Source organism: Homo sapiens, chromosome 6, assembly GCF_000001405.40.
Source record: "Homo sapiens chromosome 6, GRCh38.p14 Primary Assembly".
Classification (NCBI taxonomy): Eukaryota; Metazoa; Chordata; class Mammalia; order Primates; family Hominidae; genus Homo; species Homo sapiens.
Window position 1 is genome coordinate 132,412,458 of NC_000006.12, and position 557,035 is coordinate 132,969,492.

At 38.4% G+C, this 557,035-nt stretch overlaps 11 protein-coding genes, 2 long non-coding RNA genes, 3 other non-coding genes and 9 pseudogenes across 48 annotated transcripts, besides 26 other annotated features; 12 read left to right on the top strand and 13 right to left on the bottom strand.

Moving 5' to 3' along the window:
* On the bottom strand, positions 33,410 to 101,015 carry STX7 (syntaxin 7). 5 transcript variants are annotated; one of them, NM_001326579.2, is made up of 10 exons: positions 100,960 to 101,015; positions 90,989 to 91,131; positions 63,136 to 63,205; positions 59,825 to 59,918; positions 59,006 to 59,143; positions 58,117 to 58,169; positions 57,494 to 57,590; positions 55,946 to 56,018; positions 51,536 to 51,618; positions 33,410 to 48,393 (listed from the first exon to the last, which is right to left on the bottom strand). In NM_001326579.2, exons 2-10 carry the CDS (start codon positions 91,071 to 91,073, stop codon positions 48,301 to 48,303), a joined length of 786 nt encoding a protein of 261 aa, NP_001313508.1. In that variant the 5' UTR covers positions 91,074 to 91,131; positions 100,960 to 101,015; the 3' UTR covers positions 33,410 to 48,300. The 5 variants fall into 5 exon arrangements, 4 of the variants coding, with proteins under 4 accessions (NP_001313508.1, NP_003560.2, NP_001313507.1 ...); NM_003569.3 differs by lacking the exon at positions 100,960 to 101,015 and adding an exon at positions 100,550 to 100,659; NM_001326578.2 differs by lacking the exon at positions 100,960 to 101,015 and adding an exon at positions 100,070 to 100,326.
* Positions 53,073 to 53,367: a silencer, noted in NCBI's record as "tiled region #15532; HepG2 Repressive non-DNase unmatched - State 15:Elon". NCBI's record gives its function as "represses a minimal TATA promoter and a strong SV40 promoter by Sharpr-MPRA in HepG2 cells {active_cell/tissue: HepG2}" and the evidence as "EXISTENCE:reporter gene assay evidence [ECO:0000049][PMID:27701403]".
* Positions 78,280 to 78,519: an enhancer, noted in NCBI's record as "active region_25070". NCBI's record gives its function as "activates an Ori minimal core promoter by ATAC-STARR-seq in GM12878 lymphoblastoid cells {active_cell/tissue: GM12878}" and the evidence as "EXISTENCE:reporter gene assay evidence [ECO:0000049][PMID:35858748]".
* Positions 86,633 to 86,842: an enhancer, noted in NCBI's record as "active region_25071". NCBI's record gives its function as "activates an Ori minimal core promoter by ATAC-STARR-seq in GM12878 lymphoblastoid cells {active_cell/tissue: GM12878}" and the evidence as "EXISTENCE:reporter gene assay evidence [ECO:0000049][PMID:35858748]".
* Positions 99,907 to 100,408: an enhancer, noted in NCBI's record as "H3K27ac hESC enhancer chr6:132833503-132834004 (GRCh37/hg19 assembly coordinates)". NCBI's record gives its function as "activates a minimal SCP1, AML or CMV promoter by ChIP-STARR-seq in primed H9 embryonic stem cells {active_cell/tissue: H9 hESC(primed)}" and the evidence as "EXISTENCE:reporter gene assay evidence [ECO:0000049][PMID:30033119]".
* Positions 99,907 to 100,615: a biological region, named in NCBI's record as "H3K27ac hESC enhancer GRCh37_chr6:132833503-132834004".
* Positions 100,126 to 100,615: a silencer, noted in NCBI's record as "silent region_17550". NCBI's record gives its function as "represses an Ori minimal core promoter by ATAC-STARR-seq in GM12878 lymphoblastoid cells {active_cell/tissue: GM12878}" and the evidence as "EXISTENCE:reporter gene assay evidence [ECO:0000049][PMID:35858748]".
* Positions 100,766 to 100,965: an enhancer, noted in NCBI's record as "active region_25072". NCBI's record gives its function as "activates an Ori minimal core promoter by ATAC-STARR-seq in GM12878 lymphoblastoid cells {active_cell/tissue: GM12878}" and the evidence as "EXISTENCE:reporter gene assay evidence [ECO:0000049][PMID:35858748]".
* RPL21P66 (ribosomal protein L21 pseudogene 66) lies at positions 106,353 to 106,874 on the bottom strand (annotated as a pseudogene).
* Positions 114,626 to 115,825: an enhancer, noted in NCBI's record as "P300/CBP strongly-dependent group 1 enhancer chr6:132848222-132849421 (GRCh37/hg19 assembly coordinates)". NCBI's record gives its function as "activates an origin of replication core promoter dependent on BRD2, BRD4, P300/CBP, MED14 and CDK7 cofactors, with strong dependence on P300/CBP, by STARR-seq in HCT116 cells {active_cell/tissue: HCT116}" and the evidence as "EXISTENCE:reporter gene assay evidence [ECO:0000049][PMID:35650434]".
* TAAR9 (trace amine associated receptor 9) lies at positions 125,820 to 126,879 on the top strand. The gene has a single exon (NM_175057.4). It carries the CDS (start codon positions 125,833 to 125,835, stop codon positions 126,877 to 126,879), a length of 1,047 nt encoding a protein of 348 aa, NP_778227.3. The 5' UTR covers positions 125,820 to 125,832.
* Positions 126,880 to 140,214: 13,335 nt separating this feature from the next.
* TAAR8 (trace amine associated receptor 8) lies at positions 140,215 to 141,299 on the top strand. The gene has a single exon (NM_053278.3). It carries the CDS (start codon positions 140,236 to 140,238, stop codon positions 141,262 to 141,264), a length of 1,029 nt encoding a protein of 342 aa, NP_444508.1. The 5' UTR covers positions 140,215 to 140,235; the 3' UTR covers positions 141,265 to 141,299.
* TAAR7P (trace amine associated receptor 7, pseudogene) lies at positions 146,567 to 146,776 on the top strand (annotated as a pseudogene).
* Positions 157,865 to 158,902, top strand: TAAR6 (trace amine associated receptor 6). Its single transcript, NM_175067.1, has one exon. The coding sequence runs from the start codon at positions 157,865 to 157,867 to the stop codon at positions 158,900 to 158,902; it is 1,038 nt and encodes a 345-aa protein (NP_778237.1).
* Positions 176,135 to 204,290, bottom strand: TAAR5 (trace amine associated receptor 5). Of its 2 annotated transcripts, NM_001389527.1 has the most exons (4): positions 204,243 to 204,290; positions 196,727 to 196,904; positions 196,047 to 196,143; positions 176,135 to 177,276 (listed from the first exon to the last, which is right to left on the bottom strand). In NM_001389527.1, the coding sequence occupies exon 4, from the start codon at positions 177,227 to 177,229 to the stop codon at positions 176,216 to 176,218; it is 1,014 nt and encodes a 337-aa protein (NP_001376456.1). In that variant the 5' UTR covers positions 177,230 to 177,276; positions 196,047 to 196,143; positions 196,727 to 196,904; positions 204,243 to 204,290; the 3' UTR covers positions 176,135 to 176,215. The 2 variants fall into 2 exon arrangements, with proteins under 2 accessions (NP_001376456.1, NP_003958.2); NM_003967.3 differs by lacking the exons at positions 196,047 to 196,143; positions 196,727 to 196,904; positions 204,243 to 204,290 and having other exon boundaries at positions 176,135 to 177,284.
* Positions 181,932 to 182,982, bottom strand: TAAR4P (trace amine associated receptor 4, pseudogene; annotated as a pseudogene).
* TAAR3P (trace amine associated receptor 3, pseudogene) lies at positions 195,768 to 196,845 on the bottom strand (annotated as a pseudogene). The gene has a single exon (NR_028511.1). The product of NR_028511.1 is annotated as a trace amine associated receptor 3, pseudogene (transcript).
* Positions 204,291 to 204,692: 402 nt separating the features above from the next.
* Positions 204,693 to 211,818, bottom strand: TAAR2 (trace amine associated receptor 2). Of its 2 annotated transcripts, NM_001033080.1 has the most exons (2): positions 211,759 to 211,818; positions 204,693 to 205,688 (listed from the first exon to the last, which is right to left on the bottom strand). In NM_001033080.1, exons 1-2 carry the CDS (start codon positions 211,816 to 211,818, stop codon positions 204,693 to 204,695), a joined length of 1,056 nt encoding a protein of 351 aa, NP_001028252.1. The 2 variants fall into 2 exon arrangements, with proteins under 2 accessions (NP_001028252.1, NP_055441.2); NM_014626.3 differs by lacking the exon at positions 211,759 to 211,818 and having other exon boundaries at positions 204,693 to 205,636.
* A 19,036-nt stretch (positions 211,819 to 230,854) lies between these two features.
* Positions 230,855 to 246,725, bottom strand: TAAR1 (trace amine associated receptor 1). Its single transcript, NM_138327.4, has 2 exons — positions 246,673 to 246,725; positions 230,855 to 233,672 (listed from the first exon to the last, which is right to left on the bottom strand). The coding sequence occupies exon 2, from the start codon at positions 233,544 to 233,546 to the stop codon at positions 232,527 to 232,529; it is 1,020 nt and encodes a 339-aa protein (NP_612200.1). The 5' UTR covers positions 233,547 to 233,672; positions 246,673 to 246,725; the 3' UTR covers positions 230,855 to 232,526.
* Positions 238,722 to 238,771: a silencer, noted in NCBI's record as "silent region_17551". NCBI's record gives its function as "represses an Ori minimal core promoter by ATAC-STARR-seq in GM12878 lymphoblastoid cells {active_cell/tissue: GM12878}" and the evidence as "EXISTENCE:reporter gene assay evidence [ECO:0000049][PMID:35858748]".
* Positions 238,782 to 238,851: a silencer, noted in NCBI's record as "silent region_17552". NCBI's record gives its function as "represses an Ori minimal core promoter by ATAC-STARR-seq in GM12878 lymphoblastoid cells {active_cell/tissue: GM12878}" and the evidence as "EXISTENCE:reporter gene assay evidence [ECO:0000049][PMID:35858748]".
* On the top strand, positions 262,428 to 262,926 carry HLFP1 (HLF pseudogene 1; annotated as a pseudogene).
* Positions 268,392 to 301,598, bottom strand: VNN1 (vanin 1). The gene is made up of 7 exons (NM_004666.3): positions 301,369 to 301,598; positions 299,252 to 299,382; positions 281,533 to 281,725; positions 280,567 to 280,858; positions 279,766 to 280,127; positions 271,878 to 272,048; positions 268,392 to 270,865 (listed from the first exon to the last, which is right to left on the bottom strand). The coding sequence occupies exons 1-7, from the start codon at positions 301,576 to 301,578 to the stop codon at positions 270,683 to 270,685; spliced, it is 1,542 nt and encodes a 513-aa protein (NP_004657.2). The 5' UTR covers positions 301,579 to 301,598; the 3' UTR covers positions 268,392 to 270,682.
* Positions 270,846 to 272,045: an enhancer, noted in NCBI's record as "MED14-independent group 3 enhancer chr6:133004442-133005641 (GRCh37/hg19 assembly coordinates)". NCBI's record gives its function as "activates an origin of replication core promoter dependent on BRD2, BRD4, P300/CBP and CDK7 cofactors, and independent of MED14, by STARR-seq in HCT116 cells {active_cell/tissue: HCT116}" and the evidence as "EXISTENCE:reporter gene assay evidence [ECO:0000049][PMID:35650434]".
* Positions 272,378 to 272,547: an enhancer, noted in NCBI's record as "experimental_89871 CRE fragment used in MPRA reporter constructs". NCBI's record gives its function as "activates a minimal promoter by MPRAs in K562 erythroleukemia cells, with activity observed for both the introgressed and non-introgressed 6:133006059 variant alleles {active_cell/tissue: K562}" and the evidence as "EXISTENCE:reporter gene assay evidence [ECO:0000049][PMID:34662402]".
* On the top strand, positions 286,138 to 287,216 carry CCNG1P1 (cyclin G1 pseudogene 1; annotated as a pseudogene).
* Positions 287,390 to 287,559: an enhancer, noted in NCBI's record as "experimental_89876 CRE fragment used in MPRA reporter constructs". NCBI's record gives its function as "activates a minimal promoter by MPRAs in K562 erythroleukemia cells, with activity observed for both the introgressed and non-introgressed 6:133021071 variant alleles {active_cell/tissue: K562}" and the evidence as "EXISTENCE:reporter gene assay evidence [ECO:0000049][PMID:34662402]".
* On the bottom strand, positions 310,330 to 322,308 carry VNN3P (vanin 3, pseudogene; annotated as a pseudogene). 6 transcript variants are annotated; one of them, NR_173395.1, is made up of 7 exons: positions 322,023 to 322,308; positions 321,796 to 321,926; positions 316,284 to 316,522; positions 314,265 to 314,381; positions 312,149 to 312,522; positions 311,277 to 311,450; positions 310,330 to 310,597 (listed from the first exon to the last, which is right to left on the bottom strand). The product of NR_173395.1 is annotated as a vanin 3, pseudogene, transcript variant 5 (transcript). The 6 variants fall into 6 exon arrangements; NR_173391.1 differs by having other exon boundaries at positions 314,265 to 314,555; NR_173393.1 differs by lacking the exon at positions 316,284 to 316,522 and having other exon boundaries at positions 314,265 to 314,555.
* On the bottom strand, positions 331,413 to 350,998 carry VNN2 (vanin 2). 17 transcript variants are annotated; one of them, XM_006715593.4, is made up of 9 exons: positions 350,926 to 350,998; positions 348,175 to 348,346; positions 345,214 to 345,302; positions 344,959 to 345,089; positions 343,386 to 343,578; positions 340,004 to 340,292; positions 338,688 to 339,061; positions 337,238 to 337,408; positions 331,413 to 332,034 (listed from the first exon to the last, which is right to left on the bottom strand). In XM_006715593.4, the coding sequence occupies exons 3-9, from the start codon at positions 345,265 to 345,267 to the stop codon at positions 331,843 to 331,845; spliced, it is 1,404 nt and encodes a 467-aa protein (XP_006715656.1). In that variant the 5' UTR covers positions 345,268 to 345,302; positions 348,175 to 348,346; positions 350,926 to 350,998; the 3' UTR covers positions 331,413 to 331,842. The 17 variants fall into 17 exon arrangements, 10 of the variants coding, with proteins under 10 accessions (XP_006715656.1, XP_047275434.1, XP_047275437.1 ...); XM_047419478.1 differs by having other exon boundaries at positions 345,214 to 345,445; XM_047419481.1 differs by having other exon boundaries at positions 349,658 to 350,998.
* Positions 336,318 to 337,517: an enhancer, noted in NCBI's record as "MED14-independent group 3 enhancer chr6:133069914-133071113 (GRCh37/hg19 assembly coordinates)". NCBI's record gives its function as "activates an origin of replication core promoter dependent on BRD2, BRD4, P300/CBP and CDK7 cofactors, and independent of MED14, by STARR-seq in HCT116 cells {active_cell/tissue: HCT116}" and the evidence as "EXISTENCE:reporter gene assay evidence [ECO:0000049][PMID:35650434]".
* Positions 347,794 to 347,983: an enhancer, noted in NCBI's record as "active region_25073". NCBI's record gives its function as "activates an Ori minimal core promoter by ATAC-STARR-seq in GM12878 lymphoblastoid cells {active_cell/tissue: GM12878}" and the evidence as "EXISTENCE:reporter gene assay evidence [ECO:0000049][PMID:35858748]".
* Positions 350,913 to 351,012: an enhancer, noted in NCBI's record as "active region_25074". NCBI's record gives its function as "activates an Ori minimal core promoter by ATAC-STARR-seq in GM12878 lymphoblastoid cells {active_cell/tissue: GM12878}" and the evidence as "EXISTENCE:reporter gene assay evidence [ECO:0000049][PMID:35858748]".
* On the top strand, positions 352,203 to 353,000 carry RBM11P1 (RNA binding motif protein 11 pseudogene 1; annotated as a pseudogene).
* Positions 355,749 to 355,908: an enhancer, noted in NCBI's record as "active region_25075". NCBI's record gives its function as "activates an Ori minimal core promoter by ATAC-STARR-seq in GM12878 lymphoblastoid cells {active_cell/tissue: GM12878}" and the evidence as "EXISTENCE:reporter gene assay evidence [ECO:0000049][PMID:35858748]".
* SLC18B1 (solute carrier family 18 member B1) lies at positions 356,913 to 386,180 on the bottom strand. 3 transcript variants are annotated; one of them, NM_052831.3, is made up of 14 exons: positions 385,957 to 386,180; positions 384,525 to 384,664; positions 377,720 to 377,815; positions 377,307 to 377,380; positions 374,977 to 375,124; positions 371,476 to 371,632; positions 366,811 to 366,947; positions 363,871 to 363,972; positions 361,765 to 361,856; positions 360,536 to 360,631; positions 359,675 to 359,749; positions 358,579 to 358,672; positions 358,433 to 358,482; positions 356,913 to 357,879 (listed from the first exon to the last, which is right to left on the bottom strand). In NM_052831.3, the coding sequence occupies exons 1-14, from the start codon at positions 385,997 to 385,999 to the stop codon at positions 357,813 to 357,815; spliced, it is 1,371 nt and encodes a 456-aa protein (NP_439896.1). In that variant the 5' UTR covers positions 386,000 to 386,180; the 3' UTR covers positions 356,913 to 357,812. The 3 variants fall into 3 exon arrangements, with proteins under 3 accessions (NP_439896.1, XP_047274121.1, XP_047274122.1); XM_047418165.1 differs by lacking the exon at positions 385,957 to 386,180 and adding an exon at positions 378,328 to 378,408 and having other exon boundaries at positions 384,525 to 384,611; XM_047418166.1 differs by lacking the exons at positions 356,913 to 357,879; positions 358,433 to 358,482; positions 358,579 to 358,672 and having other exon boundaries at positions 359,716 to 359,792.
* Positions 384,466 to 384,966: an enhancer, noted in NCBI's record as "H3K4me1 hESC enhancer chr6:133118062-133118562 (GRCh37/hg19 assembly coordinates)". NCBI's record gives its function as "activates a minimal SCP1, AML or CMV promoter by ChIP-STARR-seq in naive H9 embryonic stem cells {active_cell/tissue: H9 hESC(naive)}" and the evidence as "EXISTENCE:reporter gene assay evidence [ECO:0000049][PMID:30033119]".
* Positions 386,198 to 386,247: a silencer, noted in NCBI's record as "silent region_17553". NCBI's record gives its function as "represses an Ori minimal core promoter by ATAC-STARR-seq in GM12878 lymphoblastoid cells {active_cell/tissue: GM12878}" and the evidence as "EXISTENCE:reporter gene assay evidence [ECO:0000049][PMID:35858748]".
* On the bottom strand, positions 391,901 to 401,831 carry LOC107986644 (uncharacterized). The gene is made up of 3 exons (XR_001744345.3): positions 400,836 to 401,831; positions 392,241 to 392,494; positions 391,901 to 392,131 (listed from the first exon to the last, which is right to left on the bottom strand). It is a non-coding gene; the product is annotated as an uncharacterized LOC107986644 (long non-coding RNA).
* Positions 400,578 to 400,647: an enhancer, noted in NCBI's record as "active region_25076". NCBI's record gives its function as "activates an Ori minimal core promoter by ATAC-STARR-seq in GM12878 lymphoblastoid cells {active_cell/tissue: GM12878}" and the evidence as "EXISTENCE:reporter gene assay evidence [ECO:0000049][PMID:35858748]".
* Positions 401,077 to 401,823: an enhancer, noted in NCBI's record as "H3K27ac hESC enhancer chr6:133134673-133135419 (GRCh37/hg19 assembly coordinates)". NCBI's record gives its function as "activates a minimal SCP1, AML or CMV promoter by ChIP-STARR-seq in naive and primed H9 embryonic stem cells {active_cell/tissue: H9 hESC(naive and primed)}" and the evidence as "EXISTENCE:reporter gene assay evidence [ECO:0000049][PMID:30033119]".
* Positions 401,077 to 402,017: a biological region, named in NCBI's record as "H3K27ac hESC enhancer GRCh37_chr6:133134673-133135419".
* Positions 401,738 to 402,017: an enhancer, noted in NCBI's record as "active region_25077". NCBI's record gives its function as "activates an Ori minimal core promoter by ATAC-STARR-seq in GM12878 lymphoblastoid cells {active_cell/tissue: GM12878}" and the evidence as "EXISTENCE:reporter gene assay evidence [ECO:0000049][PMID:35858748]".
* Positions 402,112 to 405,107, top strand: RPS12 (ribosomal protein S12). Its single transcript, NM_001016.4, has 6 exons — positions 402,112 to 402,156; positions 402,275 to 402,325; positions 402,515 to 402,631; positions 404,004 to 404,106; positions 404,503 to 404,604; positions 405,023 to 405,107. Exons 2-6 carry the CDS (start codon positions 402,312 to 402,314, stop codon positions 405,083 to 405,085), a joined length of 399 nt encoding a protein of 132 aa, NP_001007.2. The 5' UTR covers positions 402,112 to 402,156; positions 402,275 to 402,311; the 3' UTR covers positions 405,086 to 405,107.
* Positions 402,448 to 402,577: an enhancer, noted in NCBI's record as "active region_25078". NCBI's record gives its function as "activates an Ori minimal core promoter by ATAC-STARR-seq in GM12878 lymphoblastoid cells {active_cell/tissue: GM12878}" and the evidence as "EXISTENCE:reporter gene assay evidence [ECO:0000049][PMID:35858748]".
* On the top strand, positions 402,850 to 402,922 carry SNORD101 (small nucleolar RNA, C/D box 101). The gene has a single exon (NR_002434.1). It is a non-coding gene; the product is annotated as a small nucleolar RNA, C/D box 101 (small nucleolar RNA).
* SNORD100 (small nucleolar RNA, C/D box 100) lies at positions 404,345 to 404,420 on the top strand. The gene is given in 1 exon segment (NR_002435.1): positions 404,345 to 404,420. It is a non-coding gene; the product is annotated as a small nucleolar RNA, C/D box 100 (small nucleolar RNA).
* On the top strand, positions 404,762 to 404,894 carry SNORA33 (small nucleolar RNA, H/ACA box 33). Its single transcript, NR_002436.1, has one exon. It is a non-coding gene; the product is annotated as a small nucleolar RNA, H/ACA box 33 (small nucleolar RNA).
* Positions 407,042 to 407,091: an enhancer, noted in NCBI's record as "active region_25079". NCBI's record gives its function as "activates an Ori minimal core promoter by ATAC-STARR-seq in GM12878 lymphoblastoid cells {active_cell/tissue: GM12878}" and the evidence as "EXISTENCE:reporter gene assay evidence [ECO:0000049][PMID:35858748]".
* Positions 408,361 to 408,430: an enhancer, noted in NCBI's record as "active region_25080". NCBI's record gives its function as "activates an Ori minimal core promoter by ATAC-STARR-seq in GM12878 lymphoblastoid cells {active_cell/tissue: GM12878}" and the evidence as "EXISTENCE:reporter gene assay evidence [ECO:0000049][PMID:35858748]".
* HMGB1P13 (high mobility group box 1 pseudogene 13) lies at positions 455,773 to 456,402 on the bottom strand (annotated as a pseudogene).
* Positions 464,143 to 545,728, top strand: LOC105378008 (uncharacterized). Of its 2 annotated transcripts, none has more exons than XR_001744346.1 (8): positions 464,143 to 464,236; positions 471,481 to 471,641; positions 507,198 to 507,517; positions 508,484 to 508,701; positions 524,104 to 524,193; positions 524,362 to 524,468; positions 525,366 to 525,433; positions 545,660 to 545,728. It is a non-coding gene; the product is annotated as an uncharacterized LOC105378008 (long non-coding RNA). The 2 variants fall into 2 exon arrangements; XR_943001.2 differs by lacking the exon at positions 545,660 to 545,728 and adding an exon at positions 528,481 to 528,644.
* The last annotated feature ends 11,307 nt before the right edge of the window (positions 545,729 to 557,035 follow it).

Sequence of the window (557,035 nt, forward strand, 5' to 3'; positions counted from 1 at the left end):
ATTTAAGTAACTCAGGAAATATTAGAGGTAGAATCAAAATAGAGGTAGTCACAAACCTGACAGATTTTTTCCCTTCTTGAGTTGGACATGAAACATTTTTCTTTAATATAAAACCATTTTTGAAATAGTATCACTTTGTTATTTTGAGCTCCTTCAAAAGAAAGAACAAAATAAGGGCCTCCATTCCCCTAAATAAATAAAGTATGGTGTGTTTTCTCCATGTGGCAAGAATTATTGGAACAAAGTAACCAAAACAAAGCAAAAATCTGGGGAAAGAGTATTTATATAAAAGAGAACAGTATCAAGATACTCTTATGGAGCCAAGACACAAAATTTAAACCACCATAAAGAAATAATGCATCCACGCACTAAGGAAATGAATAGAGATGTGTCATTCTGAGCAACGCTTGAGTATGATGTTCACGAAGGTCTGAAATGCCAGTGCATTTCATTATGTGATATCCCAAATACCTAAAGCATAGATGTTTAAACCTATCAACTTAATTTATTGGGAAGCAAATTCAGCCAACAAAATCAATGTTTGGGTATGTATGGGACATTTTTTTTGGTTTTGCGCCCCTGTGGGATCCAAGTATGGAACATTTTGAATCATTGGCTTTGTTGCATAAATATTCTCAGCCTCCTCCCTTCTTGCATTCGCTCAATGTAATCTACACATTACAGTCATTCTTTGAGTCTCACTATTTCAGCTTCATTTCCCAGCTTTATTTCCTCTGTAGCATGACATCACTGTCCAGGACCCAGGCTCCACCACACACACAAGCACAGAGTTAAAATACATCTCCAATTCTGTAGTATATTTCATAACCACATGTTATGGAAAAGCTGTATTTTCTTAGAAAACATACATTCTCACAGAGCATCTCTCTAATATCTATTTAACCCATTTTTTGCAAAAGTTAAGACTCATTTACTGAGTCAGCATATTGAAACAGAATATAATTTTTAGGAACACAGTAGAAACTGAAATCTTTCTTCTATATAGATTTTTTTCCTTAGATATTGAGAAGCTTTTGAATATCCTGAAAAATATGATGAAATAACTTCTTTATAACCCCACACTCCTAGTCTACCAAGCAAATTAAAATGCCTGATTTAAAGCAGATGCAGATTTTAATGAATCATTTCTCTGTTTTCAAGTGCAGGCACACTTTATTTTGCAGCATATATAAGATTACATTGCAAGCATTTTTTTCAACGGGCACATACTTTATTTTGAATTAAATAAACCCAGCTTGTGATGATAGTGGTGAAAGTGACTGATCATTGAAATTTATGATTGTCTTTCTCCTCCCTCTCTCTCTCTTTCCTCTCTCCCTCTCTTCCTCCAACCCTTCCTCTCCCTCTGTGTCCTTCCCTCTTTTTCTCCTTCCCTATCTCCTGCTTTTCTTTCTCCCCTTTGGAGTTTCTATAGGCAGAGTATAAAAAAAAATAAATAACATTTCATTTGGGGGGAAAAGAAAGAACATGGACTTTGGCACAGGGGATTGCCTGGAATTGAATCTTGGCCCTGCCACTTACCAGCTATTCCACCTTAGGAAAGGTAGTTAACTTTTCTGTGCCTCATTTTCATCATTTCTTAAATGTGGATAAATTAGTAACTATCTCATAGGATTAATAGACTTAAAGGAGCTTGTATTTGTAAAGTCCTTAGAGCCTGGCACAAAGAAGTGCTGTATGAGTGTGCAGTAATAAAATAAATACATAAGCCTAAAGACAAAACTCTTCCTCATTTCAAGAAATAATTTCTCCAGAACAAAGCAATAGAAAGTGAGTTAAGCACCTAATTTTTGTTTACCTCCCACATTGCACCTGTTCTTGCATAACAAACACATTCTATTTCAAGAAGTTGAAATCCCTTCCTTTTTGTCCATCTAAGTTGTCTATTATTTCTGTGCCACGGGTCATTAATGAAAGGCAGGATTCTCTCTGAAATTAAACAGTGGGGAAGTCAACTGGAAAGAGAGAAAAGTGCAGCAGAAGTGACTAAAAGTGAAATAAAAGAAGCAGAAGAAAACATTAAAAAACCCCGTAATTAAAAGCATGCACAGAGTCCTGTTAACCTCGGCTGACTCCAATAACATGGTTACAAGAGACATGGTCTACTCCAGCATGTCGTTAGCCATAAATACAGAGGTAAAGTGGTCCAGGGCAAATAACATCAAAGGCAAAGGGAAAGTGGGATGGGCGAAGGCACCCCACCCAACCTCCCTGGATGAGCTTAGCGTAACATAGTTTTCCATCAGACTAACCAAACCAGCAGCGTTGACCTTAAATATGAATTTTTCACCATCGCTGGCAGATGAGCCTTTAAGTGGCGTCAGAGGCGGTTACTCTGGGGACCAAGGGGCCCACTGAAATTAAAGACAGACTTTTTATTCCCCTGTCTCTTGAGTGTTGACTGCTTGGGATCCTTGAATTTGACTTGGATGAATAAAGGCCCTCTCAGACTTGCAGATTCCCCCTAAGGGTTTTGACATCACTTCCAAAGCACTCGCCCTTATCAGCTGCATCATGCTGACCTCTGACCAAATGGAAAGACCTAGTTCCTGAGAGAATTCTGAGATGGCTATTCATTTGTAAGAAAGTTCAAACACAAGTCTGTGGCCTTAGGAAATCATTTTGAACTACTTATTAATTCTGAGAATTTAAAATGTGAATACGTCTTGTTATTTTGTATTGCTCCATAATTACTACATTTACTAAATTGCTATTTAATATCTACTCTCCTTAAAAAACAAACAAATGAATAAAATCAAAGGAGTGGTAAAATGTGAACATGTGTAGCAAAAGGCCAAGAAGTATTTTTATTTATATTTTTATTTTAAAAGGATAGTAATTTTGCTTGAGATCAAGACAAATGTGATTTCTCTGTGTGATTGAGACAGGTGGTTCCATATGGCTGTGCTAACTATGCAGTGTCGTTCTTCCCTTTACCAACAGCCAACCACTGACCTTGCCCTGGTTGTCTCTATTATTTAGCATAAAATTTTCTAACCAATTTAAATTATGAAAACTTTCTGCCACATAAAAAGATATAAGGAATACTATAACCTACTTCTGAATAAAGGTGTTCAGCTGAACACCTGATTTGCATGGACTCCCTCCTGAAACCCACCAATGTAAGTTTTTGGAGCTCTAAACCCATAAAGGAAAAGAGAATACAAGGAGGAAAAGAGCAGCAAACTTTTTGGGAGCTATAAAGCCTATGGATCAATGGCAACCTGCTTGGCAACTTGAGAAAACTAAATATTAACTTGGTAGTAGAAACATTTCAGGAGAAAGGTGATTTAAGTCACAAGATCTTCAGATGATGAAACACTGGGGACTCAAGAGGGCCCTGCAAGTGAAGGTGAGGGAGTGGGGAAGTGTTTGAAAACTTTAGGAGTCAGGGAATCCAACTCCCCACTCTGACATAGCCTTATCAAACATTATAACAGTGAGAAAATTATGACAGAAAAAGGAATCTGACCTAATCAACTCTGTCTTGTCTTTACCCTCCAAACTGCCCTTGTTTATTCCTGGGCATAGACCAGCTACCTTTGGGAGGAATTTAGTTTATAATTTAACTTTGAAACAAAGACAATAGCCCTTCTCCAAAACAAACCCCCTCCTTGCTTAGGGACCAGACTGCCTTTGTAAAACCAACAAATTAGCCATAAGATTAGAAATTATGGCTTAGGAGTCATGCAGCCAGAGACCACAGGATTCCTAACTTCCCCAGGTGCTCCAAAACATAATATTACTATTGTAAAATCTAAGATTGGTGTTTGAGTTATTTTTCAGACCCTGCATTCTGATGGATCAGCTGGTGCTACCCAGACAGGTAAACTGGCTCATCTAGTCTTGTGGTCCCCACCTAGGAACTGATTCAGTGCAAGAGGATGGCTTCAACTTCCTGTGATTCCCTCCCTGACCCAACCAATCAGCGTTCACCATTCCTTAGCCCCCTCCACACCAAACTATCTTTTAAAAACAAACAAACAAACAAACAAACAAACAAAACCCTTAGCTCCATGGAGACTTACCAGAAAAAAACTAAAAGTATCGATATAAAATAAAATAGAAACTCTGACCTCAGAATTTTCAGGGAGGCTGATTTAGGTAATAATAAAACTCTGGTCTCTCATTTAGCTGACTCTATGTATATTAAATACTTTCTCTATTGCAATTCCCCTGTCTCAATTAACTGGTTCTATCTGGGCAGTGGCCAAGAAGAACCCATTGGGTGGTTACACCTCTATTCTACTCAGCTGCTCCAATGATTCTCTTCAATTCCAGGCCAAAATGAAGGTTTATTCTGCAGAAAGGATAACAGAGAAATTTTAATTGGGAGAGAAAGGGACCATGCAACACTGAAGACAGGAGTCCTATAAAGGAAAGAGGGAGCATAAATGAAGTGATGACTGTCAAATGACTGCCCCTTCTTCTCCACTAGCTCCTAGAATGCTGAGAGCTGACTTAAACCCTCCAAACAGGAGATAGATTACTCACTGGAGGATCTACTCAGCCTAAAGATATTAATGTTGGAGACTCCTCAATAAAAGTGCCAAGTCCAATCCCAGGATGAAGCCCACAGTGTACAAGTCCTACCAGGCCCTAGAATTTCCTATTTTGCTGTCCAGCTTTCAGTATGAATGAACTTCAAAGGTTCTTTAGGTATTAGAGGAAACTTTCTACTGTTTTAAAATGAAAGTCAGCGACCAAAACAGCAATGAAAAACTAATAAAGGAAAGTAGATCATCCAAAAAAAAAAAAAAAAAGCCAGCTGAGAAGGAAAGTGGGAGGGAGGAACAAAGAGAAGTTTGTTAACAGGTACAAATATATACTTAGATAAAAGGAATAAATTCTAGTATTAGATAGTACAGTAGGAAAATTATAATTAACAATAATTTGTTGTGTATTTCAAAATATCTAGAAGAGAAGAATTGTAATGTTCCCAACACTAAGAAAAGATAAATGTTTGAGATGTGGATATCCCAGTTATCCTGACTTGATCATTATGTGTTACATACATGTATCAAAATATCACATATGCCCCAAAAATATGTACAACTATGATATATCAATTTAAAAAACACAAAAATTTCAACTCAAAAAAGTGGATACTATCCTGAGAAAACAAAACATAACAAAACTCTTTCACTGATATACTCAGAGAGCTAAGAAAAAATATAGCATCAGTTAAATAATAGCAGGATACTAGAAGAAAGAACAATTTTATAATGAAAGGAGTCTGAGAAATTAACAATAAAATATCAGCAATGAAAAACTCAAAAGAAGATTAGGAGCATAATGTTGAAAAAAGAAATGCTCAAGAAAGTTAAGCAAAAATCAGACAGGAGAATAAGATTTTAACTACTTGACCAAATTAGTCAGTAGTTCCTATCCAAATAACAGAAGTTCCAGAAGACAAAGCAGAAAGATTTGGGAAAAGCAGGAGAGGGATCAAATAATTTACAAAAATCTCACTGGGCCAAGAATGAAAATGAAATTACAGAAGATCATCATGAAATCACTGCATGTGGATGATTGCCAGACGAGGAAAAATTTTCATTAACAAAGAATCAGATTGGCTGGAACATCTCAAAAGCTAATTGGAAGCCCAAATTCATTAGAATAAAGCCATCACAATTCTTAAGGAAAGTGACTTCCAACCTAAAAATAAATACCCAGCTGAGTTACTGTATTAGTCCATTTTCACACTACTAATAAACACATACTCAAGGCTGGGTAATTTACACAGCAAAAGGGTTTAATGGACTCAGTTCTGCGTGGCGGGGGAGGCCTCACAATCATGGTGGAAGGCAAAGAGGAGCAAGTCACATCTTACATGAATGGCAGCAGGCAAAGAGAGAGCTTGTGCAGGGAAACTCCCCCTTAGAAAACCATCAGTTCTCGTGAGACTTATCCACTATCGCCAGAACAGCTCAAGAAAGACTCATCCGCATGATTCAATTACCTCCCACTGGGTCCCACCCACAACACATGGGAACTGTGGGAGCTACAATTCAAGATGAGATCTGGGTGGGGACACATCCAAACCATATCAGTTACCTATTGAGCATGAGAGTAAAATAAAGAATTTTTGAATTTGCAAAATCTTAAAACTTATCTTCTATGCATCCATTCTAAGGTATGCAAGAGCAAGAAAGAGGATTATTATGGAGCCATGAATCAGAGTCCCAGACACAAAAGAAACAGAGAGCTTCCCAAAAATTTGGTGAAGAGAGATTCAAAGATGTTGACTCAGTCATAGAAATAAACTGAACCACATTTGCAGAGAACAGAAGACTCCATGAGAACTTTCAGAACCCTGAAATTAACAGAGTACAGAGTGTGTTTGAGATATTTCATACATCTGGGAGAGTTTAAGGATAGATAAATGCCAAACACAAAGAAAACTAAGCAAACAACACACACACGGCAAAAGATAGGACATTTAGCTCTTACATTTAGATCTGTGATCTATTTTAATTATTTTTTGTGTATGGTATGAGGTAAGGGTTTAAATCCCTCTTTTTGCAAGTAAATATTCATTTGTACCAGATTATTTTTTGCAAGGACTATTTTTTTCTCCCAAGGAATTGCCTTGGCATCTTTGTTGGAAATAAATTGACCATAAACTTAAGAGTTTGTTTTAGAACTTAAATTCTGTTTCATTGATCTGCAGGCCTGTTCTTATGCCAATACAACATCATCTTGCTTACTGTAGTTTTATACTATCTTTTGAAATCAGGAATTATAAGTTCTGCAAATTTTTCTTTTTTTCTCAAATTGTTTTAATATTCTGGGTTTTTTTGCATTTCCATATATATATTTTAGGATGAGTTTGGCAATTATTGCCATTCTTCTGCTAGGGAGAATTTGAAGAGAATTTGCCATCTTGATATTGAGTCTTCCAATCCATGAACATGAAATATTCCTCCATATATATAGATCTTCTATATACTCTCTCAGCAATGTTTAATATTATAGTTTTCAGTGTATCTATCTTTCACTTTTTTTGTTAAATTTGCTCCTAAGTATTTAATTATTTTAATGCTATTGTGAATTGTTTTCTCTTCTTTTCCTTTTTATTTTATTTTAAGTTCTGGGTTACATGTGTAGGATGTGCAGGTTTGTTACATAGCTAAATGTGTGCCGTGGTGGTTTGCGGCACCTATCAACCCATCACCTGAGTATTAGGCTCAGCATGCATTAGCTAGTTTTCCTGACGCTTTCCCTCCCACTGCCCAACCTCTGACAGGTCCCAGTGTGTGTTGTTCCCCTCCCTGTATCCATGTGTTCTCATTTTTCAACTCCCACTTATAAGTGAGAACATGCAGTGTTTGGTTTTCTGTTCCTGCATTAGTTTGCCGAGGATAATGGCTTCCAGCTCCATCCATGTCCCTGCAAAGGGCATGATCTAATTCCTTTCTATGGCTGCGTAGTATTCCATAGTGTATATGTACTACCTTTTCTTTATCCAGTCTATCATTGATGGGCATTTGGGTTGATTCCATGCCTTTGCTATTGTGACTAGTGTTGCAATAAACATACATGTGCATGTATCTTTATAACAGAAAGATTTATATTCCTTTGGGTATATACCCAGTAATGAGATTGCTGAGTCAAATGGTATTTCTAACTCTAGGTCTTTGAGGAATCACCACACTGTCTTCCACAGTGGCTGAACTAATTTACATTCCCATTGTGTGAAAGCATTTCTATACCTCCATAGCCTCACCAGCATCTGTTGTTTCTTGACATTTTAATAATCACCATTCTGACTGGTATGGGATGCTATCTTATTGTGGTTTTGTTTTGTATTTCTCTGATCATCAGTGATGTTGAGCTTTTTTTCATATGCTTGTTGACTGCATAAATGTCCTCTTTTGATAAGCGTCTGTTCATGTCCTTTACCCACTTTATAATGAGGTTGGGTTTTTTTTTCTCGTAAATTTGTTTAAGTTCCTTATAGACTCTAGATATTAGGCCTTTGTCAGATGGGTAGATTGCAAAAATTTTCTCCCATTCTGTAGGTTGTCTGTTTGCTGTGATGATAGTTTCTTTTACTGTGCAAAGCTCTTTAGTTTAATTAGATCCCATTCGTCAATTTTGGCTTTTGTTGCAATTGCTTTTGGTGATTTCACAATGAAATCTTTGACCATGTCTGTGTCCTGAATGGTATTGCCTAAATATTCTTCTAGCATTTTTATAGTTGTGGGGTTTACATTTAAGTCTCTTATCTATCTTGAGTTAGTTTTTGTACAAGGTATAAGGAAGGGGTCCAGTTTCAGTTTTCTGCATATGACTAGCCACTTCTCCTGGCATCATTTATTATATAGGGAATCATTCCCCCATTGCTTGTTTTTGTCAGGTTTGTCAAGGATCAAATGGTTGTACATGTGCAGTCTTATCTCTGAGATCTCTATTCTGTTCTGTTGGTCTATGTGTCTGTTTTGGTACCAGCACCATGCTGTTTTGGTTACTGTAGCCTTGTAGTATAGTTTGAAGTCAGGTAGCATGATTCCTCCAGCTTTGTTCTTTTTGCTTAGGATTGTCTTGGCTATATGGGCTCTTTTTTGGTTCCATATGAATTTTTAAATAGTTTTTTCTAACTCTGTGAAGAATGTCAATGGTAGTTTCATGGGATAGCATTGAATGTATAAATTGCTTTGGGCAGTATGGCCATTTTCATGATATTGATTTTTCCTATCCATGAGCATGGACTTTTTTTTTTATTTGTTTGTGTCCTCTCTGATGTCCTGAGCAGTAGCTCTTCTTGAAGAGGTCCTTCACTTCCCTTGTTAGCTGTATTTTTAGGTATTTTATTCTCGTTGTAGCAATTGTGAATGGGAGTTCACTCATGATTTGGCTCTCTGCTTGTCTGTTGTTGGTGTGTAGGAATTTTTGTGATTTTTGCACATTGATTTTGTATCCTGAGACTTTACTGAAGTTGTTTATCAGCTTAAGAAGCTTTCGGGGTTAAATGATGGGGTTTTCTAGATATAGGATCGTGTCATCTACAAAGACTATTTGACTTCCTTTCTTTCTATTTGAATACACTTTATTTATTTCTCTTGCCTGATTGCCCTAGCCAGACTTTCCGATACTATGTTGAATAGGAATGGTGAGAGAGACCATCCTTGCCCTGTACTGGTTTTCAAATAAAATGCATCCAGCTTTTGCCCATTCAGTATTCAGTATGATATTGGCTGTGGGTTTGTCATATATGGCTCTTATTATTTTGAGGTATGTTCCTTCAATACCTAGTTTATTGCGAGTTTTTAACATGAAGTAATGTTAAATTTTATCAAAGGCCTTTTCTGCATCTATTGAGATAATCATGTGGTTTTTGTCTTTAGTTCTGTTTATGTGATGAATTACATTTATTGATTTGCATATGTTAAACCATCCTTGCATCCCAGGGATGAAGCCAACTTGATCGTGGTGGATAAGCTTTTTGATGTGCTGCTGGATTCGGTTTGCCAGTATTTTATCGAGGATTTTTGCATCAATGTTCGTCGGGCCTGTTGGCCTGAAGTTTTCTTTTTTTGTTATGCCTCTTCCAGGTTTTGGTATCAGGATAATGCTGGAATCACAAAGTGGGTTGGGGGGAGTACCTTCTTTTCAATTGTTTGGAATAGTTTTGGAAGAAATGGTACCAGCTCTTCATTGTGCCTCTGATAGAATTCAGTTGTAAATCTGTCTGGTCCTGGGCTTTTTTTGTTTGTTTGTTTGGTAGGCTATTTATTACTGCATCAATTTCAGAACTCATTATTGGTTTATTCAGGGATTTGACTTCTTCCTGGTTCAGTCTTGGGAGGTTATATGTGTCCAGGAATTTATCAATTTCTTCTAGATTTTCTAGTTTATTTGCATAGAGGTGTTTATAGTATTCTCTGATGGTTGTTTGTATTTCTGTGGGATCAGCGGTGATATCCCCTCTATCATTTTTTATTGTGTCTATTTCATTCTTCTCTCTTTTCTTCTTTATTAGTCTATCTAGCAGTCTATCTATTTTATTAATTTTTTCAAAAGATTCATTGATTTTTTGAAGGATTTTTCATGTCTCTATCTCCTTCAGTTCCACTCTGATTTTGGTTTTATTTCTTGTCTTCTGCTAGCTTTGGGATATGTTTGCTCTTGGTTTTCAAGTTCTTTCAGTTGTGATGTTAGGATGTTGATTTGAGATCTTTTTAGCTTTTTGATGTGGGCACTTAGTGCTATAAATTTCCCTCTTAACACTGTTTTAGCTGCATCCCAGAGATTCTGGTATGTTGTATCTTAGTTCTCATTGATTTCAAAGAATGTCCTGATTTCTGCCTTAGTTTCATTATCTACCCAGGAATCACTCAGGATCAAGTTGTTCAATTTTCATGTAGCTGTGTGGTTTTGAGTGAGTTTCTTAATCTTGAGTTCTAATTTGATTGAGCTGTGATGTGAGAGACTGTTATGATTTCAGTTCTTTTGTGTTTGCCAAGGAGTGTTTCACTTCCAATTATGTAATCAATTTTGGAGTAAGTGCCATGTGGCACTGAGATAATTGTATAATCTGTTGTTTTGGGGTGGAAAGTTCCATTGATATGTACCAAGTCCACTTGATCTAGAGCTGAATTCAAGTCCTGAATATCTTTGTTAATTTTTTATCTCAATTATCTAATATTGGCAGTAGAGTGTTAAAATATCCCACTATTATTGTGTGGGAGTCTAAGAGACCTCTTTGTAGGTCTCTAAGAGTTTGTTTGATGAATCTGGGTGCTCCTGTATTGGGTGTGTGTATATTTAGGACAGTTAGCTCTTCTTGTTGAATTGAACCCTTTACCATTATGTAATGCTCTACTTTGTCTTTTTTGATCTTTGATGGTTTAAAGTACTTTTTGTCAGAAACTAGGATTGCAATCTCTGCCTTTTTTTCTGCTTTCCATTTGCTTGGTAAATTTTCCTCCATCCCTTTATTTTGAGCCTATGTGTGCCTTTGCAGGTGAGATGGGTCTCTTGGACTACAGCACACCGATGGGTCTTAACTTTTTATCCAGCTTGACATTCTGTGTCTTTTAATTGGGGCATTTAGCCCATTTACATTTAAGGTTAATATTGTTATGTGTGAATTTGATTCCATCATCATGATGCTTGCTTGTTATTTTGCAGACCTTTTAATGTAATTGCTTCATAGCAACTGGTCTGTGTACTTCAGTGTGTTTTTGTAGTGGCTGGTAATGGCTTTTCCTTCAGGAGTTCTTGCCAGGCAGGCCTGGTGGTGATGAATTCCCTCAGTATTTGCTTGTCTGAAAAAGATGTTATTTTTGCTTTGCTTATGAAGCTTAGTTTGGCTGGATATGAAATTCTGGGTTAGAAATTATTTTCTTTAAGAATGTTGAATATTGGCCCTCAATCTTTGCTGGCTTGTAGGGTTTCTGCTGAAAGTTCCGCTGTTAGTCTGATGGGCTTCTCTTTGTACGTGACCTGGCCTTTCTTTCTGTCTGCCCTTAATATTTTTTTCTTTATTTCAACCTTGGAGAATGTGATGATTATGTATCGTGTGGTTGATCTTCTTGTGGAGCATCTTATTGGGGTTCTCTGGATTTCCAGAATTTGAATGTTGGCCTGTCTTGCTAGGTTGGGGAAGATCTCCTGTATGATATCCTGAAGTGTATTTTCCAGTTTGGTTCCATTCTCCCTGTCTCTTTCAGGTACCCCAATTAGTCAATTAGTCATAGGTTCAGTCTTTTTACATAATCTCATAGTTCTTGGAGGTTTTGTTTGTTCCTTTTTATTCTTTTTTCTCTAACCTTGTCTGCCTGTCTTATTTCAGCAAGATAGTCTTCAGGCTCTGAGATTCTGTCCTCCACTTGGTCTATTTGGCTATTGATGCTTCTAGTTGCATTGTGAAGTTCTTGTGTTGTGTTTTTCAGCTCCATCAGGTCATTTATATTCCTCTCTAAACTTGTTATTCGGGTAACAACTCCTGTAATATTTTATCATGGTTCTTAGCTTCTTTGCATTGGGTTAGAACATACTTCTTTAGCTCAGCAAAGTTGGTTATTACTATTACCCACCTTCTGAAGCCTACTTGAGTCAATTCATCCACCTCAGCCTCAGCCCAGTTCTGTGCCCTTGCTGGGGAGGTGTTGCAATCATTTGGAAGAGAAGAGGCACTCCTACTTTTTGAATTTTCAGTGTTTTTGCATTGATTCTTTCTCATCTTCATGAGTTCTCTGAGGCTGCTGACCTTTGGATAGCATTTTTATGGGGTCTTTTTGTTGATGTTGTCATTGCTTTCTGTTTTTCTTTTAATAGTCAGGCCCCTCCTCCGCTGGGCTGCTGTGGTTTGCAGGGGGTCCACTCCAGAGTCTATTCGCCTGGGTGTCTCCTGCACCTGGAAGTGTCACAATGGGGGCTGCAGAACAGCAAAGATGGCTGCCGGCCATCCTTTGGGAGTTGCATCCTTGAGGGGCACCTAGCTGATTCTGGCAGGAACACTCTGTATGAGGTGTCTGATGACCCCTGTTGGGAGATCTTATCCAGTCAGGAGCCACGGGATCAGGGACCTGCTTAAAGAAGCAGTCCAGCTGTCCCTTGGTGGAGCAGGTTCACTGTGCTGGGGAGAATCCCTCATCTGTACTGCCAACAGGCAGGAAAGACTATGTCCCCTGAACTGTGGAGACTACAGCCTCCCCTCCTGCCAGGGGCTTCTTCCCAGGGAAATCAGAGTTCTGTCTGTAAACCCCTGGCTAGAGTTGCTGAAATTCCTGCAGGGAGGTCCTGCCCAGTGACGAGGGATGGGTCCGGGTCCCACCTAAAGCAGTAGGCTGACCACGATCTGCCACAGCTGCTGTGCTGCACCATGGGAAATTCCTCCTGGTCCAGACCACCCAGTCTCCTTGCACTGGCAGGGGAAAGCAGCCAACTGGAGCTGCAGTGATGGTGGCCACCCCTCCCATGGGAATTTGGTCGCTTAGGCAGTCTCCAGCCTGCTACTGCTGGCTGAAACCTGAGCAGGTTGAAACCCAAGGCCCTGTGCTTGAAACCCAAGGCCCTGGTGATGTGGGCTCACAAGGTGATCTCCTGATCCATGAGATGCACAGTTCCGTGGAAAAAGCATGGTTTCATAGGCAGGGTAGCACAATCACTCACTGCCTCCTTTGGCTGGAGCGGGGGGAGTTCCCCTTATTCCATGAGGCTCCCAGGTAAGCCATCACTTCACCCTATTTTTCCTTGCTCTATGTGGGTCCCCCAACTGCCTAGTCAGACCTGGTGAGATAACCTGGATACCTCAGTTGATGGAGCAGGATTCACTAGTCATGTTTGTACTTCTCGGTGGGAACCACAGACTGGAGCTGCCTCTATCGGCCATCTTTTCCCCTCCCCTCTTCTTCTTTTCTTTTTTTTCTTTTCTTTCCTTTTCCTTTTCTTTTCTTTTCTTTTCTTTTCTCTTCTCTTCTCTTCTTCCTTCCTTCCTCCTTCCTTCGTTATTTTTTTTTTTTTGTCAGAATCTCCTCTGTTGCCCCAGCTGGAGTACAGTGGCACAATCATAGCTCACAGCAGCCTTGAACTCCTGGGTTCAAGTGATCCTCCCACCTCAGCGTCCTGAGTAGCTGGGACTACAGGTATGCATCACACCCAACTAATTTTTTTATTATTACTTTTTGTAAAGACAGGGTCTCACTATGTTGCCCAGGCTGGTCTTGAACTCCTTGGCTCAAGCGATCCTCCTGCATCAGCCTCCCAAAATTTTGGGATTACAGATGTAAGCCATTGTGCCTGGCCTGAAATTGTTTTCTTAAATTTTCAGATTGTTGCGAATATAATAAAAATAAAAATAAATATTTATCTTATAGCTATCCTTGCTGAACTTATTTATTAGTTCTAAATTTTTTATTTTTGGAATATTTGAGGTTTTCTAAATATAGGATCATGTCATCTGGGAATAAATACAACTTTACTTTCCTTTTCCAATCTCAATGCCTTTTATTTTTTTGCCAGAACCTCCCATACAATGTTGAAAAAAAGTAACCAGAATGAAAATTCTTGCCTTGTTTCTGAAATTAGGGAAGAAACATTTAGCCTTTCACAATTGAGTATGATATTAGCTGCCCTTTAGGAAGATGAGGAAGTTTCCCTCTATTTCTTATTTGTTGAGATTTTTGTTATCATAAGTGGGTATTAGTTTTGTCATATCCTATTCTGCATTTACTGAAATGTTCATATGATATTTTGTCCAGATTTATGGGGAGGAGATTTATTTAATTCCTTGCTCTGACATGCTACAAGTAGGACATTTCCATGAAATTATAACCTTGGTGATTATATTACTTATTCTTAGTTTGTGGTTGGTATTGTTATTTCTTTTTGAATCTGCCTGATCATTTTTATGTGTTTATTTCAGTTTTAATTCTTTCACTATTTTATCAAAAGTTATGCTGCATTCTTATTTTAACAATTCTTTAATTCAAATTTCTGCATGTTCAATTCTGTGACTTCTTGTTCCCTTTTACTCTCATGTATAATGCTTTCTTTTCTTGTGTGCTTTATAGTTTAGTAGTGTATTCTCATGTTTGCTAAGCATATACTACATAGGAATCATGGAGGGCATGGCTTGAAGAGAGGATTTATAATTGTTTTTGCCAGGCACCTCAAGGCTACCCAAGTCAGGACCATGTTCTGTGAATTTTTTAGTATGGGGTTCTTGGATTTTGCAGGAAGTGTAAATCCAAATTTGAAGCCATGTGAAGATCTGGCTGTGGCTACAAATTCTTAGGGAACATTTTCCTTCCCAAAACCCAGGCCAATATAAATGACACTTCTTATTGTTTTCTTTTCTTGGTGGGCGAACTTTTCTAGTTCTTCTTTTGCAATGGATGTAGCACTTTCAGACTTCATATTATATTGTTAGTTCTTTATTCCAAATCTTTGTCTCTCTGGGTCTAAGCCTTAGTTATTAGTAACTGCTGTGGTTAGAAGACTATGCCTTACTCGCAGGAAGATGGACACTGCCAAGTCTTTTGGGGGTAACTATTAATTGAGTGCTGCTTAGTACTAAGATTTTTAGCTTCTTCTACCTGTTTTTCTTCATTTCTTGAGTGTATAACTGTGTTTATGTGGCAGTGTTGCATCTGGTTTCCAAGATGAGCTATAATGACCTTTATTTCCTGGTACTCACATACTCGTGTAGTCTCCTGGAATCATGGTGGACTCCTGTGAGCATTAGAATGATGTGGAAATGACAGTGTGTTTTCTAAAGTTAGGTCAGAAAAGCATGGCAGTTTCCATCTTGGCTTCTCTCATGGATAACTTGCTGTAAGGGAAACGAGTCTTATGTGTTAGGGATACCCAAGCAGCCTGTGGTGAGGCCAACATGGTGAGGCCCATATGGGGATGAATTGAGGCTTCTGTCAATAACCAACATCAGTTATACAACTATGTGAGCAAGTCTCCTTGGCAGTAGATCCCAGCTATGCTACTCCTGACTTCCTGACCCACAAAAACGGTGAGAGATAATGAATGGTCATTGTTATTTAAAGCTATTATTAAATAAGGAATTTTATTATACAACAACAGAAATATAATACAGGTGGCATTTATTATATGGTACCAGCATTTAATGATGTTTCCAAAGAGATGCTTCACAATTTTTTAGTCTACCATATTCTTAGAAACAGAAATATTGGCCAAGAAATAAGCACATCAGGTATTCTACTGCCTCAAGTCTTTTTCACTAGCTAGTACCTTCTCTGGCCACCCTATCTAAAATTTCAAGTCTTTTTTTTTCGTACTTTCTATTCTCCTTCCCTTCTTTTTTTCCTCTGCCTTAAAACTTATCACTATTTGAACATACTAATCACTTCATTTATGTTAATTGTCTGTATTCCAACTACAACATATACTCTATAAGGGCAAGGATTTTGGTCTGAGTACTTCACTGCCTCATCCCATGACACAAGAACAATACCTGGCAAATAGTTAAGTGTCCAGTAAATATCTGTGGAATTAGCAAAGGAGTAGATAAAATTTTAGCCTGAGCCTCAATCAGATTATCCTGATAACACCTTCCCCTATTATACTCTGCTATGCCCCCAAAGCTTTCATGACTCCCAAACGCATTAAGTGTGAGGCCCCAATCCTCCAGATTCAGGGTGCAGTGTGCCATGCCCTCCCTCCCATTTATTTCTAGTTCTCTTAATGTCTAGACAACTGAGTTGGCTTTTAATCACTAAAAATTTTTGACTAGTCAAATTCCCCAAGTTTCCCATTTTTCTAGACAGAACTTGCTTTAACTCAAGTTTAATATCTCTTCTTTGCTTCTTCAATCTTATTTAGATAGAGTACCAGTCCATAATGAAATTAACCCTTTCCAGATCTCTACATGGAAAAAAAATCAGGGTAAATTTCACAACTGCATTTATTTACCTGGGTTCAACATTTCCTCCATCACCTCATCTAATTTTTTAACTTAAACAATGTGGATGCTGGTGCTCTCATAATATTCTATTTTAAAAATTAGACGTATATGCAATGTAACATTGGAAAACTTCAGAAGGAAAAATTAATACAAGCTTTTTAAGAATTGTATTCTTCTTTAGCCAAAAATAGTCTTTTTATGTTAGTTTAATTCCACAAAACAGTATGTTCATTGGTTATTCTTCACTAGAGAGGTGTGCTTGCTATTATAAATATGAAAGTGGAGAATAATGCTAGTTTCCAAATAACAAGAATGTGATCTTATTAGAACTATTCCTTCCTCTTCTCTTACAGATTTTTGTTGTGCCAACACAATACTAATCAAAGCATGGCCATTTCTTTTATCAAAGGAATACAAAGGAATAGTTAATTTAAACAATATTGCCCTTAGAAATACTACTAGGAGGGTCGGGCACAGTGGCTCACGCCTGTAATCCCAGCACTTTGGGAGGCCGAGGCAGGCAGATCACAAGGTCAGGAGATCGAGACCATCCTGGCTAACACGGTGAAACCCTGTCTCTACTAAAAACACAAAAAATTAGCCAGGCGTGGTGGCAGGGGCCTGTAGTCCCAGCTACTCGGGAGGCTGAGGCAGGAGAATGGCGTGAACCCGGGAGGTGGAGCTTGCAGTGAGCCGAGATCGCGCCACTGCACTCCAGCTTGGGCGACAGAGTAAGACTCCATCTCAAAAAAAAAAAAAAAAAAAAAATACTGCTAGGAGATACTTACTTGGACACCAGTATGGAGGAGGAGGTTATTTCTGGTTCCAAGAACATATGGATGTTTTAAATATGCCATGAGACTATCATTTGGCCGACCAGTCAGATCTCCACACGGCAACTGAACCCTGCCAGTTACACAGAAAATGCTTGGTGCTTTGGGATGAATTCAGCTGTCAGGGTGGCAGAGCAATGAAACATTCAAAAATCACTTGAAATCCATGGTCTACGTACCAAATTGAATACATTTGTAGTTTTCCAGGATGTTTTTCATAATATAGAAAATTTAAGAAGAAAACATGTACCAATTTTTATAGTGTATTCTAATGATGAGGCCACTACTATTGTTATTTTCAAGTTAAATAGAACAGTTAATAGTTTTTACAATTCACAGTTACATGTGAAAATACTAAATTCTCCTTTCTTCGAGATAGACATATGTTATTTTATTGAGACCAACTCTGAAATGAGTTTAGAGTCTGCAATTCACTAGGGAGAAAGTTTTTCAGGGTGTGTACAGGGGCAAACAGCAGCATGTATGTGAACCTGCTTGGAGGCAGGGAAGGAGCAGAGATGAGCCTGCCTTTCATCCGTCCTTCTAACCTGCAGCCCTGAGACGGAGCTGGCAAGCTTGTATCTTCTCAGCACATGGAACCCATTTTGCTGAGTTTGTAAAAACCTAAGTACATGTAATTTTCTTGGAGACAAGTTTCCCAGGACACCTGTGCCTGCATATGCTATTCCAGTAGGTATTCAGGCTATTGTCTTCTAGGAAATCTGAATTACATTAATTTAATAGTAATTAATGCAAGAATGTATATACAGATAATAGAGTAATAAGCAGTTGTTTTGAGGTCACAGGGACAACAGCCACTGAGAAGACAAAGAGACTCAGGTCTCAGTGGAAGGTGAGGAGGAGAAGACTGTGCTAACCTTTAGAGAATCCCTAAACTTGAGTGATGAACATGAATTTGGGCTGATTCTCTTTATTCATATACCACTGGAGATAGTAAAGTTGTGGAAGGGGTAGAGTATTGCAAGTGAAAAGGGAAGTCTACAAGACAATACTAGAGACAAGTAGGACCCTATGCCCTTACATGCAAATAACTGAGTATTTATCCCTCTGGGCCCCTGCTTCCTCCACACAGAAGCCTGAGAGGAACTCATTATGTTAATTTCTTAGGATATCTTTTGAAATATAGGATAAAAGAGTTAATTTCCTACTCCAAGGGATGGTAGCTCCATATACCTACTCATATGGCATCCAACATATCTTCACTCCTAGCTCTATCTCCTAAACTGTGGGTCCTGGAATATGAGTGCCTGAGACACTATATGCATCATACACACTCCGCTGCCATCTCCAAATGGAAAAAATAAATATGTATTGCCTGCCTACATATTACTCACTCAATAAATACTTTTTGAATGTAAAGTGTGAAGGGCAAAAATATAAACAAGGAACTCAGTCCCTAACTGAACAACATCATTCTGCTATGAATTTTTTAAATTTATTTTTATTGACACATAGTAATTGCACATATTTATGGGGTACAATGTGAGGTTTCAATACATGCATACATTGTGTAATGATCAAACCGTGGTAATTAGCATATCCATCACCAATTTATTGTTTCTTTATTGCAAGAACACTAAAAAAATCCTCTCTTCTAGCTATTTGAGATATAAAATACATTATTGTTAGCTGTGGTACCCCTACTGTGCAATATGGTATCAGAACTTATTCCTCCTATCTAACTGTAACATTGCACTCATTGACCAACCTCTCTTCATCTCCCCTCTCCCCCTTCTCCCAGTCTCTGGTAACCACTATTCTACTCAACTTCTATGAAATCAAATTTTTTTAGGTTCTACATACAAGTGAGATGATACAATATTTGTCTATCTGTGCCTGGCTTATCTAACTTAACAATGTCCTCCAGGCTCATCCATGTTGTCACAAATGACAGGATTCCATCCTTTTTATGGCTGAATGGTATTCCATTGTGTATATATACCACATTTCCTTTATCCATTCATTTGGTGATGGGCATTAAGGTTGATTCCGTATCTTTGCTTGTTTTGAATTTTTTTAAATTCTGAGGTCACATATCTATATCCATAATGTATCTTGTTGTACACAAGATTTAATACCCTATTTTACATTAGAAATTCAATAGATTACCTGGGTAAAATATTTTTATGTGTTTCCTTTCTTTGTGTATTCTGGGTATAAATTCACAAATTTGTTACTCTATTGATAACTTATTTCCCAATTATGAACCTATCAAGTGTTCACCTTTTTGTTTTAAAATCATTTTAAGTGGGGAAATGCTTTGAACTTAAGTATAATGCAAATGAGAGTTAAGATTGTTGTCTGCTTTGGACATATGGCTTCATTTAGCATGTTTACACTTATTGAACTTTTGGGAAAATATAATTGAAGAGAAGTAATATGAACATAGAATACAGTTTACTTAAGTCTTTATAGACCTCTTTAAACTCATTAAAAACAATCTATAGTGAATTTTCTTAAATGTAAACAATGTTGATTTTCAAATGTCAAAACTTGCTCACTCAATCATGTTCTTTCTTCAGATGGAGCCAAATGGTGTAGTCATCACCATTGTACAATATAATTTTAAACAAAATCTGAGGCTGCAAACAGAAAATGTCTCTTTATTTCTATTCTTCTTTAAAAGTTAAGTGTCAAGAGGTTTAGAAAGCAAATTTGGTGTTTCCTAATATTTTCTTCCTTGTAGTCCTTATTCTAGATATTCAATGTCTCTTAATTCTGTCATTTACTGGTTTAAAATATGCTTTTCAATATTTAGATATGTTATTTGCTGGACTAGTTGACTGTATTTTTTTCTGTGAAATTATATATATATATATATATACACACACACACACACACACACATATATATATATACACATACATATCTCCATTTTTTCCTGTATTCAATTGAGTCAAATTAGATATCAAGTAATGTGAGTGAGATACAAAAAAACTTAAGACATTTAAGTATTTTGCTTAGGAATAAACAAATAAGCATGCCATTCAATGTTTCAAGTTCTGCTTTAGAGAAAAATCATGGCATTATAGTTGAAATTAAAATGCATATTAATTATGTGTTAGGTTTACTCCATTCATCCTGCATGGGGTTGACTCTTTGAACATAAATATGAACACAAGTATGTTTAAAAATGATAATACCACAAATACCCTCAAAAGTATAAACCAGTTAAAACAAGTTTTCTGATACACCAATGCTAAGATTATAAATGAATCTCGGTAAGCATGGCTAGACATACCCAGAGTCATGTACCTCCACAGGAGCCAGAAAGCATACCTCAAAGGGGTTAATACAAAGGTGGGCCTGCCTGACACACAACAGGCTGGCGAACTACATCACCAGTCGGGTGTCTGGATTGAAAGAAGAGTCAATTTACTCACTGAAGCTTTCGATTGAACCAATAACCTGTTAAATTCCTGAGAGACTCCCTATTGAAGCTGAGAAGAGAAAGCATCTTTATCTCTGCTAAACACACTGCAATCTTCTCTCAAGTGGGACAGCATATTCCACAGAAGAAATTTCAGTTTTGAAGTAAAGGGAGCCAAGGGCTACTTCCAGGTCAATGTGTTTGATTCACTTTTTAAAGTTGTTGTCTTCTTATTACCATTATTATTTGAGAGATGATAAACTCATTTAACCCATAATGCCAGTTGATATGGTTTGGCTGTGTCCCCACCCAAATCTCGGCTTGAATCATAGCTCCCATAATTGCCACGTATGTAGGAGGGACCCAGGGGATGTAACTGAATCATGGTGGAAGTTTCCCCTGTACTGTTCTCATGGTGGTGAATGAGTCTCATGAAATCTGATGGTTTTACAAGGGGTTTCCCTTTCACTGGGCTCATTCTCTCTTGCCTGCCACCATGTAAGACATGGCTTTGCTCCTCCTTTACCTTCCACCATGATTGTGAGGCCTCCCCAGCTATGTGGAACTGAGTCCATTAAACTTCTTTTTCTTTATAAATTACCCAGTCTTGGGTATGTCTTTATTAGCAGCATGAGAACAGACTAATACACCAACCAAGAACCAAGACATAAGGAGGATGTCATAAGAGAGCACATGTTCACACAGGAATGTTCACAAGATGTGTAGATGGGAGAGCACAAGTCATGGGACCCAGATGAGTCCCCTTTGTCCCTGGGGCAGGGGAGTATTGGAGCTGCTTACCCTCAGTCACAGAGACTAGGATGCCCAAAGATATTTTGGGGGCAGGAGACAAATCACAATTCATCTAATCTTCTGTTATCAAGTAAAGTGCTTTTCTAAATATATTAATAGATGGAGACGAGAAAATCAAATCTCTAATCATTTAGTTTCTGGAGTCCTGGGCCAACTTTTGGTGAAAGTGAAAACAAATTGTGCCCATATTGTGCACCAGTCTGCATTTGAATTCGAAAGGTGTATATTAGAGCACCCCTACTATATAAATATGTACTTCCATGCCCAGATATATGGTGTTAATCTTGATTTTTCATGCTGATTTTTATCTTCCCAGAACATGGTGGAGACATGCAGAAAATCAATGCCAAATTTTTTTCTTATTTTTTGTTTGTTTTAATGGAAAAGTTAACTGATGATGATTTTTCATAGACTTTAAAAGGCAGGCCAATTTGGAATTTGTAAAATATAATTGACAGTCTTTTTCAAATAAATACTATTGTTGGATGAATGATTCAATCAAGAAATAAGAAACATGCCCTTTTCTGGAGGTTATGCAAATCTTTTTAGTATTTTGGTAAATTAAAATAAAAAGATAACTTTAACATATAATTTATTTGCTTGTTTTTGTTTTTCTATATTGAATTGGGGCAGGGTGCCACAAACACAGGTCAAGAGGAAGAGACCATAACCATATGTCATGAGAGGACTGTGACACAGAGAATGGTGATATTTTGGCAGGGAAGTCATTAGTGAATGTTACTGATCCTCCCTAATTCCTCATGCCTCTTCCAAAGGTAAATGAGCAGAGGACAAATGTGGGGAATGTTTGAGAAACATAGGGTATGGGGTCTAGTTGCTGAACTGCAGAGCTGCAGATCTGCAGAGCTACAGCAGAATGCTTCTTAATAGTATTTTTTTTTAAGTCAAGCAGTGCTGAAAAGCACATGGAAAAGCAGAAGTATACAATTCTGAAGTCCTAGGTTCCTAATGATCATGGGCCTTAGATGGCAAACCTGAGGTGCAACACCAGGAAGGGATGCACAGCCAGGGAGGCAAGAGCCAGCCGAAGCACTAGTAATGCAGGAGGAAGGGAGGGAGGTGAAGCCTTGCAAGGAGAGAATATGATAGGGTAGTACAGTTCTGCCTGTGAAATTTTCTGGGAAGGTTGGCAAAATAAGATTCCTGGACCATAAACACAGGGATTTCTGATGCTGTAGGTTTCCTACAATCTCAGGAGCATGCTTTTTTTTTTTTTCTGCAACTCTGCCTCCCGGGTTCAAGGGATTCTCCTGCCTCAGCCTTCTGATTAGTAGCTGGGACTACAGGTGTGCAGCACCACGCCCAGCTAATTTTTGTATTTTTAGTAGAGAAGGGGTTTCACCATGTGGCCCAGGCTGGTCTTGAATTCCTGACCTCAGGTGGATCACCTCAGGTGATCCACCCGCCTCGACCTCCCAAAGTGCTGGGACTACAGGTGTGAACCACCACACCTGGCCAGAAACCTGCATTTTAACAAGCACAAGAGGTTATTTCAATTGAGGGTCTACTAACTATACTCAAGAAACCCTAGCTTAAGGGATCAGAGGCAATATGGCCTTGGTCTTCTGGCAACAAGGTGTACACTTAAATATTTGTTCAAGGAGTGGGAAAAGTTTCTGTCCTAGTCCTTATGCATGATCAATTTCTATCTTTTGAGAGGTGTGTGGGTCCAGACTCTGGGAGTTATGAAGCTGACACCATTTGCACTTAGTTGTAGCTCTGATCATTTTTCACCGTCTGAGGTAATAACCCAGGGAGGAGAAACTCCAGGCAGCATGGCAAGCCAGGAAGAAGACCAGGAGTCAGAGAGCAGTCTTCTCAGGAAGCTCTACTCCTTCTTCCAGAACATACAGCTACATAATTTACATTGTAAGCAAAAGGAGTACACCATTTCGCATATATTTTATTTATACCATATCTTTAACATTATTTCATACTTTTATGAAATCTTTATATTTGCATAAAATGCACTTAAGTACATTCAATAATTTGAACAACTATACCACAATGTTGAGCATAACTTCTAATTTTTTTTTCTATGACATATGTTTGCAATTAAGATACTTAATGATATAGCATTTTTTCTTGTTTCCTGGAGTAAATACCCACAAGTCCCAGGACATAGGTTGGGACACTGGTCAAATGTCATATAAGTTTTTAGTTGCATTGCTAAATTGTGATAGTTGTTTCAGAAAAATGCAGCATAACCTTTTTTTCAAGATGATTCCATTTATAGTCAAAAAGGAGTGTCACAAAATCATCTTTAGAAGACAGTGGTTCCTAAGTCTAGGAATCCGTTTTCAAAGCTTCTGTGACATTACACCAGATTTCTCAAGATATTTTTCAAGCATCTGGGATAGGGTGGAGGAAACTATCATTCCATCTGGACCTGCACATTTTATTAATTCACTTGGTTGTTAGAAATGTTTTTTTTATGGCTGGATGCAGTGGCTCATGCCTGTACTCCCAGCACTTTGAGAGGCTGAGGTGGGCAAATCCCTTGAGCCCGGGAGTTTGAGATCAGACTTGGCAACATGGCAAAACCCCATCTCTACAAAAAACACAAAAATTTGCTGAGTGTGGTGGTGCACACCTGTAGTCCTAGCTACTCAGGAGGATGAGATGGGAGGATCAGATGGGAGGATCACTTGAGCCCTGGAGGTTGAGGCTGCAGTAAGCCATGATTCCATCACTGTAGTCCAGCTTGGGTGACAGAAGGAGACCCTGTCTCAAAAAAAATTACGTTTTTTATGTCTTATGGAAGGGATAGAAATAGATAAGATTGGTCAGATCAGCTACGGGTGTCCTTCACACTTTATTTCAATTATTTATTTATTTATTTTTGAGATGAGGTTTTGCTCTGTTGCCCAGGCTAGAGTACAGTGGTGCAATCACAGTTTACTGCAGCCTCAACCTCCTGGACTTAGGTGATCCTCCCATCTTGGCCTCCCAAGTTGCTGGGACTACAGGTGTGCACCACCACACTTGGATTATTTTTTTGCATTTTTTGTAGAGACAGGGTTTCATCATGTTTTCCAGGCTGGTCTCAAACTCCTGGGCTCAAGCAATCTGCCCGCCTTAGCCTCCCAAAGTGTTAGGATTACAGGTGTGGGCCACCACACCCGGCCCATCACACTAGGTAACTGCATGTTTGCTAAAACTTTTTGTGTGTTTTGTGAAGACAAGTGCTTTTGTGACACAGCTCTACAGCATCTGCATTCATATTCAGGGACTACACTCAGCTAGCTCCTTGCTAATGCACAGTTTGACCAAAGTTGCCTAGCATATCATATATAAAATCTCCCATTTGACACTTCTGTGGCCTCTGGGATTTTCCCATGTTTTGTGGAGACTGATTTCTAGAGTTCTCCAACAAGATGCCCTTATAGGAGAAGAAATGTTTTTGGCCTAGGGAAACATGTTTAAAAAGGTAACAGAAAAGTAATAGAGCTACAGTTTAATATAGACATTGATTTATCTTAATGCCAAGGTGAGTCTTAAAGGGAAATTAAGGTAGTCAGGCTCATTCAAGACTATTAAGGCTAGAATGGCCACTGAGGGGGAAAAAAAGAAAATTGATTTGGAAGGAGATTTTAAGAATAAAACTAAAGAAATGTTTTGAAAGATGAATGTCTCAGTCCATTTATGCTGCTATAAAAAAATACCTAAGACTGGGTAATTTATGAAGAACAGAAACTTATTTCTCACCATCTGGAGGCTAGAAATTCCATGATTAAGGTGCCAGCAGGTTTGGTGTCTGGAAAGGGTCTGGTCTTTGCTTCCAACATGGCGCCTTGTTTCTGGATCCTCCAGAAGGGAAGAGCACTGTGTCCTTACATGGTGGAAGGGTTGCAAAGTCAAGAGAGCCTCTCTTCAATCTAAGTCCTTTTATAAAGGTGCTAATCCCATGTATGAATGACCAAGCTCCCAAAGGCCACCTCCTAAAGACCACACCTTTTAATATTTGTGCACTGGGGATTACATTTCAACATGAATTTTGGAGGGGAGATCATCATTCAAACCATAGCAATGGAGATGTAGACCACAGTAAAGGCTGTAGCTGCCACATAGGATGTGATCCAAGCGGGACTAATTTTTGTGAAACACATTAATGATCACTAGAATGGGCAGCATTTATGATCCTTATGAAGGCATGAGGGCAGAACAGCATAGTGATTGAAGACATGAACCTTCATAGCCAGACTGCCTGAGTTTAAAACTTGGCCATACTTTAGTTAGCTGTGTGACCATGGATCAATTAATCTTTCTTAGCTTTGGTTTGCAATTTGTAAAATAATGATTATAATAATAACTACTTCCCAGGGTTGTTATGAAAATTAAATAAGGCAAGGCATAAAAAGTCCTTAGCATGAAGACTGGCCCCTAGCAAGCATGGTGTGAATGTTAGTCATTAAAGATGATATGTATCATAATGGTAATTGGTAGTAATTGCCATAAATAGCACAGGACCAATAACTATAATCAAGAAAAGTTAAATGTAAAGAAAAATATGAACAAGAGTTAATTTCCATACCTTTTCCCTAAACCCCAAACCCTCAGTAAAATTTAATTTCACACAATAGTAGCTGGGCACTGAAAAATAATGAGAAGAGGCTGTGTTCAGGTTTTGAAGAAAAGTAAACCAGAGAGAACCTGGGGCAGTCAGCAGGGGTAAGGAAAAGGCAACAAAACCAGTAAGGAATTAAGCGTGGAACAAGAATCCAGAGTAAGAAATAATAACCACTCTACCAGCGTCCTCCTGGGGAATTGTTGGGGCAATTGGAGGAAATGCTAGATTCTCAAAACTACCTAGGATAGGGACTCAAGCTATTTTATTCAGATGCTATAGTAAAAGATGGTTCCAATGTCCTGGGAACTTAGGAAGATTTGAGTTACGCATATATAGATATGGATGTGTATGTCTATATGGAAAAAAATTATTGAACGATGTAAACCAAACTGTTAAATAATATTTATTGGAGAGCAGGATAAATGAAAGTTTTCAGTTTTCTACTTTCTATGTTTAAAATAAGCATGAACTATCTTTATAAACATGAAAACATGAAACATAAAAATCAATGAAGACATTTTTATGATCATGATGTTTATGAATGTAAAAATCATAACCCAGTGATAGCTGATGGTGTTGTTTATAAGGTATAAACTTTGTCATTCTCACTTCCTCTGCTAGCTGGTCAATAGGAGCATGGAAGCATCCATCATCCCTGCCACATGTTCTAGAAGACTCCTGTGAGAAACAGAGTAATAGCACCTCCTCATTAGCCACTAGTTTGGCAATTGCAGAATGAGGAACATAGAGCTGGGCATTTCTTGGTTTGGAGGGAACGAGGTGATTCTCAGTAGAAGTGTCTCTTCCCTGGAGAATTCTTACTGTGAAGGCAATTCAGAATATGCCATCCAGTGATCTTCAAAGTTCCACCAACAGCAGTTTCTAGTGTATGGTTACTTTTACCTTAAATTTGATAGATTAATAGCCCCAGTTTGTCAAGTCACAGAATGTCAGGCCCTTGCTTCTTATATCTGTCTGGAATTCCCAGAAAACAGAATGTGTGTTGCCTTCAATGAGCCAGCTCATTGGTCCCTTTGCAACAGCAGATGCCCTACCCTCAGAAAAGCCATCTACACCTGCATCTCTAGCACCTTAAGCACATGCCCATAGGCCCAATAGGGAACCCACAGGGTCTTAGTGACTTCAGTGTCATCTCCTGGGTGTCTACTTTCTTGCCACAGCTGCCTTCAGGTGCCTGAACTTTAGAAAGTGCTGTGTAACTAAACTAAGATACGCCCATGACCATGCTGTTGGGGCCTGGCCTGTGCTGCCCTAGGGCACCTTTCATGCACTCACTGCAGCTCTTTTCTGAGATCCCTTCTGCAATACGCCTCCTGATTCCTAGTGTTGACTGTTCTCTCTGACAGTTGGAAAAGTTATCTCCTCCCTGTGTCTAGTCCTTTCAAAGAGAAGTTACCACAGCAGAGAAGCAGACTCAGTGGCAATTCTTTCTGGTCTTCTCTTTCCATCCCACGGCAGCCTCACGTCGTAAAACAAACCACCAAACCACTGTTCTCTCCTTATGCTCAAGCACTGTTGATGAGTCTAATATCCACTTAAATTATGACTAGGGAGTTTTCTCAAAGGGCCCTGTTGTCCCTCCCTGCTATCTGTCTTCCTTCACTTCTACACTCTCCATCCCTCTCACCCTACTCAATCTGGCCATTGGCATATCTCCTTTTAACTAAATCCAAACTCTGAACTGACTGCAAGGTTTTTTGTAGGGATGGCATGCTAATGAGTGCATGTGGCTAACTGCCTTCTAACATTCTGTGACAGGAAAGCTTTGAGGCTCTGCTTGGCAATGTATACAAGACACCCTCCAGAGGGATGGCAGCTGTAGTAACGTACAGGAAAGGGGTCCTGATCCAGACCCCATGAAAGTGTTCTTGGATCTCACGCAAGAAAGAATTTAGAGCAAATCCACAGTGCAAAGCAAAAGTAAGTTTATTAAGTAAAGTGGTGAAAGAACAGCTACTCCATAGACAGAGTAGTACTTCCCGAAAGTAAAAGGAGGAACACGTCCACCCTAGGTATAATGCTTTTGTGTGTGTGTGTGTGTGTGTATGTGTATATATATGATAAAACAATATCATGGTGAGATGTGCTCTGCTACAAGGGTTTGTGATAAAGGATTAATTTTCTTAATTACATTTCACAAGAATAAATATTATTATCTTTAAAGCAAAATTAGGAATGCTTTTGTTCTCAAGATACCAGGATATTAGGACACTCCCAAGTCTGGGTCTGTTGAATAAACATTATCAATCTGTTCCCTTAACTGCAAACATCTAGAGGCTAGAAATACCTTTCTTTCTGGGATGCAGCCCAGCAAGTCCCAGCCTCATTTTCCCTGCCCTCACTCAAGATGGAGTCGCTCTAGTTTGAACTCCTCTGACATTAAGAGGTGGATTTATAGATTTACTAGGATGTTAATGAAGCTTAATCTCCAGGACTTGTCACTTGCACTAGCCCATTCTAAGACTTGTTGTGTTCTTGGGGTAACCACGGAAGAAGCACTGACCCTAGCCATGCACAGGCAGCATGAAGTACAAAGTATTGCCCAGGCTGGGAGTCACCCTCTATAATCTGGCCAGTGGTACAGGGACTGCAGTAGGACTAGTAGGCTGTCAACAATACCTCCATATCAGCTGAGCTCCAACACACAACCTGAGCCTCAGGACTCAATCTTTGACCTTAAGAGAAAGGAACAAGGACATGCCTCCCTGCCTGTAGGCCGCTATGACCAAGGATTAAAGATAATTTTTTCTTCCTCTCACTCCTCTTCTAAGGTACTGCCCAGTAGGAACAGGAGGCAGCAAAGACCTAACAAAAGTGGACCATATACATAGTAGCAGCCATCGGTGTCCATAAGCCGTGATATCAAAGAGCTGGAGTTTTCCCACTTCTTTTCCGAGCACTGCCTGAACCAGAAACTCAGATGTGACATTACCAGTAATGAGTGGTGAAGCTTCAAGAAAGCTTTCTGAACTTTCCTTTTCCATCCATTGTGCTAGAGAGAAAACTGAATTATATTTTCAATCTCTCTAGAGAAAATGTTACAAAATTTTTCATATGAGGAGATAATCAAAGTGTACAACCCAAAAATGTAGAAAACAATTGTTACAGAGGTGAAAGGCAGTTAATTAATAACTTATTTTTCTGGATTTTGTGATGTTTGTGCTATTCATGTGCTTTTTAAAAAACGTTGTATTTTGCGATTTCCTCATTTTCATAGCTAATTTTGCATTCATAATTTCATGTTCTTTTTCTTAAACAAGGCCTACCCATCTAGCTCTGGTCTGTCCAACACAAGCTGATCTCTGGCTCCCATTTGGGCTGTTACGTATTGAAGGCTAACCTTTCTGGGACAGACGCAGAAGGCACATCTCATCTTTATGAGGTCCAAGTTAATTAAATCAATTGATCATAAATGTAAAGGTTTATATCTGAACTCTCAAGTCTCTTTCATTGATCTGTGCCAATTCCTGTGCCAATATCACACTTTCTCAATTCCTGTGGCTTTATAGTAAATTTTGAAATCAAATGTGTAAGTCCATCAGTGTCAGTCTTTTTATTCAGAATTATTTTGGCTACTCTATGTCTTCTGCATTTCCCCATAAATTCTAGAATCAGCAAGTCAATTTCTATAAAAATTCCTATTGGGATTTTGATAGAGATTGAATGGAATTTGTAGATCCATTTGGAGATATCTGCCATCTTGACCATATTTAGCTTTCAATCAATAAATACAAAATACATCTCCAGGTATTTAGATATCTTTTGATATCTCTCAGCAATATTTTATAGTTTTCAGTGTACAGGCCTTACCCTTCTTTTGTAAAATTTATTTCTAAAAGCATTATACTTTTTTGATGCTGTGAATCAATAATTTTTTTCTTAATTTTATTTGTAGAATATTCATAAGAATAAAATTTTCTTAATTTTATTTGTAGAATGTTCATTGCTGGTATACAGAAATATAACTGTTTTTGCATACCGATCTTGTATCCTACAACTTTGTAAAACTCAGTTAATCTATTTGCTTTTTTGTAGACTTCTGATTCTCTACATAAATAGTCATGTCATCTGCAAGTAATGAGTTTTACTTCATTTCCCATCCAGATACCTTTCGTTTTCTTACCTTATTGCAATGGCTATAATCTCAATGACAATGTTAAATAAAAATAGTAAGAATGAATATCCTTTTCCTATTCTCAACCTCAGAAGCAAAGCACTCTGTTTTTCACCATTATAGATGATGTTAGCTTTGAGTTTTTTGAAGATACCCTTTATCAATCAAGCTAAAGAAATTTCTTTTCTTTCTAGTTTGTTGAGAGTTTTTATCATGAATGAGGATTGGATTTTGTCAAAAACATTTCTAAATCATGTGGGTTTTTGTTTTATTGTATTAACATATTACATTAATCACTTTCAGATATTAAATCAACCTTGCATTCTAACATGTGTTTTTTTCTTTTTCCTTTTTTTGGAGGCAGAGTCTCACTTTGTCACCCATCCTGGAGTACAGTGGTGCAATTTCAGCTCACTGCAATCTCCGCCTCCTGGGTTCAAGCAATTCTCCCGCCTCAGCCTCCTGAGTAGCTGGGATTACAGGCGTGCTCCACCATGCTTGGCTAATTTTTGTATTTTTAGTAGAGATGAGGTTTCACCATTTTGGCCTGGCTGGTCTTGAATTCCTGACCTCAAGTGATCCACCCACCTCAGCCTCCCAAAGTGCTAGGATTACAGGCATAAGCCACCACATCCAGCTCCTAACATGTGTTTTTAATGGCTATACCTAGTCTTTCCTCATTTTTATCCTACTATAACTAATTTTTATGAGCAAATACAGAGCTACATCAACTGGGGATCCTCCAAAATTGACAGTAAGAAACATGCTGTTGCATTTGCAGGCATGCCCAGGGTCCAGATAAGTATGCATAAATATTGTGTTGCCATAGTGATTAAGGGCATTCTTCCCAAGATGATTTGACAACAGCAAATCTTTTATAAGTACCTTCTCTAGAAGTATTTGGCAATGATCCTACCACTTCTCTGAATATTCAGTAGAAGTACAGATGAAGTAGGATGGTCTAGTAATTAAAAGTATGATCTCTGCAGACAGGCAGGCTCCCCAGTTCAAATTCTGGCTCTAGCATCTACTTGCTGTGTGACTGTGGGTAAGTTAAACTCTTTGAGCCTTAGATTTCTCATCTGTAAAATCCCTCTTTGGTAAAATGGGATAATAAAAGCTACCCCAAAGGGTTAATGGGAAGATTGCCAGTAAATGTTAAGTAGAACATACAGTTCAGTACCTGGCATGCAGAGCTCAACAAACAGTAGAAATTACGACTAAGACAGCTTCAACAATCCCCTCAGCTTGACTAAACTTCAGACAGGTTTCTTTGTGAGCATAGGCCCCTTTTCTTAGATCATTTACTTTAGAAAACTTGCAATTATAATTTCTTTCTCTATCCCTTTGTGAAGTAAATCTTCTACAACCCAGGAGCATCTTTCTCCAAAGCCTAAGAACCATGCCTTAGAAATGTAATCACCAAGAAAAATTGCACCTTTATTTCTTTGTATCTGTGGGAAAGGAGAAGCCTAACTTCAGTAGGTGCCAATTAGCAAACACAGATAGCCTGATCCCATTTACCGATCTCACCTCTAGTGTCTTTCAGTACTTACTAACTCACCTCAATGCTTAAAATTCTCCTGTCTGTTTCAGTGTGATTGAGTTCAATTTCTCCTCCATTGTGATAGTCTTGATCTCTTTTGCAATTGTCTTGAATAAAGTCTTCCTTGCCTAACTTGTCCAGTGTAACTTTTCTTACATTATAATGGTTATTATACGGAGAAAGAAGCATGGGTTCTCCTGGTTGTTTCAGCTGTATAACTTTAGTCAATATCCACTGGAGAGAATTTCAATAAAAGAAAACTATTTCTTTATGGGTTAAAAGGGATGGGCATGGGGGGCAAAATAAGAAGCACTGTGGTTCAATTACAGCGTTCTCATTTCTTCTGAAATCCTCTAGTTGAGTATTGTAATTTAAATGGAACAACTTATCTCCCTAAAAGACTGATTTTGAAAGACTATTTCCCTTTCCCTGTTAACTGCTCCCAACCCAACAGCCATCATCATTTTTAAAGGAATTCTAAGGGCAAAGAAACTAAGAATCTAAGAGAATGTAATACAATTGATGACCCAAAGAAAAGCAGCACATATTAAATTGTGACTTAAATGCTATTCAAAACATAAAATCGTGCCATTGTAGTATGTGTTTGCCTGTGTGTCTGTGCCTTTATTTCTCAATGATGAATTATATTTCAATGAAAAAGAATAATGCCTTCCAAGTAATAGTATCGTTATATAAGAGACAATTATGCCACTAAATTTAGATAATTTAGAAATAGTCTTAAGGAGAGAAACAAAAATTAAAAAGTATTGAAATACAAAGTAAGGAACTGAGATTATTGTTTTTCTCAATGAAGATAATATTTACTTTTGCTTTAAGATCTAGATATGACAAATGTTTTCTGGTTAACAATTTATCCAAAAAGAAAAAAGAATGTCAACCTTTTTTTTTTCTCTATTCCAGAGAGCTCCAGAAGGTTTTTAGATTTAAAAAAGAAAACAAAAAACAATAATAATACTCAAATGTCATATTGGAAGCCTTAGGCAAGAGCTGTTGGTCTTTTAATTTGCTCTTAATACTATGATCAAATAAAAAGAAGGAAAATTTTACAAATCATTAACAGCTTCGAGGATGAGGGAAGAACAGATTTTCAAGCATTCTTCTTTATTTAGTCAGAAATGACTGGCTCAACCTCAGCCTACTTCTCTGAGGCACATTCCTACCAACTCTTGCATATTAAATTTTGCCAGAGCAATGGGCCTGACATGGCCTTTTGAATCACAGTGAATCACAGTGACCCTTATCCAACTGAATGTCTCCTCCAATCATGTTTAATGTACATCAAGCATTCTACAGTGCCAAGATGAAGACCTGCATTGTTTTTTTAAAACCCACATTACCTTGTCATTGTGTAAGAGAAAGATATATTTAGGATTGAAGGGTGCTTCTTATTAGACCCATTCAGGAAGAAAGTAAGTCTAGAGGAGCCAAGCTCAAAACATACTCTTCACCATACACAATCAAATTCCTCTCAGAAATAATGTTCTTCTTCTCCATCTATATTTTGGAAAATTACATGAAAATCAGTAGATACTTGTAATGCAATCAGTGCTGAATTATTACTCAACAAGCTGAGTCTTCGAGGGCACCAGCAAAACAGCAGGAATGACTAAGAAAAGTTTAACTTTGATGAATTTATGTAGCGTCTTGAAATAAAATGTAAAAATGAAGCCATTTTCATTTCAGTATTCAGAGTTTTATAACATTTTGAAAAAGTAAATTTTCTTTTGAAGATTTTATAAATTACACATGGGGTTGTTATTACAATCTCTTCAGTGTTCAAGGTTTCTAAAATTCTCAATTCAGCCCTGGATACAAAAACTCTAAACACAGAGGGTTAAGGTATTAAAGATGAAAGCTAGTACCCTTACAACTATTTATATTGCAAAAGCTTTGCCCTCCTGCAAGAACATGCAGTTTCCCAAACAGTAACCTCTCTTTACAAGGTTATGCTTATTAGCTGGGATTCGAAGCTCAATAGCAACACTGTTCATCCATGGTTCAATTCAGATTGTAATTTCTTTTTAAACTACCTGACCCTTATAATCATATGGTGAGTTGGTCTGATCATTCATCTTCTCGAGGCCAAGTACTTGGTCTGAACACAGAGTCACTTGTGTTTCTGAAGCCTCTCTGCATCAAGATGATTGGGGTGAAAAACTGTCAATTGAAAAAAGTTTGAAAGAAACCTTTTATACAATGTTTTCATTGTCTTGTTCTTTTTCTGGAACCACAATTTCTGATTGGGAAAACAAAAGTCTTCCTAGATACAAGAATGAGGTTTTAAGAGATAATCTTTGTTTCTAATTAAGTGTGGAAGCTATCAACTATCGCATTGTCCCCAATGTCAGAATGTGCTGAATAAGATTTTGCTTTTTCTCAGGGCCCAGCATTTATTAAGCACTCAGCAAATGCTTACTAAATGAATGAATGACTCTACCCAAGCTTGTGTCTTTGTCTCGAAGCTGTATCTTCCATCACAGTATTAAAATGTTTTTTATGAACATGAGCATCTGGCTGCACATACAGAGCAGCACATTCCACACACTGCCCTAATTGGATCACCAATTGGAGGAAAGTAAGTCACAAGCTGATTGCCTAGAGTGGGTTTTTCCCCATCTCTGAACCAATCTCTGAGGCAAAAAGAATGCTATTAGGCTGACTGATTTATGTAAAGCAGTGCCTATCATTTCTGCAGTTAGGATGGAGTCAATTCCATCCAAAGCCAATAGAAGAGAGACAGTACTCTAAAAGAAGGCCTAGGAGCCATGAATAACTGCCGAGGGTACCATAGACACTGGGTTGGACAAGCAAGAAATAGTGACGATGTGACTTCTATTTTTATGATGGCTCAGCGGAAAATTAGTAAATACAACCAGTGTGTTAGAAATAATTCCGTATCTCCTAAGATACATTGGTTAAAAAGATACTAATAAGTTTTTGTGCGTGTAACATTTGACACCAGGCTTTTAAGTAAAACACCCTAAGATGGAACTTACTGTGTAGTGGAAAGAGTTAGACTCACTAGACATTGATTAGCTGACTGACATAGAGCGTTTCTTATCAGTCAACAAAACTATTTCCAGAGAGGCTTGAAATAAAACAGTTGACTTTATGTAGATTATGGTTAATATCTTTTGCAGATTTTCTAAGAAATCTTTCCCTATCAGAGGTCCCCAAAACATTCCTTTATCATTTTCCTTCTAAATCTTTTATACATGCTTAAGAAATATGCACATGCTCTAAATTGGGGGAACATGATCCTTTATGTATTAATTGAATCAACTTTGGTTACCATGTTGTTCTATTTACTTTTTTGCTGCTCGAGCTAAAAATTGAGTGACTTCAAATACAACATAATAGTTTTTTTTTCCGTTTTGCCCTCTACATTTTTACTTTAATAACTTTGTTTAGAACTGTTATACCTACTTCAGTTGAAATTTTTATTATTTTTGAGAGTCTCCTTATCCTTATTAATGCTTTTCACTTTAATATTTGTAAGGCTAATACTGATACAGCTATCCTAACCAGGTATATTTGCTTGTTTTATTTTCCCTAATTCTACTTTTTGTCTTTCTCTGTCCTTGTACTGTCTTTTGTAAACTGTATATATTGAACAAGGTAGACTTTTTTTTTTATTAATCTGGTGAGATAGGCAATTTATATTTATTGTAACCATTTATTATATACTATGCCATTTCTTTGCTTTTTCTATGCTTTTTCTTCCTTCTTGCATTTTTGTGGTCTATCAAAGTTGGGATTTCTAAAGTGTTTTTCCCTTATTTCAGAATGTTTCCTCTCTACTGGTTTGAAAGTTATATTGTATTGCTATTCTTTAAAGGTTATCTGAAAATTTTCTGTTAAGTACTTAGATTAACAACATCTAAAGTCATTCATTATCTTAACTTCCATCCTAAAGAGTATCAGGATCTTGGAGCACTCACACTAACTTCTAAGTGCTCCCGGACACTTTCCCCACATATACATTTCCTGAGTTATGTAAAATGTTGCTAGTATTTTAATTACGCTCTTTTTTACTCCACAGAGTAAATACTTCTTAATATAGACAGTATTTATTTACATTTCCCATGATTACTGATTTTTTAGCTCACCATACCTTCTTGCATCTCAGACTTTCCTCCTAGTCATTTTGCTGTACTCTAAAATTCATCTTTATTCTTAAGTGAAAGTCCCTTGTTTGTAAATTCTCATTTTGAGAAAAAAGTGTTTTTAATATACCCTTGATTTTGAAAGATAATTTCACTGGGCACTCATTCTATTGAGTTATTCTCTCAGTACCTTAATGATGTTATTCCACTGTCTTTTGCCTTCCAGTTTTGGCACTGAAAAGTCTACTGTTGGCCAGGTGCAGTGGCTCATGCCTCTAATCCCAGCATTTTGGGAGGCCAAGGCAGGTAGATCACCTGAAGTCAGGAGTTCGAGAACAGCCTGGCCAACATGGCAAAATCACGTCTTTACTAAAAATACAAAAAAATTAGCCAGGTTGTGGTGGCGCACACCTGTACTCCCAGCTACTCGGGAGGCTGAGGCAGGAGAATCAATTGAACCCGGGAAATGGAGGTTGCAGTGAGCAGAAATCACACCACTGCACTCCATCATGGGTGACAGAGCAAGACTCTGTCTCAAAAAAAAAAAAAAAAAAAAAAGGTCTGTCAATTCGTTATTCCTTTAAAAGTGGATAAGTTATTCTGGCTGCTTTTAAGATATCTTTGCCTTTATTGTTCTGAAGTTTGAGTATAATGAATATACATTGGCTTCCTTTTCCTGGTTGATATACATTTTGCTTCTTGTATATGTGGATCCACTTTTTTTTTTTTTAGACAGGGTACAGTGGCACCATCATAGCTCACTGCAGCCTTGAACTCCTGGGCTCGTGTGATCCTCCCTCCTCAGCCTCTTGAGTAGCTGGGACCACAGGTGTGTGCCACCATGCCTGGCTAATTTTTGTATTTTTTGTACAGATGGAGTTTCACCATGTTGCTCAGGCTGGTCTTAAACTCTTGGGCTCAAGTGATCCTCCCACTTGAGCCTCCCAAGTAGCTGGGACTACTGGTTCATGTCACCACATCTGGCTAATTCTTAATTTTTTTTGTAGAGATGGAGTGGGGGCTCTTGCTTCATTTCCCAGGTTGATCTCAAACTCCTGGCTTCAAGTGATCCTTCTGCTTTGGCCTCCCAAAATGCTGTGATTACAGGCATAAGCCACCATACCAGGTCCCAGGCTTTTCTTAGCTCTGGAAATTTGTCAGCAATTACCTCAATTTTTTTCTATTTTTTACTTCTTAGACTCCAATCAGCACATATTAAACCTTCCCATTCTATCCTTCAGGTCTCATAATCTCTAATTCTTATTTTCTATCCCTTTACCTGTTTTTGCTGCAATATGTTGTTTCCTCAGTTAAAACTTGATAGTCAACAATTCCTTTAGTTGTGGTGAATCTGCTCTTAAACCATTCATTATGTTATATATTTCAATAATTAAATTTCATACCTAAGTTGTCTTTGGTTCTTTTTAATATCTGCCTTTTAACACATCTCTCATTTCATGTTCGTTTTAATTCATACATTATTTAAACATATAACTGTTATTCTACTTCTGCTAATTGCAATACCTGAATTCCTTGAATATCTAAATCTACTGTTTCTCAATGCAAATGGTGTGTTTCCTTGCATGTTTGATTAATCTAGAAGCATTAATTAGGGAGGCTTTCCTTCGGAGGGGATTTTCATCCACTTCTTAGAGTAACCACCAGAGTCCACTGACTTAGGACTACTTTAATGCTTTAAAGCATTCCTGGTTTTATGAAGGAATCTTAGGTTCACTTTCTTTACTTTGCCTGGAGTCCATGGCTTAAGTCTCAGAGGCACAGTTTTCCTGTTTCTCAACTACTTTAATTTTAGCCCACTCTCATTGGTAATAGCCTTTAGTGATTATCTTTCTTTCTAATGAGCCAGGAAATGAACTAATATTATGTGTGTTGTATTTTATCCAAGAACTAACTGTATTTTAGCAGGAGGATCCTTGAGTATACCTAGTCAACCATATGGCAGGAAGCAGAAATCATCTACTTCGTAGTTGATTTTGGTAATTTGCATTTTTCATATAAATTATTCATTTTCTGTTTTGTGATATATTGGCATAAAGTTGTTTATAGTGTCTTATTATTTTAAAATCTATGTTTGGTTATTTATCTGTACTTTCATTCCTAAATTTTTTATGTCTTCTGTTTTTTTCCAAATCGGTTTCACCAAGTTATGTGTACTTTATTTATTTAAAGAGACCAACTTTTGTTTAAATTGATCCTCTCAAAAAAAAAAAAATTGATACTCTCTTCTATAGTATAGGTTTATACTCCAGGGGTCAACCAACATTTTCGGTAAAGGGCCAGAAATTTTAAAATTGAAAAATGCAGGAATCAATATGAAACACTTAATTGATAGGCTCAATAGCAGAATGGAAGCTACTGCAGAAAGAATGAATAAATCTGAAGATAAAATGATAGAAATTACACAGTCTGAACAACAGAAGAAAACAGGCAGAACAAAGATGAACAGAACCTCAGGGACTTACGGAACTACAATAAATCTAACATTTGTGTCATCAGAGTCTCAAAAGAAAGAAGAAAGAAGGAAGACTGAAAAAGTTCTTGAAAAAAATGACAGCTGAAAACTCCCCAAAATTGGCAAAAGACATAAACATATAGATGGTGAGAAGACCTCAAATATAATAAACCCCCCAAATCTACAAGATACATCATGGTTAAACAACTAAAAACTAAACACAAAGGAAAAAAAGAAAAAGAAAAAAGACAAATGACACCTATCTATAGGGACCAAAACAATTTAAAAAACTGGATTTCTCATGGGGAACCATGAAATTTTCTTTCCTTTTTTTTTTTTTTGACAAGGAGTCTCGTTCTGTTGCTCAGACTGGAGTACAGTGGTGCGATCTCAGCTCACTGTAATCTCCGCCTACGGGTTCAAGTGATTCTCCTGCCTCAGCTTCCCAAATGGCTGGGATTACAGATGTGCACCACCATGCCGGCTAATTTTTGTATTTTTAGTAGAGGCGGGGTTTCGCCATGTTAGCCAGGCTGGTCTCAAACTCCTGACCTCAAGTGATCTGCCCGCCTTGGCTTCCCAAAGTGCTGGGCTTACAGGCGTGAGCCACCCCTCTTGGCTGGAAGTGGCAGAACAATTTTCAAGTGCTGAAAGAAAAGAACTATAAACCTACAAGTCTATGTCTAATGTAAATATTCTTCAGATATCAAGGGAAAATCAAGACATTTTCAGATGAAAGAAAACTGAGAGAATTTGTTGCCAATGGAACTACAATAATAATAATAAGGCTAAAGGAGTGCTCTAAACAGAAAGGAAATGATAAATGAAGGAGTTTTGGAATATCAGACATCAAAAGTCTAACAAAAAATACAACCAAAAACTCTACATATAAATCTGAGAGCTTAGATGAAATGGACTAATTCATCTAAAAATACAAACTGTCACAACTCAATATGAAATAGATAAATTAAACAGCCATATAACTATTGTAAAAGTGGAAATTACAATAAAAAGAACTCCCTCCCCCAAAATCTCCAGGCCCAGATGATTTCATTGGAAAGTTCTATCAAATGTTTTAAAAAGCGCTGACACCAATTCTATACAATCCGCTTTAGAAAACAGAAGAGAAAGGAATACTTTCCAGTTCATTTTGAAGCTAGTATTACCCTGATACCACCAACCAGTATGTCGCATTAAAACAGATGCAAAAATCCTTAACAAAATATTAGCCAAAAGAATTAAGCTATATATACAAAGATACACCACGACCAAGTGGAGTTTATCTCAGGGATGTAACAATGGCTCAACATTCAAAAATCAATCAATGTATCTACCACATGAATGGGCTAAAGAAGAAAAATGGCATTATGTAAATTAAGGCAGAAAAAGCATTTGACAAAATTCAACATAAAATTCATAATAAAAACTTGCAGAAAAAAAGGAATAAAAGATAACTTCCTTAACTTTAGCAAGAGCATCTACTTTAAAAACCTACAGCTAACATTATACTTCATGGTGAAACACTGAATCCTTTCTGCCTAAGACCAGAAACAAGCCAAGGATCTCTACTCTCACTGCTTTTATTTCTGCTGGAATTTCTACCCACTGCATTAAGGGACTGAAAGGAAAAAAAAAAGGAATATAGGTCAGAAATGAAGAGATAAAACTATTCATTATTTGCAGATGACATGACTATCTATATAAAAAAAAAATCCCAAGGAATCAATCAAAATCCCCTAAAATGAGTAAGTGGGCTCAATAAGGTCTCAGTATACAAAATAGAAAAATTCACTTTATTTCTATGTACTTAGAATAGACATGTGAACAGGAAATTCAAAATACAATGCCATTTACAATCTCTCTCAAAAATTAAATTGCTTAGGTATAAATCTAACAAAACATGTACAGACCTTGTATGCTGAAAACCACACAATACTGATGAAGGAAAACAAAATTTAACTGAAATGAAGTGAAGTGATCCTGTGATCATGATCGGGAAGGCTTAACATGGTAAAGATGTCAAATCTCCCCAAATTGATGTATAGGTATAACATAGTTCCTGTCAAAATCCCAGTAAGATATTTGAATAGATACAGACAAGATTATTCCAAAGTTTATACGGGAAGACAAAGGAACTAAGTGGCTAAAACAATTTTGAAAAAGAAAGTGGAATAAACCAGCCTATTTGATTTCAAGACTTACTACAGTAATCAAGATTTTGGTGTTGGTGGAGGTATAGACACATAGTCTAATGGAAAAGAATAGAAAACCCAGATATAGACCCACACGAATGTGCCCAACTGATTTCTCATTAACTCATTTTTGCTCAACTGATTTTTGACAGAGGTGCAAAAACAATTCAATGGACAAAAAAGAGCCTTTTCGACAAATATCATGTTGGAGTAATTGAATATCCATAGGCAACAACAAAAAAAATGAACCCAGACCTAAGTCTCACATTTTATACAAAATTAACTGAAAATGGAATATAGACTTAAAAGTAAAACGTAAACTATAATACTTTTAGAAAACAACATAAAAGAGAAAATTTGGGGGATCTAAGGAGAGAGGCAAAGTTCTTGATACCAGAAGCATGATCCATAAAAAGAAAAATGGATAGAGTGGACTTCATCAAAATTAAACACTTCTGCTCTGTGAAAGGCCCAGAAAAGAGAAATGAAAAGACATGCTACTGACTGGGAGGAAATATTTGCAAATCACACATCCAACAAAGGACTAGTATCTAGAAAAAAATACACACACACACACACAGAGGCACACACACACATTATTTAAAAGCCCTCAAAACTCAACAGAAAAAAAATCCAATTAGAAAAGACATGAAGAAACATGTCACTAAAGAAGAGATACAGGTGGCAAATAAGCATATGAAACAAAGATGCTCAACATCATTGCCATTAGCGAAGGGAAAATGGTAAATCAAAACTGCAATGAGCTGTCACTATACACTTATCAGAATGACTAAAATAAAAAAGAGACACCACCAAATGCTGAAAAGGACATGAAGCAACTAGATCACTCATACACCACTGGTGGGTATATAAAATAGTACAGCTACTTGGTATAAGTTTGGCAATTTCTTAAAAACTAAACATTCAACTACTATATGACCCAACTACTATATAACTGCTGGGCATTTGACCCAGAAAACTAGATTATGTTCACACAAAAACTTGTACACAAATGTTTATAGCAACTTTATTTATAGTAGCCAAAAACTGGCCCAATGTCTCTCAGCAGGTGAACAGTTAAACAAACTGTGGTACATCTATACTATGGGATTCTATTCACACTAAAAAGTACCTGTCAATAGACTTGATACACATAATAAGCTGGATTAACCTCCAGAAAATCATGCTAAATGAAAAAAAGCCAATCCCAAAAGGTTACATATTATTATGATTCCAGTTATACAGCTTTATTGAAATGAAAAAAAAAAAAACTATAAAAATGGAGAACAGATTATGGTTGCCAAGGGTTAAGAAGGGAGTAGGGATGGGAGTGAAGTGGGTATGGTCATCAAAAGCAAGATGAGGGATCCCTGTGCTAGAAAAAGTTCTGTGTGGAAACGTTCTCTATCTTAGCTATACCAGTGTCAGTATCCTGGGTATGATATTGTATGACAGTTTTGAAAGATGTTCACTGTGTGGGAAACAAAGTGAAAGGTACACGAAAGAGGTCTCTGTATTATTTCTTACAACAGCATGTGAATCTAGTTTCTCAAAAGTTTAGTTAAAAATACTAGCATTAAACATATTTTATACTTTATAAAGAATGGGCTCTATTTCAAATGTCCATACCATTCCAAAGGAAAGTATTGGTCACATACTCCATTCTAGATTTAAAGAAAATTTAAAACAACATAGAAAATTTCTAAATGACTAAGAAAAATGTTTGACCACAGATCAGGAAAAGACATAAGGACAATAGGGTAGCCCTAATTTTGAACAAAAAATGTTTGTTTATTGCCTCCAAGATAGAACATGAATTTCTTGAACAAGAAATGTTTATTGCCTCCAAGATAGAACTAACGTGAATGATATATAACTAAGGTTATCTTACTATTAGCAAATTTTGGTATATACCCACTGCAAAATAGTACTTAAATGTTAAAACTATGATAACCTTTATGAGGCTGAACATTAAATCTGGCCCTGGGAAGAGGTTGGATGTGGCCTGAGGCACATTGAAAATGCCTCGAAATGAACTCAAAACGACCACAGTACCTAGGTTTGAGATAAGAATGAAATAAAATATATTCCCCATTAAAATCTTGCTTATTTTTAGAATCATTACTGACAGAAGGATCAGCTTTGATCTGAGAGCTTTTCACCGTCAAGTTTTTAGCTATACAAGTTATTAAAAAAGCAAAAGCTTGCATCTTACTTGGATTAAAAACCTAATTTCTAGAAAACAGGTTCTCTTCTTTCTGGTCTGAGTTTAACATTTCAGATCTCCCATTAAACAACTGATCAAAAAACTTTCAGAGGGCATTAAAAAGTGAAACTAGGTATCAGAAAAATCTTAGTCGAGGCTAAATAACTGCATTTATAAGCTTTCTACCAATGCTATTAGGTGTTGGAGTTAGTAACTACTGCCTAACGATACTTACAGTAAACACTTAAAAATTTGTACTTTGGGTTGGCCAAAGTGGGAATTAATGCCCTTTCAAGTTTATTTAAAGATTCAATTCAGTTCTAGAAAACTCCCTCGTCAACAAGTAGAGGTGTTGTGCGTGTAACGACTGGACAGGAAATCTGGTTTTGCCTTCCACCACTTACATTTTAAGCATAAATGCCATCACTACACAAAACCTACGGGAATCCCACTCTAAGCAATTAAGTGACCAACCTCTTAAAAACTTGCCAGAAGCTACAGTGTCTACAAAAACCTATTTAGTGTGTTATTTAGCTCTATTTCTGCATTTAAAATTAGGATTATTTGGAGAAAAATATTACATAATATTCATGTTAACCAAATGATTACAAAAACAAAGAATTAAAATTGGTGTATTGATATGGTATTTGAATAATGAGAAAATGGGCCAATAGGAAGATTTTCTTCTTTATTCCTATTTGATTTAAAAGAAAAAGATTTGCCAAGGGATGGGTAGGGTTAAATTAAAAACATTTTAAGAAACATTTCTTTATATGGAGCATACTTACTGTTTTTGCTTTGAGTGCATTCTGATGAAATATAGATTCCAAATTCCCCTTGGATCTCACCCTTCTGTCTAGTGCTTTGCCCTCTATTTGGGGCAGTAATTCTATACATATCCTGTAAATGTCTGTCCTGATGATCAGGATGCCCAAGCTCTGAATCCAACTGCTGCCACCAAGAGAACGGCTCCTTTTTGGAGCCATTACACACAGATCATCACTCAAATCAGTAGTTTCTCTTTAGAAAACTAGCAATTTTCTGGTAGTCTGTCAATTAAGAAAAGAAAATGAAATTCAGTTACTTAGTAAGGAAAACTGGATAAACAGGAGGCTGGTCCAAACGGAGATTTATATTTAGACATTCCCTTTCTTCCTTGCCTCATTCCTTTCACACAGCTATTTCCCTTCTTTTAACACACCAAGTTCTTTTTATATGCCAAATAACAAAACATAAACTCCCTGAGGGCAGGAAGCTTATTCTTTTGGTTCACTCTTAGAACACTATGCCCAGGCATGTAGTAGCCTGGCAAAAAGCCGGCCCCAAATAAGTGCCAAATTAAGTATTTATTAAGCAACTACTACGGGAGGGAAGGAAGAAGGGAAGGAAGGAAGGAAACTGTGTTAAGTCCTGGGGCCCCAGAAGCTTAGTATATGTATTTTTTATTTTGGTTGGAAAAAAATGACTTGCTTACCATCTAGAGCCAATGCTTCTAAATTTTTCCATCAAAGAATCTTTAATGAAAGTGAGGAAAATTCTGAGGCTTCCACTTCACGTGGTTTGAACTGTACATCTCAGTGTTTGTTTCACAATTATGCTAGACTGTCAACTCACTTCTCTTTCTAGAATGTCCTCTGCAGTGCAGGTAGACCAGAAACCACACTTCCCACAAACTCCTTCTGTCTCTGGTTCTAAGTTGAGAGTTGACCATGAGAAAAGGAGAGACCATCTTTCCTCAGAGGCCACTGCAGACAGAAGTGTAGGCGGGCAGAGGACATGAGTTTCACAGCAGTTTCAAAATCTCTTGCAAGGCACTGGCTTTGGAGCTATTAACAGCTGACAGCTGGGGACAGCTCCCTGAGACACACTGTCAGTGCTGCACGCCAACAGCACAGCCTTCTGGATGTTCTCAAGAGTCACAGCAGTGCCTGGGCCAGCTCCTGAGATCCACCCACTTTGGGGCCGCAGACACCTTCCTCACCCACCCTTTTGATGTCTAATTCCCTATGTTAAAACACTTTACACTTATAATCCATCAAGTGGTTTCTGTTTTTCTAACTGAATTGTTAAAATATGCAAAATTCACATTAAAGAAGTTTCCTACCTATCTTGTGACCTCAGTGAATGAGATGCTGCTTTATCCAATCTACTGACTTTGGAAAATCCAGCTGAAATGAGGAAAGATAATCGTGCATGTCTGGCAACCAGGTAATTTCTTTCCTATCTTTCATGTCACAGTATTTTGAGGACACAAATTCCTAAATACTCAGAAAAAAATGGTTTTATCTTAATTGATTTATAAATTATGTTAGGGTAGTTGTTAAACAGAATTTTGTCAAAGAAGCAGTACACTGTAACACTTTCAGGCTCCCATTGGTTTAAAATTTGATAAGTGTATTTCTTTGCTGACAAGTCAAACTGTTCAAATGTTATGGAGGACTAAAAAGGCCTGGGATTCACAGGCTCATTTTTTGTTTTAACTGAATCATGAAAATACACAACTTTTTTTTTTCCAGGAAAGACAGATGTTATTTACCACCAATGAATTTTTATCATATTTAAATGAACTTGAAAATGTCATTCAACTCAAATCCCTCAATCAACTTACTTCAGCCCATTCTGAAACTTCATATTGCAGCAAACCAGCCATGTGAAAGAAATAAATTCAATTTTGACTTTCAAAAAAAATAAATGCTGCATAAGTTACCCTTGTGGACCTTAGCTATTAAGGTGGACAATGACTTTATTTTCTTTACGTAAGTTTTATATTTTATTATGACATTCATTTTTTCTACATGAAGACACAAATAAAAATTATACCAACTACATAAACTATTTTGTACTTTCCTTGCTAAACCACAGATGTATTTCATGGAAAGAGGGGCCTTTAAAGGCACTTATTTATCATTGTAGGTGTGTCTAAACAATTGATATTCAAAAACACAACTTTTTGTGTACAAAATTTTACAATTTTTAACAAAAGCAGTGAAGACACTAAATAACCCAGTGGCGACCTCTTCAAAGTGCAGTGTCCTTGGTCACCAATGCAGATGCTACTGGGGCAGCCAGCGGGCTCAGAGGGTCCAACTCCAGACACTGCATCCATGGCTGTCCTAGACTGAGTTGCACTTGTAAAAGAGATGGTCCCACACCTACTAAAAAAACAAGCTACTCTAGTATCAATATGACATCACTCTTTTACCATCAATCATATTGCAAAACCATAGTATTTAACGACCAATAAACAGCCAAATACCTAATGCCACATTGTCGTTCAATTTACCTGGCTGGTTAATATCAGTCTGTGTTTGAGTATTTCTTTTGAGCACACAAAAACAAATGTATAGTCACTTGATGAGGAAATTCTTCACTTTGACTCAAATGGATTCACCATGCTGTCAGTTATGAAAACAACTCTAATTTTAATCTCCACAGGGCAACCTTCACTTTTCACAGCAGTTCTAAAACTGACCTACAGAAAAGTTCAAGATTTTTTAAAAAATTTGGCTACCATACTATGTTTCTTATTTAATTTTCTCTAATCAATACTACTCTTACGTTCCAAATATTTCATGGGAAATTTTTCCCTCAAACTTAATATGTTTCTTAAACAAATTGAAGCCACTAAAGTTCCTGTTTAAACCACTGATAACTGCCCCAGTTAAAATAATAATAATTTAAAATGATTACACTTCAAATAAAGGTACTAAAATCACGCCCCCCAAATTTGTAAGCGCTTTTGTTGTTATTGGGTACTCACTGTGAATAGAAGTAAATGTACTTGACCTGTATGAGAATAAACATTTTATCAAGTACAGCAAAAAAAACGGAACTGATTGTGAAAGCCATGGGGATGGGACTTTAAAACAGCGGTAAGACGCTGGTTTATCACCAGAAACCTCATGTGCCTCTGTGCACTTGAAGTAAAGACCACATTTGAGCAGGCCTGGTGGGCTGGCACAGGCCTCAGAACAGGTGCTGTTTGTGTGAATTCTCCTCCCTGCATTGTCCATTCTGTTCTAGGGCAGTCTGATTCTGGCAACAGGAGTCTCTAAGTTCCAATCACTCACTCACAAAAGAGTTTTCTGTAATCCCTTTTGTGGAAAAAAATGGAGTTTTTCTGATATGCAAAGCAACTTCTACCAGTCTGACAAAGTAGGTAAAATCGATGACACCCTAAAATAAAAACCTGGAGTGAACTGGTGCTCCAGAAAGATGCTGAATGGCCACAGTGCATGTGGTGATGTCTCCATGCTGAGGTTTCAGGCAGCACAGCACTAAGTATCAGGTGACCTGTGGTCCCACCAGAGCATAGTCCTCATGAAATAGGCCTAACCAGATACCTTTTAACTCATCTTTATTTTGGTTGCAAAGATGTGGTTTACTTAGCTACTTACTATTTGTTCCCATTTGAAGTCTCAGAGCTTGCCAAGTTAAACACCGCCTTCAGTACCGAGCTGCTATACAAGAACATTATAAAATACAAAGTATAAACTAAGATAATCCTCTTTACAGAATTCAGATTAGTGCATTAAAACAACATTGATTTAAAAAGGGAAGTGAGATAACTGGCAAACCTCCAATTGCTTTTTTAATGAAGGATGACACAAAATGGCACGCAAGGTAAACACTAAATTTTGTCAGGTGCTCAAAAACAGTTAATTGTGGGAAAGTTACTTTCCAAAAGTAATTTTGACCTAAAAATATTAACCATTATTCTATAAGACATAAGGGAAGGTAAATAATGGCCCACAAAACCAGATGATATGGTTAAGATAACTAGTTTAGTGGAATAACAAACTGGGGTCTTAAGAATCCAAACGCAATAGGTATTGGTATTGGTTGTTCATACTCTTCTTCCAAATTATGTTAAACATTTTTAGTAACTACACTTTCCCCCGTAAACATCAGACTTAAATAGACCATATGTAAAAACAACCTATCCTTAGTAATTTTACTAGGCAATCTACAGCAAAAGCTTAATATATACACAGAAAGAGTATCAAATAAACTAGAAAAGTATTCACCGACTTCAGGGTAAAAAAGATCTTAAAAGAAAACCAACAAAAAAATGAAAGACACTTTGTGCTGTTGTGAACCAGAAAAATACAACCCATGTATAGACCTTAATTATTTTACATTATTGAGAATATTTTCCCTGCTGAAGCAAATCAAAATTAAATTTGAGAATTTTAATTGAAGTAACACACATCTAGGTGTGTCACAGTGACAGGGAGATGCAAACAGAATACACACACCTTTAAATTTACGAATTCCCAAAACTAAGTCAAGCAGGGTAAATAAATTATAAATGAAAGGCATATGCAATGTGGGCAAAAACTTAACAACTATTAAATTGAAGACCAAGGGAGTTATGTCAGCAGTGACATTTAGAAAATCTTTCAGTATTAGAAAATATCAGATTTAATCCAAAGGAACCACCCCAACCCCCCCAATAAAAATAACAAAGTATGGGAACCATCCTTTATACAATAGCTTTAAAATAATAATTAAAAAAACATGATTACAGGAATCTTCCTACATAATTTAGACAATGTAGTGCGACAGTGTGCTCCTTTATAACTTCAGTGGTTCAATCCCCATATGATGAGACTGATAATCGCAACTCCAATGACAAGGATAAGAATGATGATGCACAGGGTTTTTCTGGATTTGCGCTGCAGACGCAAAAAACAAAACAAAACAAAAAAACATGTTTACAGATTTAGTGGAGTACCTCTACAGCAACTAAAAATAATTTGGTTCATTTCTAGAGTAAAATCAGTAGTAGTATATTGCCCTCAAATTTTTGACTGTGTTTTTTTGTTCCTCAAAAATCTCTTTAATACATATGGCACTATTCTTTCAAAAAAATTCTTGAACTAATGCTACAATTAAGGGAGCAATTTTTCAACTTTCATTGGTAATTTTTCTAAGGGTGTGGCTGACCTTAAGAAAGAAGACACCACTAAATAAGTTACTGACTTAAACAAGAGACTGAGGTTACCTATGAATAAAAATAAAGAACAGCTTACGAGCTTAAACATTCTTTACCTTTTATTAAAGTTTTTCTTAAAAATGAGTTCTCTGAAGATATCAGTAAGTACAAATTGGCAACTTTTCTTCACATATATTTCTTTTCTTTTTTTTTTGAGATGGAGTCTTGCTCTGTCACCCAGGCTGGAGTGCAGTGGCACAATCTTGGCTCACTGCAATCTCTACCTACCAGGTTCAAGAGATTCTCCTGCCTCAGCCTCCCAAGTAGCTGGGATTACAGGCGCGTGCCACCACACCCAGCTAATTTTTTTTTTGTATTTTTAGTAGAGACGGAGTTTCACCATGTTGGCCAGGATGGTCCCATTCTCCTCACCTCATGATCTGCCCACTTCGGCCTCCCACAGTGCTGGGATTACAGGCGTGAGCCACCACGCCCAGCCCCTCACACATATTTCTTGTTTCCAAAATACAATGATTTTGGAATGAGTTTCCAAAATCATTCTCATTCTTTAATATTAATGGGAAACTACATTCAAAATCTCAACAAACAAAACCACAGAGCAAACAAAATCATAATGCTGTCATTGAAAACCGAATGGTTAAGAATTTTGTTCCGTTCTTCATTCCTGGTTCAGTTGTAGATTTCTTTAATGGCGTTTGTACCTCACATCAACATGCAGGAATCCTTTTTCTTACAAAGTAGAAAAATTTGTAAATTTACTTTGTGTCAAGTAGAAGTACCAAAATATTTATAAAAAGATACATTTCTGAGTCTGAAATTACACTGAAAACCATAAATAGTTTGAATATTCCACATATTCATCTAATTTTTCCAGTGAATACTCCTTACGTATCAAACACAATTTCTCTAAAATTTCAATACCATGCATAAATATTTTTCCCAGACTCCAGTTGGTTACCACAAACACACATGTAATGTACCTGTGAGTCATCACGGGTATCCCACAATGGTGTGTTTGTTGCCTGGGGTACTCCCCCTAGCGTGGGGTAATGAGACCCTGGGGCAATGTGGTGATAAGTGAACTTGAATTTCTCACCTTCCTTATTCTTAGGGTTCACCCAAACATATCAAGGCTTCCAAACAGAACTATTGGAAAGCTGCCTCTTTTCTCAGCACTTGTGCTGCATGGCCATCTCGTCCCGCTTCGGGAGCTGGGGGAATTAAGCCTAGGGGCAGCTTCCAGTCCTGGGGTGTAGCTTGGGACATGTGCTTTTTCCTGTAGGCTTGGCCTTCCACAAGGAAGAGGAAGAGTAAAACTTGGCAGAATATCCACATTTCCCCCAAATCCAAAAGCAAAATAAAATACCATGTGAACCTAGTCACTGATGGATCCTGTTAAGTTTCAGCAGTTATATGCTAACAGCTCCAGAAGACTTCTGGCATTTGCAGGGGTGTGTGTGTGTGTGTGTGTGTGTGTGTGTGTGTGTGTGTTTTCAATTATTCGTGAGGGATACCTAAAGTCCATGACACAGTGATATAGTGATATTAATTTCACTGAGCTGCATATCTGAATGACATGGACAAAGATAATAAACAGGAGTGACTGTCAGTGAATACAACTGGTTATAACTCAGCAATCTCCATAGCTTCATTATTATTTACTTATCACTGAATATGCAGTAATTTGTCCAGTAAAAGATGGACTGTGAAATAAAGGCAACTTCTAAGGTTAGTGAGAAAAACAAAAAGCAATTGAAAATGTCTGAGAAGGTGACAATATCTTAGATATTTTATAAGAAGTTAACAGCGGCTGGGCATGGTGGCTCCCATCTGTAATCTCAGCACTTTGGGAGACTGAGATGGGTGGATCGCTTGAGCCCAGGAGTTCCAGACCAGCCTGGGCAACACAGCAAAACTCTATCTCTACAAAAAATACAAAAATTAGCCAGGCGTGGGGGTACACACTATTCGGGAGGCTGAGGCAAGAGAATGTCTTCAGCCAGGAGGCAGAGGTTGCAGTGAGGCAAGATGACACCACTGCACTCCAGCCTGGGCATCGGAGCCAGACTCTGTGTCAAAAAAAAAGTTAATAAGGTCAAGAAAATGATAATTATGAATGATAGCAACAAAGGAATGGAGTTTTAAAAAGGAAATCAAATGCTACATGGTATTTAGGGGTTTCCAAAGAGCCTGGCCTTATCCAATTTGAACATCAAAGGTCTGCATATTGTATGATGTATTAATAGTTGATAGTTCTAATATTTGTATAGTACTTGACATATAATTTATATTTGACACATGCATGTGGACTCCCTATATTAACCCGACTCAAGAAATAAATTCATTCCTGGTGAAGGGTCTGCTGAATGTGGACAGAATATATAATGAACAGTGACACTCCAAGCTAATATGATTTCCACAAGACCTGAAGCAATCTCTCTAGGACAAGGAAATTTGCCTCTTTAGTCCAGTGTGTCACTGACAAAAAGAAAGAAAAAGTAAAAGGGAGCAGCAAGAAATGGGAAGGAGGGGCCTATCACAAAAAGGTTTCTGGGTAGAAATGTCACAATGACATCAGAGATCCCCGGCCATCAGAAAGCCTAGAATTGTCTCTGCCGCCCAAACACTAAACTTTCTCTCCCTGTGGGCCAACAATTCTGGTTCAACCCTGAGAAGAACACAGGCTAAAAACAGTTCTAAACTGACTGGTATTATTTAAACAGACTTCTCTTCCATGGGATTTTAAATTTTAACATCTTCAGCCATTTTAAACCTAATCTCTCCCTGCTTCCTCAACACAAACACACACACACACATACGAAAAGGATAAGTTATAAGAAAATTGATCACAGTTAAATTACCTGATAATCTGCTGCCCTTGACAGCTGCTGATTTGCTTGCTGAACGTGCACCTCTGCATTTTCCACATTGGCTTCTATGCTATCTGTAAAATAAAACACACACACACAAATGTGTTAAACATGGATTGATGCTCCAGTAACAAATCACTAAATTTCATTCAAGGTAAGATTAAATATGGTCATTATTCAAAGGTTAATAGTAGTATATCATAAAGTTGAATTTTTTTAAGCTGGCTTTAAGAATTATAGTATACACCTATACTATTTTTCAGGTGATCCAAACAATATAAGAGCATTTGTATAACAGAACCTTAATCATCTTCATTACAGAGCAACTCCAGCTCTACCTGGCAACCCCTGAAAAGTACTGTCACCCTGACATTATCAAATCAGTGTCAGCACAAGAGATGTCTCAGTGTCAAACTCCACAGCTTGGTCTATGTCAAGACCAATGCACAAGAGATCAACTCTCTTCTTTCTACTGCTGAAGATTTTGTTCATCATGATAAAAACTGGTACCTTGACTTTTCAAAGAATATTATGTCCTCAGAGGGAAACAAACAAACAGAAAAACCCAAATGCTAAAACTTGATCCCTTAATCATTATGTTAGTCATTAATGTTTCTCAATTTCTTTTCCCTCTATGTCTTTGTAAATGGAATGTAATTTAAGTTACTGGAGCATAATACCTATGCTCTACTTAGTTTGTGTTCTGTAATGGCCGACTCAGTAGCAAGCATGTGACAATGTTTATTTAAGGTAAATACAGAGTGCTGAAGGCCATTTACTCTGTGGTCATCAACATACTTCTGTGCTAAAATCTAGCCCTCACCGAGGGCCCATGAAGCCTTCTCAATTGGTGGCAGTTTTTCTTCCCACCCTCCAGGGGCCTGGAGGTGGAACGGGTGTCATTTTGAAGCATGAGACCCTTTGCCCTTGTCTCTTCCTCCCTACCAGCTCTCAGCTTTAAGGCTCATGCTATCAAACTCAGCCAACTCTCTTTGTTGCAGACATCTATCAATCGCATGGCCTTTTCTTCTCATTCCTTGAATATTTTAGCCTCTGACTCACTGATGCTCTCTCCAACACTTCTCTTATACATACTGGTGACTTCAAGATCCAACTGCTGACCCTTCTAACACCCTGGCCTCACAGTTCACTGACCATACTTTTTCCAAAGACGAACACCTTTCCTCACCCACCCATTTCCATGGTCACATCCCAAACCCTGACATTCCAATAATTGCAGTTGTTCCATAATCTCAATTTCAAGGGTCTCACTCTTTGATCACCACCTTCTATCTCTAGAGCTCACTCCTTCTAATTCCCTGGCTCCAACAATTTTCAACTTTCATTGATCCTACCACTTCTTCACTGTCCCTCACATATGGCATGTCCTCACTTCCCTCCTTACCCTAGCCTTAGAGTCCTTGGACAATCACTTAGCCTCAGCTTACTCTCATCCTTAGCCCCCTTGCCCCTCCACTTTAGTCATATGACAAAACCCCAACCAGTACCCATGCAGCTGATTATGGATGTAAAAAGGATTAACTGTGTTTCACTTTAAAGTCATGACTGCCAAGCAGGTCTACTTCATTTCTCTGACTTCTGAAAGACTACGTCATACTTTCTCTTCTCTCCTCAAGCTTCTCAGGCCTCCTCTGGCATTATCATTCTCAGCCCATGACCTTGATTTCCAGCTCTTTGAAGCAACAGGAACCATCAGAAGACATTTCCACACGTTTTCATGACCCTATCTACATGCAATATTTGTGTGTTCTGACAACTTTCTTGTTGCCAGGAAGAACTATATACCCCGAGCAAGAGCCAAATTTTCCATTTGTGCACTTTATCACATTTCCTATCATTTAACTCAAAAACCTCAGTCCAGCAAACTTCCTCTCTCTCTTACTTATCATCAGTATTTCTTTCCCTGGTAGATCACCTTCATCAATCCCATAGCTGCCATCTTAAAAACAAGCAAACCAAAAACCTCTCATTTATTCCACATCCATTTTTGCAGCTATGACTGCATTCTCTGTTTCACTTCCCCTCTTTACTCCTTGAAAGAGTTATCTATACTTGGTATCCACCACTGTTCTCCTCCCATTCTCTCTTGAGCCTACTTTTATCATGCTTTCACCTACACTATTTCACCAACACAGCTCGTATTGAGGTCACCTATGCCCTACACACTGTTAAATCCAGTAGTCAAATCTTAATCCTCATTTTTCTTGGCCTAACAGCAGCACTTGAAACAGCTGACCATCTATTGTTCTGGAAGCACTTTTTTTCACTTCCCTTCTAGGACGATGCATTCATTTGGATTTCCTCCATATCACTGGCTATTCCTTAGTCTTTTTATTTGTTCTTCTTCAACTGTCTGGGCTCTAAATCAGAGGTTAAGAAGCTTTTTCTGCAAAGAGCCAGAAAATGAATAAGCTTTGTGGGTTGTATGATCTCTGTTACAAGTATTCAGCTACCCCTTCACTGTGCAAAAGCAACCATAAACCATACATAAATGAATACATGTAGTTTGAAGACACTGTTCTAAACATTTAGAGGATCCAGGGCTAAGTCCTCAGACCCCTTCTATTCTCTACCCAGACTTAATCCCTGGATTATCTCACCCAATCTTGTGGTGTTAAATACTATGTGTACACAGATCACTCCTAAATTTAGATCCCCTGCCCAGACTTCTCCCCTGAACTCCATGTTCACTTTAATAATGTCAAGAAAACCTTCACTTGGTGTAAAGGGGCACCTCAAACTTAACATATTCAAAAATGATTGATTTATACCCATCTAAGCCTGCTCCACTTACAGATTTCCCCATCTCAGAAAACAGTAACTTCACCATCATAGTGGGCCAAGCTAAAACCTTAGCATCACCCTTAAATTAACTCTTTCTTTCACACTCATACCCAGCCAGTCAGTAAATCTTTTCGGCTGTCCACTTAAAAAATATCTGAAATCCATGAACTTCTCACCATCCCTCTAGTTCCATCCTAATCCAAGCCAACAAGATTGAGCATCTGGATGACTGCAATAGCCTTTTAGGTGACCTCCTTGCTTTTGGTCTTTTTCCAGCAGCCAAGTGAGTCTTTCGAAACTGAAGCAGGGTTATAGCACTCTTCTGCTCAACTCCTCCTTGGCTTCTCATTCGTTTGTAAAAACTGAAATCTTCCTACCTGACATCATCCCCTGCACTTGGACATGATCTCCATCTCCTTCTTGCTCATTAAAAATGTCAGGTATGCTTCTGCCTCAAGGCCTTTGTACTCGCTGTTCTCTCTGCCTGGAACACTTTCTCTTACTTGCTCCCTTAAATCTACCAAGGGTTCACTAAAATGTTACCTATCAGTAAGTACCTATCATACCTAACTACCCTGTGTCAAGCAGCAACAATTTCCACCCCTAGCAGTCCCATCCCTCTACCCTGGCCTTATTTTCTCCATAGCACTTATCACCATTTACTTGCTTTTCTCGCCTTTTTAAAAAATTGTCTTTCCTCCCATTATAAGATCAATTGAGATAGGGTATTTTATCTGTTATTTAATTTCAGCTGAATCTCCAATGCCTAGATTTGTGTCTGGACATAGTAGCCACTCAACATATTTCGGATGATGAATAAATTGGTTTTTGAAATTTTACCCTGTGATCTACTGGGGATACAGAGGAGGGTAAGAATGGATAAAAAATAGTTACACTGAAGTAAAGGTGCAAATATTTCAGTTGGACCAAATTCAGAAAATATACTAAAAGCATCTTTAGACATACCAATACATAGCTCCAGACTTCAAGATGGTCAGGATCCTGATGAATGTTAACAACTACACCCTAATTGAAATGCTATTACATTCAATACTTAAGGGATTCTTAGCAACTTTAGAAAAGAAAATCACTTCTAAAAAGAATTCCTAACTTCTATGTAATACTACTAAATTCATCTACCAAAAAGCTATTAAAATGAATGATTAGGCAAATGTCTACCTATTCCCTAATACCTAAAAGACAAGATGTCATGCACAGTTACATATACCACAAGTTTCCCCAAAAGTGCTTAGCATGATGACAAATAAATTGGAGTAAGACTAAAACCAGAGGCCCTGGAAATAAGCTGGAATAATGTTTCATGGTGCCTTCCATGGTCTTGGCAGCAATAGGCCCTGATTAAATTTGGGCTTCTGAAATAAATGAAGCTGGTTATTTCAACCAGCACGAGTTAAAAATGAGATCTGTTTTAGATAATGCCAAGGGTGATGCTTACTGTGTTTTATAGACCATGCTTTTGGTTCCAGGGAAACCAAAAAAGGGACAGAAAGTGGTTACTCTTCTGTGAGAAAGTTACAGCAGGTAAAGTGCATGTAGCTTGCTCTCACCTCCAAAATCTAAGTCAGCAGGTCTTACCTATTACATCTCCTTGTTCATGAATCATCATTCCCAAATCTTTAAATATTTCATTAATATCCATAATATCAGCCTAAGAGAAAACGCATATATTATTATAATCAGAAATTCAGTCCCCATTCCATAAAAGAGGAAAAATTTTAAAAACCCAAACCACTACTCACACATGGGTGAGCATGCATCTATAATACACAAATATAATACATAAACTTTGGAAATATCAGGAAAATATTTGACAATAATTAAGAAGAATTTGAACAATAGCCACCAGTTCTCTAAAATCAGTTTGTGGCATTAAAAATACCAAGTGAGCGAGGCAGGATGGAAATGAATGGAAATGAAGGATCTATAATAGAGAAGAGCCATGGATTGCTGAGTTCATTTTATACAACCTGATAGTTTTGTTATCACAAGCAGTATCTACTTACAAGGGTATAAAATATTCTTAGCATGTATTTCTAGTAAAATTTACACATCAATTTGACAATTTAAAGTAATAAAACATTAGGTGTAAATTTAAAGTCTCACATTAATAATTTGAACATGCAGTGGATTAGTGAAATGTCACTACTGAATAAAGAAGTTATAAACTTGGTGATTAAATATAAATTTACTTTTCTTCAATGACACAATTAACTGCTTCATAAAGTTTTTATAAGGACTAAATGAGATAATTAACATAAAGAATTCATCCCACAAGTGCCTGGCACATGGAAGGTCTTCAATAAATTGTAGCCATTGTTAGCTATTATTAGCCTTCTTTCTAGGAACTAAGTAGGTTCCATAAGAACTATGACTTAATAAATCCTTTAGATCTCTTTGATGTCATAAACATAGTAAAGAGAAATAAAATTCTTTGAAGGCCTTATAAAAGGTCTTACTCATGCAGGTATGATGTGTATCATGTGCTCTGGGAAGACATCCAGACTCTTGGACAGACATTTATCTCTACACTGGTATTTTCTCAATACTAAGGTGGTCCATAGATGGCTTGATATAACAATAATAATTTTTAAAAAGCTGCAGTAGGAGGGAGTATGATCCCTCGTCCTAGCACAAACAGTAAGGACAATATTATTTTTTTAAAAAAGGAATTATTCCAACTCATACATTACAAATGCTACCAAACTGATACATTAATTTTCTTTCTCTGGGCCAGACATGGTGGCTCACATCTATAATCCTAGTACTTTAGGAGGCCAAGGCAGGCAGATCACTTGAGACCAGGAGTTTGAGAACAGCCTGGCCAACATGGTGAAACCCTTTCTCTGCTAAAAGTACAAAAAATTAGCCAGGTGGGGTGACACGTGCCTGTAATCCCAGCTACTCAGCAAGCTGAGGCACAAGAATCGCTTGAAGCTGGGAGGCGGAGGTTGCAGTGAGCCGAGATTCCACCACCGCACTCCAGCCTGGGTGACAGAGGGAGACTGTCTCAAAAAGAAAACAAAATTTTTCTGTCTCATGCATTCTCCCAGCATTACCTAAGCATCTTGAGAACAAACTCACTAAGACCAGAGCAGCAGCCCAAGTCTACAATGTAAGCCTTACTTCAAGTTGCCTGATAGAAGATTCTCTCTCATGAATAAGACGGAGGTCATCCTCTGTAATTTCTTCATCCTGCACCTGCACTTGAGGTTGAGTTTGGCTAACAGAAAAAAATGAATGTGGAAAAAAACAAAGATTGGTATTCAAAACAATGGGACTCATTTCCTATTTAAGATATATTCATTAAATAGGATATTTTATTCTCCAAAGTCACAGAACTACTCAAAAAAATTCTAAGAATATAACAGATATATTAATAAAATTTATTCATTTTTCATTTCACTTATATCATTTTAGCTAATGTGAGTTTAGAGTTATTACTTAATTATTGGAAGCTGTATCTGTCAACTGGGTATTTCTTCTCAGCTGATTTAAACCTCATATAAGGGAATGTCTATATTAATAATTAAGTCCATAAACATTTATTTGGAAAACTTTATATATTTTGTAATAAATACTTTATAATTACTTAAAATTTTTTTCAAATTTACTCTGTTTTCAACATATAAACAACTTAGGATATTTATGATATAATATATTGAAAGCTTTAATTCTGTTCCAGGGACCTTAATGTATAAACTTTGAAAAATTACCTTTTGATCTGTAAAATGTTTTGTATTTCTTACCTTTCCCAGGATACAAGATTCCTTTCTTTTGAGCTGTCCTCAGGAAAACTGCCCTGAATAATTTAGTAACAGGATGGAATGAGAAGGGGCAAAAAAAGCAAAAATGAGAAAAAATAAACACTCATATTTTCCCTTATAATAAACTAAACTGATTTATGTACGTGTCTGTGTGTATGTGTGTGTGTGTGTAGAGACAGAGAGAAAGAAGTTCTTGTTCTAATTTTTCAGGTCAACTGCTTCAAGTAATAATATAATTATAAGTAATTTTATATTCTAAGTAGACAAGAAAGGAATTCACTAAATATTCTCAAGGATCAAATAAGTATTATTTAGTTAAAGCTTAATGTAGTCTTGGAATCCATATGTTAATGAATAAGAAAATAACTCATGATAGTTTCTAAGGGAATTTAAAATTAGATTAATTCAAAATTCTATTGTAAAGCTTCCTTTCATTTATTTTCTCCAGGCTCATGTTCATTTTCAATATTGATACAACATACTTGCGCCATTCATCTCCGTCATCTTGGTGTAATCCAGGAGGAAAGTGCTTTCTACACTAGCGTGTACACAAGCAGAAAGCCTCAGTACCAAGACGATGTGAGAATACTACTCAGGATTTGATCCCTAATCTTTTTTGACAAAATATGTCTCTATATTTTTATATACTCTGTAATCTTCTGTACTATGACACAAAAAATCACCACCGTAATACAAAATTATCATCCTTTTCTAAAAATGGAGCAGGAAAGCATAAAAATAAATATTCAAGAGCTGATTTCCAAGATATTCACAGATCTTTATGACTTAAAAAATTATGCTACTATAGACTTTTATGGGACCCTTAGCAAGTAACCATGTTCATTTCTAGAATGTCTTTTAAAATACTTACAGACACTCTGGAACTGGCTCTTACTCGAGCAACAAACTCTTTCTCTCGCTCAGCAGCCTGCCTCTGGACCTTCTGGAAGTTTGTCAGTGATGTTGTGAACTCTGCCACTAAGCGATCCTTCTGTATTTTCCTTTGACGCTAGAGGAAAGAGAAGAAAAAGCCAACTAGAATCTAGCTGTGAAGTTCAACTGAATTTGCGGTAGTTGGCTCTTTATTTAACCCTGAAGTTTTCACTTACTCCCCAATTACAGGGCCTTACAGATTAACTCTCAGTAACATTCTGATAGTATGTCAAATACTGTGCATATTTAACTTGAGGCAAAAGACCCATTATGCTGGATTTCTCACCTCAGGTTTTCACGCTGCTAAAAACTAGCTTATTATTTTGAGGCTATTTTAAAGTAATTCTTTTTCAGGCAAATAAAGCCTTATACTTTTAGCTAAGTAATAACTTCCATTAAATAAGCAGGGAAATAAATATGTGCCCCCAGGACACCTCACATCTTGAATGAGCCTGCATGTTCCACGCAGTCAGCCCCGGAAGGCCAGGAAATAATTACTCAGGAAGCATTTTCTGAGAACTAACTTAATTATGGGTCAGGGCAAATGCATGGAAATAATTTTTGCTTTATTGAACCACAGGATACTACCTGAGCAATTAAATATAGTTTTGTGTTCTGTGAACTAATCTCAAACAGAATTATTTTTGATTTCCTTTCTAGCATAATTTCCTTTCTAGCGTAACAGTTCAAAGATCCTACAGTGCACTGGGTTTTTTTCACATTCAATACATCAACAATGTGTCTTAAAGCTTGATACCTGTTCACTGGGGGTGGTGGGCAGAGATCCAAACTCTTTAATGTACTTATCTGTTTCTTTGGCAAGCTGGTTAGTATACTGCTGCTTCTGTTGCCTAAAGTGAGAAAACACGCATTACAGCCAAAGGACTAATATACTTCTTTAAGCTTCAACTCTGCCTTTTGAATCAACACTGATAAACAGTTGTACAAAAATTGCCTTTTCATAAACTGGCTCTCAACTTTCTCTATCAAAAAAAATTTCATATCCTATTCTTTGATAAATAATGAGCAAATATTATATGTCAGGTTCTTCACTCACACAGGGTAGGCAAGCTTAGAGAAATCAATTCAACGGCCATTTAGAAACACAGATGACTTGAATCAGAGGGAACCTGAAGGAGAGACTGTTAGATGTCTGATCCTTTATGTTTGAGATACTGGGGATGTGGAAGCCCTTTATCTGCATCTCACACCTGGAAGGTCAGGTAAGCAAGAAAAGATTTGTTACCTTAGACTTTGCCCAGTTCCCAGATCTAGTTATATCTGGCCTCTCTTATTTCTCTATGTGAACATGTATATGCTATAGATACTTAAAAAAAAGGCGGGGGGGAGGGGCCAGGCATGCTGGCTCACACCTGTCATCCCAACACTTTGAGAGGCCGAGGCAGGCGGATCACTTGAGGCCAGGAATTTGAGACGTGCCTGGCCAACATGGCGAAACCCCATCTCTACCAAAAATAACAAAAATTAGGTAGGTGTGGTGGAGCATGCCTGTGATCCCAGCTACTTGGGTGGCTGAGGCAGAAGAATCACTTGAACATGGGAGGTGGAGGATGCAATGAGCTGAGATTGCACCACTGCACTCCAGCCTGAGCAACAGAGGAAAACTCTTGTCTCAAAAAATAAAAATAAAAAGGAAAGAGGCAATATTGGTACAAATTTACTATTATTTAAGTTTACGCTGGAAAAAATAATGGCATTTCCTTGTAAAGGGAAAGAACACAATAAATAAAAGAAGTAAATTATAGTCATCCCTCAGTATCTGCAGATTGGTTCCAGGACCCCTGTGGATACCAAAATCCGCTGATGCTCAAGTCCCTGATATAAAAAGGTATAGCATTTGCATATAACCTATGCATATCCTCCCATATCTTTAAATCATCTCTAGATTATTTATAATACCCAATACAATAATGTAAATGCTATGTAAATAGTTGCTATATTTTATAGTTCAGTTTTTTTTTTTATTATTGTGTTGTTTTTTTTTTTTTCTTGAATATTTTTGACCTGCAGTTGGTTGAATCTGGGGATATATAATCTATGGATACAGAGTGCTGACTACATATCCATATTTTATCTAGCTATCTTATAAATTGAAAAGATTTCCAACTTAAAAACATGACACTAAAAAAAAGCTCATATTAATTGTGATGTTTTACAAATCACAACATCAGTACCTCTTATATATTTCATCTCATTTTAAATATGGTCTGGTCACACTTGGGGTCCTTTAAAATAATGAGATATTGTATAAGAATATGCTTAAGAATAGGGATCTGTATTTGACTGACAAAGGGTAATTAAAATCTATTTCTATCTCTATTTACCAAATACCCTATCTTTAATGCATTTTTGTAAATCTCTGGAAATCATAATATAGTCAAAGTTTTAAAAAGAAGACCTTAGGCTGGACATGGTGGCTCATGCCTGTAATCACAGCACTCTGGGAGGGTGAGGTGGGTGGACTGTCTGAGCCCAGAATTGAAGACCAGTGCCGGCAACATGGCAAAACACCATCTCTACAAAAAATACAAAAATTAGCCAGGCATGGTGGATGTGCCTGTATTCCCAGCTACACAGTAGGCTGAGGTGGGAGAATCGATTGAGCCTAGGAGGTCCAGGCTGCAGTGAACCGTGATAATGTCACTGCACTCCAGCCTGGGTGACAGCATGAGATCCTGTCTCAAAAAAAAAAAAAAAAAAAAAAAATCCTTAGTGACTACGGATATATATTCAGAATCTTCATTATTAACTCTATCAAAATATTAGAACTTTTATGAATTATGTACTTCTATTCCATTTTACTTTAGTTTAATGAATTGTGGTTTATTATTTAGATTTGGAGCATTTTTACCATTCTGACACTTACCCACTGTGGAAAAATAAAATATAAATTAGAGATAATTGTAAGTCCTTCAAATTGTACTTCCTAAAAATATGAATTCCTATTACCTATCTTTTAATATCGTCCTCTTTGCAGTTTTCCCTCTATAGTTAATGTTGTTTAGAAGTATTGCTTACTAGATATATGTGACTTGAAATTTACAGCTGTAACAGTACTGAAATAAAATTTAAGAGTTAAGTTCTAAATGACATTGGGTAACTCGTTAAACCCGTAAGAGACATGAACAAAATGGAAACAGTTCTTTTGGTCTATTTCTCTTACTCTAATTCTGTAAGGTTTAAATGATAAAATATGTAAAAATACTCTGTAAAATCCACAACATACCACAGACAAAATATTATCACTATGACTGCTGGTCTTCTAACAGCATATTAATTTACTGGAATATGTACTATATAATTCATTATAACTTTTTTTTAAACGGAAGCTAATGCTCTCTGAAATTCAAGGATGTAGGTATAAACTTGTGGGGAGACAGCTCACGTAGCTGGTTATGTATTGGATCTAAACCAAATAAAACTCTGGTGACTGCGGGGATTTTTAGCTATGGAAAGTAAATCACATAAATTGAGATACTAGAGTATAATTTTTCAACAGCTGTCAAAAACAACCTACCTAAAAACTGTAAGAAATGCAACTAAAGAAATTCTGCTTTGATAGGGTAAGCCTATCAAGGAATTTTTTTTTTTTTTTTAAGACAGAGTCTTGCTCAGTCGCCCAGGCTGAAGTGCAGTGGTGTGATCTCGGCTCACTGCAACCTCCGCCACCCGGGTTCAAGAGATTCACCTGCCTCAGGCTCCTGAGTAGCTAGGACTACAGAAGCTCGCCACCACGCCTGGCTAATTTTTTTATTTTCAGTAGAGACGGGGTTTCACCATATTGGCCAGGTTGGTCTCGAACTCCTGAACTTGTGATCTGCCCACCTCAGTCTTCCAGATCTTTAATATAAAAACACCTGCCTACTCCAGACAGGGAAAAATCTACACAAAAGCTTGGTACAAATGTATGGATAAGGTAGCAGAAAAACTCCATTGTTTTTCCATTTTTTCTTCCAGTAAACATAATATACTACATACTGTAAAAGCAACAGAATAATAGCAATAGAGTTTTTTCTTTCTCTTTTATTTATTTAACTAGATACTTACAACTGTTGCCTCAATTCAGGTGAATCTTGAGGTGTTCCAAGTTGATTCAGAGTTCTTTGTATTTCCACAGCTATTATAATAGAAAATTCATGTATTAATTGTCACAAAAGTTAAGGTAACAGAAAGAGTTAAAAATTAATATGTACAAGCAATTGGGCAGTTGAAAAGAGACAGAAAAACAAAGATGAAAATAGAAAATATTAACTGGAAAAAAGAATAACTAAATGGTTTACTTAAATCTAATTAGTAACAAAAATTTTCAAGAGGAAATTGTGTGAGAATGTTAACTTGTGAAAATGCACTTATGACCCAAAAATACTATCTTCTTCCTTATCCCATCAGGATATTATTAAGTAAATACAAGGGCACACAGACTTTAACACTACTAGCATAAAAATTGTGAGGAAATAAGTAACAATTACATATTTCATTAGAATATAATATAAATAAGTTATTGTTAATAAATGAGAGGAATAGAATTACAAAAAATCATTTTTCAATTATCCATGTAATAACTGATTTCAGCAAGGTCATCAAAAAATGCTAAAATCACAGGACATTCATACAACTTAAATTACCACCACACAGATGACATTAATTACAAAAGATATAACTTTATCATATATAAATCTGTTGTCTGAAAACAAATGACCAAATTTAGCAGTGAGAATGGAAAAAACTGACATTATGAACCTTGTGGCATGCTGCAGCGAGAAAGCCACAATATGATCTGAGGATTTTTCTTGCCAAAATATTTAACATGAATCTAATCACAAAAAGAAATTAGACCAGTCTAGACTGTGGGACAATCTACGAGATAACTTGCCTGGGCATTTAAAGACGTCAATGTCACAAAAGGGAAAAAAAAAGTTGACAAAGACAGAGGTGCTTTCTAAATTAAGGAATTAAAATACCCAAAAGACACTGTATGATTTTTGACTGGATTCTGAATCAGGAAAAAAGCAAGCACTATAAAGAAAATCATAGGGACAACTGGAGAAATTTGAATACAGAAAGTAAAAAACACATTAAACAAAAGTTGAAAAATGCCCACAACTGGCAAATCCAGGTGAAAGGTTCATTGTACTATATACTTATATATATATTTTGTGAGGTTTAGAAAAGATTTTAAAATAAAAAGTCCAGGGCTTAAAAGTCATGTTAAACTCACAATCCGGAAGTCTATGACTATTGCAATTTTTTTAAAAAAGGCTCTACACAAAAGGGGAGGACCTACAGTTTTATGTATGTGGGGACATAAATAAAATGTCATGGTACATAAATAAAACGTCAAGTAGAAATAAGCTGAAAATCCAAAGAACTCTTAACAATCTAACCCCCTCATTCTTTTTATTTAAATGAGTGGTTTACTTATATAGCTTAAATGCTTTAAAACTATTCATTATTTACATGCTCAAGGGAATGATAAAGTATTACAAAATGCAGGATAATTTTGGTCACCGCGAATGATGTAATAAATACTGCTTTTAAGTGAAAGCTGAAAAACAGAAACACTAGAGAAGAATCAAAGCATATAGCAACTCTTAGCATTTGGCTAATTTAATAGGAATTTATTTTTGCTTTTTGGGGGTTGATTTTTCCTTTCATAAGACAAACAAATTTTGTTTGCCGTGTTTAACTTATGGCTGCTTATAATTAGCTATATATTCCCTCTCAACCTCAACAGATTTTCTTGAACTGCCTTATAGGGGCTTTATTTTCTTAAGCGTATTGATAATACAAACTGTAGTATGGGCATCGATAGACTATTGGCAGGTATTTATCTCAACTCTAAAGTGTTATTGTTCTTTAGGAAAAAATCATAGCAAGTGAGAAAAAATAAATTATTTAATAAATGACACCAGGAAAACTGACTAACCATTTGGGCAGGGGAGAAAGAACCCTACCTCCCAGCATATAGCAAAATACATTTTTAATAAACCATTAATTTAAATAGTAAAATTGAAAATATTAAACTGCTCTAAGAAATATAAATGTTTTTATTATATGATCTTATACATGATCTTGGAGTAAGAGATATAAAATATTAGCTAAGCATGACACAAAACTAAAATCCACAGAGGAAAATATTGACAAATTTGACTACATAAAATAACTTGGTTAAATGTTATACAAAAAATGTGTACATATATCACAAGTATATATGTAAGTGTGTGTTCATATACACACAGGAGACAGTAACTGCAGGTTATGATGAGGAAAGAGGTTAAACTACAATGGTAATTATTTTTGGTAACAGAACAACAGCCCAGTAAAAAATGGACAAAGGTTATAATCTTGCAATTTACAAAAGGCAAATGTGTACATAACAAAACTTCAACTTCACTGATAATTAAACTTTTATGTTTCTGATTGGTAAAAATTATGAAAAGCAGTTGAGAATATAATTACAATCAAAGGCCTTAAAAACAAAAGGTAAAGACTACATAATATATAAGAAAGAGGGAGCAATAGTCAATAACTATAAATAATTTAGAAAATGTCAGACAATCCAGTAGAAAAATGGGCCAAGACACGTGTATATCTATATAACAAACATGCACGTTCTGTACATGTATCCCAGAACTTAAAGTATAATAAAAAAAAAGAAAAATGGGCCAAGAATAGGAACTTTAATATTCATGAATAAACTGAATAGCAAAAAAAGGACCGAAATGCATATCAATTTTGCAAAGTACAAACAAGTACACCACATGAATGCTATATAAAATTACTCAGCCAATTAAAGAATTGAGTAGAAATGGATTCTGACAGGCCCAATGGGAGCCTAGTTCCACCATGTGGTAATTTCCGGTTTCTGAACAGATATACTGAGCAACCCCCAGTTCTCACTCATACTCCCTGAGTAAGGGCTCTTATGGAAGGAAGAAATCATTGGAAGCCCCTGGGGACCCACTCTAATAAAAAAATAAAACCAAGGGCATTATCTATTCCCTGGGAATTACTCAGAAATGCCACCATCAAGGACAGAAAGAGCAGGGAGTGGACATGCCTCTCATTCCCATTTAACCGGCCTATCTGGAGAATGCAGAAGGCTAATGCTCATGATAACTAGCAAAAGCTTATTCAGGTGGTGACTCCAACTGCACTGTTCCTCAAAATGTGATGGATTTACTACAACAGAGCATCACAATCTCTAGCAACCTGTATATACCTGCTTATATGGCAAATACTTTTTGCTCTACCCTAAAGGACAGAGAACATGAGAAAGGATTTGCTATCAATGGGATGGGACATCAGCGAGCCTTCACAGGCTTATCTCACGGTTATGCACACTGTCTATCTTTGTACTACAATTTCGTTGTCAAGGATACGGATCATCTCCTCCTACAGGACACTACATTAGTCCAATACACTGGTTACGTCTGCTTTTAGGACCAGAAAAGCAGGAGGCAACATGTACTCTTAGATGCCTGCAAAGCATAAGTAAGCCAGCAGGTAGAAAATAAATCCATGAAAATACAGGGCAGTGTTTCCTCAGTGAAAAATCTTGGTGAATTAATCTGTAGATAACTGGCATACTTCTGCAAAGTGCTTTTCTTTGTAGCCTCAAGTACAAATGAGAAACAGACTTTTTATGCTGCTTCCACCCTTTACTGAATGACCCAAAGGTTACCAGCTTTAGCTTCAACTCCCAAAAAGAAAAGACCATCCAGCGAGTTCAAGTGGTGGTATAAGCAGATCTACAACTTGGCTTTAATGACCCAGCTGATGCAATGGTACATCAAGCCTGTGCAATTTCAGGGCACCGAAGAAAACTAGTAGCAAATCCCAATAGGAAAAACACAGGGGTCCCTTAGAATGTTGGAGCAAAACCTTCCTTTTGAGACTTGTTCTGGCCTTGCTACTGAGCCCTGGATAGAATAAACAATGGTACAAGGTAACCAAGTGACTCTAGCTGTTCACCATGAATTGTATCTTGTTGGTACAGCCTTTCTACATTTTGCTCTACGTATGTCAGTCAGCCTATCCCTCACCCCAACTCCTGAAGCACTTGTTCAGTGAAATAATAAACTAGCAATGGCTGTCAGAACAAAAGCCACATATAGACTCAACAATATGGATTTCCTCTTACTCAGACTGACATGACCATGGGTATTGCCGTACACCAATTTGCAGCAATAGCAATCTCATGTTATACTCTATTAAATCATTTTTGTTTGATTTTTTGTATTAATTTTTTCATTCATCCTTTGGACTTCCCAGATGCACATCCATACGCTCTACAGAGATGATTTTACCCATTTTATTTTCTATGGCTAATTATCTTTACAAACACTTTCAATAACGTGCTAATTTAAAAATAAAAAGTAAACTAGTGATGTGCCGTTGTTGAGGGTTGACCCAACTAGCTGCTCCTTCCATCTTGGAGGAGGCAGAATTTTATATTCACTTCAATGGTATTACTCTGGGTTCTGTTATGCATCCTCTAAGCACCCACTGTGCCCCCTGTGGCCCGTCCCCACTCCCCCGACCCCATGCTTCTACCAGACTCCTAATCCACCTATTAGTCACAATCAAGGTGTTCCACACACCGATGCTTCTGCTCAAGAAATTACAGAGAAAAAAAATTAACGGTGTTCCAAGGACAATGGGATTCACTGCTCTGCCATGTATTCTGTTATCTAGAAGCTGCTGGACTTCTAGAATGTTTACGGCCTACTGAGACTCAATCCTGGCACCACCTGGGAGACAAGCATCTTGGGAAACTGAAGGATCCTTATGGTCTCAAAGAACCACCACTCCATGGTGCTGTTTCACCTACAGCCAGAAAGAAACTTGGATTTGGGAAGTAACAGGTCGAAGTAAAGTCCAATATTTCACGATTACACCTAATTATCCATTTGTACAATTTTTTCCATCTCTCAAGGTGACTTAGAGACAACATCCAAGGGAGGAAAACAATCACGTTTTCAAGACTACAACTGGTCATTTAGGGCCAAGGTAGTATGTTGATTGAGGTAATTATTAAGCGGAATTTGGGGTACGCTCATACACAAGTAAAAGGGAGATGAACTGGAGGGGGCCTGATAATACTGCCATCTTCACTCATAAAAGTGAGTACCACATAGCCTGTGAGCAGGAGCAACAAGGACCCAGGGCTGAAAATCTGGGTTATCCCAAACAGCAGAGGTGCTGAAAGAAGGCAAGAGGAAAGTGGAATGGTTATTATAACAGGAAAATAGTAATACAAACTGCAGCCTGTGATCAGTTGTAGAGTGGTAACTTAGCACCTGCCAGTATTCTTTTTCTTGCTCTGCAATGTATATATTTAGATATATTAACTGTTCGTCTCCTTCCCTATTTCCTCCACTGTTATATATAGAATGTACCATTTGTGGTTACTCTGAGACACTGTTCCACAGGCTAAGGAATACTGCTGTTCAGTTTTGCTGAAAGAGGAGGAGCACACAGGAAATCACCCCCTAAATTTGGCATTGGCTACAGGAACTGAATAGACCTCAGTTTTATCCCTTCTGTGGAAATGGGAAAGGAGTTCTCGTTGCATGAGGGATAGCAGCAGTGTGTCACGCAGGAGCTTTTGTTTTTAAGCTTAGGTATGAAAAAAGGAGGCGTGTTCACTGTAGAAAACAAAAGGGATAAATTATAGTGAAATTTATTTTGGGCCACCTAATACCCAAAACTACTATTAGATTGGGATCTTTTTGGTTATAATATGACCACTGAGAAGTAGCACCACAGAGCCAATCTTTGGAGGGGGAAAAAAACTGGTTGCTAAAGCAACAAAACTGTTTTAAGATTCTTTGAACATTGCTTACCTTCATTATCATACAGGTGATTAATAATGAAAGTATTAGTCACTATCACTAACAATCTAGTTATAATCAAAAGCTACATTTACTCTGTGCTTTTGGTTTTGTAGATTTAGGTTTTATAGATACTGAAATTTCTTAAAAATCAAAGGCTCTGGCTAACAACCTCCTTGTCACTCTGAAACAATTTTTTAAGATAATACAATGTCTCATAAAATGAAGCCTCTCAGAAAACAACCATTATGTTATTGCCTAATAGAATGCATTTAACTAATGAGAGCTTCTCATGAACAGAAATGGAAGACAAGGCCCCCTACACTTATGCAGCATACAAACTAGAAAAGGACAAAAAAACCCCAAAAGTACAAACACCATATAAACTCAAAGAGGGTGCAGCAGCAACAAATGCTATAACAATGTTTCAAACAATGACCTATAATATGTGTGTTCTATTGGAGGACAATCCAAAAAGCTGTAATGAAGGTGGCATTTGTAATGGTTTGAAGGGTAAGAAATAGGACATTTCAGTTTGGAGATTCAAACCTCTAATATCATACTCAGACCTACACTGAAATGATCAGAATACCTATTAGTCACCCTAACTAGAAGGCAAATTTCTTGAAGGCAAGGCCTAAGTTTTATTCATTTTGGTTTTTCCAGAATTTATCATATTGTTGACCCTCAATGAATAGTTTTATGAGTGAACCATAAAAAGAATACTGGGAAGATCAAAACGTACGTAAGAAATAATATATATTTCTAAAACATACAGCATAAATAAATGGAGAGTTAAGAAAGGTAGTTATGCCCATTTATTATTCATTCATTGATTCACTCGACAAACATTTACTGGGCATCTGCTACGTACCAGGCACAGCGAGAGGGCTTCTGAACGTGAACATTAATTTGGTTGCATTCCTTTAAATTGAGCAGGTCTACACTTGAGGATCAATTAAAGGCATCATCTGATCAGGTGATAAAGGGCTTATAGGAACATAAATCTGAAACTACTAAATCAAATTTGGAAAAAATATTATACGGTATTAGTTCAATCCTATTTTATAAACAAAGAAGTTGAGAACCAGACAGAATAACTTGTTCCAAAAACTATAGCTATTTAGTACAAGAGCTAGGGTTAGAATGTAGATTTCTTGGTTTTCAAAAAACTTTTTTCAATGTGCTAAAAGGACTGAAAGTAAAAGATGTTAAAACACATTATTTCATAATCCAGGTGTGTGACAGTTGACAAAGCAAACAAAGAAAAAATAAGTGTGTCTAGATTGAAGAAGTAATTTGAAGGAGTTGAATTGAGATGTTAGATGTTTCCAGCAGTGCTCAAAGTAAGTTTAGGTCTGGCAGTGGATCACAAGGATCCTTCTTCCCAGCTGAAAGTGATCAAGGAAGAAACGCCTGCTCTTTCTCTGGGTTTTATGAACTGCCAAGATTCCACAGACTTGATTTTATATACTACTAGCATTAGCCTCCTACACCAGGGTCAACAAATTATGGCCCGTAGAGCCTGAAACCTGGTTTTGTACAGACTTCCAAGCTAAGAACTGTTGCTACAGTTTTAAAGGGTTAACAAAAAAGAAAAAAAAAAAGAAAATGAAAGAAAGTCTAAAAGAATCTGCCCTTTACAGGGAAAGTTGGCCAGTCTTTGTCCTCAGTTATTAAAAATTACTAAAACCTTGTATTTAAAAACTCAACTTGGCATGTTATTTGAATGTACTGTCATCCTTCACTATCCCTAGAGGATTGGTTCCATGCCTCCCTCCATCCACCTCCCAAAGACAACAAAATCTGCAGATGCTCAAGTTTCTAATATAAAATGGCATAGTATTTGCATATAACCTATGCACATCCTCCTGGAAATCACCTCTACACAACTTACAATACCTAATATATAATAAATGCTATGTAAATTGTTATAGTGTACTGTGTTTTATTTTTAAAATTTTTCTGAATATTTTTGTTCCATGGTTAGTTGAATCCATGCAGAATCCATGGAAAAGGAGGGCCTACTGCAGTCACTGCATTAAGTCTATCTAGTAAAATATTTAACAATGTCACAAAATTTCCATTGAACATGCATGTACACTGAGTTGAAGTTCTTTGATTCTCAGAATATGCTATTCACCCATCATAGGTGCTGGCTTGAGTACCTCATTTTCATCTGCTGCTCTTATACTAATTTAGAAACAAAACACTTTTTCATTGTTTTGGATGAGCATTTTTATAGCATATTTGCTGCAAAAATATTGTTAGCACTCTATCATGTTATTACTCTCTGGTTTTTGGCCATCTCCTAAGTTCTTCCCCTTCTAGAAGGTATGGATAGTAGGATATGTGGTTCACAGGATCTTCTGCGACACCCCAATTGACCATGTTCAAAAATGCTTGAGAAAAATAAGCTTAGAGAAAGGGAGATAAGAGGTTTCTAGTCAGATGACAAGCAGTATGGTGATCTGGAAAAATAAATAATCCTCCTACTTTCTCCCAAGTCCAGTCTGTAGGATTTCACTTCATTATCTAGCCTTAGGTGCTATGAATTTATAGGACAGTCATCTTCTATTTTGATTGGCATAGGTCCAATTAAAGAAAAAAACTCATGAAACAAGCCGCAGTCTTTCCAACCATAAAAAGAATTAAGAATAAACAGTTTCTTGAAGAAAAGTTCATCTAATGCATACAGGTAGGATTAAATCAACATGTGTCTCTACGAGAATACAAAGAAAAAATTATTTTTGCATTATCTACAATTTTGAACTATCTGTACCACTACTCACTTCCACAGACGTGACTTCAAAGAGTATGTTACATTTTTCATAACAGAAAAATAATACCATTTCCTACACATCCGAAAAAGATGCACTACTGGGTCATCAAAAACAAAACAGTGTCCCGTTTCTGGCTCTTCTACAGCAATGAAGATCCATTCTGTTCCACGTGGGTCTGCTGCCATCTAGTGGATTATTTAAGAAAAAAGCTTTACAGTAAAGAATAGTTTGTCATAAAATTGTAGGCTGAATTTGGTATCAGGGGCTATTAATACATAATGTTACCACCCGTCAGACTTCACCAGCAAATGGATGCTGTCTGACAAATGAGACTGGCCAGGCTGTGGCGGCATGGCAGATCAACCTAACACACACACAGAGTACCTTTAAAGAACTGTCTCCAAATAACTAAGAATAGCTATCTTCTCTTTTAGCAGAAAACATCTGTTTTCAACGTAAAATAACCAACTTGTAACAGCCAAACATAGAAAAAAAAATAATGGTTAGTAAAATCCCTGGACAGGTGATTTTGAGATTCCAACACAGACTCAGCCACATCACACTGAGGAAGAAGTACAATTGAAGGCTGACCAGCAAGTAGAGTTGGAGCCAGACAGCCTGATATCTCACTTCTTCCTGGCTGCTGACCCTGGGCAATTTACCTAATGTCTCCAAGCTATAATTGCTTCAACAGTGAGAAAGCACCTATTTCTCAGCTGTCATAAACTTTAACCGAGAACAATATAGGTAGGCACCGTGTACTGGATATAGTAAGCGCTCAACAGAGTCTGTTGTTCTCTTGAAGGTCAGAAATGAATAATAGGAATATTCTTATTAACGTTTTTTATTTAAATGCCACTTTATTGAGGTACAACTGACAAAGCGCATAAACTATAGTTTTACAAGTTTGGACATATGTGTACATCTGTAAAACCATCATCACACTTAAGACAGTTATTAGATTCTTCACCCTCAAAAGTTTCCTTGTTGTAGTTTGCAATTTCCTCCCTCCTGCATATCTGTTCCTTCCCCCCTCCATCACCAAGCAATCACTAATATGCTTTCTGTTGCTTTCTGTATTTTGCATTTTCTAAAGTTTTATATAAATGTAATCACAGAGTATTTATTCGTTTTTGAAAAAGGATGGTGTCTGGCTTAAGTTAGCCTAATTATTTTATGATTCATCCATGCTGTGTATATCAATAGTGCATTCCTTTTATTGCTGAGTATTCCACTGTATGATACAACACTATTGATGGACATTTGTGTTGTTTCCCGTTTTTGTCCATTACAAATAAAGCTCCTATAAGTATATGCCCTACAAGTCTTTGTATGGGCATATATTTAATTTTTGTGTGTGGATAAATAGAAGTAGAACGGCTGGATAGTATGACAGGTGTTACATTTAGCTTTCTTAAATCAGTCAAACTATTTTACAAAGTGATGCCACTTTACACTTCCACCTGCAGTGTATGAAAACTTCTGTTCCTCTACATCCTCTCCAGCACTTGGTATGCTCCGTCTTTTAAATTTTGCCAAATAGGTTAATAGTGGTATCCGTGCTTTTAATTTGTATTTTCCTAATAACTAATGATGTTGAACATCTTTTTATGTCCTATTTGTCATCTGTATATCTTCTTTGTTGAAGTGTCTGTTCAAATAACAATATTGTCTTCTGATCCATGATCAAGGTATATCTTCCCAATTATATAAGCTTTCTTTAATTTCAGCAATATTTTGTACTGTTCAGTGTTCAAGTGTTTCACTTATATTGCCTTCTAAGTATTTCATAATGTTTGATGTTATTGTAAATGCCAGCTTTTTAAATTTCAAATTTTTATTTTGATTGCTCATTGCCAGTATAGAGAAATACAATTTATTTTTGTACATTGATCAGATACTTACTAAATTGACTTTTTTATTCTAGCAGGCTTTTTTAAATTGTAGATTCCATCAGATTTTCTACATAGACATTTATGTCTGTGAATACAAATGGTTTTAATTCTTTTTTTCCTAATGTGAAGTCCTTTTATTTGTTTATATTATCCATCTGCACTAGATGGATCCTCTAGTACAATTCTGAATAGAAGTGGTGAGGGCAAGACATCCCTGTCTTGTTCCTGATCTTATAAAGGAAAGCATTCTGTCTTTCACCATTAAGTGTGACACTCTGTAAGTTTTCATAGATGATCTTTTGTCAGGTTAAAGAGCTCACTTCTACTCCTAGTTTACTGAGAATTTTTGTTAGGAATGGAAGTAGAATTTGTCAAATGCTTTTTCTGCATCTATTGAGATGATTATATAGGTTTTCTTTTTAAGTTTGTTAACATAATGAACAATATTTATTGCTCTTTCAGTATTAAACCAACCCTGAATTCCTGGGATATACTCCACTTGTTACATCCTTTTAAAATATTGGTGATTTGATTAGTTAAATTTTGTTTAAATTTTCTGCATTTATGTCATGAGATGAAATGGATGTGTAGTGTTTTTTTCTGGGTTTTTTTTTTTTTTTTTTGAGACAGAGTCTTGCTCTGTCATGCCCAGCCTGGAGTGCAGTGGCGTGACCTCAGCTTACTGGAACCTCCTGCTGCCAGTTCAAGCGATTCTCCTGCCTCAGTCTCCCAAGTAGCTGGGATTACAGGTGCCCGCCACCATGCCCAGCTAATTTTTTGTACTTTTAGTAGAGACAGAGTTTCACCATATTGGCCAGGCTTGTCTTGAACTCCCGACATCAGGTGATTCGCCAGCCTCAGCCTCCCAAAGTGCTGGGATTACAGGCATGAACCACTGCACCCAGCCTAGTAGTGTTCTCTTCTTTTACTGTCTTTATCTGGTTTCAATATAAGGATTATGCTGACCTGCTAAAACGAATTCTTCAATTTTTTGGAACAGTTTGTGTACAATTAGTTAAATATTTGATAGATTACATTAGTGAAGATATTTGAGTCTGGTTCTTTGTGAGAAGGTTTTAAGTTGTAATTTCAATTTCTTGATATAGAGCTAGGCAGGTTACTGACTTCTTTTTGAGTGAACTTTGATAATTTGTGTCTATCAAGGAATTTATCCATTTCATCTAAGATGTCAACTTTATTGTCATAAAGTTGTTTATAATACTCTCTTAATTGCAGCCATAAAAAAAATGAGTTCATGTCCTTTGCAGGGATATGGATGAAGCTGGAAACCATCACTTTCAGCAAACTAACACAGGAACAGAAAAGCAAATACTGCATGTTCTCACTCATAAGTGGGAGTTGAACAATGAGAACACATGGACACAGGGAGGGGAACATCACACACCAGGGCCTGTCAGGGGATGAGGGGCAGGGGAGGGAGAGCATTAGGACAAATACCTAATGCATGTGGGACTTAAAACCTAGATGATGGGTTAGTAGGTGCAGCAAACCACCATGGCACATGTATACCTATGTAACAACCCTGCACGTTCTGCACATGTATCCCAGAGCTTAAAGTGAAATAAATAAAATAAAAACCATTTCAAAGGAAAAAACCTTTAAATATATGATAGATTCTGTAATGTACAGAATATATGTAAATATGTATAGATTTTTACATATAAAATATGTAGAATTTATAATATATCATCTCTCTCATTCCTGATATTAGTAATTTGTTTCTTCTATTTTTTTCATGTTCAGTCTGGTTAGATGTTTATCAGTTCTATTGATCTCAAAGAAATAGCTTTTGGTTTCATTGATTTTTTTTCTCCCTTCGATTTCCACTATGATTTGTATTTCCTTTGTTCTGCTGACTTTGCAATTTCGGTTGTTTTTTCTAAATTTCTTAGGGTGAAAACTGACGTCATGATTTGAGACCTGTCTTCTTTTCTAATACAGGTGTTTAGTGCTCCCTTAAGTACTGAGTTAATACCATCCAACAAATTCTGATATGTGATGCTTTCATTTACGTTCAGTTCAGAATATTTTCCAATTCCTCTTTTTGGCTTTCTCTTTGATCCATAGCTTATTTGAAATGTGTTTGGTTTTCAAACATTAGGGGATTTTCCAGGGATCTTTCTGTTACTGAGTTCTAATTTAATTTCACTGTAGTCAAGGAATATTATCTTGTATGACTTGAATCTTTTAAAGTTTGTTGAAACTCTTGATTAATGACAGGAATAGAGTCTATCTTAATAAATGTTCTGGGTGCACTTGAGAAAAACGTGTGTTCTGCTGTTGTTGAATAGACTGTTCTATAAGTGGCTGTCACCATCAAGGTGATTAGTACTTTGAATCTTCTGTATCCTGATTTTGTATCTACTTGTTTTATCAATTATTCAGAGAAGGGTACCGAAAGCCATAATTGTGGCTTTGTCTATTTTCCTTGCAGTTTTGTCAGTGTTTGCTCCATGTATTTTAAAACTGTCTTATGAGGGAGTTCTCAGTTTTTTTTAAGTGTTCAGCTTCTTATTTACATTTCTTGACTATCTAATGTGAACCATACTTGAGTGCTAATACTTAATAATCTATGATATAATTATAAGAATTGTAGAGATGATAAATATCAATTGACAAAAGATAGTTATAGCCCGTAATTGGGAGGGAGGAGTCAGCTACTATGTGCCAGTGACATGTATCTAGCAGTTGCATATAAGTGACATATTTAAAACAGGACTAGAAAAAAAATCTAAATATTGAAAGAAACAAACTCTGTTTTAGACTCCAATCTTTCCTCGTCTATCAAACCCTCTAGCTTTGTTAGAGGGTGGTTTGGAGTGTTAAACAAAGTGATATAGGCCAGGCGCAGTGGCTCGTGCCTGTAATCCCAGCACTTTGGGAGGCCAAGGTAAGCAGATCACTTGAGGCCAGGAGTTCGAGACCAACCTGGCCAACATGGCGAAAACCCATCTCTTCTAAAGATACAAAAATTAGCCAAGTATGGTGGCACACCCCTGTAGTCCAAGCTACTCGAGAGGCTGAAGCACAAGAATAGCTTGAACCCAGAGGAAGAGGTTGCAGTGAGCCAAGATTGTGCCACTGCACTCCAGCCTGGGCAACAGAGTGGGACTCTGTCTTAAAAAAAAAAAAAAAAAAAAAAAAAGGATGATATATATGTAAACATTTTAGAAATGGCATAGATCTTTGTAAGAATAAAAGTACAAGATGTTATTACTAATAAGTCTTGTACAATTAGAGTTAGGATCCAGGTTCGTTATAGGGTACAATGTGTAGAGAAAAATGTATCATTAGAAATACCCATGTCTATCTATTTTTCAAGAAAAACCAAGAAAAGTGTATTAAAATTCTAAAAAGTGTATCACAAGTAGAAAAACTTCCTGGAGAATGTGAAGGATGGCTACTAAAATAATTCTGGCTTTTCCCCTCTAGCACTAGTATATCTCATGCTCTGTCTTATGACCTGAAGAGAACACTTGTCTTCTTTGTGAGCAAAAGCACTGATCCAAACTGCAGAGACGAGAAAGTGTGGGAAGGGAGATGGAGAAGGATCTTCTAAAGGATGAGTCTCGAGGCTGGAAGCTCAATGGAGAGCATCCACCCGCAAGGCCCAACTACACTGGCTTCCTGTGCTCCCCTTCCCAGCACAGAATATCTGAAGGCATAGCCCGCTTCCACAAAGCAATCTCAAATTTACAACACACTTAATTTTCACTTTGTCATTGGTTCTCTTCCCGGATACTTTAAAGGTAGAAAGGCATAAAGGTCAAATCAGTGGAAATTTGGGGGCATTTTAAAGCTATTGTAGATTAATAAAGGGTTAAATCTGAGGGCACAGTTCTTAAAAATAAAGTACAAAAACAAGTCATCTAAAATTGTATGTAAACAATAATTTGGACTTCTAGATGGCTGGAACATTACAAGCTGGGTCTTTTAGCAAATTTATTCATCCTAACATTTTTCACATGGATCTGCTCAGTTTACCTGCTCTGAGGTAGTCTGGAATCAGAAGCAACAACGGTTCCATAACAATGTGATTTGTGTAAGAAGCAAACAGGAAAGGACTGGGCAGTGGTGAGGCCTTGCGCCTTGCAATTCCCCAACCCCGCTGACACATCTTTTGCCCATCATGATGAGCTTCCTTCCTGTCATCCACTCGAGGGCCCAATAATTCTCCTACTGCTCCAAAAGCAGCTGAATTGTTGTCACGAGTTCCCCTCTAGTTTACAGGCAGTGATTCCCAAACCTTTTACTTCAGTCATTTCTGATCAGTTCTAACTGCCAACACATGCTGGCAGCTGTTTCTAAAACACTGAAAATCGATTTCTGCTTCTTATAGAAACACGGTAGAAGCATGTTTCTGAATATTCCTCCTTCTTCCCTCCTCAAGGCATATTATAGAATGGGGGAGCAGGTAGAAAACCCATAAAAATTACATTTTCAGAGAAATTAACACAAAATGTGTAAATATGACCAAATTCTCAAAAACGTGTACATACGGCCAAAAGCAACAGAAAATAGCAGGTCCTGAGCAGGAAGCCGTATGGGTGGGGCGGAGAATAACCGGGGTTGCAGAGCTCCACACTGTCACCAGCAAATCATCAGAAGAGCTGATCCCACCCAGAGTGAGAATGGGCAGAAGCAGGGCTGAGAAGCACCGGGGACTCTGCTGGAGAAGGTGGGAAAAGGAGACACGGAACAGATTCAGGAGGCCATGGGCTGCCGACCCTACTCAAAAACCAGGTGGGGAACACCTTGGAAAGAGGTGTCTGTGCATCTTGGGGCCGATGAAGTGATTGGGATGACATCAGGGATGGAGCGGGAAGCCCTCCTACACCAGGCTAGGGGCTGAGAGGCAGAGGAGGAAAGAAACAGTCCCTCAGTGCAGCACAGCACAGCACAGCACAGCACAGCACAGCACAGCACAGCACAGCACAGCACAGCAGAGAGAATAGAGCCCTTGAGCAGAGAAATGGGCACTTCCCTCTCCCTCCACAGGAATCTCCTGCCAGGAAAATCAAACTCATTCCATTGAAAAACAAAAAAAAATGGGGAGAGTAACCACACAAAAGACTATTTTAAAATGTGGAAAAGAACAGTAAAACTCCCTAAAAGAACTCACAGCAGGAGAACATGTTGCCACAAAGTGAATATGGTAAAAATTATACCCCAAAATACCCACAGGATTAAAAGAAAAAAAAAAAACTCAATGAAGTAATCACAGTTTAAAGGAAGATCACAAAAGAACTCTTAAGAGATGGCCAGATAACATGCATGCACTGACTAACTAGAGACTGAAGGAACTCAGAAAAGAAGGACAAATTCAAAAATAAAGACCCCATGACAAGAAGCACAATAACAGACAGACGCAGAACACATCAGGCCTCATGATCACCACCCACTGCAGGTTTAGTCATTTTAGGTTCCTTGGGCCGCCCCTCACTCTTCATTGGTTGTAGTTTCTGGCTCGCTGCCATTCTGTCCAACATGACTCCTATCTTAATTTTTTTGTGATTTCAATACACAGGCTGACGATCCTTCCACCATCCTGCTGGCCTCCATTCTTTGCACACGTCTCCTACTGAAATGATTCTGTCCTCCACCCTCCCTCAGCCACACACTCCAAGATCCCATCAAACACCTTCTCATTACCAGGAACTGTCACTCTTCCATAATCTTGGTTTCAGGCAATCTACTTAGAAATCACCTCCTGCATGTCCAGCTCACTCCCCTGGCCCCAACTCCAACCTGCCATCCATTGATCCTGCCACTCTGCCACATTTCCTCACCTCCAATGTCGTCACCCACTCCCTAACCAACTTAAACTCTGGAGTCAGTCCATATCCAGACTCTTGCATATATCTTAAGCCCCTCTCTCCCTTCTTAACCACTTGACAAAATCTAAAATTCTGGTTGAGTCCAACATTGCACTGCCTCTGCACCAGCACTGCACTCCTCTCCTCATAACCCTTGCTCCACCCAGAGTAAAAGTCCTTACACCAGCCTGCAAGGCCCTACCTGACCTGGTACCAACTCTCTCTCTTCCCTCCTCTCCATTCCTCTAATGGCCAGGGGTGCTTAACTCTGAGGGCCCATGGACATGCTATTTCCCCATCTAAAATACTCTTTCCCTAGATACTGTGGGACACATTCCCTTCCTTCCTTCAAATATGTGCTCAACGAGGAACTCCTCAGTATGGTCCATCCCAACTCCCCGTGCACCCTATTTATCAAATGCAAACCCCTCTCCAGCACATGCCGGTATGTTTTTGTCATTGTTTCTTTTTGTAACACTTAACATCTCCTTCTAACATATGACATAATTTACTTATTTATTTTATGTCTGTCTTCTCTCATTAAAGGTTCACTCCATAAAGGCAGGTATTTTTATTTTATTCGCTGACATAGCTTCAGCATCCAGACAGTCCCTAGCACATCACAGGTGTTTAATAAATACTCACACAGGGAATGAACATAAATGCACAAGTAACACCCTGGTACAATATACAGCATGATCCAAATACACCATGTTATATGAACCAGACTCTCCTGGGCTCAAATACCAGCTTTGCCACTTAACAGTTGTACAAACTTGAGCAAGTGACAACCACTCCAAACCTAAATTTTCTCACCTGACCAGGGTGACTGGAAGATCAAAAACAATGCACAAAAAAAGGAATAAAAGATACCTAATACAAGGCACAAAGTAAACAGTTAATTAAAAATAGTTTTAAAATACTAGCTTACATATCTTCCAGAAAGAGATTATTGAACAAAGCAGGGTATATAGGAAATACCATACAACTAAAATCACTGGGTGTACTTGGGCCACCCTGCCCCACTCTCCTCCCATGCCCAGCAGCAAGGCAGTGTACTGGGTATTCACAAATAAGCAGGCCTTGGCTGGATATCTGTTGAAGGTTTCCATGCTCCCAAGCAGGAGAACAGTCCACAGACTAGGACAGTATCTTGGTGATGTCTGTGGGCATTTTCTTTGACTTTATATGGAATAAAAGGCAAACTATCTTAAAGAAGTAGGTGGCCATACTCAATATCATTAATACGTAACTTCAAATAATGATAATGATAATGATACTATAATGAGAAAGAAGAGTAGGAAAATAAATGTACCAAGACTTGCAGAATAATATCTTGTATGACTTCTAGTTTTTTCCTAAGCAACTAATAGGCACACCAATTAACAATTGCTTTAAGAAAAAAAGTTTGGATTAAGTATAAAGGGCAATCACTGTTTGATATGGTTTGGCTGTGTCCCCACCCAAACCACATCTTGAATTGTAGCTCCCACAACTCCCACATGTTGTGAGAGGGACCCAGTGGGAGATAATTGGATCATGAGGGTGGTCATTCCTGTGCTGTTCTCATGATAGTGAATAAGTCTCATGAGATCTGATGGATTTATAAAGGGGAGCTCCCCTGCACAAGTCCTCTCTTGCCCATGGCCATGTAAGAAGTCCCCATGCTTTTCCTTCGTCTTCCGCCATGATTGTGAGGCCTCCCCAGCCATGTGGAAATGTGATCCATTACACCTCTTTTTCTTTATAAGCTACCCAGTCTCAGGTATGTCTTTATTAGCAATGTGAGAATGGACTAATACACTGTTTAATAAAAACATTGTTCAGTAATTGGTGAAAACAACAAAAAGGGATCAAAGAGATGAGGACCATAATTGCCAAAATCACTACAGGAAACCAAAACTAAATGCCAAGCTTAACTTATACTGTTCGATTCCTACTTCAGCACCAAATCAACCAAAATGTACAGAGGGACAGCCTCACAGGGCAGTTGAGTAGCCACTACACAACTAACCATGAATATGTGTAATCAAAGAGAAACTACCCTGTCATACAATTACTGAGCATAGATCATGTTGGAAAATAACTAGTCATTATTATAGAAATTCTTAAATAAATGTAGTATCAAAACATACACATGAGGATTTTTATCACATGGTCACCATGACACTTTATCTACAGAGAACTCAGAGGATTCATTTGTGGAGGCACCACAAATGGTTAGGTTCTCAGGTTTTTAAACATATACACTTAGGATAAAATGTCTGTTAATGAAGGATTAATTAAAATCATTTAATGGCATAACCACATAAAAAAGTAAGCAACCAATAACAAGAGAAAAAAAAAGTAAGCACCAAAAAACCTGTATAGTGTGATCTCAATTTCATTAAAAAATGAACGAATAAAATTATGTGTAAATACTTCTGTAGCCAAGACATGAGCCCTTTATCTCTGGGGGCCAAGGTTTTAGTAGGAAAGTAAAAAAATAAGTAAACAATAATAGTACTTTAATTTACTGATAAAAGGCAATATAAAAACAAAACAGGTTAATGAGAAAAAGAATGACTGGAGGAAGCAAAATGATAAGGCAGGGAAGACATTGCTAAACAAGTGAGCTTTGGGCCCTAAGACCTGAATGCCAGAAAGAAACCAGTTACATGTAGATCTGGGAAGATGTCTGAAGCAGAAGAGGAGCAAGTGCAAAGGCCCTGAGGTGAGGATGAGCTGACTGTTCACTAAGCAGAAAGAAGATCTACCTGGTGGAATGTGGAGCAGCAGAGCAGCACCATGGGAGAGAGTGGTAGTTGACAAGTGGGGGCAGGGATCAGATCTTGAGGATATTGTGGGGCATGGTGGGGATTTATATCTGATTATAAAAGCCACAGAATTTAACTGTTGCCTTTCAAGCTATAGGATGACATGATCTGATTTACAGTTTTACAGGTTTACCTTGGCAACTATTTGGAGAAGACGGAAAGAGGCAGGAATGGAAGTGAGGAGAACAATTTGGAGACTGCAGTCATCCAAAGAAATAGCAGCAGCTTGAGCATATGTGGTAATGGCAGAGATGGAGAGACACAGACAGATCTGACCGGTAGAACCACTAAGATTTACACTTAGATTAAACAGAGGGAGTGAAGACACCCATTACTATGGTTTGGGGTTGGAACCAAGGGTAAGAAAGTTCATGTTCAGGGCAGAAGCATATGTATGGTTCACAGATAGGAGAGTGAGGGATAAAGCTCCTTGAAGCATCTTGGAGCCACATCTTAAAGATTTAGTTCATAAAACAAAGAATTCACTCATATCCGGCCATAAACACCATGTTCAGTCATAAAGGAAAAGTCACTGAAGAGAAGAAAAGTTGTCACACTCTGTTAAAATTTCCTTGGACAAGATAGCAACTTTCACATCTATCTCTGTTTTATGTTAGCACCTTAGGCATGAAGAAAATCACAATGAAATAAAAACTACTGAAGTTTTTCTCCTCTAAGTGGGGGAAAAAACCATCCAACCACATTTTCAGATGTGCAATCTTAGACATAAATATTTCAAACAGCATTTTAGGAGGAGGGAAGCAACAATTTTTCAACTCTTTTTCCTTTAATAAACTGCCTTCCCATCCCACCAACAGATTACCCCAGAAAAAAAGGAAACATTCTTAATTCCTGAGTAAATATATGGTTCCAGTAAATTCATTAATTTCTCAGGACTGGAGCTCCTTTTTTAAAAAAATATTTGCCCTGGCACCAAAAAAAAAAGTGATAATATTAGCTTCCCTTTTGTGCAGTCATGTGTTAAAATGCAAAAACAAGTGTCCCCTTCACCAGACCCTAACTAATTAAAAGAACTGTGATCATTCTAAAAGTAACAAAAGGGCTCACACTTTTACATAGACTTTTAATTTCATCTCAAAGAACCTTATGGGGACAGGAGCCATGCACCAATTCTTAATAAACAATTTTGAAAAGTATACTTGCAGCATAGGAAGCTAATTATAACACAGAGAAACCAAAAACATCTGTTTCGATTTTAAACTAAAGTCTATGCTGAACTAATACCTTTAATCTGTAGGAGAGATGATTAAAAATGAAACAAGTGAAGATTCAACAAAAATATTTTTCAGTCACCTTCTCTTAGCACTTAAAAGCTTACGTTCATACTTTATGTGCCCCTAGAAGGTTCTGTCTTTCCAAATTTTCTGGAAAAAACACACATCCACAAGCCCATGTGATACATGATGCATATTTTAGCAGAAACTTCTATACTCATAAATTCTGATGAGTAGATTTTATGTTTCCAATATATCTGTTTTATTCACTTTCCAACTTTAGCCACACTACATCTTCCTCTTTCAGGTTATTATTTTAAAAAAAAATACTCAAATGCGAGAATTCACATTAGCACTAGTGGAAAGGCTTACTATGTTATTTAGGAGTTAGGGAAATTTTTATCTCAAGGACTGTGTTTCATAGCTATTCTCATTTCTATTCACCAATTTCCTTCAATACAAAATTTTGTTAATTCTGACAGGATACAAACCTCTGTGCCCCAGCTTTCCCATCTCCTAACACTTAAAAATAATACATAAGCCTTGGTGGAACTCTAGCTAGTCTTGAGTGTGATGGCTTCTTCAATTATGGGATTTTATGAGCATGCATTATGGATTCAGATATGGCAATCAGCCTCTTAACAAAACATAGAATAATCTTGTACCTGTTAGAAGAGTTTCGGGACTCTTAAAAAACTTTGGTTAGAATTATTGCCTGTTAAAGTTTGAAGAGACCATAACCTAGCCCACAGAAAATACACATGAGAAAACCATGTCTTGGAAGGTTCGAGAGCTTACTCAAGGTCACACCGCTATTTGGATCTGATTTCAGGAAATGTACATGCAATCACATACAGCTTGCTTGATTAGAAATGTTTCCGATTATCTCATTGATTTCTTTAGCTCAGCTACACTCTAAAAACTCTGATTCTAATCAGAGAATTGCAAAGTAAATCATGAGAAACCTATGACTAAAATGAATAAAAAGCTGTAAACATCAAATGTTGACAAGGACTTTGAGCAGCACAAACTCTGATACACTGGCTGTACTCATATCTGGTACAACCACTTTAGGACACTGTTTAGCTGTTATCCACAAAAGCTGAACATAAACATATCCTATGAGCCAGTAACCCAATTCCTTCACATACATGCACCAAAAGAACATATAAGAATGTTCTGGGAAGCATTGTTCATCCTAGCAAAAAATAAAAACAAAATCAAAAACTGGAAACACTACAACCAGTAGAAAGAATAAATAAATTGTAGTATGTTTAAATATGGAATACTATACAGTAACGAAAACAAATGACCTGCAGCTGCATGGATGAATCCCACAAACATAATGAAAGAAGCCCAACATAAAATAATTCTATTTGATTATTGATTCTATTAGATTAAAAAAAGGAAAATTAATCAATGATGTTAACAAAGTCAGGACACTGGTTATCTCCGAAGGGCATGAAGGGGTGTAAGCACAAGAAGGTTTTAGGGGACTAAGGAATGTTCTATTTCTTGACATTTGTGGTAATACAATAGAAAATTCATTCAGCTATACACAAATAATTTGTCTAGTACTCAATGTATACATTATACTTCCATTTTTAAAAAGTCTGAAAAAGCAAGCCTGTGTTTACTTATGTGATGTATTTTGATATATTGATTCTGCTGCTTTTAAAAACATGAGTTTCTCTGTGTGTTCTCAAGACATTTTTCTATGTTGTTTGTGTTTGGGCAAGGATGAATGGCCCTTGTGAAAATGCCTACTCTGGTTTACCTATATGATAGGTACCTTATACTTATAAACCCACAAAGGCTTGCTTATCCTTATACTATACATCACAGCTAGGAGTATGTCTGACAGAAAATATGGAGAAATGATAGAAGGTAAACAGGCATAGATGTTGCTAATAAAAATGTCACTTTTGAACATCTCAATCCAAAGTTTGAAAACTAAATCTAAGCCTTTCTAAGAGGCATGGTGATCTTCTAGACCTGTGATAACAAACGATTTTGTTTGCCTGCCAACTCCAGTCTACTGGGAATGGTTGCCTGGAGCCTTGGGTTGAAAAAGACTGGATGGCATGCTAGGCCAGCAACAGAGAATACTGTCTATGCCATGGGTAAAAGATGGAGCATGGGTGGCACAAGGGCCTTGTTGACTGTTACGGAGTCAACGCTTTCTCTCATAGGATACAAATATTTTCTTAATCATTTTAAACTGTCTACAGAGCCTGTAATAAAGTCATAGTTTGTTATAACTATTTACCAGTTTTATTATTTTAATATAATTAAATTTCTAATTTATTTTACATGTAAGCATTTACAATATTTAAATATTTTATGCTTAATATAAATTATATCATTATAATATGGTTTAAATGCTTTACTGGTGAAACAAATTCAAAAGACTGCAGATGGTCTTAAACCAAAAAAATGGTTTAAAAATATTTTTGACTGCCATTTTCCTTTTTTGGGGGTATAAACTAAACCATAAAACTTAATATTTTATAAGTGTTTATTTCATCAAAACTAATGTGAAAATAAACTTTCCCACTGCAACACTCAAGAAGACTTTAGCTTTAGTTTAACAGATGCTCATATTCTAATTACAGGTTACCTTACTTACAGCATCTTCTCTTTAGGTTTCTTTTGTAAAATCAGATAATTGTACTGACACAATTTCAAAAGTTGCAAATGTAGTGTGAAGAGAACCTAAATGTGGTGCAAAGTATCATTTTATTCAATCGCACCCAGTATTATTAGCATTACCAAATGGGGAAAAAAGTGAACTGAAATTTCACACTTCTGCCTTTCACTTCCACGTGATTTCTGCATAGCCCTTATCAGTACACATACTTGACAGTAGTTAGATTTTTAACAATACTTTATCTAATCTAAACTCCCCTTCATTTAGACATTGAATCTCAGAATTAGAAAAAGTACAGTGATGACTGGTTTCACTAAATTCATGGCCCCAAATCTTAAATGTATACTCAACACATTTGCTAAACCCCCTTCTTTCCCGCCCATTCTCTATCTGATGACCTTGCTTCCCATTTCATTTAAGAACAGACCCACTCAAACAGGAAATCTCCCATGTTTGCCCACCATGTTTCCATCTGTACCACACGTAGCCTCACCTCTATACGGTGGATGAAATGTGAACTTGCTAGTGGTCCATTCCCATGCCCTCACTTTCAAAACATTTCCTTTGCAATTATACGCTTACCAGAATTTCTCTGTTGCAGTGTAAAATGGAACCCTTTCTTTGATCCTCTTTCTACTTTCATAGCAGAGTCTGCTAGTTGCCTACTAAATATTGATTCTCTCATCCTTCTTTCTCAAATAGAATAATCCCCAATTTTAGTGAGCACACTGAAATCCTGCTAAGATGTTTTCAGCCTCTCTGGCAGCTAGGTGTAGCCACCTGATCAATGACATAAGCAGAGATGAGGAGAAAATCTGGAAAGTCTCTTTAAAATGGAAAGAGTGGGTGCTTCTCCTTCCCTTCCTCCATCTACACTTGCAATATGGCTATGAGAATGTTCTTTTCAAAGTCACCAGTTTACCAAATCCAATTATCTGCTTTTATCTTAGTCTCTCAGCAGCATTAGGGAGAGATAATGCCTCACTCATTCTTGAAACATTCTTTAATTTCTAGAAATCTACCACATCTTGATTTTTATCTTACCTCACAGGTCACTCCTTAGATTCTTCATGCTACCTTCCTGATTTCCACATTTTTTAATGTTCCAGGCCTCTTCTCTTTCCTCACTCTTACGTGATTACTTTACACCTATGGTTTTAAATACCATTTATACTCTGAGGACACTCTGACTTCCAAATTCCTGTATCTAAAGTAGATGTTTGATATCTCCACTTAGATATCTAAATGATATCTCAAAATATACTTAGTCAAAACAAAACTCTCCCCTACTTGTCCTGAACTGTAGTCCCTCCCGTTTCAGTACACACTTGCCACCACCTAGTCGGTTGCTCAATGCAAAAACTATGGAGTCATCTTTAACTCCTTCCTTCCTCTACCATCCCTACCCACATGCATCAGCAAGTCCCGCTGGCTCTACCTCCAAAACACACTCATTGCTTCTCTCCATCCCCACTGCCATCACCCTGGTGCAAGCCAGCATCCGAGCTCTCCCCAGACCTCTGTGATGACCAGCATACCTCCCTGCTATTCCCTCAATGTCTATTTTCTAAGCAGCAGCCAAAGTAATTTTTTCACAGTGTAGATCTGATTATGTCTCTCCTCTGCTTAAATGCCTCCAGTGATTTCCACTGCCTCTTAAAATGAAATCTAAACTTCCTGAACCACCTGCAAGGCCCCAGCTGACCCGCCAGACCCCTCTGGTTTCATCTCCTGGCACTCTTGCCCCAGATGCTGTGCTTCAGCCACACTAGCTTTTTCCCTTTTCCCTATTTTCTGAGTATTTCAAGCCCAGGTCTGCTTTTGAATTTTTAATGCTAGTTATTCCTTCTGTCTGAAATGCCCTTTCTCTGAATCTTCTCACTACCAGTCCCTCCTCATCCTCATTCAAAGACCATCTAAAGTAAAGGTAGCTTCCCCAGTCACTTGCTCTCACCTCACTTTCACTATATTTTCTTTACAGAAAGTTAAGTTGCTCATTATTTCTCCTTACTACACTGTAAACTACAATGAGAGCAGGACCTTATAGATTGTTTACTGCTACATTCCTACAGTTTGGAACAGTATCTAGCAAGTACTATGTATCCCAAAAATTATTTGTTGAATGAATCACAATAGAATATCAAAATTAAAACCCTCTTAGTCTGAACCATTATTCCTATGTTTAAAATTCTTATTAATAAGTCTGAGAAATATCTGACCATCCTTTTTCTGGTCACTGATAAGGAATCTCATTCCTCCTGAGGGAGGCAATTCTACCTTAACAACTTGGATTATTCAAAAGCCCTTCCTCCTTCTCAAGGTGAAATCTGACTACCTGTAGCTTCCGTACATTTGTGGAGGCCCCTATGTTCATGCAGGACATATGGCTTCTGTTTCACATATGACAGTGATTCAAACATCTGCAGATGGTGACTGTACCTTCACCTGCATGAACAGTCCCTGTCTTTTTTTTTTTTTTGAAATGGAGTTTTGCTCTTGTTGCCCAGGCTGGAGTTCAATGGCGTGATCACTGCAACCTCCGCCTCCCAGGTTCAAGCGATTCCCCTGCCTCTGCCTCCCAAGTAGCTGGGATTACAGGCATATGCCACAACAGGCCCAGCTAATTTTGTATTTTTAGTAGAGACAGGGTTTCTCCATGTTGGTCAGGCTGGTCTCGAACTCCTGACCTCCCGTGATCTGCCTGCCTCGGCCTCCCAAAGTGCTGGGATTACAGGTGTGAGCCACCATGCCCTGCCAACAGTCCCAGTCTTCTTAACAGCTCTTCACATAGACTGTGGAGTATCATAGCCAGACCTTCACATGATCCAATACTGCCCCGGATGTACTCGCACACTTAGCTACCAACCTGCCATAAATATTCAACTCTGGCCCAATCTGTCACTTCTCATCCTCTGGATCAACTGATCTCTTTCTTAGGGAACATGGCCTGATTTAAGTCAACTCTTTTCTCCTTCCAGTTCATGTTCACACACAATCTTCAATCCATGTATCTTTCATACTACCTACTGCTTGCTACTTCTACAATCTCAGTACAGGACAGTCATTCCTCATCCTCAATTCCTAACACTGTTTAGCTTTCCCAACACAGGATGCTTATCCTCTTCTTTGGAGAAAGGCCTCTTGGCCTCCTTTCTTGCATAAAGGTCCTAATTTTCCACATATGTAATTAGAATTATAAACTTCCTTAATTTTTGCACAGGTAGCCAGATACACTTGGGGCAGACCAGTGCTATTTCTAACCAGCAGCAAGGGAGCCATTAAAAAAAAAAAAGAAAAGGAAAGAGGCTCTTCTGTGGCCACCATCAGAACAGATCTGATGCCAGAGGAGCAAAGCAGAGCCAACGCCGGTGGCCTGTGACAAACTGCAGCAGTTCTCAATGTACCATTCCTACAGTCCCTGCTGTGGACAACGTGGTGCCTGGCACTGTGCACTTCCTTGTTCTTCCAGAAATAGGTAAAAAACCCAGAAATCACCCCAAATCAGAATAAGGGTTATTTTATACCACTGTGCACAGCAGCACCTTTTTAGAGTCTAGTTTTATTCTCTTTGCTCCTAAAACACACTAGCATCTCATTTAAATAATTCAGGTAGAGGAACAGCTGTTGAGGAGTTAATGATTAGATAAAGAAACAGAGTATGGTCATTTGAAAACACTATTTCTGCAATGTGTTAACATTCTGTTAAAAAGAATAGCCTTGTAAGGAACTAGGCTGAAGAATAAAACTATATTAACATACTCCGAAGGATGAAAGAGTTCAGGTAATGCCCCGAGGGCCAAACCCTGAGAGCAAGACTAGAATCACCCAAGGTATCTGATTAACCATAATTTACAAACAAAAAAAAGTAAAAAAAAATAAAAAAATAAAAACCTATCCACTCAAATCTGCTATAATGATTTTTTTAATACATATCCTGACGATGAATACTTCCGAATGAAGTGCCACACTGCATCAGTCTACTGGTAATCTATCTCTGACAAGTATAGCAAAGAATAATTTGGCCGGGCGCGGTGGCTCACGCCTGTAATCCCAGCACTTTAGGAGGCTGAGGCGGGAGGATCACGAAGTCAGGAGATCGAGACCATCCTGGCTAACACGGTGAAACCCCGTCTCTACTAAAAATACAAAAAATTAGCCGGGCGTGGTGGCGGGCGCCTGTAGTCCCAGCTACTGGGGAGGCTGAGGCAGGAGAATGGTGTGAACCTGGGAGGCGGAGCTTGCAGTGAGCCAAGATCGTACCACTGCACTCCAGCCTGGGCGACAGAGTGAGGCTGTCTCTAAAAAAAAAAAAGAATATGTGGGGAATGCAGGTCTGATTTTCTAAAATACCTTCCTCAATAGATTAAAACGTCCTCTCCTTAGTTCCTCTTGCTCCTTAATAAGGTACCACATACTTGCCCATCATAAGATTAACCTAATCCATATCCAGTCAGATTTTATTTTTAATAAACTTTATGTTCCTTAAGCCCTTGGTAGTGCTACCTGGTTCCAAACCTATGAGACTGAGTCATCAGGTCTCATCATCTCATCTAGAACCAGATAGCTTTAAAGCAGATATAAGAATCCATTATCCTTTTAAATCTTTATTTTATTTAATGAAATAATGTATTATGTGCCTGGCCCTGACTTCCTATAGAAAAATGCAGTAAGTGTTATCTCAAATATAATTCTCTTGCATTCATTCTAAAGAGTTCGAGCCCTTTAAAACCTGTTGTTAGAGGAATGCTCCTCCCTCTCTCAATCAGCAGAGTTGTCCTTTTATGAACCTCCACCAAGTTCAGTTAAGAGTGGATACAAATAGTGAAGTCCATTTAAAACTCAACTCACAACACTGTGTGATCTTCTGGATGTTAGAAGAGATCCTCTGGGCCAACTGGGCGGGGTCACCACCAACTCCTGGAGTGTAAGACATGGTTGATGTTCTTATTCGCTAATTTCATCAGATGCTGTGCAGTTTTCTAAGCAGTCACCTAAATAATATAAAAGTCACACAGATATATTTTTTAAGTTACTGGCTTACATTTTCCAAATTAACAATCTGTGAAGTTACAAGGACAAACTTGATTAATCTAATAGAGTTGAAATCTGGCAAAGTGACACATCAAATAGCAAAACTCTCATGTCTACTAAAAAAAAAAAAACTGGACTTCAAAGGACAGAGTCATGTTAAACACATCAAACAATTAAAATAAGGTTCAAATTGCATATTTCCTTTGAAAACGTCTTTGATCTCTTCAAGAAAAATTATTAAATCCCTTACCTGTATATAATTTTAGTTGTTTACATATTTTTTCCTTAACTAAACTCCAAACAATTATAAGGCAGGGCCCACATGCTTATTTATCTTTCTCCAATATTTAAAACAACTCTTAGCACAAACAGGCATTTAAATATTTATTAAATGGAACACAGACTTCAGGCTATCCCCAGAAATTTCACTGTATTAGGTTGTGCAAAAGTAATTGCAGTTTTTACCATTACTTTTAATTGTGGTTTTTGCCATTAAAAGTAATGGTAAAAATGGCAATTACTTTTGTACCAACCTTAATATCTAATTTAACACACACACAGGACCTGCTCAGGAATGTATGATTAATAGGGCTCTAATTTTAATGGAAAAGGTTAAATCTGAAATAGCAGAGCCAACTACTGCGAAGCAAATGTCATATAAAATGTTTATCAAACCTTCCTGACAGAGGAAGGAGAACGAATGACTCTCCCCTTTCAGCAGCCAGCATCTCAGAATAGAAGAGACACTGAGATACTGCCACAGGAGGCAGGTGAGATGACATTCTCTACCTCTTCAATCCACACCACTCCAATCAGGGTTTGGAAAGAAGGTTGAAAAGGAATGTCCCTGCATACAGAACTGCGCACAGCAAAGAATTTCAACTACCGCCACCCCATCTTTTCCATGAATATGCACTGGAATACTGCAAAATTGTTGGTGGTCAATTTGTAAGCTAGCTCTCTACTAAGAGCCTGGTACATGCCCAGCATTAAACTAAGCACCTGGGAGATGCAAACAAAACAAAACACACTGACACAGTATCTGCTCAAATCAAGTTTGTCATTTAGGAGGAAGGATAAAGTTAATAATGCAAACCAACAAAAAACCCCACAAATCCATAAAAGATCACGTGCTAGGCTAAAATGAGAAGGGCTACAAAAAGAAAAAATGACCATCATCCTTGTCTGGAAAGAATTTATGAAATAGAAACATAGGATTTGGATGCTTGGTTATGACCAGTATGCAGAACAACAAAGGCAAGGACGTGAAGGCTGGGGTGGAGAGACCCAGAGCACGTGGAAAGGCCACATGCAGTATGGTATTTACAAAAGGAAGGGAAGGTTCCTGGCCAACCCTGGATCAGATGATTCACAGCTGGGACAAGGGGAAAACAACATAAAGGGAAAGAGAGGAATGGCCTAACATTTCTCGCACATCTGCGACACAAAAAGTATTTCACAGACTAATTTTTTCACAACCTCCTTCAATTAAGTGGCATTATTCTTGTTTTAATGATGAGCAAACAGCGGGCTTATTATGATTAAGTAATGGTAACCCAACCCACCCACAGGTGGAGGTGAGATTCAGTCCCAGGGTTCTGATGCCAAGGCTATCCATGCTTGCTACCACATAGAACTAATGCCACAGAAGATTTCTGGTAGAGAAGAAGCCACAGTGAAGTATGTGTCTTTGCTCTAAGGGACAGTGTTGGCAGGAAGTACAACAGCTGAACTGTTGAGACCATTAGAACAGTACTGGTTCTATGCCTGGAACTCTGGTGCACTTTGAATGTGCCTGGCCACGCTGAAAGTCCTGGTGGCTTTTAGATATTCTCCAACTTCCCTCTCAGGTACAGCTGATCTATTCTGGGCTCTCTGGGTCTCACCAAATCCTAGAGATGGATCCAAAAGCAATTTCATTAAAGGGTAAATTCAAACCTAAAGTCAGACAGCTGGACCACTACAGTGGGGAGACAGGAATAAACTTCCTTCCAGGTAGCCTTGGACTTGGGCCCAGACAGAACAAGAGTAGACATGGGGATTCAATGACACCAACACCATCCGGAACATCCTTGAAACCATGCAATTTTAAATGCATCTCCAAGTCACTTAAAAAAAAAAAAAAAAAAAAAAAAACACAGGTTTTGAATAGCCAAAGCAATTTTAAGAAAAAGAACAAAGCTGGAGGCATCTCATTGCCTGACCTCAAATTATACTAAAAGGGTATAGTAACTAAAACAGCATGATATTCATATAAAAACAGACACATAGAACAATGGAATGGAATAGAGAAGTCAGAAGTAAAGTCACATATCTACAGTCAATTGATCTTTTTGACAAAGTTGACAAAAACATACACTGAGGAAAGGACGCCCTTTTCAATACATGGTGCTGGGAAAATTGGATCGCCCCATGCGGAAGAGTGAAACTGGACCCTTATCTGTCAACATATAAAAAAAAAAATCGACTCAAGATGGATTAAAGACTTAAAAGTAATACCTAAAACGATTAAAATACTAAAAGAAAATATAGGGAAAACTCTTCTGGACATTGGTTTAGGAAAAGAATTTATGACTAAGACCTCAAAAGCACAGGCAACAAGACAAAAAACAGACAAAATGAGATTTAATTAAACTAAAAAGCTTTTGCACAGCAAAAGAAATAATAAACAGAATGAACAGACAACCTGCAGAATGGGAGAAAAATATCTGCAAACTACACATCCAACGAGATTAATATCCAGAATTTACAAGAAACTCAAACAACTCAACAAAAAACCCCACAAATAACCCCATTAAAAAGGGGGCAAAGCACATGAATAGACATTTTTCAAAAGAAGACATACAAATGGCCAAGAAGCACATGAAAAATGTTTAACATCAGTAAGCACCAGATAAATGCAAATTAATACCACAATGAGACATCATCTCACAACAGTCAGAATGGCTATTAAAAATTCATCCACAAACACATCTTGAACGGAAAAAAAAGAAAAAAAGTCAAACAAGTACAGATGTTGGCAAGAATGCAGAGAAACAGGAACACACACACTGTTGGTGAGACTGTAAAGTAGTACAACCTCTACAGAAAACAGCATGGCAAGTCATCAAAGAACTAAAAATAGAATTAATATTTGATCCAGTAACCTCGTTACTGGGTATCTACCCAAAAGAAAAAAAAAACCATTATACCAAAAAGATAATCTGCACTCATATGTCTATTGTAGCAATATTCACAAGAACAAAGATTTGGAATTAACCTAAGTGCCCATCAAGTGTCTATTAACATTCCTGAATGGATAAAGAAAATGTAGTGTATATAAATGCAATGGAATACTATTCAACCTTAAAAAAGACTGAAGTTATGTCTTTCACAGCAACACAGATGAACTGGAGGCCATTATCTTAAGTGAAATGACTCAGAAAAAAGTCAAATGCTGCATGTTCTCACTTGTAAGTGGAACCTAAATAATGTGTACACATGGACAGAGAGTGGAATAAGAAGACATTGGAGACTCAAAAGGATGGGAGGGTGAGGGATGAGAAATTACTTAATGCGTACAATGTACATTATTCAGGTGATGATTACACTAAAAGCCCAGACTTCACGCTATGCAATATAACCATGTAACAAAACTGCATGTGCACCCCTTAAATTTATATAAATAAAATGGCTTTATTGAGATATAATTTATTGAGATATGGCAATACAATACACCTACTTGAAGTACACAAGCCAATGGTTTTTAATATATTTACAACATTGTACAATCATCACTTTTAGAACATTTCTATTACGCTAAAAGGAAAGTTTGTAATCATTAGCAATCGCTCTCCATTTCTCCCCAACCTCACTGGCCAAAGGTGACTACTAATCTACTTTGTATCTTTATAGCTTTGCTATTCTGGACATTTCATAGGAATGGAATCATACAATGTGTTCTTCGAGACTAGCTTCTTTCTCTTAGTATGCTTCCAAAGTCCATCTGTGCTGTATCATATATCAGTCCTTCATTCCTTCATTATTGCCAAATAATATTCCTTCATTATTGCCAAATAATATTCCAAGGTATGGAGAAAGACAATTTTCTCTTGGTTCAATGACATCTTCCTTTCTCCTTTCCCTCTATCAAGTAGATCTCTGGAAAAACTGGCTTACAAGCCAAAACAAACACATTGAATGAAAAAATGTTCAGTTTGTTATTCATGTAATCTCTGGGGATGCTCCTCCATATACATGGTTCCATTTTAATCTATACCTGAATGAGTCGCACATCCATGTCTCCAGCTCGTACCCTTGGCTTTCTCTCGTGTCTACATGTCTGTGAAGCTACAAGAACTCAGCCATTGCCTGTGCGGCACACCATGGAAGTAGCAACTGGAAATTTCTACTTTGGGCAAGACACTTAGCATTTGGGCCCACTGCCAGAATCAAAATGAGATAATGCACATCCAGAGAACAAATGCTTTTCCACCCTACACAGAGGAAAGTTATGATCTGTTCTTGCAGCTGCAGGACCAGCATCAGCACAAGACCAAGAGAAACTCATCACCTGTCTCAAAACCATGCAAGCACACCTGAGGCCTACTCTCTCTCCCATAAAGAGTTCCATCAAGTCAAGGACAGTATTCTACAGCATTTTCCTTACCCTTAAAACTCACACCAGTGTAGCCCAAGTCTTCTCACTGTTTTCTTTCAAGGCCACCTTTTTTCCTCTCTGGAAAATCAATCACTTAGTCACAAACACAATCAATTTTCTTCATCCCTTTCCTCAAGCTACTAAATGTGAGAAAGTTCCTGCTGGTGAGACAATTGGCAAGTGGCTTCATTCACCCAAAGAGGTGCTACTTAGATTGACTGGAATTATGAGTTTTGTTTTACTTTTTCTTTGTTTGGCGTTGTTGTTGTTTGAGACAGGAGCACCCAGGCTGGAGTGCAGTGGTGTGATTACGACTCACTGCAGCCCTGACTTCCAGGCTCAGGCAATCCTCCCATCTCAGCATCCCGAGTAGCTGGGTCCACAGGCACCTGCCACCACATCCCACTAATTTTTTGATTTTTTTATAGAGATGGGGGTCTCACTTTGTTGCCCAGACTGGTCTTGAACTCCTGGGCTCATGCGATCCTCCAGTCTCAGCCTCCCAAAGTGCTGGGATTACAGGTTTGAGCCACTGTATCTAGCCAGGAATCATGTGTGAAGAATGAAAAGCAATTTGCAAAAGATAGAGAAGAAAGATGTGTAAAATAAAACAAAGTTAACAATGGCCAACACTCATCCAGGACTTACATTTCCTAAGCATTGTGCTTATGACTTTTAAATTTATTTTCTCAGTTAATTCTTATAAGCCTATCATGTGGGTATAATTGCTAATGTGATTTTTTTACATGAAGAAACTGAGGCATATCATTATGCCTCATTATCATTATAAGCAAAGGAGCAAATATTTGAAAATAACCACAGAGCCGACATTTTTTAAACACTAAGCCATACTGCTTCCTTGTATAACAAAATTGAGGGCAGGTGAACTCAGTTAGAAAAACCAAATTTGGGCTGGGCGCGGTGGCTCACGCCTGTAATCCCGGAACTTTGGAAGGCCAAGACAGGCAGATGACAAGGTCAAGAGATTGAGACCATCCTGGCCAACATGGTGAAATCTCATCTCTACTAAAAAAATTAACTGGGTGTGGTGGCATGCGCCTGTAGTGCCAGCTACTCAGGAGGCTGAGGCAGGACAATCGCTTGAACCCAGGAGGCGGAGGTTGCAGTGAGCCAAGATCACGCCACTGCACTCCAGCCCGGCGACAGAGCGAGACTCGTCTCAAAATAACATAACATAACATAACATAACATAACATAACATAACATAACATAACATAACATAACATAAAATAAAAAAAGACAAAAGAAAAACCAAATTTACCACTTTTCTGCATGCCCCATATGAAGTTTTGCTATTCCCACTCCTAAGATGAAGGAATATGTTTGGGATAACTACATGAGTTGATCAAGGTAACACAGAGGAATAGCTTACTCCTTTTCTCTATTATTCTGCTAATAAGTGGTATCTAAAAGGCAACAACAGTTGGCTCTTTTGATAATGAGACACACAAAGGAAAGGAACCAAATGGTTGTCTTTAAAAAATATATATACAAGCATAGACAGACAGGATAGGTAACTACAAATTGATTAAAAGCTTATGATCTCTGCATATAGGCTAAATGGATGCTGAGTTATTCAGATGTCTGCTTTCCACATCAGTCTCCATTACCTAGCCCAGAGCTGCTACGCACTAAAGTACTCTTGTTGAATACTTTTGAAAGCCCACTCAGAATTCCTATTTAATTGCTCAGAATAATAATTATATAATTCATTACCTAGACCTGTACTAACAGACTAGCCACTAACTAAATGGGCTGTTAAAATTATAGTGGTTACTAGAAGCAGAGAAGGATGGCGGGAAGGGGATAGCCAAAGGTTGGTTAACTAACACCAAAATACAGCTAGGTAGGAGGAATGAAGTCTAGTGTTCTATACCCCTAAAAGGTGACTACAATTAATTACAATTTATTGCATATTTTCAAATACTTAGAAGAAAGAATGAATTGTGAATGCTCTTAACACAAAGAAATGTTAAATGTTTGAGGTAATGGATATGCTAATTACCCTGATTTGATCATTACACATTGTACACATCTACTGATGTATCACATGTATCCACAAATATGTAAATCATTATCTGTCGATTAAAATAATAAAAGCAAAAAAATCTTATTACAGGTTATTTTAAGCTGCTAACAAGATAACTGATTGCAGTAAGAAACTACACTTTTACTCTACATTTCATTTTTTCATGTGACAATTTACACCATTTTATATTGTGTATCACTTAAATTACATTGTAGCTCTCGTTTTTAAAAAATTAAAATTAATTAAAATTAAGTTAAATGAAAAAAATCAGTTCCTCAGTCACACTAGACACCTTTCAAATGTTCAAAAATTCTGTGTGGCTAGTGGCCAGCAGCTTGGACAGCTCATTCATAGACCACTTCCATTATCACAGAAAGATCTATTGCACAGTGCTAATCTCCACATTGCAATAATCATCTTTCTATGAAGATATACAAACACTATAAAGAGAAAAACAGGAAGGGAGAATCAAAGTGCAACACTCAGATGAGAGTCTTCTCAAGACGGCTTCTAAAGAACACAAAGGAATGAACAAAAGGAATGTTAAAATTTAATCTTGAAGTGTCAAACACTACTCCCAGTTAAAATCCGATATACTGTAGAATCCTTAAGATTTCCATTTAGCATATATCTCATGCTCTATAAATCTACCCTGGGCAAAGAAGTAGTCAATTTCACTTTCTTAATCATTAGCATCAGCATAAACAACTGGACTTCTCTATACCCTCTACCCCAAGTAAGTTCTGAGGGGTGGGGGGTGAGCATTTTTTTGTCTGTTTTGTGGACTGCACTATTCTCACTGCCTGGCTACATCACAAGTGCTTAACAAACATTTGTAGAATGAATGAATGTACCCACCTCCTAAGAACACACACCCAGCGTGAGGGTAAATATTACCATTTCCAAAACATAAAATTCCAGTGCCTTCTTTCAGATACCGAAGGTCCCAGGCTTCTTGCTGCCTTGGGCCTTTGCTGGGTGCCATTTCCTATTTCTAGAAGGCTCTTCCCATGATCTCCACGTGACTGGCTCCTTCTCCCCAGCAAGGCCTCATCACATGCTAGAGAAACCTTTGTGACCACTCTGATATGAAAGTGAGAACTCACCACTGGTCACTCTTTGTCAATCTAACTTACTGCTTCACAATACTCAAAAGTCGAATTAATCACTGTTTATTATTTATCCCTACACCTCTGGAATACAAACAGGAGCTACTTCTGGAATATAAACAGGAGAGAGATGACCTTGTCATCCTGTGTAATCTACAGTGCCTGGTGCATAGTAAATGCTCAAGGAATGTGAGGGTGCTCTGTCTACATAAGTATCCTCTGCAAAAACTACATTAACTGTATTCTTTGGCCTTAGCTCTTTCATCACTGACCTTTTGTACTACTTGGTTTTAGTTCACAATACCGAGGATTGTTTTTTTCATACTTTCACACATGAAACTTGCAAATTAAATGGAATCACAGCAAACTTCACTCAGACTTACTGTGAATATTTTCTATAATTTACTTTTCAATCATCAGCACTTAAAGTTTGGGGTCATAACCAAAATAAGGATTGATTTTGTTATCAAGAGCAACATAAGTAACATATCTGAGGAAAAATTATGATGTTAATCAGTTAATATGGTATCATATTAACCTCTACAGAAACTGTGAAGTTAAGAGCATAATTCTTAACTAGTCACGAGTCTGAGGCCAACTTCTCAAAGTAGCCTATAAGGCCTGTCCACAACACAAAACACAGTTTAACACCGTTATCAGCCTCTGCCCAGGTGTGCTCAGAGAACCTGCAGAAGAAATGTCCACTTCCAACATTATTAAATAGCACAGCATTTCATAATTACTTTCTTTTCTTCCAGATTCTGGGCAAGTTTTATATATTATATATAATTATAGTCAGAATACAACGATCTGAGGTAAACAAAAATTAACGTATACAGATAAGAGCCAAACAAATGTAAGAAATTTGTGGGAAAAAACACACAGCATTTGATCAGAAATGCAACTTTTTTTCTTTGTCTGAATTTAAAGAAAGTAACTAGAAAACAAGGTGGAGGAAATACTAGAAATATTTTATGTACGTTTAAAGGTTTTTATGTAAATTAATTAAAGGTGTATACTCAAAGAATGTCAAAGTATGTTAAAGTCATCAAGCCAAATTAAAAAAACAATACTACGATCCTCTGAATAAATAAACATACACGGTTCGCCTGCTACAGCCATACATTTTTCAGTTCCTCTATATTCGGGAAGTTTAGTGTGTTTTTCAATCCGTGAGTTGAAAAGAGGAAGAGGTCATTTGGTCGTGTCTGGATTCCTGAGCTGGGCCCCAGCCGGCTCTGGCGCCCTCCCCGGGGTGCGCTCCGCCAGCCGTGCGCCTCCGGAGCTCTGCCCAGGGGACCGCGGCGGGTGCGTGGCTGGGTAGGCCCACCTGACCACAGCCGCGCGCACCCGGAATGCGGAACGCGCCGCGCCCTTGCACCCGGCCGGGGGGCGTGGGGAGCCGCAGGCGCTCCGGGAGCTGGGGCAGTCCCGCCCTTCCTAGCCTCCCGAGTGCCTGCTGCAGAGCGCAGGGCGGCGGCCACCTGACCACGCGCACAAACAAGAAGGCGCAGCAGCCGCAGGGGCACCGCGCCTCCCTGTCGCCCGGCCAGGGAGCCCCCTCCCCAGGGTCCTCTTACCTGGACCTCCACGGCTCCCTCCTACACCTCCGACCGCCGTCACCCACCTACCCCGGAGCCCTCAGCTGCAATTCTCAGCTGATGGGCGGTGGCGTGGGGACGCCCAGTGCGCATGCCCGCAGCACAACTCAGGAAGAAGGCGGGGTTCACCCCTTTTCTATTGGCCCGCGGGGCTGAGTGACAGCGGCCCTCACCGCCCCTCCGGTTCCAAGCTAAGGAATGGGGGTATCAGCAAAATTGCAAGGGAGCTGTTCTTTGAAGCCTGACGTAGAGATGGTGAACGCCTCTTAGCCTGCGTGCAAAAAAGGACAGAATGGAGGACAGTTGTCTTCTTTATCTGGTGAAGCCAGCCTTCTTGCACGCGGGTCTTCACCCCGCCCCATTAGCTCTTGCCTGTCTTGTTTGCTAACCTTTAACTGCAGTAGATCGCGTTGACAGCTCTATCGAAAAATGCAAAGGCGAGTACACAATCCTAGCAGGAACAATGAAGGAATAAGTGAAGAGTCATCTCTGGGTGCTCACTTGTAAACAAGTTTTCCTAGTACATACAAGTCATTCTAAGCATTCCTGAAAAGCAGGGCGTAGTTTTCACAGGGTTTAAAACAAGCAGAGACAGTTCCAATGATAAATATGCAAATATATTGTAATTGTTAGATGAAAAGCATCAATTGCTACAAATGAAAGAAAGCCCTCTCCAAATTAATTAGAAGATAGATTGGCTTAGCCTTTGCCTATATTAAGGCAACACTATTTTCTAAAATGATTACCCGGATAGGTGATATCAAAAGTCCAGACGCACTTAGGTGGAAAAAAACAAAACCCAGGATAGAATTCTGATTGGAACTCACCAACACTAAGTGTGGAATGTTGTCTGCTTAAGAGAGATGGACAGAGAAAGAATAACCCTGAAAACGAGTAACCCACAAGATAGGAAATAAACCAGGAAAAGGTAAACTAGAGAATGAAGGAAAAAAGGAGGGAATTGTCCATGATGTCACCTGTTACACAAAGTTCAAGTAAATAAAGAACTGAAAGTAGTGCATTGTACTTGAGAATTAGGAAGTGGCTGGTGAACGTAGGAAGAAACATTTCAATCATTGAAGGAACACATGAAAGGATCTTACATCCATGTGAGGTTTAGTGCACTTTCCAAATACCCATTCATATTACCTTTGATAGAACTCTGGGCTCCGGGGAGGGAAGGTACAATGCACTACAGAAGAACCTGAGATTAAGTGGCCTCTTCAAGTTACCCTGATAGTTACTGACTATGCTGGGCCCAAAACTTAGCTGTCTGAGCCCTCATCTTGGGCTCATTCCAATTCCTTGTTTTAAAATATGTTATGAGTGGATTCCTTCCAGGTCTTTTGAAAACTTAGAATAAGATTTCATCCTTTGGTATTCAAATGGGAAAAAAAAGAATTATAGTCTAGACAAACTTGCAAAATTTAGAAGTATTAAGATAAATGAATTACTAAGAGTTCCTGACACAGTATTCCATCTGTGAATCTGGCTGCTACCAAGTTAAATTCAGCCAGGTGTCTTGAAAGTGGTAGGGCTTTAAAAGTCTCCTAATTTGATGAGTGATAATGTCACATCTCCCAAAATAAATCATTTCCATGTGCAGAAGTTACCTATGACTGAAAGCTTGTAATTTGGATTTTCAGAAATAGTAATTTGCGAGATTTGGGCCTTCTTGGAGAGATTTTGAAGGAAACCAGAAGTTGTTGAGTGGGGAATGTTATCTGCACACTTGTGGTGTCCTTATTAATATAAATACCATAAATACCTCCTATGTAACATCTCTCATGTAGGATGGAGAACTGTCCACTGCTGTATCTCCAGTGTCTGGGATAGCAATTCCAGGGAATAGAAGGAGATAATTGCTGGTTCATTTAATAGTTACTGAACTAAAAATATTTTTTACATGACCACTATGTGATCTTCTGGGAAAGCCAAAGAAGTAAAAGACGCATAAAGGTAAATAGAGCAAACAGGGACTTATTGGTAAGTGAGAAGGACAAGTTGACTTATGAAGGTTTGTTTTTATTTATAATACAGTGGGAAAACCACAACTGGTTTAAAAAATCTATGCTAGATTAAAAGGAAGCTTAAATTAATACTTAATAAACAAGAGTTAGTTCAGTTGTGCCTTATTGTTAAGCACCTTCCATGTCTCTCTACAGTCTACTTGTTTTCTGTTTAAGATCACACAAGTGCCTAGTCATATATCAAGCACAGAATTGATTTTGCCCTAGCTTTTGAACATGGAGGTAATAAACAGATATCCCGTGGAAATCTTACATGGGCCATTATAGCATGATGACCGGTATATTTGTTTCTAATTTTACCTCCTGATGACTGGTATTTTCGTTTCTAATTTTACCTCCTAAGTGTTGTTCATATGTGCCCTCTTCTCTCTGTCCCTCACGGTTGACATCCTGATCCACTGCAATAGCCTCCTTGTTGGATCTTCTATCTCCAGGTCTTCTCAACTTTATTATTGTCAAAGCCACCACTGAATATTTGAAGCTCTAATCTGAGAACTTTGCTCCAGGCTTCATGCCATTTCCATGATTGCAGCATTCCCTGAACTGTATTTCTTAAGAAAAAAAACCAAAATAATTAGATTGGGGAGAGCTGGGGAATTGTGTGGGTTGAAATAAGGAATCAGGGAATTGGTCTACAAAGAAATGTTTGGGAAACATATTATATTGCATTCTTGAAGATTCACAGAGCATATTTGTAAATTAAAGACGCTGAGAAGTGGTTCAGGAAAGAAACAAGTAAAAATTTCTTTTACCCAGTATTTTATGAGTGTATTTGATGGTGGAACTTGCCTGTAAAACTTTTAAATATGCATAATGGAAAACACTGCTCTCAAAATCAAGTCCAAGCCCCCTGCATATACACAGGGTGACCATATATTTAGTTTGCTAGGACAGCCCTAGTTTATGCTTGTTGTCCTGGCCGCCTGTCTTCTGAGCATGCCCTTTCATTCTCAAACGTGCTTCAGTTCAGATGATGCATCATATGGTCCCTATACATATAAGGACCACATGGTCTGATCCTGCCTTTCCAAGCATCAAAATTTATGCTTGGAATATGTTGGCTTAAATAACTCCTCTTTCTCTGTCTGCTCTCCCCTCCATCCCAGCAGCTAGCTCCCCAGTCACAAACCAGGGGTTTTCTTATTTCTGTGCTTCGCTCACGTAGTTCCCATTAGCTAGAAAACATTTTTTCTTCTCCCCCATGTTTTAAACGATTCTTTATTTTGGAATAATTTTAGATTTATAGAAGAGCTGCAAAGATAGTACAGCACTCCTGTATATACCTCACCCAGGTTCCCCTAATGTTTCCTTAATGTTAACATCTTACATAACCATGGTCCACTTGTCAAAACTAAGAAATCAGCATTGGTATAGCAGTACCAACTAAATTAGCTTGTATTCTCCCTGCTCCAGCTCTAGAATCAGTCATTTTACTATTAAGCACTTCTTCTTTTTATTGGAAAAAGCTATTTAGAAATCAAAGGCCAGGACCACCAGGCACAGTAGCATGGCTCACACCTGTAAACCCAGCACTTTGGAAGGCGAAGGCAGGCAGATCATTTGAGCCCAGAAGTTCGAGGCCAGCCTAGGCAATGGGGCAAAACCCTGTTGTGATGGTTAATACTGAGTGTCAACTTGATTGGATTGAAGGATGCAAAGTATTGATCTTGGGTGTGTCTGTGAAGATGTCGCCAACAGAGATTAACATTTGAGTCAGTGGGCTGGAGAACACAGGCCCACCCTTAATCTGGTGGGCACCATCTAATCAGCTGCCAGCAAATATAAAGCAGGCAGAAAAATGTGAAAAGGCTAGACTAGCCTAGCCTCCCACCCTATATCTTTCTCCCGTGCTGAACGCTTCCTGCCCCTGAGCATCCAAGTTCTTCAGTTTTGGAACTCGGACTGGCTCTCCTTGCTCCTTAGCCTGCAGACAGCCTATGGGACCTTGTGATCATGTGAGTTCATACTTAATAAACTCATATATATATATATATATATATATATATATATATATATATATATATATATGTATTCCATTAATTCTGTTCCACTAGAGAACCTTGGCTATTACACCCATCTCTACAAAAATTAGCTGGGTGTGGTGATGTGCACAGTAGCTATAGTCCCAGCTACTCAGGAGGCTGAGGTGGGAGGATTGCCTGAGCCCAAGAGGTCAAGGCTGCAGTGAGCCAAGATCATGCCACTGCACTGCAGTGTGGACAACAGAGTGAGACCCTGTCCCCCACCCTACCAAAAAGAAGAAAAGAAAAGAAATCAAGATCAAGGCACTAACCTTCTCATTGTTACTAGGGTGTCAGTGCTTCTACGCTCCCCTCAATGGACAGAGCTAGGAAATAAATTTATATATACTAATTCATGTATGTAGGATATTTACTCCAGGCTTCATGCCATCCCCATGTTGGCTGCATGCCCCAAAATATATTTGGTAAAAATAAAAGTGCTTGGACTGGGCAGAGGTGGGGTTTGTGTGAGTTGGGGTAAGGAATCAGGGAATTGATCCATAGAGAAATGTATACAGTATACATTATATGCAGTATAAGCCTTGTATAAAGTATGTCTATAAATTTAATTTTACAAGAAACTGCCAAGTTGTTTTCCAGTTGTTTTACATATCCATAGCTATATCAGATTTTATCTATATATATAAACACGAGTTCATCTAGGCATTCCCAATTCTAATCCAACATTATAGGGGTCATTCTAGCCTTCCCTTGTCCTAATTTTTAGCTTCTTTCGCTAGAAGTGAGAAACCTAGCTTCCATTATCTACCATTTATGTTCTTATTTCTATAATGTAAAAAATTAGGTTGGTGCAAAGGTAATTGTGGTTTTTGCCATTAAACCGCAATTACCTTTGCACCAACCTAATAGCTTCAGAATTGCTAACTCCTACTCTGTGTGAGAAAAAAATCTTTAGTGCAGTGTTTATGTACAATTCTTTTTGTCTTTAGCCTTATAATATTGAGTCAAAACAATGTTTTCTAAAAATCACCAAGGTCGGCTCTTTACCCATCCCCTTCAGTGAAATTAGGTTATGTTGACTTTGCAGTTAAATTCAGTTGTCATAGATCTGCATTTTATCCTATGATCCACAAATATACTGATTGATTTTTTAAATTTGTATAAAGCTCATTGTTTGTGGTATATAGTTCTGTGGATTTTTGACAGATATATAGAGTAATGTATCCATAACTCCAATACCATAGAGAACAGTTCTACCATACTGAAAATTCCCTTTCACAACAACCCTTATTCAACCCATCCCCCTCCTCCCACCCTTGGCAACCACTTATGTTTTCTATCACCAGAGTTTTGCCTTTTCCAGAATGTCCTATAAATTCAATCATACAATATATAACCTTTTGGGTCTGATTTCTTTCACTTAGCAGAATGCATTTAAGATACATCCACATTGTTGTATAAATCTATAGTTTGTTTTTTTTTGTGGCTGAATAATATTCCATTGTTTGGATATAACACAGCTTATTTATCCATTCACCTGTTGGTTGTTTCCAATTTTTGGCAATTATGAATAAAACTTCTATAAATACTTAAATACAGATTTTGGTAAAAATAGAAGTTTTCAATCATTTGAGTGAATATCTAGAAGTAGGTCTGTTGGACTGTATAAGTGTATATTTATTCATTTATTTTTGCTTTAAATATTGCTCCGGGGGAGGGGCCACCACACGTCTACTCAATGAAGAGAAATGTTTTTACAATTTACAGGTATTTTTTTTACACCTATTATGGCATGAATTCATAGGAAATAAGTTCTAGCAGCCTCCTTCTTATTGGTTCTCACACAGTGTGCTTCTCTGGATGGAGCAGGCTGCTGCTTTAATTGAACTCAGGTGACTTTCTCCTTGAGATCCTTTTCTGATCGTTTTCCTTCACGTGTTTGAGGAAGCTGTCTCGGCACTTAGAGTACTTAATATGCTCAATATGCACATCAATTATCTTGGCAAGAATCATGCCGTTAACTTGTTTGTTTACAACAGTGCCAACAGTATGCTGGGTTACATTGTAGACTCTTCCAGTTTTTCCATGGTGATAGTTGTGGGGCATTCATTTTTGAACAGCACCCAACCTCTTGATGACTACGGTATAACCTTTCTTGTAGATTCGCATGTATGTGACCAAAGGAACAACTCCATGTTTTCTAAAAGGCCTAGAGAACATGTATCAGGTGCCTCTCCTCTTTCCCTTTGTGTTAATCATTTTGGCAAATTACTGGAAGATGGCAATTCTGGCTCTACATTTAATTTTACAAAATACTTCCAAATTGTTTTCCAAGGTGGCTGTATCATTTTGCATTCCCATCAGCAATGATTGAGGATTTCTGTTACTCTACTTCTTTGTCACTTTTTGATATTGTTGAATTGAAAAACATTTTTTTTTCATTCTCATGGGTGTGTAGTGGCATGTCATTGTGATTTTATGTATGCTTATTTGAAATCCATCTGTCTTCTTTAGTGAAATGTTAATTCAAATCTTTTGCCTGCTTTTTATTGGGTTGTCTTCCCACTGTTGAGTTTTAAGAATTATTTTTGTATTCTGGTACTTTATCAAATATATCATTTACATGTATTTTCTCCTAGTCTGTAGCTCTGTAGCTTATCTTCTCATTCTCTTCTTTTAAAATTTTTTAAATTTTCTTTCAGAAAAGATCTGGGATCTGGCTATGTTGCCCAGACTAGAATGCAGGGGCTATACATAGGCCTGATTGTTGGACATACAACTTTTTAAACTTCTGGGCTCAAGCAATCCTTTCTTCTCAGCCTCCCAAGTAGCTAGAACTATATGCACATGCCACCACACCCAGCTCATTCTCTTAATGGTGTCTTTCATGGAGAAATAAGTCTTTAATTTTGATAAATTTTAGGTTGCCATATTTTTGTTTTATAAATTATGCCTTTAGTGATTAATTTAAAAGCTCATCACCAAACCCAAAGTTATACAAATTTTTCCTATATTTTATTCTCAAAGGTTTATGGTTTTACATTTCACATACAGGTTTACAATTCATTTTGAGTTAATTTTTGTAGAATGTATCAGGTATCTGTTAAGGTTCATTTCATTTGTTTTTTTGCATATGAATGTCCAATTATTTCAGTACCTTTGTTGAAAAGTCTATCTTTTCTCCATTGAATTGCCTTTGCATTTTTGCCAAAACTCAGTTGACTATGTTTCTGTGAACCTCTCTCTATTTTTCATATTCTCTTCTATTAATCTATGCATATATTTTCTCCGACATCATGCTGTCTTGATTACTGAAGCTCTAGAGTAAGTTTTGAAATTGGATAATATGAGTCCTCTGACTTTTTTGTTTTCCGGAATTGTTTGATTATTTCAGTTTCTTGGCTTTTCTGTAGAAATTTTAGAAGCAGCTAGTCAATATCTACAAAATCATGCTGGAATTTGATTGGGATTGTTTTGACTTTACAGAACACATTGGGAAGAACTGACATCTTAATATTGAGATTTTCAATTCATAAACATAGTATATCTCCACATCTATTTGGATTTTCTTATATTGTTTTTCATCAGTGTTTTGTAACTTACAATATACAGATTCTGCACATATTTTGTGAGTCATACATAATTTATTCATTTGTTTGGGTACTATTATAATGTATTTTTAAATTTTAATTTTTACTTCTTCATTGCTGAAATATGGAAATATTATTGGTTTTTGTGTATCATCCATGTATTCTGTGACCTTACTAAAGGAATGTATTAGTTTTATGAGCTTGTGTATTATTTGGAACTTTCTACATAGACGGTTGTTCTGTGAAAGGGTATATATAAAAAGTGACCCCCAAATGCCAAAGAAGCCAAGAAACCAAAGAAGGAGGCAGACAAATCTAGTTCATTGGTATTGGGTGACTTATTAGAGGGAACTTACAGACAGCAGCATGGTCTTGGGTGGCCACAAGACACATAGTTCTCTGCACTGCAAACCCTGAGACCCAGGGCATGTATCTTGAGGGAAAAGTATATGTACTCTGGAAGGAATGTGCAGGTGGCTATGAGCATCAGGGCCTAAGATTTCTGTAACAGCATCAAGGGAGGTTTTGGAGGAAAACTTACAATAAATAGGTATTTCTAAATAAAAAGTAATACATCAGCAAGACATTTTGGCGGCATTCCTGGACTTGGGGTTAGTCAGAAGTTACGTGGCAGATTGGCATTTAAAATAAAATCACTATTTTCCCCACAAAAAATATAATCTGTGAATATAGTTTTATTTTTTTCTTATTCTGTATGCATTTTATTTGTTTTTCTTGCTCTGTCAAACTAATTAGAACTTCCATTATGACACTGAATGGTACTAACGAGAGAGGACATTTGTGCTGGGTTTCTGCTTAGGAGGAAAGCATTCAGTTTCTCACCACTAAGCAGGATGAACAGCATGAAGTTTGCTGTAGGTTTTTTAAGATTTCCTTTCCTAGGTTAAGGATGTTTTCTCCTACTTCTAGTTTGCTGAGAATTTTAATCATTAATTAATGTTAAGTTTTGTCAAATGCTTTTTCTCCACCTATTGATGACATACTTTTACTTTTTAGTCTGTTAATGTGGTGAATAGATAGTTATTGATTTTCAAATATTGAGCCAGCCTTGCGTTGCTAGGATTAATCCCACTTGGTGGTGATATATTATTCTTATTATATATTGCTGGATTTTATTTGCTAATATATTGTTGATAATGCTTGTATTTGTATTTTTGAGGGCTATTGTCTGGAGTTTTTGCTTGTCTTTTTCTTATAATGTTTTTGCCTGGTTTCAGCATCATGACAATGCTGATCTCATATAAATGGAATGTGTCCCCTCCTTTTCTATTTTCTGAAAAAGATTTTGTAGGATTGGCTTTATTTTGTCCTTAAATATCAGGAGGATTCACCAGTGAAACCATATGGGCCTTACTTTATATGTTTTTAAAGACTTTTAACTATACAGCACATTCATTACATATAGGACCATTCAGTTGATCTATCTCTTCTTGAGTGAGTTTTGGTAGTTTGTTTCTTTTAAGAGGTTTGTCCATTTCATCTAAGTTGTTGAATTTATATGTACAGGGTTGTTTGTAGCATTCCCCATTCTCTCTTTGATGTGTCAGGATCAGTAGTAATATTCTTTCTTCTATTTCTGATACTGTAATTTGCATCTTCTCTCTTTTTATCTCTTAGCCTGGAAACAGGTTTATTAATACTATCGATTTTTTTAAACTTTTGGTTCCATTGATTTTTTTTCTATTATTTTTTGGTTTTCAATTTTACTTAGTTTTGTCCTAATATTTATTTCCTTCCTTCTACTTGCTTTAAGTTTAATTTGCTCCTTTTTTCTCTTGTTTCTTAAGCTGGAAGCTTAAGTTACTGACTTGAGATCTTTCTTCTTTTCTTATGTAAGCATTTACTGCTATATATTTTCATTTAAGTACTGATTTAGCTGCGTCACACACATTTTGATATGTTGGAATTTTTACTTTCATTTCATTCAAACTATTTTTTAAATAACCCTTAAGACACCCTCTTGACCCATGGTGATTTTTAGAAATGTATTGTTTAATTTTCCAAATATTTGAGGTGTTTAAGATAATTTTATTTTATTAATATTTGGTATATTTTTATGGTCAGAAAACATACTTTGTATGATTTATATTCTTTTAAATTTGTTAAGTTTTGTTTGCTGGCCCAGAATATGATCAATGAGTATTTCATGTACACTACAAAAGAAAGAGTAATATTGCTGTTGGGTGGAATATTTTATAAGTGTAAATTAGTTCAAGTTAGTTGGTAGTGTTTGGGGGATTTTGCTGATATTCTCCCTACTTATTTCATCAATTACTAAGAGAGGAGGGTTGAAGTCTCCAACTAGAACTGTAAATTTCTCTACTTTTTCTTTCATATCTTTCAGGATTTTCCCTATGTGTTTTGAAGTTCTGTTGTTATATGTAAACACTTTTAGGATTGTTATGTCTTCCTGATGAATTGACCCCTTTATTATTATATAGTACCCCTCTTTATCTCTAATAATAATCCTTATCTTGACATCTATTTTGTTTGAAGTTATTGTAGCTACTTCAGATTTCATTTGATTCAGTTTGATATGATCTATCTTCATCTTTTTATGTTTGTCCTATCCATGCCTTTACATTACAAGTGAGTATTTTGTAGACAGCAGAGTTGTGTCTTGTTTTTTTATTCTGTTTTAAATTCTTTGTCTTTCAACTAGTATGTATAGATCATTTAAATTTAAGGTTATTGACAATTTGAATTAAAATCTACCATCTCTCTAGCTGTTGTCTGTTCTATTTTTATTTTTCCTCTTTTTCTTTCTTTCCTGGGTTTTATCAGGAATTTTTAAATGATTCTATTTTATCTTCTCTATTGACTTATTATGTGTATTCCTCCTAAAAATTATTTTTACCTCTTTAAAAAATTAACCTAAATCTACTTTCAAATGAGGTATTTGCAAGGACATTATAACAGTATATTCCCAAATCCTTCTTCTCATTTCTTCTGCTATTGTTATACAGAAAACAATATTGTATGGTTTTGTATGTATGTAGAGTATTGTTATACTCTCAAAGTCATTCATCTTTTAGAGTAACTTAAAATAAGAGAAAAAAATTTTATTTTACCTTTACATATTCCATTTCTAAATCTCTTCAGTTCTTTGTGTAGAGCCAGGTCTATGACCTGTATCATATTCCTTCTATCCAAATAATTGTTTTTCTACTTTGAGTGAAAAGGGCAAGAAAAGCAAGAACCTTAAAGAAGATGATTTGTATTTATGGCACAAACATTTACAATGTCTTATTAAAATCATAAACAAAGTGAAAGAGAATGACAAATGAAGAGAAAATGCCTGCAAGCTCTAATACAAATGTTTTACATCCTGTTATAAAGTATAAGATAGACAAACCTCCTGTGGTAGATGTTATTGACACCTCAGCCAGGTTCTCTTTGACTGCCTCAGTAACCAATCCATAGTTGCTGTGAGTAATCAGCTAAGCACCAATCACAGCTACCTTCTACTCTAGAAAATTGCCCTTGGCCCAAGGGAGCTGCCCCACCCAGAGTCAATATGCGCTGACTCCCCCCAACCTCAACCAATGACAAATTGACATCAGTCCCTGGACTTACGTTGGAATTAATTCTGTGGTGCAACTTGTGCTCCAGAGCTTCCCTGTGGGATCCAACCAAAAGTCTCCAGCCAAGACCACAGTCTTTCTCAGAACATGCTGTGGAACCAACTTCTCTTACTGCCCTTCTCCTGTGAGAATTCTTTCCAAATTCTCCATTCTGAGCCCAAGTTTCTGCTTCTAGAGAAACCAAACCAAGACACCACACTAGAAAACTTAGTAAAAGCTCATAATAGACAATTCACAGAAGTCTTAGTCCAAGTGTCTTGAAAAATAGAGCCTAAGGCAAAACTTTACTTACTAAGGTTTTACAGTAATCCTACAGTAGCAAGAGCAAAGTGTTACAACAAGTTTAGCCTAAAGCTGCCTCCTTATGTATTTTAAGTTCAGCCTAAAGGTTTCTCCGTACATCGTGAACTACAAACAAGTGGAGGTACAGATCATAGCCTACACTTGTACCAATCACTGAGTTTTGGCCAAATGTAGCCAACTGTTTGAACCGTGTTCAGTTAAGGCAAATGCGGGGCTGTCACCAATCCAGCTGTTTTTGTGCTTACTCCTATCTTCTGTATGTCACTTTCCTTTTTTCTGTCCATAAATCTTCTTCCTCTATGTGGCTGCACTGGAGTCTCAGAATTTACTCTAGTTTGGGAGGCTGCCCAGTTCATGAATCTTCTTGGCTCAATCAAATTCCTTTAAATTTAATTTGGCTGAAGTTTTTCTTTTATCAGATGGCATCAGAAATTGGATCTAAAGTAGAGCTTCTAACGACCCCCATGAGCACTGCGTGACCAAGGGAGGTACCCGCTGGACCCATTGTGTCTGTTGCTCTCTCAGAGCAGCTAGAGAATATGGTTAAGTTCTCGCTCGGATTCTGAGGCTCCACAGATTTGTGTTTTGAACACTCTGAGTTTCTTTGAGCAAATTTCTGATCCAAGCTGGATTTGGAAGTCGCGACAGACACTGGACTGGGTCCAAGATCAGAATGGATCCCGTAATTAACTGGCTTGGATCCAGTTAGAGGTCTCTCACATCTGACTCAGTCAGAAAGAAACTGGTAGTAAATGGCATAATTGCAGGGGGTGTAAAATTTGGCTTTTGGAAATTTGCAGGGATTTTTGTGTTCTACCCCTTTGTTTCATTTTTCTTGTGCGCTTAAATAGGAAAAGAAATGAGTGGCTAAGTTGGTCAAGGGAACCTGAGAAAGCCCAATATTTCAGGTAAAAATGGGATCTTTAATTTCTGAAGAACTGAATTCCTTCCAGCTTACACATTAGGCCCCGGAAGAAGCAGAGTCTTACAGAAATGGCAAAATCTTACTAAAGATAACTTACAGTAGAACGTTCCAAATAACACTGCACTGAAGTGCATTTGAAAATGTGGGCTCCCAAATTAGTCTCATCTATAGATGCCTGTTGATATGCAGAAGCTTCTAATAAAAGCTCAATTTTTTATTTAAAGACTTTACAAAAGCCAAATAAAAAGGTTAAGCAACTGATTTTTTAAAAACTCAAATCTACTAACCTTTTGGCTTAGTTACTATGTCAATCCAAAGGATATAGACTGCAGCACCAATTGGCTGACTTCGGGTAAGTAGTGGGGTACATTTTGCCTGGAAACCTGTATGGGTTTGGGTTCAAGGCCCAACTTAGGAAAGTCAGAGTCCCTGGTAAGATGTAGGGGGTTAGAGGCTCTCCCCTCAGTAAAATCCCTCTTTGTTAAAAGTGGATTTGGCACTATAGGGTGTTAATGACTATTCTCTCTGGATTAATCTGCCTTGCCCTTTTTGTTAATGACAATGGGTGACCGGATTAGGCAAGGACAGGACCATGGGATATGGGAACTTTTCCCTCCCCAGAGGGGAAACTTGAGAGCTCATGGGACTGGAAGAAAAGATCCCTTTGTGACTGATGAGTGGCTGCCTGAACTTTTGATTCAGCGACGCTGCAATGGGTGGGTATTTCTCTGGCTTCCCCTCAGCTCCTTGCCTTCCCCACCCTGCCGCAGGCAGTGTTTTTCTCCCTTTCTCTCCTTTCTCTTTTCTATCTTTTTTGTTACTTAGGGCAACTGTCTGCTCTTTCATCATTTCCAGAGACCACATGTTGAAACTCCAGGTCAGAAAATCATTCCACCTGACTCTGAGTGGATCAAAGATGACAGACAGGGCCCAACAGGGGGCAAGTTTGAACCTTGCCAGTGTGATATTCAGTGCTAGGCAGAGTGGCTAACGTCTATGTTTTGCCACATGTATTTTACCCTGGCCAGAATGGAAAATATTAATTCGATTCCCCCATGCAATACCTCAGGTGGCATCTTACAAAATTGAGAGGCTTCTGCCTGTGGGTCCATGAAACCAAAAAAGATGATTTTCCTTTGTGTTGCAGCTTGGCCCCCAGGGCTATGGTGCAGCCAGCAGGGTCACTAGGATGACTCAAGGAAAGGGAACCCAGAAACGTGGCATGCCAGCAAAAATGGTAAGGATTTCTTACCAGCCAGACTTCTGGCCTCTCTGTCTCTTTGCAAACCAGTTGTAGGAATGGTAAAAATCACTGTCTCCTCTGCAAAATTTTAATTAATAAGAAAAAAGATTCATGAGAGTAATCTTAAGCTGTAGTGAATCTGGTTTGCTTTGTGCTAAGAATTTGTCTTTCTGTGTTGTTCTGTCATAAAAAGAGGTCCTTAGGATAGAATGTGGGCCTAGGACCCCCATAAACTCACTGTTCAAGCCAGCCCGGCAAACTGGTCAGGTACATGCTTTGCTGCAGGTGCCTGAAACAAAAAAAGCTAGTTGAGATTTCCCTCCTATCTTGTTTTATGTCCTTGGGAGCTTCACCCTATAACCACATGGTGGTAGTTTCTCTTGGTCTCTGCCATCCAGGAAAACAGGAATTTTGGGGTTCATATCATAGTTAGCTCTAAAAATTATCTTAATCAGTTAAAAGCTATTGCAAGCTCAAAAGTGACTGCTTTCAGCTCCTTCTGGGAAGAGCGATGGAAACTGCCCAATGCTTAGCTTGGTGGCTAAGGCTTTATCTTTTCACAGTGGTGGCCAGGGCTCAATTCCTGGCTTAGGGGATGAGCCCTTTCTCGTTCGATATCTCTGTGACTTTTGCCATTTATTGATTCTCTTCCCCTTTATGAACAACTTCTGACTTCCCATCTTGAATTTTCCTTTCTCTGAGGACTTGGGAGGTACCTTTGGTAAGTTCAAAAGCCAGAAATAATTTTTGTTTGTTCTGGCTAGAGTCTAGCAATAAGATATTTGGTTAAAAGTCAGCTTAATTAAAATAGATATTCAAGCTATAGGTGTATTTGAAAGGCCTTCATGGCTTTTTCTATTCTTGGATCTCGTTTTTTTCAGGAAAACATTTTTTTTTCTTTTCAGCCATTTGAATTGTTTTTCTTCATTTGTCTCCTTGCCACTCTTGATGCACACATGAGAGGAACTTCGGAAAGCCTGGGACTCCTTGGGAAAAACAGGAGGTGCCACAGACCCTGTTTTGGGAAAAACCTTTGTTTTCCCCATGAAACCTCAAGAATTAAGGCTAAATATACTTTTGGGGATAGCTAATGTCAGTTATGGGGGAATACATGGCTCTTTGCACATTTGGATCAGAGAAGCGTGCTCTTGGCCACCTAGAAGGTATGGAAATGTCCCCATCCCCCTGCCCCCACTGAGAGATGACTCCCATGGGAGATCGGCTGATTTCCTCTTTTTATGACTCCCATGGGAGATCGGTTGAGTCACTCTTTTTATGACTCCCATGAAAGATCGGTTGAGTCACTCTTTTTATGACTCCCATGGGAGATCGATTGATTCCCTCTTTTTATGACTCCCATGGGAGATCAGTTGATTCCCTCTTTTTTGGGTAGGGGGACGGATCCAGGATCTGGTATAAAAATAAGACCCTTAATTTTGGGAATCTCTTTTGCCCTCAGGATGTGCCTGCTAATTAGGCCCTAGAAACTGATGTCTTCCTAGCCCTGTTTTTCCAAGGATTCCACTCTGAAGCCAGTAATACAATTAAGAAACTTGAAAACTGGCAAATGAAAAGTCTTATCAATACTGGATCCTCCTGTTTTTCTGGGTGTTTATATGTGTTGTGTGTGTGACATTTATAAATAAAAGAGCTCTGATTAATTGGCTTAATAATAATAAGCACTTAAATCAATTTTTTTTTCAGAAAAATAAAAACGGTAATGCCTTTCACTTTACGTGACTGTAGTAAGCTTTGGGAAATAAAGAGTTTTAAATACTATTGGTAAAATAAAGATAGTTGGTCTAAATTAGGCAGGTCAGACATTAGGTTTGCTAAATTCTTTAAGGTAATAAACTGCTTCTTTAACTTTTGAAAATTGTTCAACGTAACTGCTTTGGAGCCATTAGATTCCAGGTAAGGTCTGGAGACGTGGAGTTACTCAAGCCCCTGGCTATGCTAAAAAAAAAGTCAGACTTTATCTGTCTGGGCCCTAGGCTTCACACCTAGTACATAATTAAAATCCACTTAGTAGGTTTTTCACCAAAAATAAAAATCACTAAGAGTTAACATTGTAACATGTAAATAAGACTACTGAAAAAACAGTTTTACATGCAAGCTGTGTGAGTAAGGTGAAATGTGCTTTTGATAAAAGATCATAAGAAAACATGGGAATGTGTGTGTTTTCTTTTTGTTGTTCGTTTTTTGTTTGCCTAGATTAAAGGGCTAATGGACTGTTTTAATTTAGAAAGGATAAAGCTGAAGGTTTGAGCAAGTTGTGGAAGGTTTGTGAAAAATTAATCTTGTAAAAGAAATTCTGTGTGTGAACATATTGGCTAAATTTAAAGGGGTATTATACAGGTTTTCCATAAACTGAACATTGGAATAAAAGCACAACAAGGTTCTCTTAGAGCACTGATCTCTTCAACAAAAATTTGTAAAGGGTTATTAAAGGTTTATGAAAATCTCACCTTATGGTCAAACTGATTAAAATAGGATAGATTTGTCTATAAGATGTTATTAAAAATTGGGGTTGACATTAATAGTACACTAATGCATGGGTGAAATTTGGCTTTCTCTCTTGAGTAAGACTTTCATAGAATATTAAAGACAAATGAAAGATTTTTGTTTGCCTTTTGAATAAACCACAGGAAAAAGAAGGAAAAGAAAAGAGACAGATTGTTTGGAAAGCTAAGTCTTCCCTCTATCAATGAGTAAAGGTTTTTGCCTTTTTTTTTTTTTTTTTGAGACGGCGTCTCGCTCTGTCGCCCAGGCTGGAGTGCAGTGGGGCGAACTCTGCTCACTGCAAACTCTGCCTCCTGGGTTCACGCCATTCTCCTGCCTCAGCCTCCCGAGTAGCTGGGACTACAGGCGCCTGCCATCATGCCCGGCTAATTTTTTTGTATTTTTTTTAGTAGAGACAGGGTTTCACCTTGTTAGCCAGGATGGTCTCGATCTCCTGACCTCGTGATCCGCCCGTCTTGGCCTTCCAAAGCGCTGGGATTACAGACGCGAGCGACGGCGCCCGGCCAGGTTTTTGCCTTTTTAAAGATTCCAGGTAATAATAGTGACCTGTGGTGACCTGGAATTCTATTTTGTAATAGCAAGTGTTTTAAACTTTTAACGTATCTGACAGGCTTCCTACAATCAAATTTCGGCTTCAAAATGGTCTTTTCTGACCTCTAACTTTGGGATGCAACAGAGAGCCCCTGAAGCATCCCAAAAGAGAGGTAAACAGGATTATTTGACATGTTGAGTTACATGGGAAGCATTGTCAAAATAAAAAAATATGTTTAACCCTCTTTAGGTTATATTTTAGTGAATGTTATTAATATATGTTCCAAGTTGAATGGAATGTCTAAAATTCTAAGATGTCCAAGTATATGCTGTCAATCATAATTATGGTTAAGTTATTGCAGACCACAGAAATAACCAAATTTCTTTGTCAATTTTGTCTTTATCACTAGTCATTTCCGCAGTTAATTGCTTAATGCTGATGCAGTTTCTGGAAACTTCGCAAGCATGGAAAAAAATCCGAGAATACGGTGTCTTTTAGGAGGTTCATGAAATGATGGAAAGGACCCTCAAAAGCACCTTTGAAAACAGGTTTGTTTTCTTTCTTTCTTTTTTTTTTTTTCGAGACTGAGACTCGCTCTGTTGCCCAGGCTCGAGCGCAGTGGCATGATCTCAGCTCACTGCAACCTCCACCTCCTGGGTTCTGCAGGGAAGGGAAAGAGTAGCGTAGAGAGTAGCCATACGTTAAAGTATTTGGCATGGGGATAATTTTAAAACAGATGTTTCCGTTTGGGGCATTTACCTGTTTAACTTTGGCGTCCCCTCATTTGATCAACCTAGTATTGTTCAGATTGACCGCTAGGGGGCAGCAGAGTATGGGAAAATAAGAGGGCCATAAACTAGACTGAAGCTGTTATCTTAAAAATAGTTCAGCAATAAAGAAATGCCCAGAAATAATGAGTAATATATCACAATCCCCTTTATATTTTTACCTACAACTTTAAAGATCTTATTTTCAATCATCATAATTTATAATATTATTAAGTAAATTATTTCTAAATTATGAATAAACTTTCCTCAAAAATTAGTATTTGAAGACACTTTTAAAAAAAGGTTAAGAAAACTATCATGACTTAATATTTCTTCTGATACTGATCAAGAAGTGGAAATTTTTTTTAAATTGTTGAAAAAAACCATTATATCATTTGAAGTCTGTAAGAATATTAATTAGATTTTGGTCTAGAAAGAATCTAATAATAGAAATTTCAGAACCATTACTATATGATATGGTTTGGCTGTATCCCCACCCAAATCTCGTCTTGAATTGTAGCTCCCATAATCCCCGTGTGTCATGGGAGGTACCTGGTGGGATATAATCGAATCATGGGGGGCAGGACTTTCCTGTGCTGTTCTCATGACAGTCAATAAGTCTCACGAGATCTGATGGTTTTATAAAGAGAAGTTCCCCTGCACACGGTCTCTCTTGCCTGCTGCCATGTAACACATCCCTTTGCTCTTTCTTCATCTTCCACTATGATTGTGAGGCCTCCCCAGCCATGTGGAACTGTGAGTCCGTTAAACTTTTTTCTTTTATAAATTAACCAGTCTTGGGTATGTCTTTATTAGCAGCATGAGAACAGAGTAATGCATTATACCTAACTTCTTCCATAAGTCATAAAGTAAAATACAGCATCTTGAACAATTTTGTTCAGGCCATAGTGCAGGATTGTAATTATTTGACTTGCATGTGACATGAGAAAAGCAATTTCATTACTTTACAATGATGTTTGGTAGATAACTGACACACAGAAGATTCATAATAAATAACCATTTCCTTAACTCTTAGTTCCCTGGGTGATTAATTGTGACATATAAGATTATGGCCCCCAAATAAATCTCTCTAGTCTTTTCAGCTCTACACAGATCTATCCATTTATTGGACAGTCCTCAATCTGATTGTTCAAAGGCATCTCAACATCAAAACGTGCCAACTGGAAATCTCCTCCTCTTCCATCCACTACCCAAGCTTTTTCCTCTACCAGCTTATATAGGCCAGAATGTAAGAAATGATCCTGGAATTTTCGTTTTTTCTCATCCACAACATCAAATCCATTTCCAGATTGTTTTAGGCAGAAACTTAATTTATTATAAAGGTTTCAGGAAGACCCCATAATTTACAGGAAGACATAAGAACCCAAGACCATGGGAACCCACCTGTTGTATCAGCATGACCTAGATGTGAGACATGGAGTCAAAAGATAAAATTTTGAAGCTTTAAGGTTTGATTGCCCCACTGGATTTTGGACTTGCATGGGGCTTATAGCCCCTTTGTTTTTACCAATTGCTCCCATTTGAAATGGGTGTATTTATCCAATGTCTGTACCCTCATTGTCTGTACCCTCATTGTAACTAGGAAGTAACTACCTTGCTTTCAATTTTACAGGCGCATAGGCAGAAGGGACTTGCCTTGTCTCAGATGAGGCTTTGGACTGTGGACTATTGAGTTAATGCTGAATAAGTTAAGACTTTAGGGGACTGTTGGGAAGGCATGATTGTTTTTGAAATGTGAGGACATAAGATTTGGGAGGGGCCAAGGTGAAATGATATGGTTTGGCTGTGTCCCCACCCAAATTTCACCTTGAATTGTAATTTCCACAATTCCCATGTGTCGTGGAAGGGAACTGGTAGGAGATTATTGAATTATGGGGACAGTTTCCACCATACTGTTCTTGTGGTAGTGAGTAAGTCTCACGAGATCTAATGGTTTTATAAGGAGTTTTCCCTTTCACTTGGCTCTCGTTCTCTCTTGCCTGCCACCATGTAAGACATGCCTTTCACCTTCTGCCATGATTGTGAGGCCTCCCCAGCCATGTGGAACTGTGAGCCCATTAAATCTCTTTTTCTTTATAAATTACCCAGTCTTGGATATGTTTTTATCAGCAGCATGAAAATGACTAATACACTTGCACATGTACCCTCTGAATCTAAAATAAAAGTTAAAATTATATATATAGAAAAAGAGTGACATGTTGCTGAGAATTTCTAGCACTGAGGAAAGTAAAAATGGGTTTAAAGGAGCTGTTAATCATTATTTCTTGTCAATGAAGACTGGTGGTATTTCTGTGTCTGTGCCCTTCCTAGTTAATCAATTATATCTGTAGAAAACATTTCTGTTGCATTGATGAGAATTTATTTCAAGATTTTTTTCTTAGGCAATTAGGCACAAATGTAACAGACTGTAGCAAGTCCTATAACTGTATTTTTTCACCAGACCAGTGTGCTTGGATTCTGTCACATCCTATTTTTCTTTGTGTTAAAGGATTCGTGAAGATGATGATTATAGGAAAGAAGTATTTTTCGTAATTATTCTTGCTTGTTAAACAGTCTCAGAGAGAGGGCTGGGTTGGGGTGGGGACAGTGATAAAGATAGGCAGAAATAAGTATGTATGTGTATGTTTAATGGATAGCCCTGCTTAAAGAACTGTATTTTTAAAAATTTTGATGACTAGAAGTATTTGGCAACAGGTAGAAAACACTTGTTTAAAATTTACAGTTAATTTCCCATCTTAGAAAACAGAGCATCAATACAGCTTTGGAGCACAGACTCATCTTCATTTTTGCAGGGAAATCAATAGAATAGCAAAATGACCATTCAAATATATTGCAATTTTACATTCTTTGTTATTCTCAAAGAAATCATGAAGTTACCAGAAATACAAATATCTACATTAAGTCTTACACTTTGGCAGTGAAATTGTAGCATTATATTGAAATGAGACTGCGTCTGAAAGCTTTTCACGTTGGGAGTAATGGTGTTGGGGAAAGCAGAGGTTAATTGAGGCAGAGAACCTGAACCACAGTTTGTAGAGTTTTATTTGGGTGTGGTGGTGGGGGTTTGCGAGTGGCTTGCACAAGATGATGAATGGACAGGATATACTAAATACTCAGTTTTTGAATATTGCTTTTTGTAAAAGGAAGTTTTTATCTGGAAATAATTTTAAAGCTACAGAAATTTGTGCAAGATTGTGCAAAGCACATTTATATTCCCTTTACCTAGATTCACCTATTTGAACTTTGCTCCATTTGCTCTAACATTTGTTCTCTCTCTCCATCTTTATCCCTGTGTATGTACTGTGGCAGGAAGTCAGGGACCCTGAATGGAGAGACTGGCTGGAGCTGTGGCAGAGGAACATAAATTGTGAAGATTTCATTTTAATATGGACATATATCAGTTCCCAAAATTAATACTTTTATAATTTCTTATGCCTGTCTTTACTTCAATCTCTGAACATAAATTGTGAAGATTTCATTTTAATATGGACATTTATCAGTTCCCAAAATTAATACTTTTATAATTTTTTATGCCTGTCTTATTTTAATCTCTTAATCCTGTTATCTTCATAAGCTGAGGATGTACGTTACCTCAGGACCACTGGGATGTATCTAACTGTACAAATTGATTGTAAAACATGTGAGTTTGAACAATATGAAATCAGTGCTCCTTGAAAAAGAACAGAATAACAGTGATTTTTAGGGAACAAGGGAAGACAACCATAAGGTCTGACTGCCTGTGGGGTCGGGCAAAAAGAGCCATATTTTTCTTCTTGCAGAAAGCCTATAAACAGATGTGCAAGTAGAAGAGATATCACTAAATTCTTTTCCTGGCAAGGAATATTAATATTAAGACTCTAGGAAAAGAATTGCATTCCTGTGGGGAGGTCTATAAATGGCTGCTCTGGGAGGGTCTGTCTTATGCGGTTGAGATAAGGACTGAAATATGCCCTGGTCTCCTGCAGTACCCTCAGGCTTACTAGGGTGGGGAAAAATCCCATCCTGGTGAATTTGAGGTCAGACTGGTTCTCTGCTCTTGAACCCTGTTTTCTGTTAAGATGTTTATCAAGACGATATGTGCACCACTGAACATAGACCCTTATCAGGAGTTTCTGATTTTGCCCTGGTCCTGTTTCCTCAAAAGCATGTGATCTTTGTTCTCCTTTTTGTCCTTTGAAGCATGTGATCTTTGTGACCTCTCCCTGTTTGTACACCCCCTCCCCTTTTGAAGTTGTTAATAAAAACCTGCTGGTTTTGTGGCTCAGAGGGGCATCATGGTCCTACCAATATGTGATGTCACCCCCAGAGGCCCAGCTGTAAAATTCCTCTCTTTGTACTCTTTCTCTTTATTTCTCAGCTGGCCAACACTTATGAAAAATAGAAAGAACCTACGTTGAAATATTGGGGGCAGATTCCCCCGATAATATACAGTTTTTTTGGAGTCATCTGAGAGTAAGTTGAGGCCTAAATATTTCAGCAATTTAACATTTTTTTGTTTATACAAGGACATAAAAATCAAGCAATCAGCAATTTAACATTGATAAAATATCTTTACCAAGTACCACCCATATTCTAATTTTGTCAGTTGACCTAGTAAGGCACTCCATTCTAGGATCACATACTTCTTTTTTTTTGAAACAGAGTCTTGCTCTGTCACCCAGGCTGGAGTACAGTGGCACAATCTTGGCTCACCGCAACCTCTGCCTCCCAGGTTCAAGCAATTCTCCTGCCTCAGCCTCCTGAGTAGCTGGGACTACAGGCACCTGCCATCACACCCGACTAATTTTGGTGGGTTTTTTTTTTTTTGTATTTTTAGTAGAGACGGGGTTTCACCGTGTTAGCCAGGATGGTCTTGATCTCCTGACCTCATGATCTGCCCGTCTTGGCCCCCCAATTCTCTTGCTCTTTAGTCTCCTTTATTCTGGAGAAGTTCTTTAGGCTTTTACAACATTAACATTTTTGAAGAATATAACTTCAACCCCCACTGCCCTCCACCCTTCTAAAAATAGGATGTTTCTCAACTTGGGTTTGTCTGAAATTTCTTCATGATTAAATCCAGGTTATGCATTCCTGACTGGAATACCATGTACAGTATATTTTGTGCATCTCATAGTATCTTATCCAGAGGCATACCTGGCCATCTGCCCTTCATTGGGGATATTAATTTTGATCACCTTGTCAGGGTCTTGTTTGATGTCTCCACTATATAGCTACTATTTTTTCTTTTGCAGCTAATAAGCAATTTCTGGGAAACACTTTAAACCATATAAGTACTACCTGATTCTCATAAAACTCCACCCCTCCTCAATTTAGCATCTAGTGATGATTGTTGCCTAAATCAATATTAACGTGACGGTTCCAAAACAATAATGTTTCAAATTTATACTCTCTTCATATGTATCAGTTAGCACTTTGCATTCTATTGTAAGAAAGAGTTTTCATTTGTCATCTATCTATCTATCTATCTATCTATCTATCTATTTATCAATCATTTTATCTATATCTGATTAGTGTGGCATCATTGATTCTTTTTCAGTGTTTTATACTTTTTATTCCCCCTAATCATATAAGGACCCAAATTGTCCCACATTCAGTCAGTAGGAGCTCATTTATGCTAGCAACATCGTTCTTATGAAATACCCCAACATTTAAAAAAACTTTCTTAATTTTTGGCATCCAAATGTGTTCCAGTTTCCTCCTGTAGTTCCTTCCCTGTCCCATGCAGGAATGAATCATTTCTTTGAATAATAAAGAAGCCCTAGTTGCTCTTACTGGATAAAGGTATTAAACACCAAGATGTGGGGCTTAGGGATGCACCTTGCTACTCAAGTGTCTTGGCTTCCAGGAATGGGCCAGTTTTAAGACACTCTACGAGACTAAAGGCTGCTATTTTAGGGCTCAAGTATAAAAAACTGAGGAAAGTGGTCACTATCTTTTTGCACAACAGCATCCTCAATTGGGTGTTAGGGAAGTGGGGATTTTTAAAGTTTAGGAAAATAGCATTCTTTAAATAGACATTCAGAATCTCAGGCAGGGCACCACGTATGTGGCAGTGGTGGAATTTTTTTAGCCATTTTGAGAGTAAAACAAGAGATGCAGTGGACCTTAGGAGACCTGGGGAAGAAGAGGAGAACATGGGGGTATGGAATGTGATTTTATTGGGTAGACTGACTTGTGTGCACACAGATGCACTTTTCTGAGGAATCCTAGGAGTAACAAGGAGACATTTTGCAAGGAGGAGATTAAGTCTTGTGCCATCAAACTAGTGAGGGCTCTGGTAAGAAAGAACTGGGAAATAAAAGTAAAAATAAATTGATTTAAAACTCATAGATCAGTGAAGCCAGAAAATACTAGAGAAACCTGAAAATACCTGTACACACACCTGTATACACACAAACACACACACACAAAATTTAAAATTCACAGACTAGTGAAGCCTATTACCTAAAAACTGTAGCCTTATAAAGAAAAGCTCAGTCCTCCTCAGAGAGTTACAAGGAAAGAGTAGCCATTTATTTAGGAATATATTTGACTTATGTGTATGCATGTAACCTTTTCTAGGAATCTGTACTTTCAACAGAGCCCAGACCCATGGCATAGGGTTAATGCCAATAAAAGTAGTTCAGTCTCTAGCTCAAAGATTAAGATTCCAATGCAAGGTTGCACTTATTCATGGTTAAATGAAGTAAAACCATTCACTGTTGTTAGGTGAACTCTTTAAACCTTCTTAAGACCCTAAGCTTCAGTATACGAACAGACTCATACACCTAGAGAAATCAAGTTGGTCTCTATTTGCACCTTGGATGACTCAGCATGAATCTATTCTTCAAGGATATGGCTTATTTAAAAACATCCCTCCGGTCCACCCCAGTTTTTGTCTATTCTTCTGTGATAGGTTTAAAACTACACCGTTTTTCTAAGGATGGGAAGGTAAGATGTTAGGTGAGTTATTGCTTATTTTAATTATTAATTTTAGACACCTAACACTGCCTATTAGCCTGGAAAATACTTTTACACTGACTAATATCAGTTCAATAAGATTTTTTCTCTAAATCATCTCAAGCTGTCTGAATCGTGAAAGAATATGAAAAGAAAAAAAATACAAATTCTGAAAACATAAGTAGTAGAAGAAATGTGTTCCTAAAGTAAGTTTAAAGCTATTATGAGGAAACTTTTCCTTAATCTTCACACTCCATACCATAGGGATTTTGAAGGTATAGTTTGAAGGAGATGTAATTTACCTCTTCCTTCATGAATAAATGAAGCATAGTTTGTCATTACTGCTAAAGTGCTGCTCAGGGGAGATAATGTAAGAAATAAAGCTCAGCCTTTGATAGCCTAATTACTTCTCAACTGTGGTGGTTATAGATGAGATTTTTCAGAAGATAAACTAACACACAAGAAAATAATTTTTTAATGATTAGTAAATTTTATATATATATCTCATTGGACTAAGTGTATTGCCAGCCATTTAATTAGGAATATATTTGACTATATTTTTAATGGCTTTCTGCAACATATTTCCACTCTAAATATATTAAAATGTGAATGTGGGAACACTTTTTAGAAAGATCAAGACGTTATAGTTAATATGGAAAAGCACTGGTAGAAAAATCACAAACTTTTATCATTTTAACTGGAGATATTTTCCCCTCCTAGAAGACTTTGAAATTGCTTCCTTTTAAAAAAATTTTTGAAAGCAGGAATTTGAGAACTTTAAAATAGTTCAAACAAGAAAGCAATGGTGAACAATTTCTCCCAAGCTGAGGCTGTGGAGCTGTGTTACAAGAACGTGAACGAATCCTGCATTAAAACTCCTTACTCGCCAGGTCCTCGATCTATCCTCTACGCCGTCCTTGGTTTTGGGGCTGTGCTGGCAGCGTTTGGAAACTTACTGGTCATGATTGCTATCCTTCACTTCAAACAACTGCACACACCTACAAACTTTCTGATTGCGTCGCTGGCCTGTGCTGACTTCTTGGTGGGAGTCACTGTGATGCCCTTCAGCACAGTGAGGTCTGTGGAGAGCTGTTGGTACTTTGGGGACAGTTACTGTAAATTCCATACATGTTTTGACACATCCTTCTGTTTTGCTTCTTTATTTCATTTATGCTGTATCTCTGTTGATAGATACATTGCTGTTACTGATCCTCTGACCTATCCAACCAAGTTTACTGTGTCAGTTTCAGGGATATGCATTGTTCTTTCCTGGTTCTTTTCTGTCACATACAGCTTTTCGATCTTTTACACGGGAGCCAACGAAGAAGGAATTGAGGAATTAGTAGTTGCTCTAACCTGTGTAGGAGGCTGCCAGGCTCCACTGAATCAAAACTGGGTCCTACTTTGTTTTCTTCTATTCTTTATACCCAATGTCGCCATGGTGTTTATATACAGTAAGATATTTTTGGTGGCCAAGCATCAGGCTAGGAAGATAGAAAGTACAGCCAGCCAAGCTCAGTCCTCCTCAGAGAGTTACAAGGAAAGAGTAGCAAAAAGAGAGAGAAAGGCTGCCAAAACCTTGGGAATTGCTATGGCAGCATTTCTTGTCTCTTGGCTACCATACCTCGTTGATGCAGTGATTGATGCTTATATGAATTTTATAACTCCTCCTTATGTTTATGAGATTTTAGTTTGGTGTGTTTATTATAATTCAGCTATGAACCCCTTGATTTATGCTTTCTTTTACCAATGGTTTGGGAAGGCAATAAAACTTATTGTAAGCGGCAAGGTCTTAAGGACTGATTCGTCAACAACTAATTTATTTTCTGAAGAAGTAGAGACAGATTAAAAACATTACTGTAGAGACCTCAAAACTAACTTGAAATTAAGGTCAACTGCAAAAATAAACACTTGGACATAGAGAGGCAAGCATGATCATATGCCAAGTTGTAGGACAATACATTCAACAGTTGTTCTAAAGCATTTGTTGTCTTCATGTATTTTGACATATTTTAGATTTAGTGATAAGTGAATAAGATTTGCTGATTCTTTTCCATTTAGCATTCTTTTATGGTTTTCTGGTTCCTTACTTTCTTCTCTGAGATTCCTACTCGTATCTTCAAATATTTTCAAGTTTTGTAGTTTCTCCCACACTCATGATCAGTGTTCAGCTGTCCAAAATACACAAAGGGGAAAGTAAAGCTCCTGCTTTACTTATAAGTTAGATTCTCTGAGGACAAAAATCTTTGACGTATATCTTGCTTGAGAAGTAGACACAGTATTATAAATTCTTGAAACTTTATTTTAATGTAAAAAGACTTTATAGAGAGCTGGAATGCAGAACTTTCTAGTGCTCAGAGATCATCTGAAAAATGCTTGAGCACTTTTATTTTCTGAACCCTGGCAGTTCTTCCTGCTCATTTTACAAAGACTGTGTTAGCAAAGAAAATGTTTAATGATTATGTGAATACACACTACATCTTACTTTTGGAGAATATAATTTATTATTGTGGAATAAGCATGTGAACAAAACGATGGTTTCTGTAGTTCTTTTTTTAGTAATTTTAAATAAAATAAGAATTTTTAAAAGCCAATTCAAATGAGCAGTTTTTCACTTTTGAGGTCTTACTTTGAACCAGATATTGTATTTGGCATTGAAATTGTATAAAGCTGAGTAATCCAAATATAACAAAGGATTGTTTCAAAATAGCAAATATCCAAATTGGTATTATACACTCTAGGAACAGCTTCAGTTTTCCCATCTGATTATACATTTCTCAATCAATATAAATTTTAATTCTTTTTAATTACAAGTATACATTAAGTGTTTCCAGCTACAGTCAAAATTTGAAAAGACAAATAATAAAATGGTTTCCCTTCTCAAATCCCTGAATCACTGCCTGAAATCTTTGTTTAGGTAGCTGATTTTCCCAGACAATTCTGTAATAGGTTTGTTTTATAAAATGAAAAGAAAAAGTAACTGAGTAAATGGAGCTACACACACATTACATATCATACATTTTATAGATGAACCAGTTTGGAAATACTTTACACAAGATTAAGCTGTTTCCTATTTGTGTGTTAATACCTTTCAAAAAGATCAGAGACTATTTAGGAGGAAAATAATTAAAGGTAAAAGAGGACAAAAGGAAGATGCAAGTCTTCATAGCAGGGTACCTATTTGTGGTTCAGATAATACTGCCAAGGAACAGCTTTATTGATCAACTTTCAAATGCTCACAGTTAAGGTCCCGTATTCTCCTTCTTTAAAAAGGAGCTCAAGAACTTGGGAGTCAGGTAATGTCTTTATAGAAATGTGAGTTCCTTCCTTCAATTCCAAGTGTGAACTTACATTAACACATAAAAAAAAGGAAAACAATTTGGGCGGACTTTAAAAATATATACCATTCCATTTACTTGTACTATGTAGAGTGTAATCTTTAGATGAACTGATTGCAGAAATAAATACTGTACAGTGATATTTCCAAGATCTATCCACATCATAATGGAGAATACACTTCCAATCTACTCTTTCTTGTTTATTTTCTTTTCCTCTTCTCATAGCGCTTAAAAAGGAAGTCTTTTGATCAAAAATTTGTTTTCCCCAAAATTAACTAGATTGTTAATGCAACACCACTCCTCTCTTCTCTACACATCATTTATTTATACAAATAAGCTATAAACTTCTTCACCAGCTGCATACCAAGTTGCTGCAGGGCCGTGGATATATTTGGAATAAGACACACTGAGGGTGGTAGTAGGCTTCACTCCGCAAGACTATCTGCAAGTAAAATCTGACTTTGGAACATACTGCTGAGCTTGGTCTCAATCCTGGAGCACTGTGGTTCCAAATTGTCTGCTTCAGCCAGTGCGAGGTTGCAGAACTATTGCAAAAAGGTAATTAATCCACTTATGTCCCAAGTGGAGGCTGTATAAATACTATGTCTTTTATGTGTATATACTGTTATAAATAATACATGTTTATTTAACAGCATTGCTCAATTTATAGTAACTTTTGTTCACATGTATTTTTCTCAATTATCTGATACTAAAAGGACAACTACTACGTTATGTGAAGCTCTTCGTGCTTCTTAAAAATATTAAAACAGAGAGTTCAGACATAGAAAGTTATAGAATAATTGCTGTAGTTTGCTCCTGTTAGAGAAACTTTATCAATTATTTAGTGGCAGGGCTGTGAATAGTCCATCAATAATTCATTATAATAGACCATCACGATCACCTAGCTCTTCTCAGAGATCTGTCAGTATAACTGGCTATTAGTGCAAGAGTTTCTTCATTTATTACTGATGTAATTGATGATTAGCTGGATTTCCTGAACTTCTCATGTGTTTGCAACCTTTTAAGATGTTATATTTATTTTTCTTCAGCTATCATGCCCTCGACTTATGTTTTCACTATTCATTTTTGATACATTGCAACCTATTTAAAGGTCAGTCTTAAAGAATGACATTTCAGAATTGCATTTGAAGAAAGCAGAAATACACTAGTGATATTAATTTGAAAATCAAATTATTTTGAAGTGAGCATTAAAAGCAACAGATATGCCCTTTGACACACAAAATGTATTCTGTTTACTATACCTAAATACTAAGTCTGTTACAGTACATCAGCAATAGTTTTTAGATTATTTTCTGCCTGTAGACAGACATATTCCTATACTTTATGAATCAAGTAATTTGATGTTTACTGACTATATTAATTTGTTATGTACTTTTCATTTGCTGCTAAGTCTTTGTTTACATTATTTCAATACCTAGCACAGTGCCTTACACTTATTAAGTTCCTAGAGATATTTTTTAAGCAAGAACAATCAATTCTTTTATATTTCTACCCATCAAATAATGATCGATTAATCTTTTATATTTAAAAACTTGGCCATTCTCTCCTTTATTTGGTTTGCTAAAATAGAAAATGCTTAATAATCAATGTTTAGGAAAAGTCCAACTTTAGTCTATTGAAAAGGTTTGTTTACCCCAATCACTAAAAGGTAATTTTTTATTTAATGAGAAAAAGTGCTAAAGCCTGTAAACTTGCAATATTGAGTTTCCTTACTTTACCTAACCTAAAGTGGAGATTCATGAAGTATATGATATCTCAGAGATTTACTGTGAGGATTGTAAATGTTAAGCTTTTTGAAAACATACACCTTCTTTTTCCTGCAAAGACTGCATACCATGCAGTATAAAGGTTCAGAGTGAGGTTGTAAAGCCACATTACTTGGGTTTAAATCTCATCTCCATCATCTGCAATCTTGGATAAGTCACTTACGCTTTGTAGATCATAGCTGCTTACCTATAAAATGGATATGATTATGGAACTTTCTTATTGAGGTTTTATGTATTAATGACCATTATGTAAAACACATCTGCAGATTTTGGAGACCAAAGAGCCAATAAGGAAACCACTATCACATAAAAATTGTTTGTGTTATGTTTTGTAAATGTTTTAACAGAAAGAAATTTATAAGGATTTTTTGAAATAGTTTCAAAACTTATATTTTTAAGATTTATTTTCTGAAATCATACAATCAAGACTGTTAACCAAAAAAGCAATGTTGGAAAAGTATTTTTTTTATTAGAAATTAGAGCTCAGGAAGAGCTCCAGAGTTCTGTTGAAAGAGCCACTTAACCGATTTGAACTCACAACATGAGCTCAAAAGTAAATTTTTCATAGAGAAGAAATTACTGTAAACTTTCCTAAGAGTTAGAGATAGTGAAAATCCAAATAAACAGTTTAAAGATTACATACACCTACACAAATAAAATGATATTTTTATAAACAGCTTGCATTGCCTTTGTATTTTGTGTGTTTTTAGAATTAGCATTTTGATTTTCTTTTCTTATTATTAATATTAATTATAGGAACTATTAATGAAGAAAAAAGCTCCAGAGAGATTATATGTTGTAAATGCTGGAGCTGGGATATTTAGATCCATGTCTGTCTATCATCAAAGCCAATGCTTTGCAAATACTATCATTGTGAATCAGTTGGAAAAAGCAACGACATTTCTTGGAAATGAAAAATTATAGACTATCTTCCCAGGTGTAACATAAGAGCTGACATTTATATTTTATTCTTATTTTATTCTGTTCAAACACACACACACACACACACACACACACACACACGTCTAATGCCAAAGGGCAAGTTTCATTATTTCCTAAGGGCAATACTAAGCTAAGCATCACAGATCACTTCAAAGATAAGAATATATAAGGTCCCTGTACTAATTCATCCTTGTTAAATTTATAAAACAGGCAAAATTCCCTGGGGAGTCCCCCAGCTACCCTGTCTCTACTTTCTCCCCTCACCTAGGAACACTCTGACATTTCAGGCTGTGTTCAAGCTGTTTGTGCTGCGTCCTTTCCCATCAGTAATATGAGCTGTTAAACAATAACTACTTGCCAAATGAATTAAATTCTTCATATGGGAGCATTAACAATAAAACATACCATTCTCAGAGGGGTTCCCTTTTAGGTTGGTAGTGGATAAAGGTACAAGAGAAATTTTAAGAGATGTTCAAAGAGTAACAGTTTGTAAAAAGAAGAAAGTAACAAGGGTGAAGTTTTAGGAAGGGAGGAGTTATTTAAATGGGACAACTTTCTGGTGTTGCTCAATTAAGACCAATTAGGCAAAACCAAAGCTTCATCTATTAGGGAGTTTGTTTTCCTCTCTTCTGTCATCTAAGGCTAAGGGAGTTTATAATGCATCTGCTGTCCGTTTTTGGCTTCCACCCACATACTGAGACAGCCCATCTGTAAACCAAGCTTGTGTTTTTCTCCTCTTTAGTTTCCTGAAGTGTGAAATGGAGGGGGTACTGCTGCAAAGGCGGTAGGTAATGGGCTCTGGGCTCATGTTGCTCACATGTTCCCACTGGCCTTGCTTGTGTTTGGTCCTACATGCATCATTTCCATTGGAGGATCCAACAAGACCTAACTCATAATAGGCAGTTACAGACACATGATAGCTTGATGTCACATGGTCAAGCGTTCCATCACTTCCTGGGCTCAGTAGCTCACCAAGAGCTATCTTTCAAAAGGTATTTATCTTCCTTACTCTAGACTCCCAGAGGACTGCACTGTGTTTCTCTCAGTGGAGCCTCCCATAAAAAATACACTGCCTCTTTTTCCACTACTAATACCTTCATCACTGCAAGGTCGTCAAATTGTGACAGTTATTCTATAGCTTAGACCCACTGTAGAGCCATCTTCTGCTCCAGGCCCCACCGAGAGCTGGAAGAATTTAGTATTATCCAGTGTATGCACCAGAGTGGTATTCCTAAGCATGGAATATATTTTCTCAAGATCCTAAAGCGGTAAACCAAGCATTGTGCTTCCTTTTTTAGCTGTAGAGAGTACTGGATGTAATCATTTGTCTTTAACTTTGGATGGGACATCTCTGACCACTATAATGAAGTAGAGAGCCCCTCAATCTGCATAGAGGCTATCTCCAAACTTCTAAGAAGCATGTATCTTTCCAAGGCCTCTAGTGTGCTATTTACAAATTGCTTATCCTGCATGATCAGCATAATGTTATCAATGTAATAAATCAATGGTATCTAAAATAGGATGCCCAAGTGGTCCAGACTCCTTTGTTGAAGAGGGATCTAAACAGTGTCACTCTCTGGGTCTGCCATAAAGACACACTACATTATGAGAACATCATTTGAGATATCATATCAAGATATCATATCAAGATAGACAACAGGTTTTGGTTAATAACACATAAAACTTACTGAAAATGTTGGTAAATATCTGATGGACATCACGCTATTACCTAAATCAGGGTTTCTGAACCAATGCCATAATGATGTGTTGCAAATGGATTACACGAAGTCCTGGAGAAACTAATCCACTCAGTACTCAGGACAATCAGACTGGGCCCAGGATGGTCAGTGCTCTTGGGCTAGTACACTCTGGCTACTGAGTCTCTTCTGATGGTTGCCCACATTGAGCAAGGTCTGACAGTGTGATGCTTTTTCCGTAGGTGCCAGGTGGAATGAGCAACCTCCATCATTTGCTGTTTTTCCACATCATGCTAAGAAAGGGATATTTCTTAACACTTTTTGTAGTTGAGTTAATTTTTGAATTATTCATTTCTCCCTGTATTCACACCCTTTGTTATATAATTTTGCAGTTCTGCCCATGTGAGGCAGAGTGAGAGCAGAAGAGACAGTGTGCAAATTCTGAGCCTAGGCCTTATGATATCCTATTTCCGTTTGCTCTCTTGAACCTCTGCCATTGCTATGAGAACATGCTCAGGTAGCCAGCAGATCCAAGGAGGATGAGAGATACGTAAGCCTTGCTACAGCATTAACCAGAGCCAAGTCCTCCCTGTCCCCAGTTGCCATAGCCTGAAGTAGAGTCAACTCAGCTCAAACGCAGATATGTGAGAAATAAATGTTTAATGTCATATATGAGTGAGAATTTGTGGTTGTTTGTTACATGCAATAGTCAACCGATAAACGCTATACTATATTTTTACTATTTCAAAGCAAAAAATTGCACCAGACAAAGTTAAAGACAAGGAAGACTTTACTGCAGACAATTGCTACAGGGGAGAAAGGCCAGAACTCAACTCATCTGAGCTCAACTTCACTGAAACAAAGGGCTGAAAAGTTTTTGAAAGTTAAGGGAGAGGAGGTTGTAGACCACTTGTGTTTGCTAATGGGCCCCACCAAAAGGGAAAGTGAACTTTCTTATATCTTCATGACAGGAGGTAGTTTTCCAGCTTGGAGCAAGGCATCCCTTGAAGTTAAGACTTCTACCTTCCTACAGGAACTGGGAAATAAGGATGTTATCATCTTTCTTGATAATTACATTTCAAAGGGATGGCTCCCAGGACCTTGAGAAAGACATTCCTGGGTTATAAAACTAGCAAGAAGCTTTTAAAAAGACTTACCTCTCAAAAGCACAGAGAAAGAATTCGTAAATACTAATTTTCTAAAGTAAATGCTCTAAGAAAGGGTGGTCAGGAGCCTCAAGTCAGGAAGAAGCCTGTCTTAAGTTTAGTCAAGCTGAGGGGAACATTAAGGTTGACTGTCTTAGTCAGTTACATTAACTATGTTATATAAAGCAAATGTATGACTTTCATAAGATGTCTTATGTTGATACCCCAAATTCCCTCTGGTTTACCCTATTGTAAGGTACATATAATAAAGTGAAAAAGATTGGGGAGCATAGACTCAAACCTACCTGTGAATAAATTATTTTCCAGAAGGAGGCAGGCTCTGGGTATGGAGACGTCCACACATTCCATGGTGACTTGAAGGTTTACCTGTCCATCATCAGCAAGGCTGGGAGTAAAGTTTATGTTGCTCCCGCAATCAATAGCTGCCATTTTCTCACTGAGCTTCTCATTAGAGCAAACCTCTTCTTCCTTTACGTGTTGACTCTTTTCTGACCATCATTTATATCAGGAAATAGAGGAAAAAATGAGAAGTGGTGCTAGAAGGTATACTTCCATAGAAGGAAGATAGTATGCCATATTGAAAAGGCAAATAAAGTGAAAGATCATGTACTAGATTCTCACTCAATAAATGTTTATTTATGGACTACTATGGATTTTGCATTGAATTGAATGTTCTAATAGCAAATACAAAAGAAATAAAATAATACTTCCCATAATCTCATCTGTGGTTGGTGAATCACCTGCAGGTGCTTCTTAAAAACGTAGCTCTCAGGCTTCCATGGAAGGCCTCCTAAACACTATCTCCTAAGGAATCTACATTTGAGCCAAATATTAGAATAGAATTATCACCAAATAAGTTGTACTTGTCTTTGTCAAACTACTCTATAAAATACATTTCTTCTGGAATGTTTCATGTTTTGGTTGTTGATTTTATTTCTTTCTTATTTTCATTCAAATGAGCGGGTTTGTTTAGTTTTAGTTTTTATTTTTCATCTATTCTCCCCTCACCCAAAGCACACATTTAGTGCCTGGTAGTTTAGTTTAGTTTAGTTTAGTTTTGAGACAGAGTCTTGCTCTGTTGCCCAGGCTGGAGTGCAGTGGTGCATTCTCAACTCACTGCAACCTCTGCCTCCTGGGTTGAAACAATTATCCTGCCTCAGCCTCCCAAGTAGCTGGGAGTATAGGCATCTGCCACCACGCCTGCTAATTTTTTTAGTTTTTAGTAGAGACAGGGTTTCACCATGTTTACCAGGCTGGTCTCGAACTCCTGACCTCAGGTGATCCACCTGCCTCGGCCTCCCAAAGTGCTGGGATTACAGGTGTGAGCCACCGCGCCCGGTGCTGGTAGTTTTGAAGTTGTCTTGATCTAGCCCTGAAGTTTCCCCAAATACGACCCTGCTCTACAATGGTGTTTTCAGTTCCTGTTCTGCTGTCATACAGGATAAGTCCCTGATCCAGGGAGTCAGCCAGTGGGTAGCTCAGCCCAGTGCCTGGTTATGAATCTGTGTCTGTGTCCTTATATCTCCCTAGACTAAGATCTTTCTAAAAGCCGAAGTCCTGGGTGGAATTGGGGCAAAATCACCTGGCTTCAGCATCCTTTCACGTGTGCTGCAAGGTTATAAGCCTCGCTCCAGCCCCTGACTTTAAGCAATGAGCATGTACTATTTCCTGTCTGCACAGAGCACTTTTATTAGACCTCTTTAAAGGAGCCAAGATCCTGGGTTCCTTTGCTGGTTCCGAAACTGCAAAACTCATACGTCCTCATTTTCAGCTCTGCTCACATGTTGTGTTTGTATCTTTTCTTGCACACAGAGAAGATGGTCTGATTTATGAACTTTGCTGTACTTTCTTCTTTTTTATATGCCTGCTCTTTCCATATTTTCATCTGGAGCACAGGGGTAGATGAATGAACTAACTGAACCATCTTGACTGAAAGTCCTAAAGAAATCTTCATCTTGTCTGGGAAGAAAATGTGGAAAAGGAAAAACCTGTTTTATCTGAGCGTGTATATTTTCTAATCTTAACTTTTTTACTTCAACCAGTTCTTTGGTCTCAAAAGGTAAGAACTTGATAGTTTTGTTTTCTAGCTTCTCTCCTGACAAATAATGCTCATCCTTCTTACTTTTCTGACTTCTGACTTCTATGCCTGAGGGGATCAAAAAACCTGGAGACAGGCATCTCACAGAGGTGACAGGAGCAGCGGGACACCGTCATCCATGGACCACATTTCTTGCCAGCAGCAGAAGCAAGTGATGCCTGTGGTAGGTAGAAAAATGCACACTCCATCCCATCCCCACCGTGATGTTCATTTTCGAATCCCTAGAACCTGTGAATGTGTTATCTTACATGGCAAAAGAGACTTTGAAGATGTGATTAAATTAAGGATCTTGGATGAGGAGATTATCCAGGATTAGCCAAGTGGGCCTAATGTAATCGCAAGTCATTAGAAGTGTAACAGGGAGGAAGGGGAGTCAGTGTCAGGGTCAGAGAAAAACTTCAAGATGCTATGCTGCTGGTTTTATGAATGGAGGAAGGGACAACAATCTAAGGAATGCTAAGAAGCTTAAAAAGGCAGGAAGGAGATTCTCCCCTAGATCCTCTGAAAGGAATGCCCACCTCTGGCAACTTGATTTTAGTTCACTGAGACCCATTTCAAATTTCTAAAATCCAGAACTCCAGTCATGTAAGACAACATGACAAAAAATTTGTGCTGTGATTAACCACTAAATTTGGGTTAATTTATTACAGCAGCAATGGGAAACGAATACAATGCCATAATCCCAAGGCGGATGCCCCATGTATGGCTACAGATACCTCCAGTGGTTCTGGTGCTTACCTAACCAATGAGCCTAGGTATCAGCAGCCAATCAGAAACATTCAGAGACTTCACTTTTCTAATACAGGACAGAGGCAGTTCATGGCCCTCTGGCTTTAAGTAACTGCGCTATTTCTACTCCCCTGAATCCAATCTCCCAGAGCTTAGATCTGTGCTTGGTTCCCTGCTTGGCAGTAAAACTTTCCCAGTTGGAACTCAGTCTCTGGTCTCATATTTTCCACTAGTTTTTCTTTAACACCCCAGAATAAAATAACAAATAATAAAACCAAATCCAAACACTAATAACAACATGAATGTTCTCTGAACCCATGTCTCTTGCTATCTATTATATAGGTCTCTTCCTTTTCACAGCTGAGCAGTATCAGTCATTGTTTATTATTTCACTTGCCTTCCTTCTCCATTCTCATTCATTCTCAATCCACTGCCATCTAGATTCTGTCTAACATTCCATCAGAAGTCCAGTCATGCTCATCATTAACCTGGTTGTTAATGACAACAAACAATTCTCAGTCTTCATTTAACTTGACACACCTACAGCATTGGACACTCCTGGCTATGCCTCCCTTACCTGAACCTCTTTCTTTCCACGACATCTATGGGACCACTTTTTCCTGTTTTTCTATCTGTATTTCTGGCTACTCTTTCTTTTTGCAGGCATAACTTTGAACTTGGTGCTCCTCTGTTCCTTCTATTTTCACTGTGCACACTCTAATCCAGTCAACAAATACTGAGTAGCATCCTACAACTCTATAAAACACATTTCTTCTGGAATGTTTCATGTTTTGGTTGTTGATTTTATTTATTTATTATTTTCATTCAAATGAGTGGGTGTGTTTAGTTTTAGTTTTTATTTTTCTTCTATTCTCCCCTCACCCAAAACACACATTTAGTGCCTGGTAGGTTTTTTATTTTTATTTATTTTTATTTTTTTCATTTAACTGGACACATTTACAGCATTGGACATCCTGGCTATGGGCACCAGGCAATCAAATTTCTTTCTATGGTTTCAAAACAGCAGAATGTGAGCAACCCCAAATGACTGTTTCTGGCACAGTTTCTTTCCTGAGCTGAAAACTCATAGGCTAAATTCCCTACTGAAGGACTCCAGTGTTATGTCCCTCTGACCAGTCCAAACCTAACCCATCATCTTTCTTTTCTAGACTCACTCTTTCTCCTGCTTACTGTATCCTGCCTATTGGCAAGTTGAAAACCTGGGAATCATCCTTGACTCTTACCTGCATCATGCAGCTCTGAACCCTGAATGCTTTTGGTCTTTAAATTGCATGTATCACATTTCAGAATATAGAGAAGCAAGGTTACTCAGTAAGAGTAGGGTGAGATCAAGTTAGGTTTGAGAATTAAAGGAAAGGTAAAATAGCATTGCCAAAAAGAATTTGGTAGATGATCAACTGAATGATTGTTTTTATGTCACACCTTTAATACATGTATTAATTTATTTCTATATATTTTTAGTACCTTTATCCTAACTGGCATATCATATCTGTATTTTCAAGTCCTATATATACTGCTGTGGAGGAAAAAGGTCTTTATCATTTCCTACTTAGTAGGTGCCATATAGGATCAAAATTAGCTATTTTTTTCCCCCAGGCCTGAAATTCTTTTTATGGAGCTTCATTCCTTAATCTCGCTTCTTAATCCCCTAAATTACTGTTAGTATTATGGGGACAAGCCTGTATGTCAAGAAAGGCTGTTATTTTCAGAACTGCCTGGACCTCAGCTTCTACACCCTCTTGTCTGGAAATTTCGCAGTTACCTCCACATGGGGTATTCTTTGCCTCATCATTGAGCTGCTATTACAAAGAGATAATTTAATATCTGAAATGAAACAGGCAGTTATTCCATGGGCATATGACTGGGGCAGCAGTGCAGAGACCTACTATTAGGGTTTCATGCTCATAGTTGCTGTCTTGAATTTCTGTCTTTGAAATTCAAATGTGTGTGTTGTTAAGTGAAGAGACAATGGAGCATGTGCTGGGTGCTTGGAACTTCAGACCACTAGTAGTCTTGCATTACACCTTGTTCCTTCTTCCCTGGGAGGGGTATTCAGCCTCATGTTCCCCTGCCCCCTGGCACCTTGGGCTCCATCCAGTCTCCTCCTACCCGCTCTGACCAGGGACCACTGCCATCCTCTTTTCATCCCTGCAGAGGACTGGATGCATCACAGGGAGAGTTGCAGCCAGGCACATCCTCCACAGTCTCAGGGCTAGGCATAGACTGTTGCCTCCATCTCCCGCTGGCAGCGTCACAGCACGTTTGATGAGCTCCTCAGCAGGGCCAAGCCCCTCATGAACCCCAATCCAGGTATCAAGTGCTTTCTGCTGTGCAGGTTGTAATCCCTTGGGGGTCATTGGTCTGCCTTTTGTTGAGGTAGCAGGCCTGTGAGAAGGGCAAATCCCTGGCTCAGCTTCTCACCCCCATCCTGACTATGGCATATTACTTCAGCAGCTGGTAGGAGGGGGAATCTGGCAGTGGGTGGACCATGTGCAAGCTGAGTTGCAAGGCAGGGAATGCAGACACCTGTGAGAGTCCTCACTTGCCCTGCAAATACCTCTTTGTCCAAGGGCATTCCATAGCAAATATCGAACACTATGACAGGCCAAGAAAGACCATAAAAGAAAGGTAAAAGCTTTCTATTTCAGTACCTTTAATGACACTTTTTGTCCATACTTTTGAACAAGGGTCTCTGCATTTTATTTTGTGCTGGATGCTGCAAATTATATAGATAGTCTTGTAAATAAGGAATAGGTAATACTATTGTCAAATCTTGGGTTAGGCTATTTCAGGACAGTTGAACTTAAAGAAATCTCATGGTTATGAAAATCATAAGTGTTTCTACCAAGTTGCAGAGCACAGAGAAACAGTTCTCCTATTGTAGGTGAACTTATTAATTATAATTATCAAAAGTGGGATTCATTTCATGATTCACACCTTACACTATGGGGATTCCTTGTGAAGAATTTATAATGGGTACAATGGATTGGCTGGCTTCCTAAAATGTCCTAGGAGATGGAAGCTTATTAAAAGGTGACTTCTCAAATATGTAATTATATTATACATGATCGTCCTTTGAAAAGAAGGATTCACATGTATATAAAACCAGGTATTTAAATTACATTTCTTCAATTACTTGGTTAATGTGATTACTCAGCTGATGAAAATTCATAGTAGATTTGCTTGGGGTTAATGACGAGGTTTAGACATAGCGACAGAAATAATTATGAGATTAAAGACAGAATTATCTTTTATGTTTTTGAATTTAATTTCTCTTTATAATTAAAATTGAAAAAGAATATAATATGAAACAAAATTTGTAAGTACTCACATATGCAGTTTGTTTTTGTTTTAATTTTCAGAATTCAAAATTATAATTCCCTATCACAAGGAAGGACAGAAATAGCAAACAACAAACAGCAGAACCATGACCAGCAATTTTTCCCAACCTGTTGTGCAGCTTTGCTATGAGGATGTGAATGGATCTTGTATTGAAACTCCCTATTCTCCTGGGTCCCGGGTAATTCTGTACACGGCGTTTAGCTTTGGGTCTTTGCTGGCTGTATTTGGAAATCTCTTAGTAATGACTTCTGTTCTTCATTTTAAGCAGCTGCACTCTCCAACCAATTTTCTCATTGCCTCTCTGGCCTGTGCTGACTTCTTGGTAGGTGTGACTGTGATGCTTTTCAGCATGGTCAGGACGGTGGAGAGCTGCTGGTATTTTGGAGCCAAATTTTGTACTCTTCACAGTTGCTGTGATGTGGCATTTTGTTACTCTTCTGTCCTCCACTTGTGCTTCATCTGCATCGACAGGTACATTGTGGTTACTGATCCCCTGGTCTATGCTACCAAGTTCACCGTGTCTGTGTCGGGAATTTGCATCAGCGTGTCCTGGATTCTGCCTCTCACGTACAGCGGTGCTGTGTTCTACACAGGTGTCAATGATGATGGGCTGGAGGAATTAGTAAGTGCTCTCAACTGCGTAGGTGGCTGTCAAATTATTGTAAGTCAAGGCTGGGTGTTGATAGATTTTCTGTTATTCTTCATACCTACCCTTGTTATGATAATTCTTTACAGTAAGATTTTTCTTATAGCTAAACAACAAGCTATAAAAATTGAAACTACTAGTAGCAAAGTAGAATCATCCTCAGAGAGTTATAAAATCAGAGTGGCCAAGAGAGAGAGGAAAGCAGCTAAAACCCTGGGGGTCACGGTACTAGCATTTGTTATTTCATGGTTACCGTATACAGTTGATATATTAATTGATGCCTTTATGGGCTTCCTGACCCCTGCCTATATCTATGAAATTTGCTGTTGGAGTGCTTATTATAACTCAGCCATGAATCCTTTGATTTATGCTCTATTTTATCCTTGGTTTAGGAAAGCCATAAAACTTATTTTAAGTGGAGATGTTTTAAAGGCTAGTTCATCAACCATTAGTTTATTTTTAGAATAAGTTTAAGCACTAAGTTGAGAAAATTAAGAATATTTTTAAAATTATGAATTTATAAGGAAATTAAATATAAGAAACAAATAAAACTTTTCAAAATTGGAGAAATATATCACTTTTCAAATTAACCAGGAAAAAGGTCACAGGAAGATTAAACTATTAAACTATTGTAAAGATATTGACTACATTAAATAATAAATGATAAAGTGGTTCACACATGTCACTTGTCTCTATGTTTTGTACACATCCTTGCCACATGCACTTGTTTTTTCCGATTTACTGAATTCTGAATTGCATTTTTGGATGTGAAATTTTGAATCATCTTTTTTTTTTAATGCTCAACTTTCATTTATTTTCAAGTGGACTTTTTTTCTTTTCTTCTCTTTTCTTTTTTTTTTTTTTTTTGAGATGGAGTTTTGCTCTTGTTGCCCAGGCTGGAGTGCAGTGGCGTGATCTCGGCTCACTGCAACCTCCGCCTCCCAGGTTCAAGCGATTCTCCTGCCTCAGCCTCCTGAGTAGCTGGGATTACAGGCACATGCCACCATGTCTGACTACTTTTTGTATTTTTTAGTACAGATGGAGTTTCACCATGTTGGCCAGGCTGGTCTCGAACTCCTGACCTCAGGTGATCTGCCCACCTCAGCCTCCCAAAGTGTTGGAATTACAAGTGGCCATTCTTTAAGTGTCTTTTGCAACACTGTATTAGTTGGCTAGAGCTGCATTCTTTAAGTGGTTTTTGTATTATTTGGCTAGGGGTGCAATAAGGAAGTATCACAGACTGGATGGCTTAAACAACAAAAGTGTATTTTCCCATGATTCTACTGTCTGGAAGTCCAAGGTCTAGGTGTCAGCAGGGTGAATTTCTTTTGAGGGCCTCTTTCCTTGACTTGCAGATGGCTGTCTTCTTTTAGTGTCCTCACCTGGTCTTTCTCTGTGTGCGTGTGTCCTAAACTCCTCTTCGCATAAAGATAAGCAGTCATATTGGATTATGGTCCACCCTAATCACTTCATTTTGACTTAATTATCTAGACTTGAGTACTAGGGGTTAGAGCTTCAACATATGAATTTGGGGTAACAATTCAGTTCATAACAGACACAGTCCACGTGGGATGATACTACCAAAGGGTCTGTTTATTTGCTGCTCTTCTGTGACTATTCCTCCCGGTTTCTTTAATGATTGTGCCTTCCAGGAGTTTGGGAGGCAGCAGGTAAGCCTCTCCTGCTTAATGGCTGGGCAGAATCTTAGCATGCTCACCCATAATATGGTGGAACCCATAATTCAGCCTTGGGATCAGGAAGTAACTATAGACATTGCCCAGAAATGTTTCATGTGAAAAAATCTACCACAAAAAGGTTGGCACAAAGATTATTAGCAAATGGAAATTGTGCAAGAATAACCAATGATCACCAGTAGTTGTTATTTCTATGTCAACTTTTATCTCCTGAAAATAATGTATAACTTGCTTCCACAACTTTTCTTAATAGTTTTTCTCACACTAAAAATAATGTGCATTTCACTACCTGAGTGTTGCAGAGTCAAAATTCTATGCTAATACTGTAAAAAAAAAGTGTATTAAAATAGTATAAACAATGTGTGCTATAACTTTACATTTTACTCTCTGGAAAAGTTTATACTTGGTTCAATAGAAGTCATTTTGGAATTCATATCTAGAGTATTCTGTATAATGCTTTTGTTGGTACCATGTGATAACCTTTTTGGGCATAGATGGCTGAATTAGAGTTGGACAGGTGATTTTAGGAAAACTCTTCAATAGGCTTGGTTAAGTCCATCACATCATCACTCAAAAGAGTAAGAACTGAAACACCAAATCCGTTAATACTGAACTTTAGAATGAAGGCTGCTGTATCTTGCCTAAGTTTTATTTCTCTGAGTTTTAAGTGGTCATTGTTTCTTTTATTACTGTGACAAAAACCATACTTATCACCAAAACATATTTAGCACATACTTAGAGATGAAACATTTGAAGTGTATCTTTTAGGCTCCAGCTAAAGACAAGATGGTCCAATATTTTCACATTGCTAGTTAACACACCTAGATGAGAGAAAAATCAATATAGAAATTCAAAAATAGGAATTTAAACTATTATTTGCAGGTAATATGACTGAAAATAAATTTGTCTGTCTGCCTTATTACCGTTGAGAACTAGTCCCAGACATCAACAACTCTTACCCTGATGTAGAAATAGATTACAAGAAATACATTTTTCTGTAATTATTTAGTTTACTTAAGATGCAAAATGTACTCAGTGACCTTGAATTATAAAATATATATCACCAAAGAAAATTTTCTTACTACATTTATTTAAAAAAATTCCTATGTGGGACATCTTCTTCCGGTAATGGTAGAATAGGTTACTTATTCCATTCTCCTAGTGAGAAGATTCAGGAAATCTGGAAAAAGTGTTTTAAAAATCTTTAAAATATCAGAAAGATATAAAGGCAGTCAATAATTATTTAAGATCCAGGGAAAAAGGAAATTCAGAGAGGTGAATCTAAACTTTAGGGCCAATACCAAAAGGGGCATCTGAGAAGATGAAGAGTGAAGCAGAGCTTTTAAAAATTATTATTATTTCAATAGTTCTGTGGGTACTGGTGGTTTTGTTTACATGGATAAGTTCTTTAGTGGTGATTTCTGAGATTTTAATGCACTCATCACCTGAGCAGTGTACATTGTACCCAGTATGTATTCACCCCCCCCAACCTTCTCCCCTGAGTCCCCAAAGTCCATTATATCACTCTTAAGCCTTTGCATTCTCATAGCTTAGCTCCCATTTAAGTGAGAACATACAATATTTGGTGTTCCATTCCTGAGTCACTTCAGTTAGAATAATGGCCTCCAGCTCCATCCAAGTTGCTGGAAAAGACATTATTTTGTTCCTTTTTATGGCTGAGTGGTATTTCATGGTGTATATGTACTACATTTTCTTTAACCACTTGTTAGTCAGTGGGCACTTAGATTGGTTCCATATCTTTGCAATTGCAAATTGTGATGCTATAAACATGAGTGTGCATGTGTCTTTTTCATAAACTGACTTCTTTTCCTTTGGGTAGATACCCAGTAACGGGATTGCTGGATCGAATGGTAGTTCTATGTTTAGCTCTTTAAGAAATCTTCGTATTGTTTTCCATAGTGATTGTACTAATTTACATTCCCACCAGCAGTGTAAAAGTGTTCCCTTTCACCACATCCATGCCAACATCTATTGTTTTTGACTTTTTAGTTGTGGCCATTCTTGCAGAAGTAAGGTGGTATCTCATTGTGGTTTTAATTTCCCCGATGATTAGTGATGTTAAACAATTTTTCATATGTTTGTTGGCTGTTTGTACATCTTCTTTTGATAAATGTCTATGCATGTCCTTGAAGCAGAGCTTTTGACAACCTGATAGGGTTAGTGGGAAATGATTAGATTTTAGAGTCTAACAAGAAAAATGAGCCCAGGCAGCACCGACCACTAATGGTTTTTGTTACAGTCTGGAAGACTACTATTCTCTAAACATCAGGGTAAGACTTCACTTCAGATAGTCTCAATGTCTATAATGGAGAAAAGGATTATCCCAGATTGTTGTTTTTTTCTAGCCACACACCACAAGTAAAGGCACATTTTCTCTGGAGAAGCATAATATCTCAGTTCTCAAGTTATTACATCAACTTTTCATATAGAATGTCTCAACTCAATTTAAACAGGAAAAAGGAGAAAAGATAATATCATGAAAATCAACAGAAATGGTGGAAAAAAGTTTAAAAACCAATGGGAAATTCATATTATGCTTTACAGTAACTAACTTGATTACCTTTAACAGTTTTTAATATAACAAAGCTGACCACATTCAAGGAAATAATCATGTTTGGAAACTGTAAACCATTTTTAAAAATCAAAGTTCTAGATCTGAAAATTACTGCTCTCTGCTTCTCAAGCCACAAAGAATCCAGACATTGGTTATGTAGAGGTCTACAAATGGGTTATACAAAAATAGTATCTATGTGCTGTCTGTCTCCTACCTCCTATCTCTCACAGGTCAAAATTCATGCCACAGAAAGTTTGTCCCCTGAAACTGTAGGGTATCTTCATTTGGCCACTTCAATAACCTTTGCAAAAGTGAATTCCCACACCACTTGAGTCTTGAAGTGATGGGAGAAACTAGTCTCTGGGCATTGGCCACAAACCATGGACCCTCATGCCACTAATGGGTTTGGTGTCCTCAGGGGTGTCTTAGAGTAAGCAGTAAAGTGTTAATCAGAGAATACGAAGATGCACAAATACGATGGTCTGATACAAATGCCCATGGGACAAGGAAGAAATCAAACTGAAAATTAGAAAATATTATTAATTGGATGATAAAATAAGACAAATAAAATAAAATAGCAAATAACAAAAATTGTAGAATGCAAGGGAGAAATTTCTGATTTGGACTGTGATGACACCGCTTGATCAAACCATCTCCCCCACTTAGGACAATTATAAAAGCTCAACTGAACACATAGAACAACTGTTTAAAGTATTGGATAGCAACTATGACAGCCTAGAATTGTTGGACAAAATTCTAGAGAGAAAGGAAGCACATTGAAGTGAGCTGGGCCTTCTGCAAAAATTCTTATATTCACAACAGCATCTATTCTTGCTGTGACACGTACAGGCTAAGCAGAAAATGGTGTCCTAAACCAGTCAATAGTCTCCAATTGCTGTATGGAAAAAATTTGTAGTTTAGGGACCAAAGAAGCCAGTGTTTAAGAAACCAACACTCAGGAGAAGGGAGAATAGCAGAGAAGTGAGGGCAGCATCCCGTGTTGCTTTTGCCCTTGGACATTTTTCCGAATTCTGAAATTCTCTGTGGCTAAGAACCCAAGAAACAAAGAAAAATGCAATTGCTAAGAAGCTAAGCACGACTTTGGCAGTCTCTTGTAACTGGAGAGGCAAAAATTGGAGTTCAGGGGCTGCTGCAGAGAAAAGACAAAGGCAAACACCCCAGGATTCCAATTGAGACCTCTTGCGGGAAGGTATCAAAGTGGTAGCACTTTTTTTTTTTTTTTTAAACGGAGTCTCGCTCTGTCGCTCAGGCTAGAGTGCAGTGGCATGACCTTGGCTTACTGCAACCTCCGCCTCCTGGGTTCAAGTGATTCTCCTGCCTCAGGAGTGCGCCACCACACCTGGATAATTTTTGTATTTTTAGTAGAGATGGGTTTCACCATGTTGGTCAGGCTGGTCTCGAACTCCTGACCTCATGATCCACCTGCCTTGGCCTCCCAAGTGCTGGGATTACAGGCGTGAACCACTGTGCCCAGCTTAAAGTGGTAGCATTTTAAACCTCATGGTTACTATATATGATGATTGATTCATTCGTTGGTTCTCTTTGGGGTTTTATCATACCTTCCTATGTTTATGAGATATTTTCCTAGTTTGGTTACTCTAACTGTGTTCCAAATACTTTGATTTACGCTTTATTTTACCCTTGGCTTAGGGGTGCAATAAAACTTATTATAACTGGACAATATGAAAAGACAGTTTATCAACCATAAACTTATTCTCTAAATCAGCCTAAATTTGAAATTAAGGAATTTGTGATATAATGAGAATTTTCCAGCAATAATGATATGAAAAACAGTGTGTGAATATAATACATTATTTGGAAAGATGAATGGTACTTCAATTTTAATTGCATAAGCTTTATACTTTTATTGTTTTGTTGAAGTGGACATTTTTAAGCATTTGATAGAAACATATTTACTAAATGATCGTTAATACAAGGTTCGTATTTCCAGTTTCTGCAAATCTGCCACTTCCCTACTTTGTCAGTTGTTAGTTATTTTCCTCCTCCAGACCTTCATTTCATACTTAACTTCTGTCACTTTCAAAGGTTTCCTGGTTCCCTAGTCCCTGTGTAAGTCTTGCCCTCTATGTCTTTCTCTAGATTGGATTTGCCTTGCTTTCATTTTCAGAAGCTTATTTCTTGGGGTCCAGTTTTTCTGCAGCTTCTAACAGGCCTCTGAGCTTTATACATCAGCCATTACAGGCCCAGGACAGAACTCATATTTTATATTTTGGAGATGTTTCACAAATGTGGAAATAGCCTTGGTTCAATTTCTGCAATGGTGATTTTTATGGGATAGTTTTTCGCATCGCATACGGGTTGTTATTTTATGTTTCAGTCATAATATAAGGCATTTTGCTGTCTTTTTTTTCTGTAAACACTATCCAAAGTTTGCACATTGTTGATGATGAAAATAATAATGTATTTTAAATTATAGGAAAAGAATAGTTTATTCAGGAAATGATGATTGGACATATGGTTTTTTGGAAAAATATTGCTAAGCATCTTGTCTCATATCATTTACAAAATCAAAGCTGATTTCTTCTAGAGGTTACAAAATTAGAAGAAAATATTGCTTTCATAATTTTCTATTGTCAGAATCATAACAGAAAACCCTAATTGTCATGTGCTCAATTTAAATATCTTAAACTTCGAGACAAAAATTAGGGAAGAAAAGAGAACTTTTGAAAAGCTATGGATAGCATGCTTAATGGAACAAGAATACACCATGGAATACTATGCAGCCATAAAAAAGAACAAGATCATGTCCTCTGCAGGAACATGGATGGAGCTGGAAGCCATTATCCTTAGCAAACTAATGTGGGAACAGAAAACCGAATACAGCATGTTCTCACTTATAAGTGGGAGCTAAATGATGAGAACACACAGACACAAAGAGGAGAACAACAGACAATGGGGCCTATTCGAGGGAGGAGGGTGGAAGGAGGGGGAGGATCAGGAAAAATATCTATCCAGTACTATGCTTAGTACCTGGGTGACAAAATAGTCTGCATATTAAACCCCCGTGACACAAGTTTACCTGTATCACAAACCTGCACATGTGCCCCTGAACCTAAAATAAAAGTTAAAAAAAATAAAAAGAAAGAAAAGCCCGGTGTGATAGCTGACGCCTGTAATCCCAGCTCTTTGGGAGGCTGAGGCAGATGAACCACACTTGAGCCCAGGAGTTCAAGACCAGCCTGGGCAACTTGGTGAAACCCTGTCTCTGTAAAAAAAATTTAAAAAATAGGCCGGGCACGGTGGCTCATGCCTGTAATCCTAGCGCTTTGGGAGGCCGAGGCAGGCAGATTGCCTGAGCTCAGGAGTTCGAGACCAGCCTTGGCAACACAGTGAAACCCCGTCTCTACTAAAATATAAAAAATTAGCCCGGTGTGGCAGCATGCACCTGTAGTTGCAGTTACTTGGGAGGCTGAGGCAGGAGAATTGCTTGAACCTGGGAGGCAGAGGTTGCAGTGGGCCGAGATTGTGCCACTGCACTCTAGCCTGGGCGACAGAGCGAGACTTCATCTCCAAAAAAAAAAACAAAAACAAAAACAAAAGCAAATAAAAACAAAAAACAAAACTTGAAACACACAATTTGCTTGATTCTGCAGTTCTATTTCTAGCAATTAATCCTAGGAAAAGAGCCTGGCAATTAAGCACACATTACAAGCATATTTGTTGCATAACTCTTAACTATTAATTGGGAAAAACCTACATCAATATGGAATAAATTAAATAAATTGTACTTTATGTATGTAACGGAATGTTATGAAGTCCTTAAAAAGTGCTAAGAGTTCCTGTACAAACTTACATGTGAAGACAATCACAATATTTTTTTTTACTAAAGACAAAACAAAAAACTCTAATATAGCTTACAAAACAGTATATATAATACAGCCCCTATATATGTAATGTATGTTCTTATATGCATTCTTACAAAGTCTCATCTTATGTATTACAGGCAGTGTGTATGTGGGTGGAGGAGGGAATAATTACTTTGTAAATTATCTCGTTTGTGATAAAATAATATGTTAAAATTGATAAAGCCATTTCACATATCTCAGTTCTGATCTGAGCATTGAAATAAGGGTTATCTGTTTGTCTGTTTTCATTCAAGGAGAATATCTTTTGAGTATGTATCTGTGGCATATAGCTTTTTAACATATGAAATGAAATAATAGCTGCATTGGTATATTTCAGAAACTACATTTTAAAGGCATTAATGTATCTTAGGAATTACATCTTAATTTATTAATGTATTATAAGTGTTATTTTGCAGCAGGTCTATCAGATCTTCCAACTCTTTCTTCTAAAAGTTAATTATGTGCTATATTCAGGAGTGACAGAAGCTACCAGGAGTCATTCCCAAATCCATTTCCTCCATGAACATGTGGCTAGTTACACAGTAAGAATTAATTCAAGAATTTTGTTAATATGGTAAAATAAAGGCCAAATAGCTCTAGGAACAGAATAGTGAATAGGTAAGGTTTTCTGTAGAAGGTAGGATATCTTATAGTGTCCCAATTCCCATTAGCACAGCGACTTGAGTTGTATCCTGAGAGTCATCCTGACTAGATGTGGGAGCCCATTTGGAGTTTTCTCAGATGTCTCATACTGTGAATGTCTGATTGAAAACCCAGGGCATAGAGTTAGGACTGTGACCCTGTAACAATACTGATTGAAGTGTTAAAATGGCACCTCAGTAGTCATACCTGATTTCAGAAATATCAGAGTACTACGAAAGAGTGTATTTGGAAGAGTTTTACACAAGGTTTGTAATTACATGGATAGATACAGGGTGATTGGCATAGGAAATGAAAACCAAACAAACAAAAGCAAAGTTGGGCTTTTAAAGTCACTGACTGTCAGGAAAGGACTTAGAGCAAAAGCATGGAAGGCAATATTTTTTAACAGCCCCCATCTTAGACCTGACATTTCTTTAAAAACTTAATGACTTCCTAGCAATAGAAAGAAGGCTAAGCCAGCCCATCAGCACTAGCCACAGGATTCAGAGACCTGTGGCTGAGACATATGCATTGGAAGAGGAAGACTTCACAACAAGGCTGGAAGGAAAACTTGCCTTCTTGGAGGTAAAATGCTGCTAAGTGTGCTCCTTAAAGTTAGGGAAATGCATTCCTCAAGACAGACCACAAAGAGTACCCACAGATAATAATGTGGAGGTCAAGTCCACTGGAACTTGGATGCCATCCTGGGGAAAAGGAGTAAACCCTAAATGTACTGAGATTTATTTATTGTACCCAAAGGAATGCAAGCATATAAGCAAATTTAAGTGAATTGCAGAAAAGTAAATTACATTCATAGCATACCTGAGTGTGTGATACCAAAGATTTGTACCTATCATCAAGTATATTTTTGTCCTCTCTCCTCCCACACACTGACCTTTGCATAAATCCAAACTGCTTGGAGAATGAACGCAGGTGTGGTCAGTTTTAATCTTGTGCACGTTTCTCATTTATTCCATGCTGCTGCCTAAACAATGCCTGTGTTACAACAACACAAGCCTTCTTGCCAATCCTGACAATGCATGACACCTCCTCTTCTCCAAGACTTGACACACACACTCTTCTCTCTTTCTTGGTTAAGTTTTCCGTGTTTTTACCTTCAATTTGTCTCCTCAGCCAACTAGACCCAACTTTAAGTTCACCTCATTGTTATATTTTCTCCATACATTCTTGGAGAAAGTGTGTATTGCTCCATTATTTTGTTATTCCACTGTAGAACACGTCTAGGATGCTGGACTCCCCTCATAAGTTTATTTCATACAGTTGTGGTGAAGGTCATATTTCCTGGTCCCTCCTGCACTGGATGAGCATATCTTAGATGATAAATTCTCTCAAGCATTCAAGTTTCCCTAAGTATTTGGATGCCTTTCTTGACAACAAAGAAAAGAAGTTCTGACCTTTCATCTTCTGTTGGTATTACATTTGGATCCATATTTCAATCATCTGACCAAGCAATCTGTTGGAGCTCTTCCTAGCTCCTTGAACTAAAATATTTAATATAGACTGTCTGCGTAGTGGGTTCATATCAATATATTCAGCTCAATCCAACTTTACATTCTTTCCATATTGGTATTATATGGTTTAGATTCAGTCCCATAGATAGTTTTCAGGTTTCTGCTAGTATATATTGTCAAAATCATCCAACTTTTTTGATTTGCGTTGTACCTCCTGATGGGTCACACTATGTACCTCTCCTATTTGGACCGGAGACTGACTGTAAGTCAGTCTAAAAGCAAGAAAAGGTATTAAGAGTAGGTTCTGAGGAAGATCAGCAGTACGTTGTAAGGCAACTACCTCAGAAGAGGACATTATAGATTCTTTACCTGAGAGGAGACTGACCTCCTCAGACAGGGCTGAAAAGGCTGCCTCGACTGGCAGAAGAGGCTCGACCCAATTTAGGAGTTCGAGGTTCCCAGTTTTATAAACATCTGTCTATATGTCACCATAGTAATTTTCAGAACCCCTTTCCTTCTAAATCAGTTCCAGGATTTTAATAAAAGAGACCCTGGGAATCTGGAAACTGAGTTCACTTTGTAATTCAACCACCTACAAAATTAGACTTTGGGTTTAATATTCAGAAACATATCCCTGTGGCAATAAGAGATAGGAGATTCTTTCAGTGCATTCATAGAAGCTTTCATGTCCTCCTAGCCTATAAAACTTACCCTTTTCTTTCCCCAAGTTCTCCAGAGCAGTTAAAAGTAACTAACCAACCCATTATACTCCTCACTTTTGTTAAAATGTTGTATGGCAGCAAACCCATGGTCCCCCAGAGCCTTTTCTGTAAGCATTTGACTATAAGTGTCTACAGATGATACTTTGAGTAAATGTTTTGCCGCTGTATGCCACAGAATACCAGTTCCCTATCTATCACTGGAAACAGAGTCAGTAATACCTTTAAATATGCTTATACCAGATAATCGATTCCAGAAAACCAGAACCTATTCAGAGATTTCCTCTTAACATTCAGTTCCTGTGGAACATTGTTCTTTTATCATTATATAATGTCCCTCTTTATTTATTAAAGTACTATTTGTGTAAATTTTACATTGTCTGCTATTTATATAACCATACCTGCTTTTTAAATGCTTATTATTATAGTATATCTCTCTCAATTCTTTTTTTTAAACTGTCTGTATTTAAAATGTATCTCCTGTAGGCAGTATATAGTTAGGTATTGCTTTTTTAATGCACTCTGAAAATCTCAGCTTATTAATATATATACTTATTTATATATTTATACACTTAGTATATTTATATATAAATATATATTAATAAGTATATATTTATACTTATTAAAATAATATATATTTATATATACATATTATATAAATATACTTATTAATCTATATTATATTTTATATATAAAGTACTGCTATTAAATATATATAACATGTATTTCTGATGTAAGTAATCTCATATATTTGGGTTGAATTCTATTTTCTTGCTATCTGTTTTTCATTTGTGCCTTTCGTATTTTAATTCTGTTTCTCCTTTCTTGTCTAATTTGGGCTACTTTTAGTTTCCGTTGCTTTTCTTCTATTGGCTTCTTAACTATGGAGAGATGCAACGTGGTTATAGGTTAGTTGACTCAATACTTAAGATGCCCAGTTCTTCAGTGTTATCAGGAAAATGTAGCAATCCTGAATATGCATGCACCTAATTGCAGAGCATCTAACTTTATAAATCATAAATGACAGAACTAAAAGGATAAATGAACAAATTTACCTTAATCAGATATTTTAGCACCTCTCACTCCATAATTCATTTATAGACTCAATTTTATACCAACAAAAATTCCACAGGTTTTTTTGAGCAGAAATCGGCATGGTGATTTTAAAATTTATATGAAATCTCAAAAGAAATGGAATGGACTAAAGAATTTTGATAAAGGATAGCAAAGTGGAAGCCTTATATTAATACAACCTGACTTACTAGAGGCCAGGAGCAGTGGCTGACGCCTGTAATCCCAGCACTTTGGGAGGCTGAGGCGGGTGGATCATGAGGTCAGGAGATCGAGACCAGCCTGGCAAACATGGTGAAACCCCGTCTCTACTAACAATAAAAAATTAGCTGGGTGTGGTGGCACATGCCTATAGTCTCAGTTACTCAGAAAGAATAGCCTTTTAAAGAAATGCTGCTGGAATTGCTGAATATTCGTATACTACTACTATGGCTACTACTAAACCCCAAACCCTTCCTCACAACACATTCAAAATTAATATGAAATTAGATCTAAACATTAGAACTAAAATTGTAAAAATTCTAGAGGGAGCATAGAAGAAAAAGTTGGGATAATCGGGACAGGCAAAGATTTCTTAGAAAATAAACAAAGTCAATAACCATACAAATTAGTTAAATTTTTTGAAAATTAAAACCTTCTACTTTTCAAAAACACTGTCAAGGGACTGAAAAGTAGACATTTACAGCATGTATTTGGAAATAAGATATATCCAGTCAACTCAATAATAAAAAATAAAATTCAGTGAAAAATGAGCAAACGTTTTTACAGATGGTTCACTAAAATGAATACATTAGCAGCTAATAATAACATGAAAAGATGCTCAACATCATTATTCACCAACTTAAAAATGTGAGATACTGCTACACCCTGTAGAATGGATACAACAAAAAGAAATGGCAGTACCAAGTGTTGAAGAGGGCTTAGAGCGATTGGAACATTCAGGTTGCTGGTGGGAGCATAAAATGGTGCAATTATTTTAGAAGATAGTTCTTAGCTTCTTACACAGTTAAGCATAAGTTTCCCATAAAATCCATCAATTCTGCATCTAGATATTTACCCAAAAATATAAAAGCATGTGTTTATGCAAATAATTGTATATGAATATTTACAGCACTGCTATAGCAGCCCCGACAGGAACACTGTCCAAACGTCTATCAACGGGGTATATTAATAAATCAGGTGTGGTATATTCATGCCATGCAATCCTACTTAGTAATAATAAGAAATGAACAACGAATATACCCAATAACATGAATGAATCTCCCAGATACTGAACTGAGTGAAAGAGCTGGTCACAGAGGAGTACATGCTGTGTGGTTCTCTTCACATGTGATTTTGAGAATGGGCAAAAATAATCTATAGCGATAGAAAGGAGATCAGTGCTTGCCCATGGCAGGAGAAAGGAAGTGGGGGTAAGATTGGCTGCAAAGGGCAATTAATGTGTCTAATCGCATCATCTTACACAGATAAAATTTGACATTGTAGTTTCTACAAAATCCTAATTAGTCTGCTTACCATAATTATAACATAATTGACATAGTTGTCAATTTGAGTTTAATAAATGAATAAAACTGATTCTTATACTTTGATCCACAGCACTCGACAATTACTTTTGTATACAAAGTTTCAGAGACTGTATTGTGTAATTTGTAAATCAGGAAATATTTAACTAAAGAAATATGCATAAAATTTATTTTAATATTTCAAAATACAAAGTAATATGGTTTTTAGGATTGTAGTTAGTGATAATTCGTATTCGTAAGAAAAATAAGTTTTGTTGGAATTATAATGGATAAGATATTCACAAATTTAAAATTATATAGATAAAATGTCCTAGAGATTTATGGTTGTTTTAGTATAATATTACATCAATGTATCACAATAAACTGGGTTTTGAAAATAAATAAATTAATTCAAAAACAAAAACAATAGAATCCAAGGATTCCAGTGCATGATTCATTTTCCAGTGGATCTAAGTGTCAGTGTGTTTTACAAATTTGTTTTGACAAAACACTTACCTAGAATTCTTTACTTTAATTACACTTGTATAAATTGATATAGCAAATAAACGAAAAAATGAAGAAAAATGACTGGACAAGTATGAGTTCTACCTCAGATATAAAACTAAGGTATTAAAAAAGGAAGATTTGCTAGAGCTCATTTGGAGGCTGTGATTGAAGAAAAAGTACTTTCATACTGTTTCTCACCCTACTCAAAGTATTCCACAAGCTGTTAATCTATATTTCTAAGAAATACTTGTCAAACACAAATGGATTATGGAATGAATCAACCTGAGCACTGACTCAGCTATGCACTAACTTGAAGAATTACTTAGACCATAACTTAGATAAATTGATTGCATATAATCAATGCCCACTTCTTTTCCTTTACAGTTGAACACTTCGACCCTGCTTTGTGTTTGGTTGCTTTTAGCCTCTAATCCAAAGAGACAAGAGTACAAAACATTTGTCTCCCCTTTCTCTTATTAACAAACTTCTGAGTTTGGGTACTGCAACAACAGGGCCTCATTATCACATCTTTCTCCCACCTTAGTCATAATGAAGAATGTTTCACACTCTGGATCACTGGGGAGATGGTTTACTTAGTGGACTTTTATTTTAGAAATGTCTTTAAGGAGTTCACAACCTGCAAACTAAAGAGCAAGTGTAGAAGTGAGACTGAAAACTTTAGCTGATGCAAGACACTCAAAAGTTTGCCTCCAAATTCTTCCCCGGGTGTTAGAATCATAAAACTCTGGGAAAGAGGATTTCTGCTTACTCTCGATCTTATCTGATCCAAATCCATTTATGATGATGGTTTTAGGAGCAAGATTGAAAGAGTTGTATATGTGCAATAATTTTAGAGGCCTTGAAAACACCCTCCAATTGACATCCCATGTCAGCACTGGACTAGGGCTCTTTATTCACTAATCCAGAACATTAAAGTATAAGTTAAAACAGAATCCTCTAGTACGTTTAAGTGGTACAATAAAAAAATAGAATATCTAAAATTCTATAAATATTAAAGTAGAATTTTTGTTTTCTCATGTTTTTAGGGACCCCTTTGTCTCATCTGCCTGTCATTGTGCTTACTGTAGACGCTATTGTCTTTCGTCTGTGTAGTACTTATCACAATTTGAAATTGTAAATCTGTCTTTCTATTTCCTTAAGTTTTGTTTTCCTCTTAAGATTATAAGCTTCGTGAGTATAGTGGTCATAACAGTTTTGTTCATTACTTGAATACACAGCTACTGGAATTCAATAAATATGTGTTGAATAGATGAATTAATAAATGAATATCAGAATGATGAAGGGATATAAAGTTATTTTTCTATTTGAAATCGAGGCATCACTTGACACTTTTTTATTGCCTAAGACAATTGTCTTAATGGAGGAAGGGGGTTGATTTTGTCCCTTGAGGAATTTGGCAATGTCTGGAGACGTTTTTGGTATCTCAACTAGAAGGATTTTACTGACATCTCGTAGCAGGGGTGCTGCTAAAAGCCACGTGATTAACAGAATAATTTATCATATCAAAGAGTTATCTGAATTCAAAAGTCCATTGTGCTCAAGTTGAGAAAGCCCCGCACGGGGTTTTGTCTATATAAGAAATTGACACCATTTCACAAAATCAGACATACAGAAAATATTAAGAAGCATCTGAAAACTACTTGGTTAAGAGTGTTAATTTTATTGAGTAGGAATCAGATAGCGAGATTGATTAATAATAATACTTATCACTCTTTATAACTTGAAAAGCAAGTTCACAAATGTCTCTAAAGTCACAGCCCTGTACTGGAAAGAGAGTTGAACCCTTCTTCAGGAAGACAATAATATAATAATAACAATATTTTCTTCACTCTGCAGTGTCTTTACATTCCAGGGTTGGGAACATTACTGAGGATTCTCTTCCCATTTTCCAGTTTCCTGTTCATTATTCTTATTTTTTTGACTGCTTTTAGCATCGGGAGCACAAAGGCCAGTCACCAGGAATTGCAAACAAATGCGTAGTCAGAGAGAGAGGGCTCACTGCCCATTTGTCATGTGGATGCAGACACATTGCAGATGTGTTCCCAGTAACAATGTCTTGAGAAGAGGACTGGTCTTTCCACCAGCATCTCAGAAATGCCGGTGTGTCTAAACAGCATGTCGTTCTTTAATGCTTTCATGCAATATATTTTATCAATCTCAAGTTCCCCTCACTATGTATTATAATAATTTCTGCTTGTTGGTAACCAATGCAGATGGAAAATTGATTCTTAACAGAAGAGAAAGAGCCAAGTATTGATGCTTACTATTTACACCCTATTGTATCTTTGTAACAAAAACCCGGGTGGCTAAGTTATGATTGGGAACAAGGGAATGGTTCAAGTCTATGCACTAAGGAAAAACAAATCTTTGGCCTAAAACAATAATGATAATAGAATTTAATATAGAGTAGAGACCTGTTTTGTAGAATAACTTTCCTAGTAATCACTGTTGAAAATAATCATACTAGTTCACACCGCGCACTACAGGGATTCCATCGAGGGATTTTCCCATTGAAGGCATTTATTTAGCTAAAAGGACTTCATCTTTAAGGCGGTAATGCAGGACAGATAACAGAGATAAAGATAACAGGAGGTGATCTTTCAGCTCCATAATTACATTCCATATCAGCGACTGTTGCACAGAGAAACTCAAAAGGTAAAAATAAAATATGAAAGGATATTTAAAATCAAAAGGAATTTTATCAAATTAAGAGCATGAGACATTTATCAGTTGAAACAATCTCCAATAATCTTGTGCAATATAATTTTTGTCAAATTTTATTTTGTCATAAACATTTGGGATTTATAATAAAAATGGAAACTTGAAAAATTATATTAGAGATAATATCTGATCATTTCCTCTGGCATCCTGGTGAATATGTGTTTTTTTCCGCAGGAGCACTGAAAATCAGGAACAATCCTGTATTTTTTGTGATAATCAACAAGGACAAAACTTCTCCATATGTAAATAACAGCGTTATGAGCAGCAATTCATCCCTGCTGGTGGCTGTGCAGCTGTGCTACGCGAACGTGAATGGGTCCTGTGTGAAAATCCCCTTCTCGCCGGGATCCCGGGTGATTCTGTACATAGTGTTTGGCTTTGGGGCTGTGCTGGCTGTGTTTGGAAACCTCCTGGTGATGATTTCAATCCTCCATTTCAAGCAGCTGCACTCTCCGACCAATTTTCTCGTTGCCTCTCTGGCCTGCGCTGATTTCTTGGTGGGTGTGACTGTGATGCCCTTCAGCATGGTCAGGACGGTGGAGAGCTGCTGGTATTTTGGGAGGAGTTTTTGTACTTTCCACACCTGCTGTGATGTGGCATTTTGTTACTCTTCTCTCTTTCACTTGTGCTTCATCTCCATCGACAGGTACATTGCGGTTACTGACCCCCTGGTCTATCCTACCAAGTTCACCGTATCTGTGTCAGGAATTTGCATCAGCGTGTCCTGGATCCTGCCCCTCATGTACAGCGGTGCTGTGTTCTACACAGGTGTCTATGACGATGGGCTGGAGGAATTATCTGATGCCCTAAACTGTATAGGAGGTTGTCAGACCGTTGTAAATCAAAACTGGGTGTTGACAGATTTTCTATCCTTCTTTATACCTACCTTTATTATGATAATTCTGTATGGTAACATATTTCTTGTGGCTAGACGACAGGCGAAAAAGATAGAAAATACTGGTAGCAAGACAGAATCATCCTCAGAGAGTTACAAAGCCAGAGTGGCCAGGAGAGAGAGAAAAGCAGCTAAAACCCTGGGGGTCACAGTGGTAGCATTTATGATTTCATGGTTACCATATAGCATTGATTCATTAATTGATGCCTTTATGGGCTTTATAACCCCTGCCTGTATTTATGAGATTTGCTGTTGGTGTGCTTATTATAACTCAGCCATGAATCCTTTGATTTATGCTTTATTTTACCCATGGTTTAGGAAAGCAATAAAAGTTATTGTAACTGGTCAGGTTTTAAAGAACAGTTCAGCAACCATGAATTTGTTTTCTGAACATATATAAGCAGTTGTATAGACGAAGTTCAGGATACCTTTAAAATTACCAAGCGAAATGAGTTTTTAAAAATCAAGTAAGACTATGAATGAATAGCAAATAAATTGCTCTTCAAATGAAAAACAAATCAATGTTTTTCAGTCTTGTTAAGATGTGCACTTTCCTGTCCCTTCTGCAAAAGTATTTACTTGGCTAACAAATGTTAAATTCCTATTTGTTAACTGCTTTAGAGCTCAGCATATCCCACTCCCTGCAGACACTTTTTGTCTTTTAATCCATTGACTCTTCCCTCTGCTCTGGTATTTTTCCTAAAAATATTTGTTTTTTTTTTTTTATTTATTCCCTTTCCTCTTTTCTTTACAAAGCTTTCTACTCTTTCCCAGCCTGCCAAAAATTTCATTTGTGAATAGCCTTTATCAAATTATTGGTTTCTTTTGCTTTGGTTATTTTACCACAGGAGTCCTTTTAGGTATTAATTTAATTTATTCAATCTTGGGAGAGATCTCAGGGTGTATGGGGCAATTTGCAAATGAAGACATCATCTTGACCAGGCTGTTGTAATTGTCAAACCAGTTACTGTCATTCTTGTAATTATTTCCTCCCCCAAAGTGGGAAGCAGAAGCCACTGTACTTCCCAGAATGATGTTAGGATGATTATTTGGCTGCTGTTCTTGCTATTGCACAAAACTGTTTAAAGAGTTGGTATGAATAGAGCCCTGTGTTACATTATTCAGTTCATACACATTGAATATTACTTGTTCCTTTAGGGAGGATATCTTTCAAGTGCAGTCTCTAGCTTTCTTTTCTTTTTTTTTCTATATTAAAACTTAATTACAGCAAGGAATTTGCAAGATTAGAAGCCATGTGGAATATACATCAATGAGAAGCATTCAGGTATTCATCCATGTTTTTTCCATTTACCAAACATGAAACCTGTGCCTATATTGTATGGAAATCAGTGCTAGATGCCTTAGACACAGGCATAACATCCCATTTTTGTCTTTAATAAGCTGTGACTCTGGCAAGAAGCAATGTTGGTCACTGAAAATTTTAAAAAGGGCGAACACTAGCTCAACCAGGTAATTAAGGTTCAATATCAGTAGTAGTAAGGCATGTGGCTATTGTGTGTTCTTGACATTATGTAATGAGAATGGCTTTTACCTCTATGTCCTTTCTTCCCCAAATCCATAACCCCCATGTAGTCATGAGAAAAATGTCAGACGAAACTTTATCGGGAATATTCTGCATAATATTTGATCAGTATTTCTCAAAACTGTCAGTCATCAAAAATAAAGTATGAGAAACTGTCATGATCTACAGGAAACTAAGAAGACATGACAACTAAACGTAGTATGGCATCCTAAATGGAAAGCTAGAAAGAAAAGGGACATTAGGGGAAGTGAGGAAATCCGAATAATGAATGGAAATTTTATTGCTATATTGATAACAATATTGGATCATTAGTTATCACAAATGTACTATATGAGTTTAAGATGTTAATGAGAAACTTCTTGCAAGGTATATAGGAATTCTCATTACTATCTTTGCAATTTTTCAGTAATTCTACAACTATTCTGAAATTAAAAGTTTATTCAAAAAATATAGAGTACACAATTCCTGCTTGATAAAGTTTCTAGCCTGTCTATGTGAAGACAGCAAAGCACTTATCCTTACAGTCATTCATTTATTCATTCTGAATATATCTTTGAAGACTGAGTGTGTACTAGACTCTTGGTTCAGTGTGATCAGGAATAGAAAACCAGGAACTTAGAATATTTTGTGGCAAAACCCAAAATACCAGTAATTAAGACTTGGAATGCATGGGAATTTAAGCTATAAAAGGCTGTGTTTAAGGAACACAGGAGAAAGGAGAATTCAGACCTGGATGGAAAATGAAGGAGATGTATTAAAGAAGTGGCATTCAAGTAGGGCCTTAAATTTTAAGAAGGATTTTTGTAGGAGGGAAAGGATGGGAAGCGATTTTCAGGCATGAGCAAAGAAACTGAGAAAGTGCAAAGTGTTTAGGGAATATGAAAATAAAACAACTAGGCTGGGCGTGGTGGGTCACGCCTGTAATCCCAGCACTTTGGGAGGCCAAGGCGGGTGGATCACAAGGTCAAAAGATCGAGAACAGCCTGGCTAACAGGGTGAAACCCCGTCTCTACTAAAAATACAAAAATTATCTGGATGTGGTGGCACGTGCCTGTAGTCCCAGCTTCTCGGGAGGCTGAGGCAGGAGAATCTCTTGAACCTGGGAGGTGGAGGTTGCAGTGAGCCGAGATCATGCCACTGTACTCCAGCCTGGGTGACAGAGTGAAACTCTATCAAAAAAAAAAAGAAAAAAAAGAAAAAAAAGAAAGAAAGAAAATAAAACAACTAAACAACCACCAAGAAGCAAGAAGTAGTCACGCTTTTAAACCCTCCCAAGGTTGGCATCCAAACCCTGCACCTCTACTTCTCCTGGGCATCCTCCATTGTGGTTTGGAGACATTCTCCCCTCTCTGCTCAAGTTTCAGCTCCCATAATTGTTTTCTAAGAAACATTTCTCAAATGAGGCTTTACAAAACAGTCATCACATAAAATGCTCCAAGGAAAAAGATTTCTGATTCAACAATGTTTTGGAACTGTTGCATACTCTTTTCTGTTCTTGGAGAACACTGTATATTGGCATATTAAAGACTCTGAGAAGTCCTGTTTTAGCAAAAACCTGTCCAATTTTGTTTAAATGTGCATTCTAAACATTTATTAAACCATGGGTACTCTTTTGATATGAGGAGCTCAATAACAGAGCTATTGTCCAAGGAAAATATTTAAGGAACACCATCTCTATCGTTGATTTGGTTCTTACCTAATGTATTATTAATCTTGTATTGGTCTTTTGGTCTTTCACATACAATACACTTCATTCAATTTGTATTTCTAAAAGGTAGAGGTGGTTTTCCAACCCATGGTATAATAATGAGTAAGCACTCATAACATGTTTTTTTTTGTCAATTATGATGTATAAGATAAATTGTACAGTATGTAAAATGGGATAAATTATGTGACTTTGAAGGAGGGACTGGATGCTGCAGACTGAAAAATCTCAGAAGGTTCCATGGAGAACTTAGAATATAATACCAGCTAAGCAGTGGAGGATTGGTTTAAATAGAAAAAACAATAGTAGAAAAGGAATTTCTAGGCAGAATAAAAATCTCATGAAAGGTATAAATTTAGTGGTGCATCAAATGCAATTAAGCATACAAAAAAGGATAGCCAATAAGATCAGTCGGCCTAAAGCACACCATTTGGGTAAGAGAGTCACAATCAATCTATCCATCAATCAACATACTATTTTAAGCCCTATATCTGCACTGTCCAGTATGGTAGCCATGAGCAACATGTGGTTATTGAGGACTTGAAATGTGGCTAGTCTGAGCTGAGATATTCTATAGGTAGAATTTATATACCAGATTTCAAAGACAAACAAAAGAATGTAAGATGTCTCTTTTTAAAATATTGATTACATGTTGAAATTATCAATTTTGGGATGTATTGGGTTAAATAAAAATATGTTATTTAGATTAATTTCTCTTTTCTCTTTTTACTTTTTAAAATGTGGCTACTAGAAAAATGTAAAATTATGTATGTAGCTTAAATTATATTTCTATTGGACAGCACTACTCTAGAGAAAACAAAAATGAGCCATAGGACAATTCTAGCCCTCCAGGACTTAAAAATCAAGATGGGGAGAGAATGCATGAACATAAACAATGAAGTAAATATATATGAACTATGGTAAAAGTTAAATAATATTTATTTAGCAATTGATGTTTAAAAACAGAGGTACAAAACTCATATTAATCTTATAGTCTGGTCATTTTATAAATGAGAAAATTGGGACTCAGAGAGAAATAAATTAACTTGCATGAAATTATACAGCTAGTAGGCTAGGTGCGGTTGCTCACGCCTGTAATCTCAGCACTTTGGGAAGCTGAAGTGGGAGGATCACTTGAGTTCAGGAGTTTGATACCAGCCTGGGCAACATAGTGAGACCTTGTCTGTACTAAAAATGAAAAAGTTAGCCAGGCGTGGTGGTGAATGCCTGTAGTCCCAGCTACTCAGGAGGCTCAGGTGGGAGGATCACTTGTACACAGGAGTTTGAGGCTGCAGTGAGCAGTGATCGCATCTAGAAACAAAGTGAGATTCTGTCTCAAAAAATAAAAAGTTATACAGTTAGCAAAAAATCTTTGCCATACTTTGAACCCAAATTATTTGAATTCTAAGCTCAATTTTTTTTCTCGACATGGAAATGAGAGTTTAGGACAAACAATAAGGGATATTACAAAGAAGTACAGTTAAATAAATGCTATCCACAAGAAGATATTTAGCATTTAGAGTTTCTCTCATAAGTCAGTGGTTCTTGATAATTTTTAGATCATAGTCACATTGAAATATGCTGAAATCTATGTATTCTTTCTCTAGAAAAATGCACACAATCACATATACACAATATTTAGTGTACTATTCTGGGGGTTCCATAACCTTTGGGGCCAATTACAGGTCATGGATACACTGTTCCTAAGTTGGGCATAGACTAGACTTGGCTGAAGTGAAAACGACCTCAACTAACTCTGTGGCTTAACACAACAAAGGTTTATTTCCTGCTCATGTGAAGTCCACTATGAGTCTGAGGAGATATCAGGGCAATTGTCCTCAACATAGTGCAGGTTGCTTTGATTTCATGGCTCCATCTTTTCAACAAGAGACTTCTATACTTCAGCCTGAAAGAACACATGAACACTTAAATCTATTAGCCAGAACCAAGCAGACAGTCCACCTAATGGCTTGAAAAACACAGGACGATAAGCACAATGTTTGCTGCACACAAAGGCCTCTTCCAAACACTGTTTTACTGGATGGGACATCACATTGTGTGAATGATGTATCTCTCAGGGTTTCAATTTGGCAGAAAATGTTTTAAACTCATTAGTGTTTATTTTAATCAATATTAAGTCTAAGTGAGATAGTTGCTGGCTTCGGCTGGCTGACTCAAGTATGTTAGAGTCAAGGATGCTGTACAGATTTTCCTGATGCTTGTCTAATGGTTCCAAAGTGACTACAGGAGTTCCAGCCAAATCACACATGTTCCTGGAAATAGGGAGGAGGAAGACCTAGGAAGAGGGGCTCTCTGAAGCCCTACTTGACAACTTCAGTTTCCCCAAGGGAGAGAAGATTCTGATGCTATGGAGGAAATTAACCCATTGGTTGTTAGGTGAGAAATAAGCATTTCTGCCACATGAAGTAATCTGGAAAATGAAATCCAACAAGTGAAAATAAAACTTCTTACCAAATTCTCTCACAGGTATTTGCTGTATAAATCCATAAGGAAGTGAACTGAGAAAAAGAGAATGGAAAAAATAACAGGTTTTCTCAAAGATCTCTATACCATCTTTTTCTTAAACTTCTCCTTTTGTATTATTTAGTATTAATTTTTCAGCCAATGAACATGTACTATATATGTGTTACATAGTAAATGCCCTGTTGACAATGCAGAAGTGATGAGAATGAATGAGACTCAATCGTTTTAGTAGAGTTTTCAATATTTCCCAAAAGGTAGTGGTTACAAGCAGAGCCAGACAGCCAGTCCTTTTATGGGACAAAGATATCTTGCTAGAGATCACACAGTGGGTCAGCATCAGGGACAGAGTCCCCAGAATTTGCAATAGCCTGGTTGTTATTGTCTTGGAGCAATCAGTAGAAACATGTAAAGGCATATTTTTTAATTTTACATTTCAAGGTACATGTGCAGGATGTGCAGGTTTGTTACATAGGTAAACATGTGCCATGGTGGTTTGCTGCACCTATCAACCCATCACCTAGGTATTAAGCCCAGCATGCATTAGCTATTTTCCCTAATGCTCTCTGCCCCCACCCTACCCTCTTTCAACAGGCCCCAGTGTGTGATGCTCCCTTCCTTGTGTCCTTGTATTCTCATTGTTCAGCTCCTACTGAAGAATCAATATCATGAAAATGGCCATATTGCCCAAAGCAATTTATAGATTCAATGCTATTCCCATTAAACTACCATTGACATTCTTCACAGAATTAGAAAAAAAAGATTTCAAAATTCATATGGAACTTAAAAAAAGCTCGTATAGCCAGGCCAATCCTAAGCAAAAAGAACAAAACAAAAGAGGCACCAAGCGACCCAACTTCAAACTATACTACAAGGCTACAGTAACCAAAACAGCATGGTACTGGTACAAAACCGGCACATAGACCAATGGAACAGAATAGAGAACTCAGAAATGAAAACATACATCTAGAATCATCTGGTCTTCAACAAACTTGACAAAAAAACAAGATATTGGGAAAGTATTCCCCATTTAATAAATGGTGCTGGAAGAACTGGCTAGCCATATGCAAAAAAATTGAAACTGGGCCCCTTCCTTACATCCTATACAAGAATTAACTCAAGACAGATTAAAGACTTAAATGCAAGAACAATTAATATTTCACTAGTAGGGCTGCCCTCTACCAGATGGCTAATGGAGTCACGATGCAGAGCTATGAGATGGAGGGCAGGGGATGCTATGGCTAATTTTAACCACAGCAGCAAACACAGAAAAACCCACTAGGTCGTATAGACTCCTGACCAGCCCCAGCATCAGATCTTGGTCACTGTGGGCTATGGTGAATTCATAATTCAAAACCCAAAGCCTAATTTCTGTTGTGTTTGGAATAAAATTCTAACTCTGTGATTCTGATCTATGAGGCTTTGCATAGTCTTAGCCCCGCACAACTCTCTACCCACTACCTATTCTGCTCTCCCTTTACTTGTTATGCTCCAAATATATTTGTCCAATCCCAGCCCCTCGGCTACCCCCCACAGGATGCCTCAGGAGCTGTGCACTGGCTATCCCATCTGTTGTACTAGGTCGCTCAGGAGACTCGCACAGGGTTTTTCATCTGTTGGATCACTCAGTCCTCAGATCTTCACGGAGCTGGTTCCTTACACAGGTCTCAGCTTTAACATCGCTCCCTCAGAAAAATCAAGATCTCGGCTAATGTTGTTATCCATGTTTTATTCTTTTACTCACCTTGTTTTTATATCATTTCCTTCATGGTACATATCAGAATGTGTTACAATCTTATTCATCTGTTTATTTTCTTGTGTTTTAACTGTCTGTCTCTTAATGACATGTAAGCTGCAGGAGGTCAGATACTTGCTGAAGTATCACTATGAGTAAATCAGACAGTTTGTACTGGTGTTTTATTTCTTTGCTCCTATGTTGTTGTTTTACTTTGGTCAGTTGAGTAAATAAATGAGTGAATAAATAAAATAGAAATAGATTCCCCAGCATTGGGAGGATACATTAAATGTATTCTTTTTTTTTTTTTTAAAGTTCTGGGGTACATGTGCTGGATGTGCAGTTTTCTTACATAGGTAAATGTGTGCCATGGTGGTTTGCTGCACCTATCAACTCATTACCTAGTTATTAAGCCTGGAAAAATGCATTCTTTTTATAAGCTTTTTTGGGGAGGGGCAGGGTCTTGCTGTGACCTAGGCTGGGGTACAGTGGCATGATCATAGCTCAATGCAGTCTCAAACTCCTGGGCTCAGGTGACACTCCCATGTAGCTGGGGCTACAGGCGTGTGCGACCATGCCTGGCTAATTTTTAAAAAAAATTTATTTTTGTAGAAAAGGGATCTCATTTTGTTGCCCAGGTTGGTCTCAAACACGACTTCAAGCAATACTCCCATTTTGGCCTCCTGAAGTGCTGGGACTACAGATTTGAGCCACTGTGCCCAGCCTTAGATGCATTTTTAAAAGAATAAAATAGCTAGGTTGGCCTTATCTGAAGACTTGTTGAATGTGCCACTAAATCTCTTAACATCTAGTGTTCAGCAAGCCTTTTCATTCTTAGAACTCAATCAATAAAACTCAATCATAGAAAACTATTTCAAAGGACTCACTCTATGAAATAAAAAAAATCTTCCTAAAGAGTTTATGGGGGCTGGGCATGGTGGCTCACACCTGTAAAATCCCAGCATTTTGGGAGGCTAAGGCAGGTGGATCACTTGAGGCCAAGAGTTAGAGACCAGCCTGGCCAATAATAGTTAAACCCCATCTCTACTAAAAATGCAAAAAAATTAGCCTGGCATGGTGGTGCACACCTGTAATCCTAGCTACTTGGGAAGCTGAGGCACAAGAGTCGTTTAAACCCTGAAGGCTGAGGTTGCAGTGAGCTGCAATCACGCCACTGCACTCCAGCCTGGGTGACAAAGCAAGACTGTCTCAAAAAAAAAAAAAAAAAGTTTATTGGAAAATATTTGATACCTGAGATCTGAACCATTCATGAGTTTCATGTTACTATTAAACATATCTTTGCTTGCTAATCATTTTCAGAGAAACCTCTAAGCTATTTTCCAGCTTGCACTCTTTCTGAAGCCTACACATTTCAAGCAGCATGGCCCCGAGCAGTGTTGGTAAGAGGCAGACTGGGATTTGGAGCCAGCTCTGTTAACTATAAAGGTCCTACTTTCACCTACTGTGTAATCCTCCTTCAAAGCAAGATTGAGGTGACGGAAATTGTGCTGGCCAAACATTAGGTTTCTGGGTTCTAGGTCCTGTCTCTGCCAATCATAGTTTGTGGGACTTCAGACAAGTCAGTTTATCTTATTGGACCTTAATGTGAAATAATGTAACTCCAATCCATGGCCACTAAAGTTCCTTCCAGTCCTAGAATTTCTAATACAAGCACATGTGAGTAACATAGCAGGGCTTTCTCTGTGTACCCACAGTGGAGTTTGGTGTGCTAAGGCTAGCTCTCAGAAGCCGATTTTGATGATAACCCAAGTTACTTGAGAGATGGTCAAGCCAACACTGGGACTGGAATTCACAGATTTGATCATGGGGTTAGATGGAAACCATCAAAAACAACAAAAAGAGAAAAAATTACCCCAAGCACTGTGAGGGGCAGCAGTATTGGAAAATGAGCTCCAAGCAGGCAAGGAATTCACCTGAAAGCATGAATGAAAGACAGGTCTGGAATGCACCAAATGACTAGGATCAGGAGTGTCTGTAAGTGTCAGAATGTAGCAGAGAGTGGCATTGTACAGAGTTCTACCCCGAGACTTTCATACACAAACTTTCAAATGCCATGCTACATTTACCATCAAAAGACCATCAGTTAGGAAGCAGATGATCTAAGTTTGCCTGACTGAGTTGCCACATATTGCAGGAGAGTCACCTGGAGTACAAAGTGGAGCAGTTTGAAAACTTGGGGAGAGAAAGAGAGTAGTGAGGACTGTGGTGGAACTCAGTGTCAGAGGCCAGGGTAACCAGCACCATGGTAGCAGCAGAACATGAACTACCTGGGACTCACAGAAAAGAGTAGTGCTGAGACCTGGGGAGTTTTCTTTCTCCTAATGTCTTTTTCCTGAAATAAAAGAACACACAGAAATAGGGCTTGGATTGAGTTGCGGAAGCAACAGGTCAATGAAATAAATTCTCCTTTCCCAACGCTTAACTACATGAGGACTTGAGTCAAACCCATCTAAGCTACTGATTGTTCCTCAGGATGGTTGATGTTATCTAGAAAGCTGCCCTTAACACACCCAAGCACTGAAATGTCTCCCTGCTTGAAGTTGTGCTTTCTTTAGTGTCATTTAGTAGCTGTGCTGTGCTTTCAGGCTAAAGCCACATTTTTTCAAGCTAGTATTGAATTAGCATGTGTAACTGGAAGTCAAGAGAATTCAGTCAATTTTTAAGTCAGGAGCATGTGGGAATGTGTGGCTTTGATAGTATGGCACTCAAAGTAATTGATAGTGAAGATATAAGGTCTTGGATTAAATAGAAGGGAAGAACACCCTAGGGGCCTGTGGTAGGCAGCACCATCCCCTCTCCCCCAAACATGCCCATATCCTAATTCCCAGAACCTGTTACTATATTACCTTGCTTGGTCAAAGGACCTTTGTTGGTGTAATTTAATTAAAGATTTTGAGATGTGAAGATTACCCTGGATTATCAATATGGACTCTATGTAATATAAGAGTTCTTACAAGGGAAAGAGGGAGGCAAGAGGGCCAGGGTCAGATGAGATGCAGTAATGGAAACAGAGGTCAGAGTGATGCAGCCACAAGCCAAGGAACGCAGGCAGCCCCTAGAAGCCAGAAAAGATGTGGAACAGAGTCTCCTCTAGAGCCTCTGGAAGGAACACAGCCCTGCTGACATCTTAATTTTAGCCCTATAAAACCCAGTTCAGATTTCTGACCTCCAGAACTATATAATAATTTTTTGTTGTTGTTTTAAACCACTATATTTGTGGTGATTTGTTACTGCAGCAATGGGAAACTAGCACAGCACCTTTGCTACAATTCATCTTTTAGCAAGGATGGTGTTCAGGTCTGTCCCATTTCCATCCCTGCCATGATGACATACATGGAATCCTTAATTCGGTCTATCACTATGACCCTCTCCTGGAAATCAGAAAATGAATATCAGCCTCACAAATTATCACAAACCCGCAGAAAAATAAATATAGAGAAATACAATCAACAAACTGTATTTCAAAGCAGCATGCTTTGAGCGGAAGGACTAGAACATATAAAGCGTTGACAGCAGTTTTCTCTAGAAAGTGGGAGTTAGGAAAAAATTCTTTTCTTCTCTGTGCTTTTGGGCATTTCCTAAATTATGTACATATGCAATGAGTTATAATGTTTATAAACCAAAGAACTTATTTTAAAAAGAAAATAAAAAAACCATATCATCTGTATTGTCTTAAATATATTAAATTATTCAACTCTGTCAACCTTAACCATGTCCAGCAAGACTCAACCCAGCTAAGTCCTTTAAATTTTGCTCCTGGAAAAGAGGAAGAGTGGTGTTCCAGAAATCACATAGACACTTCAAGAGAGCACAGATGGTTTAAGTCTCAGCTCTTTTCCTTGCTGACTGTATGAATTTCGAACAACCATGTTAACCTACCTGAACTTAGCCCCTTTGCAGATTTTTTGAATAAGCACTCAAGTTTAGTAAAGGCGGTTTTAAGTAGCTATTAGTTTGTATACCGCTCTTTTGGTTTAACTTCAAAGTATATTTTTCTACCTTTTATACCCATTGGGAAGCGACCTATCTTTAAAACCCAGTCCAAATTCCACTTCTTTTTAAATTAAGTCTTTGTGATTGTGACAATTTATGGAACACTTACTGTGTGCCAAGTACTTCAACAATTGGTTTATTCACATGATTATCTCACCTCATTTTCACAACACAATGAAGTAGGTGTTACTGTCTTCATTTTTCAGATGAGAAACCTGAGGCTAAGGAGAGGCAACTCACCCAAGACACAGGAAATGGAAAGGGTTAAATCTGAAATTGTCCAGGCCTGTCTGACTCCTTAGCTCTTGCTCTTGAATACTGGCCCCTCTAGAAATAAGCCACAACTCCCTCCTGTGATCACTGTAGCTCTTTGTTCTACCTTTGTTGAGAACTGATTTTACACTGCTTTGTTTGTTCTTACTTATAGTTATTTCTATTCCTTTGGACTGAAAGCTTTTTGGGTGCAGTGTTGACATTTCTGGAATTTTGGATTCAATAGATTATAGCATCACATTCTGCACATAGCAGGTTTTCAATAAACATAGAGAGGCTGACAAAAATCACATTTGAAGTATTTGAAGTAATATTGCGCTTCTTCAAACCTAAGGCCTGGGAGAAGTAATTCAAGGCCATGCACTCTGGACCTCCAAACACATATGCAAGGCTTTCAGAGCCCCTGGGCTTTCTGTTCAGGACCCAGGTCCACAGTGGATGTCCAAGCCCTCTCGAGCAGGGAAGAATTGAATAGGCATGCAGGAAAATTGCCTGCCCTGTGAATTCAAACTATTCCAGGATCACTGGTATTGCCCCTCACAATACACTTAGGTGAGGTCAAGGTGTGGAAATTGAGAAAGGTCACTCTTCACACTGGCAGGTACTTTCAATGTTAGCAGGACAGAAACAGAATAGGCAGAGGCAGCATGGGACAGACACAGGGATTTTGCCTATAATTAGTCAACTTTCCAGCCCAACAAACAGACTTTCAGTGGTTTATGACAATAAACATTTATTTTTGCTTACATTCCATCAGGGCTGCAGGATGGCTACAGCTCTGCTCCAGCTGCGGGTTAATTGTGGGTCTGCTCTTCTCATCTTCTTACTCTAGGACCCAGGCTAAAGGAGCAGCTCTGACTGAGACAATCTGTTCTCAGGGCAGAATGAAGAAGTGCAAATGCTGGACTGAACCATGCAATTACATTTAAAGCTTCTGTTTGAATATAACAAGTGCCACATCAGTCTGTGTTGATTGATTGAGGCAAGTCACATAACCAAGCCCAAAATCAGTGGGTCTGAGACATTTGCTCCTTCCAAGAAAGTAAACAGTGAGGGAAACTACAGTGGGAAAAGAGCATAGAATAGAGGTGGAAAGTGTAGAAAACAAACCTCTTAGTGGCAACATACGATAGGTGCCCAGGGCCAGCTCTGAGGATGGTGAATCCCTTCTCTTTGGTGGTCAGAGGTTTCCTCTACATTTCCAACTTCACAGCCATCAGAGTTCCAGAGACAAGATATGCAACCTGTAAAGCTCTGCATAGGAGAAGGGGCCTCATTCTCTCTCTCACTTTGTAGGCTGCTGTTAATGTGACCTCTTGATTCTCGATGCTCTCTACCGAACTAACTTTATAAAACAGAGTGAATCAGAAGCGATACAGAGGGGAACTTGCTAGGGAAATTGCCTTCCTCAGAACCTTTGTCCATCTATATGGCATATAGGTCATATATTTCTATGCATACACACAACATATACTCATACACATACACAGCTATTTCTACTCATACACACATACACTCAAGTGTATTACATACTTACACACGCTGCCAGCTGGGATGAGTTATAATGTGGTTTGACTAAGTTGTAGGAAAACAATATAATTAAGTTGAGAGGTCTTTGTAGAAAAATATAATGATCAGGTTTATATAAAACAAGAAAGACCTATCATGAAATTTACAACCATGCTGATACATTTAATGAAGCAGGAATTTTTTTTTAAATACCAAAAAATTCTAAGCAAGCACAAAAGCACCAAGAAATGATTGTGCTTGTCAAGTAATCTTCCAGTGGAATGCTCTTGATAAAGATGATTTTTTATGAGGCTTCAGCCTTTCAGCAGTTAATGGTGAAGTGTGACTGTCACTGCCTTCTGTTCACATAGGATCACAAAGCTTTCATGCTCAGAAGAATGCCCCAGTGTTCACATTTAAAGGAAATTCTTAAATCGGGAGGTCCCTAAACTTACATAGGAAAAAATTTTATCTTTATATTTACTAACCTCCATCTGAAATTTTATCACTTCCTTCCATTTTAAATATAGGTAAAACCACAGTGGTATTAGCACTACCTCTCATGTTTGTCACCAATAGAAATTAATAGTTTCATATCTCAATATAGTTGTTGCAGATATTATAAAATTTCATTTATGCTCATCACGACTCTGAAATTACAGTAGTTTTATTGTACCTGTCAGCAGATCTTGTTATCTGATGCTTTCAAAAAGAAGCACATGTATGATTATATTACAAATTTGACTATTTCTAAGATAGTTATATAATTATATTTTAACAATTGTTTTTCTTTATAATTCCATGTTTTTTTAAAAAAACTTTATTCCCTCAAAAGTTTTCATCATGAGTAGGGGTCTGTGGTCTTTACTAGAGTGTCAAAAACGTCCATGGCACAAAAAATCGATAACACTTGCCTTACATGTGGTTAACTCTCACTCAACTAGGGAGAGCGAGTAAGGGTTATTATCACCACAGACATTCTACTAAGATCTCAAGAGAATGTCATTGAGTATATGCTTTCATTTGTCCAAGGGCCTAACCCAATTTTCTGGGGGCAACAGATTTGCTTCTTACATTCTGTTCTCCTAACGAAGAGGATGAAAGAGCTGGGCTTCAAATCCTGGGGTCGGGTGCCTCCCCTCTCCAACCATCAGCTCATGCTTCCGTTTGTGGTGTCCACTGAAGGTGCGATTCTTTTTCTCATTCTCCCCTGGTTCTTTGGTGATGCAAACATTGTATCATGACACACATGTCCTTGTGTTTCTGTGATTCACTGGAAACTGGAGTCTCCTATCTGGTTTTCAGTGTTAGTCCTATTCACAGATTTATTAGCTGTCCAGATTTCCCTAATATTTCAGAGAAATAGTAGATAGGTTAACAGCTTTCAAGTAAGAAGATAGATTAAGAATTTTCAAGTAAGGATGCCAAGGTAAATTACCAGATCTTTGCGTGCCTCATCTGTGTGCCCTGTAAGGGTAATAATATCCACCTCACAGGTTTATAGGCATTAAGTGAGATGCAGAACATCATAGGTTCTCAGTAACTGTTAGCTCCTTCCCTTCTCTTCATTGAGGGCCTATCTGGCTAAGGCAGCCTTCTCCACCTAACAGGAAACAATAATATGTGCAAGAAGCAGAATCATTTCTTGCTTCTGTTGAAGTGACTAGTTCAGAGCTCCACCTTGTGAAGCAGCCGGATCTTTTACTTCCAAGATGGAGACTGCTATGCTCAGTTGATTGGGAATGGGGTGGCTTATTTCTAGAAAGGCAAGAGAAAAATATGCTTTTTAAAGTAATGACTCACTTATAGGTTGCAAATTATATTTATTGTTATACAAAAGGCATAGTATTTCTAGCTTCTTAATAACTCAAAACTATATATACTAGGATAAGTTTTAGTTTATAATTCATCTGTAATTTAATTATTTAATAATGCCTAAGAGTTAACAAAAAATAAACTATAATTAATTCCAAAGAAAAATGAAGCACTAAAGAATACGTGGAAAAATATTTTTACAACAATTATTTTTAAATAAGGAGGAAAGTTTGGGGTTAATAGCACTTCTCTCTCTCTCCATATATCTATATATAAATAAACAGAATAAACCCATTTTAGCTAACTTCATTGACAAAATAAGATATTTACTCCTTCAATTATTATTATTATTATTACCATTATTATTATTATTATCACTTTGAGACAGAGTTTCACTCTTTTTGCCCAGGCTGGAGTGCAATGGCACAATCTTGGCTCACCACAACCTCTGCCTCCCGGGTTCAAGCGGTTCTCCTGCCTCAGCCTCCCGAGTAGCTGGGATTACAAGCATGTGCCACCACGCCCAGCAAATTTTGTATTTTTAGTAGAGACAGGGTTTCTCCATGTTGATCAGGCTGGTCTTGAACTCCTGACCTCAGGTGATCCGTCCGCCTTGGCCTCCCAAAGTGCTGGGATTAAAGGCGTGAGCCACCGCGCCCGGCCACTCCTTTAGTGATTATTATTGACATGTGAATGATTGTTTTAAGTATTTGTTTAACGTCTACTTATCTGACTATTGGCATATGAATTGCTCTTGAAACACATTCCCTCCTTCATTGTCTAAGTTTACCTATTGAGATTGATACACCTGTATCTGCATCTATAGCTACAGCTATCTGTGCACCTGTAGTGGAGAGGCTTTGAGGCTTTGAACTAATTTATAAAGAAGTTTTTCAAGTAAGCAATTATTAATTTGAAAAAATCTCAGTAATAAATATAAAGGAATGGTGATTAGAGGCTTTAGGAAAATATTCAGGAGAAGACAGGCAGGCTGTACATAAAGGTGCTAGTGCCCTTACTAGTAATTGCTGCTGAGAAACATTTGGTTCAATTCCGAGCAAGCACGTGGCATGGGGACTTGTTTTTATAAAAAGCAAAAACAAAAACAAAAACATGTACTGGTGTTCCTGGAAAGATAGCCGGTCTAACTTGTGTGAGAAAAATTTAAAGAAAGAAATAATAAAACGGAAAGATGTGGATAATTATCACTTAACAAAATATTCCAACTATGTTCAGGTTTAAATTATTCAAAAAGATAAGAAAAAACATTCCTTCAAGAATATGATGCTTTTACTCAGTGATTATCACAATGGACAAACCTGGATGACAAATCTGCTTAGTGCTTGGGTTTTTAGGAGACGAGGTTTCTAAAATGAACATTTTGAGGAAGAGACATTCTAAACAATTGATTATGATTATGAAATATGAAGCGAAATTATGATTCAAACTAGGTTTCCTGAAGTTAGATTATGCCATATTTCACTTAAGAACACAGTAGAAAGGAAATATTACAAACACCTTATTTTAGATGAGGAAACTCCCATCTGTGGTGGGAGGAGGGAGGATTCAAAGATTGCTGAAATCTCTCTTGGCTGCTCTGTGTGGCAGAACCAGTGTGAGAACTCAGAAAGCCAGACCTCAGGGCTCTGTTCCTTCCGTTGTTGCATCCTAGTTGTTTCAAGGAAGCAATGAATGAGGAACCAAATATGTGCACAGTGTTCTGGCTTATCCAGTGGATATTAAGATGATTTCTTGCTCTCCTTTTCCTCCAATGTACTATAAAAAATAACACTTTTACACTGTTGGTGGGACTGTAAACTAGTTCAACCATTGTGGAAGTCAGTGTGGCGATTCCTCAGGGATCTAGAACTAGAAATACCATTTGACTCAGCCATCCCATTACTGGGTATATACCCAAAGGAATATAAATCATGCTGCTACAAAGACACATGCACACGTATGTTTATTGCAGCACTATTCACAAGAGCAAAGACTTGGAACCAACCCAAATGTCCAACAATGACAGACTGGATTAAGAAAATGTGGCACATATACACCATGGAATACTATGCAGCCATAAAAAAGGATGAGATCATGTCCTTTGTAGGGACATGGATGAAGCTGGAAACCATCATTCTCAGCAAACTATCGCAAGGACAAAAAACGAAACACCGCATGTTCTTACTCATAGGTGGGAATTGAACAATGAGAACACTTGGACACAGGAAGGGGAACATCACACACCGCGGCCTGTTGTGGGGTGGGGGGAGGGGGGAGGGATAGCATTAGGAGATATACCTAATGTAAATGACGTTAATGGGTGCAGTGCACCAACATGGCACATGCATACGTATGTAACAAACCTGCACGTTGTGCACATGTACCCTAGAACTTAAAGTATAATAAATATATATATACGTATATATATATATACGTGTATATACATACATATATATAAAACATTGAATGTGGGGAGTGCTTTATCCCTTTCCAAGTTAAGGAGCTTGTCTTTCTCTTCTACTTAACCCATGCTGTCCTGGAAGCATGCCCACAAACTCAACACCACACAGCCCACGGTCACAGTGCCACTTATCTTTCCTGTGAGGTCCTACTCCTTGCCTGCATTTAGTAGAAGGAATCATTCTTGGTACAAATCAACAGTGCGTGTCTGCGGTGAGAAGACCTTCTGGCTCAGTGTGAGTTTCAGTGCCTTCCGAAACCACTGGTAGGAAAAGACATAGATGATGGGGTTGCAGGCTGAGTTGAAGTAAGCAAACCAGATAAAGATGTCAAAGACCAGTGGGGGTGTGATAAAGTGAAGGAGGCTGTCGACCATCGTGTCTATGGTGAAGGGCAGCCAGCACAAGAGGTATATGCCCACAGCAATGCCCAGGGTCTTGGCAGCTTTTCTCTCATGCTTGGCAGCCCCAGCCAGGCTTTTGCTCAATGTGGTAATCTGCTGAGCCTGTCTGGTAGCAACCACAAAGATCTTCACATACAAGCTGATCATAATGAGGCAGGGGACAAAGAACAAAGGGAAGTTTAACCAGCCCCAAAATTTATTGAGCAGCAGCTGGCAACTGCCCACACAAGGCATCTCTTCCAGCCACTGGCTGAGCCTTGTCTCTACCACATCTGTGTAGAGGAATAACGAAGTGTATGCTGCGGGCACCCCCCATCCTGCCAGGATGTACCTGAGAGCCACCCTCACTGTGAACTTGGAGGGATAGAGCAGGGGGTCACAGATGGCACAGTGGCGGTCAATGGAAATGAAACAGAGATGGAAGATGGAGGTGAGGCAGAAGAGGGTGTCCAGGTAGGTGTGCAGGCGGCAGAGGAAGTCCCCGAAGAACCAGCAGCTCTCCACTGAGCGAATGGTGCTGAGGGGCAGCACCAGCAGACCCAGAAACATGTCAGCCAGGGCCAGGGAGAGCAGCAGGAAGTTGGTGGGCGTGTGAAGCGCTTTGAAGTAGGACACAGCAAATGCCACAAATACATTCCCTAGCACGATAATCAGCATGCCTGCTGCACAGGCCAGGTAGATGACCAACTGGATGCCCAGAGTATGTACTGTCCTGGGGCAAGACCCATTCACCTGGTAGCAGAATGCCGCAGGGTGCTCTTCAGCACCTTGGATGAAGACAGCTCTCATTTATGATTTCTACTCTTCCTCTGTCTGAGAACTGGCCACCTTCTCCACTGGAGGGCAAAAAAAAAAAAAAAAAAAAAAAAAAAAAAAAAATATGTCTGCTAAATAATCACAGAGTGAAACGAAGAGGAAGAAACTAAAGTACAGTTTGGAACATAGTACAGTGCCCCTGGGTACTGAATCAAATGTGCCCTGAAAATCAAATGCAGCATAGTATTCAAGGTTTCATGAGAGTTACTTCTGCTAGCTCTAGTTTATATGACTAGGCACTTTAAAACTAGTGTAGGTAGTATTCTTAAAGAAAGAAAAGAAGGATGTAAGCTGAATGTTTCCTCAAAGAAAGCTTGATTATATCCATAGGTAGTATTAAATAATAGAGAATGTCTCTTACGTTTTGATAAGGTATTTTTTGTCAAATGTAAAGTGAAATTTAAAGCAAAGATCTGAACCAAGTGACCAATTAATTCTTGTTAATAAATTATTCCTTGGAAAAAGTGTAACTTCTAGCTTCTCTCTTTAAGAATTACATACATTGACAATAAAGTTAGCAGATTAAGATTTTTAGCTACATGCCAACTCTTCCCAAGAGAAGAATTCAGCATGCAAATATTAATAATTAAAAGAGTAGAAAATTGCTCTATTTTAGCTTTAAATGCTGCACATTTTATGATGATAACACAAAGTGTTTACACATCTTGGTATAACTATTTGATAGGCAAAATGATTTTATCTATTTAACATCTTAATGTAAGTCTGTGAATTATTAACCAAGTCCTAATATATTGAATTCAGAGTTTCTAAGTTACTTACACAGGTAGGAATCAGAATCCCTTCCTGGGAAAAAATGTTTCTTGGAGCAGGTGGACACAGGGAATGTCAGAGTACTCTTCTGTTGGCCACAATGACAGGTGTGCAATTAGTTAACGATTTTATACTCTCAATAGAAACTACTCCTCCATGTGCTATGATACAAATAAGCTGTGAAGAGGCACCATGGGACCTAGTTTGCACTATTTGCAAGTCTCAGTTGTTTAAGGTTCCTCCTCAATACAGAATCACTTACCCTGACAATTAATTAGAGATAAAATTTAAAGACGGTGGATGTATATATTCTTTTTTAATTTTTCAGTTCTGGGATGTTTTGAAGGTATTCTTGCCTGCTAATGGCTGCTATATATTTTCTAATTTCATTTTTAGTGAGTTTCTTATTTTTCTTCTGCTTTAGTATTATTTGTGTATATTTCTCTCAACATGAGAAATAGTTGAGAATAATTGATCATGGGTTTTTTGGTTCATGAAGGGGTGGTTTGTGACTTCCACACAGGATTCATCATTATGTGTTTTTTGAGCACTATATTTTGTGATGGTGAAAGAAAGCATGGTAGATGAAGCAGTTCACCTGGAGGAAGAATAGTTAAATTCCTGTTTCATCCTTTCTTATGCCATACCTAACCTCTCTCTCTGCTTCCCCATTGGTAAGAGTAGGTACAATTATACCTGTGTAACTTGATTTCACAGGGATATTATCAAGGTAAATAACATGTTGAATCGTATTCTGCTCTCTGCCTCTTGATATCTTAGAAGCTGGTATGCCTCTTTATGGTTACAGAGAAACCATTTCACAGTATCAGTCAAACTAAAGTTGTAAAAATGACAGAATTCTAGAGGTGACACCAAATTACATCTGCCAGAGGGGCCTGGAAGAGGAGGTGGGGCAGGTCAAAAAGAAGGAAGGAGGTTGGTATGCACCTCTCCTTTCTCTACAAATCCATGGCTAAACCCAGTGTTTCCCAAGGCAAAGCTCCCTATAGCCTGGCTACCGCTGGAATCTTGCCTTATGCCAGCTTCATATGTGTGGAAATACATATCTGGCTCCAGAACTTAATCAGACACAAGGAAGGATATTGCATTACTAGGTACCTTGAAACCCCTTTAGCTTAAAAGTCATAATCCACATATAATTGGCCAAGGAGTCCTATGGCTTTATATTTAATTTGACCAAGAACTTGTGAAAAATACAAACAAATGTCCTGTAGCTGGAATAAGGCTGAAGAAGAAACAGGGAAAGGTTTTCTGTTCTGGGATAGATTACATCAGACCTACTAAAATGTAATATGTAACACAATTGTATGATCTCTATGTCTCAGATTACTTAACACCACTGTGTCCAGTTTTCTCATCTATTAATTGAATATAATACATGATCTGTGTCACAATCTTGTGAATATTAATGAGTTAAAATTCATAAAGTGCAGTCTCTGGCATGTAGAAAGTTGAGTTGGGCAGACAAGAGTTCGAGTGGATATCTAGTGCAGATAACTGTTAACCTTCCCAAGTTAGGGCTCTTATCCCTTCTTCCACTGACTTTTAGAAATACATTCCATTACATAACAATCACAGGCAAAAGTAATTGGATTCTGGATCTACTAAGGTTTCCTGCTTACCTTAGGGATTCATTAATGTTGCAGCAAGCTGCTAAAGGTCTTGAATAAAAGAACATTTTTATTTCTTTTAAATCTCCCCGCTGCATCATGTGTAGCCTCCTCTGCACTTTACTTACTAGAAACCAAATTTGTTTTCAAATTACCGCCAACTTTAACAAAATCGATTATAATGAGGCTGTGCTAATTATGATAACCTGAAATTATGAAGCCAGATGGAAGTGTTCTTAGTACAAGCTCAAACTGGCAGACTTCACTCAGGTTCAGAGATTCTCTTTCTATAGCCTGTTGTCTATGGACGGTCTTTGCCTGCCTTTGAGAGCACATAGGACAGAATAATTCTTGATTCCTCAAAATCTGTCTGATATGATTTGGGTCTGTGTCCCCGTGTAAATCTCATGTCAAATTGTAATCCTCAGTGTTGGAGGTGGGGCCTGGTGGGAGGTGCTTGGATCATGGGGGTAGATTTCCCCTTTGGTGCTGTTCTTTTGATAGTGAATGAGTTATCATGAGATCTAGTTGTTTACAAGTGTGTAGCACCTCCCTTCTGCCTCTTCCTCCTGCTTCAGCCATGTAAGATGTGCCTGCTTTCCCTTTGCCTTCTGCCATAATTGTAAATTCCCTGAGGCCTCCCCAGCCATTCTTCCTGTACAGCCTGCAGAACCATAAGCCAGTTAACTTCTTATTTATAAGTTCTTATTTATAAGTTACACTTGGCCTAGCTCTACTCTGCACCCGGCTCTTCTTCCTCTCTGCTGACATTGCTAAGCAACAGTGGTCCCAGATCTACCACTGAATTCCTGGGTAAGGACCACAGAACAGTAGCTACCCAGGGGCAACAGCTTACCACAGACTTTGCCATATGCCCTGTCTTTGCAATTTCACTTCAGTGGGTGAAAGTACTTGCTCAAACTTGCTTCCTCATGCCGATCTTCAGGAAGTTGGCTTAGTGACCCCTTCTCTGATGCTCTAACTCCACTTCCCCAGCTTTCCCTTGACTCTAATAGAGGCTCTGGTTCCCTTACAAAACCTGATGCTACAGTCTTTGGTCAAAAATGCAGGCAGTCTCTCCACAACCCCATGTCAGGCTAAATTTTCCTCTGCCATGCTCTCATGGCCTCTTGTGCCTGGCTCTGTCACAACACATATTACCCTGTAGTGTAACTGAGTGGCTATGGTCCCTCCTATGAAGTCAAAATTCCCTTGAGGCCAGGGTTTGAGTTTTATTTATCTCTGAACCACAATCAGAGCAACACTTGGCACATAGTAGGTGCTCAATAAATGTTCGTTGAACCGAGTGACTTTTAATACAGACAGCAAGTATCATGGAAATTACCATTCCCCCTGAGATAATGGTTACTCTGCTCAGCTTAGATGAGTCCTGGGAAGAGGAGATTTGGTTTAGGAATGAAAATGGCTGCTTCACTCTCCTTGGCCTAGCCTAGGAAGAGCATTTGGAGCTGTTTTGAAAAACTATTGAGCTAATGTTTGTGGACACCCTTGTAAAGTTCAGTCTGGGAGGATAATGAATATATGTACACACATGAAAGACATGGACGCATCCCCACTATGTGTACACACAGGCTGCATACATACATGGATCTAAAGTGTATATTGGGAGAAAGAAAGCATATTTTCCCAAACTCTTTATTCATTTTTCTCATTTAGTAAGACAGTCCAATTTTATCAAATATTGCAAATCTCACATCAGTTCTTTCTGAAAAGGGGTTTCAGCCAAAATCATTACAATTGGAAGTAACTACAACTGTCTGTGTCTTTCTCCCTTTCCGCATCACTAGCATGCTCCATAACTCAGACTTCCTGTATGCCCAGGCTCTCTCCCACTTCCCTAACAAGCAACAACAATCTCAAGAAAGATTTAGATAAACTCAGATATACATGGCTGTCAATGATTGTGGAAACCAACTTTGCTTTTGCATCTGATGTTTTCAAGTTAAAGTAAGAAAATCTCTATATGATTTAAGCCAAAAGACTAAAATTCTAGATCCCTAATTTGGAATCTCAGGAGTCAGTAAGACTTGGGAGAGATTCTTTTTATTGGAGTTGTCTTTCCCCAAAGCCCAGAAATGGACCGCTTTGGTAGCTTTAGTATACCTGGAAGGCTCATCTATAACTCCTACCTAGATGTTCACTACGCCAACTGGAAGGATCTCCTTATCTGGTCAATTCATGCCCCTACTTGTGTGGAGAAAGGGCATCCAAGATTCCCCACCAGAAAAGAGTCCTATTGAATGATGAACACAGCCTAAGCATGGGCAGAAAACAGGCTTAGGGTGGAAGAGTCAGGGTGGAAGATCATGCCTGTGACAATCATCCTCAATGCCTTGCGAAACCAAGGATAAAGCATGCCATATAAAATGGGATTGAAAGCAGAGTTGAAATAGCCTAGCCAGAGGAAGACATTGTACAGATCTTCAAGGGTTGTAAAATTAATGAAAGGATCTGTGATCGTCAAGACAAAGAAGGGCAGCCAGCACAACACAAACACTCCCATGACTATGCCTAAGGTCCTGGTGGCCTTGCTTTCTGTTTTAGAGGATGCCTTTTTTTTTGCTTTCTGACCCAGCCTGTTTAGTCCTAGAACCTGTGCCAATTTGCATGGCATGCTTCCTGGCTACTGTAAAAATATGTATGTAAATTCCCACCGTGGTTGTCCCTGGGAGAAAGAAAGCTATAAAGGAGGCCAGTACCCCCCCAGAGCTTATTAAATATTAACACACACAAACCTGTGCAATCAATGGCTGCAACAAACTCTTCTGCACCAATTATGTTTAGTTTTGAGAATACCAGGCCAAAGGCAAAAAGGATGGGAATGGACCAACTGATGAGTAGAAAGAGTTCTATGACAGGGATGGTAATTCTGGTGACATATTGCAATGGGTCTCAAACAGCATCGTAACGGTCAACTGAGATGAAGCAGAGGTGAAAAATGGAGGTGGTGCAGAGTATGATGTCACAGCAGCTGTGGACTTTGCAAAAGAGGTCTCCAAAATACCAGCAGGACTCGATGGATGTGATCACACTGAAGGGCATGACCACACAGCTCAGCAAAAAGTCAGTGATGGCCATGGAGAGGATCAAGAAGTTGGTCGGGGAGTGGAGCTGCTTGAAGTGAGCGATGGAAATCATTACGATCATGTTGCCCAGCATTGTCATCACTATAGACCCGATCATGACCAGGTACATGGCCCAGACACTCAGCACCGGCCTCACATTTCTAGGGCATGAATTGTTAACTGAACTAAAGCAAAATTGTACTGTTGGGGGGTTCTGAGGGTCAGGCAAATTCATCATCTTTGTCTCATGGGTACTATGAATCTTGTTCAAAAGTGCTGTGTTCCTCTCAGTTCTGTGTGAGAAAGACACAGTACAACAATACAAATCACCAGCAGCACAGCTTTTTTCAGAGGCCAAACTAAGCCTGCATGTACAATCCAAATATGAATTCCCTACTGACCAGGAGCACTGCTTCCTAAAGCTTTGCATGCATACAAGTCACCTAGGGATCTTTTTAAAACACAGATTCTGATTCTAGGGGAGGGCTGAGAGTCTGCATGCAGGTGAACGCATGTTCCAGTTGCCCTAATATTAACCTTACACAGGATTCCGAATCCGTAGGCAGATTGAGTTTTTCCTGTCTCGCTTATATTGGACAGTTTTTAAACAATAAAATCTCCTCAAGGATTATGAAGAACTGTGGAACTATTATTTAATGTTTAGCTTAAACAATAATTATGATCTGAATATTATGCTGATGCTTCCTTTTTAACTTTATGTGTGAGCATTTGCCAATGCTTTCCATCCTGCCACTTATGACATACTATTCGATTAAGGAAACATTTATCTCTCCAGTATGGAGAACAACATAGTTTTTAGAGTTTTGAGCTATATTATGGCAAATTAAAAATATACTGAGGATCACAAAGTTATAGGTGAATAATCAAAAATATAAAGGAAAAACCCACAAATAACAGATTCTATAAATCTGTGGCTTATCTCCTTTCATTTAGCAGCTGTATTCATGAATTCAAGCTCAAGTTGAGGTCCTTTCCCCCTGTTTTCGTCTTATATTCGTAACAAATGTGATACGTGTGAGTGCTCATTGTTTAATCTATCATTTTGTATAATTAATGCCATTGCCCTTGTAATGTGAAAATAATGGGACTGACTTATCCAGAGTATGACATGTTTTGATTTGTTTTTTCCAGTGCCGGAGCTGGATGTGTAATTCTGGTGACGAATGCGATCTAAGGCCAATTGAAATGGACTTTGGCCTGAGAATAGGCTAAAACTGAATGGTCCTTTGGGAAAATGAACCCACAAGCACATCCTCACCAGATTTAATTGAAAAAGACATTAATAAAAATACAAGCACCTTTAAAAATACTATTTTCACTATTTGCTACAATAGCTTAGCAATGATCTCCAATACTGTATATTATTTTAAATGTTAACATTATGACATGTTTTATTTGCTCTGGATATAGTAACTTGATTTCTTAAAATTTTTTAGGGTTTTTTTTAAATACCAATCAAATATTAAACAATTAAGTTGTACTTGAAACACCAAGCCATAGGGAAATAAAATGTAAGAAGAACAAAGATGTGTTCAGCTCCTTTATAAAGTGCAGACTAGCAATCAGAATACACAGAATAAATTGTTTACTAGTCAGTTTGGTTCCAAAGTTCTAAAAGGCTGCAAATAATCAAATCTTAATATCTAATATTTTATTTAATAAGTTAAATTTAGCCTGCTCTTTATCTCCCCTGCATTTGTAATTTAAAAACCTTTCCTCAATTCTTTTTAAATTCTTTTAAAAATCAATCTTTAAGAAAGCTAACAATTACAAAGTCATTTCAGCATTTGCCACTATATATTCATAAATAAAGCATTCCCCATACAAAATTTTACATTTCATTATACAGTTTTAGAGTTTTAACTTCCAAGTTTGAAAATCTAATCACTGAAAGAATATAATTTAACCTCCTCAGTTTGTAAAGTGAATTTATTTATTTATTTATTTATTTGAAAAACATGGCATGAAACAACTTATAGAAATTAACAGTATTCTCTCATATATTACAGTTACATATAATAAGGAAATGGTTAAACATTTAAGTGTTAGTTTAAGACAAGAAGATAGAGTAAGACACCCACATATATGTTTAAAATTATTACATGGGTGAATTGTTAAGGTAATGTCAAAGATAAGAATAATTTCAAACTCCTATCTTAAGCTCTTGGTGAAAAGTTATGAAAACAAGTAACCACATGAAAATATGACTGCTGGCTTGCTTGTTTGCTAAAGGGAACTGAGTATAAAATTAAATCAAGTTGGAGTTTTGTTTATTATTTAAAACTTAACAGAATAAAGATTCCTTTTATTTGGAGATTCGCCTTCAGAAAAGATAGATACAGCATTTTTTTAAAAACAAAATAAAATAAAGTTAAGCCCTTTATGGCATCTCACTTTTTTCATGGGATATTATTGTGCCTTTTTCTCTTTTTTACCAATAACATTTCCCCCAAGCATCAGCAACAAAGGGCTAAATTAATTACAGCATTGCAAACAACCACCCATGGAAATTATTAGTTATTTCTTCTAGGAGGCAGAAAGAAACATCCGTTGACAATTCTGGAGATAAGAGCAAGAACTGCATAGCTTTTTCGTTCAAATGTAGTTCTTTAAGGGAGAAGACGATAGACTAATGAAACATAAACAAGAACTCTGAAATAATAATTTTGAAAATGTAAACAATTATTGGAATTTCAAGGAAAAGGGGATTTATGCAATACTTTTTTTCTCCAGTACTAGAACCCTGAAATATGTTAGTGTACACATATTTCCATCAAATAAGAAGAGGGAAATATAGCTCAACTAGTTCAGCAATGCATTGTAAATAAATGGAAAAAATTAGGGGAGGACGTATCATACCTGCTTTATCAGGCATGATTTTTCTCTTACTGGTTACATAGCCCAAACAATCTACTTCTGCCCCCATTTTCACAGAAATAATAATTTTATCTTACTTTGATATATCTCATCCTTACAATAGTGGCATAGGTAAGGGAAATTATTGGTAAATTAGATTTAAGAAAGATTTGCTGTGGGTCTTCCCATCATTGTTTCTTTCAAATCTCAGTGATTTAAGAAAATGACCCAGATTTATTTTTATGGGTCAGTATTTTAAGAGGGGTATCTTTCAACACACAAAAAATAGCAAACAAAGAAAATAAACCTATCTAATTTTTTTCTGTCCTAATATATTCTCCTTTGGCTTGCCAAAATTTGGCTAATTAGGCTGGTGAAATTAATATAATTGAAAGGTGAGTTATCTGTTACACTACGGTTTCTTACCAAGCAAATTTGCACTGTGTTCTCTTGTTGTCTGCCCTGCTCACACTCACATCCTAGGAACTTGGGGCCACACTATTGTAGGTAGGCTCCTAGCAGGCTGTGCTGCTGCCAGTATTTATGCCTAAAATATGCCTCTAGGGGCAGTGTCCTATGTCCTGCTTTTGACCCGTGTGTCTTTTCACAACCTTCGGTGTGCTGCCAGCAAGAGATTATAGTTAAGTCACCAGAGAAATGGCTCTGGGAGGGAGCTTCAGTTCTGTGCAAACATTGCTATGACCTCAGAGGGACAACAAGGACTAGCCTCACACAAGGCCAAAGGTAGGAAGAATGAAAAAGAGGGAAGGAAGGGAGGAAGAGAGGAAGAGAAGAAGGATGGGAGAGAGGAAGGAGAAAATGTAGCTGAAATACAACCCATGCTCCGTCCACTTATTACCAAATGCTTGATAATGCATTGATTCCATGAATTCTTTAATCTCTAGTGAAAGTTTGACTCATTTATATCTTTTTCCTGCCATGCAAAAGTCAGTGATATTCCTTCATACTGCAGTTCTTTTAAGTTCATAATTTTTCAAATAAAGGTCTTAGCCCAAGCTAAACGCAAAAAGAACAAGGCTTCAACACAATTGGATGAAAAGGGGACTCTTCATCACCACCACGGTATTTTCACGATCACTGGGGAAGACATTTCCATTAGTGTGCCATAATTCCAGACACTAAGCTTCAAGGAGTTTCCATTGATAATTTTATTATTCATCAACACCACACAGTTGTTTTACTTAAATACACAACACTTTGGAGAACAGCAAAGCTTTTCTTTTCTTTTTTTTTTTTTTTTTTTTTTTTTTGACGGAGTCCCGCTCTGTCACCCAGGCTGGAATGCAGTGGTGGATCTTGGCTTGCTGCAACCTTCACCTCCTGGGTTCAAGTGATTCTCTTGCCTCAGCCTCCCGAGTAGCTGGGATTACAGGCACCTGACACCATGCCTGGCTAATTTTTGTATTTTTAGTAGAGATGGGGTGTCACCATGTTGGCCAGGCTGGTCTCGAACTCCTAACCTCAGGTGATCCACCTGCATCCGCCTCCCAAAGGGCTGGGATTACAGGCATGAGCCACCGCTCCCAGCCCAAAGCTTGCTCTTGTAGAAATAGAAACAAATTATTCATATTTAAATCAACTGGTAAGGACTAACTTTATTATGTCCTCTGTGGATATTCTTCATGAAATTAAATGCCTTCGTGAATGGGGATGGCTGGAAATGTTGGATTTCCTCTATATGCTCATCTGGGTTTATAAAACTTCTCTTTCCAAATTTCTGTCTTATACTTAATAGTATATTTTTATAAATTTTGATTGCTTCAGTCAGGGTCCAGTCAGGAGAATAGAATGGAAAATTTTTATTTCAACAGAAAGAAGTTAATTTAGAAAATTAGTTTAAAATACATTTGAAAACTTAAAGAGCAAAAAGCATTTGTAAACAAACAAAAAATAAACCAAAAAAACCCTGATGAGGTTACTACTAATAGTAACTGTAGGAGGCATCTACCTCCCTAGATTGGGGAAAGAAGTAGTGGTTGAATTATCAGAACCTAGAAGCACAGAACAGGGGCCCCTCAGAATGTGTTCTCAGACTCCTGAGGGAAGGATGCTACCCAGCTACAGCTGGTTCCTCGAGAGTTTGGAAAAAGTCCCTTTATAGAGGCAAATTATTATTAGTAGTAGTATTGTTTAACTTCTTTTACCTAAAGAGCTGGTTCATTATTGTTTACAGTTTGACAATAATGTAAAACATTTACATGCCTTCTTTGAGGGAGAAGATCTGTTAATGGCTTTAGGTATTTGGCCAGGTCCAGGTCCAGGAAAGAACTCAAATGTTTCAATGGTATTTGGCTAAATAAGATGATTTGGCATGAAGATGACTCCTCAATGCTCTCCCAACCTGACAGCTTAATGCACAGGCTCTGAACTCCCCAATCGGCCATGAGGAGGAACTGCTCTGACAGCAATGCTGGAGCTCCATGGAGAATAAAATGACTCCTGGAATTGCAGGATTTAATGATTTCTAAAAGTAGGAACAACAAAGGTTAATTTGTAAAAGGAAAAACAATTACATGCTTTGGACATTAAAAAGACATGATCTTTCCTTGAGATTACCGTACCAGTAAACCACTCTTAACTGCTCATCCCCAAAGAAGAAAAAAACTAATATACAATAAAGATAAAAGGACAAAGTAAACAAAAAGAAAAAGAAAGAAAAAGGAAAGAAGGAAGGAAGGAGGGAAGGAGGGAAGGAGGGGAGGAAGGAAGGAAGGAAGGAGGGAGGGAAGGAAGGAAGGAGGGAAGGAAGGAAGGAGGGAAGGAAGGAAGGAGAGAGGGAAGGAGGGAAGAAGGGAAGGAGGGAAGGAGGGAAAGAAGGAAGGAAGGAGGGAAGGAGGGAAGGAGGGAAAGAAAGAAGGAGGGAAGGAGGGAAGGAGGGAAAGAAGGAAGGAAGGAGGGAAGGAGGGAAGGAAGGAAGGGGGGAAGGAGGGAAGGAGGGAAAGAAGGAAGGAGGGAAGGAGGGAAAGAAGGAAGGAAGGAGGGAAGGAAGGAGGGAGGGAAGGAGGGAAGAAGGGAAGGAGGGAAGGAGGGAAAGAAGGAAGGAAGGAGGGAAGGAGGGAAGGAAAGAAGGAAGAGACAAAGAAAGAAAAAACACACCAGACCAACAGGTACTCATAAACTGAAATCTTGAATTTTTAATAGAATTTTTTCTCATACACTAACTAACAAATAAATCTGAATTAAATACAAAATTCAAATGATTCAAATCAGATTTCTTTTACTTTATTGGACAAAAGCCTTGCAAAGTATATATTCATCTGTCCACATGTTTTATTTTCTCCCACCAGAATGCAGATAGCTAGAGGACAGGGTTTAATTCTAGCTTACCATTGTGTTCTGTGCTATATGCCCCTTGGTGGGCAGCAAGAAATATGTACTTTACTCAACCACAGACAAAGCAGTGATATAATACAATCACTGACATGCAGTAAAATACATTTCAAAAAATCAAACAACCACGGTATTTACTGATGCATTCTCATAAAGAAACATGTTTGTGGATATTTATTGTAACATTATTTGTTGTAGCAAAAGACCAGAAACAGTAGGGATCTAGTTAAATAAATTAGGATATTTCCAAATAATAGAATATTCTGTAGACTTTTCAAAAAATTTGGCAGGTCTATGTTTACTGACATAAAATGAAACTCTAATATGTGACAGTATGTAAAACAACCAAGATTAAAATTAGCATGTGTAATATTTTGCCATTTTTTAAAAGTGTGTGGGAGCAATATGTACATACAAGATTGTTTACAGATAGGCCTGTGTTTCTTACATATCTTAAAGAAGTGTCTACCTCTGAGGAGGATGTCTGAAAGACCAGAGAACAGAGATTAAGGAGAGACTTATTTTTTAGTGTGTAGACTTTGACTCTTTTTGAATTTTTTGAATTCAAAATATTTTTTGAATGAATGTGCTGAATTTTTTAAATTATGATTTTTAAAATAAGATTTTCTTTATTTTTATTTTTATCAAATTCTATTTAATTTAACTTAATTTAATTAAAACTTTATTTTAGCTGTAGTCTAAAGCAGCCATCCCCAACCTTTTTGGCACCAGGGACTGGTTTCTTGGAAGACAATATTTCCACAAATGAGGTGGGGGAAGATGGTTTTGGGATGACTCAAGCACATTATATTTATTGTGCACTTTATTTCTATTATTACATTGTAAATATATAATGAAATAATTATACAACTCACCATAATATAGAATCAGTGGGGGCCCTGAGCTTGTTTTTCTACAATTAGATGGCTCCATCCAGGGGTGATGGGAGACAGTGACAGATCCTCAGGCATTAGGTTATCATAAGGAGGGTGCAAGCTACATCCGTTGCATGCGCAGCTCACAATAGGGTTCATGCTCCTGTGAGAATCTAATGCTGCCACTGATCTGACAGGCAGTGAGCTCAGGCCGTAATGCGAGCAATGGGGAGCTGCTGTAAATGCAGTACAGATGAAGTTTTGCTTGCTTGCCTGCCCCTCATCTCCTGCTGTGTAGCTCAGTTCCTAACAGTCCAAGGACTATTACCCATCTGTGGTCTGGAGGTTGAGGACCCCTGGTCTAAAGGACCCTTATCTTTAAGTTTGTGAAGGCTTGGAATTAGGTATAGAAAATGACAATGTACAAGTAAAAACACTTTAAGAACATTCTGGAGCTCTAAGACCTTTAGAAGTCAAAAAAAAAAAAAAAAAGACAATACCAAAAAAATAAATACTGATCAGAAAGGATTAGGGCTATGGATTAAAAAAAAAATGTTTTGTTTTATTTTCATAAGAGTTTGCAGCAGGTTGTGCATGAACTAAAGAGCTCATAAAACTGCAAGCAGTTAACCTCAACCTCATTGAGATGTTTCAGATAACATTGCAATAAGAAACATGGCCTTGCTGCAGTTCAGTGACAAAGGGAGTTAAGAAAATTGTCGGCCAGGCACAGTGGCTCAAGCCTGTAATCACTTTGGGAGGCCGAAGTGGGTAAATTGCTTGAGCCCAGGAGTTCGAGACCAGCCTGAGTAAGATGGTGAGACTCCATCTTGACTAAAAGTAAAAAATTGGCCTGGTGTGGCAGTATGTGTCTGTGGTTTCAGCTACTTAGGAGGCTGAGGTGGTAGGATAGCTTGAACCCAGGGAGGTCAAGGCTGTAGTGAGCCGTGATTGTGCCACTGCATTCTAGCCTGTGTGACAGAGTAAGACCCTATCTCAAAAAAAAAAAAAAAAAAAAGAAAGAAAATTGTCAGCCATTATTTGGGACAAATCTAATGATGCAAAATTAGTATTCTTATTTAGTACAAACAATATATGGTCATTCAAAACCAGTTTTTCCCATTGTAAATCTTGGGATATGTGCATTTGCAGGAATGTATTATATGCATATGATTAGCACATTTTCTCTCAAAAAAAAAAAAAAGAAATGACAAGGGAAATCAATATCGCTTGTATTCATTTTGGAAATGATCTTTATATATTTGTCATTTATAATATTGGTAATGTTTAAGAGAATTTAGCATGTTAAAAGACTTAAAATAACTTTGTGATTACCACTTAGAATATATTATTAAATAGTTGATCTAGACATAATTTTTAAGTGGAAAGGCACAAGAGAAGTTTAAAATGTTTATAAAAGGTACTATAATTTCAGGAATCTTCAAATTCACTGTATTTGTAAGTAAGTCATTAAGTTTACAATTTAAGTATTATGGAAGTTTTTATGTGTCTGATAATTAAATCATCAGTAAGAGAACTTGAGCATTTTAATGTAATAAATTCAAATAAAATATTAAGGGAATTCAATTCACTGGTCTGTAATTGTCACTTGAAAGGTGTTAAAAGTTGCTAAATGTATATACAGAATAACTTCTGCTTATAAGTTATAATCATAAGTTAAAGTTTATAAATTATAAGTTAAATAAAAGTTACATGTTAAGTGAAATTTTAAGGAAGAGCTAGGTTTTTCAATATTATTTTATAAACGAAATATTGGTTATAAAAGCCAAAATAAAAACCAAAATTATTTTAACATATTTTTTCTTTTCTTTTTTTCTTTTCTTTTTTTTTTTTTTTTGAGACAGAGTCTCTCTCAGTCGCCAGGCTAGAGTACAGTGGCATGATCTAGGCTCACTGCAACCTCTGCCTCCTGGGTTCAAGCAATTCTCCTGCCTCAGCCTCCTGCGTAGCTGGACTACATGAGCGTGCCACCATGCACAGATAATTTCTGTATTTTTAGTAGAGACGGGGTTTCACCATTTTGGCCAAGACGGTCTTGATCTCTTGACCTCAGGTGATCCGTCTGTCTCAGCCTCCCAAAATGCTGCGATTACAGGCATGCGTCACTGTGCCAGGCTGACGTATCTTTTCTAAAAGCAAAAAGAACACAGAAAACTCAAACTGACAAACTGATCTTAAAAATTAAAAAAAAAATTAGCCAAATGGAAGAGGATGGTGAATAGTCCCCCACATAGGGCAAACGGGGTGAATGACTAACTGAGGAGGCAATGATTCCTTCAGAGGAGTGTGCAGCTGAGAGGAGAGATTCGACGTGCAAGGACAAAGAAGACCAAATTGAGTACGTACAAAACTTGATGTCTTCGGGAAGAATTTCAAAACTTTATCTCAGAGCAATGAAAAGCTATCTTTATCAGGTCCAACAGGAAACAGATGGCACAGCCAACCTGGGTGACTGAGGAGAGTTTAATAAAGGACCATTTACTAGGGTGTGGTGTGGGCAGTGTTTAAGGAAACCAGGAAAAAGCAGTCTCATAGCCAGGGGCAGCAATAGCAGGGAACCGCCACCTCAACTAGACCGAACGTGTCAGGGGAAGGAAGCAGTTATGGGAATTTTGAGAGGATGACTGCATGGAGAGGGACTCCAGATGGCCTTTCCTAGAGGAACACAACCAGCCCCAGGGCAATGTGGAAGAAAGGTTGCCTGGGATAAGTACCCGATTTCACCCTCCTTCCACCAGCTGATCTCCTGCAGGTGCTTCCCAATGGTAAACTGTCATCTGAAACCCTGAGAGGGAGAACTCCTTAATCCGGTTTGTACAGACCAGCCCCATGCCCAGACTGGGCGGAGAGGGCTTGGGGCCTGTAAAAGGACCTAGCATAGAAACTGTTTAAAATACTTAAGAGAAAAGTGTCAACGCCAGATAACTGCAGAATCGATTGGAAAGCTGTGAAACGGGAGAGAAGACAGGGGTGGAAGGGAAGGCATGTTACAGATGAGTTTCCAAATGAATATTTATAGTCTTTAATGAGTACTCAATGTCTACCTTAATGAATATACACAGATTCCGTATAACCTTACAGCTATCGGTTTCATTCAGCTAGTTAGCTAAGTCTATCCAAATAGATTACTGCACGCCTATCTAGGTAGATGTATATCTACAGACAGTTCTCATTCTAACAGCCATGTGCCAATGTCCCAACTGAAGCCAGCTGTCCCTGTACTGCTCCCTCCCCTCTTTAAATCCTCTAATCCTGCTTCCAGAGTAATGCATGGGCACACACACATGCACACACACATACACACACAAACATACACACTGTGAAGTTTTTAGAGTAAAGAAGTAGACACTACCTGGGTAATGGGATTATTTATATCCCAAACCTCAGCATCACACAATATACCTATGTAACAAACCTGCACATGTACCCCCTGAATCTTAGATAAACATCGAAGTTATTTTTGAAAGAGACTCATGCATCTGTATGTTCATCTCAGCACTATTCACAATAGCAAAGACATGGAATCAACCCAGGTGCCCAAAAACAGTTGATTGGATAAAGAAAATGTGGTATATATACACCATGGAAGACTATACAGCCATCAAAAGAATGGAATAGCATCCTTTGCAGCAACATGTATTAGCTGGAAACAATTATCCTAAGCGAACTAATGCAGTAACAGAAAACCAAATACCGCCTATTCTCACTTATAAGTGGGAGCTAAACATTGGGTACACATGGTCATAAAAATGGTAAAAGTAGACACTGGGGAATACAAGAGAGGACAAGGAGGGAAGTAAGCATTGAATAAAACTACCTGGAGTTCACTATACTCACTACCTTGATGACGGATTCATCCATACTCCAAACATCAGCATCGTGTGATATACCTAGGTAACAAACCTGATCATGCATTTCCTGATTCTAAAATTAAAGTTTAAATAAATATCCCTCCAAATTAAATAAATAAATAAGTAGAGAAACAAATAAGAATTTTTAAAACAGGAACTGAAAAGAAGCCACAAGTAGAAGGACCAGCGGGTATAAATGATCTATCACTACAGAAGTGGAGAAAGTCAATTTTAATGTCCTCACCTGTGAAGGGAGAGGCATGAGTGGGTGATGTCTACTGTCCTATGAGACTATCAGGAAGAAGACACTTGGCAGTTCTTCTCACCTTAATGTCCCTTCCTAGATAGAGCCAAAATTGTTCAAATGGAGATCAGCCTTTAGACTGGATTATCCTTTGGTAATTATGCAAAGGTAAATATCCTTTGGTAAAAATGAGAATATTTTACTGCTATCAATTACGCATTTATTAGGCACATTTACTTTTTGCCTAACAAGTAGAGGGAATAAAAACTGTAACGATGGTGACAGGGAGGTAGCCCTTACTGAATTATAATGCCCTTCGAGACGGAAGTTGAGCCTGGATAATTTTCCATGATTGGATCTAGGACAAAGAGTATCTGGGTATTGGGAGAGAAGAACTTAGAAAAGAGACAGGAAAAAGACAAAATTAAAATTTCCGATTTCAAAGTTTCACCTAAGGCTGACCTTGGTCAGGAGAAGGGGAACATTTGGCTGGGTGCACTGGGGGTGGATCATGCCTGTAATCCCAGCACTTTGGGAGGCTGAGGAGGGCAGATTGCTTGAGCCTATGAGTTCAAGACCAGCCTGGACAACATGACGAAACCCTGTCTCTACTAAACTACAAAAGGTTGCCGGGTGTGATGGCACACACTTGTAATCTCAGCTACTTGGGAGACTGAGGTGGGAGGATTGCTTGATCCCAGGAGGCAGAGGTTGCAGTGAGCCGAGATTGTGCCACTGGACTCCAGCCCGGGTGACAGAGTGAGACCCTGTCTCAAAAACAAACATACAAAAAACTTTAAAATTAAAAGAAAAGGAAGAAAAGGGAACATTCTACTCTCCTTCTCCTTCTCCTTCTCTTCTTCTCCCTCCTACAACATAATCCCAGGTATGAGGGGTTGTGGACATGACTGACATGTGTGCTCATGTATTTCCCAATTCATGAAGGTTCTATTGACCTCTTAATACTTCACAGAAAAATCACTGAAAAAATGTTCACCAAAGTTAATGATCTGATTTAGATCATAGGTATTATGGTGTCATGAAATTTGTTTGGGGGGTACCCTAAGGAAGACTTTTGGAGAAAGTGGTTGAAACAAGCACAAGGAGAGGCCTTGTGATTGCTGGCCAATCATGGAGACATACCAAGCAGATTAAGATTCTAGAGAAGCAGGAACCAGAAAGTCACTTCAAATGTAAACCACAAAGTTAATAATCGCAAAGGCAAAAGCTCAAATTGCATATGGTGATTCATAATCAACCTGCTTCACCTATGGCAGTAGTGAGCCTAAAGGTATCAGAAAATAACTGAATAGTTTGTAAAAATGATGGTTAATGATTCTCCCAAAACATATGATAAGGCAGGCCGCTAGTTGTTAATAGAGGTCAACCTTAAGGTACACTTCCTTCATGGACCCACAGGTCGCATGATCTTCCTTTTCCTGAATTCCTAGAATGGTATCAGATAGGAACCAAAGCCAACACTTTTTAAAAAATTCTTATATTGCTTTTTAATTATCTCATGTATGTAAATCTAGGCCAACCTAGTCTGAACTATGTTTTATATTTCTTTCGTACATTTTCCCTACCAGTCAGAGGTGAGTGTGGATTGGAAGTGGGTTAACAATTAACAAATAATTGAGTAATTGATTTACTAGTCAAAGATAGTGAATGTACCTCTTGTGTAGGTGATAGAACACTTAACGTTGATTACTGAAATTTAATAGTATCATGTTTGCAGTGATCTGGGGATGTAAGGTATGTGCTGCAAGTCAAAATAATAACAATCTCATTTGCAATATTCTATTCACTTTTGCAACAGCTTTTTATTAATGTGCTTCAGGAAACAAATTTGCAGTTTCTGAATGGGAGCTAAATATTTTTCCTGACACTATGTACTTGAATGCTTTCTGAAACCATGGATTAAAAAAGCCATGAATAAGAGGGTTGCAAGTAGAGTTGAAGTACCGGAGCCACACTAAAAGATCCAATATTAGTATGGGAGTGGAGTAGTCTAGGTATGGGTCAATCAGAACAGCAAGAAAACAAGGCAACCAGCAAGCCAGAAACACCCCCATTACTATACCCAGTGTCTTCGCTGCTTTCCTGTCCTTTTTCTTGGATAGGTGTTTTTTCACTGCCCCCTTTGTGTTTTCAGGCACATGGCTGATGACTCGAGCATGCTGTTTGGAAACGATAAAGATTTTGCCATAAATACCAACCATGATGGAGCCAGGGGTAAAGAAACATGTAGTGAACAATATTGTCCCCCAGAATTTGTTGAAAGTAAGGGCACAGAAATTGAAGCAAGCAACAAGTATCTTATAGCTCTGCATACCGGAAACATCGGCCTCAGATAGAACTAAACCAAAAGAAAAAAGAGCAGGAACTGACCAGCAAAATGCCAGCAGTTGCTTTATGGTGGAGTTCGTCATTTTGGTTGTGTAATGTAAAGGGTAACACACGGCATAAAATCGGTCAATAGCAATGGAACAGAGGTGGAAAATGGAGGTCAGTCTGAGCATCATGTCAAAGCTTGTGTGGAATTTACAAAAGCCATCCCCAAAGTACCAGCAACTCTCCACTGATCGCATTATGCTGTATGGCATAATGACAAAACCCAGCAGAAAGTCCGTGGTTGCCATGGAGAGGATCAGAAAGTTTGTGGGAGAGTGAAGCTGTTTGAAATGCGATATGGAAACCATTATAACCAAGTTTCCGAATAGTGATAATCATGGCTCCAGTCATAACCGAATACATTATCACCTGGACATGAAAAGAGCGGTTGGTGGGAGGACAGGATTTATTTACAAATTTTGGACAACTGGATAGGTCTTCGGGAATATAAGTTAGATCCATGGTGCTTTATCCCTTGAAATTTCTTTCCAGGAGGATGAGTCACTGTTTCTTCTCTTCTTAAAATGATTCCAGTAAATTTCAGCTCCTAATAGTACAAGATTGTTCAAAGTTATCTATTATTAATTCACTTCAATTGTAATTTATTTAAATATTTTAAATTATATCAACTGTGTTTGCTTTCTGAGTTACTTGGTACGTTAGAAAAATGACAATTTTCAGCTGTGTATTCTTTTCTGTGTTATTCTATTTAACTCCATTTCATCCATCTATCCATCCATCTATCCAACATAGGTTTATCTATTGACTGCTTTATTCCTGGTAAGGAAATGGGAGATTTTCAAGAATGTTTGGGCAACTTTCACTTTGAACAGATACATTCCTATAAACTGTTTTGAATGTGGCTGCTAATATCTCTTGCATCATAAAAATTACTCAATACACAAAAACCAAGTGAAATACCAAAGTTTTTCTTTAGGCATTCTTTTGACAATTTGAAATCTTCATTTGTAAACAGTGTGCAAATGTTTTAAGAGTTATAAATGGCATATTGCTGCCGAAACATGCAGTACCATGAAACATGGCTGTTGAAAGCCATGTACCTATGGGTTAAAACATGCACCTGGGTCAATGCTTCTTAGCTTCTCTGTTTGCTACTCTCTTCCTGTCCTTCCCTCTGCCTCTCCTGTCCTCTACTCTTCATGCTCCTTCCCTTATTTCTTAAGTCTTATAGCTTCTCTGAGATTCTAACTAGTGAAGCCATGTCATATGTTCCATCCCTGAGAGACCAATAAAAATTACAAATTCCACACTCACAGACCCAGTTACTCAAATCTCACATGACTCCTTTTGGTCACAGTGGGCTGAATAAAGGAGGGTGGACAAATGGCATAAATAAAAACTTCCAATAAATGGTCACGCTTGCTTTGCTATTTGCTTCGGAATACACATCAATCTGAAAAGCCACTCCCTAGCAGCCTCAAGAGAAGCTTGACATTGTGCCTATAACAAAGCACAGAGTCTGCTTAGTGGGCCACAGAAAAGCAGGCCCAATCTTGAGTGAATCAGACAGAGGAGACACCCTAGGCCTATGTTGAATTCTCCCAAGCTATATAAAGACTCAACTGCAGGGTACATTTAACAAGTTCATCTATTTAGGCAGATTCAGTTTAGTTTGTGCTTTAGAATCCTAAGAAAGAGCACAGAAATAACCCCCAAGAAAGAGCAAAAACTGGCCCCTTCCTCATCTCAAGGTGCTAGAAGTTCCCTTCCTTTTTCTTGATTCTGTCATTCTTCCTGACCGACGGGGAAGAAAAGTCACCTCGTTGTGATAAAAGAACCTGAATTTTGCTGGTTAGAGACACTTCTTATTACCAAGTCACAGGAAGGTGTCTCCTTGCAAAGTCTTAGGAGGACCTTTTATAGAGCTGACTGTTCCATGTGACTCCCTTGTTTCTCTAGGTTAAAAGTTTACATCACTGACTTCCAAAGAGGAGGTAGCAAAAGAGCCTTGCGTTGAGAGTTCTCCTAGTCCAGCTTCTGCCATCAGCCAGCTGTGAGCCCTTGGTGATGGGAGGTGTGCAGGGCTAGATGAGCCTTGCAGGCTTTCCAGCTCTGAAAGTCTGTGAATCATTCGTAACAGAAAGTTGGTTCATATTAGATCATCTTCTTGTAAACAAATAGGAAACAGAAGAGCAGAGAAACAAGATGAAAGAAAAATAGGAAATAAAGTTTGGGACTCAATGCGGAGATTCTATGAATGGTACTTGCAGTCCTGGGACATGCCTGATCAATATTAGTTATCATTTAGCCATAAAAAAGAATGAAATCTTGTCATCTGCAACAGCATGAGTGGAACTGGAGGACAATATGTTAGTTGTAATAGCCAGGCATAGAAAGACAAATATCTCATGTTCTCACTTATTTAGGGAGCTAAAAAAAAGAAAAAAAAAAAAGCATTGAACTCATGGAGATAGGGAGCAGCATGATGGTTATCAGAGGCTGGAAAGGATAGTGGGGAGAGGGGGATAAGGAGGGAATGGTTAATAGGTACAAAAATACAGTTAGATAGAATGAATATGATCTAGTATTAAGTAGCACATTAGGGTGATTATAGTTGATAATAACTTATTGTATATTTTAAAATGACTAAAAGAGTAGAATTGGAATATTCCTAATGCAAAAAAATAATAAATGCTTGAGATGATGGATACTCCAGTTACTCTGGTTTGACCATTACACATTGTATGCCTGTATCAAAACATCACATGTACCCTATTAATATGTACAACTATTATGTATCCATAGTAATTTTAAAAATTTTTAAAGGAAAAGTTGATCGGGCTCAGGATAGGGTACCCCAAAATATGGCACCTTGGCATTTGAGGAAATAGCGGAAGCAAGTTTACTCTGGCCTTCTCCCACTTTTTCCCTGAAGCAGACCCTAAAAGAATGATCTGGTCTTCTCCTAAAATAGGTCATAAGACTCTCTTGTGTCCTATACTCAGGGGAAAAGAATGTCACACAGAAACATCAAGAAGAATTTGAACAAACAGGCCTTGTTAAGTTAGCCCCCAGTTTATTACTACTGTATCATATCCTTTTGTCATACTTTTGCATGACTGTTCAGAAAAATACACAGTTTTTAGAGTTTTGAGGCAGTATTCATTTTCGAAGTCTCCTGTGTCATGTAAAATTTATATTAAATAAATGTGTGTGCTTTTCTCTTGTTAAAAATTATATTGAGGATATGTTTCTCTCCATTATAGGTAGTCCTCCACTCATTGCCTCTCTTTATTCTTTGGTTTTCACCAAGGAAATGTTGTGAACATCTAGCCTGGGCCCCATTTGAGCACATTAGTGATAGCCTTAAGAAATAATTGTTGAATTTATATCTGTGTTAAAAAATATATTAACTCACCACCATGAGACAAGTAACTTGTCTATCCATCACCACTGGATTCTCAGTATCTAAGTTAAGGCTTCTAGTATACGCTAGAGATATATGTTTGAATGAATAAACATACACATAAATTGTAAATTATTACTGCTTTAAAAATATCTGTGTTGTTTCAATGAAAGCAACTAATTCAATGTGCTTAAAATGTCCCTATAAATGAATGGACTCGTTTCAGGAGCACACTTCATGAAAATTTCTTCTGGTATTGAATTGCTGATGGTATTCTTATAAAATAACCCCTCCCAAAGTAGCATTTAGACAGGAGGAGCTGAGAGATTTTGTGTAGATATAATTTACTGATCCTATAGCATGAGAAAACCAGAGATTCTGAGTCTGGGCAGAGATAGTGTTAGTAGAAGAAAACAAAAGTGGAAGTATTTCAGCTAAATGCAGTTGGGAGGTGCTGCTGCTAGTGGCATGACACCCCTCCGTGTCCCATTAAGGTGTGAAGATGGGGTTGTCTTGGCTCTTTTCAGTCCCATATGTAATGTTTGCACCTTATCTACCACTTAGAGGAGTTGGGGATTTTCTTCCAGTTAAAACTCACATACTCTCAAAGATAAAAGGAAATTTTCTGTTGCAGAATACAGACTTGCAGTTAAACTCATACAGTATTTAAGTCCATGAATACATACGCAGTTAATGATTACACAGGGGACTCTGCCACACCCTAGTTGCCCCTATGACCTTATTGATCACAGTCACGACATTTAAGCAACCTCACATGGGTCTTACATATAAGTAACTGTTCCATGTTTTAAGTATTGGGATGATTCTATAAGATGTTTCAACATGCGATCAAATCTTTCACTATGTGCAACTTCCTATACACATAAGGGAAAATTCATATACTTTCAGAACTGGAGAAGTCCATAAACGAAATATTTACAAAGATATATTATGTGATGCAGTTTCTAGCCTCATCGTTATCTTAACATTCCACAGTGGGGCATCTGTCTAGTAAGAACACAATGAGGCTCACAATAACCAGCTCTAACAAACTAACAATGTTCTTTTGGAAAACTGTATTCTAATTTCCAGATAACTGATTTGCAAATAAACTTTTACTGTTTCATAACCTGTTTATACGTTCAAAGTTGACATGCAGATCTTTGCGGCCATTAACATTGTTCCTGCCTTCCTCCCTGCTTTTCCTCATAAAAATTATGCTAGCTCCTTTAATTTTTTTATGGAGGCCAACAAAATTTTTATGTTATCTATTATGTTGAATCACATAGCCTCTATGGAATTCTCATTTTTTAAAGTTACAAATGTTCAAATATTAATAATTACAAATAATTTCCCACTGGGACCTTTTCCTTTTCCTCCTCAAGTTTTAGTTTTAAGCACTGACTAAGGTTGGCATATCTCCAGCCACATACATTTGGAAAAAGTCAGATTTGCAATGCAATATATCATGGAGTTAATACTTGTTGAAGAGAATCTTTGATTGTCTGGACACATTCATTTTAGTAGGAGGCAGAGATGACTTAATAGCAACACCAAGTTAGGAATCTAATTTTCACAGCCTTCCAGGATGAATACCATATAACTTGTAGTAGACTACAATCTGGTTCTGAGCATAGAGGCAAGCATTTGTACATGTGCTCTACATGGCACCAAATAAAAGTGACACTACTGCCATAAAATATGTTCTCCTCTTCTAGGATCCACCTATTTGGGCAAAGAACTTAACAATTGCCATTGCCACCTATGTATGTATGTACAAGCATATAAATAAATGTAAATTATAATTTCCTTTCAGTTTTCTTTGTTGGAAAAACAGATAAGAAAGATCAGCAAAGGAAGATATGAGCTATTAGTGTTCCACTTCTTCAATATATTAACTCAAATTACATGTACAAAGAAGCAGATTTTTAAAGGTTTCTCATTTGAACACAAATTTGGATAATGTCATAAATAATTCTCCTTTAAATTCTAACAGCCCTAGGGCTCTTGGAATTTAAGACTGAAATCTAAAATTATTGATACATAATGCCAAAGAGGAAAGTGCATTTTAGCATTGTTGAAATACCTAACTACATTTACTGAATCATGTCTCGCATAGTTCTTGTACTTTGCAAAAGTATTTTATATGCCACTATATAAAAATTTACCAACCTTGTCAAATGAATTTTGATGGAAAATTTAAGACCTTTTACCAGAAAATTATAATGATTGTTTTTTAGTTAAAAACTATCTTCTCAATTGCAACCCATTTCAACAATTTCTGATTCTTTATAAAATACAACTATCACTATTCAATTATTTTGAAGAAGAGAATAAATCAGCAATAATTTAAAAAGATTAGAACATTTCCAATTCTTTTTATTGACCCAGTACCTTCCCTTTCCTGAAAAGTTAGTTGTGAATCAATGACCGTCCTCTTGTGGCTTTGCAGGTGCGACATCAGGAAATTCCAGAAAGTTTAGTGTAGAGGATTAAGGTATATGATTCATATATAAGTTTGCTTCTGCTCTCAGGAGAATTGGAGTAGAGAACTCAGATCCAGGAGCTTCCAGATAGGCACTAACTGTGGAGCCCCAGTGGGACTGCTCTTTTAACTTTCTCAAGGGATATTGAAATACCCTGGGTTTTTTGTTCGTTTGTTTGTTTTGGTTTGGTTTTGGTTTTGGTTTTGGTTTTCTTTGAGACAGAGTCTCACTCTGTCGCCAGGCTGGAATACAGTAGTGCGATCTCAGCTCACTGCAACCTCCGCGTCCTGGGTTCAAGTGATTCTCCTGCCTCAGCCTCCCAAGTAGCTGGGACTACAGGCACACACCACCACGCCCAGTTAATTTTTGTATTTTTAGTAGAGACAGGGTTTCACTGTGTTGGCCAGGACGGTCTCCATCTCTTGACCTCATGATCCGCCTACCTGGGCCTCCCAAAGTGCTGGGATTACAGGCATCTCTGTGTGTTTTTAATGACCCAGTTTGTTTTATTTTTTTCCAAATGAAAGGCAATTTTATATCTGATTTCATGGTCATTCTGGAAAGATTAAGTACAGAAGTTTCCGTATATTGAAAATACACAGGTTTGTGGGCTCAATTAAATGCTGGCTAATATCCAAGGGAGGAATAATTGTCTGAATCATAAAATGTTTCTGTTTACACTTTGATTCCTGAATGTAACAAGAAAGTATTGGGATGTGAGAGAATTTTTATTTTTACTTCAGTGATTTGTACAAATTTGAATTTTGAAAATCTTTATTTAAAAAAAAAGCCAGTTAAAATGTCACAAATATGAAAAAAATTAAAAAGTTCAGTAAACAAAGAACACAGAATCCAGGGTAAACCACTAAATCCCCCAGGCTCAGTTTTCACATCTGTAACTTACTACAAAATTCTCGGTGTTGAGGAACATGATTTTACTAATCCTGGGAAATGAAGACAGAGTGAATGGTAGAAGGAAGCCAGTATACAGGACACTGGATCACTCTGTCATCCTCACTAGAACACAGCAGGGTGATTATGTTTTGAAACATAAAAGGACATTGAAAAGGTACTGACAGATTTACTTTCATAACCACACCTGGATATAACTACTCTCTTCTTGAAAACTCACAATTTTCATTGCTATAATGGAAATGAAGAAATTAAACAAGGAATATTTCAGTGAAACACAGTTCACTACCATGTATAAACACACACACACACACACACACACACACACACACACGAGATATAACTGAAAATAAAACTTCATGAGGCTATACTTAGCCTCGGTGCAAGTGATATATTTTGATACTATCTATTTTCTTCTATTCTAATTTGCTTTTCATTAAAAATATTGTTCACAGCCAGTGGTATGCTGGAACCACCCATGATTATTTTCAAGAGAAGTTTTTTAACATTTCAGGACATTACATTTATAGGTTAAAATCACTCATAAGGAAAGATTTTTTAAATGTATATACCATGGAAATCATCAAACTCTACAAATTAGGACTGTTCTTTTTAGAGCCCAGTGTTGAGCTTAAACCAACACATCACTGGTCACAGCCCATCAGTTATTAATGAGTCTCAACCTAAAGTTAATAATTTTCTTCTTTATTTCTTCCTCTCATTCCTCTGTTATTAAAAAATACATGTATAAATATCAAGCAAAAAGGAATGATGGATTGAAAACAAAACTTTAGTAGATATTCCACATTTATTAAAACACCAGAACACCAAATAGCAATACAAAATGTGGATGAGCCTACGGAGGAAAGGAAGACACTGGACAGAGTTCTACTGTATGTAACATGGGAACTAACCAGCTGCTGTGATTAGGATGGCTCCTGAATGAAAACCTGCCTGGAGTCTGTCGCCCCAGTTACTCAGTTTGCCATTTCTTCTTTTAGTTAAGAAACGTTTGTTCTCACAACAGCAGAATCTAGTAAAGGCTTAACTCTCAGCTAACACATAACTGACTCCTGGAAGAATATGAGTTTTTGAAATTGTTATTTCCATATTTACTTACCTATCATTTTTAGTTGCTGATGCTTCAAAGTACATCTGGTAAGATACTGAGGAACAAAAATGAAATGGGAATATCACACAAAGTGTCTGTGGTGGGGAGGGAGACAAGCAGTTCCCAAGCTCAGCCTATGTTTTGACCCCTTTTGAACAGTATAAAAGCTTTTGTGTGTCCTCTTTGTTCCATCTCTGGCTTTCCCCCATGTTCTCTTTACTTTTCTAATTTTCTTTCTTTTCTCTCTACCAGGAAGTAGTGGGTGTGTAAAGAATTCTGAAAACTATTGGAGGGATTCTTGGCTCAAAGAGAAGCTTCCTTTTTTTATTCTCGTCTTAGAAACCAACAGCTTTCTATGGTAGCTAAAATAATACACACATGCACAAAAACACACATCTTAAACAACTTCATTCTTCTAAATTCTAGTTTTTTGCTTCAATTTATTCATGCAGAAAAAGCCTACTCACTTTCTTTTTGCATACACAAAATAGTATTATGGAAACATGAGCTGAAAATTTTACCTAGCAAAATGTACTTCAGTGCTCTGCGAAACCAGGGATAGAAGAAACCATATATTAACGGATTACATGTGGAGTTAAAATAGCCAAACCATGTCAAGGCATCAAACAAAACTACAGGAGTAGAGAAGTTCAAAAAGGGATCCAATAAAATTGTGAAGAAACAAGGAAACCAACATAATAAGAAAACTCCTATCACTATTCCTAAAGTTTTGGCAGCTTTTTTGTCTTTCTTCACTTGATTATTTTGATTTTCTCGCAAGTTATTGATGGCATGAGCATGTTTTCTGGATACTGCAAAAATTTTGCCATAAATCCCCACCATCATAGACCCAGGAGTGAAGAAACCTGCCATAAACAAGGTGGTCCCCCATAGCTTGTTGAACATCACTGGGCAGGAACTGGAACAAGCAACCAAGATGTCATAGCCCTCTATTCCATCTGCATAGGCCTCTGAGAAGACCACCCCGAAGGCAAATGCTCCAGGGACCGACCAACATAGAAGTAGCAATCTTTTAATGACTGGAATAGTTATTTTGGTGGAATAAAGTAATGGGTAACATATAGCATAAAATCTATCAATGGCCACTGAGCAAAGATGAAAAATGGATGTTATGCTAAGCATCAGGTCAAAACTATAATAAATCTTGCAAAATGTAAGCCCAAAATACCAGCAGTTCTCCACCGATCTGATCATACTATATGGCATGATGGTGAATCCCAGGAGGAAATCAGTGATGGCCATGGAGAGGATGAGGAAGTTGGTTGGTGTGTGAAGCTGCTTGAAGTAGGAAATGGAAATTATCATGGCAAGATTGCCAAATATTGTGATGAATATGGATCCTGCCATAAATGAATACATAGCCACTCGGACACCCAGAGATCTTTCATTTTCTGGGCAAGATCTATTTCCATATTCAGAGCAATTGAATTTTTCCTTCAAAAAACAAGAACAGATAGAATTTTGTCAGAATATAAATATTCTATGTTTTATATATGCTTTCATAGAAAAACTCAAGAAAGGCAGAGAAGAATCAAGGAAGATAATTTATGCTGTAATATTACTCATGATCTTTCCCATTTACTTATTTTAATCTTTATTTGTAATTTTGTAGAATTGTAACCTAATTGGCTTAAAAGATCATTATTGGCCAGGTGCGGTGGCTCACGCCTGTAATCCCAGCACTTTAGGAGGTCGAGGCAGGGGGAGCACTGAAGGTCAGGAGTTTGAGACTAGCCTGGCCAACATGGTGAAACCCCATCTCTACTAAAAATACAAAAAGTAGCCAGGCATGGTGGCATGTGCCTGTAATCCCAGCTACTCGGGAGGCTGAGGCAGCAGAATCGCTGGAACCCAGGAGGTGGAGGTTGCAGTGAGCCGAGATTGTGCCACTGAACTCCAACTTGGGAGACAGAGAGAGACTCCATCTCGAGAAAAAAAAAAAATCATTATTTACTCCATACTTTCCTCTATACTACCAACATTTAGGAAGCTCTTACTTTATGCCAGGCTTTGAAATTTAAAAGAAGAAAAAACAAATTATTGAGCTGTATCTTACGTGTGTAGGAAGAATAGATATCTATTAGACAATACATGTACTTCTTCCTCCAAGGAGTCAGAAATATATAATCAGATTTGATTTGATTGTGATCTATTACCTGTGGGATCAGGAGGTTATTATTTGAAAACAATTTCATTCTTGTGTTCTATTATTTTCACTGTGCTGTGTTTTGTTTTATTCATACGAATGTTGTTTTAAGGGGGAAGAATCATCTAATGACCTCTAATTATCTGGTAGAGTCAATCTATAAGGCAAATCATGAATTCTTAACAAGCATGGCATCAGCCAAAGCAGCTAAGTCAGAGGTGGGCACAGACCAAAGCTGGACCACCCTCAGTTACTTGTGAAGAGCAAGTGTAACTCAGAGCCCTATGCAATGACAGCTTGACAAGTTGCCATGCGTAGGCCACACACAAGGCTATGAGCAGAGGGCTAGAGAACTTTTAGAAAGCAAGCCATCTCTACTACAAGAAAATTAAGCCCATGCCCTCCTTGTGTTGGGCCAGAATGCTCATTTTACATATTAAAATCTGCATGTTATTCTTTCCATATATATTTGAAATGTAACACGTTCATGAGTTAGAATGATTTTCTTTTTAAAAAGTACATTAGGTAAAAAAGAGCTGCCTATATGCAAAGCATAACTCTTAATATTGAAGAAATGCCTTTGGCCTTCAGTGACCTCACACATATCAGACCTTACCAGTTACCAAGAGATAAACAAATAAATTACCAGCCTCTGTGATATAAGAGTGTATCACAAAGAGAGTAAGACATTTTTCTTGAATGTCCACAATATGAAAGATACAAGGAAAGGAAGAAGAAAGCATGAAGGTCAACCCTGCAGCAGAGATTCTACAATGCAGCTGAAGAGACAAAGCACATCAACACTTAAAACCTACATGATTCTGCACCTCAGATGAAAGCAACAGCGGCGATCACCTGACCAAAAAGAGATCCAGGCAAAATGTACAATCCAAGATCAAAAATGGACAAGATCTTTTCAGGCTGGACTGCACAGGAATGTTCCAGCAAGGATATGACTTTTGATCTGGGTCTCAATGGGTGAGTAGGATTTGAACAGAAGAGAAAAAGCCTGTTCTACACAGAAGGTATGATGAAGAAAAGACACAAGGCTGTATGTGTTCCGAGACCTTCTAAAAGGAATTCTCAGGGACCCCTAAAACACCGCAGAGAGAATACAAGGTGGAGGGGAGTATAGAGGGAGAGAAGAAAGTGCTTCTAGTTTCATTGTTGTTCCTCAAGCCAGTGTTCTTAGCCAGCATTAGTCAAAAGAGATTTCCCATTTTGTTCTTAAATTTGGGTAATGATTTTTTTAAATTAAAGTAATTAAGTTAGTTACAAGAGAGTGAGTACAGATTTGAAATTAAAAGCTTCCTCCAACTGATGCCAAGTGGCGACTCCAAGGCAGTTTTCTCCTCGTTATTCTTCCTCCTCAGGGGCCTCGTCCCCACTTGCAGAGAACTAATGGCCTGGTGTATGATGGGACGTATTTGAGCAATAGAACTAAACATCTTTATATCTGCCACCTGGGTGATTGCATACCACAAAATAGAAACACTACCAAACTGCATTTGAGGTCTCTGCCGACGCCCTAAATGCTGTTTACAGAAACAGCTGACTTATTCATGAAAGAGTTTCATCAGAACAGTTTTATCCAGATCTGTCTAAAATGTGTACAACCAGTTCTTAAACTATATTCATTTTTAACAGCTGAAATGGGGGTTTCTAACCAAATACTGCATGCTCTCACTTATAAGTGGAAGCTAAACGATGAGAACTTATGAACACAAAGAAGGAAACGACAGACACTGGGGTCTACTTGGGGCCAGAGCGGGGAGGAGGACGGGAGGAGGGAGAAGAGCAGAAAAGATAACTATTGGGTACTGGGCTCAATACAGGGGTGATGAAATAATCTGTACAACAAACCCCATGACACGAGTTTGCGTATGTAACAAACCTTCACATGTACCCCCTGAACCTAAAATAAAAGTTAAAAAAACATAAAAATAAAAGTTAAAAAACACACATTAAAAAGTAGGGGTTTCTAATATGTGCATATAGCATTTTGCTATTCCTAACATTGTCACACACAAAAAAAAAGACAGAAAGAAAAAAGAAGAGAAGCGAGAGATTTTCCTCCCTCTTGGTACTAAGGTTTTTAGCTACTTGTCATTTCTTGTTAGCCACCTACTGACCAGTTAGGCATCACCAGAGAAGAAAATACTGAGAGAAAATGCAGTATTATCAAAAAGAAAAAAGGATTTCTGACCATCTTCAGTATGCTCATTAAAAAGCGTAGGAAATCCAAAGCAAATTTTGTTGGTTTATTTTTAAATCACTTTACTTCTTAGAAAGTAAAGCTAAAAAAAAAAAAACAACAACAAATAACGAACATCCTTTTAAAACACATACAACATTCTTGTGCTTAAGGCAATTTAACAACAACAGTACTTTTTTTTCTTTTTCTTTTACTTTAAGTTCTGGGATACATGTACAGAACGTGCAGGTTTATTACATAGGTATACATGTGCCATGGTGGTTTGCTGCAGCTGTCAACCCACCTTCTAGGTTTTAAGACCCGCATGCGTTAGGTATTTCTTCCTAATGCTCTCCCTCTCCTTGCCCCCCACCCCCTGACAAGCCCTGGTGTGTGATGTTCCCCTCCCTGTGTCCACGTGTACTCTTGTTAAGCTCCCACTTATGAGTGAGAACATGTGGTGTTTGGTTTTCTGTTCCAACAACAGTATATTTTAAGATTTAATTGCCTGCAAACTTCTTTGTGTTCCTGGCTTAATCACTTTGATATTATTAATCATCTTGCACCCACTCTTGTTAAAATCATGCAGAATCTTTCTAATTCTAAAATCATAGGCTACAGGGCTTGACTAATTTTCCCTTTAACTGTCAGAAACTTTAATTAGATAATTAGTTCTAAGTACTAACGTTCTTGAAACACATAATATGATGTCTACATTCACACTTGAATTCCTCATACACATGCCACAAAGTATGGAGGGGTATATCAGATGATTATTTGATGAATTCATCAAATAATAATTTTAATCCCATTTAAATATCACATCCCCCATAATTTATTTGACATAGTTCTTTCATGTGACATCTATCATCAGTTTGAACCTTTCAAAAACCGTATCTTTCATATCTTTCATATTTGTTGTCTAAGGAAAGCTAAATGTAAAAGCAGTATTTTAAAGGCTATAGCTTTCAAGGGTCATTTTTTCTATTTTTAAACTTGTTAACATAAGCATCTATAGATACATGGATTGCCATAGAGTTAAATGGAATGTCAGATCTTTTCGCCATTACTGTTACGTTTCTAAAAGAAGCTCAGACACAAAAAAATAAAGATTTGTAACATAATGAATTGTTTGCCCATTCTGCTTGTGAATAAATAAATTTTATTCTACTAAATTGTTAAAATAAAAGTGTTTTCTATATTCCCTGAGAAAGTGATCAAACTACAGAACCATGACCACAATGACAAAGAATTTTCTATTTTTTCTAATTATTTATTATTATTATTTTTTCTTTTTTTAAGGGGTAGGGAGGAGGAAGCAGAATGTTCTGATTTTTCTTTGTGATGTCTTTTCTTTTTGCCTAGTCTTTATATTTGATGATTAATGCTTCATTGGTAAATAAATATTCCTCTGCTTTAGTAACCACTTTTTTTTTTTTTTTTTTTTTTTTTGAGGCGGAGTCTCCCTCTGTAGCCCAGGCTAGAGTGCAATGGTGCAATCTCGGCTCACTGCAACCTCCATTTCCCAGGTTCAAGTGATTCTCCTGCCTCAGCTTCCTGAGTAGCTGGGACTACAGGCACGTGCCACCACACCTGGCTAATTTTTGTATTTTTAGTAGAGACACGGTTTCACTGTGTTAGCCAGGATGGTCTCCATTTCCTGACCTCATCATTCGCCCACCTTGGCCTCCCAAAGTTCTGGAATTACAGGCGTGAGCCACCACACCCTGCCTAGTAACCACTTTTAAGACTTAATGGATTTCACTATGTCTTTCTGCCAGCTAATCATTGTTTCTCATTTCCTTGAATTATTTTGCCCTTACCCAAGCTGTTGATTTCTTTTGATTGTTCAATTTCTATCAAATATTTAAAGTTAATGAATCTTAACATATTAAATGGATGGTATAATATATAATATGAATAGGCTTAGCGTAATGCCTGATATATAGCACACTATCAAAAGAAAGCTACTTTCTTTCCCTCCCTCCTTCCTTCCTTTTTTCCTTCCTTCTTTGTTGTAAATAATTAGCAGGTTCAAGTACACATTTGACCAGAAAAGATTTCTCCTAAGAAAAAGAGGAAATGGGATTGTAAGGAAAAAGGCCAGGTAACTGTCAATACTTAAGACAGTTATAAATACTTAATAGTTAAGACAGTGATAGATCATTTGCTCAGCCACTTATAAGGAGGTAAGCTTTTCCAGGATTCTAAATATTCTTCCCAGGAAACTTGTTACACTGCCAGAAGGCAGCATGTTATTTCGTTCACATGTTAAAATGACTGCCTTTTATTACAAATTCATATTAAGTCCTGCACCTTCCACAATCTTCCACATGCCTACACATTCTCTCTGCACAGGACCAAAATTCAAAAAGGAAGACCTAATGCAACAGCAATCGACGGCATTATCAGGATGGCAATTTACTTCTTAAGAAAACCTCAAGGAAGAGAAAACACAGATCTTTGTTTCATAATCCCTCATCTTCCACATACCGGCAGAAGATTCCATTGTTAACTCCTTACCGAAGGAACTTTTTTCTTTGTTTCTTCTCTAACTACTGTTAATGTGTATATGGAACCAGAAGACCTAAACTATGTGAGTTGTGCTGATTTATAACTTAACAATTCGTCTTAAGGGGATTAAATCTGAAAGTGAAAAAAAAAAAAAAGAAAGCAAAATCCTTGTCATTCAAAAGTTTAACAGCTCAATGAGCTTAAACCACTCCTCCATCCTCCCAGGAGTCTCTGCTTACCTAAGATTTTATCACCTACAGCATTTAAGGCTCTAAGTCTGCTATTACATAAAGGCTGTGAAAACAAATCTGAGCCCTTGAGTTATGGGGGGACCTAAGGAGCCTGATCTCAACCACACATGGATGGGACCTCTGGTTCAAGCAGAAGAATGCGCATGTGTCCTCCATCATTTCAGAAAGATCTGACAGTCACAGTCCATATTTTGTCTCACATGCTAGTCACTGAGGCTTTACCCATTGTCTTCCTCATTTTTTCTTTGATAAATGTGATTAAAAGAACACATTTCATCAACCCTTTTAGATCTGGAGGAATTGAGCATAATTATTATCTTTGTAAATAATTCACATGTTTATGCCAAAATCTTCTCAGATGCTACTGGTTTAAACTTAGTCATATGTTTAAGGGCCTACCTTTTTTGTCTGTGTTCTTTTGAAATGTGAAAGTTCATGTTGCTCTGATGAGACAGCCATGGGAGGCAAGATACCCCAGATGTAGATGAAATATAACCCTGGTCATTAGAAGAAACTGGGGTCCTGCATGAATAAAAATTACAGTGCTCTGTGTGATCTCCGTTGGCTCTGCCTACGGCCACTGCTTGGGCGTGCAGATTGTGCCGTCATAATGGAAGCTGAGCTTTGAAGAAGTCACGCTTAATGCTTTGATGCGATCTCTTGAAATTCTTAATAACTTTCTAACAAGGGGCTCTACATTTTCATTTTGTACTGGACCTTGTGAAAATACATAGCTAGTCCTGGCTGAACCTCCCTTAGTAGTTCTTTCTTTTCTTTTTTAGAGACGAAGTCTTGTTCTTAAACCCAAGCTGCAATGCACAGGCATGATCACAGCTCACTACAGCCTTGAACTTCTGAGCTCAAGCGATCCTCCAGCCTCAGCCTCCCAAGTAGCTGGGACTATAGGTGCATGCCCCACCACGCCTGGCTAGTAGTTCTTGAAGAAGTGAAACAGGAGCAGCAACAAAAAAATCTCTTTTCATCTCAAAGCATATTCATAGTTATACTATGAATGAGATGAGATAAAATAATGATTTATATTATGAATGAGATAAGATAAGATCATGTATATGAAAGTATTTTAAAAGAAATCTTTATACCTATTAGCCAAAAGGGTAGAAATAGCAAAACACATTGCTACTCAAAAATTGCCAGCAACTTCTATTTCTTCTGGGAGAGACCAAAAATCATTTTGGACAAACTTTCTGGTTTCTGTAAAGAATTACTTAAGTGTTCTCTTTTAATTATGTAGGTGGGAGACGAGTAGCAGGGGAAGGTTAGAACTTAATGTGTATTTTTAACACGCAAAGGAACTTATGTGGAGCAAAGGGAATGAGACTTGTCAAACCCAGGAGTTCAAAACCAGCCTGGGCAACATAGTGAGACCTCATCTCTACAAAAAATTTTAAAAAATTAGCTCAGGACAGACCATGACAGATGGCAGGAGGAGAACCAGGGGTGAAAAGTTAAAATCAAAGCCTGGAGACAAACAATATACAGCTGAGCCTAAGAAAAGTCTTCAGAACCAGTGTCTCCAATCCTGAACACAAGATTTAAGAATAACAGCTCTGCAGTGATGCAAATGTAATGAGTACCAGCTCATTCCTCTTGGTTTTTTCTAAGCCCTTAGAAACCACAGCTTCCCCCCCATAACCTGGTGTCTCCATGTCATGGCAGTCGGAATGGCATCAACAGAAAGGGGGACCACCTATTTTCAACAGTGACACCTGCTAGCAGCCTGGGAAAACAGTCTTTGGATTCAGTCCTCAGAGAATATAACCAAAAGACAAGACCCTAAGGGAAATGGGAAAAATGCAGATTAATTTGAATATTACAAAGAGATATGATCTTATTTTGTACCTTAAGCTGAAGAAAAGGGGTATGTCACGAACATAAGTTCACATTTTTTAATGAAACTCAGGTACAAAGAATTTGAATTAATTACAATAATTATGCCAAGTATGTCTTGCTTGCCTTATTTGTTTGTTTCTAACAAAATGAACATACATGACTGAGAACTAGATTAACAATAGCTTACATACATCTCTATGGTATTTTCTGCCTATCACCTCAGGTAGCTACTCTCTTAAATTTTGTGCTTATCGTTTTTCTATTTATTTAATAGTTGTGCCATGTGTATTTATATAAGTAAATCAAAACATTGTTTGGCTTGTTTTTAGAACTCTTTATAAAATGGATAGCATGTTGTCTTTTGGAAAATGTTTTACTGTCTTTTGGAATTTGTTTTGCTCTTATTTTTTCATTTAACTGTATATGCATAGATCTAAAACTTTAAGCATAGATCTAAAACATAAGAATAAAGAAAATTTGGAAGTAAAAAGATTAAAAAAGCATATATCAGAAAAAGCATAAACCAAAGAAAGCATCCATACTCATACTAATATCAGAAAAGAAATATGTTGAGGCCAAAAACATGGCAAGTTAAAAGGATACATAGTAAAAAAGAGTTTCATTTACCAAGAAGATATATTTCTAGATTTAATAATAAAGTTTCCAAGTATTAGGGAAAAGTGACATCTACAAGAGAAAACAGACAAAACCTACAATCCTTGTGGGAGATGTTTTAATATACATCTAGCAAAATTAATAGAATAAATAGATTAGATATTAGTAAGTTTTTTTATTATTATACTTTAAGTTCTGGGATACATGTGCAGAATGTGCAGGTTTGTTACATAAGTATATACCTGCCATGGTGGTTTGCTGCACCCATCAACCCATCATCTACGTTAGGTATTTCTCCTAATGCTATCCCTCCCCTTGGCCACACCCCCCCACAGGCTCTGGTGTGTGACATTCCCCTCCGTGTATCCATGTGTTCTCATTGTTCAACTCCCACTTCTGAGTGAAAATGTTCAGTGTTTGTTTTTCTGTTTCTGTATTAGTTTGCTGAGAATGATGGTTTCCAGTTTCATCCATGCCCCTGCAAAGGACATGAACTCATTCTTTTTTATGGCTGCATAGTATTCCACGGTGTATATATGCCACATTTTCTTTATCCAGTCTATCATTGATGGGCATTTGGGTTGGTTCCAGGTCTTTGCTATTGTGAATAGTGCTGCAATAAACATATGTGTGTGTGTGTCTTTAGAGTAGAATGATTTATAATCTCTTGTGTATATATCCAGCAATGGAATTGCTGGGTCAAATGGTATTTCTAGTTCTAGATCCTTGAGGAATCGCCACAGTGTCTTCCACAATGGTTGAACTAATTTACACTCCCACCAACAGTGTAAAAGCATTCATATTTCTCCACATCCTCTCCAGCATCTGATGTTTCCTGACTTTTTAATGATTGTCATTCTAGCTGGCCTGAGATGGTATCTCATTTTGGTTTTGATTTGCACTTCTCTAATGACCAGTGATGATGAACTTTATTTCATATGTTTGTTGGCCGTATAAATGTCTGCTTTTGAGAAGTGTTTGTTCATAGTCCTTGCACACTTTTTGATGGGGTTGTTTTTTTCTTGTAAATTTGTTTAAGTTCCTCGTAGACTCTGGATATTAGCCCTTTGTCAGATGGATAGATTGCAAAATTTTTCTCCCATTCTGTAGGTTTCCTGTTCACTCTGATGATAGTTTCTTTTGCTGTGCAGAAGCTCCTTAGTTTAATTAGATCCCATTTGTCAATATTGGCTTTTGTTGCCATTGCTTTTGGTGTTTTAGTCATGAAGTCCTTGCTCATGCCTATGTCCTGAATGGTATTGCCCAGGTTTTCTTCTAGGGTTTTATGGTTTTACATTTTATTTTTAAGTATTTAATCCATTTTGAGTTACTTTATGTATAAGATGTAAGGAAGGGGTCCAGTTCCAGTTTTCTGCATATGGCTAGCCAGTTATCCCAACACCGCTTACTAAATAGGGAATCCTTTCCCCATTGCTTGTTTTTATTAGGTTTGTCAAAGATCAGATTATTGTAGATGTGTGGTGTTATTTCTGAGGACTCTGTTCTGTTCTATTAGTCTATGTATCTGTTTTGGTACCAGTACCATGCTGTTTTAGTTACTGTAGCCTTGGAGTATAGTTTGAAGTCAGGTAGCATGATGCCTCCAGCTTTGTTCCTTTTGCTTAAGATTGTCATGACTATACGGGCTCTTTTTTGGTTCCATATGAAATTTAAAATAGTTTTTTTCTAATTCTGTAAAGAAAGTCAATGTTAGCTTGATGGGAATAGCATTGAATCTATAAATTACTTTGGGAATACGGCCAATTTGACAATATTGATTCTTCCTATCCATGAGCATGGAATGTTTTTCCATTTGATTGTGTCTTCTTTTATTTCCTTGAGGAGTGGTTTGTAGTTCTCCTTGAAGAGGTCTTTCACATCCCTTGTAAGTTGTTTTCCTAGGTACTTTATTCTCTTTGTAGCAATTGTGAATGGGAGTTCACTCATGATTTGGCTGTTTGTCTGTTATTGGTGTATAGGAATGCTTGTGATTTTTGCACATTGATTTTGTATCCTGAGACTTTGCTGAAGTTGCTTATCAGCTTAAGGAGTTTTTGGACTGAGACTATGGGGTTTTCTAAATGTACAATCATGTCATCTGCAAACAGAGACAATTTGACTTCCTTTCTTCCTATTTGAATACCTTTATTTCTTTCTCTTGCCTGATTGCCCTGGCCCAAACTTCCAATACTATGTTGACTAGGAGTGGTGAGAGAGGGCATCCTTGTCTTGTGCTGGTTTTCAAAGGAAATGCTTCCAGTTTTTGCACATTCAGTATGATACCAGCTGTGGGTTTGTCATAAATAGCTCTTATTATTTTGAGATATGTTCCATCAGTACCTAGTTTCTTGAGTGTTCTTAGCATGAAGTGGTGCTGAATTTTATCAAAGTCCTTTTCTGCATCTATTGAGATAATCATGTGATTTTTGTCATAGGTTCTGTTTATGTGATGGATTAAGTTTATTGATTTGCATATGTTGAACCATCCTTGCATCCCAGGGATGAAGCCGACCTGATTGTAGTGGATAAGCTTTTTGATGGGCTGCTGGATTCGGTTTGCCAGTATTTTATTAAGGATTTTCACATCAATGTTCATCAGAGATATGGGCCTGAAATTTTCTTTTTTTGTTGTTTCTCTGCCGTGTTTCAATATCAGGATGATGCTGGCCTCATAAAATGAGTTAGGGAGGAGTCCTTCTTTTTTTATTGACTCATAAGGAATCGTACCAGCTCCTCTTTCTAACTCTGTTAGAATTCAGCTGTGAATCTGTCTGGACCTGGGCTTTTTTGGCTGGTAGGCTATTAATTACTGCCTCAATTTCAGAACTTGTTATTGGTCTACTCAGAGATTCAACTTCTTCCTGGTTTAGTTTTGGGAGGGTGTATGTGTCCAGGAATCTATTCATTTCTTCTAGATTTTCTAGTTTATTTGCATAGAGGTGTTTATAGTATTCTCTGATGGTAGTTTGTATTTTTGTGGGATCACTGGTGATATCCCCTTTATCATTTTTTATTGTTTCTATTTGATTCCTCTCTCTTTTCTTCTTTATTAGTCTGGCTAGCAGTCTATCTATTTTATTAATCTTTTCAAAAAACCACCTCCTGGATTCATTGATTTTTTGAAGGGCTCTTCATGTTTCTATCTCCTTCAGTTCTACTCTGATCTTAGTTATTTCTTGCTTTCTGCTAGCTTTTGAATTTGTTTTCTCTTGCTTCTCAAGTTCTTTTAATCGTGATGTTAGGGTGTTGATTTTAGATCTTAGAATGAACTAGAGGGGTGAAGACTTGAGGAATAAAAACCACTTTGGGAATTAATCCAGAGTCCCTAGAAGGGAAAGTTAAGACTTGCATGAAGATGCCTTGCCCATCCTTGACTGGTGGATGAGGAGTAAGGAGAAGGAGGAGTCAAGGATTACCCCCAGGTTTTCAGCTTGAGCAATTGCAAGGAGAGCGATTCAATAGAGAATGTGGGAAGAGAAGGGTGAGTAGTGAGATGATTTGGTTTAGTTCAGCACATGTAGAACGTTGGGCACGTACTGCAAAGGAGAAGACCAATTGATGGGAAATCACCAGTATATTTTATATGAGTTGGACAGACAAAGAAGGAAACTAGATGTCAATCAGAATATGATCACAACAGTAAGCTTCTGAGTTTCCTACAATATATCATATAATGATATAGGATGATGTATCCTGTGATCTGGGCTCAGAATTGGCAGTTAGGGATATAGGTTTTAATTCTATTTCTGTGCCTATGAACCAGGTACAATGGCGAAGTGAATTGTAAATAATAATTATAAATCAAATTTATTAATCATGTGCTATGAACTATATGCTGTACATTATTCAAATACATGACAAGTATCTCATTTCATTTAGCAAAGGTTATCATATGTGACTGAAAAAATAAGTGATAAAAATAATTTCCGTTTTTGGGAAAGAAAACTTCATTTAATTCCCATGGAAATTCCAGAGGGTTGGAGAACATAGTGGTCTTGTTCACATCTGAATCCTTAGCATCTAGCTAACACACCTATAGGCATATAATACATGCACAATAAATACTTGTTATAGGAATAAGTAAATAATTTAATTAATGAATACCTCTTCACAAGAACCCTGAAAGTTATGTATTATTTGAACCTTGAAAGTTATGTATTAAATATGAATGTAAATATTATTCATATTTCTATAGAAGTGAGAAAACTGATATTTAAAGAGGTTTAGTAAAATACTTTCTGTTGTGAAACATTGCTAGGCAGCCGGTCATCACAAGTGTTTGAAAACAAACTCAGGCCAATGTATTTCCAGGTATATCATAAGTAATGATTCTGGCTTCCTTTGTTTGTTGGTGGTAATAGGAGTGATGAAGAAAACAATTCAAGTGATTTAATTACCCAGGTAATGATTGCCATTTTGCGTTTTTTTTTTTTTTTTTAACGTAGAGCTAATCTGTGATCTGGCTGCTCATGTTCTAATGTAGCATTCTGGTAACTCCACCTCTAGTCTAATACGGTTGTAAAACACATTGTACTGTGGTGTTTCATTGTGTTTTGTTGTGTGTTTTATTTTATTGTTCCTAGTAATACAAACCATAGAAGGAAGACCAGGTGATGATCTGTGTGTTTTTACTTAATCTCAAAACTTTCTGTAACGTCCCACATTTAGGAGAAGACACAGACAAGATGAAAACTTTAAGCCATTTGGGCTTAGAGTTATCAACACATTTCAAGCATATAAGATTGAGATCACTGTTTACAAACTCTCTGGTTGTTAAAAGGAGTCTTGAGAGGATTGCTTATAGAAGTAATTAAATGTGTTGATTGGCTATCTACCAATGCCTACCTCAATTCATTTACAGTTTGACACTTTGAAGCTGTGATTTGGTAAACTTGAGTCCCCAGTCCAAAGAGACTCCTATAAACAGCATCTCTCTCACATTACTCTTATTTGCCAAACTTCAGAGTAAATAGAGACCAGAGGGCATCATTAACACATCTGCTCTTTGGCTTTGATGATGATGGGAAATAACTTCACACTAGAAGTCACTGGGGAAGTAGGTGTACTTAGTGGAGAGAGGAAAACATTTATCACCAAACTTTATATGAGGAAACAAATACCTGGGGAATTCTCAGACTATTAAGCAAAGGCCAAATGTAAACCTGAGAAAGAAAACTTTAGCTGATGCACGATAAGCAAGACAGTGACCTGTGCCTTAGTCTATATACTTATTTGATGTAAATGTTTATAGATTTGGCACATGAGCAAAGAGCAAGGAGTTTCTTATCTGGAAGATAACAGAAGTTTCAGGAAAACCATTCAACTAACATCACTCCTCAGCCCTGGTTGGCTGATACAGGAAACCCTTAATTAAATACTCATTTGGTTTGTCCCTTAATAAGTAATTTCAAAAATTAAAATTATAGATATACTGCATATATTGAATAAGGTAAGCTCCTCTGCCAGAAGAGGGAATAATACAGAATAAGGCCAACTTTTTTCTTAGTAGCAAGAATTTGCCTGTGTTTGGCTGTTGCCTTTATCACCAGTCTCTAGTGGATTGTGACTGTGGGTTGTTAGGAGTCCCTGTGCTTTTACTTTCCTTGATGGTTGGCACTGACCATAGTCTCCCTGGTCCTTCTCAAGCCCACTATAAGATCTTGTTGCCCCAAACACCTTTCTTGCCACTAGGGCAATTGAAAAGCTGAAATAGTGCATTCTGATATTTCATTAATAAACATTTTTAAAAAAAATTTGGGGGGACAAATGTAGGTTTATTCAATACTTTCTATTATCACTATATTTTCTAAATGAAAGGAGCATATTAATCTTGGAAATTCAGGAAGGACATAATCTTAGACAACAAACAGTCTATTAAATTGAATAAGTTTTCCGATATGAAAAGCTCACCACATTGTTTTGATTTTCTCACTTTACAATTACCTATAAAAAGTTTGTCACAACTAACACCAATCTTCATACTGAGAGGATTTGGGAATCCCTGACTTAGACGATCAAGGTACCATTAGTTTGAGAAAATATTAAAACACTGAAATCTCAAGAACTAACTTCAGAAATAAAGTTTTTCCTTGCTGGTTTAAAATTGTTGCATTCTAGTCAATATGTCTTTTTTCTCTCCCTTCCTTGACAAATGTTCATCAAGCAGCAACCCTGTACCAGGCTCTGTGGCAGGGACGGGGTATGAATGAGGCTGCCTACAGGAGCTCACAGCCGAGGCTTCTGAGTGAAGTGTTAAACATTGTAGTCTTCATAATTCCTCTAAAATTTTAACCTACTATATATACTGAAAAGCTTAGAATTCCTTTTTATTAAAGATCTAAATCAATGGTTCTTAGAACTGCATTCATTTCAAAGAAACCAAGTCATGTATTAAAATTGCAGATTTCTGAGTCTCAATCCCATCCTCCCAAATAATTTCAATGCAGTTAGGGATCCAACACAGGCCCAGGTAAAAGGCCATAAGTCAAATCTAGTTAATGGTTTCAGAATATACGTTTTAATAACTTTGCTTTTAAAATTGTATTATATTAATAAAGAATACACTTTTTTTGCCAAAATTAAACCCACATAGGCACATTCTCTTAAATTTAATTGGGGATAAAATTATGAATCCCTACAGTATTCTCACAGTTGACCCTACTTCCTGAGACAGGAAAGTGGGTAGAGTTTGTAGCCCGATATGGTTAGGTTTGTGTCCCCACGCAAATCTCATTTTAAATTGTTATTCCCCATAATTCCCATGTGTCAAGGGAAAGAATGGGTAGGAGGTCATTGGATCATGGTGGCTGTGTTCCCCATGCTGTTCTCGTGATGGTGAGTGTGTTCTCTTAAGATCTGATGGTTTTATAAGTGTCTGATAGTTCCTTCTACATACGCTCTTTCTCTTCTGCCACCTTGTGAAGAAGAATGTGTTTGCTTCCCCTTCCGCCATGATTATAACTTTCCCAAGCCTCCCCAACCATGTGGAATTGTGAGTCAATTATACCTCTTTTCTTTATGAATTACCCAGTCTTGGGTAGTTCTTTTTAGCCATGTGAAAATGGACTAACACATAGCCTGACAGACTTGGGCTCAAATCTTACCTCTAACATTTATTAATTGTGTCCCCTTGGACACCTTATTATTTATTATTTATCCAGCTAAAAAACATACAGTGAGTGACTTTCTCTGTGCCAAACATGATGCTAAGTACAGCAGTACTTAATAAATCACTGTCCCTAGCTTCTGCAATTCACTGTCCAGTGAGGGCAGAGGGCACCACAATCAATACATGCACTGACAGGGATGGGCGTGGGATATTTTGAGAGTTCAGAGAGACACTTACCTGGCCTGAGGGGATAACAGAATGCTTCCTGGAGAGTAATCCTCAAGATGAGCCTTTTCAGTTGAGTAGATGTCAGCCAGTTACAGCGAGGGACCTGGGGGAGGCATTTCAGGCATATAGGGCTGCAGGAGCAAAAACAGAAAGGACAGAAAGCATGGGAGCAACAAAGAGAACCGGGATTTTAACCCCGGCTGACGTGGTTCCAAAGCCTGAGCTTGTCTCCATATGCCAGGGTGATTCAGAGTGCTCTACACTAGTGTGCTTCAGAGATTACACAGAGTTCTCATGAAGCTTAATTACATTGGTGGATAATAGGTGTTTTGCAGATTGATATCAAAATATAAATTACTTTTATAGCTTTACAATTTATGTATTTATAGATTATGTGCTATATAATTATATATACATATACCAATAATTTCTTATATAAATTATCTTATGTGTATATATACATGCTATATAAAATTTTTTCAAAATAAAATCCCCCCAGTTTCTCAAATAACTGACATATCACAGATTATGCACAAATGTGCCACCAGGTTACTTCCTTTTGCATAAAGCTTGAAATAGATCTTCTTCTGCTATCCTTTTTTGCATAATTATAATTGTAAAATTTGTTAGGAAGGAGGATACTGGGATTCCACACTAGTTTTTGTTTTTTAAAGAACTGACATGTAATGTCTGTGTATGTTAACATCTCTGTGTGCAGTACCATAGCATATGCTGAGTAAACACCACTATAGCATACACCAATAAAATGACAGAGAATACCACTAATAATATATGTTCACCAAGGGATTTTACATGTTAAGATCCATGCTAGGCGATAACTTCTCATCTAGTAATCAACAATCTACTGAAGGAGGTGAGATCATTGCCCTCACTTTATAGCTGAGTAAATGAAGGTTTTGCATTTTTAAATAACTTTGTCCAAATAATAGCTGATAAATATTGGAGTCAGAAATGCAGACCCATGGCGTCTAGCTCCCAAGCCTGCCCTTCTCACCACAGATCATCTTCGATAATGAGGGCTTGAATATTTTCATTAATTAAAATCTCCCTAGGAGCAGCCTGGCTTGAAAAATACTACTTTACCACATCACATTGTTAAAACATTGATCAAAAAACAAATTTTAGAGTTTGGCATCTCTGTGATTTCTTATCTGACTTGTACATTTATTAAGAGGGATACCGAGGGATTCCTGGACAAGATGGCCAAATAGGAACAGCTCCAGTCTGAAGCTCCCAGTGAGACCAATGCAGAAGGCTGATGATTTCTGCATTTCTAACTGAGGTAACTGGTTCATCTCACTGGGAATGGTTAGAGAGTGGGTGCAGCCCACGGGGTGAGCAGAAGCAGTGTGGGGGCATTGCCTCACCCGGGAAGTGCAAGGGGTTAGGGAACTCCCTCCCCTAGCCAAGGAAAGTCTTGAGGGAATGTGCCATGAGGGACAGAGCTATCCAGCTCAGATACGACACTTTTTTCACAGTCTTCACAACCCACAGACCAGGAGATTCCCTTGGGTACCTACACCACAAGGTCCCAGGGTTTCAAGCACAAAACTGGGTGGCCATTTGGGCAGACACCGAGCTAGCTGCAGAAGTTTTTTTCATATCCCAGTGGCACCTGGAATGCCAGCAAGACAGAACCATTCACTCCCATGGAAAAGGGGATAAAGCCAGGGAGTCAAGTGGTCTTGCTCAGAGGGTCCCTCTCCCATGGAGCCCAGCAAGCTAAGATCCACTGGCTTGAAATTCTCACTGGCAGCACAGCAGTCTGCAGTCAACCTGGGACACTCGAGCTTGGTGTTGGGAGGGGCGTCCACCGTTACTGAGGCTTGAGTAGGCTGTTTTCCCCTCACAGTGTAAACAATGCCTCCTGGAAGTTTGGACTGAGCACAGCCCACTGCAGCACAGAAAAGTAGCTGTAGCCAGACTGCCTCTCTAGATTCCTCCTCTATGGGCAGGACATCTCTGAAAGAAAGGCAGCAGCCTCAGTCAGGGCCTTATAGATAAAACTCCCATCTCCCTGGGACAGAGCACCTGGGGGAAGGGGCAGCTGTGGGAGCAGCTTCAGCAGACTTAAATGTTCCTGCCTGCCAGCTCTGAAGAGAGCAGCTTATCTCCAAGCACAGTGCTCAAGCTCTGCTAAGGGACAGACGGCCTCCTCAAGTGGGTCCCTGACCCCCATGCCTCCTGTCTGGGAGACTCCTCCCAGAAGGAGTTGAGAGACACGTCATACAGGAGAGCTCCAGCTGACATCTGGCAAGTGCCCCTGTGAGACAAACCTTCCAGAGGAAGGAGCAGGCAGCAATTTTTGCTGTTCTGCAGCCTTGGCTGGTGATACCCAGGCAAACAGGGTCTGGAGTGGACCCCCAGCAAACTCCAGCAGATCAGCAGTAGAGGTGCCTGACTCTTAGAATGAAAAACAGAAAGCAATAGCATCAACATCAACAAAAAGGATGACCATGCAAAAACTCCATCCAAAGGTCACCAACAGCAAAGACCAAAGGTAAATAAATCCATGAAGATGAGGAAAAGCCGGTGCAAAAAGGCTGAACATTTCAAAAACCAGAATGCTCTTCTCTTCCGAAGGATCACAACTCCTTACCAGCAAGGGAACATAACTGGACAAAGAATGAGTTTGACGAACTGACAGAAGTAGGCTTCAGAAGGTGGGTAATAACAAACTCCTCTGAGCTAAAGGAGCATGTTTTAACCCAATGCAAGGAAGCTAAGAGCCTTGATAAAAGGTTAGAGGAATTGCTAACTAGAATAACCAATTTAGAGAAGAACATAAATAACCTGATGGAGCTGAAAAGCACAGCATGAGAACTTCGTGAAGCATACACAAGTATCAATAGCCGAATCGATCAAGCAGAAGAAAGGATATCAGAGATTGAAGATCAACTTAATGATATAAAGTGTAAAAACAAGATTAGAGAAAAAGAATGAAAAGGAATGAATAAAGCTCCCAAGAAATATGGGACTATGTGAAAAGACCAAACCTACATTTGATTGGTGTACCTGAAAGTGACAGGGAGAATGGAACCAAGTTGGAAAACACACTTCAGGATATTATGCAGGAGAACTTCCCCAACCTAGCAAGACAGGCCAACATTCAAATTCAGGAAATACAGAGAACACCACAAAGGTTCTCCTCGAGAAGAGCAACCCCAAGTCACATACTCATCAGATTCACCAAGATTGAAATGAAGGAAAAAATGTTAAGGGCAGGCAGAGAGAAAGCTTGGGTTACCCCCAAAAGGAAGCCTGTCAGACTAACAGTGGATCTCTCTGAGAAAACCTACAAGCCAGAAGAGAGTGGGGTCAATATTCAACATTCTTAAAGAAAAGAATTTTCAACCCAGAATTTCATATCCAGCCAAAGTAAGCTTCATAAGTGAAGGAGAAATAAAATCCTTTACAGACAAGCAAATGCTGAGGGATTTTGTCCCATCAGGCCTTCCTTACAAGAGCTCCTGAAGGAAGAACTAAATATGGAAAGGAAAAATGGGTACCAGCCACTGCAAAAACAAACCAAAATGTAAAGACCATTGACATTATGAGGAAACTCCATCAACTAATGTGCAAAATAACCAGCTAGCATCATAATGACAGGATGAAATTCAAACATAACAATATTAACCTTAAATGTAAATGGGCTAAATGCCCCAATTAAAAGGCACAGAGTGGCTAACTGGATAAAGAGTCAAGACCCATCGGTATGCTGTATTCAGGAGACCCATCTCACATGCAAAGACACACATAGGCTCAAAATAAAGTCATTGAAGAAGACTTACCAAGCAAATGAAAAGCAAAAAAAGGTAGGAATTGCAATTCTAGTCTCTGATGAAACAGACTTTAAATGAACAAAGATCAAAAGAGACAAAGAAGGGCATTACCTTATGGTAAAGGAGTCAATACAACAAGAAGAGCTACCTATCCTAAATATATGTGCACCCAATACAGGAGCATCCAGATTCAAAAAGCAAGTTCTTAGAGACCTACAAAGAAACTTAGACTCCCACACAATAATAGTGGGAGACTCTAACACCCCACTGTCAATATTAGACACACATCAACAAGACAGAAAATTACCAAGGATATTCAGGACTTGAACTCAGCTCTGGACCAAGCAGACCTAATAGACATCTACAGAACTCTCCACCCCAAATCAACAGAATATACATTCTTCTCAGCACCACATAGCACTTATTCTAAAATCAACCACATAATTTGAAGTAAAACACTCCTCAGCAAATGCAAAGGAACGGAAATCAAAACAAACAGTCTCTCAGACCACAGTGCAATGAAATTAGAACTCAGGATTAAGAAACTCACTCAAAACCACACAACTATATGGAAACTGAACAACCTTCTCCTTGAAAGACTACTGGGTAAATAACAAAATTAAGGCAGAAATAAATAAGTTATTTGAAACCAATGAGAACAAAGACACAACGTACTAGAATCTCTGGGACACAACTAAAGCAGTGTTTAGAGGGAAATTTAAAGCACTAAATGCCCACAAGAGAAAGCAAGAAAGATCTAAAATCGACACCCTAACATCACAATTAAAAGAACTAGAGAAGCAAGAGTAAACAAATTCAAAAGCTAGCAGAAGAGGAGAAATAACTAAGATTAGAACAGAAGTGAAGGAGATAGAGACAAAAATCCTTCAAAAAATCAATGCACCCAGGAGTTGGTTTTTTGAAAAGATTAACAAAATAGACCGCTAGCCAGACTAATAAAGAAGAAAAGAGATAATAATCAAATAGACACAATAAAAAATGATAAGGGGGATATCACCACTGATCCCACAGAAATACAAGCTACCATCAGAGAATACTATAAACAACCCTACACACACACACACACACACACACACACACACACACAAATCTAGAAAATCTAGAAGAAATGGATAAATTCCTGGACATATACACTCTCCCAAGAGTAAACCGGGAAGAAGTTGAATCCCTGAATAGACCAATAACAAGTTCTGAAACTGAGGGAGTAATTAATAGCCTACCAACCAAAACAAACAAACAAACAAAAAGCCCAGGACCAGATGGATTCACAGCCGAATTTTACCAGAGGTACAAAGAGTAGCTGGTATGATTCCTTCTGAAACTATTCCAAATAATAGAAAAAGATGGATTCCTCTCTAACTCATTTTATGAAGCCAGCATCATCCTGATACCAAAACATGCCAGAGACGCAACAAGAAAAAGAAAATTTCAGGCCAATATCCCTGATGAACATTGATGCAAAAATCCTCAACAAAATACTGCCAAACCGAATCCAGCAGCATATCAAAAAGCTTATCCACCGCAATCAAGTCAGCTTTGTCCCTTGGGTACAAGGCTATTTCAACATACACAAATCAATAAATGTAATCCATCACATAAACAGAAACAATGACAGAAACCACATGATTATCTCAATAGATGCAGAAAAGGCCTTCAATAAAATTAAACACCCTTCATGCTAAAAACACTCAATAAACTAAGTATTGATGGAACATATCTCAAAATAATAAGAGCTATTTATGACAAACCCACAACCAATATCATACTGAATGGACAAAAGCTGGAAGCATTCCCTTTGAAAACCGGCACAAGACAAGGATGCACTCTCTCAACTCTCCTATTCTACGTAGTATAGGAAGTTCTGACCAGGGCAATTAGGCAAGACAAAGAGATAAAGGTATTCAAATAGGAAGACAGGAAGTCAGATTGTCTCTGTTTGCAGGTGACATGAATGTATATTTAGAAAACCACATCGGCTCAGCCCAAAAACTCCTTAAGCTGATAAGCAACTTCAGCAGTCTCAGGATACAAAATCAATGTGCAAAAATCACAAGGATTCCTATACAACAATAATAGACAGAGACCCAAATCATGAGTGAACTCCCATTCACAATTGCTACAAAGAGAATAAAATACCTAGGAATACAGCTTACAGGGGATGTGAAAGACCTCTTCAAGAACTACAAACCACTGCTCAATGAAATAAGAGAGGACACAAACAAATGGAAAAACATTCCATGCTCATGGAAAGGAAGAATCAATATCATGAAAACGGCCATACTGCCCAAAGTAATATATAGATTTAATGCTATTCCCGTCAAGCTATCATTGACTTTCTTTACAGAATTAGAAAAAAACTACTTTAAATTTCATGTGGAACCAAAAAAGAGTGTGTATAGCCAAGACAATCCTAAGCAAAAAGAACAAAGCTGGAGGCATCATGCTACCTGACTTTGAACATGCTGCAAGGCTACAGAAACCAAAACAGCATGGTACTGGTACCAAAACAGGTATATAGACCAATAGAACAGAACAGAGAACTCAGAATTAACACCACACATCTATAACCATCTGATCTTTGACAAATCAAACAAAAGCAAGCAATGGGGAAAGGATTCCCTATTTAATAAATGGTGTTAGAAAACTGGCTAGCCATATATAGAGAACTAAAACTGGACCTCTTCCTTACACCTTATACAAAAATTAACTCAAGATGGATTAAAGATTTAAAGTAAGATCTAAAACCATAAAAACCCTAGAAGAAAACCTAGGCAATACCATTCAGGACATAGGCATGGACAAAGACTTTATGACTAAAACACCAAAAGCAATGGCAACAAAAGCCAACATTGATAAATGGGATCTAATCAAACTAAAGAGCTTCTGCAGAGCAAAAGAAACTATCATCAGAGTGAACAGGCAACCTACAGAATGGGAGAAAAATTTTGCAGTCTATCCATCTGACAAAGGACTAATATCCAGAATCTACAAGGAACTTACAACAAATTTCCAAGAAAAAAAAAACCCATCAAAAAGTGGGCAAAGGATATGAACAGACACTTCTGAAAAGAAGACATTTATGCAGCCAACAAACATATGAAAAAAAGCTCATCATCACTGGTCATCAGAGAAATGCAAATCAAAACCACAATGAGATACCATCTCACACCAGTTAGAATGGCAATCATTAATAAGTCAGGAAACAACAGATGCTGGAGAGGATGTGGAGTAATAGGAATGCTTTTACACTGTTGGTGAGAGTGTAAATTAGTTCAACCATTGTGGAAGACAGTGTGGCGATTCCTCAAGGATCCAGAACTAGAAATACCATTTGACCCAGCAATCCCATTACTGGTTATATACCCAAAGGATTATAAATCATGCTACTATAAAGTCACTTGCACATGTATGTTTATTGCAGCACTATTCACAATAGCAAAGACTTGGAACCAACCCAAATGCCCATCAATGTTAGACTGGATAAAGAAAACATGGCACATGTACACCATGGAATACTGTGCAGCCATAAAAAAGAATGATTTCATGTCTTTTGCAGGGACATGGATGAAGCTGGAAGCCATGATTCTCAGCAAACTAATACAGGAACAGAAAACCAAACAGCGCATGTTCTCATTCATAAGTGTGAGTTGAACAATGAGAACATATGGGCACAGGGAGGGGGAACATCACACACCGAGGCCTGTCAGTGGGTAGGGGGCAAGAAGAGGGATAGCATTAGGAGAAATACCTAATGTAGATGATGGGTTGATGGGTGTGGCAAACCACTATGGCCCATGTATACCTACGTAACAAACCTTCACGTTCTGTACATGTATCCTGATACTAAAAGTATAATTAAAAAAAGATGGATACCTGCCATTGATAAATCATTGTGGGTGGCCTAATTTTAAGCTCCTACATCACTTTAATTTATAAATATGTTGAGAACATTTTAATTTGTGTGAGTCAATAATGTCTTCCCACTGTAAAAAATGAAAGAAACAAAGGAAATGCTGAAGCTAATGTGAATCACAACAGAACCAGCCTCAATGGAATGAATGTTAGAGCAGCCTAAGTTCACTGGGAGCTTAAAGGCTTGAGGCAGGAGGTTTAGGAGGAAGAGAGATATGGAGAAGAAGGTGAGGATCTGTCAAGTTTACTTACAATATTTTTAATATCTGGCCACGTACTCAGTGAATTATATTAAAGCACTTTGGAAAATGCATACGTACTTTATCTTTTTAAAAAAGCAAAAGACAAAAAACAAAACTCTCAATCTGATTCTTACATCATCTACATTTTGAGTGCATATCTCAACTACTAAATAATAATTTTGTCAGTACACTTTATCATCTACTAAATTTAGAACCATAAATCATTCTGAATGTTTCTTTACACCTTTAATATTCAGGTTCTTCTTGGGAACTAAAGGGACACTGTGGCTCATCAGAATGGACAAGGAATTGGAGTTTATCTGGTTTGCACTACTTTTTTGGCAAATATTTATGAGTCTCTAAAGATTGGATTATTGACTTCAAGAACTGACTTCAAAATCAAGATGGACTCCAGTTCACTGATCTCTTAAGACGGCATTATTATTATTGCTAATAAATCAGTTCCAACAAACTTCCTTGCTAACACTTCTTTTACTGATCTGGAGTGGAAATTTATATGAATATTCCTCTTTGAGAAGAGGGTGGAGGTTGAGACCGTTTTGATTGCAAGTTATCTTGACCTGGGGAAGGAGTGTCATTGAAATTGCTTTCTTGGTATTTGCTATAATCTTGTATGTCAACTTAAGGTTCTTTCTGTGGATGCAACCAAAAGCTATTCTCAAGAGGAATTAATTAGCAGGCTATCTGGGATTCGTGGAATCCATGCTGGATAACTGAATTTGGAAATGAACAGACAGGTGGGTAGTTCTGGAGTCTGGGAAGAAAGAAACCTTGATATTAACATGAGCAGTCTGCTCATGATCTTACCGCTTGGATAAAATGGACACCCACATGATTTCATTGTTTTCTGCTAATTATTCTGCTAAGAATCACTGTTTCTATCCCTTTGTTAGAGATTCAAATTCTAGAGAAAATTCTGAAAATATCAGTAATTTACTCATCTGTTTAGTTAAAGGGAGAGGCAGGGGGTCAATCTTTTTATTATAGTTCCAATGAACTATAACTAGTTGGAATAAAAAACACCTCAAAAGTGAATTGGATTCCAGTTGTTATATAGACTCCGGAAAATCAAAAGACAAAAACACCTTTCATGAGGAAAGGGAAGCTACAGCAAAGCTGGGAATATGGAAAGACGAAGCAAGCCTTTCTTTTTGTTTTGCTGAGAGGGGCAGTTATTACTTATTATGAATATTAAAAACAGAACCTACAATAAAAATAGACTGTAAGAGCTTTAGTACCGAGTGAAAAATGTAAAATTATTTGAGTCATGAACTTGTCCCAAGATAAATGTGGAATCAATGCTAAAACCTGTATAGTACTTTAAAGTAAATGTAAGATAAGACAAAGATGATTGTTATTACCATTATCAATACTGATTTAGAAATTCTAACTAATGAAGTACAGTAAGGAATATAAATCAGAATCATAATTATTGGAAAGAAGATAAAACTTAGCCTTGTTTGAGGATAACATGATTTGTATAATGAAAACCCAAACGAGTCAACTGAAAAGCTAATATAAACTTTATTATATAACCAGCAGTAATGATTACAAAGAAAACATAATGGTTTTAGAAAAAAATTCAGAATAGGCAAAACATACATAGAGAAAAGCACAAAACACTTCAGAGTAATCTTAAGAAGAATTATGGGAGCAAATGAAGAACAGCACATAAAATTACTGTAAAGTATAGAAAACTCACTAAATGCTTGTTTCCTTTTTAAAATTTGACAGACTGGACTCACAGGTGAAAAAAGTCAAACTGGTCTCACAGGTGAAAAAAACTCTTTTGAAACTGAGAGTGATTAGGGACACTACTTATTTAGTCTTGTGTGTACTAAATTAAAAACATAAAACATAATGTTTTTAAAAGTACTAGAGCAAAAATTGATACAGATCATTGAAACAAAATATATACTCCAGAAACAGACTATAATTTCTGGAAGGATTTCACATATCCTCCGGAGATCCTCAGATTTGTAAACAGAAATTTATACGCAGCAGTGTGCATTTAGTTACGTTTAAAATCATTTGCCTTACCCTAACTTATTCATGAGCAGAAGGTAAATCCAAATCCCCAGTGATACTCAATCTGAAACAGACCATGTGAAGTTTGTATTCATCAGCTCAATTGCTGATGAATGCTTGTAATTTAGAATGTTTGCCCACTTCCTTTAGAGAATCTTATTTGAAACCATTATTTGTTCCTCTTTTGTATTTTTATATATGCCATCTAAATAGCCATGGTACATCTAGTCTGATTATACTTCTTGTTGGCCCTCATGTTTAGCTACTTTGATGGATGACTGCTTCTCCTTCTGTGTATTGTGGAGCCCAGCAAAGTGAATTTGTTTAATACCAGGTAGCCTGTGTTTTGAACCCTATCATGCCAGATATGACCTTAAGACATGGTAAAATCCTTCTAGACATTTTCATGACTTCAGTGGCAGGTAAAAAGCAGGAATTTCATTTAATTTATATTATTTTTAGAAAAGTTAGAAACAACTGGAATTAACAATAGGGAATGGTTAAAAATATATTTGTACATCTGTGCAGTCACGTTATACAGCCACAAAAAGGGATTACTCATAGCTCAAACCTCAGCATCATGCATTATATTTAGTTAATATGTGCACATATGCCCCGACTCCAAAATAAAAGTTGAAAAAGAGAAATATTAATATAAAATAAAGAATTTTAGATGATATAATCCTTACCAGGAAGTATACTATGAATAACATTTTTTTAATTTCATTTGGTTTGTATATATTTTATTTTTATATTTTCCTTTATTTTTCAAATTTCTTAGAAGCATGAGAATCAGAAAAACATAATTTAAAAATGTGAAGATCAAGATATTTAAGGATTGGAATATATATTAACAATACAAATAAATTATGTGTCAACAATTATTTAGCGGTAACATTTAATGTGTGTACTTTTAGTTGATTTTACTAAAAGACTTATACACATATGTGACCAGGACATGTATACGTATATGACAAAATCATTCTGATTTGCATCCTCAAATTCAGCCCTATAGTTTCCACCACTGAACAGCTGACTAAGGTACCACAGTAAACTCATGGCAGTTCTTCTAAGGGCAGGAAAAGTTATATAAAATGTAGGCCTTTAAATACTGGATTTGCAAAGTTCCATTATGTGTGGTAAGAATGGAAAAGCGTATACCTACTATGTCCCAAATAGGAAATTACCTATAAGCATCATAATTTAACTCACCATACATACTTTGACTCAAGTAACTGATTTAAAAAAAAATCCATGTGGTTGGTGCATGTGGTTCGTTATGTTGTGTTCATAAATATGATCATCAACCGATTTGCAAAACAGTAAAATATAATAATTCTATGAACTCAATTCCAAAAATAATTTACACCTGGATGAATCTTTTTGGAAAATTTTACCAAACAGCATCATCTTCAGTGCTTTTCTAAACCAAGGATAGAAAAATGCATAAACCATTGGATTAAATGTAGAGTTCAAGTAGCCAAACCAAATCAATACATCATTCAAAGTAGGTGGAATAATGTAGTGAAGAAAAGGGTCCATGACTGTACAGATAAAGAAAGGGCACCAGCATATTAGGAAAACTCCCATCACAATCCCCAATGTCTTCACAGCTTTCCTTTCTTTGCTTTGTGAAATTCCATTTTTCATTTCCAATCCAATTTGGAGCTTCTGATTGGCATCACTAATTAATCTTGCCTGTTCTTTAGCGATAAGATATATTCTGTAATAGACACATAACATAATAGATCCAGGTATATAAAAAGAAGTCATAAAGGTCAGTACCCCAGATATTTTGCTAAAGAAGACAGAGCAACCTCCTCTGCAGTGAACATGTTTGTAATATATCTCTTCAGCGCCTTTGAAGTTTAGCTCCAGAAAGATCATTCCAAATGCAAAAACAGCAGGGACACTCCAACTAATGAAGATCATCACACAAATAACCAAGATATTCATCTTGGCTTTATATCTCAGTGGATCACACACAGCATAGTAGCGGTCAATGGAGATGAAAGACAAATGGAAAATGGAGGCTGAGCTCAGCATAATGTCGGTGCTTGTGTGAATTTTACAGAAGACTTCTCCAAAATACCAACAGTGCTCAGCAGATCTCACCATACTGTAAGGCATGACCAGACACCCCAGAAGAAAGTCCACAGTGGCCATGGAATGAATGAGCCAATTTGTTGGGGTATGAAGTTGTTTGAAGTGTGATATAGAAACAATAACTATCAGATTGCCAACGAGTGTGGTCAGAATTATGAGCACCATTAAACTGTACAGGGAAGCACGGACATCATTTGACCAGTTGTTTTTCACACAGGAAATATTAATTATATTGTGGCAAAAGGGCATCATTCCTGAGGGCTGTCAATCAGTTTACTTTTCCCTTTGTGTGTTGATTTATCTTTTTCCCAAATCCATAATCAGGTTACAGTTCCTTCTCATGTTTATTTTTTATTTGCACATACTTATCCCAGAAACCTAGGAGGAAAAATAAAAGAGTAAATCATTGGCAATTTGAGTCCTCTCACTTCTAAAACATTTACCTATTACTCTCTGTTGAAGAATAGTTATTTTGGAAGGGACTTTATTTCCAAGTTCCATTCAATAGTTCAGTACAGCAATTTTTAAAAAACTTTTACCTGGAGCTGGACATTCTTCTAGAAATATGAAGCTAAATTATTAGGTTGAACTATATGAAACTGCCACATTTGTAGGTCAGAGAAGATCAAATGATGATTATGATCACACATCTTAATCTATGGAAACAATCTGTGTCCATAGGAAGCCAGTCTAGTGGGGGAGACTTACATTGTAAAGGGTAGAAAGAAATTGCCAGAAAATTTGGAATTAAAATATGTTTATGAAAAAGACAAGAAGTCTTTTAAATGTGCCTCTTGTGCAGAATTAATACGCACTATGCCCACTTCTGCACTTGGTCATACGTAAATTATATATTTCTTATTTTATAATTAATTGTAATAAGAAGAAGCTTACATATATTTATTTGCAGCTTGCAAAGTACTTCTACATATATTCCATGCATTATTTCAGTTACAGTTTTATTTGACATTTATAAGACCAACATCATTTTTTGTAAGGAAGACATGACATGCTTCATTAACCTCATTTTACTGGCAAGAAATTGAAGTTTAATTCACAAATCATTAAAGCTTGAATATGAGCTGTGGTCTCAATTACTAGTTCAGTTTCTTTGATATCAGTCCAGTCTTTCTCTCTATTGCAGAAAGAACCAACTTGAGGTCAATTTTTAAAAATTAAGCTTTAAATTTTCATATAAGAATTTATGATGTCTTAAATAATGGCACCTACTAGTGAAGAATGATATTGTGGTCCCACTTATTAAGGATTTTTGATATACAGACTAAAGTCTATGGTAAGAAGTGAAGTGGCATGGTGCAAAGAGCACTGAGGTGAGAGCCCAGGGAAGCTGAGTTTCCATGTGGGCCGTGGGCAAGGCACACAACCTTTTTAGTTTTTAAGTTCTGAAATCCAATAAATCTCACTTTATAAAACAGGTAAAAAAAATTATTATGAGTAGGCATCTTCTACTAGGCCTCCTCTTCTTGTACTTCACTGAAGAACCTCAAAGTTCCAGGGGACTCAGTTTGAAACTGTCCCTTTTGTTTCTATATGACCCTGTAATTCTGAGCTAAATTCTAGAACTTGGACTTACACACACACATACGCATGCACACACACACACACACACACACACACACACATATATAACACATACACAGACATGTACATATATATAAAGAGAAGAGGGGGGAGAGAGAGAGAAAGGAAGAAAGAAAAGAGAGAGAAAGAAAGGAAGAAGGAAGAAAGGAAGGGAGGGAGGGAGGAAAGGAGAGGAGGAGGGAAGGAAGGAAGAAAGAAAAAAGAAAGGAAGGAAGGAAGGAAGGAGAAAGGAAAGAAAGAAAGAGAAAGAAAAAAGAAAGAAAGAAAAAGGAAAGAAAGAAAGAAAGAAAGAAAGAAAGAAAGAAAGAAAGAAAGAAAGAAAGAAAGAAGAAAGAAAGGAAGGAAGGAAAGAAGGAAGGAAGGAGAAAGAGCTTGGGGAAGAGTACAAATTTCTGGCAATGAAGTCCTATAGTCTATCACTTTGGTAGGAAAATGCTAGAAAACAGCAACAATTCCTAGAATTCCAGGAGTCTGCCTTCCTTTTTATCTTTTTCCCTTCCCTCTGGGCTGATGGTTTAGAATGAGAGAAATGCAATATCTAGGTATGAAAATGTATATTTTAATAAATTTGGAACATTTTTCCCCTAATCTCCTTTGGTCTTCTATTCCCAGAAGGAAACATATTTATACCAAATAAATCTGTAAGATTTATTTAAAAAGACACACAGGCTCATTCCATGATAGAAGCTAAACAGCAAACAAAAACTGTTATTTAAACTAAGCAATATTTGAATTACGATTATGATTTCATTAAAACAATGATGGATTTCTTACTATGAAATTTAAGTTTGCATTTAACTAAACTCAATCAGTTAAGTTATATATTTTCTAGTTAGACTTTTCCTCCACTATTTCCCTCTCTTTTCCTTCTTTCTTTTACTTATTTGTTGACTTACTAAAGGAACCACACAACACTCAAAATCACTGTTCAGAAGTGTTTATTTATTCCTGACTCTTAAAAACATTTCTTCCTGATGTCATATTGAGTAGGGACTCTCAGTAGGAACTAGGGTTCAAAAAGAAGTAAGGGAAGGTGGAAATAAAGCAAAATACAAATTTCACTTTTAGAAGAGGAAATTCACAGAAGATGAAAACGCCATCTGGCAAATTCATAGGCCTTGTTTTTTGTGGCTCTGACCAAAATGACTCAGAGGTTACCGCAAGCTCATATTTGCACATACTGGTTTAAGAGACATCAAGCCTTAGGCACAGTATCTTAGAAATTGTTGATAGTATGAATGCCACATCTGTAGAATAATTTGTCTGCCCAACTTAAAGAATATTAAACATCATTGTATGAGTGCTTTTTGAAGTGTTATAAATTGTTTTTGAATAGATTTATTTGTTTAAGTGCTCTATGACAACATTGTGAGTTGAAAGCTTATCTAAGGACCTGGCAAAATAGTGTTTTTGTTTCTTTTCTTTCAGCTTTAAGAATTTACAAGCTAGAGATAATTATTATCTGTATATACAAAGTTTCCAGGTTGAATATACAATAGCAATATGGGAAGTTAACAAATTGCTGTTTGATTACCTAACTAAGTAAACAGTTCTGTGTAAATGATCTAATCATCTAATGTTTGAAAATGACATATGAATTAAAAATATGTTGATAGAACTTATAGTTTAAAATAGATCTGTCTAGCAAGGCAGGAAATCCCGGGCAGAGTGCCTCAACTTTCCAACAGAAGGTCATGAACACTAACCCTATCATAAGCTTTGTCCCGGATTCCATTAACCACCCATTCCTAATTGTTCAGAATTTCATCTCTATACTACTCTACTCATTTCCTAATCCAAACCAATTTCCCATTGTGGTATTACTCACAAAACCCTTCCAAGAGTGCCCTTGGGGACTCATGGTCTTTATTCCATTTCCTAAAATTCTTTTTTTAAATCTGCTTCCCACTCTTTGTTCTAACTAAAACTCTCTCTCCTCAGGATACCTTCTCCCCTGCAACCTTGTCAATGGCGGCTGTTTTCTTTCCTACATTCCTTGTACCTCTTCATATTATATGATCTGGAGAAAGAGTAAGTGTCCACTTACACTCATTGCCATTGAAGATCTTTCCACCCTAACCTCTAACCCCTTGCAAGCTTTGAAGTTCATGTCTTCATGCTATACCTCTGTATTAGTCCATTCTCACACTCCTACAAAGAACTGCCTGAGACTGGGTAATTTATAAAGGAAAGAGGTTTAATTGACTCACAGTTCCGCAGGGCTGGGAAGGCCTCAGGAAACTTACAGTCATGGTAGAAGGGGAAGTAAACACATTCCTCTTCACATGGTGGCAGCAAGGAGAAGTGCAGAGTGAAGTGGGGTAAAAGCCCCTTAGAAAACCATCAGATCTCATGAGAACTCACTCACTATCATGAGAACAGCATGGAGGTAGCTTCCCCCATCATTCAATTACCTCCCACCAGGTCCCTTCCATGACACGTGGGGATTATGAGAACTACAATTCAAGATGAGATTTGAGTGGGGACACAAACCATACCAACTTCCTCCTATTGCAGGCATGTACAGACTCCCAAGTCATCTCTCTGTACTTCTTGAAGATATGAGTTCCTGGCTTACTGTCACTGTCCGTAACGCTACTCCTGCTAAAGTTCTTAGCAATTTTATTGTCCACCTAAATGATCCTTCCAATAATGGACTCTTAGTTCATCGACCTCTATCTTTTAACAATCATAGACTCGCCTCCATCTCATCTCACCTTCCATGGTCATATCCCCGGATGTCATTATCAATGACAAGAGTCATCCAAATGATTGGTTTCAAGCTTCACATCCTGTCCTCCCAGCCCATGTGCTTCCTTTCCAACAATTTTTCACTAGTGCTTCCTTTCCAACAATTTTTCAACTCGAAGCCCTCAATTCATTTATTTTACACACCTTTCCACTGTCCTTCATTTACTCATGTCTACCTCTTTACTCAGTTTAGATTCCAGTATTTCCTGGCATTATCTTAAGCTCTCTCACATTAACATACTTTCCTGGCTAAATTTGAACACTGGTTAAATGCAGTTTTCCTCTCACTCCACTCTGGCACACTGAATGTGGCATAGAAAAACACACAATAGCCTTCTTTTAAATTCGTAACAAAAATGGACCATTACAATTGCTCAGGAATCCTACTCCATTTCCCTGTTACATTCATTCCTCTCCTCTCTGAGATGACTATTTCATGCCTTCTTGAATCTCAAATACTTATTCACATCCTTACTCTCACCTAATGACTTTGCATTCTGTTTCACTGAAAAAAGTGATGCAATCAGAAGAGAATGTCCACATCCCTCCAGCCTATACCTGTTTACATATTCAGCCCACTCCCTTATTGCTGCAAATTACTGTAAATGAATGGACTCTCTCCCATCACAGGCCTTTCCTCAGATGTGCCCCATACCCATCTCTTTATGCCTATTCCAAGATATACCCTCCAACTCTCTCTCCCCTGCATCTTCAGTGGTTCTCTTCCAAATACCTTCACTCTCAAATATGCAGTAATACTTTCCACCTTAAAAGAATTATTGAAGCTCACATCTTCTTTCATTTATCGACTACCCCTTTATCAGAAAGGAACCCTTTGAGTCATTTATACTCCCTGTCTCTAATTCCTCTAATCCTATCTCTTAAAATTCACTGTAATGAGAATCTCATCATCAATACTCCACCAAAACAGTTCTTAACCAAGTTATTCTACATTACTAAACCCAGTGGTAAGTTATCAGGCCTCAAGTTCTTGCTTGGCCTTTCAATTCCCCCTTGAAACAATTTCTTCCCTCGGCTCCTGGGTCACCACCCCGCTGTGGTTCTGCTATCTCACAAGCTGCTCTTGTCAGTGGCTGTTACGGTTCTTCTTCATCTCACTGGCACTAAGTCTCAGTCCTCAGTTCCCTTTCCTATTCATAACCACTCCCTTGGTGATTTCATGCTGTATTATGGCATAGTCTACACTCTGATGAGTATCATATGAATACTTCCAGCTTTGACCTTCCCTCTGAACTCTGGACTAGTATTTCCTGCTTCCCACAGGATATCACCACTTAACTTGTCTAAAGCCAAGCCCTTGACCTCCCTCCTGTGCCTAGCTTCTCCTTCTGCTCTCTATATATCTAGAACATGACAACTCTATTCTTGAACGTCCTCCATCCAAAACTTTGAGTTAATTCTTAGCTTCTCGCACTCAACAACATATCCAATTCATCAATAAATGATCTTGGCCCTTCATTAAAAAGTTATCTAGAATCAGATCATTTCTCCTCATTTCTACTACTATCACCATCCTGGTCCAAGCCACCAACAATCTCCAGATTAATCTAATAACCTCCCAGCTGGTTCCCCTGCTTCTTCTCCTGTCTCTCCACAGAAAGTATCCCCAACAAGCAGCCAAAGTGATCACATAAGTACATACATTTTCACATAAATTCTTCCAGAATGGTAGAACATGAGTCTCAAATGTAAAAGAACAGGGGCATAAAAAATATGCCCAGAGCCAATACTGAGACATTGTCAGCCATGCGCCCCTATCAGGCCAAAGAAACCTGCATGGTGACATGCTGCATCTGTGCCTGCCTGATGTTAAGACCACACTTCTCACAATGTCTCCTAGAACTTGATGTAATCCTACAGTAGTGTGTGTATGTGAGGCTGCATTCTGCCCATCTATAACCTACTTAAATTCATCAAGTTCTGTATACTTTCAAGCATGAGTAACTATTTTAATATAAGTGAGTTATTACTGCTATTTTTATAGACAAGGCAGCAAAAACTACAAATCTGGAGCTCTGTGACTGGTACAAGCTAGGTGATTTTTTTTTCCATTGGTGTTCAGAGGAGAGGTTATATGAAATACTTTTGGCCTTCAGGTGAAAAACTAAAAAAGAAGTGATTGAGATATGAATTTTTTTTGGTAAAAGTGTAAATAAAGCTTCTGACTTTCAGATATTCTGCTTTTTTTTTTTTTTCTGAGATGGAGTCTTGCTCTGTCACCAGACTGGAGTGCAGTGGCAGGATCTCAGCTCACTGCAACCTCCTCCAACTCCCTGGTTCAAGCAATTCTCCTGCCTCAACCTCCCTGGTAGCTGGGATTACAGGCGCACACCACCATGCCTGGCTAATTTTTGTACTTTTAGTAGAGGCGGGGTTTCACCATGTTGGCCAGGATGGTCTTGATCTCCTGACCTCGTGATCCGCCTGCCTCGGCCTCCCAAAGTGCTGGGATTACAGGCGTGAGCCACCGCACCTGGCTCAGACATTATTCTTAAGGGAAGTCATCCTTACTGAACCAGAGACATACGAGATAAAAGAAAAGGATAGAAGAATTCCTGGCTTCCCTGAAGCTATATATTTCACAACCTGAACTTGCTTCTATTTTCCCCCTTTTCTTTGGTTTATTTTATATTATTGACTCAAGGACATAGCTTCTAAGCCAATAAGAAGTGATTGGTTTCCTCCTCACCACTCTTTTTTAACAGGTGAGGAGTAGGTAAGAACTCTATGGAAGGTGTGGAGAGTAGGTTCAATAGCTGATATTGAACAAAAGAGAAATTCACCATCAAATAAAAGAAAAGGAGGTCCCCAGAGTCCCCCAAAAGAGGCAATCATAGAGTCAGAGTAGTGGGTGGAGTGCGGGGGAGACAAGGCCTTTTGAAAACTAAGCTGCAAACAGTGGTGTCCTAATGAACAAAGCCTAGGGGAGGCGGCAGTTGTGCAGGTTTGGATGAAGAGGTTCTCAGCATGCCCAGTTCCTACAGGAGAAAATCACCTGAGCTCCAAAGCAGATTTAGGAAAAGATCAAGATCTTCTGCTCCTTCCCCCAAGGAAATTGGCATCCCAACAAGAAAATGACAGTGGAGTGGCCTGTAGTTGCAACAGTGAAGAGCCTTCCACCAGGAATATACTAGTGTGTCCTTACCCGAATGCACAAGCCAAATAGACATGCAAAAGCAGTCACCAAGAAGAAAAATGTGGAGCAGTTAAGTTTCTGGGCAATTCAAAGTAGGGGCCACTTCATACCTTAAAGGAAACTAAGAATAAACAAAATGTCTTTGACCCAGGCAGAAGCCACTATCTCAATGCCTGGTCGGCATGTTTGGGTTTTTGTGTGTGTTATTCTTTGTGTGTGTCTGTTTAAGTGACACTGTTTTTCTTCTGTCTGGTAATTTTGCAGTTACCACATAATGCTAAATTGGAGACAGAGACATGGGACATTATAATCTATGCCAGAATGTGACTTTTTGCTCTAGAACTTTTGATGGCTATCTTGTGCTTGCTTTGATAATAAATAGTCTAAAATACATGATACCCTGATTGATTTGTGGGAGAGAATTTAAAAGAAATATGGACCTAAAATTGCAACTAAACTTTGTGTTAACCTAAATATACTGTTGTTTTACGATCTCTTATTGATCTTGGCTAACGTTATATAAAAGTTGTATGAACCCACAGAAACCATCACACTCAAACCTTTGGTAAACTTTTAATGTTTCATTTGGTTCTTGCCCAATCGGTGACCATCGGAGCATCATAAAGAAAACACTGGTAGCCAATACAACCAGTTTGAGTTTATGAAAGGTCACAAGTCTATGATTGGCAAAGGAGATAAATCATTTAAAATGTTCTGGGAAAAAAACATAAATGCTAGGTGAATCCCTTAAATAGTCCTCAAATATAGAAAATGTTTTCTGGAGACACCTGGTCCCTAGCCTCTCTCTCTCTACACCTGGGATTGGAAACATGTTGACTTTGCATTTGGTTCCCGAACCAAGAAACCCTTAAGTTTTTAACCATGTCCTTAAATGGAAGAATAGTTGTTAGGATCAGATATTCTCAAAAGGTGTTTCAAAGCCCAGCTTTTAAAAGAGCAGTGCTTATAGCAAGAACACACTTTCAAATCTAGCAAGGTTCTATCCTGGATGAGAGTGCTGTTGGCTGTCATGTGTTCGCATCAGTGTTTCTGGGGAAATAGACACTGCTGAAATTTTCTGGTCTCTCGTGCTCTATGTCATGTTCTTATTTAATTTAAGACAGCTGGTAGGTACTTGTATCTATAGCTAACAGTCTAGAATTTAACTTTATAGTAAGTGTAGTTTGGTCTCTTCCTACAAATCTGTAGCCCTAAAATAATGTACCTTTACAGGAACAAATATAGGCTGACCTTAAACTTCTCAGGAACACTGTATCTTTTAATTAAATGGGGCACTGTATACAGAACAATAAGAAAACGTTTGAAACCACAAAATGTTAAATATGGGAAATATGACTTTACGATATATTCAAGGGCTTATAGCACCCATGTATACTTTAAAAAGGAAACAAATTACTTGCAGAGAGGTGTAAGATTCTTATACCTAATACCTCCTAATAATACTCTTAAGGTAATCCTTTGAGAAAGGTATAAGAATTAGGATCTCAAGAATTGGGAAACTGAGCCATGAAAGGACTAATAATGACCTCTGCACAAATTAAGCATCGAATTCACTTTAAAATAATTCTGGCAAATTTTGTTTTAAAATGGAAATATAGTTGATGAAAAGATACATTTTTAAAAAATCAAGAGTGAGGAAAGTCACAGCATTAAAGAATTGGAAGCAAGCATTGTAAATAGATCTGCAGGTGAGAGGAAAACTTCCTCCTGACATCCTCTGACAGCCCAGTCTTCATGACCGCCAAAAAAAATCCTACACCCCTGATATGAGCTAACAATGAAAGTTCAGAAGCCATTTAACAAAATACAGTAGCAGCACAGGGAGGGGCCAAGTCAACTAGAAAAGGCAGCTACTATAGAAGCAGGAAAGTAAGAACTTTAAATAAAATTTAGTAGAAACACATGAGATTAAAAATTAGAGTACAGATAAACATTTGAAACCAAAAGAAATGATACAGACATTTTGAAAACCCATGAAAGAATTATAAAAGAGAATAATCACAACTAAAGACTGAATCACGGATCTGGTGGATAAAATAGAAGAGTCTCACATACATTAAGCCAAAAAACAAAGAAATACAAATTCATTCATTCTTTTTTTTTTTTTTTTTTTTTGAAACAAGGTCTTGCTGTGTCACCTAGCCTGGAGTGCAATGGTGCCATCATGGTTCACTGCAGCCTCAATCTCTGGGGCTCAAAAGATCCTCCTGCCTCAGCCCCCTAAATAGATGGAACCACAGATATGTACCATCAGGAGGTATTTCAAGTTGCCCAGACTGGTCTTGAATGCCTGGGGCTCCAAGCAATCCTCCTGGCTTGGCCTCCAAAAGCATTAGGAATACAGAAGTAAGCCCCCACACCCGATCTGATTTGACTTTTCTAACAGTATCACTCCGATTGCTGCCTTGAGAACAGATGCAGAGAAGCAAAGACATAAGCAAGGAGATCAATTAGGGAGCTGCTGCAACGGAAGCTGTCACCTGGTGAGAGAAGATGGTGCTTTGGAGCACAGCAATGTTTGTCAGGGTGGAGAGGAGAGATCACGTTTGGACATGTTTTGAAGAAACAGCCAGCAGGAATTGTAGATAGCCTTGATTGTCGGTTTAGAGAAAGTCATGGAGGGAAGTAACAGGGCTTTGGCTTGAGCAGCTTGAAAAACAGAGGTACTAGTTAGAGAGATGGGGAAGATGGTGACTGCAGAGGGACAAGAAGCAGGGGAAATCGAACGCTTTGCCCTTGTGAGGTTGGAGCTGTGTGAGGAAGAGCAGGCCTTTAGTGCTCAGCTGTTTGGTTCAAGTCCTGGCTGGGCCATTCACTGGTCCTGTGACCTTGAACATACTACCCAGCCTCCAGAGGCTGCAGTTTCCTCATGTGAAAAACAACCAAACAAAAAGAAAACAAAAACAAAAAAAACTATTTTCTAGAGCTCTTATGAAGCTGGAATGAGTTAATTTTTATAAAATGCTTATAATAGCATCTTGTAGATAGTGTTCATCAACAACTAAGTAAACATCCAAGAGTAATGCAAGGGAAATCAAGGTGCTGTGTCAAGAATACACATATATTTAAATTTAAATAGATGCACTCTAATGGGTCACTATAGGCAGAAGGTAAGGAAAGGGAGAAACAGAGATAAATAGGGGGAGGGAGAGACAATAAGATGAAATATATATATAGAAGTAGGATGTCAGAAGGGAATGGCATGTGTTTTATTCACTGCTGAAGCTCCAAGGCCTGAAAATATCTACAACATGTACTGAGCACAAAAGGGAATAAAGAATTGAATGAATGAACAAATGAACTGAGGAGTTCATTTTCATTTCTGTGCCTCATAGAACCTTAAAAAAAATTCATGCACATATACTTAGCCTGGTTCTGAATTCTGAGTATCAAGGAAAAAGATTGTATAAGCACCCAAATAGAAAGAACTGGTTATTTTAAAAGGAAAGAAGTTCAGGCTAGCATAGGACATCTCCTCTGTCATTTTGGAAGCCAGAAGGCAATAGAATGAGGTTAGAAATTATGAGGGAAATAGGATGACAATTCAACAATCCTATATGCAGTCAAAAGGGTGATCATATAAGAGTAAAAGAATGACAGTAACAATGTATTTATGACCACCTGCTGAGAAATTCTAGGAAATACTCTAGCAATATAAAAATTAAATCAAAACAAAAATTTATAAATAGCAAGAGATGAAAAATAAAAGCAACAACAATGATTAATATATAAAGTAAGGTTTAGTTTAAATTGAAAGGGGTTATGTTAATATGACACAATACAATGCTTGTTAAAAGAACATTCAAAATGAAAAACAAATAAATTTCAAGGAAACACTTAACATTGGCCTGAAACTTAAATTCTAACTATCTTAATAACACCTAGTTGTTATCAGGGGTGCTGAGGGGCTGGCAAGTTAAACTTCTTGACTGGATGGAAAGATGCGTAGTTATAATTAAATTTTGGACAGTTGGTCTAGCAGCATTTTTTTAAAATTTAAAATGCTCACATTGTTTGAATCAGCTCCGTTCAGTGCAATTGTTTTTGTAATAGCAACGAAAGAAAAAAGTAAAATAATCTAAACTTTGATGTCAGACTTACATATATATATATATATATCAGTAGACATATGATATGTATTTAACAAGATGTTAAATAAAATGATCTGGTTCTTTCTATATAGAGACAGAAAGTTGTCAATAGTATATTTTTAAGTAAAGAAAAAACATTTACAGGTTATTTAAAAATATACAATTATGTATTCTAAAATATCATATGTCAATATATTGTTAAGTAGAAAACATTTGCAGAGTATTTAAAAATATCATAAATAGGGATACACACTCACATGCATTTATGTAATTATGGGAAATAAGTATGGAATGGAATACTCCAATTCTCAATATTGTTTACTCAGAGATAGTGAGATTGAAACTCAAAAAACACACAAAAAGATTAACAACAAAAAGAAAATAACACAAAATTTTAGCAACGTTTTTACCTGGGTGGTGAATTATGGGTGAATTTTATTTACTTTTCCATCTCTATGACATATTCTAAGTTTCTTTCTATGGGACTGTTTCACTTTCATAACTAGAAATTTTTTTAATAAAAGTAAATGTATTGTTTATAAATTGAGTTTCATTTTAAAAAACTATTGGTGAATAATTATCAATAAATTTGTATTATTTGTTTCTTTGACTTGTATAATTCTTTGCATGATTTATTTATCTATTTTACCTTTGTACTAAAATTATACTTTTACTAAATTACTGAACTGAACTCATTTCCTGTTTTTGTTCTATTATAAAATGTAAAATAGACAATAATAATTTTACTCCAAAACTATACTTGTAGCTCTGTAATTCCAGTATTTTTAATAAACATACTAAAATATGTTTGAAAAATACTTATTTCTAAAGGGGGAAAGAGACCAGGGTGAGGGGAAACAGCATTTTTAAATGTTTAAGTCATGGTTCTTGAGATGAAACATTGCTGGAAGTGAACCATTTCTGTTTCAAAGAAACAGGAAATGGGACGAAATTCATTTGTTTGCTCCTACATCAACACAAACCAACAAATAAGAGTAAAACAGTCACCAGCAATATTATGATAAATGTACTATACATGAAAGTGTTTCTGCTATTTTGACATGCATAAAGTAATATGAATCAGATTTAGGTAATGTAACTAAAAGGTTCTTAAGTTAATTGATCTAATATATGGCAGGTATACACACACACTGAATTTAGTTTAAGTTGAAAGGGATTATGTTAATATGACACAATACATTTGAAAATGTACTGGGATTTTTCCTACCAAATATATTTGCACAAATAATATCTGTGCAAATAAGATTATGGTTTTGCAGTTTAGTTGTGTATATAGTAACAATAAGACATATTGTAATTGTAAAACCTAAAAAAATCTATAAGGACTCCTTACATGATGTTAAAACTAGCCAATGTACACAGCATAGAATTTCTTTCTTCATTAACAAGAAAAGGAGATTTTTTAAAAGTTTCAACTTTTCAAATGTCCTAGCTTTCCATAAATGAATTTTTAATAAAAGAGAAACAACACTTTTTAAAAGACATGTAAAGCAAGCTATTTAAAAATATATAACCATTCTTTTAGCTTCTCTTGCTAAAGGGGCTACTAAGCAACTAAATTACAGAAAACCCTTGTTAATCTTCGCACTAAATAATCCTAAATTTTAACAGATGGATAAGTACCAAGCCATTGATAAATCTCATTATCTTTAGCATTCTTCCTGTAAAATACTACTTTAGGCCTTTGGGTTAGTCTCTAGGATTTGGTTTGGCTGTTCAGCAAATTCAGACCCACCTGCTCAGGTAAGAGTGAACACAGTCAGCGGATGAGCAGACAGCAGGAACACTGCCTTTGGGACCAGTCTGCATCAATCTCCTGGATACCTGCTGCTGGCTAGAGCCCACTGCTGCTCTATGATAGGCCACAGTTCACATAGACAGAATGACGCAAATATTAAAATCCAAAACAAAAGCTGATAATAAATCTTTCTGAAACAAGCTAACAATATGTTATCAAGAAATATAACTGGGAGGAGCTTTTATTCTGAACCAGCATCAGGAAGCTAGCAGTGAGCAAGCTAAATAGAGAAGGTAAATATTACAACTACTTTAAAAATAATTCCAAGCGTGGGCCACCAGGAACCACAGCGATGCATTAACAGCACATAAATGAAAACACATGTCCATTAAAACTGACTTAATTGCTGATTGATTTGAAAGAAAAGTACTTCTCTATTACACACCTGTACAAAGAAAATAACTAGCATTTAAAAAACAACTTGCTTTCAAAAGAGATGACCTGTACCCAACAAATGAATATTTTTAAAAAATAGAATGTACTCAAACCCAATAACATATTATAGTTAGAAAATACTTTAAAGCAATGGCTTTCAAACTACTTTTGAACCACAACTATAGGAAGAAATACATTTTATATTCTTGTTCAGTACATATGTAGGTAGGCACCCATAACAAATGTAAAAGTTTTCATTAAAAAATACCCTTACTTTGTTTAAGTCAGTCTGATATTTCCTATTTTATTCTATTTCTTCTTTTAATTACTGGAAATTACAACCCGGTAATGTTATTAACCACAATAGAAAAACACCATCTTAAATGTTATATGGTCACACACATTTATCCCATCAGTTTTCGTTTGTTTGTTTGTTTGTTTTTGAGATGGAGTTTCACTCTTGTCGCCCAAGCTGGAGTGCAATGGTGCAATCTCAGCTCACTGCAACCTCCACCTCCCTGGTTCAAGCGATTCTCCTGCCTCAGCTACCCAAGTAGCTGGGATTACAGGCGCCTGCCACCACACCTAGCTAATTTTTGTGTTTTGTTAGTAGAGATGGGGTTTCACCATGTTGACCAGGCTGGTCTCGAACTCCGGATCTCAGGTGATCCACCCACCTAGGCCTCCCAAAGTGCTGGGATTACAGGCGTGAGCCACTGTGCCTATCCTATTTTATCAGTTTTTACACTTAGACTTTTGAATACAATAAAAGTTGATTAAATGAAAATTATTTTAAAACAGAAAAGAGAAAAAAACGAAGATATATAAGAATAAAGCAAAGAATAAAGATAGGGAAACGTAAGTAAATCAAAAATTAAATATAAAAAAGAAAAAGTGTTTATATATAAAACTTCCAAAATGACCCTCTCTACATGGAACCAGATCCTCCAATATGGCAAAACGAAGAGCTGGACAAGGGCTGTTTCTCTTCCATTACTATCTGTTACTCTGCATGGGATTAAAGCATCATTATGACACATTGATTATCAGGCTCGGTTCTTCACCCTCCTCACATCCTTTGTCTTCCCTTCATTGGGGGTAGAAAATACATTTTTTGCCCTTTGAATTTGAACTTTGCCATTTGACATGTCTTGGCCAAAAGAATGTGAACAGAGATAAAAATGTTCCAGTTCCAAACCTAGTCTTTGGGAGGACATGTTGATGAATGTCCTTTATCCTATCACCAGGAATACAACATACCCGGCTCAGCCACTTGTCCAAGGAAGATGAGAGACATGTGGAACAGTCAGGGGCATGAAGACCTGCAGCACCTGCAGACCTTCATGAGCATAAGTTGCTATTATTTTAAGCTATCGAGTTTTGGTGTCATTTGTTACACAGCATGATCAAAGCAATATTAACTGTGTCAATTGTATTTCTGAAGGAAGCCATGGAGATCTGCTGCCCCATTCTCCTGCCTTGGGATCGCTAGTGAAACACTGCACCCCATAATGGGTCAGCTGTGACCTAAATAGCCATTATTAAAAGCAGTGATAGAACAAGCAAAAGGGCTTACAGTGAAATTACCCTTTACTAAGTGAATGTAACTGCTGCTTCAGAAGTCTCCAGATATTAAAGGCTGGTTCAAGAAATAATATCCAAGTTCAGTTCTTGTTAATAGTACATAGAAAATGTCATTCATTTTTCTCAAAATGAGTTTAATGTTGCCTGAATCATACATATTCCTGTCTTACCAGGAATCAGTCTTCTTTGCAGGCAAGCACAATACCTCATGTATAAGAGTTTATTAAGCTCTAGGAAATCAAGGCTCTTGTCTGCTTTGTTCATTAGTCTCTCGCCATGGCTTAAAACAGTGCTTGACAGGCCGGGCCCTGTGGCTCACGCCTGTAATCCCAGCATTTTGGGAAGCCGAGGCGGGCAGATCACGAGGTCAGGAGATCAAGACCATCTTGGCTAACACAGTGAAACCCCATCTCTACTAAAAATACAAAAAATTAGCCGGGCATGGTAGGCGGGCGCCTGTACTCCCAGCTACTCGGGAGGCTGAGGCAGGAGAATGGCGTGAACCCGGGAGGTGGAGCTTGCAGTGAGCTGAGATCGAGCCACCGCACTCCAGCCTGGGTGACAGAGCCAGACTGCGTCTAAAAATAAAAAAATAAAATTAAAAAAATTAAAAAAAAAAACAGTGCTTGACAAACCGTAGATGCTTAATAAATATTGGCTTACTGAGTAACATTGAATTACTGGATAAATTAATTATTCATTTTTAAAAGCCTTTAAATCAAAGGATTACATTGATATGGAATTCTCTTAGTTTCACTGTGCTAATTACAAAACTGCACGGGCAGTAAATCTTCTCTTCATCTCCTGCTCTTTCTTTTAACTGGAAAACTTATTTAATTGGATAATGATTTTTTCTTCTAGGAATGTAGAGTTAATAGTGAGATCGACATACAAATAAATATTTGTTGCACAATAGAGGGATTGCTAAATGGAAATATAAAGGCTGTGTTATGAGAGAGCAGAAGAAGGATTTGGAAACCCCTCAGGGCAGCCAGGACAGGCTTCATGCATGAGGCCGCATATAAGCTGAATCTGCAAAGACAATCCTCGGAGACTTCACAAACCACCTAAATTTAGAATAGGAAAATACACACAAAAGCTCTTGTTTAATCTTAATAAACTAATTTCATAGTGGACAATTAAAGTCCTTTAGTTAGTAACAATCCTGTTTTTAAATGTTATTCTTATTTCAGCATCTTTTTTTGTCAACAAAACTGTCTTGAATGTTTACTGTGGGCATTCGAAATAAAGCTGCTTTTTCGTTTCTGTTAAGCACACACACACACACATACCCCTAAAAAAAATAATAAAACCTAAAAATATCTTAATTCCCATTCTCTGAACCCACTGAATTTCAAGCTAATTATCAGCTCCATCACCAAATGGGTCTTAGTGACGGCATGATCTACATCCTCGGACATGCATGCCTACTGTCTACTGCTTTGACGATTGAATAGGACATTCCTGTAGATATTGTGAACTCCATGAAGGCAGAGATTTGGTTTCTGTTGTTTCTTTTTTGAGACAGGGTCTCCCTCTGTTGCCCAGGCTGGAGTGCAGTGGTGCAATCATGGCTCACTGTAGTCTTAACCTCCCGGGATTCTCCCACCTCAACCCCCTGAGTAGCTGGGACTAAAGGCATGCACCACCACACCCACACCCAGCTAGTTTTTGTGTTTTCTTTTTCTTTCTTTCCTTTTTTTTTTTTTTTTTGTAGAGGAGAGGTTTTGCCATGTTACCCAGGCTGGTCTTGAACTCCTGGGATTAAGGGATATACCTGCCTCGGCTTCCCAAAGTGCTGAGATTACAGGCATGAGCCACCGCACCTGCCTGAAGACAGAGACTTTGTATGCTTTGTTCACTGCTATAACCCCAGGGCCTAGCATATAGCAGGTGATCCCTAACTACTAGTTGGTTGACTGACAGATTTCTACCAGATTAGCTGAATACTCACATCTCTAGCACAAAGGAGAAATCTCAGAGCTTGCAGTATTGATTCAGAAGGCATTCACCTAGTGGTAATAGTTAAAGTTGTCTGTGGCAGAAGATAAGAGAAATCCCAGAAGGGGAAAGAAAGAGGGAGGAAGACAGAACTGTAAGAAATGTCAATATATAAGTAAAGTACTTCCAGATATTGGGATGATAAAAAAGAGACCAATAAAGCCAAGAGGGGAAGAAGAATTTTAATAAAGTTATGGTGTAAAATGTTACTGAGTGTTAGAGTAAGGATAGAGATCAAGCATATGGTCAAGGATTTAAAAAGGTGTCATTAATGGTTTGGAAGCAATGTTAGTGGAGTATTGTGGACCATAGAGAAGATATTGTATGTTAAGAAAATAAAGGTAGCCAGGGTAAATAAATTTTTTGAGACATATGACAATGAAAAGAAGGTGAGAAATGGAATAATATTTTGAAGGAATGGGAAGTACAGGGAAATGTAGAGCAAATACAAATTAAAAACAAGAGGTTTCATTTTCCCTGTAGAATATAAGAAAAGAGATTTTCCCTGCTTTCCCTTTTTCAAAGAGTCTTTATATTAGAAAACTTGTGCTTTAAGGTCTTTCTCTGTCTCTTTAAAATGTAGGTAAATTTTTTAATGCTAACTCAGCCTCCGGTCAGCATTATGATCCAGGAATGTCTTTCTCAAGGACTGGGAACCATCTCTTAGAAATGTAAACATTAAGGAAGATAGCACCCTGTCTCCCAGATTCTGTGGGATGGCAGGAAACTAGCCTCAGCTTACTACTTGCTCCAAGTTGCAAAACTCCCTCTAGTCATAAAGAGTAGTTGATTTTTACCTTGGTTAAAACCAATTAGCTAACACAGATGGTTACCCCAACTACCATGTGGGTTTAGGATGAATTATGTGTAACAAATGGTGCTGTCAAGTCCTCTTACATAAGCACTAGTTATAGTATATTTGAAGAAAATGTGTGTATTCATCAGGGTTCTCTGGAGAAATGGAACAAATAGGATGTTTCTATGGTCTAAATGTTTGTGCCCCTCAAAATTCATTTGTTCAAACCTAATTCCTAATGGGATGTATTAGGAGGTGGAACTAATTAAAACCTTTGGGAGTGATTAAGTTATGAAGATGGAGCCCCTATGAATGGAATTAGTTCCCTTATAAAGAGCTAGAGAGAATAGAGTTCTCCCCTTCTACCATGTGAGGACACAGAGAGAAAGCACCACCTATGAACCAGAAAGCAGGCCCTTACCAGATACCAAATATACCAACACCTTGATCTTGGTTTTCCCACACTCCAGAACTGTGAGAAATAAAAGAAAGAGTTCTATTAAAAGGAATTGGCTCATGCATTATGGAGGCTGGCAAGTTCCAGGATGTTCAGGGTGAGTCGGCAAGGTGGAAACCCATTAGAGTTGATGATGTAGTTCCAGTCCTAAGACTAGCAGGCCTGAGACCCATGAATAGCCAATGTCTCAGTTTGAGTCTGAAGGTAAGAAAAAGCCAATGTCCTAGTTCAAAGCCAGTCACTCAGGAGGAATTCTCTCTTACTTAGGGGAGGGTCAACCTTTTTGCTCTATTCAGACTTTCAGCTGAATGGATGAGGCCCACTCATACTAGGAAGACAATCTGCATTACAATTTAAGTGCTAATCTTACCCCAAAACACCCTTACAGAAATACACAGAATAATGTTTAACCAAATATCTGGGCACCCCATGGCCCAATCAAGTTGACACACAAAATTAATCATCACAATATCTGGAATGGATTGCATCTGCTTGCCTATATAAAAGAATGAGGTGTCTTTTTGTCTTCACAATATCTTAGTGGATTGCCTATGATGTGCATCACATAATAAAAATGTTTTCTTTCTCTTCTACCTTTGTGGAATGGTTTTCTGGGTTGGAAGGAGATTTTGTTTTAAATTATATTTTCCCAACAGAAGCATTTGTTAAGTTTGATTAGAATAAATGTGAAAGGGTTTGTCAGACAGCAGGATGAACCAGAAGGAAAGAAAGAGTGAAGATCAAATAAGATGTATTTGATGGAGCATGGGTTCAGGGTGATGGAAGAAGTGATTTTACAAGAAATACAGGAGGCTACAAGCCTTAAAAGGAAGAGAAACCCTTCCCTTTCTTGCTCTTCCTCCTCTTCCCAACTGTATTAGTTTTCTGGGGCTGCCATAATAAAATAACACAGAATGGCTTAAATAACAGAAATTTATTTTCTCATAGTTCTGGAGGCTGGAAGTCCAAGATCATGGTGTCACCAGGTTTGGTTTCTCCTGAGGCCTCTCTCCTTGGCTAACACATGGCTGCATTCTCACTGTGATTTCACATGGTCTTACACATTTTTGGTGTTTTTTGTGTATCCAAATTTTCTCTTCTTCTGACTCCAGTGCGATTGCATTAAGACCCACCCTAGCAGTCTTATTTTAACTTAATCACCTCTTTAAAGGTCCCATCTTCCAATACAATCACATTTTGAGGTACTGGGGGTTAAAACTTCAATGTATGAAATTTGGGGGACACTATTCAACCCATAACACCAATGTATCCAACTCTACCCATCCTTCAAAACTCAATTCACTTGTTACTTTCACCTTACAATTAAAATCAGTTTCTCTCATGCTTTCACTTCCTTAGAACTTTATCTTTCTTTTTCATATGGCCTTGTAATACAGTTAATCATTTTTATTTCTTAGGAATGTATTTTTATATACCTCATAATGATGTACTACAAACATTTTCTTGCATATACTTATGTGCAATATTAGCTGTATTAATGGTTTTGTGAATGGAACTGATATTTGATGATGTTAACTTTACTTGGACCTTGGAATTTTTATTCGCTTCAATGCTCACTGTGTTTGCTCAAAATATTACCTCTCATTAGAAGATATATCTGGGCCTTAGAATCTTTACCTGTAAAGTTAGTAGATTCGCATAGATAATCTCCTCTGTTTCTTTTATCTCTTCTATTCCATCCATCTATTATTTCATTCATTCACTTATTCATCCATTCAGGAATTATCAAAGAAGTATCTTCTATTCCTAGATGGCAGACGCAGTGCTCAGTGTTTTGAATACCATGAACAAGACCAAGTTTCTACCTTCCAGGTCAAAGGGTTGACATTCTAATTTTGACCTGCAATCAAATTCAGATGACTTTGTCTTGCCCTTCTTGTTCCGCAGCATTCCACTTCGTAAGGCCCATTTTGCAAAGTCATGCTGCAGGGACTCTTTTTTAGATTACCTTCCTCCCAGCTTATTTGTGATCAATCTCTTCAGTTTTTCCCACAGACTAAATATACTGCAGTCCTCACGCCTCTACATATCACTTCAATACAACTATACCACAATTAAACATTTAGAGAGATCATGTGATATAACTTGAATACCCCATGAACCTAAGTTATCTACCCTAACTCATCTTGCCCAATAATAGGCAAGTGTACCCAAAGTTACCTCTTTAGAACAGCTTCTTTGGATTAAGGTATTTTTTCTGGAAGTTTTCTTTTAAAATGCAGGTATCATATCCCCTGTTGTGCTTTATTATAATAATTGATTGCAGCTGTATCCTTTATTTCACACTTCCCACAGTGTCTTCAATGTAAAGCAATAAATGAAGAAGAAATTCTCTGAGGACTACACCCACTAATATTAACAGATATTTTAGCTCAAGTTAGCTTATGACAACAGAGTTTATGGGTAACAAAGTATTAATATAAGAAGAAGAGTTTGGGAGCTTGGTGCACTTTTTATTTTTGAATCAGTCTCAGGAGATTAAGGAGTTTGGTGCCCTATAAGTGAAGAGGTTGGTTCCATTACGGGGACTGAATATCAACTAAGGTGTACTTAAAATGCTCTGACTGTTAAAGAGGTACTGAAAGCAGGTGCACAGGCCGGTGTGTAACTGGCACAAATATTGACTGTTTTCCATCATAATAGAAGAAAAGTAGCAAAATCAGCCAGCACTATTAAAAAATCAAATCCTTTCAGGTGATGATAAATTGTGAAATGCATAACCAAGGAGTAAAATGTTTACTTTTATATTTATAGGGGTTTTGTTTATTACACAAACTAAGAATCAGCAATTTCTAGAAAATAAATATCTTAAGCTTTGTAGGCCACAGATCTGTGGCAGCTACTCAACTTTGCCATTGTAATATGAACGAAGTCATAGTCAATAGTAAATGAGTGAGTGCAGTTGTGTTCCAAAAAAACATTATGTACAACAAATAGTTTACTGACCCCTGATATAGACTATAGAAGAGATACTATGAGAACTTCCTACCATTAATCAAAGCAAGAAGATGGGAATTCAAAGCCATTTTCCTGGTAAGATTCTTCTGTCCATTCCACTAAAAATACAAAAGATAACTAAAGTAAAAATATAATTTGCAATATTAAAAAAATCAGTTGACTGAGGCAAAAATAAGGAAAAGGATATCAGTCTTTACAATTGCATTAGATGCTTACATTTAAGCTTAGCTATTTTCTGCTGGCATAAAAAGAAAACAGTCTTATCTCCACAAAACACTGTATATAAACTTCTTTATAAGCTTACCCGGGATGTAATTGGTTATTTCTTGGAAACTGTTCCAGAAGTGTTTCAGGCTTCAGAATTCTGTTATGAGGGTCCTTCCTCTTTCCTGTTCATCCCTCAATTTTTTACAGTAAAGTTAGTGAAGATTTTGTCTGACCTCCTTCCACCTCCCCTTTCTTCAGATGCTCTCTTCTTTTCATTTGAGAGTCCATCTTTTCAGGAATACAGTTGTCAGGGGCCCCAACTTTTCAGCAGCAAAATGAATATGACCATGGCTAGAGATGTTCACCATTAAAAGTACACAGGCAAATCATAAGGTCTTCCATACATAAAGAAATGTCTCCACATGTGGAATTTGGGGCTGGCAGGAGAAAGGTCTTGATACAAACAATGTGGCTTAAATCCCCTGAAATCACATTGGCATAGACCTGGCTTTGTCCAGAACTGAGTGCTTCCTGGCATGGGACGTGGGATATGGTCAGTTGTGCAGTTCTATTCCTATTGTGTATAAAGATGATCCAACAGAACTATCATGGCTTTCTAAAAAGTATTCTGTAAGCAGATAAATTCCCTTTACTCTGATTTTAAAATAATTTTTAGCAAGTAATTTATAAGTAATATTAGGTTTCCCAAGCAGTTTTATATCATGAAGGTACTGCTGTTCTGAAATAAGTATATCCGACTGGCTTAGTAGTAAGCAATCAATCACTTACGGAGTGCTTACTGGATATCTGGTCCTGTATTGCATTTTCAAATTTAATCCTCTTGCCAATACCAAGAGTCTGGAAACATTAATCCCATTTTTGTTAAAGAGACTGATGCTCAAGGAAGCTAAGGAATTTGGTGATTATACACAGGCCTATCTCCAAAGTTCTATCTCCTTGTGCTGCTATTTTATTTCTCCCATGTGTGTAAATGACTAGACTCATTCTGGTTTAGAAATCATCTTTGGTGAGTTCTGTTAAAAGTGGCTCAGTCTCACTCCTGTAATCCCAGCACTTTGGGAGGCCGAGGCGGGCAGATCACGGGGTCAAGAGATCAAGACCATCCTGGCCAACATGGTGAAACCCGGTCTCTACTGAAAATACAAAAATTAGCTGGGTGTGGTGGTGCATGCCTGTAGTCCCAGCTACTCAGGAGGCTGAGGCAGGGAGAGTCGTTTGAACATGGGAGGCGGAGGTTGCAGTGAGCCGAGATCTCACCACTACATTCCAGTCTGGGTGACAGAGCAAGACTCTGCCTGAAAAAAAAAAATGGCTCAGTTTCCAATAGTCTGATCATATCTGATGGAATTTAGAGAAATGATTTTCTGAACTTAAAGTATTGAGAACCAGAACTGAAATAGATTCCCTATGTAAGACAACTTTATATCACTCTATTCCTGACTACAAAGGGTAGTAAATAATATATTTCCTTAAAGATTAAGCTACAATGCAGTTCAGCATTAATAATTATTATGATAACTAGAGAGTGTATAAATACAGAACATGACAATAATGTCTTCTACTAACATTGCAAAAGATATGAAGCCATTTCTGGGTTAGGAATCAAACAGCAACTGAATTGGTTCACTGTGTAGAGAACTTCATGTAGATCCCTACATTTTAGATAAAATATTATAACGGGGCACGTCTATCTAAATATCTTAGCACATCAAGAGCATTTACATAAAAATATCTTAGTATATTTGGAATATTTCTGTATAAAAGGTTTATCACAGCCCCTGGAACTCAGTAGAAGCTCAGTAAATAATAGTTAAGGAAGCTAATAATAATATGGAGGTTAAAAAGCAAAGTGGTCCTCCAAAAATTGTGTTCAGTTCAGAGCCCTGAGGACAGACCAATTGTTAGCAGGTCTCATTCATCTCCCAAAACTCCTTTCAGAAAACAAGATGACTGATAAATAAACTCATCGTGATACCACCTACTCTGAATTATTGCAGAGTGGAGCGTTAGAGGATTGTCTATATATCCATTCGTTGGCCACCAGAAATGGAGGAGCATGTCAACAAGCCACTCAACTTATACATTTCAGGAAGAGTATTTTCTCATTCTGAACCATCCCTAAGAAACTACACCTTGAATGCTAATTTCTAATTGAACTTTGAATCTCTTACCCAGATATTATATTTACATGTACCTATAGAGGGCAGCCTTCTACAAATTTTTGTAAGACGTGGATTTTTATCCTTCCTCCTCTAGAAAGGAGTGACCCAGCATGAAACAACCTTTACCATTGCTTGGGAGAAACTAGAACAATTTACAATAGCGGATTTCCCACCATGTGTTATTCAGACCCTTGTTGTGCATCTTGGGAACTCTTGACGGCAGAGCCTGAACATACTGGGTGTGCAGGTGCAGCCTAAGCTTGGCAATTGTCAGTAATAAGAAAGTAACAAGTAACAAAGAAGAAGAATAAGCAAAAGGAAGAGAAGGAAGAGGGGAGGAAGGAAGAGGAGGGGAAAAGGAGAGGAGGAGGAGGGAGAGGAAACATGGAAAGAGAATGAGGAAGAGGAAGAGAAGGAGAAAAAGAAGGAAGGAAGGGGAGGAGGAAGAGCTTTGACTAACCCTGTACTAGTCTCTAGGCTGAGGGAATTACATGAAATCCCACGTTTATTCTCATAGCACCTCTAAATAATAGACGTTGTTTTTAACCATTACTTTACCAAAAAAAAAAAAAAAAAAAAGAGGAACTGAAAATTAAATCAGTTGCTACTAAGAAGCAGCTGTGGAATTTGATCCCAGATTTGTCTGAATCGGGTTCTAGCTCCTAACCACTACCAAGAATTTGCAAATAAAAATTAAATTAGGCTAGGTGCAGTGGCTTACACTTGTAATCCCTTCACTTTGGGAGGCCAAGTCCAGTGGATCGCTGGAGCCCAGGAGTTTGAGACCAGCCTAGGCAACATGGTGAAACCCTATCTCTACAAAAAAATACAAAAATTAGCTGTGTGTGGTGGTGTATGCCTATAGTCCCAGTTAGTTGGGAGGCTAAGGTGGGAGGATCACTTGAGCCCAAAAGGTCGAGGCTGCAGTGAGTCGTGTTCATACCACTGCACTCCAGCCTGGGTGACAGAGTCAGAACCTGTCTCAAAAAAAAAAAAAAAAATTAATTTAAATTAAAGAGTTTCCCATCTCTTTAGCTGATTTCTCCCACAGATCCTTAAAATACCTGGAGAGGGAAACTACATGAGGCTACTACATGAATGAGAACTTTACTTAACACCTGTCTATGAATGAATGGGTAGACTATTATTAATTAAATGCTAGGCAGATGAAACAACACAGTAACATTAATTTCAAATCATTTTCAAAATGGTGTTTGTAATTGTCTTAATCTATAAAAATAGTATAACATTTTATCAGCAGTTTCTGAAGATAACTTTCACATATTTATTTCCAGTAAAATTAAATTACAGGTGTGTATTTTAGGAAGTTATTGTCAGGCTATCAGATTTTATTTTCTTACCACAGTGCTTTTGTAATTGATCTCCACAACAACTAGTTTTCCAGTACTAGCTAGGTACACATGACAGCAGGCTTTTCAATTAATTTTTACTCATATTGAGATAACAAACCCTCTGTTAGTTCTATTTAATGGAGCAAAACAAAATTTTACCAAAAACAGGAAGAAAAAAAGTCAACTGGTTCAAAACCAGTTTCATTTAATCAACATCATAATCTAATAAAACAGAATTTCTAATTCTAATATTTTTAATATCTCCAAAGTTTATCCAGTCAACATGTCTAGAATGCATCTTGTCCAAATATTAACTATTTATCAGATAATCTACTACCATAGTGACACCTGGGCCCTATTTGCTTTGCCAGGAGTCCAAAGTTTCCAGAAAGTGTGGATGATTAAATAGCTTTTCATGCTGATAAGCACCTTTGCTGTATTTCTATAGCTGGACCACCAAACAGAACTAATTTCAAAATAGCAAGATTAAAAGAGCTCACTCTTCTGTTAACGTATTTTCATTGATCCCTTTAAATTTATTTTCCAAGCCAGAAAAATTCTCTTTCTTTATGTTGCCAGTCTTCTCCTAATGTCCCAAGAAAAATTCTTATTCTCCACACCACATCAACAGATATGATTAATTATGATCATTGTTCCACATATATAAGTTTAAATATTAATTGTGTACTTTCACCTTAACCCTCACACTGCATTGTATCAAGGTCTGTGCTATTAAAGCTACAAGATTGACTTTGAGGAATGTGGCATATCTCTCTTAGAAAGGTAAGGATGCAATATAAATTTGGCTTTAATAATTGTTAAGCAACAAATCAATATCCAAAACTTAAACGGGCTTGACATTTAAGTCAAGCACATAAGAACATTGAGTTCTTAAAGAAGCACAGGGTAGCATTCAGGTAGTTGCTAGTAAGAAAATACTAGCAACATAAAGTGGTAGAGAAAGCAGTAAGCATGAAGTTGAATGATTCTGGTTTAAGGATTTGATACACATAAGTTAGGAACTTTGAACGTGACACTCTGCTCTCTAATGTAGAATGGAGAAAAATGTGCCTACCTTGTGAAATATGTAAAACTCATGTTTAAAATATCTTGTAAACTATAAAGCATTACATACAAAATGTTAATAATGCCTTTCCATTCTCTGGACAAGAGGATAAAGGTAAAATTGCCTTCAGATCCATGGAAAGGATAGGGAATGTATAGACCTTATGTCAGCCTTACCCTTGAAGGAACAGGTGGTATTGGCTTGCAATTAACAGGTAATAGGGCTGACAACAAAGTAATAGACCAGAAGACAAGTAGTGTAATGATATTATATGTTGGAGAATAAAAGAATGATAACATCAGCCCTGATGTGTCATGGCGGACATGCAGGGGATTACACTTCCTACTTCATTTAAATTTGGCATGGCCATATGACCTGCTTTAGCCGATAAAATATGACTGAAAATGACATGCATCACTCTGGATGAAAGCATTTAAGAGGCATGTGCAATTCCCCCATATTCTTTTCTCATGCTCCAGAAATTACGGAAGCACAGGTTGACAAGGAGGTGACACAAAATGAAAAAAGCCTGTGGTCCTGTGGGCATAGAGGCTAGCTGCCCTGGAGAGGACTCTGCGTAAGCAGGAAATAAGCTTTTGTTGTATTAAGCCATAAAATTTTTGGCGTTATTTTTTACTACATCACAACCTAGCCTATGCTGATTAATACAATTTTAAAGAGAAAGTATGGCATGGTCAAAAGGGATATACATTCTTGTTTGTTTTGAGATGGGATCTCACTCTGCATCCAGGCTTAAGTGCAGTGGTGCAAACTTGGCTCAGTGCAACCTCGGTCTCCCAGGCTCAAGTGATCTGCTCACCTCAGCCTCCTGAGTAGCTGGGACTAGGACTACAGAGCCATGTCCATGCCACCATGTCAAGCTAATCTTTTGTTTTTGTTTTTTTGTAGAGAGGGGGTCACGCCATGTTGCCCAGGCTGGTCTCCAACTCCTCGGCTCAAGCGATCCCGCCTGGGCCTCCCAAAGTGCTGGGATTGCAGATGTGAGCCACTGTGCCCGGTCTAAAGGGGATGTATATTTGAGGTAGAAGGAACTAGGCCTTTTATTCCAGCTCAACAACTTATTGGCTAACCTTGAATATATTACAGATGCCTATATAACAGTTTATTGGACTATGTTCCAATAAACCCATAATAAATTGAAGATATTATTAAGTCAAAAAAGTATTTAATACACATAACCTACCAAACATGAGAGCTTAGCCTAGCCTACCATAAATATGCTCAGAACACTTAACACTACCCTACAGTTGGGAAAGATAAACTAACACAAAGCCTATAATAAAGTGTTGAATTTCTCATGTAGTGTACTGAATACACTGTGGAGTATGGTATCAGTGGTTTACTGTTGTGATCACGTGGCTGACTGAGAGCTGCGGCTTGGCTCGCTGCCACTGTCCGGCATCATGAGAGAATATCATACCACATATCGCTAGCCCAAGAAAATATCAAAGTTCAAAATTCGAAGTACACTTTCTACTAAATGTGTATGGCTTTTGCATCATCGTAAGTTGAAAATTTGTAAGTCAAAATGTTATAAGTAGGGGACCATAATCCCTTACCTCTCTAAGTCTGAATGTCATCCTTTAGTTTTTATTATTTTGTAAACAGTTGCAACATTTTTTTTTTAGATTCAGAGGGTACATGTGGAGGGTTGTGACACAGGGTATATTGTGTGATGCTGAGGTTTCCGGTACAAACAATCCCATCACCCCAGTGGTGAGCGTAGTACCCAATAGTTAGTTCTTCAACCCTTGCCCCCTCCCTTCTCTTCCCTCCAGTAATCCCTAGTGTCTATGGTTCTCATCTTTATGTCCATGAGTAACCGATGTTTAGATCCTACTTATAAGTGAGAACATGTGGTGTTTGGTTTTCTGTTCCTATTCGCTTAGGATAATGGCCTCCAGCTCCTTCCATGCTACTGCATAGGACATGATTTTGTTCTTTTTTATGGGTGCATAGTATTATATTGTGTATATGTATCAATCATTATCCTTTTAAAATGAAATAAATAATGCTTGCTTAACAGGATTGTTCTGTGTGAGAAAGTTCCTAGTTTTCGTAGGTACTTGAAAAGTGCGTATTATTATTATACCTCAGCGACACTAAAACACACTTCAAATATATTTGAAACAAACACAATAACTCCTGTTAGGGCCACTACACATGTGTGGTAGAATGCACTGAGCAAGGTGCTGAGGGGCTGGTCCAGCGTGGGAAAAGAGCAGCCATCCTTTGGAAGGTGTGAAAGGTGGAGCATGCTTTGCCTCCAGAATGTTAGGGTGAAGGGGTCATGGAATACTGTGGGGGCATTTTTGTACTTCACAATTGTTTGGTCTTTTTCTTTCCTTTTTGCAATGTTGAATATTTTGCAGGACCGGGGGTTTAGGGCCAGTGAGAGCATCCTTCACTACACCAGCAGACTCCGGCAACTGGAACCCTCTCCAAGGACTGAGTGCTCTAGGAACCTCAAAGTTCTGTGTTGTTTTTATTTTTTTAAATTTTTATACAGATGTATTTGTAGAGATATAAGAGACTTTTCCTCTCCCTTGTTTTCTCCATTAACTTGAAAGTGAAAACTTTCAGCAAAAGAAGGATGAAAACACCACAGCAATTTTTGGGGAGGTTTGGCATTTTTTAAGAGAAATAAACAAAAAAGAGTGAATTGAGATGGAGAAAATGTCCTGAGCTGATGCCCACATTATCTTCTTTCCCTCGCCTCTGCTGGCTCCCTAAGTCTCTGTTGGATAATGCTTTGAAGCTCTCCTGTCATCACAAAGATGAATTTAGTAAAGAAAAAAGAAAAGGACCAAAAGCTGGATGAAGACAGTCAGTCTAACAGTACCCCACTGAGCATTCTCTGGTCCCACCTTCTGGGACAAAACCATTCCCCATGACAGTTAGCATTGTGTTATCATGATCATAGACCACATTCCTGAGCTCCCATCAGCTGCTCGGCTGGCCCTTCTATCCTGATCCTAGCACCTGGGCTCCACTCATCCCAGTGTCCTGTCTCAGAACTGCAAGAGAGCGTCATCAGTCCAGTGTACTCTTGTCTGCAAACCACCAAACACAGTGTCCTGTTGATCCTGCAATTATTGAAGTTTTAGTGGGGTACGAGCCAGAGCAGAGAAATCTTCCTCTCTCTAGCATCTGTGCCCCCAAAATGAATGACTCTAGTAAGCCCAAATTCTCTAAGTTTAAATTGAAACCACAGTCCAGGATTAGGAAAGCTCTAAAATCTTCATGCCTGGCTATGGATATTTGACAAATACAGTTGACTCTTGAATAATGTGGGTGTTAGGGGTGCCCATCTGCCATACGGTGAAAAATCCAAATGTAATTTTTGACTCCTCCCAGATTTAACTACGAATAGCCTACTGTTGACCAGAAGCCTTACCAATAACATAAGTGATTAACACATATTGTATATGTATTATGTATTATTTGCTGTATTCTTACAATAAAGTTTTAAAAATGGTATTAAGAAACCCATAGAAAATAGAAAATACAATTATCTGTCTGAAATAGGGGCACCTGCAGCTGTAGACCACAATCTATGGTCCATATCAGGCAATTCAACTTTTTCTTGTAATGTGACTTTTCTCTGCTTCTTGGAAGCATTTCCACCATCACTAGTGGCACTTCCTGTGGGTCCCATGGTGTTATTCAAGGTTTGTGGTATTGCACTAAACACAATGAAAAATACACAAGAACCCCAAAATCACTTTTTGCTGCAATCCCCAATTTGCTGAAGAGGAACTGCTCATGCAAAGATGATTAGTGCCACAGGGCATGAAGCAGAGTCTTGCAACACTTGAGTTCACCACAGTAGCAACAGGAAGGGGCAATAAAGTTATTACAGTAGTACAATATGTAATACTACAATAAATTTTATGTGGTAATGATTTAATACTGCATCTTTACATATGTTTACATTTGTCTTCATTGCAAATGGGATTATGTGTGGTCTGTAAGTGCATGTGTATTATGATAAATTTTGACTTTATATAATAGAGTTGCATATGTTTTATGGCAATCAATGATAAATTAGTTTCTACATATATTGTATGCATTCATTACTTATCTTTTTCTTAATTTTTTCAATATTTCTAAGCTATGTGGTTTGTCCGCAGGATTTTTCAAATTGTCACAAATCTCCAAAATATTTTTCAATATATTTATTGAAAAAATCTACATATAAGTGGATGTGTGCAGTTCCAACCTGCATTGCTCAAGTGTCAACTGTACTGAGCTATGAATAGAAAAAAACAGTGTAACAGACAGATACTCCTGAGACGCCTGGAGGCTGGAGGAGAATGAGATTATCACCTGGACATCACTGTTAAGCGGAAGTCAGCCCTCTACCACAAGCCAGTTGCTTTTCCCTGTAAGAGGGCATTTTTGAAGGCTGGCTTTTGAAGGAATATATGGTCTGTTTCCTGTGTCAATAGCACCACACCCAAACAAACTTTTTTTTTTTTTTTTTAGACGGAGGCTCCCTCCGCCTCCCGGGTTCACGCCATTCTCCTGCCTCAGCCTCTCGAGTAGATGGGACTACAGGCGCCCGCCACCACGCCCGGCTAATTTTTTTATATTTTTAGTAGAGACGGGGTTTCACCGTGTTAGCCAGGATGGTCTCGATTTCCTGACCTCGTGATCCGCCCGCCTCAGCCTCCCAAAGTGTTGGGATTACAGGCTTGAGCCACTGCGCCCGGCCTCTGTCATAGCACTTTTCTAGAAGTAGAAACACAGCTGACTCACGTTTTAGTCTGCAACTGTGTCCAAATGTGGGTCCCCAAATATGCTTTGGCCTGTGTGTGTGGCCATCAGTACATGTACATCTGTGTGTGCACGTTACTCTGCCTTGCCAATTTAAGAAACTTCATATTCAGTTTTTGAAAGTGCCAGGTTTTTATTGTATTTTGGAGAACTCTCATTAGTTCTCCTCCCCTCCCCTTTTCTTTACTCCTTCCCTCTCATCATTGTTTCACGTTAGATCTTGTTACTTTTCCATGACCTTCTCCTTGGGTTCACTAAGAACTCTGGATAAATAGTAGATCTCTGCTGGGCACGGTGGCTCACTCCTGTAATCCCAACACTTTGGGAGGCCGAGGCACGCGGATCACAAGGTCAGGAGATCGAGACCATCCTGGCCAGCATGGTGAAACCCCGTCTCTACTAAAAATACAAAAAATTAGCCAGGTGTAGTGGCACATGCCTGTAGTCCCAGCTACTCGAGAGGCTGAGGCAGGAGTCTCACTTGAACCCAGGAGGTGGAGGTTGCAGTGAGCCAAGACCATGCCATTGCACTCCAGCCTCGGAGACAGAGCGAGACTCCGTCTCAAAAAAAAAAAAAAAAAAAAAAAAAAAGAAGAAAAAATAGATCTCAATTTTGAAGGGTACAAGCTTTTGTTTATGTTTAATCTACAAGTTGCCATGATAAAAATGGTATACACAGTAACAGCACTATAATGCAGCACTATTAATTTATAGGTGCTTTCCTCATATTTTAAGATTGGTTTATCATTATCATCATATTTGAAGTGCTACAGATATTTAGATTTACTAGGTCCCATATTTACATAGCATTTTTATCTACTAGGTTTCATTTAAATTACATGAACCCCAAATAGGTAAGAATATTATTAGAACATAGATTTGTTTTTGCATTTTCTGTACTTAAAACAATAATTCCATTGCACACTAGAGCATGCTGCCTAAGTATTATTGTAAGTGTAGGATACTCTCCTCATCTAAGAATTTTACTCTCTTTTCAAAAACCAAAATTATGGTGAAAGGTAGGGGTCCAGTTTCATTCTTCTGCATATGGCTAGCCAGTTATCCCAGCACCATTTACTGAATGGAGAGTCCTTTCCCTATTGCTTATTTTTGTCTACTTGGTAAAAAATCATATGGTTGTAGGTGTGTGTATTACACTGTTCTTGCATTACTATAAAGAAATGCCAGAGACTGGGTAATTTATATGAAAAGAGGTTTTATTGGCTCATGGTTCTGCAGACTGTGCAGGAAGCACAGTGCCAGCATCTGCTTCTGGGGAGGCCTCAGGAAGCTTTTACTCATGGCAGAAGACGAAGAAAGAGCAGGTGCTTCACATGGCAAAAGCAGGAGCGAGGGAGAGTAGGGGGACTGTCACACACTTTTAAATGACCACATCTTGTGAGAACTCATTATTGCCAAGCAGCACCAAGCTGTGAAAGCCGCATCCCCATGACCCAGATGCCTCCCACCAGACCCCCACCTCCAGCATCGGGTATTACAATTCAACATGAGATTTGGGTGGGGACAAATATACAAACTATATCAGTGTGAAGCTTTATTTCTGAGTTCTCTATTCTGTTCCATTGGTCTGTGTGTCTGTTTTTGTATCAGTACCATGATGTTTTGGTTACTGTGGACTTACTGTAGTTTGAAGTTGGATAATGTGATGCCGCTGCCTTTGTTTTTGTTTATTTGTTTGTTTGTTTTGTTTTTTGCTTATGATTGCTTTGGCTCTTGGGATTCTTTTCTGGTTCATATGAATTTTAAAATAATTTTTCTAATTCTGTGAAAAATGACTTTGGTAGTTTGGTAGGAATAGTGCTAATCTGTAGATTGTTTTGATAAGATGGATTAAAGATTTAAACATAAGACCTGGGAACTACAAGAATCTAGATGAAAATGTAGGAAATGCCATTCTAGGCATCAGCCTTAGGAAAGAATTTATGGCTAAGACCTCAAAAGCAATTGCGACAAAAAAGAAAACTGACAAGTGGAACCTAATTAAACTAATGAGCTTTTGCACAGCAAAAGAAACTATCAACAGAGTAAACAGACAACCTACAGAATGGGAAACAACACTTGCAAACTGCATCTGACCAAAGGTCTAATAAAGGCTTATATCCAGGATGTATAAGGAACTTGAATCAACAAGAAAAAAAAACTCCATTAAAACTGGGCAAAGGACATGAACAGATACTTCTCAAAAGAAGACATCCAAGCAGCCAAGAAAGATATGAATAAATGCTCAACATCACTCATTATCAGAGAAATGCAAATCAAAACCACAATGAGATACAATCTCATACCAGTCAGAATAGCTATTATTTAAAAAGTCAAAAATAACAGCTGCTGGTGGGGCTGTGGAGAAAAGGGAACACTGTACTGTTGGTGTGGGAATGTAAATTAGTTCAGCCACTGTGGAAAGCAGTTTGGAGATTTCTCAAAGAACTCAAAACAGAACTACCATTTGACCCAGCAATCCCATTACTAAGTATATACCCAAAGGAGAAGAAATTGTTAAAAGACACATGCGCTCGTATGTTCATGATAGCACTATTCACAATAGCAAAGACATGGAATCAACACAGTTGCCCATCAGTGATGGGTTAGATAAAGAACATATGGTACATATACACCATAGAATACCACAGAGCCATAAAAAAGAACAAAATCATGTCTTTTGCAGCAACATGGATGCAGCTGGAGGCCATTATCCTAAGCAAGTTAAGGCAGGAACAGAAAACCAAATACTGCATATTCTCACTTTTAAATGGAAGCTAAACATTTGGTACACATAGATATAAAGATGGTAACAACAGACACTAGCGGCTACTACAGCTGGGAAACAGGGAGGGGGAAAGGGCTGAAAACTACCTTTTGGGTATTATGCTTATCACCTGGGTGACAGGATCATTTGTACCCCAAACCTCAGCATTACTGAATATACCCATGTAACAAACCTGCACATGGGCCTCCTGAATCTAAAATAACACTTGAAATTATTGAAATAAAAATAAAAGTGATACATTTGGAACATGCCCAGTACAACCACAGGACAGCGAAGCAGAGGAAATTCGAGGTATCGGCTTTCAGTATAAAATCAAAGTGATGTGTTTCAGAACAGATTTTGACGTTGACATGACTTTCTAGTTGACTTTTTTAGTATTCCTCTTGCTATTCAGAACATTGTGATTAAGAGTCAGTTTCTTTCACTTTTGTTATATACTTATATATTTATATATTTTTGGTATATATTGTGTATAAAACAGATTATTAGGAAAAAAATCTTGGTTTCTTCAAAGAATCCAGTAAAGAGGGTGATGTTTTTAAGACCCCTTTTCCTAGTGGTTGCACTTCATGAATTAATAATTCTGGAACTTATGCTGTTTATTTTGTTACCTTTTAATGTATGTTCCCCTACAAAGTAAGCTTCTGAAAAATGAATGCAAAAGTCCCACGGGCCGGGCATGGTGGCTCACGCCTGTAATCCCAGCACTTTGGGAGGCCTAGACGGGTGGATCACCTGAGCTCGGGTTTCGAGACCAACCTGACCAACATGGAGAAACCCCATCTCTACTAAAAATACAAAATTAGGCAGGCATGGTGGCGCATGCCTGTAATCCCAGCCTGTAATCCCAGCTACACAGGAGGCTCTGGCAGGAGAATCGCTTAAACCCAGGAGACAGAGGTTGCAGTGAGCTGAGATCACACCATCGCATTCCAGCCTGGGCAACAAGAGCAAAACTCCGTCTCAAAAAAAAAAAAAAAAGTCCCTTGTGTATATTAAAAGGAGATGGTTTTGCCACAAACTGTAGTTAAGGCAAACAGTTAACTTAAATTTACTATGGACCAAAAGTAGAGATTATTAGATTATTTAATTTAATTATTCAATGTATAGAAAGTTTTTTAGTGTAGTGCTTTTCAGACGTAACTATTGGGAGTGTATTTTGAAATACATATCACATATAGCAAAAAGAAAAGGAAAACAATCCTATTTTTTAAATTACATTGCAATATATACAGATATAAATATAAATACATATATTCACTATGATAGCATCCAAAATGGCCCCCATGAAGCCCCACCTCCTGATATTCTCAACTCTGTTTGATTCTGTCCACGTTGTGCCATTGTTGGTCCATGTGACCAACATCATGTGGAAGAAGAGATGTCACTTCTGTGATTAGGTTTTCAAAGACTGTGGCTTACATCCAAGTTCCCTCGCTCTTTCTCTCATGTGCTTTCTCTCTCAGTATCATTGCTCTAGGAGAAGCCAGATGACATTTTATGAAAGTTTTTCTAGCATCCTAAAGAATGGAGGCCTGGCAACCGCCGTGAGTGAGCTGAGAAGCAGATTTTCTCCAGCCCCACCCGAGCCTTGAGATGATGGCAGCCCTGGGGACAAGTTAACTACAACTTTCCAAAGGCCCTGATCCAGAACAACTCCACTAAGCCAGTCCCAGATCCTGACCCTCAGAAATGCTATAAGATAATAAATGTTTGTTGTTTTAAGATAATAGTTTGGGGGCAATTCATTACACCACAAGGGAGACCTACTATAGTTGACAACGTTGAGCAAAAAAGAAACACTTAGGATGTTTTTGAAGTTTTTAATAATTCAAGCCTATCACCAACACATCAATATGTTTTCTGTTTTACATTGAAATTATATGAGAATACAGAGAATTGCTCTGAGGATTCCTGTTTCTAAATACATTATGGGCTTTCTTATTTTCTATTAGGTCTTGAAAAAAAGCAAATGTCAGTTAATGTCACCCAAAAGAACAAGGGATTTTACTCAAATATTTCTTGGATGATATAGTACTTTTTAGGAAAAACATCTGCCACAAAAATGTTTGTCTCAAAATGATGTTTTGCTGGCATAGATCACTACTGCAAGTGCCTTGCTCTCCTGTGCAGAAGGGCATGCTTTGCACAGTGCATGGCTGTTATCGGTACTATGTAATTGTCCATCATCACAGCACTATGATATTAGTGCTCAGAGTCTATCAGTCAGTTGGGAGATATTTTGGCTTAAATGATGTTGTTTCACTGAGTTGTGTAATGTCAAGAGATTCTGCTGTTACTAAAATAGAACACACAATGCTATATTAAATATCTAATTTCTTAAAATGGGACTCTCTGGTTTTCTAATTCCAGAGGAATTCAATGATCTAATGGTTTCACTATCAATCCATCAGCAATCCTTCTCTAAGAGTGTCTATTGGAGTCTTGAGGACCCAGACCAGCTGAATATTCTTACCAGGTAAGCCTTTTGTTGAAGCTTCAGATTACAGTAGAAAACAGTAGTGGTGGGGAGAGGAACAGGAATGGGTCTTTGATTCATTTGCCAGGGCTGCCTAACAAAGTACCATGGACTGGGTGACTTAAACAATAGAAATTTATTTCTCATAGTTTTGGAGGCTGGAAGTCCAAGATCAAGGTGTTGGCAGGGTTGGTTTCTTCTGAGGCCCTCTCTTCTTAGCTTGTAAAGAGTTGTCCTTCCTCTGTGTCTCCTTATGGTCTCCCTTTGTGCCTGTTGTGCCCTACTCGCCTCTTCTTTTATGATCATCAGTCATATTGAATTAGGGTCTATCCTAATGACCTTATTTTACCTCTTTAAAGACCCTGTCTCCAAATACAGTCACATTCTGAGGTGCTTCAACATGTAAATTTTGGGGAGACATTATCAACCCACAAGAGAATCAAAATGTATTGTTTAGGTAAAAAACAAAAAGAGCAAACAAACAAAGTCATTGGAAATTTTCAGCAGAGCTGAATAAGTGATACGTAATATAATAAAAGTGGTAACAAGAGCAGCCTCCTTGTAAGTAAATTTTATGATAGTTCTTATGTTTTCTACCCGTAGTTTTTATTTCTTCTGCGTAAAAGATTTGTGATACTTATTTGATATAATTAGCTCACGTCCAAGAAAGACCAATGTTCAAATATAGTTTTTTAAATAAAATCTACATTAACAGATAATTTATTAAGTTTATATTATCTGGTGTGTGTGTGTTTGTCTAAATAAAGAGAAACTAGTAATTCACTTATACTAGAGGATAATATTAACCCGGACCAATCTTTCTTTTCTCATCCATCATTTTTTAAATTATCCCAAATAAAAAAGAGAAAAAGTCAATATTCTACCAACTTAATGAGCATACAATAGGTGCTATAACTATTAGCATTATTATTCTTGCTTGTGCTGTGAGGCCTGATGAAGCATTTGATGCCCAGTCCTTCTCATACAACCTCCCAAACAGAGTTACTGTTAAGACAGGTCCGGATGTTGGCTTCAGACTAAACAAGCGTCCGTCAGTTGACACCTGATTAAAACAAAAAAGTAGGCAAAGGCTACCTTCAAGTTTTACAATCCCATAAATCACTTTTAAAATTTACTATAACAGAATGAAGAAACAAAAATACTGGCCAAATTCCATTCTATCAGAAAAATTTGAAATGTTGCCAAGTACAAGAAAAATTGGAGCTATGAAACTGGCACTGATTCATTTATTAGTGAGATGCCCGTAATCAATGTCTTCTAATTTACTTACCTGTGGAAGCGCCGTAAGAGTTAATAAACACAAACCAGTGGATTTGGCAGTATACAGAAGAGAAACCTAGTCCTCTCAGACAAGATAAAGACTCCCCACAATGGCCCGAAGCAATTGACTAACAGGGATTTGAACTGAGCATCTGTCATCTCCTGTCTCTTGCTCACCACAACCTCCTCACCATTCCATTGTCCTCCCACACCCCAGCAGTGGTTTCTACCAGGAACGGGGAGTGGGAGGAGAACTTGCAGGAAGTCAGCGAAAGAATGTGGCTGGGCAGAGCACATGTGAAGCAAGGGATTATTTCTGAACTTTAAAAAGTTTTTGCTTTTTTGCTAACATCCGCCACTGTCAAATTCTCTCTTCTTCAGCTTTTCCTTGTCTCTTTTCCTTCTACCATCACACAGAGCCTTGACTCACTCGACGAGAGGGACTCCTTTCAACTTCCCTAGGCCATCACTCCCCAGTGGTCCTAAGGGGCTCCAATGGCACTGGTTCTGAAACTACTCTCGTTGAATCTTCTTTCTACTTGGAAGACTTTAAACTCCCTATAATCCCCAAAATAAGATATATATTTTTTTATTCTGAAGGACACAGTAATTATTATGTTAAGAATTTCCAGACAAGAAATGCAGCCTGCTCAATGTCCTTCATGATCCCCAAGGATAATCTTAACCTTTCTAAATGGAAATTTTATGATATTTGTAAGCACTTGAGCAGATTTTTATATCAAAAAGTGCTTCCTCTTACATGAAACTAATTGGCAATATTCGAAGATTCTTACCTGAAATTCTCCAGGTGCAAGCTGATTTTCACTCAGCAACACCTCAGGAAAGACATACTGGGTTCCGAAAGTGCCACTGAGGGAGAACATTTCAAACCTGGTAGAAGCTGTTTCAGCTGAGTCACCGCAAGTGTTTAAATTAGTCGTTTTACATTTCAACAGGGTACAAATCTAGGGAAGTCATGAAAACCAGTAAGTCATAAGAAAGTCATGTGGGATATGTGAATTTGCTTGATTTAATCATTTCACGGTGTGTACACATATCAAAACGTCACATCATACACTGTAAAGATATACAATTTTCATTTGTTAATGACAATAAAGCTAGGATAAATTTTAAAGATAAAAAATAGAATAAAATAATTAAATAAACTGCTAGATGCTCTTAAAAAAAAAACATGAGAAAGTCAACTGAAATACTCTCTTGATCTAGAAAAATGCCTATGCCACTTTATTTGGTAAAATAATGTTACTTCTTCATTAGAGTCATCCAGTTTATCACTGAATAATTAATACAACTAATAATAAAAATAAAGGGCTTTAAGCCCCAGTGCCTCCTGCAATTCACTGTCAAAAAGATTAGCCCTGTAAAAGCAATCAGATCCTTGGCCTATAGCCATGAACAGCTATATCTTCATTGTTCTCAAGTTACTAATGATTTTAATTATCAAGAATTTAAAATGTGTTTAAAGGTTTAATTTAGGCACCTGTGTAAATCATATCTTATTGCCTGTTTCACACAATAAAAGAGCTTCAGAGTTGTAATGAGCCCTAGAGTTGACCTAGAGGCAACCCCTGTAATCTGGAAAAGTCATATCCTCTATACTGCGCAAGAACTGAAACACTTCTCCATTAAGTTTTTCTTCCACTATAGTACGTAGCTATTTGAATATAAAATCTAAGTATGTGAGTCATCTCACCATGCAGATGAAAAGTTTCCAAAAGGAGATCCATATTCATTTAATGCCATCTGTACAGCATATTCCAAGTCACCTTCATCTCTTGCTTGACTAAAGCAGCAGCCGCTAACTGGTCTTATTGTTTCCACTTTGCAGGTGGAAAGTAATCACTTCAGTGCAAGTGTATTAAGATGGGATAGAAGTAACTTTCAGGTAAAGGTAGAATGAACATATGCTTCAATTTTATTTCCTACAATCCTTCAAAAGAACACTATTTTTTTTAACCCACAAAGGTAGGAAAATAGGAGGATAGACCACAACACAGTTTTAAAAACTAGGATGTTGATACAAAAAGTAGTAATTGATTCAGCAGACCCAAGAAAACCAGGTCCTAAACTAGCAGTAGAAAGAGCCAAGAATCCCTATCTACACTGCAAAGCACTCAAATTAATCACTGGGACTGCTCTATACCTAGAGCTAGGAGTAAAGTTGTGGCAGTCAAAGGAAAATAAATGAGCAGAAAGTTGTGAAGGATGCCTTGGATACTAAGTCCTCCAAAAAACCAGATAACTGATCCTCCCCTACTCCAGTAAATAACGGAGAATGTTTCCAGAGAGGGTAAAGTGGATGGTCTTTAGATGAAAGTTTAAGAGACATAGTTGAAGGGGATTACCTGAATAAATAACACTGAATGTTGAAAACGTTCCCCCTCCACCCCCACCCACACCTTGCAAGGCCATTTTCCTCACTTGGATCCCTAATGCTGTCAGCAAGGATTTATCTTTCAGGAATAGGGTTGCCAGGTAAAACACAGGACAAGACTCCCAGTTAAATGTGAAGTTCAGATACACAACAAATAATTTTTTAGTATAAGTATGTCTTAAATATTGAATGGGACATACTTACACTTTTTAAAAAAAATGTTTATCTGGGCTGGGAGCAGTGGCTCCCACCTGTAATCCCAGCACTTTGGGAGGCCGAGGCAGGCGGATCACTTGAGGTCAGGAGTTCGAGACCAGCCTGGCCAACATGGGGAAACCCCATCTGTACCAAAAATATAAAAAATTAGCTGGGAGTGGTGGCATGAACCTGTAATCCCAGCTACTCGGGAGGCTGAGGCAGGAGAATTGCTTGAACCCGGGAGGCAGAGGTTGCAGTGAGCGGAAATCATGCCACTGCACTCCAGCCTTGGCAACAGAAAGAGACTCTCTCAAAAAAAACAAAGTTTATCTGAACTTCAAATTTACCTGGAGATCCTGTATTTTTATTTCCTAAATTAGGCAACTGATTCAAGAAGGAAATTAGAAGAATCTTGAAACCTGGGAGACCTGACCATCCCAAGAGGAAGTCTCCAAAGACACTTACCTCCGATTTCCCCGCAGCAAAAGGTCCAGCTAGATCATTCTATCATGAAGCTCAAAATTGGCAAGTGTTACTCACATGGTCAGAATTTTCTATGAGTTTTTGGTAATCCCCAAGAGTTACCAGACATGTGAGAAAAACTTATTGCATGAAAAAGCAAATAAAAAAGCAGATAAAAGCAACTTGAAGGAAGCAGGGGGGAGGAGCTTCAATAAAAAATTTCCTAAATAGCCTCAGAGAGAGAAGAAAAAATAATACATGCACAAAACAACAATAAGTGTTGAAACTCCGAAGACAAGAAAAAAGAGTTCTTGGAAATTAAGAACATGTTAACAAAAATAAAAGATTCAGTACAAGATTTGGAAGATCAAGAGGAGGAAATCTCTCAGAAAGTAGAGGAGAAAAATAAAGTAGTAAAAAATAGCAGAGAAAATGTCGGAAAATTAGAGCCCTAATCCAAGAGGCAGAAGATCCCAATAATAAGAGTTTCAGAAAAAGAGAAAAGAAAATAGAAAGGAAGAAATTCTGCATGCATTCTGGGGAAGGTGTGGAATGAGGAATACACATACAAAGAATCAGGAATCAGAAGAACTTCAGAATTCTCAATAGCAACGTAAGATGGGAGGATATAAATACATTCACAATCCTGAAGAAAAGTCATAACCACCTTTGAATTCCATGCCCAGGGAAATACTTAACTAAATTTAAGAGGAAAGGCAGTTTCAGACCAGTGAGTCTCAAAAATCTTGCATCCCGATCACTCTCTTTCCGGAAACTGTTAACAACAAGAAAGAGGGCACAAGCCCAAAACAAGGAAGACGGGGAACAGAAAACAGGAAATCCACACAGGGAAGTGGTAAAGAAAAATCTTCACCATGAGGATAAAGGGAGATTCCAGGATGACTCCTATCGTATACAAGGCATGGAGAGCAGCCAGTTCAGATTAGAGCAATGTGACTAGACAGCGTTGACTACAACAGAACAAAGGAGCAAATAAAGGTAGAAGGAGAAAAACAGAGAACCTAAAACAAGGAAATAGCTAAGAGAGCATTCCTAGGATGACAGTAAAGGAAATCTCAATATGACAACTGTGCAGAATGACTAGAGGGAAACCAGTGCAGAGAAAGGTTATTATTTTTAGCTCAAGATAAACTTATGAAAATGATATTGTGGAAAAATTATTCTGAGATGCTGTTGGAAGATATGGGGTTTTAACAAAAAGTCAAAGAAAATTAACGAAATTTAAAAAAATAAGGCAATTAATAACTTTAGGAAAAACAAAGAAAAACTATAAAAGCAAAACTCTGAGTGATGTTTGCAATGACATACTGATATAAACAAAATTATGCATATTTGCTATAAAATGCTTGGAAAATCTGTGTGGCAAGATAGGGGTTTATTTCACTTTTACCTCTCTTTGTGTCTCTTCCCTTGGTTTGGAGGTAGCTTTTGGTGATAATCGAGATTTTTCAAGCATAATATATCATCACAGTTAGACTATGAAAAATTATAAATATAATATTATACCAAAATTCCTTATCTTCAATACAAAAATCCAAAATCTTCTGAAAATAAAGGATTTTTGTAACCCACTGGCACATTGGCATTAAGACCTAACTTGAATTAACATAAGGCTATAACATTTTTATTCAAGCTATTTAAGGTGAATAATCCCATGTTTTCCAATAGATATATTAATATGTTTGATTCTGGGTATTTTCCCAGACTCTGCTGGTAATATCAAGTAATATGTATTATTATCTTTAAATAGGAAGATTCCAAAACATATCTGGTACCAATCGTTTAGATGAAATATCACCGTCTAGCAAGATAAACAGAAAGCTTGGTTTTACTTGACAAAGCTAACCTACCTCACAACACTAAGAAAGAACTTCCCACAACTCTCTTTAGGTAGAGCCAAGACTCTGGAGGAGGTAAAAAGGTAGGAAAAGATTGAGGAGGCAGGAAGGAAAAGGAGGGAAGAAGAGCTAAGAGATTACTCTCTTGTTTTGTGACCAACTTTTTTTAACTTAAAAATAATACATCACAATTTATATTTTAATTTTAAAAATTTATATAGCAATATAATACCATATGAATGTCACATATATAAGGCTATATATGTTAATATAACATATGGTATATGGTAATAATTTTATGGCAATAAATGTTCTTCTACAATATGATTCATTTAATTTCCAGTTGTTGGACATTTTGTACCTGTGTTCATGATACTATTTTTCCCTCTTTCCTCCAGCACCTTGGAACACTGAGTAGGAGTAATGATTCCTTGTATATTTTATTTTATTTTGAGACAGAGTCTCACTCTGTTGCCTAGGCTGGAGTGCAGTGGCACAATTTCAGCTCACTGCAACCTCTATCTCCCAGGATCAAGCAATTCTCCTGTCTCAGCCTTCCAAGTAGCTGGGATTGCAGGCGCCTGCCACCATGCCTGGCTAATTTTTGTATTTTTAGTAGAGACAGGTTTCACCATGTTGGACAGGGGTCACAAACTCCTGATCTCAGATGATCTGCCCGCCTTGACCTCCCAAAGTGCTGGGATTACAGGCCACTGCACTGGACCTGATTCCTCTCATATTTTATGTATTTTTTCCTTTTGTAGCTCTTTCTCTTAGACCTACAAAGGCAATCAAGGCTCTCTCGTTTGTTGAGAAACACACACACACACATACACACATACACACACATTTCTCCTGACCATGAGTCTCTGTTAAACCATTGTCTTGCTTCTCTTCTTCTTGTCTCAGATAAGATTTCTTGGGGAAAAAAGTGCATTCACTTCCCTTTGACTTTTCAACCCAATATAATCTGCCCATCATCCTATCATTATGAGCTCAGAAAATTCTGCCAAAATTATACTCAAAAATGCTAATAATGGTCAACGTATTGTGTTAATACACCTCATGATTTCTTTCCTCCAAGAGTCTCTACTTCCTTGGCATCTACCAGATGTTCTCTTTTTAAATTTTCCTTTATTTCTTAATTGTATTTGCAGGTTTCTTGTCCTCTGTCCTTTCCTGCCCCAAATACCGAAGCTCCCAAAGGTTCTACTTTGTCAATAGTTCTTTACTGTCAGTACAGTCTCCTTTGTCGTATCATTCACTGTTGTTTGCTTAATTGCCCCTTGTATCTTGCTGATTTTTGAAACAATATTTCTAATTCTAGTATCTCCCTTAAGCATCAGACCAAAGTATTCAACAGACAACTGGCTGGGTCCAGCTGAATGTCTCATAACTACTTCAAAACCAGCACATCTATAACTGAACTCAGCCTCTACCCACTGTCAGTGAGTCTGCTCCTCTCTTGCCTCCTGATCTGTCAGATGCATCTCACCCACCCAGCCATTCTTGCCAGAAATCTGCCACATTCTGGACTCTCCATTCCGTTTTCCTGTTCCACATCAAATTGGCCACTGAGTTCCATTTTCTAAATATGTCTAGACTCCATGCCCTGCTTTTATTCCAACAAACACAGTCTTGGTCCAGACCCTTAATAAGACTATTTTAATAATCTAGTCTTTTGGGTCTTTGCTCCATCATCTACAGAGTAGTAAAAATGATATATTCAAAGGTAGATCTGACCACATCATTCCTTCACTGGACCACTTCCACCAGCTGACCATCACCCACAGAATAAAGGCTGAATCTTAAGTGTGCTAGGTAAGATCCTGCAGGACAGGATGTTGCTTCCAGGCTTATTTCCCACCAAACCCAGCTTCGCAAGCCATGCCTCAGTTGCCTTAGTAGCACTGACCTGTTGCTGTTCCCTGCAGACCCTGCTCCTGCCTGCATCCACACCCTTGTTCATGCTCTTCACACCACAAAGAATCCCCTCCTACTCTTTTTCACCTGGATAATAGCATCAGCTCCAGAAACTTCCCTGCATTCCCAAATTAATCTAAGTAGAGCTCTTTAGTACTCCTCCAGCAAAATGTGCATTCTACGGACAATCACATGCCAACCTATGCTGAAATTATCTGTTCAAATGTCTTTCTCCATTACTAAAGACTGAATTCTTCAAGAGGAGGATCTATGCTTATTTATCTTCATATCATTAACACTAAATAAATACCTGGCATATAGTAGGCCTTCATTTGCTAAAACGAAAAAGTATTGTTAGGGTAGTTATCATAGAGCAAACAAAATACTGTGCAGTTGGCATAATTTCAGCACTCAAGGGGTTCTCAGTCTCAAATAAGTAAGTGAATACTATGACATAATATGTCTTTGATAAAGCTAAGCATAGGGTGTCCTGGGAGCACATAAAGGATGTACTTAACTCATCTGGAGAGGTAGGAGTAGCTCTGTGGGAAATATCCAGGAACCCCTCTTGGTGACGATAACACCAGAAAAGTGCTATGAAAGATTAGTAGGTGGGGCTCGCCACGGATAAAGGACCAAACAATCTGTGCAAACACCTTGAGGTTCTGCATATGCTAGCAAATAGGAGATGGGAAAATATTTCAATATTGCAGAAGCCCAGGATATTTGTAAGTAGAAGTGAGATTAGAGGATAGAGAATAGGAAGGGACCACACATCTAGACTTTGTGTGTCTTTCATGTTAAGAAATTTGATTTGTCAATTAGAAGTCAGTGAAGAATTTTAAGCCAGACAGTATTATAATCAAAAACAGCTTTTTGTGATTTCTGTAACTACAATATGGAGAACTGACTGGATGGAGCTGAGATTGTCAGACTGTCAATAGGAAGCCCTGTTAAGTGAGATAAGATGGGGGCCAGACCAAGGAAGAGAAGAGAAGAATGAGAGGACCATGGAGGCCACTTGCGAGCAATGAGAGATTGGATCTTTGCAGCAATAAACCATTCCATTGAACTATCTTGGTGGTCAACCCCATTCATATCCAGGATATACTTAGTGTCAAACTCTTTATAAAGCAAGATAGGCATTTGTGAACATATAAGGAAAATGGCTTAATTTGTTCAGGCAGGAAATAAAATGGGTTTTCAATGAACTCCTGTTATAATGATCTGTAATTTGAATATTTATTTTTAATACTGCTACTGCAAGTAAATGTCCTGCCTTTTCCCAATCAGCTTAAAATTGAACTGACATCTAAGGTTTCAAGGTTTAGCAAATAGGCAGGGCACGGTGGCTCATGCCTATAATCTCAACACTTTGGGAGGCTGAGGTGGGCGGATCACCTGAGCTCGGGGAGTTTGAGACCACCCTGGCCAATATGGTGAAACTCTGTCTCTACTAAAATACAACAACAACAAAAAAATTAGCCAGGCATGGTGGCACTCGCCTGTAGTCCCAGCTACTTGGGAGGCTGAGGCGTGAGAATTGCTTGGCCGAGGAGGCAGAGCTTGCAGTGAGCTGATGCACCACTGCACTCCAGCTTGGGCTACAGAGTGAGACTCTGTCTCAAAAAAAAAAAAAAAAGATTTAGCAAATAAATTTAGCCTGTATTTGTAGGCTTCCCAGCTAAAGTTGAATTTCAAATAAACAACAAAATTTTTAGCATACATAAATCCCCAAAAGTGTGATATGCTTATACTAAAAAATCATTCATTATTTATCTAAACTGTATATTTAACTGAGTGTCTTTATTTTATCCAGTAACTCTTCTGACATCAAAATATTACCTGTAGATAATAGCGCCCTTCCACAGTGTGCAGTCCGTCAAATGCCCCTAGAGCGTACACTTCATTTGGTATGTTCTCAGACATTTTGTAGCTTAAATGACAGCAGAGATCTTTCTGACAAACTGTATAATTTCCTGCAACTCCTGTGAGCTTCACAAAAGTGAATTCATCGAAAAAGACAGTGCCTTTAAATTCCTTGTTTCCTGATGAGAGCGCTTCTATACTGCTGGCATAGGAAGTCCAGTTCACCACTGCAGAATGGGATGGGTGGGAATCCAGTTGCGAGAGGAGGAGTTTTCCCTCTTCTGTCTTCATATCATAATGAAATGCTCTTGAAGAATTGGGTGCATAGATGCCACTTCCTGGAAGTAATAAGTTGAAAACATCATTTGAAATTGGAAAGTAAAAAGGGATTTCATAATTGTTATTACTATTTTAACCTCATATTCACATTTTACTCTCTCTAAGTTATATGTTTTATTAATTTCAGTAAAACATGCTGATAAAGACAGAGAAGTGAGAGGAAATCAATTAAAGTATGAAACCAAGAAGCCAAGAAGGGAGAGTTGTATGTAAGAAGTCATATATTTTGAAAAAAAAATCAAGTTAAATAAAACCAAATAAATCTACAAAACAATTTAGACTGAGATTGATTCTATAGCATATTAACAGCTAGATGTTCAAAAATTAAGAGCTGGAAAACATTGTATTAAGGAGTATGCGTTAGCTAGAAAAACATGTTTTTTTTTTCTTTTCTTTTCTGATTACATCAGCCTGCATATCTTTAAGATCACACATTACCTGTCATTTTCTTTGAGGGGTAATGTATGTTGGATGCAAGGAAATTGACCCTCATGCCCATAGCCCAAGCTGAGTGGAATTCAACAGCTGACAAATGTGGCAAAACATTCATCCAAGCTGTTGGGAATACTATGGTGTCCACGTGGAAATCTTTCACCAAGGTAACAGCAGGATCATGGAAGAGTATATCAAAGCATGTGAAAATGCCAAAACTTCCAAAGGTGGTATTGAAAGTCACAATCTCAGGCTCCTTGGGTACATTGAATTGATTTTCACCCATGAAAAGGTTTTGCTGCAATAAACAGAAGATAAAGAGAAAAAAATTATTTTAGGAAGTTGATCTGGACATCACAGTGTGGGAAAAAGTACAAGCTCACATCTTAGTGCCAATTTCATCTATGATCAGTGTTTTCATGGGAAATGAGTTTGCTTTAGAGAATCAGAGGCCATTCTAGCTAAACTGGGCCTTTAGTTCAGTCTCCACATTACAAATATGTACATGGGTATCTTTATCTATAAAGACCCACTGGAATCTTATAAGACATAAAATAGATTACTTCTGTTTGCCAAGTAGACTTAACTGTTTTCCTTGGCAAGGAACTTTGTTTGTTCCATTCTCCTCAAGACAGAGTCTATGTGGTAAGCAGTTTTTCATTCTAGCCTTGACCCATTGCCAGGGTATGCCTTTAAAAGGACAAAGTCCAAAAGGCAACATTAGGCAACATAATGCATGCGGCACTTTCTGACTGCTACACACTCCTGAAAACACACTCCTGTGTTCTTATATGTACACGGAACCCCTTAAGCCTCTTTATAGGAGCTTTCCACGCTTTATCATTACTTTCTATGCTTTGCCCCTACTCGATTTCTAAAGTGTGCTTATCATTATCAATAACATATTTTTCTCCTTGCCCACTTTATTTCATTAGGCATTAACTAATTGGATTATTTGCAAATTAATTTTACCTTATGGTAGCGTGCCACCAGTTTTCCTTGAGAATCAAATACCACATCAGTGTTGTATTGGTAACGGCCATCAGGGGGACACTGAGGATCACTGGTATCGCATGGCTTCTTGTCCCCAATATTTGCCACAACATAGATAGAGTTGTTCTTGGCCAGGCAGCTGAGTCTTTCTTGTACTGGGGTCTGGCCAAATCTGATACATGTTTATTGGAGGAAAAAAATCTTTGTAAATCAATCTTAACTCTCAACAAAATCCTGAATGATAGTTGCCTAAACCTATTATTTGATATATGCAAAAGTAAATTCTAAATAACAATAATTAGAAGAGAAGTATTAAGACAAGAAAGGAGTTCAGAGGAAGCCCATGCTTGAGTAAAATTGGTTGTAGGAACCTACTGTAGGATAAGATTCCAGACCACGTATTTTTTCTTCATAGCATTTATCGTAATCTATAGTCATATTTTCACTTACGTGTTTGTCTTATAATGTCTGCAGCATCCTGTGGATATCATAGATCAATGACTTACATATCCCGTTTACTAAAATTTTGTCTAACAGAAGAGAGGCATTAAAAAATATCTTGGGGTGGGTGTGGTTGCTCATGCCTGTAATTCCAGCACTTTGGGAGTCCAAGGAGGAAGGATTGCTTGAGCCCAGGAGTTTGAGACCAGCCTGGGCAACAAAGCAAGACTGTCTCTCTACAAAAAATGAAAAAAAAAAAAAATAGCCAGGCATAGTGGTGTGTGCCTGTAGTCTCAGATATTTGGGAGACTGAGGTGGGATGATTGCTTGAACTTGGGATTTTGAGGCTACAGTGAGTTCCACTGCATTCCAACCTGGGCAACAGAGCAAAACCCTGTCTCAAAAAACAAATTTTGGGGGGCCAGGTGTGGTAGCTCATGCCTGTAATCCCAACATTTTGGGAGGCCGAGGTGGGTGGATCAGCTGAGGTCAGGAGTTCGAGACCAGCCAGACCAACATGAAGAAACCCCGTCTCTACTAAAAATACAAAATTAGCTGGGCCTGGTGGCGTGCGCCTATAATCCCAGCTACTCAAGAGGCTGAGGTGGGAGAATTGCTTGATCTTGGGAGGCAGAGGTTGTGGTGAGCTGAGATCATGCCATTGCACTCCATCCTAGGCAACAAGAGTGAGACTCCATCTCAAAAAAAAATTTTTTTGAATGAGTTAACAAAAATTTAGAGGTAGAGGGATGCTGGGAAGATAGCAGAGCAGGGAATTTTTCTCCCCACCTAGATAACAATTGCACTGTTGGAATCTGTCTAATATTACTATTTTGGAGCTCTAGTGCTTGCAACTTCCAGAAGAATGCTTGGAAGGTAACTTACAGTTAATTTCAGTCCATTTTAGCTCTTAGCTCAATAGTGGTTACCAATTCCTCATCCCCTGTCCCTGTGACAGGCTGCCATGTCTGTGTTCCTAAAGCAGCTTGCAGGCAGCTTATGGGAGCAGGGTGGACAATAATGACCTTGTCTTTCAAATATACGAGATCTGCATTCTGATCACTAATTGTTGCTTCTGATCATGGAGGTACAAATGCAAAGGCAAGCAGCTATTGTTGTGTATACATACAGACACACCATTTTTGCAGGCCCTCTTTCTGGCTGAAGTGGCTTCCAGGAGATTTAAAGAACCAGTGTCTTATTTATTTATTTATTTTCTCTTTTTCTCCTTTGGATAGTGAGACATTTAAGGAATAAGCAATTAAATATACAGGGAAATTTAGAAAGTCGCCATACATGCCCAGGGAAAGGTACAGACTCATAAAAGGTCTAAGAAGACCTTAAATTTACATCTCAAGCTGATCCTCAACACAAACATCCTACAACAACAAAACAAACAAACAAACAAACATAGCAAACCCAGAGAATCTGATTCCCAGAGTAACCATGTGATAAGATTCAAATGTCTAGTTATCAACCAAAAAAATCACAAATCATACAAAGAAACAGGAAAGTATGACTCACTCAAAAGAAAGGAAAAATAAACCAACGAAAATCATCCCTGAAAAGGACCACATGACAGACCTACTAAACACAGACTTTAAAACAATGGTTTTACAGAAGCTTAAGAAAATAAAGGAAGATGTGGAGAAAATCAAAAAACAAAACAAAGTAGAAATATCAATAAAAAGATAGAAAACCTAAAAAGAATCTGGAGCTGAAAATTACAATAACTGAAATGAATATTTTATAGGAGGATTCGAAGACCAATTCAGGCATGTAGAAAAAAGAAACAGTGAACTGGAAGACAGGACCATTGAAATTATTGAGTCTGCAGAACAACAACAAAAAATATTAAAGAAAATTGAACAGAGCCTTAGGAACACCATTGAGTGTCCAACACATGCACTGTGGGAGTCTCAGAAGGAGAAGAGAGATTATTTGAAGAAATAATGGCTGAAAACTTCCCAAACTTGAAGAAAGATATGAATATAAAGATCCAAGAAGCTCAACAAACTCCAAGAGAATGAATTCAAAGAGACTCACACTAAGACACACTATAATCAAATTGTAGAGAGCCAAAGACAAAATGAGAATCTTGAAAGCAGCAAGACAGAAGTGACTCATACATACAAGGGATCCCCAATAAGATTATCGGCAGATTTCTCATCAATAACTTTGGAGACCACAAAGCATTGAGCTGATATATTTAAAGTACTGAAAGAAAAAAAAATCTGACAACCAAGAATTCTATATCCATCAGAACTGCCCTTCAAAAGGGAGGGAGAAATGAAGACATTCTCAGATTTGAGAAGAAAGGAAAGAGAGAAGGGAGGGGAGGGGAGAGGAGGGGAGGGGAGGAGAGGAGAGGAGAGGGCACAGTGGCTCACGCCTGTAATCCTAGCACTTTGCAAGACTGAGGCCAGTGGAACACCTGAGGTCAGGAGATCGAGACCATCCTGGCTAACACGGTGAAACCCCGTCTCCACTAAAAATACAAAAAATTAGCCAGGCGTGGTGGCAGGTGCCTGTAGTTCCAGCTACTCAGGAGGCTGAGGCAGCAGAATGGCGTGAACTCGGGAGGTGGAGCTTGCAGTGAGCTGAGATTGCGCCCCTGCACTCCAGCCTGGGTGACAGAGTGAGACTCTGTCTCAAAAAAATAAAAAGTTTAAAAATATTTTAAAAAAAGAAAGAAAGAAGGGAGGCAGGGAGGAAGGAAGGAAGGAAGGATGGATATTGAGCTTTGCACAAGAGGCTAAGATTTGTTCCAAATTTAGTAATAAATAGGTACTATTAAAGCCTTTGAAGACAGAAGCAACCTGGTCAAAATTTTCTTCATAAAGATAAATAGAACACGGAGTGTAGAATGTACTGGAACAGTGAGAGACTAAATGCAGGGGATTCATTAGGAAGCTGTTGCCATTGTTCAAATAAGAGGTAACAAGGATTGGCTAGGGCAGTACCAGCTAGTATGAAACAATGGAAATCCTGGAGCATTTGTTAATGCCTGATTTTTTTATTCTTTTACAAAGTTACCAATAATTGTCCCAGTAAAGCAATTAAAATACAATTTTGAAAATAATATTTAACATATTGCTATATTTATCCTCTATTGCACAACTCTGAAATGATAAATGGTTATTGAAGAATAGCTGAGAAGGCTGAGATAACTGTTGTATGAATAAAAATTTGGTGACATCAAATATTGGCTACTAGATCTACAAACAAATTTGTATAATGAATATAAGGAAAGCCATAGCAATCATCTATAAAACATATCCTTGAAAAAGATTGGAAAAGGATATAATAATACATATAGAAAATTATTATTTCAATGTGTTTGTAAGAAAGAACAACCGTTCAATAGTTTAACCCACCTTTGCTTCAATTGATATCTGAAATGCATAGATATAAATTACAACACATTGAACCACTTGAAACATGTTTACCCCCAGTCTTTTTGGATCACCTTAAGTGGTGGAATAAGTAGGTTGGTGTTTTGGATTTCTGAAACAGTTCTGATGACAAACATATTTTCCTACTGACTCTATTAGTCTTCATGTATTCTAATATATTTCAATTCAAGCTACATTTCTCAGGCTGTTTGGCGTATACATAAAATGCTCCAAAATTAGACCACATGTCCTAATTTAGGGTTTAAAAATTCAGTTTGCTTATGGTGCCTGAAATCTGCCTGTTGCTTCATCCATGATATTTGCTGAGTCCTTAATCCATGCAGAGTTTTGCCCTGGGCACAGAAGGAGGAGGTGAAAGAGAATAATTGAAATGCATTTTCTAAGGCTGCTTTCAAAGTGTTCAATCTTTAGGTATAACAAAAATCATCAATTATCGGAAAGATATTTACTAATCTAAAATCAGCACATGTTAAATATTCAACAAATATGCATTAGGTTTTGACACAACACAAAGCACTATATTGGACATGTGGGCAACTGGGGGAAGAATATTCCAGGCAGAGCTGTCCAAGCATACAATGTGAGAGACATAGAAATGTCAGATGTGGTTGCTATGCTTATAAAGCATTAGGCTTACTGAAGAAACAATGTGTGCACACAAAACTCTGAAATAACAGTATGAAATAATATGCAATCAAATATCAAAATGCCTTTTCAGCCCTTCAGCTCCAAGCTGACCCTGATGAGAGCAATATGATCTTGGTGGCTCTGCAGAGACATCCACCCAGGAAGGCTTCCCCTCCCTGGGCCTCTCTGTTTGCTTTGTTTCCTAGGCCTCTGAGATTGGATTTCGTGGGGTGAGGTGAGTGCAGGCCCAAGAAGGGTGGTTACCACTGAGGCTCAATCACTATCAAGATGATAGAGGTACTGAAACCTGACTGTCAGAAACTGCTACACCAGCTGAATGCCTTGTTGGAACTGAAGTCTAGATGTCAGTTAAAGATCTGTGGTTTGAGACTAATTGAGTTTGCACATGATAGACAATAGCCTCAGAATGACTGCAAGGCTACAGGACTTTGAAGTACAAGATGTTAGTCTAATTCAGTTCTTTGGCTTTAACACAAAGGCATTTTCTCTGTGAATTTACTGGACAGATTCCTGTGTTAAATGAAGGTGCAGCCCAAGCACCTTGGATGTGTTGAACTGAGCTTCTTCTATTCGGCTGTAAAATCAATAGAAGAGGAAAGGGATGTCCCATTGGCAACTGATGTGTTCCAAATAGGTGAATATAGGTTCACGGTTTCAGACTTGATGAGAATGGAAAAGATTGCATTGGAGAAGTTGTAATGTAAAGTGAAAGCTACTACTGCCTTTCAATTTCTACAACTCCACTATTCACTCATTCAAGGGAACTTGCCATTTGAAAGGAGAAGTGGCCTCAATTTTGACTGGAAGCCCAATTTAAGGCATGTCAAGATCAAATGCTCTAAACTTTGGAGTCTAAATCAAAGCCTTCTATGTTGATATTGTCTATAATCATATTGGAGATCCAAAAACAGAAGTGTATACAGTTAATAAAATGAGTAGAATGTCTTCAGAAACATTCCAAGATAAATGGTAGAGATGTGACCTTCTGGAAAGAGTTTGTATCCAAGTGTTTAACTGAATACTCATCAAACAAATGTTCCAAATCAAACATTCAGAAGTTGAAATGGATTGTTTCTGGGCATACTGCATTGCAACTAAAGCATAGTTACTGAAGAAAAATTCACCATCCAACAATTCCTGAAATGGTTCCCTAATTGGTAAATTTGGTTCATTGTTATTCTCCATATACAGAAAATTTTCCAATGCTATAATTTTCTTTTGCAATTAAAATATTAATTATCTTCAAAATAAACAAAATGAAGTTGGAATCACGAAGGGGAAAATGACTTCACTGATCTTTCAGTTAATATTTGAAGGCATTTACTACACAGAAAATATAACACCTCAATAGTAAGGAATTATCCAACCTCTGATATGTAAGTTAGCCATTTCATGATCTTTTCAGCTTTGAAAACAGCATCTTTCTTAATAGCATGAATTTTGAAAGTAGCACTAAAATTGTGTTTTTATTACACATCTTGCTGTGTGTAGACCCATGCTCAGGCTCATTTTAAGTTACACAAGCCTGAGTAAGACAATAGGGACAAAAAGTTTAAACCATATGTGAACAAATTTGAAACTATTCATATGTAAGCAAAATCAATATGAATTTGAATATTGTACCTAAAGAAAAAGTAAGATATGGCAGATGGTCTCCACATTGGGTTTCTGAAAACTGTCAGGGTGTTTTGACACTGTAGTTACATATCATTGCTACAGCAGTTAGATGACTGTAAAGTAGTTATATGCTTGGTCACTGCATATATGATATATACTTGTCATCTAAATTTTATTTAAAAAAAAATTTTCAGAGGCATTGTCTGCCCAAACCCTCTAGAGCTCTGCCCCTCAGATGCTGTAAGGTGAAAGAGAGGGCCCTGACAAGGATGGGACAATGGCAGCAGGCTGGCCACATGCACAGCCACCACTACCCCTGGCCTGTGGCCACTCCTGGGACAGAAACTGCTGGGCCACCCACTGACACCCATCTTGGCTATCCCCACTGCTTCCCAAACCCTGTTCTAGTCTGGGGCTGAGCCTGAGTGGCATGGGAAGAAGTCAAGACCCCAAGCAGAACACCAGAGGCTGGAAACCAAGAAGGGCACCCTGGGGATGAAACTCTGGGGAGGGTGGAGATGGGAAGGATGAAATGGACATGCTCCCTCACACATCTCCATTTAAATTTCTTAACTCACAGTAATGATTTATCTTTTTCTACTCGAAACTAAATGTTGACATTCATATGATTATGAATGTTAGATATAAACACTTCACATTTAACAGTAATATTTAAGCAGACTTCAAATACGTTTGGGTTTTTTTCTGTTTGTTTCTTTAAATAAGGTTATAGTAGCAAAAAAAACTTCTCTGAAGCCTTTCTCCATAGCCCTGCTCTATAGATTCCATAATGGTATAATGGATTTAAGCTATGAAGCCTCAAAACATCACAACTACATTAAGGCAATGTTCTCAAATTTAGGGAAACTGCCTAATTACTATTATGCTATGGTGGAATTATGTGTTGATTTAAGTTCATCTGTGAAACATTCAAATCAAAGCTAAAACTATAAATATGAAATGCTAACGACAAGTCTGGAAAGGTACACTGTGACTCTTTATTTCTAACATTGATCTAACTTTCTATATTGGATCAATATATTGTATTTAGGTGGTATTAAAAATTATAACCCATTTAATTTAAATGTTAAATTTTAAACTATGAGGTCTACATCAAAACCAACATTTGACTAATGAACTCTTTAGGCATAATAAAGGTTAATATTCTAGGCAGTATAAATAGTTTCTTGGCACCCTCAAGGCAAGTAATATATAATTCAGACATGTGCACTTTATTATACAGAAGGAATATACCTCAACATAATAAAGGCTATAGATGGCGTATATGTCAGCACCTACAGCTAACATCCTATGGAATGGGGAAAAGCTGAAAGCCTTTGTTCTAAGAACTGTAACAAGACAAGGAAGCCCACCTTCACCACTTCTATTCAACATCATACTGGAAGTCCTAGCCAGAGCAATCAGGCAAGAGGAAGAAATAAAAGATGAGGAGGAAGCAGAGGAAGATGGCCAAATAGAACCTTCCAGCAATTGTCTTCCTGCAGGATCACCAAACTGAACAACCATCCACAACAAGAATGAACCTTCATAAGAACCAAAAATCAGAAGAGTAATCACAGTACCTTGTTTTAAAATCATATCAAGGAAAGAGGCACTGAAGGAGGTAAGAAAGAAAGTCTTTAATTGCCAATACCACTCTCCCCCATCCTCCAGGTTACCACATGGTGTGGAGAGAAAATTTGTGCCCTTGGGGGAAGGAAAGTACAGTGATTGTGGGACTTTACATTGGAAGTCAGTGTTGCCATGTAACAGCAGAAAGCAACATGGCACAGAATTCAGCCAGTGCCCACAGAGGGCACATTTAGAACAGCTCTTGTCAGAGAGGAATTGTCCTACCCAGCAGTCAGAACCTGAGTTCTACCAAGGATCACCAATGTGGGATAAAGTTCTCTGGGGTTCTAAATAAACTTGAAAGGCAGTCTAGGCCAGGGGTTCCCAATCCCTATGCCATGGACTGTGGCCTGTTAGGAATTGGGCTGCACGGCAGTACCAGTCCATGGCCTGTTAGAAACTGGCTGCACAGTAGGAGATGAGTGACATTACTGCCTGAGCTCTGCCTCCTGTCAGATCAGTTGCAGCATTAGATTCTCATAGGAATGGAAGCCTGTTGTGAACTGTGCATCTGAGGAATCTAGGTTGCATGTTCCTTATGAGAATTTAACTAATGCCTGATGATCTAAGGTGGAACAGTTTTATCCAGAAAGCATACTCCACCCTGTCCATTAAAAAATTGTCTTCCACAAAACCAGTCCCTGGTGCCAAAAACGTTGGGGACAGCTGATTTAGGCCACAAGGACTACAATTCCTAGGCAAGTCCTAGTGCTGTACTGAGCTCAGAACCAGTAGCCTTGGAGCGCACATAACCTAGTGAGACACCAGCTGGAGTAGTCAAAGGAGTGGTTGCATCAACCCTCCTCCAACTCCAGGCAGCACAGCTCACAGCTTTGAGAGACTCCGTCCCTCTGCCTTAAGAAAGGAGACAGGAGCATAAAGAGGACTTTGTCTTGCAACTTGGATAACAGCTCAACCACAGTAAAATAAAGCACCAAGTAGAGTACTGAATCCCCCAACCCAGGCCCTAGCTCCCTGATGATATTTCTAGACATACACTAGGCTATAAGGGAACTTCTTGCCTTAAATGGAAGGACCCAGTCCTGGCAAGAATCATCACCTGCTAACTAAAGAGCCCTTGGGCTTTGAATAAACATCAGTGATAGCCAGGCAGTACTCACCACGAGGCTTGGGTGGGACCCAGTACCATGCTGGTTTCAGGTGTGACCCAGCACATTCCCAGCTGTTGTAGCCATGGGGAGGCATGGGGAGGAAAGGAGAGGGAAGAGTAAAAGGACTTTGTCTTACAAATTGGGTACCAACTTAGCCACAGTAACATGAAGCACCAAGCAGACTCCTAAAGTCCTCAATTCCAGGACTTAGCTCCTGGATGGCATTTCTAGACCCACCCTGAGCCAGAAAAGAACCCACTGCCTTCTCTTATAAGAAATGCTAAAGAAATTTCTTCAATCTGAAAGAAAAAGACATCAATAACCAATAAGAAAGCATCTTAAGGTACAAAACTCACTAGTAAGTACACAGACAAACATGGAGTGTTATAACTCTGTAATTGTGGTGTAAACTTCTCATATCTTGAGTAGAAAAACTAAAAGATGAACCAATCAAAAATAATAATTATAAAAGCTTTTTAAGACATAGACAGTATAAGATATAAATAGAAAGTATTAAAAATTAAAAGTATGGGGGATGAAGTTAAAGTATGAAGCTTTTATTAGCTTTCTCTTTGCTTGTTAGTTTATACAATCAATGTTAAGTTGTCATCACTTTAAAATAATGAACTATAAGTTGTTATTTACAAGCTGCATAACATCAAATCAAAAAACCTACAACAGATACACAAAAAATGAAAAGCAAAAATTAAAACATACCATCAGAGAAAAACACCTTCACAAAAAGGAAGACAGGAAGAAAGGAAGACAACACCACAAAACAACCAGAAAACAAAAAAACAAAATGGCAGGAGTATGTCCTTACTTAACAATAAAACATTGAATGTAAATGGTCTAAACTCTCCAATCAAAAGACATAGAGTGGCTAAATGGATAAAAAAGAAAAAAAATCAATGGCAATGGTCGATTGTGTACAAGAAACACACTTCACTTATAAAGACACACACAGACAGAAAATAAAGGGATAGCAAAGATTTCCATGCAAATGGAAAACAAAAGGAGCAGGGGTAGCTATATTTTTATCAGACAGAATAGATTTCAGGACAAAAACCATAAAAGGAGACAAAGAAATTAATTATATAATGATAAAGAGGTCAATTCTGTCAGAGGATATAACAATTGAGCACACAAGTGTGCTAACACTTGAGCACACAGATATATAAAGGACATATTACTAGAGCTAAAGAGAGAGATAGATCCCAATGCAATAATAGCTGGAGATTTCAACATCCTACTTTCAGCATTGGACAGATCATCCAGAAGGAAAAAAAAAATAAAGAAACATTGGACTTAATCTGCATTACAGACCAAGTGGGCTTAATAGATAGTTACAGAAAATTTCATCCAATGGCTACAGAATAAACATTCTTCTCCCCAGCACATGGATCATTCTCAAGGAGAGACCATATGTTAGGTCACAAAACAAATCTTAAAACATTAAAAAAAATTGAGATCATATCAAGTATCTTCTCTGACCACAGTGGAATAGTACTAGAAATCAATAGCAAAGGGAATTTTGAAAACTATACAAACATACAGAATTTAAACAATGTGCTCCTGAATTACCAGCAGGTTAATGAAGAAATTAAGAAGAAATTTAAAATTTTTATTGAAACAAATGAAAATGGATATGCAACATATCAAAACTTATGGGATACAGCAAAATCGTTCTAAGAGGAAAGTTTATAGCTATAAGTGCCTACACTAACAAAGAAGAAAACCTTCAAGTAAACAGCCTAATGATATATTTTTTTAAACTAGAAAAGGAAGAGCAAACCAAACCTGAAATTAGTAGAAGAAAAATAATAAACATCTGAACAGAAATAAATGAAATTGAAATAAAAAACATCCAAAAAAAACTAAAAAGTTTCTTTTTGAAAAGATAAAATTGACTTTTAGTGAGACTAAGAAAAAAAGATAGAAGAAAAATAAACTCAGAGATGAAAAATGAGACATTATAACCAATACTGCAGAAATTCAAAAGATCATTAGAGATTACTATGAGCAACTACATGCCGATAAATTGGAAAACCTAAAAGACATGAATAAATTCCTAGACACATACAGCCTACCAAGATTGAACCACAAAGAAATCCAAAACCTGAATAGACAGATAACAAATAATAAGATTGAAGCTGTAATAAAAGATCTCCCAGCAAAAAAAAGCCCAGGACTTAAAGGCTTCAGTGCTGAATTTTACCAAACAATTAAAGAACTAATACAAATCCTATTCAAACTATTCCAAAAAATAGAGAAAGGAATGCTTCCAAACTCATTCAATGAGGCTAGTATTATACTATACCAAAACCAGGCAAAGACACATAAAAAAGAAAACTACAGCCCAACATCCCTGATGAACATTGATGCAAAAAAACCTCAACAAAATACTAGCAAACCAAATGCAACGACACATTAAAAAATTATTCATCATGACCAAGTCGGATTTATCCCAAGGGTGCAAGGATGGTTCAACATGCACAAATCAATTGATGTGGCACATCATATCAACAGAATGAAGAACAAAAACCAAATGGTCATTTCAATTGACACTGAAAAAATATTTGGTAAAATTCAACATTCCTTCATAATAAAAACCCTCAATGACTGGATATAGAAGGAACATACCTCAACACAATAATAGCCATTTATGACAGACCCATGGCTGGTATCATACTGAATGAGGGAAAACTGAAAGCTTTTCTCTAAGATCTAGAAAAGACAAGAATGTCCATTTTCACCACTATTATTCAACATAGTAGTGGAGGTTCTCACTAAAGTAATCAGACAAGAGAAAGAAATAAAATGCATCCAAATTGGAAAGGAGGAAAATTATTTTTGTTTGCAGATGTTATTATCTTATACTTGGAAAACCCTAAAGACTCCACCAAAAAACTAATAGAACTGACAAACAAATTCAGTAAAGTTGCAGGATACAAAATCAACATAAAAAATCAGTAGCATTTCTGTGCCAACAGCAAGCAATCTGAAAAAGAAATCAAGAAAGGAATAGCATTTGTTATAGCTATAAATAAAATACAATACCTAGGAATTAATTTATCCAAAGAAGAGAAAGCTCTCTACAATGAAGTCTGTAAAACATTGATGTAAGAAATTGAAGAGGACACAAAACATGGAAAGATATTCCATGTTCATAGATTGGAAGAATCAATATTGTTAAAATGCCCATACTATCCAAAGCATTCTACAGATTCAATGCAATCTCCATCAAAATACCAATGTCATTCTTCACAGACATAGAAAAAAAAATTCTGAAATTTACGTGGAAACACAGAAGATCCAGAAGCCCTCCTAAGCAAAAAGAAAAAAAACTGGAGAAATCACATTACCTGACTTTAAATTATACTACAGAGCTCTAGTAACCAAAACTGCATGGTACTGGCATAAAAACAGACACATAGACCAATGAAACAGAAGAGAGAACCCAGAAATAAACCCAAATATCTACAGTGAACTCGTCTTCAACAAAGATGCCAAGAGCATATATTGGGGAAAGGACAGTTTTTTCAATAAATGGTGCTGGGAAAACCAGATACCCATATGCGGAAGAATGAAAGTAGACCCCTATCTCTCACCATATACAAAAATCAAATAAAAATGAATTATATACTTAAATATTTGACCTCAAACTATGAAACTACTAAAAGAAAACTTTGGGGAAACTCTCCAGGACATTGGTCTGGACAAAGATTTCTTGAGTAATACCCCACAGGCACAGGCAACCAAAGCAAAAATGGACAAATGGAATCACATGAAGGTAAAAAGCTTCTGCACAGCAGGGGAAACTATCAAGAAAGTGAAGAGACAACCCACAGATTGGGATAAAATATGTGCAAACTATCCATCTTATAAGGGATTCATAACCGGAATATGTAAGAAGTCCAAACAACTCTATAGGAAAAAAAATCTAATAATCCAATCCAAAAATGGGCAAAAGATTTGAACAGACATTTCTCAAAAGAAGTTATACAAATGGCAAACAGGCATGTGAAAAGTTGCTCAACATCACTGATCATCAGAAAACTGCAAATCAACCGGGCATGGTGATTCACACCTGTAATCCCAGCATTTCTGGAGGCTGAGGCAAGAGGATCACCTGAGGTCAGGAGTTTGAGATCAGCCTGGACAACATGGTGGAACCCCGTCTCTACCAAAAATACAAAAATAGCTGGGTGTAGTGGCAGGCACCTGTAATCCCAGCTACTCGTGAGGCTGAGGCAGGAGAATTGCTTGAACCCAGGAGGCAGAGGTTGCAGTGAGCCAAGATGGCACCATTGCACTTCAGCCTGGGCAACAAGAGGGAGGCTCTGTCTCAAAAAAAAAAAAAAGCAAATCAAAAGTACAATTATATCATCTCACACCTGTTAAAATGACTTATAACAAATGCTGGTGAGGATGTGGAGAAAAGGGAACCCTCATACACTGTTAGTGGGAATGCAAATTAGTACAGTCACTGTAGAGAACAGTTTGAAGGTTTCTCAAAAAACTAAAAATAGAGCCACCATACGATCCAGCAATCCCACTGCTGGGTATATACTCCTCAAAAAGAAAATCAGTATATAGAAAAGATATCTGCACTTTCATGTTTATTGCAACTCTGTTCACAATAGCCAAAATTTGGAAACAACCGTGTGGTACATGTACACAATAAAGTACTATTCAGCTACAAAAAGAATGAGATCCAGTCATTTGCAACAATATGAATGGAACTGGAGATCATTAGGTTATGTGAAATAACGTAAGTTAGGCACAGAAAGGCAAACATCACATGTTCTCACTTATTTGTGGGATCTGAAAATCAAAACAATTGAACTCATGGAGATAGAGATAGAGAATAGAAAGATGGTTACCAGAGGCTGGGAAGGGTAGTTAGGGGAGGAGTGGGGAGAAAGTGAGGAGATTAATGGGTACAAAAAAATAGTTAGAATGAATGAATAAGGTCTAGTATTCAATAGCACAACAGGGTGACTATAATCAATAATAACTTAATTGTACATTTTTAAATACCTAAAAGAGCATAATTGAATGGTTTGTAATACAAAGGATAAATGCTTGAGGGGATGGAAACCCCATTCTTCATGATGTGATTGTTACCATTGCATGCTTGTGTACAAACATCAAAACATCTCATGTACCCTATAAATATATACATCTACTATGTACCCATGAAAGTTAAAAATAAAATAATTAACAAAAACAGTTGAATAAGTAAATTCATCTTTAAGTTAGGTTATTAGACATAGTTTGTCTCTGAAGAAATATGCAAGCTTTCTTCTATGATGCAATCAAAGTGTCTGAACAAAATTGTACTTCTCTTAGCTGCTCAGAAACTCTTAGAACTATACTTAACATCCAGTTGTAATGAGCAGCTCTTTACCATGATGCCTCATAACAACTGCTTCCTCTATTCATATGGGTTCTAGTTTGTTGTTAGAACTAAAGTATCCTATTTTTAATTATATTAGATATAATTAGAAACTTCAAATCCTTCTGGAACGATATGACATATAAATGCTAAATAAATTAAATAAAAAAGAAAAGTGATGAGAGCCTGTTCCTTTAACGCTCAGTCTAAGAGGTGATGTAGGTCCCAAAAGTTTGGTGAATATGAGAAGAGAAAGCAATCAACTATGTGCATACTTCAAACATACTCAATAAGATGAGATCTGATTCTATGAGAGCAGGGAAGGATATTGAGTCCTCCTTTTCTCTCACATCCTACATCCAGTCTTTCAACAAAACCTGCCAGTGCTACTTTCAAACTTTATTCGGAATCTGTCCACTTCTCAATACCTAAACTTCTACCATTTCTTGGTCTCAGACCCATCATCTCTATGCCATAATGATCACAACAGCTTTTGAACTGCCCTCTGCTTCTTTGGTGACCTATACCCTGGAGTCTATTCTCAACATTGCGCTCCTCCTGCCCTTCTGCCTCCATTTCCTACTTTTCTCCTCTTCTGTCACATCACTGTAACCACACTAACCCTTTTTCTGTTCCATAGGTTAGACACATACTCTGACCACAGGATCTTGGAATTTAGAATTCCTTCAGCCTGGAATGCACTTTTTTCAGATACTCACATGATCTATTGCCTCATTTCTTTCAGGTCTTTGCTGAAATCTCACTGTGATGCCCTCAGACGACCTTTTAAAATTTCAGCCCCACGCTTGCCACCCTATTCACCTTCCCCACTTTATTTTTTCCATAACATTTACTTCCACCTCATATCATAGATAGGTAGACAGATGAAAGATACCTATATAAAGATAGGTAGATAGATAATAGATAGATGATAGATAGATGATAGATAGATAGATAATTATCTTTTTAAAACATTTATTACCTCCCCACACTAGAATATAAATTTCAAGGGGACAGGAATTTTTAATCTGTTTTGTTCACTTCATTGCCCAGAACAATGTTTAGACATAATAGGTACTCAAAAAAAATTTGCAGAGTTAATAAATTAAGGCAGCTGGGCGTGATGACTCATACCTGTAATCCCAGCACTTTGGGAGGCCGAGCAGGTGGATCACTTGAGGCCAGGAGTTCAAGACCAGCCTGGCCAACATGGTGAAACCCATCTCTACTGAAAATACAAAAAACTAGCTGGGTGTTGTGGCTCACACTTGTCATCTTCGGGAGGCTGAGGCACAAGAATTGCTTGGACCTGGGGGATAGAGGTTGCAGTGAGCTGAGATCACGCCACTGCACTCCAGCTTGGGCGACACAGAGTCTCTCTCTCAAAAAAAAAAAAAAGAGAGAGAGAGACAGAGAGAATTAAGGCAAGACATTCAGACATCATTAGTTGATGGAAAACATAAATGGGCAACCGTGTTCCTTGAAATGAAGTGAATGGGACATCCTTGTGGGGATGTTCAGGAGGCCCTTGGAGATGAGGTTCTAGGGAAAGGCCATTCAGAAATAAGTCAATTCAATTCATAGTGGAAGTGATAATAGAGTGCTTGCCTTTTAGAAACTGAAGCACTGACATATGACATGATTAAATAAGAAATAATTATGGTACAATTAAATAAGAATAGAGTAAATGATTATGATAAATAACACTGGAATTTATCAAAATCCACCTTGTCAAAATCAAGGTGTCTCTGTAAGTAGTTTTTGTGGGTTTGTTTGTTTGTTTGTTTTTGAGACAGAGTCTAGCTCTGTTACCCAGGCTGGAGTGCAGTGTCACTCTCTTGGCTCACTGCAACCTCTGCCTCCCAGGTTCAAGCAGTTCTCCCTGCCTCAGCCTTCCAAGTAGCTGGGATTATAGGTGCCCACCACCACGCCCCACTAATTTTTGTATTTTTAGTAGAGATGGGGTTTTGCCAAATTGGCCAGGCTGGTCTCAAACTCCTGACCTCAGGTGATCCTCCTGCCTCGGCCTCCCAAAGTGTTGGAATTACAGGCATGAGTCACCACACCCAGCCAGTTTCTGTGGGATTTTTAATTTTAGTATTATTATTATTATACTTTAAGTTCTGAGATACATGTGCAGAACATGCAGGCTTGTTACATAGGTATACACGTGCCATGGTGGTTTGCTGCACCCACCAACCCATCATCTACATTAGGTATTTCTCCTAATGCCATCCCTCCCTTAGCCCCCGACTCCCCGACAGGCCCCGGTGTGTGATGTTCCCCTCCTTGTGTCCATGTATTCTCGTTGTTCAACTCCCACTTATGAGCGAGAACATGCAGTGTTTTGTTTTCTGTTCCTGTGTTAGTTTGCTGAGAATGATGGTTTCCAGCTTTATCCATGTCCCTGCAAAGGACATGAACTTATCCTTTTTTACAGCTGTGTAGTGTTCTGTGGTATATATGTGCCACATTTTCTTTATCCAGTCTACCATTGATGGGTATTTGGGTTGGTTCCAAGTCTTTGCTATTGTGAACAGTGCTGCAATAAACATATGCATGCATGTGTCTTTATAGTAAAATGATTTATGATCCTTTGGTATATACCCAGTAATGGGATTGGTGGGTCAAATGGTATTTCTGGTTCTAGATCCTTGAGGAATCACCACACTGTCTTCCACAATGGTTGAACTAATTTATACTCCCACCAACAGTGTAAAAGAGTTCCCCTTTCTCCACATCCTCTCCAGCATCTGTTGTTTCCTGACTTTTTAATGATCACCATTCTAACTGGCGTTGTGCGGTTTTGAGAATAGTTCCAAAAGAGGAATTCCTAAAATAATTTTAGCCATGTGTATTCAGAAAGAAGTATGTGAATCGACATGATTTTCTTAGGTGTATAAGATATTGGTTTCCTTACATTAAAATTAATAGTGCTGCTTTCACCACACTTAATATCTCTGTAGCCGAGACCTGACTTAAACCACTTAAAATCCTGCCATATCACCTCTTAGATTACAATCAGCTTACACTTTAAGGACTTTACTACATTAACCTCATCAGCTATCTTAGCAATGAGAAAGGAAAACTATTAATCTTAAACTGATGTGACTCTCTTTTGCCATTTACTCATATAGTTTTCAAATCACAGACCTACACAGGGAAATATTTTTCTGTTCACTGGTGAGGAGTCAGAGACCAGAGATGTTCACACTGAATGTGATGATTTCTAAGCTACTTTCTAGCTCTGACTTCTGTGACTTCATAATTCATATTTGCTCTCCCAGTAAATATACCCATAGTAGATGAAAAATAAGCTATACTGAAACTTAAGAATTGATCATGGATCTATGCAATGATCATCAACAAAGTTTTCCCAGGTAAATCAAGTTGATGTTTACTAGTGAATTTTTCACAAGTTGTTTCTTTACCTGTTACGATTATTACAGGGGATCCAGTTTACTTCAGGGTCTGGGATGTCCTCCAAATATGGGTAGAGAGAGTCCCTGTTGAAGTTCCAGCCATAAATAGCATCTTCTGGAGTCACAATAATATGCGCACCCTGTTAAAAATGCAACTTAATCCAAAGGGGGGCCTGCAAGAGGAGCTGAGGAGCTGAGTGGCTGAGTAACAACTATTTGGGCTTCCCCCACACCCCTTAAATCTTATTTTGTTTTCTATATTTTTATAATTTATTTTCTTTTCCAAAGCATTTTAATTTCCTTTTTTTTCAGTGCACTGTCACTTCTTTTTCTTTTTCTTTTCTTTTCTTTATTTCTAATTTTAGATTCAAAGGGTACAAATGCAGGTTTGTTGCATGGATATGTTACATAATGGTGAGGTTTGGGCTTCTAGTCAAGCATTTTTTTTTCTCTCTTTTTTTTTTTTTTCAGATGGAGTTTCGCTCTGCTGCCCAGGCTGGAGTGCAATGGCTAGATCTCGGCTTACCACAATCTCCACCTCCCGGGTTCAAGCGATTCTCCCGCCTCAGCCTCATAAGTAGCTAGGATCACAGGCATCTGCCACCACGCCTGGCTAATTTTTGTATTTTTAGTAGAGATGGGGTTTCTCCATATTGGTCAGGATGGTCTTGAACTCCCAACCTCAGGTGATCCGCCTGCTTCAGCCTCCCAAAGTGTTGGAATTACAGACATGAGCCACCGCACCTGGCTTAGTCAAGCATTTTAATTTTCTAATCCTGCCATTGTTGTTTCCTATGGCAGTCGTTAACTATAAACCTAGCTTATCCTGGAACCAAGCCTCTCCTTGAACTTTCGCTGATGACTGTGCCTGTGTCAAGACTGATTAATAACTTAAATATTCTGTTTATTTCCTCCTCTGCCCTAGCTTTCCCCTGCAAACATGATTCCTGCTTCTCAGAAAAAGAGGAGCCACAAACTGGTTACTTGAACTGTCCCATGCCTACAAGTACTGCCTGAGCTAACCTGGGCACCTTCCAATTAGAGAGTCACCTTAAAAAGCTCTGTGACCTTCAAGGAAATAGTTGGACTAAGGATGAAAAAGAACATCAGAACTCCTGATAACCTTTTAAATATTAGTATATATAAGAATATAGGGCAGTCACGGTAGCTCATGCCTGTAATCCCAGCACTTTGGGAGCCCAAGGCAGGTGGATCACCTGAGGTCAGGAGTTCAAGTACAGCGTGGGCAACATGGCAAAATCCCATCTCTACAAAAAATACAAAACTTAGCTGGGCACGGTGGCATGCATCTGTGGTCCCAGCTACTCTGGAGACTGTAGTGGGAGAATCACCTGAGCCCGGGAAGTCAAGGCTGCAGTGAGACGTGATCACACCACTATACTCCATCCTGGGTGACAGAGTGAGACCTTAACTCAACAACACAAAAGAATATATATTTATAGATATATGTAATACACATTTATCCATGACTTTTATCACACTTCATGTATTCCTGGTCTACACCTAATCGATCAATAGCTTTTAAAATAATATTTGTGTAAACCACAATTTATACTGTATGATTAACTTCAAACTGAAACCTTCACTAAACTTAAGGACTCACAATGCATTACATATACTTTTATCTTGTAATTAGAATGAAGTGTGAAGTATATAATGCATGCTGGCAAGGAATTGAAAACTTAAATTTGTTTTCAGATTATAAATTTATTCGAAAACCTGCAAAGCCTTAATAGCACATGAGTACATGAAGGCCACTAATACTCTGAAAATAGCACCTAGTCCCTGACCCATTTATCCTCCATCCTCCATCTGTACCAGAAAAGGGGAACAAAGATGTTGAATTTATGGCCAGTTCCTCAAAGGTCTGCTGCTTCTTGATAATGAGCAAATTGTTCTTTTCTTAACTTTGTTCTTACTTTTAGGGAAGTCCTTGCTCTAATTTTGAGAGGAAAGTAGAATTCTAACTGTAAAATAAAGGTTCTTGGCTACTCTGATACATATATCATCTAAAAGTGTAACTGACCCTGACAGTGGCCCTGTCTCCTAGGACCCCCTCCTTTCTCATAGAATCCAGTACACTGGAGAGATGGTAGAGATGGTACCTGATCTGCTGCTGATGTGATCGCTCCTTCCAAAATGTCCAGATTCCGATTCATTAATGCCAAAGCCTCCTCACGAGACACTGGTGTTAGGGTGGCATTGGGCAATATCGCTGCATGCTCATAAACAGCTGCAGTGAAAGTGTCCTGGCAGCTGGCTCTTGAGACATAGAAAAGCAAAATTGCCACGTAAGCTGGCAACTGAGTAGTCATGCTGAAGTCCAATGAGTGCTGAAAAACAGAGCATGTCCTGGTATTTATAGAAAGAAGACACGTGGTGTCCAGAACTTAGTACCTTAAACTACGGAAGTTAATTAAGAAAACGCTATGATTTCATAGCATTGTTACATAACAAAAGACCCTACCTTATTGCAGTAATTTGTGAAGATTAACTCAAGAACTCTATGTACATTAGTTCGCTAGGGCTGCCTAACAAAATACAATAAACTGGGTGGTGTAAAAAATAAAAAATTTATTGCTTTGCAGTTCTGGAGGGTGGGAGTCCCAGATGAAGGTGTCAGCAGAGTTGGTTCCTCCTGAGGGCGGTGAAGGAAAGATGTGTTCCAGGCCTCTCTCCTTGACCCATAGATGGCTGCCTTCTCCCTGTGTCTCTTCATATGCTATTCTCCCCATGTGTGTGCCTGTATCCAAGTTTTCCCTTTTTGTGAGGACACCACTCTAATCTTTAACACAGGGAAAGGGAAAATCCCAGCTCTAGCTTTTTTTGTCATCGTTGTTGTTTGTTTATTGTTGTTGTTGTTTGAGATGGAGTTTCACTCTTGTCACCCAGGCTAGAGTGCAGTGGCGAAATCTCGGCTCACTGCAACCTCCGCCTCTCGGGTTCATGTGATTCTCCTGCCTCAGCCTCCCAAGTAGCTGGGATTACAGGCGCCCGCCACCACGCCAGGCTAATTTTTTGTATTTTTAGTAGAGATAGGGTTTCGCCGTGTTGGGCAGGCTGGTCTCAAATTGCTGACCTCAGGTGATCCACCTGCTTTGTTTTTATGCCAAATAAGGGCAGAAGAAAAAAGCCAACTGAAGGTCATAAACCCAGGGGTACAGGCTCACTGAAAGACTGAGACTCAATCATAGGACCAATTCGATTTAGTGCCCACTGTACTCCAGTATAACTTCATCTTAACTAATTAGATCTGAAATGACCCCTTTTCCAAAAAAGTTACATTCTAAGATACTGACAGTTAGGACTTCAACATATAAATTTTTGGAATTCATATATTTTGGAATGTCAACACAAGACATTCAAATAATTTTAAAACTTTATTATTATTTTCATGTGAATATTTCAGCTCTACACTTTGATTTACTTTATTTTCCTCAAAATGGGGAAGCCAGGACAAAGAGGAATACAAAAGAGTTACTCATTTTCTATTGCTATATAACAAATTATCCCCAAATTCAGCAGCTTCAAAAAGCAAAAATACATCATCTCCCACTTTCTCTGGGTCAGGAATCCAGGGGCAGTTTAGCTGGTGCCTCTGGCCCAAGGTCTCTTTCACAAGGCTGCAGTCAAGCAGCTGCCAGGGCTAGCTATATCAAGGCTTGACTCCAGGAGGATTCACTTCCGAGCTCCAAGCTCCCTCATGTGGCTGACGGCAGGGATCAAGACCTCATTGGTTGTTGCCCAGAGACATGAGTTCCTAGTGATGCAAACCTCACCATAGGGCAGCCCGCATTATGGTATCTGGATTCCCTTAGAGCCAGACAGCAAGTGAACCCACTGGAGATGGAAGCCACGGATGCTTCGTAATGTAATTGGGGAAGCAACACCTCATCGCTTTTGTTGTATTCTATCCAATAAAGCATTAGGAACCATCTTTGAAGCTGCTTATCACAGAGGCAACAGAGGTGTATAAAGAATCAGAGCAAAAAAAAGAAAAAATGAGCTGGGGAGCGAGATCCAGAGAGAGGAGAGGGAAATTATATAAAATAGAAAAACTGTTCATAGATTTTGATATTGAGTAAGCTGGCAAATTTTGTTTCAGTTGTGCATTAAGTATAATATTTACAGAATTAGTGTTTATGTTTTTCCATTTTATTTTTAGATCTATTTGTCTTTGAATGGTATTTTTATAGTTCAATCTGCAAACAGGCATATCTAATTTTTTACTTTAGTAACTATAATGCATTTATTCTGCAATTGCCAAGGTAACCCAGGGGTTGTGGTTGGCTGGTTCTCCTGAGTTTCCGGTAAACACCAGCTTCTCTAACTGCTTGCTGACCTCTTAGGGCCTTTCCATGCCCAGGTGGGTGGGAATACCACATATTTCACAAAAAGATGTCATTATTATGTAACAATTTGTAAAAGGAAGCACTGAAATAAAAGTTAAAACTGAGATGAGTTGGCAAGAGGTTAAAAAATTACTTCTTGACCTTCTTAGATTAAAAATATTAAACCTCCCGTGGAGTTTCTAGTCCAACTCATAAAGAGCTTGGCAGTCATTTTTCCCATGCTCACACCAAGAAAAAAGCTAAACAAATGAAAATCGACAACTTTTCTAGGATGCATCAGAGAATTGAGATCACAGGATAAACTGCGGTCCTCAGAACTGCAGAGATAGGCAGATACAGAGGTTAAGAGTGTACTGCGAGCAGAGTCCTCTGCGGCTGGCGCCAGTACCGTGGGTTCACTTGAACTGTAATTGACGAATTGGTGGAGGCTCAGGGTGGACAACCTTGAGAGTTCTGGTCTGTTCTTCTTAACAAAAGCCTGCCCTCAAAGTAAAGTATTTTACCAGAGCCTAACCTACCTAGGGGAAGGAAAAATGCCAACCCCAGCCACTCTAATCTTTAACTTGGGGAAAGGGAAAATCTCATCTCTAGCTTGTTTTTATGCCAACTAATGGCAGAAGAAAAAAGCCAAGTGAAGTTCATAAACCCAGGGGTACAGGCTCACTAAAAGACTGAGACTAAATCATAGGACCAATAACCTTGTCCCTCCTCCAGCATGTCACTGCCACATGAATCTACCCTTTCTGGCCTACTTAGCATGTACTAGCTGAGAGCAAATCTTCAGATGAAATAATGCAGTTCGGCCAGGCGCGGTGGCTCATGCCTATAATCCCAGCACTTTGTGAGGCCGAGACGGGAGGATCACCAAAGGTCAGGAGTTTGAGATGAGCCTGACCAACATGGAGAAACCCTGTCTCTACTAAAAATACAAAAATTAGCTGGGCATGGAAGGGAGCAGTGTGGGGGGCGGGGGCGCCTATAATCCAGATACTCGGGAGGCTGAAGCAGGAAAATTGCTTGAACCCGGGAGGCGGAGGTTGCCTCGAGCCGAGATTGCGCCATTGCACTCCAGCTTGGTGATAGAGTGAGACTCCGTCTCAAAAAAAAGAAAGAAAGAAAGAAAGAAATAGAAATAGAAACAGTGCAGTTCTTGCAGTAGAGTATCATCAGCAGGACATGGAACTGGGAGGCACCAGCAGCCTCTACTACAACTCCTAGGCTGGTTCTCTGGATCCTTAACCCTACTGCTACAGCCAGCCAAGGTCCCCAAATGCAGCCCTTCTGCTCACACAAAGTAGAAACTGGGAGAATTGTCTCCAAGGAAATGACTTTGAGTGTAGACAAAAGCCCTAATTGATACCTCCAGACTCCTCCAACCAAACTTGCATAGATGGAGCAGATTGCCTTTTGCAAGGAAAACATGACATCGCACTGTCCAGAATAGGGCAAGACCCACAGTATTCTGGATTTTGCTAGCACAGCAGTGATCACCCCACCCCAGGCAGCAGGTCCCCAGAGGAACTCAGAAGCAAGTCCTGCCCAGCTTACGCAGAGAGAACCAGAAACAAGGGAAAAGGAGGGAAGAGCAAGGACTGAGTGGAGTGGGCACTGCCTCTTGCACTTCACCTGGTGAACTCTGAAAAGCCATGTGCACAGCATGTAAAAGTGTGTCCATATACTTGTGTCTGATAAAAGATTGATTGGCAGTCGGCCTCTGCATTGCTACTCAAAATATACGCCCATATTTTAATATTTAGTGGCTACAACACAATGTCAATTCTTTTGTTGACATTAATCTGGTTTTAGGAGAAACAATCCATTTTTCCTCTGGTCTCATAGCACAACAACTAACACAAAAGACTGGTTACTCCCAAGTAGGTGGAGATTTCTCCCCACTAGAAAGCAAGCAATTGACTCTGCATCAGACATCAGCTGGCTATCTTCCAGTTCAATCCAAATACTATTTATCCAAAGATAGCATCAGATCCCACATGTTAAGGGCTCAGTCCCACAAAACCGCCCCCTCCTTCCCACCAGTAACAAGTCTGGGCTTCCAGATCTTCCGACCAAATGGCTCTGGGTTGGGGTTTCCATGACCCCTTTTTTTTTTAGTTCAATTAGTTTGCTAGAGTGGCTCACAGAACTCAGGGAAACACTTACCTTTAGTGGCTTATTGTAAAGGATATTACAAAGGATACAAATGAAGAGGTGCATAGAGCAAGGTATGGGGGAAGGACTGGAGAGCCTTCCACGCACCCCTAGGTGTGCCACCCTCCAGGAACCCTCCACGTGTTCAGCTGTAAGGAAACTCTCCGAACCCTGTCCTTTTGGGTTTTTATGGAAGCTTCATTACATAGTCACGATTGACAACCATGTAGAAATGCGATTGGACAAAAAGGTTATGATCCCATACTAACAGTTTGAGTGGGGAAACCCAGTAAAGCTTGTCTGTTCAGGTTTGTCTTGACATCTCTTTATAGCATTTCTTCCTCTAGGGTATGGGGTGGGACCCTCTCTGAAATGAGGGTCTTTTGAGCCACAATCAGATTATAGTCCTGCCTTAGGTAGGTAAAGGGAGGACAGGGTAAGGTCAGAGAGGGAGATTCTGTTTCATGAGGCCTGCTCCTGAGGCCTAAAACCCCCTAATGTTAAAACAAACAAACAAACAAAAAAAAAACCCTAACAAAGGATATGGGAGTTATAAGCCAGGAACTGTAATATCACAAGTTGCTAATGTTACAATAATACATATCTCTGCATAGGACTTAATAAAACTATTTTTGCATTGTTAATGTAGCCTGTAAACATGATGATGTGGCTTGAACTTGCTCTCATGAAAGAAAAAATTTTTTTGTTTACCAGTGAGTTATACTCTGCTGTATCAGAAATATTAATTAAAGCCATAAGAGTGGCTTCACTATCCATAGAAAGATTTTAGATAAGGAAGATACAGCTGTGAGAGCTGAGTCTAGCAGAGTGCATCATTTATATCAATGACAAACAAAATAAATGTGGTTGGAGGAGGGAGAAGAGACAAAAAGGTCAACGAAAATAAAAAGCGAAAGGCATTAAAGTGTGGGGGGTAAAATTACTCCAAGAAGTACAGGCTTAGTAAGAGCTGAGAACTGACCATGAGATTTGACTTTTTTTTTTTTAGACAAGGTCTCACTCTATTGCCCAGGCTGGAGGGCAGTGGTACAATCTTGGCTCACTGCAGCCTCTATCTCCTGGGCTCAAGTAATCCTCCAACTCCTGAGCTCAAGTGATCCTCCCACCCCAGCCTCTCCAGTAGCTGGGATCACACTAGCATACTCGGCTAATTTGCTGTTGTTGTTATTGTTTGTAGAGACAGGGTTTTGCCATATTGTCCAGGCTGGTCTCAAACTCCTTGGCTCAAGCCATCTGCCTGCTTTGTCCTTCCAAAGTGCTGAGATTACAGGTGTGAGTTATGGTAGCCTGCCCCGAGATTTGATTTTAAAGTTCCTTTTAATAAAGAGGGGGGCAGGAGTCAGCTTACATAAAAATGCCATGAGGTGAGAGGTGCCAAGGAAGCTGGGGCAACCAGAGTACATAATGCAGCCTACAGACAACTGGCTTAGGAAAGAGAAGAAAGAATTCTAGAAGGAACAAATGTAAGGCGATAAAGAGGGAAGATGCCCACCTACTGCACACAGAGGAATCGGGGGCACAAACCTAAGATCCGAGAGTGATAGTCCCTGAAGAGAGAATCCAGGAAAAATGGGAGGGGGAAACCGAGTGCATTTTCTGCCACCCAGAATATCTCTGACTTACTGGTACTGGACTGAATTATAGCAGGTGGAAATAAACACCTAGGAAAAGTTCAGAAATGCGTTTGTCAAACATTCTGTGGACAAAGAGGTGTCTCCTACATAACCCAGAGAACCCAGCTGCTCTTCAGCATATCTCTTTCCAGAGTTAATCAGTGACCAACCAGAAAAATGACTAAGAGAGCCAAGACAGTGGGCCAGAGGTATCTGGGGAAAAGGTGACATGGTGGTCCTGTCTAGGAAGCTCCCAGCCTGGCACAGCCTGCAATAAACCCCTGACCACTGAGAAGGGCTCAACCAAGATTGGGTAGATTTCAGAACAGAATAATTTCAGAAGGAAATGAGATGTGATCTGAACGACATAATTTATTTTATTTATTTATTTATTTATTTATTTATTTATTTATTTTTTGAGACGGAGTTTTGCTTTTCTTGCCCCAGGCTGGAGTGCAATGATGCGGTCTCAGCTCACTGCAACCTCCGCCTCCTGGATTCAAGTGATTCTCCTGTCTCAGCCTCCCGAGTAGCTGGGATTACAGGCACGCACCACCACCCCCAACTAATTTTTGTATTTTTAGTAGAGATGGGGTTTCACAGTGTTGGCCAGGCTGGTCTCAAACTCCTGACCTCAGGTGATCTGTCCACCTCAGCTTCCCAAAGTGCTGGAATTACAGGTGTGAGCCACCGCACCCAGCTGACCTAATTTATTTTTCAAAAAATTTCTGTTTTGGCTGGCCCTGTGGCTCACACCTGTAATCTCAGCACTTTGGGAGGCCAAGGATAGCAAATCACTTGAGGTCAGGAGTTCAAGACCAGCCTGGCCTGGCCAACATGATGAAACCCCATCTCTACCAAAAATATAAAAAATTAGCCAGATGTGGTGGCGTGTGCCTGAAGTCCCAGCTACTTGGGAGGATGAGGCAGGAGAATCACTTGAACCAGGGATGAAGGGGACCAGCCCCTCCATGCCTATGGGTATTTCTCGTCAGATGGGATAAGAGACTGAGAAAAGAAATAAGACACAGAGACAAAGTATAGAGAAAGAATAGTGGGCCCAGGGGACCGGCGCTCAGCATACAGAGGACCCGCATGGGTACCGGTCTCTGAGTTCCCTCAGTATTTATTGATTACTATTTTCATTATCTCAGCAAGGGGAATGCGGCAGGAGAACAGGGTGATAGTGGGGAGAAGGTCAGCAAGAAAACATGTGAGCAAAGGAATCCGTGTCACAAATAAGTTCAAGGGAAGGTACTATGCCTGGATGTGCATGTAGGCCAGAGTGTAATAAAGAGTAACAGAGCAGCATTGTTGCCAACATGTCTCGCCTCCAGCCACAGGGCGGTTTTCTCCTATCTCAGAATAGAACAAATGTACAATCGGGTTTTATACCGAGACATTCCATTCCCAGGGGCATGCAGGAGACAGAGGCCTTCCTCTTATCTCAACTGCAAGAGGTCTTCCTCTTTTACTAATCTTCCTCAGCACAGACCCTTCACGGGTGTCGGGCTGGGGGACGGTCAGGTCTTTCCCATCCCAAGAGGCCATATCTCAAGCTCTCTCAGTGGGGAGAAACCTTGGACAATACCCGGCTTTCCTGGGCAGAGGTCCCTGCAGCTTTTCGCAGTGCATTGTGCCCCTGGTTAATCGAGAATGGAGAATGGCGGTGACTTTTACCTAGCGTACTGCCTGTAAACATATTGTTAACAAGGCACACCCCGGATAGCCCTAGATCCTTTAAACCTTGATTCCATACAACACATGTTTCTGTGAGAACAAGGTTGGGGCTAAAGTTACAGATTAACAGCATCTCAAGGCAAAACAATTGTTCAGGATACAGTTCAAAATGGAGTTTCTTATGTCTTCCTTTTCTACACAGACACAGTAACAGTCTGATCTCTCTTTCTTTTCCCTACACAGGGAGGCGGAGGCTGCAGTGAGCCGAGGTTGTGCCACTGCATGCACTCCAGCCTGGGGGACAGAGTGAGACTCGGTCTCAAAAAAATTAAAAAAAAAAAAATCCATTTCAAGTATCCAATTTCCATATAAATAGAACTTAGGAGTCAAATTAGTCATGACTAAAGGGACAATACTAGCTAAAAAGTTGTTCATAGTTACTTTAAAAGATGTCCTTATTCTTTAATTTCCTGTATCTTAATTGGCTGGAATCAAATACCCTCTGCATATTCAAAGTTCATCCTATGTATTTACAAATGAAGTGCATTAGTCAGGGTTCTCCAGAGAAAGAGAACCAACAGGAGAGAGAGAGAGAAAGAGATTTATGATAAGGTATTGGCTCAGACAGTTATGAAGGCTGAGAAATCCCACAGTCTGGTCTGCCATTTGCAAGCTGGAGATGCAGGAAAGCCAGGGGTGTCATTCGAAGGCCTGAGAGCTGAAGAGTTGATGGTGTCAATTCCAGTCCAGGCCTGAAGGCCTGAGAACCAGGAGCACATGAAGGCAGGAGAAGATCTCTATCCAGCTCAAGTAGTCTGGCAGAAAATGAATTCAAACCTCCTCCTTCTTGTTTTTCTCTGCAGGCCCTCAAGGGACTGGACGATGACCATCCACACTGGGGAGGACCGTCTGCTTTACTCAGTCCACCAATTCAAATGCTGTTCTCTTCCTTGAAACACCCTCACAGACACACCCAGAAACAATGGTTAACCAGCTATCTGGGCATCTCATGACCCAGTCAAATCAACACATAAAATTAACCATCATATGATGGAAACAACACTTGCATACATTAGTGCAGTTACTGCAAAAGGATTTTTCTAGGACCTCCTCCTATTTAAATATACGCTCCACTATACATATACATACTTACATATACTTAAACTCACATACATGGAGGATGAATGCGGCTCCCATAAATGAACCTGTGCTATACCAAACATGTAAAATGTGAAATTTGCACACACACTTGTTGCTTTTCAAATCTGCTTCAGTTTATTATATTTGTTTCTGTAAGTTTATAACATCTTTTCTAAACAGACACTAACGGATCTCTTTTTTTTCTTCCTTTCTTAGCCAGGCTAATCCTAAAAGGGCTCTGCTAAAGGAGATCACTGGAATTTCCCAGATCCCTGCCCTAAGCGTGGAGGGTCCTTCTCAAACACTCTTCCATACAGGGCCATAACTAAGACAGGCAAAGGGGCTCCACTTCGGCTCCTCAAGCGTCCATCTCTTGAAATCTGGTCAAAGAAAGCAAAGGGTTAACTTCAGTGCAGAGTTTAGGTTACAACCTAGAGCCCTTCTCAGGCAAGATCACTCCCTCCTAAAGCAGTGTAGAATGGTAAAAATCACACAGGATTTGGTGTTGGAAGACCCAGGTTCATGTTTCAAGTCTGAAAGTAGAGGGACTTTGTGCGAAAGTGCAGCCAACAAATTTGTTGCACAGGTGGTCAAATAATATGTATAAAAATATGTTCTTCAAACTCATGAAACACTATACAAAATATTAGTTATTACTATAATTATAACAACTTCTCAAAATAGTATACCCAGAAAATAAGTTGTAGATGCATTATTTAATGTATTTAATTTGCACCTTCTACACCATGCAAATGACAACATTATTGCCATTATCAGCAGTCAACATTTTTATTTTAGCTTCTCTGTGAATTTCCTGTTGCCTTGAATATCAACATCACATTTATGTTAAAAAAATGAACCCCAAATTCTCCATCACAGCCTAATGGCAATCTAAAACCACAATTTATATTCCATATCATAGTTTCCACATATTTAAGGTGTTTCTTGTAGAATGTGAACCACGATATTGCTATACTCTCATTATTTCAAAGATTTTCATTATGCTGCTCTACCCATCTACTCTGCTCAAAGGAATTTATCATCCTGCACACCTCCTACCTCATAATGTCTTTCAGGGGCAAGCTGACTCCCACTTAGAATGATCTGTGGGAAAACATAACGCGTTCCAAATGTGCCACTGAGGGAGAAGTCTTCAAACTTGGTAAAAGCTGACCCCACAGGTTCTCCACACGTTTCCAGGTCAGTGGTTTGACACTTCAGTAATGCACATATCTATGGAAGAAAAGAAAAGAGAAGGAGTCAGAAAACTTGCAAATATTTTCTCAGCTAAATAATGCAATTTCAAACTATAAATGCATATTTAAATTGCCTCATAAGAAGTATTTTTCAAACTGCAGGTAACAACTTATTAATGAATCCTAAAGTCAATATAGTGGGTCAGGATTAACACTTTTTATACTGAAGTCAAATAGAATAGACTAGGATTTTAAAAATCAGAGTGCATTGCACATAATAATAGCTATTTCTAATTCTATTTTAAATTATTTCATAAACTATTTCAATTAAATATCTTTTTTTTTATTCAGTCACACATCCACTTGGCTACACTGGGTTATGAGGTAAAATATCCTTCTTTCTCTGGATTTAGTTGAAGACAATTTGAAAAACACTGCTCTAAAGTAACCTGACGGGAAAAGAGAATACACAGAAATTGCAGCTTTTGAAACCTGAACCTGGCCTGCTGAGAACTAATCAATTTGCTTTATGTTTTTGCCTTTCAACTAAAAGAACTAATTCTGTTCTTGCTAAGACTGAACAAATAATGTGTTCTGGGGACAAAATTCAGAGATAAATATAACATTACTAATTATAAAATTAGCTAAATCCAGCCCAATTTTCAAAGAAAGGCAATGATGACCTAGAAGAAAAACTGATAATAAGGCCACTTTAACATATTAAAGCATTTCTACCTGTAAGTAATATTGGCCTTCTACTGTGTGCAGTCCATCAAAAGCACCTAGGGCATAGATCTCGTCTGTTCGCTTCTCAGACATCTTGTAAGTTAAGTGACAACACAGATCTTTCTGGCAAGCTGTGTAATTTCCTGTATTTCTCTTAAGCTTGGTGAAGGTAAACTCATCAAAATAAATCATCCCCAGAAAATCTGACTGTTCAGAGGAAAATGGCTTGACACTGCTGGCATACGCATGCCAGTCAACAGCTGCAGGGTAGGTGGGCTCACGGCGGGGCCGAGACTTCAGTTCTGATAGCAACAGCTGACCACTCTCTGTTTCCATGTCATAGTGGTACACCTTGACTGCTTCTGGGGCGTAGATTCCACTCCCTACAAGCAACATAAATACAAACATTGGTTTCAGATTTGTTATGGTGACCAACTAATAGAATATTCCCATGTGAAGTTAAATACAAAGTTATTAAAGCATATTTTCAAGATAGTTAAGGAGATAGCTGTTACATTGGCCTAAGTTCCAATTTGACTCTGTGTCCTCCATAAGGTACTACTTGCACTGAAATTATCATTTGACTTGGGGGGCATAGTTTTAAGCTAACTTAGCAACAAACTAGAAAATCCCCCAACGTGAAGAATAATTTTAGCTCTCCACTGACGATTTAGTTTATTTGTGTTTGGGATTTGTTATTCAACAAATAACAGAACAGTTAAAAAGGAAGCCTGCATTACTTTGAACATGGATATGATAAAGGAGAAACTCTAAAAACCTGATTAAGTCAAAAGAGATTTTTATCACTTCAACAAGTTTTTTTTAATGCTTGAAATATTTTTATTTGTTTGTATTTTTTTCTTCCAACTGTTATTTTAGGTATAGAAGGGGAACGTGTGAAGGTTTGTTACATGGGTAAATTGCATGTTGCTGGGGTTTGGTGTGCAAACGATTTTGTCACCCAGGTAGTGAGCACAGTATCCAATAGGTAGTTTTTCAATCCTCACCCTCCTCCCACCATCCCCCCTCAAGTAAACCCTGGTGTCTATTGTTCCCCTCTTTGTGTTCATGTGTACTCAATGTTTAACTTCAACTCGTGAGAACACGAGGTATTTGATTTTCTGTTCCTGTGTTCATTCGCTGAGGATAATGACCTCCAGTTGCATCCATCTTGTTGCAAAGGACATTATTTCATTCTTTGTTATGGCTATGTAGTATTCTATGGTGTATATGTATCACATTTTCTTTATCCACTTCACCGTTGATGAGCACCTGGGTTGATTCCACGTTATTGCTATTGCTAAAACTGCTGCAATTAACATACAAGTGCATGTGTCTTTATGGTAGAATGATTTATATTCCTTCTGGTATATACCTATTAATGGGATTGCTGAGTCGAATGGCAGTTCTGTTTTAAGTTCTCTGAGAAATCGCCAAACTGCTTTCCACTGTGGCTGAACTAATTTACATTTTCACCAGCAGTGTATAAGTGTTTCCTTTTTCTTCACAACCTCGCCAGCATCTGTTTGTTTTTTATTTTTTAATCATAGCCATTCTGACTGGAGCGAGGTGGTATCTCATTGTGGTTTTGATTTGCATTTCTGTAATGATTAGTGATGTTAAGCATTTTTACATGCTTGTTGGCCACATGTATGTCTTCTTTTGAGAAGTGTCTGTTCATGTCCTTTGTCCATTTTTTAATGGGATAGTTTGTTTTTTGTTTGTTGATTTGTTTAAGTTCCTTATGGATTCTAGATATTAGATTTTTATGAAATGCATAGTTTGCAAATATTTTCTTCTGCTCTGTAGGTTATCTCTTTAAACAACCAGACTTATTTCGATATTACTAATGCACATTGGCTAGGAAGTTTCTTAGAACTCTCTTTGATTTTTTTACATGACTTCCTCCAGCTCCAATTTCCTTTCAAGTAAAATTGAGATAATAATGTTTGCCTCTTTTATTCACAAGGACAATGAACGTTCCTTAAGTAGGAACAAATGCTATTATTAATTTTGTGATGTTAAAATTGGTAATAAAGTTATTAAACAAAAGTTTGTGGCTTGAAAATCAATGAAGCCTTCCTAAGACTGTCACTCCCACTTGGTGCAGGCCCGCGTGAGTTACCTGTCATGTGCATGCTGGTGTTGTGGGTATTTGCAGCAAGTAGATTGACTCCCATGGCCTTGGCCCATGCTGAATGGAAGGGAACAGCCGAGAGGAGGGGCAGCGTGTTGTACCATGCTGTGGGGTAGAGAATGCTGTCAATTGAAACTCATCCACCACCACCACAGCTGGGTCATGAGAAAAAATGTCAAAGCAAGTAAAAATGCCAAACTTCCCAAAGGGAGTGTCAAAAGTCACAAGTTCTGAATCCTTGGGGAAATCAAACTGAATTTCAGGTGCAAAAAGATTGTACTGTTAATAAAAAGCAAAGAAGAAGAAAATTAATAAGAAAACTGCCAAATAGATGTGATCAGTTAAGTCTTTCCCCGTTAAATCTTTCCTCTCATGTATGTTGACATGCAGGTTTAAAAGTGTTACACATAGGCCAGGTGTGGTGGCTTACGCCTGTAATCCCAGCATGTTAGGAGGCTGAGGCGGGTGGATCACTTGAGGTCAGGAGTTCGAGACCAGCCTGGCCAATGTGGTAAAACCCTGTCTCTACTACAAATATCAAAAAAAATTAGCCAGGCATGATGGCATATGCCTGTAATCCCAGCTACTCATAGGCTGAGGCAGGGGGAGCCCCTGAACCCAGGAGGCCGAGGTTGCAGTGAGCCGAGATCGCGCCACTGCACTCCAGCCTGGGCAACAGAGCAAGATTCCATTTCCAAAATCAACAACAACAACAAAATAAAACTGTTACATATACATTTGTAAAAATCATCCCCACTATACCACCATCTATACATTTTCTTACTGTGACATTAATAAAAAAACTTTATTTTTTTTACAACCAATGAATGAAACCACATGTACAAATGATATTTAAAATGTGAAAATGTGTATCTTAAAATCACAGGTTGAAATCTTGAATCCTACACTTCTCAGATTGTTTTCCACTATATTCTTTAAATTTCAACAGCACTACTATGTTAATAAAATAAACTTTGTCATGTGTCCCAATGATACTGCCAGGTTTATAGAAGTGAAGTCCATTGAAAATTAATTTAGACAATGCAGTTGCTACATATTATTAATTAGTAAGCCATTCATAATTTTATTTTATTTTTCAGCCTGATTCTTTTTCCAAAACTCCACTTAACCTGGGCTCAGGAGTACAGCATATGTTTTGCTCAGGTTTTTGTTTGGCCTGTTGTGTGCATGTGTGTGCTCTGGGGAGAGCTACTTCCCACCTCTGTGGTCCATGGAGGCCTCTTGCTCCTCCTTTCTCCTCCCATGTGGCAGCCTATCCCTCATCCTTTGGTGATTAGCTCAGGAAAGGCACGTCACCTAATTGAATCAAGGAGCGATAAGGCCTTTGCAAGGTTCTAGGAGGGAGAAATACACCCTTCCTGTAGATTTTGTTGATAAAGATGTGAATTTCGTGTTGCTCCAGCAATGTGGCTTCTAAAAGGAGAGTTCCCCTGAGAAAGAAGCTGTAACAAAGGGCTAGGAGAGCTAGAGGGGTGGATGATAACTTTGGAGCCTCTGAGTGTCAGACTGCACTGAAATGAGACCTGTCCTTTCTATGATACACATTTTTACATGTGCATAAGCAAGGAAATTTCCATCTTTTTAAAGCCATTTTCATTTGAGGTTTTGTTTTCATTGCAATCAAAAAAGTCCTAATGGAATACATGGTAGCTTAGTATGAAATGCTAACAAATTGGGCTAAAAAATGAACCTGATATTAAATCATGAATGAAACAGAATGTTTACTTCTTTTTCAGAGAACATTAAAAGCTTTGTGTGGCTATTGTCACATCCATTTAAATACTCTACCATATTCTGTTTTATGATAAATGCAAACCCAGAACGGTTATATGGAACTGAATTAAATCTCCTTTTCAACTATGATGTAATAATTATAAGATGCATCTATAACAGTTCTCTCCCCAACATTCAACAAACAAACACACATACATACCACAAGCACACAGAAGAAGTAACAAGTTGAGCTAAGGCACAAGTGATGCTCACCTTATGGTAGCGTGCCAACAGTTTTCCCTGAGAATCAAACACCACATCAGTGTTGTATTGGTAACGGCCATCAGGGGGACACTGAGAGTCACTGGCATTGCATGGCTTCTTGTCCCCAATATTAGCCACGACATAGATAGAGTTGTCCTTGGCCAGGCAGCTGAGTCTTTGTTGCACTGGTGTGTTGCCGAATCTAATTCAATAGACATTTCCTCAAACTTACTATATTTTAGTGATTTCTGAAATACCAAAGTGATACTTTATTTGCCCATTGCCCATAACACAACAGCTCTAGGTCAAGAATCAACAGAAAATATTTTAAAACTCTCATGTGATACAGTGTTTATCTTCCTGAAAGCTAACCTAATTTACTATGCCAAACTCCAGATTACAGTACAAGACTGAAGGAAAGAAAAGATGGAAGAGGAAGAGGAGGATGAAAAGAAGCAGCACATTCTCTTATGAAGTGCTCCCAGGAAGATATATGAAGCACTTGAAATTTAGCAGATTCTGCTAATGGAGAGGACCTTTTCTATAATCCAAGCCATAATTTGTACAAGGTTGCTGATACGAGATGTGGTTGGAAACAGAAATGCCAGGTGACAGTAAATAGTTTGTACCCTCCAGATTGTCTCTATAAAAAAACAAATATAGCTGTAAGTAGTGGAAATGTTAAAAATTAAAATAAAAAATAAAAAGCACTTCACTGTACTGACTCAGTTTCTTCATCTGTCAAATGTAAAACAATAGCTTCCTTTCTGCCTTAGTGGATCCACATGAGAAATCCTGAGATAAGTACAGACATGAAATTGTTTTACCAAGTCCATCCATATTAAAGATATTTATCCTTGGTATAAGAAGAGAATGTAGCATGGTGATAGCTGGCTTCAAATATTTGAAAGGCTTAATTTATAGGAGATGGGTCATATGTGTGAACATAGCATAGAATGCAGGAAAAAGACGAAAGGAAGTTAAAGTGAGGCAGATTTCAGCAGAAAATAAGACAAAAAATGTTTAGCAACCAGCTCACTCTGTTAAATAAGTGGATTTGCTAGTCACTAAAAATTTTATTATAATATGGTTCATCTAGGCCCTTAGAGTCCATTCCGTTAGCACAGTTAAATGACATAGCTGTTTTAATTCCAGCCAATCTAATGATCAATCATGAGATCATAAGCCTTCCTTTTTTCACATATTTGTAATGCAAATAGTAATGCCAACTACATAAATTGAATGTAATAATGGGTATAGTATACCAGGTACAGTTCTTGGGACCAAGTAAGTGCTCAGTAAATGAAAATTGCTATTATGGATTGTGTGATTAGAGGCCATTCCATGTCTCTCTATGAACTCACAGCCCCTCTGCAATTGAGGTTAAACTAACCTTTGAATAAAAAGGACAGATTAATGGCCTACTGGTTTAGACCTTTTCTTTTTATTTTCTTCTAAAAAAAACAGAGAAGTACTATTAATATTCATATTCATTAAGACCTTTAATAACTTTATCATGTACTTTGTTTAATTTTTCTTTTCTTGACTAAATAATTTGAGTTATTTAATATTTCCTACTAGTTACTCGTGAAAAAAGCCCATGGAACTGTTTGACATGTCAGCATTCTAAATATTTAAATGCACAAGGATGACCGCATGCCTCTCTACTATTCTCTTCAGGGATAAATATCACCAGGGAGAAAACTGACTTTCTTTTCCAATATTATCATTATATTAAATACTGGATTTCTCCTTTCTGTAACACAAAACTGAAACGTTGTCATTTGAATAAGTAGGTGTAAGAGTTCATAATGTTGACATTTCATCAGTCACCTACTTTCCCAACTTAAAATAATTTATCGATAGCTAATTATCAAATTTATGGATATATTTTCCCTGGAAAAGTCAGTTTCATTAGCCCAGTCAAATACAGTACATTTTCGTGTAAGCCTCATCAACTGCAGCAAATAATGATTCCTTCCTGTTCTGGGAAACGCCTCATAAGCAAGTAGATGTTGAATCATAGTGACATGGTTTCTGTAAACACAGACCATGCAATGTTTAGAGAATATTTTTCCAAAGGGCAAAATCCCAGAGTGAGGTTTGACTCACATAGCTGAGCCTGAATGTTGTACCATTAAGCATGACTTTCCACTTAATTTCACATAGGTAAAATTATCAAAGAAGTTTCTCTTTTTGCACAATAGGTGTAGTTCTAAACAGGTGCATGTAAATTTAAAATTAGCAAGTTAAATGACTTCTTAACCCATCAATTTTGCCATTTAAAGAAATAATCTTAAACTATTTTTAAAAGTTAATACAACTAAAATAATCTATTTCACAGATATCATATTTATTATGCATATTTTCTTTAAGAAAGTTATGCCTAAATTACATCTACTAATAATTACTAAAGTCTCTCAAAGGACAAGAACACAAAGAAGTTCAGACTCAGTCCCTTCTGTTAACAAAAAAAAAAAAGGAATAGTGACAGCTAGCATTGGAGAGTGCATCACAATGTACAAATTCCATGTGTATTACTTCATTACTCTTGTCTGATCTGTAAGAGAATTAAGGGACTCTATTATCCCTGTTTTACAGATAATGAAACAGAAATGTTAAGCATTTAGGTTATACGCTTACATCACTCAGCTAGGTGGTCGTAAAATGTGGTCCCAGAAGTAGGGCTTCCTTTTTCAAGTCCTATACAATTTCCATTGGCCATATTGATTGCATTCTGAATGACAGTGATAGCAAAGCTCTTTGGAAACAGGCTCATTCATCTTTTTACTCTTCCTGTGAAGGAGGCAGGTGTCCATGGATGAACCAACTTACTTGTATTTGGGACACAGGTTCTAGATATTCCAACTTTTTCACTTTGTTCAAACCCAATTAAACACATTTACTATAAAAATTGTGTATATACCTACTATTTTTTTTTCGAGATGGAGTCTCACTCTGTTGCCCAGTCTGGAGTGCAGTGGCGTGATCTCGGCTCACTGCAACCTCTGCCTCCTGGGTTCAAGTAGTTCTCCTGCCTCAGTCTCCCGAGTAGCTGGGATTATAGGCATGCACAACCACACCCAGCTAATGTTTGTATTTTTTAGTAGAGATGGGGTTTCACCATGTTGGCCAGGCTGGTCTCGAACTCCTGACCTCAGGTGATTTGCCCACCTCCACCTCCTAAAGTTCTGGGATTACAGGCGTGAGCCACCACACCCGGCCTATACCTACTATTTTTTTAAGACAAGGTCTTACTGTCACCCAGGCTGGAGTGCAGTGGTGCAATCATAGCTCACTGCAGCCTCAAACTCCTGGGCCCCAGTGATCCTCCTGCTTCAGCCTCTCGAGTAGCTGGGATTATAGGTGTGAGCCACCACACCTGGCTAAATTTTTTATTTGCCGAAATAGGGTCTGGCTTTGCTGCGCAGGCTGGTCTCAAACTTCTGGCTTCAAGCAGTCCTCCTGCTTTGGCTTCCCACAGTGATGGGATTACAAGTGTGAGCCACCACGCCTGGTCACACCTACTATTGTTGAAAGACAATTGCAACAAATAACCAACTAGTCATCAGTATCTCAAGTCATTTACCAAACAGGAGATATGCCAGATGATATACACTATGAAACATAAGCAGTATCTGCAGATTCAACACTATTTCTTTTCTTCTTTTTTTTTTTTTTTTTTTTTTGAGACAGAGTCTCACTCTATCGTTCAAGCAATTCTCATGCCTTAGCCTCCCGAGTAGCTGGGATTACAGGCACACACCACCACACCCAGCTAATTTTTGTATTTTAGTAGAGATGGGGTTTTACCACGTTGGCCAGGCTGGTCTCAAACTCCTAATCTCAAGTAATCCACCTGCCTTGGCCTCCCAAAGTGCTGGGATTATAGGCATGACCCACAGCACCCAGCCTCAACACTATTTCTAACATACTACCAATGTCATTTTTTCACAGATTTATAAACAAAATTTCTAAAATTCATATGGAACCAAAAAAGAGCCTGAATCGCCAAACCAATCCTAAACAAAAAGAACAAAGCCTGAGGCATCACATTACCCAAGGCTACAGTAATCAAAACAACATGGTACTGTTAGAAAAACAGACACATAGACCAATAGAACAGAATAGAGAGCCTAGAAACAAAGCCGCACACCTACAGCCATCTGTAGCTCAAACAAAGTTCACAAAAATAAGTATGGGGAAAGGACTCCTTATTCAACAAAAGGTGCTGGAATATCTGGCTAGCCATATGCAGAAGATTGAAACTGGACCCCTATCTTTCACCATGTACAAAAATTAACTCAAGATGTATTAAAGATTTAAATGTATGACCTCAAACTATAAGAATCCTAGAAGAAAATCTAAGAAACACCATTCTGGACATGAACCTTGGAAAATAATTTATGACTAAGTCCTCAAAAGCAATTGCAACAAAAACAAAACTTGACATGTAGGACCTAATTTAACTAAAGAGCTCTGTACAGCAAAAGCAACTATCAACAGAGTAAATAGACAACCTACAGAATGGGAGAAAATATTTGCAAACTAGGCATCTAACAAAGGTCTACTATCCAGAATCCATAAGGAACTTAAATCAATAAGCAAAAACAAAACAAATAACCCCATTGAAAAGTGGGCAAAAGACATGAACAGACACTTCTCAAAAGAGGACATACAAGTGGCCAAAAAACACGTGAACAAACACTCAACATCACTTATCATCAGAGAAATGCCAAGCAAAACCACAATGAGATATCATCTCACACCAGTCAGAATGACTGTTAACAAAAAGTCAAATAATAAAAGATGCTATGGAGAAAGGGGAACACTTACACACTATTGGTGGAAATGTAAATTAGTTCAGCCATTGTGGAAAGCAGTTTGGAGATTTCTCAGAGAACTTAAAACACAGCAACCATTCGACTCACAATCCCATTACTAGGTATATACCCAAAGGAAAGGAAATCATTCTACCAAAAAGACTCGTGCACTTGTATGTTCATCGCAGCACTTTTCACAACAGCAAAGATATGGAATTAACCTAGGTGCCCACAAGAAGGAACAAAATCATGTCTTTTGCAGCACCAAAGGACATTATCCTCAGCAAGTTAACACAGGAACAGAAAACCAAATACTGCATGTTCTCACTTATAAGTGGGAGCTAAGCATTGGGAACTCATGGCCATAAAGATGACAGCAATAGACACTGGGAACTAATAGAGGGGAGAGAGAGAGAGGAAGGCAAGGGCTGAAAACCTTCCTGTTGTATACTATGCTGGGTGGTGCAATCATTGTACCCCAATCCTCAGCGTCATGCAATTTGCCCATGTAACAAACCTGCACATGTACTCCCTCAATCTAAGCTAAAAGTTGAAATTACAGGGAAAAAAAAGCATCTACATCCTATGCCACAGATTGACTATTTATCAACACAATTACCAGTCAAATTCAGTGAGTTTACTGTTGGTGTTTTACCAAATCACAACTTTTTGTTTAGAAATTAATGATATGATATTACCTCCAGGGGTCTCTACATGGAATCCAGTTCACTCCAGGGTCTGGTATATCCTCTAGATAGGGGTAAATGCTCTCCCTGGTGAAGATCCAACCATAGATTCCATCTTCTGGGGTCACAATGATATGTGCACCCTGCTCGAAACAAGTGGGGCAAAAAAGTTTGTCATGAATTCCAAATACTCTTTGACCAAACTGCAAGTCTCCTTTACAAGTATAAAAGGGTAATACCTGCTTCGCTGCCAGCTTAACTGCTTTCTCCAAAACATCTATGTTCTTGTTCATCAGGAGCAAAGCTTCTTCTTTTGAAACAGGTGTTTCTGTTCTGTTTGGTAATATCACCGCATGCTCATATACTGCAGCAATAAAAGTGTCCAGTGCACCAACACTCAGAGCAAGGAGGGCAAAAACTGCCACACATTTTGGAAAATGTGATATAATCATAACTAAAATTTAGTGATCTTTGAAAAACAAACTCAGATTCTTACGTTTTGTTTCACTGGAAAAACTTTACATTAAATCCCTCCTGGCAATCAGCTGTTTATATTTTCTTGCACATATATTACACAACACAGCATTGAGAAAGGATGTTGTGCAAGAAAACTGACAGCCAGGACGTAATTGGATTGATTCAAGTGTACAGTGCAGTTGTTGACATTGTTCAGAGTCAAGTCAACACTAAAAGATTGAGCCAACCAGATGAATTCACCCCAGTCCAAAACACACTGGCAGTTGAAGTCTTTTCTAATAAAAAAAAATTTTCCTGGTAAGCCAACATTTCTATTAATAGGGCCAATATTGGAAGGTAGTCATCATAGCAACAATTTGTTGAGCACTCTACTTACATATTTGTATGGCCATTTCTATTTGAAAAGCCCTTGTTCTCCATCCGTCTAAGTTCCAGCTCCCCCTAGAGTCCTCCCAAATCCACTCCAGTCCTAAGTGATATTTCTGAACTCCTATAGCATTTTTTTCTGTGCTGCTGAATGTCTCTCACTCCTTGCTGTTGTCTTGACCTTTAATTTAAATATTATACCAATACTTAATATTATATATGTATGTTTTGTCTTCTTAAAGAGATTAAAAAGAAACTTGCTGTTTTCTTTCAGAACATCCATGTCCAATAAACATCTAGACAGAGATGATGTATCCTGGGATGTGGCCCCTGGAGGGTAAGGGAAGTGTCCTGCTCACTGTTGAACCTCATCACCCCAGCACATGTGTGACAGATGGTGAAAGCTCAATATATGAATGAATGTTGAATGACGGAATCTACTACCTGATGGGCCAGTCTATTCCACCTTTGAACATTGCCAATTTTAAGAACATTCTTGTTATTGAGATGCAATTTACTTTACCTGTCTTCTACAGTTTAAACCCGCTTCCATATGAAGACTAATCAATAATTCAAAAAGTGTTAAGTTCTCCTTTAATTCTTTTATTTTTTAAACATATCATCCTTATAAGTCCCTTAAGGGCAGGGTCACATTATAATTCTCTGCTGCTTCTATAGAATTTTATACTGTGCTAAGCTCTGTAAATGTTTTTTGATTAGTTAAATTCACTTCCCTCGCCCAATTTTGGATTGAATCTCCTTGTTTGAATATCAGTTAATTTAAAATGTAGAATTTTTTTTAAGGTTTAAATCTCTGATTCTAGAACAATTAACACTGCTTCTCCCTCTTGAGATTCTTTCTAAGATCTAAGGAAAATTGTAAGTTATGGAGATTTGTGTCTATTTTGGGTTTGGTTTGTTTCTATAATTCAAAGTCCCTTGGTTTCAATAAACTTTTCCATTATCCAAATATTTCTGCTCCCAGATACCCCACAGTGTTTCCATATGTCCTTATGCCCTGATACCATTTCAGGAAATAAGGACATATGAACATAAATTCAGCCCTAAATTCTGAGTTTATGTCTGACATAAATTGTTTTCATCAGACATCAGACATAAGTTCTTTTCCAAAAAAATTTCTGAGGAGAAGAGGGAAACTATGTAAAACAGATGGATTGATCTGGGATGAGAAGAAAATAATTTTCATATTTCAAGTTGAAATTCTAACTCTTTTCTTGGTTCACCTGACTTTCTGAATAGAATCAAAAGGAAACATATGGGAATTCCCCTTCATTCTCCCAGCCCCTAGTTCCAGGAAATGTACCAGCTTTTTTTGTGTGTTGAAATCAATAGAAACTTGAGTTAAATATTTGATTACCCAATGTTGTTAGTAATGTCTTTGCTTCCTAGGTGTATAAGGCGTGCAGCTATGAGTTATTTGAAACACTGTATTGGTACATAATCCTTATGACAGTCTGGCATTATTGTAGGATTAAGAAGTTTAGAGTCAGAAGTTTTGTATTACAATAAATATAATTCTTCTTTTAAATATGTAAGGGACACATCTTAAAGGAGAGGTGCTGTAATAAAATATCTAAGAGTTTACTGGCTTTCCCCAAATCTTTATTTCTAAACTCATTGTAAAACCTCCTCTCCATTCTCCTTATCAAGTTCCTGACCCCATAAATAAGAATTCTTTCAGGCTCTCCATCAGCCTCTCTGATCCCACTCCTCCCACCCTAACCCTCAATACTGTAATCCATTAGAGTTCCCTTGACCATTGCTGTCATTAATTAAGATACTTCCCATGCATATATTGAATCAAAGCAGACAGTAAGAGCCTTCTTTCTCTTGGTTCCATTTTATATTTTGTGTTCTTAGCTAAAAGTACTCTTCTTATTGTAACATGATCACTGTTGCTCTGATCCTGGAATGATTCTGACCAAATCCTGCCTTTCGAGCTCAAATCCATTGCCTCTCCAGTCTTGTTGCTATTCCCTTCTCTAAACTCTTAATGCACTTATGGCCAGTAGCCACATTGTTGTTCACTGTCTTTCAGTCCCTTACTCTACCCTCTCCCCTGGCCCCAGGTTTTTTTCTACTTCATACCTTCAACTATCTTCTACAAAAGGATAATGACTGTGTCTCTATCTTTAGCTCAAACTTCCGTTCTGAACTTCAGGCCTATTTATCCAACTCAAAAGAACTCCTTTCCACAAGCTCCCACCAAGTATCAACCCACCTGCCAGCCATTTGTACCTGTAAATTCTGCCTCCCCCCATCCTTACTGTAAATGACTCCTCTTGACCCTACTTAAGTCTAGCCCCTATCTTTGAGCACTGGATCCCAAGGACATTGCTCTAGAAGTTCTTCTCTCTTACTTTGTTTATTTTTTTGTTTGTTTGTTTTTGAGACAGGGTCTCACTCTGCCACCCAGGCTGGAGTGTAGTGGTATAATCTTGGCTCACTGCAACCTCCACTTCCCAGGTTCAAAAGATCCTCCTGCCTCAGCCTCCCAAGTATCTGGGATTACAGGCATCTGCCCCCCACACCTGGCTAATTTTTGTATTTTTAGCAGAGATGGAGTTTTATCATGTTGGCCAGGGTGGTCTCAAACTCCTGGCCTCAAGTGATCTGCTCACCTCGGCCTCTCAAAGTGCTGGGATTATAGGCGTGAACCACCAATGCTCGGCCTTTTTTTTTTTTTTTTTGAGATGGAATCTTGCTCCATCACCCAGGCTGGAGTGCAGTGGCCCAATCTTGGCTCACTGCAACCTCCGTCTCCCAGGTTCAAGCAATTCTCCTCCCTCAGCCTCCCGAGTAGCTGGGCTTTCAGGCGCACATCACCATGCCTGGCTGATTTTTGTATTTTCAGTAGAAACAGGGTTTCACCATGTTAGCCAGTCTAGTGTAGAACTCCTGACCTCAAGTGATCCACCCACCTCGGCCTCCCAAAGTGCTGGGATTATAGGCATGAGCCACCGTGCCCAGCCCCATTACTGTTTATCATCAATTTTTCTTTCTCTATTGGATACAATAAAGAAAACACAAATATCCTATTATATATTCTACAACTATCCTGTAACATTTTCTATCTTAAAAAAAAAAGCCTTTTGATCTGACATCCCCTTCCAATTCCTGCTCCATTTCTCAGCTTTATTTTATAACAAAATTCCTTTCCACGATGGTATGTACTCCTTGCCTCAATTCCTGTCCTCCCAATGGACAGGATTTTACCCCCATGACTTCACTGCCTTGTCCAGTTCCCATTAATCTCCCTATTACTAAGTCTGATGGTCAATTCTCAATGTCATCTTACTCAATGTCTTGGTAGTACTTGACAAAGCTGCCATTATCCCATTCTTAATGTACTTTCTTCTTCACACCCTTTTAGTTTTCCTCTTTCTTTCTTCTTAGTTTTTGTATTTGTTTACTTTGTTTTGTTTCTTTGGACTTTTTCTTCTGGTTTCTACTCATCATCCCTGACTTGGCAACACTGGTGCACCCTGGAGCCCAACCTTTGGAAGTCTTCTGTTCCTATCTACACTCACTTCCTAGGTGATTACATCCATTTCATCTCTTTAAATACCATCTATATATTTAATATTAGTGACTCACAGATTTATATATCTACCTCAAACCTCTCTTGAGAACTCTAGACTCTTATATCTGGCAACAGTCTACTCAAAATCTCCACTTGACTGTATGAAGGCTTATCTGATCAACATGAACAAAACTGAGCTCCTGACCTTCTGCTCCTGATGCTCTTTCACCAGCAGTCTTTCAGATCTCAATTAACGGCTTCTCTCATCTCCCTTTTGTTCCGGCCAAAACCCTTGGAGTCACCCTTACTTCTTTCTGTCTCTCTCACTCTACACACGTTCAAGCAAGTGGTCTTTTACTACACCAACTGTGGTCCAAGCCGTCATTATCACTAGTCTGGATTATTCCCAAACCCTTGCACCTGGTTTTTGTACCACTACTTCTACTTTTGCACAACAACAATCAGAGCCATTCTATCAAAATATAAGACTAATCATATCATTCCTCTGCTCAAAACCTATCAATGGCCTGGGTGCAGTGACTCACACCTGTAATCCCAGCACTTTGGGAAGCCAAGGCGGTCAGATCACCTGAGGTCAGGAGTTTGAGACCAGCCTGACCAACATGGAGAAACCCCGTCTCTACTAAAAATACAAAATTGGCTGAGCACAGTGGCATGCACCTGTAATCCCAGCTACTCAGGAGGCTGAGGCAGGAGAATCACTTGAACCCGGGAGACAGAGGTTGCAGTGAGCCAAGATTGCACCATTGCACTCCAGCCTGGGCAACAAGAGTGAAACTCCATCTCAAAAAACAAACAAACAAATAAACAAACAAAAAAACCTATCAGTGGCATTCGATTTTACTCAGAGTAAAAGGCCAAGTTCTTACAATGCCTAAAAAAACCACTATAAGCTGTCACTTCTAACAATTCCTACTACTTTTCCCATGTTCACTCGGCTCCAGTTGCATTGACTTCTTTGCTGTTCCTCAAGCATGTCCCTGTACTGTCTCCACTACCCTGAGGGGACTGCTGCAACTGGCTCCTTCCTGGCCACTCTGCCTTTAGAACTTCTTTCTCCACTCCATCCTTCAAAAAGCCATCAAATTTATCTAGTTTTTAAACTGTTTAGTCCCTCATGGCTACTTGACTCTAAAACTCTTCAATGTGTCTTTCTCTCAGCTTCTGGATAAAGTCTAGACTTCATTTGTGTTTCAACACTGACTCTGGACTATCTCTCTAGTCTTATTTTTTACATCGTCTGTCCTTATCCTTCCTCCTTGCATCCTCTTCCTCCGTAATACATTAAACACTGCTTGAAGCATACTTCCATGTCTTTGCATGCATGACTAACTCTATTGAGAATGCCCTGATTATCTTATTCTGCTTGTCTGTGACATCCTTCTGGTCTTCCAAGGTAGAATTGATCCATTTCTGGTCCTTGTATTGATCATAGCACTAGCACGCCTCAGCCTCCAAAGTGCTGGGATTACACGCATGAGCCACCATGCCCAGCTAAGTTTTTTTTTTTTTTTATGTGATTGTTAGCTGCATAAATGTCTTCTTTCGAGAAGTGTCTGTTCATGCCCTTTGCCCACTTTTTAATGGGGTTGTTTGTTTTTTTTCTTGTGGAAAAGAAGTTCCTTGTAGATTCTGGATATTGGGCCTTTGTCAGGTGGATAGATTGCAAAATTTTTGTTTAAGTTCCTTGTAGATTCTTGGATATTGAATCTTTGTCAGAAGGATAGATTGCAAAAATTTTCTCCCTTTCTGTAGTTTGTCTGTTCACTCTGATGATAGTTTCATTTGCTGTGCAGAAGCTCTTCAGTTTAATTAGATTCCACTTGTCATTTTTTGCTTTTGTTGCAATTGCTTTTGGTGTTTTTGTCATGAAATCTTTGTTTGTGCCTATGTCCTGAATGATATTGTCTAGATTTTCTTCTAAGGTTTTTATAGTTTTGGGTTTTACATCTAAGTCGTTAATCCATCTTCAGTTAATTTTTGTATAAGGTGTAAGGAAGGGGTCCAGTTTCCATTTTCTGCCTGTGGCTAGCCAGTTTTCCCAGCACCATTTATTAAATAGGGAATACTTTCCCCATTGCTTGTTTTTGTCCAGTTTGTCAAAGATCAGATGGTAGTAGATGTGCAGTATTTTTAAAATTAATTTCTGAAATGCAAAATGAAACAGAACAGGGAAGCAAAGGTTTATAACATAACTGATCAAAGCTTTTAGCAGGGTTGTTCAATCCATATTCAAACAATATAAGATGTCACAGAATTCTTGAAGACAGGTAAATTGAAATTAGTCAGTTCACTCTCATTATTTTTCTCCTTTGACTTAGCTTCACGTGGTCTAGAAATTCTCAAATAAATCGTTGATTTTTTTTTTTTTTTTTGGACACAAGATCTTGCTCTTTTGTCCAGGCTGGAGTGTAGCGGCGTGATCACAGCTCACTGCAGTCTTGACCTCAGAGGCTCAAGTGATCCTCCCACTTCAGCCTCCCGAGTAGCTGAGAACACAGACACACACCACCACACCTGGCTGGCTTTTTGTATTTTTGGTACAGACAGGGTTTTACCATGTTGCTCAGGCTGGTCTTGAACTCCTGAGCTCAAGCAATCCTCCTTCCTCAGCTTCCCAAAGTACCAGGATTACAGGCATGTTTTCTTTCCCATTCCAAGTACTTTCTGTCTTATTTACATACTCAAGAAATCCTCTTCACAGTTGTCCCTGTTTCTTTGTCCAAATGTCTTCTCAGGAATGCTTTCATTGGAAGTAGCTGCGTGTGGCTCAGTGTAAGCATGTGAGTGTGGGTGTGGGTATAATAACCATATTGACCTAAGCAGGCATCCAGCCTCAGATATCTTTTAGAACATTATCACCCATGGACTATCTTGGAATGATGGTCAGAATGGAGTTAGAAATGTAAAAAGAATTTAGGAAAGAGGCCAAAACAGAAAGAATGCTGACAGAAATCACCTGTACAGAGCAATGAGCCAACACTATGAGGACAGGTCAAAATGCAAAGAAAGTAGAAAGTAGGGGCAGTGTAGTTGCAAAGCAGGTTGTGAGCATATCATAGAAATTATGGAAATAGATCATATCAAAGGGGGCAATGTCACAGAGTGGCAAAGGGAGCAAAGAGAATGCATAGACCACTGTCTCAGTACTTAGTGCTTGGGATATAGTAAGTGATCAATGCTTCCTGAATGAATGAAGGAAGGCTAGGTAGTGAGCCCTGAGAGAAGGCTGCTGCTGAGCATGTGACTTTGTAATACAGGGGGCTGTAACCAGGAAGTTGTAAAAGAGCATTTCAGGAAAAAAGCCTAATGAAAGCCAAATAGGAGAAAATAAGAGCTTTGTTTACTATCTCCAGAACCACAAGGGACTCAAGAACTAACATGAAATTTTAGAATGGGATGAGGCCGGGCGCGGTGGCTCACGCCTGTAATTCCAGCACTTTGGGAGGCCGAGGTGGGCGGATCATGAGGTCAGGAGTTCGAGACCATCCTGGCTAACATGGTGAAACCCCGTCTCTACTAAAAATACAAAAATTAGCCAGGCGTGGTGGCGGGCGCCTGTAGTCCCAGCTACTCAGGAGGCTGAGGCAGGAGAATGGCGTGAACCTGGGAGGCGGAGCTTGAAGTGAGCCGAGATCGCACCACTGCACTCCGGCCTGGGCAACAGAGCGAGACTCTATCTCAAAAAATAAATAAATAAATAAGTAAAAATAAAATAAAATGGGATGAAAGATAGTTATCAAAGAAATATAAAGGCCAAATGAAACTATGCTTGGGTTGTTTGATAAAATAAAATGTATGTGAGAAACCACGGTGGAGATGGGTTAAAATGTGGTGCAGGCAATTTTACAGTAGAGCATTAAGTGCTCTTTAATTTCCTTGGCACTTGGTGCTTTCGTTTTTTGTTTTTATTTTTAACAAACTGAGGTACAGCTGAGAGCTCCAAGCTTGAATCAGAACTGTCCCTTTCTGTGAAAGGAGCTCCTTGCTTGTATCTTACTCAAACCAGTTTGTTTAACGTCAGCTGTTGATTTTCAATCAACATCTAAACTTCTGCAAATGAAACGTCATTGCCCAAGAGCCAAAATACATGCTGCAAAACCACTGCACAACATCTAACTTCCTCAAGCAAAACTTGGCAAATTTTAAATGTCCCATACTTTATGAAAAGGAAAAAGAAGCCAGGCATGGTGGCTCATGCCTGTAATCCCAGCACATCGGGAGGCCAAAGTGGGTGGATCACCTGGTCAGGAGTTCGAGACCAGCCTGGCCAACATGGCGAAACTCCATCTCTACTAAAAATACAAAAATTAGCCGGGCATGGTGGTGGGTGCCTGTAATTCCAGCTACTTGGGAGGTTGAGGCAGGAGAAGCACTTGAACCCAGGAGGCGGAGGTTGCAATGAGCTGAACTCCCACCATTGCACTCCAGCTTGGGTGACAGAGTGAGACTCTGTCTCAAAAAAAAAAAAAGAAAAAGAAAAAGAAAAAAGAGCATAAAACTTTGATGATTATATGATTTGGACTATATACACAAATGCACGTTCATTACAGCTTTAAAATTGCCATCTTTGATGTCCCAATGCTGAACATAGGGAATATGTATGCTCTTCTCAAAATTAAATACAAAGTGTGGCTTAACTTCCATATTTCTTCTCTTAATACTAACCACGAGATTATAAAAGGAATCTTACTTTTCTAGTGTATTTTAGTAGAATTTTAAAATCAAATCCATAAGTAGGTTTATGACAATATGTAAAAACAAAAGATAAATGCTTCAATTGTGTTTTTTTATGTAAAAGTATTGAATTTAAAAATACTTTGGGAGATAAAAATCAGAAAATAAATCTGAAAATTCAAAATCAGTTCTTTAATTTTAAGAGTATCTGAATTAAATGATCAATAACAAATATACTAGTTTACTTCAAGTAGCATGGAATATGTGTATTTTGTAAAAAGTCAACCAAATGCTGAAAATAGTGTAACTTTTAACTGTCATGGTCTTTGTGTTATGAGATTTCTGCCTGTTAAATTACGCCATAGCCTTAAGGTGGGACAGCTGGGGCTATGAGTGCCCTGGGTCAGGTCTCCTTTGATATGAACTTGGAATAGCCATCAATTCTTCTAGCACTCAAAACTACGTTCACTGTAGAAATAAATGTCGACATTGCCTTTTGATTGGAAAGTAAATCTCCTGATAAACATTAGCACAGAAAACTAGGTGAATTCAAATAGTCTTTAATGTCAAAGGGAATTCAGTCATAAACCTCTAAATTCCCATCATTACTATTCTCTTCAAGGGCACAGCTATGTTTGCAATGGCCCTGAAACTCCTCACTCCCATACATACAAGTCCCCCATACACACAAAGTCTCAAGCAAATGAGGCTGGAGCTGGAGTTTGATCTTCATTTATCTGACCCAAACACCCAGGCTCTTTCCATTGTTCCACACTGCAACATTTCAGAGTAGCCAAAAAAATGGACAACATTATCATAATACTTAAAAAATAATTATTGATGAGAAAAAATATTTAGGACTCACTGGTCTATACTACTGAAATAGCCCTTCAAAGTTTCTTAGTAAACTTGGGAAGCCGATAAACACATTCAGCCAAGCATATGATGCAGAAGCTGAGTGATAAAGAGACGCCCTATAACATTACAATATTTTGCAAAGCTATGATCATTAATAATATGAATATTAGCAGGTAAGTTATTGCTGAATTGCTGGTCCCACATGAGCTGTAAAGTGAGTCCTTTGTGTACCACCTCCCAAAGAGTGACACTGTTAGTATAGGCCCAGATGATCCATTCTTGTTTACCAAACGCCCATCTTTCAGCACCTAAAGAAAAGGTGGGAAAAGTACAGTCAGCTTTCTTAACATAGAAGTTAAAAGCAAATTAATCATTTTGAAACCATCCTAGATATAATGTATAGTCAAATCATTTCTGATTTAGGAGGATGCAGCAAGTAGGCCAGGCAGGGGACAGCCATTTACTACATAATGAAGACTAGAGCAATTCAAGAGGGCCCAAGATTTTAGTTTCAACAATCAAATGTAACCATTAATGGAAAGTCAAAATCAGCAGCAGCAATTCATTGAGTTCGATTATGTGCAAGACAATCAGGAACCAGAGAGTTATACATCACATCCTTCCCTCAAGAAGCTAAAGAGCTAATGGTGAAATGGAGCGGATTCTAAACATAAAGAGAGAAATCAGTTTATCAGTGTATCAGAGAAGAGAACAGGTAAGTGCTAGGAGGTCTGAGAAAAAAAAAACTGAACTGGTCTGTTTCACGGAGTGGGACACAAGCTGCCAAAAACTCAAGCTGTTAGGAATTTCTTTCAAGGGCTGTATGGTGGAAGACATTGTGGGAAGTGGACATTGAACCAGCAAAGGCTCATTCTGAGACAGAAGTGTGTGTGACAGATCAAGGCAATGTGAGTTCTCATTCTAGATTGGTTAAAACCAGTGGTGTGCTGGAGCTAGTGGTGCACAGGCTCATGAGAACAGATTGTTAAATTTCCAGGAAATTGGACAGCTGGCTGTTAAACACAGCCATTCTTTTTTTCCCCCTTTTTTGAGATGGAGTCTCGCTCTGTCACCCAGGCTGGAGTGCAGTGGCATGATCTTGGCTCACTGCAACCTCCGCCTGCTGGGTTCAAGTGATTCTCCTGCCTCAAGCTCCCCAGTAGCTGGGATTACAGGGGCGTGCCACCAAGCCCAGCTAATTTTTGTATTTTTAGTAGAGACAGGGCTTCACCATGTTGCCCAGGCTGTTCTCGAACTCCTGGCCTCAAATGGTCCTCCCAACTCAGCCTCCCAAAGTGCTGGGATTACAGGCGTGAGCTATCAAACTCTGCCAACAGATCCATTCTTGAAGCTGGTGGGATCATGGCGGGAATATTGACACAATGAAAACTGGCAAATTCCATAAGTCAGGGCTTTTTGTTTTCTACCTCAGAGAAGGAATTGTTTAAAGTTACATCACACCACTGGCTAGCGCTGAAGATTAGTGAAGAAGAGAAGAAGGAATATGATCAGAGGAAGGTGGAGATCAGACTGTGAAAGGCATTAATGACTAGATCTAGCCTGAAGCCACAGTGGAGTTTTCATAAGAGAGGAATATGTACAAAGCAATTGAACAAGAACAGAAGGAAACATGCATAGACAGTCAATAAACAGAACAAGAATAAAAGAAAATGAACCCATTAGTTGTGGAAATGGAGTTGGAATGGAGAAGAAATTGAAAATTGGGAAATTAGTTGGAGTGGAGAAGAAATTGAAAATTAGGAAAACAGATGCTTTACAACTGGGAGGAGAAAATGACTAAATATCCTAGAAGATAATGATTGTACTTCACCATTCACAAAGTGTCTTCACATGCATTATCATATTTGATCCTCACCAAATCAGTGAGGAAAATATTCTCTTCTATGAGTAGGAAATTCAGAGGTTAAGTGACTTTCCCAAGGTTATCTAACTAGTTAGTTACAGAGAACAGACTCTGCCAGTGCTTCTGACAATACACCAGAGTTGCCTAAGGTGCTAAAGCAAGATGTTTCCACATTTGTGGGCATGGTGAGTAACACCACCCTTTTAACATAAAACTAAAGTGGTGGTGGGGGTTGAGGATACACAACAAGTGTGTTGAAATCTCTGCAATAGTGATCCTCTAAGATAACGTGTAAATATCTATGGAGAGAGTGTGCATCCATCAACAGAACTGAGAAGCTACTCAAGAAGCCATAATGAGCATGACTGATGTAAAACATTTGTCATCTTCAATATTATGACTGCTGTTTCTAGAAACAACATATTCACAGAAGGGCCATGCCCTGCAAGGTCTCTAGAGAAAAGAAGCACTAAAAAAACCAAGAATGGGTTATTGGACTTTTTTTTGGCTCTTTTTGAGGAAAGTGGGCACCTTGATCCTACATGGTCTTCAGATCACCAGCCCTAAAGAGAAGAATCACATTGCCTCAGGCTTCTGTGGGTTCTTGGAAATCTTTTCCAAGAATGCCCAACTCCTTTTGTTTTAATTCTGCACTCACAAAACAAACTGATCTATCATTTGTACTTTTGAGAGGATTTGCCAATGAAGAGTCTCCTTGACATACAGTTCATTGTTCCCAGCTAAGGGAACCTATTTTTTAAAATAACAAGTTGGTGTTCTCGCTTATCTATCTTGCAAATTTGATTAGTATCTGTTCCTTAGAACCTGATGAACTTCAGTGAAAGTCATGCCACAGAGAATCTACACTTACAAAATAAAGACCTGCCTCACCCTCATCATGATGCTCCCTCCAAGGGACTACAATTCCAAAGACCCTCCCTGCCAGCTGTCACATGGCTCTTTCATATCTTTTTTGGTGTAATACAATCTATATCTCATTTCCTTCTTCTGCAAATGGTCTGGAGCAGGTAAGACAAGATCCAAATAATGATTACAGGTGCCCAATTTAAACGGTAGGTGCTATGCCCCCTTCCCTCCTTCCTTCCATCTAAGAAGGAACCAGAGATGGGATACAGCATGACAAGTTCACAGAATCATTAAAAGTTGAGACCTACTGATACCATATTTACCCTAATGTGATTATTACACATTGCATGTCTGTATCAAAATATCTCCTGTAACCCATAAATATATACACCTACTATGTACCCACAAAAATTAAAAACAAGGCCAGGCATGGTGGCTCATGCCTGTAATTCCAGAACTTTGGGAGGTCGAGGTGGCAGATCACTAGATGTTAGGAGTTCGAGACCAGCCTGGCCAATATGGTGAAACCCCATCTCCACCAAAAATACAAAAAGTAGCTGGGCGTGGTGGCATGCACCTGTAGTCCCAGCTACTTATGAGGCTGAGGCAGGAGAATCGCTTGAACCCAAGAGGCAGAGTTTGCAGTGAGCTGAGATTGCACCACTGCACTCCAGTCTGGGCAACACAGCGAGACGCCATCTCAAATAATAATAATAATTAAAAATAATTTAAAAAAATGTTTAAGAGTTGAGATGTACAAATACTATGGAGTTAAGCATTTAAACATGTATTCTCTTGTATCATTCTCTAACTCTTCTTAACTGCCTGAAGACATTTGGGATGAAATTTTTAAAACAAAGAAAGGAAGTAGTAATGGAATAAATTATTTACGTTCTCCAACTCTTCATGCACTATCACCATCCACCTTCAAACACTTATGTGGTTCAGAGTAAGAGTGAAATGGTATTTCTGGCTTTGGACCTTTAACCTAGTTTGGAAAACTCTAGCATTTTTTTGTCCTTCTCCCATGGATGAAGTAGTTTCATCAGGTAAATGTTCAGTCCTACTATGGGACAATTCCTCAAAGAGATAGATTTCTATGAGTACAAGACATGGAAAAAGTGGCAAAGTAGTACGAGAAAATTAGATTGTGTGCTCAGTTTAAATCTTCAGGCTTACAGAATATAATGCATCAATATGGCTAGACCCTATGTCCTCCTAAGTTTACCTTGGTGACCCTGATTTCTCTCTCTCACTTCCTTGAAGTGATCTCAGATAGATATTTATGTCAGTCCAGCCACCTTTTAGCTACTGGATTTTAGCCCCAGACTCCTTGCTGTAGATTTAATCATGATTTTCTGTAGTTGGCACTTCAGCTTTTATTCCAGCCTCAATTTGCTCATGAGATTCTGCCTAAACAGGTTCTATGGCAGCAAAGCATTCCTGATCTTTGGATTTTATGGCCTTAAGGTTACACTGTATGTTAAATTGTTGGTTTCATAGAATTAAGCATTTTTATAAGTATGATATATTCCACTCTGATAACACAGCAGATACAGATACATGACCATAAGCAATCTGCAATTTTAAAGACTTCCTTACTTGATGCCTTGATTGAATTAACTTGGACCCTATTTTATAGAATATGCAATGATTTCACCCTAGTTACTGAAACCCTGCCACTGTTTGCCACAATTCAGAGAAGACATTAATATTCAAACCACTGGAATATGTGTATGTATGCGTGTATGTGCATGTGTGCAAGTGTTGTATATTAGCAGATATAAGCCTGCAGAGTCATAATTCTAATTTGAAGCCAGCTTAATTTGTGAATTAATTAGCTACAGCCACTGTAATTTATGAACAAATGCTGGGTGCAGTGGCACATGCCTTTAAATCCTAGCTACTCAGGAGGCTGAGGCAGGAGGATTGCTTGAGCCCAGGAGTTTGAGGCTTCAGTGAGCTATGATCATGCCACTGCACTCTAACCTGGGTGACAGAGCAAGACTCTGTTTAAAAAAAAATGTGAAATAAACATCTGATTTTCTGTTTGTCTTCACTAGTGACAAAAGGAAATTAAAAATCTATAAACAAACATTCTTCAATGAATGGTATCTCAGACTCACAGTTCTAGGTATGTTCTTTATTATGTTCTTCCAATGAAGTATCATCATTTTATAATTAGTTGTTATAAATTGAAAAAATGATCACAATATTTTCCCCTCCTTGACCCATGTCCTTTTGCCGTGTGATTTTATAGCTCTTCCCATTGAGAGGTCTGAGTTCTTCATTTCTCTACCATTTGAATCACCACTGCTCATGTAACTTCCTGTGTTGATGCAACATTTGCAAACACGGTGCAAGCAGAGATTTGCAAAGAACTTGCAAAGATTTGTTTTTCTCTTGATGCTCCTGGACTCATTCAGCTAACATGTGAACAAGCTCAGGTTTGCTGAAAGATGAGAGACCACGGGGAGAGATGGCCTTAATAATCCCAGCTGTCCAGGACAAGGCAATCACAAACTGGTCAGTCCTAATCAACCCACTAGCCAATGGCAGACACAATGAGCCCAGCCAACGTCAACTGAGCCTATCTCAGACCAGAAAAACAGCCTACCTACCCCAAGTTCAAATTGCCAACCCACAGAACCAGGGCTAAAGAAATGGTTTTGAGGAAATTTGTTACACAGCAGAAGTTAACTGGCAGAGTGGCTATAGCTTGTTTTACTTGACTTCAGAGAACATATAAAATGAAAATACTCTTATAAAAGTCCTCTTACCTCAAATTTTCCAGGTGACAGATGAATTTCGGTAAGTAGCACTTCAGGAAAAACATACTCTGTTCCAAATGTGCCACTGAGGGAGAACATTTCAAATCTTGTAGAAGCAGTTTCTACTGGCCGTCCACAAGTTGTCAAATTAGTAGTTTTGCACTTCAGCAGTGTGCAGACCTATGTGGAACAAACGCAGATAAAACGCAATGCCTTACATTGAAGTTACTCATACCAGAAATGTTGCCTTAGTTTTTAACTACAGCGAAGCAAACATTATCTTTCTCTGAAAAGGGATTTGGATCATGTGTCTTATAATTAACTGCTTTATTAAAAATGGCCAGTGACTTGAGAATCAACCCACTTCCTAAATAACAAGCGGATTAAGAGAAAGAAGTCAGTTTAGAATTAGAGTTAAACCATTAGTTTGGTATGTCAGATGATGGCATCGAGCTCAATGAAGTGGAGATCTTTGGGCAACAATAGTACTGAAGAGTACTGAAGCTGAAAGGATATTAAAATTTTTTCCACCCTTTAATCTCACCTCTCTTCCCAATCCTTTTCTTTAGAAGAAGGCAGTGGGACATGGAGTATAATAGGAAAATACAAATTCAGAGCCAACATTCTATAAAAAGTTTCATCTTTAAAATTTGTCATTTGAAAGCAATACAAGGCCAGGTGTGGTGGTTCACACATGTTATCCCAGCAATTTGGGAGGCCGAGGCAGTCGGATCAGCAGAGGTGAGGAGTTGGAGACCAGCCTGGCCAACATGGTGAAACCCTGTCTCTACTAAAAATATTTTGTATATGTGTATATATATATATATATTTTTCCAGGTGTGGTGGCACATGCCTGTAGTCCCAGCTACTCAGGAGGCTGAGGCATGAGAATCGCTTGAACCTGGGAGGCAGAGGTTGTAGTGAGCCGAGATCATGCTACTGCACTCTAGCCAGGGTGACAGAGTGAAATTGTCTCAAAAAAAAAAAAAAGAAAAAGAAAAGAAAAGAAAAAGAAAGCTATACAAAACCCGGGACATCTGATTAGAAGAGAAACTAAAATAAAAGTAGTATCTCTATTTACTGTTAGTTTTGCAAGTGAAAATAAGACTGTTTATAATTTAGATATGTTGGCAAACCCACTTAAGGAAGTCTTCTTGATGTTCTCCACAGTAGGCTGGTTTATTAGTCAAATCGAAACTCATCATGGTTAGGTTAATAATTTTTTAAATATGCTTAAAGCAAGCAATAAGATTATACTTAATTCCCATTGTAAATATTTTATCCCAGTGTATGTACGTGCATAAATGCACGTGTGTGTGTGTGTGTTGTGTGTGTGTGTGTTGCCATCAATGCATGGAGTCAAGCCAAGGAAAAGCACCTGGTTTTCTGGAACAAATATAAAAAGTTAACCTGGAATTTACCTTTCACTTGAATGCCCTTTCATTTGAACTGAAATTACCTGCCAGTACTCTCTTCTCCTTCGGCCATGTAATCCTGTAAAAGCTCCTAGAACGTATACTTCATTCTCTTCTTTTTGTAACATTCTGTAGCTTAAATGACAGCAAAGCTCCTTTTGACAGACTGTAAGGTTTCCTGCATTTTCAAAAAGTTCTGTGAAGTTGAACCCATCCCTGGAAATAAATCCCCTGAAAGTGTTTTTCTGTACTGGAAATGGTTTGATGGTGGTGGCGTAGGCATTCCAATTAACAGCTGTTGGGTAGGCAAGCGAGGATAGGGGATGTGAATCCACCTCTGAAAGGAGAAGTTTTCCCAACTCTGTCTTCATGTCATAATGATACACTTTGGGACCATTTGGTGCATAAATACCACTTCCTGTGAATGAAAGACAAGTCTTCTAAAAACAACACCACACACAAAAAAACCAAAACTGCCAATTTCCCCATCAGAATTGGGCATGTGATCACGCCACCATATTAGTCACGATGAGAGAGGATACATGCTTCTAATTGCACTGAACACCTAACTACTTCTATTCTCTAATGGAAGAGATTAAAATAAACATTCCTTGGTCTCATTTCAATTAAACCTTAAATATAATAGCATTATTTATTAGCATTATGGAAAATTAAACCAACTACAAAAATCTTTGTAGTCAGGAGTTCCTGAAAGGTGGGGAAAGGGAATAAAAATTCTCCCCTATTCCTCATTGTGGTGGTTTTCAAATATATCCAAAAATTCCTTAAAATTCTTCTTTCTGGTGGGAGGATCTAATTCCTTTCCCCTTGAAGAGGGGCTGGACTTAGTGACTCACTTCCAATGAATAGAACATGGCAGAAGTGATGGTGGGTAACTAGTCATAAATAGCAATGTGGCTTCTTTCCTTTTCTCTCTTGTCCCCTCTCATTAATTGCTCTAGAGGAAGACAGCAGCCATGTCACGAGGATATGCCATGCAGCCATAGGAGGAGACAAAGGGCAAGATATAGAGGCTTCCATGGCCACTGAGGAAAGTAGTAGCTGGGTAGCATTTGGCAAATTACTTGCACTCTCTGTATGTCAATTTTCTCATCTGCAAAATTGGGATGACACTATCTATCTCATATAATTATTGTAATAATTAAATGAATAATACACATAAAGGTCTTAGTATAACCATAGCTTATAATCAAGTGCTAGCTTTTTTTTTCTATTGTGAAACTATGACAAACACAGTAAGAATTTCCAATAAGCAAAAAATTAATACAAGTCATAACTGAGGCATTCATTTCTCTGCACTTAAAAATATAAGATGAAACCTAACCTGGTCATGAATTACCTGTCATATTTAGGCTGACATGATGTGTGTTGGCCACAAGAAGATTAACTCCCATTCCCATTGCCCAAGCTGAATGGAATTCAATAGCTGTCAAAAGGGGCAAAACGTTCATCCAAGCTGTGGGAAACAGTATGGTGTCCACATGGAAATCTTTCACCAGGGTAACACCAGGATCATAGAAGAATATATCAAAGCACGTGAAAATGCCAAACCTTCCAAATGCGGTGTTGAAAGTCACCAACTCCGGCTTTTCAGGGACATTAAACTGAGGCTCAGAGTACAGGTGGTACTACAACAAATGGATAGGAGAAAACCAGTAAAACCTTATTTGTTGAAGAAATGACTCATAAAAACCCTCTAAGTTGGTAACAGATTTGGCTATGGTCAACTGCAGGGAATCTCCTAGGAAGCGGATAAATCTGGCAATTGGAAGTAAATTTCTAAGGAAAATGTGGAGGAATATGTAACATACGTCCATAGCATCTCTCATCTCCTCTCTCTCCCTTCTCTCTCTTTCCCTCTCTCTCAGTTAAGAGCCAAATACCCCCCCATAAACCCCAAAGTCCGTAAGCTTTTTTTAAATTTAATTTAATTTTATTTTTCTGAGACGGAGCCTCGCTCTATCACCCAGGCTGGAGTGCAGTGGCATGATTTCGGCTCACTGCAATCTCCACCTCCTGAGTTCAAGCGAGTAGCTGGGATTACAGGCACGTGCCACTATGCCCGGCTAATTTTTTCGTATTTTTAGTAGAGTCGGGGTTTCACCGTGTCAGCCAGGATGATCTCAATCTCCTGACCTCATGATCCACCCACCTGGGCCTCCCAAAGTGCTGGGATTACAGGAATGAACCACAGCACCTGGCCCTATAAGCTTCTTAAAAGTTAAAAAACATGCATTATTCTTCTTTGAATCCTTGGTGCCTAGAAACGTAATATTAATAGATGCATAATAAATACCTGTAAGTCAGGTGAGAGATGTCATCTCTCTCTTTAGTGTCCCATCCAAAGTAATCTCAGTGACTCTTGCCCACCTTTCAAAATTACCATAGAAATGTATTTAATTTCCCGATTCCTTCTAGGTAAACTAAAAAAAAACTTAGTCTAATATAATAAATGGAATCAACAGTTAATAAAATGGTCTGCAGTGTAGAAAAAATATCTAAAAAATAGAAAAGAAATTGGGCTTTACTACTATTTTAAGAATTGACAGGCCAGGCAAGGTGGCTCATGCCTGTAATCCAAGCACTTTGGGAGGCCAAGGCAGGCAGATAACTTGAGGCCAGGAGCTCAAGACCAGCCTGGCCAACATGGAGAAACCCCATCTCTACTAAAAAATCCAAAAATTAGCCGGGTGTGGTGGTATGCACCTGTAATCCCAGCTACTCAGGAGGCTGAGGCAGGAGAATGGGTTGAACCTGGGAGTCAGAGGTTGCAGTGAGCTGAGATCGTGCCATTGCACTCCAGCCGGGATGACAGAGCCAGACTCTGCCTAAAAAAAAAAAAAAAAAAAAAAAAAAAGGAATTGATCGACAAAGGTATTCTCATTAGGTTCACATATGTCAGAGGTCATGGGTTACAAACGGTCCCTGAGGTACCCTCAGGGAAGAGTGAGAGCCTTTCAACTTAGACAGGGTGACTGCAGGTTCCTTGCTAGTTTGTCCACATTCAGTGCACTGTGCCATCCTGCATATTTACAGAATGGCAGAATAGCTTCAAATGATTACTGCAAATAAACTGCATTGAAAGATAATACAAATAATGCAAACAATCTCCCAAGCAAGAAAATGGAAGCACTGACCTTTCTATTTTTACTATGAGACACATTTTAAGAAGAAAGTGAAATGCAGTGATATATATGAAAAGAAGCTGTCAAAATCCACAAAATTATGAAGAAAGCATTTTGAAATTGTTGCACTTTATAAATACACACACAAAAATACATATATTGAGGACTTATGTTAACGATTTTTTCCAATAGGGGTCCATGATCGAAATCATTTGAAAACCATTGGTTTAACATCCCTCCTCTTAATTAATATTTATATTTTAACTGAGACTGCCAGGAGATAATTTCTCCACTCCAAAGATTCTGAGGCTACAGTTTAAGATGCTTACAAAATATCTGGGTGTGGAGAAGGGACATTCATACTGCCTGTACATCACACATATCCATTTAAAAGGCCAGGCTTCTTTCTCTACCTAGTTTAGTATAAAATTATGACTTAAAGGTTATTTGATTCCTTTTTTCAATTCAGAATTTAAAGTAAACATTTTATGGTTTGATCTTAAATCTATAAGATGGTAATTAAATTAGCTGGTGTAGAAAATAAGGTATTTTGTGGTTTGATAGCAAATTAACTTATGCAAAGCTGATTCATACAATTTTGAAACATCTTTCTACCATTTCAATATTAAATAGTATTTAGATTATGGCTGTGCTCAGTGGCTCATGCCTCTAATCTCAGCATTTTGGGAGGCCAAGGTGGGAGGACTGCTTGAGGTGAAGAGTTCAAAGACAGCCTGGGCAATGTAGTGAGACTCTGTTTCCAAAAAAATATTTAAAAATTAGCATGGTGGCACATGCCTACAGTCTCAGCTACTTGGGAGGCTGAGGCAGGAGGATCACTAGAGCCCAGGAGTTTGAGGTTAACAGTGAGCCATGATGGCTCCACTGCACTCCAGCCTGGGCAACAGTGAGACCCTGTCTCTAAAAAAATATAAAATTATTGAAACAGTGCCCAGATTATAGTCACCTTAGTATCTTTTTTTATGTTAAAATTATTTGTTTTATATGTGCAAAAAGTTTATCTCAATCCTGGACCATCATGCTACTTTTTTTTTTTTTTAACAGTTCTCTGCCTACATGTTTTTCTGAGTAGTTTTTTACAACGTGTCATTTTCTTTTTTCTTTTTCTTTTTTTTCTTTTTTTTTTTTTGAGAGTCTCCCTCTGTCACCCAGGCTGGAGTGCAGTGACACAATCTCGGCTCACTGCAGCCTCCACCTCCTGGGTTCAAGCAAGTCTCCTGCTTCAGCTCCCACATAGCTGGGACTACAGGCATGTGCCATCACGCCCCGCTAATTTTTGTATTTTTTAGTAGAGACGGGGTTTCACAATGTTGGCCAGACTGGTCTCAAATTCCTGGCCTCAAGTGATCCACCTGCCTCAGCCTCCCAAAGTGCTGGGCTTACAGGCATAAGCCTCCACGCCCAGCCAAAAGTGTCATTTTCTTTATTGCCCACTTTCAAAAAACAAAAAACAAAACAAAACAAAAAAACCCTCTAGTAATATTGTATCATATAGGGAATGAAATTCAAACTCCTAAACCCAGCATTGACCACTCACAACACGCTCCATTTTACACGTCCGTCACTCTCTCTTACCTTATGGTAACGTGCCACGAGTTTTCCTTCTGTATTATACACCACATTGGTATTGTATTGAAAGTAGCCATTAGGAGGACATGTGGAGTCACGGGAATTACATGGCTTTTTGTCCCCCAAATTTGCCAAGACATAGATAGAGTTGTCCTTGGCCAGGCAGCTGAGTCTTGCTTGTACTGGTGTGTGACCAAATCTAAACCAAATTATAATTAAGAAATTTCAATTTTAAAAAAATATTTTAGTCACTTTATATGGAAACGATAGCAACTGTAACCACTTAAGTGGAACTTAAGTTAATACAAAAACTATGCCTAAAAATATCATACTTTAAAAGCCACAGATGATTATACACTTGATGAATGCTTCCCACACGGTATCTATTGCTCCAGAAATTCATTATTCGGTCTCCTGCCTCATCAAGGGTCTCCTCTCTACTGAAACATCCCATCAGCAATGAAATATCCTCTAGTACCTCCCATCTTTAAAAAATAAAATTAAAACCTCTTTTGACCTTTCCAAACATGCCCTTCCAAATATTGCTTTAATCCTCATCTCTCTCTTAAAGCAAAACTCCTCAAAAGATCAGTCCCTCTTGCTGTTGCCAGTTCCTCCTCTCCCATTCCCTTTCAGAGCACTCCAACTTGTATCTCTATCACCCAAACTCTTACTAATGCCAGCAGTGACCCCCACATTTTACCTGATCTCATCTTAACTTTTCAACAGCAGTTGGCACAGTTAATTACACCTCCTTCTGGAAACACCTCACTTCTCTATTGGACCCACCCTCTCATTTTCCTATTTATTGGTTGCTCTTCTTCGACTCTTCTGCTGATTCCTCGTTTTCTTCCGAGTCTAAACACTAGAATTTCCTAGTGCTCAAGCCTTATACCTAAACTCTTCTCTAACTCACTCCACAGGTGAACTCATCATGGTGTTTAACACCATCTATATGCTGACATTTGATTTTCTATCTCCAGATATAATTTTGTCTTTTCATGCCAGACTTGTCCATGCAACTGCCACGTTGACACCTCCAGGATGACAGTAGGACCCAGATTTTTAATATATATTAGAAGGTTTCTAGATAACCTTTTCCCAGGAAAATTAGATTTGTGAGCCTAGGAAAATGCAGTTTCAAAGCATAAGGTCTTATGATTCACTTGAAAATACATGGTGAAGTCTTTCTGCCTAAGAAGCAACTCTGGAATGGAGAGACTCTATAACATTGAAAGGGTGTCCCTTCAGCAGAGGCTTTGGAATGTATTCCTAACACAATCCACTGTCTACTTCAGAAATTAAGTTACTACTTGTATCTATGAGATCTCTTCCCTTAGTTTTTCTTGCAGGAATACCCTATTTACACATTTTCTCAAAATTTAATAAAGATTTTCAATCACAAAAGATTGTTAAATAGTATCTAAGTACAATTTTTTAAAATCTGACAAATGTTGAGATAAATATAACCATAACATATACCACATATATGGTAATTCAAGAGCAATCATTTTGCTTTGGTGAACGTGCGCATTTTAGAGAGTTACTTTTGCACAAAAGACTAAGATAGTTAAAATACCTGTGGGGGTCTTGACACGGAATCCAGTTCACCTGAGGGTCTGGGATATCCTCCAGATAAGGGAAAACAGTTTCCCTGGTAAATTTCCATCCATAAAGTGCATCTTCTGGAGTCACAATGATTCGAGCACCCTGTTCAAAACAAGCAAAATAAAAATGATTTTTCCATGTACAACACAGACAATTCAGCTCTCTCGTCTTCCACCAGCTCCCATGCCCCTCGTGTACATTATGATTAACAGAAATAAGAGAATACCTGCTCAGCTGCCTGCTTGATCGCTGTCTCCAGAATGTCTATATTCTCGTTCATGAGATTCAAGGCATCCTCCTGAGAAACTGGTGTTTCTGTTTTATTTGGCAAAATGACAGCATGTTCATACACTGCAGCTATAAAACTGTCCTGAGTACCAACCTGCAGGGTTATTAGGGCAAAAACTGCCACAGAGATTGGAAAAGAGGAAGTGACCATGGCCAAGGTTTAGTGATTTCTGAAAGCAAAAATAACATTCATGTAGTATTTACAGAGGGGAGAATGTTTGCATAACATGTGGCTGCCAGTTACTGGCCTTTTACTTTATCATCATTTTTCTTCTTCTTCTTCTTCTTCTTCTTCTTCTTCTTCTTCTTTTTTTTTTTTTTTTTTTTTTTTGAGGCGGAGTTTGCTCTGTCACCCAGGCTGGAATGCAGTGGCGCAAGCTCAGCTCACTACAACTTCCACCTCCCAGGTTCAAGCGATTGTCCTTCTTCAGTCTCTGAAACAGCTAGGACTACAGGTGCGCGCCACCACGTCCAGCTAATTTTTGTATTTTTAGTAGAGATGGGGTTTCACAATATTGGCCAGGCTGGTCTCAAACTCCTGATCTTGTGATCCATCCACCTCAGCCTCTCAAAGTGCTGGGATTACAGGCGTGAGCCACTGCACTTGGCCTACTTTATAATCTTAAGAACGCAATATATCTGACCACTTTTAAAGAAAGAAAAGTTGCAGTCCATTTAAGACAATCAGAAAGTATTACAGGGATTGAACAGCATGTACTATTAGTACTAAGATTTAATATTGAATTTCCAAAAGACACCCGAATTCAAATATAGAACAATTCCAGCTTTTGTTAATAGAAACTCATAACTAACTCTCGTGTAAAAAAATCACATCCCAACAAATATCTCATTTATTAAATTTAAAAATTGACAACAATTTTTTTGGTTCTGTTGAGTCACTTACATTGTGTTTATTTTTAGACGGGGGGGAAAATATTAAATACTTACTACTAAGAAAATGTAACACAGGACAATATTGATAACAAAATTTACCCAAATCTACACTCTGACTTACTTATTGCTATTAAGGACTGAAAACATGTGCTCCAGAAAAGCAGGATTTTGTGTCTGGTTTGTTCACTGCTGTATAGTTAGTGCCTACAGCAACAATACCCCGAGGCACCTAGGCCAGAGGAGGAATCTCAGCTCAGGGGCCCCAGGCCTCAGGATACTCCGCTTCTTTCCTTCTTTCTCTCTTTCACCCTTCCCTCCCCATCCTCCCCCTACTTCTCCTTCTCCTCCTACTCCTTCTCCTCCTTCTTTTTCCTCCCTCCCCACCCCCTGCTTTGGAGGAAGATGCCAGGGAAGGGGAAGAGTCCAGGATTGGTGATAAAGATCATCTGTGTTGTAATAAGGAGAAGATGTAACTTACATTTTTGTTAGCAGCAAATAACAACAATGAGTTTAAAAACAATGCTAACAGGCCAGGTGCAGTGGCTCATGCCTGTAATCCTAGCACTTTGGGAGGCCGAGGCAGGCAGATCACCTGAGGTCAGGAGTTCAAGACCAGCCTGGCCAACATAGTGGAACCCCCCATCTCTACCAAAAACACAAAAAGTAGCTGGTCGTGGTGGTGGGCGCCTGTAATCCCAGCTACTCGGGAGGCTGAGGCAGGAGAATCGCTGGAACCCAGGAGGCAGAGGCTGCAGTGAGCTGAGATCACACCATTGCGCTCCAGGCTGGGCGACAGAGCGAAACTCCGTCTCAAAAAAAAAAAAAAAAAAAAAAACAATAATAACAACAAATACAGGATGTGATCTCAGATGCCTTCTTAGGACATTCATATTCTCCCTTCCCCAGGCCCAATCCTGCCAAATAAAGGATTTGTTTTATTTTTATCCAGCCCTTTGGTAAAAGTCACGGAAATGCTTTTAGACAGCATAGAAGAGTAGGTACGATTAAACAAAGTTTATTCTGTGCTTTCCTTCTTACTGAGATAAATGTTTTGTTAAGAATGGGGCCTAGGGGCTATAAATAAGATCTGCTCATATTTTCTGCTTTGAATAGAAGTTTCTATTAAAGGAATAACTTTTCTTATCTCTATAGAGCAGAAAACTAAAAATAATTCAGGAAAAATGGTCAAGCCCTTTTGTGGAAAATGTAAAGGGATAGATATTTTTATGAATTTTTAGCAGATTGTATAATAGACTGTTAGTATATAACCATACTATCTAGTGTATAATTAGTAAATTAGCATAGGTGATTGGTATATAATAGATTATGAGTGCTGTTAGAGTTTAGAAATCATGTAACCCAAATGCCCACTTATTACAGGATAGGAATCTGAGGCATAGAGAGCTAGAGCGACAGAGCAGGATGTTCGCTTCTCATTCCTGATTCCAGAGTCTTTCCTTTATACCTAAAACAGCACATGTGTCTGTGCTCTCTTTTAATGTCTGCAACTGAGTGTCTGAACACTCGTGTCTTTTGGGGTTTTTTTGTTTTTTGTTTTTTTGTTTTGAGACAGAGTCTTGCTCTATTGCTCAGGCTGGAGTGCAGTGGTATGATCATGGCTCACTTCAGCCTCCACCTCCCAGGCTCAAGTGATCCTTCCACCTCAGCCTCGCTAGTAGCTGGAACACCAGGTACGCACCAACATGTCAGGCTAATTTTTGTTATTTTTTGTAGAGAGGAAGTTTCACCATGTTGCCCAGGCTTGTTTCAAACTCCCGAGCTCAAGCAATCCACCCACCTTGGCTTCTGAAAGTGCTGAGATTATAGGTGTCAGTCACTGCAGCCAGTCATTCATGTCTTTTAAAGAACCCAATTCAAAATGATCACCTTAAGAAGACCATAGGCAAATTTGCTAAGTGCTAATGAAATTTCTGATGCAGTTGATGCCTAATAAAAACAATTAAGCTCTTCCATCTCCATAAGTACAATTTGGGCCATGACCTACCTTCATTGATCTAGTATCACCAATTAGTAATACTTAATTAACTCTTTTGCTTTTAAGTAGTCAGGTAAGCTGATGAGGAGGAGTTAACAGTTTTATAATTTTGGCAGTAGAAGTGGGGACAATCATATCTGTTATTGTGTTCCCAAATCTGGATGTTTTTCTCTGTCCTTGGCTGTAAAAGATAGAAATGATGTTGATCAGAGTTTTGGATTTTTTGTTTGGCTAACAGGGAAAGGGAAAATCACTTCTGATATAAAATCAAGATGACTAAATTCCCTCCTTTGTTTTTTTATTTGAAGCATCTAAAAATTGTCTCATTGAAACTGAGAATTTGAGTAACAAAGGTAATTGCAAAAAAGAATTAGAAGTTAGTAAATGAAGGAGCAATTTAAATATAGGAAAATCCCTGAGATGTGAAGAAAATATTTGCTGTAGAGGTCATTGATATTGTTTTAAATCTTCAGAAGTAAAAAACCAAATTCAGGACATACAGTTTCAATAGTTGACTTTTCATAAAGATGATTGATCAGGTAAAGATTAAAATTTTTAGTTTAACTGAATTATAAAATAAAGTAAGGTTATTTTGCCACAGGGAACATTGATTAATTGTAATTCGTTGCTAAAAGAGCCTACTTCCTAATTTGCCATTTTGGGATTAATGAACTTAGCTAAAGGGGTAAAAAGTTAAAATCAATTAAAAATTATTTGGTCAAAGAGTCACCATAAAAAAAAAAAAAACAGTATTGGGGTGGGCGCAGTGACTCATGGTTGTAATCCCTGCACTTTGGGAGGCCGAGGCGGGCGAATTATTTGAGGTCAGGAGTTCGAGCCCAGCCTGGCCGACATAGTGAAAGCCAGTCTCTACTAAAAATACAAAAACTAGCTGGGCATGGTGGCAGACGCCTGTAATCCCAGCTACTCAGGAGGCTGAGGCGGGAGAATTGCTTGAACCCAGGAGGAGGAGGTTGCAGTGAGCCGAGATAGCACCATTGCACTCCAGCCTGCGTGACAGAGTGAGACTCTGTCTCAAAAATAAAAAACAAGCAAATAAACGAAAAACAGTAATAGCTCAAATATTTGTTTCTAATTGTGAATCTGATCATCTGTTAGAATAATGTTCAATTGGACTAGGTTTTAGGTCTTTAATTTTAAAAACCTCATTTTTTTCCCACTTTCTCAAGAGTAAGCATAGGGGTGTAGTTTCTGCTTTGCACCACTTCTTTGGACCTCTATTTCTCATCTAAAAGTTTAGGTAATCATACCTGCTCTATCTCCTAAAGATATGTGAAAGTCCTCTGTAAGACTACAACGCAGATGACAATAATTAACAAAAGTGAGTGACTATTTAGTAATATAATATCCTGACTGCTTAATATTATTTCATTGTTAGGCCCACAGAACTACTGTTGTTCAATTCAAATTCTAGTCTATTTGGATGACCGTGCTGAAGAACTGCTGGAATGAAATGGGGTTGACAGGGTACCTGGGCATCAACTCCTGATTCGTGCTAAACCCAGCGTGGTAGAAAAACTGCAGTGGGGTAGCAAAGGTGAAACAAGAAAACCAAGGAACTCAACCCCAGGAAGGAGAGGAGCTGCTCCAGGCTCTGACACTGGCTACTGGACTTCCTGTTCTGTCCCTTCTCCTGAATGCAAAATGACAAGTGAACTGAGAAACAAAGAATGGGAAATATCATGTATTATTATCAATGACATTCTCACAGGCAGCAAGGGTGACACGTCAAAATAAGAATAAGAAGCAACAATAGGCAGAAAAGCCAGGCTCCAGTGTTAAAACTGTTCCTCTTAATACTGTATACCAAAAAAGTACAATACTGTATCCAAAAAAAGTACTTAATGGCAAAGAAAAACGTTTCTGTCTCTACACCATTGGAGTATTACATATGGCTTTAGTGAGACTGAGTCAGGCCCTGTAAAAGGCAAGGTTGCCTTGAAAAGAACCAGCTTGAACTTTAACCATCTTTTGGGGCCAGGTCTCATTCAGATGAGGTAATCTTCCAGCTTTAGAGTTGGATGGGTGTTCAATGCTTCAGATAGCTAATGAACACAGCTGAAACCAGAGCAAATCTGAGAAGGTAATGATATATCACAGCCTTGGATTCTCTGAAAGCACTGCTAGATGGAAATGCTTGTGCAACATGAAATTGCCAATCATCACTGTTTTTGACCTAGCAAAAGTAATTTCACATGGTTCAACCAACATGTCTGTTTTCCTGTCTCAGAAACTTAGGGTTGAAGTTGCAGAAGTCCCTTTGAGTTAGTAGCATCCTCCCCTACTTTCCGACAGCTCCTGCTTCCTTAAAATAAAATATTAACAATATTAATCTCATAGGTCCACCCACTATGCCAGTCTATTAACCCTGCCAAAAGTTTCTTGCATTCACCAGCCGGTCCTTTTAAAAAATTAAAAATTCTCTTGACTGAATTAAAAGCTTTTGGTAAAGTCGGGATGACTGTCACCACAGAAATAAATCCACAGGAACTGGATCCAAGTCACTCGTTGATTTATGTAGGCAGTTGGAGAGACATGCGTTTGAAAGGGTATGGTAAGAAAATATCATGGAAATCGCAGACTTAAAAAAAAAAAAGATAGATTAAAAATAGAAAAGTTTATGTCTTATTGATCAATATGAGAATGTCACAGCAATCCACCAATAATGCCACTTGTTTATTTTCAGTGAGCAAGGAAGCAAAGAAAAAATAATGTTTGCAGCCCAAGGTAACTACTTACAGCTTTAGTCAAGGGGGAGCCTTCCACTCCTCTGGATCTCAGCTGCTTTCCTTTCCAAGGCCTGTGCTCCTCCAGTCACCCCTGGTGACTTCCTGTTTTGATTTCACTTTCTGGGTGGGCCGTACCCTTTGAGATGACAGACAGGAGTCCCAGCAGCTGCTGGTTCAAGGATGCTGCATCTTCAGTCAGACACCAGGAGAAAGAGTGTCTATTTTATTCTAGCCTGGCAATTCTGATTCCTGAGCTTTTCTTTCAAGGAGTTGTATGGGCCAGATGACACAGGCGAGGAGCATTGACACAATTTCTACTGAACCAAGCTCAGCAGAGGAACCACAGCAATAGAATCAGGAGATTCTCTAGCCTACAAAGCCTAAGTCGACTCTCATATTCATGTCATAGTCTTTCTCTTTAGCACATTATTCTTTTACTGTAAGACAGATCCCACTCCAGACTGTCCTTCAAATTAGAGAGAACTAAATTGTGTATGGTCCTGCATCTAGTTATGGAGAGCTTTTTTCTCACTGTAAGTTATAAGGGTCATGGTGGTATCTAATAATAATTAACATGGACATGGACTCTGGGGCCAGAATGCCTGGGATTGAGCCACTTCCTAGCTATGTGACTATGAGCAAGTTTTGTGCCCTCTCTGTGCCTCAGTTTCCTCTATCTGCACAATGGTGATACGTGCTGAATAATTTTTGCTATTATTACTATTGCTTCATTCCTACAAGATGGAGGCCCTATTACAAGAGCCATGCCCAAGGCAGCTTTTACCCAGGGTTTGGTGACATAACCACCTGTCCTTGGTTACTGTCTTGTTAAAAGAATGTCAATGTGTCTACTTCTTTATGTTTGCATTGTTCTGTCTGTCTCCACAAAGTCTTTCAAGTTTCCTTTCTTCCAGGTCAACCTGATCTGAATGGTTTCTCCTAAAATTATGAACTTAAATTCTGTTTCTACTTGCTAATCTTGATGGCATTCCCTCCATTTGTACCACAGATTCTCTTTCTGATAAAAAGCTTTCACTCCACCTATTTCATGCACCATTCTATTTTTTAAAAAACATGCTAAACAACCTGCTGTGTAACTGGATTACTCACACATTGCTGTTGGGAATGTAGGATGGTACAGCCACTCTAGAAAACAGCTTGGCAGCTCTCTGAAAAGTGAATCATGGCTCTACTCCTTTCCCTCTCTGGGTGGCAGCCAGGCATGGAGGCAGGGCAGGATCATAGCACCTCCTTTACCCTGCTTATCCTTCCTCTGGGGAAGGCTGACAGGACAGGAATTTAGAGGCTCCAGTAGGGGAAGAAATTCTTTATGAGCTGTTTCTTCAGTTTCTTGTAGGCTAAAACATTAACCACAGTGACTACATGCAAAAACAGAAAAATGGAAGTCTGGCATTTGTCTGCATTTTTTAAACACCTTAAAATGTGAGTCGTATGCCATAGTTCTACTGAATGGAGTTTGTTTATATGGAAAGATCAATTCATGCACAATATCAATTGGAAATTCTCACTCTTCTGAATCATCTCACCAAAGTTTTCAGTGCTGTGTTATGATAAATTCCTACAGCTATATGAATGAAGAAGCTGTGGGCAGATCTTAAGATAAATTAAGATAATTTAAGATGTTAAAGATAAATTTAATAAATTTATTATTAAGACAAATTCTTAATTCTCACAGCTATATGAATGAAGAATCTGTGGGCAGATCCTCCTTTCCCATGCAGTTCTTTCCAATTAATAATGTTGCTTTACTGCAATAATACTGTTTTTCCAGAAGATGCAGTAGCAAGCATACGATCCAATGCCATAGCTGTCTTACTGCATGAGATGATTGCCTACTTCCTAATTCACATCCCTGTCTCCCTCACTAAATCGTGTTCCAGAACTACAGGCTGGACCCAGCTTACTAACAACCAAGACACGAACCACCAAGCCATTCGCATTTTTATCAGATAACTAAAACGAAAGAGACAAAAGCCGACCAATAAACATGGTGATAGAACAGAAAACAATAGAAGAAATAATCATAGCCAAAAGTTCTGAAAATATAGGGAGAAGAAAAGGTATTAGTACTATTCTCAGATGAAAGATTTATCTACACTGGCTTTAATTCTCTTAAAAGAAAAAAAAACCTACCTGTATTTATGCAATAACTGATTTCATGGCTGTCATTTTTGAAATATACAATAATGTTACTTGATTGATTCGGTATTCAATTTTTGTCTTGACTGACAAAAACAAATGATATAATATACTGCTTTTTGTGTCTGGCATGCTATTGTTGACCTATCATCAACATGAAATACACTCTGAATTGTTTTAGTACTGATGATAAAATTGCACTGAGCTACAAGTCAAAATTTGTTATGACATCATGCTTTCCTAGGTGGTCCCTTGTAATACTCAACTATAAGTAAGCTGGGATTAGAAGTCCAGCTGTAGGTTTTCTGAAAGAAACTACTGCAAATATTTAGGAGTTGCAAGCTGCTCTTAATGAAGATTGGCTATGCAGAATTTAGTTTCCTTTGTTAATACTTTAAATAACATTTTAGCTTCTCCATGTAAATATGTTGTGTCTGAGCCTCCCCTCCTGTGGGTTTGTTTCATAAAACGGGGTCATGTGACAGTGACACCAAAGAAATGGTGAGTATCATGGGACTACCCTGTGGGTAATTTCCTTCTGATATGAATGTGTAGAGATACTTCTCAATTATTAATTGCACTTAATGAAAGTTGATTGGCTATATAAGAATTTATTATCCACATCTTTTCCAGCTAGGTTAGAGAGGGTATCTGTGACGTATTTAAATCTTGATCATTAAACAAATAAGTAAATAGGATATTTCTTATTTATTTATTTATTTATTTATTTATTTATTTTGAGACAGAGTCTTGCTCTGTCACCCAGGCTGGAGTGTAGTGGCGTGATCTCAACTCACTGGAACCTCCGTCTCCCAGGTTCAAGCGATTCTCCTGCCTCAGCCTCCTGAGTAGCTGGCATTACCATGCCCGGCTAATTTTTGTATTTTTTTGTAGAGATGGAGTTTCACCATGTTTGCCAGGCTGGTCCTGAACTCCTGACTTCAGGTGATCCGCCCACCTCGGCCTCCCAAAGTGCTGGGATTATAGGCATGAGCCACCATGGCTGACCAGATATTTCATTAATGCGTGATATTTAATATTTATTGTCAAAATCAAGTTTCTTATCTAAAATAAATGAGTTAGTTGAAAACAAACTAATCATGCAATTATCACGCAACTCAGCAGTTGTATTGCTGGGCATTTATTCCAGAGAAGTGAAGTCTTATGCTTCATATCCCACCCTCTACCCTCGCCCCTGGCAAAAACAAACAAACAAACAAACAAAAAACCTGTTTCTGAAAGTTCATAGCTGCTTTATTTGTAACAAATAAAGTAGTATTCCATTGTGTCTTAAAGCCACCCAATGGAATACTACTCAGCAATTTAAAGAACTGAACTATTGATACATGCAACAATGCCAATAGAACTCAAGGGCATTATGCTGACTGAAAAAAGCCAATCCAAAAAGTTTCATACAATACGATTTCATTTATACGTTTCTTGAAATGACCAGATGATAGAAATGGAGAAGAGATTAGTGGCTGCCAGAAGTGAAGATGGGAGGGAAGTGGGTGTAGCTACAAAAAGACAACGTGAAGAATGTGGCGATGGGAATGTTCTGTATCCTGGTTGTGCTATTGTACTATAGTTCTGCAAGATGTTATCATTGGTGAAAACCAGGGAAAGAATACTCATGATCTTTTTCTATTATTTCTTACAACTGCATGTGAATTAACAATTATCTCAAAATTTTTAAAGTTTAATTTTTAAAAATGATCTGTGATTTGTATTTAACCTTTTTAGTTTTCCTTTGGATTGATTTATGTATCATATTATAATGTATAGGTTGCAATATGATCTTAACATAAAAGATTCCTTTTATTACTAACATATTCCACATTCAGTTATATAGAATATTCTCATTATTAAAAAGGTTCTTTTAAGCTGCTCAGCCTTGTTACATTTAGAAGACTATAAATATATAAAAATACAAACACATACACAGAGATTTCCTTTGATAGTTTTGACCTACCTTTTGGTTTTCTTGTTCAAAGTGTTCTTTCCTCTGTCTTTTCTCATATTTTTTAAACTTTTCTGTGACTTTTTTTTTTTTTTTTTTTTTTGAGACGGAGTCTTGCTCTGTCACCAGGGTGGAGTGCAGTGGCGCAATTTCGGCTCACTGCAACCTCCTTCTCCCGGGTTCAAGCAATTCTCCTGCCTAAGCCTCCCAAGTAGCTGGGACTATAGGCGCACACCACCATGCCCAGCTAACTTTTGTATTTTTAGTAGAGATGGAGTTTCACCAAGATGGTCTTGATCTCTTGGCCTCGTGATCCATCCACCTCAGCCTCCCAAAGTACTGGGGTTACAGGCGTGAGCCACTGCTCCCGGCCCACTTATCTTAATACTTGCAAAATTTCAAAATGAGAAAGGAGTAAATTTGGTTTTGTACATAGCATCTTTAAATACACTGCTATCCAAGGGAAGTATTGAGAGCCGTGTGTTGGGAATGGGGATGAAGGAAGTTCTCTCCCCAGAGAGCCTCGAATCCTTGCGTTGACTTTGAATTCTCAACAATCAACTGTGCTGGTAACAGAATAGGCTGGCCCAGATAGTGGGTAGGAAGGTGCAAGCTGCAGACTCATGCTTTAATAGTGGCCCCAAGTGACAGTGGCAGGGACTGCAGGCACTCAGCCGCATCCAAGACCACCGGGCTGAGGAAGGGCGGCTGTCCTTGCGTGGGTGGACATGAAGGTCAAAAAAGTCCTGGAGGGGGCCAGGATGACTTAAGGCAATCAAGGCCCAGATCTGCATGCCACATGGGTGCAGGGGGCCAGGGTCACACTCTGTCCTGGCACTGCTCCGGGAAGGGAATTGCAGGCCATTTGTCCTCCTCAGACATTGGATCGCCCTCTGGAGGTTCAAGAGTGAAAGGTTTGAGGGGATAGGGAAATGAAGAGATCACAAGACAGATGTACATCCAGTCTTGACACTCAATGCCAGGCAGTCTTCCAAAGCCATCCTCTCCTACCCTGGGTATTGTCCTCCTTTTCCATATTTTTGGTTTTGGTGGTGTGCAATGACATCCCATGGTGGCTTGAACTTTTGCCACTTCAGGATCCGTTTTGCTCCTATTCCCCAATTCACTAAGAGTCACCACCATCCACCCACACCCTCAAGCCAAAACCTAGGAGTCCTCCTAGATTCCCCTCTCCTCCCTCCACATCAGCAAGTTCTGTTGGTTCCACTCCCAGATAGAGCCTTTTCTCTCCATCACAAGCTCCCTGGTCCAAACCATTATTGTCTCTCTCAAATCTTCCAAAGCTCCCCCTCCATTCCCTTTACCGTCCCTATCCCCACTCACTGTCCACATGCAGACAGAATGGACTTTCTGAAATGTGAATCAGATTCTGGCATCGCCTCCAGTTTACTAGACTCCAGCCAGCAGACCAAACCTCATCTTTGACCATGTCAAGCCCTTGTGCACATACTACGGACTGTCCCCTGTCAGAATGAATGGTGGTTACATCCTCTTCCTTTAGATCTCAACTCAAAGGTCGCACTTCCATGGACTTTTTCAAATTAGGCACCCATATCTAAACAAACCCAGCCAACTACTCTATCACATCACCATGTTTTTTTTTCCTTCTTAGCATTTCTGTAAGATAATTGGAGAGTCTGATATTTATTTATTGTTCGTCTCTTCCACCAGTATAAGTTACATAAAAGCAGAGATTGTGTTTATCTTGATCACAGCCAAATCCCTAGCATCTGGCATAGTGTCAGCTCAGAGAAGACATTCAAAAGATATTTTTGAATGAATAGATAAAACCATTTCTTCTTTAAAAAAATTACTGTAAATGTGGCTACTACACCATGAAAATAGACCAAGAAGCATGAGAGTTACACAATAGACATTTATTCACTTCAACATCACAATTTCACACGAAGTTGGAGGAAGCCCTTCCCTAACAAAACAAGCATTCGCATTAGGGGAAGGAGGCTGACCTGCTCTAGGGATGAAATACATCTACCAAGATATAGATAAAAACAAAAACAAAACAGATGGTAGAGCCAAAAAACAGAGACATTAAAGGAAATGAAAAACGTTATACCAAGTAATGTTTATAAATCCAGATCATAAGTGAACGTAGGTTACAAAAATGGAAGTTGTAAGTATTGTTATTCTTGTACTTTTCACACAAACAGAATTTTTAGAAAAGCTTAAGGTCAGGGAGTGCTAGAGAGTTTCTGTATGGCAGGCAAGAATTCTTCCTTTTGAACAAGACCGAAAAACCTCAGGACAAAGAGAAAGTATATCTTTTAAAAACTGATTTCATAGTAATGTTTCTACATATTTTGAAGCACCTTTATGTATTTAGAGCATATCAAATTAATTCATTTCTTTCCCTGTTAATAAAAAAGGTACATTCACAGAATCAGTGTACTTAGAATAAAAAATAAACAGAGGAAATAAGAACTAACTCGAGTTAATAACAACATCTTTAAGGACAAGTTTGGTCATTTAAAAACTAAGTCTTGTTTTGTTTTGCTTGTTTTTAATTACTCCTTTCATACTTAATATTTCAAATATAGCTGCTTCAGCAGGACAGCTTTTCAGTATCACAGTAAGTACAGCCCAATACAGGATCATCCAAAAACACGTTGACACTTCCAAGACACTGGCACGGGGTCCACGGAGTTTTGCGCGTAAAATTTTAAAAACCCTTCCTACGGTGATGTTTAAGGCCAGGAGCATTCATTTCTCAACCTTGTATCAATCCAGGATCCATCGGACTAGGTTTCATTAGGCAAGAGAGTAGTTCGTTCCTCCTCTGTGCTGAGGATGTTTTGAGATTTAGACCTACATTGAGGGAAAGAAGAGATGAATCTCAATATTTCTCATCTTAAAAACAAACAAACAAACAAAAAACCAGTACCTGTATCTCCATCCAACTATCTTTTTAAAAAAGTTTCTACTGCCCGGGCATGGTGGCTCACGCCTGTAATCCCAGCATTTTGGGAGGCAGAGGCAGGCGGATCACTTGAGGTCAGGAGTTCGAGACCAGCCTGGCCAACATGGTGAAACCCTGTCTCTACTAAAAATACAAAAATTAACTGGGCATGGTGACCCATGCCTGTAATCTCAGCTACGTGGGAGGCTGAGGCAGGAAAACCGCTTGAACCCGGGGGGCAGAAGTTGCAGTGAGCTGAGATTGTGCCACTGCATGCCAGTCTGGGTGACAGAGCAAGACACCATCTCAAAAAATAAAAATTAAAAAAGTATCTACCAACTGATGAGCCTCAGAGTGCTTAGAAATCCACTGACTGGAAGAATAAATGTAAAATGTTATTTATTTTCCACTTGCACTGGCTAACTTTTAAAGAGAGAAAAAAAGCCCCAAAATTGACCATACCTTTTTCTCCTTGAATACTCCAGTAGATAAAACAAGCCCATGGCTAATCCCTTAAACACAATTAAAAGTACTGATTAATGTAAATTTTCCAAGTCAAGTTTTTCCACAAATATAAGGAAAATGCAAATAAAAGACTGATTACTCACACTTATCAGAGCCCATAGACCTTGTATAGCTGCTGCCCATTCAAAACCAATTTTCTCATACAGAAATCCACCCAGCGTTGGTCCCATAAAAGCACTAACAATAGAAAGAAGAAAAAGTATTCAATAGTGCAAAAAATAAATAATTACTTCATGAAAAGCTACATGATCCTTCAATTGTAAGTCTTCATTACATTGGAAGATAAGTACTAAAGATAAAGCTAATTCCTGGGCACAGCATTCAGTAAAAGAAAATAATTCTACCTGATAATGACATTCAAAATTTTTTAACAATTTTGAAATTATTACTGCTTCTGAAAAGTTGATGGCTTATATAAAAATAAAAAATATGAAACAGATTTAAAAAATTCTTTATATTATTCTATTCTCAGTATTTGCAACTAATATAACTCAATTCAAAACAATATATTACATTGTTAGCATAGTTACCCTTCTGGTAGAAGGTAAAAAATAAACAAATGAATGAATAAATGAATAAATTGTAAAAATCAGAGACATGTTTCTATTAAAGGAACTTATAAATACCACTCAAATAAGATAAAGTATATGAAACCATTTTGACTAAGTATTAAACTGTTGGTATAGGCATTGATTGTTGAGTGAAAGGGTATGGATTAGAACTCTGGCTTTCCCCTAGATGAACTGTTTGTCTTTGAGAAACTCATCTGATCCCTCAGTGTTTCAATTTCTTCATCAACATCAAGCAGGGATAGTATTAATATTTTCCATCTTGCAAGTATGAATGAAATTAAATGAGGCTGGGCACAGTGGCTCATGCCTGTAATCCCAGCACTTTGGGAGGCCAAGGCGGGCAGATCACCTGAGGTCAGGAGTTCAAGACCAGCCTGGCCAACACGGTGAAACCCTGTCTCTACTAAAAATACAAAAATTAGCCAGATGTGGTGGTGGGCACCTGTAATCTCAGCTACTCAGGAGGCTGAGATAGAAGAATCTCTTGGACCTGGGAGGCGGAGGTTGCAGTGAGCCAAGATCGCACCATTGCACTCCAGCCTGGGTGATGAGAGTGAAACTCCATCTCAAAAAAAAAAAAAAAGAAAGAAATTAAATGACTACTCACCCAATTGACCACATTGCACTAAAAAGACCTGATACAAGTCCCAATGTACTTAATCCCTCTTCAAACCCATTTTCACTGCAAAAAGAGACATGAGTGTATCCATTATTAAAAGGAAAACCTGTGTGAAAGAAAAAATTGTATGATAGATCAATTAAGATAAACCAAGGATAATCTGGAAAAAAACCAACAGCAAGAATACTCTGCTTCTAAGATAAAAAGCAAATCTTATTTAAAAGAATTTTCATAGTTACATTTACTCCATGGTTTTCTAGAAATAATTTTTCTGCATATATATATGATATTAAGAAGCATGGCTCATTTGCATTAAATACTTATAAAAATATATAATTAAGAAATTCTTAAAATGAGATGAAGATGGAAAGAGAACAAAGGCAACTTTTAAAAAACAGAGATAGTTCCTTATTCCCATGAGAACTATTGAACTGACCCAGCACAGCCATAGTACTTAGTGTTCTTCATCATCATGCCTATTAAACAAAAGAATGATGACCAGGTGACAGATGCTGGTCACTCTAGGCTCTCTCATGGACCTCCTCCATGAAAGAGGAACAATGCTGAGACCTATCTATTTTGCTTTAGCTTTTCAAAATTACTTACATACTGAGGCATAAACCAAGCCAGACATCTGTCCACAACCCATTTTAGCTATTAATGTACTATTATCATTTCTATTAGTGTATTATTACTATTTATATCATAATATCATATGCTACAAAATCATGAAGATTTAACATTGGGGCAAAAATATCCAACATGCTGCAAAATTGAGAAATTCAAGAAAGCCTGTGATACTTACTACTTATTCACAATACAGCTCTTCAAGCAATGGAAGTAACTTACTGTGCACAACTGAGAATTTCCGGGAAAGTTGGAATTATACTCATTCCAGCAGAGAGGCCACTTACAACTAATATCAGCACCAGCAGCCAGAGCTGACTGCAAAAGGGTTTTGGAGAAAACAAATACAAAAAGAAAAACATTAGCGTTTTAACAAACACAAAGCTTAATGCTAAGGAAGTGAGGATCCCTGATAAGTTATTTCACCGATTATGTGCCTAGTCTCATTCCCTTTCCCATCTAACCCATTTCATTCAGTTAGAGTGTCCTTTAGCTCCTTACAGTTTTGGGGGCGGGGGGGTGGGGGGGAATTCATCCTGATATCTCCATCTCTTTGGTCCTTTGGTTACACATATCACATATCTGGAGCCAACCTGGCTTCTTCTCACCAGACAAAATCCCTTCAAAATTGGTGAAAACGTCAGTACTAAAACTGTTCTTTCAATCACTCGGCTTTGAACTTCAATTAATTTAAAGATGGCATAGAAGGAAAGAGGTAAAAGAAGAGTCAGGAAACACATTTGTTCCATGTGAGGAGACTATGCCAGTTACTTAATATATGTTACCAGATTTAATCCTTGTAATGTAAGTACTATTATCAGCTCCTTTTTGTAGATGAGAAAACCGAGGCTCTTGGAAGTTAAGTGGTTTGCTTATTAGTACATGGCAAAGCCAAAATGTAAACTCAGGTCTGAAGGACTCTGAAACCCCTTCCTTTCCAGGTTACTATGTTTTATCCCAGAAGTACCTGAAAAGGTCTAAGAAGTTCAGTTTATTTTAGCAACTAAATTACATTAAGCAAGGTCTAATAAGCAGCTACTACATGCTAAGGATGATACAGAAAGAAAAATAGATTTGGTCCCTGCCTCAAGGAAAAAGAAAAGAAAAAAAAAACAAAAATATATTCTAAGAACTATCAACTAAAGGTAAGTAGCAACAAATTCTATTTTAAAAATATAACAAAAGTATAAACAAGTATGTACAATTGAAATACAGAAGGAGAATATGCATTTTTGTCATTTGAGACAGATTTTATGCATTTTTTTCTGTTGTCCCACTGCTAGCTTCTAGTAGGGTAAAATATTGTCAGCCTAACAATTCAATAGAGTCCTAAAGTTAATTATTTAAATATTAATGTTCAAAATACTAAACTATACCAATGTTAAAACAAAATTTTTCGAAATAATTCCTAATGTTATTTGGCCAAACATACAGAAGAAGAAAAAAATTACCTTTTAATATGCAAGATTGGGACAGGCCCTAAGAGCATGTAGCACCCGGCTGTGATTAAGTTGCCAAACACCAGAAGCCATTTCCTTAGAGGCTGGTAAAGGAGAAAGAGAGTCAAAATGATTCTTAGAGGCAAAGACCCTCCATAATCAAACAACGTAAAACATTAGTAAAAAACACAAATCATGATATTCAAAAACCCAAATACAATGAAGAAAACAAAACTTTACATTTAAAAGAAAGTAAGGAGATGATAAACTCGCAAGCAATGACGATATATAACAAGGCAGAAAGTGAACAAAGGACAAAGATTTCTTAGCAGGGGAGTGCATTGCAGATCAGATTTTGCACATGATGAACTATTACAAATATAACAACGAAAAAACTCATTATAAAAAGCAGTAACCGGCCAGGCACGGCGGCTCACACCTATAATCCCAAAACTTTGAGAGGCCGAGGTGGGAAGATCCCTTGAGCTCACAAGTTTGAGACCAGACTAGCCAACATGGTGAAACCCTGTCTCTATTAAAAAAATACAAAAATTAGCTGGGCAGGGTGGTGGACATCTGTAATCCCAGCTACTCAGGAAGCTGAGGCAGGAGAATTGCTTGAACCTGGGAGGCGGAGGTTGCAGTGAGCCAAGATCACACCACCGTACTCCATCCTGGGCAACAGAGCAAGACTCTGTCTCAAAAAAAAGCAGTGACCACAAAAAAAACCCACCAAGTATTAATAGTTACAATACCTAGAAAAATCACATTATTAAAAAATTACCTGCTAGAGACTGAATGCTTATGTCCCCCCAAAATTTATATGTTAAATCTTAACACCCAATGTGATGGTATCTGGAGGTGAGCCTTTGGGAGGTGATTAGTTAATGAAGGTGCAGCCTTCATGAATAGAATTAGTATCCTTATACAAGAGGCCCCAAAGAGCTCCCTTGCCCATTCCATCATGGTGAGGTTAAAGTGAAAGATGACAATCTGTGCGCCAGGCAACAGGCCCTCATCAGACATCAAATCTGCCAGTGCCTTAATCTTGGACATGTCGGTCTCCACAATTGTGAGAAATAAATTTCTATTGTTTATAAAGCCTCTCAGTTTACGATATTTTGTTATAGTATCCTGAATGGACTAAGATTGTATCCAGTAAAATTATCCCTTATAAACTACTTGAATCAGGACAAAAATTACAGGGGTACCATATCTGCTCAGTTATGTAAGATTATGTCTGAAAACCAAGCTCCAAACACTGTTTAAGATACTTGCTTTTTGACATCTGGGTTACTAAGTAATCCACAAGTAATTCTGTTCTTGATAAATAAATATGCAAATGAAATCAAGGGAAATGCAAAATATAAGCCCTAAAACCGCAGAAGTTTAAGATTTTACTAACAGTACTAATTCTGTACTCTGATCATCTGGACTGAATGGTTTAAACCTGGTTGAAAGAGAACAGAAGGGTTTTTTTTGTTTTGTTTTGTTTTGCTTTTCTTTTTATCAGAAAGGCTATGGGATAACCAGTGCATATTTATGTGGTCAATTCTTTCACTCACACAGAAAATCTAAATTACCTCCTCCTAAAGAAGAATCTCTCAATTTGATCAAGTCCACAGTAGCCTCTAGGACTTTGCCCTATTTATTAAGATCAATCCATTTTTTTACATCAAGTGAGCTTTTTTCATAAGAGAGTTTAATCTAGGAGCTGGATGTGGTGGCACATGCCTATAATCCCAGCTACCTAGGAGGCTGATGCAGGAGGATCACTTGAACCCAAGAATTCAAGGCTGCAGTGAGCTATGATCGCACCACTGCACTCCAGTCTGGACGACAAAGTTGGGGGAAGAAATTAGAAAAGGAAAGTCTAATCCAATTTATTTTTTTTTAAGCATAAGACTCTTCCTCTTTTCCCAGGTGAAGCAATTTAAAGTGAACTGGCTTAGTGTGATAGCTGACCCTTAGGGTGATAGAAAACACTGAAACCTCTCCATCAGTCCAATTGAATATATCAAGTCTAACCAGTGGAATCCTAGAGTTCCAAAGGAACAGTTGGAAAACCACTGCTCTAAACATACAAAAGTGACTCAAATATAAATTAAGTGTACGTACTGGCCTTTTATCACTTAGGAGACCAAATAGTGGTGAAGAGATGGCATAGGACAGTGCCATACCCAGGAATACTAGTCCCACATATCCAGCTGGTAAATTGAACTGTAAAAGAAATCCTATATTAAAGTTACATAATTAAGTCATTTTTAAGTAAACATCCCTCTTTTCCCTCTACCATTTCTTTAGCTCTTATTACCATGAGTCTACTAATAATATTCTGCATTTTCCTAATTTTCATCTTACCTTTGAAAATGCGTTACTTTTTCTCTCTATGGGAGGACAACCTAACCAGAAGTCAGAAGAGTAGATTTTTTGCTTTGTAGCCTTTGGCATTAAACATATTTTGCTTCCATAACTCAGAGCATTTTTATATGTAAATTAATGTTTTGCAAACTTCAATGTGCATAAAATTTACCTGGAGAACTTGCTAAAAGAGATTCTTGGATTCCAACCATAGGGTTTCTGATTCAGAAAAAGAGGAAAATAAATTTCTAAAGATTTCTTAGGTTGGAGTTGGGTAATAGGATGGGCTGCAGCACTTCCACCTGAAAAGGGAGCAGCAGTGGTGAGGCACCACCAATAGCCCTGAGAGAGTCAAGGTCTGATGTAAAACCGGGTGTGGTGGCTCATGCCTGAAATCCCAGCATTTAGGGAGGTTGAGGCGGGTGGATCACTTCAGGTCAGGAGTTTGAGACAAGCCTGGCCAACATGAGGAAACCCCATCTCTACTAAAAAACACAAAAATCAGCCTGGTGTGGTGGCGCATGGCTGTAATCCCAGCTACTCAGGAGGTGGAGGCAGGAGAATCGAGGTGGAGGCAGGAGAATTGCTTGAACTTAGGAGGCAGAGGCTACGGTGAGCCAAGATCATGCCACTATATTCTAGCCTGGGTGACACAGTGAGACTCTGTCTCAAAAGCAAAAAAAGTTCTGATATAGTCCATCATCAGCCAGGAACAAGTAGGGCCTATACTACCTCCCATGCCACAAATGGGTCGATTATATTTATCTCTGAGGAAACCTCCTGTCTTCCTCATCACTTAAAAATAAATTAAATTTTCTTGAGAAACAACAAAAAAGATTTATTATAAGATATACACAAACGGGCCAGGTGCGGTGGCTCACGCCTGTAATCCCAGCACTTTGGGAGGCCGAGGTGGGCAGATCATGAGGTCAGGAGATCGAGACCATCCTGGCTAACACGGTGAAACCTCATTTCTACTAAAACTACAGAAAAATTAGCCTGGCCTGGTGGCACACACCTGTAGTACCAGCTACTCGGGAGGCTGAGGCAGGAGAATTGCTTGAACCTGGGAGGAGGAGGTTGCAGTGAGCCGAGATCGTGCCATTGCACTCCAGCCTGGGCAACAGAGCAAGGCTCCATCTCAAACAAAACAAAACAAAACAAAAAAGATAAACACAAACAACTTGGATTTCCCAGAGATTATAGATTTTTGTTGTTGTTGTTTAGACACAGCTTCTTAAAAGCACAGAAAAACAGCTCAAAAATACAGGTTGTTGATGATCTAAATGGACTGTGTCAGTATAATCATAAAACATTTTTCTTATGGGTGTCACACGCGTCCGTGTAAACAGACCACCAAACAGGCTTTGTGTGAGCAATAAAGCTTTTTAATTACCTGGGTGCAGGCAGACTGAGTCCGAAAAAGGAGTCAGCAAAGTGAGATAGGCTTGGGGCAGTTTTACAGGCTTTGGGTAGGTAATGGAAAATTACAGTTAAAGGTGGTTATCTCTTGCGGGCAGGGGCGAGGGACACAAGGTGCAGGGTGGGGAATATCATAAGACTCATTGTCCAGGGGAGGAATGTCACAAGGTCAATTGATCAGTTGGGGTGGGGCAGGAACAAATCGCAATGGTGGAATGTCATCTTTTATGGTTCTTCAGTTGCTCCAGGTCATCTGGATGTATACGTGCAGGTCACAGGGGTTATGATGGCTTAGCTTGGGCTCAGAAGCCTGACATTGGGTACCTTATGGATACTCACTGGCTAAAGGCAATATTATAATACTCTCTAAATCTTGGACCAGGCACTAAAATAACAGTCCCCAAGTTTACCTGTGAAGTACCCCAAACTGTCTTCAGTGATTTCAAGGGGTAGTGTAAAATTATAAGAAAAAATAATTTTAATCTTTACATTCTATGATAGGTAAATGTTCAGAAAGCATTGGAAATGACCATATTAAGCAACTTTGTTGATATTAGAAAATATATTGAAACTTAAGTTTCTGTGCTATTTTAAATCTAGTGCCTCAAAGTCATTATGGGTTGAAGTTAGTCATTTTTGCCTTTTATCAACACATATTAATTCTCCAGTATAGTTAACTACCACACCTGGTAATGGACTTCACTGTGTCAGTAATAATATTTTTTCAAAAATATCTAAGAACAAATTTCAATGACATCAAACTTTTAGAATTCAACATTTTATTTTTTAATGCTAAGGATACTTGGTTCCTTTCTCAAATCCCAGAATAATACAGTCCATAGTCATTTGATTATATGAAGCAGCTTAAAAAGTAAGTGGACCCAGGGGGGATCTGTTATAGAAGAAGCACATCTCACATCAAATGAGCTACTGTGTACCCCTAATGTCTCATTGCAATTCAAACAAATAGAGGAAAAGTGTCCTTGTTAAGCAGCACGGATGATGCCCAAGCTAAACCTACAATGACACGAGCAAGTTCTTGGAAAGAAGGAAACCAATGTTAAGGCCACTTAGTGAAAGACTTCCTTCATTTTTACTGAATCAGGTTCCTAGTTCACAGGGACGGTAGAGAGGGACACGCTACCTCGGTGTGTAGTGCCCATTCTACCTTCTTCTCCCAGCCACGCAAGGGTCTTTCCACAGAGCAGGGCCCAAGAACAAGCAGTTACATCCACCTGCTACAATGCAGCACTCTTCAGCAATCAGGTAACTTACCTTCTCCAAAACAAAGAGAGACAGAGTAGGATCGAGGAAGCCAAAACACGAGCTGAGTGAGTTGATGACGAAGGCTATAAGGCCAACTTTGGGTAAAGCGATCAGTTTCCAGAATGAGTGTTCACCTGGATCAGACTCTTTAGGGAAAAAATGAAAAAAGAAAAAAAAAATGAAAGCAATTAAAATCTCTTAATTTTAACTATTTGGAAAACTGGTAACACCATCTTTATCTGGTAATCAAAATGACTCAATCTCTGAGTTTGCCTAAAATTGTATACCATCTATACTTGCATATAAATTATTCAAACCTAGAGGCCACATTCAATTTATTAAAAACAATTTCCCAAGTTTAAAAAGAATCAACTGGAATCAGAGTGTGAGGAGAAGAAGGGGTCTTAGGTTACAGGTTGTAACAATTATACTCATCCTGGCCAGAGATAATATCAGGTTTGGACATGTATTAGTCTGTTCTCATGCTGCTAATAAAGACATACCTGAGACTGGGTAATTTATAAAGGAAAGAGGTTTAATAAACTCAAAGTTCCACATGGCTGGGGAAGCCTCACAATCATGGTGGAAGACGAAGGAAGAGTAAAGGGACATTTTACATGGCTGCAGGCAAGAGAGCCTGTGCAAGGGAACTCCCATTTATAAAAACATCAGATCTTGTGAGACTTATTCACTCCCATGAGAACAGTATGGGGGAAATCACTCCCATGAATTAATTACCTCCACCTGGCCCCACCCCTTGACACATGGGGACTATTATAATTCAAGGTGAGATTTGGGTGGGGATACAGCAAAATCATATCAGACATGAAAGCTTTTTTTTCTTTTTTTTTTTTAAGAGATGGAGTGTCTTGCTCTGTTACCCAGGCTGGAGTGCAGTTGTGTTATTACAGTTTACTGCAGCCTCCAACTCCTGCGTGCTCAAGTGATACTCCTGTCTCAGCTTCCCAAGTAGCTGGGACTACAGGTGTGCACTACCTCACCTAGCTAATTTAAAAATTTTTTAGAGATGGGGTCTCCCTATGTTGCCCAGGCTGGTCTCAAATTTTTGGCCTAAAGCGATCCTCCCACCTCAGCCTCCCACTTATGGATGTGGAAGCTATTTGATGGCCATGATGGCCCTCATTCATCCCCATTTCTCCTACTACATCCTGCACAGTTCATTATTCTGTAAATACTTGTTGAATCATGACCAAATATAAACATCATGCAGTGTGGTTCAGCTATTTTAAGTGTTATCCTTAGATTTTTTCAGGATATAAGAGATAAAAGTTAAACCGTGGTGTTAGTTTTTTTTTTTTTTTTTTTTTTTTGAGACAGTAGTTTTTTTTTTGGAGTGCAGTGGTGCGATCTCAGCTCACTGCAACCTCCACCTCCTGGGCTCAAGCGATTCTCCTGCCTCAGCCTCCCGAGTAGCTGGGATTACAGGCACACGCAACCACACCCAGCTAATTTTTGTATTTTTAGTAGAGACGGGGTTTCACCATGTTGGTCAGGCTGGTCTTGAACTCCTGACCTCGTGATCCACCTGCCTTGGCCTCCCAAAGTGCTGAGATTACAGGCATGAGCCACCACCCCTGGTAGGTGTTAGTTTCTTAATTATAAGCCAAGTATTCAATGGTGAAATAAATCTGAGCACATCCTTGATGCTCAACTACAGAAACTGCAGGATGTAGTTGGACTTAGAAAGAGGAGAAACACCACTGTGTGGCTCAGTGAGGTATTGCCAGCAGGGAGACAAGTTGGTATGATTTTTGAATTGTATATACTAAGGATGTTAGTTACTTTTAAAATATAAATTATAAAAGATTCTAATTTTAATTGGTTACATTTATTGTGAAAGTAAGAAGTATTATGTATTTACGGTAAGAAATAAATCATTATTGCACAATAGTCCCTTTTCCTAAAATCCAGGGTGAGAAAAGTTGTCATAATGAGAATATATTAAAACATCCATGAAAATGAAACATAATTAGTATAATTAAGCTGTTGAAGACCAAGTAATGAAAACTTGGGGTATTTGCTTGAAGGGACATGACTCCCTGGCTGACAAAGCCTGCACAGGAAGTTACTGTTAGAGATGGGGGGGTGGGGTTGTCCTCAGGTGTGAGGGGACAGGAAAAATACTGACCACTATGGCACTACTTACACAAAATCTAGTCCAGTGATCGAGAAGGTTTAGAAAAACTCCCCAGAAAAGGGCCGGGCACGGTGGCTCACATCTGTAATCCCAGAACTCTGGGGGGCCAAAATGGGTGGATCACGAGGGTAGGAGTTCGAGACCAGCCTGGCCAACATAGTGAAACGCTGTCTCTACTAAAAATACAAAAATCAGCCAGGTGTGGTGGCGCAGGCCTGTAATCCCACCTACTCGGGAGGCTGAGGCAGGAGAATTGCTTGAACCCGGGAGGCGGAGGTTGCAATGAGCCAAGATCACGCCACTGTATTCCAGCCTGGGCGACAGAGCAAGACTCTGTCTTTAAAAAAAAAAAAGAAAAGAAAAGAAAAGAAAAAGAAAAACCTCCCAGAAAAGGTAATAAAATCAAGTTTTGCAGGATGAGTAAGGGTTAGGTAGAGTGAAAGAAAGATATTCCAGATCATATGACTCCTCTACTTAAATCTAACAATAGGCCAGGTGCAGTGGCTCACACCTGTAATCGCAGCACTTTGGGAAACCAAGGTGGGAGGATCACTTTAGGTCAGGAGTTCGAGACCAGACTGGCCAACATGGTGAAACTCTGTCTCTACTAAAAATAGAAAAAGTACTCAGGTGTGGTGGCATGCACCTGTACTCCCAGCTACTCGGGAGGCTGAAGCATGAGAATTGCTTGATCCTGGGAGGCGGAGGTTACAGTGAGCCAAGATCACACCACTGCACTCCAGCCGGGGTGACAGAGTGAGACTCTGTTTCAAAAAAAAAAAAAAAAAATTCTAACAATAGCTCCCAGTGGCTTTCAGGATAACATTCACATTTCATGGATTTATGAATTTTTTATTTAAAAAATAACAAGTAAAAATTGCCTATATTTATGGTATAAAACATTATATTTTGATATGTGTATACATTGTAGAATAAGTAAATCAAGCTAATTAACACATGCTTTGCCTCACATACTTATTTTTTTATGGTGAGAACACTTAAAATCTACTATTGGCAATTTTCAAGTGTCCAATATGTTGTTATTAACTATAGTCACTATGATGTACAATAGATCTCCTGAACTTACTGGATTTAAAGATTTTAATAAGATAATTGACATGTCCATGACTCTATTTTAGAAGCTTTTTTTTTTAGAGCAGTACAGGAGAGGGGACTTGGTGAGCAGATATAATGAATGACTCTTAGCCACCTAATGCTAAAGCCATATTGTCTATGGGTCTAAAAGGTGGTAAAGAAATGGGTAGAACTTATAAAATAAAAAATTCTGCCAATATCAGTAATTTTTAAAATTTATTTGATTTTCTAGCATCTAGCTATAAACTCTTCTAAAATAATAACAATTTTTTTTTTTTTTTGAGATGGAGTCTCACTTTGTTGTCCAGGCTGGAGCGCAGTGGCATGATCTTGGCTCACTGCAACCTCCGCCTCCTAGGTTCAAACAATTCTCCTGTCTCAGCCTCCTGAGTAGCTGGGAGTATAGGTACATACCACCATGCCTGGCTAATTTTTGTATTTTTAGTAGAGATGGGGTTTCACCATGTTGGTCAGGCCGGTCTCAAACTCCTGACCTCAGGTGATCTGCCCGCCTCGGCCTCCCAAAGTGCTGGGATTACAGAGATTAGCCACTGCGCCTAGCGAAATAATAACAATTTTTAAAAATACTACTAATTGGGAATACTTAAATCTACATTTACAGCCTTAATATTATCAATCCTAGAGATTTTTTTTTAAATACCAGTTTATAATTTTTTGAGGGGGTGGAAGAGTCTCGCTCTATCACCCAGGCTGGAGTGCAATGGTGCGATCTCAGCTCACTGCAACCTCCACCTCCTGGGTTCAAGCAATTCTCATGCCTCAGCCTTCTGAGTAGCTTGGACTACAGGTGTGCACCACCATGCCCAGCTAATTTTTATATTTTTAGTAGACACAGGGTTTCACCATGTTGGCAGGCTGGTCTTGAACTCCTGGCCTCAAGTGATCCGCCAGCCTCAGCATCCCAAAGCTCTGTGATTACAGGCATGAGCCACTGTGTCTGGCCCAGTTTATAATTTTTTAAAAGCACTACTCAATGAGAACACCTGAATCTACGTCCTTGTATCTGAGCTACGCTGTGAGGACAGCTGCAAGGACCACTGGGAGAGAAGGATGGGCATTGTTCTCCTAGCTTATAGCCTTCTAGGAAGACTGGGCCATATGTGGCCCACAGAAACTTCTGGTTTTGATATTTAGTTCAGTCCAAGAAAACCTCTCATAGACATAGCGTATGGTAATGGTTTATGATCAGAAATTAAATATTTGCTAGCTCTAAAGGTTGGAAAGAATTTGTAATTTACAGAAATTCATATAAACTAATTGCCTACATTACTGAAAAAAGAATCAGTTATTTTTAAAAGCTATTTTTGATTATATAAAATAATAACTGGTAAAACTGGTCTCTTACAAAGGTATAAAAATATATTTAAGGTTCTTAAAATGAGTAATAAGTGTGGACTTACCGTAATTGGGTAAAATATACATATTGAGTGGTACCATCAGCAAAACGACGCATCCCAGAACAATAAAAGGCACTTCATAGCCAAAGGATTGATACAAAAAGCCACCTACAGGAGGACCTAGTATTAGCCCCAGTCCAGAAAAAGTCTCAAGACTTCCCTTAAAATGAGAAAAAGAAAAAATCAGTTTAAATATTTCATTTGAAGAATTAACATGGTACTATCTTTAAAAAAATTTCTATCTTCTTCATAATTTACATACACACACTCCCAAGATGGCCCCAAAATTTAAATGCACATATTGAAATCATAAAAATATTAGAAAAATAAAATATGGGAGTTTTAAAAAAATTGTTATTGTAAGGAAGGTATTCTAATTGTGACATAAAACACAGAAGATAAAAAAGATTGACAAATCTGATTACATGAAAATACGAAAACTATGCATAAAAAAATCAAAAGATAAATGAAGAACAGAGAAAAAAATGACAAAGAACTAATTCCCCAAATACATCATGAGAGCTACAATGAGGAAAAGATAAACAACCCATAGAAAAATGGGCAAATGCTATAAATTATTGACATATAGATGGAATACAAAGATCTTTTAGAAGTTCACCCTCACTTTTTAAAAGAAATGAGCAAATTTGAACCACAAGATACCAATTTTCACCTATCTCTATCGAACACTCTATGCTAGTGAGTGAACACCGGTAGGCAATTTGGCAATTTGGCAATTTGGCAAATTGAGGCACATACCTTATGACCCAGAATTCCACTTCTAAGAATTTAACTTACAAGTTTAGACATGCAGATATGACATGGTATGTATACAAGCTTATGTGCTATAGCAGAGTTTTGCAATAGCAAAAGATGAAAATAATCTAAATATTCATCAACGATGTAAGTAAACCAGGTTATATCCACGCAGTGAAATACTATACAGACAGTAAGAACAGTAAAGAGTAAGAAAGCTCCTTATATGTAGGTACAGGAAGATCTCCAAGATGATTTCATTGTTGGTGTAACCAGTGAGGTGCTGAATGGTACATATGGTATTGCTACCATTTGTGTAAAGAAAAAAGAGGGATACTGCAATAGTCCTGTCCAGTTAAAAAAAAAAAAAAGGAAAAGAAAAAAGGGGGAGGGAAATCATGCTCTCTTGTTCTCGTGCTCTCTCTCTCTCTCAGTGTGTGTGTGTGTGTGTGTGTGTGTGTGTGTCAGTGTGTACATATATATATGTGGAATTTCTCTGCAAGAAACCTGCAATATCTGTTGCCTTCCCCTAAGGGGATGGAGGGCTGGGCACCTGCACAACTGATGTGTATACAAAGGCTGAGCAACTGTTATATGTAGAATATATTTACTATATTCTATGTTCCCTTCTGTAACTTTTGAATTTTGTACCATATAAAATTATTCTGTTTAAAGTTAAACAAAACAATGCTATGGAAAAAAAGGGTTTACCACTATAGATATTGCAACATTTTAAATCAATCTAGTTTTTAGGGACCTTAAACAGAGATCTGTGGCTTGCAGCCTTATATCCTTAGACCTTATAGAGTACACAAAAATATACCATTAATAACTTTCAAAACTTCATAAAGAACATTGAAATTCTTTAATCACAATAAGCCATCCAGATCAATTATCACATTAGTGTGTTAGCTGTTGGCTGCAATTTTATACAGAAACTTGGTACAGCAACATTGGTGTCTCTTGCTGATCAGAAAATCCAATGGATTGTTACCATTATCATAGGAATTTATTAAGTGGCACTTTCCAGAGTGTTCCACAGAATACCAGCTCTTTAAGAGATCAACAAGTCTTGTTTGAAAAAATAGTTACAGCCAGGTGTGGTGGCTCACATTTGTAATCCCAGCCACCTTGGAAGGCCAAAGTGGGAGGATTGCTTGAGGCCAGGTGTTCAAGACCAGCCTGGGCAACTCAGCAAGACCCTGTCTCTACAAAAAAAAAAAAAAAAAAAGAAAGAAAAAAAGAAAAAAGAAAAGAAAGAAAAAAAATGGTTCCATAGTTAAAGTGAGTTGTGGAACATTTAATAAAGTATCCCTACTCCAGGATTTTCAAGGTCTAAAGACATTAATGTGAACTGGGCATCTCTAAGTTAGAGGACAGCAGACAGCCCTCTCCAAACTTGCTTAACCATAAACCCTTATCTTAATGAGCATATCAACAGACGGGTGTTCTTCTGAGCCCTTTCTGAGAAATAAATTTTCTGGAAATGTAAATGGTATGCCGGCCAAATGGCAATAGAACCTACCATAAACCTATCCAGCTATATACATAAATGCTTAATAAAAAGTGGGAAGAACGTGCCGGGCACGGTGGCTCACGCCTGTAATCCTAGCACTTTGGGAGGCTGAGGCAGGTGGATCACGAGGTCAGGAGATCGAGACCATCCTGGCTAACATGGCGAAACCCCGTCTCTACTAAAAATACAAAAAAAAATGTAGCCGGGTGTGGTGGCGGGCGCCTGTAGTCCCAGCTACTCGGGAGGCTGAGGCAAGAGAATAGCGTGAACCCGGGAGGCGGAGCTTGCAGTGAGCCGAGATCGCTCCACTGCACTCCAGCCTGGGCTACGGAGCGAGACTCCATCCCCCACTCCAAAAAAAAAAAAAAAAAAAAGGTTGGGGGGAAGGACTATTTACACCACAAAGGGTTTATCTGATGGTAAAAATTTTCAAACTACATTGTTACATGAGTAAATGAGGGAGTCCTCGGTACTAAGCTGATTAGACTCTGAAGTCTAAGAGAACAATTACATGCTATAAGGGCGCCATACCGACTATGATATGAAGTGCGTGGGCCCAGAGAGAGAGAGAGAGCTACGAGGGGAAAGCCTTCTTGGGGATCAGAGAGGCAGCTGCCTAGAGATGGGATGAGAATCTGATATGTCACTAATACCAGGTCTATACGCATCTAGGCAGTACACAAAAACGCATGTCAATATCATGCCACCAGGATCTGGATTTTTATGTCAAAATGCAAAAGCACTCCTCAGACAGACAGCACAGAAACACTTAAGGACTTTGAGATGATTTCTAAGATCCCGTGCATAAATCTGGGGAAAGTGGAAGAAGGCCTTTAGTATGAATTGATTATTTTGCCACTAGGGATAACTCTTTTCTAAAGCAGAGGAATGCTTCAGGCAGCTCAGCCACAATCTAGGCTACGGGGAGACAGCAAAAAAACTACAAAGGAAAATTTTTTTTTTAAGTGGTAAAAAGAACGACTGATTTGGACCACATTTACCTGTCAAACTGCCCATTCAGGGAATTCTAAAACCAGGAAGAGCACCTAAGTGAAACCAATGTTACATTTATTGACAGGCTTGCTGCTAGTCAAACTCGGGGTGAAAGGCAACAATAATACAGAGAGTAGAGAAATGCAAGTATAGAAGAATGGACCCCAGCTTTAACTTGGAAGGGCAAATATTTTGGCCTACACTCAAAGGAAAGTGGGAAATACTTCTAAAATACATACCAATACCGTAGCCACGTTATTTGGAAAAGCCTTTGCCAGGATAGAAGAAGATGCAGTCATTGCTGCAGCAAAGCTAACTGCATCCATTACTCTCACTAGAAAACACATAGCAATAAATACTGGCCCATCTGGAACTCGGTCCAATACACTAAAAAGGAATAAGACAATTCTGAAATGCCAAGCTGGTTTTCTTTTTTTTTTTTTCCTTTTTAACTGTACTCACTAAAAAGAATAGTACCTCACTCATGGTTTTTAGAATAAACCGCTTTAGAATATGATTTTTTTAAAAGAGTTGCTTTGTTGTCTTTTCAGGAGGAGGAAATTACCCTTTTTCTTTTTTTGGTAACCATTTGAGTCATAATGACAGCTTAGTCGCCCTTTTCTGCTGATATAACTGGTCCCCCAGATAATAGCACTAAATAAACTTTTTTGGAATATGTAGAATCAGCTGGGCGCAGTGGCTCACGCCTGTAATCCCAGCACTTTGGGAGGCTGAGGCAGGCAAATCACGAAGTCAGGAGATCGAGACCATCCTGGCCAACACGGTGAAACCCCGTCTCTACTAAAAATACAAAAAATTAGCCAGGTGTGGTGGTGGCCACCTGTAGTTCCAGCTACTCGGGAGGCTGAGGCAGGAGAATGGCATGAACCTGGGCGGCGCAGTTTGCAGTGAGCCGAGATCGTGCCACTGCACTCCAGCCTGGGCGACAGAGTGAGACTCTGTCTCAAAAAAAAGAAAAAGAAAAAAAAAAAAAGAAAAAGAAAACACATAGCAATAAATACTGGCCCATCTGTAACTTGGTCCAATACACTAAAAAGGAATAAGACAATTCTCAAATGCCAAGCTTGTTTTCTTTTTTTTCCTTTTTAACTGTACTCACTAAAAAGAATAGTACCTCACCCATAATTTTTATAATAAATTGCTTTAGAATATGATTTTTTTTAAAAGAGTTGCTTTGTTGTCTTTTCAGTAGGAGGAAATTAACCTTTTTCTTTTTTTGATAACAATTTGAGTCATAATGACAGCTTAGTTGCCCTTTTCTGCTGATATAACTGGTCCCCCAGATGATAGTACTAAATAAACCTTTTTAGAATATGTAGAATCAGCCGAGTGTGGTGGCTCACGCCTGTAATTCTAGCACTTTGGAAGGCTGAGGTGGGTGTATCCCCTGAGGTCAGGAGTTCGAGACCAGCCTGGCCAACATGGCGAAATCCCATCTCTACTAAAAAAGTGCAAAAATTAGCTAAGCATGGTGGTGAGCCCCTGTAATGCCAGCTATTTGGAAGGTTGAGGCAAGAGAGTGGCTTGAACCTGGGAGGTGGAGGTTGCAGTGAGGCGAGATCACACCACTGCACACCAGCCTGGGCAATAGAGTGAGACTCCATCTCAAAAAGAAAAAAAAAAAAAAAAACATGTAGAATCACTCTGACAAGACCTATAAAGAAGAAAGCACCCAGTTTCGATCTCTCCCGTAGTCAGACTGAAACCTTCAAAAAAAAAAAAAAAAGGAATAAAGAAAGAAAATAAACGACCCTTCCAAAAAAATTTTAACCCCATTTCATTTAATATAACAGTTTTCTTCAGTTTACTTCATTATAATCTTACTATACTGGTATTCCTCTATGTTCCCCCATGTACTTATATAAGCTCTTCCACATTATTTGGAACTTTCACATCTGTTTTGCCTCTGGCACTCATTTTTCCTTTTTCTGGAAGTAGCAATGGGGGAAACCATTTTGTTCCATGCTCTGAACTGAGCATGTGACCTGGCCTGGCCAAGCAGAACATTCTTTCCCCATGGCTACAGCCATCAGCAAAGGTCAGGCCAGCGGGGCTTCATTCTGTGACTCTAATAGGAACTATTAGGAAACTGGCACTTTCTACTGAAGCTGCTAGGGGTCCCCTTGCCACCTAAAGGGGAGGGCTTGTTCAAATCACAAGAAGAAAAATTTCTCGTGACATCGTTTCAAATCTGTATTCTGATATTTTTTGAGTTGACACTTTATTAAAGAAATTCACTTTTTTACTGAAGCTAGTAAGTTTCCGTGACTCAGAAAAGTGAGTTAAGTTTCTGTCACTCACAATCACAGGAATTCTAATGAGTAGGTTCAGTAGCAAGCATCACGGAGATCCCCCGGAGGCCTGTTTCCTTAAAATCAATGCCATTTATCCCTGTTCTCTACTTACTCAACTCCTGCCATTAGTCACATGCTATGCATTTGACAGACAATAAATGGAACCATTGACTTAAAGAGTATTTAACAATTTAAACAGAAGATACATTACAAAATCTGTTCAAGCTCCCAAATATAATCAGAAAATGACTTACCCAAAGAGAATTGTAACTCCTCCTGAGACAAACATTCCTGCTACAAACATAAATTTTGCTCCAATATGTACAAGCTATAATAAATGTCAAAGAAGAGTGGTAAATTTATGACTTCCGAAAGTCTATATTGATATAAACAAATCCACTGTATTGGCAAATATAGGATAGGGGAAGACATGTACAGTTAATATATTATAATAATTCTTTAATATGGTGACAGTACTCATTGCTTAAAAACATGGAAAGAGTTAAAAATCAATCAACTCTGAGGAGAGAACTGTCAACACTGGCACAATTTATAAAACTATAACGATGGCTATTTCTGTATCAATGCAAATTCTAGACTAGTAAACGAAAATAATCCATCATATAATTTTTAAAAATTAAGATGTGCATATGAACTTTATACTTACATAGTTTCCAAATACCAAGGATGCCAGCAACTCGAACAAAGCAAAACATCCAAAGATCATACCGATAATTGTATTGCTGGCTCCCTTCTTTTCAGCCTTTAAGTAATAGAAACGGAAACAAAGTTTCAAAGAAAAATTAGATCAATATGAAAAAATGGAAATAATAGATCAGGGCATCATCTTCTTGTGAACTTTATCTGTATATCAGTTTCAAAAAGATTATTCTTTTAAAATAAATGGGGTGGGGAAGGAAGGGAAACTATTAATAGTTTAGATAGTAAACCATAGTCTCTTACATGAAAATAATTCACTCACCATACCTATAAAGAATTGTTAGCTTTATGTGGCAAAAGTCAGAATCAGAGTGTATAAACAAACACAAAAAAAATGCCTTGGATAAGGAAATTTGGGCTCTATTGCATAGTCACAGGACTGAGGAAACAGCTGATTCAGACACACTTCCTTTTGGGTATCACATTTATAGGAAACAAACAAAAAACACTGGCCAGTCTTCAAACTCAAGAATAGGAAGTTCCATGAGTGGGCACATGGGTCAGACCAAGGCCCAATCAGTCTAGGTCTCTGTTTCTGACAGTAATACCAATTACCTGACAGTTTGGAGAAGACAGTTTTCCATCCTGTCATCAACAACACAGGTGAGAGATGCTCCCCTGACATTCTACGTTCTCCTGAAACAGCCAAGGTAGTTTATCATCCATCAATTACAGTTACTAATGTTTATAGCCTATTCTATCAGGGAGCTCCTAAAATTTGCTACAGATAATATTTATCATAAATCTACTTCTTTTGAACTTCAAATGCTACTGTGATACACAACTACATTCACATATAAAAATAGAAAGTTTAAAAAACTTTGTCAAGTCCCGGAACTATTGCAAATCCTTAAATCAGGTTCTAGCTATAGAAATTTAAGGAATCAAAATATGAGTTTAATTTCTTTAAGATAGGACTGGCAACTTAGCATACTACAAAAGGAAAGCCCGAACTGTCATATATTGACCGTCTTATATATATGAGGCATTGTACCAGCAGTGAATATTTATGGTCAGAAGAGTCCAGTTTAGATCCATCCTTTTGGCAGAGCTTTGGATTTTCGCAAATAACTTCATAATACAGAAATGCACACATGCGCACATACTTTTGCACTCTTCAACATCCATTCTCTATAACCATGATTGCCTTTCTTTATCTTTTCTCTCTACAATTGATGATAAAAATTTTCTCCATCCCTTCCCATGTAAAGATACTATCATCATTCAATCTTTGTCTTTTTCAAGGATTTTTTTTTTGCATGTCAGACTATGCTTCTTTAAATAAACCATACATTCCTCATAGCGTCATACCACAGGAAGCCAGAGAAGTGAACTCTATTGTTCTAAGCTAAATTTTAGGAAGGATCTCTCTCTTACTCTAGGAAAAGTCCTCAGAAATGTCCCTAAGCACTTGGTGGTGGGTGAGGGCAGAGAGGATGGGCCCACAGCTCCATGGTAATGGCTTGGGCACGATTTAAGCCCATAATTCTTGGGCTTCATAACCAGCCATTCCCTTTCCATGTACTAATAACCACAGGAAATAATGGTGTGGATACAAGAGAGAGTTCATTAAAATACCTTTAATGGCACTGTGACAAATGGTTATGCTGTATGTCAACTGGAACATGAGGTCTACATTTCTACTACACACGGGTCAGGTTCCTCAAAAAGAAAGTATTGTGAAAGGAGTCAATTAACGCATAAGAAAAATATGCGTGCCGGGCATGGGGGCTCACGCCTGTAATCCCAGCACTTTAGGAAGCTCAGGTGGGAGGATCACTTGAGGTCAGGAGTTTGAGACCAGCCTGGCCAACATGGCAAAACCCCGTCTCTACTAAAAATACAAAAATTAGCCAGGTGTGGTGGCACGTGCCTGTAATCCCAGCTACTCAGGAGACTGAGGCAGGACAATCACTTGAACCCAGGAGTCAGAGGTTGCAGTGAGCCAAGATTGTGCTACTGCACTCCAGCCTGGGTGACAGAGCAAGACACTGTCAGAAAGAAAGAAAGAAAGAAAGAAAGAAAGAAAGAAAGAAAGAAAGAAAGAAAGAAAGGAAGAAAGGAAGGAAGGAAGGAAGGAAGGAAGGAAGGAAGGAAGGAAGGAAGGAAGGAAGGAAGGAAGGAAGGGAAAGAAAGAAAAGAAGGAAAGAAAGAGAAAGAAGGAAAGAAGGAAGGAAGGAAGGACATTCATTAGTCAAGTTGCATTATCAATGTTCTTTGCTTAATAGTTCTGATAAGTATTTAATTTAGAATCTAGCAGAAAATATATAATGCCTATAGCAATTAATACTTATTAGACCCTCATTATGAGCCAGAATCTCTTTATTAAGTGCCGTTTTACATGGTATCTAACAACAATTAAATTAAATAAAGGATACATTTTTAGCTGGCCTCATTTATAGATGAGGACAGGAACTTGCAAAGGTTACAGGTCATGAGCCACTACAGTTTCCATCATGTGCATGTTCCCATATTCGCTGTGGAAATGGAATGCTGACACAGGATGTGCTAGAACCACATGCTACAGCAGCAGCCGAATGTCATTTTTGGAACATGGATCCTGCTTCACATTAGGAAAGCAAAAACAGCTATTAAAAGCAATTTCTAGGCCGGGCACAGTGGCTCACTCCTGTAATTCCAGCAATTTAGGAGGCCAAGGCGAGTGGATCACCTGAGGTCAGGAGTTCGAGACCAGCCTGGCCAATATGGTGAAACCCCGTCTCTACTAAAAATACAAAAAAATTAGCTGGGTGTGGTGATGCGCGCCTGTAATCCCAGCTACTTGGGAGACTGAGGCGGGAGAATTGTTTGAACTCAGGAGGCGGAGGTTGCAGTAAGCTGAGACGATGCCGCAGCACTCCAGCCTGGGCATGATGGAACGAGGCTCTGTCTCAATAAATAAATAAATAAATAAGCAATTTCTGGTCCTCTGACAAAAGATGAGTGTGGCAAGAAAAATGATGAATAGAAGTAGGAATCCCACACCATAATTTAAGAAAGGCACTGTTTTTCCTTTGCCCAGTTAGCTTAGCTAATAAGAAAAATGACAGAACATGCAGGAGGAAGGGTGAGGCTTCACCAATGCATTTGTTGACCACAAGATTTTAATCAGAAATGAAAAATCAAAGCCTTCTCTTCATATTTACAGCTTTTAAAGTTAGAATGTTCTCTCTCCTGCCTCTATCTCCTTTCTTTCAGCCTTCCCTCTGCGAGGCGAGACAAAAGTAGCAAATGTAAGAAGTCACATTTTGCTCACTTCTGCTTGCCAGCATAATGTCATAAAACCCCTGACTCTGTGACAACATGCAACTCTTGGGAGGGATGAGTTGAAGACAGAGCAGGATAGAGCACATGGTCCCCCACATCTCTTGCCTGAGCTATTACATTCCTTAAATGATAAATGCCCCAGCTTTGCCTTTTCCTACACATAAGATAACATCTAACAGGGTTGTGATTATGCGTTTATAAACTATTACCAAAGGTACATTCATAATCTATAACCAGATGTACTCTTACACCCAAACTTTGATGTGACCGTGCATGTACTGAGTCTCTACTACCTGTACATGAACTGTGAACTGAAATACTCAGCCTATAGTCCTCGGTAAGACTTCTGAATAAAATGAACTTTAATTCTTTAAAAGCTTGACTTTTTTCTTTGGTCATCATTTCCTATAAGCACAAAACTCAATCAAAAACTTAAAAAGCACACACCCACAGCATGGTTTTCCTTTGTCCCTATTCACTTAGAGGAAACTAACATTAGTTGCACTCACTGAGTTCCAGCTGAGCTAGGAAATGCCCTTCTCACTGGTTGATTCACTCACTCCAATTCTTCTCCATCTCAATTCCACAGGCTCTTATTATTTTTTTTTTAATTTTTTTTTTTTTTGAGATGGAGTCTCACTCTGTTGCCCAGGCTAGAGTGCAGTGGGGCGATCTCGGCTCACTGCAACCTCCACCTCCTGGGTTCAAGCAATTCTCCTGTCTCAGCCTCCTGAGTAGCTGGGACTACAGTCACGTGCCACCATGCCTGGCTAATTTTTGTATTTTTAGTACAGACAGGGTTTCACCATGTTGGCCAGGCTGGTCTCAAACTCCTGACCTCAGGTGATCCTCCCACCTCAGCCTCCCAAAGTGCTGGGATTACAGGCGTGAGCCACCATGCCTGGCATTATTATTGTTATTATTATTATTTAAAAATCCCAAGTCTGGCCAGACTGCTCTTTCTTGCTCAAACACCTCTGATGACTGCCCACTGACTAAGTCCTTGACAAGTGCCCTTCCTTTCTATCTTAGGCCTGCCTCCTCAGATCCACTGTCTCCTATTAGACCTCACTTCACCCCAGGCTCAAGCCACATCAAGAAGCTGTCTGTTGTTCCCCAGGAACATGCCATTCACTCTGCTCTTCCTGTGACTATACCTAGAACACCTCCATCTCTGTTGTTCACCATAAGAATTAACACTTCTTAGGGCCCACCTTAGGCCAGGTGCGGTGGCTCACACCTGTAATCCCAGCATTTGAGAGGCCTGGCCAACATGGTGGACGGATTGCTTGAGCTCAGGAGCTCAACATCAGCCTGGGCAACATGGTGAAACCCCATCTCTACTAAAAATAGAAAAAAATAGCTAGGCGTGGTGGCACATGCCTGTGCCCCAGCTCCTCAGGGGGCTGAGGCGAAAGGATCTCTTGAGCCTGGGAAGTTGAGGCAGCAGTGAACTCTGATCATGCCACTGTACTTTCAGCCTCGATGACAGAGTGAAACCCTGTCTCAAAAAAAAAGCCCCAACTTAGATTTAGCCTGAAAGTTCCTTTCAGTAACGCCCTTTCTTCTGCTATCCACACTCCATGTATGGCAGAATTAACCATTCTTCTTTCTAGGCTCTCATAACATTAGTATGGATAGAGGGAAGCCAGAAGAAAATGATTTAAAAAAAGAAAAAAAAAAACAGTCTTATAACATTCTGGACATCCTTTTCTTAAGGGATATCCAAATTATTGGAACCTTTTTTTTCCCATATTTTTTCACTCCCAAAGGGCAGACAAGAGAAAGCCATTTCCCTGATTTTTTTATACTACCCTAACACATCCCATGCTTAGCCTGCTCTAGAGAAGGGACTCATTAAACCTCTAGTTAATAGAACTGAATTGGGCAAGTCACAACTTCTGAGACCGTTTCTTCATTTGCAACATGCTGAGATTCTCAAGATTCTGTATGAGGTTGTTGCGGGGATTAAATGGATAAATAAGGGGTAATGTGTACTAGAAGCCAGAGAGCACTGTATGGGTACATGGCAATATTGTTCCTTTAGCAGAGAAGCCACTTTATCTTCTTTTGTAACACACAGAACGAAGGACTACATGTTTAAAAGGCAGTTGGAGGACTAACAAGCTTCCACTGCACTGTGAGCCAAGGATTTGGCAAAAAGCACAAAATAAAACACATGGATATGTTGTCTACACTCCAAGCCAGTCATATTCATTTCATACTATATCCTATTGACGTCTAGAATCCAGTTGGACTTTCTAGGGATTATTATCTTTGAATCTGTGTCATTAGCTATAAATCTTAACACCATATAAAAGGCTATGCCTAGAAGGAATAGGCCCTATTAATCAGAATTCCTCCCTTGCATAAACATTGGCGCTAGAGTCCATAAGAAATTAAAGTCAAAAGAGGGAATATGGAGCGGGGCCGGGGCTGGGCGTGGTGGCTCACGCCTGTTATCCCAGCACTTTGGGAGGCCAAGGTAAGCAGATCACCTGAGGTCAGGAGATCGAAGCCAGACTGCCCAACATGGCAAAAACCTGTCTCTACTAAAAATACAAAAATTCGGCCGGGCACGGTGACTCACGCCTGTAATCCCAGCACTTCGGGAGGCGGAGGCGGGCAGATCATGAGGTCAGGAGATGGAGACCATCCTGGCTAACACGGTGAAACCCCGTCTCTACTAAAACAATACAAAAAAAAAAATTAGCTGGGCGTAGTGGCGGGTACCTGTAGTCCCAGCTACTTGGGAGGCTGAGGCAGGAGAATGGCGTGAACTCAGGAGGCGGAGCTTGCAGTGAGCCGAGATCGCGCCACTGCACTCCAGCCTGGGCGAGAGTGCGAGACTCCATCTCAAAAAAAAAAAAAAAAAAAAAATTACCCGGACGTGGTGGTAGGCGCCTGTAATCCCAGCTACTCGGGAGGCTGAGGCAGGAGAATCAATTGAACCCGGGAGGCAGAGGTTGCAGTGAGCCAAGATCACAACATTGCACTCCAGCCTGGGCAACAAGAGCGAAACCCTGTCTCGAAAGGAAAAAAAAAAAAAAAAAAAAAAGGAAGGGGGGTCGGGAATCAAAACGTCCTAATTCTAAAATGTGAATAAAACCTCGAGAAAATAGTTACTGTCTTAACACAGACCTATTGCAGTAACATTTGAATCTCAGTTATTCAGTGCACTCCTTTGTTTCAGTTGCAGAAACCAAATAAAGATTAATCAGACTACATGGTAAGAAAAGTAATTCTCAGAAGATCAACTACTTTTAGGTGAATTACCTCCCAAGAAGATGTTCTTTTTGACTGGATTTTTTTTCCTGGTATCAGGCATTCTATAAGAAGTATTCTATTGGCTGGAGTTCTATACACCATCTGTCCTATATGCAGATTTTTACATTTTATATACTATAAAATAAAATAATTCAAAAGGCTTTTAAAAAACAAACAAACAAAAAAACAGAGGTCCTAAGGATTTAAAAATGTCTTACCTCTTTGGGGAAAAACGGTCCAAGTATAGAATAGCACATCATGGAACCTAAGTTCACCGAAGCTGCCGATATCAGTACAAAAACCTGTTCTCTCGAAAGCCACCCGGGGGTCTCTCCTGCACTTCCTGCAGGATCATCACCTTGAATGCAAACATGCAGCAATTAGGCATATAATTGAGACTACTGATTAAAGTACACAAATGTGATTTCTGTGCACATATGTTGCACTCTGAAGATATCATTTGCTAAGCTTAGGGCTATTTTGAATATAGCACATTTGATCAAATGGAACACAATCCTTGTACATTACTGCCGTTTTGAAAACGTACTGCTTTCGGCTGGGCACGGTGGCTCACGCCTGTAATCCCAGAACTTTGGGAGGCCGAGGCAGGCGGATCACGAGGTCAGGAGATCGAGACCATCCTGGCTAACACGGTGAAACCCCGTCTCTACTAAAAATACAAAAAATTAGCCGGGCGTGGTGGCGGGCCCCTGTATCCCAGCTACTCGGGAGGCTGAGGCAGGAGAATGGCGTGAACCCGGGAGGCGGAGCTTGCAGTGAGCCAAGATCGCACCACTGCACTCCAGCCTGGGCTACAGAGAGAGACTCCGTCTCAAAAAAGCAAAACAAAACAAACAAACAAAAACAAAAACAAAAACAAAAAACAAAGATTTCTAAGGCAGTATTGAAGTCAAATGAAGTGTAAGTAGGAGAAAACAAGCTAAATCATTCAGCTGGTGAATTAATATTTACAGCGGTATGCTTCTGGATAGACAAGTCCCACAAATTCATAAATAAATACTTTTTTTTTACCCTAATTACTGGTCTTTTACATCAGTTAATTTAACACTTATTTCCAGGGCTAAATTGTCATTTAAAAACACGAAATCAATTACTGAGTTCCAAATATCCAAGCAAATCCATCAGCCATTTATAAATTAAATTGTTTTTAGGAAAAACTTAAGAGAAATACATTTGCTTTGCTCTATTTGTCAGAGGTTGCCATTGCAGTCCAGAAGGAAAAAAAAAATCAGTGCAACATGAGGAAGTCTTACGAATCTTTGTAAAATGTTTGTAGTAGATGAGAAAGGGAAATGAAAGTTAAAAAGAAAGGCAACAACAATGGGTACTTGAAAGGTAACGTTTTACATTTGCCTAATGGCATACTTATTTGAATGCATTAAACACACAGTACTTAAAAAGCAGAGGTATAGGTTAGAAAGTCATTAGAAACCGTGACACATATCCAATCCTGGAACTTTACCCCGTCCAGAGAGAAAAGAAACGCTGGCCCGAACCCCACGATCAGGCCCCAGCCTTTTCCAATCTCTCGGAAACAGATCAAGCTATAAGCAATTCAATCGTTGCTAAAGAGACACGCCGGAAGCCGCCGCTGGTCTCCGGGCTCCCGGCCACGCAATTCATGGTCACCTCCTGGTGCGCGTGGTCCCTCCAGGTCACCCAGCGCCTCCATCCCCGGTGCGTGGACTCCGGCGCCCCAGCTCCCGGCTTCAAGCCACGTCCTTGGACTCGACCTCCAAGGAGCCACTGGCACTCTGGCGGGCGGCCGCTGCTCAGCTGGAACCTGGCATCCCCGACTCCCTGCAGGCAGCGATCCGCCCGGCCCGGAGCTCCCCAAAGCCTTCCAGGACTCTGGGTCCCCGGGAGGAGGCCGGGGGCGGGGCAGGGGTGGAGCAAGGCTCCTTTTTTTTTTGTTTTGCGCCCCCCCCCCGCCTCATTATCTTAATCCACCACCTCAGCTGCTATATCATGGTGTCCTTTTTCATTCTGTGACAGAGAGTGAAAAAAGATGAGTCTATATTCCATACAGCTGTACCCCCCTCAATCTTAAAATAAGTTCAATTTATTCCTACGAAACGAAAGAAAGGAAGCTTATGTAGACACAGAAAAGGCAGGGAGTACCTCAACTGAAAGACACAAAAGTGAATTAGAAAATTAGGTTATACAGGAACTTTGAAAGAGTGAATTATTTTTCACAGTGGGTAAATGCGGTAGTGTTCGTAATTACTGAAGCCAGACACTATTGAACCGGAAATGAATTAACCTATGTGAAGCACCTGGAGTCGAAAAATATTTGCAAGAATACTAATGAATATCGAGGAAGCATGGCGAAGTGGCTAGGAGTGCGACCTCTGGAGGCAGGTGCCAGGGATTCAAGCCAGGGCACTTGCTGGCAGTGTGTAACTTTGGATGACAAGGTCAGTTTCTCTACCTGTACAACTGAGATTATAATGTTTATCTCGTAGGGCGGCTGTGAGCATTGGCGATAAAGTGTGTTAGTAGTTAGCACATGAACATGATGGCTGCTACCTTACTCTCACACTCACAGTTTTCTTGCATAAAAAATAGGTTTCACTTATTTTCACCGTATTTACTATTTGGGAAGTGTTAAAGCTCGAGGACTGGCTGGACACGGTGGCTCATGCCTGTAATCCCAGCAGTTTGGGAGGCCGAGGTGGGCAGCTCACCTGAGGTCAGGAGTTCTAGACCAGCCCGGCCAACATGGTGAAACCCTGTCTCTACTATAAAAATACAAAAAAATCAGCCAGGCGTGGTGGCAGGCACCTGTAATCCCAGCTACTAGGGAGGCTGAGGCAGGAGAATCGTTTGAACCTGGGAGGCGGAGGTTACAGTGAGCCAAGATCCAAAAGAATTGTGTGAGGGTAGCTTTATCGACTGAGAATCTGCCTCAGATCCACTGTACAAGGTCAGTTCCAGTACACAGTATGGCTGATAGTAAGTTTGTAATTACTGTGCCACCTCATTCCAGCCTGGGTGAAAAAGCGAAACTCTGTCTCAAATAAATAAATAAAGTTTAAGGACTGGGAAATTCTTGTTTTGAAGCCAAAGCAAAACAAAAGACTGAGTTACCACTTTGTGCCAGGCATTATGAATTTAAAGAGGAATGAGCCCCATCCAGACTCTGCCCTCAAGTAGCACACCTTCTAGCAGATGAAATTCACACTAATTAATAATCTACTATAATGCAATCGGTTGTATACAAACATATTGGAAGAACCATTTACTTTGGCAAATGGGTCCTGGATGACTTCCTGAGGAAGTGATGTTACCTTGGTTCTTGAAGGTTATGTAAAAACTCCCCAGTGAGGGCCGGGCGCGGTGGCTCACGCCTGTAATCCCAGCACTTTGGGAGGCCGAGGTGGGCGGGTCACGAGGTCAGAAGTTCGAGACCTGCCTGACCAACACGGTGAAACCCCGTCTCTACAAAAATACAAAAATTAGCTGGGCATGATGGCACCCAGCTACTCAGGAGACTGAGGCAGGAGAATCGCTTGAACCTGGGACTCGGAGGTTGCAGTGAGCAGAGATCATGCCATTGCACTCCAGCCTGGGCAACCGAGCGAGACTCCATCTCAAAAAAAAAAAAAAAAAAATTCCCCAGTGGGCAAGTTGTAAAGGAGAACCTAGAGAACCACTCTGAACAGAAAGTTCCACTCTAAGCCAGGTGCTGTGGCTCACGCCTGTAATCCTAGCACTTTGGGAGGCCGAGGCAGGCAAATCACCTGAGGTCGAGAGTTTGAGACCAGGCTGACCAACATGGAGAAACCCTGTCTCTACTAAAAATACAAAATTAGCTGGGCATGGTGGCGCATGCCTGTAGTCCCAGCTACTCGGGAAGCTGAGGCAGGAGAATCGCTTGAACCTAGGAGGCAGAGGTTGTGGTGAGCCAAGACAGCACCATTGTGCTCCAGCCTGGGCAACAAGAGTGAAACTCCATCTCAAAAAAAAAAAAAAAAAAAAAAAAAGAAAAGAAAAGAAAGTTCCAATCTAGCAAAGTTTCCCTAAAGTAGCCTTATGAAATCTTTATGATCTAACCCCTGACAGCTTCTCCAATCTCATTTAACTCTATGCTTTCTCTTCAATCTAACATCAATCTGTAGAGGGAAATTTTCTTGAATGATTTCTTTGATGATTACATTTCCTCTTTTATTTTCTTTCTGGACTGCACTTTATGTGAATGTTGGGTCACCCAAACTGGTCCTTTTACTTATTTCTCTTTTTCTTCTCTCTTTTATTTTATTTTATTTTTTTTAGACAGGGTCTCACTCTGTTTCCCAAGCTACCATGACATATAATGGCTCACTGCAACCTCAAATTCCTGAGCTCAACTGATCCTCCCACCTCAGCCTCCCGAGTAGGTGGGACTATAGGCCTGTGCCACCACACCTGGCTAGTTATTATTTTTTCTTTTTTTTTCCTCCATGTTATAGGAAGTATCCCTAACTGTATCTTGCCATCTGAATTTTTGCCAACTGAATCTTGCCAACTGTATCTTGCCAATTGAATGTTTCATTTCTGTTGCCATCTATTTCCTTGTATCTCCATTCTCATTCCTCTCCCCATTTGCAATAATTCTTGCATGTTTAATGCAAATCTTGTTCTTTATGTTCTCAAAAAAATCTATGTTCTTATGTGTCCATCTACTTTTAATTTACATAAAGTCTATTCATATCCCTATCCTCCGCTCCTCTTGTAATCTCTACCTCTCATTCTCCCTTCAGATAATCAGTTTTATAATCAAATATATTATTGTGTTAGTTTTCTGGGGCTGCTGTACAAATCAACACAAATTTGATAGCTTAAAACAAGGTCCTCAAAGCCAGAAGTTCAACATCAGTTTCACTGAGCCAAAATCAAGGTGTCAGCAGGATCATGTTCCCTCTAGAAGCTCTAGGGAAGAGTCTGTTTCTTGCCCCTTGAAGCTTCTAGTGACTATTGGCATTTTGTGCCACATCACTGTAGTCTCTGTTTCTGTGATCACTGTGCCTCTTCTTTTCTGTGTGTAATCTTCGTTTGCCAGTCTCTTGTAAGGATATTTTGAATGAATTTAGGGCCCACCTGGATAATCCAGGATGACCTCTTCATCTCAAGTTCTCCAATTTAGTCACATCTGCACAGACCCTTTTTTTCATATAAGGTAACATTTACAGGTTCCAGGGATTAGGATGTGGACGTATCTTTGGAATCCATTATCAGCCTACCACAATTATCTATTCATAGTTTGATATGCTCATTTAGACATTCATACACATATGGAATATTTGTTTCTTTACAAACTAAAATGGAGTAATATGGTCTTTGTTTAAATGCCACCTCCTCAGAGAAATTCATTCTTTTTTATTATTTATTTATTTAATAATAGAGATGAGGTTTCACCATGTTGCCCAGGCTGGTGTCAATCTCCTGGACTCAAGCAATCCATCTGCCCTGGTTCCCCAAAGTGCTGGGATTACTGCCGTAAGCCACCATACCTGGCCAAGAAATTCATTCATTTTTTTTTTTTTTTTTTTTTTTGAGATGGAGTTTCACTCTTGTTGCCCAGGCTGGAGCACAATAGTGCTATCTTGGCTCACCACAACCTCCACCTCCTAGGTTCAAGCGATTCTCTTGCCTCAGCTTCCTGAGTAGCTGGGACTACAGGCATGCGCCACCATGCCCAGTTAATTTTGTATTTTTAGTAGAGACAGGGTTTCTCCATGTTGGTCAGCCTGGTCTCAAACTCTCAACCTCAGGTGATCCTCCCGCCTCGGCCTCCCAAAGTGCTGGGATTACAGGCGTGATCCACCGCGCCCGGCTAAGAAGTTCATTCTTATGCCCTTATCCAAATACAGCCCTAGTCCTCCTTTGTCCTTTCACCTTTCTATTTTTCTTCCTGGCATTTCTATCAGTCAGAGTTCCCTGTTGCTAATAAAAAACAAAGCAACGTTGGCTAATTTAAGCAGAAAATGAATTCATCATTGATTATTAGGTAACACATAGTATCATCAGGAGGATCATGCATACCACTTAGAGGCTAAGTGCCTAAAGTCACACCACCTAAGCGGTCCAGTATGCATGGCACTGCAACCCTGCTGGACGTACATCTCCAGCACATGCTGCCAATACCACTGGAGCCAGGTATGAGACACTGTAATTAGAACATCATCCCCACTCCTCAAGAATGCTGCCACTCTCACCAGAAGAGATTTTAGGTGGTGCTAGCTTCTTCCACTCACTTGCTTCCATTGCATATCAAGACCCAATGTGTTTGAAGTCAGGCAGTAAAAAGTGTCCAAGTACGTTCTTCTTTTTCAAGAGTGGTTTGAATATTTTAGTTACTTTGACTTTCTAGAGAAATATCACAATTAGCTCTCATATTCTCCAAACAACCTGGTGGAATTCTTACTGGTATTTTTTTTACTCCATATATCAATTTGGAGAGAACTGATATTGAATCACTATTAAGCTTTTAATCCATGAACATAGTATATCTCTCCAATTATATAGATATTTCTTTCATAACATTTTCACATTTTTCACCGTGTAGGTATTATATGCCTCATGTTAAATTTATTCCTAAATACCTTAGTTTTAGAAGCTACTAAAATTGATATTTTTATGTTTAAATTTCCAACAATTTGCTGATTATATATAAAGGTAAATGAACTTTTATATTAATCTGGTATCCTGCAATCTTGCTAAATTTCCTCATTAGTTCTAGTCATTGTTGTATAGATTCCTTTAGATTTTCTACATAAACAATTATGCCATCTGCGAATAGAGTTTTACTTCTTCCTTTCTGAAATGTATGCTTTTGTTTCTTTCACTTATTTTATTGCACTGACTAGGACGCCCAGTAAAATGGTGAATAAATGTGGTGAGAATGGAGAGCCTCACTTTGTTCCCAATCTTACAAGAAAAACACTTGGTCTTCCATTATAAAGTATGAGGTTAGCTGTAGGTTTTTCACATGTGCCTTTCAGAAGATTAAGGATGCTACCTTCTATTCCCAATGTGCTGAGAAATTTTAAAATGAATTTGTGTTAAATTTTATCAAATAGTACTTCTGCGTCTATTGTACATGGTTTTTTCTTTATTCTGTTAATTTAATAAATTACACTGATCAGTGGTCTAATGCTAATTGTCTAATGTTAACTTTGGATTCTTGAGATAAATCTTGCTTGGTCAAGATGTATTCTCTTTTCTTATATATTGCTGGATCAATTTGCTAATATTTTGTTAGAGGTTTTTTTTGTCTATGTTTATGAGTAATGTTGATCTGTAATTTCTTTTTATTTTCTTTTGTCAGGCTTTGGTAGTAAGTAATTCTGCACTCATAAAACAAGTCGAAAACTTCCCCTCCTCTGGTATTAACATGTATTAATTTGAGAAGATACTCTACTTACATATAAGGTAAGTATTGATGGGGTTGGGTTTACGTCTACCATTTTACTATTTGTTTTATATCTTCCCATCTGTTTTTTACTCATTTGTTTCTTCTTCTTCTTCTTTTTTTTTTTTTTTTACCTTATTTTGGCTTAATTAGAAAAAAAGAGATTTTGGAATTCCATTGTAATTTGTATGTTATCATTTTACCTATATTTCTTTCAACTATTTTTAGTCATTGCTTAGGAATTACAATACACACATTCTTAATTTTTTTTGTCCACTTAGCATTAATATTGTAGCACTTCATGGAAAATGTAAGAACCTTGCAGACTGTTAGACTCATACAGGTGGCCTTACCCAGCAGCCACCTCTTCTCTCTTCATCCTTCATTCTTTAGTTGTCATACGCATTATATCTATGAAGACACAAAGTTCATCATGCAATATTATAATTTTTACTTTAGATAGCTATATGTACTATTTAATCAAAAAGAAAAATAGTCTGAAATTTACCCACATATTTACCATTTTCAGTGTTCTTCATTCCTTCTAGAACATCTAAATTTTCCATCTGATATCATTTTTCTTCGACATGAGTAACTTTCTGTAACATTTCTTCAAGTATGAGTCTTCTGGTGATGAGTTCTGTTAGTTTTTGTTTAGCTCTGAATGTCATCATTTTGTCTTCATTCTGGAAGAGCCTTTCATTGAATATAGAAATATGGGTAGCAAGTTGTCTTTCAGCCCTTTCAAGATGTGGTTCTGTTTTCATTTGGCTCCTATTTTTTGAGAGAAATTAGTGGAATTTTGTATTATTGGTCTCCTGTATGTAATGTGTCTTTTTCCCCATAAATGCCACTGTAATTTTAACTTTGAGTTTTAATATCTCACTTATGATATGCCTAGGGTTGTATACGTGTGTGTATTTATTCTTCTCAGGGTTCACTGAGCTTCTTGAATCTGAATTTATGTGTTTCACCAAATGTGGGAAGCTTTTGAACATTATTTTCTTTCTTTCTCTCTCTCTCTCCTTTCTCTCTCTCTGTCTCTGTCTTTTTCTTTTTCTTTTCTTCTAGATGGAATTTCACTCTTGTTGCCCAGGCTGGAGTGCAATGGCATGATCTTGGCTCACTGCAACCTCTGCCTTCCAGGTTTTAAGCGAGTCTCCTGCCTCAGCCTCCTGAGTAGCTGAGATTACAAGAATGCTCCACCATGCCCAGCTAATATTGTATTTTTAGTAGAGATGGAGTTTAACCAAGTTAGTCAGGCTGGTCTCAAACTCCTGACTTCAGGTGATCCGCCCACCTCGGCCTCCCAAAGTGTTGGGATTACAGGTGTGAGCCATTGTGCCCAGTCTTATTTCTTTAAATATTGTTTCCTCCCTCATTTTGTTGCCTTCTGGCACCCCAACTGCCTATATGTTAGTCTTGTGTATTCTAATTGAGTATATGTTAGACCTTTAAATTTTGCCCAACAGATCATTGCAGCTCTATACATTTTTTTTTCAATTGGCTTTTTCCCTCTCTATTGGATAATTTCGGATTTATTTAAAGTTTACTGACTCTTTCATCATCTCCAATCTATTGCTGAACCCTTCCAGTAAATTTTTTATTTCTCATATTTTACTTTTTAGTTTTCGAATATCTATTTGATACTCTTTTATGGTTTATACTTTTCCTATTTATTCATTCATTATGAACATTTTTTACATTCTTAATCATATTTTTAATGGCTGCTTTAAAATTCTTGTCTGCTACTTCTAACATATGATCATCTTGGGATCCTTTTCTCTTGAGTATGAGTCATGTTTTCTAGTTTTTTGGTATACAGCATAATTTTGGATCATATCGAAGACATTGTTAATGATACATTGCAGAGATTCTGGATTCTGTTACATTCTTCCAAAGAATATTAATTTTAAAAAAGAATTTAGCAGAGAGTTTACCTGCCTTGACTCAAACTTCATGTTTCTCCAGTGATGGGAAAAGCAGCAGCTGTAATCTCTGTGCATTTTGTTTAGCCTTACCTGTGTTGCTTGGAGGTTTTTTTTTCTTTTTCTTTTTTCTAACATGGAGTCTCGCTCTGTCACCCAGGCTGGAGCGCAATGGCACAATCTCAGCTCACTGCAACGTCCACCTCCTGGGTTCAAGTAATTCTCCTGCCTCAGCATCCTGAGTAGCTAGGATTACAGGGATGCGCCACCATGCCTGGCTATTTTTTTTATTTTTAGTAGAGACGGCGTTTCACCATGTTGGTCAGGCTGGTCTTGAACTCCTGACATTGTGATCCACCCACCTCAGCCTCCCAAAGTGCTGGGATTACAGGCATAAGCCACTGTGCTACCCCATGTGTGTGTAGTTCAGAGCTCAGCCAGAGATTGAGGCAGAGTATACACGGAAAATTCTGGTTTTCCCCTCTCTGGCTCTCTCCTTTCTGGGATTTCCCTCCTTTCTTCAATTTCCAGTGCCATGGTTATTCTGAACTCTTGTGATGGTTAATACTGAGTGTCAACTTGACTGGATTGAAGGATACAAAGTATTGATCCTGGGTGTGTCTGTGAGGGTGTTGTCAAAGGAGATTAACATTTGAGTCAGTGGGCCGGAAAAGGAAGACCCACCCTTAATCTGGGTGGGCACAATCTAATCAGCTGCCAGTGTGGCTAGAATATAAGCAGGTAGAAAATGTGAAAAGAGAAACTGGCTTAGCCTCTCAGCCTATATCTTTCTCCCATGCTGGATGCTTCTTGCCCTTGAACATCGGACTCCAAGTTCTTCAGTTTTGGATCTCAGACTGGTTCTCCTTGCTCCTCAACCTGCAGATGGCCTATTGTGGGACATTGTGATTGTGTGAGTTAATACTTAATAAACTCACCTTATATATGGGTCGGGTGCAGTGGCTCATGCCTGTAATCCCAGCACTTTGGGAGGCTGACGTGTGTGGACCACCTGAAGTTACAAGTTTGAGACCAGACTGGCCAACATGGTGAAACCCCGTCTCTACTAAAAATATAAAAATTAGCCAGGCGTGGTGGCGCATGCCTGTAATCCCAGCTACTCAGGAGGCTGAGGCAGGAGAATTGCTTGAACCCAAGAGGCGGAGGTTGCAGTGAGCCAAGATCATGCCATTGCACTCCAGCCTGGGCAACACAGCAAAACTCTGTCTCAAAAAATATACATATACATATATATATATAGAGAATATATATTATATTTTATATATATGGAATATATATAAAATATAATATATATTCCATTAGTTCTGTCCTTCTAGAGAACACTGACTAATAGAACTCTGTTCTCTGGTTTTTTTAAGGCATTACAACTGAGGAACTCTATTAGTTGTTCCGTGTAGCACTGACTAAGGGTCTCCTCGTGCTAACACTCATAAAAATGGAAAATCATCCAGTGTCATTCCTTCTTCTTAGTGTTGGTCCTCACACCTATCCCCTAGTTCCGTCTGCTTTTGGTCACTCTCCAGTGTCTTCAGGTAGTTATTTTTTGTTTTGTTTTGTAACATTTTCAGAGTTACATTAGTTATCTGCAAGAAGGTTAGTCTTGCAGAACCTCCTAGTAATTAATATTTGTTGTATTTTATTAAACTAATAATCTTTGATGGATTGGGTGAAAAATCCTCTGATAGTCATTTTATAAAGCACTGCCTTAAGAGGCTTTTGATCAGGTCCTATAACCAAGACCCCTGGAACTATTCCATTCCTACCATTCCCTAGACCTGACTTCTCAAACAAACCGTTCTATTCTTACCATTCCCTAGACCTGACTGCTCAAACAAACTGTTCTATTCTTACTATTCCCTAGACCTGACTGCTCAAACAAACTGTTCTGTTCTCTGAGCCATCCAGTACATTTCTAATAAATTCATTTTTTAAATGTTGGCCACAGCTCATTCCATTGCATGCAAAGAATTATCACTGATACAGTATTATTCAAATCTTCTACAATGAACATGCTTACTTGTTCTAATATTTAAAAAGCAATAACTGTTATTTACAAATAAAGATATCATCTGTAAGTTGGAGACATAGGAGGGAAGCAGGCATTAACTGCAGCTCATAGTCATGTGGATAAAGTCAAGTGAAATCAGAAAACTAATATAGCAGACAGCATAGGATGTTCAACATTTACCAGCAGTGAAAATTGTTTGAAAATAACGAGGTAGAATGCTGAAACTGAAAAAGTGCTTAAGGGTATCTCGTATAATTGCCTACTTCATTTTGCAGATCCAGAGTTTGGAAATCTCTTGACCAAGGCTGCAGAGTCAGAAAATGATAGAGAGGAGAATCTAAATCAAAGAGTCCTTGAATCACCAGTCTGCCCTTCGCATTCATTTGTAGGATTAGAACCTACAAATATAAAACAGGACTTTTTTTTAATGTAGCTTCAGTTATAAGAATAGGAGTGGTACTGCCTTCATTCTAATGATTCTCTAATAAGAACTGCATGCATCAAATACATTTTAGAACATCAGGACTCATTTTCAAAAGAAATGTTGTGCAGATAACAGCAGGGGAAGCAGCAGAGAGGGCTGGAGTCTCCCCCACACCAGCCCTCTTTGTATCCTAAGGGAATCAATTTAATGTTAATTTAAGCTTTTCTCTACCCTCCACTACTCTTTATTTCATTTATAAATTATTGTGTAGCGGCCAGGTGCGTTGGCTCATGCCTGTAATCCCAGCACTTTGGGAGGCTGAGGCGGGCAGATCACCTGAGGTCAGGAGTTTGAGACCAGCCTGGCCAACATGGAGAAACCCTGTCTCTACTAAAAATACAAAAATTAGACAGGCGTGGTAGCGGGTGCCTGTAATCCCAGCTACCCGGGAGGCTGAGGCAGGAGAATTGCTTGAACCTGGGAGGCGGAAGTTGCAGTGAGCCAAGATCGTGCCACTACACTCCAGCATGAACGACAGAGCGAGACTCCATCTCAAAAAAAAAAAAAAAATACTGCGTAGTTGGTTTATAATTAGTTTATTTATAAAAATTGGCCAGGTGTGGTGGCGGGCGCCTGTAATCTCAGCTACTCAGGATGATACTTATAAAGTATTATCTCTAATTATATTCCATAGTATGTTTGTTTAGTTTCCATGAACTCTAAGTCAGCCCTGTAGTGTGCAGCTACTGTACCCCAAGAGTTGTGGGTAACATCTGGTAGCAATAAAAAAAAAAAAAGTGGATGGTTGGGCACAGTGGAGTTCAAGATCAGCCTGGGCAACATAGCAAGACCCTGTCTCTAAAGAAAACAACAACAACAACAAAAAAGAACAGATAAAAACTACAAAACAAGCAGGTGAAGATATATTCTTACTAAGACTTGTGAAAATTTAGATGATAATTACACAAAACCTCCAAAAATATAAGCTATTGGCACAGGCTTCATACTTAGCTATACAATAATCTAGCCCCATTCTCCCCTACAACCTTGTTTTCACTTAATAAACATGTTAACTTTACAAGCTACTACCAACAGCCTTTATTAGTCTATCCCACTCTTATTAGTGCATCTGCTTTCTTATTTTCTGTTTTCTTCTCTCTTTGCAACTTCTCTTTTTCCTTTAATTCTTCCTTTGATACAATGGGATTCTATTCAAATCTTTCTTCAGCTATGACTAATTTTTCTTCAGTATGTTTAAAACTACATGCTATAATAAATGAGAGTTAAGCCTATATGTTCCTGAGTTGCAGCAGTATAGTATTTTTTAGTTTTTTTCTCCTATTTCTTATCACTCATTTCCATCCATTGTATTTAGTTTCTACCCCCAAAGGTAAGGAAACTTGAAGTTTTCAAATTAAAAGTGATTTTCTGGGATGCTCAAAGCTTCCAACTAACTCCCAACAAATTCTAATTTATTATGGTAGTCCTCAACATGGCTTTCCTTTAAGTATGACATCTACACAAGAGGCTTTTTTTTTTTTTTTTTTGAGGTGGAGTTTTGCTCTGTCGCGCAGGCTGGAGTGCAGTGGCTCACTGCAACCTCCGCCTCCCGAGTTCAAGTGATTCTCCTGCCTCAGCCTCCCAAATAGCTGGGATTACAGGCACCCACCATCACACTCAGCTAATTTTTGTATTTTTAGTAGAGACGGGGTTTCACGATGTTGGCCAGACTGGTCTCAAACTCCTGACCCCATGACCCACCTGCCTCAGCCTCCCAAAGTGCTGGGATTACAGTCTGAGCCACAGCACCCGGCCCCAAGAGGCTTCTTTAATCTTATTTCACTCAGTGAATTCATTCAGTACACATGTGTTTAGCCTCCAATATGCAATTCACTGTACTAAGTGCTGGATGGTTTAGGACAGGAGAAAGGTAATATTTAAGAAACTCTCCATGTATTTTCATATGAAGTTCTTTATAAGGTAAATTACTTTACAGGCATAGTGGTAAACACTTTAAATGACTATCTCATTTAATCCTCACAGAAATATTATAGCATTACCACCATTTTACTAGCTCAGAAAGAAAATAACTTGCCAAAGGTCGCAAAGTAAGCTGGAATTTTAACCCTGCACAGTTGGGTCCTCCTGACCACTCCAAGATATAAAATCATTATTATGCCTCAGCCCGGTTTTTGTCTCCAGCTCTGGTCTTCAAAGTAAGTTTTTTTGCAGTTCATCTCAAAGATGCTTTCTTTCATTTGATCATTCTGTATCTCCTCCTTGTCATCTGTTATGAGTTGAACTGTGTTCCCTCAAAATTCACATGTTGAAATCCTAACCCCTTCCACTTCAGAACAAGACCTGATTTGGAACAGGTTTGTTGTAGACGTAATTAGTTAAGATGAGGTTTTACTGGAGCAGGTGAGCCCCTAATCCAATATGGCTGATATTCTTATAAAAAGGAAACATTCAGACACAAAATCAGACATGCACATAGGGACAACATCATGCGAAGATTGGAGTTATGCTAACACAAGTCAAGGAACACCAAGATTGCCAACAAACCTCCAGAAGCTAGGAAAGATGTGTGAAATGGATTCTTCCTCACACCCTCAGAAGGAACCAACACTCCCAACACCTTGACTTCAGACTTCCAGCCTTCAGCATTATAATAGATTTCTGTTGGTTAAGCCACCCAGTTTGTGGTACTTTGCTATGGCAGCCCTAGCAAACTACACATCTACACTTAGATAATTCAGAAATCCAAATTTCTAAATCCAAATGCAAATTTTTCTGCCTAACAGCAATATTCCCTTCCTCCATCTATATAGTTTTTAGCACAGTGGGATAGAACTAGCTGTACTATTGCCAAACCAGAGACGTAGAGAGTCATTCTTGAATTCTCGGCAATCTCCTTTCCACATTCTGGCAATCATTCAAATGACCGAAGGGTTAGGAGCACAGGCTTTGAAGTCCACTGAGCTTAAATACCAGCTTCCACATTTATTAGCTGTGTGATCTTGGGCTACCTAAGCCTTGGCTTCCTGACCTGTTAAAGTGGGCTAATACCATCACTACCAGATAGGGTCTCCATAACAATAAAGGGGAAAAATGCCTGAAAGAATTTAGCGCTTTATCTGGCATATAGAAAAAGTGAAACAAATTGCCTGTTATTATCAGTATTGTTCCTAAAACAAACTTCAGAATACATTTAGTTTTCATATGTGTGTCAGACTCATATTTGTGCACATGTGTTATACTCTGCTGGTATGAGTGACCAACCACTATCCTCTATGTAGTATTGTCTTCCACCTTTACCAGTCTCTGAAATTGAGAGGAGGTAACCTTAAAAATGTGAACTAGGAGGCTGGGCGCAGTGGCTCACACCTGTAATCCCAGCACTTCGGGAGTCCAAGGTGGGCGGATCAACCAAGGTCAGGTGTTCCAGACTAGCCTGGCCAACATGGTGAAACTCCCATTTCTACTAAAAATACAAAACTTAGCTGGGCATAGTGGTGGGCACCTGTAATTCCAGCTACTTGGGACTGAGGCAGGAGAATCGCTTGAACCTGGGAGGTGGAGGTTGCAGTGAGCCAAGATCCCGACACTGCCTTGGCTACAAGAACAAAACTCCATCTCAAAAAAAAAAAAAAAAAAAAAAAGTGAACTAGGAGAATCTATATTAAAGAACCCCTGTATCACCAGTGTGCCCCCTGACTTCATTTTGGGGGTTAGAACTGGTTATATAAGTAGGACTTATATAAGTAGGTTATATAAGTTATATAAGTAGGTTATATAAGTAGGACTTAAAAAAAAATGTAGCTCCCTCTAAGGAGGGAGGTTTGTGTGAAAAGACATTTTAGTGCAGTGAAACATTAAAGCAGAGATCCACGATGTCTGAGTCAATAGAACAGATTAGCAGCTGCTGAAAGATAGAAACCAAGTCTGAGCTGGTTGGTACTGGGAACAACTGCCTTAGCTAACAAGGCACTTGATCATTTTCCCCCCACATAAATATGCTGTTTGGCAGTGAATGTTTTCACTTAGGTTTCCCAAATTCCCTGCTTCTTCCTTAAAAATTTGTTTGGGGAAGGAATCTAATATGCTTAGCATATCAACTGTACTGTCTTTAGATAATGAGAAATGCGCTGAAAGACTATTTGCCACATTCTCTTTCAAAAATACAAACGTGTTAATTATAACCTCCAAAAAAGGCAAGAAGGATTTCATGCCTTTGCCCCTACACTTTCATCCATTTAGAATACCCTCCTCTCCTTCCATGCTCACCGATTTGGAATCTCTTAGTTTTTGTTTTGAGCCTGTTTCGAATGCTGCCAGAAGCCTGAGGTCCTCTTACCTTTTCACACCATCCCCACTCCCTAACCCCCTGCCACTTTGTATCTCCTCTGTGGCCCTGAGGTATTCTGATTTTTGTCTAAAATCTTAATCCCACCACAAACAAACCAGGGCTACAGGAATGAATCATCTTTATAAATTCCTCGTTTTTTTTTTTTTTTTAAATCAAAAGCTCAATAAACATTTGCATGAGTTACTGACAGAGAAGCAGCTTCAACGCTTTAAAAATGAAACTGAAACCAGCGGAAAATCTAAAACTGAACTCTATCAGTAAACTGAACTCTATCAGTTTATTAACATTACAGCAGGTCTCTGTTCTGGTGAACTCCCTGGTGCTCTTACTGCGTTACCCATTTTTGTTTTTTTCGCTGCACTCACCAGTCTAACAGTATCTGCCCACTGGATTCACAGCGCTGGCACGTGCCAAGCGCCTAATAATTGCTCACTGGTTTGGCGGCTGACTACCCAGGAGAGGAAATTAAACACAAAGGCAGTATTGATCATATTCAGTAGTGTTTCGTGCGTTTGGTTTGGAAGTGGGGATTGGGGAATGGCCAATCACTTCCAAATTTAAAATATTGCTTCCTGGAAGAAAATGGACTCCTCAAAGACTGGATATTTCATGTCTGTAGTCCCAGGACCTGGCCCTGCGTCAGGCACATTGTAGGTGTTGAAAATGCACCTGAGGAATTCTGAGTTGCGCGGAACTGTGTATTCCGAGCACAACGCGTCGTTAAAAACCAAACAAAGCAGAACAAACTTCGTTCAGAAGCGACTCCCGCTATACTTAGAAACTAGAATTGACCCCTGGCTGCAGGGTTCCGCTTTACCAACACACCGCAGGGAAAGGGCTTAGAAATAGTGAAAGCGGCCGGGGGCGGCGGGTCACGCCTCTAATCCCAGCATTTTGGGAGGCCGAGGCGGGTGGATCCCCTGAGGTCAGGAGTTCGAGACCAGCCTGGCCAACATGGTGAAATCCCGTCTTTACTAAAAATACAAAAAATTAGCCAGGGTGGTGGCAGGCGCCTGCAATCCCGGCTACTCGGGAGGCTGAGGCAGGAGAATCGCTTGAAACCGGGAGCCGGAGGTCGCAGTAAGCTGAGATCGCGCCATTGCACTCCAGCCTGGAAGAGTGAAAGCATGTAGGCTCTCGTTTCATGAAGACAAAGATGAGGATCACACCCACAACGACACAAACATGGTCTCTCAGGGTGACTTAGAAGCGAAGGAACAAAGTGCGCTGCCTGGGGAGGCTGGGTCTTGTAGAAGCAACAGGAAAGTAGAACGTGGTGTGGAAAGGGTTAAAACTGGCGCTCGGCGGGATACAGGGCTCTAGGTGCCTTAAAGAACACGCGGACACACTTGTTTGGCTTCTGTCGCGCTCCGTAGAATGAGTTCCCTGGGCCTCGGTGGGCCACGCCTCCGCAAAGAAGGACAACGCGAAGCTGCCCGCGTAGTGCCTGTTGCACTCGCCAAGGACCGGCCTGGCAGAGATAGAAAACTCGCAGTACGTTTGCCTCAGAACCGCCTCAATCCGGAAACAGAAACTCCCCAGGCCCGGCACTGCGGGAGCCACCTCTTTCGAGGGTGGGAGTGCACATGCGCACAGGGGACCTGAAAAACCCTTAAATACCGGCATGCGTGCGGATGAGGCCTCTTTCCCTGCCGCCGCCGAGTCGCGCGGAGGCGGAGGCTTGGGGTAAGTTGAGCGAGGCGGCAGGGGGGTGTATTGGTTATAATTTGTGGCTCGTTGCGTTCTTGCTGGGATTCGTGACGAGTATCTGGTTCTTTAACAAGTCAATGCTTTTGTTTTTTAGTGCGTTCAAGATTCAACTTCACCCGTAACCCACCGCCATGGCCGAGGAAGGGTGAGCCCAGGGGCCGGGGTTGGAGTTGGGGTCGGGGTGCGGCTGAGGCGTGGGGCTAGAGCTGGCGGAACAGGACTGGGTCAAACGGGTCGCCGTAAGCGCGTCTGTTGTACACTTAGCTTTTGCTGAGTGCAAGGCCTTATGTGGTGTGAGGATTTTAACTGATGGTTCTGATGTGTCGCGTTTAAGCATTGCTGCTGGAGGTGTAATGGACGTTAATACTGCTTTACAAGAGGTTCTGAAGACTGCCCTCATCCACGATGGCCTAGCACGTGGAATTCGCGAAGCTGCCAAAGCCTTAGACAAGTACGTGTATCAGTCTCAATACTGTGGGTTCTTGCAACCGGAACAAAACTGCCACCCAAGGGAAGAAGGCATGGAGTTCATGGTGTTAGCGCAAAAGTTCTGAATGGCATCCGTCCTACCGGAAACCTAGGAAAAGGTATCAGAACTCAGATCTATAAAGCCCACTTAAAATGTGTGGGTTGCTGTTTGGAATGGGGATAAGCACTCAAAACTACAGTGTTTGAATGATGACTTTAATTGTCGGATACCCCTTCACTCCTTTTATGAGTGAAACATAAGAGTCTGACAAACCTGTAGGTTGTGGAGCTAGTCAGTCTTATACTTATCTGGCAGATAGATGAGATGGAGAGCCACATTACATCTGGTAGTTTGCAAAACAAGCATTAATTTAATGGAATTTCAAACTCAGGTTTCAGAAGCATTTGGTCCTAGATGAATTTAGTAGTATAATAGCTGTGATTTATTTGAATTTGGGATATTTGTTAATGTATTTGAATGGATCGAGTTAATGTGTTTTTTAGGGTGGTGGCATTGACAAATCAACCTACTCTTGAGCTGAATTTAAATGCAGTTTTAAGGTTTTACAGGACAAGTTCGTTTTGGTGTAATCTAGCCAGTTCAATCCGATGGAAACGGCATTATTGTTTAATGTATTTAGTAGGTCCTAGTATGAGTCTTCTGTATTTCTATTTCGGCATTATTGCATGGCATTTCATAACTGTTCCATTAATGCCACAGTCTTTTTTTTTTCTTTTTTCTTTTTTTTTTTTGAGACAAAGAGTCTTGCTCTGTCCCCCAGGCTGGAGTGCAGTGGCGCGATCTCATTGCAACCTCTACCTACCAGGTTCAAGCGATTCTTCTGCCTCCCGAGTAGATGGAATTACAGGCACACGCCACCATGCCCAGCTAGTTTTTGTACTTTCAGTAGAAACGGGGTTTCGCCATGTTGGTCTCTGGCTGGTCTGGTACTCCTGACCTCGGGTCATCTGCCCCCCTCGTCTTCCCAAAGTGCTGGGATTACAGGAGTGAGCCATCGTGCCCGGCCTTTCACATGTTTCTTTAGGTATATGAAGCTGGCTTACAAGAAAGCTATTATGGTTGGGTTTTGGCCAGAAGTTTTAAAAATGACTTACACCAATTCAGTGTGTCAGGGACAGAGGTTTTACTGAAGACCAGTTGTAGGTTAATTGAAGATGTATATGCTCCCTAGCAGGTTCTTCAGACTCAAGCAATTTTGTACGCATTTATGTGTTCAGTGGATTGGCTGCTTATGTTTCGCAAGTGTTAGTGCAAAGATAACCCTCCTAAAATGCAAGAATGATGGATTTGGATCTGAGTTTTAGCTCCATTTTCATTGTAATTTGAATTTCAGGCGCCAAGCCCATCTTTGTGTGCTTGCATCCAACTGTGATGAGCCTATGTATGTCAAGTTGGTGGAGGCCCTTTGTGCTGAACACCAAATCAACCTAATTAAGGTAAGGCTGCTAAGGATTGTGTTGGGACTAATGTTCAGTGATGCTTGTATATGGGGGTAAATTCTGTGAAGTCTCAAGCTGTTCATTTTGTGCAGGTGTAAACATTACGTGCACCTGATACTGTCGGCCATTTTAAAGATGATTGTAGGTAGAAGCATTTTATACCTGCAGAATTGAATCCTAATTTTGACGTTGGTATACAACAAAGATTAGTAGCAGGCTTGTAGGTGATCTTAGTGCTGTACATGATGACAACTGGCTCCCTCTACTGAACTGCCATGAGGAAACTGCCATGTCACCCTTCTGATTACAGCCACCTTTTGGGTTTCATTTAATTTTGGTAGTGTTAATGTCTATTAATGTGATTTTTTTTTTTTTTAACCTTTCTCCCAATAGGTTGATGACAACAAGAAACTAGGAGAATGGGTAGGCCTTTGTAAAATTGACAGAGAGGGGAAACCCCGTAAAGTGGTTGGTTGCAGTTGTGTAGTAGTTAAGGTAAGTCACCGTTTATTCTAGGGATGAAGGTTATGCTGGGTAATCATATAAAACCTTGTATTGAAATAAGTTGAGGATCTTATAAAAGGAAAAAACTGATTCAACAGGTTTAAAGCATTTTCTGCATTTCAGGAAAAAAATAAAAGCTGTAATTTACAAGCCAGCCAATGAATCTGCTTACCTGATTGTGTTTGTGCAGACATACTTTAAAAACTGGCAATAGTAAAGCCATGTTACGAGCCTTAAGGACATTGAAGTCGTTAAGGTCCCTGAGAATGGCTATAACAAATCTTAGTGATGGGAAACATTTTTATAAGACATAGCTAATTGTTGAAGCTCCACTATAATTGATACTAATAGCTTGGTGAAATTCCTAAATATTAACAAGAAATTGCATGCGTGTTTTGTTTTTTTTAAGGACTATGGCAAGGAGTCTCAGGCCAAGGATGTCATTGAAGAGTATTTCAAATGCAAGAAATGAAGAAATAAATCTTTGGCTCACATTCCTCATGTCTGGCTTTTTATTTGGGGCAGTAAAATAAGGTCCCTGTTAGCAAAGTAAAATGTAATCATCGCAAAGTGATTGCTACAGATTAACTGGAAACTTGCTCTCAAAGTCTTCTCCCCAGCCAATGACTGCATCATGGGGCAATTCAAACCTGGACAGCCTTAGCAAAGATAGGTCTGCCATGCAGTGTTGGTGATGGCCAGGATTACTTAGCTATGGGCATTTATCCCTCACTAGACTAGCCTAGAATTTGGAGAGAGAGGTTGTGTTTTTAATAGATTGCAGTCTATGAAAGGACAGTGAGTAGACTTGCTGGGCAGGTTAGTAGAAAGTACACAGTTGGGCCAGGATCATATCTTGCATGTGGGACAAGTGTTATGATACCCAGGAATGCTTGTGGACATTCGTTTGACTTCTTTGGTTGGAGACGGAGTTTCACTCTTGTTGCCCAGGCTGGAGTGCAATGGCGCAATCTTGGCTCACTGCAACCTCTTTGTCCTGGGTTCGAGCGATTCTCGTGCCTCAGCCTCCCAAGCAGCTAGGATTACAGATGCCTGGCAATTTTTTTGTGTTTTTAGTAGAGATGGGGTTTCACCATATTTGGCCAGGATGGTCTAGAACTTAGACAGCAGGTGATCCACCAGCTTCAGCCTTCCAAAGTGCTGGGATTACAAGTGTGAGCCACCATTCCTGGCCTTTTGTGCAGGAGCGAGAGGGGCTTGAATGCACCCCAGTCCCTAGAAATCGCAGTGAGAGAAGCCATGGCTGGTGTTTGGTGTATTTTAAACTTGGATAAAGGTACCGTTAAAAGAATGTTGTGAGGCCATATACTTGGCCAATCCTGGTTTTGAAGACTATACCAAGGTTTTTCTTTGCGTCTTAAACCTTGATTGAGAATCTCCGAGTAGGGTCTCCCGTACTGGTTGGTTTGGTAGTTATAGCTAAAGCTGGTTGACCTTAGCATGGTAGTGACATTGAGTACCCTCATGGAAAGCAAGGAGCTCTGAGAGATTTTTTCTGAAGTGTGTATAACCTGGAACTGTGTGTTAACATTGAAATTGTCAACCTCATGTACTCTGGCTTTTCTGAGGAAAGTTCACTTTGAATTCTAGTTTCCTTGTATGACCAATCTATGTAGACATTTTTGAGTGCCTGTTGCATATTTTTTGGTGGAGATGGGGTTTCACCACATTGTCCAGGCTCAGATTTTTTTGTTTTGTTTTGGTGTTTCCATGTCCACTGTCATCTCAGCTGCAAAACACCAAAGTCAGAAGGAATGTTAATCTCCCAAGTTTTTTTGTTGTTTTTGTTTTGTTTTTTGAGACAGTCTTCACTCTGTCACCCAGGCTGGAGTGCAGTGGCACGATTTCAACTCATTGCAACCTCTGCCTCCAGAGTAGCTGGGATTACAGGCGCATGCCACCATGCCCAGCTAATTTTTGTATTTTTAGCAGAGATGGGGTTTCACCATGTTGGCCAGGCTGGTCTGGAGCTCCTGACCTCAGGTGTTGGATTGGCCTCCCAAAGTGCTGGGATTACAGGAATGAGCCACTGTACCTGGCCCCAAATCTAACCTTGAACTCTGCATCTTCCCTTACTGTTGCTCTGTGTTTGCTCCAAGTCATTAAAATGTCTCCATCCTCAGACTTTGTCGGTTTTCTGGCTGTTGTCCTCCAGCAGCTTCTGGTCAAATGCAGTGGCTCAATCACAGCCTTTTCCTGACCTCCAGGATTTTAAGTACTGTTGTGTTAGCATTTTGACCTTTACCACATTTCAGTTCTTTCTCTTATTCTGCCTGTGCTTTCAATTGTAATAGTTTCCAGAGTTCAGGTGAGCATGTTTGCTTCTCTGCAGCCTTCCTGAGACATTCTCCCACTCCCACAGCTTCCCCTGATTCCCAAGTCTATTTTGTTTTCTTTGATCAACTCTAAGCTGTACCAGACAATTTCCCAAGGAAGACCCACTTGCTCTTCAAATTTTGCGTGCCTTGAAGTGAACTTTACCATCACTAACATGTTTTTGTTAGAGGAAAAGAAAGCTGACTGTGTGGTATGCACCATACTGCATTCATTATCACTTGTTACTGCGTACCACTTTCCCAAGCCAAAGGCCTTGGCATCCTCAACTCCTACCTGCGCTGTATAGGTCTTACTACTGTCAGTCTCATCCAGATGATTTTCAAGACATGAGTCACTCCACTCCAGTTACTCATCCAGACTTCTGAGTTACAGTTATTGAAAAGTGATCATGTCCATCTCTTCATAACTTTGGTTTGTTCTGTTTGAAGTACCTCTACTTTTCTCCATCTAGATATCTCCTACTCATTCTTCAAAACTCAGTGCAAATGTAATGTCGGCTTCAGAGTGTGATTTGCCTGTGTAGCTTATATGGAATTCACTGGGGAGCCCACTGAAGCAAAAGTGCCAGGACAGAAGCAGATGTCTTCATTGTTTTATGGGGGAAAATTGTTTTATGACATTGGTTGCTGTGTGTGCTCAGAATCTTGTTGAGGACATCCCTCATGAACCCAAAAGGAGAGCTGTTTGAGCCTAGCACTTGATGTTTTCTTGCACCCATGGACAATGAGACTTGTGACTGCCTGTTTTCTTTGGCTGTAAGAGCCTCCAAATGAAAGACTCAATTTTCTTTCTGTTCTTTATTCTTTTTTTTTTTTTTTTTTTGCCTCATTGTGATTTTATTAGCGTATTCTATGTATTTCTGATAAACCACTTTAAATGCTTTAAAAAATGAATGAGAGGCCAAGCGCGATGGCTCACCCCTTAATCCCAGCACTTTGGGAGGCCAAGGCGGGCGGCTCACGAGATCAGGGAGTTTGAGACCAGCCTGGCCAACAGGGTGAAACCCTGTCTCTACTAAATACAAAAAATAGCTGGGTGTGGTGGTGGGTGCCTGTAATCCCAGCTACTCGGGAGGCTGAGGCAGGAGAATCATTTGAACCCCGGGACGTGGAGGTTGCAGTGAGACAAGATCGCGCCATTGCACTCCAGCCTGGGAGACAGGGCAAGACTCCATCTCAAAAAAAAAAAAAAACATCTAAAGAGAAATTGTAAAAAGGCTGTATTAGACTGCTGTTATAAACAAGTACTGTCAGTCTTTAACTGGATTGTTGAGGCAACAGAAGCATTACATAGACAGCTTATAAACCGTAGGAAAGTGTGGAAACATCTGCTAGGCTTACTGAGGACTAGCCCTTAATGGAGTTTGAATTTCTTTTTTTAAATGAGTTCGTTATTTAAAGAGTTGTGCTCAAGGACTATGTTAATCACAAGTACTCCTGAGAGCCACTGAGAGAGAAGAGACTATGTAGTCAAGGAATAAGGTCAGTAGCCATCACCACTCCAGGAAAAGGATGGGACAGGCTGATGGCAGAGAAGGGTACAGCATTGTCCTCCCAGCCAGGCATTTTCAGAAAGGTCAATCCATGTGCTAGAAGAACAACTTCAGCAGTAAGTCCTAGCAAAAGAGATGGCGTGGTTAAGGAGGTGACCTGGGGAGAGGCCACCAGACTCACTCAGGGCACCAGTCTGACTCACTGCTGGTGGCTTGGGATATAGAAGTATCGACACATCAGAATGTTCAGAAGGATTGGGACCAAGCCGATCCCAGGCAAAAATAAATCATGAGTTCCTTTTTGAAAACATGTTTTGACACTTCAAATATAACAGTACATCTCAATTCAAATTGCTTTATCATAAGTGAGATGTTTCAGCCAGCTCTTTTCCCAGAGTTTACAGATCATAATCTTAGTGTGTTGATAAGTTGTATTCAAATCTGGCTTTTGCTTGGGAAGGCTTACAAATACTGGGGAGGAGGATGAATCTTCCTCCTAAGGATTCTTCACCTATGTTGATGGGCAGTTTTCTAAGCTCTTCCCTACTTTGTGTAAAACATTCCTCAGAGTATTTTTTCTCCCCTTTTCCTCCTCCTCTTTCTTCCTTTCTTTTTTTTTTTTTTTGCTAAATGTTCAGTGACGGTCTTCATCACCACACTTTTAATTTGGCTTCCACAGTACCTTAGTTTTTGGAAGGAAATGTGCCAGAGAAGAGACAGAAGTGTCTTTTTGTTGTATTTTTCCATCTCTTTTGAGTTCGTTTTTTAAATATGAATTAACCAAACTGAGTGACAAAGATTGTGAAGATAGAAACCCTGGTGATCCTCCTGAGACCCTACCAATCAGTGAGGTTCTATTTGCCTTTCACTTTTTGATGATAAAGGGAGAGAAAAAAATTTTTGGTTTTTTTTTTGGTTTGTTTTTTGTTTTTTTTGAGACAGTCTCGCTGTGTCACCCAGGCTGGATTGCAGTGGCACAATCTCGGCTCACTGCAGCCTCCGCCTCCCGGGTTCAAGTGATTCTGCCTCAGCTTCCCAAGTAACTGGGACTACAGGCATGCGCCACCATGCCTGGCTAATTTTTGTATTTTTAGTAGAGACGGGGTTTCACCATATTGGCCAGGCTGGTCTCAAACTCCTGACCTCGTGATCCGCCTGCCTCGGCCTCCCAAAGTGCTGAGATTACAGGTGTGAGCCACTGTACCCAGCCAGGGAGAGAAAAAATCGTAAAGCATCAATTCAGAATGTTTTAGTTTAGAAAACCTTTATTAGGCCAATTTCAAATAAAAGAATAGGCATAGCTGTAAGTATATTCATCACAGAGCTACAATACTTTGTGTTGATGGAGAATTGAATAAAATATATGTTTACTTAATGGGATATTAGGGTGCCACTGAAATAGTATAGAAGGGCATTTGTTAATATACATGTTTTGAAAAGTAGTTGAACGTACAATAGGATAGCATTTTCTAGAAAAAGAAAAGGAGGAAATACTAAAATAATATAGAATATAAAGGGGCCGAGAGTGGTGGCTCATGCCTGTAATCCTAGCACTTTGGGAGGCCAAGGTGGGCGCGGATCACCTGAGGTCAGGAGTTCAAGACCAGCCTGGCCAACATGGTGAAACCCCATCTCTACCAAAAATACAAAAATTAGCTAGGCATGGTGGCAGGCGCCTGTAATCCCAGCTACTCGGGAGGCTGAGGTGGGAGAATCTCTTGAACCCAGGAGGCAGAGGTTGCAGTGAGCCAAGATCGCACATTGCGCTCCAGCCTGGGCAACAGAGGGAGACTCAGTCTCAAAAAAAAAAAAAAAAAAAAAAAAAAAAAAAAAAAAAAAAGAATATAAAGGTACATGCTGGCAGAGAAGACAGGTTGGAAGGGTATACATCAAGGTGTTAATGTTTCTAGGAAGGTTTTCCATTTGCTTGTTTTCTTTTTCCTCTAATCAACATGTATTGCTTTTGAAGTAAAATATTTATTTTTATTTTTTAAAGGAAAGTTTACTTGGAAGAAACCCAAGCAGGCACTGAGAAAGAAGGCCAAATGCCAATAAAACATTTTAAATTAAATGAAATAAAGATACAGTACATTCTTGGGGTTAATTTTGAGTGCCATTAATAATCTTTTTAAAAATTTATGTTTTGTGAATCAAGTGAGTTTATATACTTGTCTGTACTTTAAGTTGTAAAAACAAAACTGCTTAAAACGAATGAATTCATGCCTAGCCAGCAGAGGGCAGTAAGAAACTGATGCCAGCTGAGGGACAGGTCAGTGAAAAACAGGAAGACAAGGTAAGAAGCAGGGACTATAGCAGGTTCACCCTAGGAAAAGATTCTTATCGCATTCTGTGAAGATTTTGAGAATTCTGTTTGTAGGAATAGAGATTATAGGATATTGTTGAGCTTAGTTTACTATTTCTGGTTGCATTTATTTGCTTTTTACAAACTGTTATCCATCATTTGGATTGAGTTTAATGAAAGCTTCCAATAATAATAACAATACCAAATTAGCCTTGCTCTTAGACCATTTACATTTAAACTTTTTAAATACTAAAGGACATTGGCATTAATTTTCTAACTCACATAACATTATTTCAATTAGTTGTAATTTTAAGTAGTTAAGTAGTTCAAGTTTTTTTTTTTTTTTTTTTTTTTTTTTTTTTTTGAGACAGAGTATCGCTTTGTTGCCCAGGCTGGAGTACTGTGGTGCGATCTCGGCTCACTGCAAGCTCCGCCTCGCGGGTTCACGCCATTCTCCTGCCTCAGTCTCCCGAGTAGCTGGGACTACAGGCGCCCGCCACCACGCCCGGCTAATTTTTTTTGTATTTTTAGTAGAGACGGGGTTTCACCGTGTTAGCCAGGATGGTCGCGATCTCCTGACCTCATGATCTGCCTGCCTCGGCCTCCCAAAGTGCTGGGATTACAGCCGTGAGCCACTGCGCCCGGCCAGTTTAAGTTTTATAAATGATATCAATTAGAATTCTGTAACCACCAGTGGACACTGGCTGTTTTTTATCTTTCTTCCAAGGTTACTAATTTTGCTCAATTGCAATATATATGTGTGAAATACAAATAAATTATAAAAATTTAAACCGTTGATTTTCAATGTTTTCTCCACCATACTGAGAATATGCCTAGAACTACCCGAAGAACAAGTTTCCAGAGAAAGCCTATTCTGGAAAATGGGCATAATTTGGAGATGATCAAGGCAAGGGGTATACTTTGGAGATTAAATTCTCCACACCATAGCTCCATGGAAGCATCATCTATGTTCTGAGCCTTTATCTCCCGTGCCTAGGACAGTGCGTGGTGTAGTAGGAACTCAGATATTTCAATTGTTTGTTTGTGGGCTTTCTTTTCAGTCTTAAACTCCTCAGCCTTTTTTCACCCTCTATTTTTTAAGGTTCCTTTTCCTCTGGCAACGAAAGTAAGTCTCTAGGTTGGGCTGCTTTGAGTCGAGTGTGGAGCCAAGCTGTCTCAACTTCCTTTCTCTCCAGCTCCACTCTAGGGAGCAGGGCATAGAAACATATCCTATCACAATATGGAGTACATGGCTCTAAGAAGCTGAAAAAATACGTTTAAAGGCCATTGTGAGACCTGGGAACAGTAAAAAGCATGTGAATTCAGAGAAACTATTTTTACATTGCAATAAGTTCTTTTTTGAAGCTTATTTATCGAGACATATGCCAACAGCACGGAATTATATGAGTGATGTGAATTAAACCTTACACAAATGTAGTATTTGTCTTTTTATTTTTCCTTCTCTCAACTACCCCCAACTAAAATTTACAAATGGATATAAAAATCCTGTTTGTACTTGGTTGGCTCGTTAGAGAAATACCGAGTCAAAGGTCTGTGATATTTCACAGTGCTGCCCCCAGGTGAAAAGAAGCAAAATGCACATTAAAAAAAAATAAATATGAGATCCATAAGGGGAAAATAAAATATTAGCATATAAAATGCTACAAATTAAAAAGCCTGCCTTCTCCTGTAGATTTGAAGCTGGATAAACTTGATGGATTCTAGGAGTCAGCAGATGTTTTGCTAAATGGGTACATGTTGTGTCTTGCAGGGAGGTACTTAGCCCCACGAGGGTCGTAACGTGATGCAGCTATGCCACTCTTTCAGGAGGAAATACACATATAATTTAAGAAGAAATTAAAACCTTTTCTACATTTCCCCACAAGCTTCATTTTGAAATAAAATTATCCTTTTCAAAATATTATATTCCAAATTTCTATCATGTGAAGACTCTAGAAAAGTTTACTCTAAAATAATGAAAATGATAACATAATGTGAACGATGCTAAAGTGCAAAAGCAGAATTCAGAGTTGTATGTGAAGAGGAAATGATATACAATAAATCTGTTAGATTTTTTAGTAGCATCATCAAGGCATAAAAGGCGGACTTGTCATATTAACTTTGTTGTTGCCTAGTGTTGTCTCGTGAAGTGAGTCTCATTCAAAGTATTTTGGGTTGCACTGCTGCCTTCTGGAAATGCTCGGTATAGAATACAGGACAGATGAAGTTTAACAGTCACTTTGGTTTGACACTACTGTGTTGGGTTGCAGTAAAAATAAAACCGATAAGAAGTGAGCTGGTCTTCAAATAAACTTCTATATTGCAGTAAAACTGCGAAGGTGTTTCTCCTGTCATAGCAATGGGCAACAACACGACCTTTTGTGAGTCAGAAACCTGCCTGGCCAATGAATCCAATACATCCCAGTACGGGACACTTTTAAAGTCCGTGTTCAAAGTTTATTTGCAGCAAATGGAGGTAATGCTTTAAAAGCAGAAGTATTAGGCTGGGTGCAGTGGCTCATGCCTGTAATCCCAGCACTTTGGGAGGCTGAGGCGGTGGGCAGATCACCTGAGGTCAGGAGTTCAAGACCAGCCTGGCCAGCATGATTAAACCCTGTGTCTACTAAAAATACAAAAATTAGCCAGGCACGGTGGCACATGCCTGTATCCCAGCTATTCAGGAGGCTGAGGTGGGAGGATCACTTGAACCTGACAGGCAGAGGTTGCACTGCAGCCTGGGTGACAGAATGAGACTCCATCTCCAAAAAAAAAAAAAAAAAAAAGCTGTATTTCTTGCTGGTGTTGGGGAGGAGGCAGTGGGAAAAAGAGACAGAGAAAGTGAGGGAGGGATGGAGAGGGAGGGAGACAGAGGGAGAGAAAAATGTTCAGGTCACTATAAATTAGTACAGAGGATTCTTGTTATTTTTTTTGCCCCACGCTGGTGATTTTCTCAAGTTAAAAAATGAAAACAAAATGCCAGCATTCACTTTTTATTTTGGAAATTCAGCTTGATGCAATCGTTAGTTGAAAATAAATATAAATAGGCCGGGTGCGGTGGCTCATGCCTGTAATCCTAGCACTTTGGGAGGCTGAAGCGGATGGATCACGAGGTCAAGAGATCGAGACCATCTTGGCCAACATGGTGAAACCCCATCTTTAATAAAAAGACAAAAATTAGCTAGGCGTGGTGGCGGGTGCCTGTAGTCCCAGCTACTCAGGAGACTGAGGCAGGAGAATCACTTGAACCCGGGAGGCGGAGGTTGCAGTGAGCCGAGATTGTGCCACTGCACTCCAGCCTGGCCACAGAGCGAGACTCTGTTTCGAAAAAAAAAAAAAGAAAATGTAAATAAACTGAATATTATCTGACTGATTCCACTTTCACTGCATTGGATAGAACTGAGTAACTGTTTTCTCTGGAGATCACAGAAAGTCTCAATTGAAATAGCATTTTATTGAAGTGAAAAGAACTTACAATCATTGTCAGTTCACGGATTTGTACTTGTGCTGAAAATCTTTAAGGCAGCAAATAAAATGTTCCTCTACCTGTGCACTTTAACTCTATTCTCCTACTAAGACATTCTAATTTGAAAATTAGGGCCGGGCGCGGTGGCTCACGCCTGTAATCCCAGCACTTTGGGAGGCAGAGGCGGGCGGATCACGAGGTCAGGAGATCGAGACCATCCTGGTTAACACGATGAAACCCCGTCTCTACTAAAAATACAAAAAAATTAGCCGGGCATGATGGTGGGCGCCTCTAGTCCCAGCTATTCCGGAGGCTGAGGCAGGAGAATGGCGTGAACCCGGGAGGCGGAGCTTGCAGTGAGCCAAGATCGCGCCACGGCACTCCAGCCTGGGTGACAGAGCGAGACTCCGTCTCAAAAAAAAAAAAAAAAAAAGCAATATATTTAATAATATTTATATTGCCTTATCTAAATTGGAAGACAAACAAAAAATAATATATGTATATTATTTTATTTATTTGTTTTTTCTTTTGAGATGGAGTCTTGCTCTGTCACCCGGGCTGGAATTCAGTGGCATGATCTCAGCTCACTGCAGCCTCCACCTCCCAGGTTCAAGCGATTCTCCTGCCTCAGCCTCCCGAGTAGCTGGGATTACAGGCATAAGCCACCACACCCAGCTAATTTTTGCATTTTTAGTAGAGACGGGGTTTCACCATATTGGCTAGGCTGGTCTCAAACTCCTGACCTCAGGTGATGCACCCACTTTGGCCTCTCAAAGTGCTGAAATTATAGGTGTGAGCCACCGTGCCTGGCCCCAACATATAAATAATATGTAAATAATAACAAAACTCAGTAGAGTTGAGTGGAAGATCATGTAAGCCAGCTCCTTTTAACCTTGTTCTGTGATTCCAGAATTCTATAGACTCTTTGATTTCTACTTCAGTGACTTGATAATAATAGTTAAATAATTGTGCAAATAAATAATGGGGATTTATTTTATAATAACATCTTGTTATCTTAGGGGATTCCCAAATTGCTTCATTTTTTATTTTAGTCTTTTGAAGAGAGTCTACCATGGTGGAAGGACTCTTACATAATACAAGGGTTTATTTAAGACTAACCATTTAATATAAAACAAGAAGGTATATTTATGTTTATGATGATCATTTCCCAAAGTTAGCTTATTGTTAAAAGATGCAAAATTCAGGGAATTAAAGCAAACAACCCAAACTATTATAGTATTCTTCTTAATGACATAAGTGATCTTCTTTAATACTGTCACCAAAGGTAAATAAATATTAATGACAATTGTGATTTTCCTGAGTGTCAGCAGCCACCTTGTCTCTATTATCATTATTGGTTTTGTTATTTTCTAGAAGTAATTATATGGCCAGACCAAAATGTGACCTTCCTACTTTCTTTCCTGTGTTTCTGGAGAACATGCTTTCTCTTGCCTCTAGAGAATTTAGGCCTGATGTGACAATATTTTTCCACTGCAGATTCTACTGGAATTAGAGTCTGAGGTTTTTCTGTTTTTTGTTTGTTTGTTTGTTTTTTTCTTGAGACGGAGTTTCACTCTGCCGCCCAGGCTGGAGTTCAGTGTTGCTATCACGGCTCACTGCAACCTCTGCCCCCCGAGTTCAAGCAATTCTCCTGCCTCAGCCTCCCAAGCAGCTGGGACTACAGGCGTGCACCACCATGCCCAGCTAATTTTTTTGTATTTTTAATAAAGACGGGGTTTCACCATGTTGATCAGGCTGGTCTCGAACTCCTGACCTCAGGTAATCTGCCTGCCTTGGCCTTCCAAAGTGCTGGGATTACAGGTGTGAGCCACTGCGCCTGGCCGAGTCTGAGTTTTTAAGATGGAAGAGATTTGAGAAATGGTCTAGTTTGATTCCTTCATTTTCCAAATGAGAAGATAGAACCCCAAGTTCCAGGACATGACCCAAGAAGCCTTTGAACATTGGGTAAACTGACTGATTATAGGATTTGCCATTTTGTCGAATATTAGAATTGTTTGTATTTAATATAAGTAGAAGGATTATTATTATTATTATTTTTAGACAGAGTCTTGCTCTGTCGCCAGGCTGGGGTGCAGTGGCGTGATCTTGGCTTGCTGCAACCTCCACCTCCCAGGTTCAAGTGATTCCCCTGCCTCAGCCTCCCAAGTAGCTGGGACTACGGGCACACACCACCACACCCAGCTAGGTTTTTGTATTTTAGTAGAGACAGGGTTTCACCATGTTAGCCAGGATGGTCTTGATCTCCTGACCTCGTGATCCACCCGCCTTGGCCTCCCAAAGTGCTGGGATTACAGGCGTGAGCCACCGTGCCCAGCCCTGAAGAATTATATTTTATAAATTGGTAGGTAGCTTCCACAAAAGGCATGTAGAGATTTGGAAGAAAACTGTTTATACAAAGCTAAAACTCAAATGTACAAACATAGTATTCCATAAGCCATTCATTTGCAATGCTCTGCACTTCTGAGGTTTGCTGTGCAAAAACTGTGCAATATTTTCCTGATCTCTACTTATTTCGTACTATCCAGACCAACAACAGTGGTTCAGCATGGTGAATTCTCCAGAAAGAGGGATCTACAACACTGAGTCTTGTCAAGCCTTCAGTAGGGGAGCAACACAGGTGAATTAATAAGGCCAAGGAGACACGTTTAAAGAAAAGGGAAGAGAAGGGGAGCTATTTGCCCAGAAAACAGTGATTTGAAGAAAACCAGTCTGGAAGTGTATGATGAGGGTACATTTTATAAAAGATTACAGCAGCTGCTTTGCCTTGCCATGAAATAAACAAATAAGAATTAATTTTTAGAAGCGGTTATAATAACTTTAAATGAGGAGTGTTGCTACCTATAATTGATTGTAAGGGGAATTGGGCTTTTAAATATAATACTGGGTTAAGTACACATTCTTCTGAGACCCTGTCAGCAGAATGCTGATGTTTGTAATTGGAAAAGAGAATGTCTCTTAAGGATCTCTTTAACTAGTCAGCCTAAAACACAGATTCTCATCCTCAACTAGAATGCTATTCCTATTCACAAAAACCTGGGGAACATGATCACATTAATGCCCAAGAGATTTATAGCAAGAATAAGAGCAAAAGAAAATCTATGTATTTTTGAAGACATGGACTTCCCTAGTGGATATGTTTTCAGATTCTAAGAGTTAGAGGTAAAAATAAATTTTTAAAGTTTATTTTTTTAAAGTTACTTTATTATTTGTATCTACTTTGGTAAAATTCCAAAATAAGACAGTGATTTCTACTGTTTTGGTTAACTTTTGCCTTCCTCATACTCTCTGTGAGTATTCTAAATTTGAGACTGTTGGTGATAAATCAATTTCCTGAGAACACTTTAGCTAATATTAAAACTTAATATATATGGTTATTATTTTTAAAGTTTACTTTTTTCATGTTTACATTGTAAAAAATAAATGACTGAAATTTAGGTAACATGAGGAGAGCAATATTCTGAAAAATGAGGTGAAGTACCAATTTAATGTTTAGATAAGGACCAAAATTTCTTTAGAATAACTTTTATTTAAAGACATATCAAATTTAAGACATTATTATGACATTGTCAATTTGAATAAGATTGGTTTTTAATCTATGGCTAGAGAAAATTTATAAAAGAGCCAACAGTCTCTAGTTTGTAGTTTTATCCAATTTTACTTTTCATTCCTTTCGAGGGTAATTTCATTACATTCTATCCAGCAAACAGGAGATGGCAGCATTACTTCAGCCGTTCAAAAAGACACTCAATCCCTTCTGAAAAGAGAAGGCTGGGAGCTGATGGAGAGTAGAGATTTAGCAGCAGGTGCTACAATGTACATAGAACAGAGGAATGTATGTTTCCTATGTAGGGTACATAGGAAACAAATGTGAAATAAAACTGTTTAATGCCTCTGAATGCTGCAGATTTTTACGCATATTTTCCAGTGTAACAGGCCCTTCCCCTGTAAAAGTGAAATGGGTCAGATGTTGAGATTTTTATGGGATTTAGAAAGCTGTGCATGCATAACAAAGAGCTTGGCTCTACAGCTGTAGGATTTTTAATCTCTGTTTTTTTATGGAGTAGTAATTTTCTAAGAACACTAGACACTCATTTTCTTTATTTCTTCTCAAATTTCTAAGCATACATTAATAATAATATGGAACTTGGGTCTCAGGTCAAAAAAATACATACATGATCCAAACTACTGATATCTGCTACAACTGTTAATGCAGGAGATAAAATATTAGATTGGTAAATCCATGGACCTCAAGGCCTCAGCTCGTTTTTCATGTCAATTGGATACCTCTCCTTGAGGAAGCAACTTCTAAGGAACACAGATCTGTAATATACAAACTGGGTTTATTTTGTTGAATTTTTTTATATATCTGTAAATAAATTTACTTATGTTTTGTTTGTGAAAAATTTGGAATAGTCTTTCTTAGCTTCTTTCAGGAAATCTAACCAGCCACTTGGAAAATCAAAAATTTTATTAACTTTAAGTAAAAGAAGAGAAATAAAGGCCTAAATAGAAGTTTCCTTGATGCTGATATTAGACCTTTAACCCTGGTTAAGGAAGAAAAGATTCAAAGAATTATTCAAAAATTCAAAGAAAAGATTTAAAAATTGTCTCCATTCTTTGAATGGAGACTTGCCTTCCAGCCTTTATCTTCATTTTAAATTCTATATTCTTAGGAGCCTTGTTTAGGAGATATTTCTCCAAACCCTATTTTTAAAATGTGGATTTTTGTTGTTCATTTTAACTAACATCTGAGCTTTAATTTCCTCATATCTGCACATAATCTGCTTCAGGCTATGATTGCTTTTTTTTTTCTCTTTTGAGAAAGCAACCTTTCCATGTTGGCATAAATTTGACTTGTATGTACTAAGCAGAACATTTTATTAATATGCTAACCATTTTTCCATTAAAATCCAAGGCTATCACATACATAAATATAGCTTTTATGGGTTCACCAGAGATTCAAACGTGAACCTGAAATTTAGTCTACCACTTGGCAGCTTATGTCAACTGGCAGGGCTACTATATCAGAAATAATGACTTGAGTGTGAGTTTGAATAAATGAAAACCATAGATGTTTAATCATAATGCAGTCAGAGGTTTATCCTGGGCTCCATAAATAGTGGGGAGGGCAAAACTGATCTTGAAACATTTTTCACTTTTCTTTTTCAATATGTTCTGCCTTCTCATTAAGTAATTGTGAACAAGGACACTGGTACTAATTTTTAACCCTCTTTGACATGCTAAGGGCTTTAAAATGTGATATTTGACAGAGTCTTGGTCTATTTGTAGGGCCAACCACTGAGCATCAGATTGGAGATTCTTATGGTGTCCATACTAAGGCCTTTGAAAAGTGATAACTCAGAGAGGTGAATGCAAGGGCTTTTAAGATGTCTGTGTCTGTACCTGTATCTGTATCTCTCTCTCTTTCTCTCTCTCATTTTGTGGTTGGTCAACATACACTGGCTTTATAGTCAGGGGAGCTTGGATGTGAATCCTGCTTTGGCAGTTACTGATTGTGAAACAACAGAGAAGTCATTTCACTTATATGAACCTCATGTTTTTTTCTCTAAAATAGTTATAATAATACCTGTCTCATAACGTTTTTGTGAGGATGAGATGATATGTATAAAGTGCTTTTGTCCAGTGTCTCAAACATAAATAATGGTGGTTGTTATTATGATACAGAATTATCAGAGCAAATTTAAATGTATATAATATTTTTAAAGAATACAATTTGTTTACTTTTTCTTTGCAAAACCCTACCCTATATAAAGATAGTTTTAAGATCTGTTAAAAGTCAAATATTCCCTATAGAATAGGTTATAACTTTTAGTTACACAGTGCTTGAGACAATGTATTTGTGTAACCTTCTCCGAAAAGTTTTATAAATAGCTTTCATAGGCCATGGACTTTATTAGGGTCCCAGTCCTAAGGGGTCTATAGAAGCCTGTCTAAAGATTATTTAGAAAGATTATAGAAAACTGTTCAGTCCAATGGGTGTTTATATCTGTTCAGACCCTTGCTCTTGGCTTCAGCTCTCAACTGTGGCTTTGTGCCCCTGTTGTTAAGCGCATTGATTGTAGCCACTTAGAGCTGTTGCTGCTCTGAACAGCATTGCCCAAACAGAATATTCATTTTTGCACACTATTTACTGAGTGTTTAACACAATGTTTTACTTTATGTAGAATTTTTTTTGTCACCTAAGAAACAAAACGAGTTTAAATATTTCATTTAAATATTTCCAAAGTCTAGGCCTTCGGCCTTGGAAGTTCTTTGACGTTGAGTCCTTTGTGTTTTCTTTCAGTTACAATTCAGGTCTTTGAGCAATGAGGTCAGATAATCTTGTTCCTTGCTCTTAGTTCTTCTCTGCCTGCCCTTTCTTATCTCTCCCGGCCCCTCATTTGTACAGCCCAAATTAGCCTATAGATTGCATCTTTGGTTAAGAGTTTCTCGAAGGTAGGGAACACACTTCTTATGTGCTTTCCTCAATGGCTAATTAAGATATTTCGTTCAAAAGTACTTAAAATGAGGACATTAATATGATCTATGATCACATTTTCTGTGTTGGGGGTGCCAAATACTATTTGCACTGACAAATATGATTAAGCTAAAATGGGGGCTCTTAATTCTGGAAACATGATAATTGAATACTGTAACAGAGATGATGAATAGTACAGATTGAAAAAACAGTCTCCCATTACCATTTAGGTTAATCCATCGAATAATTAAATAAAAAATCTCCTTTACATATGGAATAGACAACACATTACTCCAAGAGATGATATATGCTGAAAAGGGAAAGATTTGAATAAGTATAGAGGAAAGTTGTAGAATGAATAATCAAAGGAAGCCGCATATTTTGAGTGTGTCTCTATACTTTAAGGCTAATGTCAGCCGCCGCCATCTTGGGATCTCTGCCAAGATTGAGCCATCCTACTGGACTGGTAGGACCCTGGCTTTGACAGTAGGGCTGTTGTTATGTTTTCGGGAGTAACAGAGAATAGAATTGCAGTTTTAATTTTAAAATTATTTTGTCTTTGTCTCCAGCACCCTTCATCATCCTTACCTAATAAAACCCCTGTCCTGGTTCATACAACACTTCTTCTCATCCATTCCTGCACCACACAGCTGAACATTATTGCAGAAAAGCACACAACCAAGCCAACTTGTTTCCTCTCAGTGTATAAGGATGTAGATAGGAGGTTAGATGTGGAGGTAGCAACTTGGGAATGTTATTTCCTGATTTTTTTTTTTTTTTTTTTTTTGAGAGGGAGTCTTGCTCTGTTGCCCAGGTGGAGTGCAGTGGCGCAATCTCGGCTCACTACAAGCTCCGCCTCCCAGGTTCACGCTATTCTCTCGCCTCAGCCTCCCGAGTAGCTGGGACTACAGGCGCCCACCACACGCCCAGCTAATTTTTTTGTATTTTTAGTAGAGATGGGGTTTCATCTTGTTAGCCAGGATGGTCTCGATCTCCTGACCTCGTGATCCGCCCGCCTCGGCCTCCCAAAGTGCTGGGATTAAAGGCGTGAGCCACCGCGCCCGGCCTTTCCTGATTGTTTTTATTTTCTCTCAATGGAATAAGGAAGTAAGCTCATTAGCCAGAAAGAGGATGAGGGAGGAGGAGGTGGTGGAGATTTTAGGTGAAAGGAGGGTGACAGAGTAAATAGACAAAGCATGTGATCCTATATTCCCTTAAGCTGTGGTCCTAATTTCTTGATTCCTATTTATAGCAAAACTCAGCAAAAGAGTTGTCTGTTCTCCCCATTGTTAGCTCCACTTCCAGTTGATCTTGAACTCACTTCAATAAGGTATTTGCTGTCAACATTTCTCTGAAACTTGTCTTCTCAAAGTCACTGGTTATTTCCATGTTCCTAAATTTAATGGTTCATTCTCAGTCTTTTAACTTTCTTGACATCTGGGTGGCATTTGACAGTTGATCACTCCTTCCTCTGTGAAAGACTTTCTTTACTTGCCTTCTAGAATCCTCTACCCTTCTGTTTTTTTCCTGCTTCATTTGCTTCTCCTTCTCAGTCACATTGCCAATTTCTCCCCTTGTCTCTGTCCTAAATATTGCAAACTCAGGTTTCCTTCCTGGATCTCTTCTTTTTTCTATCCACACTCACTCTCTTGGTGATTTTATCCTTATGTATGTGGAGGGCTTCCCAATTTACATCTCCATTCCAGACCTTTCCCCTAATCTCCAGGTGCATGGACTTAACTGCTCACTTGACATTTCTACTTGGATGTGTAACAGGCTTCTCTAATCAAACTTCTGATCTTTCCTCAAAAAATTTACTCTACTCCTAACTCTTCCTTATTACTCTAAGGACAACTCTTTTTCCTTTCTTTTCTTTTCTTTTTTTTTTTTTTTTTTTGAGACAGAGTCCTGCTCTGTCGCCCAGGTTGGAGTGCAGTGGCGCCATCTTGGCTCACTGCAGCCTCCGCCTCCCGGGTTCATGAGATTCTCTTGCCTCAGCCTCCTGAGTAGCTGGGATTACAGGTACACACCACCATGCTCGGTTAATTTTTTTTGTATTTTTAGTAGAGACGGGGTTTTGCCATGTTGGCCAGGCTAGTCTCTAACTCCTGACCTCAGGTGATCCACCTGCCTCGGCCTCCCAAAGTGCTGGGATTACAGGCATGAGCCACCACACCTGACCAACTCTACCTTCTTAATTGCTCAGGCCAAAAAATTTGGAGTCATTCTTGTATCCTTTCTTCTCTTATACTCCATAGTCACCTCTGTCAGCAAATCTCGTTGGTTTTGCCTTCAACATTCAGTCTACATGTGATGATTTCTTACCACCGTTACTGCGTCCATTCTGGTCCAAATCACTATCATCTCTCTCACTTGGATAACTGCAATAGCCTTCTAACCCCTTTCCACCTTTGACCCTGACATTCTGTTCTCCCAAACAGCAGCCACAGGAATCTTTTGAAAACCTAAACTTATCATTTTACTCCTCTGTTCAAATCCTCTAGTAGCTCTCCATCTCACGCCGAGTAAAAGGCAGTCCTTAGAGTGGCCTAATTCAATCTGACTGTCTGCTGCCTCTATAACCTTTTCCCCTACCTTCCTCCCTCCCTCACTTTACTTAGCAACAATGGCCTCCTTGCTATTCTTTGATAGTACCAACCATACTCCTGCCTCAGAACCTCAGGACTTGCTGTCTCCTCTGCACAGAATGGTCTTCCCCTGTGTTTCTGCATACCTCACTCCTTCATCCCCCTCAGATTTCTGCTCAGATGACACTTAAGGAAGACATTCTCTTGATCATCCTAGCCTATTGAAAATAGCAACCCCTCTTTGTACTGACTCCTTTCTATTCCTAGTAACGAACCATAGAAATGATCCCTGAAATAATAGTCTTAAGGCTCCTTTCTTTCTCCTCCTTCCTTCCTTTCTTTCTTTCTTTCTTTCTTTCTTTCTTTCTTTCTTTCTTTCTTTCTTTCTTTCCTTTCTTTCTTTCTTTCTTTCTTTCTTTCTTTCTTTCTTTCTTTCTTTCTTTCTTTCTCTCTTTCTTTCCCTTCCTTCCTTCCTTCCTTCCTTCCTTCCTTCCTTCCTTCCTTCCTTCCTTCCTTTCTTCTTTCTCTCTCTCTCTCTTTCTTTTTTTTTTTTTTTGAGATAAAGTCTTGCTCAGTCACCCAGGCTGGAGCGCAGTGACGCGATCACGGCCAACTGCAACCTCCACCTCCCGGGTTCAAGCGATTCTCCTGCCTTAGCATTCCGAGTAGCATGGATGGTGTGCGCCACCATGCCCAGCTAATTTTTGTATTTTTAGTAGAGACAGGGTTTCGCCATGTTGGCCGGACTGGTCTCCAACTCCTAACCTCAGGTGATCCACCCATCTTGGCCTCCCAAAGTGTTGAGATTACAGGCGTGAGCCACCGCGCCCGGCCTCCACTTTCTTAAGTTGTCTCTGTACCATTCACCACCATTTGACACTCTGTATTTAAATTACTTACTTGTGTATTATATATTTTCCTCTGTTAAAACATAATTTTCATTTTTATAGAGAGGTAAGGAAGGGCTTCCTGAAGAAGTAACTCTTTAATTGAAACATCAAAGAGGAGGAGAAATTAAATAGGCCCAGAGAAGTTTCTTCCAGGCAAAGGGAAATACACATGCATAGGCTTCCTTTTGTGGGGGGAAGCAGGGTGAAGACAAAAGAATAAATAAGGCCTCACTCCCTCACATTAGACTCCTCAATGACGGCTGAAATTATGGCCACCAGGAACTCTCAGGCTCAGCTCATCACACTCATGACCAGAAAGTAACTCAGTGTTAGTCTCTCTGCTTCTATGTTCATAAACTCTAGAGAAGGACTTGGATGAGCCCTCTTGGGTTAAGAGACGAATGGGAGGAGTGGAGCAGTATGTCTGGTCCAGCTTGGGTCACTTCTTCACCTCTTAGACTGATCCCTGTGGCCAGGAATGTGGAGTCGATAAAAAGATGGCAGCTACCCCTCAAGCTTCATGTTAAATCGTGGAAAGGTACATTTCTCCCCACAAAAATGGGGATGTAAGAATCAAGAGGGAGGCTGAGGCGGGCAGATCATGAGGTCAGGAAATCAAGACCATCCTGGCTAACACAGTGAAACCCCGTCTCTACTAAAAATAGAAAAAATTAGCAAGGCATGGTGGTGGGCCCCTGTAGTCCTAGCTACTTGGGAGGCTGAGGCAGGAGAATTGCGTGAACCCGGGAGGCGGAGCTTGCAGTGAGCCAAGATCGCACCACTGCACTCCAGCCTGGGCGACAGAGCGAGACTCCCTCTCAAAACAACAACAAGAAAAACAAAAAAAAACCCTCAACGTCAGGCCAGATGCAGTGGTTCATTCTTGTAATCCCAGCACTTTGGGAGACTTGAGGCCAGCAGATCTCTTGAGCTGAAGGGTTGGAGACCAGCCTGGGCAACATGGTGAAACCCTGTCTCTACAAAAAAATACAAAAATTAGCTGGACATGGTGGTGTGTGGACTTGTAGTCCCAGCTACTCAGGAGGCTGAGGTGGAAGCATTGCTTGAGCAATTGATTGAGGTCAAGGCTGCAGTGAGCCATGATCACACCACTGCACTGTAACCTGGGAGACAGAGTGAGACTCTGTCTCAAAAAACAAAACAAAAAAAACAAAACAAAACAAAAAACAAACCTCGACATCATCTCAGGCTTGTCCTTGGTAATTTTTTTTCTTGCTTCTCTAAATCCATTCTCCAACTTTGTGGGGAGTCTGACCTGAATGAACTGCACTCATGAGCATCTCTTGTGTTCTCCCAGTTAGAGGCACTATCAGGGTGGGAAGTGGGTGAGGCCAGGGTATTTAGTCTCCAGGCTTCCTGCTGGTTCAACTTAGTCCTGTAGGGCTGTAGGGCAGCCCCTATACTCTCCAAGGGTAGTAATAGCTTTTTTGCTGTTGCTAGTCCTGGAATCCTATATCATCCTGCTGTTTCTTCAAACCCTGCTTACTCTTTTTGTAAACAATTCTTTTATTAAAATTTGCTCAGTTATCCAGTTTAAATATGCCATTCACTTCCTGTTTGGACACAGATTGATATACAAATACAGGATATTCTAAAGGAACAATTTGGGAAAGCTAAAGAAGATAAAAGAGAATTTGCTTTTGTACAAATTCTGTAAAACAAACTGCAGAGACAAATCAGAGGAGACTGAGGTTCTAATGCAAAATTCCCAGCAAAGAATGAAACTAGACATCTGCAAGTAGAGAATAAAGCAGGCTGGATTTCAAATGGTCAAAATCCATGCTGATCTATGCTGATCATAAACATGGAAAGATGAATTAGGATACATTTTGGGGAAGTTTACACACTGATGATGCCCTTTCTGGAAAATTAAGTTCCAGCCAATCAAAGGTTCATAGAAAGGTGATGATAATAACTCACTTTTTCTATTTCCTTGGCAGTACACCCTCCAGACCCAAAATCTCTTTCATTGTTACATTTATTTAGCAAGTGCTGTGATTATTGCATGATATTTATTTGTAAAATAGGATTGACAAATGGGCCACCACTGGTTCACCTGTATCAAGAAAGAGCTCGAAAGAGGAAGACATCTGTGTAGGATAAATGAGAGGACACTTAGATAGCCAGAGAAACCCAAAATAAACAGAAGGAAAAAAAAATAAACCTGCAATATCGCAACATTTGGGAAGCAATTTATATACCAACTCTGCAATGGTAGAGGAACTTTTGGGAGAAAAGTTAGCATTCATCTATGATGAAGAGAGCGGGCTGGTTACTCAGGAAATCAATACAGTCTTTAAACCATGGCATAGTTTTTTAAATAAGTGTGCATTAATCTTGCAGTTGTATTTGCAAGTATGCACAATGCTCATGGATCGAACATAAAGAAGAAATTATTGTAATGTCTTAACTTAGTGTTGTACCTAGCAAAGGGCTTTGCATATTGAAAATGCAAGCATTAGTTGAATGAATAAATGAAAAAAATTAATACACTGGAAAATGAGCACTGACCTAAACTAGCATATCAGTAAATTAGCACTTTTGTTCTCAGTGTAATGTTTTGCTTACTGTTGTTTTGATTGGGTTCTATTAATTGATAATAGTATTTATTGGGCCTATTAAAGATATATGTTTAGCATCTGTTTACCTTGCTAAAAGTTAATTGGTGGGAATTCAAACACCTTTTGGATCTATCCCTATAGGAATTACAGACAAATCTATTAATTTGTTAATCATTAATATGCAGCCATTGGACATGTGCATGTAAATATACAAACCAGATGCTCATGTTGTCAAGTTATTGCTTGTTTCTAGTTTGGATCCTGAGTTTCCTTGGCCACCCTAACCTGAACAAAAGTGTAGACAACAGAACAGTGAAAATCCAGTGCCTCTATGAAGTGTACAAGTACCAGATATAGCCCCAAATGGGGCATCTCTGCCATCATCTTTATGTATTTGTAAATCTGCATATCAGAGAATTTCATTTTAAGTGGAATTATTAGAATTTTATCAGTGCCTCTATAGTTGGCTTAAAAGCCAATTTTATGACATTTGTGAGCATTGGGTAAGAGGAAAAGAATGGAAAAATGTATCCAAGAAATATGATAGATATGTAAATTTGGGTGCAACTTTAGGCTTGAGATTTAAAAATAAAACTGGGATCCTATAGAATTTTTGCATACTATATAATAAAAGTCTGCAATCTGATCCTCACACATCTCCGTTAACATCTAACATTGGATTTGTTATATTCTCATTGTTTTTCATTGATACAAGTGTTTGGTGAAGAATTCAGGAACTTTCCTTCACAAATGTTTTATTTGATTTACAGCATTAGAGGCTGTGATATTCCTGGTTAGAATATTTTACTGTTGACATCTTTAAGTAAAAAACATTAGTTGAATTCCCACAGGAGAATGTGCATCAGCCCTGTGTTAAGCTCTTTGTTCAGACTTATTATTTCAGCTTCCAAAATGTGTTTTGACTAACCTAATAGTGTGATAAATGCAAGAAGTGTGTGCACAGCTTAAAACATTTGGAAATGCTTCTACTATGTGCTGCTTTTACACTGGGCAGTTTACTTTCTCTGTAAAAGTATTTCTATTCCACACTCTACTGTCCCATGGGTTTCTGAAAGGTGAGCATGAACTTTGTGGGAATTCTATTTTTGGATTTTAAAACTGGAGTTGCATGGTAAACAGTTTTTTACTCTTACCTCGTTAGAGTTTTCAAACTTTCTCCCTTCTTGAGTGCACGGACACCAGTTTCACTTGTTTCCCTTTATATTTGTGCACACTTCCTAAACTCACAGCACATAAGCCTTCCAGTTAGGTGGCATATTCCTCCTGGATTCTCCATGCTCTTTCATTTCCCTTTTTGACCTTTCTAATCATCTCCTTTCCTTAACCACTTAGTGGTTGTGAACCTTCAAGCTATAGTTCCATTATCAAGAGAGCCTATATCACCAAGACAGTCTACTCCTTTACACTCTATATATGCCCTTCCCAATAAAGTAGTCAGTAGCCACATGCAATTGTTGAATACTTGCAGTGGGGCTTGTCCATATTGAGATGTGCTGTAAGTGTAGAATACACGCTGGATTTCCAAGACTTAGTACAAGTGAAAAGGATATACAATAGCTGATTCATAATTTTATATTGGCTATCGTGTTGAGATAATAATATTTGGGACTTATTGGTTTAAATAACGTATGTTATTAAGAAATTAAAATGAGGCCAGTCTTGGTGGCTCACACCTGTAATCCCAGCACTTTGGGAGGCCGAGGCAGGCAGATTACCTGAGGTCAGGAGTTTGAGACCAGCCTGGCCAACATGGTGAAACCCTGTCTCTACTAAAAATACAAAATTAGCCGGGCATGGTAGTTCATGCCCGTAATCCTAGCTACTGAGCCAGGAGAATCACTTCAACCAAGGAAGCAGAGATTGCAGTGGGTGGAGATCGCGCTACTGCATTCCAGCCATGGCGACAAAAAGAAATTAAAATGTATTACTAAAAAGTTTTGTTTCCTTTATCTTTTAAAAATGAGGCTACTAGAAAATGTGGCTCACATTATGTTTCAATTAGAGAGCATGGCTCAATATCAGTCTTTCTCAAATCTAGTTATCCATCAGAAGCATCTAAGAAAGAAAACAATATGTGGCTGAGTGCAGCGGCTCACGCCTGTGGTCCCAGCACTTCAGGAGGCTGAGGCGGTGGGCAGATCACCTGAGGTCAGGAGTTTGAGACCAGCCTGACCAACATGATGAAACCCTGACTTTACTAAAAATACAAGAATTAGTGGGTGTGGTGCACACCTGTATTCCTAGCTACTTGGGAGGCTGAGGCAGGAGAATCGCTTGAACCCTGGAGATGGAGGTTGCAGTGAGCCGGGATCACGCCACTGCACTTCAGCCTAGGTGACAGAATGAGACCCTGCTCAAAAAAAAAAAAAAAAAAAAAAAAGAAGAAGAAGAAAAAAGAAAATGAAAACAAAACAAAGCAAAAAACCCAGTTTCCTGGTCCCTACCACAGACCTAGTAAATCAGGATGCTGGAATGAGCCCTAGGAAATCTATATTTTTGGAAGCCTCTCCAGGTGGTTTTGAGGCACTCAGGAGAACAACATTTGAGAACTTCTACCCTATTTGCCCTCTTTTCCCACCTCATGACAACACTTTTTGGTTTGGGATCCCATATACTGCAGGAAGTACTCTTTTATGTGACTGAATATGGTTGTGGGTAAATCACAAAGAACAAGGGATTACCTGCTTCCTAAAGTAGTTTTCTTCCCTTAACCTATTTAAATTTATTTTTATGCATTTTAATTTTTAATTGACAGGTAAACATTGTATATATTTATGCTGTACAATCTGGTGTTTCAATATATGTGTACATTGTAGAATGGCTAGATCAAGCTAATTAAGCTATGTATTACCTTGCATACTTTTTTTAAAATGGAAAGAACACTTAAAATCTACTCTGTCAGCAGTTTTCAAGTATACAATAAATCCACTGTCATCACCGTAGTGTACAATAGGTCTTTTCAACTTTTCCCTCCCATCTATCAGAAATTTTGTGTCCTTTGACCAACATCTTCCTTATTTAAATGTAGAACTCTTTAAAAAGGAGCTTAATGAATAAAGGTATTTGCATAATGCTGTGGAAAGTCTTCTGATTCAGTTTGGAGAAGCAATGGTCACTTACCTTTTAAAACTCCACTTAAAGGAGTGAGGGATGATATATTTGTAGAGCAAACCTTTTATTTTAATTTAAAAGATATATACAGACATTTTATTATCAATCTTATGATGTAGGGCTAATGTTTTCTTGACATGTTGGTCTGCCGATTGCAGCCCTGCATTACCTTTCTTCCATAAGCAACATCTAAAATGCGCCCTTTACAAATTCCATCTCTAGTTTCTTTAAAATGTAGAAAGATCTCTTTAATTAATTAATTAATTTATTTATTTATTGAAGAGATGGGGTCTTGCTGTGTTGGCTAGGTTGGTCTTGAACTCCTGGCCTCAGCCTCACAAAGTCCTAGGATTACTGGTGTGAGCCACCATACCCAGCCTAGAAAGATCTCAAAGTACTTGTGAGGCAATCGAGTATAGTATTTTCTAGATTATTGTGACTGTTCTATGTTTTTATAATTTCATCATTTAATTTGACAGAAATTCACTTTTATTTTTCCAAAGGATTTAACTTAGTTTTCACAGAGATACTTTTTGGTTTCGCTTTTCTGTTTCATAAATGTGCATCTTATTTATTAAATTCCAAAAGTTCAATAAGTACAATTGTCATAAACAGGTTTGGGAATAAACTTGACTTTTGTAGAGCATAAAACTGTCAGGAACAATATTGTACAGCCCTTCTAAGATGTATAATAGTCTGCTATTGAGAGCACTTAGAATGTCATGGACATCAGTCTAACATGTTTAACGAAGGAATGGACAGCATGATGAATTAATCTGATGAATCAATTCATGGAAAGTCATTAAGAGAAGCTCTACAATAAAAAATAATAATGTAATAATTAATATTTATTGAACACTTACTATGTTGCAGACATAGACACTTCATATATAGTAATTCACATTTGACTTACAAACATCCTTTGAGGCATGGTTTATAATTAGCTTAATTTTATATATAAGGAAATTAATGCTTCCAGAGATTAAGTCACTTAAGGTCACGCAACTTTAAGTTTGGAGATAAAATTCAAACTCAGGCCAGTCTGATCCTAGAATTCACGATACGCTTTTAACTTCGAAAGCCTAACCTTGAGGAGAGGGTTCATGTTGTCCTTTGCTAGAGATCTTACTTGGCCTGACATTGATCTATGGGGCTGGGTCAAGGGCACAGACTCTGCAAAGCAAGCAATCACCATAACAAATAACTTGCATGTGTGTCCTTGGTCAGTGAGCAACTCTATCAGCCTTTTTAGAATATGATGGAGCAACATATAATTAATATATTTAATGTCTTAAACTAATGAATCGATTGAGTGTTTTGAAACAAACTTTACTGAGAATATTATTTGTGCTCGAGCCCAGGCTTCAAAGAGATAAATACATTTTTATCCTCATATCTGGACACTCTATCCTGGGATCCCCAAACCAGGTATTTATCATGCTGTCTCCCCTGTGGTGCTTTTCCTTGGTGTGATGAATGTGGCTTCCTGGCAGGACTGTTTTACACCAGCCTCCAGGCAGAGTCCTTTTAGCTCAAAGAAAAATAAATTGACTTCAGGAAAAAAAAAACCCTGCCATCAACTTTTTGATCCTTCCTTTTCCATCTTCTTTTTCCTGACTATGGTACTATGCATACTTCGGTCTTTAGGGATCCATCGCTCATTTCTACAAGAGCATCAAGTGACCCAGATATGCACTTTGAGTGCCTTTTATATGCTTTGTCACACCCATATTTGTATATGATAATTAATCACCCATGGATCAATCACCTAAAATAATGGCCTAGGCTACCTCTCCTTCCTCTATGGTTTTCCTCCCAGGGGAAAGCTGTGCAGGTAGCTTTGCCTGGGTGTCATTTGGTAATAAAATATTTTTTCTAGAAGTTTTCCAGTGAGCTACAAGCATTACAGTGATTTATACTTATTTTCTTGTCTTTGCAAGTGAATAATGGCATTTACTTTCTTTGAAGTATAATTATGCCCAAGGAAATAATTCTATTAATTAGGAGGATATGGATTTCTAAGACTTTACTTTTAAATCTTACACATTCAAAATATTTTTATAACGATAATTTTGATCTGAGTGTTTAAAAAATCAAGCTGTGTAGCTCCTCTTTTACACTGCTAAGAGCAATCAAAATTAGTCTATGAAGTTTTTGGTGCATAAAGATTTCGTGCCACGACAGTGAGCAACTTTGTTAGATCCTTAAGCTCAGATGGACTTATATTGTTTATTCTGTGTTACTTGAAATTCAAGACTTTTGGCTGCCAGAAAATAAGCAGCTGCCACAAGTAAATCCAGAGGAATCAGGAATACTGAAATTTCTTTTCTGTGGAGACCTGTTCTTTGATGTCTCTGAGACAATACTAAACACGAGTTTCACTTAATTTCAAAAAAGTTTGCTTCATAGTTACAATCAGCTTTGCAATGAGAAGAGATCTCTTATCGTTTTTCTCTAGAAGAAAATACATTTTAGGATTGGAAATCAAATTGAATATCAAGAGTGTATAGGAACACTGACATGCTTTTACAGATGAGCAGACTCAAATTATTTTTGAAGGGCACTGGAATTTAAATAATTGCTCACATGTGCCTTGTAAAATAAATATTGCTTATGAAGTGTGCCAGCAGTTCTCAAACTGTGGTCTCCACATCAGCAGCATCAGTGTAATTTTATGTGTCAAGTTGAATGACTCATGGGATGCCCAGATATTTGGTTAAATATTATAATGGGTATGTCTCTGAGGGTGTTTCTAGATGAAATTTTAATCAGTAGACTCACTAAGGCAGACTGCCACCCCAGTGTGAGTGGGCCTCATCCAGTCTGTTAGAGGCATGAATAGAATAAAAAGTCAGGTAAGGGAGAATTCACGGTCTCTGCCTGACAGTCCTTACATCTGGGACATCAGGCCCAGTGCTATGGCTCATGCCTGTAATCCCAGCACTTTAGGAGGCCAAGGCAGGTGGATCACCTAAGGTCAGGAGTTCAAGACCAGCCTAGCCAACATGGTGAAACCCTGTCTCTACCAAAAATACAAAAATTAGCTGGGCATGGTGGTGCACACCTGTAGTCTCAGCTACTCAGGAGGCTGAGGCAGGAGAATTGCTTGAAACCAGAAGGAGGAGGTTGCAGTGAGCCAAGGTCGTACCACTGCACTCCAGGCTGGGTGACAGAGAGAGACTCCATCTAAAAACAATGACAAAAAAACAAAAAGCAAAAACAAACAAACAAACAAACAAAAACCAATCTGGGACATCAGTCTTTTGCCTTTGGACTCAGACTAAAACTTACTATTGGCTCTCCTGGTCCTCAGGCCTTCAGACTGCAGATCTTGGGATTTTCTCTCTCTTTCACTACATATGTACACACACGCGTGCATGCACACACACACACACACGCACACACACACATATCCTATTGGTTCTGTTTCTCTGGAAAACCCTAATATACTAATACAATCAGCTTCACCTTAGAAAGGTAAATTCTCAAGCACCCTCAGTCTTTTCTTTTTTTTTATACTTTAAGTTTTAGGTTACACGTGCACAACATGCAGGTTAGTTACATATGTATACATGTGCCATGTTGGTGTGCTGCACCCATTAACTCGTCATTTAACATTAGGTATATCTTCTAATGCTATCCCTCCCTCCTCCTCCCACCCCACAATAGGCCCTGGTGTGTGATGCTCCCTTCCTGTGTCCATGTGTTCTTATTGTTCAGTTCCCACATATGAGTGAGAACAGGCGGTGTTTGGTTTTTTGTCCTTGCGATAGTTTGCTGAGAATGGTGGTTTCCAGCTTCATCCATGTCCCTACAAAGGGCATGAACTCATCATTTTTTATGGCTGCATAGTATTCCATGGTGTATATGTGTCACATTTTCTTAATCCAGTCTATCATTGTTGGACATTTGGGTTGGTTCCAAGTCTTTGCTATTGTGAATAGTGCTTCAATAAACATATGTGTGCATGTGTCTTTATAGCAGCATGATTTATAATCCTTTGGGTATATACCCAGTAATGGGATGGCTGGGTCAAATGATATTTCTAGTTCTAGATCCCTGAGGAATCACCACACTGACTCCCACAAGAGTTGAACTAGTTTACAGTCCCACCAACAGTGTAAAAGTGTTCCTATTTCTTCACATCCTCTCCAGCACCTGTTATTTCCCGACTTTTAAATGATCGCCATTCTAACTGGTGTGAGATGGTATCTCATTGTGGTTTTGATTTGCATTTCTCTGATGGCCAGTGATGATGAGCATTTTTTCATGTGTCTGCTGGCTGCATAAATGTCTTCTTTTGAGAAGAGTCTGTTCATATCCTTCGCCCACTTTTTGATGGCGTTGTTTGTTTTTTTTCTTGTAAATTTGTTGGAGTTCATTGTAGATTCTGGATATTAGCCCTTTGTCAGATGAGTAGATTGCAAAAATTTTCTCCCATTCTGTAGGTTGCCTGTTCACTCTGATGGTAGTTTCTTTTGCTGTGCAGAAGCTCTTTAGTTTAATTAGATCCCATTTGTCAGTTTTGGCCTTTGTTGCCATTGCTTTTGGTGTTTTAGACATGAAGTCCTTGCCCACGCCTATGTCCTGAATGGTATTGCCTAGGTTAAAAAGAGCCCTCATTGCCAAGTCAATCCTTAGCCAAAAAAACAAAGCTGGAGGCATCACGCTACCTGACTTCAAACTATACTACAAGGCTACGGTAACCAAAACAGCACCCTCAGTCTTAAAAACTTAGGGAGTGGGGTTCAGCAATCAGAGTTTTAACAATCTGTCTTGGTAATTCTGTATATTAATATTTGAGAACCCTGTCTCTGACTAATGACCTCTTCTCTGCTTATACCTCATGGTTTCTGCTTACTTATATCTTTTACTGCCTCATTGCTTTTGCATAATGCTTTTTCTGTCCATAGGTTGTTTTGTTTTATCTTGCTTTTTAGTTTTAGCGTCAGTCCATAGTCTGCATCCCACTCTGTGTATTACTATTCAAGTTCCCAAAGAGAGAAGATCTGGCATAAAATATGCCAAAGTAAGGGAGATCCCTTATTAGGCAGAACTCTGATATCAGATCCTCTCATTCATTTATTCATTCATTCATTCATTCACAGCTATTTATTGAGATCATGTCTTTCATATTCTAGACTTTGGAGACACAGTGAAGAAGTTAAACAAAATATTCAGGTATCCATTGCTCTTAAATCCTAGTTGGAGGGATGAACAGAAAATAGAGTAAATATTTATGGTCCACAATCTGTTACCTGTGATTCTGAAATTCAAAAAGCTCTTCAAACTAAAAGGTATTTCCTAACTCATTTGGCAGCAAAATCTGACCTGACTTGAACTCATCTGGCAGCAAAACTTGACCTGAAAAAAGGTGAAGTTATTTGTAGTCTTTAATTATCTCTCTTACTAGGAATGTCCATGCATTGAAGAAGTATTAATGTTTGATCATGGAGAGCTGCCATGGACCCTGATGAGAGTATGCCATAAAGCCTTTATAAAATTTTTTTAAAAATTGAATTCTGAAACACAACTGGTCCTAAGGGTTTTTGATATGAGATGTGGACCTGTTATAAAATGTCAGGGAGTGCAAAGTGCTAGGAAGAAAAATTAATCAAGGTAAGGGGATAGATAAAAATGGAAAATGCTACATAGATCCTAAGCATGAATGATTGTTATGGGTCTACCCAGCATGCATCCAACTCTAGGAGCAATCACTAACATGTGGGCATGAAGAAATATAATCATTTGTAGAAAATAGAAGGACTTTGGCAAAAAAAAAAAATCCTTCAAGAGGAACTTAAGTTAAAGTCTTCTAATCAGTTCCCACCAAGTAATTCCTTAAATACAATAGAAGATTTTACTAAAATTATAGCCTGATATAGTAAGATGTGAATGCTTGTAAAGTATGTAGAATTCAAGGAAATGGATTTAAAAAGAGGGAACTGTATCCTCTTATAATGGGGATATAAATATATGTTTAGATAATTGATGACTAAATGGATTAATTAGTGACATGGAGAAGAGAGTCTAGGGAGCAAGGGAGTCTGAGTTATCCCTGTGTGTATGCACGTGCATGTGTGTGTGGCCCAACCAAAGCATATTTATGGCCTTTTTATTATGCAAAAATGGCATATGGAAATCTTCTATGAAATGTTAGTGATAGCATCAGCTCTGCCAACTTTAAATTCTGGTGCCACTATTTACGTTTAACATTTTTCTCATGTTACACTGCATGTAATAGTCTTCACCTGCTAGGAAATATTATTACTAAGCTATTATTAGCATGTTTAGTATTATAAGTGGTGTCTGACTCTTCTGCCTTTTCTTATTATTTTATCTTGAGTGTATAATTTATAACAATATTTACTGTGCACTAAACTGTCATAAGCCCAGGGTAAACTTAGTGAATATTAAAGGATGGCTATGCATCTTTGTCATGAGCTAAATTAAAACTTTTAAGTGATTTCTGCCTATTTGATCTCTAAAAGTTTTAAATGAAAAGTTATGTTTGGCAAAGAATTATGCATTGATAGCTATGAAATCATAGTTTGGGGGGAAAATAATCTTTTATTTATTTATTTATTTTGAGATGGAGTCTTGCTCTGTCACCCAGGCTGGAGTGCAGTGCGTTCTCGGCTCACTGCAACCTCTGCCTCCCGGGTTCAAGTGAGTCTCCTGCTTCAGCTTCCTGAGTAGCTGGGATTACAGGTGCCCACCACCACACCTGGCCAATTTTTGTATTTTTAGTAGAGATGGAGTTTCACCATGTTGGCCAGGCTGGTCTCGATTTCTTGACTTCAAATGTCCCACCCACCTCGGCCTCCCAAAGTGCTGGGATTACAGGTGTGAGCCACCGCGCCCAGCCGTGAATCTTTTTGTCATCCCCCTTAGCACATGATCACACAGTCCCTGCTTGATGCTCAAGGTAATAATTGGCTGTCTCCATTTCTTTCTACGACTCCATTTTTGCTCTATAATGAGTAAAACATAGTATTAGCAAAACTATGTGCTTGTGTTTTCTGAAGCTGTAGAGACTAGACTACTCCTTCAACCTTTAACATATACTGTTATATTTGACCCTCGCTTTTTCTTTCCCAAGTTGTCACAGAAATGATTTTGTGACAAATGTTTTTGGAGCTTTTCTTCATAGTTCCTGTCTTCTAAACCAATTGCCCTCCATTGGACACTGTCTCATTTTGTTTTGTCCATTTGAAAATATAATACCCAGTTGCAGCCACAGCAACCTAGGAGGGCTATGACCAATACAGAACATAGTGACACTAAAAGTTTCCTATATCTGGAACCATGCTGTTATTTTTGCAATCCTATTATATATTTCCTTGTTTATTGTTTTATGCTGTTAACAGCCTTTGGCACTTTTGTGGCACCTCACGTGAGCTACTCTGGACCTTAGCTTTTTACATCTTGTCCTACAGATTCACGTTTGATTGTATAAGTGATATGCAGAAACCAGTCTATTTACTAGTCAGTTGGTAGGTTGATGTGATACAATTACACACAGGAATGGTTCAAAATAACTGGAAAACTTAGGATTACATTAATTATAATTTTAAAAGCAGAATTTTCATAGTTTTAAATTTTGAGGCGGTAACTCTGCTATTAACAAATTCTCATTGCTTTGCACCCTACATCTATTGATTTTAGAAAATGTCAGTGGAGATCATGTTCAAGATACTGATCCCTGAATTAACAAATAATAGCTTTAAGTAGTGTTGATGTATATGAAGTTTTCTAAGTAAAAGACAAAGCACCACATCTTGGAACTTGTTTTCTAGAGCTGACCATAAGGATATTAGACATTTTTATTTTAGTTTATGTTATGTTATTTTTTTAAAAGTATGTGGTTAGGAGAATGGGTTACATGCTGATTACAGATCTCCATAGCAGACCTTCAGCTTATGAGGTTAGGAGAATGATTTATAAAGTTGACTATAGGTCAGATCATCTTTGAGAAAGCTGTGCTTTCAACACCACAGGATTAAAAGAAAAAACCAAAAGGAAAAACACTATATTAAAAACAACCCCTCCTCCCAGCTCCTATTCTCAACCCCCACTCTCTTTCCCCAATATCCTGGTTCATAACCCCGCATAAAGTCAATGCTGGTGACTGATTGTCTTTGCCTCCGTGTGTCTGCTTCCTTCCTTACCATTCTGGTTTTCCCAGTCTCTCTGTCTATGCTCATTCCTTTTACTCACTCTGTTTTCATCAGGATTATTAAACTGCTTGGGTCTTGCTTTGTGGTCTTTTTGAAAGGAAATTCTTAGCTACAGCCAAAGACAATGGAGGAAATTTCACTTTCTTGGTCTTAGCACCATATTGCTAGGGAGTTAGTCACATTATGTCATGAAAAATTGGTTGGTTACCAGATTTCCAAGACCTCACTCATGGATATAACCCTAATGAAATATCAATGAAGACAAGAATCCAAGAACAGCATGCCAAACTCCCCAAAGGGAGTTACATTTTCAAGATAGTAAACTTTTAAAAGTATTGGTAAACTTTTAAAAGTATTACGTATGAGCCTTTTAAATGTTATAATTGACTAGACAGAGTGAAAACACAAATAAAAACGTAGCACTTTTTTTTGGGCAAAATTTTCATCTAAGTATCAATCTACACTGGATGTAGCAATAATGTATATGGCACATTTTTCTTTTTTTGAAATGGAGTCTCGCTCTGTCACCCAGGCTGGAGTGCAGTGGCATGATCCTCCAGAGTAGCTGGAATTACAGGCATGCACCACCAGGCCAGGCTAATTTTTGTATTTTTAGTAGAGATGGGGATTCATCATGTTGGCCAGGCTGGTCTCGAACTCCTGACCTTATAATATCTGCCTACCGCGGCCTCCCAAAGTGCTGGGATTACAGGCATTAGCCACTGCACCTGGCAATGGCATATTTTTCATAAATTAATTAGGTATTTATTTTCTATTTTAAACAGTCTTACTTTTTATCTTTTAATCCAACCTCTTTCCTCTATCTAGGATTTTCAAACTGACAAAAACTTAATTGCATCTCTGTCTAATATGGATAACTTAGAAATTAGAAATTCCAATCCATCTGATATCTTGATAATAGAACCAAGTTACCAACATGAATATGTGATACTATTTTCCATAAAGATTGTTCTTTTGCGGTCGGGCGAGGTGGCTCACGTCTACAATCCCAGTGCTTTTGGAAGGCCAATGTGGGCAGATCACTTGAGGTCAGGAGTTCAAGACTAGCCTGGTGAACATGGTGAAACCCCATCTCTACTAAAAAAAAAAAAAAAAAATACAAAAATTAGCTGGGCATGGTGTCAGGCACTTGTAATCCTAGCTACTCAGGAGGCTGAGGGAGGAGAATCACTTGAGTCTGGGAGGTGGAGGTTGTAGTGAGCCGAGATCATGCCACTGTACTGCAGCCTGGGAGACAGAGTGAGACTCTGTCTCAAAAACAAACAAACAAACAAAAAAACCATTGTTCTCTTGGGGCCAGACACAATGGCTCATTGGCTCACGCCTGTAAAATCCTAGCACTTTGTGGGGCAGAGGCAGGTGGACTGCTTGAGCCCAGGAGTTTGAGATCAGCCTGGTCAACATGATAAACTCCTTCTCTACAAACAAAAAAATTAGCTGGATGTGTTGGTGCACCTGTACTCCCAGCTACTCAGGTGGCTGAGGTGGAGGATCACCTGACTAGGGGAGGTTGAGGCAACAGTGAGCAGATATTGTGTCACTGTACTCCACACTTCAGCCTGGGCGATAGAGTGACACCTTGTCTCAAAAAAAAAAAAAAAGTATATATATATATATATATATATTTCTCTTGGGAAAGTCTATTGACAATGATAAACTGTTCAGATTTTAGTGTTATAGTGGGTAATATAATCAGAAAGACTTTAGGGGAATCAATCCTTAATAAATGTAAAATATTTCTTTGGAAGAGTCTAATTCTTGACAAATTATAAAGGTCTCCAAATGTGCCCCACTGCGCATGTAGACTGTAGTTCTCCTCAACTTGCCTAATGACTGTGTAAACTAAAAAAGCAAAAGTCTAGTGGTTTATCATTGTCAAAAATCCCCTAGCCAGATGAAATTTGAGTTGTATAAGCACTCCCCGAATGTATATTTTTTTATTGTAATTATTTGCTTTTTAAACGGCATATCTATATCAAATGTATATGGGAAATAGAATTATCTTCTGGAAAGAGATAACCAAATAGTAAAGTGTAGGCCAGGGAAGACCTTGATATGCAGGCCCTGGATGGCAGAAGACATTACAGGAAAGGGCAGTCACTAGAGAGTTAAAGTGGCGTTTGGGATTCTTGTTCACTGTCCTTGCAACTATTTTTGTTTGTTTGTTTGTTTTTCTGATTCACTGGGTAATAGAAAGTTTTTTATTTAGCTCAGGGATAGAAAAATTATGGCAATTCAAGCATAGGCTAAATTTAATTGATTTTCGCTCTACCTATGAAAAAGTCACTGATTAAAAATAGCAAACAGGATTGTAATGGAAATGTGTACTTTAGAATCAGACTAAAAAATTTGTAGCTATCGAAGTGAGCCTTTTTAGTCAGTGTACAGTACTACTTACAAGACTTCACCATTTTCATCCAATTAGATTATTCACTTGGAACTCTACACTTTTGCTCTTCCTAGTTCTGAAAGCATCATAACCTGTTCTTAAAAACAAAAGTTCTATAATTTTTATATTTGCTTATACCAGTTTCATGCACTAATTTCAATTATTAGTTTCTACATTTAGATGGTTAGGTCAGCTGTGCTCCCTCCCTTCTATCACTGAATTAGACCAAAGCTTGGTGGGAGCAAATGGTGGGGTTGGTGTCACCCGATGGTGTGTGAGGGAGGCTCGGAAATGGGCTAGCCAGAAGGTGATATGTTGTCAGGTTAAAGTGAAGTTAGGGAAGTGAAACCTAACTTTTATTTTCCCTAATCTTGCCCTTGCCTAGTTGTTCCCTTGCCCTAGGAGAGGACCAACTATAAGATCCCAAGTCCAAACAGAGATAAGATGTAGTTCAGGTCCAGTCTAGGCACAGAAAACAATGGAAAATCTCTTAAGACTAAGATGGGAGCTGTCCAGGATTAAAGCTGGATGCTTCAAGCATTTCTTTAGGAAAATGAGGTAAATAAAGAGAACGGGGGCTATTCCCAAAGATTTACAACTTTGCTAACAATGTGGGAATCATTGGAGGTTTGGATGTAAAGGAAAAGAATGTGGCTTTCTGAGGGTAGTTGGAAGAATGTACAATGACTTCTAAATACTATCAATACTCCTGGTTCTGGTTCACTAGTAGTGCTTCTCCTTCCATGTCCCACTGCAACCCTGGAGATCTATCAGAGCATCATTCTGTGCACTGATTTCTGGACTTCTTTCTTGAGTTGGATGCAAAGATGCCAATTTTAATTAGAAGAATTTTAGTAAATAAATATTGTCAGATTTCCCCAAATATCCGAATACTATTTTTTTTTTTTTTTTTTTTGAGACTGAGTCTTGCCCCGTTGCCCAGTCTGGAGTGCAATGGTGCGATCTTGGCTCACTGCAACCTCTGCCTCCCAGGTTCAAGTGATTCTCCGGCCTTAGCTTCCCGAGTAGCTGGGATTACAGGTGCGTGTCACCACACCTGACTAAATTTTTGCATCTTTAGTAGAGACAAGGTTTCACCATGTTGGCTAGGCTGGTCTCAAACTCCTGACCTCATGATCTGCCTGCCTTGGCCTCCCAAAGTGCTGAGATTACCGGCGTGAGCCACCGTGTCTGGTCAAATATCTGAATACTTTTTAAGGTAGCAAAGAGTCACTAAGACAAAGCACTTGAATCCATTGTAAGTTAAAGTGCACTCACCAGGTATCATGGCCCCTGAGCAGCACTGGACTGTGCTGTGCTGAGTGTGGACAGCTCAACTACAAATCAATGCAGTGTATAATCAGTGTCAAAAGGGATCGGTTCAAAAGATGAGTATTATGTGATTTCAGATCAGGGAGAGAACTACATGGACTTGAGTGATCAAGGGGCTTCTATGGAAGAGGCATCACTAACTGGACCTTCTTCAGGGAGAGGAAATAGGTATTCAGAGAGATGCTTTTGTGTTCCCTGATGTCAGAGAAATTATATTAGGGAAGAGGGTGAGGGACTTTGGCTTATGTTGAGAAGTCTCAGGGGCAACTTTGAACAGATGTGTTTGGTGGAAGGCAGAAATAATATAAGAACTTTGAAAGCCAGTGTGAGCTTTATACTGAGGGTAATGGTGAACTATTGATTTTAGGATTGACATATAAAGTATAGCATTTTGATGAAAGGAGGTGAAAGGTAGCAGAATATGCCACTCCCAAATGTGCAACTTGGCGTAAGGATGATTTTGAAATAAAGACACTTGAAGAACAGAAGGTACAAGAAGGGTGCACTGACCTCCCCTTTTCTTCCTAAAAGCAGGCGATAAATCTCTCATGTGAAAGATGCTCATTCTGGAGGTAAGAAACGTTCTTATCACCAGAGATAGGGAGTCAAGACTGAGAGAATTCTGCACACACAGATCTTATTAAAGCAATTCTTATCTTTCTTTGGTCCTCTAATGCTCTAGTTTGGCTACACAAGCCTCCAAACTTCATGCAGAAATTTGATTTCCAATGTTGGAGATGTGGCCTAATGGGAGGTGTTTGGGGTCATGGAGGTGGATCCCTCATGAACAGATCAGTGCTGTCCCTGGGTTGGGGGATGGCTGTGGGGCGGGGAGGCAGTTCTCACTCTATTAGTTCCAGGGAGAACTGGTTGTTGAAAAAGTCTTGCACCTCCTCCTCCTCTCTCTCTGTCTCTCACTCTTGCTTCTGCTCTTTCATCATGGGATCTCTTCTCTGCTCACGTGGCTCTCCTTCACCTTCCACCACGAGAACCAGCAGCCCGAAGCCCTCACCAGAAACAAAATACTGATGCTATGTTTCTTTTGTAGCAGTGAACCAAATACACCTCTTTTCTTTATAAATTACCCAGCCTCAGGTGTTTCTTTATAGCATCACAAATGGACAAAGGCATTCCATATATTTTAGTGACTTTTCTACAACTGCCTCTCTATGTCCAACCTAGTATATAAGCACTTAGGTTTTGCCACCTCTTTGGGTCTTCATTTTCCTGTATGCTTTTCTCTTGTTAATCTGTCTTATGTCGACTTAATTCTCAGGGCCCACCAGAAGCCCTAGGAGGGTAGAGGTAAAGTGTCGCCTCCCTTCTAGAGGGTTTTAGGAAGATTGTTTGCCTAGCAGAAATGCAGTTTAGCCTGGAAAGCAGCAAAACTGGAGTTGGGGAGACTTTGGGGAGAACTGCAGGGGAGGTTGACAAGGCCTCGTGAAGGTAAGAAGGCCAGAAGGAGGGAGTGCTGTGTTGCAGCAGTTATGGAAAGTTCATGATGGGCCCACATTTCAGAAGGATAAGGCTGTGTAAGTGACAGTCACAGTGCTCCAACCCAAGAGAAGGAACTGACTATATTTTGGAGAAAGATGTCGAGTGTTGGATTTTGTGCAGTGGATCTACATGACGCAGCTGGTGTTGATACTGAGGCTGTGGGCTCTATCTGGCTCCACTAACAGGCATTCTGGAGAGGTTTTTCCAAGAAATTAATTCCATGGACCATTGAGGCCTAGTGCCTCTCTGTTGATTCTAACCTTTCTGGCGTGGTTTTACTGGCCAATGGTATGTATGTCAGTTTCATTTTTTATCACTCTGGATAAAAATGTTTGGGGCAGGAAAGCAAATTCTACAGCTTGTGCTTTTTAGGTTCATGGATTTCAGTGGCCTCAGATAGTTCCTATATCTTCATTCCTGCAACATCCCAAGCTCCTTTTCCTTGAAGTCCTTTAAAAGATAGCTTCATGGCCGGGCGCCTGTAGTCCCAGTTACTACGGAGGCTGAGGCAAGAGAATGGCGTGAACCTTGGAGGTGGAGCTTGCAGTGAGCCGAGATCACGCCACTGCACTCCAGCCGGCGAGACAGTGTGAGACTCCGTCTCAAAAAAATAAATAAATAAAAATAAAAGATAGCTTCGGAATTCTAGGAGATAGTCCAAGAAGTCAGTCAGCCTCCTATTTATTCCTCTACTCCTCTTGATCCTACACTGGATTAGTATGATCTCATTCACTCTCCAAATATTTACTGACCACCTATTAAGTACTAGGTTTTACCCTCACGAAGATCACAGTGAACTGGAGAAGTCAAACATCTGGACTGGCAATTCAAATGCAGCCTCAGACATACCATGCTAGGTGCAGTGTAGGATAGGCTTCCAGAGCCAGGCTGCATTTGAACTCTAATGCACACCCTGGCTGTATGACCTTGGGCAAGTTACTTAACACATCTGTGCCAGTTTTGCCCTCTGTAAAATGAAAATAATAATAGCAGGATTATCTTGAAAGTTAATAGAGGTGACGCAGGAAAGAAGTGCTAAATAAAAATCAGCCAGTATATTCCAGCCCAGAGAAAGGGCATGGTGGAATGAAACACGGCATAGCAGCAGCTGACTATTGTTAGTGCATACTAGTACATATTGGAGATCAACAGCCAGAGTCCATTTTGATTGGTTATGGCATCTGTCCCAATTGGTCCATATTGATTGGTTGGTGACTGTACTGTATGGGTTAATATTTTTTATGTCATCTCAGAGTTTAAGTCAGTGGTCCTGAAACATTACATGTGCCTCAGTATAAATGGAATGCTTGCTAAAAAGTGCAATTCTTGGGCCCTAGCCCCAGAGATTATGATTCAGTTAATGCAGAGTGGGCCCAGAAGTATATTTTAAATATGCATTGATTGCAAACCTGCTTTCCTACAAGCTCTGATTTAGAGGGACAGAGGAGGTTATCTGGGAGAAGTAACATTTAACCAAGACCTGGAATTCTAACAGCTTTAGGCAAGGAGGTGGGGAGAGTGGGATGGAGTAGGGGATTATTCCTCTCAAAGGGCACAGCATGGGCAAGAATGGTTGGAGTATTAAGTCGAGGGTGGATGGCAGCAAAAGAGAGAAAAACTCAATTATAAAGGCACTGTAAACAGTAGGTTTTTATTTTACCTTCAGTGTAATGAATGGGAACTCACTTAACGTGTTTTATGAATGGGGTGGCAGGATCATACTTACGCACTGGAAGATCTCTGGTTTTGTGCAAAGGGATGAGGGCAAACAAGCCAGGGGCAGGAGGCGGCCTGTGAGCTACCTGGTGAGAACTGCTAGCTTGGTGGCCTGTCACCAATCCTTACTATTGCCCTTGGCACTTTTCCCCACTCTTTCCCTCCTTTTTGACGTCTGGCCCTCTCTGGACCTGGTCAGCCACTCAGGCCAACTGTCTTCCTTCATGGCTGGTGTGTGACCTCCCTGCTCCAGCTTCTGACATGATGGTCATAGTGACTGTGCTCTGGTTTCAGTACTTGGTCACACTGGCACCCAATGATGCAGAGGAAGCTGGTGGGTGACTAGAATGTAAGTAGAGGAAAGCAAGGCCCTATCTGTCTTATTCATTTCCCTGGGGCTACAAATGTGTAGCAGTAGTGTCTAGGGGAGTAGTATGGAGTAAGCACTCAGTACATATCTGCTAAAGAATGAGGGCTCTGTCTCCAGAAGTGGGCCTATGGTAGATATCAGAGGGCAATTCCAACTTCTGTGGATAGCATGGAGTGACTGTAATTTGACTCACCTTGTCATCATCGATGAGGGGTCCTTTTTATTCATCCTTTTGATCATACTTCCTCTCGTGTTTCCACCTTATTCTTTGCATTATTTTTTAACAGGAAAAGGGGATTGAACATTTTTTTAAGTGTCAGTCTATCTCAAAATACTGTATTTTAGCTATACAAGGTATCCTGCTGTGCATCTTTGGCTTATTTGGAGTTACTTTGCCAAAGCAGAGAAAGTACAAATCCTAGAAACCTGTTTCTCACTAAACTCACTTCATAAACCCATCCAGAGTCATTTTCCACAATGGGATTGAAAAAGAAAGAAGAACAGGCAGTAATCAATTGTAGCACTTACTAGTTTACCGCTCAGATCTCAATCTTCTGCCATCACTTAGAAGCAGGATCCCAGGAGGACAAGAAATAGAGAAAGGGGTTAAATGAGCTCCTAAAATGGTCATAATTTTCCAAAGGCCATGTTTTAAAACCCCAGGATTAGTCCCCGGAAAACCATTTATTCAATTATTAAAACAAAGTTAAGGATAATGCTCTTTCCCCCACCAAGCTGAGTGGATATTTGTCAAAACTGAGTTGTACCCATTGATAATAGGGATTAGGAAGGACTTGCTATAAAGTGCGAAGTGTGTGTTTAATTGTTGCTGCAAGAGAAATATAACTTACTGGTAAACTGCGCAGAATTTGAAACAAAGTGCCCTTTTTACTTTTGTAGGAATGTCATACTAACCAAATGTGTCCGCATGTTTTCAATTAAGCAGAGGAATGTTAAATGTAAAGCTAAATTGATGAAAATAACCAAACTTTCTGACAAACCAATAAATTGGAGTCTAGAACTCATTGCCCATACTGTATGGCAGCCAGAGAAACATTGCTAGATCATCAATTTTTACCTAATTTTTGAGTTACTTTATACTTGAAAAGAGAAAAGGAATGCTAGGAAAGTAATTTAAATTATTCCCAGCTATAAACAGAGAATATGCACATTGGACGTAGACCTTATTCTTCCCTGTATGCAATTGAACTGATTGTTTATTCTTTTGGCAATTTCCTCACTGAAATTTTTGGAAATGTAAAACAGAGTTTTCAGGGAACTCTCATGTCAACATTTTGGCAAATGATCTGGCAACATGCTAGTCATTGGACCGCTTTTCTGAACTTCTCAGAACTACTCCATGGCAATCTGTATTCTTTGAAAGGGATGTTTTAATTTTCCTTCCCTCAAATTTTTATTCCTTCAAGTTGCTGTCACGTTGAGATGACAATATACTAGAAAAATTATGAGTTTGGAGAAGAAAATTCTAAATTTCTTCCTGAAAACAGAGGGTAAAATTACATAGTCAGAAATATGACTCTCTGCACATTTCTGCTTATGTCAGATGTTTCCATTTTTAATACAGAAATTTACCTCTGAATTGGTCTTTTTATTTTGTGAGAGATGGCAGGAAATAAACCTTTGAAATCAAAGAAAGGGGAAGCTAAGGCCGTCATCTTTGCCACTGTGAAATGGGTACCCTTTGCTGAAAGGTCAGTCAGAAACCCAGGCTCCCACATCTTGATCTCCACTGCCCTACAGGTACAGAAGTTTCCCGTGATCCTCTCGCTAAGAAAGTAGAACTGCTTCCAAATGTAAGGTAGTGTCTCTAAGTTTCTATGGTTCTATCCTAAGCTCAAAGTGTGCCAGAAGGACCCTGTATCTTATTTGGGCAAAATTTTAGTCCAGGCAAAGGCCTATTTCAAAACCGATTAATGCTATAATTTTTTTTCTAACAACACTGGGGAACAATCAGTTTTTCAAATTAGTTGGTCACTCAACACTTTTGTCTGGTGGCCACTCAAAAAATATTATTTTTTGCAAAATTATTTTTGGACACTTCCATGAAACTGCTCCTTTTTAAATTAAAGTTTCATGCTCTGGCTTTTATTAAAGTTTCAAACCTTTTCTCAATGTTTGATCAAATTCACCCGAAATTTAAATCAGAGTTAATTACATATATTAGATATTTCCAAGGACTTACATTTTAAATTTTTATTACTTATTTAAATGGCATTCAGAGGAAAAAAATGAAATAATCTCATTTGAGGGCAGGCAACATGGTTTTCCCTCAGTTTACCTTTGCATCTAGTTGTTCCTAATGGTGTTGACTTCATATAAATGCTCAATTACTATTGCTGCTATAGTTCCCATTAAGTGCTGTATTTAAGATGAGTGGTGGTGGCCTCTTGATCAATCAAGTATTTAAAGCATCTTATCCTTTAAGCTTTCATGTTATCCACACATTTAATTTGCTTAAAACCTCTTAGGTATTCATTCAAATCACAGATGAAAAAATTGAACATCTGCATTCTGAGATAAGCTGCTGGTTATCTCCCTCCAGGTTCAGTTGATCTGCAGATATGTATTGGGTATTTAGGCCCTTTGCTCAGGCCAGGGTTGCAAAGATAATATTACATGATCTCTGTCTTCCAATAACTCTCAATAGAGAGGATAGTAAAGCATTGATTAATAAATATGTTATCAGCCAGCTATGAATTCATTTAATGTGGTATTCCCCAGATCACAGTCCTCATTCTTTCCATATAAGTGTCTGCTATCCATATATAAGGCAATAGGATAAGTCTTAGAAAAAAATTATGCTTTGTGATATTTATTTCATCTACAAATTTATTTTTAAAGACTTTATCAAGAGTTTTGCTATAATCAAGGCCCACTACGCCTACTGATTTAGGATAGTTTCAGCCCAGTATAGACAGGCATAGTTTGTAGGGAACAAGGTTAACTCTCAAGTTCAGCATGATAACTGAAGCCTTCTGATACTCTGATTTCTTAGTTGGGCATTCCTCTGACTTTTACCGTCCTCTCTTCTGGGTTTGATCCCATTTTTCTAATAACTTCTTTGTATTCATATTTCTCATCCATCTTTTCTTTAGTCTTTCACAACTCCCTGCCCTCTGACTATATCCAACACTGCTCAATTTTCACATTAGTGTTTAGCTTTTGGTCAATTTGTTGCTCATTCAAACATTACAACTTTCAAAAACATGTAAAGATAGCTAATAAACATATTAGGCATGATATTTGTAAGTCATGATACATTAGTCACTCTCATTACATACATTTTCTCTAAATATATCTGATATAACTTTTGTCTCTAGCCAAAAGATATTAAGTCATATGTAATAGGGGGTAAGAAATACGACTCTTTATACTGTACTTCAGCCTATGGCTCAAAGACTGATCAATACAAAGTTATCATGAGGATGGTGGGGCAGCGTATTTCAAAGTGAGGTTTCAAGGAAGTCTTTATGGACCATCCCACACTCAAGAAACACTGTTAGGCCCACTTCATCTGATTTGCGCTTCAAGAGCTGCCTAGAGTACTCAGGAACCTTACCATTACAACAGAGAAGTAGATGGGGTCTAGAAGGTTTTCCACTTGACCGATGGTCAACCATGTTATAATCCTTTCATTACAATTCTGTTGTCATTTTGGTAAACAAAGAATAACATTCAGATTCAAAAATCATTTATTATTAAGGGTCTATTGTGTGTAGGCATAGGCACTTTCACAATAAATTGCTATTCTTTAACTTAACAAATATGTATCTTGAGAACCCATTATGTGTCACGTTTGGTACTATATGGAAAATTTGATATTTGGTCTAAAATCTTGGGAAACATCCATCAAATATACAATATGAAAATGAAAGCTTCTCAGAAAGTTATTTGTGTGTTTTTTTTTGTTTTTTTTTTTTTTTTTTTTTTTCGGGATGGAGTTTCACTCTTGTTGCCCAGGCTGGAGTGCAACGGCGCAATCTCCGCTCACTGAAACCTCTGACTCCCGGGTTCAAGCGATTCTCCTGCCTCAGCCTCCCAAGTAGCTGGGATCACAGGTGCCTGCCACTACACCCGGCTAATTTTTTTGTACTTTTGGTAGAGACGAGGTTTCACCATGTTGGCCAGGCTAGTCTTGAACTCCTGACCTGAGGTGATCCACCCACCTCGGCATCCCAAAGTGCTGGGATTACAGGCGTGAGCCACCGCACCCAACCTCCAGAATCTATAAATGCTAAACAACAACAAAACAAAATGAAAGAGTTTTAAAATAGGAATATTGTTTATATTTTTATATGATTTTTCAAGCACAAAGCAGAATGAAGCAAAAATTACTTATGGGGGAAAATATACACATTTTACCTTTATACTTTTTTCTTTTATTTTGTTCCTGCTTGAGCATTAACAACAACGTATGGTGAATATAAGTTTGCAATATATATAATGCTTTTGTATTTTTCATGAATTTTAATGTAAATACTCATATTCAAACTGAATGGATTAGATGAATCCAATTCATATATGCACGACTCACATAACTTTGGTTCCTAGGAAACTTGCGTAACCTACTTTTTGGTAGATTCCTTTATCTTCATTCAGAAGTGCTGCCTTTTCAGTGTTGGCTAAGTTCTAAGAAGAGATTAGAAAGGAATAGGCCGAGAACTCAGAAAACCTTGTTCCTACTTCTAATTTAGGCGCTTGACATTAGCTGTGTTTCATTGCTTCCCCATATTTAGCATTGGTAAAATGTCTATTGAATAGCAATCTTAAGAGATACATTAAAAGTCATTTCAATTTTAAGGGCTTTAATAATAAAGGTATAAAAACAATAGCGACATAGATAATAGTAGCTAGCATTTATAAGGCCAAGTATTTTATTTTATGTTAGTTTAGTTTAGTTTCGTTTCGTTTAAAGATGGAGTCTTGCTCTGTTACCCAGTCTGGAGTGCCGTATCGCATGATCTCGGCTCACCGTAACCTTTGCCTCCCAGACTCAAGCAATCCTCCCACCTCAGCCTCCTGAGTAGCTGGGATTACAGGCACGCACCATCATGCCTGGCTAATTTTTTGTATTTTTAGTAGAGGCGGGGTTTCAACATGTTGGGCGGGCTGGTTTCAAACTCCTGACCTCAAGTGATCCACCTGCCTCGGCCTCCCAAAGTGTTGGGATTATAGGTGTGAGCCACCGCGCCCAGCAGGCCAAGTATTTTAATACATCCTCTTGTAATTCTTACACCTCTCTGTGCTGTAGGCTCTGGTATTATCTCCACTTTGTGGCTGAGGAAACAAAAGTTTCAAGAGATTAACTATCTTTCCCAGATCTGAATGCTCTTAATGCCTGTGTTATGGAGGCTCTTTTGGATTTTTTTCTCATTAGTTGGTATTTGTCTTAAATGAATAATACAGTAATAATAGCTATATCTATAAATCCAAAGCTGGTGCTCATCACCATTGTTTGAAAGATTTTATGTAAAAGTGTATGTTTGTGTGTATAATATCGCTATATAAATTCTTTCTTAAATACAATGTACAAAGTCTGATCTTATCTGTAAAGATAATAAGAAAATACTAAATCTGAATTGGAGACAAGATAATATTGTTTACTTATTAAGAGCATCATGGGAAGGCTTGAAAATAATATAGTGGAAAGTTAAACAAATGGGAGTGGGGTATTAAAATGGAATAGCAGTGCTTGAGATTTAGTGAGACACCAGTAGGATTCTAGGGACAGCATTTTAGAAAACGCTTTGTCCATGGTGACTTCTTTTTTCCTTGGGGCTATAACAAAGGACATTTTGTTAATAGAGCAATTTATATTAAATCCCTTCCTGAGCCCAAGAAAACCTGGATTTTTACTTCCAGGTTATATTTCTCTCATTCTTCCAAGACCAAGGTTTGAAAAAAGCTCGAAAAGCAGGATTCAATAAATACATGAGCTTGCTAGGAATATTTAGACACTCGGTCTTGTGACTGTGGAAAATCATTCACTCTAGCAGAACCCAAAGGGCTTTTATTTCCAGTTATGGGAAATACAATCTGGGTGAGATGGAGAATGTTCTTTAAAGGGTGATGTTTGTGGGTCACTTCAAAGTTACGCTTGCTTACCTAGGGCTCTCTCCTTGAAGAAACTTTGTTAACGTCAGCATCCATGTTTCCGTTTTTAATTTAGAAGATGCATTTCTCCTCCCCATTCACCCCCACTTCCTGTTTTCTGGTAGGCTTTGCAGATTCAAAATGCCTCTCAGGACACAGTGTAGGGGCAAAGGACATGGTGCCAAACAGTCAGCCATGATTTAGAACAATCAAGGTCCCCTGGATGTATTTTTCTACTTTACCAGCAGTTTGATAACTAAGGACTATAAACTTTGAATACTGAGTCCAAGTCCCTGTAGACTGTTCTGTTCACAATTCAACTCCTACGCTGCTTTATAGAGAACAACACTGGCTCTTGCCTTTAAAAAAAAAAAAAAAGGTAATTTCTGGTTCTTCAGGCATACTGAAACATGATATTTTCCAAATGTTTAGAAACTATGATACAGGAGAAGACCAAGATGACAGTATTCTTATGCATAATTTTTTTAGGTTTTCCTTTCCCTATTTATTACTTATGGTAGCAGATAATCAGCTCAAATAAGTTATTTGAATATATAGATTCATTTTAGAAGGATCTATTTGGAAGGATCCATTTGGAAGGATTGCTTGAGCCCAGGAGTTCGAGACTAGCCTGGGCGATGTGATGAGACACTGTATTTACAAAAATACAAAAAAATTAACCAGGTGTGGTGACATGTGCCTGTAGTCCCAGCTATTCGAGAGCCTGAGGTAGGAGGATCACTTAAGCCTAGGGAGGCCAAGGCTGCAGTGAGCCGAGATTGCACCATTGCTCTGCAGCCAGCCTGGGTGACAGAGTGAGACCGTGTAACAAAAAACAACAAAAAAAAAACAAGAATATATATATATACACATATATGTGTGTATACACACACACACACACACACACACACACACACACAGAGTAAGACATTTGTTTTACTAAGTGAGATGCTTCTCTGAGCCTTCCTTTGTGTAAAGGGATAGTGGAGACAGCTGAATTTCTCCTGGATGCAGATGCCCATTTCAGGAGAGATGTCTAATGACGTTTTACAGCTTTCAAAGTGCTTTCACATGGTTCATTTCATTTGATCCTTCTACAAATCCCCTGAATCAGCATGGCAGAGGTTCTCCCAACTTTAGAGATGTGCAATTTTGGCTTAGAGATGAAAGGAATTGCCTAAATTTACATAACAAGGAAATGACCAAATCAGATTGGAACACAGCCACAGTGCTTTTCAAAACTCACCTGGAAATCTTGTTAAAATGCAGACTCCCATTCAGTACGTCAATGGTGTGGCCACAGATTCTGTATTTCTTATACTTTGCCATGTGATGCTGACATCCGTGGTTCCTGCTAGGCAATAGTTTAAATAGCCAAAATTCTAGACCATAACACCTTATATAAATACAAATTGGTTGAATATGTATGGGAAATTTATTTCTCAAAAACCATCTTCAAAGTTGTCCCTTGAGTAAATGCAAGACTCATGACCCTACTAGATATGTCTCTATGGTCATGTGGCTGTGCTGTTCATACTCTTTCACTCAAATCTGTCATTGCGTTGGTCAGGGAAACCCCCATCCTATGCTTTGTATTCAATTCTCTCTTTTTCACTTCACACTGTTAATCACATCTGCCCACCTGTCCCCAGTCCTTAAGTAGCCCAACTCTTCCTTCCAATTTTGTTGCACCTAATTTTCAAGATTTAAAGATAAATTTTTACTAAAAATTTTCCCCAATTGAATCAAACTATCCCAATCCATATCTCAGGGCCTCAATCAGTGTGCATATGGAAATAATACATGTATTAACTTTTTTGTAGTCTATCATGTATTCTATGTAAGCCACACGTTTGTGTAGATAACATTTACTATGAGGGAAGAATAGATTTTTAACTGTAATCCTCTCGTGGATAAATTTCTTCTAGGTAGAGAAGTATGTCAAGATTATGTCTTAATTAGGCAGAATGAGTAAGGAGTACCATGTTGCAGATAACAATGGGAGGTAATGATTTGTACCATGGCTTCTGGAACCACACACAGACTTGATTTGAATACCAGAATTTACAATCTATATGAGCTAAGCAATTTATCTGAACTTCTCTATACAAAGGAAATACTCAAGGGAGTACTTATTTCTTCACATTAAATGTTCAATAAATCTTAGAACAACATTTTCTGTTTTGCAGAGAATAGTTAACACAGGCCTGCGGTTGTAAAAATATAGCATGACAAATTGCACTTTACCATCAATTTCATAACGTTGTACACAAGGATAAGGTGCTGAGTGAATAGATTCATTATTAATTGATAAATATATACCCTTGAAAGCTAGAGAATATGATCCTGAAGTCTTTGCTTTATAAAACTATAAGATTTGTTTTCCAGTTAAAAAATAAGATTATTATCTATACTTACAAAGCACCAAATAGAACTCTTGTGCTTTCAAAATGAGGATTTTTTTAAAAAAAATGGAAGATTCTTATTAACAAAACTCAAAACAAAATAATCTGTGACCTTTGTAATTATCGAGTTTATTTTCTGTAAGGTGTGAAATATCAAACTAGGTAATTCTTATTGGCTATAATTAATATATACAACATCTTTTAAAGTATTAATAATTCTGAAGCTTGTTTGTATGTCTGTTTGAAATCTAGAGAGAGTTTGAATGCAGATCCAAAACCTCAGTTTTTTTTCCCATAGCTTTGCCTCTATTGTAACTTCTGTCATTGACAGATCATTGTGTCTTAAATTTGTTTGGTTGCTCAAGGCTTGCTTCCCCAAGTTTAAGCTGTTAACCTGCTGAGGGGAGTCAGGGTGTGAGGCAGGTAATTATAGGACAAACTTATGGGGTTTGTGTGTGAATTTTGGTCGTGAGGAAGATGTTGAATATGGATAGTTCCTAGGGAGGGAGATGCTAAAGGAAAACAATAATAGGAAAGAATACATTATGTATATTAAGGAAAGTAAAGAGCTTGGCTTTAGTAAACTGCCCCTAGGATAGAATGGAGAAAGATAAATACAGTGGAGCATGTAAGGATCAACTGATAAACTCCCACGTGGTGGTGGGATTTGAATGCCCTGCTAAAAGTTTCCACTTTGCTTTAAGTCTTGCTGATTAGAGAAATCACATGATGAAATACGTTTTAGTGATATTATCCAGGCATTAGTGTGTGCAAGAATGGCTTGGGTCCAGGAGAGATTGAAAGCAGGAACTCACTTAGAAGTCAGCTCAATCAATGCAGTGTGAGGTAAGAAGTGGTATCGTAGACAAGTAGCTGTGGCAATAAAGAGGGCAGGACAAGAGAGGAAAAACAATTGCATTAAAAGGATCAGAACATTCCATTCTGTCTGTTTGCATTTGAGGAAATAGAAGAATGGGAGGAATCTACCCTAACTAGAGGATGCAAGCCCAATGAACCAGCAGAACCGTGTCACAAACAGCAAGGCCAAGAGATGATTTGTTTGGTTTTATTTATGTTGCTTTGAGATAATTCCAGAATCTTTAAATTGAGATGCTTTGCTGTCAATTGACTGTCACCTAAAAGGGTCAAGAAGTAAAATGGAGAAGAAGCATACAGAAGAGGTGCTTTGAACTGTACAACCAAGTAAATTTTCTAATGAGATAAATTGAAAAGGAGAAGATACAGGGAGCTAAGGATGGGATCATGGAAAAGAGTAAAGAACTGCAGACAGGAGGAGGAATGGTCAGTGAGGTAGGAGATAAATCAGGCAGAAGGCAAAGTGGAAGGGTCTCTTTCTTTTGTTTTAATAAAAAAAAATTGTGTATACTTGTAAGTATTCAGAATGACAACAAAAGAGCTGCGACTATTTTTTTGCAATTAAAGTGGTATTCAGTTAACAGAACAATGATTATTTTGCATAAGTTGCATCAGAGACAACCGAAAATGTAAAGAACTACCATCCCCATATATAACAAATTTGTGCTGTGCACCAACAAGAACCTGCTTTAAATTTCATGCCAATTTACAACCTCCATACTGTACCAGGCAAGGTTAGTGGCTATTGAGAATATCACCAAGACGGGGCTATTTAAAGACACAGTGGGTTAGTGTGTTAATTATACAAAAAAAGATACTGTATAGTTTAAAAACAAATCTTACATAGCCTTACATTTCAGTTTCTTTCTTTAGAATAAATGAGTTGTGTACAAGAGGGTTAAATGTTTTATAGACAAGAAAAAAACTATGCTAGAACCAACTTATTCATCATCATCATCTTCTTCATCTTCATCCTCTTAATCTTCCTCCTCCTCATCCTCTTCATCTTCCTCATTTTCCTCCTCTTCCTTTTTCTTACCTTTCTCAGCCTTGGCAACTCCCTCTTTAACTGCCTCAGGTTTTCCTTTAGCTTGTTGTGGAGCAATATCCTTTTCATATTTTTTCTTCAGGTTCACAGCCTTCTTTTCCTAAGGATGCTTGTCATCTGCAGCTGTGTCGTTCCACAGATTTCCCACCTTCTTCACAACACCACCAATGGATAGGCCAGGATGGATGTTCTCCTTTGATTTTTTAGTGATACTTAGAACACAACAAGAAAAAGGCCAAAGGAGGCCTCTTGTGTGCATTGGGATCCTTGAACTTCTTTTTTATCTCCCCTTTAGAAGGGATACAGGTTCTCATTTCTCTTTCATAACAGGCCTTGTCCGCCTCTGCCATATCTTCACATTTTTCTTTTCTCTTTAGCAGACATGGTCTTCCACCTCTCTGAGCACGTCTTAGAAAATTCTGAGAAATTGACCGAAGCATCTTTGTGCTGCTTCTTGTGCTCCTCCCGACAAGTTTGCACAAGAATGCTGTGAAGACATTTTGCCTCTCAGCTTCTTAGGATCTCCTCTGCCCATGTTTCATTATTTTTCTTCATCAAGGCACAGAGTCACCCTGTGCCAGTCCAGCTTTCACTTGCCCCAGTGCTGTCTCTATGGAGCTCAGTGTACTGCAATGATGGTGAGAGTGACAGCCAGACACAGACTCCCTGGAAGAGTTTATTGAATGATGAATAATTAATAGTACACCATGCAGCAGAGAACTAGGGGATAGGTTCCCAGGGAAGACTGTGTCCTCTTTAAATTTACAACTTGCCTCTCAATATTTATGCACACACTGCTACATGATGTAAACATTGGTGTAAACATTGAAATATTTATCATAGAATAAATTTAGATAAAAAGCGATAAAAATAAAACAAGATTACTAATTTTTGATTAAATTTATGTGAGAAAATAGGTACAGTCTTTTGAGCAAATTGCAAAGAAATTGATTTCTATAGCAGTAGTATAAGGATAATAATAAAAATTATGTAATATACTGAGCTACTGCAATCACAAAAGCATGTATACTATGATGTGAATGAACTACCCACACTTCTAATATCAGCCTCCTCACTGGAAGTGGATAAGATCGATCTCATCTACTCTTGTTCTGCAAGAATAGATCCCATCGATTCTTTGCTTTCTTTCTTTCCTTTCTTTTCTTTTTCTTTAGAGACAGGTTCTCACTCTGTTGCCCAGGCTGGAGTGCAGTGGTGCCATCATAACTCACTGCAGCCTCAAACTCCCAGGCTCAAGTAATCTTCCTACATCAGCTTCCCAAATAGCTGGGACAACAGGTGTGTGCCACAACATCCAGCTAATTATTAATTTTTTTTTATAGCAATGGGATTTTGCTATGTTGCCCAGCCCCATCTCAAACTCCTGGCCTCCAGCCACCCTTTAGCATTGGCCTCCCAAAGAGCTGGGATTACAGGCATGAGCCATTGTGCCTGACCCAATTCTTTGCTTTCTAATGGGCCATTTCTGTCAGCAAATAAAAATGCTACTCAATTTTAACCTGTGATTTAAATTTTTTTTCTCAACTTCTTTTTTTCTCTTTCAGTTTTTGCCCATTTTCTCAAAAAAGGCGACTTTACCAGCTGCCTTCAATTTCTCTTTCCCCATTGCTTCTTGATCCATACTAAACAGTCTTTCATTCCTATCATTTCATTCCCTCACAACAGCTTCTGTCAAAAGTTACCAGTGACCTCCATATTGCTAAATCCATTAGTCTCTCAGCTTCCTGTCACTCAGCCTATCAGTAGCTTTTGACACTGGCAGTCACTTCTGAGAAAGACTTTCTTCACGTCGCAAACTACACATAACATGGCCCAAACAACTAACCTTTCAAACGTGCTCCTCCTTCCATGGTAAAAGGCAATTCTATCATCCCCACGGCTTGGAGAAAAAAACCGTGTTGTTACCTTTGATTTCTTTCTCTGAAACCCCACATCCAGTCTGTTAGAAAACCCTACTGGCTCTACAATCAAAATATCTCCAGGAATATGGCCCCTTCTACTCTTGATGGAAGATGCTATCATCCCCCACCTTGGTTATTACTAGCCTCCCAACTCATTTCCTTGTTTCCACCCTGTGCTTTCCTATGGTCTATTCTACACAACAGCCAGAGATTCTTTTAAGCAGTTGTTGTATAATACAATTTCTTTGTTTGAAACTCTCCAATAACCTCCTATGTAACTCAGAGTAAAAGCCAAACTCCTTATGATGGCCTATAAGATCCTACATAACCCGGTGCCTGCTACTTCTCTGATCCTGATGTTCCCGATAACCTCGATATGCTCACCTTAGGAAAACTGAAGTTGATGAGTCCTTTGCTTGGATACCCATGTGGCTCACTGTCTCAATTCTTTTAGGAATTTGCTCAGATTTTACCTTTTCAATGGGACCCTTCTTGACCTGCCTATTTAAAATGATAAGTCCTGGCCCCTTATGCCCCTAGTCCCATACCATACTTTATTTTTCTTTTCTGCACTTGCAACCTTATGACAACATTTTTTTTTTTTTTATGAACTCCATTGGAGTAGGAGTTTGTTTTTTCATTCTAGTATTCAAGCACTTAGAACTGATTCTGGCCCATAAGAGGAACTCAATATATATGAATGAATTAAAATAAAAACAAAATTAGCCTAATTTGATTTAATGAAATTGCTTGCATTCACCTTATATTGAACATCTGGAAAGTTGTTTCTATTGACTTTGGAGTATTTTAGATTCTGATCCAGTGATAATCCAATGATATATTTCAAGTGTTGTTTAAGTGTTTTAGGAAATATTGGTTTCAATGGGAGTATTACTTTATGGAAAGTAATCTACATTTGTAGTAAATGCATCAAGAAACTGATATATGTGAGAAGGTCCTGGCATGGATTATCAGTGATTATCAGCTTCATAACCATGTTCTCCTGGCTATAAATATGTCTCACTTTCCATACTCAATGATTTAATGAGAGGCAATGTGGTCAAATGGAAAGAATCTGAAATTTCAAGTCTGAAGTCTAGGTTACTCATCAATTGGGTGACCTTGCGTAAATTACTTAACTTTTGGGGGGATATTTTCCTCCTTTAAAAAAATGATAACAACAGTGAGTTGATTGTAACAATTAAATGAAGTCTAAGAAACTTGTTGAGAGCATGTACTTCATTTTGTTCATTGTTGTGTTCTCAGGAATTGTCACGTGTGAACAGCGAGTGGCACATAGTATGATCAATAAAATAAATATTTGTTGAATGAATGAAAGAATAACATGTGCAAAGAACCCAGACAAGTGCCTGGCACAATGTAGGCACTTAAAAAATGGTAGCACAGGCACAGCGTCTCTTGTCTGTAATCCTAGCATTTTGAGAGGCTGAGGCAGGAGTATTGCTTGAATCCAGGAGTTTGAGACCATCCTGGGTAACATAGGGAGAGCCCATCTCTATAAAAAAATACAACAGTTAGCCAGGTGTGGTGGTGAGTGCCTGTAGTTCCAGCTACTTGGGAGGCTGACATGTGAGTTTCGTTTGAGCCAGGGAGGTTGAGGCTGCTGTGAGCCACTGCACTCCAGCCTGGGTAACAAAGCAAGACTCTGTCTCAAAAACAAAGGTAGCTATTATAATAGGTATTAGTAAATTAACTGTATTTCTTTAGTTATACTATATTGAAGAGCATAGAGTAGATTCTGGCTGACTTCAGCTGTTTATTCCTCTTTAGATAGATTTGAAGATGTTTGATTGAGTTTACAGAATATTTTAAACACTGGAACTAGAAAGTATTTTCACTTGCTTTTCTCTTGATGAAAAGAACAATTAAATACCGACAGTATAGCTGTAGTTAAAATAGAAGCTGCAATAAATTTTGGTTAACAGTTAATGTCAAAACAGTTTTTTGGAGTTTTTCTACAAATTTGGTGGTAGAACTATAAGTAAGTGGTCCTGAGGCTTTCAATTGAACTGTTCACCCATGGCCTCCTTGCACAATGCTACCAGAGTAGGACCTGGATGTAGCAATTACCCAGTTATAGCACCTTGAAAGCAGACCTCTGCTGATGTATTCAATGGCTTTTAGGACAGCATTGCCCTTTGGACACAGAGGAGTTAACAGCAGAAGAACTAGAATTGGAAATCTAAGTTCAGGTCCCATGGATTCAGTAACTAGCCATGTGATATTAAATTATTTGACTCAGTTCCTGATCTGTTAAAGATGGATAAAAAATACACAGCTTGTCCACCTTTCACTGTAATTTAGAAAGGAAAAGTATATATTTTACCTAAGGATGTTGCTATGGTCTGAATGTTGTGAATGTTTGTGGCCTCCTAAAATTCATACATTGAAAACCTAATCACCAATTTAATGGTATTAGGAGGTGAGGCCTTTGGGAGGTGATTAGGTCATGGAGGCAGAGCCCCCATGAATGGGGTTTGTGTCCTTATAAACAGGGCTGTCCCCGACTATGTTAGGAAACAGTGGGAATGTGCCATCCATGAACCAGAAAAATGGGCTCTCAACAGACAGCAAATTTGCCTTAATCTTGGATTTCCTAGCTTTCAGAAATGTGATAAATAAATTTCTTTTGTTTATAAGCTACTTAACTTTTGGTATTTTGTTATAGCAGTCAGAACAGACTAAGACAGATGCTTTGGTAGCAAGCAACAAAATAACAACTAAAGCTTGTTTAAATAAAGGGAAAGTTTTCATAAGATATTAGATATATGAAACCAAAGGTAGGATGTGTAGGCAGGCCTGAGTGAGGTGCTGAAATAGAGAACTAGAAAGCCCTCAGAAACCACAGCATTTTAATCCACCCACTTTCTCTGCATCATTTGTGTTCATCACATAGCGATGGGTTTCTACTTTCTTTTCTTGGTTTTCTTCATAGACCAGCTCTGTTGGTTGGCTTATTAACACAAAAATAAGGTGTTAATCCCAGCCACCAATTCAGTAACTTGACAGGTAGAGTACCCTCAGAAAATGAACTGGGCCTCTCTGTATTTTAACTGGAAATTCTCCGAAGAGAGAATCACAGAGACTGCACTTGGATTAGGTGACCTTTGGGTCCAATCAGCCATGCCTGGGTTCTGGGTCATATGTCTTTCTGTGCATTCAGTGAGTCCTGTGGGAACATTCTCTCTGAGAAAGGGGGTATGAGTAGATCTTAAAACAGTGTTAGGAAGCACAGGGAAATCATGGGCAAACAAAATGATTGATTTTTCCAGTCCAAGTCTTTAAATTTAATTGGAGATTAAAAATAAATATGTGAAAAATTTAAACCAATAATATGTATGTCTTTCCCCATATCTTGATTTTTTTTATGCAGAACAGATTTATATTGTTAAGATAAGTGAGTTTCTATGATTCAAAAAAGTTAATTTTGCTCAAAGAGGTGTCTAATTACAAATACGGAGTAGTAGTACAGGGCAGAAGTGTATGTTCAGAGTGTTTCATTCGGTTATAGTCCTACAACTTTCTTTTTCCCCATGTCAGAGTTTCCCACTTACTTAATGTTCAATTCTTTTATCTGAAAATAAAAACAAAACAAAACAGGACAAATAGGCAAACAAAAAACTCTGGAGAACGTTTTGACCCTCATAAAAACACAGAAAAACAGAGCTTGTTTGGAAAGTCTTCAAAAAGTTATGTTTGGCCTCTGGGGTATATGATTTGTTTTTATTTCTGTTTACGTAATGCATTTTATATATTATTATTAAATATAAACATATTAAATATTATGTAATATTTATGTTACACATGTATTTATATTACCAAGTCAGCGTTGGATGGGCTCCAGTGTGTTTTTGGTTACCTCAAAGTAACCTGAAGGCTCTCTTCTTTCTCTTTATTAATGTCTTTGCAAGCATTTCTAAATGAACTTTATTTATATCTCACTTAGCAGCAGGTATTGTTCACAACAAGAAGTTTGGGGAATACAGAATAGTATAAAAATGGAAACAAGACATGGATAATCACACTACCTACAGGCAACCATTGTTCATATTTTGTCATGGTATTTTTTTCAGCATTTTTTTCACGATTTTTAAATAAACCTTTTTCATAATGGAGGAATAGTGCATGTATGGCTTGGTACTCTGTTTTTCTCACTCAAGATTTTATTATAAGAAGTTTCTTATGTCATTAAAGTTTTTATATACATTGTTAGCAACGTCATAATGTTCTATTCGTGGATGTGCCATGTAGTAAAATTTTGCTTACCTATACCCTAACAGTGGACATTGAAATTGTTTCTCATTTTACTTTATTATAACTGCATTATGTGACAATGTATATTTTTGGTGTATAATCTGTGTCCAAGTTTTGGTTATTCCTGTGGAATAAATTTCCAGAAACATAATTACTTGATCAAATTTTGCACACTCTTCATGTTTCTGAAACCACTTCAAATTTTCTTTCCAGAATTCTTGTACCATTTTGCAAGCCCTTCAACACTGAAAAGATGTCTCTTCTGGCACCCTTTGTAGTATTAAGTATAACCATTAAAAACAAAACAAAACAAAACAAAACAAATAAACAAATAAAACTGCTAACTTTTATAGGGGAAAAAAATCTTCCCTTGTTGATGACTAGTGAGATTGACATTATTTTCTCAGTGATGATTTTCTCATATATTATTAGTCACTTGAAGTTTTTCTGGGGAGCATCTGTTTGCATCATTTTTCCTTTTGGGGTTTTCTAATGTTTTCCTTAATAACTTTTATGAACCTTTTGTTTGTTAAAAATATAAGCATTTGCCATGTAACTTAGAAGTATCTTTTTTTTTTTAACATATAGATGTGTTACACTTTTAACTCATTAAATCTAATGTTCTTTTGGTTTTCAACTTTATTTTTCTTTCAACTTTTTGTTTTAAAATTTCCAGACTCAGAAAAATTAAAACAATAATCCAATGAGCCCTGTATACTCTTTACTTAGATTTCACGAGCTGATAAAAGTTTGTCACATTTTCTCTCCTTTCTCTGTCTTCAAAATATGATACATACATATACATATATGTATATATATGTGTATATATAAATATATGAGAGAGATTTCTTTATTATTGTTGAACTATTTGAAAGTAAGCTTCAGACATCATGACACTGGGCTGCTATCTTCTTCGTTGTGCATCTCTTAAGAATATGGACTTTCTCCTGTGTACTTCAATACCATTAAAACACCTAAGACAATTAACAAAAATTACATAATATCTTTTTTAAAAATTAATTAATTTTTTTTGAGACAGCGTTTCACTCTTGTTGCCCAGGCTGGAGTGCAGTGATGTGATCTTGGCTCACTGCAACCTCCGCCTCCCACGTTCAAGCAATTCTCCTGCCTCAGCCTCCCGAGTAGCTGGGATTACAGGTGCCTACCACCATGCCCAGCTAATTTTTGTATTTTTAGTAGACACGGGGTTTCACCATGTTGGCCAACCTGGTCTTGAACTTCTGACCTCAGATAATCCACCTGCCTTGGCCTCCCAAAGTATTGGGATTACAGGTGTGAGCCATGGTGCCTGACCAAAAATTACATAATATCTAATATCCAGTCCTTATTTGAATTTTTCCTATTGCTCCTCAAATAAGTCTTTCATTATTTTATAGTCTTTTATTACTTTATCCAAAATCCAGTTAGGTTTCATCATTGCATCTTTTGCATGACTGTTTAGTTTACTGAAGATTGTTCTTAAAATTTGTTTAAGAATGTCCTTTTTAAAGAGGAGATTACATGGGTTTTACCTATATTTTCTATTAGTTTAAAATTTCTTTTTGTAGTAACACACTTTTATATTGAACTGGAATTTATTTGGGTTATGGTTTCTGCTGGATGTCTCAGACTGTTTTTCTTTCTAAATAGCTTATTTCATTCCAGCAAAACTGTCTTAGGATCTGGCCCATTGATATTATACCAATTCCATATGTATATATAATTGTAGATTTGTAATGGATTTTAATATATAGTAGGTCTAATCACCATTATCGTCATTTCCATTGTTCTTTTTTTGAATAGTTGCACATGTTTCTTCCCTTAAATAAATATTATAATCTTTTCTTTCCACATTGTATTAAGAATAGCAAATTTGTATGTTCACTGAGATTCTAGTAACCCTCTATAACTATCTTTTACTAAAGTTTCATTGTTTTCTTGCTTGATAACTCTCAGTACTTGATAGGAATTTTAATCTATATTAATGTCACTCAATAGGTTTCAAAGCTTAGGTGAATATCTATAGAATATTGTCTTAGGTGAACATATATAGGTAAATATTTATTGTTTGTTCACTCATAAATATTCTAAATTCTATTCCAACATGAAGCCACAGAGAGCCACAACTCTGCACAACATTGACTTCTGAGAGAGGAGGAAGGAAGAAACCAGGTCAGGCAGGGAGTTAGGGTGGGTCCTTGGTAAAACTTCAAACTAAGAACAGCCTGAAAATCAAGCTACAGGCCCCAAAATGGAAACACCTACTATGAACCCAGATGAACAAATTCCACTCCTTTTTTGGACATATTTCTCTCTCCTTGGTGTGCCTTTTTCTTGTTTCACGTGCTTTCTCCTGATTGGTCCTTACTGTTCACCTATTTTACATATTCTGTGATTGGCTGAGGGCCAAATCTTCGTTTGGATAAAGTAACATCACTCCAGCCCCTGTTTGGTTGTGGGCCAAGCCTTCACCTCTGCCTCCAAATGATTCTTTTCACTATCCTTTCTGTTTCTGAGTGGTGCCTTCTCCAAGATGTGCAGACCAGTCCTCCTTCCCAGGCCATAAAACCCCCGAACTTAGCTCCTCAGCCAGCAACCCTATTTTGGGTCCCCTCTCCTTGCTGAGAGCTTTTCTGTCACTTAAGAAATCCGACTCTGCCTTACTCACTCTTGGTGGCTGTGTGCCTTATTCTTCTTGGTCATGAGACAAGAACCTGGAGCTTGCCTGTGGTGGGAATAAAAGAGTTGTAACACTCCCTCCCACTCAACCAACAACAGGAGTGAAAAAGCTACAAGATTTCCACCTCTGTCTTCTCCCAAAATCCACTCCTATTGCTTTTATGAAATTGCCCTTTGGCATGAGGCCATTATCTTTGATTGTAGCAAAGATGCCCCTATTATTAATAAATGTGTTGCTGTATCCACATTTAGGATGTTGCTTGTTACATGACATGGGGTCCAGCTTATGAGAACCTCAAGGGAAAGCATTCTCTCTAGCCTCACTATAAGGAGTACTTTTCCCAAATAGTTGTTATGTTTGAATCTTATGAATATTGAATCTTATAAATTGAATTTATGCTTTTGTTGCTTGAAATCATAGAGAGCCAAATTTGTGACCCATAGATAACAGGCATACAAAGTGTCATTAATTCATTTATTTTTTCAGGTCTCCAACAGGGATTAATGAAAGATTTAAAATATTCCCAATTGCCCTACCTACTTTTCTTCTATGGGTATATACTGACATCCAAATGGTGTTCATACTACCTGTTTGAATTGCTGTTTTAATTGGCCTATTTGAGATTTTTTTCCTTTCTTTTAAAAATATTGTAAACTCACCTATAAACTGAAGGAATGATTTCAGGGTGCAGTAAAAGAATGGAGAGAATACCCACCATGGTAGTAATGAGCTTGAGTCTCATATTTTAAAGGGACTGTAAGTTTAGCTTTGCTCTGTCACTGGAACAGAAGTGTTGTAAACACTTGAAAATCATGACATCCAGGCTTATGCTCCCTTTGCTCCATCCCCTTCTATAAACCTTCATTCGTGCCCTTCAAAATATGAGAAAATTGACCTCATTACTATTTATAGAGATTTTACTTCCACAAAAGCTCAAGGCTCTTCAGGGGCTCTTAATACTACAGCACCTATTGCAAAGATTTAAATCAATGCATTATTATATATTCCAAAATATTCTTGTAAAGAAGGAGTATACCACATTCCCACTTTACTAGTTCAAGGAGAAGAAAGAGCTCTGAATCCACACTTAAATAGCTGCCTGAAAGGGAAGGATATTCTAATAACATTGGGCAAAGCCTACTGCATGTCACAGACCATTCTGCTTGAGACAGAATAAGGTGATGACAGACTATTTACACACATACCCAGTACACAGGAGAAAGGGCTGTATACCCGTTACCCCCATCTTTGACTTTCTGTTTTGATGACTAGTTTTCTTTAGAAACAAACCCTCTCATTGTAATATAAGTTGCCGTTACATATATGCATCGGAACACATGTATATGTACCTCTTCTTTCTCTTGGTATTATATAATAAAAGTCTAAAGTCATGTTTATCATGACATACCTTTATGTAGAACAAAAATTCAGAATTTTAAAAAAATTAGTGAGTAGTATAGCTAGAGGAAAGAAAAGAGAATACTTTTTACACACTGAAGTAACAGACTGATGAGTTTAGAAATAGGGGTCATGGAAACAAAGGTTTGGTGAATTTCTAAAAGGACAGAATTGAATTATTATTAAGCCTCACACTATTTACTGCATAGGAGTTAATGCCAATCTCTGTGAAGAGCTGGTAGACATTTTTCTTTCATACCTAGGGGTTAGGCCTCTATCTGGATTTTTTATTCTTTGTGTGTTTTAGATTTTGTGTGTGTGTAGCCAAGCATCAAAGAAGTTCACTCAAAACAATTATATCTCATATTACAAGGAATTTTGAATTAAAGTCTTTTTTTTTTTTTTTGAGACAGAATCTGGCTCTGTTGCCCAGACTGGAGTACAGAGGCCAGATCTTGGCTCACTGCAACCTTTGCCTCCTAGGCTCAAGCGTTATCCTACCTCAGTCTCCCGAGTAGCTGGGACCACAGATGTGTGCCACCACACCAGGATAACTTTTTTGTATTTTTGGTAGATGTGGGGTTTCGTCATGTTGACCAGGCTGGTCTCGAACCCCTGGGCTCAAGGGATCCACCCACCTCAGCCTCCCAAAGTGCTAGAATTATAGGCATGAGCCACTATATCCAGCCTTTTTTAGCTTTTCTTCAAATGAATGTGGTAACAATTAAACTGACAAGACTAAAAAATTACTGGAAGGCATTTGGCTGAACTACATGCTAATTTAATATCATGCAACTTTAAATATAAAAACCATTCATACAAAAGAAGTCTTTTTTTTTTTTAGCAGACCAGTTTTAAATATGCAGTATCTTACAATTTTTAAAAAATAAACTTTTGATCTCATATCTGTCTTCTACTTTATTCTGAATAAGAACTAATATTATTGCTTTAAAGTGATATAGTGATATGAATTAATTCCCTTGAAGAAACACCAAAGATGAAGGGATCAAAGTGGAATTCTGATATACTTTTTGATCAAAGAAGTAGGTTTTATGCTATTAAGTAAACTTAAGCCTCAACTATATAATAGATTTTTCACATTAAAATCCAAGTGTTTTTGCCTTTGATGATCTCTGTAATGCCTATTTCTGCCTTGTGACTGTTAACTTATTAGAGGTAATTCTGCTTTAGCTACCTTGGGTACCATATTAGAAGACAATGCCTAATCTAGAAGTGTCTCTTATTCCTCCAAAGAAAAATTGTTATGTATATTTCATATTTACTGAATGTTATTGTAGCCCATCATTTTGAAAGGGGGGTAATGTAAAATAGTATATGAATCACTGATAGCTTCCTTTAAACCCAGTGTTTGTCATATGTACTATATTTGCCAACAATTCTGGGTAGGTATTTGCAGTAATTTTTTTAAAAAAGTCATTTTCATGTATGTGTCTAGCCCTGAAAAGACAAAAGAAGGAAAAGTGGCCATACTGGTTTAATCTGAGCCAGTATCTGACCTGATTGCTTTTATTCAAGAAGCCATATATCAATCAGGCTTGATTTCCAAGAAATGGTTTATGTTTGAAGCATAGGCTGTTCATTGCTTTTAACAGCAAAACACAGAAACTGGAAAATAGTTTTTAAATAGAGTCAGCCCATGTAATTTCTGAGCATAATCTTTTTATAAAATTTTTACAAAAATCTTGCCTTCCAACTTTTGCTTTCCAGTTGAACCTAATCACTTTGTGGGTTTTGATGATCTAGCAGGTATGAAGCACTATACATTAAATGCAGTGTTGACAAAGGAAATTCACTAGCAAGGGTTTCATTAACTGAGGATTAAGCTAAAACCCCTTCCCAGAATTGCCAATAAATGAGACTCTAATCTAAAATTTCACATTAAGTTTAGTACAACTAAAACGTGTGTGTTCGCACATGTGTGTGTGCTTGTTGAACGAGTGTGTATGTGAGTGAGGGAAAATCCCAAAATGAGTTAAATTTTTTTTATTATTTAGTTGGCTGGGAAAGTACAAATTTTTCTTGTAAGTATAATGCACTAAGCAAGGGAAAATCCTACAACTTAAACATACTCAGTGGACCCATCCAAGCAGATGCATACATATACGTAATTGTTCATACCCAAATATAAAATTGAGAGATTTGAAAGGGGAACTCTTTACCACCTTATATGGGTGGGCTTAGGCCTGAATTGAAGGAATACATTTCATATTTATTTTACACAGTGGAGACTTCTAAAAGGCCATTTGCAAGGTTGATTCTAAAAATGCCGCTCTTAAAAATATTTTGCAATTTTCCTTGCATTTTCTATTATATTTAGATGTGATTATGATTATTAAACTACTCTGAGGTAAGAATAAAGATTGCTTGAACCTTGCTGATTTTTTTACATTACTGATTTAAGTATTTTTTAAGGCAAAATTGGTTATAAATGAACATATCTACATAAATCTAACTCATGATTACATACAAATAATTTGCTACTTATTAATCATATTTTTTAGCTAAGAATATAAGCTTTACAATTTTTTTTGTCTGAGTAATTTGGATTGATGCTTAAATTTGATGGTTAATGGCTTGTAAAATTTTAATTGTGCTGTTATGATCTAATTTTCAATCATGAAGGTTGTGACGAATTTGTAGATGTTTATAAAATAGTAGTTCTGTGAGCTTCAAATGAACTCCGTGGAAAATTTGGTCCAGTCCTTGCTCTGAAGCTGATAAATAATATCCCCTGCTTGAAGATGAGTCAACAAAACTTCGAGAAGTTAAATGACTTGCTCCAGATATTGTGTTTTGTTTGTATACTGTAGATGTGGGATTAGAACACAAGTAACTTTCCCACCATCTTTTTCAGTTTCCTTTATTGCATCACACCACATTAAATTATTTAGTCCATCAGTTCATCATTTTTCATTTTAAGAAAGTTTAATATAATTTATTAATTCCAAACACATCTGGAATACAGAATCTTATAGAAATTCCATATACTTGGCTGGGTTCAGTGGCTCACGCCTGTAATCCCAGCACTTTGGGAGGCCGAGGCAGGCGGATCACCTGAGGTCAGGAGTTTGAGACCAGCCTGGCCAACATGGCAAAACCCTGTCTCTATTAAAAATACAAAAATCAGCTGGGCATGGTGGTGCGTGCTTGTAATCCCAGCTACTTGGGAGGCTGAGCCAGGGGAATTGCTTGAACCCAGGAGGTGGACGTTGCAGTGAGCCGAGATCGCGTCACTGTTCTCCAGCCTGGGTGACAGAAAAATACTCTGTCTCAAAAAAAAAAAAAAAAGTTTGTTATTTTTAAATCCATCTCATTTTTCTGTTTGACATAATTAAGAGCAGTAGATATGATTCTAATAAAATTGGGTGCATTTAAAAGTATTGTTCATGTATACTTGTTTTGCATATTTTTGTTCCCAAGGAGTTTTGATTCCATTAACTATATTGAAAAGAAAAGGCAAACTAAAGTTTCAAATGCTTTACTTCTCTCCACTAAATATTAAAGAAAATAACTTGGACTGAGAACTAGGAAGAAATGACAAATAAGAAAAGTTCGTGATTAAAGGTTTTCAAATTATATGACTAGATCTGCTACTCCAGCATTTCAACAAAAAGCTCCATTTTCTATCTCAGATGAGGGTGGTCTCAAGTCATCAGTGGCTGATCTGACAGAGTAAATCTGAAACAAATTGCTGCCACAATAATCCTTCCCTGGTATGACATGCTAATAAGGAAGAAAATCACAAGTGTCTCAAAAATGAGTTGATTTAGTTGGTGAAAAATACATTCATTATCATTAATGAGATGGATGAATGTAATCTCTTTTATCCTTACACTTAAAAATAATTTTAAATAAACAGGTATATTGATCTGGATGAAATAAATGATCATCTAATTATTTTTCATAATTGTGAACTTTTAGGAATAATCTTATTAGATGAACACATTTTGTTTGATCTTTTGCTTTTTAAAATTGCTTATTATTTTCATACAAAATGGCATTAAATGAATTAATAGGACCATGTAAAATTCAAATAAAGTTTAATGAATATCTAAGGCTGCCAACCAAAGAAGCATCATCGTTCAAATGTTTCTTTGAGATGAAAATTGCAAGCAATGAATTATTAATGCCCAAGTTTGTTTCTCATTTCTGACTGTGCATCTGAATGATCATCCCATGTGCCCACTAGAATAACATTTTATATGACACTCCAGGGCTCCCATAATGATATCACAATTATTGGCTAAATTAAAGGTCTAGTCATTAAACTAGCAAGAGTTGCATGGCAGGTTAAAAGGTATATATATATATATATGTACCCTGGTAAAAGCAAGCACTATTCTTTTCAAAGTCTTGGAAGGTCTTTAATGAGAAGTATAACTTTTCATTCTAGAATTCAAAAGAAGTCTTAAAACCAAAAGTGTAAGTGGTTTGCCTCAGATCCTTTTAGATGCTTTCCCGAGTATAGTTTTTTTGCTAAGGAAAGAGTTTTGAACTAAACAAAGGGATATTAGCTATATGGCAGGATAGGTGTGAAGGAGATAGCATGAAGGCAGGCTAAAGTTTAGCCTGGCATAAACTGTGCAGTGAGGGTTGCCTTTAAGATACCTGTTCACTCCTATCTTGGATACCTGATACCAAGCTACTCACTGGGTGATTATAGCCTTTTACTTCAGTACCCTACATGAATCTGTTCTGCTGGCATATTAGGAGGCCTAGAACATTCCCAACCTCCTCCTAACATCAAAATGACTTCTCCTGCATTTGGTTCCTCAAGAAAAGTCTTAAAGAAAAGGGAATGACTAATCTGAAAAATGAAGCTTTGCCAGGTTCAGTGATCTAGATGTATTACTCCTTCCCGGACAAATGAGACCATGCATCCTGAAATTCTTGACCCAGAGGCACTTCCAATGGCCCTGTGGGAAGATAGTTTATTTGGAGCAAGGGCAAAGTCCTAAAACAATTCTGAATAGACAACTTCTTACTCTGCCTATACGCAGGTCCCTGTGTCTAGATATTCTATTGTAGTCTTCAAAAAATCTACACTAGATTGAGGCTTCTTTCAGCTGAGACCTAGCCTTTCCTAACAAGCAGGACTTTTTGGTACCGATCTAGTAGCCTATTATCTCAAAAGAGATTTTAAACATTTTATTAAGGCCATACATTTTCATGGTAACTTCCATAGGAGCAAATAAATATCTACTGTGTTTTAGGTACTGATTTCAGTGTTTCTCATGCATTAATTTTGATAATTCCTACTTTAACGATCTTTACCTTAATAATTTATTGTTGTTTTCTTATTATCCCTGTTTTATAGATAAAGAAATTGAGGCAGACAGAGGTTAGAGGATTTGAACTGATGTTGCCAGGACTTGAAACCAGACAGTGGCTTATATTAGAGTCTGTGTTCTCAGCTACCATACTATCTGCTGTTCTGCTGATGACCTGCGGAAAGCTTCATTCACTGGCAAAAGAGAAGTAAGCCCAGGGAGGTGTCTTTGCAACGTTGCTTATCTCTGTAATTGCAATTGCCACTTTGTCCTATAAATTTCACATTTCTGTGTTCCACTGGAGTATGATCTTCTTGAAGACAAGTACTTTACTTTATTCATCTTTGTTTACTGTTTGTAAAATGAATGAGTTTATGTTATTTGTGTTGTGGAGGGCAGGGCAGTAAAAGTCAGAGTTATTTAGGAGAAGATCTGATCTTCTCCTAATGAACCTGCATGGCTATCATTAGACTCAAGGAGTTGTTTTTTAAGTAACTGGCACTGTCACCAAGTCTGAACTGGGCCACTGCTCTCTCAGTAATAAGATTGTAGAACAAAGACATACTGTGTCTTTCATGACTCAAACATCAGTTTTGAGAAAACCCTCAAAGCATCGATTTTTAGCAAAACAAGAAATTTCAAAAATCCAATTGAAGTGTACCAAGTATTTGGATACGACCTGAGTATAGGGGACAGAAGATCTTGTTAAACCAAACCACAGACATACAGTTGGCAATATCCAGAATATGAGAAAATCTACAGGACGAATGACTAGGAGTCTTCAATAAGTAAAAATGATGAAAAAATAAAACAAGAGGGAGAATCTACAGATTTTTTAATGAGGGTTAAATAACAAATCTGCTTAATGCCCTGTGTGAATACAGACTTTAACAAATTAAAAAAAAGCAAACAGGCCAGGTATGGTGGCTCATGTCTGTAATCCCAGCACTTTGGGATCGCTTGAGCTCAGGAGTTTGAGACCAGCCAAGGTAACATGGCGAGACCCCGTCTGTACTAAAAATACAAAAAAACAGCCAGGCATGGAGTGCATGCCTGTGGTCCCAGCTACACTGGAGCCTGAGGTAGGAGGATCACTTGAGTGTGGAGGGCAGAGTTGCAGTGAGTGGAGATTGCACCACTGCACTCTAGCCTGAGTAACAGAGCCAACCCTGTCTCAAAAAATTTTTTTTGAATAGTGGTAGGATCTTTGGTAATATTAAGATACTACTAAGGACTTGCTAATTTAGATGCAAAAATGGTATTTTTAAATGTTTTCTAAAAAATAATTGATTTCTGTTAAAGACATACTGCAAGTATTTAGGAATGAAATGATATGATGCCTTGGATTTGCTTTAAAATTCATATTGGATTTACCATTCATTAAAAATTATTTAAGGTAGGTCATGGGTACGTACATGATGGGTAAACTCATCTCATGACTTTTGTATGATTTAAACTTTTTGAGAATAATAAGTTAAGAAAGACATTTTCAGCTAAATGGCTTATAAATCCAGTATGGTTTTTTGTTTTGTTTTGTTTTTTTAATATGAAAACCTGGTCTGGAATTGAACAGTTTCTTATCATTCATTGGTCAGTTACTTTGCTCTAACAGTTATATATTGCTCTGTACCAAACCATCCTAAAAATTAGAGGCTCACAATAATGACTGTCATTTATTTTGTACCTCAGTTTGTCATTTGAGTGATGCTAGCAGGGATAACCCTTTTTCGTGCCTCCTAGCATCAGAAAGGGCAGCTCCCCGGGGGTCTGGAGGGTTTACTTTCAAGATGACTCATTCGCATTGGCTGGCAAGTGGGTGCTGGCCGTCACCTTGAAGCTGCCAGGACCGTAAACCAGGGGCCTTGGTTCCAGTTGACCTGGGCTGCTTGGGCTTCCTAGGAGCGTGGTGGCTGTGTTCTGAGAGCCAGTGTCCCAAGAGACAGGAAGTAGATCTCGTCAGTTTCTTAAGGTCTGGGCTCAAAAGCTGACACAGTGGCATTTCCTTTGTCTATGGGTCACGCCGCCCCACAGCCCAGGCACAAGGAGTGGAACACGTGCTCCACCTCATAGTAGGAGGGTGTCAAGAGTTTTGAGGCCATGTTTTAAAACTGCCTTCTTTGCAATCACTCACAGAGCCTCAGGTGTCAAACTACAGAACTGTTTTATGAAAATAACTAGAATAGATGTAACCAATGCTTGGGCCTAGAGATTTTTTTTTTTTTTTTTTTTGAGATGGAGTCTCGCTCTGTCGCCCAGGCTGGAGTACAGTGGCGCTATCTCGGCTCACTGCAAGCTCCGCCTCCCGGGTTCATGCCATTCTCCTGCCTCAGCCTCCCGAGTAGTTGGGACTATAGGCGCCCGCCACCACACCTGGCTAATTTTTTGTATTTTTAGTAGAGACGGGGTTTCACCGTGTTAGCCAGGATGGTCTCGATCTCCTTACCTCGTGATCCGCCCGCCTCGGCCTCCCAAAGTGCTGTGATTACAGGCGTGAGCCGCCACGCTTGGTTGGGCCTAGATATTTAAGCGGCACCTCTTACAGTAGGCCCAGCAAATGAGTATAGATGGTGTCCACCTTCAAATAGGTAATGTTAGGGCAGGCCAAGGTAAGAAAGGGTGAAACAAATCACTAGAATAGTTTGTAATGGCTGGAAGTTGAAGTGTAGAAAAAGGGAAGTTACACTGTCTTCCTAACATTATTCCTGGGTGGCAGATAGGACTTCAGCTAGCTGGGCCGTCAGGCACTGGCTCTCACTCCTTTTTTCTGCTAGTTGTGTGGCAATACCAAGTAGGCACAGTCACCCAATTTTACTCACAAATATGGTGAGGACAAGAGATTCTGAAGCAGCATGGAGAGTGTGGAAAGATTGGCAGTGGACAAATTTGTGGATAAGATTCAGGGCTAAAGGAATTATTTGGGAGACGGAAGTGGTTGTACTGCTTGGTGTGTACCAGACAATGAAAAACTTGGATTTTCCTCCAACAAGCATGAGTACACTTATCCAGCTAAAATGTTCTCAAGGTTAGAACCACAAGTAAATAATGATTTGAAATGTAAATTATTTTTCTTGTAACTCTTTTCTAGCTCATTTTTTTAACTATGTTTAGTTGCCAACAATAGCTCTTGGGAATTCTTTTCTGCTTAAGTGATATTCATCCATCTGTCTTTAAGAAATTATTTTAATTGGTACATTTGCTTTGTTACCTACTTCTGATGGAACTTTCATTTTAGACACCTCTAGATTCAATTTGTTCAATAGACATTTATTAAGCACCTCCTGTGAATTATGCCTGGCCCTAGAGAACCTGGCTATGAGATTTTAAATGGAAAATATATTTCATGGGAGAGGTCCTAAAATGCTGTGGGAACACAGTGGAGAGGAATAAACTTTGCCTTGGGAAGTTGGGAAAAGCTGCATAGAGCAGGTGATATCTGAGCTGAATCTTGGATGCATGGGTGGGAGCCTGCCAGTTAGAGAGACAGGAAATAACATGTTCAGATATCCAGAGTTGTGAAACATTCATGGTACGTTCTGTGATAGAGAGTGTAATGAATTGACTCAGTAGGGAACAATATGATTGGTGAGGTGCTCTTTCTCTTGTCATTGTTTCTTTTTGAACTAGGCTGAGAAGAAAAATAATTCCAGCAAAATTAAGCACTCTATATCACAAACTATTAATAACAAAACACTTGCCTCTGTAAGGATTCCCCATCTCTCTCTTTGGTATGGTAAAGAACTGCATATGTGGCTGTATGGTGGCTCATGCCTATAATCCCAGCACTTTGGGAGGCTGAGACAGGAGGTTCCCTTGAGGCCAGGAGTTTAAGACCGGGCTGGGCAACACAGTGAGACCTTGACTATATAAAAAGAAAAGTAAAGAAAACTGAAATAATACAAATATTTTAAAAATTAAAAAAGAACCGCATATGCTATACTAAGGAGTTTGAACTTTAACTTGTAGGCAAAAAAGTCAATGAAAGACTTTAAGCTGGTGAATGAAATGTTGCTAAGTCTTAGACAAGGCAGTGGCTAAGAAGAGATGGGGTGGCTAGATTTGAAAGAACTGGAAGAGGCAGAGTCAACAGGATTTACTGTTTTATTGGCTAAGGAGGTGAATGGAAGAGATGAAGGGAAGCACTGAGTTTGGCCACCTGATACTCTGTTGAGGTCATTTGCTGACAAACGAGGAGGAAGTTTTTGGAAGGAGAGGCAGTGGAGGAGGTGGTTCATCTCTGGGCTGGTGATACCTGAGGAGTCTGCAGTATATCCAGATGTTATTATGGGTCTGTTGTTCAGGAGGGGGCAAGATGAGGTTTGTGAACATGTAGGGAAGTAGTTGTTGATGTCGTGGGAATAGTCTTTTAATATTCCTTTCCTTCAAAAATACCTTGAATTCAGTATCTTCTACATTCTATATAAGGTGATATTTGTGTACTTTTTATATCTTTCTGTACTTATCACTAGTTTAACATGGACTGTTCAGTTGGTTAAGTTGACAGTACATCAGTATCTCTCAGAATCTTGCTGCCCCAACAACTCTACTGAAGACTGCTTTGGGGAAATCACACCTTTTTAATGGTTATATACTCTCCTTACTCTCTTCCTTTCAATCCTTGGATTCAAGTTCCTCTAACCACTCTCACCTTTTTGACATTTTTTCTTCTTTTAGTTTTCTCTTTCTCTTTGTTTCGTTTACTCCTGCGACGATGTCTTTAGTCTCAGGCATTTCTCACTCTGGTGTATGGCTCTCAAATCAGTCACTCTTAATCGTCTCAAGATTTCCCTTCAAGAAATGCTTCTTTCCTTTTTCCGTATTGGTGACCTGTCCATAGGCCTCTGGTTATTCACTGTTTTGGAATTAAGTGAGATTACTTTGATAAACTATTCTCAGCAACCTATTGCCATTTTTCAGCTCCTTCTAGAAATTATAGTAGAAGACATCATTATGTGGTAGCTGTTACATGCCATTCTCTGCTGGGCTCTCAGGTTACAGCAGTAACAGCAGCAGTAGTAGCAGTAGCAAAGCCTGATGCATGTGCCAGGCACAATTCCAAGTGTATTATGCATGTATCAAGACATTCGATCCTTACTACAGTACCATCCAGGTAGGTACAATTATTATCTCCACTTAGTACCTGAGCAAAGTGAGATACACTGGGTAACTTGCCTAACATGTTGGAACTAGTAAATGGTTAAATTGTCAACCAGGGACACATTTGTGCACCAACCAATTTTCTCTTTCATTTCACCACTTTGGTGTCCCTAAGTTGTACTTGTTCAATCAAAGCATGTTACAGATGTGCAGCCCTGTTTTCAAGGGTTCTTAACATCTTTTCTGTAATATAGATTACATCCCAATCATGTAAATGAAACAGGCATTCTTATTTACTAAATGCATAAATATTATAGATGACTTGTCATAGGAAACAAACCTCGAATTTGACCTCTGTGAGCTCTGTATATTTCCTCTTATTACCTGTGGCTTTTCCTGCTTAAATCCCACATGGGCTGAGAAACTCTTACTGGAACTTCATACAATGATTTAAGGGGAAGTCAGTGAGCACTTCCTATTGAACTCTGCCTTCCTGGTGGTCAAAAATTTGCAAAAACACAGATGAGCATCAAATGATGTTTGGAATTTGAGGTCTAATCTTAGTCTTTCTGGAAGTGTCCAAGAAAACGAACCTTCTGAATGGCTGAAGCCTACCTACTTAAACTCATTGTGAGGATTTAATTGGATGGGTAGGCTACTTGCTGGCCATTCTAATTACATCAAAACTTACTCTGACCACTGGGGCCTGCTATAATAATATGAACAATACATTTCTTTTTGTCAGAAAGCCATCACTTTTCTTCCAAGTATTGGATCTATTTAAAAAATTTCAAGTCTCCCACGATTATTTTGTGGGAATCTAAGTCTCTTTGTAAGTCTCTAAGAACTTGCTTTATGAATCTGGGTGCTCCTTTATTGGGTGCATATATATTTAGGATAGTTAGCTCTTCTCATTGCATTGATCCCTTTACCATTATGTAATGCACTTCTTTGTCTTTTTTGACCTTTGGTGGTTTAAAGTCTGTTTTATCAGAGACTAGGATTGCAACTCCTGGTTTCTGTTTTTGTTTTTTTTTTTTGCTTTCCATTTGCTTGGTAAATATTCCTCCATCCTTTTATTTTGAACCTATGTGTGTCTTTGCACGTGAGATGGGTCTCCTGAATACAGCACACCGATGGGTCTTGACTCTTTATCCAATTTGCCAATCTGTGTCTTTTAATTGGGGCATTTAGCCCATTTGCATTTAAGGTTAATATTGTTAATATTGTTAATAATATCAAATGTGTGAATTTGATCCTGTCATCATGATGCTAGCTGGTTATTTTGCACATTATTTGATGCAGTTTTTTTCATAGTGTCATTGGTCCTTTACATTTTGGTGTGTTTTTGCAGTGGCTGGTACTGGTTTTTCCTTTCCATATTGAGTGCTTCCTTCAGGAACTTTTGCAAGGCAGGCCTGGTGGTGACAAAACCCCTCAGCATTTGCTTGTCTGGAAAGGATCTTATTTCCCCTTCACTTATGAAGCTTAGTTTGGCTGGATAGAAATTCTGGATTGAAAATTCTTTTCTTTAAGAATGTTGGATATTGGTCCCACTCTCTTCTGGCTTGTAGGGTTTCTGAAGAGATATCTGCTGTTAGTCTGATGGGCTTCCATTTTTAGATGACCTGACCTTTCTCTCTGGCTGCCTTTAACAGTTTTTCCTTCATTTCAACCTTGGTGAATCTGACAATTATGTGTCTCAGGGTTGCTCTTCTCGAACAGTATCTTACTGGTGTTCTCTGTATTTCCTAAATTTGAATGTTAGCCTGTCTTGCTAGGTTGGGGAAGTTCTTCTGGATAATATCCTGAAGTGTGTTTTCCAACTTGGTTCCATTCTCTGTGCCACTTTCAAGTACCCCAATCATAGGTTTGGTGTTTTCACGTAGTCCCATATTTCTTGGAGGCTTTGTTCATTCCTTTTCATTCTTTTTTCTCTAATCTTGTCTGCATGCCTTATTTCAGCAAGGTGGTCTTCAATCTCTGATATTCTTTCTTCTGCTTGATTCATTCAGCTTTTGATACTTGTGTATGCTTCACAAAGTTCTCGTGCTGTGTTCTTCAGCTCCATCAGGTCATTTATGTTCTTCTCTAAACTGGTTTTTCTAGTTAGCAGTTCCCGTAACCTTTTATCAAGGTTCTTAGCTTCCTTGCATTGGGTTAGAGGGAGAGCATCAGGACAAATACCTAATGCATGCAGGGCTTAAAATCTAGATGGTGGGTTGATAGATGCAGCAAACCACCATGGCACACATATACCTTTGTAACAAACCTGCACATTCTGCACATGTATCCCGGAACTTAAAGTAAAATTTAAAAAAATGTTCAGACTGGCCACTATCCGTGTATGTAAAGAAGTGCTTCCTGGCATCCCAGCAGCACTGATGGCCAGCTGTGCCATGGGAGGAGCAGCAGTGAGATGTGCTATTGGATGAACTACATCCACAAGGCCAATCTGTTTGAAATAGATTCAAATGTTTGTATTCTATCACTGTGCAACCAACTGACATTTCTGTATAAAAACTTCAAACTTGTTCTTTGGAGAGCCATAAGAATCAATAAACATGATTTGCTTTTTTTTTCAATGTGTCTATTGTCATTTAGCTGTTTATGAAAAATCTTTTTTAATGCTTTTTTTTTTTTTTTGAGATGGAGTCTCGCTCTGTCGCCCAGGCTGGAGTGCAGTGGCGGGATCTCGGCTCACTGCAAGCTCCGCCTCCCGGGTTCACGCCATTCTCCTGCCTCAGCCTCCCAAGTAGCTGGGACTACAGGCGCCCGCCACTACGCCCGGCTAAGTTTTTGTATTTTTAGTAGAGACGGGGTTTCACCGTTTTTAGCCGGGATGGTCTCGATCTCCTGACCTCGTGATCTGCCCGCCTCGGCCTCCCAAAGTGCTGGGATTACAGGCGTGAGCCACCGCGCCCGGCCTTTAATGCTTTTTTTTAAGAAAAAACATCTATTTTGGGGGAAGAAATTTATTGTGACAATGTATTGTACTTGACAAATTTTAGTTATCAGTTAAGTTTAATTTCTGATAGAAACCCTATCAGCAACTGTATTAAAATTTTATACATTCTTGGCCAGGCACAGTGGCTCACACCTGTAATCTCAGCACTTTGGGAGACCAAGGCTGGTGGATCACTTGAGGTCAGGAGTTTGAGACCAGCCTGGCCAACATGATGAAACCTCATTTCTACTAAAAATACAAAAATTAGCCAGGCGTGGTGGCAGGTGCCTGTAATCCCAACTACTCAGGAGGCTGAGGCAGGAGAATCTCTTGAACCTGGGAGGTGGAGGTTGTAGTGAGCTTTGATCACACCATTGCACTCTAGGCTGGACAACAGAGTAAGACTGTGTCTCAAAAAAAAAAAAAAACCTTTAAATTGTATTCATGGTGGAAAGAGTTGAAATGTGAATGGTCAGTAAAAACTTGTTTCATTTTCTAATCATATTACCTGCTTTAAAAACAAAAATCATGTTGTCTAATTTCTTATTATATAATGGAAAGAAAGGTCATCTAGGATATTAGCCTCTTTTAAAAAAATCTTGTTGGCCAGGTGCGGTGGCTCACGCCTGTAATCCCAGCACTTTGGGAGGCCGAGGCTGGTGGATCACGAGGTCAGGAGATCGAGGCCATCCTGGCTAACACAGTGAAACCCATCTCTACTAAAAATACAAAAAATTAACTGGGCGTGGTGGCGGGCACCTGTAGTCCCAGCTACTCGGGAGGCTGAGGCAGGAGAATGGCGTGAACCTGGGAGGCGGAGCTTGCAGTGAGCCGAGATTGCGCTACTGCACTCAGCTTGGGCAACATAGCGAGACTCGTCTCAAAAAAAAAAAATCTCGTTATTCTACAAAGTATATCAATCACTCCATTAAATCTTATTTCATTTAAAAACAATTTTTGTTGGAGTTCCTCTTTCAATTTGGGTCAAACAGCTCTTTACGTGATGACTTTATGTCAAACCTACATAGAGTTTCTGGAGTGGGCTCCATCCACTCCATTACCATACCTGAGAGAATGTCAGATTTCCTGCTTCCTCATTTGCATGACTTCTCAAAGTCAGCATGTTGATAATGACTTATAGAAAACAGTCCTTTTAAAAGGAATGGCTTGCTATTGGTTTGGGCAGGAGGCATTTTGAATGACTGAGCAGTTAAGTCATCTCTTTATTTGAGAATAAATGATGAAGGGGTGTTTGAATGGGTTACCAAGTTATAAATTAATCTTGAGATACTCAAATGATTGTAAACCACCTGAGCTTTCCTCTCAGCTTTTAAATCATATGATATCAATCTTTGCTCATTTTCCTCTGGGTAATTTGTTATTATGCTGATGGTAACCAACTCCATGAGACATTAACCGGCAATCCACATTACCAGTGAGTATACATTACAGCACTAAAATAAAAATAAACTCACAGAAGAAATAGCTTGAGATCTCAACCATGCTTTTCTGTCTACAAAACGGCATGACAGTTTGGGGATTTCTAGCTGAAAATAAATTTAATTATGTTACTACTTTGCTGCTGCTAATTAGTGCCTAAGATATGTATCAGGAGGGCAGCCCAGTGTAGGTTTCGAAAGAGGGTTTACTACAAAGGCAGGATAGCAAAATGGGTTACCTTTTTCACTCTCACTATGTAAAGTGACATTTAAATTAGATCCTGGAAATTACCTTTTCTGTTTATGTTAGCAAGATAGTCTTCTCTTTTGCTTTATTCAAATAGGGAAGCAACTTTATAACATTTTGTATCGCCTACATGAAGTGTTTTGCATATCTGTAACCTTTCAATTAATGTTATTTATGTTTCAATAAACCACCATGCTACTTTTCCAGATGTCCTGATCCTTTATGTAAATGAATTTATTAGATCCAGCCACCAGACTCAATGAAATCTGCCAAATTCACTGTCTGGGCCACATACCATAGAGTTTAAGCTATATTTGCATAAGCTTGTTCTGTAAGTGTAATCTTATGTATCATCTGCAGAGTTAAAGTTTCACTAACGTAAATCCCTGACAAATCAAATACAGATGTAGCTTTTTGCCCTCAGGGGTAAGCCTGTCAATTCTCGGCTCTTGTATCTACCTCCTCCCCTTGGTGCTGGGCCCCCCATCCTCAACTTCTTTTCAGTACTACTAATCTTTCAAAATTGTTTATGTAAATACATTGGGGGTACCAAACATGGCAGCAAATACGTGTTGCTCAGGCCTTCTTTCCATCGTTCTGCCAGGCTAAAATAACGTTGGCGAGTCATTTGAAGGGAGCTAGTTGTACCACCTGGAAAAATTTCCCCTGCCAATCAGTGGATGGCAGACAGATTGTTTCAGTTTGCCTAGAGATGTTTTAGATAAGGAGGAGTCAAGCTTAATAAATGGGTTAATGTCAGCCGGCAAATTCCATAACGTGGCCAAGGTAAATTTAATAATAGGCCAGTAGAGGAAGGAGGAGGGGGTTGGCATGAAGAGGCTGAGGGGGTGGGGGAAGTTGGGGGAGGGTCTATCTATTCAGGCCCAGTCTTTTTTGGTGATTGTCACAACCTCAGTGAAAGGCAGGATTCTTCTTTAGATTCAGTGATTAGCTTCAGAACTCTTGACAGGTTTAAGCCATGTCTAAAAAGAGGGAAAATATGACTGCCGAAAGTGGAGGGTGTTAGTGTTCTTTGGGTTTGTTTTTGATTATTTTAAAGTCTAAATATGTTTCCTCTGCTGGTGCCCAGTTGCTATTTATTTGGCTTTAGACTTTGATCCCCTTTATGCTGGCACATCATAAAAAACATATTCCTGCTCAAGTCTTATATTATGTAGTTTGTTTCTGCTCAGGGTGTTCAGCAGGCCGGGCTGTACCCACTGAATAAGCCTCTCTTTGTTTTTGATGGACTCCAGGTGTTTATCGCTATAAGTTAGTAATGGAGTTAACCGCAAGAAGCAAACTGGAAAAATAAGGGATTGGGGAAAATTCTGAGTTTGATAACTTAGGAGTCTGCCTTTTGGCAAAACCCCTAAGGGAATAAAATACACTAAAAAAAAAAAAAGAAACAACGGAGTCTTACTTCTGCTTTCTAATCAAGTTGGATGAAATTGGGATTTTAGTATGCACAGATAAGCTTGTTCATTTTATTTCTTCAGTGAGTTTCTTTGAAAGTGGCCAAAGAGCCTTTTTTCCCTATGCATTTTTATCATGGTACTAAAATGAATAATGGCAGCTATTCCAGAAGAGATTACTGATATCCATTTTCTTGATCTGAGCTAGGAGGATTAATGCCAGAAGCAATTTTCCACCTGTGGTAACTTTTTCTTTCCCCTTTGGAGGAGGGGACATAGGGGGACAGCAATAATATTGGGATGAATGTGAAAACGATCAGAAGAGCCCCCTCTTACCCAATCACTTTTCAATTAGGGTACTTCTTATTTTTGTTTTTCTTTTCTGCCCAACCAGACCTTGTTTTGGGAGTAGAGGCCAATTTAAAGAAAATTTATGATGGTGAGCAAGATTGCTGGAGAGGTTTGTGTATCTGTCTATCTCCTTTGTTTATACAAATGTATATGGTGCATCCTGTGTTAAAGATCAAAGCTTTACTGTGGACACCTTGAATCCCCAGGTCCAAGGTCAGGGCCTTTGAAGAATGCACATTTGCTACTGTTAATCTAAGAATCCTGATTTTTCCATACATTAGTTTGTTATCTGATTTAAGTATTGCAGTCCTAGGTATAATAAAAATTTGTGGCCAAATAAAAGGATTTAACAATGTATTTGCACAAAATGGATTAAAAGGAGAAACAGGCTGGGTGCGGTGGCTCACACCTGTAATCCCAGCACTTTGGGAGGCCAAGGCAAGCAGATCACGAGGTCAATAAATCGAGACCATCCTGGCTAACATGGCAAAACCCTGTCTCTACTAAAAATACAAAAAATTAGCCAGGCGGGCGCCTGTAGTCCCAGCTACTCGGGAGGCTGACACAGGAGAATGGCGTAAATCCGGGAGGCGGAGCTTGCAGTGAGCCAAGATTGTGCCACTGCACTCCAGCCTGGGTGGCGGTACAAGACTCCATCTCAAAAAAAAAAAAAAAAAGGACATGCAGTGTCTGAGGAATATGGATTTTGTAAAGTAGTAATAATAATTTTTGAGCATATGCTAGGCATGTTTCTAATTTTTTCACATGAATTAAAATACTTAATTTTTCCAATGACTGATGGAAAATTAGTCAGTGGACTAATCTATTGGACTAATCTATTAGACTAATCTATGATGTAGACACCATTATTATCTTCCTTTATTGAGGAGGAAACTGAGGCATAAATAATCTAACCCACTGGCTCCAACAGCAAAAGAATTGCATAGTCAATAATAAACTATAGGTAGTTTGGCTTTAAAGCTAGTGTTTCACACCAGGTTTCTGTAAGATGCAAATAAGGATGGGGTAAGTTTCCTAACTTTCAGAAATGTATACTGCCAAAACAAAATTTTGTGTTAATGAGATTCTATTTGAAATATTTAAGAGAAATAAGCTCTACACAAAGTATAACTTAATGGTAAATGTTCCAGTACTTTGCTTTGACATTTTTACTACACCATATATACTAGTACTGACATGATAAGTCATCTCAGAAGTTAATTTTTGTTTGATTTTCTTTGGAGTTTTCAAATATCATTTAAAAACTTAATTCAGTGTCTAATTTCCATGTCTAAGTAGGTATGTCCCATAAATGTGTATATTTCATCACAAGCTCAAAGGGAACTCAGAGGACTACAATTCAACAAGACAAAAATCTATTTTTACTTTGGCCTTTCCAAAGCAGTAAGTTGATTTTTTTTTTTTCTGGAATACAGTGTGCATCCAATCCAAACTTCTCAAGTTCAAATTGATTCTCAAATTCCCCAAACACAAAAATTAAGAAACTCTTATTTTTTGATTATCTTGGAAAGAGAGGACAGCTGTTAGAAAAGTAGAAATTGGAAAGAGAAGCAGACCCTAAAGAAACTCTCCTGTTAGCTTTCCCAGAGGAAAGGGAATATTTAAGACGTCAGCAATCAGTCTGGGCATTTGAGCCTTCTCTCTGTTTATATGCCAATAAAAGAGCTAGCTGGTACTCTTGATAACTGCAGACCCTTGTTTACTGAAAGCTTCATTTCCCTGTGTGGATCCATCTAACTGAGAGAGAGGGACTGAAAGAGTGGCAAAAAAATAGTCCCATTTTATGGTACACCATTTGGTAGTATCTTGTTTCTTTGCCCCTCTTCACAGACATGTCTGAATCCACTTGTATTTTATTTACAAAGACACATAGTCCTTCTTGAACATCCTCCCGCTTCTTTACAACATATACAAAGTTTAAATGTTATTTAATGTATGTAAACAGTGGCAGAATATAGCATTATTCTTTCCTCTTTGTGTTTCTCAAGGCACATATGATCATATTGAAACGCACGTGGAGCGGGTCTTTAGGTCTTCCTGTAAAAGTCAATATGACGGATTTGGAAGTGTCCTGGATAGCCATGGCAGGATGTCTTTTTAGGTACCTTCTAGTTTGCAGGGTTTACACAGGAAAAACCCTTCCTGAGGGATGGGACTAGGGCTAACAGGCAGGTCAACGGAAAATCAGCCACTTAATCAGTGGCAGCCCCACCAAAGCCGGCTGAAAACTTAGCAGTTCTCCCATGGAGAGTATGCACCGCTGGAGCCCAAAGATGGTGGAGGACTGACAAGGCCAGGGCTGCCTTCATATTTGCAAAATTATGACAAGTGGAGGAGGAAATCATTTCTTCTCTCACTGCAAGCTGCCTGCCACCTACTGCGATACCTCTAACAGCAACAATTCCACCCACAACCACGCCAGCGGCACTAGCAGCAACATACACCCCTGCACTCTCACTGGGTATGTAACACTGCTTCCCCTCTTCCTTTTCAGCTGCCTGGCTCTTACCATAGTTGTCTCTAGAAATAACATTTGAATAGCAGGCCGGGCGCAGTGGTTCCTGCCTGTAATCCCAGCACTTTGGGAGGCCAAGGCGGGCAGATCACCTGAGGTCAGGAGTTCCAGACCAGCTTGTCTCTACTAGAAATACAAATATTAGCTGGGTGTGGTTGTGGGTACCTGCAATCCCAGCTATTCAGGAGGCTGAGGCAGGAGAATTGCTTGAGCCTGGGAGGCGGAGGTTGCAGTGAGCCAGGACTTCAACACTGCACTGCAGCCTGGGCGACAGAGCAAGAACCATCCAAAAAAAAAAAATGAAGAGCAGTACCAAAAGGATAGGCATTCCATTTACTTCTCCTATTTTTCTCATATTTGCCAGCCTACCAGACAGCTACATGCTTTGACCAGATTGATTTGGCCCCTTGTGGAATTGTTTTTACTGAACTGCATTTGGCATTATGCCCTCAGCAGGCATTGAGGAAAGCAGGGAGAAGCAGTCATAAGAAATGACTGTAGTTTTTGTTGAAGTTTGTTCTTAAGATTGTTGTTTATCAGTGTCTTTTTTATGAGTCTCAAAAGAGATATTTCTGTTAAGCGGAGGCCAGGAAAATCTGCCTTCCTGAACAACTGGTGTGTTTCTAACGTAGACACCAGGCATCTTGTAACTGCTAACTCATCATTTAAGTCAGTAAAATCTTCTGAAGAACATGATGAGAATATATGATTTTCATGTTACAACAAATTATTTCATCCAACAAATGGCTACAATTCATTTTGAATAAACTTGTTCTATCATTGACCAAGAAACCTGCCAGAATCTTTAAGTGCTGTGGAGAAAACTCTTCGGGTTTAAGCACATACGTTCACAGGAAATGTCTATGCCTTCAATTAGGTGATAATGAAGATGAAAATGATTTGTTTTTAGGTGTGTTATTTTTAATTTTTTTTCCTTTTTTAACCTACTCATATGATTTCAAGGATTCTTGGTTTTAGTTAATTGATAAGAAATTGAAGGGAATGAGAAGGTAAATGGTAATTTAGAAATGTTGATTGTGGTAAGGCAGAGAAAATGATCTGATGAAGAAAAATGAATCCCAGGGATTATAAAGCTCCAGAGATTTTACTCTAAGTATTGAAATATTAATTGGCCAATCTACTTTTTATCAATTTTATTTGAATCAAAATGACTATAGACTTTAAGTTGGGAAAAGGAGTCTCCTTGTTACTTGAAAAGCAAAGAACAAGGCTGGGTGTGATGGCTCTCTCCTGTAATCCCATTAATTTGGGAGGTCAAGGCAGGTGGGTCACTTGAGTCCAGGAGTTCTAGAACAGCCTGGTCAACATGGCAAAACCCGTCTCTACAAAAATTTTAAACTTTAGCTGGACATGGTGGTGGGCATCTATATAGTTCCAGCTACTTGGGAGGCTTAGGTGGGAGGATAGCTTGAGGCTTGGAGGTTGAAGCTGCAGCGAGCCGAGGTCTGTGCCTCTGCACTCCAGCCTGACTGACAGTGAGACCTTGTCTCAAAAAAAAAAAAAAAAAAAAAAAAAAGAGAGAAAGTAAAGAACAAAGGTTAGCCTCAGTAGCCATGGAAAAGTGTTTCTCAAAATGTGGTTCCTGGAGCAGCAGCTTCAGCATCACTACCACTTGGGAATTTGTTAGAAATGCAAATATTGGGGCCCCATCCCAAACCCTACTGCATCAGAAATTCTGGAGGGGAGGCCAACAATCTGTTTGCCCTTCAGGTGATCCTGATGACTGCTAAAGTTTGAGAACCATCACAATCCAGCAAGCCTCAAATTTCTCTAAGGCGATGGTCAGTCAAACCTTTCTCAGCCAGAGTATGCACAGGCCTAGTCTCAGAGGGAATCCATCCAGGTTATAGTATAAAAAGATTACCCAACAAGGGAGGTGTCATTGATGACTTTTATATTTTTCCCTGCATTATAAGGTATCGATTCAACCAAATAAACAGAGAGGTTGTTCAAATTTTATGAATTATCAATATATATTTATCTTCATATGGCACTTCTTCAAAGAAGCAACAGTTAGCTATGACATGGTAAGTTTTTTGAATGTATTAATAGTGGCCGAATTGACTGAATGAATTAAAAGTGGCTGAATTGGCTGGACTGCCAATTTCAAAGGTCTCCAGGTAGCAGGATCTGGCCCTGTGTTTTAAACTTGCTGGGTAACACCTCTGAAAACATGCAATATTCATAAAAACTGAAGTGAATCACATGGTATAATGTTTGTACTTATCAGTTCTCTGCTTTTTCCAGGTTTTTGAAATTATAAAAATGATAATGCTCATTCTATAAAAGCAAATATCACAATTTTGTTTTTTGAGACAGAGTCTCACTCTCTTGACCATGCTGGAGTGCAGTGGTGCCATCCCAGCTCACTGCAACCTCTGCCTCCGGGGTTCAAGAGATTCTCCTGCCTCAGCCTCCTGAGTAGCTGGGATTACAGGCACGTGCCACCTTGCCTGGCTAATTTTTGTATTTTCAGTAGACACAGGGTTTCACCATGTTGGCCAGGCTGGTCTCGAACTCCTGACCTCAGGTGATTCACTTGCCTCGGCCTCCCAAAGAGCTGGGACTATAGGCGTGAACCACTGTGGCCTACAAATATTAAAAAAATTTAAAGGAAAAGTTAAAGCCTCTTATAACCCATATCACTTCTTGCCTTTTCACCTAAGCCCTGTTTACCTGTTAGTTTTCCAGGGGTAATTACTGAGAACAGTTTGAGGTACATTTTTCTAGAACTTTTACAGCCTATAGAAACATATGTTAAGTATATCATTTTTTTTTTTTAGCACAAATCAAATTATACTCTATAGTGTACTCTAGTATACTATTTTGCTACTTGCTTTTTTCCACTAAAGTATTTTCTGGAACAAGTTTCTGTAGCTAGGATTTGCAGAAAAAAAAATAGGAAGAATCAATCAACATGCAAACTTTGGTAGCTTACATTGCTGTTCTATGAGAGAACCAAAGTGCTTGCTCTCAGTAGGTCTACAGCATGGTTGGGAAGAGAATGATAATACTGGTTAATCAAAGCAAGTGAGAGCTGAGTTACCAGGGACTCGTTTATGTGTGATTCTGTCATGAAGAGATGTGAGACATATCAGTCAGGCTGCAGAGGCGTGATGAGAGAGGAGGCAGTTAAGATGCAAAGGATTAGGGCAAGTAAGAAAATAGTGGTGGGAGTGAGGCTGAACTTTTCTGCTTTCCTCAAGCAAGAACAAAGTCATCATCATCATAATAGCAGAATTGAGTGTGGCATCTGGAGGGATACATTTAAAGACCCTCCTGGAGTGGAAGGGAATGTTTGAGATTAGTGGGAAATCTGATGGATTAGTGGAGGGTGGGAGAACATTTAAAATGAAGGCAGAGAAAGTTAGACATGATATGGTAAAATACTTGGTTAAAACGGAGACATTATGTGATATGGCCAAGAAGGAATGTCTTTTCTCATTCACATTTATCTAACAGATGCCTCATCTTTTTGAAGAAGGAAACACACACACACACACACACACACACACACACACGCACACACACACAGAGTCCTTTTTTAAGCAGTTTCATTCAAATGGAGTAATTTTTTGATGGTGTCTAGGAGTTTCATAGGATGGGTATTTTAATAATAAGTATCTAATTTGAAATTGCATGATTTATTACATGGTGGTCTATAGATTATTGATTTGTGTAACATCTAAACTCAGAGGAATTGATCTATGGCTTTAACAACTGTTTTAGGTAAGTGTTGAACTATGATTTGTATCTATATTCTTATTTCTTGTAAGACAGTTTATTCTAAGCTACAATCAATTCACTACTTGTTACTTATAATGAACACTGTTCATAGTAATAGTTTTATTTTACACACACATAAATAGTATAAAGCATATATGTGGTTCTATTTCAAAAAGAAAGTTCTCCTGACAAAATGTATATAATTCTTTCCTTTAGCCTACATGATTCTCTGAAAAATATACCATCAAAGTGTAATCATTGTTGCCTGAGAGTCTAACACCAGATAGTCAGAGTGTTGGTTTGAAACAGGCTGAACACTTAGCAAGATTTGTTTACTTCTTTTCCTTAGATGAAGATCAAATGAACAAATTCCCACTCAATGTTATAATAGAAGGAGACAAAGGAAAAAGAGCAATTGTATTCTATTGCTGAACTTTTCCCCTGTATTGAGACTTGATGTCCAAAATTTCACAGTTTTGTTCCATGGGACTGACTCATGCATAGGATAAATAGGATTTTCCCTAGGAAAACAGTAGAATGTAATGGTGCTATAGGTATGTATTTTCATGCCTTTAAGCCTTTTATAATGTGGTTGACTATCTTTATAAGAGAAGAAAGCACCACACTAAAGATTCTCCCTAAGCTTGATGTAATGATAAAAGATGTTGGGTGTGTTTTGTTTATTTTCTTTCTAAGCACTACCCAGATTTAAATACAAGTTGTTATAAAATTATGAATGGATGAATTAAATTGCTTACAATAGGATGGAGACACAGTAAAGGCAGAAATTTGGAAAAAAGCAAGGAAATCCTTAATCTATGTATTCTTCCCAAACTATCCCTCCCCTTGTTTTTTAAAACCCGGCCTGTATTTTAAGATTTTTAAATTTTATACCTAAAACTTTCCTCTGTCTCTTTCCCTTGTTTTCCCCGCCATCCTTTTTTTTTTAAGCTTTACACTGGTGAGAATTTGGCCTACAAGTCTAATGCAGTTTATGGGCACCAGTTGTTATGGTCTAATAATCTTTCCCAGGCTCTCCCTATTTGCAAGACACATTCTAATTTGGGGTCATATGGATCATTTATAAGGAAATGCCTTTTTGTAATCCACTTGCCCCTACATATATTTTTATTTGTAATATTTACACAGCTAATTTGACCAGAGGAGAAACTGCTCTTGGAACATGAGTGATTTCTACACAGAGAACAAATTTAGTTCCAATCAAGATCTCCATGATTAGGAACGGGTGTTGAGGGTAATTTGGAATTCAAGGCAACTACCAATACAGCACACGTTTAGATTTTTAGATGTGGTGGTGAACCGTTGAAAAGAAACTGGCTGAGATTTGAGCATTATTTGAAGTGGAAAAAGAAAAATAGCTTGTCTCTGGGCTTCATGCCATTTGCCTCCTTTAGTATCTGAAGATTTTTTTTTTCTTTCTGGTTTGGGGAAAAAGTGAGGCGCCGTGGGCTGTAGCAGGAATCAGGAATGATTCCTCTATAAGCAAAAAGATATCTGCCCAGTGAAGTCTCAGAAAAAAATTAGGTCTTGGAAATTATAGAGGAAGTCTTATTGCCAGGATTAGAATAAGAAGAATAGAACAGTACCGTGTTCTCTATTCCCAAAGGTTTGATATTGGTTTGTTTAAGATAGTTTTAGCTGCAAGTAATAAAAACCTGAAACAAACTGGCTTAACATAAAGGAAAATTATTATATTATATCCTAGAGATCCCAGAAATAAGTCAGGCTTCAGAGGTGGTGAGTTTAGCAACATGGAGATGGCCCATGTTGCTGTCTCCATGTCAAGGGCGCGTGTTCTCTGTTTCTCTCATACCCTGCCTAGGACCATTCAGGCTATTTCTTTTTTTCTTTTCTTTTTCTTTCTTTCTTTCTTTTTTCTTTTTCTTTTTTATTTTATTTTATTTTATTTTATTTTGAGACAAAGTCTTGCTCTGTCACCCAGGCTGGAGTGCAATGGCAACATCTTGGCTCACTGCAACCTCCCCCTCCTTGGTTCAAGCGATTCTCCTGTCTCAGCCTCCAGAGTAGCTGGGACTATAGGTGTGTGCCACTGTGCCTGGGTAATTTTTGTACTTTAGTAGAGATGGGGTCTTGCCATGTTGGCCAGGCTGCTCTCGAACTCCTGACCTCAGGTGATCCACCACCTCGCCTCCTAAAATGCTGGGATAACAGGCATGAGCCACCACACCCAGCCCGTCCAGGCTATTTATCCTGTGTGACAGAACAGCCAGGGGGAATCAGCACTGTCCCTTCCTGGGTCATTTCCAATGGAGAAAGGAAGAGTTCCCTGCCTCAGAAGGGGTAGGGAATCTTTCCCTTCAGTCTGAAGCACAGAGAACAGTCAGGGCAATGTCACATGCTGATTGACTCAGAGGAGACAAGATCCACCCTGGGAGTATGGAGTGGGGAATAAATTCAGCTCCTCTTTTGTTCATTGCAATATTATAAAGTGTTATAATATTTTCTACCATTTGTAGAAAACATTTTGATGTGCCATAATTTAAATTTTCTTCTTCTATTAGGTTGATGTAAAAGTAATTGCTGTTTCACAATGAGAACACATGGGCACAAGGAGGGGAACATCACACACTGCGGCCTGTCGGGGGGTGGGGGGCTTAGGGGAGGGATAGCATTAGAAGAAATACCTAATGTAGATGATGGGTTGATAGGTGCAGCAAACCACCATGGCACGTGTATACCTGTGTAACAAATCTGCACGTTCTGCACATGTATCCCAGAACTTAAAGTATAATAATAATAAAAATTTTTTAGAAAGTAATTGTGTTTCAGACCATGAATTTTAAGTCGTTATAATTAGGTTTAAACAATCTTTACTAATCAAAACCAGACCCATTACAACCAACACAGTTTTGCCAATGAGAAATAAGTTTGTTTATTCCTATAGCATAACAATCGGTGCTTCGGTATTTGATGAACTCTTGGAAAGCATTTTCTGCATCCTGCTGGTTATGGAAGGGTTTTCCATGAAAAAAGTTGTCAAGTGGCTTGAAGAAGTGGTAGTCGCTTGGCAAGAGGTCAGGTGAAAATGGCGGATGAGGCAAAACTTGGTAACCCAATTGTTCCAACTTTTGAAGCCTTGGTTGTGTGAAGAGCGGTCAAGCATTGTGGAGAAGAATTAGGCCCTTTCTGTTGACCAATGCCGGCTGCAGGTGTTGCAGTTTTCGGCACATCTCATCGATTTGCTGCGCATACTTCTCAGATGTAATGGTTTCGATGGGATTCAGAGAGCCGTAGTGGATCAGACTGGCAGCAGACCACCAAACAGTGCCCATGACCTTTTTATGGTGCCAGTTGGGCTTTGGGAAGTGCTTTGGCGCTTCTTGTTGGTCCAGCCACTGAGCTGGTCATAGTCAGCTGTATAAAATCCGCTTTTAATTGCATGTCACAATCCAATCGAGAAATGGTTCGTGTTGTTGTGTAGAATAAGAGAAGATGACACTTGACAATTTTTTTGATTTTCACTCCGCTCACGAGGCACCAACTTATCAAGCTTTTTCACCTTTCCAATTTGCTTCAAATGCTGAATGACCTTAGAGTCGTTGACATTGAGTTCTTCGGTAACTTCTAGTGCAGTTGTAAAAGGATCAGCTTCGATGATTGCTTTCTGTTGGTTGCTGTCGGCTTCTGATGGCCCGCCACTACGCTCCTCATCTTCAAGGCTCTCGTCTCCTTTGCAAAACTTCTTGAACCACCACTGCACTGTACGTTGATTAGCAGTTCCTGGGCCAAATACGTTGCTGATGTTGTGAGTTGTCTCTGTTGCTTTACGACCAATTTTGAACTCGAGTAAGAACATTGCTCGAATTTGCTTTTTGTCTAACAATATTTCCAAAGTCTAAAATAAATATAAAATAAACAGCAAGTAATTATTATTACTTTTTTATTAGTAATTTTTTTAGTAATAATATTTTTAGTAATTATTTATTAGTAATAATTTTTTTATTAGTTAAAAAATGAGAAATGTGCATCAAAATGATGTATAACATATCCACATTTATTTAAGAATGTATTCAAATGTCAAATGAAAAATTTCAACAATGCAAAGACCACAGTTACGTTTGCACCAACCTAATAGGAACATAAAATGAATGCAATAGAATCATGTGACATATATAATTGATTTGTGGGGATCATGTGGGATTTTAACTTCCTTTTAAAGTACTGCTTTTATGGAAAAATGCATTCTGAGTTTTAACAAATCAACTTCCAATTAAGTAACTGTGCTTATTCCAATGTTTAGCACAGAATCTAGCATGGGATAGCTGATCAATAAATATCCGTTGAAAAGATATGACTTTGGAAACACAACCCATTGGTGAACTGGTAACACTTGTCTGCAATCTAATCCTTCCCTCAAGGAACTTTCAGTGGAAAAGATGACATATGTCAAAAATGTTATTTGTTATCAACAGAAGAAAGTACACAATAAAATGGTAAATTAAATATCATCAAGAGCACCAAAAATTAAGTGTAGCCATTAAGATTAAGGGCAACCAGGGGAAAGATATAGCAACTATTGCCAGAGTGTGTATTGTTAGAAAGTTCAAATGAAAGTCGAATCCCCCCTCCCATAAAAGCAGCAATCAAACTATCATATTATTTTATAAAAATATAACTTAATAAACTGTGAAATTGAGAAGAATTCTGTGTAGTGTTTAGGTATATGTTTAAAAATATCAATGACAAATATATCCTAAATCAAGCTGGTATTGTTAACATGCAGATAAATATTTTTTTGGCCATCTCCTTGCAATATGTGTTAGAATTTCATCAGCCATAATTTTAAGAAAACTATTTCTTAGTTTGAGGAACCCAAGTAATGGACAATATGCTAGATGTAGCTTTAGTTCTTTATTGCAGAGCAAGGCCTGGTCATGTTGGAGTAGGCCATTGCCTTTAAGTAATGAATTGAACCTAGGAAGCCTCTTTTGCCTCAAAATTTATTTCCTGTTCTACTATCTCTCTGGGTGGAACTTTACTATTAGATATTTATTCCTTTGGGTCAGCATATGTATTCTTTTGAAAGGCTAGTTATTCTTCTCTTAATATAAAAAAAACCCTCAGATTCATTTTTCCTTTACAATGAAATCTGGTCATTCAGAGGATATATTAACATAAAATCAGCAATTAATACTTGCGGTGTACTGGACATTACATAAACATCTGGGTTACAAAGTGGCCTCCTTTTTAGAGGCCATAATTGAGTGGGAAGACACAGTTAAACACTGTGGGAAGTGTTATAGGCATAGCAATCCTTATTCACATACTAGGTAGGAAGGAGTGAGTATTTTGTGAGGATATGGAATTCTGGCATAGGAAAGATGGCAAAAAGAAGGCACTGAGTTTTGGTGGGAAGAAACTTCTAGTATAGGGCATAGAGAAAGATACGGCAAGTTGAAGAGGACATGGATCACATTTTAATTATTTCAAAATAATGTTTATAAGTAGGAGCTTTTATAAAATAATCTCTTAAATTGAGAAATTTGTGTAACATTTGTTTTAAATTTAGAATTGATTGTAGTCAATTAATAACCTTTGAGAACACAATGTGTAATACAAATGTTACAAGATACCTCTAAATATTGTGGTGATCTCACTCTTGTTCTCCTCCATCTCCCAAATACATAACAGATGAAGGTAAAGTGACAGACATGTACACAAATGATGGTAATAATTGTATGATTTCCAGTTACTCATGACTGACAAACTGTCACAACATTCTTTGCTTGTTTCCAAATACTCTTCTTCATGTCAGCAACAATTTCCTGTGCAAAATACCAGAGCAATTTCTCTTACGAATCAATCTCACAGTCATCACCCAGACATTATTTCTAAATAATTTTCAGTATTAACCCCTAAGTCCTGATGGCAAAAGTCCTCAAGCTATGTGATTGTGTGCTTTGATTTGTCAATAAATCCAGCTCCCAGCACCATCTTCAGCCATAGATCACATTTATGTGATAGTCAGCCTCTAGGAAATCACTATGCATGGCCTGAAGGCTGAAGGACTTGAGTGTCAAAGCACTTGCAAGATTCTCAGTGGTCTTTTAAAGTAGGAATCATGTTATCATGGGACCACATGGTTTCTTAACCTTGGTACTTATTGTACATTTTGAGCCAGATAATTTTACATTGAGGGGGGCTGCCTTTAACAGCATCCCTTTCCTCTAGCCACTAGATACCAAAGCACCTCCTGCCCTCAAGTTGTAACAATCATAAATGTCTCCAGACATCGAGAATAACCTCTGGAAAACAAAATTGTCCTGAGCTGAGAACCACTGGGCTACGCACCAATATCCACTCTTCAGTAATGTAATTGATACTGTTCGTAGGTCGATTTTATAGTGCTGTGTGGCGTGAAAAGGAAGCCTACACATGACTCAGTGAGAAAGAATGGACAGCCCAACAGATCAACACCCACGGCCAATGATACATCAGAACACACTTCATCACAGATGACAGGAGGAAAGTGAAGTGGGAGGTGAATGATGTGGTATGATTCAATAGATTTCTTTTTGTGTGTGACATTTACTTTTTCTTCTTTTAAAAGTAACACGTGTTCATTATATAGAAAAGGAACCAATATACAAGTATAAGAAGGAAAAAGAAAAATAGCCCTAATATCACCACCAAGAGATAATGGTTATTGCTGTAAATTATATTATTTTTTCTAGTAGTCGCTACTTCTCCATGTGATGTGTGGGGTCCTCCTTGTGAGGGGATTGTTCCTGCTGCTCCAGTAAAGTGAGTCTTGTCTATGGGACCTGCTTTGGCCAATGAGATGTGATGGAAATGATGGGCTGCTTCTGAGTGCAACCTTTAAAAGTCAGCACTTCGTTTCTCTTTAGCTTTTTTCTCTTGACCGTGCGAAGAACAAAGCACTGAAAAATGGCTGTTACTTTGTACAAATAAGTAGAACAAAGAAGACTCAAAACAGAGCTACAACTGACATGAAACTAGAGCAAGAATTAAACCTTTATTAGTGTAAATCACTATAAATCACTCCCAAATACATAACAGATGAGGGTATAACAGATGAAGGAATTCTGGGATTATTTGTCACTGCAGCATAACCCCATAAAAAACTTATAGTATATTTTATTCTAGTCTTTTATGTACATATGTGTATATATAAGAATAAGATATATATTATTTAATATAGTAACATTTCTATATAAATATATTTTTCTACTATTGAAATAATTTTCATGTTATAATCTTTGTGATTTATTTTTTCTCTTTATAATTTTCAACTATAATTCTTCATGTCTTTCAAAGATTTGTACACTATAACTCAGGAGGATGGTATGTAAGATACGTAGGAAGAGAGAATATATTGGCAAAATGATATCACCTTATATTTTAGGTACATACAGGCTTATCTGTAGTTTAGAAAGAAATAGAATGTGTCATACTTAGCTCCTGACTGATATTGCTTTGGTCACATTTCTCTGTGATGTTTCTCTGTCATTATTATTACTTCTAACAATTTCCCATATAGTACATGGGAACAGTGACAAATTGAGTTCTTTGGCAGCAGTTATAATTACCGTATATTTATGTGAACAAATGTGTTTGTTTTATCTTCATGATTCAGTATAAATTATTGAAACAGAAATGAGATTTTAGAAGCTGGGATGGCTGTTTGGGTGTCAAACAAGTTAAACTTGACAATAAGGCATGTGCTTTAAGTTTCCTTGGTTTGTCGCACTGTTTACTCTGGCGGCAGGGCTGTTCTTAAGTCAAGCTTTCTTGCTCTCCCCCATAAACTGTTACATGGTAGACTGATGTCAGCCAATCCTGAAGGAAATATCTGGAAACAGCACATTTATTTTCAATCTGATGCTGACCAGTCATGCCTCCAAGTGCCTCATTAGACTATGTGGAAAAGTTTTCAAAGACTTGGAGAATATCATCATGTGGGCCACCAAAATTTAAATATTTGATAGATAGACCATGATAATTTAAGTGTGGTTTTGCAAAGTAGGCTATTACGATGTATGTAGCTCAGGGCCTCAAGATGTTGATCAGTTTAACTGTATCCTAAAGAAATGACTTACCAGATGATAAGAAATATATTTTACTGAGTTTATCATGTTTTACGTTGGCTATTTTAGTTGATGGCCTTGATGTTTGAGTCTTGGCTAAGCACAAAAAGCACCTCTTTTTTGTGTAACAAATACAAATACAGAGGTGTGTGTATTTGTTATCTTTATTTGCTGTGTGACTGTGTCAGACAGCTTCTCAGTTAAATGGGAACTTAGACAAGAACAGTTCTTTGAAGGCTCAGATAATTTCTTGAACAAAATGAGAGCTTATTTGTTATTCAAGGTGTTAGATGGGTGTTCTGCTTGTTACTATGGAAGGAATAACTTTTTTGCTTATAGTTTCTAGGTGCTGCTGGGCTTAGTGGCTCACACCTGAAATCCCAGCAATTTGGGAGGCCGAGGTAGGCAAATAACCTGAGGTCGGGAGTTCGAGACCAGCTTGACCAACATGGAGAAATCCCATCTCTACTAAAAACACAAAAAATTAGCCGGGCATGGTGGTGCGTGCCTGTAATCCCAGCTACTTGCGAGGCTGAGGCAGGAGAATCTCTTGAACCTGACAGGCAGAGGTTGCGGAGAGCTGAGATCACGCCATTATACTCTAGCCTGGGCAACAAGAGTGAAATTCTGTCTCAAAAAAAAAAAGTATAGTTTCTAGGTTCTGCTATGTTCTTTAACATCACTCTAGTTGGGTGCTTCTGGTCATTTCTAGCCACAATTCTCCACGAAACTAAGTGTTTCAGTTCATTCATTTATTTGTTCAAAAAATGTTTGTGGACAATGTACTATTTTCTAGTTTCTGAGGTTACAGTAGGGTTTGATAAGAACTATAGAAATCCATGCCTTTGATAAGAACTATAAAAATCCATGCCTTTGAAAATAATAACACTTACATATGTTGTACATTGTGGCTTATTGAAATATTTAAGTTCACGATGTCATTTGATTCACAACCCTGTGATGTAGAGAAGACAGGATTGTCTGTATTTTATAACTTAGACAGCTGATTGTTATGTTTTTAAGTACAATTGTTTACTTATTATAAACTAGCGTCATGAATTGGAATTTTATCTATATGCTACTAACAAAGTTGACCTATACAATAGTGACCTCAGTGAAGTGGTGGATGGAAGAATCACTGGGTGAGGAGACAGGAAGGTGAGGGGGTAGAGACAATGACTATTTAGAGAACTCTTTTGAGGAAGTAGGGAATTGGGGGGAAGCTGAAGGAGGACCTGAAGCCCAGGGAGGTTTTTCTCAAGACATTTTGGAAGCACGTTTACATGGTGATAAGAATGAGCCAGTAATAATGAAAGAATTGATGATGCAGGAGAGAGGGAGGGGACAATTGCAAGAAAAAGTCTCTGAAAAAGCTCAAGAGGGGTGAGATTGGGGTATAAAATAGCCTTAAAAGAGAGAAGGAAGATTCAATTCAGTTTAATAGGAGGAAGACAAAGGATACAGATATGGATAGGTAGGCTGGTAAATTTGATGGAAAATGACATGGTTCTCATTTAATCAATTCTCTTTTCTCAGTGAAATAAGAGACACACTAGCTAAGAGTGGGGAGCACACAGATGGTGCTTAAGTTATAAGAGGAAAGGAAAAGATGTAAAACCATCATTGTATATCCAACTTTACATTTTTAATGTAGTAGGTTTTCTCTTCAAGTTTCTTTTTTTTGAGACAGAGTCTCACTCTGTTGCCCAGGCTGGAGTGCAGTGCCACGATCTTGGCTCACTGCAACCTCTGTCTCCCAGGTTCAAGTGATTCTCCTGGCTCAGCCTCCTGACTAGCTGGGATTACAGGCATGTGCCACCACACCTGGCTAATTTTTTATATTTTTAGTAGAGACAGGGTTTAATCATGTTGGCCAGGCTCATCTCGAACTCCTGACCTCAAATGATTGGCTTGCTTAGGCCTCCCAAAGTGCTGGGATTACCGGCGTGAGCCAATGTGCCCGGCCTCAAGTTTCTATATAAAAATAAAAACACTTACCCCTAGAAATGTACATAATTGTAAAAATCCTCACTATTGTCCTTATTGTTCCTTTACTTTGTATCAGCCCACGGATGTTTTTATGCCTTAATGTCAGGTCGTATATATTAGTTGAACATCCTGTCTTATGAAGTAAATTTATGTTTTGCCAGATGTAAAAAGTACTTAATATGTCATACTTTAAAATTACTTTTAAAGATTCTGCTAGTTTTGAGATTCAAAATATTTGTTGAGCTAATGGTGGTCATGTTTGTGCTTTGATGAACTCTGTAATGAAGTTTTATAATTTTGAGTGATAGTTCCTATAAAATTTCAGCGAAATTTTTATATTTCTAAAAATGACATCAAGGTACAGGTATTGTTTAGGTCACTTCTTCATATCATTTCTACATATCTTCCGACCATTTTTGTTTCAGACTACCTTTTCAAGGCTGTTGGCCATGCATGTTTGCAAACATCCCTGAAAGATAGAGATCCCTGTGGGATAGGTGGAAGATTTTCTTTCTGACTAGGATAATAAAGATAATAGCTCTCACTAGAAAAGGATAAGAAGACTTGTTAGCAGCCCTTATTAGATTAGGGTTTTCCTAAGTTTGGAATTCCTCGGTTACAACACAGACCAACTAACTCTGCGTAGCACTCACCTAGGTCTACCTGCATCACTCCCATGCCACTTGGGGGACAAGGTGGAACCAACGGGAGTGTGAAGCTCATGTTGCCTGCTGTGCTGTGAGTAACAGAGCCTTTTGCCTCTGACCCAGAAGTCTCATGTTTCTGACATTTACAGAACTGTGTCTAGCTAGCTAGTTAACTTACAAGTGGGGTCTAAACATCCCAGACCCTTTGCAGTTCCTGACATTTCAAAAGCTACATCAGCACAGTCACTTAATATCATGGAAAAATGTAAGGCACTCTTTACTTATTCTTTGGAGTTCTGCTTTTACCTCGAATCTTTTTCCTTTTCTTTTTTCTTCCTTCTTTATTTTGTTATTTTTAATTTTCAGGATTGAATTTAAACACCTAATTTTTTTATTCAACATTTAAGACACACATTTTGCTTTAAAGTCTTTCAGTAATAGTATTTAAATTGTTTCCTTGGCTTTTAAAAAGGACAACTTTTCTTAAATTTGTCTTTTCTAAAGGGTACTTATTTCAGAAAAATTTTCTTCTGGGTGGGAATAGTAATTGCTTCTGAGTCACAGCAAGCAACGGACTGAATTTTAAACTCTGGAGATCACATTCCAGCCGAGCAATTTCCCAAAGAAAAGAAATCTAAAGTAGTCCCCTAAATATTAAGCAAGTGACAGCAATGATAAGTAGGGGACTGCTTTGAACTGACGATGGAGAGTGGGCCCACTGTGGTTTACCAAATTTAGACTTGGTAAAATGAGACCTAGCACGGACAGGCATAGGAGAAACCAGGGTCAGTCAATGGGGGCAGCCAGGGAAGCCCCAGCTGGCCTCTTTCAAGAGATACAACCAGAGAGAGGGTCTTGGAAGTCATCAAGGAGTGAGACATGAGCAGCTTAAAATGCTCTGGAGATGGCAAGGGAAAATTACATCCTGTGCTTTCAGGGCTGCAGGATGTGGGTTGACAGAATCAAGCATGGAATTTTCCTACTCAGAATGAGGGGACAAGACTGGTGATCAAAGGCCAGAAATAAATAAACGTCCCAAAGCAGCTCAGACTCATGACGCATATGGCACAGTGAAATCCAATTGATTTCACCCAAGTGGTAAGAAAATTTAAGGAAACAATGAAGCGATGAAAGCATGCCTAATTCAGGAAAACCTGGTGGATCTTAGATGGCCCTCTTGAATTGCCTGTGTTAAAACTTCACTAAATATAATTAACTAAATAATTATTTAAGTATGCAAGCATTCTATATATTTAAGGAATTTAATGTTTTTTGTTTTTGTCTTTTTTTTTTTTTTTTTTTTTTTTGAGACAGAGTTTTTGCTTTGTTGCCCAGGTTGGAGTGCAGTGGAGCCATCTCGGCTCATTGAAACTTCCGCCTCCCAGATTCAAGTGATTCTCGTGCCTCATCTCCCGAGTAGCTGGGATTACAGGCGTGCACACCACACCACACCTGGCTAATTTTTGCATTTTTAGTAGAGACGGGGTTTAGCCATGTTGGCCAGGCTGGTTGTGAACTCCTGGCCTCAAGTAATCACCCCCCTCGGCCTCCCAAACTGCTGGGATTACAGGCACGTGCCACCTCACCTGGCTTAATGTACATTTAAGGGATTAAAGTTATAGATTACAAAAACACTCTTACTGTCAAGGCGTCCTAATTCAGAAATCATCACATTATATTTCTTCCTAAAGGTATTAGAGTAAAACAAAACTGTAGAAATGATGAGCTTTTATTAATTCTTTGAAATGAAATGTTAAATAACGCTATTCTATCACACGATTTCTACCTGTTTTTAAAAGCACATGGCCTTTGAGATCTATTTTGGATAATGCTAGATGCTTAACCTCTTTTTTTTTTGAGAGGGAGTCTCGCTCTGTCACCCAGGCTGGAGTGCAGTGGCGTGATCTCGGCTCACTGCAAGCTCCGCCTCCTGGGTTCACGCCATTCTCCTGCTTCAGCCTCCCGAGTAGCTGGGACTACAGGCGCCCGCCACCACGCCCAGCTAGTTTTTGTATTTTTAGTAGAGACGGGTTTTCACCGTGTTAGCCAGGATGGTCTCCATCTCCTGACCTCATGATCCACCCTCCTCGGCCCTCAAAGTGCTGGGATTACAGGCATGAGCCACCGAGCCCGGCCGATGCTTAACCTTTTTATTTGAGGAAATAGTCACAATGGATTATTGATATTTAAATGGCTTTTCTTAATGCTAATTGGAAAGAGTAACCATGAGAATCCTGCTTAAAATTTTACTTTATTTTATTGTTTTAGAGACAGGGTCTCATTCTATTGCCCAGGCTAGAGTGCAGTGGCACAATCATGGCTCACTGCAGTCTCGAATTCCTGGGCTCAAGGCATCCACCTTAGCCTCTGGGATAGCTAAGTGTGAACCACCTTGCCCAGCTAATTTTTACATTTTTTATAGAGATGGGATATTGCTATGTTGCCCAGACTGGTCTCAAATGCCTGGGTTCAAATGATTTTCCTGTCTCGGCCTCCCAAAGTGCTGGGATTTCAGGCATGAACCACCTCACCTGGTCCTGCTTAAGATTTTAATTCTCATGTTAACAGAATGTTGGCTACTCCACCAAAAAAGCTTGCTCTCCAGAAGAAAAGTAAACTAAATAAGTGGGTGAGTGGGAAGGTACGAAGTTGTATGGAATCTGCCTCATATGCCAGCTATTTATTTCCTCATTAAATGTTTAATGCAAGAGAGGTACTTATTACCTGTCCTTACAAAGCTTACTTTCTGGTTGGGGGAGACTGACAACCAACACATCAAATAATGTATCAAGTGGTGTTAAGTGCCATGGAGGAATACAGAGCAGGAGAAGGGGAGTAAAGAAGCCTGGGCATGGGGTGAGGACGTTGTCAGAGTCAGATATTTCAAAAACATGCTTCTGATAATAATGTCCCTTTGCTCAAATCCTTCAAAGCTATCTCATTACTTCAGCACTAAGACCACACTTCTAAACCTAATGTACCCCACTGTGCATAGTTTGACCCTTGACAAACTCTCTACCCTCAACTCCTTCCATGTGTGCAGACACACTCTTCATTTCTGCCATATTTAGTTCCACAGACCCCCAGGTTACATCATCCTTTCATGCATCTTCTTGTTTATTGACCTGTAAATACCTATCCTTTGCTCCCCAATTGTCCGATCTAATAAAGTTTCTTCTTATCATTTAAGACTCTGACCTAGCATCATCTTTTCTTAGAAGTGCTTTTAATCCATTTTATCTAGTACCATAGGTCAGTTTCAATTCCTCCTCTTTTCATGGCTCTGCAAATGGCTTCCCCCAAGTTATGCCACCTACTCAGAATTCCACAACACTGTTCTCTGTGCTTCTGTCTGTTCTAGCACCTTTCACATTGTGTTACTTATGTAAGAAAGTTTGGAATTAGGTTAGCATAAACAAATAAATATCATTTAATTTTAATAATTCTAACTGATTCTTCTGACTGCAGCGTGAATTGCTCAAGGACAGGGTTTGAGTATGTTTGCTTTTATACTCCCTACATGGACACCATCCTTGGTGCTTGGTATACATCTCACAAATGTTTGTTTAATCAATCCGTTTTGTATGTAAACATTCTAACTGAGCTTTAAATCTTTCCTGTTTTAGTGACAAGGATCTTCCGTAGTAATTTTCTACACAATAGTATTAAGATGTAGTCACATGAATAAATCCATGCCTAATTTTTTTTCTATTATAGATGCCATATCATATTCTGAGGACATAATGTCATCTAATGCTTACTGAATTCATACTAGGTGCCAAGCACTGTTCTCTGCACTTTAAATAAGTAACAACTTATTTACTCCTAATGACAACCCTGGAAATGGAATGGGTATTATCAGTTTCCTTATCTTGCTTGAGTACAAAATGGTTAAATAAATTGCTAAAAGTTAGTCATATAACTAGGTTTCAAACCCAAGCAGCCTAACTCTAATTCTATGCTTTCAACCACTATACGATGCTGTCTACTTTTTATTAAGCTTCAGAAAGTTAAATTATTCATTCCGTAACAGAGGGGAAAGGAGGAAGCTGAGAAATATTGGCATAGAATTTGAACTACTTAGAATTTTAAGGGTTGGTTGGTATGGTGTGGAAGGTGCAAAGTACCTTAGGAATCGTGCCAAAGCTTTGAACTTAAGCCTCTAGGTACAGTATATTAGACACATGATATTTTTGTCATCTGCTACCTTCAATAATAATTCATTTAATCCAGTGAAGGGTGGTAAACGCTTTGGAATACATACAAGATGCTGTGGTTGCCATGGGGTGAAGTAAGAAGATATAAAACAAATAATTAACTGTAGCCTGCAAATAGTTTTTCCACTGTGTACCTTCTATATGTTCTGCTGGTAAAATAACAACACCCATTCGAATAGCATGCTCACATGCATTGTTTCTTTGGATTCTTTCCACAACTCAGTAAGGTGTAATCAGTGCATTCATGATCCATGTCTTATAGATGCAAAGACTCAACTTGCCCAAAGTCATGAGTGGGGAAATGTGAAAATGAGTGAGGCATATGAATGAAATCATTTGTTCCTTTTCTCTGCCCTTTATCTTGCCTTTCATAATTATATTAGATAAGACAGTTTAATTGCAATTTATCCAATTGCAATTTATCTTAATCCTATTTATCTAATGTAAAACAATGTCAAAATTGGTCCAGTTTTTCATTAATGTTAAGAAAAGTGGGGCTGAGCAAGGTGGCTCACGCTTGTAATCCCAGTGCTTTGGGAGGCCGAGGCAGGTGGATGACTTGAGGTCTGGAGTTCGAGACTAGCCTGGCGAGCATGGTGAAACAATTAGTCAGGCATGGTGGCAGGTGCCTGTAATCCCAGCTACTTGGGAGGCTGAGACAGGAGAATCGCTTGAACCCAGGAAGTGGAGGTTGCAGTGAGCCAAGATTGCAGCACCTCATTCCAGCCTGGGAGACAGAGCTAGACTCCATCTCAAAAAAAATAAATAAATAATAAAAAAGTGATTGGTTGAGAAACCATTTCTGAAATGTTGTAATTGATGTACAGACCATCTCTACAGTCTCCTAATTTTGGGGAGATTTTAATTGCTGATCTTACCTTCCACTGTTACAACTCTTCTCTGTTCTATGAGCTTCCACCACCCACATTCCTATCTGGTGAGAGCCTAGAAGAACCAAATATAATGGTTCCCAGAAATCTGGGTGATGGTGTTAGTGATAGTGACCCATGTTTCTCCAACAATAACAATAACTTCATATCTGTTACCATGTTGGATTATTACCACAACCTCTTGAATTATGTGTGGTAGATATTAATGTCTCAGATTTATAGATGAAGAATTGGCACATAGGTAGGGTAAGTGATTCTGTGTTCTTTTGAAAGTTTTCTCATAGGTTTTACCATATATGTTTCTGTGAATTCAAGTCTACTGTGAAACGTACCTTTGCAAACCCACTCCTTCCCATTCTCCCCCATGTAAATAAATAGCACCTTCATCTAGCAGTTGCTTGAGTAAGAAACTTATGAGGTTTCCTTGAATTCTCTCTCTTCTTTCTCCCTACACCAAATCCATCAGCAAGTCCTGATTACTTTATTTCAAAAACGCAACCAGAATCTGTCCACTTCTTTTCATTGCAGGTATTTTTATCTATGTCATTTAGGACTAGCTCAGCCAGGACCTAGAACAGTATCTGGTATGTCATTAAGTCCTCAATAAATATTTGTAAAATGAATATTTCCACTATGATACTAGCAGTGATATTAAAAATATTTAGAAATATATATGGCAGGAACTTGGACCATCAGCAGGACTTCTGAAGTTCTTAAAGTTTCGTGCTCTGCCGGGTGCTAACACTTTGATCCCTGGGTCCTGAGGCAGTTTGGAAGTTCTGGGGGAAAGGATAAGATGGCTGAGACATCACTTAGGTATTACCTTTTCTCAAGTGTTAGGAGATACTTAATTTCTGTTAATGTGCTTATGAATTGAATGTCACAACAGAAAAAGGATTGTGTGTTCCTACATTTGGGAGATGAAGCCAACAATAGTTCACTAAATTTGAAGTATTTTTATAATTATGAACATATTAGGAAAGAAGCTAAAATACTTCTGTTATAATAAAGGCAAACTTTTACCCAAGCCAGGCAGTTTGGGAAATGCTGCTGAAAATGTATCCTCTCTCCAAGAAAAGTAACTTGAGTACTCATCTAATGACATTAAAAAAATTCCAACAGCCAATAATCACCTTGTAGCAATAGTATATAAGTGTGTATTTACCTGAGTAGTAACCAATTCTGATAAAGACTCCCTAGCCTACAAAAAAGATATTGATGTACAAAGACTAGGAATATAAATGCTTCATTAAAATAAAGAAGGAAACAGGAAGTCTGGTAAATTTTTGATACTATTTTAATTTTTAATCTATTTTATAAATTCTAAGTAGTGTCAGACAAGAGTGCATTATTGCTTCATAATTCAGTAGCTTTGTGATCTGTAGGCTGTTTACTACATCAGAAAAAAAAAGGATGGACAAGCAGAAAATCCTGTGAATCCTGAATTCTTATATTAATGTGAAAATATTACTACTCTGCTATTTGACTTGTCCTCGAATCCTTGGATTATTAATCAGTTTGAGAGGGTCCAGAGAGAGAGCCTTTCCTGTTGCAGATTTGCTTTGTCTGTTTCCGTCATCTGTATCAGATAGGAGTTAAGTTAGAAGTGAAACATGACATTCTGACAGTGAATCCAGCAGACAGATTCTTGGCTGCATTCTCTGCTACACTTGAACTTCTGCTAAGCATGTGATGAAAGAGTGTTTTCGACTGCACCAGCTGTGGAGAGGTTAATAAAACAAAAGAGGGGAAACAAAAGTGCTCACAGCAGAAAGCTTCTGGCTTTGCTGATTTTTCTGGTTACAAACAATATGTCAGAGAGCTGTAACTGCTGTGTTGGTTTGGGCTTTAAGCCATTTAAGACAAGTTGAGCTTCTGAATTAAAAGTTTAAAGAGAATAAATAAGCAGCACATCAGATGCAATGTTATGTATTTTGGTGCTGGAAATGGAAAGCTCTTACTTTGCCATAGACACTTGGAAATTAGGAAACTGGTGTGTATTTTGCTGGCATCCTTGATAGTTTCTCCCGTAAACAGAAACCTGCATAGGCTTTCAGATGTTTGAGATATGCAGAAGCAAAAGTGCTCTTGGCTTAGTGGACTGCAAGTAGTCTCTTATGCTCTCTCTCTCTCTTCCTGTGTCCAACTCCTCCAGCAAAGGACCATGGAATGTGGAACCTTGCCCAGCCTGCTGCTCAGGAGGCGATTGCTCAAGGCTGTCTTATGCAGAGGAGGTCAACAGTTGACCCATGAACCATTTAAACTGGAAGGAAGAATTAACCAATACCCTGAGAGATTGACTACAACTACTTTTTCCTGAAAGTTAGAGTGCAGAGTACAGGAGAGGAAGGCCATTTACTAATTTTCCTGCTTCCTTCACCAGTCCTCTACCTCTCCATACCTAAGGTCCTTCACTCAATATACTCAAGTCTTCTCTGCTATGTCTGCATTCCCACATGCCACGGCATATAAAAGGTAGGATAAGGAGTTCCATCACTTCACACAAGCATCTACCAGGAGGAGGAAAATAAAAACATTTTACCATCAACTTCGCCACTTGCTGTGAAACCGAAGGCTTGTTATATAAGCGTTTGGGGACATAATGAATGTGACTTACATATGTCATCTGGGAGACATGGTGTTTATATTTCTTGAGTTGAATTGGGGCAGAAAAATAATGGGCATCTAAAATGCTCAATAATTGAGAGAAACTTTAAAAGTTATTCCTCACCCTAGTTTGTCTAATATCTATCTTTATCATCTTATTTGTCAGTTCCTTGGGAAATTAAGAAATTTAGAAATTTCTACTGAAATAAAATGGATTGTTTTGGAGACTGTTTCTGAATAGTTGCAGAACTCCCCCAAAGTCCCAACACAAGTCTCATTCCTCGTTTCCTCCTGACCCCCAGTATTCTAGCTGATTCAAGTTCATGCCCACATCTTCTCTTCAGACGTGCAGTTCCTCAGAGAGTCTTCTTTGTGGCTCCTAGACTTATTATGTCAAGTACTGGAGCACCATGAACTTGCTAAGGAGCAAATGCACACGTGTTCTACACCAGAAGACAGTCAGATGCACTGATGTCTTGATTTATTGGGTTTGTAAATTTGGGTGTGATTAAGCACAGCACTGAGGAATCTGTCCTTTTAGACTGCGTTTACTGCAGGATAATGAATGTGATTTGATTTACACAAATGTGATCTGCGGAAAGGTTTGTTTAGGAGTACTCTAAGTCACAAACTGAGGTATATACTTCATATAAAGCATTAGTGAGGTCAAGGGAATAGTTGGGCAAAAGTGGGGAAGGTGTTGAGTTGGTTGGAACACTATGTGAGAAGCTAAGTTTCCCCAAATTTTGTTCAACATAAGCATACAATTATCAAATACCAATTTGATATCAAGACAATACTAATTTTTACTTCTTCTTTTCTCTCTGCCGCTAGCCTGTGAAGAAAAAACCAACACCTAGAATTTTTTCCATCCCTCACCTTTCCTTTGAGAACTCAACAACCCAAGCAACATGAACCTTTTCCCAAATACCATTTAGGAGAAGTCACTGGCAGTTTAAGAAACAGATTTTTTTAAAAAGTTCCAGGGTGAGACATCTTCCAACATAAACTTTAAATATCATTCTTAGCATCAAAGCAACAATATATTTAGTGTGAGTACTTATTTTTAATAAACTTGATTTTTTAGAGTTTATTTAAAAAATTTTTAGAATTTTATTTATTTTTGTGGTGTATATACTACATGTATGTATTTATGAGGTACTTAAGATGTTTTGATACAGGCATGCAATATGAAAAAAGCACATCATGGAGAATGGGGTATCCATCTCCTCAAGCATTTATCCTTTGAGTTACAAACAATCCAGTTAGGCTATTTATTTCAAAATGTATAATTAAGTTCTTAGTGAACTATAGTCACCCTATTGTGCTATCAAATTGTAGGTCTTATTCATCCTTTTTTTTTTTTTTTTTGAGATGGAGTCTTGCTCCATTGCCCAGGCTGGAGTGCAATGGCACGATCTTGGCTTACTGCAACCTCCTCCCTTGTTCAAGCGATTCTCCTGCCTCAGCCTCCAGAGAAGCTGGAATTATAGGTGTGCACCACCATCCCTGGCTAATTTTTGTATTTTTAGTAGAGACGAGGTTTCACCATGTTGGCAAGGCTGGTCTCGAACTCCTGACTTTAAGTGAGCCACCTGCCTCAGCCTCCCAAAGTGCTAGGATTACAGGTGTGAGCCAGTATGCCCAGCCCTTATTCATTCTTTCTATTTTCTTTTTTGTACCCATTAAGCATCCCCACCTCCCTGCCGGCCCTTCATTACCCTTCCTAGACTCTGGTAACCATCCTTCTACTCCTCTATGTTCATGAGTTCAGTTGTTTTGATTTTTGGATCCCACAAATAAGTGAGAACATGTGATGTTTGTCTTTCTGTGCCTGGCTTATTATCCTTAACATAATGATCTCCAGGACCATTGCAAATGACTGCATTTCATTCTCTTTTTATGGCTGAATAGTACTCCATTGTGTATAGGGATTACATTTTCTTTATCCATTCATCTGTTGATGGACACTTAGGTTGCTTCCAAATCTTAGCTATTGCAAACAGTGCACGACAAACATAGGAGTGCAGATATCTCTTCCATATCCTGATTTCCTTTTTTTGGGGTATACAACCAGCAGTGGGATTGCTGGATCATATGATAGCTCAATCTTTAGTTTTTTGAGGAACCTCCAAATTGTTCTCCATTGTGGTTGTACTAATTTACATTCCCACCAACAGTGTATGAGGGTTCCCTTTTCTCCACATCCTTGCTAGCATTTGTTGTTCCCTGTCTTTTGGATATAAGCTGAACCTTAGTTTTTAATCTCTAAAATAGAACTAAGAGTGTTTAGGTAAATACAAAAATTCGATATGTGTCTAAAATAAAGATACCTAGCAGAGAATATGCAAAAAATTAAAGTTTTGCCTCCTCTTATATAAGAAATATAATTAACACTTACTAAATTTGATAGTAGAGGTGAATGTAAATTGATTCCATAAAATAACCTTTACAAACATAATATAACCAACCAGTAAAATTGGCTTTGAGGAGACATTTGGCTTCTAATTCAGAGAATACTTCATCTTCGTATTTTCTCCAGTATTTTTGGAATGTATGTTCAGCGGGCAATAAACAAACAGAAATTTCAAATCATCTTCGTCTTGGTTTGGAAGAAGTAGAAATAGTATAACTATTGGCCACTGAGTTGCTGTGGGTTTCCCAGGAGACGAGATGTGCTGGGCGTGGACCCTTAGATTGTGGAGGGGCAAAATTACAGGGCTCAGAAGAAAATATTATTCTACATGGCCCAACAAGGCATGTTATCAGATACTTAGTACTGGCTGCTTACCTGGGCAGCACCCCAAAAGGGAGAAGAGTATGGGATAGAGGAAATAATTATCTGGAGGCTGTTATTCAACACTTAAGATCCATGTGAGGGAGCTACAGTACAATGTTTCTTTTACTTCAGTCTGTATTAAAATGTCCACTTCATCTGTTTTTGGGAATATGTTGCTTGATTCAAATAACTACTTTTAATTTTTAAAGTAAACAAAATTAGAATAATAGGAACAACATTAGTTTTAGCAAACAGAAAAGGGTTATCGCTGTTCTTTTTAGCATCAGTCACCTCTTGCTGAGTCTGCCAGAGGCAAAAAAGGATCTCCACCTACCCAGCATGCTTCCCTTTCTGGAGGGCCCTTGTCCTGTGGTAAGCAAGTGAAGCATCAACACATATAGAGGGCCTACTAGCTGCTGTCAAGTGATGTCTGGCTTAGAGATGACAAATAAAATACGTGGCAACAATAGAGAACTTTGCTTTCATAACTGAAAACCTGAGAAAGTTTTGCTGTGTGGATTCACCAATTTGCTTTTCCACAAGGGTTTGCTATCCTGTTCGTCAGTCTGATTTTCGATTATTCTAAAATTCTACATAGAGTAGATGTCTGCCTTTCCTTACCAGGCGGCAGATTCTCCCTGGATCATTTACTGTTTAGAATTACAAAACAAATACAATGTTTATAATAAAACTTTACAAATGGTGAATTTTAAAAAATATTTTATGATCTCTTAATTACATACGGCAAAATGAAAGACATTGGGAAAAATAATTTTAACATAGTAATGACTCTTTGTGACTTTCTTTAAAATTGCCTTTTAAAATTATTGATTACATCAAGGGCAAATATAAACATTATCAATTGATCAGATTAACTTTTGTGGGTTTTCTTCTAAGAGTACCTTTCTTTTTTTCCTATCAGGCTTATTTATTGAATCACCAATCTAATTTGTAAATTGTTGTTATCCTTTAAAATTTTTACAGTTATGTTATTTGGTATTCATTGTATCTGCTGGGAGGATTTATCCAGAGGCATGGTTTTCTCTTCCCTTTTTTTAAATCAATATGGGATTTTAGTAACATCATGATCATCATATCACTCACTGGGAACCCATTGTGTGGCACTTTGTAGACATTCTTTTAATTGTCATAACAACCTTGCAGTGTCTACAGATGAGGCTCAGGAAGTTAAATAAAACTCTAAGAACTTGTACTCAGGGTTGTCTCCTTCAAAATTCTTTGCTGATCCTAATTCTGAAATGTGTGAAGTTGTCAAAATATGAAATATTGGCTACCCAAGCATGATAACAGTACATTTGTAAGCATTAATGTATCCAGTGAAGCAAATCCCTTGTCTTTAAAGGGCCCATGCTTGTTTTTCAGAAACTCTGAGGCCATAGGACTCTACCACACCATAAACTCTGTTGGTTTTTGCTCTGTTTTCAAAGCATCTAACTCTGCCAGAAAGTAGTTCAAGCATGTTGGAAGAATCAAGCTTCCTGAATTGGGCGATGCATAATTTGGTTTAAAACTGATATAACAATCGGAAATTCTACTTATCCACTGAATCATATTGATTACACGCCAACGTCTTGTTCTTTATCCTAACCGCACTCATTCTATTTTTTTTTCATCTACAGAATTCTCATAGCCTACAAAGCAAATTTCAAAACAGATATTTAAAGGGATGAAAGGGCTTAGATAACTTTATAAAAATTAGGCGAAATCAATTTCAAGGATAACTGTAGATATCTGGAATATGTAAGTAGCATCCAAGTTCTTGATTATAAAGACATGTTACTTGGTGCCTTCAAAACCAAAACAATGCTCCTCTTGGGATTTTCAAAAAAATACAGAAAGAGTAAACTCAGAGTAAAGATATAAGTAGAGATAGGGCCTAAAAATGGAAAGCAATTATGAAGAGAAAGTGAAAGACAAGGAGGAATGTTTAGAAAAATCAGATAACAGTGATCCAAAAGAGAGGACCCTTAGGATAGAGAAAGATACAAAGATAAATAGTGGTGGAAAATAATGAGGGCACAAGGTTATAATTCAAAGTAAATTTTCCAAATTGCATATCCTGTTTAAAATGTGTGTCTTAGAGTTTTACATGAATCTGGTGCAGTGGGAAAAAACACTGGACTGGGAATCCGAGGCCCTGGTTTGGGATCTGGCTAAACCATTCATCATCTATGTTTTCTTAAACAACCTATTCAGGGCCCTGGTTATTTTATATATATATATATATATATATATATATATATATATATATATCTCTCCAAGAGATGCTATTAAATGCCTTCCAGTGCTAAATAACTCAATTGAGCAAGGAGCAGAATTTAGAGTAATACCTTATTAAATGGCAAGACAATATTTTCTTGCCATTAACTGATATTGTACTGATGACAGCCTGCATAGGACCCAATACAGTCCCGAGAACCTGTTCATTCTTTCTTTTCTTTCTTTCTTTTTTTTTTGAGAAACATTAACTTTTATTAATTTATTCATCAAGTATTTTAGGATGGTTATATAGTTTGATAATATGCTGAATGATCGTTAAGGATATATCAAATTTTAGTAACAAATAAATTATTTAAAATTATTTGCCAGAATCTTAAAAATGACAAAAACTAAGAAAACTAAGTCACATTATTATGGTAAAATTCAAATGTTGAGGTATCCTAAAAGAGAACAGTAATAAAGTACTAACAGCAATTTTTATATGGCATTCAACGTAAATTACATTGAAGTCATTAACATAAAAGAGTTACACAGGTAAAACATTCAGATTCCTCACCAAAAATGTGTTAAGATTCTATTTACTCAGTCTAATACATCTTTAAGTGGAATTTTGGTGTTTTTTCTATGTGGACTCTGAACATTTTTATTAAGATTATTTTTTGCCAGGCATGGTGGCACACACCTGTAGTCCTAGCTACTTAGGGGGATGAAGTGGGAAGATCCCTTGAGCCCAGGAGATCAAGGCTGCAGTAAGCCGTGATTGTGCCACTGCACTCCTGCCTGGGCAACAAAGTGAGATTTGGTATCAAAAAAAAAAAAAGGACAATAATAACAATATTAGTGTTATCAAAGTAGTGTAGTGGTTAAACACGGGAACTCTACAACCAGCTACTTAAGTCAAAATCCTGACTTCACTACCTACTAGTTGTGTGATCTTGAGCAAGCTATCAACACACTCGGTGCCTCAGTTTCCTCACCTATAAAATGGGTATATGAGTACTCACCTCATATGACAACTTTAAGCATTAAATGAATAAGTACAATTCTTTTAATAGTAACTTTACCCTGTCACTGTTACAATCATATTTTGCTGACATTATGCAAACGTTCTCTTAGATTTTGTTGTATACAGTGCATATTTGATCTTTCTTACTAACTCGAAACTGACTATGCAAATAAAAGTTTGGTATTTTAAGGTCTAGTGCTGTCCTTGAGATCTAGATAAAATCGGTGTACAACTGGACACTGCTGTAATTTGGGCCTTCTGTATAATAGTTTAGTTTTTTGCTTAAAGTCTCCCTATAATTGCCAACTCAGTAAACCCTTTAATTTCAAATATACAATGATGCATAAAAGTATGGTGCCGTAGTCAGAATAAATTTTAAAATGATCTAATCAAATGGATGTTAGAAAAAAAATAAGGTGAGTTTGACATTGTAATGTCCATATAGGTTTTGAGGTAATACGGATCGTTCTTGAGGTAACATGGATCGTTCTTTTTTCTTCTGACAATAAAGAAAAATATGTTTTCACTTTTTTGTGTGTGCTTTTTAATGCACATAACCATCAGTGCCAGTGCACTTAAGTAATACAAAAAACAAGACCCTCCCCCTACCCCTCCCGCTCACACACACACACGCGCGCACACACGCACACCCCTGAGCATATCAGTGGAAGATACAGGCGTTTCTTATGTAGAGCATGATCATTGTAGCCTTGATTGATGAGTTGAGGGTCCTTATGTACTAAGGAAAGCTGGTGTTAAATATAGGCTCATGTTAGAGCTTGAGAAGCTGTTTTGAAGTGTAGAAGGGAGTGTAGAAGGGAATCAGTATTACTCTGAACAGAATTATACTTTGTCTCCTAGCTCCATATATTTTAGCTGTGTAATCTTGGGAAAGTTATTCAAACCCTCTGAAACACAGGATCCTATTTCATAATGTGAGTACAAATACTGTACCTATGTTATAAAATCATTGCAGTAATAAACAGAAGCACCTCCATGCTCTGCAAACTCTCAAAAAAGTAATGTTTATTCTATTTTGGGGGATGGGGTGGGGTATGAGGACTGTATTTATGTTAAATGAAAAGAAGGGAATATTCCAATGAATAAAAAAAAAGTACGTGTGAAACATTTAGAAAAATTATAGGAGAGGTTTTTGAACTCTAGAATAAAATGCTTAGAATATAGGAATTTCTAAGTAAACATCAAGTTATGAACAAATCAGTTCCTTTATCTTCATGAAGAAAAATGTAAATAATTCTTCAGAAAGCTTTTTTTTGATAATTATAAAATATTTACAGAAGTCAGGGAAAAAAATAACATCAACAGGTCTGAAGCAGATTTCTAGCAGAAGAAGAGCTAACAAAGGCTTGCCCTCTGTCTCTCAAAGAGGCTTAAAAACCAAAGTGGTCCCCTAGTGCAATGATGTCTACTTAAAGCTAGCTGTGTTTGACAAGTGTCTTAACTTAGAAAAATTTCTTTCTCATTGGTTTTCTCAGCCATCATTGTGTGGGCAGATATTTAAAGTATCTGATGTCAGCTAACCTTCAAAGAATCAATAACCAAAGTCAATCACACATATACAAAACCATTAGGAAGGGAAGGCAGGAGCCAGTGCAGTGAACAGCCTCATCTGTCAGATGCTTCATCTCTCAGTTGATGGTGTTCGCACCGGGGGGAAGGACCTGCGCCAGTGAGGACTCCTGTTCTCCATTCACTCCCATTCATTCACTCATGCCTCAGTAACTGTAGGACCCTGGGTTGGTGATTAAGACAGAACACGATTAATGACCTTCAAGTCACAGTGGGGAGCCTGGTCACTCATGGACTATAGAAGTGGGCAGAGAACAAGGGCACAGCCTGTTCCCCATGTACATGACATGTGGCTGTGGTCTGATTAAAAGCCCTTTTCACCATATCTCTCTGTTATGGGGATCTTTTTAATTTTTTTTCCTATTTACATAATATTTCCAGAGTCAAAGGGGGTCTCTTAAAAAGATCACATCTTTGTATTTTTACAACTCTTTAACATTATTTTATCAGACCTGAGGGTGTTGATGCATGCCTGTTTGTTTCTCATAAATTGATTAAGAAGTCACTGTGATGAATTCAAATGTAACATAATTAGAACTTTTTCATATAAAATTATTTTTCATATGGAAAATATAGATATGAGCAAAAATATCAGTCTCTTAAAAATGAGTTCCTTGAGTACCTTAAAATAGTAAAAAATATGAGAAGGTAGCAGAAATGTAAATTTTACACTTACTATCGGATATGCAAAATCATCCACCTCCTCAATTTGCTTCCAGCATCCTGATTACATTAATTTTGCTATCGAATATATGGCTATTTTTGAAGGACTAAAATTTATAAATATAAAATCTATATTTCTTCTATTTTATAAATCCTGTTTTCCTGAAAATGATTATTATTTTTGCCTTTCTCCACAATACAGATAGGCAATTAGGGAACATAGATAAGAAAAGAAGAGATAGTATGTTGCTTTATAAAGCCCTCATTTATTTGAAATCATTTAATGTACACCAGAAGCCTACATTATAAAGACCATTTATTTACTTTTTTTTTTTTTTGGAGATGGAGTCTCGCTCTGTGCAGTAGTGTGATCTCAGCTCACTGCAACCTCTGCCTCCTGGGTTCAAGTGATTCTCCTGCCTCAGCCTCCCGAGTAGCTGGGACTAAGGCGTGCACCACCATGCCTGGCTAATTTTTGTATTTTTAGTACAGACGGGGTTTCACCATGTTGACTAGGCTGGTCTCAAACTCCTGACCTCAGGTGTTCCACCCGCCTCAGCCTTCCAAAGTGCTGGGATTACAGGTGTGAGCCACCGTGTAAGGCTGATTTATTTACTTTATAAATAAAGAATACATGTAGATATATTGAGGAAACAGAAGAAAAAAGTTACAGCAGTTACCAGATTTCAGAACTGTCTTTTTCAGTGGTTTTAATAATACTTTTTCATATATTTCAAAAATGTGTAATATTATACTTTTTTATATTTCACTGAAGGGAATTGCCTTCAAGCAAATGCTTATAGATGCAACTGGAGTCAGCAGGAAACCTTCTATCGTATGTTGTCCTGCCACAGTAAAACATATTTGGTTATTTGGTTATTTTCCTAAACCACAGATAAATAATTCTTACAACATTCGTTTCTAACCACCATTTTACTGATGTGGACACAATGGAAACATTGTTCATTGAAATAAAATGCAAACTCTTGGACTTACACTCCAAATTTACTAGCTCTTTCTTTTTTAGACTAGAATAGTGGAGAGGAAAAGCCAGGAGCAAATGAGAGCACATCTCAGAGGGAACTCTGAGGACACGAGCTGTTCCAGACTCCTGAATGTCACCAGCTGCCCAGCCATGGGCTACGGCAGGGTTGCCTTCTCAAGGGCAAATATGCTGGGAGAGTCTTTATTTTCATGTTCCTTCTTCTCCTTTTTCTTTATAAGATATCTTTTGTTGTTGTTGTTGTTGCTGTTGTTTGTTTTCCAAGTTTCTATAAGTTACTGTTTTTTTGTTTGTTTGCTTTTTGAGACAGAGTCTAGCTCTGTCACCCAGGCTGGAGTGCAGTGACGCCATCTCAGCTCACTGCAACATCCGCCTCCCGGGTTCAAGTGATTCTCCTGCCTCAGCCTTCCCAGTAGCTGGGATTATAGGTGGCTGCCACCACACCCAGCTAATTTTTGTATTTTTAGTAGAGATGGGGTTTCGCCATGTTGGCCAGGTTGGTCTCGAACTTCTGGCTTCAAGTGATCCGCCCACCTCAGCCTTCCAAAATGCAGGGATTCCAGGTGTGAGCCAGTGCATTTGGCCAGTAAGCTACTATTTTGAGAGAAGGAATGGATGCCTGCCAGAGGAAGGATTCTGAAAGGTTTTTATGATAAGCATTGCTAACATTTATTGAATGCTAGGTGTCAGGCTCTTTATTGAACTCTTTATCTGTAAAAGCACTTGTACTCCCCTCTTTTGTTCAATGCCTTAGACAAAGAAGGAAGTTTTGTCAAAATTGCAAGTGATACAAAATGAGGAGTATTAGCTAATTTGTTGGGGGAGAATAATTCATTAAACTAACTTTATAAGCTAGAAAGAGTGGTTGAAACAAATAAACTGAAATTCAACAGGATAAACATAACTCTTACATTTAGGTTCGAATAATCTATTTCTTGTGTGGAGAATAGTGAATATTTGATTTGGTAGCATATGGAAGGTAAATTTACATATTTTAATGCTAGTTAATCTAACCCAAGAGTGTGGACCTACTGCTAAACACCTAACTCAGTTTTATTGTCTATTAGCTGAAATATAGTGTCCACATCAAGGAAATTATTAGTCTAACCTCATTTGCTGCTGGTCACACAGGAAGTGCTCTATTGAGTTCTGGGCACTACATTTTTAGGGAGAAGTTGACAGCAAACTGGAACATGTTCAAAGGAATAACGGTGAAGGGTCTGGAAACCATATCATATAAGGAATAACTGGGGGAATGTGTTCATTTAGCGAGAGAAAATGACAAGCTGTGTTAACAATTTCAAAGGCTGTTCGGTAGAAGAGGGGGTAGACTTTTCCGCAGAGTTACAGAACTAAAATGAATGGTGGAATCACAGAGTGGTAAGTTTAGGCTCCCAGAAGAAAATGCTTTTCTAACAATTACAGTTATTCGTGAACAGGCTGACTCAATAGTGGCAAGTTGCTGGCCACCAGGAGTGACCTGTGTACCCACCTGTCTGAGCAGCAGGAGGGAGGGTGGGGCTGCTGGCTCTTGGGAGTCTGAGACAGAATCTATGATGGTCCTTTCGTGTACTCCCTGTAAGAGGCATAGTCAGGATCTAGGGCAAAATTTTCTCTTTTAAATTTAAACTGAAGTCCATCTTCATATTCGCGATGACCCACTCAGGATTCTTTTATGCATTTAGAGAAAATGGCTCTCTCTCTCTCTCTCTCTCTCTCATACACACACACACACACACACACACACACACACACACACAGTGTATTTTATATCTTTCTTCCTTTTGCCATTTCTTAACTGGGATAAAAGAGGTCAAGATGGGTAGCCAAGTGGCAGTAAAATACATTTGAATCAAAGTCACATTCAGCAACCATAGCAGAAATATTTTCCCAAGGTTTATTTCTGATTCTAACTGCAATAGTTCATGATCTAGCTTGGCGTGTGTCAACCAGGTTGTCGCTTTGTACCTTGTGTGGGAAAAGATATACTGGAAACAGAGTAAGAGGTAAACACTAATAATGTTTGCCTTGATGGCAAAAATCGTGTTGCAAAGGTGTGTTGTGTTTTCTTGGGAATCGTAGGGTAGAAACATTACGTGAAAAGAACAGATTAAAAATTGCTGTTGTCAGCATCCATCTTTGTACAGTTTTCTAAAGCTTTTTCTGTATATGTATTAGTGACTATGGTATTCTTTATTGTAAATCCTTCACTCATGCTGATATCTAAAGATAGGTCCTACATTTATGAATTGAGAGATGGTGACAAGTCTTTCCTTTCCTTCCTCTTTTGCTTTTTCCCTTCCATCGTCTTCTTCCTCCTCCTCCTTTTCCTCCCTTCTCCAGCTCCCCCATCTGTTCTCTTCCTCCTCATTTTCTTCTTTTCTTTTCCTAACAAAGGGGCATGCCTTTTTTCTACCCTTGAAACCCCAGGGTACAGATTGAGAGTGCTTTTGGTTTCTTCCTGGCATTTCACCTTTTTCCTGTGCTTTGCTGTTTACTGACTCTACAACTTTGCAATGTCCTTTTGGTAAAGCAAACAGGACAGCCTAACCTGTGGAGAAATTATTAATAAAATTTCAAGAAGTCAACTCAGCATGGACTGAATAATGAAATTTGGAATGTTTTCCCTATTGTTGCCTGGATCCAGCCAGGCAGCTTTGGCCCGGGTGGCTCAGCCCAGCTTGCCCTGTGTGGTTTAAGGCCTTTAACTATGAGGCAGGTCATTAACCGGCTGGTGAAGCAACAGCACATTGTTCTGTTATTTTCAAACCACAACAGCCTCTGTGGAATCCAAGAGCCATAAAAATGTAGTTCTGATGCTGCCTGACAGAGGCATAATTCATGAACTCTATAATTTAAAGGGATTTCAATGCAATTGTAAAACTAATAAAAAATGAATTGCTTTTGGGGAACACTGGTACCTTATTTAATCAATTGATTCTACTAATTTAAAAATACAGTTGGCCTGGTAGCTGTGTGTGTGTGTGTGCGTGCATGTGTGCGTGTGTGTGTATGTGTGTGTGAAGATAAGTAAGATTAAATCTGATGCCAACAGTTAGTTTCACGTACATAACATTGCTTTTGGACCAAAAACAAAAAAAAAAAAAGAAAAAGAATCTCAGAACAATGTATGTCCTGTAGCCAGTAACAAAGTGTTTCTCTCTGTACCTTTTTATCATTTCCCCCCCAGAGGTTGATTATGCCCAAGTTAAAAAAAAAAAAGTTTTGGTAAGTTACTAGAAGGTTTAAATTTCAGTCTGGATTTTTTTTTTAAAGCCTCAAATGAAAGGCTTTCTTTAATCAGATAACTGACCAGCCAGTAATTTTAGCCCAACTATGACACACCAGTTGGCAGGTACAGAGGTGCGCAGCCCTAAGCCTTTGCCTCTGTCCCCGTTTCTCTGCCCGCTGGGACTGTCATTGAGCTTCCGTGTCTTACTGCTGGTCCCCAGAGACTGCCTCCAAACATCCTGAAGTTCAGAAAACGAGAGGCAGCTGTCAGAGGTGACCACGCAGAGGGCACAAGAGGGACTCCGTCCCTCCATCACCCCACCTGGGGAGAAAAAATAGGGCCGCCCCACACCGCAGCTGTCTCAGATCCAGAGCATCTACGTTTCAAATTGATCCCTGATTTCCTGAAACCTTGGCTCTGAAGTTGTTTAGGAGGCTTCGGTGGGGCTTTAAATACAAGCACATTAACTCGTCTATTTTAACTCCCCCATCATGAGTAATGGCAGCTCAAAAATGCCCTCTATGATGTCACGTCACAAAAGGCTCAGAAAATTATCCCTTTCCCCTATTGTCTGTCTGTTTTCTTTTGTTCCTTCTCTACTCACCACGTTCACTGGCAGCCATGAATAAAATGTAACATGCTAAATGACTGACATCCATTAAAGCCCCTCGACAAACCTTGGGCCGTGTTTTGAAAGGGCCCTGGAAGAAAAAGGATTGTGTGCTCTTTGAATCTTGGTCTGCTGAACGCCTGCCAAGTGAAGGCTGCTCCATTCAAAGGGCTGAGTGAATAAATGAGAATAACATCCTTGGGGACCCACGGGATCAGTTTACTCCGAAAATGCTCAGCTTCACAAAGGGTCAGAGTCACAAGGTAAATGAAAATGGCTAGAAGAGGACTTTGATGGCCGAAACACTGTAACAGTAGAGGACTTGAAAGAAAACTTTATTTAAAAAAAATAAAAAAGAGGAAAAAGAGAAAAGCGGGGGCAGGGGAATCTCAGAAAGGGAAAATCGGTTTATAAGAACAAAATGCTTTGACAGCGACATCAGTGAATATTTGTTTATAAATTATACACAGGTAGTATATACATAAATGTATGTGCTTGTGAAAATGTATAAACTTTTCATCCACATCTGTAAAAACCATGAACTAATTTTACTTTACACATGAATAAAAACTGGGTCAAGCCTGTTAGCTCATTTTCTTGGTGGGCTACAAGTACTCTAATTGTCATCTTAGTTGCAAGTGATAAAATCTGCAGTCCCATCAAAGATGCCATTTCTTTGGATCACTCCTTGTTTGTTTGTTTTTTTCCACACACCATTTCTCAGTCAGAATGATTTCTATTTAACCACTTTAATGGAGGTGAATTAGAAGCAGTTTTTAGGCAAGGAAATCAGAAAAACCACAAGAATTCTTGACATGTTTCCACAGAGACCCCTGCATGGTGCCTGACACAGGTCACTCATACCAGACCCTCGGGCCCCTGGCCCTTTCAGCTAATTTTTAGGTGTATAGACTGTGGTAGTTTAAAGAAATCCTGCGAATTAGTTATATCAGATTATCTCTTGTAAAGATGTAAGTGAAGTTTAGGTCTCTCCTTTAAAAAGAAACTCAGCTAATGATAATTATGACAGAGGTAGGAGCTAAAGTAGCTGAAGTAGAGGAAGGAGAATTGTGGCAAATGACGGCCTTGCCCCTGCAGGTCTGGTTTCTAGTAGAGGTGACATCAGACAAACTCAACCTTGAACGGTGGGGTGGGTGAAATGTGTCCCTCTCCCTTCCAAAGGTCTGTCCACCCAGAACCTGTGACTGCAAGCTTATTTGGAAAAAGGGTCTTTGCAGATGTAGTTAAATTAAGGAATCCAGGGTGAGCTCATCATGGATTAGGATGGGCTCTAAATCCAAGGACAGTGTCCTCTTTAAAGAAGAGAGGGGAGAAGACAGGGAAGAAGGGAATGTGAAGTCAGAGACAGAGATTGGAGGAGTGTGTTCCGAAGCCGAGGAATGCCAAGGGTTGTGGGCAACCACAAGAAGCCAGGAGACAGGCATGGATCAAGTTCTCCCTCCCAGCTTCAGAAGGAACCACCCTGCTGACACCTTGATTTAGGACTTCTGGTTTCCAGAACTGTAAGAGAATAAAGTTCTGTTGTTTTCAGCCACCAAGGTTGTAGCAGTGTGTTACTACTACTCCGGGAAATGAAGACTGATGACAGTGGCTGGGTGCTGTTGCAATCGTGGACTCATTCATTTTGGGCTTGCTGCTCTCCAGGAAGAGAGAAAAGAGTTCCTCCTGAGGCAGCTGATTGCATTACTGAGTGACAATGGCACATAGGCACACTCTGTCAGAGGTCTCCCTGGTGATCATTTTTCCTAAAAGACCTCTGTTTTTCAATCACTAAACATGCATATCTCCTCAGAACAACATTATTTAGCTGATGTTTGTAAAGGAAAAAAAAATATTCCCCCAAACTCATTGGTCTATGGGAAAAACTCATATTATATTCCAAATATCGTTGGTAACAGAATGGCATGTAAAAGGCTGCTGGTGTTAAGGCCATGGTACTCCACACAAAGCAACTGCATGTGTTGACTGCAATATTAATTCTTCAGTAATTAAAAATTGATGTTTTAAGCAGTTTATATTCTGATTTACTAGTTTGTTACTTACATAGAGGAGTCTTGTTACTTATATAGAGGAGTCTTATTGTGTTTTAATAATTTGGTTGGTGATTTGGGGTTAGTATATAGCACATTTTAACTTTTTCCACTACAAATAATGGGAAATTGACTTTCAGTTAATGTTTTCTCAAAGAATGTCTGTTTCTCAAGAATGTATTATGGAAGTTGTGCAGGAGAGGTCTGTATTTCCTTTTATTGGTATACATATGCGTATACATATTTTAAAAGACCATGTCCATACGCTTGGATGAAATCTTCTGTTAAAAGATGTGATTTAGACTGGGCATGGTGGCTCACACCTGTAATCTCAGCACTTTGTGAGGCCGAGGTGGGTGAATCACCAGGTCAGGAGTTTGAGACCAGCCTGAACAACATGGTGGAACCCCATCTCTACTAAAAACACAAAAAATTAGCTGGGCATAGTGGTGGGCCCCTGTAATCTCAGCTACCCAGGAGGCTGAGGCAGGAGAACCACTTGAACCTTGGTGGTGGAGGTTGCAGTGAGGCAAGATCATGCCACTGCACTCCAGCCCAGGTGACAGAGTGAGACTCTGTCTCAAAAAAAAAAAAAAAAAAAAAAGAAAAGATGTGATTTAGTATCTTTACCTATCTGAATTAGAAACATTAGGGAGTGGCCGATTTAATTTAGATTTAGGATACTTTAGTGTTTACAAGTTATAGTAGATTCTTCTTCAGTTTTCATATATGGTACTGGCTGAAACAAACTTTTGAATACTGGTCATTGCTTTAAAATAAAGGTTTTAGAACATAAAATGTTGAAATACACACTTATTATGCTTGAGTTTTCAGGATTTAGATTGCACAAAATACTTTCTGTTCAATTATTTAAAAATTTCAGGCCAGGTGCAGTGGCTTATGCCTGTAACCCCAGCACTTTGGGAGGCTGAGGTGGGCAGATCACTTGAGGTCAAGAGTTTGAGACCAGCCTGGCCAACATGGTGAAACCCCATCTCTACTAGAAATACAAAAATTAGCCAGGCATGGTGGTGCACATCTATAATCCCAGCTACTTGGGAGGTTGAGGTAAGAGAATCGCTTGAACCCGGGAGGTGGAAGTTGCAGTGGGCCCAGATTGTGCCACCGTACTCCAGCCTGGGTGACAGCGCAAAAAAAAAAAAAAAAAAAAAAAAAAAAAATTCAGGGAATACATTTGAGAAAAAGTTTCAAGTAAGTCTAGTTTTCAATAAAAAGGTTTTAGGTATCAGTGGCCTAAAAAAGTTATCTGTTTTCCTAGATGCTTCAATCATTCCCAAGGAGAAAGATACTGGAAAATGTGGTTTGAAGTGTAAATTTATAGAGCAGAGTCATAACCGACAGTTAATATGTAAGTACATATTTGACTGTTTAAAATACGTATGTGGGAAAAAAATCCTAGTTAAAAAGAGAAAAACATAAATTATCTGGAATAGATTTATCACAATTATGTGTTCTAAAAATCTTATCTTAAAAAAATGCCAAATAAGACTGACACATGGAATTCATTATATTCTAGCTAATGGTTTCAATCAAATTTATAACAGAGCTGAGTTGGCAGCAAGCATTCCTGGACCTGTCTCTCCAATCACAGAGTACCCAGGGACACAGGCATTTACACACGGAGTAAGTTCAGTGTCTGTACTACTAATGGCTAATGTCTCTGCCACCCACATTTTTTACTCTCAGGGACAAAATAAATTTTGTTTGTTTTGCCTCTGTGAAAGGCCAAAATAAACTTTATTGTAGGATAAACGTATTGAATTTTTGAGTTTAGCACTATGATAAGTTCATAGTAGAGTTGGATGGAATGGAGAACATTGTATTTCTTTTTTGTGGCATGATATGTTTTCAAAACTTAGCAGTTCACACATGGAGAAAATAAGAAAGAACGATTTCTTGGCCCTGGCAGTGCAAATTTGTTTGTTTATTTCTTTTTTCATGCATTCAAATATGATTCAAAGTTGACATTTATCTAGATTGTTTTAAAATCCGAATTTCTTTTGGAGTATTTTGTTAATTCTTCATACACAATTTATTTTGTTAACTTAAACAAATGAACTATCTTTTTTGTTTCCTTTGGGGTGTGGGGTGAAAAGAAGAAGTCTAGGTGTGAATGCTTTATTTTGTTTATTAACTACTTTTTACAAAGATGCCTTGAAAAGAATAGAGAGTTGGAAACTGATTGTAAGTAATGGCTTCAGTTGAAAGTGCTGAAGAAATTCTTTTCCTATGTGTGCAATTTTGACCTTCAGGGGGCGTCCAAGTGCAGCAAAGCTAAATAAGCTGGCATGCACCACCCTGTTTTCATGCTACCTGAGTAACCTTAGCTCAGAAAAATGTAGCAAAAGCCAAAGTAAGCACTCCTTCCTCATCTGTCACTGCATGGACGAGAGCTGAGGCAGCCATATTTAATCAGCACCAAAGTCTCCCCCTGGGTGATGTTCGTGCCCTTCTGTAATATTTTATTCTAAGCCATTTCCCAGACAGCATTATTGATTCATGTCATTATTCTCCCCCAAGCTCCGGGAGCTTGTGCAATGTGATACCAACTGCAGTTCTCTTCATGAACATAACCTCAGAACCGAAAGGTAAGGTGACTGCTTTTAACATTCAGAATTACCCAGATGGCATATTATGCAGTGTATCATAGGCATTTTAAACTCTTAAAATCAGACACCAATTGGTTATAATGCTTTTGCTAAAATAGGAAATTACCAAACAAAAATAATTTGGCATTTTTTTCTTATTTATGCATTTTTCCCCTTTAACTAGTAGATTTATGCTTGTAGTGAGAAGATACTGTACTTCAGGTATTTTGTGTGGGAGGTTTGGATGAGAAACTCCCCTCCCCTGGAAGACTCATTAAAAATAATAATACAAATTTATATTTATCTTGACTAGAGTTCTGAAATTATTTCCTTTCTCCTCTATCAGAGGTAAAGGAGGACAGTAGAATTTTCTTTTTTCCTAATGATAGAAAATAATTTGTGAGAGGAGACCCTGGTTGTTGAATGTATTAGTGAGTGAATGAATGAATGAAAAAAATACTATATTCATTATTGGGCCCAGAGATCTGTTTACTCTCAGAAAAATGGCCCATTGATTAGTTTTCTCAAATTTTAATTTGGAGTCCAGCAGCAACCTTAAAAAGTATGCAAACTCTTTTTTTTTTTGAGACGGAGTCTCGCTCTGTTACCCAGACTGGAGTGCCGTGGTACAATCTCGGCTCACTGCAAGCTCTGCCTCCTGGGTTCATGCCATTCTCCTGTCTCAGCCTCCCAAGTGGCAGGGGCTACAGGTGCCCACCACCACACCCGGCTAATTTTGTTTTTGTATTTTTAGTAGAGACGGGGTTTCACCATGTTAGCCAGGATGATCTCGATCTCCTGATCTCGTGATCTGCCCGCCTCGACCTCCCAAAGTGCTGGGATTACAGGAGTGAGCCACCATGCCTCGCCATATGCAAACTCTTATTTACCCCTTTAGACATAGTATCATAAAACATAACAAATGCTCTGCACAGCTTCCCTCCATCTACATCCTTGTGTACATATCTTTGGATAAAGGTCTGTAAAAGTACCACCTAGATCTTTGTAATTTTAGCACTAAGTTTCAATTTTATCTTGGGCCAGTGAAGTAATGAAAGTTGAAATGTCCACTCTCCTCCTCATCTTTTGCCTACTCCAGCAACGTGTTCCAATGCACTAACTGTGGTACTAAACCTGCATCTCTAGTAGCATGATTTATATAGTTTGGATGTCTGTTCCCTCCAAATCTCATGTTGAAATGTGATCTGCATTGTTGGAAGTGGGGCCTGGTGGGAGGTGTTTGGGTCATGGGAGCAGATCCCTCATGAATGGTTTGTGCCCTGCCTGCAGTAATTAGTGGTAGTGAGTTCATGTGAGATCTGGTTGTTTAAAAACAGTGTGGCACCTCTCCCCTCTCTTTCCTGCTCCCTCTCTCACCATGTAATATGCCTGCCTCACCTTCACTTTTCACCATAACTGGAAGCCTCCTTAGACTGTCACCAGGAGAAGATGCCAGTGCCATACTTCTCATACAATCTGCAGAACCATGAGCCAAAATAAACCTCTTTTCTTTATAAATTACCCAGTCTTAGGTATTCCTTTATAGCAATGCAGAATGAACTAATACAGAAAATCGATACCAAGGAGGAGATGTTGCTATAAAGATACTTGAAGATGTGGAAGCAGCTTTGGAACTAGGTAATGGGCAGAGGTTGAAAGAGTTTGGAAGGTTCAGAAGAAGACAGGAAAAAAGGGAAAAGTTTGGAACTTTTGAGAGACTGATTGAATGGCTGTGATTGAAATGCTGATAGTGATATGGACAGTAAAGGCCAGGCTGATGAAGTCTCAGATAGAAATGAGAAATATATTGGGAACTGGAGCAAAGGTCACCCTTGTTATGCTCTAGCAAAGAGCTTGACTGCCTTGTGTCCATGCCATAGGGCTTTGTGTAAGGTTAAACTTTAGAGTGATGACCTAGGATATCTGGCAGAAGAAATTTCTAAGCAGCAAAGCATTCAAGAAACAGCATGGCTGCTTCTAACAACGTAGAATCAGATATAGTAGCAAAGAAATGACAAAGTTGGAACTTATATTTAAAAGGAAAGTAAAGTGTAAAAAACTTGGAAAAGTCAAAAACTGGCCTTGTGGCAGAGAAGGAAAGACCATTATCAGGGAAAGAATCTAAGAGGGCTATGGAGGAACCACTTTCTAGAGAGATTAACATAACTAAAATTGCTAACATCCAAAACAATGGGAAAAGGGCCTTGAAGGCATCTCAGAAGGCTTGGAGACAGCCCCTTCCATCCCAGACCCAGAGGTCAAGGAGGAAAGAATGGTTTCAGGGGCCAGGCCCAGGACCCTGCTGCTGTGCTCAGTCTCTGGACACCGCTCCCCCAATCTTGGCCTCTCTGGCTCCAGTCTTGGCTCAAAGGGCCTCAGATGCAGCTCAGGCAGCCACTTCAGAGAGTGCAAACCATAAACCATGGCAGCTTCCATATGGTGTTAAGCTTGCTGGTATACAGAATGCAAGAATGAAGAAGGCTTGGCAGCTTCCACCAAGATTTCAGAGGATATATGGGAAAGCACAGATGTTCAGACAGAAGCCTGCTTCAGGGATAGATCCCATGCAGAGAGCCTCTATGAGGGAAGTGCTGAGAAGAAATGTAGGGTTGGAACCCTGACTCAGAGTCCTCACCAGGGCATGTTCTAGTGGATCTATGGGAATGGGGCTGCCATCCTCCAGACCCAAGAATTGTAGAGCAACCAGCAGCTTGTACCCTGAGCCTAGAAAAGCCACAGGCACTCAACTCCAACCCATGAGAACAGTTATGAGGGCTGTGCCCTGCAAAGAATCAAGAGCAGAGCTGCCCAAGGCCTTGGAAGCTCACCTCTTGCACCATTGTGTCCTGGATGTCGGACATGTATAGTCAAAGGAGATTACTTTGGAGCTTCAAGGTCTAACGTCTGCCCTGCTGAGTTTCAGACTTGTGTGGGCCCTGTGATCTCTTTCTTTTGGCCTGTTTCTCCCTTTTGCAACAAGAATGTTTATGCAATGCTTGTACCACCTTTGTATCTTGGAAGTAAATGACTTATTTTTTATTTTCCAGGCTTATAGGTGGAAGAAACATGTCTTGAGTCTCAGATAAGACTTGCGGCTTTGGACTTTGAGTTCACACTGGAACCAATTAAGACTTTGAGGAAGACTATTAGGAAGGGATGATTGTATTTTGCATTGCGAGAAGGACATGAGATTTGGGGGACCAGAGGCAGAATGATATACTTCGGATGTTTGTCTTCTCCAAATCTCATGTTGAAATGTGATCCCCAATGTTGGAAGTGAAGCCTGGTGGGAGGTGTTAGGGTCATGGGGGCAGATCTCTCATGAATGGCTTGGTGCCTACCCCACAATAATAAGTGGCAATGAGTTTACATGAGGTCTGGTTGTTTAAAAAGAGTGTGGCATCTCTCCCCTCTCTCTCTCGTTCCCTTTCTCACCACGTGATAGGTCTGCACACCCTTGGCCTTCTGCCATGACTGGAAGCTTCCTTAGGCCCTTACCAGAAGCAGATGCTAGCACCATGCTTCCTGTACAGCCTGCAGAACTGTGAACCAAAATAAACTTCTTTTCTTTATAAATTATACAGTCTGAGGTATTCCTTTATAGGCAGGCAAATGGACTAATAAAATGATCTTCAAGATTTTTTGTGTGTAGTTAAGTTTAAGTTTACTATTGGAATTCATCCTTTGTACAGTAATTAGTAACAATGCAGAATTCTGCTTGCCACTTTTTAGAACATGAAGTTATTATGGTAATAATTTACCTGAATACCATGATAGATAATAAATTGAGATCATAACAATCAAAATATTGCCAATTATTGAATATCTTCCATATTTCAGATATTCTATTAGGCAATTTATTTATATTAGAATTCAACTCTCACCATAACTCTAAGAAGTAGATATTATACCAAATTTGTATATGCTTAAAGTAATTGTTATTGTTTTAACTAGGCCACTCAAATTACTTCAAGGGAAGAGTTTTCTAAAGAATAATCGGCCGGGGGCGGTGGCTCACGCCTGTAATCCCAGCACTTTGGGAGGCCGAGGCGGGCAGATCATGAGGTCAGGACATCGAGACCATCCTGGCTAACATGGTGAAACCTCGTCTCTACTAAAAATACAAAAAATTAGACCGGCGTGGCGGCGGGCCCCTGTAGTCCCAGCTGCTCGGGAGGCTGAGGCAGGAGACTGGCGTGAACCTGGGAGGCGGAGCTTGCAGTGAGCCGAGATCGCGCCACTGCACTCCAGCCTGGGCGACAGAGCCAGACTCCGTTTCAAAAAAAAAAGAGAATAATCAAGCTGGGTGCGATGACTCACACCTGTAATCCCAGCACTTAGGGAAGCTGAGGCAGTAGGATTGCTTGAGGTCAGCAGGTGGAGGCTGTAGAGAGCTATGATCACACACACCACTGCCCTCCAGCCTAGACTACGGAGAGAGATAAGCTCAGGTACAGCTAGTAACTAATTTTACTGAAATTTTCATAATGCCCGATTCTGGGCTGGGTGTTCTGCATATCTTTTATCACTTATTCCTCACACAGTCCTATGAGGCGTTATTATTCCCACATTTTAGACAAAGAAACTGAGGCTTAGACAAATTTAGTATCTCACCCAAAGTTACACAGTTAGTCGGTGTGAACATAAACCTTTCTAATTCTAGTGTCAAACTGCTTTGCTACTATGCTGCACAGTCTCTCCAGTATATCATGGAATTTAGTACATGATAAAAGTAGCATTTTAAATCAGCCAGTGGAAAAACAATACATTATTCAAGAAGTGGTGCAGGGCTAACTCTATAAAATTGTGGGAAAATTAAACTGAATATTTAGTTCAATCATACAAAGATAAATTCCAGAAGGGATCAAATATATAAATATAAAAAATGAATCCATAAATATCCTCAAAGAAAATTAGCATGGATATTTTTATATTCTTGGGAAGGTTGCTCTCAGTATGACAAGAAGACCAGGAATCATAAAAGGTTGATAAATTTTGACTATGAAATGTCTTAAACTTTTGAATGCAAAATATATTTTAAACCATTTAAAAGCCAACTAGCATACTAAGAAAATATTCACAACATATATGCTAAACAAAATATTAATGATCTTAATATATACAGAACCCTTTAAATCAATAAGAAAGTAACACTCTAGTAGCAAAGTGGTTAAAGTTTATGAACAATAACCTCACAAGAGGAGAAACACAAATAGTCAAAAAACATTGTAATGATTCAAGGAAGGCAAATTTAAAAAGAGAGATAGCAATTTTCACCTCTCTGACTGGAAAAGATTAATGCTTTGTGTTAACAATGGTTTAGGAAAGTGAATAGCTCATAATGTAAATTGCTAATCATATCATTGAATCAACAATAAAAAAGAGTGGGCACCTTAATAATAATTCCACTTTGAAAATTTTAAATTATAAAAATAGACAAAAATAAATCTATAAGATATATATATATAAAATACTCAAATAGATTTATTTCAGCGTTATTTATTGTAGAGGAAAATTGGAAAAAACATAAATGTCTATCATGAAGACATTTCTGTTAGACATTATAGTATATGGATACAGTGGAATACTATGAACTATTAGAAATAATGCTGCAAAGCTATATTTATGAGCATGGAAATATGTTCGTGACATTTGAGTCAAAAATGCAAGCTACAAACCAGCTGTGAAAAATCATATGTGAATACCAAAATATATCTAAAGAAAAGCCCAGATGGCTAGTCAATAAAACAATCACAGCATTACAGTGGTTTTTATTTAAAAAAATTATTTATTGTATTTAAATTTTGTGTTTGTTTGTTTTTTGATGTCTTATGTTTACCATTGGAAGAGTAAGAAAGCTATTTTCCTTGTGGGAAACTGCTGGAAAGACATTCATGCATGGGCTGGAACTAATGAAGTGGAAATGGAAAGGAGGCAATGCTGAGACCAGTACTGCCCAGGCTTCCTTCAGGCTGTGCAGTCTTGGGCCATCTCTGCTCCTGCTGGGCAACCACTCTGTCCTCTTTTTTATGGCTCACATATTTTGCCCTAACGTTACTTTGGCTTACACATGGCTTTGGCTGGTCATGATCCACAGCATCCTGGTGCCATTTCAGAATTTATGTTAACTGGCTCATGGACTTAACTGCTCTCTGGGAATTTCTTCTTACTTAAAATCACTGAGAAAAGAAATCTGAATGATCATAGCCATCATTTTTTCCCTTCAATCTAGGCCACATCAAATGTTATTGGAAGGCATATGACTTAATTATCCTTGGCTCAGGTGCTCAGTTCATACAATTACCTGAGGCAGATTAGAGTATCATGATACCCAAGTCACCCAGGCCAGCTCTCAACCAGGGGCTAGGATCAAGGCCAATGCCCTTACAATGGCTGTCTAGAAGGCAAGCAGGAAGAAATGATCAACTCTCCATACACTTGGCAATTAAAACTATCATGTAGTGACTATTGTATTTACTTCCTATGACTATTGATTTAACAATTTTAAAAGCTGGTAGTACGCACAGCAAAGGAAATAATCAACTAAATGAACACACATCTACTGAATAGGAGAAAATATTTGCAAACTACCCATCTGACAAGGGATTATTAACCAGACTATATAAGGAGCTCAAATAACTCAACTGCAAAACAAACAAACAAACAAACAAACAAAAAACCCACAAATAGTCTGGGCGCAATGGCTCACACCTGTAATCCCAGCACTTTTGGAGGCCGATGGATCACTCGAGGTCAGGAGTTCAAGACCAGCCTGGCCAACATGGTGAAACCCCTTCTCTACCAAAAATACAAAAATTAGCCAGGCATGGTGGCAGGCACCTGTAATCTCAGCTACTCAGGAGGCTGAGACAGGAGAATTGCTTGAACCCAGAAAGCAGAGGTTGCAGTGAGCCGAGATTACATCACTGCACTCCAGCCTGGGCAACAGAGCAAGACTTTGTCTCAACAAAACAAAACAAAAACCCTCACAAATAATCTGATTAGAAAACGGGCAAAAGATCTGAACAGACCTTTCTCTGAAGAAGACATACAAATGGCCAAAGGTATATGAAAAAAATGCTCAACATCGCTAATCACCAGAGAAATGCAAATCAAAACCACAATGGAATATCATCTCACCCTAGTCAAAATGGCTTGCATCAAAATGACAGGCAATAACAGATGCTGTCAAGGATGTGGAGAAAGGGGAACCCTTGTACACTCTTGGTGAGAATGTAAATTAATATAGCCACTGTGGAGAACAGTATGGAGGTTCCTCAGAAAACTAAAAATAGAAGCACTGTATAATCTAGCAATTCCGCTACTGATTATATATCCAAAAGAAAGGAAATCAATATATCAAAGAGATATCTGCACTCCCATGTTTGTTGCAACACTATTCATAATTGCCAAAATATGGAATCAGCTTAAGTGCCCATCAGCAAAAGAATGGATTCAGAAAATGTGGTACACATATACAATGAGATATTATCCAGCCATAAAGAAAAAGAACAGAATCCTGTCATTTGCAGCAACACGAATGGAACTGGAGGCCATTATGTTAAAATAAGCCAGGCACAGAAAGACAAATATCACATGTTCTCACTCACATGTGGGAGCTAATAAAGTAAAACTTATGAGGATAAAGAGTGAAATGGTGGTTACCAGAAGCTGGGAAGGAGACAGTGGTGCATGCAGGGAGCAAAAAGAATATAAATGATTTTATTACCACTGAACTGTACACTTAAAAATGGTAAAGCCAGGCACGGTGGCTCATGCCTGTAATCCCAGCATTTTGGGAGGCCAAGGCGGGCAGATCACTTGAGGTCAGGAGTTCAAAACCAGCCTGGCCAACATAGTGAAACCTCTTCTCTACTAAAAATACAAAAAAATATCTGGGTGTGGTGGCACGCGCCTGTAATCCTAGCTACTCAGGAGGCTGAGCCAGAAGAATCGCTTGAGCCCAAGAGGCAGAGGTTGCAGTGAGCCGAGATCGTGCCACTGCACTCCAGCCTAGGTGACAGTGCGAGACTCTGTTTCAAAAAACAACAACAACAACAACAACAACAACAACAACAAAGTTGTAAATTATACATGTATATTTTACCTCAATAAAAAATAAAAATAAAAATAGTAGTGGGGAAAAAACACGGAAAAACAACAGAATTTCCACTGTGTAACTGTAACATCAGAAATCTGGAAAGCAGTGGAAATAAGACCATATTAAACAGGGCAACCTATTTTTCTCAGCTTAGGAAAAGTTAGGCATTGAAATAACCAAATAACAATAGTAAATTTGACCTTCAGGGGCATAATAAATACCCACACCATTGAGCACTCAATGCTGTGCATTTTTAAAAGCCATTGAGAAACCCTTCACAGCATAGGCAATATGATACATTTTGGCTTCAAGAAATGTAACATGTAAATCTTTATGAAACTAAACATCAAAGAAGATAGGAAAATAGCATTTAGGATTATAATTTGAATAATGTAGTCTACATCTTTTGAATAAAAATTTATAGCAAGATTAATTTTTCCATGTTGTACCAATTTAAAAGTTTGAATTACTTATACATTCTAAATGGCAATGATCTGCATTGTCCAATTATTATGACTTACAATGTGGCTCCAAATATCTTATTACAAGTCACAAATCTTACTGCTTCATAAACCAAGATAAGAAATTTAAGTAAAGATTTTGCCCCAATTTATAAATTTGATTATTTCCTTGAACAAAGCAAAATCAAATCTTGTATATTTATCCATGGTGCTAATTTGCATGGCCAATGTCAATAATGCTGGGAAAACTCCCTCATTAAATAGAACAAATGTAGACACTCCCTTATAAGGCCAATGTTTCAGATCAAATCTGAGAATTAGATTCCATGACATTACTCCTTTTCAATTACATTTATAAAAGGTTTTAATGCAAGTAAACATTATACTATGTTGTCATTCTATTATTTCAAAACCATGATTAAAATTCCCAATGTGTCTTGGAGTATGCCAGCACTAGGGATAAAGATTAAAAGATACGACTCCTAATTTGAAGGGATTGAAGGTTTAGTAGTGGAGACAGACAAACAATAGATCATTACATTATGTGCTGTTCTAGAAAAGAGCTCAGAGTGTTACAGGAGGCCTGTTCCTTACTTCTCTTCTCAATCTACTTGGGAATCATCTATACACTAATATTCTTGTGAACATTCAAGTGTTTCAATATCCTGGTTTTGAGTGTCTTCTCCAGGTAGAGCTATAACACATTTTTTGGAATTAATACATAATCTACACACAAGCCCTTAGGCATAATTTCTATTGATATGAAACATGACTTCAAATTCTTGCCAAACAATACTTCTGTAGTGTTTCTTGCTCGATGAGAACTGTTGTATTGAGTTCTGACAGCAATAAAGGTGTTTCATCAATCCATCTCATGAAATAGTGGTACCCATCTAATGCAACCAACCAAACACTTTATAAAGTTTAATATTCTCATTTCATTTCCAAACACTCACTAAATACATGGGATATTTTTTTAACACACACATTGTTGATTTTCTGTGTAGGGTAAAAAGTATGTGCCTTATTCAAGTAATTGGTATTCAATCTCCTCCACTCATCTTGTTTAAAATTCCTTCTTTTCCCTACTTTCTAATATCAACTTACAAGTCATTTTGTAGTGCCTTGGGTCGTCTTGTTTTGTAGATAAAAATCACTTAATACCAAAGGAAAAGAAAGGAAAAAAAAGTGAATTGATATATGAACTAAACATTTCCTTGATGGGCAATGAAAAAAACTAACGAATTTGCTTGATGATCCGTTTCATTTCCTAGTTATACAACTTAGAAAAAGATAACCTTCCAAAGAATCCATTGAGAAAGTGCTCTTCTAGCCTAATTGTGGGATTTAAATTTCAATTAAAATTGGACTTTTCTCCACTCAGTCTGCAACTGAGAATGAGTCTGGAATCTGTCTTTTTAAGGTGGGACTATAAGCCAGCAAACTCACCCTGCAAGAGAAAAATGGGAGGAATGAAAATTCTCAATCTTCAGAAAATGTGTTACTATGCTTTCAGACAAATATCATAGAGAAAAGGTACATGATGTCTTCAAATATATAAAAATACAGTTTATAGCCACTTGTTTCAACCCAGATAATAGAAATCTAGTTAGACCATGGAAAATAAATAGGTTTCTTTCAGAGAGCAAAATGCTGAAAGAATGTGAATTATTAGAGAATTCAAAGCTCAATATTAACTTCCATGTTGTGACTTGCATAGTAGATAAAATGCTCCTGATTTGCATGCAGATTTTTTTCTTCCTTCTCCTTCTCCTCCTCTCTTAAAACTCCTTTTGGTTTGATGAGAGAATGTGAGAATGAGTTCATGGTTTCAACTGTGCTCCGTGTCTGCCCTTATTTTGTTTTTAAGCCTGGTTCAATACTCAATTACCCACCAGAAGGAAGGTTGGTGTCTGATTAAAATAGTCTCATCACTAAATCTTCTTTCTAAATGGAATTGTTATTTGCTGACTAGAGTTAGTTACCATCATCTTCAGAATGAATGAATTCTTAAGTATTCTGATTGGAAACCTAATAAGGTAGAATAAAAATATCTTTGACCTACATGTTCCTCTGAAACATTTTCAACTGCATTGACAGGAAGTGTAATAGCAAATTGAATCAGTAAAGAAGTTCTTACAGGGAGTTTAAAAATGTTTACTAAGGCCCAGCGCCGTGGCTCACTCCTGTAATCCCAGCACTTTGGGAGATCGAAGTGGGCGGATCGCTTGAGGCCAGGAGCTTGAGAACAGTCTGGACAACATGGTGAAACCCCGTCTCTACTAAAAAAATACAAAAATTAGCCAGGCGTGGCAGTGTGCGCCTGTAATCCCAGCTACTCAGGAGGCTGAGGCAGGAGAATTGCTTGAACCGAGGAGGCAGAAGTTGCAGTGAGCTGAGATCACGGCACTGCACTCCAGTCTGGGTGACAGAGCAAGACTGTCTCAAAAAAAAAAAGTGTTACCTAAAGCCCTTGGGAGGGGAGGGTCCTGGGTCCGTGGTCCTCAGATCCGTTGCTCACTCTTGCTGTGCTGTGCTCTGCTCCTGACGTTGCTCCTGATACTTTTGCAAGCAACATTTCCCGGGTGCAGATATCAGCTGGCTTCCAGCTGGGCTCGACCAATGGGTGGCTATGATGAGATAGCTGAGGGCAGGAGAGAAAAGCCAGGGTGATTCTCAGGACAGCTCTCTGCCTCTGGTGGCATCTTCAACAATGACTGCATATCCTCCATGGCTCTAGCTCCTATCTGACTTGCCTGCTATTATTCCAGCTTCTCCTGAATAGTCTTGTGGCCTGGCTTCTACAATAGCATCTTCTTTGTCTATCAAATCAAGGACGTCCTTTTTGTCACTAATCTCTGGATTTCCTCACTGTCCTCAGCATGGTTTCTCAGGTTCTTTATCATCTGTGGAAACAGTTCCCTGCATTAAAAATCACTCGAATTAATTTCTTTTTTTCCTGGATAGAACTTCATTGATGTAGCTTTCGTTTGTCTTGTTGAACAAATATCCCAGGGTTGCATATTTCAGGGAAAAAAAGGCTAGGTTATACCAACAATATTGGCCGAATATTGCAAATACTCAAATCAATTCAAAAATAATAAGTTTTTTCCTTCCTAATACTAAACAGTCAGTTTAATATATCTCTTTTCTTGAATAACTGAGTAATTTTTTGATTTGCGTTGGTGTAATTTTATACCACAGTTGCTGTCTCCCCCATAGTTACCAAGGGCAAGTCTACTCAAATCACAGAATTTGGAATGAATGCCTGCTTAGCTGTCTATAGCTTCCTGGGGACTTTTTGGCCTCGATCATACCACTGGACATATTGCATATACAAATGGATCATGTTGGCTGTTCAACAAATTTGAAATGGTGATATTTACTGTGAGTTTATTAAGAAAGGGAGGGAGAGGAGAGGAGATGAGAGAGAGGAGAAGAAAGAAAGGGAAAAGAAAAAATGCACCTTGAAACACATGGGTGTTGTGAAGCCTGGCTCCATTAGGAACTTCTAATTTGGGCAAGTCATTCTGCCACTTTGAAACTCACCTTAACACGATGGAATTCGCATGAGTTCAGATAACTCAAAGTTCAGTTTAAACACTAAGGACTATTTATTATCTCAAATAACAAAAGCTCCCACGTGGAGCTGCTCCAAGTTGTCCAGGTTTGGTAATGCAGAACTCAGTGGCATCACTAAAGTCCAGGTTCTTACAATTTATTCTTTGCCCCCCTGAACTCTCCTGCAGTTACAGAGTTCAAGGCAGCACATGCAGCTGAGACAAAATTGAGCAGATGAGGCCATACCTTCTTTGAGTCTCTTTTTTATGAATGTAAGACCTTTTCCTAGGACTACTACAGGTGACTTTTGAAGTTGGAAAGAATAGCTCTGAAATTTGGACATATTTTAGAAGTAATTTTAATTGTTACTTTCGATGATCGATCATAGGGAATAAAAATGGTATAAAAGTTTCCTATCAAAATCAGAATTCTCAGAAAGCATACCAAGGAAAACACACCTTTCTATTTTTAAACATGGATTCATACATAGGAAATGGTTTGGAATTTTTTCCCCTGTGGGAAATATAAATAATTACTAAAGTTTGATGAGCACTTACTATATGCCAGGCACTGGGGCAAGCACTTTAATTGCTCCTTACAACTACTCAATAAGATGGGTACTAATAATATCATCTCATTGTGCACATGAGAAATTTGAGGTACTGGGAGGTTAAATAATTTTGCCGCTATCCCTCAGCTGTTAAATTTGGCAGCAAACCAGGATTTTTAACTCAAGGGGTTTAACAGCAGAATCCTTGCCTCCAAAGCCACAGGGAGACCAATAGACTTTTATCCAGAATTCACCCAAACAAAACTGTCAGGACATTATGGATTTTGCAGTAGTTCTTTGCAGCTGCTTTGAAATATCATGATTATTAGGGGCTTTCTTCAAAAATCCATTTGCTTCTAGCACGTACAAAAGTGAGCACAGTCATCGCTTAGTATACTCAGGAGATTGGTTCCAGGATTCTCTGTGTATACCTAAATCCTTGAAAACTCAAAGTCTGCAGTCTGCCCTGCCAAAATATAATATATATAGGAAATGTCAGCTTTTGGCATATGCAGGTTTTGCACCCCCTGAAACTATATTTTTCCCTCTGTGTTTAGTTGAAAAAAATTAACCTATAGCTAGACCCATACAGTCCAAACTCATGTTGTTCAAGGGTCAACTGCGTATATATTTTCAAAATTCCCTAATTTAGTATCCACTCACATTGTTCTTTAGTTCAGTGTTTCTCAAATGTTAATGTGCCCAGCAAAAACCTGGGGATTCTGTCAAAGGCAGATTCTGATTCAGGAGGTGTGAGGAGGGAGCTAACAAGCTCCACAGAGATGCCCATGCTGCTGGTCTGAGGATTACAATCAGAATAGAAGAGCATTAAATGACCTTTTATATGGTGGTGGTGGTGATCTTGCTATGTGCTAGAGTCAGCTTCTACTGGATTGTGAGAGCCAATTGCCTAATTTTCAGGAGTCTTGGGAGTTTGTTGTTAAGCACAGTCAATTAACAATTAATTTATATAACCTGACAATGAAGCAAACTGTATTAAAAACAAAGGCAATAAATGCTCAACCTCATTACTTACTAATTACTTTACTACATTTCTCAATTACTGACATTCTTGATGCCATTACATTGTGTCCTACTGCACGGTTCTTCCCAACTCTGCATTAAGTGATGTCATATTGAAAGCCTGAAATTGATCATGGTGGGAATATTTACGCCATGAAAATGGGAAAATACTACATGTCACAACTTTTGTCCCCCCGCCACCCCCACTCCGTAGAGAGCCTGTTGTTAAAACATTTATCGTCACACTCCTCTGGTGAACCTATGTTGCATTTATATCTTAGGTTTACTGATTTTTTTTTTTAAAGCTGGTTGTTATTCCAAAACACAGAACTAGTTTCATGGAGCTATCTTTGTCTGGGTCTATTTTATAGACTGGGTGAGAGTGTGAGGGAAGGTCTTCGAGTTTCAGTTTGTGAGTTAGCTGAGTTTTAGCTCCTAGGCGTACATATCAGTGTTCTTGTTTTGGGAAGGAATACCCTTGGAGCTCATTTGTACACGTCTTTCAGGCTAGTTACTCAAAAGAGAGAAGAGAGTACAGCCTGTGTATGCTCACACATAAGTTGCTATATATATGAAATGTCAACTTGCTCTATTGTTTGGACTCGACCATCCCCTCGTTACAGTCATTTGTTCTGCGTGGTCTGGGCACAGTTTCATATTTTGCTTTTGGCAGCTGAGAGCTATTATTGGGCCCCACAACATCTGTTTCAACAACAGAGGGTCCCTGGTCAGAAAAACTAATTAAAAAAGGAACCCAAAACAAAAAGTCATAACTTATGTTGTACAGTACATATAGAGTAAACATGGTTACCAGCAAAAGAAAGAAAACCCTTTCATATGGTTGGAGTTATTTACAAAAGTACGACAAGCGATGAAAGACTTGAGCCATATTTTGGGTTTGAGGCTGCAGGAGAGGATGCTAACTAGCCAGCTTCCCTGATGTGGGATGCTTTGCAAGGGCTGTGCTAATTGGCAAGATCATTCTCTGGTATGATCAACTGTATGAATAACAATATATAATGGGTTCCAAAACATTCACTCAGCCCTTCTGATTCATTCTTCCATCACATTTTCACTCATCAAGATATAAGTTCAAAGTCCTGGTGATTTCCTGGAAGGCTGAATTGTTTTTCCTAACCTGGCAGGAGCAAGGGCAGTGGTGTTTACATTGAGCTGATGAAATGCAAGTAATAGACAAAACATAGAGAGATGTGGGACCAGGAACCTGTAAAAAATCCATCTTTTTTTTTCCTTCAGTTTGCTTCCCAAGTTAAAAGATAATAGGAAAAAACTCAAAACCTCTTTTCTTCCTTTCACATCTAAAGGAACATGCTTTCTACTCTTTTATTATGAATAGAACCTCCTCAGTGATGATTGAAATGATTTTTGTGTGTATGTACCTGCTTTTGAGAAACAACCTTCTCCCTCTTAAGACTCTGAATATTTAGAAGCAAATCAATGACTAATGCTAAATCTAGCGTTTAAAAAAAATCATCAATAAATGTTCCTTCTATAAACATTTTCTTTTCTACAGGGGCTGAAGCAGGGTTAGGCCATGTTGGCAATTGTGCTCAATTCTATTTTCAGCCTCTTAGCCTCACAGAACAGCTGCACAAGTGCTGGGACCCGTGGGGAATACAGTCCACCTGGTTCCGTACTTTCCTTCCCACCCAGATGAAAATTTTAGTCTCTTAGTTGCTAACAAGACAACTACCCATTTCCATGGTTGACTATCTCTATCCCAGATACTTTTGAAACTGGGTATGCTACTAAGTTAATTTAGTAGTGGCATTTCACACTCATTTTGTGTTTAATGGTGTGAATCAGTGTGATTCCAAGGCAGTAGTGCATGTACATTAAGGATGTAGGCTGTAGCTAAACTGCATGGGTTTGGGTCCCAGGTCTGACTCTTACTAGTTGTGTGACTTTGGATAAAATGCTAATTTGTTTGTTGTTTTAATACAATCAGTGATATAGAGCTTGCACTATTGTATCATGCACTATCTAAGGACCTTATAGATAGTAACTATCTATAAGTGAATGTCACATTCACACCCTGGAGAGAGACCTTTGATCACTCTCCATTTTTCACATGAGGAAACTGAGGTACAAAAGATAAAGGGCATATTAACTAAGAATGTGGGCTCTGTAGTGTTGTTACCTGAGTTTGAATTCTAGATTTGCCACTTCCTGGCTATGCCTAACCTCAGGCTACAAAATAACAGATCATACCCACCCTACTCCCATCATTCTATTCTTAGAGGGATTTTGTTTTAAAATACCAACAAAATAGGACTGACATATGATCAGAATAAATAACAAACTCTTAGAATATATGTAGCTTTTAAAACAAACCACTACATTCTCCATGGTTTAAAACAAACCACTATATCTCACTAATGTATTTCTGGAGTATCACTGTTTCTATAATTAATACAGAGAGAAATTATAAGTGTATTTTTATAATTATTGGCCCAGTGTACTAAAAAAAAAGAAAAAAGGGAAAAAATATCATTCAGACAAAGAAACACAAAAATCTACATAGTCTTATTTGGGAAACTAGTAGTACATACTGCAGAACTTTCATAATATATTTGGAGAATTTTAAATTTAGTGATTCCAAAAAAACATGGATTTATGCCATAAATTACCTCTCCCTCAGTTCTGAATACTGCAGAGCACGTCTTTGAGCAAACATAGAGTATCTGGGACCACAGTAGTTCGCTCTATAGGTGTGCCAATCGGTAATGATCCATGGCTGCATACCCTGCTCTGTAATACCCCAGCCGTCAGCCAACCAGAAAGCCCCAGAGACTTCTCCGGCCATCTGAAAACACTGCCATTAGAGAAGGTTCTGCCTGGCTGTTTTCTTCTCTTCCCGGGAAATATGGCCAGATTATTGCTGACCTATCTGGAGGCAACAGGAACATGGTAATCTGTTCTTATTCTAATGGATCTTCCATAACGTTTCCCACAAAGAATTACTAACCATTCATGACCTTCATCAAATAACGGTAAGGCTGCCGCCTTTTCCCTCAGCCATCTTTCACAATCTAAAAATATGTCAGGGTAGAATAAACTTTGTAGAGTTTCTGTTTTTCTTTAAGAAATTGACTGAGATGCAGAAATGATCTTCTTCGCCAACATTCTTAGTATTGGAACTGATTTGATAGTTGTTGCATGTTAAATAAGTGGCATTTTTTATTCAGTCTCATTTAAAAATTGTACAAAACAGAGCAGATTATTTGTCACTTTTATTTGTCTACAGTTTTTTTAAATTTTTTAAAATTCACCGTCTTTGTATTTCTTGAATTATGCATTTATTCGTGGAGCCCTTTTTACATACATATTTAAAGGAAACGTGTGGGTTGCTCTTAAGTTCCCACTGTGGACATTCGATTGACATTTTTAAAAATTCCATTTATGCTTTGAGATTAATGGAAAAATCAGTGCTTTTAAAAACGATTTTGTTTCCAAGATGTTTGCCTGCCAAAATCTGAATATAATTTAGTGTAGGTAACTCAGAGTTATGTGTAGAGGGAGTTTGGATGAATGGTTTATCAGACTCACACTCTTGTAGCCTTTGGTTTTGTGTGTTGTAGAAACGGGTTGGCAAACAACAGGGCCAGTAATCATTCTGTGCATCTCTGGTGGAGTAATATAAGCAATAGTTCATGTTTTCAGTTTCCATGTTGCGGGTAGAGAGTTGAGAGCCTAACATTAACACTTCATTTTTAGACTACCTTGTTTTTACTTTGTTTGCTTTTCAGTAATAATTTTGTTTCATTTCTTTATACTAATTCATGACGTTTTGAAGAGAAGGAAGATAAAAGTGACAAATTCTTTGCTTCTATTGTGTTCTTTTTGATAATAGCTTTATTGAGATACAATTCTCTATCATACTTTAAAAATCTTTGCTCAAAGCATAACTTACTGCAGTTTGAAACTCCTGTACATTTAGCCAGTGATCTGTTCAGCTACCAGCTCTGAGATGAAAATAGGCAATAAGGCTCTGTTCCTTGGAGAACTTGCTTGTATTGAACCAAAATCTGTCTCTTTGACGTTTTGATAATTGGAACACCATGGAACAAATCTAATCCCTTTCTCACATGACAAACCCTTATGTGAAGGCAGTGATTACAGCTTCCTGAAATCCTGCCTTGAGGTTAAGAATTTCCAATATTTTTTGTTTGCTTTTTTTTTTTTTTTTTTTTTTTTTTTGAGACGAGGTCTGTCACCCAGGCTGGAGTGCAGTGGCATGATCACAGCTCACTGCAGCCTTGACCTTCCAGGCTCAACCGATCCTTTTACCTCAGCCTCTCAGCCTCCTATATAGCTGGGACTGCATGTGTGCACCACCACAGCCAGCTGATTTTTACTTTTTTTGTGGAGATGGGGTCTCCCTATGTTGCCCAGGCTGGTCTCAAATTCCTGGGTTCAAGCTGTCCTTCCTTCTCAGCCTCCCAAAGTGCTGGGATTACACAGGTGTGAGCCACCTTACTCAGCTATCCAGTAAATATAATTTTGACTACTGTCTCCATTCCTAATTATGGTCCTCTGAATTCAGCCTCTCTTACAGCATGGCTCCCAGAAAGGAGCACAGGACCCAGGAATGTCTGGTCAGAATAAAGCAGTGAAGGATTACATCTCCCTCATTCGGGGGTGCTAATTGTGTGAAGGTGCATGAATTCCTTTTGGGGAATGTTGAACTTGCCAACCATTTAATTAAACCACTAGATAGTTTTGTGTTTTTTTGTAAGCCATATTTTTCCTTTCCCAAAAATATTTTATTCTGTATCACTTGACTTGCTTTGTAGCAAATGAAAATTTGCTACAAAATTTATGAAAATTTTTGAAAATTACAAAATTTTCATTTGCTACCTTCATCACTTCATCCACTGATAAAAATATGAAGAACGACAGACTTAAGAATAGAGCCCTGGCCTCCCTCCACAGTGCTATTGCTAAGTGCTGATATTTCACTTGATTGGTAATCCACTTCATTGTAAAGCATCCAGGCAAGTTTTATCCATTTTGTTCATAGGATAATTTCTATTGTCTATGAGTTACCTCCCTAAGTAAGAAATGAACCTAGCAGGTATGATTTGTTTCCAGTAAACAGGCTGTTGTTTTAAGTCACTATTCCTGCATGGAACTCAATTTTCTTTCCCCATAAAATGAGGCAGTTGGGCAAGAACATTCCACCTCACTAATCACATAAACTTTAAAAATGAAGCCTGAAGAGGACCTTTTGGTTCTAGACCTTCATTTAAGACCCTGGGCCACCTCAGTTCCAGCAACGGTCCATATGCGTGGCCTTATTACTAGGGCTTTCAGCTTCTAAAATTCTGTAATGTTTACTTCTGTTATACTCAGTAGGAAAACATTTTAATCAGGGAGAAAATTGGAAAAAGAGAGATAATTTCAATGGGCTAAATTTGAATGCAACGCAAGGTGGTAATAGCAATTCACATTCACATTCCCATCTCAGAAATGTTGGAGGCCAGGCATGTCTCAAATTTGGATTTATATGACATCCTGAGGGAGCTATGAAATAAAACATTTCTGCCCAGAACAAACATTCATACAAAATGGAATAAATACAGACCAATAACATTGATATTTCTGCAGCAAAGCATGAATATTCATAGAAAGTAGAATAAAGACTGTAACAGCATGTCAGTTAACAGCAAGTTTGTTACCCATACTTATGAAAAATTTTCTATTTTCAGATTTTCTTTTGGATTTTAGAATTGTAGAGAAGGCATTGCATACCTATATTAGTAAAATCATTGGCACATAGTGTAAACAAAACCTCATCTTATTTATTGGTTTTTATTTTTACCAAAACAGAAAGATGGGAAATTGGGCATGCTATGTATCCATTTGATTTTATAAAATTCATCCTAAGCCTTCATATGAATTAAACATGGATGACACCAACTGACTGCCCCCCCACATAGAATTAACTACTTTCTCATTTGTGTTTCCACTGTATGCTAAACAGATTGTTTCATTCAATAAGCATTTATTGAGTCTCTACTAGGTGCCAAGCCCTGAACTAGGAAAATGGGCATATAAGAGTGAATAAGTCAGTTACTGATCATTGTCCTTATTGAACTCACCAGTGAAGAGAAATAGAAAGGCATAATGCAAATGTTTGCAAATTAACAGGGAGGCTTAATGTGGTCTTTTGGTTCAGGGAACTCCCTGAGAATAAGCATCTAGACTAAGACCTGAAGGATGGTGTGGTGCCAGCTGAATGAGGAGGGTAGGGGAGAGACATCACATATGTCCTGGAAGTGAACATATGGAATGGCACAGCTGGGAAGAATTTATTCAGTGATCCCAAAGGATCCTGTAAGGTTGGAGTATAGAGAAGAGGGAGAGTAGCTAGAGATGATGGGTTAGGGATCAGAGAGTGGAGGACCACATAAACCACATTAAAGAGTTTGGACCTGCTGGTAACCAGGTCAGTCTTCTCTAAAAATGAACAGTTCTTTGAGTCATGGATCATATCCTTTTCTTAGTTTCCAGAGCTCATCACAATGACTGGCATATGGTAAATGAATATTAATCCAAGGGGAGGAAGGATGGAAGCTAGAAGGAAAGGAAGGAAGAAAAGGAGAGAAGAAGGTGGAAAAGAAGAAGGAAGGAAGAGGAATGAATTTAAGAATGAACGATTCAATACAAACATAGAAGAAAACTTTTTTGAGTATGAGAGATGGGTGGTGTTAACCATTTAGAAAGGTGGAGAGGTGGTGTCTTAGCTAACGGTTTAGAATCTGGGTCTTTAAATGAAGCCTTAACTTATTCTTTACCCTCAGGCAAATAGCTTGGCTCTCAGGACCTCAGTTTTCTCTTCTGCAAAAAAGCTGTCATCTCTAGCTCTGAATGCAATAATTTTATAAAAGTAGCTTTCAAATGAATGTGGGGACAGATTTCTGTCATCCAGAGCACAATTGGTTGCAAATTGCAGTATGATTCTTGTGGATGCTCCATGTGAGGAAAGGATCATGGGAAGAGTCTGTATTCAGGAAGGTAAGTGCCCATATACAGAATCTAAGCTTTTTGATTCATCTTTGATTGAATATTCATTCTACTTCTAATAATATAGATGGAAGAGTTATTTTTCTTCAAATTTATATTCAGTAACACCCTCAACATCTCTCAAATTACTAGTGTCAGTTGAGACAAGAACAAAACAAGAATGTTAAAAATACCTTGTGTCTCTATGCCATTGCCACAAAAACTCAACAGCCAGCTTGCTTGCCGGCAAAGGCTTTCTTTTCAGGGAAGATAATTTGCATGTGGGGCTCCATTCAAGTACTTTGAAAATGTGTCCAAGGAAACTTAGCAATTGAAATGATTATCAGAAACTGGTTGTGTTTTTCATTCTAAATCAGACTGATTTCCAAGACACTCTTGGTGTGCTAGAGGAGGATGAAGAGAGGGCATTTGGAGCCCATTCTTAGTCTTCAAACTTTCAGGACACTTGAAATGTATTCTCTAGTTTGGCCTATGGTAACTCAGTCTGTTTCCCTGTTTCATTACTCCAGTGTTGGCAGGTAAAATGTATATTATATGGTTTAGAACTTTGAAGAACTTTTTGTGGGTGTCTATGCTTAAGACAATTTTAGTATTAGTAGACATTAATTATAGTCAGCAGTTTGGGGAACAAGCTAGGAATATATGGAGCCAGTGGGCTTGTTCATAATTTTTTAAAATTGGGGTTTTCTGCAGGGAAGATGCAAGAAAAGAGGCCAGATGGGTGTTATACAGGGACAGAGAAATCTCAACATCTTAGCATTTATGATGTTGTTGAAATAGTTAGCCAGTGAGGGAAGAGTGGAGAGGCTGAAGTCCACTGTCACCTGAAGGGTCTTGACCCAAGCTATGGAATTTTGGAGAGTTCTCTCCACACATCTGGGCCTCACAGTCTTCTGTTGTAAGATGAATGAGTGAGCCTGCATGAAGCCCAAGGCCCCTCAGTTCCGAAATTCTACAAGGTCAGGAAGACAGGGTGCTTTACATACAGAAATTTTACAATTATGCATTTGCTTCTGAGATAAAATGTCATGAAGATTCAAGCTTATTCTAATAAAAAATAGTGACGCTTTTTTATTTCAAGAAAGACTGCCAATTTCAGTCAAAGGAAAGTACAGTAGCTTCTAAATGGTTAACAGTCTTCCTTCGCATTTTGGGGAAGCTTAATGTACTGTTTACTTTCCTCACTGACTGTGCTTTAGACTTCAGAGTCCAAATGTGAATCGTTCCAGTTACAAACATATTTTACTGTTTTCCTTCATACTCACACTCACACACACATACACACTTCATACACACATGCATGCATATACATACACAAATTATATTTACATATTTATTTGAAACGTTTTAACTATTAAGAACTTATGCTACTTTGCAGCTTCAGGAACACTTTTTTTTTAGGTATTAGCATACATGACAATGCTTGCTATTCATTTATGGGAAATGAAACAGAAATTGGTACAATATGGGGTTTCTAGGAAATTTACTTCAGGAAGTCAGCCTTACCCAGAGTAAACTTCTGTCTGTTCATGTTAACACTTAACCTGAAACACATTGTCCAAGTCTGCTGGACTCAACTCAAGAATACAAGTACATATAGAGGTCTCAGCATCCCATAAAATGATTAGTAGCAATGCAATGTCTTTCTGATTTTGTTTGCTTTCTTGTTTTGGCACTTTACTACTAGTATGACCTTCTGCTTAGCATGGTACTACTCCAGAGAGGGTATCTTGGATCCCTCTTCTACAAAATGAGAGAAAAATTATACTCTGCCTACACAAGACAGAACCTGTACAAGAAAGATTTCAAAAATACTTTTCGCTCTCAGAAGAATGCGATGCATGAATAAAACTTGAAATTTGAAAAACTTTAATTCTCACTGATGCCCAACAGAATTTGATGTGGCTTAACGGAAAATCATTAACACAAGAGTAAGAGGAAAAGGACCAAGCCATGGGGGAGAAAAGAAGGGAATTTGTTGTTGTTGCTCTGTTTGTTTTGTTTTTTGTTTTGTTTTGTTTTGAAATAATTGAAGATCGAACATTGAATTTTCACCCCAGGGAATTTCTACATAATGACAAAATTTGTTTAATTGTGGGATTAATAGGGGGCTCAAAAGTCTTTTACTTGGAAACTGCTGAGCCTGGCGAGCAGTGACTATCAGCAGTTACCATCTGACAGTTATTCTGTGGCTTAAGGAAAATGGCTTGTGGTCGCAGTCCAATTCCTGCTGGACAGGTATCCGCATCATAAGAAACCACCACTAAATTTGGCACCTAGACGAACTATTATTGGCAGCAGAGAAAGAAGGCCTGAATCAGCATTCGGATTTGAGAGCCCTGACCATCTAACCTGGTCACTCCAGGTCAGGACTGAGAGTGGCGTGTTTGCAGGGTTTAAAGTGGGAACATTTAAGGGATTATTGCCTGATGCCATTTGACGGTCTATGAATAAAATGATTATTCAGATATCTAGCGTTTCCCATCTGGCACATTTTTATGTACTTAATTGCATCAAGAGAAGGAAACCCCCCGCCCCCTTATATTGAATATGATCTTTTATCAGCCTCTTAAAAAATACAAGCAGATACTGCAGGCACTATTACTATGTAACAGTGTATTCAAGTACTCAAGGTTGTTTTAAATAGTCATTGTGCTGACAGAGCTCACATTTTTACAGAATGACAAAGCGATGATGAGGAAAAGCAAAGAAATCCATGCCAAAGGGCCATTCAGCAGTGAAAGCATGGCTTTTAGTGAGCTTGCACGTTCGTAGGCAGTTTACTACTGACCACCTCAAGGGCAGCAGAGGCCCCATGGTGGTTCTATCCAAAGAGTGGAATTCTCAAGGCTTTATTTGCCTTAAACTTGATGTCCTAGTAGACCTGATATCTACTGCAGAGAAGTATAAATGGCTTATTCTTCCAGTAGGAGCTCACTTTGTTTCCTTCACTCCTCTATACCTGGTTGCTTTTAGTCAACACACAGTAAAATACACCCTTGAATGGAGAGAGTATACTAATGGATCAAAGGTGTTCCAAGGGCATTGCCACCAATATGTCAACAGTAGGATTTACCTGGCCCAGGGGGCCCGCCAGTCATTTAACAGGGTAGCAGTCTGGGGTGCCAATAGGCTCTGCAGCATTGTAGCTAAGGCTGACCTCAGTAGGGTGGTGCACCTCCTGCTGGTCAATAAATGAGGTAAATTTAATGGCAGCCTTTGAGGTGAACCAATGTTTTATTCCTTGGCCAAGGCTGAAAACGTGGCTGGCCATAAGGAGGAGAGGGTGATATTTAGGAGCGTGGAGAGGCAGGCAAAGTGCTCGTAAAGACCTTGGAAAATGCTTATAAACGTGGTTGAAAAGAGACAAGGCATTGGAAACAAAAGCAGATTTTCCAAACCAAATCTCTGAGATGCAATTATATATATTTTTTTTCTGGAAACAAGCTCTGGTTGAACCGTGTGGTACAACTGTTAACAGCCTTTTGCCAGAAGGAGTCAAGTAAACATGGCAAAGAAATGTTTTTCTCCTTTAGGGAATATTCACTTTTCTCTTTCCTATGACTTTTTTTTTTTCTTTTAGCCCTACCTGGAAATAGTTATAGTTGTTATAATCATATCAAACTAAATTAACGTAATTTAGAATAATTAAAGTTTTGTGGGTTTTTTCCTCTTTCTTTATACTGTATTTACTTAGTTTCTTTGCATAGTCAAAACTTTTGGCATTTGAAATCATTTAAATTAAAAATGTTGTAGATGCTTTTACAGTAAATCAAAGACAATTTTTTTTTACAAAGTTTCAATACACTTCCAAAGTCGCAGCAAGACGATAATTGTAAACAAAAGCAGTAGAACTGATGCAATTAGGGCAAATATAATCTAATTAATAACTTACCTGTAGATGATCGTGATTTGAGGGATTATAAGGACTCACAATAGTTAAAATATATTTACCTGTCATTCCATAACATTAAGAACCTACTTTCTCTCTCTCCCTTTTTTTTTAAATCTAACTTCTGACTTTCAGAGCTTCCTTTGTAAATGATTTTTAAATTGAAGGAAAGGGGTAGGAAAAAGCTCAGTAACCTTTTAATATTTTTTTATTGCTTTAATCTATACCTAGGAAATGTCAGGGTACACATTATCCAATATTTTCTGGGAGTTTTAAATTAGTCAAGTGCACAGGAAGCATTTGGTTTCCACTAAATACCTAAATACTTCCTCTTTTCTTGGTCTATTTTCTCACAATAATAGAAACAGAAGTCCTGGTCATTCGCAAAATCCTTCAACCTAAAGAAAGCTAGATGCTTTATTAGCATCTGATTAATACAGCTGCTTTTTAAAATCAACATGCTTATCTAAGCCTCTAAGATGCGATGAGTTAAAAGCTAAAATGGAAAAATGAGATTCTGGATTGCTTTTTTCCCTTGTAAACAGCACCTGGGCTCCTACCAGTCCCCACAGTTAGCCTTCTTACCGGTGAGGCCCCCATGATTAAGGCAGGTTTAACAGCTGCAGATGCCACCAGGGGGTGCCAAAGGACAGTACCTGCCTGCATAATAGGCTACAGGGCACTACAAAAGACTGGAAGAGAATTCCCTAAAGCTAGAAAATTAGAATGTAGACCCACCTTGGGCCATGATGGAGCATATTCTTATAATAATGTATTTGTTCTGAGAGGCTCTAATCACTGCAGATGGACAGGACCATTGCAATCATCTCAGAAACGTCCTCATTTTATAAATGAGTCTGCTGAGATCTAGAGAGATTGAGGATTCCTCCAACACCCATACTAGTAGACTGCGGCAGAACTGGGACCAGGACTGAGGTCTCCAGATTTTTCTTAGACCATCTTCTGCTCCAACCTGCTATCGCCCCATGATGAAAATGCTGCCAAGAAAATTCACACATTGCGTTTGACCCTATCCCAGGGTCCTTTTCAACACTTTGGCAGATGGAAAATGATCTCCTTCCCTGAACATCCAGGTTTTAATTAGTAGATACTGTGAATGTTCACTTCCCAATTCCTCCTTACAGATTCATATAGAAATGAACAGAATTCACCCCAAGAACTTTGTGTTCTAGTTAGGAAAACCTCATTCCTATAGGAGTGTTTTCTAACTCTTTCCTACCTACTTATCTCCATTTTCTAGTGAGTACCAGCCGCAGGATCTTTCTTATTCCTCTGATCAGGACACTGTTGGCCTCTTGTCAAAACTAACAGAATCACTCTTGCCAAAAAATACATTAGAAACTAATATTTTAAAATATATTAAAATGTCTGTGTTACAATGCATGCTAAAAACCCATTTCCAACCTATGCAGACCCAGTGTCTTCCAGGTAAAACCTATGTTCCCGCTTTGTGAGAGAGCCCCTGCTTTCTTCAAAAACAACCAATTTCGGGGCCATATTATAGATCTAGGTGAAGAGCCCACAGCACAACATAAATTAGAATTAGAATCATAACTGAAACCTTTTAGAGCGCCTATTGATTTTAACATGCCTGGTCCATAGAGGCAACCTCAGTGAGTCCACTTCCTCCTAATTTGACAGCTGCTCAGCTATGGCCAGAGCTTGGACTAATGAGGTTACAGCTGTCAGGGTTAATCAACAGATCCAAATATGAACAAGGAATTGGGTAGCTGGTTTCAGTTAATTTGTGCAAATGTACGGATTGGGTGGGCAATATTTACACTGGTGACTCAAAACAAACTTTCAGGAATGGAGCCAAAAATGATCTCACCAGTTCTCAGCTCTGCTCTGGAGAGATAAGACACAAATTACAGAAACAGGAGATGGAACACGAAAGAGTTCATAGTTTCAAACTACCCATGAAAAGCCCATTTATATCCAGCTTATTTCCCTCTTTATCAAGTATCTAATTTAATTTCTAATACTTGAGTTTCTGGTCATTCCACAAAAGGTTCTCAAACTGTCCCCTGATGATTCAGTGTGGGATGTGTGGGTCTTCTTCCCTTGCCATGGGACTTTATGTAACAGTCATCCCTCTCCCAATCTGCACACATATGAGAGCATCCAAAGTAAATGCCACAATCCCTACATGTCCATTTTGTTATGAAAACATCATTCTATTAATATAAATACAGACTGCATTTGCCAGAGCTAACTAGAACAGGTGCAAAGTCTTTAGATGCTTGCTTGCACTGAGAAATGAAAAGAGTGTACAAACAGTTTCTCTTGTGGTGGCACTGCTGGTGTCGATGTAACATTCATCTCTGTTGCATTCCTTGATGTTCATGGAAGGTAGCCCAGGAAACTCAATACAACCTGCTTGTAGGGTAGAGAAGGAAGAAGCAGGAAGAGAAAGATAGTGATGACATGGTCTCTAGGATTCTGTTTATGCAAATACTCTCCCCTTGATCTGGGGCTTGTGCGGGTTATGTATAGAGTACATTCTGTCAAATCTCCTGCTGAGAGTTAAGGGATGCTGCCAACATAAATATTCTGGTGATTCTGAATTTAGAAAACAGCTTAAAGGCTCCTGATGTTTCTGTTCTTCCTCTTCTTTTTTTTTTAATCTTATCCATGTGACTGCCACCGTGTTGCCCATGGTTTCAAATTTACTTTGTAGTTTTCCAAGCAAGAGAAAGTCATTACCTGAAAGGCACATGTGGGTTTCTGTCTGCATCATCATGGTTATCTCAACACTGCACTTCATTTTGTGGAATGAGAGCATTAAATGCATATGCCACTAGGTGGAATAGTCTTAATAAATACATAATAAATATTCTATGTGATGGTTGAGGATCTTATGTGCATGATTTTATATATTTTGGGAGTCCATCTTTAAAAGTGAGTTCCTAAGTGTATGTGTGTTAGTGTGTATTTGTACAGAATATATATATAATATATATACACACACACATATATATACTCTGCATACACATATATACATATATATGAAATCTTATATATAGTAAAAGCATATATTTAAACTTCTATATGTGTGTATATATATGAGTATATATATATACACTCTGTATGTATATGCATATATATATACTCTGTATGTATATGCATATATATATACATATACATATATATATATATACATATACATATATATATATATATACATATACATATATATATATATATATATACACACACACACACACTCTATATGCATACAGAGTATATATACAGGTTGAGTGTCCCTTATCTGAAATGCTTGGCACCAGAAGTGTTTCAGCTTTCAAGTTTTATTCAGATTTTGGAATATTTGCATTATACTTATCAGTTGAGCATCCCAAGTTCAGAAATCCAGAATCTAAAATGCCTCAATGAATATTTCCTTTGAGTAACCTATAGGTGCTCAAAAGTTTTGGATTTGGAGTGTTTCAGATTTTGGATTTTCAGATTTGGGGTGCTCAACCTGCTCAAACTCTTATATATAGTGGTTTGGGATAAGTTGTTGCCAATGTCATTGCAGCAGTAATGGTAGGAAGAATTCTAAGGTGGCCTTTCAGGATTTCTGTCCCCAGTGCATACTTCCTGTATACTGTCTTCTCCTTCAATGTGGGCAACTTGTGAATATGATGGGAGATCAATCCCAGAGATTATTCTAATTAAATGAACCCTATAAAAGAGGGACTGAGTGCTCCTTGAGGTTGGAGAGATGCTCATGCTGGATTTGAAGAAGTCAGCTGCTGTGTTGTGAGACTGAAACAGCCCTTGGGAGGACCACAAGGCAAGATCTACGGGAGCCTCTCAGAGCTAAGAGATGCTGACCTTGCATCCAGAAAGAAAGTAGAGGCCTCAGTCTTACAGCAGCAAGGAATTGAATTCAGTCAAGATCTTGTGAGTTTGAAAGAGGACATGGAGTCCTCTTCTATCCCATCATCTCTTCTATCCCATCTAGGGATGTTGACCTTGGCTGACATCTTGATTTCAGTGTGGTGAGTCCTCGGACAGAAATTCTGCTATGCTGTGTAATTATATAATAAATGGATGTTGCTTCAAGCTGCTAAGTTTGTAGTAATTTTTTTAATGCAGGAAGAGAAAACTAATACATTCATGCTCAGTACAAATGGTGTGTAGGTTTTGAACATCAACAGGACTGGCATTCTCAAGAGAGGGAAAAGTGTGTCCACATTGTGCATGCCACAAATTACCTACTATAAAGAACATCAAATTATAAATGGTAGTAGTGGTTGTTATATTCCTCTTCTTGTCAAACATCTCATTTTCTCTTCTGCCTTAGGGGAAGTAGCTAGTCCTTTGTTTTTCAAAAGGAACAGAAGTTTGTTTGAATTCTGATTTGGAGCTTCAAAACACAACATCATACATCAAGATGCAGGATGTGTTGTTCTGCGATTAAATAATTATTCCTGTGAGTTCCCAGTTTTTCATTTGCACTGCCTTCTAAAGAGGAGCCTGGCTTGTTAGCAGACTGCTCTTTTGGTTTAATAACTAAGAACTGGAAGGAAAGGGAAGGGAAAGGATGACAGGAGGCACTAATGCCAGGGTTGGGGGGATTTTGTTCTGAGAAATTTGTTGTAGGAGAATGAGAGTTCTTTCTGACCTGAAGGCAGGATTCCATATTCCTGGTGTTAGGAACATTGTCCTGCATGTAGTTGGTATTAATGTATATTTTTAAAATAAACTAAATTTAACAAAGACATGGATAGCAGGGAAAAAGGGCAATTTTAAAGATGTATCTCTGTTCTACAAATCCCCTTATGGTGTTAAAAATAGAAATAAATAACTGAGGTTATTTTGAAACTACTTTTGTGTCCTAAACTCTGTTCTTCGAACTGTATTCTGTTCACTGAGGTTAAATCTCTTTTGTGATACCACTAAGTCTGTACCAGGGAGATCAAAGATTTGTGAGCATGAATTGAGCACAATTTCTTGAGTGCTTCTGACATTCCTTGTACTGGGCCCTCAGAGACACAGTGATGAATGCAATGCAGGCCTTGCCTTCAGGGCTTCCAGTGCAGTCAGACCAGGAAATCAGTCCTTACTGTTGTTTAGGTCAGCAGGAGAAGGGCCAACCCATAAAGGCCCACAGGCTCTAGCAGTGGCCCTTGCAGCCATGCCATAGATAGGATGGTACAGTAGGCCTACAGCCCAGGCAGGTCCAATTTGCCCTCCTGAGCAGAAGTGAAACATAAGAACCAACCATCTTTCTCTTTACTGCAATGAATGGCTGATGTCCTCAGCCCTGATTTTATCCCATGATTGAGATATCCAATGTAATTATTAGTATTCTCAATCATATACAGGAATATAAAGACTTAATGAAAAAAGATCAGCATAGTTTTTATCTGGAGTGACTTTTCAATAAAGCACCAACATATAAAGCATCAGTAGTGACACATGGAAAGATAAAGCTATTTATTCTTTTTAGAATAATGGTTAGCAAACTACAGCCTGGCCAAAATCCAGCCATTCCCCTGGTTTCATAAATAAACTTTTATTGGAGCACAGTCATGTTCATTTGAAAACATAGTGTTTATGACTTTCATGATTCAATGGCAGAGGTGAGTATTTGAGGCAGAGACCGTTTTGCCTACCAAGCTTTCCTAGGCAAGAGCTTTAATCCATACCTTTCTGAGGTCAGTTTTGTGAAATTCATGTGGCAAGGAGTTTCCATCCTCACGTAGAGATGTAAATGAGAGGCCTTTAGTAAATAATAGAATTGAATAGAATTGGTTTGCCTGTGAATAAAACAAGGCATTTATTACGAAGATTTGGAGAAAGTTTCTGAAGGCCACAAAACCTGAGAATTAGGGCATGTCAATTATAATTCTTTCTGTGTGTGTGTGTTAAAAGATCACAATTACTCCCTGGAAATATGTTTACAGCAGCAATTCCCAACTGAAGGGACAGCCGAAAATGTTTGCAGACATTGTCACAACCCAGGGGAAATTGCTACTGGCATCTACTGGCCAGGGATGTTGCTAAACATATTACTATGCACAGGACAGTCCCCACAACAAATGTTAGTGTTGTGGAGGTTGAGGAACTCTGGCTCAGAGGTTTTATTAGCTTTTGAGGGCAATAAGAGGACTTACGCAATCTATTTATTTACATTTTGATGTAGCCCAATTTGCCTATTTTTTCTTTTGTTGCCCCAATAATTTTTTTTTTTTTTTTTTTTTTTTGGACAGGATCTCACTTGTTGCCCAGGCTAGAGTACAGTGGCACGATTACAGCTCACTGCAGACTCGACCTCCCCAGGCTCAGGTGATCCTCCCACCTCAGCCTGCCTAGCAGCTGGGACTACGGGTGTGCACCTTCATGCCCAGATAATTTTTGTATTTTTAGTAGAGACATGGTTTTGTCATGTTGCCAAGGCTGGTCTTGAACTCCTGATCTCAAGCGACCTACCCACCTCCGTCTCTCAAAATTGCTGGGATTATAGGCGTGAACCACTGTGCCCAGCCCACTTATCCGATTTAGATAGTCATGTAGGTAGAGGGAAAGAGCATGTCTAATTTGCTCAAGAAGAAGCCTATGAAACAGCAGAATCTATTCTACACCTTTAGAACCACCACTGATTTATTTGTGGGCAAAGAATGAATCTTCAGTTCCACCTATCTTTTGAAAAAAATCCTTGAACTTATCATTAACATTTATGCTATTAATAGTTTCCCTAGGGCTGCTCTGACAAGTTACTGTTCTACACACTGTTTGGTTTAAACAACAGAAATTGTCTCATACGTCTGGAAGCTAGAAGTCCAAGATCAAGGTGTTGGCAAGTTTGCCTCCTTTTGTGGGCTGTGAGTGTCTGTTTCCTGCTTCTGTCTTAGCATCTGGTGGTTGGCTGGCAGTCTAGCTTCTGCTGCATCATCCTGATCTCTGTCTTCTTTTTCACACAGTATGTATA

Excerpts from the sequence above, each read along its gene's own strand:
- STX7 (NM_001326579.2), bottom strand. The coding sequence starts at position 91,073 with ATGTCTTACACTCCAGGAGTTGGTGGTGACCCCGCCCAGTTGGCCCAG. Across the intron at positions 59,144-59,824 it reads CCACCACCCCCAGTGAACAG|CGTCAAAGGAAAATACAGAA; the intron begins GTATCAAGCTTT and ends TCTTTCCTCTAG. Across the intron at positions 58,170-59,005 it reads GAGCCAGTTCCAGAGTGTCT|GGCAGTTTTCCTGAGGACAG; the intron begins GTAAGTATTTTA and ends TAAATTATTCAG.
- TAAR9 (NM_175057.4), top strand. The coding sequence starts at position 125,833 with ATGGTGAACAATTTCTCCCAAGCTGAGGCTGTGGAGCTGTGTTACAAG.
- TAAR8 (NM_053278.3), top strand. The coding sequence starts at position 140,236 with ATGACCAGCAATTTTTCCCAACCTGTTGTGCAGCTTTGCTATGAGGAT.
- TAAR6 (NM_175067.1), top strand. The coding sequence starts at position 157,865 with ATGAGCAGCAATTCATCCCTGCTGGTGGCTGTGCAGCTGTGCTACGCG.
- TAAR5 (NM_001389527.1), bottom strand. The coding sequence starts at position 177,229 with ATGAGAGCTGTCTTCATCCAAGGTGCTGAAGAGCACCCTGCGGCATTC.
- TAAR2 (NM_001033080.1), bottom strand. The coding sequence starts at position 211,818 with ATGGCTGTCTCATCAGAGCAACATGAACTTTCACATTTCAAAAGAACA. Across the intron at positions 205,689-211,758 it reads AAAGAACACAGACAAAAAAG|GAAAAATTCAATTGCTCTGA; the intron begins GTAGGCCCTTAA and ends TGTTTTTTGAAG.
- TAAR1 (NM_138327.4), bottom strand. The coding sequence starts at position 233,546 with ATGATGCCCTTTTGCCACAATATAATTAATATTTCCTGTGTGAAAAAC.
- VNN1 (NM_004666.3), bottom strand. The coding sequence starts at position 301,578 with ATGACTACTCAGTTGCCAGCTTACGTGGCAATTTTGCTTTTCTATGTC. Across the intron at positions 280,859-281,532 it reads TGGTGGCACGCTACCATAAG|CAAAACCTTTTCATGGGTGA; the intron begins GTAAAATTAATT and ends TGTTTATTGCAG. Across the intron at positions 270,866-271,877 it reads TTGCACCTGGAGAATTTCAG|GTGTCAACTGACGGACGCTT; the intron begins GTAAGAATCTTC and ends TGTTTTAATCAG.
- VNN2 (XM_047419477.1), bottom strand. The coding sequence starts at position 345,426 with ATGGTCACTTCCTCTTTTCCAATCTCTGTGGCAGTTTTTGCCCTAATA. Across the intron at positions 343,579-344,958 it reads CCGTGTCAAGACCCCCACAG|ATTTGGTCACACACCAGTAC; the intron begins GTATTTTAACTA and ends AATTTGGTTTAG. Across the intron at positions 337,409-338,687 it reads GGAGAAGAGAGTACTGGCAG|GTCTGCACACTGCTGAAGTG; the intron begins GTAATTTCAGTT and ends TGTTCCACATAG.
- SLC18B1 (NM_052831.3), bottom strand. The coding sequence starts at position 385,999 with ATGGAGGCGCTGGGTGACCTGGAGGGACCACGCGCACCAGGAG. Across the intron at positions 384,665-385,956 it reads GGGACCACGCGCACCAGGAG|GTGATGATCCTGCAGGAAGT; the intron begins GTGACCATGAAT and ends TTTGCATTCAAG. Across the intron at positions 358,483-358,578 it reads GTCTATGGGCTCTGATAAGT|GGATTAGCCATGGGCTTGTT; the intron begins GTGAGTAATCAG and ends ATTGTGTTTAAG.
- RPS12 (NM_001016.4), top strand. Across the intron at positions 404,107-404,502 it reads ACCAAATCAACCTAATTAAG|GTTGATGACAACAAGAAACT; the intron begins GTAAGGCTGCTA and ends TTCTCCCAATAG. Across the intron at positions 404,605-405,022 it reads GCAGTTGTGTAGTAGTTAAG|GACTATGGCAAGGAGTCTCA; the intron begins GTAAGTCACCGT and ends GTTTTTTTTAAG.